The following is a 576716-nucleotide window of genomic DNA, read 5'->3' as shown; positions in this document are numbered from 1 at the left end:
TTTTTTAATGTCTTCTTGGAGAACTGCTTAATGTCATGTGTATTAAGGTGGCCTGAGAAATAGCATAGGGAAACCTTTTTAAAAGGGGTATTAGAAACAAAAGTCTATTTATGAGATATTTTTTTTCCCCACCCAAGGAACCAAGCAAAGAAACCACTCCAGGAGCAGAAAATTCCAGGTCATACACACCTTGTCTTGCTCCTTGCAGAACTACTGTGCTTATATAAGCTTGTGCCCTTCTCTATTACAATGCTGAGTGAGTAGGAGAATGGTTTCTTTGTGTTCAAACTGCCAATGGTCTAGTCTGACATTCTGCAGCTACTAGAAAGGGGGCACTTCCTCCTCTGAATATGAAATAGCTTCTGCGGCTGTGAAGCCTGTTTTCTGCTGGATTCAGTCCTTGGTACTTCCAGAAGCATGCAGATGCATTATGAACATAGCAGGGTGCTGACAAGCCCTCTCTATAGCATGGGATGAGATCACACCTACAGTATTGTGTTCAATTGTAGGCACCTCTTTACCATGAAGAGATAATTTAGAGAACAATAAAATGGATTAAAGGAATGAAGGGACACAGATCTATAGTTTAGCTAATCAATGACTAAGAAGAACAGGATAACTTCCTATACGTGTTCATTGTAGCTAAGACAATCCACGTATTACAGAATAGTCATACCTAGCAAATTCCCTAAAGTAAGTGTTTAAATAAATCAGTGCCTTTAAAGCAAGCAGATGAAACAATCATCCCTATAGAATGAGGGAAAACCCTCCCTTTAATACAAATTAAATTACAGGCCAGCAAGTTTACCTGTGTGGATGGGGGAAGAATGTTGCACCTGGTGAAGGAGTGAGCACTCTGCACTGCCTCTGATAGCTTGGGAGCTCCAGGAAGTGCTTCCCCTGGGCTGACATCTGCACCGTACACTGTGCCTGAGCCCTCTGTGTAAAGCATATGCTTTCAACTGTCTATTTGTCCCACCTACTGACTGTTAAAATACATATTTGTAAAAAAAGTACTGTGGCTCCATGAACCTGACCATTTTACTGAATGGTGGGGGAAACAAGCAACCTTAGCTAGAATCATCCTTCCCTAGGAAGTGGTGCCAGGCTCCTGTAACAATGAATGCTGTCTTCTACACACAAGCACCATTCACTGCTGAGGAATCCTTCCTAATCAAGCATCTACTGCCTTTGGGTAGAAGTTTGCATGCTTTGTTCAGGCAGAATTCCCATTGATTTTAAGAGGAGTATTACCTGAGGAGGTGTGCAGGATCAGGCAAGCAGTAGCAGCAAAGCCCCTGTTCTAGCTCTGTAGTTTGGGGCATCCAGGTGTTTTTGATCAGAGTATTCTAATTATTAATATTATTTGTTAAGTTGTATTGTACCTAGAGGCCCTGATCAGCAATCAGGCACTGTACATACATATATATAATAAATATAGTCCCTGCTCCAAAGAGCTTGTGTTCTAAACATATAATAATGTTGTCTACTTACTATTAAGCTTGCAGTCTGTGCAGTGCTTAGTAGATGTTTATTTAGGCTATTTAATTCCTCCCTAACCAAGTTTAGAAACCATTTGCTTTGTCAATTCTAAAAATAACCAACCCGTTATTTTCAAGGAAACTTGTATGCTGTTCTGTTCCCCCTCATAGTAAATTGCCTTGAGCCATCTCATAGACCTTGAGTACATGGGCTGTGTGTGCACGGGGGAGTTTTCTCTCCCCTCCACCCTGACCAAGGAGCAGCAGCACAGCCTGTCGCTCTACAGTGTGCAAAAGCCTCTACAGTTGCTGTACTTCCAGTCTGTTAAGCGTGGTTTGATAAGTGGAGCTACTTTAGATTGGATCCAGTCACTACCCGTGCCCAGACAGCTCCTGTGCCGAGTTCCCAAGTCCCGTTCTAGATCTGCTGGGCCCAGAGAGTTCTGTGGGTGTGGTAAATGGTGATAGGGTGTATCCATTGAGGAAGAGTAACTAATTGAATGATTGAGGTGTCCCATCAGGAAAGGTTTTCCCTATTAACATAAAACCAACACAGACTTGTTTTCACTGTTAAAATTAAATAATTAATAACTCATATAATCCACTTTCTGGAACATATTCCATTCAAGTAATGAATTACAACACATTAGTGAGGGCTGTAGTGGAAAACTGAATACGTGCTAGGAGGCTGGCTATTTAGGTCTCAATGTTGCAGACAGCAGGCTTAAGCAATGCCAGTAAATTCACAAATCTTTTTTATAGTCAGTAACAGTTAATAACTGATGGGTACAGGCAAGGGGGCCAGAAGTACACAGTCAACCTCATAATCTGTGAATGTTGCAAAAGTATATGAATCTGACACAACCAGCCTGTGTTTGAGGAAAAATGGCTAATGGCTTGTCTTCACAGCAGAGTTAATCTGAGTTAGAATTCATGCATTGCCCCTAACTAGAGTCCTATCCACACACAGAATCTCTTGAGTGGGATGGTGCTTTTAACTCGAGTTAGCCAGCCCGCTAGGGAGTACAGGCTACCCCACAAGTTAGCTCTGCTTGTGAACAGTTAATGCAACCACTTTGTGCAGCTTGAATGTTATTCTGCAGTGTAGCCACTCTCAATGAAGCTAAGCTAATTTGAGAGGAATTAATTACAGTGTAGATAATAATTTGAGTTAACTTGGCAAAAAAAGACACAGTGAATGAATAGTGGAAATTACAGAGAGGCTGTAAGAGATGCCATATTTTGTCCCAGTCTCTTCATTTCATTTGTATTTGAAGATAAAGGTCAGTTCCTCAGCTGTGCAGTGCATCTGAGGGGGACTGGGGTGCGTGTATGTACGTGGGGGGGGGGGAGTGAGTGAATGGGCTGAGGGAAGGAACAGAAACACCTTCCCTTTTCTAGAAACCAAGAAGGTGATGGTGGCAATGAGAAAAGGCTACTTCCTCTTCTGGAAGGGGGAAGAGGGGACAAACAAGGGAGCCCTAATCTTCACCCAGCAGTTGGGAGAGGAGAAAGAAAAACTTTCTCCCTTCCTTCTCAGTAACTGCCTTCCCAGTAATGGTGATGATTGGTCTCAGAAGGGAGAAGAGGGCAGAAAGAGAGTGGAAAGTGAATCCCACTCCTTAGAGCACTTTTGAAGCAGTCTCTTTCCAATTCCCGGTCTCATCAAGCCCCAGCAGCCTGCCCACACAGGTTTTATTAGGTATCAGGGATAATGCTTTCTCCAGCTGTCAAGCTGCCCATTGTTAAAAATCATGTTTCTGCCCTTGTTTTATAATCCCTTTGTTTTACACAAATAGCTCACTAGCAGGAACATTCTCAGGCTTTCAGCTTTGAACAGCTCAAATAGGGTTTCAATGATATTACGACTCACTACCTCTCATTTTTTAAACTGCTGGCATTGCACTATTAAACTTTTCCTTGCAGTCATAGTAAATAGCGACCCTGTTTTTTAAGTTCCTGGATCATGTGAGAGTACAGGCAGACTATTCTGTTATTTCCTTGCTACTCTCACTAGTCATGTTCATGGTGGATTCTGTCATGTTCTGTCTTTCAAACTCAGCATTTTTTTTCTGGCATCTTTCCTGGCTGCTTTGTCAGCTCCTTTCACTGACCCTTTGACTCTGTCTGCTTCCATTGGTACCTTTTCCATTGCAAGGGGAATCTGTTTATCAGCCTCCAAGTTTGAATGGAGTAGCCACTTTTGCAAGTAGCCACAGCAGACAGTTATAGCAGCAGGGCTGGTCAGTGTGACAGAGATTAGGGCTCTATTAGAGGAGTGGGTAGTTGAGGTTTGGTGGCCTGCAATGTGCAGGAGGTCAGACTAGATGACCATGATGGTCCCTTCTGACTTTAAAGTCTATGAAACATTTCACAACTGGTTACTATTCACTCAGTTACTTAATATGAGAAATAACATTAATATAAATAAAAAAAATAATAAAATCTACCTAGAGCTGGTCAGACATGTTCAGATGGAACGCTTTTCTGTCAGAAAGTGCTGATTTGTCAAAGTTGAAATGTTCCAAAGGAAAATGTTGATTTCAACAAAATTCCGACTGGATGTCTTGGGAACTGGAATGAAACACTGCCCGGTTTCCTGCCAACTCAGCCAGCCAACTCATTGACAACTTGCCTCTGGGGGTGCTGGGGAACCTGCTCCTAGGTCATCAGCAGCCCAGTCTCCCAGGGATCCCGACTCCCAAGCTCTCTGCCTGGCAAGATGCTGAGGCTCTGAGCAGCTCAGGGAGCCTTTCAACGTTTCATTTTCATTCTGTTTGGAACTTTTTTTTTTTTAATTTCAGGATTTTCCCATAAAATAGAAATTCTAGTTTCCAGCTAGCTCTACTTCTAACCACTAAAGATAGTGCACGCTCCTAGAAGCTGGTTGTAACGTAAGAGCAGGTTTATTGCATACCAGAAGGCCAGCATTTTCCAACCTGGTTGCCTAAAATTAGGCACCTACACCTGTGTTTAGGCACCTCAATAAAGGATCAGATTTTCAAAGGTGTGGGTGCTCAGCATCTTTGAAAAATCAGGCCATTTTTATTTAAGACCCTAAAGATTTATTTAGGCATTTACTTAAATTGAAAATTTTGGCCAAAATGTATAGCAAAAATATCTGGACTTTTCTTTGACTTGTAATGTCCAAGGAAAAAAATCATTTTTTTATGACTAACACTTGTGTGCTATTAATTCTCTAGCATAGACTCATTCTCTTTCCTCAAATCACAGTATTATAAAATTAGCAGCATCTGCTTATATAATTAACTAGTCATTCATGCTACTCTGGGGGATGAGATTCTGAATAAGTTCAAAATCAGCAAATCAAGATTTCCCTTCTCTACACTGGGTCAGATTTATGACAGAGAAAGATATCATGTTCCTTCTTCTTTCCTGTTCACACTCTGGTTCTCTCTCCTAATATATTTTGAGTTCACTGTGGCTTTGGCAAGCACAGAAACTTTGGCTCAAGTCAACTAGACTTCCACTTACGTTGAGAGGAGAACATAAGATCTAAGTACTGCAATTAATAGATTCATAGAATTTAAGTCAGAAGGGGCCATTTTGTTTAACTAGTCTGACATCTCCTGCGTAACACAGGTTATAGAATTTCACAAAGCGATTCCTGCATCAAACCTGTAACTTCTGGTTGAGCTAGAGCATATCTTTAAGAAAGACAGTCAATCTTAGTTTAAAGACTTCAAGTGACAGAGAACCCATCACACCCTTAGGTAAGTTTTTCCAATAGTTAACTACCCTCACTGTTAAAATTTTGCCTTTTATTTCTAGTCCTGATTTGTGCAGCGATTGGATCTTATTATGCCTTTGTCTGCTGACTTAAAGAGAAATCTTCAGACTGTTCAGAAATCTTCTCCCCATGTAGGTACTTAGGTCAGATTTGTAAAGGCAATTTAGATGAGTAAAGATGCAGATAGCCTCCTAGTAGGATTTTCAAAAGTGTCTAAGTTAGGCACCTAGGCACTTTTGAAAATCTCACTAAACAATACTTTGTATCATTAGGTGCCTAAATACACTTACAAGTCTGGCCCTTCTAGACCATAATCAAGTCATTTAATGGGGTAATGCAGTCCCAATTAACCCAATAGCCTAACTACATAATGGCAATGAGAAGGCATTAAAACTGATGTTTAAACATCCATAGTACTAACAGCCTGACCTGCTGTTTATCTGCAACTGGAAGATTCCAGAGGGATTTACAATACATGTAAATGGAGTAATGGATCATAATTTTGATACCCACCACTGTTTGGAATCCCAATTCTGAGTGAGCTTAAAACAGAAGTTCTGTTACAACAAAAGTTCTGGTAAAAAGTTAAAACAATAAGCCGTTCACATGATGCTTGGGTTTCACAGAAAAGATGTTGTCAAGTTAAACTTGTCCCAAAAATTAGAATCTATTTAAAACCGCAAAATTAGCACAGTAAAATTTAAGACCAATTGAAATGCTTCCATATCTTGTTTTGCTTTTCAAATTCAAATAGAAGCTTAAAAAAATATCAACCATTTCCCCCTGTAGTGTTTGCAACACAAAAATTGGCATAATTTGGTAGCGTAGGAGAAGCAGAAAAGGAAACTGGCTTGTCAGTTTTCCTTGTCCACACTGAGAGAAATGCAAAAAAGCAAAGTGAACAGGTAAATTAGAAGTTTCGCATAATTAGTTTTATAATGCGAAGAGTTATTTGTAACATTTGATCAAGCAACTAGTTTTTCCACTTACATCTTGACATTTGTAACAACACATATATATAAATCTTAATGTATGATATATTTAAGCTATTTAACATTTTATATATAACATATCCCATTAAAAATAGCTTATAGATATCAGCTATAAGCTATATTAAAGGGATACTAATATACGTTACAGATAAAATGTTAGTATCCCTTTAAAAATAGCTTAGCCTTTATAAGGAGAGTGAGGCAGGGTGTTGAGCATTCTAATCTTCACAATTACTTTCAAATACATCACTATTCACCAAAGCATTGTGTGTGCAGTAGAAACCTCCCCTGGCATAAACAATTATGCATAGTTTACACATTCATAGGTCATCACAATATAATTTTACATCACCTTATAATATGTAGCAAAATTTCTCTCTATTTAATATTAATTGTAGTACGTTTGCTCATACTGCATTATCTTGGCATTCATGGAACCGTATTAAGTAACCCTATAGCAATTCTCTTGAATAATGTATAAATTATTAACCTATAAGATGCTACCTATAATTTTATAAATCATCTGAGGCAGCACTTCCACATCATGTGCTCCTGGGGTCTGGCCCAGATATGGTTTTGAGTAAAAAGATGTTACAAGAGACTGAAGATATATACAACTACCGTACCACTACATAGCATGCACCGAGCACAATTCATAAGGCCATTTTTAGCAAGGTTGTACAGTAGGATATGCAAGAGAATTGCCAATGTTTGCCTTATATGGATATATATTATTTACTGAGGATTAGCGCATTATTCAACATTTTCCATAAGCAATTCCTACATTACCAAAAGGCACCCCAATCTCTGTATTTCTTTTACAACAGGGCTGGGTTCCCATGGACTTGTCAGTAAAAGTGCAAAACCATAGCAAGCCAAGTAGGTTTTCAGAGAAATAAACACAATAGTTCTCAACAGGAGTCTTGGATTTAGATGTAACAATTATTCTTACACTTCTCGCTGTACAGCAGTTCCATGACTGCCAAATACACACTAAGTATTTATGCCTTATTTTGGTGTTTAGGCAGTAGAATATCCATGAGTTTAAGGTGCTCACTTGAAAGGAGAGCTTTGTGGTTAAAGCATTGGACATAGACTCAGAAGACCTGAGTTCCAGCTCTACTAATGACTTCCTGTGTGACCTCACTCAAGCTGTAGAAGCACAGAGACTTAACTACTGTTGTAAAGCAGCAGAACTATGCTTGACCATGTTTTTTTGCTATAATCATAGCAAGGATGGTTTAACAGGGACAACTTACCAAGCCGATAACTCATTTTTAAGGGCGGTATGACAGCATGCAGACACAAGCTATATTTGAAAACAGTTTAGAGTCTACTGTGGGCAGAGACTTATTCTAACTGCCAGTACTTGCATCATGTAAAAATATTGTGACTGTCCAGAATGCTAGATGATCCTCCTCTACCTAACATTCTGGACATAGTATCAACAGCCTTGTTTTAGAATTTGAGCTCATTCCAGAACATGGCACAGTATGCTTAACTACTTAAGTCAGTTAACATAGCCACAGATTGAAACTTAAAACTGCAACATATTGTTTCTCACACTGAAAAGTATATTCCCCATTTAAACTCTGCTTCCTTTAAGTATTTTTGTTACATAATGAAAAGACAATTCAGAAAACTGATTACGCAAGACTCAAGTACTAACATTAAACATTAGATATTAGAGGATATTAGGGCTGTCAAGCGATTAAAAAAATTAATCATGATTAATCGCATGATTAATCGCGCTGTTAAACAATAATAGAATATCATTTATTTAAATATTTTGAGTGTTTTCAACATTGTCAAATATATTGATTTCAATTACAACACAGAATACAAAGTGTACAGTGCGGGACAGGGTTGGAGTCGGGGCGGGGCTGGGGGCAGAGGGGCGTCGAGCACCCACCGGCGCCAGAAGTTGGCGCCTATGATCAGCAGCATGGAAGCATGTCCTCTGGAATGGTGGCTGAAGCATGAAGGGGCATACCAATGTTTAGCATATCTGGCACATAAATACCTTACAATACGGGCTACAAAAGTGCCACGCGAATTCCTTTTCTCACTTTCAGGTGAGACTGTTAAATAAGAAGAGGGTAGCATTATCTGCCATAAATGTAAACAAACTTGTTTGTCTTAGGGATTGGCTGAACAAGAAGTAGGACTGAATGGACTTATAGGCTCTAAACGTTTTACATTGTTTTGTTATTGAGTGCAGTTATGTAACCAAAAAAAAAAAAAAATATCTACATTTGTAAGTTGCACTTTCACGATAAAGAGATTGCACTACAGTACTTGTATGAGGTGAATTGAAAAATACTATTTTATCATTTTTACAGTGCAAATATTTGGAATAAAAAATAAATATAAAGTGAGCACTGTACACTTTGTATTCTGTGTTGTAATAGAAATCAATATATTTGAAAATGTAGAAAAACATCCAAAAATATTTAATAAATTTCAATCAGTATTCTATTGTCTAACAGTGCGATTGATCACAATTAATTTTTTTAATCACAATTAATTTTCTTGAGTTAATCGCGTGAGTTAACTGCGATTAATCGACAGCCCTAGAGGATATACATTACTCATATTTTCCAAGAAAGAATCTACCTTAAAAATGGCATAAACTTTAATTTTTTAGAAAAATGTACATAAGACAACACTAGTACAATTTCTTTTAGATAGTCTCCCATTATCTCAACTAGATAGCATTACTGAAAAACAGGTTAAGACTTAACATGAAGTGATCAGTTACAGAAATGTAACTGAAACAGAAATAAGTGTGCCAAATAGTTAAAAACAAAACCAAAACCCACAACAACTTCAAAACACTCTTTGTATGTAGATTAGAAGTAGTATGTACAATGAATCTGTGTAAAAATCAGTAAACACTTTAGTTTTTCCCTTACTCAGTTTATAAAAACATTTGAACTGCCAATTCTAAAAATAATCAACACATTATTGTCAATGGAAACTTGTATACAACAAACCCCACAGGCTTACAGACACATTAACATTTAAGACTTAATTAATCATAGCTTGTATGAATGCCTAGAATACAACCTGATGAAAGGGACCTGAGCGTACAGAGGTTTAAACTTCAAAAAAATGTGTGCTATCTGTAGGGTCAATGAGTCATCTTAAGGATATTCACATACCTCACTGGTTAGGAGAATTTTGATCCTTGCTGGGACGATTGTGATCAATGCCACAGCACCGAAAATGACTAAAGATTATTTGTTTGGGGGTTTTATTTGGAGGGTGAGGAGAGAGAGAGTTGGAAATAAACACATATGGTAACAAGAATTTTTTGGGGACTGCAGTATTTTAAAATAAATATCTACACACTTCAGAGGGTCTGAAAATACTCAGTTAAAGTTCAACCACCAGCCCCCCTTATCCCCTGCTTACTGCTGGGAGAATCCCCGCTAGTTGACACAGAAGAGAAACAAGCACTCGCTGTTGTGCACGTGGATTACAAAGTATGGCCTTTTGTTGTATGATATACCCTGTACACACCATTCCAGCCTATAGCAGGAGGAAATTTCAGGCCCGTTTCAACAAGAGCATGGTACAGGGAGTCTATGGACCATTGCCTTTAGCGAGGACGTCAAAAAAGCTAATCACTGACCTGTAGCATGAATATGGGATCTGACCAATATTGTACAGGTGATCAGGGTATCCCCCAGACAGCTGGGCGGTGGATGAAAGCAGGATCTTGTGCAGATTATATGAACAAGGTGATAAATCCCCAACCCATCAGTAAGAGTGGCATCTGGTCTTTTCTCTACTTACGGGTGGGTTTGGAACATACAAGTCTATATGTAGTGTTTTGTTTAGGATAACAGGAGTATGTAGACCATAACCAGGATGGCAGAGAGTGATCAGGAGAATAGGGCGGAGTTAAAGTTGGTGTTGAAAACGGAGTATTCCCAGCCTCTGATGTAATTGTTTTGGGGGAATTTCCTTAGTATTTTAAAACCAACCAGTTTAAAGTGTTATTTCTATTTCTTTCTGGCATTATTTTTAGAGTAGAGTACAACCTAAGCTACTTGAGACAACTGCCCCAAATGATACAAAATAAAGGCATAGCCCCTGATCTTTTACTAGCGAAACAGTCCTACAGGAAAAAGAGCAACCTGCTTAGTATGCATAAGGAATGGGATGGAGACTAATATGGAAAATAAGCCATTATATAAATCAGTAGTATGCCCTCAGCTAGAAACAGTCACCCATCTCAAAAAGGATGCTGCACAATTGAAGGGGATGAGGGAAAAAGAAGGGCAATGAGATTGATTGGAGATACGGAAAACCTCATCTAAAGATTCGGTGTCTCAGCACATGAACAAAGGACATTTGAACTTGAAAGGTGGCAAATTCAAAACCGATACAAGGAAATGCTTTTACACTCAGCATGTAATTAGACTGTGGAACTCCTTGCCAAATTATATTGTTTAAGTGAAGAATTTAGCAAAATTCAAAGAGGGACTGGCCATGCATATGGGTAATTTTCAGTTAATGCTAAAAAGTTTTGAAGGGATATGAAACCTCATGATTCAGAGTTTAAAGCAATCTAAGTATTAGCTTAGGAGGAGACCTTCATAGGGGCCGATTATTGCTAAGGCTAAGATTTAATCACGGGTATTTTTAGTAAAAGTCATGGACAGGTCACGGGCCTGTGATTTTTTCTTTCTTGTCTGGGGGGGGGGCACACTGCATGGGGGGAAGCCCCTGGCACCAGCTACAGGGGGAGCCCCAGGGGCCCGCTGCCACTCTTGCCGCTCCCAGGGGGAGCCCTGGGGAGCCTGTGGGACCAGCTCCAGTGGGGGGAGCGCCAGGGGGCCCATTGCCAATCCAGCAGCCACTTGGGGGACAGTGCCAGGAGGCCCGCTGCTGTGCTGACCACTGCCTGGGGGGGGGGGGGGGGAAGCAGCTGCTTTGGCTGCCACGGCGGGGGGGGGGGGGAGCGGGCACAGAGCCCGGGGCTAGGCACTACTCCAGCCGCCCTGGGATCACTGCCCACAGCTGCTGAGCTATGGCTACTCCCCCTGCCCCTGGGACTACTGCTCAGGTGGTCCCTGGGGTCAGCTACATCAGCAGCTGCTCAGGCGGTCCCAAGGGCCAGCTGCCAGGTGCTGCCTGCCAGAAGAACAGCTGGTGCAGCTGGATGTGGGGCTATCCAAGTGGCTAGCTGCAGAGCCGTTCGGGCAGCAGCCAGTGGGGCCAGTTGTTTGAGTGGCCCTGGGTTCAGCCACACCAGCTACTGCAGAAGTCACGGAGGTGGCAGGGGGTGACGGAATCCGTCACCTCTGTGACAAACACAGAGCCTTAATTATTGCACATCTGCCTACTGAGGTTTCTTGCATCTTCCTCTGAAGCATCTGGTGCTGAGTCTGGCCATTGTCAGAAACAAGTTACTGAACTAGGCAGGCCGTAGGTGTCATTGAATATGGCAATTCCTATGTTCTTGGGAATTTATGAACTCCACAGGAAGGAGTGTGCACGTCTGCAGCTTCCAGGATCATGGGCTCTCTCTGTGTGAAGGGATAGGGTACATTACCCCATTTTGTATCAAGGTGAGATGGTTCAGTTAATCGTACTTACAATGTTCCTAACAGAATTAGAAAGCAATAAACTCTACAGAAGACATCTTAAATGATTAAAATACTAATTTCCAGAATGGCTTGACCAATTAAGACACAGATTTTTATGGCCAGCAGGAACCACTATGATCATCAAGTCTGACCTGACACAAAGTAATTTCATCCAGTAATTCCTACATCAAACCCTTACTTCTGGTTGAACCACAGCACATCTTTTATAAAAACATCAGTCTTGATTTAAAGACTTAGTGATGGAGAAACCGCCCCATTCTGTGCTAAGATTAAAGAGCTCTATCAAATCTTTTCCCAGGTAGGCAGTTATACAGCATCATGTCACTTAACTTGCTCTTTGATAAGTTAACTAGACAAAGCTTTTAAAGTCTGACTGTAAGGCAGGTTTCCAGGCCTCAAATTGTTTTCATAGCTCTTTTCTGAACTCTTTCCAATTCTCAAACAGATCTTTGAAACGTGGAGACAGTATGTCAGTAGTAGTCTCACCAATTAACTTAGTTTTAATATTACTTTTGCAGTGAGAAGTGACAAGGAAAGCAGGTTGGGGTTTGTTTTGAGGATAGGAATAAATCCTGAATTTCCAATGAAAACTTAGTTATAATCTTATCAAGTCACCACTCTAGTTTAAAAAAAAAAAATCAAGGTTAGTAAAATTGATTTGTGCTTTTATTCTAGATGGGTGTAATTTTCTCTTGTATGTTACCACATTAAAACTTAGCTATTCAAGCTTTAGCAAAACATTACTTATTTACACCCCCTTAATAGGAAGTAAAAAAAAAAACAAAATTCCATGCAGCATAAATCAAGTCACCCAACCACACATTTCTAGCAAGATATTAAGAACTTAGCAAGCTTTTTCTGCTACACAAGCTTTTAAACAGAGGAAAGAAAATATGGCAATAAAAAGGCTTAGTCACTATGCTTAAAATAAAAACAAATTTAAAGATGGATGATTCAGTTTTCAAAAAACCCCAATGGATGCCATCTGCACCTAGGAGCCAGATTGAGTAACATAATGAGACAGTCTGTATCCCTACCTTCACCCTTTCTACAAGACTGGTATTTTTTGAACAAAGTATGCCGTGTGAGGCATAATTTGAACACTCAATTTGCTGAGTATTGTCCTGGTAAAATGTGAGAGACAACATTGTATTTAAAGTTAAGATTCTACTGTATGACATTGCTGCGAGAGGTTCCAAATGTAGAAAACAAGGCACAAACCAGTTCCTCAGACAAAAGGCAAACTGATGCCTTGGCCAGCTGTCAACATAATCAAATGGACTATCACCTCGTTAACAGAGGCGTAGCGAGCGCCCTCCGTACCCTCCGACCGGAGGGGGCCCCGCAAGGAAGGGGGCCCCTAAAAGTGACAAAATAAATACCGCATTCCAGTTTCTGCATTATAAGGGGCCCTGCCCGGACATATGTTCGGAGGGGGCCACGTTCTTTGTTGCTTCAGCCCTGGCTGGGGAGGTCGCGGCACGCAGCAAGAAGCGTCGGATTTCCCCACGGCACTTGCAGCTGGCCATTCACAGCGACTCAGAGCTCAAGAAACTGCTGGGAGGTGTCACCATCTCTCAGGGCGGAGTCCTGCACTTAAATCAGCCTGTGGTTTTACCTTCCAAGAAGAGGAATGGCAGGAGAGCCATCAAGAGAAGGATTGCCCCTGCTCCTGTCCCTGTTAAGTGAGAACAGAGCAAAGGGGAGACTGACACCCCAGATTTGGGAGAAATGACATTAACTTGATTGCAAGGCTCTTTTCAAATGCATCAGTATGGTCTAATAAAAGCAGTTAAAATGCCTGGTCTTCTTTTGTGAATTAATTTCCTCTTTTACTATCCTACAATTTTAAGGGATCATTCAGTTGGTCAGGTAGCTGAATGATAATATGGTATAAAAGCCTAGAAAGATAGAACTCAATCATTTCATTAAGAAATTTACATCAGAAATTGTCTAAATGGTGTCAAGTATCAGAGGGGTAGCCGTGTTAGTCTGGATCTGTAAAAAGCGACAAAGAGTCCTGTGGCACCTTATAGACCAACAGACGTATTGGAGCATAAATGTCTAAATCGTGTAGATTCTGGGAGGTGATTTCTGTGTTTTTTTCAGGCATTTCCCCAATAGACTGAAGATTAGGAACATTTTTCCCATAGTGAAGTTGATGTGTATTGCATGTTTTGTGAAAACAGAAAAAAGAACAAACTCATGACAGAAAAATTTAATCCATTACACATGAAGGATAAAGCCTATGGGCCTGGTTTTTCTTTTTGTTTTGTTTTGTTTTGTTATTTTTTAGTTACCCCATTATAAAACCATTGACTCGTTTAGAGTAATATCAGATTTATACAGTATAAGTGATACTAGAATCAGGCTTTCTGAAATTATTAAATACCTGGAGGGGTTCACATAAACTTTGATCACCTTTTTAAAGGGAAAACATTACCCACTTGCCAGCACACAGGTATATAGGGAGACTTACAAGTAAAAGAGAGCCATCTGCAGATGATTGTCCTGGTTAATGGGAGTCATCAAGATTCCAAACCACCATTAATGGCCCACACTTTGCATAATTACAATAGGCCCTCAGAGTTAGATTTCATATTTCTAGTTTCAGATACATGAGTGGTACATTTATACAAATAGGATGACCACACTCAGTAGATTATAAGCTTTGTAATGATACCTTACAAGAGACCTTTTGCATGAAGCATATTCCAGTTACATTATATTGAACTCATTAGCATATTTTCATAAAATCATATAGAGTGCAACATAACACAATGGATTTGGCCTGATGTGAGGGGTTCTCTCCAGATGCTGTTTTTAAACCGGTCTCAGAAAATAGCTCACGAACAAGAGAAGCGGCTAATCAAACCTGAGAGTGACAAATGGTGAACACTTGGGTTTCTGGAATGGCAAAGAACCCTTACCATGGGCTTGAGTGCCATGAGGGTTCTCTAAGAGACGGGAAGCATCACCAAGTTAAGGGCTCCAGAGAAACTGGCCAATATTTTCAAACTTTAGGATGCCTGAATTTCAGCCCCTAAACCCACTTTTAAGCAACTAACTAAAAGTGACCTGATTTCCATAGGTGCTGAGCACTCAAAACTCCTAGTGAAATCAACAGGAGCTGTGGGTGCTCAGCTCCTCTTCAAATCAGGCCACTTATAAGTTATTTAGGTGCCTAATTTAAGGCATCTAATTTTCAAAATGTAACCAAAGCCTATTTCATGCCGTTACAGGATGAGTTTTGCTAATAGCAGATATCACTGACTACAAATCCAACACAAACGGTGAATCAATGGGAATGATGTCATAAAAGGATGACATATCCCCTCTGGCTTGGGTAACAAATGAAGTAGCTGCCCATTGGTTCTCAGACAACCAATCAGAAAGTATGTTTTCTCTGTCTGCACTGAGGTTATAAAAGGCTGCAGGCTCAGACAGGGTCAGCATACTACTGTGGTGATTTCAAGAGGTGGCTTAGCCAAGCCACACTTTGTCAGGCCAGTCATCATCAGGCCAGACCAGGAAGAAATCAAAGAAGGCAAAATAAGAGAGAGAAAACCAAGTGAACAGAGCCAGGAACAGAAGGAAAGAGAGTCAGGCAAGCCAAGCAAAGAAAGACACAGGCAAGTGGAGCCAAGCAAGGAAACATCCACTGAAGCCAAGCAAGTCAAGAAAAAAGCTAGGCAGGCCAATTCCTGAGTAAAGACTCAGGTAAACCAAGCAGAGAAAACAAAAGAAAGCCAAGAAAGTCAAGCCAAGTGTTGCTGGAACACTAGAAGTCTGCAACATGTCTGAGACTGAGTCTGAGTCTGAGTCTGAGCACTCTGGTGAGACCTCCACCGCAAAAGACCCTAAGGCCAAAATCACCCGTTCTTCCCGGGCTGGGCTGCAGTTCTCTGTCAGTCGCATAGACAGATTGCTCCGCAAAGGACAATTTGCAGACAGTATTGGAGCTGGAGCCCCAGTATATATGGCCGCGGTGCTTCAATAAGTGACTCATGAGATTGTGGATATCGCTGGGGAAGTCGCTGCACGCAGCAAGAAGCGTCGGATTTCCCTATGGCACTTGCAGCTGGCCATTCACAGCGACTCAGAGCTCAAGAAACTGCTGGGAGGTGTCACCATCTCTCAGGGCGGAGTCCTGCACTTAAATCAGCCTGTGGTTTTACCTTCCAAGAAGAGGAATGGCAGGAGAGCCATCAAGAGAAGGATTGCCCCTGCTCCTGTCCCTGTTAAGTGAGAACAGAGCAAAGGGGAGACTGCCACCCCAGATTTGGGAGAAATGACATTAACTTGATTGCAAGGCTCTTTTCAAATGCATCAGTATGGTCTAATAAAAGCAGTTAAAATGCCTGGTCTTCTTTTGTGAATTAATTTCCTCTTTTACTATCCTACAATTTTAAGGGATCATTCAGTTGGTCAGGTAGCTGCATGGATAATATGGTATAAAAGCCTAGAAAGATAGAACTCAATCATTTCATTAAGAAATTTACATCAGAAATTGTCTAAATGGTGTCAAGTATCGGAGGGGTAGCCGTGTTAGTCTGGATCTGTAAAAAGCGACAAAGAGTCCTGTGGCACCTTATAGACCAACAGACGTATTGGAGCATAAATGTCTAAATCGTGTAGATTCTGGGAGGTGATTTCTGTGTTTTTTTCAGGCATTTCCCCAATAGATTGAAGATTAGGAACATTTTTCCCATAGTGAAGTTGATGTGTATTGCATGTTTTGTGAAAACAGAAAAAAGAACAAACTCATGACAGAAAAATTTAATCCATTACACATGAAGGATAAAGCCTATGGGCCTGGTTTTTCTTTTTGTTTTTGTTTTGTTTTGTTTTGTTTTGTTTTGTTATTTTTTAGTTACCCCATTATAAAACCATTGACTCGTTTAGAGTAATATCAGATTTATACAGTATAAGTGATACTAGAATCAGGCTTTCTGAAATTATTAAATACCTGGAGGGGTTCACATAAACTTTGAACACCTTTTTAAAGGGAAAACATTACCCACTTGCCAGCACACAGGTATATAGGGAGACTTACAAGTAAAAGAGAGCCATCTGCAGACGATTGTCCTGGTTAATGGGAGTCATCAAGATTCCAAACCACCATTAATGGCCCACACTTTGCATAATTACAATAGGCCCTCAGAGTTAGATTTCATATTTCTAGTTTCAGATACATGAGTGGTACATTTATACAAATAGGATGACCACACTCAGTAGATTATAAGCTTTGTAATGATACCTTACAAGAGACCTTTTGCATGAAGCATATTCCAGTTACATTATATTGAACTCATTAGCATATTTTCATAAAATCATATAGAGTGCAACATCACACAATGGATTTGGCCTGATGTGAGGGGTTCTCTCCAGATGCTGTTTTTAAACCGGTCTCAGAAAATAGCTCACGAACAAGAGAAGCGGCTAATCAAACCTGAGAGTGACAAATGGTGAACACTTGGGTTTCTGGAATGGCAAAGAACCCTTACTATGGGCTTGGGTGCCATGAGGGTTCTCTAAGAGACGGGAAGCATCACCAAGTTAAGGGCTCCAGAGAAACTGGCCAATATTTTCAAACTTTAGGATGCCTGAATTTCAGCCCCTAAACCCACTTTTAAGCAACTAACTAAAAGTGACCTGATTTCCATAGGTGCTGAGCACTCAAAACTCCTAGTGAAATCAACAGGAGCTGTGGGTGCTCAGCTCCTCTTCAAATCAGGCCACTTATAAGTTATTTAGGTGCCTAATTTAAGGCATCTAATTTTCAAAATGTAACCAAAGCCTATTTCATGCCGTTACAGGATGAGTTTTGCTAATAGCAGATATCACTGACTACAAATCCAACACAAACGGTGAATCAATGGGAATGATGTCATAAAAGGATGACATATCCCCTCTGGCTTGGGTAACAAATGAAGTAGCTGCCCATTGGTTCTCAGACAACCAATCAGAAAGTATGTTTTCTCTGTCTGCACTGAGGTTATAAAAGGCTGCAGGCTCAGACAGGGACAGCATACTACTGTGGTGATTTCAAGAGGTGGGTTAGCCAAGCCACACTTTGTCAGGCCAGTCATAATCAGGACAGACCAGGAAGAAATCAAAGAAGGCAAAATAAGAGAGAGAAAACCAAGTGAACAGAGCCAGGAACAGAAGGAAAGAGAGTCAGGCAAGCCAAGCAAAGAAAGACACAGGCAAGTGGAGCCAAGCAAGGAAACATCCACTGAAGCCAAGCAAGTCAAGAAAAAAGCTAGGCAGGCCAATTCCTGAGTAAAGACTCAGGTAAACCAAGCAGAGAAAACAAAAGAAAGCCAAGAAAGTCAAGCCAAGTGTTGCTGGAACACTAGAAGTCTGCAACATGTCTGAGACTGAGTCTGAGTCTGAGTCTGAGCACTCTGGTGAGACCTCCACCGCAAAAGACCCTAAGGCCAAAATCACCCGTTCTTCCCGGGCTGGGCTGCAGTTCTCTGTCAGTCGCATAGACAGATTGCTCCGCAAAGGACAATTTGCAAACAGTATTGGAGCTGGAGCCCCAGTATATATGGCCGCGGTGCTTCAATAAGTGACTCATGAGATTGTGGATATCGCTGGGGAAGTCGCTGCACGCAGCAAGAAGCGTCGGATTTCCCTATGGCACTTGCAGCTGGCCATTCACAGCGACTCAGAGCTCAAGAAACTGCTGGGAGGTGTCACCATCTCTCAGGGCGGAGTCCTGCACTTAAATCAGCCTGTGGTTTTACCTTCCAAGAAGAGGAATGGCAGGAGAGCCATCAAGAGAAGGATTGCCCCTGCTCCTGTCCCTGTTAAGTGAGAACAGAGCAAAGGGGAGACTGCCACCCCAGATTTGGGAGAAATGACATTAACTTGATTGCAAGGCTCTTTTCAAATGCATCAGTATGGTCTAATAAAAGCAGTTAAAATGCCTGGTCTTCTTTTGTGAATTAATTTCCTCTTTTACTATCCTACAATTTTAAGGGATCATTCAGTTGGTCAGGTAGCTGCATGGATAATATGGTATAAAAGCCTAGAAAGATAGAACTCAATCATTTCATTAAGAAATTTACATCAGAAATTGTCTAAATGGTGTCAAGTATCGGAGGGGTAGCCGTGTTAGTCTGGATCTGTAAAAAGCGACAAAGAGTCCTGTGGCACCTTATAGACCAACAGACGTATTGGAGCATAAATGTCTAAATCGTGTAGATTCTGGGAGGTGATTTCTGTGTTTTTTTCAGGCATTTCCCCAATAGATTGAAGATTAGGAACATTTTTCCCATAGTGAAGTTGATGTGTATTGCATGTTTTGTGAAAACAGAAAAAAGAACAAACTCATGACAGAAAAATTTAATCCATTACACATGAAGGATAAAGCCTATGGGCCTGGTTTTTCTTTTTGTTTTTGTTTTGTTTTGTTTTGTTTTGTTATTTTTTAGTTACCCCATTATAAAACCATTGACTCGTTTAGAGTAATATCAGATTTATACAGTATAAGTGATACTAGAATCAGGCTTTCTGAAATTATTAAATACCTGGAGGGGTTCACATAAACTTTGAACACCTTTTTAAAGGGAAAACATTACCCACTTGCCAGCACACAGGTATATAGGGAGACTTACAAGTAAAAGAGAGCCATCTGCAGACGATTGTCCTGGTTAATGGGAGTCATCAAGATTCCAAACCACCATTAATGGCCCACACTTTGCATAATTACAATAGGCCCTCAGAGTTAGATTTCATATTTCTAGTTTCAGATACATGAGTGGTACATTTATACAAATAGGATGACCACACTCAGTAGATTATAAGCTTTGTAATGATACCTTACAAGAGACCTTTTGCATGAAGCATATTCCAGTTACATTATATTGAACTCATTAGCATATTTTCATAAAATCATATAGAGTGCAACATCACACAATGGATTTGGCCTGATGTGAGGGGTTCTCTCCAGATGCTGTTTTTAAACCGGTCTCAGAAAATAGCTCACGAACAAGAGAAGCGGCTAATCAAACCTGAGAGTGACAAATGGTGAACACTTTTTGGGTTTCTGGAATGGCAAAGAACCCTTACCATGGGCTTGGGTGCCATGAGGGTTCTCTAAGAGACGGGAAGCATCACCAAGTTAAGGGCTCCAGAGAAACTGGCCAATATTTTCAAACTTTAGGATGCCTGAATTTCAGCCCCTGAACCCACTTTTAAGCAACTAACTAAAAGTGACCTGATTTCCATAGGTGCTGAGCACTCAAAACTCCTAGTGAAATCAACAGGAGCTGTGGGTGCTCAGCTCCTCTTCAAATCAGGCCACTTATAAGTTATTTAGGTGCCTAATTTAAGGCATCTAATTTTCAAAATGTAACCAAAGCCTATTTCATGCCGTTACAGGATGAGTTTTGCTAATAGCAGATATCACTGACTACAAATCCAACACAAACGGTGAATCAATGGGAATGATGTCATAAAAGGATGACATATCCCCTCTGGCTTGGGTAACAAATGAAGTAGCTGCCCATTGGTTCTCAGACAACCAATCAGAAAGTATGTTTTCTCTGTCTGCACTGAGGTTATAAAAGGCTGCAGGCTCAGACAGGGACAGCATACTACTGTGGTGATTTCAAGAGGTGGCTTAGCCAAGCCACACTTTGTCAGGCCAGTCATAATCAGGCCAGACCAGGAAGAAATCAAAGAAGGCAAAATAAGAGAGAGAAAACCAAGTGAACAGAGCCAGGAACAGAAGGAAAGAGAGTCAGGCAAGCCAAGCAAAGAAAGACACAGGCAAGTGGAGCCAAGCAAGGAAACATCCACTGAAGCCAAGCAAGTCAAGAAAAAAGCTAGGCAGGCCAATTCCTGAGTAAAGACTCAGGTAAACCAAGCAGAGAAAACAAAAGAAAGCCAAGAAAGTCAAGCCAAGTGTTGCTGGAACACTAGAAGTCTGCAACATGTCTGAGACTGAGTCTGAGTCTGAGTCTGAGCACTCTGGTGAGACCTCCACCGCAAAAGACCCTTAGGCCAAAATCACCCGTTCTTCCCGGGCTGGGCTGCAGTTCTCTGTCAGTCGCATAGACAGATTGCTCCGCAAAGGACAATTTGCAGACAGTATTGGAGCTGGAGCCCCAGTATATATGGCCGCGGTGCTTCAATAAGTGACTCATGAGATTGTGGATATCGCTGGGGAAGTCGCTGCACGCAGCAAGAAGCGTCGGATTTCCCTACGGCACTTGCAGCTGGCCATTCACAGCGACTCAGAGCTCAAGAAACTGCTGGGAGGTGTCACCATCTCTCAGGGCGGAGTCCTGCACTTAAATCAGCCTGTGGTTTTACCTTCCAAGAAGAGGAATGGCAGGAGAGCCATCAAGAGAAGGATTGCCCCTGCTCCTGTCCCTGTTAAGTGAGAACAGAGCAAAGGGGAGACTGCCACCCCAGATTTGGGAGAAATGACATTAACTTGATTGCAAGGCTCTTTTCAAATGCATCAGTATGGTCTAATAAAAGCAGTTAAAATGCCTGATCTTCTTTTGTGAATTAATTTCCTCTTTTACTATCCTACAATTTTAAGGGATCATTCAGTTGGTCAGGTAGCTGCATGGATAATATGGTATAAAAGCCTAGAAAGATAATGAAATGATTGAGTTCTAAGAAATTTACATCAGAAATTGTCTAAATGGTGTCAAGTATCAGAGGGGTAGCCGTGTTAGTCTGGATCTGTAAAAAGCGACAAAGAGTCCTGTGGCACCTTATAGACCAACAGACGTATTGGAGCATAAATGTCTAAATCGTGTAGATTCTGGGAGGTGATTTCTGTGTTTTTTTCAGGCATTTCCCCAATAGATTGAAGATTAGGAACATTTTTCCCATAGTGAAGTTGATGTGTATTGCATGTTTTGTGAAAACAGAAAAAAGAACAAACTCATGACAGAAAAATTTAATCCATTACACATGAAGGATAAAGCCTATGGGCCTGGTTTTTCTTTTTGTTTTGTTCTTTTTGTTTTGTTTTGTTATTTTTTAGTTACCCCATTATAAAACCATTGACTCGTTTAGAGTAATATCAGATTTATACAGTATAAGTGATACTAGAATCAGGCTTTCTGAAATTATTAAATACCTGGAGGGGTTCACATAAACTTTGAACACCTTTTTAAAGGGAAAACATTACCCACTTGCCAGCACACAGGTATATAGGGAGACTTACAAGTAAAAGAGAGCCATCTGCAGACGATTGTCCTGGTTAATGGGAGTCATCAAGATTCCAAACCACCATTAATGGCCCACACTTTGCATAATTACAATAGGCCCTCAGAGTTAGATTTCATATTTCTAGTTTCAGATACATGAGTGGTACATTTATACAAATAGGATGACCACACTCAGTAGATTATAAGCTTTGTAATGATACCTTACAAGAGACCTTTTGCATGAAGCATATTCCAGTTACATTATATTGAACTCATTAGCATATTTTCATAAAATCATATAGAGTGCAACATCACACAATGGATTTGGCCTGATGTGAGGGGTTCTCTCCAGATGCTGTTTTTAAACCGGTCTCAGAAAATAGCTCACGAACAAGAGAAGCGGCTAATCAAACCTGAGAGTGACAAATGGTGAACACTTGGGTTTCTGGAATGGCAAAGAACCCTTACCATGGGCTTGGGTGCCATGAGGGTTCTCTAAGAGACGGGAAGCATCACCAAGTTAAGGGCTCCAGAGAAACTGGCCAATATTTTCAAACTTTAGGATGCCTGAATTTCAGCCCCTGAACCCACTTTTAAGCAACTAACTAAAAGTGACCTGATTTCCATAGGTGCTGAGCACTCAAAACTCCTAGTGAAATCAACAGGAGCTGTGGGTGCTCAGCTCCTCTTCAAATCAGGCCACTTATAAGTTATTTAGGTGCCTAATTTAAGGCATCTAATTTTCAAAATGTAACCAAAGCCTATTTCATGCCGTTACAGGATGAGTTTTGCTAATAGCAGATATCACTGACTACAAATCCAACACAAACGGTGAATCAATGGGAATGATGTCATAAAAGGATGACATATCCCCTCTGGCTTGGGTAACAAATGAAGTAGCTGCCCATTGGTTCTCAGACAACCAATCAGAAAGTATGTTTTCTCTGTCTGCACTGAGGTTATAAAAGGCTGCAGGCTCAGACAGGGTCAGCATACTACTGTGGTGATTTCAAGAGGTGGCTTAGCCAAGCCACACTTTGTCAGGCCAGTCATCATCAGGCCAGACCAGGAAGAAATCAAAGAAGGCAAAATAAGAGAGAGAAAACCAAGTGAACAGAGCCAGGAACAGAAGGAAAGAGAGTCAGGCAAGCCAAGCAAAGAAAGACACAGGCAAGTGGAGCCAAGCAAGGAAACATCCACTGAAGCCAAGCAAGTCAAGAAAAAAGCTAGGCAGGCCAATTCCTGAGTAAAGACTCAGGTAAACCAAGCAGAGAAAACAAAAGAAAGCCAAGAAAGTCAAGCCAAGTGTTGCTGGAACACTAGAAGTCTGCAACATGTCTGAGACTGAGTCTGAGTCTGAGTCTGAGCACTCTGGTGAGACCTCCACCGCAAAAGACCCTAAGGCCAAAATCACCCGTTCTTCCCGGGCTGGGCTGCAGTTCTCTGTCAGTCGCATAGACAGATTGCTCCGCAAAGGACAATTTGCAGACAGTATTGGAGCTGGAGCCCCAGTATATATGGCCGCGGTGCTTCAATAAGTGACTCATGAGATTGTGGATATCGCTGGGGAAGTCGCTGCACGCAGCAAGAAGCGTCGGATTTCCCTATGGCACTTGCAGCTGGCCATTCACAGCGACTCAGAGCTCAAGAAACTGCTGGGAGGTGTCACCATCTCTCAGGGCGGAGTCCTGCACTTAAATCAGCCTGTGGTTTTACCTTCCAAGAAGAGGAATGGCAGGAGAGCCATCAAGAGAAGGATTGCCCCTGCTCCTGTCCCTGTTAAGTGAGAACAGAGCAAAGGGGAGACTGCCACCCCAGATTTGGGAGAAATGACATTAACTTGATTGCAAGGCTCTTTTCAAATGCATCAGTATGGTCTAATAAAAGCAGTTAAAATGCCTGGTCTTCTTTTGTGAATTAATTTCCTCTTTTACTATCCTACAATTTTAAGGGATCATTCAGTTGGTCAGGTAGCTGCATGGATAATATGGTATAAAAGCCTAGAAAGATAGAACTCAATCATTTCATTAAGAAATTTACATCAGAAATTGTCTAAATGGTGTCAAGTATCGGAGGGGTAGCCGTGTTAGTCTGGATCTGTAAAAAGCGACAAAGAGTCCTGTGGCACCTTATAGACCAACAGACGTATTGGAGCATAAATGTCTAAATCGTGTAGATTCTGGGAGGTGATTTCTGTGTTTTTTTCAGGCATTTCCCCAATAGATTGAAGATTAGGAACATTTTTCCCATAGTGAAGTTGATGTGTATTGCATGTTTTGTGAAAACAGAAAAAAGAACAAACTCATGACAGAAAAATTTAATCCATTACACATGAAGGATAAAGCCTATGGGCCTGGTTTTTCTTTTTGTTTTTGTTTTGTTTTGTTTTGTTTTGTTTTGTTATTTTTTAGTTACCCCATTATAAAACCATTGACTCGTTTAGAGTAATATCAGATTTATACAGTATAAGTGATACTAGAATCAGGCTTTCTGAAATTATTAAATACCTGGAGGGGTTCACATAAACTTTGAACACCTTTTTAAAGGGAAAACATTACCCACTTGCCAGCACACAGGTATATAGGGAGACTTACAAGTAAAAGAGAGCCATCTGCAGACGATTGTCCTGGTTAATGGGAGTCATCAAGATTCCAAACCACCATTAATGGCCCACACTTTGCATAATTACAATAGGCCCTCAGAGTTAGATTTCATATTTCTAGTTTCAGATACATGAGTGGTACATTTATACAAATAGGATGACCACACTCAGTAGATTATAAGCTTTGTAATGATACCTTACAAGAGACCTTTTGCATGAAGCATATTCCAGTTACATTATATTGAACTCATTAGCATATTTTCATAAAATCATATAGAGTGCAACATCACACAATGGATTTGGCCTGATGTGAGGGGTTCTCTCCAGATGCTGTTTTTAAACCGGTCTCAGAAAATAGCTCACGAACAAGAGAAGCGGCTAATCAAACCTGAGAGTGACAAATGGTGAACACTTGGGTTTCTGGAATGGCAAAGAACCCTTACTATGGGCTTGGGTGCCATGAGGGTTCTCTAAGAGACGGGAAGCATCACCAAGTTAAGGGCTCCAGAGAAACTGGCCAATATTTTCAAACTTTAGGATGCCTGAATTTCAGCCCCTAAACCCACTTTTAAGCAACTAACTAAAAGTGACCTGATTTCCATAGGTGCTGAGCACTCAAAACTCCTAGTGAAATCAACAGGAGCTGTGGGTGCTCAGCTCCTCTTCAAATCAGGCCACTTATAAGTTATTTAGGTGCCTAATTTAAGGCATCTAATTTTCAAAATGTAACCAAAGCCTATTTCATGCCGTTACAGGATGAGTTTTGCTAATAGCAGATATCACTGACTACAAATCCAACACAAACGGTGAATCAATGGGAATGATGTCATAAAAGGATGACATATCCCCTCTGGCTTGGGTAACAAATGAAGTAGCTGCCCATTGGTTCTCAGACAACCAATCAGAAAGTATGTTTTCTCTGTCTGCACTGAGGTTATAAAAGGCTGCAGGCTCAGACAGGGACAGCATACTACTGTGGTGATTTCAAGAGGTGGGTTAGCCAAGCCACACTTTGTCAGGCCAGTCATAATCAGGACAGACCAGGAAGAAATCAAAGAAGGCAAAATAAGAGAGAGAAAACCAAGTGAACAGAGCCAGGAACAGAAGGAAAGAGAGTCAGGCAAGCCAAGCAAAGAAAGACACAGGCAAGTGGAGCCAAGCAAGGAAACATCCACTGAAGCCAAGCAAGTCAAGAAAAAAGCTAGGCAGGCCAATTCCTGAGTAAAGACTCAGGTAAACCAAGCAGAGAAAACAAAAGAAAGCCAAGAAAGTCAAGCCAAGTGTTGCTGGAACACTAGAAGTCTGCAACATGTCTGAGACTGAGTCTGAGTCTGAGTCTGAGCACTCTGGTGAGACCTCCACCGCAAAAGACCCTAAGGCCAAAATCACCCGTTCTTCCCGGGCTGGGCTGCAGTTCTCTGTCAGTCGCATAGACAGATTGCTCCGCAAAGGACAATTTGCAAACAGTATTGGAGCTGGAGCCCCAGTATATATGGCCGCGGTGCTTCAATAAGTGACTCATGAGATTGTGGATATCGCTGGGGAAGTCGCTGCACGCAGCAAGAAGCGTCGGATTTCCCTATGGCACTTGCAGCTGGCCATTCACAGCGACTCAGAGCTCAAGAAACTGCTGGGAGGTGTCACCATCTCTCAGGGCGGAGTCCTGCACTTAAATCAGCCTGTGGTTTTACCTTCCAAGAAGAGGAATGGCAGGAGAGCCATCAAGAGAAGGATTGCCCCTGCTCCTGTCCCTGTTAAGTGAGAACAGAGCAAAGGGGAGACTGCCACCCCAGATTTGGGAGAAATGACATTAACTTGATTGCAAGGCTCTTTTCAAATGCATCAGTATGGTCTAATAAAAGCAGTTAAAATGCCTGGTCTTCTTTTGTGAATTAATTTCCTCTTTTACTATCCTACAATTTTAAGGGATCATTCAGTTGGTCAGGTAGCTGCATGGATAATATGGTATAAAAGCCTAGAAAGATAGAACTCAATCATTTCATTAAGAAATTTACATCAGAAATTGTCTAAATGGTGTCAAGTATCGGAGGGGTAGCCGTGTTAGTCTGGATCTGTAAAAAGCGACAAAGAGTCCTGTGGCACCTTATAGACCAACAGACGTATTGGAGCATAAATGTCTAAATCGTGTAGATTCTGGGAGGTGATTTCTGTGTTTTTTTCAGGCATTTCCCCAATAGATTGAAGATTAGGAACATTTTTCCCATAGTGAAGTTGATGTGTATTGCATGTTTTGTGAAAACAGAAAAAAGAACAAACTCATGACAGAAAAATTTAATCCATTACACATGAAGGATAAAGCCTATGGGCCTGGTTTTTCTTTTTGTTTTTGTTTTGTTTTGTTTTGTTTTGTTATTTTTTAGTTACCCCATTATAAAACCATTGACTCGTTTAGAGTAATATCAGATTTATACAGTATAAGTGATACTAGAATCAGGCTTTCTGAAATTATTAAATACCTGGAGGGGTTCACATAAACTTTGAACACCTTTTTAAAGGGAAAACATTACCCACTTGCCAGCACACAGGTATATAGGGAGACTTACAAGTAAAAGAGAGCCATCTGCAGACGATTGTCCTGGTTAATGGGAGTCATCAAGATTCCAAACCACCATTAATGGCCCACACTTTGCATAATTACAATAGGCCCTCAGAGTTAGATTTCATATTTCTAGTTTCAGATACATGAGTGGTACATTTATACAAATAGGATGACCACACTCAGTAGATTATAAGCTTTGTAATGATACCTTACAAGAGACCTTTTGCATGAAGCATATTCCAGTTACATTATATTGAACTCATTAGCATATTTTCATAAAATCATATAGAGTGCAACATCACACAATGGATTTGGCCTGATGTGAGGGGTTCTCTCCAGATGCTGTTTTTAAACCGGTCTCAGAAAATAGCTCACGAACAAGAGAAGCGGCTAATCAAACCTGAGAGTGACAAATGGTGAACACTTTTTGGGTTTCTGGAATGGCAAAGAACCCTTACCATGGGCTTGGGTGCCATGAGGGTTCTCTAAGAGACGGGAAGCATCACCAAGTTAAGGGCTCCAGAGAAACTGGCCAATATTTTCAAACTTTAGGATGCCTGAATTTCAGCCCCTGAACCCACTTTTAAGCAACTAACTAAAAGTGACCTGATTTCCATAGGTGCTGAGCACTCAAAACTCCTAGTGAAATCAACAGGAGCTGTGGGTGCTCAGCTCCTCTTCAAATCAGGCCACTTATAAGTTATTTAGGTGCCTAATTTAAGGCATCTAATTTTCAAAATGTAACCAAAGCCTATTTCATGCCGTTACAGGATGAGTTTTGCTAATAGCAGATATCACTGACTACAAATCCAACACAAACGGTGAATCAATGGGAATGATGTCATAAAAGGATGACATATCCCCTCTGGCTTGGGTAACAAATGAAGTAGCTGCCCATTGGTTCTCAGACAACCAATCAGAAAGTATGTTTTCTCTGTCTGCACTGAGGTTATAAAAGGCTGCAGGCTCAGACAGGGACAGCATACTACTGTGGTGATTTCAAGAGGTGGCTTAGCCAAGCCACACTTTGTCAGGCCAGTCATAATCAGGCCAGACCAGGAAGAAATCAAAGAAGGCAAAATAAGAGAGAGAAAACCAAGTGAACAGAGCCAGGAACAGAAGGAAAGAGAGTCAGGCAAGCCAAGCAAAGAAAGACACAGGCAAGTGGAGCCAAGCAAGGAAACATCCACTGAAGCCAAGCAAGTCAAGAAAAAAGCTAGGCAGGCCAATTCCTGAGTAAAGACTCAGGTAAACCAAGCAGAGAAAACAAAAGAAAGCCAAGAAAGTCAAGCCAAGTGTTGCTGGAACACTAGAAGTCTGCAACATGTCTGAGACTGAGTCTGAGTCTGAGTCTGAGCACTCTGGTGAGACCTCCACCGCAAAAGACCCTTAGGCCAAAATCACCCGTTCTTCCCGGGCTGGGCTGCAGTTCTCTGTCAGTCGCATAGACAGATTGCTCCGCAAAGGACAATTTGCAGACAGTATTGGAGCTGGAGCCCCAGTATATATGGCCGCGGTGCTTCAATAAGTGACTCATGAGATTGTGGATATCGCTGGGGAAGTCGCTGCACGCAGCAAGAAGCGTCGGATTTCCCTACGGCACTTGCAGCTGGCCATTCACAGCGACTCAGAGCTCAAGAAACTGCTGGGAGGTGTCACCATCTCTCAGGGCGGAGTCCTGCACTTAAATCAGCCTGTGGTTTTACCTTCCAAGAAGAGGAATGGCAGGAGAGCCATCAAGAGAAGGATTGCCCCTGCTCCTGTCCCTGTTAAGTGAGAACAGAGCAAAGGGGAGACTGCCACCCCAGATTTGGGAGAAATGACATTAACTTGATTGCAAGGCTCTTTTCAAATGCATCAGTATGGTCTAATAAAAGCAGTTAAAATGCCTGATCTTCTTTTGTGAATTAATTTCCTCTTTTACTATCCTACAATTTTAAGGGATCATTCAGTTGGTCAGGTAGCTGCATGGATAATATGGTATAAAAGCCTAGAAAGATAATGAAATGATTGAGTTCTAAGAAATTTACATCAGAAATTGTCTAAATGGTGTCAAGTATCAGAGGGGTAGCCGTGTTAGTCTGGATCTGTAAAAAGCGACAAAGAGTCCTGTGGCACCTTATAGACCAACAGACGTATTGGAGCATAAATGTCTAAATCGTGTAGATTCTGGGAGGTGATTTCTGTGTTTTTTTCAGGCATTTCCCCAATAGATTGAAGATTAGGAACATTTTTCCCATAGTGAAGTTGATGTGTATTGCATGTTTTGTGAAAACAGAAAAAAGAACAAACTCATGACAGAAAAATTTAATCCATTACACATGAAGGATAAAGCCTATGGGCCTGGTTTTTCTTTTTGTTTTGTTCTTTTTGTTTTGTTTTGTTATTTTTTAGTTACCCCATTATAAAACCATTGACTCGTTTAGAGTAATATCAGATTTATACAGTATAAGTGATACTAGAATCAGGCTTTCTGAAATTATTAAATACCTGGAGGGGTTCACATAAACTTTGAACACCTTTTTAAAGGGAAAACATTACCCACTTGCCAGCACACAGGTATATAGGGAGACTTACAAGTAAAAGAGAGCCATCTGCAGACGATTGTCCTGGTTAATGGGAGTCATCAAGATTCCAAACCACCATTAATGGCCCACACTTTGCATAATTACAATAGGCCCTCAGAGTTAGATTTCATATTTCTAGTTTCAGATACATGAGTGGTACATTTATACAAATAGGATGACCACACTCAGTAGATTATAAGCTTTGTAATGATACCTTACAAGAGACCTTTTGCATGAAGCATATTCCAGTTACATTATATTGAACTCATTAGCATATTTTCATAAAATCATATAGAGTGCAACATCACACAATGGATTTGGCCTGATGTGAGGGGTTCTCTCCAGATGCTGTTTTTAAACCGGTCTCAGAAAATAGCTCACGAACAAGAGAAGCGGCTAATCAAACCTGAGAGTGACAAATGGTGAACACTTGGGTTTCTGGAATGGCAAAGAACCCTTACCATGGGCTTGGGTGCCATGAGGGTTCTCTAAGAGACGGGAAGCATCACCAAGTTAAGGGCTCCAGAGAAACTGGCCAATATTTTCAAACTTTAGGATGCCTGAATTTCAGCCCCTGAACCCACTTTTAAGCAACTAACTAAAAGTGACCTGATTTCCATAGGTGCTGAGCACTCAAAACTCCTAGTGAAATCAACAGGAGCTGTGGGTGCTCAGCTCCTCTTCAAATCAGGCCACTTATAAGTTATTTAGGTGCCTAATTTAAGGCATCTAATTTTCAAAATGTAACCAAAGCCTATTTCATGCCGTTACAGGATGAGTTTTGCTAATAGCAGATATCACTGACTACAAATCCAACACAAACGGTGAATCAATGGGAATGATGTCATAAAAGGATGACATATCCCCTCTGGCTTGGGTAACAAATGAAGTAGCTGCCCATTGGTTCTCAGACAACCAATCAGAAAGTATGTTTTCTCTGTCTGCACTGAGGTTATAAAAGGCTGCAGGCTCAGACAGGGTCAGCATACTACTGTGGTGATTTCAAGAGGTGGCTTAGCCAAGCCACACTTTGTCAGGCCAGTCATCATCAGGCCAGACCAGGAAGAAATCAAAGAAGGCAAAATAAGAGAGAGAAAACCAAGTGAACAGAGCCAGGAACAGAAGGAAAGAGAGTCAGGCAAGCCAAGCAAAGAAAGACACAGGCAAGTGGAGCCAAGCAAGGAAACATCCACTGAAGCCAAGCAAGTCAAGAAAAAAGCTAGGCAGGCCAATTCCTGAGTAAAGACTCAGGTAAACCAAGCAGAGAAAACAAAAGAAAGCCAAGAAAGTCAAGCCAAGTGTTGCTGGAACACTAGAAGTCTGCAACATGTCTGAGACTGAGTCTGAGTCTGAGTCTGAGCACTCTGGTGAGACCTCCACCGCAAAAGACCCTAAGGCCAAAATCACCCGTTCTTCCCGGGCTGGGCTGCAGTTCTCTGTCAGTCGCATAGACAGATTGCTCCGCAAAGGACAATTTGCAGACAGTATTGGAGCTGGAGCCCCAGTATATATGGCCGCGGTGCTTCAATAAGTGACTCATGAGATTGTGGATATCGCTGGGGAAGTCGCTGCACGCAGCAAGAAGCGTCGGATTTCCCTATGGCACTTGCAGCTGGCCATTCACAGCGACTCAGAGCTCAAGAAACTGCTGGGAGGTGTCACCATCTCTCAGGGCGGAGTCCTGCACTTAAATCAGCCTGTGGTTTTACCTTCCAAGAAGAGGAATGGCAGGAGAGCCATCAAGAGAAGGATTGCCCCTGCTCCTGTCCCTGTTAAGTGAGAACAGAGCAAAGGGGAGACTGCCACCCCAGATTTGGGAGAAATGACATTAACTTGATTGCAAGGCTCTTTTCAAATGCATCAGTATGGTCTAATAAAAGCAGTTAAAATGCCTGGTCTTCTTTTGTGAATTAATTTCCTCTTTTACTATCCTACAATTTTAAGGGATCATTCAGTTGGTCAGGTAGCTGCATGGATAATATGGTATAAAAGCCTAGAAAGATAGAACTCAATCATTTCATTAAGAAATTTACATCAGAAATTGTCTAAATGGTGTCAAGTATCGGAGGGGTAGCCGTGTTAGTCTGGATCTGTAAAAAGCGACAAAGAGTCCTGTGGCACCTTATAGACCAACAGACGTATTGGAGCATAAATGTCTAAATCGTGTAGATTCTGGGAGGTGATTTCTGTGTTTTTTTCAGGCATTTCCCCAATAGATTGAAGATTAGGAACATTTTTCCCATAGTGAAGTTGATGTGTATTGCATGTTTTGTGAAAACAGAAAAAAGAACAAACTCATGACAGAAAAATTTAATCCATTACACATGAAGGATAAAGCCTATGGGCCTGGTTTTTCTTTTTGTTTTTGTTTTGTTTTGTTTTGTTTTGTTTTGTTATTTTTTAGTTACCCCATTATAAAACCATTGACTCGTTTAGAGTAATATCAGATTTATACAGTATAAGTGATACTAGAATCAGGCTTTCTGAAATTATTAAATACCTGGAGGGGTTCACATAAACTTTGAACACCTTTTTAAAGGGAAAACATTACCCACTTGCCAGCACACAGGTATATAGGGAGACTTACAAGTAAAAGAGAGCCATCTGCAGACGATTGTCCTGGTTAATGGGAGTCATCAAGATTCCAAACCACCATTAATGGCCCACACTTTGCATAATTACAATAGGCCCTCAGAGTTAGATTTCATATTTCTAGTTTCAGATACATGAGTGGTACATTTATACAAATAGGATGACCACACTCAGTAGATTATAAGCTTTGTAATGATACCTTACAAGAGACCTTTTGCATGAAGCATATTCCAGTTACATTATATTGAACTCATTAGCATATTTTCATAAAATCATATAGAGTGCAACATCACACAATGGATTTGGCCTGATGTGAGGGGTTCTCTCCAGATGCTGTTTTTAAACCGGTCTCAGAAAATAGCTCACGAACAAGAGAAGCGGCTAATCAAACCTGAGAGTGACAAATGGTGAACACTTGGGTTTCTGGAATGGCAAAGAACCCTTACTATGGGCTTGGGTGCCATGAGGGTTCTCTAAGAGACGGGAAGCATCACCAAGTTAAGGGCTCCAGAGAAACTGGCCAATATTTTCAAACTTTAGGATGCCTGAATTTCAGCCCCTAAACCCACTTTTAAGCAACTAACTAAAAGTGACCTGATTTCCATAGGTGCTGAGCACTCAAAACTCCTAGTGAAATCAACAGGAGCTGTGGGTGCTCAGCTCCTCTTCAAATCAGGCCACTTATAAGTTATTTAGGTGCCTAATTTAAGGCATCTAATTTTCAAAATGTAACCAAAGCCTATTTCATGCCGTTACAGGATGAGTTTTGCTAATAGCAGATATCACTGACTACAAATCCAACACAAACGGTGAATCAATGGGAATGATGTCATAAAAGGATGACATATCCCCTCTGGCTTGGGTAACAAATGAAGTAGCTGCCCATTGGTTCTCAGACAACCAATCAGAAAGTATGTTTTCTCTGTCTGCACTGAGGTTATAAAAGGCTGCAGGCTCAGACAGGGACAGCATACTACTGTGGTGATTTCAAGAGGTGGCTTAGCCAAGCCACACTTTGTCAGGCCAGTCATAATCAGGACAGACCAGGAAGAAATCAAAGAAGGCAAAATAAGAGAGAGAAAACCAAGTGAACAGAGCCAGGAACAGAAGGAAAGAGAGTCAGGCAAGCCAAGCAAAGAAAGACACAGGCAAGTGGAGCCAAGCAAGGAAACATCCACTGAAGCCAAGCAAGTCAAGAAAAAAGCTAGGCAGGCCAATTCCTGAGTAAAGACTCAGGTAAACCAAGCAGAGAAAACAAAAGAAAGCCAAGAAAGTCAAGCCAAGTGTTGCTGGAACACTAGAAGTCTGCAACATGTCTGAGACTGAGTCTGAGTCTGAGTCTGAGCACTCTGGTGAGACCTCCACCGCAAAAGACCCTAAGGCCAAAATCACCCGTTCTTCCCGGGCTGGGCTGCAGTTCTCTGTCAGTCGCATAGACAGATTGCTCCGCAAAGGACAATTTGCAAACAGTATTGGAGCTGGAGCCCCAGTATATATGGCCGCGGTGCTTCAATAAGTGACTCATGAGATTGTGGATATCGCTGGGGAAGTCGCTGCACGCAGCAAGAAGCGTCGGATTTCCCTATGGCACTTGCAGCTGGCCATTCACAGCGACTCAGAGCTCAAGAAACTGCTGGGAGGTGTCACCATCTCTCAGGGCGGAGTCCTGCACTTAAATCAGCCTGTGGTTTTACCTTCCAAGAAGAGGAATGGCAGGAGAGCCATCAAGAGAAGGATTGCCCCTGCTCCTGTCCCTGTTAAGTGAGAACAGAGCAAAGGGGAGACTGCCACCCCAGATTTGGGAGAAATGACATTAACTTGATTGCAAGGCTCTTTTCAAATGCATCAGTATGGTCTAATAAAAGCAGTTAAAATGCCTGGTCTTCTTTTGTGAATTAATTTCCTCTTTTACTATCCTACAATTTTAAGGGATCATTCAGTTGGTCAGGTAGCTGCATGGATAATATGGTATAAAAGCCTAGAAAGATAGAACTCAATCATTTCATTAAGAAATTTACATCAGAAATTGTCTAAATGGTGTCAAGTATCGGAGGGGTAGCCGTGTTAGTCTGGATCTGTAAAAAGCGACAAAGAGTCCTGTGGCACCTTATAGACCAACAGACGTATTGGAGCATAAATGTCTAAATCGTGTAGATTCTGGGAGGTGATTTCTGTGTTTTTTTCAGGCATTTCCCCAATAGATTGAAGATTAGGAACATTTTTCCCATAGTGAAGTTGATGTGTATTGCATGTTTTGTGAAAACAGAAAAAAGAACAAACTCATGACAGAAAAATTTAATCCATTACACATGAAGGATAAAGCCTATGGGCCTGGTTTTTCTTTTTGTTTTTGTTTTGTTTTGTTTTGTTTTGTTATTTTTTAGTTACCCCATTATAAAACCATTGACTCGTTTAGAGTAATATCAGATTTATACAGTATAAGTGATACTAGAATCAGGCTTTCTGAAATTATTAAATACCTGGAGGGGTTCACATAAACTTTGAACACCTTTTTAAAGGGAAAACATTACCCACTTGCCAGCACACAGGTATATAGGGAGACTTACAAGTAAAAGAGAGCCATCTGCAGACGATTGTCCTGGTTAATGGGAGTCATCAAGATTCCAAACCACCATTAATGGCCCACACTTTGCATAATTACAATAGGCCCTCAGAGTTAGATTTCATATTTCTAGTTTCAGATACATGAGTGGTACATTTATACAAATAGGATGACCACACTCAGTAGATTATAAGCTTTGTAATGATACCTTACAAGAGACCTTTTGCATGAAGCATATTCCAGTTACATTATATTGAACTCATTAGCATATTTTCATAAAATCATATAGAGTGCAACATCACACAATGGATTTGGCCTGATGTGAGGGGTTCTCTCCAGATGCTGTTTTTAAACCGGTCTCAGAAAATAGCTCACGAACAAGAGAAGCGGCTAATCAAACCTGAGAGTGACAAATGGTGAACACTTTTTGGGTTTCTGGAATGGCAAAGAACCCTTACCATGGGCTTGGGTGCCATGAGGGTTCTCTAAGAGACGGGAAGCATCACCAAGTTAAGGGCTCCAGAGAAACTGGCCAATATTTTCAAACTTTAGGATGCCTGAATTTCAGCCCCTGAACCCACTTTTAAGCAACTAACTAAAAGTGACCTGATTTCCATAGGTGCTGAGCACTCAAAACTCCTAGTGAAATCAACAGGAGCTGTGGGTGCTCAGCTCCTCTTCAAATCAGGCCACTTATAAGTTATTTAGGTGCCTAATTTAAGGCATCTAATTTTCAAAATGTAACCAAAGCCTATTTCATGCCGTTACAGGATGAGTTTTGCTAATAGCAGATATCACTGACTACAAATCCAACACAAACGGTGAATCAATGGGAATGATGTCATAAAAGGATGACATATCCCCTCTGGCTTGGGTAACAAATGAAGTAGCTGCCCATTGGTTCTCAGACAACCAATCAGAAAGTATGTTTTCTCTGTCTGCACTGAGGTTATAAAAGGCTGCAGGCTCAGACAGGGACAGCATACTACTGTGGTGATTTCAAGAGGTGGCTTAGCCAAGCCACACTTTGTCAGGCCAGTCATAATCAGGCCAGACCAGGAAGAAATCAAAGAAGGCAAAATAAGAGAGAGAAAACCAAGTGAACAGAGCCAGGAACAGAAGGAAAGAGAGTCAGGCAAGCCAAGCAAAGAAAGACACAGGCAAGTGGAGCCAAGCAAGGAAACATCCACTGAAGCCAAGCAAGTCAAGAAAAAAGCTAGGCAGGCCAATTCCTGAGTAAAGACTCAGGTAAACCAAGCAGAGAAAACAAAAGAAAGCCAAGAAAGTCAAGCCAAGTGTTGCTGGAACACTAGAAGTCTGCAACATGTCTGAGACTGAGTCTGAGTCTGAGTCTGAGCACTCTGGTGAGACCTCCACCGCAAAAGACCCTTAGGCCAAAATCACCCGTTCTTCCCGGGCTGGGCTGCAGTTCTCTGTCAGTCGCATAGACAGATTGCTCCGCAAAGGACAATTTGCAGACAGTATTGGAGCTGGAGCCCCAGTATATATGGCCGCGGTGCTTCAATAAGTGACTCATGAGATTGTGGATATCGCTGGGGAAGTCGCTGCACGCAGCAAGAAGCGTCGGATTTCCCTACGGCACTTGCAGCTGGCCATTCACAGCGACTCAGAGCTCAAGAAACTGCTGGGAGGTGTCACCATCTCTCAGGGCGGAGTCCTGCACTTAAATCAGCCTGTGGTTTTACCTTCCAAGAAGAGGAATGGCAGGAGAGCCATCAAGAGAAGGATTGCCCCTGCTCCTGTCCCTGTTAAGTGAGAACAGAGCAAAGGGGAGACTGCCACCCCAGATTTGGGAGAAATGACATTAACTTGATTGCAAGGCTCTTTTCAAATGCATCAGTATGGTCTAATAAAAGCAGTTAAAATGCCTGATCTTCTTTTGTGAATTAATTTCCTCTTTTACTATCCTACAATTTTAAGGGATCATTCAGTTGGTCAGGTAGCTGCATGGATAATATGGTATAAAAGCCTAGAAAGATAATGAAATGATTGAGTTCTAAGAAATTTACATCAGAAATTGTCTAAATGGTGTCAAGTATCAGAGGGGTAGCCGTGTTAGTCTGGATCTGTAAAAAGCGACAAAGAGTCCTGTGGCACCTTATAGACCAACAGACGTATTGGAGCATAAATGTCTAAATCGTGTAGATTCTGGGAGGTGATTTCTGTGTTTTTTTCAGGCATTTCCCCAATAGATTGAAGATTAGGAACATTTTTCCCATAGTGAAGTTGATGTGTATTGCATGTTTTGTGAAAACAGAAAAAAGAACAAACTCATGACAGAAAAATTTAATCCATTACACATGAAGGATAAAGCCTATGGGCCTGGTTTTTCTTTTTGTTTTGTTCTTTTTGTTTTGTTTTGTTATTTTTTAGTTACCCCATTATAAAACCATTGACTCGTTTAGAGTAATATCAGATTTATACAGTATAAGTGATACTAGAATCAGGCTTTCTGAAATTATTAAATACCTGGAGGGGTTCACATAAACTTTGAACACCTTTTTAAAGGGAAAACATTACCCACTTGCCAGCACACAGGTATATAGGGAGACTTACAAGTAAAAGAGAGCCATCTGCAGACGATTGTCCTGGTTAATGGGAGTCATCAAGATTCCAAACCACCATTAATGGCCCACACTTTGCATAATTACAATAGGCCCTCAGAGTTAGATTTCATATTTCTAGTTTCAGATACATGAGTGGTACATTTATACAAATAGGATGACCACACTCAGTAGATTATAAGCTTTGTAATGATACCTTACAAGAGACCTTTTGCATGAAGCATATTCCAGTTACATTATATTGAACTCATTAGCATATTTTCATAAAATCATATAGAGTGCAACATCACACAATGGATTTGGCCTGATGTGAGGGGTTCTCTCCAGATGCTGTTTTTAAACCGGTCTCAGAAAATAGCTCACGAACAAGAGAAGCGGCTAATCAAACCTGAGAGTGACAAATGGTGAACACTTGGGTTTCTGGAATGGCAAAGAACCCTTACCATGGGCTTGGGTGCCATGAGGGTTCTCTAAGAGACGGGAAGCATCACCAAGTTAAGGGCTCCAGAGAAACTGGCCAATATTTTCAAACTTTAGGATGCCTGAATTTCAGCCCCTGAACCCACTTTTAAGCAACTAACTAAAAGTGACCTGATTTCCATAGGTGCTGAGCACTCAAAACTCCTAGTGAAATCAACAGGAGCTGTGGGTGCTCAGCTCCTCTTCAAATCAGGCCACTTATAAGTTATTTAGGTGCCTAATTTAAGGCATCTAATTTTCAAAATGTAACCAAAGCCTATTTCATGCCGTTACAGGATGAGTTTTGCTAATAGCAGATATCACTGACTACAAATCCAACACAAACGGTGAATCAATGGGAATGATGTCATAAAAGGATGACATATCCCCTCTGGCTTGGGTAACAAATGAAGTAGCTGCCCATTGGTTCTCAGACAACCAATCAGAAAGTATGTTTTCTCTGTCTGCACTGAGGTTATAAAAGGCTGCAGGCTCAGACAGGGTCAGCATACTACTGTGGTGATTTCAAGAGGTGGCTTAGCCAAGCCACACTTTGTCAGGCCAGTCATCATCAGGCCAGACCAGGAAGAAATCAAAGAAGGCAAAATAAGAGAGAGAAAACCAAGTGAACAGAGCCAGGAACAGAAGGAAAGAGAGTCAGGCAAGCCAAGCAAAGAAAGACACAGGCAAGTGGAGCCAAGCAAGGAAACATCCACTGAAGCCAAGCAAGTCAAGAAAAAAGCTAGGCAGGCCAATTCCTGAGTAAAGACTCAGGTAAACCAAGCAGAGAAAACAAAAGAAAGCCAAGAAAGTCAAGCCAAGTGTTGCTGGAACACTAGAAGTCTGCAACATGTCTGAGACTGAGTCTGAGTCTGAGTCTGAGCACTCTGGTGAGACCTCCACCGCAAAAGACCCTAAGGCCAAAATCACCCGTTCTTCCCGGGCTGGGCTGCAGTTCTCTGTCAGTCGCATAGACAGATTGCTCCGCAAAGGACAATTTGCAGACAGTATTGGAGCTGGAGCCCCAGTATAATATGGCCGCGGTGCTTCAATAAGTGACTCATGAGATTGTGGATATCGCTGGGGAAGTCGCTGCACGCAGCAAGAAGCGTCGGATTTCCCTATGGCACTTGCAGCTGGCCATTCACAGCGACTCAGAGCTCAAGAAACTGCTGGGAGGTGTCACCATCTCTCAGGGCGGAGTCCTGCACTTAAATCAGCCTGTGGTTTTACCTTCCAAGAAGAGGAATGGCAGGAGAGCCATCAAGAGAAGGATTGCCCCTGCTCCTGTCCCTGTTAAGTGAGAACAGAGCAAAGGGGAGACTGCCACCCCAGATTTGGGAGAAATGACATTAACTTGATTGCAAGGCTCTTTTCAAATGCATCAGTATGGTCTAATAAAAGCAGTTAAAATGCCTGGTCTTCTTTTGTGAATTAATTTCCTCTTTTACTATCCTACAATTTTAAGGGATCATTCAGTTGGTCAGGTAGCTGCATGGATAATATGGTATAAAAGCCTAGAAAGATAGAACTCAATCATTTCATTAAGAAATTTACATCAGAAATTGTCTAAATGGTGTCAAGTATCGGAGGGGTAGCCGTGTTAGTCTGGATCTGTAAAAAGCGACAAAGAGTCCTGTGGCACCTTATAGACCAACAGACGTATTGGAGCATAAATGTCTAAATCGTGTAGATTCTGGGAGGTGATTTCTGTGTTTTTTTCAGGCATTTCCCCAATAGATTGAAGATTAGGAACATTTTTCCCATAGTGAAGTTGATGTGTATTGCATGTTTTGTGAAAACAGAAAAAAGAACAAACTCATGACAGAAAAATTTAATCCATTACACATGAAGGATAAAGCCTATGGGCCTGGTTTTTCTTTTTGTTTTTGTTTTGTTTTGTTTTGTTTTGTTTTGTTATTTTTTAGTTACCCCATTATAAAACCATTGACTCGTTTAGAGTAATATCAGATTTATACAGTATAAGTGATACTAGAATCAGGCTTTCTGAAATTATTAAATACCTGGAGGGGTTCACATAAACTTTGAACACCTTTTTAAAGGGAAAACATTACCCACTTGCCAGCACACAGGTATATAGGGAGACTTACAAGTAAAAGAGAGCCATCTGCAGACGATTGTCCTGGTTAATGGGAGTCATCAAGATTCCAAACCACCATTAATGGCCCACACTTTGCATAATTACAATAGGCCCTCAGAGTTAGATTTCATATTTCTAGTTTCAGATACATGAGTGGTACATTTATACAAATAGGATGACCACACTCAGTAGATTATAAGCTTTGTAATGATACCTTACAAGAGACCTTTTGCATGAAGCATATTCCAGTTACATTATATTGAACTCATTAGCATATTTTCATAAAATCATATAGAGTGCAACATCACACAATGGATTTGGCCTGATGTGAGGGGTTCTCTCCAGATGCTGTTTTTAAACCGGTCTCAGAAAATAGCTCACGAACAAGAGAAGCGGCTAATCAAACCTGAGAGTGACAAATGGTGAACACTTGGGTTTCTGGAATGGCAAAGAACCCTTACTATGGGCTTGGGTGCCATGAGGGTTCTCTAAGAGACGGGAAGCATCACCAAGTTAAGGGCTCCAGAGAAACTGGCCAATATTTTCAAACTTTAGGATGCCTGAATTTCAGCCCCTAAACCCACTTTTAAGCAACTAACTAAAAGTGACCTGATTTCCATAGGTGCTGAGCACTCAAAACTCCTAGTGAAATCAACAGGAGCTGTGGGTGCTCAGCTCCTCTTCAAATCAGGCCACTTATAAGTTATTTAGGTGCCTAATTTAAGGCATCTAATTTTCAAAATGTAACCAAAGCCTATTTCATGCCGTTACAGGATGAGTTTTGCTAATAGCAGATATCACTGACTACAAATCCAACACAAACGGTGAATCAATGGGAATGATGTCATAAAAGGATGACATATCCCCTCTGGCTTGGGTAACAAATGAAGTAGCTGCCCATTGGTTCTCAGACAACCAATCAGAAAGTATGTTTTCTCTGTCTGCACTGAGGTTATAAAAGGCTGCAGGCTCAGACAGGGACAGCATACTACTGTGGTGATTTCAAGAGGTGGCTTAGCCAAGCCACACTTTGTCAGGCCAGTCATAATCAGGACAGACCAGGAAGAAATCAAAGAAGGCAAAATAAGAGAGAGAAAACCAAGTGAACAGAGCCAGGAACAGAAGGAAAGAGAGTCAGGCAAGCCAAGCAAAGAAAGACACAGGCAAGTGGAGCCAAGCAAGGAAACATCCACTGAAGCCAAGCAAGTCAAGAAAAAAGCTAGGCAGGCCAATTCCTGAGTAAAGACTCAGGTAAACCAAGCAGAGAAAACAAAAGAAAGCCAAGAAAGTCAAGCCAAGTGTTGCTGGAACACTAGAAGTCTGCAACATGTCTGAGACTGAGTCTGAGTCTGAGTCTGAGCACTCTGGTGAGACCTCCACCGCAAAAGACCCTAAGGCCAAAATCACCCGTTCTTCCCGGGCTGGGCTGCAGTTCTCTGTCAGTCGCATAGACAGATTGCTCCGCAAAGGACAATTTGCAAACAGTATTGGAGCTGGAGCCCCAGTATATATGGCCGCGGTGCTTCAATAAGTGACTCATGAGATTGTGGATATCGCTGGGGAAGTCGCTGCACGCAGCAAGAAGCGTCGGATTTCCCTATGGCACTTGCAGCTGGCCATTCACAGCGACTCAGAGCTCAAGAAACTGCTGGGAGGTGTCACCATCTCTCAGGGCGGAGTCCTGCACTTAAATCAGCCTGTGGTTTTACCTTCCAAGAAGAGGAATGGCAGGAGAGCCATCAAGAGAAGGATTGCCCCTGCTCCTGTCCCTGTTAAGTGAGAACAGAGCAAAGGGGAGACTGCCACCCCAGATTTGGGAGAAATGACATTAACTTGATTGCAAGGCTCTTTTCAAATGCATCAGTATGGTCTAATAAAAGCAGTTAAAATGCCTGGTCTTCTTTTGTGAATTAATTTCCTCTTTTACTATCCTACAATTTTAAGGGATCATTCAGTTGGTCAGGTAGCTGCATGGATAATATGGTATAAAAGCCTAGAAAGATAGAACTCAATCATTTCATTAAGAAATTTACATCAGAAATTGTCTAAATGGTGTCAAGTATCGGAGGGGTAGCCGTGTTAGTCTGGATCTGTAAAAAGCGACAAAGAGTCCTGTGGCACCTTATAGACCAACAGACGTATTGGAGCATAAATGTCTAAATCGTGTAGATTCTGGGAGGTGATTTCTGTGTTTTTTTCAGGCATTTCCCCAATAGATTGAAGATTAGGAACATTTTTCCCATAGTGAAGTTGATGTGTATTGCATGTTTTGTGAAAACAGAAAAAAGAACAAACTCATGACAGAAAAATTTAATCCATTACACATGAAGGATAAAGCCTATGGGCCTGGTTTTTCTTTTTGTTTTTGTTTTGTTTTGTTTTGTTTTGTTATTTTTTAGTTACCCCATTATAAAACCATTGACTCGTTTAGAGTAATATCAGATTTATACAGTATAAGTGATACTAGAATCAGGCTTTCTGAAATTATTAAATACCTGGAGGGGTTCACATAAACTTTGAACACCTTTTTAAAGGGAAAACATTACCCACTTGCCAGCACACAGGTATATAGGGAGACTTACAAGTAAAAGAGAGCCATCTGCAGACGATTGTCCTGGTTAATGGGAGTCATCAAGATTCCAAACCACCATTAATGGCCCACACTTTGCATAATTACAATAGGCCCTCAGAGTTAGATTTCATATTTCTAGTTTCAGATACATGAGTGGTACATTTATACAAATAGGATGACCACACTCAGTAGATTATAAGCTTTGTAATGATACCTTACAAGAGACCTTTTGCATGAAGCATATTCCAGTTACATTATATTGAACTCATTAGCATATTTTCATAAAATCATATAGAGTGCAACATCACACAATGGATTTGGCCTGATGTGAGGGGTTCTCTCCAGATGCTGTTTTTAAACCGGTCTCAGAAAATAGCTCACGAACAAGAGAAGCGGCTAATCAAACCTGAGAGTGACAAATGGTGAACACTTTTTGGGTTTCTGGAATGGCAAAGAACCCTTACCATGGGCTTGGGTGCCATGAGGGTTCTCTAAGAGACGGGAAGCATCACCAAGTTAAGGGCTCCAGAGAAACTGGCCAATATTTTCAAACTTTAGGATGCCTGAATTTCAGCCCCTGAACCCACTTTTAAGCAACTAACTAAAAGTGACCTGATTTCCATAGGTGCTGAGCACTCAAAACTCCTAGTGAAATCAACAGGAGCTGTGGGTGCTCAGCTCCTCTTCAAATCAGGCCACTTATAAGTTATTTAGGTGCCTAATTTAAGGCATCTAATTTTCAAAATGTAACCAAAGCCTATTTCATGCCGTTACAGGATGAGTTTTGCTAATAGCAGATATCACTGACTACAAATCCAACACAAACGGTGAATCAATGGGAATGATGTCATAAAAGGATGACATATCCCCTCTGGCTTGGGTAACAAATGAAGTAGCTGCCCATTGGTTCTCAGACAACCAATCAGAAAGTATGTTTTCTCTGTCTGCACTGAGGTTATAAAAGGCTGCAGGCTCAGACAGGGACAGCATACTACTGTGGTGATTTCAAGAGGTGGCTTAGCCAAGCCACACTTTGTCAGGCCAGTCATAATCAGGCCAGACCAGGAAGAAATCAAAGAAGGCAAAATAAGAGAGAGAAAACCAAGTGAACAGAGCCAGGAACAGAAGGAAAGAGAGTCAGGCAAGCCAAGCAAAGAAAGACACAGGCAAGTGGAGCCAAGCAAGGAAACATCCACTGAAGCCAAGCAAGTCAAGAAAAAAGCTAGGCAGGCCAATTCCTGAGTAAAGACTCAGGTAAACCAAGCAGAGAAAACAAAAGAAAGCCAAGAAAGTCAAGCCAAGTGTTGCTGGAACACTAGAAGTCTGCAACATGTCTGAGACTGAGTCTGAGTCTGAGTCTGAGCACTCTGGTGAGACCTCCACCGCAAAAGACCCTTAGGCCAAAATCACCCGTTCTTCCCGGGCTGGGCTGCAGTTCTCTGTCAGTCGCATAGACAGATTGCTCCGCAAAGGACAATTTGCAGACAGTATTGGAGCTGGAGCCCCAGTATATATGGCCGCGGTGCTTCAATAAGTGACTCATGAGATTGTGGATATCGCTGGGGAAGTCGCTGCACGCAGCAAGAAGCGTCGGATTTCCCTACGGCACTTGCAGCTGGCCATTCACAGCGACTCAGAGCTCAAGAAACTGCTGGGAGGTGTCACCATCTCTCAGGGCGGAGTCCTGCACTTAAATCAGCCTGTGGTTTTACCTTCCAAGAAGAGGAATGGCAGGAGAGCCATCAAGAGAAGGATTGCCCCTGCTCCTGTCCCTGTTAAGTGAGAACAGAGCAAAGGGGAGACTGCCACCCCAGATTTGGGAGAAATGACATTAACTTGATTGCAAGGCTCTTTTCAAATGCATCAGTATGGTCTAATAAAAGCAGTTAAAATGCCTGATCTTCTTTTGTGAATTAATTTCCTCTTTTACTATCCTACAATTTTAAGGGATCATTCAGTTGGTCAGGTAGCTGCATGGATAATATGGTATAAAAGCCTAGAAAGATAATGAAATGATTGAGTTCTAAGAAATTTACATCAGAAATTGTCTAAATGGTGTCAAGTATCAGAGGGGTAGCCGTGTTAGTCTGGATCTGTAAAAAGCGACAAAGAGTCCTGTGGCACCTTATAGACCAACAGACGTATTGGAGCATAAATGTCTAAATCGTGTAGATTCTGGGAGGTGATTTCTGTGTTTTTTTCAGGCATTTCCCCAATAGATTGAAGATTAGGAACATTTTTCCCATAGTGAAGTTGATGTGTATTGCATGTTTTGTGAAAACAGAAAAAAGAACAAACTCATGACAGAAAAATTTAATCCATTACACATGAAGGATAAAGCCTATGGGCCTGGTTTTTCTTTTTGTTTTGTTCTTTTTGTTTTGTTTTGTTATTTTTTAGTTACCCCATTATAAAACCATTGACTCGTTTAGAGTAATATCAGATTTATACAGTATAAGTGATACTAGAATCAGGCTTTCTGAAATTATTAAATACCTGGAGGGGTTCACATAAACTTTGAACACCTTTTTAAAGGGAAAACATTACCCACTTGCCAGCACACAGGTATATAGGGAGACTTACAAGTAAAAGAGAGCCATCTGCAGACGATTGTCCTGGTTAATGGGAGTCATCAAGATTCCAAACCACCATTAATGGCCCACACTTTGCATAATTACAATAGGCCCTCAGAGTTAGATTTCATATTTCTAGTTTCAGATACATGAGTGGTACATTTATACAAATAGGATGACCACACTCAGTAGATTATAAGCTTTGTAATGATACCTTACAAGAGACCTTTTGCATGAAGCATATTCCAGTTACATTATATTGAACTCATTAGCATATTTTCATAAAATCATATAGAGTGCAACATCACACAATGGATTTGGCCTGATGTGAGGGGTTCTCTCCAGATGCTGTTTTTAAACCGGTCTCAGAAAATAGCTCACGAACAAGAGAAGCGGCTAATCAAACCTGAGAGTGACAAATGGTGAACACTTGGGTTTCTGGAATGGCAAAGAACCCTTACCATGGGCTTGGGTGCCATGAGGGTTCTCTAAGAGACGGGAAGCATCACCAAGTTAAGGGCTCCAGAGAAACTGGCCAATATTTTCAAACTTTAGGATGCCTGAATTTCAGCCCCTGAACCCACTTTTAAGCAACTAACTAAAAGTGACCTGATTTCCATAGGTGCTGAGCACTCAAAACTCCTAGTGAAATCAACAGGAGCTGTGGGTGCTCAGCTCCTCTTCAAATCAGGCCACTTATAAGTTATTTAGGTGCCTAATTTAAGGCATCTAATTTTCAAAATGTAACCAAAGCCTATTTCATGCCGTTACAGGATGAGTTTTGCTAATAGCAGATATCACTGACTACAAATCCAACACAAACGGTGAATCAATGGGAATGATGTCATAAAAGGATGACATATCCCCTCTGGCTTGGGTAACAAATGAAGTAGCTGCCCATTGGTTCTCAGACAACCAATCAGAAAGTATGTTTTCTCTGTCTGCACTGAGGTTATAAAAGGCTGCAGGCTCAGACAGGGTCAGCATACTACTGTGGTGATTTCAAGAGGTGGCTTAGCCAAGCCACACTTTGTCAGGCCAGTCATCATCAGGCCAGACCAGGAAGAAATCAAAGAAGGCAAAATAAGAGAGAGAAAACCAAGTGAACAGAGCCAGGAACAGAAGGAAAGAGAGTCAGGCAAGCCAAGCAAAGAAAGACACAGGCAAGTGGAGCCAAGCAAGGAAACATCCACTGAAGCCAAGCAAGTCAAGAAAAAAGCTAGGCAGGCCAATTCCTGAGTAAAGACTCAGGTAAACCAAGCAGAGAAAACAAAAGAAAGCCAAGAAAGTCAAGCCAAGTGTTGCTGGAACACTAGAAGTCTGCAACATGTCTGAGTCTGAGTCTGAGTCTGAGCACTCTGGTGAGACCTCCACCGCAAAAGACCCTAAGGCCAAAATCACCCGTTCTTCCCGGGCTGGGCTGCAGTTCTCTGTCAGTCACATAGACAGATTGCTCCGCAAAGGACAATTTGCAGACAGTATTGGAGCTGGAGCCCCAGTATATATGGCCGCGGTGCTTCAATAAGTGACTCATGAGATTGTGGATATCGCTGGGGAAGTCGCTGCACGCAGCAAGAAGCGTCGGATTTCCCTATGGCACTTGCAGCTGGCCATTCACAGCGACTCAGAGCTCAAGAAACTGCTGGGAGGTGTCACCATCTCTCAGGGCGGAGTCCTGCACTTAAATCAGCCTGTGGTTTTACCTTCCAAGAAGAGGAATGGCAGGAGAGCCATCAAGAGAAGGATTGCCCCTGCTCCTGTCCCTGTTAAGTGAGAACAGAGCAAAGGGGAGACTGCCACCCCAGATTTGGGAGAAATGACATTAACTTGATTGCAAGGCTCTTTTCAAATGCATCAGTATGGTCTAATAAAAGCAGTTAAAATGCCTGATCTTCTTTTGTGAATTAATTTCCTCTTTTACTATCCTACAATTTTAAGGGATCATTCAGTTGGTCAGGTAGCTGCATGGATAATATGGTATAAAAGCCTAGAAAGATAGAACTCAATCATTTCATTAAGAAATTTACATCAGAAATTGTCTAAATGGTGTCAAGTATCAGAGGGGTAGCCGTGTTAGTCTGGATCTGTAAAAAGCGACAAAGAGTCCTGTGGCACCTTATAGACCAACAGACGTATTGGAGCATAAATGTCTAAATCGTGTAGATTCTGGGAGGTGATTTCTGTGTTTTTTTCAGGCATTTCCCCAATAGATTGAAGATTAGGAACATTTTTCCCATAGTGAAGTTGATGTGTATTGCATGTTTTGTGAAAACAGAAAAAAGAACAAACTCATGACAGAAAAATTTAATCCATTACACATGAAGGATAAAGCCTATGGGCCTGGTTTTTCTTTTTGTTTTGTTCTTTTTGTTTTGTTTTGTTATTTTTTAGTTACCCCATTATAAAACCATTGACTCGTTTAGAGTAATATCAGATTTATACAGTATAAGTGATACTAGAATCAGGCTTTCTGAAATTATTAAATACCTGGAGGGGTTCACATAAACTTTGAACACCTTTTTAAAGGGAAAACATTACCCACTTGCCAGCACACAGGTATATAGGGAGACTTACAAGTAAAAGAGAGCCATCTGCAGACGATTGTCCTGGTTAATGGGAGTCATCAAGATTCCAAACCACCATTAATGGCCCACACTTTGCATAATTACAATAGGCCCTCAGAGTTAGATTTCATATTTCTAGTTTCAGATACATGAGTGGTACATTTATACAAATAGGATGACCACACTCAGTAGATTATAAGCTTTGTAATGATACCTTACAAGAGACCTTTTGCATGAAGCATATTCCAGTTACATTATATTGAACTCATTAGCATATTTTCATAAAATCATATAGAGTGCAACATCACACAATGGATTTGGCCTGATGTGAGGGGTTCTCTCCAGATGCTGTTTTTAAACCGGTCTCAGAAAATAGCTCACGAACAAGAGAAGCGGCTAATCAAACCTGAGAGTGACAAATGGTGAACACTTGGGTTTCTGGAATGGCAAAGAACCCTTACCATGGGCTTGGGTGCCATGAGGGTTCTCTAAGAGACGGGAAGCATCACCAAGTTAAGGGCTCCAGAGAAACTGGCCAATATTTTCAAACTTTAGGATGCCTGAATTTCAGCCCCTGAACCCACTTTTAAGCAACTAACTAAAAGTGACCTGATTTCCATAGGTGCTGAGCACTCAAAACTCCTAGTGAAATCAACAGGAGCTGTGGGTGCTCAGCTCCTCTTCAAATCAGGCCACTTATAAGTTATTTAGGTGCCTAATTTAAGGCATCTAATTTTCAAAATGTAACCAAAGCCTATTTCATGCCGTTACAGGATGAGTTTTGCTAATAGCAGATATCACTGACTACAAATCCAACACAAACGGTGAATCAATGGGAATGATGTCATAAAAGGATGACATATCCCCTCTGGCTTGGGTAACAAATGAAGTAGCTGCCCATTGGTTCTCAGACAACCAATCAGAAAGTATGTTTTCTCTGTCTGCACTGAGGTTATAAAAGGCTGCAGGCTCAGACAGGGTCAGCATACTACTGTGGTGATTTCAAGAGGTGGCTTAGCCAAGCCACACTTTGTCAGGCCAGTCATCATCAGGCCAGACCAGGAAGAAATCAAAGAAGGCAAAATAAGAGAGAGAAAACCAAGTGAACAGAGCCAGGAACAGAAGGAAAGAGAGTCAGGCAAGCCAAGCAAAGAAAGACACAGGCAAGTGGAGCCAAGCAAGGAAACATCCACTGAAGCCAAGCAAGTCAAGAAAAAAGCTAGGCAGGCCAATTCCTGAGTAAAGACTCAGGTAAACCAAGCAGAGAAAACAAAAGAAAGCCAAGAAAGTCAAGCCAAGTGTTGCTGGAACACTAGAAGTCGCAACCATGTCTGAGACTGAGTCTGAGTCTGAGTCTGAGCACTCTGGTGAGACCTCCACCGCAAAAGACCCTTAGGCCAAAATCACCCGTTCTTCCCGGGCTGGCTGCTAGTTCTCTGTCAGTCGCATAGACAGATTGCTCCGCAAAGGACAATTTGCAGACAGTATTGGAGCTGGAGCCCCCAGTATATATGGCCGCGGTGCTTCAATAAGTGACTCATGAGATTGTGGATATCGCTGGGGAAGTCCGCTGCACGCAGCAAGAAGCGTCGGATTTCCCTACGGCACTTGCAGCTGGCCATTCACAGCGACTCAGAGCTCAAGAAACTGCTGGGAGGTGTCACCATCTCTCAGGGCGGAGTCCCTGCACTAAATCAGCCTGTGGTTTTACCTTCCAAGAAGAGGAATGGCCTGGAGAGCCATCAAGAGAAGGATTGCCCCTGCTCCTGTCCCTGTTAAGTGAGAACAGAGCAAAGGGGAGACTGCCACCCCAGATTTGGGAGAAATGACATTAACTTGATTGCAAGGCTCTTTTCAATGCATCAGTATGGTCTAATAAAAGCAGTTAAAATGCCTGATCTTCTTTTGTGAATTAATTTCCTCTTTTACTATCCTACAATTTTAAGGGATCATTCAGTTGGTCAGGTAGCTGCATGGATAATATGGTATCAAAGCCTAGAAAGATAGAACTCAATCATTTCATTAAGAAATTTACATCAGAAATTGTCTAAATGGTGTCAAGTATCAGAGGGGTAGCCGTGTTAGTCTGGATCTGTAAAAGCGACAAAGAGTCCTGTGGCACCTTATGACCAAACAGACGTATTGGAGCATAAATGTCTAAATCGTGTAGATTCTGGGAGGGTGATTTCTGTGTTTTTTTCAGGCATTTCCCCAATAGATTGAAGATTAGGACATTTTTCCCATAGTGAAGTTGATGTGTATTGCATGTTTTGTGAAAACAGAAAAAAGAACAAACTCATGACAGAAAAATTTAATCCATTACACATTGAAGGATAAAGCCTATGGGCCTGGTTTTTCGTTTTGTTTTGTTTCTTTTTGTTTTGTTTTGTTATTTTTTAGTTACCCCATTATAAAACCATTGACTCGTTTAGAGTAATATCAGATTTATACAGATATAAGTGATACTAGAATCAGGCTTTCTGAAATTATTAAATACCTGGAGGGGTTCACATAAACTTTGAACACCTTTTTAAAGGGAAAACATTACCCACTTGCCAGCACACAGGTATATAGGGAGACTTACAAGTAAATAGAGGAGCCATCTGCAGACGATTGTCCTGGGTAATGGGAGTCATCAAGATTCCAAACCACCATTAATGGCCCCCCCACTTTGCATAATTACAATAGGCCCTCAGAGTTAGATTTCATATTTCTTGTTTCAGATACATGAGTGGTACATTTATACAAATAGGATGACCACACTCAGTAGATTATAAGCTTTGTAATGATACCTTACAAGAGACCTTTTGCATGAAGCATATTCCAGTTACATTATATTGAACTCATTAGCATATTTTCATAAAATCATATAGAGTGCAACATCACACAATGGATTTGGCCTGATGTGAGGGGTTCTCTCCAGATGCTGTTTTTAAACCGGTCTCAGAAAATAGCTCACGAACAAGAGAAGCGGCTAATCAAACCTGAGAGTGACAAATGGTGAACACTTGGGTTTCTGGAATGGCAAAGAACCCTTACCATGGGCTTGGGTGCCATGAGGGTTCTCTAAGAGACGGGAAGCATCACCAAGTTAAGGGCTCCAGAGAAACTGGCCAATATTTTCAAACTTTAGGATGCCTGAATTTCAGCCCCTGAACCCACTTTTAAGCAACTAACTAAAAGTGACCTGATTTCCATAGGTGCTGAGCACTCAAAACTCCTAGTGAAATCAACAGGAGCTTGTGGGTGCTCAGCTCCTCTTCAAATCAGGCCACTTATAAGTTATTTAGGTGTGCCTAATTTAAGGCATCCTAATTTCAAAATGTAACCAAAGCCTATTTCATGCGTTACAGGATGAGTTTTGCTAATAGCAGATATCACTGACTACAAATCCAACACAAACGGTGAATCAATGGGAATGATGTCATAAAAGGATGACATATCCCCTCTGGCTTGGGTAACAAATGAAGTAGCTGCCATTGGTTCTCAGACAACCAATCAGAAAGTATGTTTTCTCTGTCTGCACTGAGGTTATAAAAGGCTGCAGGCTCAGACAGGGTCAGCATACTACTGTGGTGATTTCAAGAGGTGGCTTAGCCAAGCCACACTTTGTCAGGCCAGTCATCATCAGGCCAGACCAGAAGAAATCAAAGAAGGCAAAATAAGAGAGAGAAAACCAAGTGAACAGAGCCAGGAACAGAAGGAAAGAGAGTCAGGCAAGCAAGCAAAGAAAGACACAGGCAAGTGGAGCCAAGCAAGGAAACATCACTGAAGCCAAGCAAGTCAAGAAAAAAGCTAGGCAGGCCAATTCTGAGTAGAAGACTCAGGTAAACCAAGCAGAGAAAACAAAAGAAAGCCAAGAAAGTCAAGCCAAGTGTTGCTGGAACACTAGAAGTCTGCAACATGTCTGAGACTGAGTCTGAGTCTGAGACTGAGTCTGAGCACTCTGGTGAGACCTCCACCGCAAAAGACCCTAAGGCCAAAATCACCCGTTCTTCCCGGGCTGGGCTGCAGTTCTCTGTCAGTCGCATAGACAGATTGCTCCGCAAAGGACAATTTGCAGACAGTATTGGAGCTGGAGCCCCAGTATAGTATGGCCGCAGTGCTTCAATAAGTGACTCATGAGATTGTGGATATCGCTGGGGAAGTCTCTGCACGCAAGCAAGAAGCGTCGGATTTCCCTACGGCACTTGCAGCTGGCCATTCACAGCGACTCAGAGCTCAAGAAACTGCTGGGAGGTGTCACCATCTCTCAGGGCGGAGTCCTGCACTTAAATCAGCCTGTGGTTTTACCTTCCAAGAAGAGGAATGGCAGGAGAGCCATCAAGAGAAGGATTGCCCTGCTCCTGTCCCTGTTAAGTGAGAACAGAGCAAAGGGGAGACTGCCACCCCAGATTTGGGAGAAATGACATTAACTTGATTGCAAGGCTCTTTTCAAATGCATCAGTATGGTCTAATAAAAGCAGTTAAAATGCCTGATCTTCTTTTGTGAATTAATTTCCTCTTTACTATCCTACAATTTTAAGGGATCATTCAGTTGGTCAGGTAGCTGCATGGATAATATGGTATAAAAGCCTAGAAAGATAGAACTCAATCATTTCATTAAGAAATTTACATCAGAAATTGTCTAAATGTGTCAAGTATCAGAGGGGTAGCCGTGTTAGTCTGGATCTGTAAAAAGCGACAAAGAGTCCTGTGGCACTTATAGACCAACAGACGTATTGGAGCATAAATGTCTAAATCGTTGTAGATTCTGGGAGGTGATTTCTGTGTTTTTTTCAGGCATTTCCCCAATAGATTGAAGATTAGGAACATTTTTCCCATAGTGAAGTTGATGTGTATTGCATGTTTTGTGAAAACAGAAAAAAGAACAAACTCATGACAGAAAAATTGAATCCATTACACATGAAGGATAAAGCCTATGGGCCTGGTTTTTCTTTTTGTTTTGTTTTTGTTTTGTTTTGTTATTTTTTTAGTTACCCCATTATAAAACCATTGACTCGTTTAGAGTAATATCAGATTTATACAGTATAAGTGATACTAGAATCAGGCTTTCTGAAATTATTAAATACCTGGAGGGGTTCACATAAACTTTGAACACCTTTTTAAAGGGAAAACATTACCCACTTGCTAGCACACAGGTATATAGGGAGACTTACAAGTAAAAGAGAGCCATCTGCAGACGATTGTCCTGGTTAATGGGAGTCATCAAGATTCCAAACCACCATTAATGGCCCACACTTTGCATAATTACAATAGGCCCTCAGAGTTAGATTTCATATTTCTAGTTTCAGATACATGAGTGGTACATTTATACAAATAGGATGACCACACTCAGTAGATTATAAGCTTTGTAATGATACCTTACAAGAGACCTTTTGCATGAAGCATATTCCAGTTACATTATATTGAACTCATTAGCATATTTTCATAAAATCATATAGAGTGCAACATCACACAATGGATTTGGCCTGATGTGAGGGGTTCTCTCCAGATGCTGTTTTTAAACCGGTCTCAGAAAATAGCTCACGAACAAGAGAAGCGGCTAATCAAACCTGAGAGTGACAAATGGTGAACACTTGGGTTTCTGGAATGGCAAAGAACCCTTACCATGGGCTTGAGTGCCATGAGGGTTCTCTAAGAGACGGGAAGCATCACCAAGTTAAGGGCTCCAGAGAAACTGGCCAATATTTTCAAACTTTAGGATGCCTGAATTTCAGCCCCTAAACCCACTTTTAAGCAACTAACTAAAAGTGACCTGATTTCCATAGGTGCTGAGCACTCAAAACTCCTAGTGAAATCAACAGGAGCTGTGGGTGCTCAGCTCCTCTTCAAATCAGGCCACTTATAAGTTATTTAGGTGCCTAATTTAAGGCATCTAATTTTCAAAATGTAACCAAAGCCTATTTCATGCCGTTACAGGATGAGTTTTGCTAATAGCAGATATCACTGACTACAAATCCAACACAAACGGTGAATCAATGGGAATGATGTCATAAAAGGATGACATATCCCCTCTGGCTTGGGTAACAAATGAAGTAGCTGCCCATTGGTTCTCAGACAACCAATCAGAAAGTATGTTTTCTCTGTCTGCACTGAGGTTATAAAAGGCTGCAGGCTCAGACAGGGTCAGCATACTACTGTGGTGATTTCAAGAGGTGGCATAGCCAAGCCACACTTTGTCAGGCCAGTCATCATCAGGCCAGACCAGGAAGAAATCAAAGAAGGCAAAATAAGAGAGAGAAAACCAAGTGAACAGAGCCAGGAACAGAAGGAAAGAGAGTCAGGCAAGCCAAGCAAAGAAAGACACAGGCAAGTGGAGCCAAGCAAGGAAACATCCACTGAAGCCAAGCAAGTCAAGAAAAAAGCTAGGCAGGCCAATTCCTGAGTAAAGACTCAGGTAAACCAAGCAGAGAAAACAAAAGAAAGCCAAGAAAGTCAAGCCAAGTGTTGCTGGAACACTAGAAGTCTGCAACATGTCTGAGACTGAGTCTGAGTCTGAGCACTCTGGTGAGACCTCCACCACAAAAGACCCTAAGGCCAAAATCACCCGTTCTTCCCGGGCTGGGCTGCAGTTCTCTGTCAGTCGCATAGACAGATTGCTCCGCAAAGGACAATTTGCAGACAGTATTGGAGCTGGAGCCCCAGTATATATGGCCGCGGTGCTTCAATAAGTGACTCATGAGATTGTGGATATCGCTGGGGAAGTCGCTGCACGCAGCAAGAAGCGTCGGATTTCCCTACGGCACTTGCAGCTGGCCATTCACAGCGACTCAGAGCTCAAGAAACTGCTGGGAGGTGTCACCATCTCTCAGGGCGGAGTCCTGCACTTAAATCAGCCTGTGGTTTTACCTTCCAAGAAGAGGAATGGCAGGAGAGCCATCAAGAGAAGGATTGCCCCTGCTCCTGTCCCTGTTAAGTGAGAACAGAGCAAAGGGGAGACTGCCACCCCAGATTTGGGAGAAATGACATTAACTTGATTGCAAGGCTCTTTTCAAATGCATCAGTATGGTCTAATAAAAGCAGTTAAAATGCCTGATCTTCTTTTGTGAATTAATTTCCTCTTTTACTATCCTACAATTTTAAGGGATCATTCAGTTGGTCAGGTAGCTGCATGGATAATATGGTATAAAAGCCTAGAAAGATAATGAAATGATTGAGTTCTAAGAAATTTACATCAGAAATTGTCTAAATGGTGTCAAGTATCAGAGGGGTAGCCGTGTTAGTCTGGATCTGTAAAAAGCGACAAAGAGTCCTGTGGCACCTTATAGACCAACAGACGTATTGGAGCATAAATGTCTAAATCGTGTAGATTCTGGGAGGTGATTTCTGTGTTTTTTTCAGGCATTTCCCCAATAGATTGAAGATTAGGAACATTTTTCCCATAGTGAAGTTGATGTGTATTGCATGTTTTGTGAAAACAGAAAAAAGAACAAACTCATGACAGAAAAATTTAATCCATTACACATGAAGGATAAAGCCTATGGGCCTGGTTTTTCTTTTTGTTTTGTTCTTTTTGTTTTGTTTTGTTATTTTTTAGTTACCCCATTATAAAACCATTGACTCGTTTAGAGTAATATCAGATTTATACAGTATAAGTGATACTAGAATCAGGCTTTCTGAAATTATTAAATACCTGGAGGGGTTCACATAAACTTTGAACACCTTTTTAAAGGGAAAACATTACCCACTTGCCAGCACACAGGTATATAGGGAGACTTACAAGTAAAAGAGAGCCATCTGCAGACGATTGTCCTGGTTAATGGGAGTCATCAAGATTCCAAACCACCATTAATGGCCCACACTTTGCATAATTACAATAGGCCCTCAGAGTTAGATTTCATATTTCTAGTTTCAGATACATGAGTGGTACATTTATACAAATAGGATGACCACACTCAGTAGATTATAAGCTTTGTAATGATACCTTACAAGAGACCTTTTGCATGAAGCATATTCCAGTTACATTATATTGAACTCATTAGCATATTTTCATAAAATCATATAGAGTGCAACATCACACAATGGATTTGGCCTGATGTGAGGGGTTCTCTCCAGATGCTGTTTTTAAACCGGTCTCAGAAAATAGCTCACGAACAAGAGAAGCGGCTAATCAAACCTGAGAGTGACAAATGGTGAACACTTGGGTTTCTGGAATGGCAAAGAACCCTTACCATGGGCTTGGGTGCCATGAGGGTTCTCTAAGAGACGGGAAGCATCACCAAGTTAAGGGCTCCAGAGAAACTGGCCAATATTTTCAAACTTTAGGATGCCTGAATTTCAGCCCCTGAACCCACTTTTAAGCAACTAACTAAAAGTGACCTGATTTCCATAGGTGCTGAGCACTCAAAACTCCTAGTGAAATCAACAGGAGCTGTGGGTGCTCAGCTCCTCTTCAAATCAGGCCACTTATAAGTTATTTAGGTGCCTAATTTAAGGCATCTAATTTTCAAAATGTAACCAAAGCCTATTTCATGCCGTTACAGGATGAGTTTTGCTAATAGCAGATATCACTGACTACAAATCCAACACAAACGGTGAATCAATGGGAATGATGTCATAAAAGGATGACATATCCCCTCTGGCTTGGGTAACAAATGAAGTAGCTGCCCATTGGTTCTCAGACAACCAATCAGAAAGTATGTTTTCTCTGTCTGCACTGAGGTTATAAAAGGCTGCAGGCTCAGACAGGGTCAGCATACTACTGTGGTGATTTCAAGAGGTGGCTTAGCCAAGCCACACTTTGTCAGGCCAGTCATCATCAGGCCAGACCAGGAAGAAATCAAAGAAGGCAAAATAAGAGAGAGAAAACCAAGTGAACAGAGCCAGGAACAGAAGGAAAGAGAGTCAGGCAAGCCAAGCAAAGAAAGACACAGGCAAGTGGAGCCAAGCAAGGAAACATCCACTGAAGCCAAGCAAGTCAAGAAAAAAGCTAGGCAGGCCAATTCCTGAGTAAAGACTCAGGTAAACCAAGCAGAGAAAACAAAAGAAAGCCAAGAAAGTCAAGCCAAGTGTTGCTGGAACACTAGAAGTCTGCAACATGTCTGAGACTGAGTCTGAGTCTGAGACTGAGTCTGAGCACTCTGGTGAGACCTCCACCGCAAAAGACCCTAAGGCCAAAATCACCCGTTCTTCCCGGGCTGGGCTGCAGTTCTCTGTCAGTCGCATAGACAGATTGCTCCGCAAAGGACAATTTGCAGACAGTATTGGAGCTGGAGCCCCAGTATATATGGCCGCAGTGCTTCAATAAGTGACTCATGAGATTGTGGATATCGCTGGGGAAGTCTCTGCACGCAGCAAGAAGCGTCGGATTTCCCTACGGCACTTGCAGCTGGCCATTCACAGCGACTCAGAGCTCAAGAAACTGCTGGGAGGTGTCACCATCTCTCAGGGCGGAGTCCTGCACTTAAATCAGCCTGTGGTTTTACCTTCCAAGAAGAGGAATGGCAGGAGAGCCATCAAGAGAAGGATTGCCCCTGCTCCTGTCCCTGTTAAGTGAGAACAGAGCAAAGGGGAGACTGCCACCCCAGATTTGGGAGAAATGACATTAACTTGATTGCAAGGCTCTTTTCAAATGCATCAGTATGGTCTAATAAAAGCAGTTAAAATGCCTGATCTTCTTTTGTGAATTAATTTCCTCTTTTACTATCCTACAATTTTAAGGGATCATTCAGTTGGTCAGGTAGCTGCATGGATAATATGGTATAAAAGCCTAGAAAGATAGAACTCAATCATTTCATTAAGAAATTTACATCAGAAATTGTCTAAATGGTGTCAAGTATCAGAGGGGTAGCCGTGTTAGTCTGGATCTGTAAAAAGCGACAAAGAGTCCTGTGGCACCTTATAGACCAACAGACGTATTGGAGCATAAATGTCTAAATCGTGTAGATTCTGGGAGGTGATTTCTGTGTTTTTTTCAGGCATTTCCCCAATAGATTGAAGATTAGGAACATTTTTCCCATAGTGAAGTTGATGTGTATTGCATGTTTTGTGAAAACAGAAAAAAGAACAAACTCATGACAGAAAAATTTAATCCATTACACATGAAGGATAAAGCCTATGGGCCTGGTTTTTCTTTTTGTTTTGTTCTTTTTGTTTTGTTTTGTTATTTTTTAGTTACCCCATTATAAAACCATTGACTCGTTTAGAGTAATATCAGATTTATACAGTATAAGTGATACTAGAATCAGGCTTTCTGAAATTATTAAATACCTGGAGGGGTTCACATAAACTTTGAACACCTTTTTAAAGGGAAAACATTACCCACTTGCTAGCACACAGGTATATAGGGAGACTTACAAGTAAAAGAGAGCCATCTGCAGACGATTGTCCTGGTTAATGGGAGTCATCAAGATTCCAAACCACCATTAATGGCCCACACTTTGCATAATTACAATAGGCCCTCAGAGTTAGATTTCATATTTCTAGTTTCAGATACATGAGTGGTACATTTATACAAATAGGATGACCACACTCAGTAGATTATAAGCTTTGTAATGATACCTTACAAGAGACCTTTTGCATGAAGCATATTCCAGTTACATTATATTGAACTCATTAGCATATTTTCATAAAATCATATAGAGTGCAACATCACACAATGGATTTGGCCTGATGTGAGGGGTTCTCTCCAGATGCTGTTTTTAAACCGGTCTCAGAAAATAGCTCACGAACAAGAGAAGCGGCTAATCAAACCTGAGAGTGACAAATGGTGAACACTTGGGTTTCTGGAATGGCAAAGAACCCTTACCATGGGCTTGAGTGCCATGAGGGTTCTCTAAGAGACGGGAAGCATCACCAAGTTAAGGGCTCCAGAGAAACTGGCCAATATTTTCAAACTTTAGGATGCCTGAATTTCAGCCCCTAAACCCACTTTTAAGCAACTAACTAAAAGTGACCTGATTTCCATAGGTGCTGAGCACTCAAAACTCCTAGTGAAATCAACAGGAGCTGTGGGTGCTCAGCTCCTCTTCAAATCAGGCCACTTATAAGTTATTTAGGTGCCTAATTTAAGGCATCTAATTTTCAAAATGTAACCAAAGCCTATTTCATGCCGTTACAGGATGAGTTTTGCTAATAGCAGATATCACTGACTACAAATCCAACACAAACGGTGAATCAATGGGAATGATGTCATAAAAGGATGACATATCCCCTCTGGCTTGGGTAACAAATGAAGTAGCTGCCCATTGGTTCTCAGACAACCAATCAGAAAGTATGTTTTCTCTGTCTGCACTGAGGTTATAAAAGGCTGCAGGCTCAGACAGGGTCAGCATACTACTGTGGTGATTTCAAGAGGTGGCTTAGCCAAGCCACACTTTGTCAGGCCAGTCATCATCAGGCCAGACCAGGAAGAAATCAAAGAAGGCAAAATAAGAGAGAGAAAACCAAGTGAACAGAGCCAGGAACAGAAGGAAAGAGAGTCAGGCAAGCCAAGCAAAGAAAGACACAGGCAAGTGGAGCCAAGCAAGGAAACATCCACTGAAGCCAAGCAAGTCAAGAAAAAAGCTAGGCAGGCCAATTCCTGAGTAAAGACTCAGGTAAACCAAGCAGAGAAAACAAAAGAAAGCCAAGAAAGTCAAGCCAAGTGTTGCTGGAACACTAGAAGTCTGCAACATGTCTGAGACTGAGTCTGAGTCTGAGCACTCTGGTGAGACCTCCACCGCAAAAGACCCTAAGGCCAAAATCACCCGTTCTTCCCGGGCTGGGCTGCAGTTCTCTGTCAGTCGCATAGACAGATTGCTCCACAAAGGACAATTTGCAGACAGTATTGGAGCTGGAGCCCCAGTATATATGGCCGCGGTGCTTCAATAAGTGACTCATGAGATTGTGGATATCGCTGGGGAAGTCGCTGCACGCAGCAAGAAGCGTCGGATTTCCCTACGGCACTTGCAGCTGGCCATTCACAGCGACTCAGAGCTCAAGAAACTGCTGGGAGGTGTCACCATCTCTCAGGGCGGAGTCCTGCACTTAAATCAGCCTGTGGTTTTACCTTCCAAGAAGAGGAATGGCAGGAGAGCCATCAAGAGAAGGATTGCCCCTGCTCCTGTCCCTGTTAAGTGAGAACAGAGCAAAGGGGAGACTGCCACCCCAGATTTGGGAGAAATGACATTAACTTGATTGCAAGGCTCTTTTCAAATGCATCAGTATGGTCTAATAAAAGCAGTTAAAATGCCTGATCTTCTTTTGTGAATTAATTTCCTCTTTTACTATCCTACAATTTTAAGGGATCATTCAGTTGGTCAGGTAGCTGCATGGATAATATGGTATAAAAGCCTAGAAAGATAGAACTCAATCATTTCATTAAGAAATTTACATCAGAAATTGTCTAAATGGTGTCAAGTATCAGAGGGGTAGCCGTGTTAGTCTGGATCTGTAAAAAGCGACAAAGAGTCCTGTGGCACCTTATAGACCAACAGACGTATTGGAGCATAAATGTCTAAATCGTGTAGATTCTGGGAGGTGATTTCTGTGTTTTTTTCAGGCATTTCCCCAATAGATTGAAGATTAGGAACATTTTTCCCATAGTGAAGTTGATGTGTATTGCATGTTTTGTGAAAACAGAAAAAAGAACAAACTCATGACAGAAAAATTTAATCCATTACACATGAAGGATAAAGCCTATGGGCCTGGTTTTTCTTTTTGTTTTGTTCTTTTTGTTTTGTTTTGTTATTTTTTAGTTACCCCATTATAAAACCATTGACTCGTTTAGAGTAATATCAGATTTATACAGTATAAGTGATACTAGAATCAGGCTTTCTGAAATTATTAAATACCTGGAGGGGTTCACATAAACTTTGAACACCTTTTTAAAGGGAAAACATTACCCACTTGCTAGCACACAGGTATATAGGGAGACTTACAAGTAAAAGAGAGCCATCTGCAGACGATTGTCCTGGTTAATGGGAGTCATCAAGATTCCAAACCACCATTAATGGCCCACACTTTGCATAATTACAATAGGCCCTCAGAGTTAGATTTCATATTTCTAGTTTCAGATACATGAGTGGTACATTTATACAAATAGGATGACCACACTCAGTAGATTATAAGCTTTGTAATGATACCTTACAAGAGACCTTTTGCATGAAGCATATTCCAGTTACATTATATTGAACTCATTAGCATATTTTCATAAAATCATATAGAGTGCAACATCACACAATGGATTTGGCCTGATGTGAGGGGTTCTCTCCAGATGCTGTTTTTAAACCGGTCTCAGAAAATAGCTCACGAACAAGAGAAGCGGCTAATCAAACCTGAGAGTGACAAATGGTGAACACTTGGGTTTCTGGAATGGCAAAGAACCCTTACCATGGGCTTGAGTGCCATGAGGGTTCTCTAAGAGACGGGAAGCATCACCAAGTTAAGGGCTCCAGAGAAACTGGCCAATATTTTCAAACTTTAGGATGCCTGAATTTCAGCCCCTAAACCCACTTTTAAGCAACTAACTAAAAGTGACCTGATTTCCATAGGTGCTGAGCACTCAAAACTCCTAGTGAAATCAACAGGAGCTGTGGGTGCTCAGCTCCTCTTCAAATCAGGCCACTTATAAGTTATTTAGGTGCCTAATTTAAGGCATCTAATTTTCAAAATGTAACCAAAGCCTATTTCATGCCGTTACAGGATGAGTTTTGCTAATAGCAGATATCACTGACTACAAATCCAACACAAACGGTGAATCAATGGGAATGATGTCATAAAAGGATGACATATCCCCTCTGGCTTGGGTAACAAATGAAGTAGCTGCCCATTGGTTCTCAGACAACCAATCAGAAAGTATGTTTTCTCTGTCTGCACTGAGGTTATAAAAGGCTGCAGGCTCAGACAGGGTCAGCATACTACTGTGGTGATTTCAAGAGGTGGCTTAGCCAAGCCACACTTTGTCAGGCCAGTCATCATCAGGCCAGACCAGGAAGAAATCAAAGAAGGCAAAATAAGAGAGAGAAAACCAAGTGAACAGAGCCAGGAACAGAAGGAAAGAGAGTCAGGCAAGCCAAGCAAAGAAAGACACAGGCAAGTGGAGCCAAGCAAGGAAACATCCACTGAAGCCAAGCAAGTCAAGAAAAAAGCTAGGCAGGCCAATTCCTGAGTAAAGACTCAGGTAAACCAAGCAGAGAAAACAAAAGAAAGCCAAGAAAGTCAAGCCAAGTGTTGCTGGAACACTAGAAGTCTGCAACATGTCTGAGACTGAGTCTGAGTCTGAGCACTCTGGTGAGACCTCCACCGCAAAAGACCCTAAGGCCAAAATCACCCGTTCTTCCCGGGCTGGGCTGCAGTTCTCTGTCAGTCGCATAGACAGATTGCTCCACAAAGGACAATTTGCAGACAGTATTGGAGCTGGAGCCCCAGTATATATGGCCGCGGTGCTTCAATAAGTGACTCATGAGATTGTGGATATCGCTGGGGAAGTCGCTGCACGCAGCAAGAAGCGTCGGATTTCCCTACGGCACTTGCAGCTGGCCATTCACAGCGACTCAGAGCTCAAGAAACTGCTGGGAGGTGTCACCATCTCTCAGGGCGGAGTCCTGCACTTAAATCAGCCTGTGGTTTTACCTTCCAAGAAGAGGAATGGCAGGAGAGCCATCAAGAGAAGGATTGCCCCTGCTCCTGTCCCTGTTAAGTGAGAACAGAGCAAAGGGGAGACTGCCACCCCAGATTTGGGAGAAATGACATTAACTTGATTGCAAGGCTCTTTTCAAATGCATCAGTATGGTCTAATAAAAGCAGTTAAAATGCCTGATCTTCTTTTGTGAATTAATTTCCTCTTTTACTATCCTACAATTTTAAGGGATCATTCAGTTGGTCAGGTAGCTGCATGGATAATATGGTATAAAAGCCTAGAAAGATAGAACTCAATCATTTCATTAAGAAATTTACATCAGAAATTGTCTAAATGGTGTCAAGTATCAGAGGGGTAGCCGTGTTAGTCTGGATCTGTAAAAAGCGACAAAGAGTCCTGTGGCACCTTATAGACCAACAGACGTATTGGAGCATAAATGTCTAAATCGTGTAGATTCTGGGAGGTGATTTCTGTGTTTTTTTCAGGCATTTCCCCAATAGATTGAAGATTAGGAACATTTTTCCCATAGTGAAGTTGATGTGTATTGCATGTTTTGTGAAAACAGAAAAAAGAACAAACTCATGACAGAAAAATTTAATCCATTACACATGAAGGATAAAGCCTATGGGCCTGGTTTTTCTTTTTGTTTTGTTCTTTTTGTTTTGTTTTGTTATTTTTTAGTTACCCCATTATAAAACCATTGACTCGTTTAGAGTAATATCAGATTTATACAGTATAAGTGATACTAGAATCAGGCTTTCTGAAATTATTAAATACCTGGAGGGGTTCACATAAACTTTGAACACCTTTTTAAAGGGAAAACATTACCCACTTGCCAGCACACAGGTATATAGGGAGACTTACAAGTAAAAGAGAGCCATCTGCAGACGATTGTCCTGGTTAATGGGAGTCATCAAGATTCCAAACCACCATTAATGGCCCACACTTTGCATAATTACAATAGGCCCTCAGAGTTAGATTTCATATTTCTAGTTTCAGATACATGAGTGGTACATTTATACAAATAGGATGACCACACTCAGTAGATTATAAGCTTTGTAATGATACCTTACAAGAGACCTTTTGCATGAAGCATATTCCAGTTACATTATATTGAACTCATTAGCATATTTTCATAAAATCATATAGAGTGCAACATCACACAATGGATTTGGCCTGATGTGAGGGGTTCTCTCCAGATGCTGTTTTAAAACCGGTCTCAGAAAATAGCTCACGAACAAGAGAAGCGGCTAATCAAACCTGAGAGTGACAAATGGTGAACACTTGGGTTTCTGGAATGGCAAAGAACCCTTACCATGGGCTTGGGTGCCATGAGGGTTCTCTAAGAGACGGGAAGCATCACCAAGTTAAGGGCTCCAGAGAAACTGGCCAATATTTTCAAACTTTAGGATGCCTGAATTTCAGCCCCTAAACCCACTTTTAAGCAACTAACTAAAAGTGACCTGATTTCCATAGGTGCTGAGCACTCAAAACTCCTAGTGAAATCAACAGGAGCTGTGGGTGCTCAGCTCCTCTTCAAATCAGGCCACTTATAAGTTATTTAGGTGCCTAATTTAAGGCATCTAATTTTCAAAATGTAACCAAAGCCTATTTCATGCCGTTACAGGATGAGTTTTGCTAATAGCAGATATCACTGACTACAAATCCAACACAAACGGTGAATCAATGGGAATGATGTCATAAAAGGATGACATATCCCCTCTGGCTTGGGTAACAAATGAAGTAGCTGCCCATTGGTTCTCAGACAACCAATCAGAAAGTATGTTTTCTCTGTCTGCACTGAGGTTATAAAAGGCTGCAGGCTCAGACAGGGTCAGCATACTACTGTGGTGATTTCAAGAGGTGGCTTAGCCAAGCCACACTTTGTCAGGCCAGTCATCATCAGGCCAGACCAGGAAGAAATCAAAGAAGGCAAAATAAGAGAGAGAAAACCAAGTGAACAGAGCCAGGAACAGAAGGAAAGAGAGTCAGGCAAGCCAAGCAAAGAAAGACACAGGCAAGTGGAGCCAAGCAAGGAAACATCCACTGAAGCCAAGCAAGTCAAGAAAAAAGCTAGGCAGGCCAATTCCTGAGTAAAGACTCAGGTAAACCAAGCAGAGAAAACAAAAGAAAGCCAAGAAAGTCAAGCCAAGTGTTGCTGGAACACTAGAAGTCTGCAACATGTCTGAGACTGAGTCTGAGTCTGAGTCTGAGCACTCTGGTGAGACCTCCACCGCAAAAGACCCTTAGGCCAAAATCACCCGTTCTTCCCGGGCTGGGCTGCAGTTCTCTGTCAGTCGCATAGACAGATTGCTCCACAAAGGACAATTTGCAGACAGTATTGGAGCTGGAGCCCCAGTATATATGGCCGCGGTGCTTCAATAAGTGACTCATGAGATTGTGGATATCGCTGGGGAAGTCGCTGCACGCAGCAAGAAGCGTCGGATTTCCCTACGGCACTTGCAGCTGGCCATTCACAGCGACTCAGAGCTCAAGAAACTGCTGGGAGGTGTCACCATCTCTCAGGGCGGAGTCCTGCACTTAAATCAGCCTGTGGTTTTACCTTCCAAGAAGAGGAATGGCAGGAGAGCCATCAAGAGAAGGATTGCCCCTGCTCCTGTCCCTGTTAAGTGAGAACAGAGCAAAGGGGAGACTGCCACCCCAGATTTGGGAGAAATGACATTAACTTGATTGCAAGGCTCTTTTCAAATGCATCAGTATGGTCTAATAAAAGCAGTTAAAATGCCTGATCTTCTTTTGTGAATTAATTTCCTCTTTTACTATCCTACAATTTTAAGGGATCATTCAGTTGGTCAGGTAGCTGCATGGATAATATGGTATAAAAGCCTAGAAAGATAATGAAATGATTGAGTTCTAAGAAATTTACATCAGAAATTGTCTAAATGGTGTCAAGTATCAGAGGGGTAGCCGTGTTAGTCTGGATCTGTAAAAAGCGACAAAGAGTCCTGTGGCACCTTATAGACCAACAGACGTATTGGAGCATAAATGTCTAAATCGTGTAGATTCTGGGAGGTGATTTCTGTGTTTTTTTCAGGCATTTCCCCAATAGATTGAAGATTAGGAACATTTTTCCCATAGTGAAGTTGATGTGTATTGCATGTTTTGTGAAAACAGAAAAAAGAACAAACTCATGACAGAAAAATTTAATCCATTACACATGAAGGATAAAGCCTATGGGCCTGGTTTTTCTTTTTGTTTTGTTCTTTTTGTTTTGTTTTGTTATTTTTTAGTTACCCCATTATAAAACCATTGACTCGTTTAGAGTAATATCAGATTTATACAGTATAAGTGATACTAGAATCAGGCTTTCTGAAATTATTAAATACCTGGAGGGGTTCACATAAACTTTGAACACCTTTTTAAAGGGAAAACATTACCCACTTGCTAGCACACAGGTATATAGGGAGACTTACAAGTAAAAGAGAGCCATCTGCAGACGATTGTCCTGGTTAATGGGAGTCATCAAGATTCCAAACCACCATTAATGGCCCACACTTTGCATAATTACAATAGGCCCTCAGAGTTAGATTTCATATTTCTAGTTTCAGATACATGAGTGGTACATTTATACAAATAGGATGACCACACTCAGTAGATTATAAGCTTTGTAATGATACCTTACAAGAGACCTTTTGCATGAAGCATATTCCAGTTACATTATATTGAACTCATTAGCATATTTTCATAAAATCATATAGAGTGCAACATCACACAATGGATTTGGCCTGATGTGAGGGGTTCTCTCCAGATGCTGTTTTTAAACCGGTCTCAGAAAATAGCTCACGAACAAGAGAAGCGGCTAATCAAACCTGAGAGTGACAAATGGTGAACACTTGGGTTTCTGGAATGGCAAAGAACCCTTACCATGGGCTTGAGTGCCATGAGGGTTCTCTAAGAGACGGGAAGCATCACCAAGTTAAGGGCTCCAGAGAAACTGGCCAATATTTTCAAACTTTAGGATGCCTGAATTTCAGCCCCTAAACCCACTTTTAAGCAACTAACTAAAAGTGACCTGATTTCCATAGGTGCTGAGCACTCAAAACTCCTAGTGAAATCAACAGGAGCTGTGGGTGCTCAGCTCCTCTTCAAATCAGGCCACTTATAAGTTATTTAGGTGCCTAATTTAAGGCATCTAATTTTCAAAATGTAACCAAAGCCTATTTCATGCCGTTACAGGATGAGTTTTGCTAATAGCAGATATCACTGACTACAAATCCAACACAAACGGTGAATCAATGGGAATGATGTCATAAAAGGATGACATATCCCCTCTGGCTTGGGTAACAAATGAAGTAGCTGCCCATTGGTTCTCAGACAACCAATCAGAAAGTATGTTTTCTCTGTCTGCACTGAGGTTATAAAAGGCTGCAGGCTCAGACAGGGTCAGCATACTACTGTGGTGATTTCAAGAGGTGGCTTAGCCAAGCCACACTTTGTCAGGCCAGTCATCATCAGGCCAGACCAGGAAGAAATCAAAGAAGGCAAAATAAGAGAGAGAAAACCAAGTGAACAGAGCCAGGAACAGAAGGAAAGAGAGTCAGGCAAGCCAAGCAAAGAAAGACACAGGCAAGTGGAGCCAAGCAAGGAAACATCCACTGAAGCCAAGCAAGTCAAGAAAAAAGCTAGGCAGGCCAATTCCTGAGTAAAGACTCAGGTAAACCAAGCAGAGAAAACAAAAGAAAGCCAAGAAAGTCAAGCCAAGTGTTGCTGGAACACTAGAAGTCTGCAACATGTCTGAGACTGAGTCTGAGTCTGAGTCTGAGCACTCTGGTGAGACCTCCACCGCAAAAGACCCTTAGGCCAAAATCACCCGTTCTTCCCGGGCTGGGCTGCAGTTCTCTGTCAGTCGCATAGACAGATTGCTCCGCAAAGGACAATTTGCAGACAGTATTGGAGCTGGAGCCCCAGTATATATGGCCGCGGTGCTTCAATAAGTGACTCATGAGATTGTGGATATCGCTGGGGAAGTCGCTGCACGCAGCAAGAAGCGTCGGATTTCCCTACGGCACTTGCAGCTGGCCATTCACAGCGACTCAGAGCTCAAGAAACTGCTGGGAGGTGTCACCATCTCTCAGGGCGGAGTCCTGCACTTAAATCAGCCTGTGGTTTTACCTTCCAAGAAGAGGAATGGCAGGAGAGCCATCAAGAGAAGGATTGCCCCTGCTCCTGTCCCTGTTAAGTGAGAACAGAGCAAAGGGGAGACTGCCACCCCAGATTTGGGAGAAATGACATTAACTTGATTGCAAGGCTCTTTTCAAATGCATCAGTATGGTCTAATAAAAGCAGTTAAAATGCCTGATCTTCTTTTGTGAATTAATTTCCTCTTTTACTATCCTACAATTTTAAGGGATCATTCAGTTGGTCAGGTAGCTGCATGGATAATATGGTATAAAAGCCTAGAAAGATAATGAAATGATTGAGTTCTAAGAAATTTACATCAGAAATTGTCTAAATGGTGTCAAGTATCAGAGGGGTAGCCGTGTTAGTCTGGATCTGTAAAAAGCGACAAAGAGTCCTGTGGCACCTTATAGACCAACAGACGTATTGGAGCATAAATGTCTAAATCGTGTAGATTCTGGGAGGTGATTTCTGTGTTTTTTTCAGGCATTTCCCCAATAGATTGAAGATTAGGAACATTTTTCCCATAGTGAAGTTGATGTGTATTGCATGTTTTGTGAAAACAGAAAAAAGAACAAACTCATGACAGAAAAATTTAATCCATTACACATGAAGGATAAAGCCTATGGGCCTGGTTTTTCTTTTTGTTTTGTTTTTGTTTTGTTTTGTTATTTTTTAGTTACCCCATTATAAAACCATTGACTCGTTTAGAGTAATATCAGATTTATACAGTATAAGTGATACTAGAATCAGGCTTTCTGAAATTATTAAATACCTGGAGGGGTTCACATAAACTTTGAACACCTTTTTAAAGGGAAAACATTACCCACTTGCTAGCACACAGGTATATAGGGAGACTTACAAGTAAAAGAGAGCCATCTGCAGACGATTGTCCTGGTTAATGGGAGTCATCAAGATTCCAAACCACCATTAATGGCCCACACTTTGCATAATTACAATAGGCCCTCAGAGTTAGATTTCATATTTCTAGTTTCAGATACATGAGTGGTACATTTATACAAATAGGATGACCACACTCAGTAGATTATAAGCTTTGTAATGATACCTTACAAGAGACCTTTTGCATGAAGCATATTCCAGTTACATTATATTGAACTCATTAGCATATTTTCATAAAATCATATAGAGTGCAACATCACACAATGGATTTGGCCTGATGTGAGGGGTTCTCTCCAGATGCTGTTTTTAAACCGGTCTCAGAAAATAGCTCACGAACAAGAGAAGCGGCTAATCAAACCTGAGAGTGACAAATGGTGAACACTTGGGTTTCTGGAATGGCAAAGAACCCTTACCATGGGCTTGAGTGCCATGAGGGTTCTCTAAGAGACGGGAAGCATCACCAAGTTAAGGGCTCCAGAGAAACTGGCCAATATTTTCAAACTTTAGGATGCCTGAATTTCAGCCCCTAAACCCACTTTTAAGCAACTAACTAAAAGTGACCTGATTTCCATAGGTGCTGAGCACTCAAAACTCCTAGTGAAATCAACAGGAGCTGTGGGTGCTCAGCTCCTCTTCAAATCAGGCCACTTATAAGTTATTTAGGTGCCTAATTTAAGGCATCTAATTTTCAAAATGTAACCAAAGCCTATTTCATGCCGTTACAGGATGAGTTTTGCTAATAGCAGATATCACTGACTACAAATCCAACACAAACGGTGAATCAATGGGAATGATGTCATAAAAGGATGACATATCCCCTCTGGCTTGGGTAACAAATGAAGTAGCTGCCCATTGGTTCTCAGACAACCAATCAGAAAGTATGTTTTCTCTGTCTGCACTGAGGTTATAAAAGGCTGCAGGCTCAGACAGGGTCAGCATACTACTGTGGTGATTTCAAGAGGTGGCTTAGCCAAGCCACACTTTGTCAGGCCAGTCATCATCAGGCCAGACCAGGAAGAAATCAAAGAAGGCAAAATAAGAGAGAGAAAACCAAGTGAACAGAGCCAGGAACAGAAGGAAAGAGAGTCAGGCAAGCCAAGCAAAGAAAGACACAGGCAAGTGGAGCCAAGCAAGGAAACATCCACTGAAGCCAAGCAAGTCAAGAAAAAAGCTAGGCAGGCCAATTCCTGAGTAAAGACTCAGGTAAACCAAGCAGAGAAAACAAAAGAAAGCCAAGAAAGTCAAGCCAAGTGTTGCTGGAACACTAGAAGTCTGCAACATGTCTGAGACTGAGTCTGAGTCTGAGTCTGAGCACTCTGGTGAGACCTCCACCGCAAAAGACCCTTAGGCCAAAATCACCCGTTCTTCCCGGGCTGGGCTGCAGTTCTCTGTCAGTCGCATAGACAGATTGCTCCGCAAAGGACAATTTGCAGACAGTATTGGAGCTGGAGCCCCAGTATATATGGCCGCGGTGCTTCAATAAGTGACTCATGAGATTGTGGATATCGCTGGGGAAGTCGCTGCACGCAGCAAGAAGCGTCGGATTTCCCTACGGCACTTGCAGCTGGCCATTCACAGCGACTCAGAGCTCAAGAAACTGCTGGGAGGTGTCACCATCTCTCAGGGCGGAGTCCTGCACTTAAATCAGCCTGTGGTTTTACCTTCCAAGAAGAGGAATGGCAGGAGAGCCATCAAGAGAAGGATTGCCCCTGCTCCTGTCCCTGTTAAGTGAGAACAGAGCAAAGGGGAGACTGCCACCCCAGATTTGGGAGAAATGACATTAACTTGATTGCAAGGCTCTTTTCAAATGCATCAGTATGGTCTAATAAAAGCAGTTAAAATGCCTGATCTTCTTTTGTGAATTAATTTCCTCTTTTACTATCCTACAATTTTAAGGGATCATTCAGTTGGTCAGGTAGCTGCATGGATAATATGGTATAAAAGCCTAGAAAGATAATGAAATGATTGAGTTCTAAGAAATTTACATCAGAAATTGTCTAAATGGTGTCAAGTATCAGAGGGGTAGCCGTGTTAGTCTGGATCTGTAAAAAGCGACAAAGAGTCCTGTGGCACCTTATAGACCAACAGACGTATTGGAGCATAAATGTCTAAATCGTGTAGATTCTGGGAGGTGATTTCTGTGTTTTTTTCAGGCATTTCCCCAATAGATTGAAGATTAGGAACATTTTTCCCATAGTGAAGTTGATGTGTATTGCATGTTTTGTGAAAACAGAAAAAAGAACAAACTCATGACAGAAAAATTTAATCCATTACACATGAAGGATAAAGCCTATGGGCCTGGTTTTTCTTTTTGTTTTGTTTTTGTTTTGTTTTGTTATTTTTTAGTTACCCCATTATAAAACCATTGACTCGTTTAGAGTAATATCAGATTTATACAGTATAAGTGATACTAGAATCAGGCTTTCTGAAATTATTAAATACCTGGAGGGGTTCACATAAACTTTGAACACCTTTTTAAAGGGAAAACATTACCCACTTGCTAGCACACAGGTATATAGGGAGACTTACAAGTAAAAGAGAGCCATCTGCAGACGATTGTCCTGGTTAATGGGAGTCATCAAGATTCCAAACCACCATTAATGGCCCACACTTTGCATAATTACAATAGGCCCTCAGAGTTAGATTTCATATTTCTAGTTTCAGATACATGAGTGGTACATTTATACAAATAGGATGACCACACTCAGTAGATTATAAGCTTTGTAATGATACCTTACAAGAGACCTTTTGCATGAAGCATATTCCAGTTACATTATATTGAACTCATTAGCATATTTTCATAAAATCATATAGAGTGCAACATCACACAATGGATTTGGCCTGATGTGAGGGGTTCTCTCCAGATGCTGTTTTTAAACCGGTCTCAGAAAATAGCTCACGAACAAGAGAAGCGGCTAATCAAACCTGAGAGTGACAAATGGTGAACACTTGGGTTTCTGGAATGGCAAAGAACCCTTACCATGGGCTTGAGTGCCATGAGGGTTCTCTAAGAGACGGGAAGCATCACCAAGTTAAGGGCTCCAGAGAAACTGGCCAATATTTTCAAACTTTAGGATGCCTGAATTTCAGCCCCTAAACCCACTTTTAAGCAACTAACTAAAAGTGACCTGATTTCCATAGGTGCTGAGCACTCAAAACTCCTAGTGAAATCAACAGGAGCTGTGGGTGCTCAGCTCCTCTTCAAATCAGGCCACTTATAAGTTATTTAGGTGCCTAATTTAAGGCATCTAATTTTCAAAATGTAACCAAAGCCTATTTCATGCCGTTACAGGATGAGTTTTGCTAATAGCAGATATCACTGACTACAAATCCAACACAAACGGTGAATCAATGGGAATGATGTCATAAAAGGATGACATATCCCCTCTGGCTTGGGTAACAAATGAAGTAGCTGCCCATTGGTTCTCAGACAACCAATCAGAAAGTATGTTTTCTCTGTCTGCACTGAGGTTATAAAAGGCTGCAGGCTCAGACAGGGTCAGCATACTACTGTGGTGATTTCAAGAGGTGGCTTAGCCAAGCCACACTTTGTCAGGCCAGTCATCATCAGGCCAGACCAGGAAGAAATCAAAGAAGGCAAAATAAGAGAGAGAAAACCAAGTGAACAGAGCCAGGAACAGAAGGAAAGAGAGTCAGGCAAGCCAAGCAAAGAAAGACACAGGCAAGTGGAGCCAAGCAAGGAAACATCCACTGAAGCCAAGCAAGTCAAGAAAAAAGCTAGGCAGGCCAATTCCTGAGTAAAGACTCAGGTAAACCAAGCAGAGAAAACAAAAGAAAGCCAAGAAAGTCAAGCCAAGTGTTGCTGGAACACTAGAAGTCTGCAACATGTCTGAGACTGAGTCTGAGTCTGAGTCTGAGCACTCTGGTGAGACCTCCACCGCAAAAGACCCTAAGGCCAAAATCACCCGTTCTTCCCGGGCTGGGCTGCAGTTCTCTGTCAGTCGCATAGACAGATTGCTCCGCAAAGGACAATTTGCAGACAGTATTGGAGCTGGAGCCCCAGTATATATGGCCGCGGTGCTTCAATAAGTGACTCATGAGATTGTGGATATCGCTGGGGAAGTCGCTGCACGCAGCAAGAAGCGTCGGATTTCCCTACGGCACTTGCAGCTGGCCATTCACAGCGACTCAGAGCTCAAGAAACTGCTGGGAGGTGTCACCATCTCTCAGGGCGGAGTCCTGCACTTAAATCAGCCTGTGGTTTTACCTTCCAAGAAGAGGAATGGCAGGAGAGCCATCAAGAGAAGGATTGCCCCTGCTCCTGTCCCTGTTAAGTGAGAACAGAGCAAAGGGGAGACTGCCACCCCAGATTTGGGAGAAATGACATTAACTTGATTGCAAGGCTCTTTTCAAATGCATCAGTATGGTCTAATAAAAGCAGTTAAAATGCCTGATCTTCTTTTGTGAATTAATTTCCTCTTTTACTATCCTACAATTTTAAGGGATCATTCAGTTGGTCAGGTAGCTGCATGGATAATATGGTATAAAAGCCTAGAAAGATAGAACTCAATCATTTCATTAAGAAATTTACATCAGAAATTGTCTAAATGGTGTCAAGTATCAGAGGGGTAGCCGTGTTAGTCTGGATCTGTAAAAAGCGACAAAGAGTCCTGTGGCACCTTATAGACCAACAGACGTATTGGAGCATAAATGTCTAAATCGTGTAGATTCTGGGAGGTGATTTCTGTGTTTTTTTCAGGCATTTCCCCAATAGATTGAAGATTAGGAACATTTTTCCCATAGTGAAGTTGATGTGTATTGCATGTTTTGTGAAAACAGAAAAAAGAACAAACTCATGACAGAAAAATTTAATCCATTACACATGAAGGATAAAGCCTATGGGCCTGGTTTTTCTTTTTGTTTTGTTCTTTTTGTTTTGTTTTGTTATTTTTTAGTTACCCCATTATAAAACCATTGACTCGTTTAGAGTAATATCAGATTTATACAGTATAAGTGATACTAGAATCAGGCTTTCTGAAATTATTAAATACCTGGAGGGGTTCACATAAACTTTGAACACCTTTTTAAAGGGAAAACATTACCCACTTGCCAGCACACAGGTATATAGGGAGACTTACAAGTAAAAGAGAGCCATCTGCAGACGATTGTCCTGGTTAATGGGAGTCATCAAGATTCCAAACCACCATTAATGGCCCACACTTTGCATAATTACAATAGGCCCTCAGAGTTAGATTTCATATTTCTAGTTTCAGATACATGAGTGGTACATTTATACAAATAGGATGACCACACTCAGTAGATTATAAGCTTTGTAATGATACCTTACAAGAGACCTTTTGCATGAAGCATATTCCAGTTACATTATATTGAACTCATTAGCATATTTTCATAAAATCATATAGAGTGCAACATCACACAATGGATTTGGCCTGATGTGAGGGGTTCTCTCCAGATGCTGTTTTAAAACCGGTCTCAGAAAATAGCTCACGAACAAGAGAAGCGGCTAATCAAACCTGAGAGTGACAAATGGTGAACACTTGGGTTTCTGGAATGGCAAAGAACCCTTACCATGGGCTTGGGTGCCATGAGGGTTCTCTAAGAGACGGGAAGCATCACCAAGTTAAGGGCTCCAGAGAAACTGGCCAATATTTTCAAACTTTAGGATGCCTGAATTTCAGCCCCTAAACCCACTTTTAAGCAACTAACTAAAAGTGACCTGATTTCCATAGGTGCTGAGCACTCAAAACTCCTAGTGAAATCAACAGGAGCTGTGGGTGCTCAGCTCCTCTTCAAATCAGGCCACTTATAAGTTATTTAGGTGCCTAATTTAAGGCATCTAATTTTCAAAATGTAACCAAAGCCTATTTCATGCCGTTACAGGATGAGTTTTGCTAATAGCAGATATCACTGACTACAAATCCAACACAAACGGTGAATCAATGGGAATGATGTCATAAAAGGATGACATATCCCCTCTGGCTTGGGTAACAAATGAAGTAGCTGCCCATTGGTTCTCAGACAACCAATCAGAAAGTATGTTTTCTCTGTCTGCACTGAGGTTATAAAAGGCTGCAGGCTCAGACAGGGTCAGCATACTACTGTGGTGATTTCAAGAGGTGGCTTAGCCAAGCCACACTTTGTCAGGCCAGTCATCATCAGGCCAGACCAGGAAGAAATCAAAGAAGGCAAAATAAGAGAGAGAAAACCAAGTGAACAGAGCCAGGAACAGAAGGAAAGAGAGTCAGGCAAGCCAAGCAAAGAAAGACACAGGCAAGTGGAGCCAAGCAAGGAAACATCCACTGAAGCCAAGCAAGTCAAGAAAAAAGCTAGGCAGGCCAATTCCTGAGTAAAGACTCAGGTAAACCAAGCAGAGAAAACAAAAGAAAGCCAAGAAAGTCAAGCCAAGTGTTGCTGGAACACTAGAAGTCTGCAACATGTCTGAGACTGAGTCTGAGTCTGAGTCTGAGCACTCTGGTGAGACCTCCACCGCAAAAGACCCTTAGGCCAAAATCACCCGTTCTTCCCGGGCTGGGCTGCAGTTCTCTGTCAGTCGCATAGACAGATTGCTCCGCAAAGGACAATTTGCAGACAGTATTGGAGCTGGAGCCCCAGTATATATGGCCGCGGTGCTTCAATAAGTGACTCATGAGATTGTGGATATCGCTGGGGAAGTCGCTGCACGCAGCAAGAAGCGTCGGATTTCCCTACGGCACTTGCAGCTGGCCATTCACAGCGACTCAGAGCTCAAGAAACTGCTGGGAGGTGTCACCATCTCTCAGGGCGGAGTCCTGCACTTAAATCAGCCTGTGGTTTTACCTTCCAAGAAGAGGAATGGCAGGAGAGCCATCAAGAGAAGGATTGCCCCTGCTCCTGTCCCTGTTAAGTGAGAACAGAGCAAAGGGGAGACTGCCACCCCAGATTTGGGAGAAATGACATTAACTTGATTGCAAGGCTCTTTTCAAATGCATCAGTATGGTCTAATAAAAGCAGTTAAAATGCCTGATCTTCTTTTGTGAATTAATTTCCTCTTTTACTATCCTACAATTTTAAGGGATCATTCAGTTGGTCAGGTAGCTGCATGGATAATATGGTATAAAAGCCTAGAAAGATAGAACTCAATCATTTCATTAAGAAATTTACATCAGAAATTGTCTAAATGGTGTCAAGTATCAGAGGGGTAGCCGTGTTAGTCTGGATCTGTAAAAAGCGACAAAGAGTCCTGTGGCACCTTATAGACCAACAGACGTATTGGAGCATAAATGTCTAAATCGTGTAGATTCTGGGAGGTGATTTCTGTGTTTTTTTCAGGCATTTCCCCAATAGATTGAAGATTAGGAACATTTTTCCCATAGTGAAGTTGATGTGTATTGCATGTTTTGTGAAAACAGAAAAAAGAACAAACTCATGACAGAAAAATTTAATCCATTACACATGAAGGATAAAGCCTATGGGCCTGGTTTTTCTTTTTGTTTTGTTCTTTTTGTTTTGTTTTGTTATTTTTTAGTTACCCCATTATAAAACCATTGACTCGTTTAGAGTAATATCAGATTTATACAGTATAAGTGATACTAGAATCAGGCTTTCTGAAATTATTAAATACCTGGAGGGGTTCACATAAACTTTGAACACCTTTTTAAAGGGAAAACATTACCCACTTGCCAGCACACAGGTATATAGGGAGACTTACAAGTAAAAGAGAGCCATCTGCAGACGATTGTCCTGGTTAATGGGAGTCATCAAGATTCCAAACCACCATTAATGGCCCACACTTTGCATAATTACAATAGGCCCTCAGAGTTAGATTTCATATTTCTAGTTTCAGATACATGAGTGGTACATTTATACAAATAGGATGACCACACTCAGTAGATTATAAGCTTTGTAATGATACCTTACAAGAGACCTTTTGCATGAAGCATATTCCAGTTACATTATATTGAACTCATTAGCATATTTTCATAAAATCATATAGAGTGCAACATCACACAATGGATTTGGCCTGATGTGAGGGGTTCTCTCCAGATGCTGTTTTTAAACCGGTCTCAGAAAATAGCTCACGAACAAGAGAAGCGGCTAATCAAACCTGAGAGTGACAAATGGTGAACACTTGGGTTTCTGGAATGGCAAAGAACCCTTACCATGGGCTTGGGTGCCATGAGGGTTCTCTAAGAGACGGGAAGCATCACCAAGTTAAGGGCTCCAGAGAAACTGGCCAATATTTTCAAACTTTAGGATGCCTGAATTTCAGCCCCTGAACCCACTTTTAAGCAACTAACTAAAAGTGACCTGATTTCCATAGGTGCTGAGCACTCAAAACTCCTAGTGAAATCAACAGGAGCTGTGGGTGCTCAGCTCCTCTTCAAATCAGGCCACTTATAAGTTATTTAGGTGCCTAATTTAAGGCATCTAATTTTCAAAATGTAACCAAAGCCTATTTCATGCCGTTACAGGATGAGTTTTGCTAATAGCAGATATCACTGACTACAAATCCAACACAAACGGTGAATCAATGGGAATGATGTCATAAAAGGATGACATATCCCCTCTGGCTTGGGTAACAAATGAAGTAGCTGCCCATTGGTTCTCAGACAACCAATCAGAAAGTATGTTTTCTCTGTCTGCACTGAGGTTATAAAAGGCTGCAGGCTCAGACAGGGTCAGCATACTACTGTGGTGATTTCAAGAGGTGGCTTAGCCAAGCCACACTTTGTCAGGCCAGTCATCATCAGGCCAGACCAGGAAGAAATCAAAGAAGGCAAAATAAGAGAGAGAAAACCAAGTGAACAGAGCCAGGAACAGAAGGAAAGAGAGTCAGGCAAGCCAAGCAAAGAAAGACACAGGCAAGTGGAGCCAAGCAAGGAAACATCCACTGAAGCCAAGCAAGTCAAGAAAAAAGCTAGGCAGGCCAATTCCTGAGTAAAGACTCAGGTAAACCAAGCAGAGAAAACAAAAGAAAGCCAAGAAAGTCAAGCCAAGTGTTGCTGGAACACTAGAAGTCTGCAACATGTCTGAGACTGAGTCTGAGTCTGAGTCTGAGCACTCTGGTGAGACCTCCACCGCAAAAGACCCTTAGGCCAAAATCACCCGTTCTTCCCGGGCTGGGCTGCAGTTCTCTGTCAGTCGCATAGACAGATTGCTCCGCAAAGGACAATTTGCAGACAGTATTGGAGCTGGAGCCCCAGTATATATGGCCGCGGTGCTTCAATAAGTGACTCATGAGATTGTGGATATCGCTGGGGAAGTCGCTGCACGCAGCAAGAAGCGTCGGATTTCCCTACGGCACTTGCAGCTGGCCATTCACAGCGACTCAGAGCTCAAGAAACTGCTGGGAGGTGTCACCATCTCTCAGGGCGGAGTCCTGCACTTAAATCAGCCTGTGGTTTTACCTTCCAAGAAGAGGAATGGCAGGAGAGCCATCAAGAGAAGGATTGCCCCTGCTCCTGTCCCTGTTAAGTGAGAACAGAGCAAAGGGGAGACTGCCACCCCAGATTTGGGAGAAATGACATTAACTTGATTGCAAGGCTCTTTTCAAATGCATCAGTATGGTCTAATAAAAGCAGTTAAAATGCCTGATCTTCTTTTGTGAATTAATTTCCTCTTTTACTATCCTACAATTTTAAGGGATCATTCAGTTGGTCAGGTAGCTGCATGGATAATATGGTATAAAAGCCTAGAAAGATAGAACTCAATCATTTCATTAAGAAATTTACATCAGAAATTGTCTAAATGGTGTCAAGTATCAGAGGGGTAGCCGTGTTAGTCTGGATCTGTAAAAAGCGACAAAGAGTCCTGTGGCACCTTATAGACCAACAGACGTATTGGAGCATAAATGTCTAAATCGTGTAGATTCTGGGAGGTGATTTCTGTGTTTTTTTCAGGCATTTCCCCAATAGATTGAAGATTAGGAACATTTTTCCCATAGTGAAGTTGATGTGTATTGCATGTTTTGTGAAAACAGAAAAAAGAACAAACTCATGACAGAAAAATTTAATCCATTACACATGAAGGATAAAGCCTATGGGCCTGGTTTTTCTTTTTGTTTTGTTCTTTTTGTTTTGTTTTGTTATTTTTTAGTTACCCCATTATAAAACCATTGACTCGTTTAGAGTAATATCAGATTTATACAGTATAAGTGATACTAGAATCAGGCTTTCTGAAATTATTAAATACCTGGAGGGGTTCACATAAACTTTGAACACCTTTTTAAAGGGAAAACATTACCCACTTGCCAGCACACAGGTATATAGGGAGACTTACAAGTAAAAGAGAGCCATCTGCAGACGATTGTCCTGGTTAATGGGAGTCATCAAGATTCCAAACCACCATTAATGGCCCACACTTTGCATAATTACAATAGGCCCTCAGAGTTAGATTTCATATTTCTAGTTTCAGATACATGAGTGGTACATTTATACAAATAGGATGACCACACTCAGTAGATTATAAGCTTTGTAATGATACCTTACAAGAGACCTTTTGCATGAAGCATATTCCAGTTACATTATATTGAACTCATTAGCATATTTTCATAAAATCATATAGAGTGCAACATCACACAATGGATTTGGCCTGATGTGAGGGGTTCTCTCCAGATGCTGTTTTTAAACCGGTCTCAGAAAATAGCTCACGAACAAGAGAAGCGGCTAATCAAACCTGAGAGTGACAAATGGTGAACACTTGGGTTTCTGGAATGGCAAAGAACCCTTACCATGGGCTTGGGTGCCATGAGGGTTCTCTAAGAGACGGGAAGCATCACCAAGTTAAGGGCTCCAGAGAAACTGGCCAATATTTTCAAACTTTAGGATGCCTGAATTTCAGCCCCTGAACCCACTTTTAAGCAACTAACTAAAAGTGACCTGATTTCCATAGGTGCTGAGCACTCAAAACTCCTAGTGAAATCAACAGGAGCTGTGGGTGCTCAGCTCCTCTTCAAATCAGGCCACTTATAAGTTATTTAGGTGCCTAATTTAAGGCATCTAATTTTCAAAATGTAACCAAAGCCTATTTCATGCCGTTACAGGATGAGTTTTGCTAATAGCAGATATCACTGACTACAAATCCAACACAAACGGTGAATCAATGGGAATGATGTCATAAAAGGATGACATATCCCCTCTGGCTTGGGTAACAAATGAAGTAGCTGCCCATTGGTTCTCAGACAACCAATCAGAAAGTATGTTTTCTCTGTCTGCACTGAGGTTATAAAAGGCTGCAGGCTCAGACAGGGTCAGCATACTACTGTGGTGATTTCAAGAGGTGGCTTAGCCAAGCCACACTTTGTCAGGCCAGTCATCATCAGGCCAGACCAGGAAGAAATCAAAGAAGGCAAAATAAGAGAGAGAAAACCAAGTGAACAGAGCCAGGAACAGAAGGAAAGAGAGTCAGGCAAGCCAAGCAAAGAAAGACACAGGCAAGTGGAGCCAAGCAAGGAAACATCCACTGAAGCCAAGCAAGTCAAGAAAAAAGCTAGGCAGGCCAATTCCTGAGTAAAGACTCAGGTAAACCAAGCAGAGAAAACAAAAGAAAGCCAAGAAAGTCAAGCCAAGTGTTGCTGGAACACTAGAAGTCTGCAACATGTCTGAGACTGAGTCTGAGTCTGAGTCTGAGCACTCTGGTGAGACCTCCACCGCAAAAGACCCTTAGGCCAAAATCACCCGTTCTTCCCGGGCTGGGCTGCAGTTCTCTGTCAGTCGCATAGACAGATTGCTCCGCAAAGGACAATTTGCAGACAGTATTGGAGCTGGAGCCCCAGTATATATGGCCGCGGTGCTTCAATAAGTGACTCATGAGATTGTGGATATCGCTGGGGAAGTCGCTGCACGCAGCAAGAAGCGTCGGATTTCCCTACGGCACTTGCAGCTGGCCATTCACAGCGACTCAGAGCTCAAGAAACTGCTGGGAGGTGTCACCATCTCTCAGGGCGGAGTCCTGCACTTAAATCAGCCTGTGGTTTTACCTTCCAAGAAGAGGAATGGCAGGAGAGCCATCAAGAGAAGGATTGCCCCTGCTCCTGTCCCTGTTAAGTGAGAACAGAGCAAAGGGGAGACTGCCACCCCAGATTTGGGAGAAATGACATTAACTTGATTGCAAGGCTCTTTTCAAATGCATCAGTATGGTCTAATAAAAGCAGTTAAAATGCCTGATCTTCTTTTGTGAATTAATTTCCTCTTTTACTATCCTACAATTTTAAGGGATCATTCAGTTGGTCAGGTAGCTGCATGGATAATATGGTATAAAAGCCTAGAAAGATAATGAAATGATTGAGTTCTAAGAAATTTACATCAGAAATTGTCTAAATGGTGTCAAGTATCAGAGGGGTAGCCGTGTTAGTCTGGATCTGTAAAAAGCGACAAAGAGTCCTGTGGCACCTTATAGACCAACAGACGTATTGGAGCATAAATGTCTAAATCGTGTAGATTCTGGGAGGTGATTTCTGTGTTTTTTTCAGGCATTTCCCCAATAGATTGAAGATTAGGAACATTTTTCCCATAGTGAAGTTGATGTGTATTGCATGTTTTGTGAAAACAGAAAAAAGAACAAACTCATGACAGAAAAATTTAATCCATTACACATGAAGGATAAAGCCTATGGGCCTGGTTTTTCTTTTTGTTTTGTTTTTGTTTTGTTTTGTTATTTTTTAGTTACCCCATTATAAAACCATTGACTCGTTTAGAGTAATATCAGATTTATACAGTATAAGTGATACTAGAATCAGGCTTTCTGAAATTATTAAATACCTGGAGGGGTTCACATAAACTTTGAACACCTTTTTAAAGGGAAAACATTACCCACTTGCTAGCACACAGGTATATAGGGAGACTTACAAGTAAAAGAGAGCCATCTGCAGACGATTGTCCTGGTTAATGGGAGTCATCAAGATTCCAAACCACCATTAATGGCCCACACTTTGCATAATTACAATAGGCCCTCAGAGTTAGATTTCATATTTCTAGTTTCAGATACATGAGTGGTACATTTATACAAATAGGATGACCACACTCAGTAGATTATAAGCTTTGTAATGATACCTTACAAGAGACCTTTTGCATGAAGCATATTCCAGTTACATTATATTGAACTCATTAGCATATTTTCATAAAATCATATAGAGTGCAACATCACACAATGGATTTGGCCTGATGTGAGGGGTTCTCTCCAGATGCTGTTTTTAAACCGGTCTCAGAAAATAGCTCACGAACAAGAGAAGCGGCTAATCAAACCTGAGAGTGACAAATGGTGAACACTTGGGTTTCTGGAATGGCAAAGAACCCTTACCATGGGCTTGAGTGCCATGAGGGTTCTCTAAGAGACGGGAAGCATCACCAAGTTAAGGGCTCCAGAGAAACTGGCCAATATTTTCAAACTTTAGGATGCCTGAATTTCAGCCCCTAAACCCACTTTTAAGCAACTAACTAAAAGTGACCTGATTTCCATAGGTGCTGAGCACTCAAAACTCCTAGTGAAATCAACAGGAGCTGTGGGTGCTCAGCTCCTCTTCAAATCAGGCCACTTATAAGTTATTTAGGTGCCTAATTTAAGGCATCTAATTTTCAAAATGTAACCAAAGCCTATTTCATGCCGTTACAGGATGAGTTTTGCTAATAGCAGATATCACTGACTACAAATCCAACACAAACGGTGAATCAATGGGAATGATGTCATAAAAGGATGACATATCCCCTCTGGCTTGGGTAACAAATGAAGTAGCTGCCCATTGGTTCTCAGACAACCAATCAGAAAGTATGTTTTCTCTGTCTGCACTGAGGTTATAAAAGGCTGCAGGCTCAGACAGGGTCAGCATACTACTGTGGTGATTTCAAGAGGTGGCTTAGCCAAGCCACACTTTGTCAGGCCAGTCATCATCAGGCCAGACCAGGAAGAAATCAAAGAAGGCAAAATAAGAGAGAGAAAACCAAGTGAACAGAGCCAGGAACAGAAGGAAAGAGAGTCAGGCAAGCCAAGCAAAGAAAGACACAGGCAAGTGGAGCCAAGCAAGGAAACATCCACTGAAGCCAAGCAAGTCAAGAAAAAAGCTAGGCAGGCCAATTCCTGAGTAAAGACTCAGGTAAACCAAGCAGAGAAAACAAAAGAAAGCCAAGAAAGTCAAGCCAAGTGTTGCTGGAACACTAGAAGTCTGCAACATGTCTGAGACTGAGTCTGAGTCTGAGTCTGAGCACTCTGGTGAGACCTCCACCGCAAAAGACCCTTAGGCCAAAATCACCCGTTCTTCCCGGGCTGGGCTGCAGTTCTCTGTCAGTCGCATAGACAGATTGCTCCGCAAAGGACAATTTGCAGACAGTATTGGAGCTGGAGCCCCAGTATATATGGCCGCGGTGCTTCAATAAGTGACTCATGAGATTGTGGATATCGCTGGGGAAGTCGCTGCACGCAGCAAGAAGCGTCGGATTTCCCTACGGCACTTGCAGCTGGCCATTCACAGCGACTCAGAGCTCAAGAAACTGCTGGGAGGTGTCACCATCTCTCAGGGCGGAGTCCTGCACTTAAATCAGCCTGTGGTTTTACCTTCCAAGAAGAGGAATGGCAGGAGAGCCATCAAGAGAAGGATTGCCCCTGCTCCTGTCCCTGTTAAGTGAGAACAGAGCAAAGGGGAGACTGCCACCCCAGATTTGGGAGAAATGACATTAACTTGATTGCAAGGCTCTTTTCAAATGCATCAGTATGGTCTAATAAAAGCAGTTAAAATGCCTGATCTTCTTTTGTGAATTAATTTCCTCTTTTACTATCCTACAATTTTAAGGGATCATTCAGTTGGTCAGGTAGCTGCATGGATAATATGGTATAAAAGCCTAGAAAGATAATGAAATGATTGAGTTCTAAGAAATTTACATCAGAAATTGTCTAAATGGTGTCAAGTATCAGAGGGGTAGCCGTGTTAGTCTGGATCTGTAAAAAGCGACAAAGAGTCCTGTGGCACCTTATAGACCAACAGACGTATTGGAGCATAAATGTCTAAATCGTGTAGATTCTGGGAGGTGATTTCTGTGTTTTTTTCAGGCATTTCCCCAATAGATTGAAGATTAGGAACATTTTTCCCATAGTGAAGTTGATGTGTATTGCATGTTTTGTGAAAACAGAAAAAAGAACAAACTCATGACAGAAAAATTTAATCCATTACACATGAAGGATAAAGCCTATGGGCCTGGTTTTTCTTTTTGTTTTGTTTTTGTTTTGTTTTGTTATTTTTTAGTTACCCCATTATAAAACCATTGACTCGTTTAGAGTAATATCAGATTTATACAGTATAAGTGATACTAGAATCAGGCTTTCTGAAATTATTAAATACCTGGAGGGGTTCACATAAACTTTGAACACCTTTTTAAAGGGAAAACATTACCCACTTGCTAGCACACAGGTATATAGGGAGACTTACAAGTAAAAGAGAGCCATCTGCAGACGATTGTCCTGGTTAATGGGAGTCATCAAGATTCCAAACCACCATTAATGGCCCACACTTTGCATAATTACAATAGGCCCTCAGAGTTAGATTTCATATTTCTAGTTTCAGATACATGAGTGGTACATTTATACAAATAGGATGACCACACTCAGTAGATTATAAGCTTTGTAATGATACCTTACAAGAGACCTTTTGCATGAAGCATATTCCAGTTACATTATATTGAACTCATTAGCATATTTTCATAAAATCATATAGAGTGCAACATCACACAATGGATTTGGCCTGATGTGAGGGGTTCTCTCCAGATGCTGTTTTTAAACCGGTCTCAGAAAATAGCTCACGAACAAGAGAAGCGGCTAATCAAACCTGAGAGTGACAAATGGTGAACACTTGGGTTTCTGGAATGGCAAAGAACCCTTACCATGGGCTTGAGTGCCATGAGGGTTCTCTAAGAGACGGGAAGCATCACCAAGTTAAGGGCTCCAGAGAAACTGGCCAATATTTTCAAACTTTAGGATGCCTGAATTTCAGCCCCTAAACCCACTTTTAAGCAACTAACTAAAAGTGACCTGATTTCCATAGGTGCTGAGCACTCAAAACTCCTAGTGAAATCAACAGGAGCTGTGGGTGCTCAGCTCCTCTTCAAATCAGGCCACTTATAAGTTATTTAGGTGCCTAATTTAAGGCATCTAATTTTCAAAATGTAACCAAAGCCTATTTCATGCCGTTACAGGATGAGTTTTGCTAATAGCAGATATCACTGACTACAAATCCAACACAAACGGTGAATCAATGGGAATGATGTCATAAAAGGATGACATATCCCCTCTGGCTTGGGTAACAAATGAAGTAGCTGCCCATTGGTTCTCAGACAACCAATCAGAAAGTATGTTTTCTCTGTCTGCACTGAGGTTATAAAAGGCTGCAGGCTCAGACAGGGTCAGCATACTACTGTGGTGATTTCAAGAGGTGGCTTAGCCAAGCCACACTTTGTCAGGCCAGTCATCATCAGGCCAGACCAGGAAGAAATCAAAGAAGGCAAAATAAGAGAGAGAAAACCAAGTGAACAGAGCCAGGAACAGAAGGAAAGAGAGTCAGGCAAGCCAAGCAAAGAAAGACACAGGCAAGTGGAGCCAAGCAAGGAAACATCCACTGAAGCCAAGCAAGTCAAGAAAAAAGCTAGGCAGGCCAATTCCTGAGTAAAGACTCAGGTAAACCAAGCAGAGAAAACAAAAGAAAGCCAAGAAAGTCAAGCCAAGTGTTGCTGGAACACTAGAAGTCTGCAACATGTCTGAGACTGAGTCTGAGTCTGAGTCTGAGCACTCTGGTGAGACCTCCACCGCAAAAGACCCTAAGGCCAAAATCACCCGTTCTTCCCGGGCTGGGCTGCAGTTCTCTGTCAGTCGCATAGACAGATTGCTCCGCAAAGGACAATTTGCAGACAGTATTGGAGCTGGAGCCCCAGTATATATGGCCGCGGTGCTTCAATAAGTGACTCATGAGATTGTGGATATCGCTGGGGAAGTCGCTGCACGCAGCAAGAAGCGTCGGATTTCCCTACGGCACTTGCAGCTGGCCATTCACAGCGACTCAGAGCTCAAGAAACTGCTGGGAGGTGTCACCATCTCTCAGGGCGGAGTCCTGCACTTAAATCAGCCTGTGGTTTTACCTTCCAAGAAGAGGAATGGCAGGAGAGCCATCAAGAGAAGGATTGCCCCTGCTCCTGTCCCTGTTAAGTGAGAACAGAGCAAAGGGGAGACTGCCACCCCAGATTTGGGAGAAATGACATTAACTTGATTGCAAGGCTCTTTTCAAATGCATCAGTATGGTCTAATAAAAGCAGTTAAAATGCCTGATCTTCTTTTGTGAATTAATTTCCTCTTTTACTATCCTACAATTTTAAGGGATCATTCAGTTGGTCAGGTAGCTGCATGGATAATATGGTATAAAAGCCTAGAAAGATAGAACTCAATCATTTCATTAAGAAATTTACATCAGAAATTGTCTAAATGGTGTCAAGTATCAGAGGGGTAGCCGTGTTAGTCTGGATCTGTAAAAAGCGACAAAGAGTCCTGTGGCACCTTATAGACCAACAGACGTATTGGAGCATAAATGTCTAAATCGTGTAGATTCTGGGAGGTGATTTCTGTGTTTTTTTCAGGCATTTCCCCAATAGATTGAAGATTAGGAACATTTTTCCCATAGTGAAGTTGATGTGTATTGCATGTTTTGTGAAAACAGAAAAAAGAACAAACTCATGACAGAAAAATTTAATCCATTACACATGAAGGATAAAGCCTATGGGCCTGGTTTTTCTTTTTGTTTTGTTCTTTTTGTTTTGTTTTGTTATTTTTTAGTTACCCCATTATAAAACCATTGACTCGTTTAGAGTAATATCAGATTTATACAGTATAAGTGATACTAGAATCAGGCTTTCTGAAATTATTAAATACCTGGAGGGGTTCACATAAACTTTGAACACCTTTTTAAAGGGAAAACATTACCCACTTGCCAGCACACAGGTATATAGGGAGACTTACAAGTAAAAGAGAGCCATCTGCAGACGATTGTCCTGGTTAATGGGAGTCATCAAGATTCCAAACCACCATTAATGGCCCACACTTTGCATAATTACAATAGGCCCTCAGAGTTAGATTTCATATTTCTAGTTTCAGATACATGAGTGGTACATTTATACAAATAGGATGACCACACTCAGTAGATTATAAGCTTTGTAATGATACCTTACAAGAGACCTTTTGCATGAAGCATATTCCAGTTACATTATATTGAACTCATTAGCATATTTTCATAAAATCATATAGAGTGCAACATCACACAATGGATTTGGCCTGATGTGAGGGGTTCTCTCCAGATGCTGTTTTAAAACCGGTCTCAGAAAATAGCTCACGAACAAGAGAAGCGGCTAATCAAACCTGAGAGTGACAAATGGTGAACACTTGGGTTTCTGGAATGGCAAAGAACCCTTACCATGGGCTTGGGTGCCATGAGGGTTCTCTAAGAGACGGGAAGCATCACCAAGTTAAGGGCTCCAGAGAAACTGGCCAATATTTTCAAACTTTAGGATGCCTGAATTTCAGCCCCTAAACCCACTTTTAAGCAACTAACTAAAAGTGACCTGATTTCCATAGGTGCTGAGCACTCAAAACTCCTAGTGAAATCAACAGGAGCTGTGGGTGCTCAGCTCCTCTTCAAATCAGGCCACTTATAAGTTATTTAGGTGCCTAATTTAAGGCATCTAATTTTCAAAATGTAACCAAAGCCTATTTCATGCCGTTACAGGATGAGTTTTGCTAATAGCAGATATCACTGACTACAAATCCAACACAAACGGTGAATCAATGGGAATGATGTCATAAAAGGATGACATATCCCCTCTGGCTTGGGTAACAAATGAAGTAGCTGCCCATTGGTTCTCAGACAACCAATCAGAAAGTATGTTTTCTCTGTCTGCACTGAGGTTATAAAAGGCTGCAGGCTCAGACAGGGTCAGCATACTACTGTGGTGATTTCAAGAGGTGGCTTAGCCAAGCCACACTTTGTCAGGCCAGTCATCATCAGGCCAGACCAGGAAGAAATCAAAGAAGGCAAAATAAGAGAGAGAAAACCAAGTGAACAGAGCCAGGAACAGAAGGAAAGAGAGTCAGGCAAGCCAAGCAAAGAAAGACACAGGCAAGTGGAGCCAAGCAAGGAAACATCCACTGAAGCCAAGCAAGTCAAGAAAAAAGCTAGGCAGGCCAATTCCTGAGTAAAGACTCAGGTAAACCAAGCAGAGAAAACAAAAGAAAGCCAAGAAAGTCAAGCCAAGTGTTGCTGGAACACTAGAAGTCTGCAACATGTCTGAGACTGAGTCTGAGTCTGAGTCTGAGCACTCTGGTGAGACCTCCACCGCAAAAGACCCTTAGGCCAAAATCACCCGTTCTTCCCGGGCTGGGCTGCAGTTCTCTGTCAGTCGCATAGACAGATTGCTCCGCAAAGGACAATTTGCAGACAGTATTGGAGCTGGAGCCCCAGTATATATGGCCGCGGTGCTTCAATAAGTGACTCATGAGATTGTGGATATCGCTGGGGAAGTCGCTGCACGCAGCAAGAAGCGTCGGATTTCCCTACGGCACTTGCAGCTGGCCATTCACAGCGACTCAGAGCTCAAGAAACTGCTGGGAGGTGTCACCATCTCTCAGGGCGGAGTCCTGCACTTAAATCAGCCTGTGGTTTTACCTTCCAAGAAGAGGAATGGCAGGAGAGCCATCAAGAGAAGGATTGCCCCTGCTCCTGTCCCTGTTAAGTGAGAACAGAGCAAAGGGGAGACTGCCACCCCAGATTTGGGAGAAATGACATTAACTTGATTGCAAGGCTCTTTTCAAATGCATCAGTATGGTCTAATAAAAGCAGTTAAAATGCCTGATCTTCTTTTGTGAATTAATTTCCTCTTTTACTATCCTACAATTTTAAGGGATCATTCAGTTGGTCAGGTAGCTGCATGGATAATATGGTATAAAAGCCTAGAAAGATAGAACTCAATCATTTCATTAAGAAATTTACATCAGAAATTGTCTAAATGGTGTCAAGTATCAGAGGGGTAGCCGTGTTAGTCTGGATCTGTAAAAAGCGACAAAGAGTCCTGTGGCACCTTATAGACCAACAGACGTATTGGAGCATAAATGTCTAAATCGTGTAGATTCTGGGAGGTGATTTCTGTGTTTTTTTCAGGCATTTCCCCAATAGATTGAAGATTAGGAACATTTTTCCCATAGTGAAGTTGATGTGTATTGCATGTTTTGTGAAAACAGAAAAAAGAACAAACTCATGACAGAAAAATTTAATCCATTACACATGAAGGATAAAGCCTATGGGCCTGGTTTTTCTTTTTGTTTTGTTCTTTTTGTTTTGTTTTGTTATTTTTTAGTTACCCCATTATAAAACCATTGACTCGTTTAGAGTAATATCAGATTTATACAGTATAAGTGATACTAGAATCAGGCTTTCTGAAATTATTAAATACCTGGAGGGGTTCACATAAACTTTGAACACCTTTTTAAAGGGAAAACATTACCCACTTGCCAGCACACAGGTATATAGGGAGACTTACAAGTAAAAGAGAGCCATCTGCAGACGATTGTCCTGGTTAATGGGAGTCATCAAGATTCCAAACCACCATTAATGGCCCACACTTTGCATAATTACAATAGGCCCTCAGAGTTAGATTTCATATTTCTAGTTTCAGATACATGAGTGGTACATTTATACAAATAGGATGACCACACTCAGTAGATTATAAGCTTTGTAATGATACCTTACAAGAGACCTTTTGCATGAAGCATATTCCAGTTACATTATATTGAACTCATTAGCATATTTTCATAAAATCATATAGAGTGCAACATCACACAATGGATTTGGCCTGATGTGAGGGGTTCTCTCCAGATGCTGTTTTTAAACCGGTCTCAGAAAATAGCTCACGAACAAGAGAAGCGGCTAATCAAACCTGAGAGTGACAAATGGTGAACACTTGGGTTTCTGGAATGGCAAAGAACCCTTACCATGGGCTTGGGTGCCATGAGGGTTCTCTAAGAGACGGGAAGCATCACCAAGTTAAGGGCTCCAGAGAAACTGGCCAATATTTTCAAACTTTAGGATGCCTGAATTTCAGCCCCTGAACCCACTTTTAAGCAACTAACTAAAAGTGACCTGATTTCCATAGGTGCTGAGCACTCAAAACTCCTAGTGAAATCAACAGGAGCTGTGGGTGCTCAGCTCCTCTTCAAATCAGGCCACTTATAAGTTATTTAGGTGCCTAATTTAAGGCATCTAATTTTCAAAATGTAACCAAAGCCTATTTCATGCCGTTACAGGATGAGTTTTGCTAATAGCAGATATCACTGACTACAAATCCAACACAAACGGTGAATCAATGGGAATGATGTCATAAAAGGATGACATATCCCCTCTGGCTTGGGTAACAAATGAAGTAGCTGCCCATTGGTTCTCAGACAACCAATCAGAAAGTATGTTTTCTCTGTCTGCACTGAGGTTATAAAAGGCTGCAGGCTCAGACAGGGTCAGCATACTACTGTGGTGATTTCAAGAGGTGGCTTAGCCAAGCCACACTTTGTCAGGCCAGTCATCATCAGGCCAGACCAGGAAGAAATCAAAGAAGGCAAAATAAGAGAGAGAAAACCAAGTGAACAGAGCCAGGAACAGAAGGAAAGAGAGTCAGGCAAGCCAAGCAAAGAAAGACACAGGCAAGTGGAGCCAAGCAAGGAAACATCCACTGAAGCCAAGCAAGTCAAGAAAAAAGCTAGGCAGGCCAATTCCTGAGTAAAGACTCAGGTAAACCAAGCAGAGAAAACAAAAGAAAGCCAAGAAAGTCAAGCCAAGTGTTGCTGGAACACTAGAAGTCTGCAACATGTCTGAGACTGAGTCTGAGTCTGAGTCTGAGCACTCTGGTGAGACCTCCACCGCAAAAGACCCTTAGGCCAAAATCACCCGTTCTTCCCGGGCTGGGCTGCAGTTCTCTGTCAGTCGCATAGACAGATTGCTCCGCAAAGGACAATTTGCAGACAGTATTGGAGCTGGAGCCCCAGTATATATGGCCGCGGTGCTTCAATAAGTGACTCATGAGATTGTGGATATCGCTGGGGAAGTCGCTGCACGCAGCAAGAAGCGTCGGATTTCCCTACGGCACTTGCAGCTGGCCATTCACAGCGACTCAGAGCTCAAGAAACTGCTGGGAGGTGTCACCATCTCTCAGGGCGGAGTCCTGCACTTAAATCAGCCTGTGGTTTTACCTTCCAAGAAGAGGAATGGCAGGAGAGCCATCAAGAGAAGGATTGCCCCTGCTCCTGTCCCTGTTAAGTGAGAACAGAGCAAAGGGGAGACTGCCACCCCAGATTTGGGAGAAATGACATTAACTTGATTGCAAGGCTCTTTTCAAATGCATCAGTATGGTCTAATAAAAGCAGTTAAAATGCCTGATCTTCTTTTGTGAATTAATTTCCTCTTTTACTATCCTACAATTTTAAGGGATCATTCAGTTGGTCAGGTAGCTGCATGGATAATATGGTATAAAAGCCTAGAAAGATAGAACTCAATCATTTCATTAAGAAATTTACATCAGAAATTGTCTAAATGGTGTCAAGTATCAGAGGGGTAGCCGTGTTAGTCTGGATCTGTAAAAAGCGACAAAGAGTCCTGTGGCACCTTATAGACCAACAGACGTATTGGAGCATAAATGTCTAAATCGTGTAGATTCTGGGAGGTGATTTCTGTGTTTTTTTCAGGCATTTCCCCAATAGATTGAAGATTAGGAACATTTTTCCCATAGTGAAGTTGATGTGTATTGCATGTTTTGTGAAAACAGAAAAAAGAACAAACTCATGACAGAAAAATTTAATCCATTACACATGAAGGATAAAGCCTATGGGCCTGGTTTTTCTTTTTGTTTTGTTCTTTTTGTTTTGTTTTGTTATTTTTTAGTTACCCCATTATAAAACCATTGACTCGTTTAGAGTAATATCAGATTTATACAGTATAAGTGATACTAGAATCAGGCTTTCTGAAATTATTAAATACCTGGAGGGGTTCACATAAACTTTGAACACCTTTTTAAAGGGAAAACATTACCCACTTGCCAGCACACAGGTATATAGGGAGACTTACAAGTAAAAGAGAGCCATCTGCAGACGATTGTCCTGGTTAATGGGAGTCATCAAGATTCCAAACCACCATTAATGGCCCACACTTTGCATAATTACAATAGGCCCTCAGAGTTAGATTTCATATTTCTAGTTTCAGATACATGAGTGGTACATTTATACAAATAGGATGACCACACTCAGTAGATTATAAGCTTTGTAATGATACCTTACAAGAGACCTTTTGCATGAAGCATATTCCAGTTACATTATATTGAACTCATTAGCATATTTTCATAAAATCATATAGAGTGCAACATCACACAATGGATTTGGCCTGATGTGAGGGGTTCTCTCCAGATGCTGTTTTTAAACCGGTCTCAGAAAATAGCTCACGAACAAGAGAAGCGGCTAATCAAACCTGAGAGTGACAAATGGTGAACACTTGGGTTTCTGGAATGGCAAAGAACCCTTACCATGGGCTTGGGTGCCATGAGGGTTCTCTAAGAGACGGGAAGCATCACCAAGTTAAGGGCTCCAGAGAAACTGGCCAATATTTTCAAACTTTAGGATGCCTGAATTTCAGCCCCTGAACCCACTTTTAAGCAACTAACTAAAAGTGACCTGATTTCCATAGGTGCTGAGCACTCAAAACTCCTAGTGAAATCAACAGGAGCTGTGGGTGCTCAGCTCCTCTTCAAATCAGGCCACTTATAAGTTATTTAGGTGCCTAATTTAAGGCATCTAATTTTCAAAATGTAACCAAAGCCTATTTCATGCCGTTACAGGATGAGTTTTGCTAATAGCAGATATCACTGACTACAAATCCAACACAAACGGTGAATCAATGGGAATGATGTCATAAAAGGATGACATATCCCCTCTGGCTTGGGTAACAAATGAAGTAGCTGCCCATTGGTTCTCAGACAACCAATCAGAAAGTATGTTTTCTCTGTCTGCACTGAGGTTATAAAAGGCTGCAGGCTCAGACAGGGTCAGCATACTACTGTGGTGATTTCAAGAGGTGGCTTAGCCAAGCCACACTTTGTCAGGCCAGTCATCATCAGGCCAGACCAGGAAGAAATCAAAGAAGGCAAAATAAGAGAGAGAAAACCAAGTGAACAGAGCCAGGAACAGAAGGAAAGAGAGTCAGGCAAGCCAAGCAAAGAAAGACACAGGCAAGTGGAGCCAAGCAAGGAAACATCCACTGAAGCCAAGCAAGTCAAGAAAAAAGCTAGGCAGGCCAATTCCTGAGTAAAGACTCAGGTAAACCAAGCAGAGAAAACAAAAGAAAGCCAAGAAAGTCAAGCCAAGTGTTGCTGGAACACTAGAAGTCTGCAACATGTCTGAGACTGAGTCTGAGTCTGAGACTGAGTCTGAGCACTCTGGTGAGACCTCCACCGCAAAAGACCCTAAGGCCAAAATCACCCGTTCTTCCCGGGCTGGGCTGCAGTTCTCTGTCAGTCGCATAGACAGATTGCTCCGCAAAGGACAATTTGCAGACAGTATTGGAGCTGGAGCCCCAGTATATATGGCCGCGGTGCTTCAATAAGTGACTCATGAGATTGTGGATATCGCTGGGGAAGTCGCTGCACGCAGCAAGAAGCGTCGGATTTCCCTACGGCACTTGCAGCTGGCCATTCACAGCGACTCAGAGCTCAAGAAACTGCTGGGAGGTGTCACCATCTCTCAGGGCGGAGTCCTGCACTTAAATCAGCCTGTGGTTTTACCTTCCAAGAAGAGGAATGGCAGGAGAGCCATCAAGAGAAGGATTGCCCCTGCTCCTGTCCCTGTTAAGTGAGAACAGAGCAAAGGGGAGACTGCCACCCCAGATTTGGGAGAAATGACATTAACTTGATTGCAAGGCTCTTTTCAAATGCATCAGTATGGTCTAATAAAAGCAGTTAAAATGCCTGATCTTCTTTTGTGAATTAATTTCCTCTTTTACTATCCTACAATTTTAAGGGATCATTCAGTTGGTCAGGTAGCTGCATGGATAATATGGTATAAAAGCCTAGAAAGATAGAACTCAATCATTTCATTAAGAAATTTACATCAGAAATTGTCTAAATGGTGTCAAGTATCAGAGGGGTAGCCGTGTTAGTCTGGATCTGTAAAAAGCGACAAAGAGTCCTGTGGCACCTTATAGACCAACAGACGTATTGGAGCATAAATGTCTAAATCGTGTAGATTCTGGGAGGTGATTTCTGTGTTTTTTTCAGGCATTTCCCCAATAGATTGAAGATTAGGAACATTTTTCCCATAGTGAAGTTGATGTGTATTGCATGTTTTGTGAAAACAGAAAAAAGAACAAACTCATGACAGAAAAATTTAATCCATTACACATGAAGGATAAAGCCTATGGGCCTGGTTTTTCTTTTTGTTTTGTTCTTTTTGTTTTGTTTTGTTATTTTTTAGTTACCCCATTATAAAACCATTGACTCGTTTAGAGTAATATCAGATTTATACAGTATAAGTGATACTAGAATCAGGCTTTCTGAAATTATTAAATACCTGGAGGGGTTCACATAAACTTTGAACACCTTTTTAAAGGGAAAACATTACCCACTTGCCAGCACACAGGTATATAGGGAGACTTACAAGTAAAAGAGAGCCATCTGCAGACGATTGTCCTGGTTAATGGGAGTCATCAAGATTCCAAACCACCATTAATGGCCCACACTTTGCATAATTACAATAGGCCCTCAGAGTTAGATTTCATATTTCTAGTTTCAGATACATGAGTGGTACATTTATACAAATAGGATGACCACACTCAGTAGATTATAAGCTTTGTAATGATACCTTACAAGAGACCTTTTGCATGAAGCATATTCCAGTTACATTATATTGAACTCATTAGCATATTTTCATAAAATCATATAGAGTGCAACATCACACAATGGATTTGGCCTGATGTGAGGGGTTCTCTCCAGATGCTGTTTTTAAACCGGTCTCAGAAAATAGCTCACGAACAAGAGAAGCGGCTAATCAAACCTGAGAGTGACAAATGGTGAACACTTGGGTTTCTGGAATGGCAAAGAACCCTTACCATGGGCTTGAGTGCCATGAGGGTTCTCTAAGAGACGGGAAGCATCACCAAGTTAAGGGCTCCAGAGAAACTGGCCAATATTTTCAAACTTTAGGATGCCTGAATTTCAGCCCCTAAACCCACTTTTAAGCAACTAACTAAAAGTGACCTGATTTCCATAGGTGCTGAGCACTCAAAACTCCTAGTGAAATCAACAGGAGCTGTGGGTGCTCAGCTCCTCTTCAAATCAGGCCACTTATAAGTTATTTAGGTGCCTAATTTAAGGCATCTAATTTTCAAAATGTAACCAAAGCCTATTTCATGCCGTTACAGGATGAGTTTTGCTAATAGCAGATATCACTGACTACAAATCCAACACAAACGGTGAATCAATGGGAATGATGTCATAAAAGGATGACATATCCCCTCTGGCTTGGGTAACAAATGAAGTAGCTGCCCATTGGTTCTCAGACAACCAATCAGAAAGTATGTTTTCTCTGTCTGCACTGAGGTTATAAAAGGCTGCAGGCTCAGACAGGGTCAGCATACTACTGTGGTGATTTCAAGAGGTGGCTTAGCCAAGCCACACTTTGTCAGGCCAGTCATCATCAGGCCAGACCAGGAAGAAATCAAAGAAGGCAAAATAAGAGAGAGAAAACCAAGTGAACAGAGCCAGGAACAGAAGGAAAGAGAGTCAGGCAAGCCAAGCAAAGAAAGACACAGGCAAGTGGAGCCAAGCAAGGAAACATCCACTGAAGCCAAGCAAGTCAAGAAAAAAGCTAGGCAGGCCAATTCCTGAGTAAAGACTCAGGTAAACCAAGCAGAGAAAACAAAAGAAAGCCAAGAAAGTCAAGCCAAGTGTTGCTGGAACACTAGAAGTCTGCAACATGTCTGAGACTGAGTCTGAGTCTGAGTCTGAGCACTCTGGTGAGACCTCCACCGCAAAAGACCCTAAGGCCAAAATCACCCGTTCTTCCCGGGCTGGGCTGCAGTTCTCTGTCAGTCGCATAGACAGATTGCTCCGCAAAGGACAATTTGCAGACAGTATTGGAGCTGGAGCCCCAGTATATATGGCCGCGGTGCTTCAATAAGTGACTCATGAGATTGTGGATATCGCTGGGGAAGTCGCTGCACGCAGCAAGAAGCGTCGGATTTCCCTACGGCACTTGCAGCTGGCCATTCACAGCGACTCAGAGCTCAAGAAACTGCTGGGAGGTGTCACCATCTCTCAGGGCGGAGTCCTGCACTTAAATCAGCCTGTGGTTTTACCTTCCAAGAAGAGGAATGGCAGGAGAGCCATCAAGAGAAGGATTGCCCCTGCTCCTGTCCCTGTTAAGTGAGAACAGAGCAAAGGGGAGACTGCCACCCCAGATTTGGGAGAAATGACATTAACTTGATTGCAAGGCTCTTTTCAAATGCATCAGTATGGTCTAATAAAAGCAGTTAAAATGCCTGATCTTCTTTTGTGAATTAATTTCCTCTTTTACTATCCTACAATTTTAAGGGATCATTCAGTTGGTCAGGTAGCTGCATGGATAATATGGTATAAAAGCCTAGAAAGATAGAACTCAATCATTTCATTAAGAAATTTACATCAGAAATTGTCTAAATGGTGTCAAGTATCAGAGGGGTAGCCGTGTTAGTCTGGATCTGTAAAAAGCGACAAAGAGTCCTGTGGCACCTTATAGACCAACAGACGTATTGGAGCATAAATGTCTAAATCGTGTAGATTCTGGGAGGTGATTTCTGTGTTTTTTTCAGGCATTTCCCCAATAGATTGAAGATTAGGAACATTTTTCCCATAGTGAAGTTGATGTGTATTGCATGTTTTGTGAAAACAGAAAAAAGAACAAACTCATGACAGAAAAATTTAATCCATTACACATGAAGGATAAAGCCTATGGGCCTGGTTTTTCTTTTTGTTTTGTTCTTTTTGTTTTGTTTTGTTATTTTTTAGTTACCCCATTATAAAACCATTGACTCGTTTAGAGTAATATCAGATTTATACAGTATAAGTGATACTAGAATCAGGCTTTCTGAAATTATTAAATACCTGGAGGGGTTCACATAAACTTTGAACACCTTTTTAAAGGGAAAACATTACCCACTTGCCAGCACACAGGTATATAGGGAGACTTACAAGTAAAAGAGAGCCATCTGCAGACGATTGTCCTGGTTAATGGGAGTCATCAAGATTCCAAACCACCATTAATGGCCCACACTTTGCATAATTACAATAGGCCCTCAGAGTTAGATTTCATATTTCTAGTTTCAGATACATGAGTGGTACATTTATACAAATAGGATGACCACACTCAGTAGATTATAAGCTTTGTAATGATACCTTACAAGAGACCTTTTGCATGAAGCATATTCCAGTTACATTATATTGAACTCATTAGCATATTTTCATAAAATCATATAGAGTGCAACATCACACAATGGATTTGGCCTGATGTGAGGGGTTCTCTCCAGATGCTGTTTTTAAACCGGTCTCAGAAAATAGCTCACGAACAAGAGAAGCGGCTAATCAAACCTGAGAGTGACAAATGGTGAACACTTGGGTTTCTGGAATGGCAAAGAACCCTTACCATGGGCTTGGGTGCCATGAGGGTTCTCTAAGAGACGGGAAGCATCACCAAGTTAAGGGCTCCAGAGAAACTGGCCAATATTTTCAAACTTTAGGATGCCTGAATTTCAGCCCCTGAACCCACTTTTAAGCAACTAACTAAAAGTGACCTGATTTCCATAGGTGCTGAGCACTCAAAACTCCTAGTGAAATCAACAGGAGCTGTGGGTGCTCAGCTCCTCTTCAAATCAGGCCACTTATAAGTTATTTAGGTGCCTAATTTAAGGCCTGGTTTTTCTTTTTGTTTTGTTTTGTTATTTTTTAGTTACCCCATTATAAAACCATTGACTCGTTTAGAGTAATATCAGATTTATACAGTATAAGTGACACTAGAATCAGGCTTTCTGAAATTATTAAATACCTGGAGGGGTTCACAAACTTTGATCCCCTTTTTAAAGGGAAAACTAGGGCCGTAGCAACAAAGAACGTGGCCCCCTCCGGACATATGTCCGGGCGGGGCCCCTTACAATACAGAAACTGGAATGCAGTATTTATTTTGCCACTTTTAGGGGCCCCCTTCCTTGCGGGGCCCCCTCCGGTCGGAGGGTACGCGCTACGCCTCTGCTGGTTAAGCAGCCATTCTTTGGCAGGAAAAAGAGTGTGAGCAAGAAATTTACAGCTTGGTCAAGCAACAGCTGGAGGTTCCTATGCAAACAGCCTCTCTCTTGAACCTCAGGTGGAGATGATTGTCAAAGAGGAAAAATATAAGTGAGAACAGAGGACACAAATCATCTCTCTTTCTCTCTGCCCACAACACCTGAAGGACAAGGAGAAACATTGGACTGGAGGAAGCGTCATGGCAGAAAGCATCCAGCCAGTAAGACTGCAAAAGCAAGAGATGTGTTTTGAATTCACTTAGCTTTACTTAGTTAGTTGCATTTTACCTTTTATTTTCTTGTAACCCAGTTCTGACTTATGCCTAATTACTTGTAATCACTTAAAAATCTTTCTGCAGTTAATAAACTTGTTTGATCTAAACCAGTGTTTTGAAACTTCCATTTGGGTTAACAGGGTTTGTGCATATCCTTTTCTATTACAAAAAGGAGACTGAGATTGTATTGTCCAAAAGGAAAGAGCTGGGCAGTACAAGATGAACATTTCTAGGGACAAGTCTGGAACTGGCAATTTGCTGGTGTAATGCTGTACTATAATTCAGGAGTGGCTGGCTAGAGCACTCATAATACAGCTGGGAGTAATTTACATGCTAGAGGCTGTGTGTGAGCAGACCAGGCATGGTTGCTCTCAGTGTAGCAGTGTACAAGGTACCCCAAGTTGGAGAATTAACGGGACACAGCTGTTCAATAGTCTAGATTGTTCCCTGGGGAATGTCACATGGCTTTCTGGTTTGCTAATCATTCTTTACAATCTAAGCCCATGTCTACAGTAGGCATAGATGCACCTAGACTGGAAAATCTGTGCTTTGTACCCAATGAGTAAATGCACCACCTCCCGAATGAAACAAGCTATACCACTAAAAATGGGATCCCCCCCCCCCATACACACAAGCAATAGCCAACGTAATTCAAAACTGTTATTTAGCTACAGAATGCGGCTCCCTGATCCTACTTATAAGCCCCATAACTGCAGGATCATATCTGATGTAGGCTGGTGGAAGGGGGTTACACCAAAGCTGCACCAATCCAATGTTTAGTAAGTCAAGCCCTTTAGGTAACTAGCAAACAGCCATTATGAGTATTTGGTATAGCTCTGCAGCTCCCACAAACTGTATTTACTACTCAGTCAGTTCCTGTTAATCCTAATGTTTGTACATGGAAGCAAAAATTGGGGGGGGGGGGTAATATTTGGTGGGGAGATGGGATGTTGGAGAACAAAAGTCATTTAATGGAAACTAGAAGGCCAGCTTAATAAAAACAACATATTAATTGTTTCAAACAAAATAGAATGAGCTTTTTGATAGAAAAGTTACCTAAGCCAACTTTCTGAAATAACCACTATCCTAGATAAGGAACTAAACTCCAAGGGCACAGCTGTGGTAGAAGCCATCTCAAAACATTCTCCCTCCATTTGGGAGAAGGGAAGAGAAGATCCTATGCATTTCTTTTAAACTTTTTTGGTGCTGAAGATAATGGCAGTGTGTAATAGAAAACCTAGATATGAAGTACAATAGCCACGGTCCTCTAAGAAATCAGTACTGCTTGCAAAAGTCCTCTTGACTGTAAGACTAGCATTTCAGAATTTACTGATTATCTTAGATTTTAACCTAGTGAAGATCCAGTTCTTAATTGTACAAACTATCAATAATTGTATTAATAAAATTGGTATTCAAATGCACCAACTCAGAAGAGATTGTAAAGTCCTAATTTATCTTACTTTTGATTTTAATTAGCTAACACTTCATTATGCAGACCTCAGTTTAGTTGGTATTCAGTAAACTAAAGTTGCCACAGAGCTGTTTTAATCACACTAAATCAGGATTGTTGCTTGACTAAGCGTTCCAAATACTCAAAGAAACATACCAAGAGACTTAATTTTTAAGCTGCAACATACATGGTTTTAATACAACAAAAACATTTAAGTCAGGTGAAAAGTAATAAACTCAACAATCAGCACTAAAACATTTCCATTGGAAATGTGTTAAAAATTCACAAAAGTCTTCATTACCATCTTACTGCAATTTTTTTGTGTGTTTCTAGTCTACACACCACAGGTTTTCTGTAATCATGCAAATGTGAATAAAACTTTAAATGCTTAGGTAAGTGGGAAGTCCATTTACTGAAAAGACTCATATTTCACAGTTTAGCCAGCGTGAGTATGAACAAAAACTGCAGAATTCTTCATGTGATTATACACATTTTAAAAACCATGAACTTTCAGCTGTTCCTCCTTGACGATGCCAACCTGCAAAAGGGAAACACATTTCAGTAAAGCTTCTGTACTGCGGAGTGGCCATAACATTACATCAAGAGAGAAGATCTAGCAGTCATTAGGAGTGACAAGGGACTCCATGTGCATCAACAGGTACAATACAGGATTCATGGCCGTTTTCCAGGTTCCAGAGTCAAATGTTAAGAGAATTATCTTCAGAAGTTTGGCCCAAAGAATTATATGCCTTAAAATTTTTATTTAGGAACCTGGTTACTAGAAACAACGTAGAACATCTCAATCTTTTAGTCTTTTCCACTTATCCTTTCGATCTGAACTGCTTTAAAAAACCCAACTGATAACACGGCTTCAAACAGCAGCTACAGCTGAGTATTCTTATGACAAGACAAAGGATATTAGCTATTTTCCCCCCACCCCACAGCACCTGTTCAGTATCAGTTATATTCGTCAGACATATTTTGGCTTTTACAACAAGAGGCAAAACTCAAAACTTTGTTTCCCCAAAGAATGGGAATTGTTAATTCAATAGAGAGGTGCAAGAACATTTAGAAACATTTTAGACTCGTAGATGTTTATCACCCTGATTATCACAATACAATACTACACAAAATACTACACAATCACAAAAAAAGGTAGAACATCAGAAGCAGGAAGCCTGCTAAGCAACCAGTGGGGCCACTGGACGATCGAGATGCTAAAGGAGCACACAAGGATAAGGCCATTGAAGAGAAACTAAATGGATTCTTTGCATCGGTCTTCACAGCTGAGAATGTGAAGGAGATTCCCAAACCCGAGCCATTCTTTTTAGGTGACAAATCTGAGGAACTGTCCCAGATTGAGGTGTCATTACAGGAGATTTTGGAACACATTGATCAACTAAACAGCAATAAGTCACCAGGACCAGGTGGTATTCACCCAAGAGTTCTGAAGGAACTCAAATGTGAAATTGCAGAAGTACTAACCGTAGTCTGTAACTTATCATTTAAATCAGCTTCTGTACCAAATGACTGGAGGATAGCTAATGTGACGTCAATTTTTTAAAAGGGCTCCAGAGGTGATCCTGGCAATTACAGGCTGGTAAGCCTGACTTCAGTACTGGGCAAGCTGGTTGAAACTATAGTAAACAAAATTGTCAGAGACGCAGATGAATATAATTTGTTGGGGAACAATCAACATGGTTTTTGTAAATGGAAATCATGCCTCACCAACCTACTAGAATTCTTTGAGGGGGTCAACAAGAATGTGGACAAGGAGGATCCAGTGAATACAGTGTACTTAGATTTTCAGAAAGCTATTGACAAGGCCCCCCACCAAAGGCTCTTAAGCAAAGAAAGCTGTCATGAGATAATAGGGAAAGTTCTCTCATAGATCGGTAACTGGTTAAAAGATAGGAAACAAAGGGTAGGAATAAATGGTCAGTTTTCAGAATAGAGAGGTAAATAGTGGTGTCTCCCAAGGGTCTGTACTGGGCCTAGTCCTATTCAAAATATTCATAAATGATCTGGAAAAACAAGTAAACAGCAAGGTGGCAAAACTTGCAGATGATATAAAACTACTCAAGATAGTTAAGTCCCAGGCAGACTGCGAAGAGCTCCAAAAGGATGTCACAAATCTGGGTGAACTGGGCAACAAAATGGCAGATGAAATTCAGTGTTGATAAATGTAAAGTAACGTACACTGGAAAACATAATCCCAACTATACATATAAAATGATGGGATCTAAATTGGCTGCTACCACGCAAGAAAGATCTTGGAGTCATTGTGGATCGTTCTCGGAAAACGTCCACTCTATGTGCCGCAGCAGTCAAAAAAGCGAACGGGATGTTGGGAATCATTAAGAAAGAGATAGATAATAAGACAGAAAATATCATACTGCCTCTCTATAAATCCATGGCATGCCCACATCTTGAATACTGCCTGCAGATGTGGTCGCCCCATCTCAAGAAAGATATATTAGAATTGGAAAAGGTTCAGAAAAGGGAAACAAAAATGATTAGGGGTATAAAACGGCTGCCATATGAGGAGAGATTAACAAGACTGGGACTTTTCAGCTTGTAAAAGAGACGACTATGGGTCTATAAAAATCATGACTGGTGTAGAGAAAGTAAATAAGCAAGTGTTATTTACTCTCTCAACACAAAAACTAGGGGTCACCAAATGAAATTAATAGGCAGCAGATATAAAACAAACAAAAGAAGTATTTTTTTCACACAACGCTCAGTCAGTCTGGCGAACTCTTTGCCAGACTTGGTGAAGGCCAAGTTTATAACGGGTTCAAATAAAGATCTAGATAAATTCATGGAGGACAGGTCCATCAATGGCTATTAGCCAGGATGGGCAGGGATGGTGTCCCTAGCTTCTGTCTGCCAGAAGCTGGGAATGGGCAACAGGGGATGGATCACTTGATTACCTGTTTTGTTCATTCCTTCTGGGGCACCTGGCATTGGCCACTGTCGGAAGACAGGATACTGGGCTAGATGGACCTTTGGTCAGACCCAGTATGGCCGTTCTTATGTACTGCAAGCATCTGGTTTTGTCCTTTCAGGTCAGTGTATTAAGAGCTGTATTAAAGGTTCAAAAACTGGTTAAATGTAAAGAAATAAATTAATATGATACCTTTAACAATTAAGGTCTTTATCAGTTTCAGAGAGAGATCTAAAATACTGCTAGTGGTCTGTCTGTAGTCACTCACCTCTAAGAGGAATTGGCAAATGTTCTTTCTCTGGTCACCTTGAAGCTGGATAACTTCACCGTACTCAGGATGCTCAATCACAGTACCATTACAAGCAAATTTCTAGAAAAACATTCATATTGTAAGACATCTCATGTAAACTGTAATGAAGCTTACTATGCTTTACAGTGTACTTTAACAGAAGCTGCGTAAAATAAATATTGAAGGTTATAAATAAGTTGGTTATCAACAAAAAGACAGAAAGACAAACATGGTTAAAACGACACTATTCTTATTTTTAAAAACAGTATGGAAGCTACTTGGTGACACCAGGACAGCAGCATTAGACACACAAAAAACTGTAAGCTGGCAAGCTGCAGCCCCTCCCGCCCCCAACCAAACAAAACACTTAAAAGCAAAAGATGGAAAGACAAGCACAGTAAGATTTGCCTGTCCAATTTGCCACTTGTTTCCATGTTTCTTAAGAGTTTCACTGGAAACAAGACACTCTCACTGCAAATCAAAACTTGCAGTACCATGAAGTTAAAAGCAACACTCATGTCATTGATTTATATCTGCCAAATCAACAAAAATGGCAGACACTTGTGGAAATTAACTAGATTACTGAGAACAAGTTTTAAGAGACTAACATTTGTAAAAAAATTGTTCATTTCAAGAATACTGTATTGTCCCTTGAACAAAGGTTATTTTATACAGTTTTGACAAACTGTTCCCTTCCGGCTTAGCCAAATGTGAAAATGAAGCAGACATGTAGCCAAAAGTCAAAGTAAAATACTCTGTTTTCACAAATTGGCATTGCGTTCCCATTTCCACATCAAGCTAGCAGCTTTACCTTTTTGAAAGCTTTCACAAGTTTTTTTTTGTCATAATCATCTGCAATTCCCTGAACAGTAGTTAACGTCTTCCTGCCGTTTCGTTGCTGGATCCTTATATGAATGTAATCCTCAGTCCCTGCCGGGAGTAAGTCGTCACCCTTAGTTGCATCAGCAAAGGGGTCTGCAGGGAAAGAGGCAATTTACTACATATGAAGCATTTTTCATGAGAAAATGATAAATCAATACAGCTAGCAGAGAATTTTCCAGTTGTACAGAGGGCCCTTTGGCAGAGTCTTGTTACTCTGATCCTAGGGATAAGAGTAAAGGGGGGGGGGGGGGGGGAGAAACTGTTTTTATCCCAAACAGAACTAACTACATTATAATAGCTCTAGCTAACTCACTGTCATGTTTTCACCAACTCATACATTTGTTTTCTCTTCAAAATCCCCTCAAAGGTTAAATAGATGACATAGCCCAAAACTAGTGTGTGTTTACTTGTTAAACCATAAACACTGAAATCCAAGAACTGTCACATCAAAACTTCATTTCACACAGAGGCCCATCACCTTAAAGGGGGTGTCTCAACTAATATTTCTGCTGAAAAATTTCCCCACCAGTGAGGAGTCCTAGTTCCAGACAGTCACCATGTTAAGCACCATATGTAACGGTGCTAAGAGGTCTTCAAGACATGGTGACAAACATTGGCAGATACCAGGGACTGCACACGCACTGTGCCCTCTACAACTGGTACCTAGTTTCAGGCAAAAAAGCCAATACAATTCAATTTAGCCTTGTCTACATAACAGCTCCCTTCAGACTCCTTCAGTCTTCAACTGCATTGAAGCATGGGGAGAAGAGCCAAGTGTCTTTAGAAGGGGATAAAGAAGAAAAAAAGGGCTTCCTGTTGCCCTTCAACCAGTTTGAGGTATTCCCAACCCCCTAAACAAATGGCATTTAAATACCTTTTCTAACCAATTTAGATTAGACCTGCATGTTTCCCGAACAACAACTCCTTCACCTATTACATAGCATTCTTCAGCTAAAGTAGGTAATGAGCTTTAGGTCAAGATTTTCAGACCTTAGTGATTTGGGTTACCAATCTGAGCCACTTTAACAGCTCCAATGATCAGAAGGTGTATAACTCAGCACTTTTGGAAATTCAGGCCATTTTAAGGTGTCAAATTTAGCATAGAAAATTCGAGGCCCAAAAATGACTAATCACATTTGAAAATCTTCACTTAAGCATCTACCTATGCAACTCCACTACTTCCCAGAAGCAGAAACAAACCTCCAAGAGAAGGAATGCTCAGGCCTAAGAGCACCAGCAAACTAGCTTGGCAGCAGGCAAGGCACAGGCCTGGCCTGCAGAAGCAACTAAAATGGGGAGACTGTGGAAGAGGGGTCCAGTGGCTTGGGACAAAAAGCATCTAGAGGAGCAGGCACAACTCTGGCCTGTCAGGAAGTGGAAGGAAGGAGAAGCAGGTTGGTTCCACTTCCTCCACACCTCTGTTAAAGAATCAAGGGATTCTGGATCATAGATGAATCCCTAGAGTCTGCACCTTATTAAAAGAGTCAGTGGGAGGGGGCATGGGAAGGGTTTAAATTCTGGGGCAAGTTGACCAAATAGGGATTTCAGTCAGTGTGGATATAAAGGAAGACAGGACCAAGAAAGGAAAATCCCTTTCCAAAGGGGATAAGAGGGGCAGGCCAGTTCTTACTCACAAGATGAGACTCCCCAGGTAGGTCAGTCTCTAGGATTTGGGACTCTGCCCCAGGCAGCATGGTACCAGTACCTGGGATGCCTTCCTTAAGGATTAACAGCTCTTGACCATGCAAAAAGGAGGCCCCACAATCCATGCAGGTCAATACCTGAAGTGGGCTCTACGGTAAGGCAGTCACCAGGATTTGGGGGCCAGAGTTTTTCCCCACTGAAGGACAGTGGGTGACAGGGGATGGAGAAGATAATCCCACGGCAGATCAATTGCCAGTGCCTGGGCAGATCCAATCCCAGAGGGTCTATACAGCGGATGGGGGGGGAGGGGAAGAAGAGATGATGAAGTTATCACTTCATGGGGGGGAGGGAGGGGGTTGGCGCTGCACAGCAGCTATGGGGGCAGCCTAGGCACTGCCAGGGAAGCAGAGATCCTAGAGGACGGACTATGGGGGGAGGAATACCCCCAGAGCAGTGCCCCTTACCAAGAGAGACAAGGATCATGGACTGAGTGGGGACGCGCCCCCCACCAGGCGGCTCCCCACTGCAAGGCAAAGCCCAGCCACCCGGGATAGCGGATGGGGAGGGGGAGGAGGTCAGGGGGCCCTTTTCAGAGGATGGGACACCGGCAAGCGATGGGATCGCCCGTACGGGACGCCGGGAGAGCCTGGCAGGGGCGGCGGGGTGTCAGGTAGCTCCGCGCTGGCGAGTAGCCGGGCAGGGGCCTCCCGTGGCGGGGGTCCCGGGGGGCGCTTACCGAAGGATTGGAGGTTCTGGATAGTGGACATGCGATTCAGTGGCGGGGCGCTGAGCAGGGGAGAAGGCCGCGGCTGGGTGCGCCCGGGTCACGTCTCACGGGATCTGCAAGGAGGAGAGAAAAAAACAAACCGCAAGTCCGGAGCGACGGCAGAGAGCCGGGGCGGCGAGCGCGGCGCGGACGCAGAGGCAGCAGCGACTGCTTCTCTCACAAAATGGCCGCCCGCTCTTATGCCCGGCCCTTGCCCCAGCCGCGGACACGTGACCTCCGTCGGCTCGGAGCATCCTGGGGAATGGAGTCCTCCCAAGCCGGCAGCAAGCAGCCGCAGAGCGGTGGGGAACTACAACGCCCAGCATGCACCGCGCCGCCACTGCCAGAGGCCCCGCCTTTTTCTCCCCCCCCACCCCGGTGTCTGTCTCTGCCCAGAGCCCGGCCCCGAAAGGGTCGGCTCGTCAGGGACCCTGCAAACGGGGACGGGAGACAAGGACACCCCCAGGGAGCAGATAGTGCACAGCGTTCGCTGTGTGTGCGTGCGACCCCCTCCCGCCGGGGCATGCCACAGAGAGAGAGAGAGTGTGTGTGTGTGAGTGACACTCCGCATTCCCCCCCCGCACTAGACGGGACGTGACACCCCGTCCTACATACGGCTGTGTCCCTACTCCGCGCACAGCCCCTTCCCTCCCCGGCCCCGGAACGGACCCTGTGCTCTCTAGGTGTGGCAGGACACGGCCCGTAGCCCTCCCCTCCCGGAGAATAGCTACCGCAGAGCGCTCTCCATGCGTTATAGTCACCAAGGAACAGACAGCGGGCAGGAGAATGTGCATATTATACACCTCCCTCTGCCAGGCAGCCAATACTGTGCTATATACTTCCCGTATTATCCTCCCCCCACCACCACCTTGGGGACTAAACATTATGCAATATACCCCCCCTACGTTAAGTATCAGAGGGGTAGCCGTGTTAGTCTGGATCTGTAAAAAGCAACAGAGAGACCTGTGGCACCTTTAAGACTAACAGATGTATTGGAGTATAAGCTTTCGTGGGTGAATGCCCAGTTCTTCGGATGCATGTAATGGAATTTTTTAGAGGCAGGTATAAATATGCTGGCAAGAATCAGTCTGGAGATAATGAGGTTAGTTCAATCAGGGAGGGTGAGGTCCTCTGCTAGCAGTTGAAGTGTGAACACCAAGGGAGGAGAAACTGCTTTGTTTAATCCTGATCTAATGGTGTTAAATTTGCAAATGAACTGAAGCTCAGCAGTTTCTCTTTGGAGTCTGGTCCTGAAGTTTTTTTTGTTGTAAGATGGCTACCTTTACATCTGCTATTGTGTGGCCAGGGAGGTTGAAGTGTTCTCCTACAGGTTTTTGTATATTGCCATTCCTGATATCTGACTTGTGTCCGTACGTTGTTTCCTTCACCACTCCTGGGAGATAGATACTATGCCACATACGCTGCTTCTTCTACACCCTTTGCGGGTCTGGGAATAGGTACTGTGCAGGATACTCTGCATAGTTTACTCCTCCCCCACATCCCATTGGAGAATAAATACTGCAAAATATACACATATACACTCCTAGGAAATATATAGCACAGACTATAGGCTGCTTATTGTACACCTCAAACAAACCGTAATTCTGTGCAACATTACTATATTGGCATGACCACACTTCTACAATTAAGGCTGCATTCCGTTTGTCACTTAAGCAGTCACTGCTTGGTTTTGGGGGGGGAAATCCAGTGTATCTACCCAAATTTAAGATCAGAATCTGTGATTAAACTTTTCAATTTCTGAGGATTTGCAAGCAAATCTGTTATTTATTTTATGAACCAAAGTTAATTAAAAATAGGTCCTTTAGGGAAAAATTCTGAGTGGCTCATCGCTTTTGGACAATACTAGCTAACAAAAGCTTCCTTTGTTATCCTCCAGATTTTCCAAATAGCTAATTTATTGTAAACCAGTGCCCAATGTATATCTGAAGAAGCCAGGTTACAATTAAGCTCAGTGATTAACGATTGTTGTGTTTAATTTTCCCTTTTTCAAAATGATCGCTACTTCCCATACCTTACAATAAGCCTGAAGCCAAACTGCCCTCAGGGAAAATGCGACCCCTCTCCCCTCCTTCCTCCTCTCCCCCCAGTTCTGTAGTACATTGGACCAAAAACTGAGAGGAAATAATCTATGTTGTGAGCCCTGTGTCAGTCAGGATGAGTAGCAGAAGTTGCTAGGGGAGAGGAGCTACAAGCTAAAGCTCTCTTCAGCCTTTGTTGAAGGCTAAGCTCTGTGGTTTTAACAGAGGCTACTCCACTTTTCAGAAGCAATAGCATAGATGGCTTGACAGACTCTTACTCTTTCCATCCCAGGATTGCAGGCACAGTTGTGCTGGAAATAGGGAGATAGAGACAGACCTACCGCTGCCCTCACAATTATCCTCCCCTTACCTCCCTTGTAGTGTGAGCTGACAGAGGACTACCATGTGGACAAAGTTTACAACCTCCATGGGCTTAAGCAGAGAAGTAGAGTGTGAGCTCCTGCCCAGAAGCCCCTCACCTTATGAAGGTCTTCTTACAACATATCCTGATCCACTCTTGGTAACTGGAGGACCAAGAACTCCACAAATTCAACTCACCACTACATCCCCTCCCAACCCTACTGTCTGCCCCATGCTGTGCCTCCGTTAACCCTTCCTGTCCACTCACACCATGGGCAACATTGAGAGAGGGCGTCCCTTCCCCACCACCACCCGTGTTATCTACCCCTTCATATCCTTCTTCGCTTGTAAAAAACAATAAACAAAACCACCCACAACAATTCCATTAGGAAATAGTTCATTTGAAAGGGATTAAGGTAGGTTGTGTGACATCCCCCCAAAGTGCAAGCCACAGAAGGAAGGAAATGCCAAATTATGTGATACCCTTAAATGTACCCTCACGTCCATCGAATAGGTTTACACTGCTAGTCACAGATTCCACAGCCTTCATAAGGAATTTTCTTATGATTCCAACAGATAAAACACACTTCTCAATCCTATTAAATCTCCTTCACAGCCATATAATGCAAAACTAATCCCAACTTCAGCAGCATTAGCAAATATTCAGCATTGACATATGTGTGTGTTAAGTAAGCATGTATTTGTGGGGGAAGCACAAGGTCAGTACAGCCGTTGCGCATTGCCAGAGCACAGTGTGCTCCAACTACAGCCCATTGCACACTCTGGTTGTGGCACTGAGTTGACTATGCCATCTGTACATCATCTCATGAGCTGGGGAATCCCCCATGCCAAGAGAAGCTTAATCTGCTTCAATTTGCGCTTGTCATACCAGGTATGTATGCCATGATGTTCCAAAGAAGTTCAGCAGATAAACTTGTACATATGTTGAAATTGAGGATTAGCAGAGAAGGGGTTAAAATAGCTTTTAAACCTAGGTACCAGCAGGAGATATTTTGATACCACCAGTGACACCTCCTACCTCATTGTTACACACCTACGGTGGGTGTTAATCACAACCACACATTCTATTGTGTTTTACTATTTAAACAACAGATGGTCTATTATGGGCAAATTAATGATATAATTGCATGATTAATGTATAACCTAACAACTACGGTGCAGTAAAAGAACATCATTTCTAATTATCCTGCTCATAACTTCATCCTTTTAAAATATAGTACTTGGAAGATCTGGTTAAACAATTAGTTGGAATGAATAGCAATTAGTAATTCCTGTGCTTGCATTTTACTGCACCTTTGTTAAGCTGTCATGTTTCACATGAATAATAAAACACTATGGCAGGATCAGGAACTATTGTTAAATCTTGGGACTTACTATCATGTATGAAAAATCCTACATACTGTAGCAAGCCCTGAAATTCATCCCTATGCAGAGGACCAGCACAAGCCCCACGCAGAGAGCTGAATTTCACTCCCACCTTCATAAGTACACATTTCTTTATAGAGCAGTGAATAACCCATGCAGATAGGGAAAAATCTTGTATACTTTTTCCCTTCAAGAGAATTACTGTACCCCAAGCTCTTAAAGCAAATATAATTTAAAAACTTTATGATATGAAAGAACCAGTATTCCAGTTAGGAGGAGCTATATCTTTGCCCTAATAATTATGGCTATTGGTATGTTTGCTCAGTGATCTTACTATCACTAGCCTGAACATACAGGTGAGTTGCATCACACGCGCATTTAACTTACGCGAATTCAACTATACGCGCTCAGCAAAAAAAAGAAAAACAACAAGATACCTGTAAACAGTGCGGGCGATTCCACCCATCATTCCACTCAATGAGCGTATGCCCCGGAGAGAGCGTGATATGGGAGACATGAATCTGCTGTTCCCTCAGTCGGTCTCAGTTCCCGCGTGCCTCTCATAGTGTGAGCATCTCACCGTGCTGAGTGTGATTCTAGTGTTTAAAGATATGTATTTTTCATACAACATGGCCCCTAAACGCAAGCCAACTACTTCATCTGGTGCTCAACCGAAGAAACAGCGATCTGTTCCAACACTGGAGGAAAAACTGGCTGTGTTGGACTTATTGAGAGACAGTATGTCTGTCTCCAACGTGGTGCGTACATATGGCCGCAATGAGTCTAGCATCCGTGCCATCAAGATTCGAGAGAGAGAAATTCGTCAAGCCGTGGCATCAAGTGCTCCAATAACTGCTAAGGTGACAAGCCAGGTGCGTAATAAGACTTTAGTGAAGACTGAAAAGGCATTAAACTTATGGCTGGAAGACATGAACCATAAACGTGTGCCTATCGATGGCAACACGTTGCGAGAAAAGGCTCTTAGCCTCTACGCGCTGTTCAAACCTCCTGCCGAAGAGGGACAGCCTTCTGATGAGAAGGAATTCAAAGCCAGCCAAGGTTGGCTTAACAGTTTTAGGAACCGCTTCAACCTCAAAAACGTGCAGACTACTGGTGAAGCTGCATCTGCCAATGAAGAGGCAGCAAAAGCCTACCCCGAACTATTAAAGAAAATCATAGAAGAAAAGGGCTATCTTCCGGAACACGTTTTTAATGCTGGCGAGACTGGGCTCTTCTGGAAAAAAATGCCCAACCTCACTTACATTTCGAAATCAGAAAGACAAGCCCCTGGCTTCAAAGCAACTAAAGACCGTGTGACTGTGTTGTTTTGTGGCAATGCGGCTGGGCATTTAATAAAGCCGAGCTTGCTCTACAGGGCTGCAAATCCCCATGCCCTAAAAGGCAAGAACAAAAATCTCCTGCCTGTGTTCTGGCAATCAAATAAAAAGGCTTGGGTGACGGCAGCATTATTTCTGGATTGGTTCCACAAGTGTTTCATTCCGGAGGTCAAGCGGTACCTCGAAGAGAAAGGACTTGTCTTTAAAGTGTTGCTGATCATAGACAATGCTCCTGGTCACTCTGCAGCACTCCAGTTTGCACATAATGACATTGAAGTTGTCTTTCTCCCCCCCAATACCACCTCCATCCTCCAACGTCTTGACCAAAGCGTGATTCGTTGTTTCAAGGCCACATACAGGAGGCTTATGTTCTCACGGATATGTAGCGCTATGGATGCTGATCCCAATCTTAATGTGATGGAGTGTTGGAAGTCCCTCAACATTGCCGATTGCATCACTTATATTAAACAGGCAATGGATGCAATCAAGCCTGAAACGGTCAATGCATGTTGGTGAAACCTATGGAAAGAATGTGTGAATGATTTTAAGGGTTTCCCGACCATTGACAAAGAAGTGAAATGTATTGTTGAAGTGGCCAGGCAAGTGGGTGTTGATGGCTTCGTCGACATCCTTGAGGAAGAAATTGAAGAATTAATTGAGAGCCATAGAGAAACATTGACTAATGAAGAGTTAGAGGAACTGATAAAATTGTCTAAAGAAGACAAAGATGATGACGACGAACAGGAAGAGCCAGCATGTTGGAATCTTCATAAATTTGCTGAAGTGTTCCAAGCAGTGAAACACTTGAATGATTTAATTTCTGAATACGATCCCTCTATGGAATGAAGCCTCAAAATCACACGTAGTATTACTATTACGGACGATTTGAGACGGTATCAAGAAATGTTTGAGCAGCTCAAGAAACAACAGCGACAGTTGCCGATCACCATGTTTTTCAAGGAAAAACAACCAGCAGCAGATGAGCCTACGCAATCAACTTCTCGAGCTGAACCAGAGCCAACCACTTCGTCTACAACTCGCTCTCCGTCATCCAAGCTCTCCATCACCTCCGTCTCCTGGATCGACATCAAGCCCTGACGACCCCCTGTAATTAAAAATACAGTACTGTAAAATTATATTTTGCATATGTACTCTTTATTATAGACTGTACATTACTGTATACATTATACATATTACTGTACAGGGTTGTATACTGTACACAAAACCATGTATACTGTACTTTATGGGCGATTTAAGGATTTTCAAGGGTAATTTTGACTATACACAATTTTTGCCTTATGCGCTGACTTTAGAACCTAACCTAATGTTTGACTATGACTGGACCCCCCCTCTAACAAAATACTGTGTGGAAGGCTGTCTTGCAAGATTTCCATCCAGGAGTGGAAATGCTGGCAATCTCACAAGAAATCTTGTTCTTGCAAGATATCCAGTTTGATTTTTGCAGAGTTGGGTGTTTTGAACAGTTTAATTAAGCTTCAGCTACCCATTCAAACTTCTGGATTCTTAGGGCTTGTCTACACTACCACGTTTGTGAAAATAAAACACAAAACACACCCCGAGCAACATACATTACACCGACAGGAGCACCAGTGTGGATGGCGTTATGTCAGTCTCGTGGGAGAAGCTCTTCCGCCAACATAGCTACCACCTCTTGTGGAGGTGGTTTTATTATGTCGATGGGAGCTTGGTCTTCTGTTGGCATAGCGTAGCTACGTGAGCAATCTTGCAGCGATGCAGCTGCATTTGTACAGTAACTCCTCACTTAACATTGCAGTTATGTTCCTGAAAAACACGACTTTAAGTGAAACGATGTTAAGCGACTCCAATTTCCCCATAAGAATTAATGTAAATGGGGGGGGGGGGTTAGGTTCCAGGGCAGCTTCCCCTACTCTGCAAGCACCAGGGGCGGGGGGGCTCAATCCTCAGCCCGCCCACTCCACACCTTCCCCCAAGCCCCCACCCTTGACCGCCTCTTCTCCCCCCACACCTCCTCCCCTTTTACTTTGCACGCTGCATCCTGGCTCCTCCCCCCTCCCTCCCCTCCCTTCTAAATGCCACAAGCCAGCTGATTGCCGCATTTGGAAGGTAGGGGAGGCGCACCGAGTCCTCGCTCCTCCCCCCTCCCTCCTGCCCAGGGCAATCAGCTGGCTTGCGGCGTTCGGGAGGCAGGGGAGGGAGGGGGAGCCTGCGCGCCGAGTCCTCGCTCCTCCCCCTCCCTCCAAAACGCTGCAAGCCAGCTGATTGCCATGGTCAGGAGGCGGGGGAGGAGGGGGAAGGCGCTGATCCGCGGGGTCTGCCAGTGGGCGGGAGGTGCTGGGGGGGGGGCGCGTAGGGAGGCTGCCAGCTGTGGAGAAAGCAGGCAGCCAAACAACGTAAGACTGGAGTATTGCACAACTTTAAGTGAGTATGTTCCCTAATTGATCAGCAACGTAGCAACAAAACAACATTAAGAGGGACGACTTTAAGTGAGGAGTTACTGTACAGCTGTGCTGCTGTAAACTTGCTAGTTTAGACATGGTCTTATCCAAACTCTAAACCTTTGGAGTTTCACTCACTGATGCTTACAAAGGTATGTAGGAACATGAAGCCAGAGAGATTACTTTTGGTTTATCCACTAGATGGTGCTTGGCTATCAAAGAAAAAACAAACATTCTTTAGCATGCTTCCTCTGGACATGAATAATGTTCATGAAATAACTGGATGTCCATGTCCAGAAGTAAAACAACAGATAATTATAGTCATATCCACTCACTTAATTTAAAGTTTTCTACATATTCAAATCCTTTTGCGCTACTTCAGTTCAACCAGCCTATTAAGAATAATTTAACAATAAACTATGCCATCGTCTCCATCAGGGCATCAAAGTCCATGACTGGAGCTGGCTCTTACAGCTTAATGAGAAAAGAGCCCATAGGAAGCAAGCAGCTCCAAACCAAGATACATGCATTTGCAATAACTGCCAAAGATCATGCAAATCTCGGATTGGACTAGTCAGTCACATGAGACATTACAGACCATCTACATCATAGGCTGCAATTCCCACCATCTCTGGTAGACGAAAGGATGCCAACAAGAGGCAGAGTGGCCTCCCTCCAAGCTTGAAGGGGAGGGTCTACTACATTCCCCCTGGTGGGTGGTGCCAAGCCAGCCCCGCCCCCACTCCAGAAGCAGAGGGGTGGGGCAGGAGGTATAAGAGGTGGGCCCTTGAGCTCATTGGGAGGGAACCAGTGAAGGAGGTAGAAGTTGCTGGGCTGCTGCAGGACTCCAGCCCTGCTACTGAGCCATGTAGCACCCTGCCCCCAGAGGGGACTGAGTGTGGAGAGGAGCTGCTGGGACTGCCGTTTACCCAGAGGAGACTGAGGACTCACAGATGATGGAGCCCTGACAGTGGACTGCAGTAGGAAGTAGCCCAGGGAAACCAGACATCAGTCTGGTTGTGCTGTCACATCGTGAGTCAGTGTGTTCTGGTAGGATTCCTGCTGACCCATGGTGGGACCACCTGCCACTGTTAGGGCCCTGGGCTGGGACCTGGTGGAGTAGGGTGGGCCTGGATCTCCCTACCCCCTGCTGCCACCCCACCCCTGGGGTGGTGTCCTACTCACCCTAGGCCTGAAGGCCTGTGCCTTGTGTGTTGGCTGTCTGCACTAGCCAGAAGTCTGGTCTAAAAGACTGCTCATTGCTCTGTCCCGCCCTGGGGGTCAGAGCCCCAGACAGTATAAATTACTGTCCGCCCTGCCAGGAGGCTTGGGTTATAGCCTGAGTGGTGCTTGGCCCTGCCCAAGGTGGCCAGAGCCCTACCCTAATAATTAACTATCTGCTGTGGGAAGTAGTGAGGCAGAGTAGCCTCCCTCTGAGCTTGACAGGGAGGGACAACCACAGGCCACTACAATTGCTTTATATCATTGTGTCCAGTATTTTTATATTTGCAATGTAATTGCGTGCTGTATAGGTAAAACAACCGTATGAAACATTGATGTGGGAAGGCTAGAAAAATCATTCTGTTTAGCACACAAGAACTGAATTAAGACACCCCTGGTTTGGTGTTTTCACTTTCAATTTGAGGAGGGTCAGATTCACTTACTGGAAGGTTCTGGCCATTGTCAAAAATGTTGTTGTAAATTAGTTTTGACTTTGAGTGGGCTTTGCTGTAGTATTAGTATTAAAAACTGAACCTCATTTAGGCCCTTCCTGCATCCCCTGGGAATATTCCTCTCTATAACAGACTCCCCAAACCTCTCCATAATCTCTTACTCACTCCAAGGTCCTTCACCTCTCAAGAGACTCCCTAATCCTCTCTTACTCCCACCATCTCCTCCTTCCCATTCCTTCCCCAATGCACTGTTGTTCCCTTCTCGCTCTCTTTGAAGCCAGCCCTCCTGATAATAGTCATTTTCAACTCTCAATCCGTTCCTAATAAAAGTCTTCCTGATCACACCCTGCTCTTGTGAGAATATGTCTCTGGCAAGGATAGCAGGTGGAGGATCTGCGCAGCTCCCACAACTGCCCGGGCTCCCCAACCAGGCTCCACACTGGCCTGGCTGGGGGGTGGGGCCTCGGTGGGGGACAGGAGGGGACGGGGGTGGAGTCTGCCCTGGCAAAAAGTGGATTGGTCAGGCCTGTCCACTTTCAAAAAGTGGGAGGGCCCTGGCCCCCTGGCCCCTCTGGTTCTGGTGCCACTGTGACCAGCCCATTCCCAGATTTTGGGGCTGCTGGCAGGTGTTTTCTTTGTTTTTTGTCTTTTTTTTTTTTTTAATACACTCCTGGTGGTTCATAGTCCCACTCTACTTCAATAGTTTCCCATCTTTGAACATACTGGTTGAACTTTCACATGTGAACATTATTGCAAGACATTCCTTTTCAATCTGGGTGTATCTTTGTTCCACTGGTGATACTAGTGACTTTTGTGTGAAAGCTACCAGCTATCCCTCTTGTAGTAGTGATGTTCCAAACCCCATCTTATTGGAATCACATTGGATGGCCGCCTCTTCATTTGCATCATAGTATTTCAAAATGGGATATTTGGTCACCAGCTTCTTGTTATGTGCAATGGCTGCATCATGGTGAGGTACCCATGTCCATACTACATCTTCATCCAGTAGTTGCCTCGGGGCTTTGCACACATCTGAGAGGCTTGTGTAACTTTTGGGGGATCACCCAGACCATGAAGGGGTTCTCTCACTGCCTGCCTTATAACTCTGCTGCTAGGGCTCTGAGCCATGACACCAGCAGCCTGCCTACAAGCATAAAGGTCTCACCCAGGCTTCTAACAGCCTAGTTACTCCTTGCAGGTGTGACTCCAACAGCCCTTCCAGTCCTGAGTCACCCAAATCCATCCACATCGAGTTCTTAACTACCATACACTCAGACTTTTCCACTCTGGTTTGTCACCTCTGAGGCCTGGAATCAATCCCCAGACTGGTTTGCTTTGGCGCATACACTCCACACCGTTTGCACACCAGAGATGCGGTTGGGATAAAAATAATGTTTTTATTTGATAGAAAAATCAGATTCAAAGATGAAATAGTGAGAGAGCAAGCCTATACAAGTGACAGAAAATAAACAAAGACACAGCCTCAGACTTTACACTTTCTTTTGTATTAGAAAAGAAATTTTTATCTAAGTTACCTATTGCTTTTGAACCATTTCTCAGCATACCTCCTAACTGTAGCAGGGGATCCAGCATTTCACAGATAGCTTCCTAGCCTAGCTGCTGTCCCTCTGAGAGAAGGGGTTTGAAGTGAAATCTATCCAGAAACAAAGGGCTTGTCTACACTACGCAGCTTTTAGTGACAAGGCTGTGTCACAGCATTGTCGCTAAAAGTCAGCGTGTGTAAACGCTCTGTCGGTATTTTGTCGGCACTTATGCCGACAAAATACTTCCACCACCGCGAGCGGCGTTAGCTTTGTCAGCAGGAGCAACAAAACCATATTTACACTGCCACTTGCATCGGCAAAACTTTTGTCTTTCGTAGGGAGGAGGGGCTTTTTAAAGTACCAGTGAAAGACAAAAGTTCTGTCAACAACGACACAGTGTAGACAAGCCCAAAGGTTTTAAGGGATTTTTTCCCCCCTTCAGTCACTATAGATATTCAAAGTGGGGTAAACTCCCTCCTTTTATAGTTTTTCAAGACGGGGGTTTTCTTTTCAGTTGTGTCAATGTTTTCCCATTAATTTTTATGGCCCATTATCTGTCTTTTCCTAGGTTATACAATGCTAGGTACTTGAAGCTAGTTTTGTCTGTTTGGGGAGGCAGACCCTGCCTACCTGACTGTGAGGCAGAGCTGTATGTTGCAGCAGAAATTAGGAGCACAGTTATATACAAATTCATAACTATAGTCTGCACATGTATCTAACAATGACTGTCATGTTCAGAACATTACAAGCTTTCATAAAAGACCTCACTTGACATAATTTATAGCACATTGCATACAACCAGTTGATTGAGCTGTTTATTCTTTGGGGTTCAAACCCCCTGTTCTCTGCTTGGGGTGTCTGGAACCTGCTTGTCACAGCTTTGTAGAAATTTTGTCAGATAATTTACGAATCTACTAGGCCCTAAACTGATTTAATATCTTTAGGTGTGGGCAGCTGCTGTATTGCTTTTACCTTTTCAGGGTCATATTGTAGCGCTTTGGAGGTCAACAAGTGTCTCCATGGATAGTACTGCAGTCAATTACAATTCCAGCTTGCTTTTATTCAATTTCTGATTAGCTTTCTTGGTGGTTTCTAGCAGACGGATAAGGCTGTAGTCGTGATCTGCCACAGCTTCTGCCATGCTGCCTTGACATTCTGATGTATGGACGTGATGCTGATCCCTGCGAGTCCGGTTAGTATGTCGTGTTGGCAGCACTGATATTCTTCTGCTACAGGTTTGATCCCAAACAGCATTCTCAACTATCTGTATTTACCTCCTAGTGCCTGGGCTGTGGTGAGGTAGCTGTTTCACTTTTCCGGTAGCACTTGCCAACACGCATCTTTGGTATCAAGTATTAAAATCATGTAGCACTTCAATTGTAGGAATTTGGTAGTACACTCTTTCGTGCTTTGTTTAAATTGCTTGGGTCTATACAAATGTACAGTTTGTGTGGCTTCTCACAGGCTATAATGCTTCCTATCCAACTTGTGAGGTCTAACTTTAGCAATGATGCTTTCTTTTTCCATTTACTTTATTGCTCTGATTATATCCCCTTTTAATGCAAAGGGTACTCTGTAAGGTAGGTGCTGTACTAGTTAAATTGTTTGTGTTTCTAGGTGTAACATGTCTGGAAGACATCCCAGATCTTAAAAATTCATCTTGGTAATTCGTTAGCAAGGGGGTGCCACAGTGTATATTTTGTTTTGCTTGTGTGCCTATTAGGAGTCATTTGTCCCAGGTTTAGTGTCACTAGACTGAATTGACTAATTTTAGCTAAATGCAAAGGTTCCTGTGTGATCTATACTACCTGAAATTTCAGCCTGTGTACTTTCCCTTGGAATTCTGCATATAACTTGTATTGCTTATAGGTATTATGATTGTGCCACATTTGACCTTGGTTGCAATTTCACTTTCTTCTCTTGCATAGTACTGGCCTTGTCTACACTGGCAAGTTTCTGTGCAGTAAAGCAGCTTTCTGAGTTCTAACTCCCGAGGTGTACACACTGCCAAGCCACGTAGTGCGCAGAAACTGTGTAGTTGCAGCGCTGTAAAAAAACACCCACCCCAACGAGAGGAGTACAGCTTTCTGCACTGGTGATAAAGCACCGTGGTGCCAGTGTAGACACCCTGGTCGATTACAGCACTGTGACTGGCCTCCGGGAGGTGTCCCACAATGCCTGCTCTTGCATCTCTGGTCATCAGTTTGAACTCTACTGCCCTGCCCTCAAGTGACCAACCGTCAGCCCCACCCCGTAAATTCCTTGGGAATTTTGAAAGTCCCCTTCCTGTTTGCTCAGTGATGCGTGCAGTGGTCTCAGCGCATCTTTCCAGGTGGCAATGCCTGCTCCATGCACAGGCGATCCCCCACGTGGAGCAATGCCGAACTGCTGGACCTCATCAGCATTTGGGGAGTGGAGGTTGTCCAGTCCCAGCTGCGCTCCAGCCGTAGGAATTATGATACCTATGCATGGGCGGCAGGTTTGTATAATTTTGGTGGTGCTCAAGTGGATCGGTCCCATCCATAGGATGGACAGGGGCAATTGCCCCAGCCCCCGTGCTTTGGGGGGCCCCCACGCTTTAGGGGGATGCAGGGTCCAGGGTGGCCTGGGGGGGTTAGCGGGGTGCCTGGCGCCGACAGCAGCGAGCAACCCTGCTCTGCCCTGCCTCTTCCCACTCCACCCCCACTCCACCTCTTCCCCAAAGCCCCCGCCCCAAGCAATGCCAGGAGCCAGTGAGGTGGAGCGGAGTGGGCTGGGGCCAGGTCACTTGCTGCTGCCAGCGCCAGGCCCCCCTCTAAGTCCCCAGGCCGCCCTGGATCCCGTGACCCCCTGAAGCACAAGGCAGGGGTAGGCACCACCATGTTGTGCGACGAACACTTGACAAAATGACCGGACTTAGTGACGGACATTGGGGGCAGGGTATTATGTCATTCAATCATTCAACCCATAAAATAGCACACATTTTGCCACATTGGAAAAAAAAAAAAAAAGAAAGACAGTAACTGTCGTGGAAAAATTGACCACACCGTTGATTTTGGGTCAGACACACTGATGCACCTTTATTAGGTTACACAATACAATTATGCATAAAGGGAAGGTCGGCGTATCCCCATGCAAGGGGGTCAGCCGCCTTGCATAAACCACACAGCTTTAAGCTTATAAAGGTAAAAACCGCAACGCGTAATGAAGCATTACAAATTTTATTAGCCTTATTTGGTATATTTATCAGCAAACCAATCAGAGCCCTCCTGGGGCCGCGACTTGGACCCAATTCCATTTAGGGTCTTTCCTGTTATTGCTAGAGGCCCTGGCACGGCCCCCCTCTTGCGGTTTTACTGTACAAGACTCTTTTGCCTTATTAATTTTCCATAGCTAAACTACTGCTATCTTAGGTTAGGTTACCCAACTACCAGTAGGCGTTGGTTCCCCTTTTTCTCCTGTTGGCCTTTTGATTGAGCCATACAGGTTTTGCATTGTGCCACACAAGCTTACAAATCTTGCTTATACCTTTAATATTAAGCAGGCCTGCCATGGCCTACTGTTGCCAGCTTAGCAATAGGAAAAATCCAGAGTAAGGCGTATGGGGGTCCCCAAAATCCTCAACAACTCCCTCCTTTTGATGCTTATTCAACAGCATCAACTTCCTCGATATGAATGTTCATTAAAGCTTGGACCTCAGGTTTCTCTTCCAGGGGCGTTTCATATTCGCCACAGTAGGGTATTTCCAGTGAGTCATATACTGGATCTTCTGGTTCAAACACAGAAGTCCGCAAAGGGGCGAGGGGCAAGGGGTGAGGGCGTGGTGGAAGGAAGGACAATACTGCAGGTCGGGGATGGCAACGTGTGCAGCAACAATAGCATACACAGGTGCCCAACAACAGCCCACCACCGATGAGCCCCCAGAACAGAAACCCATGTATATCACGAGCTAGGGTGTTGGGGTTGGGGTCAGTCCTCTCACCCCCCTCCCTACCCTCTGACCTAATTTTCGAGGAGTGGGTGTTTGTTTGGGTAGAAGGGCGCTTGGTGGTTTCCGCAGGGGTGGTACTCGGCCCTAGTTTTGGTACATTTCTTAAGACTTGGACTATGTCATTTTCCGGGGGATTTCAGCCAAGGCTTAAGGGGGGGCTAGTTTGCAGATAGCTGGAATTTCGAAATAGGTCATAGATTATGCAAAGGAGAAATTGCATGAGTCAGTTTGCATTTAGCTAAAGTTACCTATTGCTTCACACAAGCGGTTATTATATTTTATTAGCCATGAACATATTTTACCAGTACTGCTGGGGGGTCATTCCCTCCTCTGTTGGTACTTTTGCATAGCCTCACAAACTGATTTTTGGTTCAGGCTTTTAGGCCTACCCCATTACCCACGAAAGTCCTCAGTATGGCAGATTTCTAGGGAAGATGTTTCAGGGTCTTCAGGTAGGCATTACTATTCTTATTTAGAATGGAGGTCATTGGGCAATACTTAGCACACAAGTTTATACTAAGGTGGTTAACAGTTGGGTCTGAAAGATTATTAACATCAGTGGAAAAGAACAGGGCCCTGAGGGGTGGTTGTGGCTGAGGCTGGGATATGAGACAAACTTTACATAAGCAGCACAATAAGGCAATTAACAATTTACAATAAGCAGCTAAAATAATACCAAGCAAAATTTTTACAACTATAGAAGTGGAAAGGCTGGGTACAAGCTGAGCCAATTCTTTAGTAAGAGGGATGGCTGGGTTGAGGGACACATAGATTTGGGGCATACCAGGCCAGGTAATAAACGGCTGCCTTGTGCAGTGGTTAAGTTAAGACTGTATGGAATGGGGATTTGGGGCTGAGATGGCAGGGCACACCCATTCTTTTTGCTAAACAATAATTTTCCTTTGGGTCCTTTTTAATTGCTTCTTCTTCCCAACAGGCCATATCCAATACATTGATTATTTTCCCAGGATGCAATTTGCGGAGGCAAAATAGCTGTGGGGGTTCCAAGGGCCATAATGACCACAAGGTTCCGATACCCACCCAGATATGATGAGCAGCGAAATCATAGGGAGTGGTGATGAAATGGCTAGGTTCATGGGGTGGTTTAACTTCCCATACCTGCCGGTGGATAACCCAGTCCCATAGACAATTCGCCCAGGGTTTTGGCACAAGTAAGTGCACTGGAGCCCAGGTGCCATTTACCGGTTCCGAAGCTTGGAAGGTACATACAACAGATGTTTTATTTATTGTCCAAATAGCGGCTACTTTAGTTAGGCCATGCAAAGCTCCTTCCACCAAACCTCTCCTTCCTTGATAAAAACTTTCCCACTGCACAAGCTGGGCCAGTTGAATGGCCGCTCTTTGAAAACAATCAGGGTACTAGGTAGTTATTTGGAAAGCAGAGGGGGAAATGAGAAAGTGGTGGTTCTTATAATAGCATTTAGCACAATTTACCACTGTAAACAACAATTCCATCGGTAGGATGTGCTATACCACTTTCGTTGTTCCGAGGCTTGAATTTTTCCTGAGGCTATGGCCAGACAGATTTGTATGGGAATTGGAGAAGATACAAGGGGGAGTAGCTGGGGAGCGGGGACTACAACAATGGGCAACCATATAGAGCCAGAATACACTGCAATACGACACAGGCCAAACCGAAGGCTACTGATTGGCCAAGATTTAGAAAAACACAAAAACAATACAAAAATTACTTTTTCCCTCCCCACCCCAAGTTCGTTAAGGAGGAGAGGCTGAAAAATATTAAAAGTTTCATCTTTAGGTAGTTTTGGCTAGCTTCCGCAAGCTATTCTTCAAGATTTCGTAGTCTCAGTTCACTTAGCTGTCCGGCAATGAGGCTGCAAGGGAGGGGTTACCAGCACAATCACCTTGCTTGGTTGGAGGCTTTATTATGGCCTCAGGCGGAGAAGTTGTTTTTCTTAGCAAGGTCCGAAGGCTTAATGGATTTGTCAGCGGACAAGAGTTCCTTAGCATGGGGCCAGGGCAGTTCTTTGCTGATGGACCCCTATGCAGACCCAGTCTCTGGTTTCCGTGAGTGGCAGGACTGCTGTATATAAAAAAACCTCACATTTCGTTAGTGCCTGACTATTGTGTAATTTATTAAATGACTGTTTATTTGAGCTAAGCCAGCAGGGCACTGTTGGTAGTTGCATTGGGTGCCCTGGTAAAAATTTTCATGAGGGCTGAATTTGGTCCCTTGATTGGGAGTGGCCTTCAAAGGGTATTTGGCCATATTGGATCTGTGAAGCTGCACACATACTGGATCTGTGAAGCTGCACATAGCTCTTTTATAATTAGTTTAGATATGCCAGATTGTGATACAAAATTCTTAAGCAAAAGCTCCACAACAGCCCCCGCATGACATATTCTACCAATGCAAAACTGTTGTAAAACCTTCATCCAAGATCCTGCATCTGCCCCCCTTCACAAAAAAATACACCACCAAAACTAACACACACTTATAATTATAACTTTTAAACATTTGAACAAATTAATTTAAATATTCAAAACAGATTTAAAATTTTTTTATTTTAAAACAATTTAAACTTTGCAAAGCACTAAATTACTCTAAGGATTAAATGCTAAATACCAAAACTAAACAACACTAGTTTATTTTGTTTGGCAAAAATATTTCCCTTGGTTCCATAACCCCAAAACAACATTAACTTATCTTAAACTTATAAACAATAATTATACACACCAGGAGTGTTTCTTAACAAATTTAACTAACCTTTTCTTATAGTCAAATGATTTTACCTTAATAACCTTCTGCCTGGATTACTTACAGACACTCCCAAAGGAATGGCTGCAAAGAAACCAAGAATTTCCTTTTTAACATTTATTCATAGTTTTACCGCTTATGCCATTTGTGACGGGTTGGATTACAGAAACCCACTTGGGAGCTGCCACCCAATGTACCAAGACTACTTCTGCTCCTGCTTTCCCTGCCAGCTTAGGACTCCAGCACCCTGTCTTGCTGAGCCAGACACTCCAGTTTGTTTTAACACAGACCCCGCTGAATCACTTGTCCCAAAGCTGCAAGTCTACCTGAAAATAGCTTACAATAGTGTGCTTGTCTCTAGCACTCAGATGCCCAAATCCCAATGGGGTCTAAACCCAAATAAATCCGTTTTACCCTGCACAAGCCCATGCAGGGCAAACTCATAAATTGTTTGCCCTCTATAACACTGATAGAGAGATACATTTTATATTTCCAGTTTTAGATACAAGAGTGGTACAAATCAGATGACTATACTTAGTAGATTATAAGCTCTGTAATGATACCTTACAAGAGACCTTTTGCATAAAACATATTCCAGTTACGTTATATTCACTTATTACCATATTTTTTTTTTCTAAAACTATTCCAGTTACATTATATTGATTTATTATGTTTCTATAAAATTATATAGACTTTACATTACACCACTATTTAAGCAATTATTATTATAAAAGAAAGAAAGCAAGAAGCCAACTCTGCAATTACTTAATTTTCACCAGCAACTACAGAGTTAACCCCTCAACCCCCCCTCTCCTGACTTCCTTAAACTGCGGTTGTCTGCCCGCTTGGGCCCAATCCTTTTTTCTTATGGGCACAGGCATTGTTTTACTATCAATTCAGCAGGGAGGGTGGGCTGTTTTTACCAACCCTCCTTGTAGAAGAGGACCAATTATTTAACAAAACAATTATTATTATACTTAAAGAGTGGTTAAACAACACAACAACACTAAAACACTTGCTATTATGCTTGAAGAATAATTAAACAACACTAAAATTTATATTACACAAATTAGAACACTGCAATAAGCTCTGCTCTTTCTTCCGGGGGAGAGCAATCCTTCCCTCTTGCTCCTTTTTAAACCTGGGTGTAGCCTCACCCCTTTCAACATTCACACCACTGGGGAGGATTTATAAGGGAGGTCCTCGCATGCACCCTGTCCGGCAACGAGTTATCAATCCGCCCCTGAGGGGAACGGGGTAGGATGCCCGATTGCCCCAGGTTTTGGCAAACGATTTCCAGGGGCTCCCCTTCACACACAGCAAGGGGAGGGAGCTCACTCCACAGTGATCCAACCCACACGCGAGTTCTTGCTCCAGAGGAAGATAAGATTCGGGGAAGGGTTTTGGTCGTAGGTCAATCACACAAAATTTAGGAAAGCTTCGGTCACCGTACTCTCCTCCCCCAGTAGAGAGCACCGGCCCGTCTTCAAGAGTACGGGATGGGATACTCTACTACCTAGGAGTACTAGGACGGATTCCTTAGGGGCCCCCCCGCTCTCCGAGCAAGGAGGTGGTCGCCGTACACTCCTCCCCCAGCAGGGAGCACCGGCCCGTCTTCAAGAGAACGGGATGGGTTGCACCACTGCCTAGGAGTACTTGGACGGTTTCCCGGGGCCTTCCCGCTCTCCGAGTGAGAAGGGACACAATGGTCACTTAAATGGGTAGAAAAGGGTGGGGACCTACTACTCTATTCACACAAACGGGGGTCTCCGCTACTTCACTTTACGGTCCCTTACCCCGCCCGTAGCAGGTCCCGGAACCACCTTACGACCTACAATCACACCACACCTAATTCGGGATCTTTGCTATAACAGTCCTTTCCAGCCCCCAGCCTATTGCTAGTGGGAGTCCTGTCAATCCCCGGGCCGCAGGTCTCATCAGTTCACACAGCCTATTGCTAGTGTGGTCCACCAGCCTATTGCTAGTGGGAGCTACTTCGGCCCCTTCGGCTGCTCCGGGATTCCCTGTACCTAGCCCTACATGCGCAATGGGGGTCTCCACAGTTAAGGGTCCCTTACCCCACCCACAGTAGGTTCCAGGGTGCCCTGTCCTAGCCCCACCGCTGTCACTCTAGGCGGGGGTCTCCGCTCCTCGGTCCCTTACCCCGCCTGCAGAGGGTTCCAGGGAGTGGCTTTGTCCCCTACTCACTATGGGGTCCACTTTCCCGGGGTGCTCCTGCAGCCGGTCCCTCACCTCCCTCTGAGATAACCACTGCCCAGAGGGATATGGCCACAAAGCTAAGCAAGCAACAATATAGAAAGCTTAAAAAGGCAAAGCATAGGAGTTTGGCATACTTATTGTTCTTATCAAGATTAGAAACCCTTTCAGTTGTTTACCTCTAGTCCTCGGGCCACTTAGTTCTTGAGTCAGTGGTGGTTTCCTTTATATCCCAGAGAGATCACCCAGCCTATTCAGCCTCTGTTCCTGCCTGAATAATCTCCTGTCATCCGAAACTTGTTTTTATTCTGGGCTGGCACTCTAAAAGTGTTTAACTGCCAGACGGATGTCCCAGTAATTTTACCGAGGCTGTTTCAAAGGAACCGTTGGGTCTAAGACCTCGTGTACACACCACAAAACAGACAGTCCCCTACGCCCTTCCCCCTAGCTTATAGCCTAAGAGAGCGCAGCATGGTGCAAGAATTTAAACAGACAAGTTACAGAACAGACACACACAAAACGAACAGGCGTCAGGCAAATGAGTCTTACCCCAAAAGGTTCGGATCACAGCGCGCCCTCACCTGAACCCAGAGCCTATGGGCAGCTCCCCACCGAAGCCCAAATAGAGACAAGGGTCTCTTACCTGGCGCCTGGGATCGGTGTGGAAGCGGTCCACGGTCCTCCGGTCCGGTGGGACCCCACGCAGTCATTTTAGTTCACAGACTCATAGCCTGAGGCCAGTTTATTGACATACAAACCAGTACGCACTGGGGTGTGGTCCGGAGACCAACACACCAGCAACAGCTCACCAGCTTCTTTTATTCCATTAAACCACAAACAGGGTACAAACAATACGTCATGAGTTAAGAAATTGGGGACCAATTATAAACCCTGGGCATTACCGGGCGAATACCCTCCTCCGCCTGTCTGGATAATGGATATTGGCGGATCCTGGGGAGGGGCTTCGCTGGGTTTACACGGATTTTAACCGGTTGGGCAGAACCAATGCGCCCAACCTGGTTGGCATGTTTTGCCCATAACGTGGGTGAGACCTTTGCCAGCAATTCCTGTTGCAACAAGGAAGGGCTGGACTGGGTGTCCCCCATCGGAGCCTGCTCTTCCTGCAGCAGAGCTAAAACTGTATTCTGTGCAGGATCGGGCACCTCCAGAAACACCCCATCTGGGGAGCAAAAATTGTACAATTCAGTTTACACAGCAAATCCTTTCCCATTTTATTGTACCACATAAAATACACATTAAACTGACCCTGGGGCACCGTGTTGGCAAGAAGGGCTCCTCTAAGGTGCACCATCCTGTCAAGATCAAAGCTACCCTCCAGGGGAAACTGCAGCTGCGGATTATCTCTAGTGTACCAGTTCCACTTATCTAAATATTTACACGTCGACGATTCATAATGTACGTACATATAAGCAGCAGGCGTGCCTTTTGGGTGGGACCGGCAGGATTTTTGATCCTTTGGCCCCCATTCTTTCCACAGCTCACTTTTACTTAAGCCAATCACACCAGGACGCTAACTCGGGGGTTACCACAGTTCTACACTAATGGCCCAACTTCAGGCCTGCCCTTGTTTCATGGCAGGAACACAAGGGAGCAGGTTCCCAGGCATTTTTCCTCTGGTGAACCTACAGGAAAGCGGACAAGGGGGGCGGGCTGACTGGACAACCCGTGGTCCCCGTACGTCCCTCTCCAGCCCTGGGCACCAGCCTTCAAGCCAACGGTGCTGCAGTAGCTTTTGAGCCGACGGTACGGTTTCCTGGGGCTTCCCTCCTCTCCGAGGTAGGGAAGGGAGCTTATTGCTCCGGGAGGAACAAAAGGGACCCCGTGGCCTTTTACAAGGCGGTGCTCCAAGAGCGGTCACTGGGCCATGGGGAAGTGGAGGGGTAAGGGTAACGGGATGGGGAACACACAAGCACCCTGACTGGTTAGCCACTTACCAAGGCCTGCCAGTCGGGGAAGCTTTTCAGTCTTTCCTCAAGCGGGTCGTGGAGCTTGCTTTCAGAACACCCCCCCGGTCACGAGCAATTACTTGCTTCGCAGGGGGTCTGGGGCGTCTTTCCACGACCAATACACTCCGGCCGCCTGGCCTTATACACACACACACAGGCCGCTCGGCCTCACACACACAGGCACATTTCCTGGCACAGCCGCCAGGGCGAAACTGCCCCTTGTCCCTCCCAACCTGGTCGGCTCCGGGACCCCGAACGCCCAGCTCTAATAGGCGATCAGGATACTTCGGACCAAAGGAGCGTGGTCCGAGGGGGCGGCCGGCACCTTACCTCTCGGAGACTGAGACCGTAACTCAGCCTCCTGAACCTCTCGGAGGCTGAGACCCTAACTCAGCCTCCTGACATAAACCTCTCGGAGGCTGAGACCCTAACTCAGCCTCCTGACACAAACCTCTCGGAGGCTGAGACCCTAACTCAGCCTCCTGACACAAACCTCTCGGAGGCTGAGACCCTAACTCAGCCTCCTGACCCAAACCCGAATAAAGGCGTCAAGCGTGTCTGACTTTGTCCCAAGGTTGGATCCAGCTTGTGACTTACCCCAGTCAGAGCCTACGGACCAGCTCTCTCCCAGGCCCCTAACAGCAGAGATTTCAAAAGGTCTCTTACCTCTCAGATGGGCCCCGGGGTTGGAAGAGAACTGCCCGCGGTCCTCCGATCCAGGGATGTCATCTGTGGATCCCGGACGAGCCCCCAAATTGTCGTGGAAAAATTGACCACACCGTTGATTTTGGGTCAGACACACTGATGCACCTTTATTAGGTTACACAATACAATTATGCATAAAGGGAAGGTCGGCGTATCCCCATGCAAGGGGGTCAGCCGCCTTGCATAAACCACACAGCTTTAAGCTTATAAAGGTAAAAACCGCAACGCGTAATGAAGCATTACAAATTTTATTAGCCTTATTTGGTATATTTATCAGCAAACCAATCAGAGCCCTCCTGGGGCCGCGACTTGGACCCAATTCCATTTAGGGTCTTTCCTGTTATTGCTAGAGGCCCTGGCACGGCCCCCCTCTTGCGGTTTTACTGTACAAGACTCTTTTGCCTTATTAATTTTCCATAGCTAAACTACTGCTATCTTAGGTTAGGTTACCCAACTACCAGTAGGCGTTGGTTCCCCTTTTTCTCCTGTTGGCCTTTTGATTGAGCCATACAGGTTTTGCATTGTGCCACACAAGCTTACAAATCTTGCTTATACCTTTAATATTAAGCAGGCCTGCCATGGCCTACTGTTGCCAGCTTAGCAATAGGAAAAATCCAGAGTAAGGCGTATGGGGGTCCCCAAAATCCTCAACAGTAACCTAGCTAATAATAATAATAAATTCAACTCATATAATTAATGAAAAATGTGTGTATACTGTATATGAGATTATTACATGAGAAATGAAAATGAGCTTGCTTTGGCATTTTTACAAGGCACCTATATCATTTAAACACATTTGGTACCTTGAGGAATGATAACACTTCTTGCAAATCACATAAATAGGGAACCCGTGGTCCCCTTCTCTCACCCCATTGCAAAGGCACAGGGGTTATTGCTGGCTGCCCTAGGGCTACAGAAAACCCTATGGGCAAAACATATGGAAAAAAGAGGATCAATTTATACAGAGGGCTGAAGGGGACTCCCATATAGCATTAACTAACACTTAATAAATACATCAAAATTAACTACATTACAGAGATAAGAGCCTGTAATGACAGACTTTACTTCATGAGAAGCTCCAGAGAAAGAAGACCCAGAGGGAGTAATGGTAGGGGCAATCTCAGGCCTTGGCTACACTTGCAGATGTACAGTGCTGTGAGTTAAACCTGACTTCGTGCAGCTGAGTAGGGAAAGCGCTGCAGTCTGTCCACACTGACAGCTGCCCAGTGCACTGTCGTGGCCACATTTGCGGCAATTGCAGCGCTATTGGGAGTGGTGCATTATGGGCAGCTATCCCACAGAGCACCTCTTCCCATTCTGGCGCCGTGGGTAGGGTGACCAGATGTCACAGATTAAATATCGGGATGCCGGGGGGGAGGGGGGGGGCGCGGAGGAAAAAAAAAAGCCACGGGGGGGGGGGGGGGGGGGAGCGGAGAAGAAAAAAGCCGGCGGCGGAGGGGGGAAAAAACCAAAAACGGCCGGAGCGCCCCCCCAGCCGAGTCGCGCTCCGGGTCCCTCCTGCAGCTCCCTGCCCAGCCGTTCCCGGGCTCTGTCGCCCCGGCCCCGCAGCAGGGGCTGCTCCGCTCCACCCCGCCAGGGCTGGGACACTCACCCCCGCAGCCCCGCACAGCCTCTCTCCAGCCGTGGGGAGCTCGGGGAGCCGTGCAGGGGGCGAACCAGGCAGCCGGGCCCGGCCCCTCCTGGCAGGAGCGTGTCCGCCTCCGACCCACCGCGCTGCCCCGCGGGCTGCAGGGCTGGAGCAGCCTCTGCGCTGCGCTCCCGACCCCGGGCCCTGAAGGCGGCGGTGAAGCCAAGAGGCTTGCCCTGGTGACCCTAAGTGAGCCTGGCACACTGAAGGGGTCCTCCCAGGCACTGGTCCAGAGCACGAACGTGTGGGTGCGGGAAAGGGCTGCTTCATGGTCCCGGTGAAGCCGGTCTGAGCAGTTTCCCTCCCATTTGCTACCTGACTCCGAGCTCTGCCCCCGGAGCAGGTCCTGGCTGGAGTGGAGAGCACAGGGCTAATCACCATGTTAATGCAGCTCCCTCCTGCAGCATCACTACACCAGGGGAGCGGGTTCCCGGGGCTGCGAGATCCGAGGGCCCTGGGCCGGCAGAGGCACTTTCCTGCCCGGCCCCAGGACTTTTCCAGAGCTCGCTCAATCCCCTGGATGGCAGCAGCAGCCAAACCATCCTGTAACCGCTGCTTGGTCTCTGCTCCTTGTTCCCCCAGCACCAGCCGCTCTCCTCGACTGTGCAGCAGCCTGGGCAGGAGCCCTCTGGCGCGGCGAGGGGCTCAGAGCTGAGCCCCCTCGTTTCCCTCCTGGGGGAGCAGCCCCCTTGCCCGCCCGGTGCCGGAGCTGACTCACCAGCTCCAGGAAGCGCCACCCTCCCTTCCAGGATTGCGCCGCCATGCTGCAAGCCTGGGAGGGGGGAGGAATTCCACGTGGTTGGGGAAGAGGTGGGGCCAGGGCGGGGATTTGGGGAGGGAGCCAATGGGGGAAGGAGGGGGCGGAGCCGGGGTGCGGGGGAGGCGAGAGTCCCTCCAGGACGGCAAAATTGCTTGTTTGTCCAGTGTCCCAACCGCACATCGGTCGGGACGCGGGACAAACAAGCCAATATCGGGACAGTCCCGATAAAATCAGGACGTCTGGTCACCCTAGCCGTGGGTTGTGGGAAGGGGGCATGGGTGCAGAGCATTCTGGGTCCTGTCCCAACGCCCCATGATGCATCGCTTCGCATCCCAGACATCCCTTTGTTTCCGTTCACCTTTGGCGCCATCTTTCAACGGTTTCTGTGCAGCGCGATCTGTCTGTGGGAAATGAAGCCCGAACTGCTGAGGCGTATGCTGACTTATCTCGCCAGCACGTCACGTTTGGCTGTCGAACTATTCCTTAAGATCCAAAGTGACAGTGAGAGTGAGGAGTCCGACGATGCTATCGAGCCGTGTAATGCGTACGACACGAAATTGCTTGTGGCATTCACGGACATGCTCAGCACCGTGGAACGCCGCTTTTGGGCTCGGGAAACAAGCACCGAGTGGTGGGATCACATCGTCATGGAAGTCTGGGATGACGAGCAGTGGCTGCAGAACTTTCGGATGAGAAAAGCCACTTTCATGGGACTGTGTGAGGAGCTCGCCCCCACCCTGCAGCGCAAGGACATGAGATTGAGAGCTGCCCTGCCAGTGGAGAAGCGGGTGGCTATTGCAATCTGGAAGCTGCCAACTCCAGACAGCTACCGGTCAGTCGCAAACCAGTTTGGAGTGGGAAAGTTGACCGTTGGAATCGTGTTGATGCAAGTTTGCAAGGCCATTAATCGCATCCTACTCAGAAGAACCGTGACTCTGGGTAACGTGCAGGAAATAGTGGATGGCTTTGCACAAATGGGGTTCCCTAACTGTGGAGGGGCGATAGATGGGACGCACATTCCTATTCTGGCACCACCCCACCTAGGATCCGAGTACGTTAATCGGAAGGGGTATTTCTCTATGGTTCTCCAGGCGCTTGTGAATCACCGTGGGCGTTTCATTGACATTAACACAGGCTGGCCCGGAAAGGTGTATGATGCACGCATCTTTCGGAACACTTGGCTGTTCAGGAAGATGCAGGCCGGGACTTTTTTCCCAGAGCGGAAGATCACGGTAGGGGAAGTTGAAATGCCCATTGTGATCCTTGGAGATTCCACTTACCCGTTAATGCATTGGCTCATGAAACCCTACACAGGGAGCCTTGACAGCAGCAAGGAACGGTTCAACTACAGGCTGAGCCGGTGTCGAATGACTGTGGAGTGTGCCTTTGGCCGTTTAAAGGCCCGCTGGCGATCTCTGTATGGGAAGCTGGACTTGGCCGAAAACAGCATCCCCGCGGTTATATCCGCGTGCTGTGCCCTCCATAATATTTGTGAAGGGAAGGGTGAAAGCTTCACTCAGGCATGGACCTCCAAGGTTCAACACCTGGAGGCTGAATTTGCAGAGCCAGAGAGCAGGGCTATTACAGGGGCCCAGCGCGGGGCTGCAAGGATTAGGGATGCCTTGAGGGAGCAATTTGAGGCTGAAAACCAGCAGTGATATCTGGTGCCCTGCACGGGAGTGAAGTGCAGTAGTTCCAATCTTTAGGAATCAGTGTCTGCTAAGCAGACAAGCAGACTTGCAGTGCCTGTTTATTTCCTGGGCTAAGGAGTCTTTTACTTTATGCAATAATAAAGAATGTTTTCAAAGCCAAAAAATCCATTTATTGAAAAGAAAATCCATTTATTTATTGAAAAGAAACAAGGGGGTGGAGTGGGGAACGGTACAATCACAGATTCGCGTATGTCCTGTCTGGTGTGCTGTGCAGTGAGTGCTGCACTTCAGGATAGCTATACTGCATGGTGATGGGGGTTGAGTGCAGAGGGTAAGGGTCATGGTTTTCAGGGCTGGGTGGTGAAGATACTGGTGTTGGAGGCAGCGGGTGGCGTGAAGAACACGGAAGTTGGGGAAAGTGGGTTGGAGGTGACAGTGGGGCACAACGGAAAGAGTTTTGGGACAAGGGCTGTGTGGGGGGGTGGCGTTTACTGTACTGCTCCTCTTTCTGCATGGCTACGAGCTCCTGGATAGCGTCTGCTTGGCGCTCCAGGATGCTTATGAGCCGATCCGTGCTTTGCTGCCGGTGCGCTGCGTTTTCCTGGCGGATCCTGCTTTCTCTCTCCCTCCAGTCCTATGCTTTCTCATTCTCTTTAATAGATTGCCGCATCACTTCTTGCAGCATGTCTTCTTTGCTTTTTCGCGGTCTCTTCCTGAGTCTTTGCAGTCTCTGAGCAGGTGATAACAGGGACGGCTGAGGTCTCAAGGTTGATGCAGCTGTATAGGCAAAATGCAACATTTAACAGAGGCAGCATTGTTTATACCAGACAGAGTAATGATTCCCCCCACACTTAAGGAGTAGAAAACACACAGGGTCTACACAATAGCATAATTTTCCCGTCCGAAACAGAGCACACATATCCCACGGGAGCCTCAAAATGGTGAGTAAGGGGACTGATTGTTTCAGGGCTGCACTGTCCTCTGGGTTTCTGTGCCTTGGGGAGAGCCAACAGCTTCAGGGGGCACCTACACTGAACACTGTCCCAACATTTTCCACAGGAGTTCGTCCTGGACGATATCTCGCTGCTGAGGGTGACCTGGAAGGCAAGGGAGGGGCTTCTACTGCAATGCGGCTTCCGCCCTGGCCCATATGCAGCTTGCCTGTGTGCAGCAATGGTCCCCCCGCCCCTCGCGGCACAGTGGCGCGGACACGTTAGCCTGGCTGGGACAAGGACCACGGTGGCTCTCCCAATAAACCTGCGCAAGCGCATTGCACACATTCTGGATGAGACATTCGAGGAGATTACTGAGGCCGATTACTGCGATGTGATAAACCACATCAATGCACTATTCCGCATCTAGGCATGCATGCCTAACCCTCCTCTCCCAAAGAGCCCGCACCGAAAAAATTCCTTCCCGAAAAAAACCCCGCTTATCTGCTCTTCTGTTTGTCCTCCACCAAGAACCGGCTGCTACGATTGGCTACCTACCTCCCGGCTCAAGAAGAGCTCCTGGCTGCATGGCTCCAGGGATTCCGGGGTGTCTCCATCCGGCCCACCACCATCACTCCCGTTTTCCTCCTCCTCCTCCTCTTCCTCCCCCCCCCCCCCACACCAGCTCTGAAGTGTCCATGGTGGTGCTCGGAGTGGAGGTGGGGTTAACCCCAAGTATCGCATCCAGCTCTTTGTAGAATCGGCAGGTCGCGGGGGGAGCACCTGAGCGGCTGTTTGTGTCGCGGGCTTTGCGGTAGGCACTCCGCAGCTCCTTCACTTTAATCCTGCACTGCAGGGCGTCCCGGTCATGGCCCCTTTCCATCATGTCCTTTGATACAATACCTTCGGGAAGGTAATTCCTACGGCTGGAGCGCAGCTGGGACTGTACAGCTTCCTCCTCCCAAACACTGATGAGGTCCAGCAACTCGCCATTGCTCCATGCTGGGGCTCGCTTGGCGGATGGAGGCATGGTCACCTGGAAAGATTCGCTGATAGCACTCCACACCACGCCGGGCTGAGCAAACAGGAAGGGGATTTTTAAAATTCCCGGGGAATGTAAAGGGTGGGTCACATGGTTGGTTACCTGAGGTCAGGGCAGTAGAGTTTGAACTGATGACCAGAGTGGCTAGAACAGGCATTGTGGGATACTGCTGAATATTTCTGGAGGCCATTCACAGTGCATTGGGCGGCCACACTGGCACGGCAGCGCAATACTCGCTATTCCTCTCGGGGACGTGGAGTACATGCAGCGCTGCAACCACGGAGATACAGCGCTGCAAATGCCTTGCCAATGTGGCCGGGGAGTGTTACAGTGCTGGGGGCGGCTTTACAGCGCTGTAACTCGCAAGTGTAGCCAAGGCCTTAGGGAGACCAAAGGGGCTGGTAGAGGGAGCAGACAGAGAACAAGGGTAGAGGCAGAGTCACTGCAGGGTTGACCCAGTCTTCTGCCTCTCCCCTGTGGGTGGAAACACTGATCACTATCACTATAGGACAGGTTTCAGAGTAGCAGCCGTGTTAGTCTGTATCCGCAAAAATAACAGGAGTACTTGTGGCACCTTAGAGACTAACAAATTTATTAGAGCATAAGCTTTCGTGGGCTACAACCCACTTCTTCGGATGCATATACTCCTCAATATATGGTTCACTCTATATGCATCCGAAGAAGTGGGTTGTAGCCCACGAAAGCTTATGCTCTAATAAATTTGTTAGTCTCTAAGGTGCCACAAGTACTCCTGTTATTTTTATCACTATAGGAGGGAACAATAGAATGGAATGCCCAGAAGAATGAATGACTTGAGGACAATTTCCTGAAGGGACCCTTACTACCCTTGCAGAGCTTTTCTGGCTCCAACATTTACATTTCTACACAAGGAGGTTTGGCCCACAGAAATAAAAATCTGCACATCTTCCATGTGTTTTTGGACCAATGGAAAAAAATAGGTACAATTCAAGGGACTTTTAAAATTGCCTATAAAACCGAATTAACAAAATAAATGAGCTTATGAACAACCAGAAAATATACTTCTCAAGTGAAAAAACTACAAATGGACTTCTTTGCAAAGAAATTGTAACTGTTCTTACAGGAAAAGCCACAAACTGTCTGGAAAGGAAGAGTAGATTGAATTACTTGCCTCAGTGAAATAAAATATCCAGAGAATTGCTGTGCCTGTGATCATGGTGACTGGGGCTTGTTCACCTGTGGCTCCCCATCCCCATGCTGTGGAGGCACAGCCAGGCAGGTCTGCATCTGCAAGCAGGCACCCGTGCTGATCAATAGGTTGGGAGCCCCCCGGCCAATGGGCTGGGGGGAGGGGGAAGGCAAAGGGGGAGATTGTAGGGAGCTCTGGAGCAGGGGAGACAGTGGGGGAGGGGAGTTGTCTGGCACAAAGGGGGCTCTCTGGAAAGGGTTGACAGGGCCACAGGAGCCATTGGGGGTCTCTCGGGGGGGCAGAGGGTTGTGTGGGTCTCTGTAGGGCGGGGGGGAGTGATGGACGGAGCCAGCCGCAGCCCAGGTCTGTGCTGCAGGGGGGTGTTGCTATAGCCCTCTCAGGAAGCCCCCTCTGTCCTGTGTATTTTATGCCAGCCCCGGGGTGCCCATCGCTGCTCCTTTCTCCCACCCACAGATCCATCTGTCTGTCCCCACAACACCCCACCCCCCCAGCTATGTCTGCGTGTCTCTGTCTGACAGAGACAGACTCCTGCTGCTCTCTCTCTGCCAGGGGCTGAGAGCAGGGGCCTGTGGCTCCCTCCCCTTCCCTGCTGTGGAGGCGTGGCCAGGCAGCTCTGGCGCCGCCCCCTGCAGCTCCCATTGGCCGGGGTTCCTGCCAATGGGCTGTGAGCTGGGTCAGCGCTGAGGCCTTTCCGCAGCACGCAGCGACTCCGGGGATGGGGGGAGCTGCTTGTGGGGAGGCGGGGGAGCTGCCCCCGAGGTGAGAGCGCCCCACGTTGCCGACCCATGGTGCGGGGATCCCCAAAGCACGGGGCCTGGGGCCCAAACATTGGTGGAGCTGGGCCCACCTTCAGGAATATTGGTAGAGCTTGGGCCATATAACTCGCCGCCTATGTACCTATGGACAGATTTCACGATGCATGACAGAAAGGGGCCATGGCTGGGACACGCTGCAGTGCAGGGTCAAAGTGAAGGAGCTGCGGAATGCCTACCAGAAGGCGCGGGAGGCAAACCGCCTCTCCGGTGCTGCACCCATGAGCTGCCAGGTCTACAAAGAGCTGGACGCGATACTCAGCGGCGACCCCACCTCCACTGCGAAGACCACTGTTGATACTTTGGTGGCTTGCTTGCCAGACAAGAGTGGATTGAGCCAGGAGGAAGAAATGTTGGATGAGGATGTGGAGCGGGAGGGGGAACCAGAGGCAGAGGATGACTCAGAGGGCAGAGATGCATGCAGCCAGGAGCTCTTCTGTACCCCGGAGGAGGCTCGCCAGTCACAGCGGTCAGAGCTTGGCGAAGCGCAAACAGGAGAGGAGTCTTTGATCTGGGGAATTGCTGAAGCAAGATGTTGGGGGCGAGGGGTGCAGAAAGCAGGCTTGTGTCTGAATTATGTGCATACCACCACATGCCTAGTCTGAGCAGCGGAACAGGGTGTTGATTGACTCCCTCACTTCATGGGAATCTGCCTCAGATCTCCAGGAAACTCTCATGGAGATACTGGGCAATCTGCTGGTTTTTTAGCAGAGCTGCTTTGTTTCTTGTCCCATTAAGGGTAACTTTCCTGCACCACTCTGCCATCACTGGGGCGGGGACCATTGCTGCACACATTGCCTCATAAGGGCCAGGGCGGAGCTGCAGTCTTGGAGAAGACCCTCCCTTGATTCCCTGCTCACCCTCAGCAGTGAGATATCTTCCATAATGAACACAGCCTGTGGAAAATGTGGCGACAGGAATAATTAAAAGCCCCCCCCCTACAGTGCTGGCTCTCCCCAAGAGCCACATGCCCAGTATGCAGTAGAGTCCTGGAACACTGATTTCCCCTGAACCCTACTCACCATTTTGGGGGCCTTGTGGCTCATGTGTTCTTGCCTGGAGTCAGCCAGTTAGTGACAAGTATGTGAATAGTGGCTGTGTTTTAAATCACTGAATCAGTGGTCTGTGGGTTGCAAACAATACTGCTTCTGTAAAAGGTTGCATTTTGGCTTCACAGATATGACCTTGGGAGCATAGGCACTGACTCCGTGGGTGCTCCGGGGCTGTAGCACCCACGGAAAAAAATTGGCGGGTGCTCAGCACCCACTGGCAGCTCCCTGTGGCCCTGCCCCCTTGCTCCAGCTCACCTCTGGCTCCTCCATGAGTGCGCTGCCGGGTCCTGATTCTCCCCCCTCCCTCCCAGTGCTTGCGCCGCAAAACAGCTGATTCGCGGGGCGGGGGAGGAGGGGGAACGCGGCGCTCTGGGGGAAGAGGAGGGGCTGGGGTGGGGATTTGGGGGAAGGGATCCAATAGGGGCAGGGAAGGGGTGGAGTTAGGGCGGGGACTTTGGGGATGGAGTTGGAATGGGGGCAGGGCCAGAGGCGGGGATGGGGTGGAGTCAGGGTGGGGCTAAGGGTGGGGGGGGGCACGGGCACCCACTGGTGCCGGAGAAAGTTGGCACCAATGCTTGGGAGCCCAGCCTCCCTCTTTATTGATGGCTGAATGGCTGTGCAGAATTAGAAAGCGGCCACGAAGAACTAAGGAGGTCTTTGTGCATGAGGTCATGATGCATTCCACGGCCGAAAAACAGGAATTGAAGGAGTGGTGGGACAGTGAGAAAAGGGACCAAAAGGAGAACACGGCGCGCCAGAATGAAGCCACAGAGTGGCTCTTAAACATTATGGAGCGCCAAGCGGACACGCTCCAGGCACTAATAGCACTGCAAACTGAGCAGTTCCATGCCCGTCCTCCCCTGCAGCCACCGTCACAAAACTCTTTCCCATGCACCCCCCCCCCAGACACCGCCAACACACTTAACCTCCTGGCTCCAGTCTGTATCTGCGGCATTCCACTCCTCCTCACACCCATTGCCCTCAACACCCGTCCCTCTGCAGTTTAGCCCTGCTGAAGTACAGTACTTGCTGCACTGTACTCCGAAGGAGAAGGTTGGATATGATCCCTGGATATACACAAATCTTTAACTGTCCTGGGACCCCACCTCCTCCTGGGACTCTCCCTTCCCCCAGCCACCATAGTGCTGATGTGGGTTTGTTTGTTTTTTTGGTCTCTCTCCTCCAGTTGTTTTTTAATAAAAGAATTGTGTTGGCTTGAAAGCAATCTTTATTCTATTAATTATAAGCAAACAGAGCCCTGAAAAGCAACAGGCAATTTTCTTAAGCCTTCATACTGCATCGTCTGCACCAATCACCTCCTAGCATTACAAGCACTGCATTCCTAAGCGTAGCAACAAATATTAGTGGCTTTCAGCTTCAAATTGCTGCCTCAAGGCATCCCTGATCCTTATGGCCCCACGCTGCGCCCCTCTAATAGCCCTGGTCTCTGGCTGTTCAAATTCACCCTCCAGGTGCTGAGCCTCAGCAGTCCAGTCAAGCTTTCACCCTTCCCTTCACAAATATTATGGCATGTACAGCACATGGCTATAAGCATAGGAATATTATCATCGGCCAGGTCCAGCCTCCCATATAAGCAGCGCCAGTGGGCCTTTAAAAACGGCCAAAAACTCACTCAACAGTCATTCTGTACTTGCTCAACTGTTGTTGAACTGCTCCTTGCTGCTGTCAAGTTGCCTCGTGTATGGCTTCATAAGCCACGGCATTAAGAGGTAGGCAGGGTCTCCCAGGATCACAATTGGCATTTTGACTTCTCCTACGGTGCTCTTCTGGTCCAGGAAGAAAGTCCCTGCTTGCAGCTTCCTGAACAGGCCAGTGTTCCAAAAGATGTGTGCGTCCTGCACATTTCCGGACCACGGTGATCCACAAGCTTCTGAAGAACCATAGAGGAATACCCCTTCCAATTAATGTACACAGTGGCTAGGCAGTCTGGTGCCAGAAGTGGAATGTGTGTGCCATCTATCACCCCTCTGCAGTTAGGGAAGCCCATTTGTGCAAAGCCATCCACAATGTCAAGCAGGTTGCCCAGAGTCATGGTCTTTCAGAGCAGGATGCGATTAATGGCCCTGCACACTTCCGTCAACATGAGTTCAACAGTCGACTTTCCCACTCCAAACTGGTTACCGACCGATCAGTAGCAGTCTGGAGTAGCCAGCTTCCACAGTGCAATTGCCACATGCTTCTCCAATGGCAGGGAAGCTCTCATTCTCCTGTCCTTGCTCCACAGGGCTGGGGTGAGCTCATCACACAATCCCATGAATGTGGCTTTCCTCATCTAAAAGTTCTGCAGCCACTGCTCATCATCCCAGACATGCATCACGATGTGATCCCACCACTCAGTTCTTGTTTCCCTAGCCAAAAAGCAGCGTTTAACTGTGGTCACCACCTCCATGAATGCCACAAGCAATCTCATGTCATAGCAACAACGTGTGGCAAGATCAATGTCGCACTCCTCTTGCCTTTGTAGTTTAAGGAATAACTCCACTGCCACTCGTGACGACTTAGAGCGAGCAGCATACTGGTCAACAGTTCGGGATCCATTCCTGCAGACCGAAGAGGCAGAGCACGCAGTACACAAACCGTTGGAAGATGTCGCCAAATGTGGGTGGAAGCACAGGGATTGCTGGGATGCGAAGCAATGCATCATGGGGCATTGGGACAGGACCCAGGATGCCCCTCGACCCCCCTCCGCCTTCCCACAACTCTTAGCGGCAGAAGAGGAAGAGATACTCTGTGGGATAGCTGCCCAGAGTGCACCGCTCCGAATACCGCCGCAAGTGCCACAAGTATGAACATGCTATTGTGCAGGCAGCTGACAGTGTGAACTCACAACAGCGGTTTCCCTTCAGCACTCCCTGAGCAGCGCTGTAACTGCCGGCGTTGTAACTCTGCCAGTGTAGACATACCCTAAATCTTTGTAGTCTAGCATATTCACTGATGGCCCCTTGTCTATTTGGCATTCAGGCTCCTGTTTGTGTGCTGCTGCTTTGTTTTTGCCTCTGGTGCGATTATAAACGTTACAAGACACTTATTTTTGCTCTTTTACAGTGTATTAATGTCCTGTCATTTATTAGAGTAAAGTCATCTGTCTTGTGACCTCATTGGAGTTAAGTCATGGCTGCCGTGAGCCCATTTGGTAACAGCAAGGATGACTATTCTTTACAATTTCACTGTTGGGAACATAGAATAAAATCCAGACATGTCACACTCAGATCAGTGTTTAAATGTATTTTCCAGTCATGCTAAAAGTAATGAGATGTTTTAAGAGTCAACATTTTTGTGTTTTTTTGGTCTTGAGTCATGCTACAGTTTCATGTCCTTTACGCTGTTTTATTTATTCAATAAAATAGCCAATCAAAAGTGACTTGTGAAACCTTGTGCCTGGAAAACAGCTATGCAGATATTCCATTATTCCTCTGAGCAAGTGACTTTGCAGAAAACACAATGCTGGATGATCCACAAGCTTTTTCCACACTTTAGCATTATTCCCAGAAGAAATATATTCTGAAAGGGACTCATTTCTTCTAAAAATCATATAAAAATGATGCCTGCATTCTGCAGATAAATAAAAGCCAAATTTCTCCAACCTGGATGCCTAAAGTTAGTCTCCTAGATTCATAACTAGTTATCTAAATAGTAACCTAATATTGTGACACTCTGTACCTCGGGGGAACACCCTACACCCCCATGTTCATCCTTATAAAATGATTGTGTGGTATCCAATGCAAAGTTTGTCATGTTGGGAGTCTTCCGAAGGCTCACGATGCACTGAGCATTGTTGTTATAGTAATGTTGTAGTGATGTTATAGGTTATAATTTTATGTATATAGTTATGAGGCTGAAAATATATCCTCATGTCTTAAAGCAAGCCCAGACAAAGACTCTCCTGAAGCAGAGGGGCAATTCACACCACACCAGAGTGTGGATGGGACAAATCCAGCCCAGCCTCACAAATGTATAAACAAGTGTTTTTAATTTATAAAGGGGGCTGTACTCGGAGGCTTGCTATGTGAAAGGGGTTACCCGTACAATAGTTTGAGAACCACTGATCTACAGCCACCACCACCAAGCGACTGAAGCGCTGATCAAAGGGGCGAGCCTGGCTGAAGAGCAACCAACCAGCTTGTGGTGAGAAGCAGCTAAGTTTGTAAGGGCATTGAAAGTGTTAAGATCAGCTTAGAATGCGTTTTGCTTTTATTTCAAATCTGACTTGTTCTGCTTTGACTTATAATCACTTAAAATCTATCTTTATAGTTAATAAATTTGTTTGTTTATTCTACCTGAAGCAGTGTGTTTGGTTTGATGCATGTCAGAGGCTCTCCTTGGGATAATAAGCCTGGTCGTATCAATTTCCTTGTTAAATTGATGAACTCATAGAAGCTTGCAGCATCCAGCGGGCATAACTGGACACTGCAAGATGGAGGTTCCTAGGGTTGTGTCTGGGACCGGAGATATTGGCTAGTGTCATTCGGTTGCACAATCCAAGGAGCAGCTTACATGCTAGAGGCTGTGCGTGAACAGCCCAGGAGTGGGGGTTCTCACAGCAGAGCAGGGTAAGGCTGGCTCCCAGAGTCAAGGATTGGGTGACCTAGCAGATCACCAGTCCAGATAACACCAGAGGGGAACGTCACAAATATACAAAGGAGCAGAGCACATGCAGCTCCCACTGACTTCAGTGGGATTTGTGGGTGCTCAGCATCTAGCCATTTTTATTTATGCACCTAAAAATGAATCCCAGGTGGAAAACTTTGGACAAAGGCTGTAGGTGTCAAAAATATGCTCCTTTCCTATAGTTCACTTGCACATGTGCCAGTAATCAATCTTCCTGTGGGAAATGCCTGAAGTATCTCTAGGTCTGGTCCCTGAACCTAAGTCGCCCAGAGCCAACTTTCTATATAAGGATATGACACCTATAATGAGGTCAGTGGTTTGACATCAATAGGAGTTTTGCCTGCAATATTTGGCCTCTTGATTGAAACATGGTTAATTAATTTTGACTGTTCCAGAACATTTTTAGTATATCCTTTCACTATCGTATCATGCTTGAAAGCATGAAAATATGTGCACTTTAAACTGTAGCTCTCACATTAATAGGCATCATGTTATGTTGCATTTCACAGAAGTACATTAATTTGGATCACTACTTTACCAACTGGCATAGAAAGAGCATAATAAAATTTTTATTTTGTATGGTAACTTTAATACAACTGGGTCATTCCTTGAGGTACCCAATGTCATTGGTGCTATAGAATCCTAGAAATTTAGGATGGCAGACCCAGGCCCCCTTCACTGAGTTCCATAATATAATTAGATAAAAATAGCAGAGGGAAAAAGAAATGAAGAGGTATAAGCAGGATGGGGACAGGGAGGAATAGATGAAATGGAGAATCAAACAGGCAAAAGGATAAAGGAAGGCTGTTCTAAGAGCTAGGAGAAGTCTCCCACACCAGCAGTGGCCCAATTGAGTAGAGAGAAACAGGAGGTGAGTAGTAAATGAACAGAAGTACAAAGGAGAGTGGCAAGAGAAAAGGTCTCTGAAGCAGAGTGGAGTAAAACCTGTGTTTGGTTTGTCCTCTTTGTTGGTAAAAAACAAGAAGTGGATTCTTAGCATGAACATGCACAATTAGCAAGAGTGAAGAGTAAATACTGGCTCTTGAATACATTGATTTTTTTTTTTTTGGTAGGAAATATTTTCCCCGTAATTTGAGGTTCAAAGTTAGTGCTCTAAAAATAGGTAGTATAGGAGAGCATGTGTATGCATTATTGACTGAGTCATGTTTAGAAAGGGCTGAAGAACTCTGTTGTGGACTTGAAGTGTTTTTAATATTTTGTCAATGTGATCTTAAGCTGAATAAAATCTTAAACTTTAGATGAGGAGTGTGACAAGTTCACCCCAGGGCACCACGTAGAATTGGGGTACTACTGAGGCCCCTGACCCACCAGCCTGGGCTCCCTCTCACACTGTACTTCTGTGACAAGCTGCAAAGCCCCCCAGACTGCACTTTCACCAGCATTCATACAGGGAAGGACAAACCCAGCTGCAGTTACTTGCAGGCTCTCTGACCAGCCCCTGCATAGAAAGACTACAGCCAAAGCAACTCCCAGTTCCCCAGGCACACACCCCTCTGGAGTATAAACCCAAAATTATACCGGCTTGCGCTACACAGGGAACTGTACAGCATAAACTCATAAACTTTGCCCCCTCTCTCAATGTGGAGAGGAATATGCAATTGCCTTTGCCCCTGGAGCTATACTTCCCATACACTTCACTGGTTTAGATAATAAACTTGTTTTTGCTTTAACTACAAAATATAGATTTTAAGTGATAGCCAACAGATCAAAGCACACTACCTAGCAAATAAACACAATCTAAGCTTAATATACTTAATAGATTGGATATGAATTAGCAGATTCTCACCCTAAGAGATGATACAAGCAGGCTGCAGATTCATAAGGGACAAGCTGAACTTGCTGTACAGGTTGGAATCCCCAGGTGTTTCTTTCACAGGCTAGAAATCCCTTGAGCCTTGGTCCAGCACTTTCCCCACTTCAGTCTCTGTTCCTCACGTATTTTCTTGGAGGGGAGTGAAGAACAACAGTTGATATCACGCCCTGCCTTATATAGCTTTTGCATAGGGCAAGAATCATTTGTTCCAAAGCTTGGTTCCCAGACCAGTCTGTGGAAAAATACCGACATCCCAAGATGGAGTCCAGCATCATGTGGCCTGGTCACATGTCCTTGTAGAGTCAAAGCAGCCATTACTTACAGGCTGTCTGGAGTGTTCTCAGGAAGGCTCACAGGTGGGGATAAGCTTCTCCGAAGGCTTATTGTTCTCCCTAATGGCTCATTGCCCTAAATAGGCCCTTCCCAACCAGCTATCTAGACTGAAAGCATCTTGTCTAGTGGGCGTTACCCAGTTATAACTACATTTGAAATACAGATACATAGTCAGTATTTATAACTTCAGATGCAGAAACGATACATGCATACCAATAGGGTAATCACGTTCAGCAAATCATAACTTTTCCAATGACACCTCACGTGACGTATCTTGCATAAAATAATTATTCTATCACCATATCATAATAATATCACTGAAGAATATGGGGTGCAGTGTCACAAAGAGCATTTTTTGTGATCTCTTTAAATATCATAGCACTGGAGAAAGGAGCTGTGATGTTGCACTCCATATGATTTGATGAAAATATGCTAATGAGTGTGAATATAATGTAACTGGAATATGCTTCATGCAAAAGGTCTCTTGTAAGGTATCATTACAAAGCTTATAATCTGAGTGTGGTCATCCAATCTGTATAAATGTATCATTCTTGTATCTGAAACTAGAAATATGAAATCTAACTCTGAGGGCCTATTGTAATTATGCAAAGTGTGGTCCGTTAATGGTAGCTTGGAATCTTGGTGGCTCCCATTAAAGTAAATGGCTCTGTTTACTTGTAAGTCTTCCTGTATACGTGTGTGCTGGCAAGTGGGTAATGAAGTCTTACAGTGACATGCATAGGCGGTGAGTTATATGGGCCCGTGGTACCCGTGCTCCACCAATATTCAGGAATGTGGGCCCAACTCCACCAATGTTTGGGCTTATTTTCAGAGCCCTCCTGTCCATAGGGTGGACTGGGGCAACTGCCCCAGGCCCCATGCTTTGGGGGGGCCCCACGCTTCAGGGTGATGCAGGGTCCAGGGCAGCCTGGGGAATTAGCGGGGAGCCTGGCGCCAGCAGCAGCAAGCGACCTGGCCCCAGCCCACTCCGCTCCTTCCCACCCCTGCTCCACCTCCACCCTGCCCCCATTCCACCCCTTCCCCCAGCCCTGCCCCACCTCTTTCCGGCTTCCGCCCCCTCCCCCGAGAGATGCCGGAAGCCGGTGGAGCAGGGCGGGCTGGAGCCAGGTCGCTCGCTACTGCCAGCGCCAGGCTGCCCTAGACCCTGCGTCCCCAAAGCACAGGGCCCGGGGCAGTTGTCCCGGTCCATTCTATGGACGGGACGGCTCTGCTTGGACCCGTTCTGGGCACCACCAAACCTGCCACCCATGGTGATATGTGATCTGAACTGGAATCCATCTTTAACCTGGTGCTTTTCCATTTAGAAGGAGGGGTGGGAACCCAGAGAGGGACAAAGAATTCCCGCCTTGTGCAAAACCTATATAAGGGGGTGGAACAGAACAAAGGGGGGTGCAGTCATGAGAAATCCCCTAGCCACCACCTGAGCTGGAACAAGGACTGTACCAGGGGAAAGGATTGGGCCCAGACTAGAAAGAGGCTAGTCTGTCAAAGAAGCTTATTGGAACATCTCTGAGGGTGAGATTTGGCTGCATTTAGTTTCCTGCTGCATTAGGCTTACACTTGCGTGTTTTATTTTATTTTGTTTGGTAATTTACTTTGTTCTGTCTGTTATTACTTGGAACCACTTAAATCATACTTTTTGTATTTAATAAAAATAACTTTTTACTTATTAATTAACCCAGAGTATATATTAATACCTGAGGGGGGCAAACAGCTGTGCATATCTCTCTACCAGTGTTATAGAGGGCAAACACTTTATGAGTTTATGAACGGATTTATTTGGGGTTTGGACCCCATTGGGAGCTGGGTAGCTGAGTGCTGGAGACAGGAACACTTCTTAAGCTGTTTTCAGTTAAGCCTGCAACTTACGGGGGACATGGTTCAAACTTGGATCTGTGTTTGCAGCAGGCAAGTGTGTCTGGCTCAAACAAGGCAAGGAAAACAGGCTCAGAGGCAGTCTAGGTAGCACATCAGGTGGCAGTCCCAAAGGGGTTTCTGTGATCCAACCCATCACAGAAGCAACTCTGCTATATGGGAAAAATATTAATTGATTTAACATCTTGATTGAAGTTGGTGAAATGAACTGACACATAGTATTTTCCCTGTGTCAGATTATATCTGGTCTCATGTCACAGCAGGGACCTCTGAGAGTCAAAAGTGCATCTTTTAATATAGGCAGCAAAATGCAACAATACCCCAGCAGCAAAGCAAAAACACTTGTTTTCTTCATATGTATCTGCTATGGAAAACTTCTCTTTAATGTACCATGGCTTTCAGTACTTAGCAAATGTGATGTTTTCCCCCTTATGTTAAAGCATTCCTCCTGGCTAAAAACTAGTTACTATATTCAGTTGTTCTATTTACTCAACTGACCAACTTTGAAGCATTTTTAGAACACAAATAAATCACATATCTCTGGCTCTCTGTGTACATGTTTAGACATATAATTCCACTTTAATAAACGAATAGCAATTACTCCACTCTTCTGCACATATTCACAATAGAACTAAGAATTTCAGGTGTGGGATTAAAATTTCTTCTGGCTGTAAAGCTCACAGCTAGCAAAATGCCAAATTAGACCATCTTTTTAACTGCAAACATTTTTAGCAACAGGCCCTGGGCTTAGTAATGGCCTGCAGACACTTGTATAAAAATTTACCAGTTTCAGCATCACCAGGTGACCACGAATTATCAAGGAAATACCTGCCTGTTCAAACCCTGTTCAGAGAGTTGTATGTAAAACTTCAGTTTTGAAATCAAACACGGGCTTACTTAAATAAATGGAAAGATCCCTAACACCACCCAGACTACTGCCGTGAGGACAATCTAATACCAGTTTAATCAAGAAACACAGTTATAATAGTCTCACTGGAGAAATGATTGATGGAATCAGCTGATCCAGCAACGCATTTAAGCACATGCTTAATTTTTTTTTTAAATAAGTACTTTGCTGCCTAGGGATTGCCTTAACAATTCACTTCAGGATTTTGTTGACTTAAAGCCCAAAAGCGTATGCTTAACTCTAAGGAGTGGGGAGTTGTCAATTTCAGGCATTAAAGTTCAGCAGATGTGTAAGCGCTGCTCCGGGCTCCGCCCTGGGAGGCGACCCGTGTCCCCCAGGCTATTAAAGGTTATTAGCCATGCACAGGTGAGTGAATAGCCACTGATGAAGGGGGGAGATCGGCGCAGCGTGGTGGTTGCTGATCACTGGTAGGAAGTCAGCTGGGCTTATTAACTCTTCCTCTCCCTAATGTGGGTAAGGGGCGCAAACCGCTTCAGAGCAGCGTCCCGCAGAAAGGACAAACAGCAGCACGCAAGAAGGGGGCGGCTCTGCAGCACTGTCCTAGCCCCCTGCCCTGGCAGTTTCCCCACCGCTGTGTGACCCTAGGCATAGGCAAACACTTAGGGCTGGAGGCTGCTCCCCTGCCTCCCCCCAGCAGGGCTCTCCAGCATGGGCAGGTTTTTCCCCACTTGCGAAGTGCTTCTCAGGCACCCACCTTGGGTGGTGGGAGGAGCTCACCTGCTGCTTTAGCCCCTGAGAGCCAGCAGTAGTAGCTCCTAGGGGGGGCTAAGGCTGAGCCCACCACCCCGCCCCAGTAGCCTCCTCCTTAGTCATGGGGCGCCTAGCAGCTGCTCCATCAGCCTGACGAAGCACCCCAGCCGTGCGCTGCATTAACACCGCCCCCAGCTCTGCCCCATTGATCGGTGCCTGGCTAATGGAGCCACACGAACTACTCTCTTGCTCCGGCTGACTTAAATGGTGCCCGGCCACGCGGCTGACGCCCCCTCGGCTCTCCCCTCCCTCTCTCCAGCCCGAGCCCCCAGCTATAAAAGGCCCGGCTGCACCCCAGCTCCGGGACTGGTTTCCCTGTGGAGCAGCAGCTACTTACGGAGCAGTAGTCCCTCGGGGACAGGTGAGTGAAGCAGCTTCAGCCACGGGCTCAGCTCACCCTTGGGTGAGGGACAAAACTGGAGCGCAGCGGCGTGGGGGAGGCAGCTCCGGTTTCAATGGGGATTTGCTGGGCCAGGCGAGCGAGTGCAAAGGCTGGTCAGAAGCAGGTGTCCGAGTGAAGGCAGATCTGGGGCAGAAGTGGGAGGTGTTCCTGGCTCGATCCCCGACTCTGCCAGGGACTCGGGCAAGACCCCAGCTGCCCCCTGCCTCAGTTTCCCCACATGTAAAGTGGGGCTGAGTCCTGCCTTCTGAGGGGGGGGGGGATTGGAGTTTAACGTTTGTAAAACGCTTTAAGGACTTGACCCTGCCCCCGCTGAAATCGGAGGCGAGGAGTGTTGCCATTGACTTCGGTAGCTGCGGCATCGGGCCCTGAGCTCTTCAGATTCACGTTCCTGTAACAGTATGAGACTGTGTAACGTAAACTAACTCCCAGTAACTTCTCCCCATTCAGACGTCAAGATCTACCCTCTGAACGAGGTTTCTAGGCAGTTGCGTGTTGCTGCCAGACTCCGGTGGGGAGCTTGTGCAGGGCACCCACAAGCAGCCGCCGTTCCCTTCCTGGCACTGGCTTTCTCCCCCTTTGGAGAAGGAAGGAAATGTATTAAAGAAACCTCAGCGATCCCCCAGCTCAGTCAGTGTCGGGGTGTAACAGAATCTGAAATATCAGCAGCTGATATTTGATCGTGTGTTTCACTGGAACTATTTCCTCCAGACTCGTTTACTTTTGCTCCAGGAGATTTAGGCATGCCACGGAGCGGAGCAATGGGGTCTGTTCCCGCTGGCCTGCCAACATCAGTAATGAAATACTCAGGGGTGACATGATTTCTCTCCTCAGTAACTAATAATCCTGGCTGGATTTAAAGATGAACAGTTCACTCCGTTTATTTTAGGAGGACGATGAGCTTGGGGCTAAGGCATGGGTGGGACTAGAGAGCTCTGGGTTCATTTTCTTTCTAGTTCTACCACAGACTCACTTGGGCAAGCACTTAGTGCTCGATCCTGCAAGGTGCTAAGCGTGACCTTGTTGAAGGGACGTATTTCCCACTGAACTCGCTGGGAGTTGAGTGTGCTCTGCCCCTTGCAGGATCAAGTCAGTAGTCTTTCTGTGCGTCAGTATCCCCATCTGTAAAATGGGGTTATTCCTTCCCTTCCTCCCGGGGATAAATGAACTAGTATTCTGAGGCGCTGTCACTTGGTTATGGGGGTCATAGAAGTAACTACGGAGAAGTGTGTGGAAGAAATGCACTTTACTAGGATCCTGTCCTGATTAGGATTAGCCAGTCAGGCTGCTTGAATCAAGACACTAATTCTATAGAACTATGCTAAAAAACTTGCATTACGCAGACAAGTATAAATGCCTTTGCTTTTTAAAATATTTTTTCATTTTATAGCAATAATGACCTCAATGCAGGGACTTTGCTGGGAATAAATGACTGCGAGGAGGCTGATAAGGATGTACAAGCCAGACAGTTGTTAGTCCCCAAGAATATTTATTGCTTTAGTAATGTCATGGAATAAGAGAGAGACAGAGACAGTCCTTGTAATGTGACATTTGGGATCCAGATTCTGGTTTCACTACTTCTGGAGTCACTCCACAGATATACCCATGTAAATAAGTGACAGCAGAATTTGCCCCATAAAGTCTAATGCTCAGGAAGAGTTAGGATATTTCTAAACACATTTGCTCTACTAGTTTTAGAGGGATTTGGCTGGATGAGAAGTAAATCTATTATTACAGAGAGAATTATGCAGCTAAAAATTAAAGGTTGTTTAAAATACCCATTAAAACACTCCTTCTCTAAACTGTTATATGCTTGTTTCTCACTCAGTCTTAAATAACCGGCAGTGTAAAAGTAAAACAACTACATTTGGAGGATGAGCCTTTGACTGTACAAATATTTTACTAAACAAAGTGAATAGAAATGCTCAAGTGCTTCAGACAATGAGCATTAGTTTAGTGCACTGCATATTATGCTTTGTACTTTGATAGCACCTTGAATTTGAAAATCTTAGGGCCCAATTGTATACTTATTGGAGTTAATAGAAATACTCTTATGGAGTTTAATGGATGTGGGATCAAGTCCTTGGTGTTAAACTAAACTTTACTACACCCCTATAAAGTAGATAATATCCTTGCTTCACAGACAGGAGAACTGAGGTATGGAAAGATTAGGTCTCAGATCTTCAAAGATATGTAGGCATTTAATTCCCATTGAAATCAATGGGAGTTAGGAACCTAAGTACCTTTTGAGGATCTGGGCCTAAGTGACTTGCCCAAGATCTCAGAATGAGTGAATGTCAGTGCTCGGAACAGAACCCAGAATTTCTTATGGTCTAGATCCTAACTTCTAGACTTCCCCCCCCCCCCCCCCAATTACTGCCCAGTTTTTGACCCTTGATGTCTGTAGAACTCATCCGACAGTCCTCAGGTAAGATTCCCAACAGTGCCCTGGAGAACTAAGGACTGCAGGATCAATCAGTGGAAACTGTTTCATTTAACAAACCACAAGTTGACACCTGGAAAGCTTTATCTTCTAAACAGAAGAATTAGTTGAGAAACCAAATTTTAATTAAAATCTAAAAATGTCCTTTATAAATGCTACAAGTTCAGAAGATAAAAACAGAGTGAAATTTGCACAGCAACATTCAGATACACACGGATGCATGTACTTAGCACTAGAGAGAGATCTAGAATGTATTCTCATCATTTATGGGAACTTAGTCCTATTTAGGGCAGTAAAAATACCCTGATACTTAACATTTAATATTAGCATCTTTGTGCAAAGGAATGATGGAAAACAATAAAATGGGTATTTGTTAAAGTATACTTCATACAGCAAGTGCTTACATACTACAGCACACTGCATCTCTGAAGCTCCTTACAGTCTTTGACTGACTAGTTCTCAACACCTCTGAGGGAGGTAAATGTTACACCCATTGTCCAGGCAAGGAAGCTGCAGGAGACTGAGGCTAGGTCTACGCTACGGGGGTGTGTGTGTCGACCTAAGATCCGCAACTTCAGCTACGTGAATAGCGTAGCTGAAGTTGCGTATTTTAGGTCGACTTACCTGGCTGTGAGGACGGCGGCGAGTCGACCGCTGCCGCGCCGCCGTTGACTCCGCTTCCGCCTCTTGCCGCGGTGGATTTCCAGAGTCGACGGCAGAGCCATCAGGGATCGATTTTATTGCCTCTTCACTAGACGCGATAAGTCGATCCCCAATAGATCGATTGCTACCCACCGATCCGGCGGGTAGTAAAGACGTGCCCTGAGTGAGCTGCCTAAGGTCATATGGCAAATCAGTGGCAGCACTGGGAACATCGTGGTTTCCTGCTACGTGGATTAGACCATGGTATCAATATTTCACTTTATTTTGAGATTTTAAATAGCTGTTACATGAATAGTTGTATAATAAACAGCCCTAGTTATCAACTGTCATATCTATATATCTTTTTTCAAAACTGATGGAATGTTTTTTTTTTTTTTTTAATCGTGTAGTTTATACCATGTTCCCTTCTCTCCTCCCAGTGGCCTTACAGTTGATCCATCATGTGGCATGCAGTGGCGGGGTCTCATCGCTCTCACTGTTCACCTCAGCCCAAGCACTTAAAGCGGATCACGGTCTACATGTTGGTGCTGTTGGTATCACTCAGCTTTACGTCAGGCCAGCGCAGATCGTTTAACCATCAGATAGACAACAGAAGTAAGCACTGACTTTCTGGCTTTTTTCAAATGATAATTTTATTTTGTTCCCATACTGGCCCCTGCCAGCCGGATTCTCCTCTCGCACTGATTTGACACAGTGTAACTCCACTGGCTTCCACCAAGTGACACCAGACTCAAATATGCATGGGTGAAATCAGATTCAGGTTGTGGGTCTCATGGAAAGTCCTGTCAGCTGTGTATATAATGTTAGAAAGATGTAGTGGGGCATTACTACTTAGTGTGAATGGGATGAGGGTCTATTTCAGTGTTTCTCAAACTGGGGTCACCGCTTGTGTAGGGAAAGCCCCTGGCAGGAGGGACCAGTTTGTTTACCTGCCCCGTCCGCAGGTCCGGCCGATTGCGGCTCCCACTGGCCGCGGTTCGCCGCTGCTGGCCGCGGTGCGGGCCGAGGGACTTACTGGCTGCCACCTGCAGCAGCAGACTGTGGCCAGTGGGAGCCGCAATCGGCCGGACCTGCGGACGGGGCAGGTAAACAAACCAGCCCGGCCCGCTAGGGGCTTTCCCTACACAAGTGGCGACCCCAGTTTGAGAAACACTGGTCTTTCCTTACACGCTCTGAGTCAAATAAAACTTCTGTCACAGAATTTTAAAAATGGAATCTAATGCACGGGGGAGAATTTCCCTCCAATATTTAAGTCAGTGTAGTGCTTTGATAAAGGGCATTATCTCTTTCTATACTGGGCCACGTTTAATCAGAGGGGCCATCCTGACAACAAGCAGCTTTGAGACAAATTCCCTCCACGATCATGGGTAGAAGGGAGCAAAAAGTAATGGAAGGGGAATATTGGCTCCTAGGTATGCACCCTTCTTCCCCCTGCCCCTCAGAATCCCCTCAGTGGGTCCTGTGTGACCACAGGACTCTGTGGTTGGGGAGGGGGCTGGCCATAAGTGGGATGAGTGACAGGAATGGGCTCCTGCCACAGCATGTTCTCTACATTTAAAAAAATGACTGGAGATTTTGGGAGCCTCGGTATTTGGGTGCCCACTTGAGACAACATAAAGGGTCTGATGTTCAGAAGGTGGATGCTCAGCAGAGTCTGAAAATCAGGCCCCTTTAAGGTGTCAAGTTGGGCACTCCAAAATTGAGGTCTCTAATCCCATTTACACCACACATCTTTATGAAAAGTACCTTCTATTTATGGAGCAACTTGTGGCCAACATGGAAGGGAATTTTTTGCTCTTCTCTCTTTCTTGTTAAAGAACCAAAATGCTCCAGCCCAGATTCTGCAGCCTTACTTCAGGTCCTGGCGATATCTGTATAAACTAGGAAATGTCTTTGAAATGTATCACTCTGTCTTGACATTTCTATGATATTCCTGGAATATCAGCCCCATCATTCTGGTTCTGGTGGTGTCTTCATCAAAACAGTGATAGATTTCTCTCTCCCCCCCCCCCCCCCCCAAGAATGTTTGCACTAACTAAACTTTGCCACTCTCCTGATACAATTAAAAAGAATTCTGAGCTTGAAAAAAATCCTGTAAATTAAACGAAGCACAAGTGAGCCATGTAAAAATGTGATCTCCATAAAAAGAATTTCATTAGCAAAGGGTGGGTTAGCTCTTTGAAGGCGTTAGCTTTAATTCCCACCCACACTGCAGCTCAGTGTATTTCTGAACCTTATTATGGGAACCAGAATACTCTTCAGCCATGTCTCTTGACAAAGGCTTTTCTAATGCAGCTCCTTCATAAACATCAGTTCTTTTTTTGTACATGCTAAAAACACTGATCTGTGATCAAAAATCAATTAGCTGCAGCTTCAGATATTTATTAGAGCTGGTCAAAAATGGAATTTCAAAACTTGTTTTCATTCTGAACCAGGATAAAAAGTTGAAATCTCAAAATATTTAATGTCCTAAAATGTGACATTGCAACTTGGAAACATCAAAACTGCCTTTGAAATGTTTTGATGTCAAAACTTAGTTTTGTCATGTTGGAACATGTAATGTTTTATATTAAGTTATTTAAGTTGAAACAAAACTAGTCAGAACAAAATGACAGTCAAAACATACTCCATTTTGATTTTGAATAGTTTTGAAATTTTTTCCATCGAAATTGACATGCTCCCACAAAATGTTTTGATTTCAACAAAGCAGCATTTCCTTGAAAAACTTTTCCATCAAAAATGTTTTCAAACCAGCTTTTCACATTTGATTTAGGAGGGCCAATTTTGGAAGCAATTCCATTCATGTGGAAGGTCTTCACTGACAGCTTATCTAGCAGGATTGGTTGAATGCAATCTTCTGTAAATTAGACATTAGCTGGAAAAGACTTGAAAACAAAATGGGTTTTGCTCCAGTGGGGGCGAAGTGAATTTAACACATTATGAGCTGATGCCAAGCGGTATCTTACAATGAGCTAGCAACCTATGACTGAGGGAGGGTGGGGGTGGTTACCTCAATTGAGGGCAAACACTAATATTGCCACCCTTCTTCAAGACTTCTGCTGAAGGAGGGCAGTTTTAAAATTGATCAGGGCTCTAGAAGAGCCCAGGAAGCAGTGACATCTCAGATACACAGGTCAGTGCATCCCCTGGTCTGAGCTAGCTTCCACAACTACAACCTTCCTCCCCAGTGGATTTTCCACCTCCAAGGCAGTGTTGATAAAAGTTGGTGCAGACCTAGGTCTGAGTGCAGGTCAATAGTTTGCTTTATGCATTGTAAGCACTAAATCAAGGCAAAGCTCCCAGGAGGCTTTGCCTGTATTAAAGAGGAGAACAAAATCAGGCTTTAGACTTATTTCAGTAGACATTTAATTGAATAATCTTGTCTTTGTACAGACACATACACCCAAAGAAAGCATTGTCTGACAGGTGGCTACGATTTCCAGAAAAATGTAGTGGCAACTTCTGCTGAAAATTACTTGCCTGCCATTTTGTCATTCGAGAAACCACTGCGGGCCCTTACTGAAGTCAATGGGAGCTTTGACTGAGTAAGAACTGCAGGTTGAGGCCCATAAACATGGAGAAATTTTTTGATCGGAAAGATCTTGGCCATACCTGAAACCTTATCCTACAGCCCCTACAAATGGGGAATTTCCATTAAAAGCAATACACGTTTGATGTTTAGGACTATAGGGGTGCACTGTTAGTTATCCCTGGGTTTTTCTTAGGGTGTATTATCCCTTTGAATATTCTGGCATTGTTCAGTAGATGTTGCTCCCAAGCTGAGTGCTGTTCACTGATCGTGGCTCAGTGTGCACTTCTTTACTGAATGCTTTGATTTCCAGGTCCTGAGATTGATCCGTTTTGGTATGTGGGACGTGGGGTCCGACCTATCGGCCGGTTTGGGAAAAGGCAGCTAAGGAGCAGCCCCAAGAGCCTGAGGCCTGGGATCAGCAGCCTGGAGCTGATTGTGAATGCTTTGCAGGAGCAAGAAGCACTGGATGCAGAAGACAATGGCTGGTGGTGATTTCCTTGTCAACTGCAGTAACTCAACTCCGTTGCTTCTCTCATTTGAATTGAATTCTCTCTCTCTCTCTCTCTCTCCCCCCTCCCCACCTCCTCACATACACATTCAACCTCTGTTTTGGTTCTGCTTTTTGCTTACATGTCCTTTGCCACATCTTTGGTTTATTTCCTGTGTAAACTCCTTTTAAAAGAAGCACTCTCAGGTGGAAAGATCCAAATTGAAAAGTGATGCTGAATGCAAACTACGCTGTTCACACACTTCCTCTCCTGAACAAAGCATCCATCCTCCCTCCTTCCCTCCCCCCGTAAACTAATGCCACTGTGAAGGTAGATCTGTGCAAGAACCAAAAGATTTCCATGCTTGGAATCAACTCTGTATAAAACATGCTCTCCATGCTAGCCTGACAACAAACCTTTGTCATGTTTCAAAGCGACTCGTTAATGCTGGTTAAAAGTAAACAATGGCTGGCTGAACTAAAACACATTCTCAGTAATGTATTTACCAATATTAAATAGATATGAAATGTTAGTGCTTTTTGAGTATTTTCATACCACATTGACATGTGCTTGTGATGCATGTTTAATGGCTTGGATTTATACACTGGACATTCCTGGCTCTTTAAAATGTCTGCTATCTTACTGGGTGTACTCTACAAACAGGTGGGGGTTGTGGGTTTTTTTTTTTTTTTGCTTGCTTATTTGGCAAAAACAAAAAACCCTCCCTTCTGAAGGACAGGGAGTTTAAAAGGCCACAGGCTAGTTAAACTGTCAGGGTAGCTTTGTGCCATCATAGCACATCACCCTCAGCAACACAATGAGGCCAAAGACAGCTGCTGGCTGATGTCCCTCTAGAACAGTAGTTTTTAATCTGTGGTCCACAGACCCTGTAAGGGTTTGCAGACTATGACTAAGATTTCCAAAGGGGTATACACCTCCATCTGAAATCTTTTGGGGTCTGCAAATGGAAAAAGATTTATAGTAGTGGTTTTCAATCTTTTAACTGGGAAAACTAAGTCACTGTTCAAGCATCATACCTAAAAAATTATCCTATTATATTGGATTGCATAAATCCATGATTGCTTGATTGATGTGACCCATCACTATACTGGTTAATTCAATAACTTCTAATTAGCATTGCTCATATAATTATACACATTTAATCTTGATAAGCAACTCTTGCCACCAAAAATACATCAGATAAAATTATAAGCTAAGTTGTAGCTCATGATTTAAAAAAAAAAAAAAGCCATTCACTATTTAGCTAATGGACTAGAATTAAAACTTGGGTCCTGAAGAGTACTTCAGAAGATAATAAACCAAGCTTGTGTGTCTAGTTGTCTTCATGAATCACTGCCAAAGTAGCAGTGGTCAACTTAATCACAGCACATCATTTATCCAACTAACTTAATTCAGAGGCAGAAAAATGGGCTATCTGCCATCAGGAGGTGATTTTATTTTTACAGACTTGATTGTATTTCTCAGTTGTTTGATAAATAGTTTGTGTGAAGGGGCTTGTTTGGAGACTGATTGCTATGCATATCCACTATTTGTTGCTCATATGAGGTGTGACCTGAGTCCCATATTATTATAGTTACCTTTTTAGGAGTGTGTGGATAGCTTATGAGACTACTCCAGTTTTTAAAGCCAATCATTCAGACTTGTTAGACACAGCTATTGCTTGAATAACAATAAAAAGACAATCTACCAGCACCACTAATGAAGCCTCTGTCACACCTATCTTAAAGATAGGCGGCTTTTAAGTAATACGGTGTTTTGTCAGCATTATACCAAAACCCTCTGAATAGCTTAATCAAAAACATAATTACAGTACTACACAATCTTATCAAATCTTGGCCACTGTGGCCTGTTGAAGGAACAGTGTCTCCTCTCAAGGGCCTTTTGCAAGCACTCCAGTTCCTTTAGCCTGCAAGGGTGCGTATCCTTAACGTCACTGAGGTAGGTAGCCTCAATGCAAGAGATAATGGAAATGTTCAGTTCCTAATGCTATTCTAGTTGCCAACTGCCTAACCACCAACCCAAGCTAAGACAGCTGCATCCTGAGTGTGGGCAGGTATGTGAACGGAGCCAGAAATCAGCTGGGATTATCCAGGGTTCTCACTATGGTCATCATCCATTTGGCTGTTAAAATAAACCCACTATCAGCCTTGGTAGCTCCTGTGCCACTACAGAAAGAAAATTCAACAGCTCACATGGACTTTGGCAAACAGTATACCAGAACTAGTCCCAACTTGGCCTGGGACTCCCACACAAGATGAATATACTGGGCCAGATGATCAAGATTGTGCCACTGGTCCAGGCCTGAAGAATTTAGAGTGTCACCAGCTGCTAGCCCTCAGTAAGTCATTCTGGTGGTCAGGGTTGACTGGAACTCAGCACTGCTGCACCCATATCCCCTATTCCAAGGGGCTAGAAGATGTGTACTGTATAACTGCTACTCAGGCTTTAGGCCAGCCAGGGGATTCTGCTTTTGTGAGGAAATCTCCAGCTAGCTGGTTGAGGTAGTTTTTTGTATGCACATATATCTTTTCTGTGAAAGCATTCTGCAGCCATATTCTGACAGTTGATACTCACTTGAAGGAAGGCTTGTTATCCACAGCACTGTGAATATGAGCACCACTGAGGGGGACTACATTTCCATCACATTTTCCAAAGGACCAGGCCAAATGCGAAGTACTCACTGCTTGGCAATGCAGTAATCCACACTAAGAGTAGTGACACTGACTGCCCACAGCACAGAGATGGAAAAGTGCAAGCCATAGCAGTAAAAGCCTCAGACTGCACAATTCCAGCTGGGCTAGGAAAGTGATTCTCCTAATCATGAGGAATACAGAGCCTGGGGTTTAGGACATTTATCACTTGCAAGAAAAAAGCACGGGGCAAGAACGCAGAGCAAAAAGATAAAAGTGAATGTGCTACCTGCAAGGAACCTGCCACATGGCATGAAACTTGCATTGGACACATTAGAACAGGGCAATATAGGAAATGAAGGTGGTGTATGTATTTAGAGAGGCCCAAAGCCTGAGGTTACCCAACCCAGCTCTTAAACCCCCACTGACATCTATGGGAATTTTGCCAGTTGAGGGACAGTATTTAGCACAACATGCATATGGTTTAGAAGGATGTAATACATTTCTTAAAGGGCTCTTTTATTTTTCCTCTAAAATCAATCTGAAGGGAAGAGTACGTCTCTCTATCCCTCCCTGGCTAAATTGGTGCATTTCACACACTGGAATACTGCAGTCCTTTTCTGAGCTGTATAGCTGTGAAAGAACCAAGGGAGAAGTGGTCATTTATGTACAGCAAGTTCCTATACTGCCAGGTCGGAGCACCTACCATCCTACTCAAATATATGGCAGTGCAGTCTGCACCTTTTCTGAGTAAAGTGCACAGAAATCCAAACAACAGGAGATTTATTTTCTTTTTCTTTATGAATCAGGTCCCTGCAAAGGCATTCTTTTTCATAAATTGCTTTTACTCTTATAATTTCTCTTAACAATAATTCCTGGTGAATACGCAGATAACAACAACAAGGCAAGCTTTACTTTCACTCAGACTTAATCAAATAGATCATTATATAGTCTTAATTTTTTTAACCATTAAAATATTTTCATTTATAAAAATTAATCTAAATATAAATATTAACACTAAAGATTGAAATCACTTGATGACAAAATAATTCTTTGTGTGCTATAACATGTTTTTATGATTTTTTTAAAACAGTAAATTAAATCTTTGCACATATTTGGCACAAGTAAATCTGTAAAAATGCAAATACCATGTAGCGGGGTGGGGCAGGGTTTGTTTTGTTTTTTGTTTTGCAATACCTACACAATACACATTTTTATCAAAGAAGACTTAACATTGTAACAACAGTAGTTGCTTTTCATGCCTCTTATGGAAAACATCCTACTCCAAAGTCTGTTTTTTAAATCACACTAACAGAACAAAAGCCATTAATCTATTAAAATTAGTCATTTCTGAATTGATATTACATACACAGTATTAGCTTAGTATTAGACAGATATGTAAACCAACCACTATTAGTGACATTTCATGACACGCATACCTGCATAAACAAAAATCTGGGAATGTATTGTACACACATAAGATAACAGTCTACTGGATGGAGATTGAAAAATGTATTAGGCATCCTACTCTGTTTAATCTCCTTCATTAAATGGTGTGTGTATGTGTGTGTGTATATATACACAAATACACACACACACACACACACACTATTTTTAAACATACTGGACCAAGTTCTGTCCTCATACTTGTGCAAACAAATTGAAGATAACGAGGATTGCAAGAGAATAACACAAGGCATAATTTAGCCCAGAATGACCATCCTGGGCTAGATCTTCAACTGGTGTAAATCACCATAATTCCACTGCTATCAATGGAACTACGGGGATTTCCACCAGTAGGGGATATGGCCCTATACTTCTAATTAGATCCAATTATTTTCAAATAATTGGATGATCCAATTGCACTGGTGAGGAGACTTCAAATTAGGAGGGAAGTTCACACTGGAACCATTTACCTGGCTACTCTGATCAGGTCTGGGTGGGCTTGGACAAAATGGAAGTTGGATCTGAACCGCTCCTTACTTTTAGTCATGCAGAATCCAAGCCTACTGATCAGATCTTGCTAAACTAAAACTATTCCATCTCTTCGACATACAGGCCCGAACTGCCAAAATGGCTACCTACAGTGTATGTCCAATTTTAGTAGTGCTGAGCATCCGCAATTACCGAGGAAGACGATGGGAGCTGCGAATGTTCAGCATTTCTGACAACCAGGCTGCTCTTCTGTAGGTAGCCTAAATGTAGATCAAGGTGCCTAAATTGAGGCAGCCAAATTTGAAAATTTTGGCCATCATTTTTTGAATCAGTCAGAAGCTGTTTAATGTCCCCAACTTTTAAATTACTGCATATTTTAAAATTTATTTCTAAACCTCTGTGGTTAAATAGACTAATCGCTCCTTAGGGTTCTGTACTGCCCATTAAGTAATGACCAGCCCTGGTGGTCATACAGAGAGGTGCTACCCCTGGTGGAGCTTCAGGAGACATTCTGGGATGCAGGGAGAGCATGTCTGCTGCTACACTCCTGTATGGTGTGCGGCTCAGCACCCTCTGTGCACTGATCCTGCTCTGGGGGTCAGCATGGAAGGGGGACGAGCCATGGCCCCATCTCCTCTATGCTTCCTTTAGGTTACAGGGGAGAGCAGTCCCTCAGAGCAAAGGGACTGCAATTCTGAAAGGCCCTTCCACGCATCATGCAAGGGAAGGGAAGTGAGGTGCCCCCTCGTAGCACCTGTACAAGGGACTTTTATAACTAGCCGTTAATGTTTAAAAATATGTTTCAGGAAGCACTTTCTTTGAACAATATCCAACACCCAGCATTGTTTTATTCTAATTTTGTAATCTTAAACATTTGATAAGGATTAATTCAGAGATGCACCTGCTGGGTGTAACAAATATTTAGGACACTGCCTAAAATGGATTATGCTTCTAAGCATAGAGGTGCAGGGTGTTGATTTTGCAATGGTTTTCAGATGCCAAAATAATGACTCAGAATTTATCTTTTTGTAGACATGATACATGTGTGTCCCCCACCACAGTATGCTATGGTGGAATGTGCCAGCCTATCGCAAATGTAAACTGCTCCTTTAGCATCCAAACAGCCCAGGTCTGGAGATAGAATAATAACTCAGCCAAAGTTGCTCTATCAGCATACAGAGGGTCTTTTAGAAAATGATATTGGGACTGATCTACAAACACTGAACTCAGTGTCAAACATGCCAGCAAATATGGATCACAGGTTTGTTTTTTATCTTTCTCTTCACATGAAATATTGACCAACAATTATGGTTAAATTAAGTATACAAAAACATATTGTATTTTAAAGACAATATACTTTAGTACAATCAATGGGGGAAAAAAAGTGCATCTTAAAACATGGAGCCTTGCTTATGAAACTCAGTATCCTTTCTGGAGTCTCATGAGAACTTTAAGGCAGAGTTTCCATTAGCAGACCACAATGCTGGACAGCTTTCTCAGTGAGGTATCCAAACAAAGCCCTATTACTGAGGCATTGTGGGTTCTCGAGGGTCCGTTTTCCATTGGACATATACAATGGCTGTTAAATAAAGGCACTATAGTGTACAGCCTTAGGCAGTGTGTTATTGGCAGTAGTTTTGTAAGTCTAGTACATTACAGCAGATCCTATAGTTGGTTCCTAGAATGGAGAGAAAAGGAAAACATTAGCAAAAGATTTCATAATGACAAAAAATGCTGATAAGGCTTTTTAAATGAAAGGGGACCATCAATGTTTTATTACCAGGTGAAATATACCCCATGCAGTACAAAGACTTGTATACCACTTAAGTCCCCTCCTGATTGTTGAGCTGAGCTGAGCTGCTTCTGTTTGACAGTCCTTAGATTTGAATTCTGTGGGTGAAATCCTGGCCCCACTAAAGGTAAAAGCAAAACTTTCATTGACTTCAGTGGGGCCACGATCTCAATTTGGGTGTCTGGGGCAAGGTGTTTTCAGCTCTTGGACTTGTTCCCCCATTGGCCTGATAGAACATGAGATTATTGATCTTCTGGGTACAGTGAATGGCCCATTTGTTCACACAGGGATGAAATTCACCCCTAAGTACATGGTTTATGCACCACTTAACTCCCACTAAATCCCTATGCTGAGCATTTCCCCGTAAGCAGCTGAGATATGAGGAGAGTGTCTTCTACTGTATTATATTGTGGCATTGTTGCTGTCAGGGTCTGCCCCACAAGTTTGCGCTGTGGAGCGAATGTCTATTAATTCTGCCTATTTTGACAGGATTTTTTTGAAATGGTTTATATTTATAATTCTATAAACACACCCAGAGAACTTGCAGTAGGAGCATGTTTATGCACATCAATGTAGGTACAGACTAGACTAGGGCTTGTCTACACTTACAGGGGGTTCGACACGTGGCGATAGATGCATCGGCGGTCGATTTAGTGGGTCTTCACTAGACCCACTAAATCGACCACTGATCGCTCTCCGGTTGACTCCTGTACTCCACCTGAACGAGAAGTACAAGGGGAGTCGACAGGAGAGCATGAGCAAGTGAGTAAGGGCTAGGGACAATCTAGCCTTAAATGAGTAATCCCTCTCTCCGTATTTCCTGCTCTTAACAGTTTTAACAAGGTCTGTTCTCAGATGTTACCATCAAGTCCTTGGCAGTGCTTTTTCTCTCTTTAGTTCTTTGTGTTAGAGATCCTTGGAGCATAAAGTTTCTGTTAAATGTTCTAACAGTAGTAACTGGAGAAGCATCAATATTTTCACCTGGGAGGGAAAAAATGGGAACATCCTTTACGTGACAACTTGAACCAAGCATCAGACTTGAAAAAGCAAATCTTCTAGCTCTTTAGAGACTTAAATCTAAGTTTTGAGGAAAGTTAGGTTTACTTTAAATGGAAACTGGAAGACTGTGATATTGTAAGAGAGGTTTTTGAAATTATGAGACAGCCTGGTTCACTATCAAGTGACTTCACTTCCATCACTGGAGATACACTGCCACAAGATTAGAGTAAAGCAGTGGTGAATCAGGCCCAGAAGTTGTCTGAGATCGGTATTTTCATACCACTGAAGAGTTAAAACAATTGGAAGGCACACACTGAAAACTTAGGAAACTCGGAGTAAACAGGAAAGCAAAGACAGATCTATCTCATGAAAATGTTCATGTGTGTACACTAAATCACCAGATAATGTCACTAAGCCAAAAGTTATAGATGAATTCAAGAGATACATTTCTTAAGATGATTTTGTGGCATGGCGAAAGCATGACACTGGGATGAAGGTAAATAAAAGACAGGCATGTTAGCTGGGTAGCTTCACCCTGTCCCTAAAACTTCCTACGCCTTCCAGCCTGGATTCAGCAAGGCACTTAAAGATGTGCTTAAATTAAGCTCACATTTAAATGTTTTATTAAATAGTGCTTTACTGGATTCAGGCCTTAATTACGCTTTTCCATGTGTATATAGTAAACTCTAATCAAGTGCATTGACTCTCCAGAAACCAGAAATATTTTTAAGACAAGAAATGGGATCTGTTGTCTATGGTACAGGTGGCTTTCTGACACATGCTCCACTTAATCCCAGAATAATGCTTTGAACTACAATTGTCCATCGTTAACTTGCAGAGCTGGTGCTTGGCATAAGCAGACTATGCAATTGCTTAGGGCCCCGAGCAGCTCAAGGGGGCTCCCCACTCGCTTTTTATTGCATGTTATGTGGGGGGCCCCCAATGGGCTAGCACCATCTCTGCTAACTAGCACGCTGTGATTGCTCTGTCTGCTGATTCTAACCTTCACTCACTCCAAAATACCCTTTTGGGGATCTTTTCAGGTCACACAGTCATCATTTCTTATTTGCCTTAGCCAGTCTTCTGCTCTTGTCCCCATTGACGTATGGCACCAAATTAAATCAAATGAGCAAGTGAAAGCACCTTCCAAAGGGCCAAATCAGTATTTGATTTTATGTACATATAGCTCTGGGGTACTGTTTATTCTCATTGCATTCACTTTGTAATTTAATTCCCCTTTGCTGCCCTCTTTAGGCTGTACACTATAGTTTAACCAGAAAGAGAACATAATAAATAAAATGAGTTGAATGAATTTTTTGGTGCACCTTTTACCGGTGGAGCTGGCAGCTTTCTCCTCTGCTGTCTTGATGTGTCTATTGTTTGCATCTGTGAAAAACACATAGGTTTTACTAAGCTTTAATTCAGAAAGAAGCAGGGTCTTCCCCCATGCAAAACTGCATAATGTTGTGGCACCTGGTTCATTTGCTTTTGATCCCGTTTTCTTGTCAGGTGAACACATGGAGCCACGTTCAAGCCTGCAACACTGAGAGCTGAAATTCTGCTCTCGATATCTGAAATCTTAAAGCAAAACAATAAATTAAAAAGAAACAAAGGGAGGGAGAAGTTTCAAAATTACTGTAAACACCACTAGTTAACGGCAAAAGGAACTCATGCTCACATCCTCAACAATCAGAAATATAAAGAAAGAGACAATTGAATTCTTCTGTAACTCTGAAAGACAATCTAATTGAGACATTGTGGACGGCTGTGTTCTTTAGTCATGAGTGCCAAAGGGAACATTCAGATGATTGCTCATTACATGGAGTAAACGAATGATCTCGTGGCACTGTACTCACATTCTCTATGACTATGGACACTTTCCTACATTTGAAAAATATCCAGTAACAAATGACTCACAGCTGTGTAATTCTAACCTCATTCAAGTTGTGTTTTAAAAAGTTATGCTTAAAGCACTATATTTTATACTGCATTTGCTATTTCACATTGGTTCTTATTTCTTTGAACACAGAACAAAGTGGTTTCTTTGTAACAACACCGAAATCTTCTACCTTAAACGTTCTGTAATTCATACTTCAAATACCTCAGTAAACAGGGCCGGCTCCGGGCACCAGCTTGTCAAGCAGGTGCTTGGGGCGGCCGCTCCGGAGAGGGGCGGCACGTCCAGGTAGTCGGCGGCAATTCGGCAGACGGTCCCTCACTCCGCCTCGGAGCGAAGGACCTCCCGCCGAATTGCCGCCGCGATCGCGGCTTTTTTTTTTTTTTTTTGGCTGCTTGGGGCGGCCAAAACCCTGGAGCCGGCCCTGTCAATAAAGACATGTTATTAAACAAACAAGCAAACAAACAGTAAGTAAATAAGCCTTTGGGAAGAAAGCAGGCTGAAGTGGAGATAGAGGAAACAAATTATGCAAAAGGGACAGAACTGATAGGGAAACGAGAAAACAGCCAGACAGATAACATGTGCAGGGGCACACTGATGACAGATGACAATCTTAGTTGCCAATACTGTGGGAAAGATATCCTCACTAGGATCGATTGCTTTTTAATTGTTTTAAGTACAAACTTATTTTCCTTCGACACCTTGTATGGCTGTCTTTTTTCCTATTTACATGTTACCATAAACTAATGATTCAAGCCAATACAAAGAAAACACCATCCTTGGTTTTAAAGCTACTCAAGTAGTTAGGACAAATCCTGAGGTCTTAGTCCTTACACAAGCAACTGCTGCTGAATGAAGTCAATGTAAGTTTGCCTGTAAAAATTTTTTTAGTAAAGACCTCAGAATGTGCCAGCCAGTATATATTGGCACAGTGAAACAGTTCAGAAGGTTGTTCAGAACAGAGGTGGTAAAATCAGCACACGCAGATTATGTGGCCGCAGTTCTCTCATTCTGGTCTATGAACACCACCCGATTTAGTTTACTGCACAGAGTCCAGCGTCTTTGCTGAATCTGAAGATGTACAGCATGCTGTCAATGGAACTTGGGCATGAATCAGCATCTATTGACGTTAATGGGTGTTTTGCCAACTGACTTCAGTACCAGCAGGATTAGAGCCAACATATCTGGTCCAAAGAAGGGGATTCCTCCTGTATATCTATATGTGATGAAATATGGCCCAAGCAACACACACCCTGCTCAGCTGCTGTTATATGGATACATATTTTTGGATTATTAAAAATGAAGTCCAGCTAATTAATCCATGTGGGTACAGGCAGAATCTGTATAACAGTGATGATAAGCTTGAATAAGTGAAATATTAATATATAAGGGCTAAGCACGACAGTACAATACTGTATTGGCTTTCGAAATAGGAAGGTAGTAAATTTCCTCACCTGAAGCTCTGCATGATGAACCTGTGCTGCTGCTGTTGCTACCTGATCCTCCAGATCAGCTAGTTCCGATTCTGCTGTAACACTGTTGATTTTGCGTGCTGCATCCTCTAATTCCTTCAGCTGACCCTCTAACCCATACACAGTGCCTGCTGTCAGATACACCTAAGGATCCAAATCATGGTACAGAGTAAGTCAGATTTGTTTTTATTCATGGTGTAACTCAAAGAGACCATAGACTATTAGCAACAAAAGATGTAAGCCAGACCCCCAAAATCTCTGCATGCACCACAGTTGTTATGAAATAGATCTGGTTGGAAATTTATTTTCCCCCTATGGAAAATTTCAACTTTTTGGTGACAAAGCAAAAATTGAAAACTTTAGACTGAAAATGAAAATTTTGAATTGGAAATGCCTCCATGGTGCCTCCTGTGAGTTGTATGTTTGGATACCTCATGACCACATTTTTCATTATGTGCAAGGCTATCTAGCCTGCCTACATCTCCAATTATGCAACACAGTTTCCCCATTTGCCAAGCCACCGTGGGGCACCACGGAAGTCCAGGCTGTGGTGGATCATGGGAGATGTAGTCTGGCTGGAGAATCCGGCCCCTAGAGGAGAATGGGGGTAGGAGGCAGCCAAACTACAACTCCCATGAGGCACTACAGTGGTGTTTTGAAATGGAAATATTTTCAGCCAAAAACTGAAAACATTTTAGTTTTCAGGTGTTCAGTTTTTTGACAAAAAGTTGAAATTTTAGCACAAATTGACAATTTAGTAAAAAGTTTTGTTTAAACCCCAATTTTCTGTCAAAAGCAGTTTAGATGGAAAACTTTCAACCAGCCCTACTATGAAATAACATTATCTATATATTTAATTTTAAAATAAAAATGCCTATACACAAAGTCAAGGCAGTCTGACAATTAAAATTCCACATAGGAATAATCACTCAGCAGAATATCAGCACTTAGACCCAGTAAAATAAATTATCTTGATAATTAATCAAAGCAGCAGACTATACACCATCCCACACCATCCAAAACTCATATCTTCATCCCCCTCCACAAGCCTTCACAAATAGATGGGGCTTGCAGTGTGTCTTGAAGGTCAACCAACTAAGCTATTTGGGTATAAAGTGGGAGGGGCAAATTCCATAGTTAAGGGGCCCTCTCAGACAGCATTCTGTTAGCAGCTCCCTCTCTTCTGTAACATGGGGAGTCCCGGATCAAGTGTCCTTTTTGACCGCAGCAGTGGCAAGGGAGAAGGGAAGATTCTCAAGCAGGCCAGTCCCAATTCATGTCAAGCTTTATATCTTAAGTCTAATACCTTGCATTATACCTGGAGACCAAGAGGCAGGCAGTGCAGATCTCGGACAATGGTGTCGTGTTCCCATCGAAACACAACACTTGCTAAGCAGGTTGCCACATTTTGCACTAGCTTCAGTTTCTGAATGAGTCTCAGGGGCACTCCCAAGTACAGTGCATTAGCAGTCTGACCGTGGGGAGATAAAGGCATGGATAATTTGTCCTTAGTTATAAGATGTTTGGGATAAATAAATGTATCACTACAATTCTGTTAGAACTATTTTTTAAAACAATCTCCCCTGCACAGTAATCTCATCTAGGGAGAAACCACTAATAGACAGTTTATTTTCTATTCAGAGCGATTATTCACAATACATAGTGGTCTATTTACTTCCTTTCATCTTACTCAGAGAACAAAGTATGTTGTCTAGCTGTTGGGTTTTCTTGATAGGACACAGGCATCTACCACGTAGTGCTCTGCCTAAGTGTCTGCCAGTCCACGTGACAATATTGCATCTTCTACCCATTCCCTAAATAACCAGCACGCAATCCCAGCAGCACTGTTGCTGAACAGTGGAAGGAAACTAAAGAATGCTGCCAAGTATTTCAGCACCCCCGAATGATCACATTGTTACAAAAACACCACAAGTGGAAAAACACGGTGCAGCTGGCTTCTGGGTCCCACAGCTGAGCACTGCGCACGCAGGGAGAAGAGCCTCCAGCAGAAACGACACTCCCCCTCACAGCAGCATCACTCCCTCACACCCCACACAAGCCTCCCAACCCAGCAGCAACAGTACCAGCCTGTGTTCCAAATCCCACAACCCTTTAATACAGTTGGGGGGGGGGGGAGGATGATACAATTTTGGGTCCCTTTTGTGGGTTATCATGGACCAAAAGCGCTGGAGAACCTCCACATTAGATATTATCATTTCCTAACTATTTGAACTAGATTGTGTTTTCCTTAAATCAAAATCATTTTAACCCCCAAAATAAAAATAAATGGGACATCTTGAATTGGTTGCTATAGAGCAGTGGTTTTCAACCTTTTTTTCATTTGCGGAATCCTAAAACATTTCAAATGGAGGTGCGGACCACTTTGGAAAACTTAGACAGCGGAGGTCCACAGACCACAGGTTGAAAACCATTATTCTATGGTAACAACAACCTTTCATGGCCCCCTTAGACCAGGGGTCCCCAACGCGGTGCTCGCTGGGGGGGTCTAAAGTGTGCCCGCGTACTGGCCAGGGGACGAGCATCCGCCGAAATGCAGCGTCATCCAGATTTTCGGCGGCATTTTGGCGGCAACGCCTCTGGATGCTGCTGCTTGTCGGTGGCATTTCGGCGCCGACGCTTATTGACGTCGCCGCTTGTCGGCGGCATTTCGGCGGATGCTCGTCCGCCGCCACGGTCCTCTGTGGCTCGTCGTCTGGCGCCCGCCAGACGAAAAGGTTGGGGACCACTGCCTTAGACATAGTCTGCAGACCCCCAGGGGTCTGTGGACCACAGGTTGAAAACCACAGTCTTAAGAGTATAAACCTGTATTGTATTTTTTTTACACATATGTGACTATGCTGATAAGCTAATACACTTTGTCTCGTTCTATGTGAATCTGGATAAATCCTTTAATAAGGTGGTTTGCTGCAAAGAAGTGGCCTGCCTTGACATCTTGGTTGAAGCACTTAAGACACAAAAGGATGACTAAAAGATGAAAATTCTGATTTAAACAAGAATTTCCATGCTTTAGTGGGTTTTAAAAAAGTTCTTTCATTTCAAAGCAATTTCTTTGTGGTGCAACATTTCCTGCACAGTAATTTTAGATTAAAAAGAGACTGTATGTCTATATCTATATCTGACTTCTTTTCTGCTAAATACATCCATGCAGCTCACAAGAGGAGAAAGAGGAAAAAGGAAATATTTAATCAGCAAATCCTTCAGAAAGCTGAAGAAAAGATTCACTTAAATGTTTTGGCAAAGTACAATGTACAACTGGTTAAATTTTTCACAAGGAAAAAATGCTTACGGAAAACAGAACTGCTTGGAAAATAGAAAACATTTTTCACAAAGTTTTCCTAACTCCTCCACCCTCAACTTTTGTTGAAATTTAATTTCACTGCAGATTTTCCAGTCAGCTCTAATGGGGAGAGTTTCAACGTCACAGAGAGTAGACAGGCACCCAAACCCCATTCATTTTCAATAGGAGTTGGGCTAACTCCTCCTTGTGCCTTTGAAAATCTCCCACTAAATTATTTATCTATAAATTTAAATGTATGAGCCAAACTCAGCTATAAGTTAGCGTGTGCAGCTCCCACTGAAGCACATGTGAGGTTATTCGCACATATCCGGCAGAAAAGTGTGCTCTTTTTTCTCCCCTTTGACTCATACACATAATTCCCAATAATTGTTAAGGAGAGTTACTCGTGATGGATAAAATCCTGAAGTCTCTTCTTAGGCCCAGATCATGTGCAGAGGGAATCCTGTGTGTGCAGATCTGCCCCCAGCTGCACTTGAGGAGATGGAGCAGCTGACTTGGTGGCACCAGTCCTGGATTTGCAGATGGCTCTTCACAAGTCTGCACATGTATATATGAGGTGTGAAAACCTGGCCCATTGAAGCCAATGGAAGTTTAGACACTGATTTCCATGGGCCAGGATTTTGCGTGGAGAGGGAAAGGATGGGCTGAGGCTCAGAGTGGGGATAATGTGCATCATCCCCCCTTGCAGCCTGCATGGCTTTTGCAGGAAAATGAAATCAGGCTGAGGTTGTATGCCTCTCCTGTGGAGCCACTCTGTGCTGGGGAACCCGTTAGAGGGCAATTCTGGGGAGTGTTGCAAGTGTGGGCAAGCTCTGGCACTGTGACTGGGGTTGTACTGCCACAGCGCAGGAAAGCCACAGCCGATGTGAATGCACAAGGCCATGTGCCCCAATGGATCCCAAAGACCCATGTGGATCGGGGGGACCCTCTTGGAATTTAAGGGTGGAGGTCACTGTTTATTCCTTGGTGGGTGGGTAGGGAGCAAAAGAATGGGGAGGAAATCTTTTAAACTGGCCTCCTCTTCGGGCGCCTCTTGTGACCTGGGACAATCTGGCTTTCAGTTTTCACTCTGTTCTCATTCTCCCAGTCATTAGGGCTCCACACAGGCACAGGGGTCAGCCCACTAGAGCAGTGCTTCTCAAAGCCGGTCCACCGCTTGTTCAAGGAAAGCCCCTAGTGGTCGCAGCCCCCATTGGCCTGGAGCGGCGAACCGCGGCCAGTGGGAGCCACGATCGGCCGAACCTGCGAACGCAGCAGGTAAACAAACCGGCCCGGCCCGGCAGGGGCTTTCCCTGCACAAGCGGCGGCCCGACTTTGAGAAGCACTGCACTAGAGGATCCCAGTGCAGGATTAAGGCTTAAATCATTAAATATTTCAAGTGACTAAAACATCTACATTTCCTGACACTCTAAACTTGCTACTTTATTACACTGATTAATGCACTATAAAATCAATTGGACACTGGCAGGAAACTGATTTAAGGACACGTAGGCATCTCTGTTACACATGCTGTAGTTTAGTTTAATTTTCTGGCACCCTTTCAAATGTGTTCAAACTAAGAAGTATGGTAGGGGGGAAATTCACAAAAAGCACACATGAGGCTCTTTACATGACCGAGGTTCCAGGGTTGGGCTGCACAGGGGGAGCAACTACACAAGGGCCTGGTTCACGCCAACCTCAACACATAGGATGAGGGTATGTCTGCACTGTGGTTGGAAGCAAGCCTCATACTTGCGGTAACACAGCTTGAGCCAGTAGAACTTGAGCTAGTGCACTCATAATAGCAATATGGACCTTCTGGCTCGCACTGGAGCTTGGGCTCTGAAACCTAGGGGGTTGCACAACCTCTGCCTGAGCCGGAATGTCCACACAGCTATTTTGGTGCACTATCGTGGCTCTGCTAACCCAAATCTGTATACCCAGGCTGCGAAGCTCACTCCCAGCTGCAGTGTAGACATATTCATAGATGGCAGCAGTTGCAGCAAGGTGGGGAACCAGTCAGGGGAATGGGTCATGGGATCTGGTGAGCTCAATATCCTTTGCAAGTGATGCTAATGGGCAGCAGCCACTATTTCAGATCATTGGCAAGAATAGCAGTTACGGGGAATGGAGTAAAACACCAGAGCCCTGATGGCCTGGTCCCAGACCAGAAAGTGGGTGGCAGATTTAATTTTTAGTCCAGATTTATTTTTATTATTTGTATTATCAGGGCACCGAGTCCCAACCCTGGATCAGGATCCCATTGTGTTAGGTGCTGTATGAAAATATAGCAAAAAGACAGTGCCTGCCCCAAAGAACTTATACTCCAATGTGGATGAAGTGAATTCACCCACTGCGAGGAGCTTCTTTCTTTATGGGTTTTCAGACAGAGTAAAACAGGTGTCTATTTGCTTTAATTGTTATAATGGGATAGTTGGGATTCCTATTACACTTTAAAAATCACTAAAGAAGAGAAAATACAGTAGTTTAAATATCAGCTAAGACAGACTTAGGAGAAGATCGAGAGGCATGAAAAAACTATTATTCCATTCAGGATACACCAGAACATTTAGTTAATGACGACTTACAAATAGCTAAATTCTTCCTTTGGGTGACGATGGGTAGCACCTGCTCATTCAAAAGGGCAGAGGAATTTGATTCTTCTGAGGAAATGGCTTTTTTGGTATTTTTTAGGACTAATTTATGGTTTTCCAGTTTGCTCTATGTAATGGGGGCAGTACATAGCTGCACCACCCCAAAAGCAGCACCGGAGTGCCACAGCTGTCCATTTCCCCTTACTCCAGGTCCTTCTCAGATCAGACTGGTGTGTTGGGAGTGGAGGTGGAGTCAAGGCTACTCTTACTCCTTGCCTCCCTACATAGGTTCCTGCTTACTCTTTGTACCCTGACTTGATGTCCCAGGCGGTTGTTCGGGGACATAGAGGTATTTTGCTTCCCAGTAAGCCACTCCAAGGTTGTATACGTCAGGCCACCACTTGACTTTAAGGGATTAAGTTTCTTTTTAGAGTAAGATAATTTTACACCGCTATAAAACCCAACAGATGTTCAGTTTGTTCCTATTATTATGAATGTTTCCCAAACTGAATTAAAAAAAAAAAATAAAAAATAGCTGATGATCCTTTCAAAACAAGTTTGTTCTTTTTAAAGCAGAAAATTAATACTAAAACTCAACATGCTATTGCTTAGGTCAAAACATACCACATGCCACTTTTTTTTCCTAAAGAAAACAATTTGCTATATTTGACATTGATATCGTACTCTTACATTTTCTTCCAAGGTGGTGAGCTGCCCATCGAGTCTGATAGGGTCTGTACCTAATGGAAATGCCCCTCTCCCTCTGTCATGAGTATCTGCTGGGAAATCACAGGGACCGGTGGATTCTGCTATCAGTTCCTCTGTGGCATTGATGACTTTTAGGACCTCTGTAGATATGTTGCAGAGAGAGACAGCAGAGTACTTCTGTTTCGTTACAAGAGTAGATAGGGATAAACAACAGCATTTTGTTAGGATGGAGATATAATTATGGCAAGAGTCTCTTATCTGTAGCTTTACTTTAAACATGCCTTCTAAAAGAATACCTAGGTGGTTCATATGAACAAAGAGGTTAACGTTAAGCCATGTACTTTAAATAGTCAAACACACATGCAAAATAACTCTTCCTAGGTTAGGGCTCAAATGACAAGGACCAAACTCTATCCCCAAATGTGAACAACACATATCATTCCCTTTGAAATCAATGGGAGCTGAATGCGCCTATTTGGTGGCAGAATTTATAATCAGATTTTAAAAACTTGCCCCCACACAGGTTAGGTACCTGCAAATAAGTGGAATCATTAATTTATGGGCCCAAAGGAGGATATATAAACATCTATCTTACTGTACCCACAAATGAGGAAGTGCCATCCTCATTTGACTATTAAAATAATAGCTTTCTAGGAGCTGTTCCTCAATTATTTGTCAGCCTCCCAAAAAAGAGGCTAAATTAAGGACACTTTAAAAATCAGCATCAAAATGTTTGTCTGCTTCTTATATTTACTAACTAAATTACTTTAACTAACATGGAAAATTGTGTATCCTCTCCAACCCTGTTCTACTGAGTCCTGTTTGCACATTCAATGGACCTTATTCTGATTAGTCTTACATTGGTTTTAGATCAGTGTAACTTTGACAACAATAAAGTTACACATGATTTACACCAGGATGAGAGGATAATTAGGACTAGTGAGGACAGGACTAAATCTGATATTGTAAATGCATAGGGCTTGATCTAAAGTTCACTGAACTAAATGCAGATACTCCCACTGACTTCACATGGAAGCACATGGGAATACTTCAGTGCAACTACTCACAGGAGTAAGTGTTTGCAGGGTCAGCCCTTAAATGTAATTATTAATTCCCAATCCTGCAAACATTACGCATGTGTGTTATGGGACTCCTCGTGTGTAAATTTACCCACATGCAAAGTGTCTGTAGGATAAGAACTAAGGACAGTTAGATAGTGGAAGTATTTAATCCATTAACTTTACATATATTAATGTGTTTACATGACTGTCATTTATTAAAAATAAGTCACATTAAACTTGCACATTCAATGGGGAACAGCAGAAATAATTTTCTTTTGTTTCCTGCAAACTCTGGTGCATTTATGTTACAGTAACTCTTATGTTATTTCTTTTTTGCTAAATTAGCTGTACTTTTTTTTAAAAAAGCACACTTATCTACATGTCAGATGAGGCCAGTATTGAAAACTTGCTTTTTTTTTCAGACCATGTTTGGATTCATCCCTTGTACACATACATTAGGTCAGCTTTAGTTCTGTTATTCAGTTAAATTACAAGGAAAAATTAGAGGCCTGAGATTAAAGAGAATGAGAACAAAAGCAAAGCCAGTTTGTTAACGGGTCACAGGTCGGCAAGTTGTCAGGGAGGCGAGAGAGAGAGTCATTAACAGGCAGGATAAAGGACACTCTGTACAGAGCAGAAATACTTGAATCACAAAGAGTTACCTGCATCTCTCTTAAGATTCTAGTGGTTTTTCCATTTATTTTTGGAAGTGCCAATTAGGTTAAAATAGATCAATAATACTATAGGAGGGAGGAGGAAATCAATGTTACTTTGCTTTTATTATTTGCCTTCACAAGCATCTTTTCTTGTTCTATCCTATTAATTAAGACAAAAAAGTATTCTGGATAGATGTCTTGAATTTTCTTCAAAGTATACAGCATTGACATATGTTCCAAGGAATTGCAGATCTGAATTCAGTGTTTATTTTTTCATGAAATCTGTAGCACTTACTGCTATTATGGATCATTTATAAAATTCCAGCTCTTTCGAGTTTTTCAGTCTAAGTTGCTGAGAGGATGTCTACATGGGGCGATAGTGACCAGAACAGCTATTCTGCAATAGCTCTTCTGGAATAGCTCCCTGTGTGGCCACTATTATAAGTTACAATACACTATTCACAGGCGCCGACTTTCCAAAGTGCGGGGGGGTGCTCGACCCCCAGCTCTACCCCAGGCCCCGCCACCAACTCCCCGCCCCACCTCTTCCTGCCCAGTTCCGCCCCTCCCCCGAGTGCAGTGTGTCCTCTGCTCCTCCCCCTCCCTCCCTCCCAGCACGCCGCCAAACAGCTGATTGCGGTGGGTGGGAGGTGCGGGGATGAAGGGGGAGGTGCTGATCGGCAGGGCCCGCTGGTGGGCGGGAGGCGATGGGGGGAGTGGGGGAGAGCTGATAAGGGGGCTGCCAGTATGTGCTGAGTGCCCACCATTTTTTCCCCCGTGGGTGCTCCAGCCCCGGAGCACCCATGGAGTCGGCGCCTATGACACTATTACATAATTATAATAAAACCGCCTTTTTCTGATGTAGCTTAATCTGTTTCCAAAGTGTATTAAGCTAAATTGGAAAAAGGCATTCTTATTGTGGAATAAGAGTATCCAAGACAGGCCCTAAGAAATCAAGATTCGAAGCAAAGCACTACTTGTTCAGTACATTACTGACCAAAAAAAAGTTAAAGGAAAGATAATCATTTTAGGATTTTCTACACTTCTGAGGAAAGTTTTTAATGGCAGCTGTAGTACTGCTCCTTTTAAAATCTGCCCCAAAATCAGTATATCCAAAGCAGCAACAAATCCTGGAAACTGGCTTGAAAGTAGTACTGAATGTTTAGGATGTGTGACAGAGTCTGTGAATGTATCTTGAGAATACAGTAGTTGGACAGGAGTAATAGATTCCGTGACTTCCTATTTTTCTCTAGAAGGTCCTGGAGAATCTACTCATGCCGTATAAGAATGCTGCAATGTTTGATTCCAAAGAAATGATTACATGTAAACAAAAAGCTGTTTCCCTTTAAATTAAAATATTTCTGATCATTACATTTGCTAAAAATTTTCAAAAACAATAATTAAATTCAGTCTAAACTTCCTGAAAATGTCCCAGTGAAGGGCATTTACAACTCACCTTTCTCCTGGCTGCATTTTGAAGAAAATTGATGGTAAGGTTTAATAACTGCCAAACAGAGGCATCACAACCAAATTTTAGGGAGTTTAGGATCCCCTGTGAGCTATTAGGCCCATACTGGAAATGCTCCCTGCTCGATCACATTTTTCCTCCATTTTTGGAGCATCTACAGAGCTGGTCAAAATGATTCCAGTTTCAAAATTTCAAATGTCCAAAATCGGGTTTGGGAAGGGGTGGGCAAACACCCAGAAAATTCTTTTGTGAAAATGGGGCATGACTTTTTATTCCTAGTTTTTTGACCTGCTGTTGTGTATGAAAAGGCATTTCTGGGGCTTTCTCCGGGCAGCTGCAGGAGGTGGGCATCAGGAGGTAGCCCAACAACACTTCAATCTCCCTGGTCATTCTATTACAGATTTAAAAGTCACTATCATTGAACAAAAAAACTTCAGAAACAGACTTCAAAGAGAAACAGCAGAACTAAAATTCATTTGCAAATTCAACACCATTAATCTGGTCTTGAATAGGGACTGGGAGTGGCTGGCTCATTACAGAAGCAGCTTTTCCTCTCCTGGAATTGACACCTCCTCATCTATTATTGGGAGTGGACTACATCCACCCTGATTGAATTGGCCCTGTCAACACTGGTTCTCCACTTGCGAAGTAACTCCCTGCTCTCCATGTGTCAGTATATAATGCCTGCATCTGTAACTTTCACTCTATGCATCCGAAGAAGTGAGGTTTTTACTCACGAAAGCTTATGCCCAAATAAATCTGTTAGTCTTTAAGGTGCCACCAGACTCCTTGTTGTTTTTCTAAATCTCATGTTAATGAGGGTCAAGTCACACATGAGTATCCCTCCCCCACCAAAATATTAATAAGGGAAAAGACACCCCTGAGATCCAGAGATAAACAGACAAGGGATTCAGGGTCCCTCACCTCTCTAGAGATCTACCTGCCTGGGATTGCTGATCGTGGATGCTAACAACTCTATCACTCTCTTTAAAACATCTCTGTATGAGAGGGAGTCAAAACAAGAGGGAGCAGGGAGGGCAAAGTCCTATTTTAATTAATGGTGCAGATATCCTATCAATTTTGATGGGACCACATCTACAAGAAAGAAAAAATAATCATAAAATTACAGCTCACACAATGATGCTATTATCAGTGAGGGCCATTTACTGTCCTCAACCAGTAGAAGAAACAGTGATGTCAATGGGAGTTCCATTCATGGGCTGTGTAATGACAATATTATTCTCATGCTAGCAGCACAGTGTATTATGGAAACGTCATTCAAAGTTCCATCGTTAAGGTTGCATTAAAGTTTGCACTTGAAGCAGGGATTCAATCTCTCTCTTTTTTTTTATATATATATATATATATATGAAGAGTACAGAGTATCCTCCTTAAAATTACAGTACTTCCCTTTGGACACAGAACAAATATCCTGATTATTAAGGAAGCTGACAGGAGCAGCAGCTGCTTGGTGAAGGCCTTGATCCTGCAAACATCTGAGCATGTGCTACACTTAAAAACATGTGAGTAGTCCCACTGAAATCAATAGGAGTAGTAATATATGTAAAAGAAAGCACATTCATATGAGTTTTTACAGGACCAAGGCCTGACACTGCTGATCTCATAAAGCCTGATCCAAAGGCCACTGAAGTCAAGGAGTTTCTTTACATTGGCTTCATTGGGTTTGGATCATGCCTTCATAGATTGTAAGCTTTTAGGGGCAGGGACCATATCTTCATATGTGTTTGTAAAGTGCCTAGCAATCTAGACTCAATCCTGATCTGGGGATTTCTAGGCACTAATGTGATAACAGACTATTCACTAACATCATGACAAGAAAGGCTATCGTTTATAACATTACATTTACACATGGCTGAGGATTTTACTAAGGAAGAGAAAGATGTCTGAGCAGTACATGGAATCCTCAAACACTGCATGATCCCTGGACACACTGGGCCAGATCCTCAATGGAGCTACACTGATTTACATCAGCAGAGGATCTGACTGCAATCACCAATGTCTATACTAAGAGTGAATATTTTAGGGGTACCTATGAGATTAGTTTCCTTTGTAAAAAAAAAAAAATATTGAAAAGCTATGGGACACAATAACAATCTCCTAAAATTCATAGACACATATCCAGCCTAGGCATGTTTGTAGGTGGACATTTCAAACTGATAAAATGCTCTCTTGGCGGACATTTGTTATATGCCTCATTCATTGTGCCACTGGAAGAAGGGTCATCATTACCTCCTACAGGTGATTCAAAGACAGCCATCACACCATGATAAAGTCTCTCACATCTGCCTTGTCTCATAGTCAAATAACTAATACGGATGAGCCAGACATGTAGGCAATCTGTATTACAAATCTATAGCGCAGAACAACTAACCACAACCATGATTTGGAAGCACTGGGCCAGATTCTGATCTCAGCTACACTGGTATAAATCTGGAGTAACACCACTGATTTCAACAGAGTTCAATGTAATTACTCTGAAATTTAACATCAGTACTTGAAATCAGAATCTGCTCCATTGAGTTTGAGATAACTTAAGACAATGGGAGCAGGGGGGGAAATTACAGGCCTTGAATATGTTCTTTTGCTGTAATTAATGTCCACATTTACAATACTGCAACTCTTTATTGTGTTTTTAAATTTATACCAAGGGCACTCAGAGCCCTGGATGGATGTTCATTGGTGAGGAGTTTTAAATCTAATGAAATAACACAATATATATAAAGAAAACAATAGAATCAGCATCTAATTCTTAGGCCATTTTTCATCCTTCTTTCAATCTGCAACAACAGACACAGAAAAGGCTCCCTTTATATTATATACAATTTTTCAATAGGGTAGGCAGCTCTTGCTAAGTTTTAATCATTTTTCTTTCTCCTGTACTGTGCTTTGTTTTGTTCTAAAGGTCTGCTCCAGTTAGATGGTGTCTCAATTTATTCACAAAATGTGTGCTATGGGGTGGGAAATTGTCACATAGTAGAGGCAGGAGCTAGGGACATCAGGGAGCACATGCAGCTATAACAGAAATGCTTTATTAGAAATAACCCAGGAGTGACACTGATAAACAACCCTACTTCTGGGTGTAATGTGACTTACGGTATTAACCCTTCATGTACTTTCCAGCAAATTTCAACTCTGAGCTTCAGACGCACCCTTCCTGAACTTTGACCACTTCTAATACATGTTAATATCAAAAAGAAAATGTGGTCTAACTATAATCTTGAACTCAGAGGTGCTGACTTCCCCAGTTCCTGGGGGGTACTCGACCCCTGCTCCGCCCCACTCCACACCTGCCCCCAACCCCCACCCTGCCTCTTTCTGCCCCCGCGCCACCTCTTCCTGGCCCTGCCCCTTCCCCCCCTTCCCACCCTCCCCCCCCCCAGCGCCTCCTGCACGCTGTTGAACAGCTGATCGTGGCGGGCAGGAGGCACTGGGAGGGAGGGGGAAGAGCTGATGGGGGGCTGCCGGTGGATGCTGAGCACCCACTATTTTTTTTCCTGTGTGTGTTGCAGCCCCGGAGCACCCATGGAGTCGGCACCTATGCTTTAACTAGAGGGCAAAGTAGACTACCTGAACCTCTGAGCCTGCTGAGAGGATTATTCTATGCCAAAGTCATTTGACTCTCTAGTAATACTCTGAAATTCTTTCTTCTCTGGCTCTTCATGTTTTCTTTTCCTTGGCTTTAGACTTGGCCTTTTCCTCATTCTTCTCTTTCACTTTCTACTGGTCATTTTAGACTTGGGGCCTTTTTGCTGCTCTTTTTTTAAAACTTGGGATTTGTCCTCTTTCAATCCTTGGGTTTCAGGCTTCTTCTTTTAATTCTTTTTTTCCCCTTCATTTTTGTCTGATTTTGCCTTGCTTTCTCTGTCCTCTAGATTTGTAACGGCTCTTCTCTCATCATCAGGCTCATCACAGAAATCACCAACGGCAGCTCTAAAGCTCTCATTACAACTTTGGTCATTTACCACATGACTCCTGGATCTGTGAAAAGGAAGCTCAATTTTCCTGACCTCAGTAACCGCAGTTTGTGAACTCTTTAGCAAGCCAGATTTTTAAAACCCCAGAAAGGGATGAAAATTATTGCCTGGAGCTTCCAATTTGTGTCTAGCCAATGAGTTACCTCAGCTTTCATCTGCCACAAAGTTCCATGCTTTTCAGGTTTCAGTCTGTTTGGTTAGCGTCAAAGGTCTCAAGTTTATGTGGCGATCTTTTAAATTTGCTGCTGTCTCCTCTACGGAGCTACCATCATAATCATCAGTAAACTGCTCCTCACTAGGCTATGACAGCACAGATGATGGGATATCATGGTCAGTCCTGCCTCAAAAAGACATGGTCTGTCTTGCCTTATCTACAGTGAACAATTCTCCAAATTATATCTTCTCCCCTTTTTCTGTCCCCCTCCCCTCTGCCCAACTGTAGATTGCTTTCCATTTACAAGACAGTTTATGTTGGAAGAGGCTTTCACCTTGCTTTCTTTCCTCTCCCACCCCTAACTAATCAGGACAGTTAGAATGCTATCAAAACATACAATCTTGACCTTTCTTTTTAGAAGTGCTACACTGTGAAATTCTGTAGCACAGCATTGGCTTCCTAGGTGAAAGCTAATAAATAATGGAAACAAACCAGCAGTACCACCACAAATGTATCATTAGGACAAAAAATTAAGACAAAACCAAAACAGTGCCACAATCCGGACAGCTGTGAGCCAGCAAGCATGCAAGTCCTCACTTATGTTCCAGGTGAGGAACATAAGTGTACCAGGACAGCTCTGTATCAGGTTTTCTCGTCCAGAACTTACATACATTCAGAACATCTCCATGCCAGGTTTCCTCCTCCTGGACTTAAGTACATGATGATCGATGGCTCTTAACGTGCTGTGCATTATTTTCACTAATCTTTTTTCCTCGTTTTCCTTATATTTTGACCCAGCTGCTAGTATTTGTTCACTTTGCTACCATACTGTCACTGTCAGAGGTGAGGGCACAATCTTCAGCCTCCAATACAAACATCTCTCCTTCAACCAACATCACCGCTGTGATTTGCGATACAACTGAGGAAATTTCACATCAACATTATGCTCAAGAAAGGGACAAAGAAAGAAAGTTTCCATCACTAATGGCCCTGACAGTATTGATCAGATTCTTCATCACTGTTAGCGCAAACATTACCAGCTTCATTCTCAAGTTGCTTTATCACGCTCTCTGCAGTGTGGCTGTTTGATGAATATCTGTCGTCTTAATTTATGGAGAAGAAAAAGTTTTATTTCATAGGATGTGTAACTCCCTTGGGATTTAGAGAGCATGGCCCCTTTAAAACCTTGTCCTGAGGCAGGGGAAGTGCTGTTTTTGCCAGGGGGAAGGGAGTATGGAGAGGGAGAGTTGACAGGATGTGTGTGTCTGAAGTTCCAGACAAGAGGGCCTACAGGGAGCAGGCCCGCACATAGGGAAGTAGTCAAGAACTAGCCCAAAGCCGGGGAGGGACAGAGCGGCCAACCAGGGATATCCCAGGACAGGAGCCAGGAAAGAGCACTGGGCCAGGGAGGAATCACCAGAGAAGGACAAAGTGGAGCCAGATCCAGTATCACTGCCACCCAGAGCTATATGGGACCGTGAGTATTGAGGCTTGTGACTTTGCTTTGGGAATATGGAGGGAGGTTGTAGCCAGTTGAGTGAAGAGGTTGTCGTTCTGTGTAGGTTTGCAGAGAGCGGCAGAAGAGGGCACCGGAGGGGTTTGTTGGGGAAAGTTTACTGGCGCTGAAGATGACCAGGAGCACCCAAGACTCACTGCCAGACTGGAACTCTGCCCAGGAATCCTGAACTCTGGGTCTAGACGCATTGCTCGGCATCTACCCTTGTATTTTGTGGTACCACCGGTCACGTGGGTCCTCGTGTTGGATGTAACCTTGTTTTATTGCTCCCTCATCTTCTTTCCCTGTTCATATTTCTCTTTCCTATATTCATTGTACTGATCTGACGTGTTTACTCCAGGGGGTTTGGAACAGGTGCTTCTGGGGTAAAAGTGAGTTTCCCTGTTGCACTCATGCATGTGCGTCTCCTTGGCTGGAGATGCCAGCACAGTGCACTCCATCTTGGTCATAAGGACGCTATAGTTACATGGGGTTATAGATTCCAAAGCCAGAAGGGACCAGAGTGATCATCCTAGTTAGACCTTATACATAACACAGGCCACAGAACTTCCTCAAAATAATTCCTAGAGCAGATCTTTTGAAAAACATCCAATCTTGATTTTAAAATTGCCAGTTAATGATAATCCACCACAATGGTTCCAATGGTTAATTACACTTACTGTTACCCTTATTTCCTGTCTGAATTTGTCTACCTTCAAATTCCAGCCACTGGATCGCATTATACTGTTCTCTGATAGACTGAAGAGCCCATTAGCAAATATTTGTTCCCGCATAGATACTTATAAACTCTGATAATCACCCCATAGTCTTCTCTTTGTTAGGTGAAACAGATTGAGCTCCTGGAGTCTATCACTATAAGGCAGGTTTTCTAATCCTTTAATAATTCTTGTGGTTCTTCTCTGAACCCTCTCCAATTTATCAACATCCTTCTTGAATTGTGGGCACCAGAACCGGACACAATATTCCAGCAGTGATCACACTAGTGCCAAATACAGAGATAAAATAACCTCTCTGCTCATACTCAAAATTCCTCTGATTATGCATCCAAAGAACACATTAGCCCTTTTGGCCACGGAGACACACTGACAGCTCACGTTCAGCTGATTATCTACTATGACCCCCAAATCTTTTTCAGAGTCACTGTTTCCCAGGATAGAGTCCCCCATCCTGTAAGTATGGCCTGCATTCTTTGTTCTTAGAGGTATACCTTTACATTTAGCTGTACTAAAACACATTGTTTGCTTGTTCCCAGCTTACCATGCAATCCAGGTTGCTCCTTGTCAGTGACCTGTCCTCCTCATTATTTACCATTCCTGCAATTTTTGTGTCATCTGTAAACTTTATCTGTTATGATTCTATGTTTCTTCCAGATCATTGGAAAAATGTTAAACAGCATAGGGCCAAGAGCCAATTTCTGGAGGCCCCCACTAGAAACACACTTGCTCAATGATGATTCCACGTTTAGCTATCAGTTTACCAGTTTTTAATCCATTTAACAATGTGTCGTGTTAATTTTATATCATTCTAGTTTTTTTAATCAAAATGTTGTGTGGTACCAAGTCGAAGTACATTTAATCAACACTACTGCCTTTATCAACCAAACTTGTAATCTCATCAAAAAAAGATATCAAGTTAGTTTGACAGGATCTATTTTCCATATACCTGAGTCACCTGCTGAGAGCAGTAAGATTCACTCCAGCTTTTACACAAAGATGTGTGGAGCTCCTTCCACAGCCTGACCAGATCCCCAAGAAAGCTCTATCTTCTGCACAGACGAGCTTTGCCTTTGTGGTGGATAGCTCCACTGTGTTTGAGGAACAAGACTGTTCACCATAGTCTTCATCTGGAGCTTCAGGTGATCTTTTAGGTATCCTGGGCCCAGATCATTTTGTGCCATGAAGAGAAACACAGAAATCTTGAATTTGACTGAATATTCTATGGGAAGCCAATGTGGAGTGCAGAGGTGTGACGTGCTCACGGTAGCCTGTGCTGTTAAATGGATGCACTGCCACCCAAATGTGAAAATTCTGGCCTTGTTTTAGCATCAGTAATTTCTTCTCCAAGGAAAGGTGAACACTCATTTAGCAGCAGAAGACAGAATTATCTTTGATAATGTTCTATTCCACTGATATTCTCCAATATACAGTAAAGTTAGAGAAACTTTAGTCTTCCTTTTGAACTGTGCTCATACTTCTCTGTATTAGAATTTATTTTTTTGTAATGAAATTAAATCACTTTCCCAATATAAACACTGAAGCTACTACTAATTAGAACTAACACGTTGTTTCTGGAAATCAACTTGCCACAAAATAAGGAGGAAGGTTATTTTTTCCAAATGAAATATTCTGCCCCAAATTATAAATACAATCTTTTAAAAATCTCATAAAATACAGGGCACACAAGATTCCATAGCTATCTAAAAATGAGCACAAATTTATAAATATTGAATATATGGAATGAAAAGATAAGAAATATCTTCTGTGATTTTTACTAAAGGAAGCCAGAAAAATGGTAGTTCAAATGGATTAACAAAATAAGTGTATAAAACAGGATGAAAAGAAAAGGCTGAGGGGTTCATTTTATTGAATTAAGGATCAAGCTTTCATCCAAACAAATGGGTCTCTGCTTCATGTCTATTTTGTGGAACACAATGAAATTAGTTTGTTTAGCTGTATATTATAAGTTGGTGATTTTAGAACATCAATTTTTATTAAAAGAACAGGAGTACTTGTGGCACCTTAGAGACTAACAAATTTATTTGAGCATAAGCTTTCGTGGGCTACAGCCTACTTCATAGGATACATGTAGTGGAAAATACAGTAGGAAGATATATATATACACAGAGAACATGAAACAATGGGTGTTACTATACACACTATAAGGAGAGTGATCAGTTAAGGTGAGCTTTTATCAGCAGGAGAGAAAAAAAACTGTTTGTAGTGGTAATGAAAATGGCCCATTTCCAGCAATTGAGAAGGAGATATGAGGAACTGTAAGGGGAGGGGGGGAAATAAGCATGGGGAAATAGTTTTACTTTGTGTAATGGCCCATCCACTCCCAGTCTTTGTTCAAGCCTAATTTAATGGTGTCCAATTTGCAAATTAATTCCAATTCAGCAGTCTCTCGTTGGAGTCTGTTTTTGAAGTTTTTTTGTTGTAATATTGCGACCTTTAGGTCTGTAATCGAGTGGCCACTACAAACAGTTTTTTTTCTCTCCTGCTGATAAAAGCTCACCTTAACTGATCACTCTCCTTATAGTGTGTATAGTAACACCCATTGTTTCCTGTTCTCTGTGTATATATACCTTCCTACTGTATTTTCCACTACATGCATCCGATGAAGTAGGCTGTAGCCCACGAAAGCTTATGCTCAAATAAATGTGTTAGTCTCTAAGGCCTGGTCTACACTAACCCCCAAATTCGAACTAAGGTACGCAACTTCAGCTACGTGAATAACGTAGCTGAAGTCGACATACCTTAGTTCGAACTTACCGCGGTTCAGACGCGGTCCACACGCGGCAGGCAGGCTCCCCGTCGACTCCGCGGTACTCCTCTCGCCGAGCTGGAGTACCGCAGTCGACGGCGAGCGCTTCCGGGATCGATTTATCGCGTCCAGACCAGACGCGATAAATCGAACCCAGAACTTCGATTCCCAGCCGCCGAACTAGCGGCTGGGTGTAGACCTGGCCTAAGGTGCCACAAGTACTCCTGTTCTTTTTGCGGATACAGACTAACACGGCTGCTACTCTGCAACTTTTATTAAGTATATCACAAAGACCACACAACACTCTAAAGTTAGTACAATTTTTCTATTTGCCAATCTGGTTCAGATATGCCAAGATTCAACTAGCACTGATCATGAAACAACCCCACATGCTGGAGGGAACAATAAAGGTAAGGCATTAGTAGCAAAAAGTGGGGAAGGTATATTATTAAGCTCCCTACATAGTGTCTTGATTGTAAAAAATTAAGATAGAGAGAGTGAGACCTTTAAGTGTGGTTGTAGTCAGAAACTTCTGTAATTCACCTCATCTAAATCTTCATCTTTTTATTTATTTATTTTTTCTGATTTTTAAAAAAAGATTTTAGTTATGGTAAAAACCACTAATAAACGACTTTATGACAGTAGCAACTTTTTTACTCTACAGTAGAACTTCAGAATTACAAACACCAGAGTTATGAACTGACTGGTCAATCACACACCTCATTTGGGACCAGAAGTATGCAATCTGGCATAAACAACTAAAAAAATAAAGGGAAAGTTTAAAAAAAAGATTTGATAAAGTAAGGAAACTGTTTCTGTACTTGTTTCATTTAAATTAAGATGATTAAAACAGCACTTTTCTTCTGAATAGTAAAGTTTCAAAGCTGTATTAAGTAAATGTTCAGTTGTAAATTTTTGAAGGAACAATAACGTTTTGTTCAGAGTTTCAAACATTTCAGAGTTACGAACAACCTCCATTCCCGATATGTTCGTAACTCTGAGGTTCTACTGTACATATCTGCCCTCTGCTTCTTCTTACTTTACTGATAAAACAAGTTCTTCCTCCTGATACAGCTAAGAAAGAGCAAGATGACTACTCTTCTGTTTCATGGAGCATCAACAAATTGTCTGCTAAGTTCTGATTGCATAATCTTTTCTTTCCTACCAGTGATGAGGCATGAGCCAGACAAACAAGCTTGATTTTTCAGATCTATATTTTTTCAAAGCTGATAGTCAGAAAAATTATCTTGACTTGTAAAGAGAACAAATTTGCTCTGGAAATATGGAAACCCTCAATATCATTTTTAGATCCCTTTTACTGAATAAGAAAACATGGACAAAATAAAGCACTCTCACCTGCTGTAGTACTGAGGACAAAACCTGCAGTTTTAAATGGAGATCAAAAGCCTTTTGTTTTTCCTAGGTAGTTGGTCAGCAATTAAATAGAAAGGCAGAAAAGATATGTTAATTCCTAAACAGGTTAAGACAACTTGCTTGCAGAGAACTATGGAATTAAGGTAAGGGATAAGATGCAAATGAATATAAAATACAATAAACCATTATATTTTACATGTGTAACTAAAATATATGAAATAAAGCACTGTCTATTTCTTTTTATCTGCAAGATTCAGGGTAGCATAGCTCATTAAAGACGGCTATATTGCAAAATGTCTGGATTCTCAGGATACATTTTTGATATGACATAAACCTGAAACATCACTAAAGAAAGTGGCTCCAGACAGATGAGTTCTGTAGTGAAGTTGAGAAACAAGAAACTTGCATTCATAGCTTTTGGACCCACATGACAACTCTCTGAAAACAGATTTCTGTGCTTCTTTTTGCAACAATCAACTATGCAATAAATACTGCGTGTGAGTCCAGGGTCAACAATGTTAATATCTCACTTTCTTATATCATTGTCAAGTTCTATCAGATGCTGATGAAATAAATTCAAGATGCAAAGACTTTTTTTTTTTTTTTTTAGTAAGTCAAAGTCTCCTGGAGTTCTACACTTTTTCTTTTGTTACACGGTACATTTCTTACGTGTAGCCAGTGCTTAATAAAAGGACTTCTAAAGTTCCTTCTGAAGAAGGTGAACCTTTTGTACTGAGAAATCTATAAAGATTCATGTTACTAACGTGCTGTAGGGGATTACTTCGGACTACATTTTCAGAAGTGACCATGGATTTTGGGTATCCAATTTGACATGACTTGGATCCGACTCCAAATGAAGTCAGTGCTCAGCACCTCAACAAAAGGTGTCTCAGTTTGGGCATTCAAAACTGGGGGAACCCAATATCAATATTCGCTTTTGAATTTTTTTTCTTTTAAGTGTTCACCCTGGCATCCTTAGCCAAAATATTTCACCCCACACTGTTGTTCAGTATGGAGTGCGTGAATTGGTTGTCATTCTCCACTCCCAAGATGGCTCCATATCTATGATACTGTGTGCATACAATTTGTGAAGTGCTTTAGGATAAAATAAGATTGTCTTAATTATTAATATAATAATAATAATATGAATCATGATGTACCAAAATCAAGAATTATTCTGTGTGTATCACACACAAGTGTAAAGTATTTAATAAGAAAAACATCTCTCAGGGCTTGTCTACATAGGGACATTTACTGGCATAATTATACCCATATAATTATATTGCTATTGTAATACTGATATAACTCCCCATGCCAATGCTCTTATTCTGGAATATATGCTGGTGAATTTCCCCATGTAGACAAGCCCTCAGTTTTAGGTAGAGCAGCTGTCATTCAGATATTTATAAAGCTCATGGATATCTGCACTTAGCGTGCATTTTTCTATTAATTCTTTTGTTAATGGATTAAGCTAATTTGGAATAAAGTACTCCTTCACTGGAATAAGAGTGTCCACACACAGAGTTAATCAGAAATAGATAATCCACTTTAAATTCACATCCTATCTTATTCCAGGTTAACTTTCATGTGTAGATAAGTCTTGAGTCTTACTGGGTAGGCTAGGTCTACACTACCCGCCTGAATCGGCGGGTAGAAATCGATCTCTTGGGGATCGACTTATCGCGTCTCGTCAGGACGCGACAATCGATCCCCGAATCGACGCGCTTACTCCACCAGCGGAGGTGGGAGTAAGCGCCGTCGACTGGGAGCCGCGGCAGTCGATTTTGCCGCCGTCCTCACAACAGGGTAAGTCGGATCCGATACGTCGAATTCAGCTACGCTATTCGCGTAGCTGAATTTGCGTATCTTAAATCGACCCCCCCCTGTAGTGAGGATGTATCCTTAATGTTTTCTTTAAAAGAGACTGTAGCTACCAGGTTACTCCCGTTCATGAGTATAAAGGCTGTCCTTTGCCATAGCTGGACCCTGGAAACAGGGGCTCCTCTTCAGACAAAGTCCAGACTGGGAATGAGGCCTTAGACTGTAATCCAAACATTGAAGCATAAGTAGGGAAAATTAAACTGGCTGCAAGAGTGAAATTAGTTAGTCTATTTTTATGGCCTAAGCAAAAAGAAATAGAAGAAGTAAACAAAAATAGACAGACAAATACCATAAATTTTTAAAATTCTTTTGGTTTTAATGATATAATGATGACCTGTAAACAGGCCAAGAAAGTTTGTTTTTTATAATATATGACATGCCTTTGTAAAATCTAGCTCTTCTGATTAGTGGGGCAGAGCGCAGAGCAAATCTCAGGGCTAGTGTTGAGGAAATTGTTGTCCAGGGCATATGATAAACTTGGAACATTACTACTCATGAATATACCAAATAAGAGAGCTAAAATACGCATCTTATCACAAATGTTACTCCCAGCATCGTATCATTAAGACTTCCACAAAATGGTTTCAATATTTTGTTTGTTTGTTTGGTATTGAAATATTTTGCTAAGTTTTTAGAGGAAAAGAAGGAAAGAAGTAAGATATAAAGAGTAAATCCAGGTTAATTTCCAGACAATCTAATTAGAAAGAGAAACGTATATTGCATAACGCATAAGTTATTAAAACAGAACTTATGCAATGGGCTCTAAGAATGTCTGTGTATGAGAATAAATCTTCAGGAATACCGCATATATCAAGTAAAATGTTCAAGGCCAACATTTTCAAACTTATGTCCTAAAGTTAGGCTCTAAACCCATATTTAGACATCCAAATGTAAATGACCTGATTTCAGAAGTGCTGAGCACTCACCAAGATCCACTGAAGCCAATACCAACATTTCAGTAGCTTGAAGACTCAGTGTTGCCAGTTCCCACAACTATACTGCCAGTCTCTTGATATAATGTGTTTTTCTTAAAGCATCAGCTCATGAAATCATGGGATTATGCGAGATTCCCAACTTCTGGTTTTTAAAAAAAAGTGTTTACCTCTCATGGTTGCAGAAAAAAGCTTGAAAATATGAACCCAAAAGGCTCAAAAACCAGAAAGCAAATAAACAGAATCCCAACATTTATTATTTTTAATAATACTGTGATCTTAAGCCAATCTCATGATTTTTTGGAGCCTGAATGTTTAGGTTTGGCAATATTGAGGATGTCATTAGCATATACAGCTATCCCCCTCCTGCCTTAGTCTTTCATAAATTAAGTATCTCACATACAGCCCAATTTTCAAGTAAGGATGCTTAAAATAGGGTGCCCAATTCTACATTCAGGAGCTGCAACCAGCCTTCAGTCACCCAATCACCTGCTTTAGACACGTAGAGTAGGCGCCACTTTCAGTACCCGAATATGAAATTGGGCACCCAATTTTGACATCTGGAATCTCAGGTTAAGATTTTCAAAACTGGGTAATGAATTTGGGTGCTCAGCTTCAGACACCTTAAAAAGAGCTTGTTTTTCAGACAGGGCTGAACATTCACCCTCTGAAAATCAGGCCCTTTTAAGGTGTCTCAAGTTGGAACACCTAAAATTTGAGGCACCAAAATTTCTGTTTTTTGTGTTTATTCCCATTGGGGATCTTCATCTACTAAGGTCAGGGCTGGTGCAACCACTTAGGCAAACTAGGCGGCCGCCTAGAGCGCCTAGTGGTTGAGGGCGCCTAAAAGCCCGCTCAGACGAGGAGGTGGAGTGGAGGTGAGCTGGGGCGGGGGGAGGGAGGGGGGCGCGGGGAGGGCCGCCCGCAGTAACAGGGGGGGCGCACAGGGGAACCGCTCCCCGCCCCAGATCACCTCGACTCTGCCTCCTCTGCTGAGCACACAGCCCCCGCTGTAAGTCTCCTCCAATCGGCGCCGCAAGCCTGGGAGGGGAGGAGAATTAGAGCAGCGCCAGCATGCTCAGCAGAGGAGAGCTGGGGCGGGCTCCTCGGGCGGGGTTAGCTGCCGCGGGGGGGGATGGGGTTAGCTTCTATGGGGGGGGATCTCCCCGGGTGGGGTTAGCTGCCGTGGAGGGGGGTGGGGTTAGCTTCCGCAGGGGGGGAGGGGCTCCCCAGGCAGGGTTAGCTACCGTGGAGGGGGGCGGTGTTAGCTTCCGTGGGAGGTGTGTGTGTCCCCGGGCCGGGTTAGCTGCCGTGGAGCGGAGGCTTGCAAGGGGGGGGTAGCTGTTGCGAGGGGGGGGGGCTCCCTGGGTGAGGGGGGCGGTTAGCTGCCGCAGGGGGGGGCTCCTCGGGTGGGAGGGAGCGGGTGGGCGTGGTTAGCTGCCGGGGGGGTGAGGGGGAAAGGTGGAAGTTTCGCCTAGGGCGCGAAACTTCCTTGCACCGGCCCTGACTACGGTATCAGTTATATAATTTATCTATCACATATGCTATATGAATTTAGATTACTTTTCATCTTTGGGTTGCTGAGGCCCTGAATTTGAATCTGATCTTCTCAGTTTCGGTATTTCATTGCAACAAGTAGATAGCCAGTTGAAAGAGAGATTAAACAACATCTATGAAATACTCGCCAAGAATAGGAATGAAGTCAGCTCACATTTTTCTATATAGTGAGGCTTCAGCAAGTTCCGCTATAAATTCCTCTGAGGCCATGACTGTGAATAGTGTTGGAAAGTCTTGACTTCTTTATTACAGACAAACAAACATATACAACAGGCTTGGATGACTAACTCTGGAGGACCTTACTTTCTTTTAAAAACACTTAGCCAGGGATGCTGGACATTCACTTTTTGTACATTTTTAAAGTTTCTTTCTTCCTGATAAGATAATATTACAGAAAAGCATAAAATTCTTTGGAGTTTTTTTAAGCAAAAAACAAACAAACAAACAAAATATATATATATATATATATATATATATATATATATATATATATATATATATATATATATATATATATATATATATAATTTAAAATGCTAAAATAAAAATAATGAATAATCCAGTATCTATTCAGGGTTAAAGTTAGAGGGAAAACCCAGGCATTCCTGTGGCTTTAGAGGTCTATAAACTTATTCATAGAAGAAAAGTACACCCCCAAAACTACAGAGGTAAGGTCTCGATCACAAATAGCAAAGACTAATTTCAAGGTTCTCATTGTCACAAAATTGCTTTTTGCAATGTAACTATGTTAACTACAGCCAATTTTAAAAAAAAGCCTAGACTACAAATCATTAGTTCCCCTTCCTCACTATATGATGCCCACGTTGCTAAAACAACTTCAGTTCCTTCTCAAAAGATCCATAAAGTAAAGGGCTGTGAATCACAGAACACACAGTTCCTAATAAATGAAAGATATAGGTGGAATTGTCACTCGTTTTGAACTGTCAGACCCTGAGCAGGAAGGAGCTGGGTGATTTTCACGGGAAACAGAAGCCTCAGGTGTGGGGCTAACACTGCATCATTTGAGTAGCATTACAAACTTATCCTAGACTATCAGCATTTTTTGTCACTTGACTTTTGCTGTAAGGTACTGTAGCTTAAGTATGTTGCTCACACACTGTAACCCAGGGACCTCTTGATGCCAACTGGCACCAGGCATAAGGAGTACATAGGGGTTTACAGAGATCTCTACGTCAGCTATCCATGCAACAGTTTGCCAAAGAGTGGCATGGAATCTAGTGAGAGCCAGTACCTTACTGATCATCATAATCATTGCAATGGATGGATAGATGGATATTTAAGGAATTAGATATCTATACTGAGAACTATGTCCTTAAAGTTTGTAAGGTAAGACAGGTCACCAGAAGGTAACACCCCAGTTCAGGCTGGTCATTGTGCTTCTCCCTGGCTGGTCATTGTGTAGTCTGTCTCTCCAAATTTAAGTCCATTGCATTACTGAGCCAAAATGAAGAAATTGTGAATTCACATAAGAAAAGATTTGCAGGAATAAACATAAACAGCAGGGCAGGAGTGTCATTTTCCCAGAAAAGACAATGGATTTTTGTGGTATAACTAGATGTACTGAGGTACACTGGGGATCTATCTTTCACTGAGGAGACAAAGATCGGTGGGTAGTAATCGATCTATCGGGGATCGATTTATCGCGTCTCGTCTAGACGCGATAAATCGATCTCCGAATCGACGCCCGTACTCCACCTCAGCAGGAGGAATAAGCGGAGTCGACGGGGAAGCCGCGGCGGTCGACTTGCCGCCATGAGGACGGCCAGGTAAGTCGAACTAAGATACTTCGACTTCAAGTTGCGTACCTTCGATCGATTCCCCCTCCCCCCAGTGTAGACCAGCCCAAACTGTCAGTGCGTTCTGTATTATGAAAGGAGGGTCACAGCCACCCTGGCTGGAAATCGCTGCAAAGAGGTTGGGTGAGCTAAATTTCATTGTACAAGACAGTATCTTATTAAGTAAGTCTAGGCTCTAGAAGACGTTATGATTTTATTTTACATGTAACCATTTGTTTCCAATACTTTGACTTGCTATTTCTACAGCTCAAATCTCTATACTTCTTTAAATAAACTTTTACTTGTTTTCAAGTACATAAGTCCTGTGTGTTAAATGGAACAGTGATCTGAAGGGAAACTGGTAAGATGATGTATACTTCTTCTTTGGGAGCAGCAGATCTGTGACTTCTGTGTCTAGTGGATCAGGAGCTGGTTACTTTAGAGGGATTGTTCAGAGGGCTCAAAGACTGGAGTGTGCCTATCACTAATCTGGAGTAGAGAGAGAGAGAGCAGGGGAGTGTTTTTGTTGCCCGTGGTGTAGAGCTGAAGAATGAAATTGTTTCTTTTGGTTATTACTGTTTTAACATTGTAACTCCTGTTTACTGTTTGCCTTTCAACATTGTAAATTGTTCATTACCCTTGTTTTAATAAGACTCCATATTGTAACTCAAACTCCATTTTGAAATGCTCACTCCATTTTGTAAAACCCTGCTGTAACCTTCATTTTGCAAAACCCTGCTGTAACCTTATTAGTTTAGTTTAGATATGTGAATGAGGTATGCATGAATAATGGAATCAACCTCCAGCCCCAGCCTGTCCTGATAAAGTTAAGTGCAAACACCAATGGCTGAAGATGCAGACAACAGCCCTGAGAAAGTAAGAAGAGTCCACCCTAAAAGAAAAGAACAAAGGTACAATTAAAGCAAGATCAGGTCCGAGGCTGAAAGTCACGTCTGCAATTGATGGGTGATCAATCACTCCGAACCCAGAGACAGCGTGACACAGCAAGACCTATAGACTCTTGATTCAAACTAAAAGCCTATTTAAAAGATGGGTGAGATGGAAGACTTTGGGTAACGTTCTGCTGCCAACACTGAAGGGCATCGGTGCATGCCCGACAGAGACCCAGCTCGTCCTTGTGCCCTGCTTTCCTGGCCAGTTAGCTGCCACGAGCTACGAACCCAAGCTGCGAAATTAAGCCACGGACTCAAGCTACGTTCAGGACTGGTAACTATCCAGCAGCTGCAGAACATCTGGTGCGTGTGTGTGTGTAGGTATTAGCTATTGGTTATAGATCAAATTGTTGTTATAATAAATGTGACATCTTGCCTTGTCCCCTGAAACGATCCTGTGTAGTTTTATCTGCATAACAGTGTCTGGTGGGGTTGGAGAGCTGACCCCCAGCAAGAACCGACAAGGCTTCCTCACACTGAGGGCAAGTGGTAGTGAGGTGCCCCACTAATCCGGGAAGTGTCACTCTCATACAATCATCTTGGTCATCAGCTAAACCACACGCACATTTCATGAGGAGCTCAGGCTACAGGAGCCCAGCGTATACATTTGAAAAGCTGGATTTAATCAATATAGAGGGAAGTACATTAAAAGGTGAAGAGAGCACTGGTGTATTCAGGTGCATGGGTATAATACCACATGAAAAGACATTCAAATAAAGACAGACAAAAAAGCAGGTGGTAAATACCCTTCTAGGTTCTGGATTTCGGCACACTTCATACAAACAATGAATCAAACACATTCTGTCAGGAGAGACTCTGCATTTCAGAATCTGTATAACATTTTGATATATATGGGATCTTATTATCAGATAGAAAACAGAATCAGTAGACATGACAACAGGTCCGAAAAGCATTAAAGAGACACACAAACTACCCAGATAGAGAGGCAATGCATCAGCGTCAATTAAATGATACTGCGTAAAGGAGAGCAGGTAAAGGCTGAAAAGGTTTTCACTGACCACTTAATGAGCAGAGGTGAAAAAATAGATGCCGATATGTGTTTAGGTAAAAACGAAGGGTTAGATCCTCTGCTGGGGTACATCGGTGTAATTGCATTAAAGTCAATGGAACTACACTGATTTACATGAACTGAGAATCGGACCAAACATAAATTAATTGCATTTGGCCTGATCTTGCAGGCTTTCCATAAGCAAAACTCTCATTCATGGAAATGGGAGCTTTGACTGCACAAGGATTGTAGGACTGGGTTTCACTTTTATCAAGTGACTGCGTTTAAACTCTTTGCCGTTCCCAGTGAACATTATATACTCTATCCCTTGTTCCACTATAAACAGGGTAACTTTCCAACCTCCTCTTTAAGGATTCTAGTTTCTAAGCTATTATCCCTCTTCTCCTTTCACTTACCTTCTTCAACTCCTCCTGAATGTTTTTGCCATTTTCTTCTGAGGACAAACTTTCCTTCTGGGTCTCCGATTCTGTTCTAGGCTCTGACTCCTGCTCTTCACCAGAAGAGGTTTCCTTGTCACTCATTTTAGCAGCTAGTTCAAATAACTCGGATTTAAGCTTTTCCTCAACAAGGTCTGTCTTGATTTTATGGTGTTGATCCTCACTGCTTATATCAGCTTCTGATAAATCCTCAGAAACCTACGATGAAAATCAAAATAGCAAAAAATTCAAATAAAGTGCAAAGAAAAGAAAATCAACAGGGTTTCTACAAAGGCTACATTTAAGTTCACAATACATACAAATACACTTTACTCTGCAGGAAATCTAGAAAAATACCACAGTAGGAATCTCTAGGCAGATAGATTTTTACTTCTGTGTAGACTATGCCCAGCATATTTACTTTCAGAAGACAATAATATTTCTCTTTTCTGCTCTTTTCCATATTACATGAAATAAAGCAACAGGTCCATAATAATTAGCTCCCTCTGTGCAAATAATAAAACACTCTCATATTATAGCACTCTTCACCAAAACACTGTACAAAGGAAACCCTACATTATCATCCTCAGAGTCATTTTACAGATGAGGAAACTAAGACAGAGAGGTGAAGTGGCTTGCACAAGGTCACATGTTCAGTGGCTGACTTCAAGTCCTGTCTCCTAGCCAGGTCCTCTGACTCCCAGCCTGGTGTACTACCCATGGGTCTACACTGCTTCTTTAAGAATTACTGGAAACAAGTTCAACCTTTAGATGCACAATGTTTTCTTAGCATTTGATCCTGAAAGGTGCAGAGCACTCATAGTTCCAGTTAGCTACAATGGCAGTCTTGGTGCTTAGCACCTGTTAGGGTAAGGCCTTCAGTCTGGAGACAAAATGGAAAAAGGAGAAATCCCCTTATGTAGTTATAAGTACTTTTGCTAGGATGTCTGCCCCACATTTTACAAAATGGAGACACTTCTGAGCACTGAAAGCTATCATTAAAAAATGGAACTTTTCATCTCTTCCAGTAGGGATGAGAAGAAATATCAGATCACAATTCCCCAGTACTAAGGATCCATCTACACTTCGAGCTGGCGTGTGATTTCCAATGTGAGGAGATATTCTTGTGCTAGCTGTCATCCAGCTAGTGCACTAAAAATAGTGGTGAATGGGCTAGCTGCCCCAAGTATGTACCCGTCCAAAATACTCCAGTTGCTAGCCCCTGTGACGGTGTACCCCATAAGGCTTTATGGGGAGGGGGTGCTTATAAATGTATGTATGACATAACTGGAATATGTTTTGTGCTGCCTGTGCCAGGTAACATATCTCCGTAAAGGTTATGGTCTACTATATCTATTCATCCTATTTGTACATATATATATCATTTTCTACTTGAGGTTAAGAATATGGGCTGTATGCTTGCTTGGTTTCTAAGTAAGCTTTGGGAGGCATATGGTCAGCTTCTTTAGGAAGGAATTCGCCAGGTTAAGTACCTAATCAGGAAACACTTGGGGAACAATGCATCTTGGAATGCTCCAATCCACATAAGAAGTCTTCCTGGAGACATGCAAGATACCATGTGGACCATGGCTTCAGCCTGTAAAGACTGAGTCATGCAGGGACATGTGACTTGTCCAGGTGACTCCAGAACTCCATCTTGGAGCTGGACTTTGCATAGGAGGGAGGAGGGGGGTCTCCTCCCACAAGAGAGAGTCTATTTAAGCCTGGGGGAGACCCCTCCATCTGTTCTTCAGCTGGCTAAAGAAGGAGCCTCTCCACCCCCCCAGGATACTTGAACAGAGGCTACAGGGGTTGTGAGAGATTGCTGGACCCAGGCTAAAGGGAGAGTAGCCTGTAAAAGGGAGCATTCTGAAACTGGTGAGGAACTTATCTGTATTTAGTTTGATTAGGCATAGATTTGCGCATTTTATTTTATTTTGCTTGTGACTTACTTTGTTCTGTCTGTTACTACTTTGAACCACTTAAATCCTACTGTCTGTATTTAATAAAATCACTTTTTATTTAGTAATTTACTCAGAGTATGTATTAATACCTGGGGGAGCAAACAACTGTGCATCTCTCTCTATCAGTGTTATAGAGGGCGAACAATTTATGAGTTTGCCCTGCATAAACTTTATGCAGGGTAAAACGGATTTATCTGGGTTTAGACCCCATTGGGAGTTGGGCATCTGAGTGCTAAAGACAAGCACACTCCTGTGAGCTGGTTTCGGGTAAACTTGCAGCTTTGGGACTAGTGATTCAGACCCTGAGTCTTTGTTAGAGCAGACTGGAGTGTCTGGCTCAGCAAGACAGGGTGCTGGAATCCTGAGCTGGCAGGGAAAACTGAAGCAGGGGTAGTCTTTGCACATTGGGTGGCAGCTCCCAAGGGGGTTTCTGTGATCCAACCCGTCACAGCCCCTCCTATGATTTGTGATGCCATGAGTACGTTCTATTTTTAGCGCACTAGTTCTATCAGAGCTAGCCCAAGTATGTCTTCTTGAGCTGGGAATCACACCCCTCGCTCAAAGTGTAGACGTAGTCTAAGTGTCAGGAATTCTTTGAAAAAGAACACAGTCATGATCTAAATGTCTGGGGAGAGAGGACACAAAGAACGCAGATTCTAATCCACAAACAGCCACTGCACAGCACTTGGCCTAAATAGATGATTGATGGCAACTCTAAGAGAGGAAATAATATAGATTATGACACTAAGAAAAACAAGCTAGGCAATCTTATTTACCTGGTGCTCTCCCACTGACAGGACTGGAGAATGCCAGGGAGATTAACAATCTGGATTCTTCGCTTCCATTCATAAGTAACAGAACAGTAGATTTGTTTTGTGAGGCTAGTTTGTTTGCATTCCCAAATGTAGTATTCCCTGGATGTATCTACCGCTTGGAAATCTAAAAACTATGGTAATTTTGACATTTCCCTCATAACTTGACCAGTTATGCTTTGTCACTCATGATGGAAATCTTACCTTTCTGTGGAGCCCTTTCACAATTTTGTATCTGCCATTATTTGTGAGCACAAATGAGATCATGCAGCTCTCTAACTAATAATGCAAATCAGGTAGCTGGACATTTAAATGTTATAATTTGCACCCACAAATCTGGAGGTTGTTTCTGAAAATTAGGATCAGGGTACCACTGTTGCTGCAAAAATGGCTGCCACAATGGAAGGGGACTCCATCTGGATTTAATGGATTTACTGGATTAATGGATTAATTTTTCCACCAAAGCACCAGTTTTTGCACAGTGAATAGTTTTCTCATCACTTGAGCTTCCAAATTGTTCTGAACAAGATGGGGTTGCACCTGAAGAACAGAGTCTCAAATGGAAATGTTTCCACTCTATTTTTACAATGTTACAATAGAACTTTCAGTATGTTTAAAAGACTGATCTCCTTCCAACCCTTTAATTCAAATGCCTTCTCCTCTCCCTGCTCCGAAGACTTACCCAGCACTTTCTCTAATGGCACCTCTTAGGAAAATGTCAACAGGAATGGTGAAAGATACAGAAATTGTGCAGAAATATTTTGCATGTCTGTCAATAGATTTGCAATGGAAGGCATGGACTCATATTGTCTCGACTATCAGAGTTTGTTGCTGAATCCCTGAATTTGAAGCTCGGAATAGTGACAGATACAATTAATTTGGGGCTAGGCAGTGTGGTGAATCATTGCACTAATATTTCAGATATGCAGATCTGTTTTCAAACACTGGTTAAGAGCTCAAGTGAGACATCGGTGGTCTCCACTTGTCCAATAGAGACTGGACAATTTTGTATTCAAAGCCATCACATGATTCTCCACAATCTAATCAAGAAAGGCCAAGACTGAAATTTCAGAAGGTATTGCCTGTTAGGACTGAGGTACAGTGGCAAAGCAGGTCTGAGGGAAGAATCTTAGACGTAAGACTTAACTTAAGACTGCGAGTCTTTCATTGAGGTCACAGAAGTCACGTATTCTGTGCGTTTCCGGGACCGCCATGACTTCTGCAGCACATGGTGCAGGTGACCCGAGGGCTGCCCGAGCAGCTGGGGTGCCCCCAGAGCCAGCTGCACTGGCTGCTGCTTGGGAGGCCCCAGGCAGCTGGTCCCGGTCGCTGCCCTGGAGTAGTGGCGGGGCCCCGGACTGTCCCCCGCCCCCAAGCAGCAGTGACGGGGGCCTGGGTCACCCCCCCCAACAGCAGCACCCTGGGCCGTCCCCGACCCTGAGCAGCAGCGGCGCTGGGGCTCCAGGCTGCCCTCCCTCGAAGCAGCAGTGCTGGCGCACCGGGGCACCACCCCCCAGCAGCAGTGGTGGTGTGCCGGAGTCTCCCCACCCCCAGTGCAGCAGCATCGTCTGCTGGAGTGCACCCTCCCCAACACCTGCAGCACCCTGGAGCCCCCCAGAGCACCTAAGATTTAGTCAGGGGTATTTATAGGACAAATCATGGACAGGTCACGGGCGTGAATTTTTGTTTATTGGCCGTGACCTGTCCATGACTTTTACTAAAAATATCTGTGACTAAATCGTAGCCTTATTTATACTATCCCGGCACAAGCCAGTGCTATTAAATCCTAATATTCAGGGGCACCAAATTCACAAATTAGTTTAAAGAATCCATATTGAGGTTGACTGGACCAGATGTCCTCTTGATACTGAAAATACTACACCAGCCTTTCAAACCAAGAACTGCAGCACTTAAAACACTTGCTCTCTAAGGACCTGATCCAAAGTCCACTGAAATTAGGGAGAGTCTTTCTAGTGACTCCCATGTGCATTGCATCAGGGCCTAGCAGAGCAATTCAACCAACTAGCCCACAGGGGTATTGTCTTCATTAGGGAGATAAAAGGGTGTGTGTAAGTTGAGCTGTCTAACTTGAGGTTAAAGTCGAGGTAGTTTGTAGTTTTCACACAAGGAAGCAGACAAAGTTAAAGTCTACAGGGAAGCCTAGTCTTTAACTTGACCTGTTACATAGTGTAAAAGCTAAAAACTTGTTTTCACTAGAATTCACCTCCTGTTAGCTGATTTCACTTAAGGACACCTTCCCCTCCCCCCCCCCCCCCAGTGAAGACACAACCTCAGAGGATTGAGTTTGTTGAGCTCATGGACGCAGCTATGCTTGCTGTGTACGGTTGCCAATTTTGGTTGGACATATTCCTGGAGATTTAATCACATCACATAATCTTTAATTAAAGATTCATCCTTCCCCCGCCCAGCCTGCTGCTTTCTTGTGAGTAGCCTGAATATTTATATTTGCGGCAATGCAGGGAGAATTATGTCCAATGTTGTACACTGTGGTCATTGTGTTGTTCGTAGGCTTCTTGGCTGAAACACTGAGCTTTTAACACAGTTACAGTGAAAGTTTTGTGATGACATGATGCACTTTTCTGTATTTTTTTAATCAACTGTATTTTTAGGGCAGGTCACTTTGAGGGCCTTGTCAACCTTAACAACAAACCAACCAAAAATGTACTTTCTTCTCTTGTGTGAAAAGTTTTCTTCAGAGTTATGCAGTGGTAGTTTACAGTTCACATAATCTAGCCTAGTTTTATACCATCTAATGTCCCATCTTTAAAGTCAATGTATAAATTCACACTGGCATGTATCAGCAACAGATATACCTATTTGCAGAGCCAAGTACTAAGGGCCACATTTTGCTTTGTTACACTTGTGTAACTGAGAGTAGGACTTGGCCCACAGCTTCTAAACTATAAATGTTTTAAGAAAATGAAGTGTACCTTTCCCACAAGATATTCTGCAAATAATTGCATGTAAAATCATCATCAAGTCAGTGTAATCAAAACAAAATATGCACAAAAAAGAAAAAAAGTGAACTCAGTAGTGCTAAAACAAAACTAAAAACATTCAAATTAAATCCTTCCAAGACAAACCAATTTCAAATAGCAAAAGTAAACCCACATTATACTGTAACTAATTAAGAAAAATACCACAAAAAATGGGCGTTGCTATAATCAGTAACTGCACTGAAGGTCACATGGAAAATGAGGGGCTACTCTCTAAATGAGGGCAAAGACATTGTATAAAATGTTCACTTTACGGGTTACTTTTCAATGTTTGTTTGCACTTAGAAGTCCCATATTTCCAATAAATGAATCACAAGCGCCATCTAGTGGGGCTTGAAATTCAGAGCACACACTGTATCCCGCCTTCATTTATAGCTTTGTCAAGATAGCATAGAACTATATGACAATATTTTAATTAATGGATAATGCCATTTTATAAGAGCAATAGCTGACTTCATAATGAAATTAGGTCAAATTAATCTAAAGCAATCAAGGTACTGTAGTTTTCATCATACAATGATCCCAATGGAATTAAACACCATTATTATTCCCCTCAAAATATAAAGTGAAGTTAAGGTTGAAGATTCATATAAGTGGTTTGAGTCTATATAATTTTTCAAGGCTATTAGTTAAAAATAGAATTAGAACACAGAGGTAAGGGTTGTACTTCCCAACCAAGACAGCCAAATTATCTTAAGTCTGCTCTGTAGAGATACTAGCCTACCATCAGGGCCGGCTCTAGGTTTTTTGCCGCCTAAGCAAAAAAATTTTTGGCTGCCCCACACCCCTGGGCTCTCCTCCCCCCCCACCACCAGGGCCCTCCCCCACCCCCTGCCGCCCCAGTCCTGGGCTCCCCCCACCAAACGTGACCTCCTCGTTCACCACAGCAATCCCCGTTTACACTTGCAGTCAGGGCCGGTGCAACCTATTAGGCGACCTAGGCGCTTGCCTAGGGCGCAAGGATTTGGGGGGCAGCATTTTCTTTGGCGGCGACCGGATCTTCGGCCGCCCCGGTCGTCGTCGGCATTTAGGCGGAGGGAGCTGGGGCAGGGGGGCACGGGGAGGGCTGCCTGCAGCAAGTAATGGGGGGGAGGGGGGGTGGCACGCAGGGGAACTCCCCGCCCCAGCTCACCTCGGTGCAACTGTATCGGCACTAGTGTTGTGACTAGTGGAGCAGCAGGCCTTCTATCACAGATAAGGGCTAGAGGTGTAACCACTCCAACCAAATAACACCTGCAGAAACAGAACGATTGCTCGGGAGAGTCAGAAGAGCGGAGCCGATTGCTAACCGCCTTATGGAGAGAGAGATGGGGAGAAGAAATGGTTCACTTCCTTGATTCAGTCACACGATCCTGCTACTTTAGAAGATGACCTAACCAGGGAATTTATATGTTAATTTCTCTTAAATACCTGAGACAGGATGCAGGGGAACTACCTGGTCCCTAATAAATAATGGGGTTGAAGCCAGCTCTGCTTGCCCCTTGCCTTACTCAGGTGTAAGAGTGACTACTTGGGAGACTGCCTTTGGGACAATCAGGCCCCATACAGGACTCCAGTCACATGACTGGTGTGATTTCCTGCTTACTTTCTGCTTAGATTACATTATTTTACTTCCTTGTTATAAAAACTGTCCTTTGAGGAAAGACTTTGCTCTCTGCAAATGTGCTAATTATTTCTGAACCCGAGTCATTACATTCTGACAGTTTACAATTTTCTCTCTTTTTGTTATGAATGACAACATCCTTATAAAAGCAGCATGTAGAGAGATACCCACATGCACAATGCCTAAATACAATACAGTGGGAAATTAAAAACAGCCATTACTTGGATTATAATTCAGTAACAGCCCATAGCTTTTACATTCCTGTTCATAGCAATCCACACCAGTGTTCTCCATTAAAAGGATGTTTGCCAGCAGTTATCCCACAATATTATCTGAGATAGCTCACTTGTTTCCCATTCCAAGAAGAGTGAAAAATGTAGCTACCCATATACCACTGTGTGCTAAATGTTGGGAAATTCTAATTTTTTTAATAGCAACCTCTGTATTGTACTGTACTACTAATGCCACTGTATCGCCTGGAACAAAGTGATGAATATACAGGAAAGACCAATAACAGTTTATGCATCACATTGCCTTCTACTCAATTCTGATACATCTGAGGGATAAAAAACATGAGTGTGCTTTCAATCCTGGATATGATCAGTGCATTGCTGTGAGTGAGTAAGTCTGAGCTGATTTTGTAAAGTGCCTTCTAGTACTGTACAGTGTTCACAGATTCTAAGGCCAAAAGGGACCATCGTGATAATGTAGTCTGACTCCTGTATAACACAGGCCGCAGAACTTCCCCAAAATAATTCCTAGAGCAGAGATTTAAAAAAAAATCCAATCTTGATTTAAAAATTGCCAGTGATGGTGAATTCACCAGGACCCCTGGTAAATTGTTCCAATGGTTAATTACCCTCACTGTTAAAAATGTACGCCTTGTTTCCTGTCTAAATTTGTCTATCTTCAAATTCCAGCCTTTGGGTCATATTATACTGTTCTCTGCTAGACTGAAGAGTCCATTAGCAAATATTTGTTCCCCACGTAAATACTTATAGACTGTAATCAAGTCACCCCTTAACCTTCTCTTTGTAGAGCCCTGCATGGATACACAATTTATATCCCCGGTTGCGGATATCCGTGGCTACAGTGTGGATATCCACGGAGCTGCAGGGCAACAACGAGCGAGACCAGCAGGACCATGGCCAGCGACAGGTCCAAGAACCGCAGCAGCGAAAGCAGCAGCATGTCGGGCCGCCGCACACAAGAGCCAGCGCCCAGCCCTGGCAGCTCCTGCAGCCTAGCTGTGCCGCCCCCAGCCCCGCCTACTGGGGCGGACACCAGGCTCACTGGCAGCTGTCCCTAGTCACGCTAGCGTGTGCAAGCAGCTCGCATGCTCCCGGACAGGAGTCGCACACCGCTGCGGCTTAACATGCTGCTTGCAGGACCCCGCTAGAAACACACCCACTCAGTGATGGTTCCCCATTACAATTACATTTTGAGACCTATCAGTTAGCCAGCTTTTAATCTATTTAATGTTTGCCATGTTAACTATATATTGTTTTAATTTTTAATGGAAAAGTTATTGTAGCATTAAGCCAAATGTTTTACAGAAATCTAAGTATATTACATCAACACTATTATCTTTATCAACCAAACTTATAATATCATAAAAAGATACCAAGTTAGTTTGACAGGATAGATTTTCCATAAACTAATGTTGACTGGCATTAATTCTTTATTAATTGAGTCCCGTATCAGCCGCTCCATTATTTTGCCCAGGACTTATATCAGATACACAGTTCTATAATTACCTGGGTTGTCCCATTTACCCTTTTTAAATACTGGCACAACATTAGCTTTCTTCAAGTCTGCTGAAACTTCCCTGATGTTCTAAGACTTATTGAAAATCAACAGTAACTGTCCACTGAGCTCCTCAGCCAGCTCTTTTAAAACTATTGGATGCAAGTTATCCAGACCTACTGATTTAACTACATCTAACTTTAGTAGATACTGTTTAATATCCTCCTGAGATATTAGTGGAATGAAAAGAGTGTTATCATTGTCATATGATGAGACTGCATCATCTGTTTTTCCCCAAATACAGAACAGAAACATTTATTGAACACTTCTGCCTTTTCTGCCTTATCACTGATAATTATACCATTTCCATCTAGTAATGAACCAATACTATTGTCCGGATTCTCTCTGTTCCAATATACTTAAAAAACTCCTTCGTATTGTCCTTATCTCTGCTGGCCATAAATTTCTCCTTGTGTCCCTTTGCTTTTCTTATCAATTTTCTACAATTGCTAGCTTCTTATTTATATTCATCGCTATCAACTTCCCCTTTCTTCCATTTGTTAAATTGTATTTTTTTTTTTATAGCTGCCTTCGCTTCCCCTCTAAGCGAGATCAGTTTTTAAACCAATATGGTGTTCTTCCTCAATTGTGTTTTTTTGGGCATCTAATAAAATGTTCTTAAACAATTACCAATTATAATTCATATTTTTCTGATTAAATTCTTCCTCCAGGCTAATTTGACTCATAACTATTTTCAGCTTTGTGAAATTGGCCCTTTTAAAGCACCAAGCATATATATTGCTAGTTTGGACTTTATTCTGTTTGCATATTATAAATGGATTAAGTCATGATCACTTGTACGTAAACTATTTTTAATTTTTAGTTCTGTGATCAGTTCTTCTTTATCTGTCAAGATGAGGTCCTAATACAGAATTACCCTGTGATGGTTGCAACACTTGAGTCAAGTTGAATCAGGAAGTTGTCATCTATGATATTTTGAAATTCCAAGGATGTTTTAGTACTGGCAGCCTGAGACCTCCAGCATATGTCCCTCAAATTGAAGTCCCCCATGACCACACAAATTTTTTCCCTACAGATTACAGATAGGTACTTAAGGAGCTGGTCATCCTGTTCTCTAGTGTGATTTGGTGGCCTGTAGCACATATATACAAGACCCCATTTTGTGCTTTACTTCTTAGGACATTCAAGATCATCTTCTGAGGGACTCAGAAACAGGTAATGCCATTTTTGACAAAGTGTGCCACTCCCCCCGCCCACTTTTGCTTACTCAATCCTTCCTATATAAGCAAATGTAGTTACCTGATTTGTGCTCAAATTCTTCTTGTGGGTTTTTGTGTGATTTTTTCCTCCACTTAATTCTTCTGAGACAATTTTGCTCTTTCTCCACCTTCTAGACCTCTTTTCTAAATCATAATGGACTTCCTCAGTCTCACTGCTATCTGAATACTCTAAACTGTCAGCCTGTGGATTGAAATTTACATCCAGTTCTCCATGTAAATGTGCTTTTTCCACTCTGGGTTTGTCACTCTGAGTTCTCCTTTGTAGCCAGGGAAGTTTGCTAGATTCTCTAGCCTCCCTTGAGGAATTTACTGAAGATGTTTCTGAATCAGAGTACACCGTCTCTGTATTGGTGTATAGCCCAGATGAAGGTGAGGTCACTGGCTGGTACGGATCACTGCCATAAGCCCATTCAGTATTGTACTGGGAATCGGTATAATAAGAATCCTCGGACAACTGCTTGGGCCTCCGACGCAGCTTGTTCAAGGCCACATTCCAGTCGTAGTCGTCCTCGCTATCCGAGCCCATCTCGTCATAAGCAGACACAACACTAGATTCATTCTCCAAAGCTTTGAATACTTGGCTCTTTGGTTTGGCAAGCATTCTAGGGCGAGGCAACGTAATGCTCTGCAAAGCCACCCAGTTCCCATCAGTGCTTTGTAAAACAGGAGGTGGACCTATGAAATTAAAACAAGAACAAATCCCCTAATTATTACTTTATTATTTCAGTTTGACAGGCTGACTTTTGCACAGTCAAATAAGGATTTTAGCAGCGACTAGCCATTTTGGGTATGTCTACACAGCAAAATTGGAGGGCTAGCTGCACGGGCTAGTGAGCTGAGTACTTACCCAGGGTCCTTGCCAGGCTTGTCTACCCATGCTGCAGCACGCACCATGTTGTCTTTATTGCTATTGCTACCCACACTAACTGGATTCAAGCTAGCTTGAGTAGGCTAGTCTGTGCACAGCTTCTGCTGTGTAGACATACCCTTTATGATGGGACCAGCACAAGATAATGACAGACACCAATGAATATGTGGTACGCTACATAGATTTTATCATACCCTGAATCAGGGATCTTCCCGATTATCCCATTTTAATCAGAAGTCACCACAGAATTCTGTGGGGACATCTTTTTAAAATATATGTGACAATAGGGTCCAAGGTTAGGCTATACAGCCTGTGTTTCAGGCTAACCTAAAATTCAGAAAAGAAAAATATGCAAGAAATACTACCTATCTACTCAAACTGTAAAGCTTACATTGCTTCTAAATATAGACTCCATTGTCAACAGGACATGAAATGTCTTTTAATGGGAAGTTTGAACATCTGATGGGTTTATTATTCATATTTCTCATAATGACTGTAGAACTAAACAGTATTGTGGATTTGCATACTCTTCTTAGCATACTGAATCAAATTATATCTGCCATACAGATTTCTTTCAGAGGCACAATTGACTGTTCAGATTATCCATTAGAAGGCCACAAATACAAGCTACAGGCAGAGCATTACTGTTCTAAAGTTTTAAACCATATTTTTTACATGAACAGTTACATTTAAAATATTGATATTTTTATGTATCTTTATGTATTTTTCTCCCTTCAATTTATGTCTGTAAATATATGGAACTCAAGATCACAAATTTTATTTGGCATTCTTATTTTCCCAACACAGAACATAATTATGGAATAAATATGCCATATAGTAGCCATGCTTTGAGTTTTGGAACAATTTTCCCCTGGAGCATAAACAAAACTACAAACAAAAACAAAATCAAAACAAAAACCCCAGAACACTCCACCAACAAAATGGTAATTAAACTGATAAGATCTGCCAAGCTTCTTATTTTTAATTATTAATTTATTTAAATCTCTTTGGCCTGTTTTCACTCCCAAATTTCATGTTAATTCAAAGAAATTGAGTAAGTGCCCCAGGAAGTAATTCTGATTCTTGCAAACAATTTTTGAAGATCTAAATCTGTTGACAGGCTTGGCTGTTTAGTTTAGACCTGGCTTAATATGAACCAAGAACATTTGCCTTCTTTTATCGTCACAGAAACATTACAAATTTGTTACAAAAGGGGTGACACCTGTTGGTGCAGGGTAAGAAAGTTAACAAAGATCCAATACCATAAAGTTAAATGTGAAACCAGTGCAATCCGTATGGTGTGGAAGAAGTTTGTTTTCCCTCCTCAAATACTGTAGCAAGACAATGCAAGGTCTAGAAGGCCCCAGACTTGTACTACTGTTTGCCCCTGGGGAACACTTACACGTGCAGGTGTAACATCTTGCAGACAGAGTTGCTGGTATGTGGGTTGACGCTAGGGGAACAATCTCCAAATTGCACAGTACAGTTGAGACATTAGGATGTTGGTAAAGTAAAAACTGTCTATGCTGATAACACGTATTGTGTGGTGGCTAAAAAGAACCACTTCTGGTATGGACCAGAGAATGTTATTTTAATTAGCTTCTGTTCTGTTTGCCAACTATATTTCCTGTGGTAATAAATATTTTGTTTGTATTTTGTACCAATTTTTTTATAATGCAATTAAAATAAAAGCAAAATGAAAATAAAAATAGGCTTTAAAGACAAACTAAGCTTACAATGTAAAATCACACCCTAGTGGGCTATACCATAGGAGGTGAGCTTCTACCGCCTGCTTCATACTTTAAGCCTTGCGTTAATAGTAATTCGAATAATTACAACTACTATTGTCTTAAAAGTGTGTTGCTGGGTAATAAACTTAAAAAAAGAAAGAACAGAAAATAAAAACTATAATGCAAATAAAACAAATGCTAATATAAAAAGGAAAAAATAAAAGCAGTGGAATGTAGTCCTGGCTTGACATGAGTGATTGGACACGGGTAAGGCCTCATTTCTTGGGAGACAGGATTGGGAAGGTAAATGGATCAGCAGGCTAGAAACAGAATGACTGTACTACCTAAGATAAGGGGGAACACCAACAAACCATTTACAATGGACAAGATAACAATGGATAAGCCTGGAAAGTAAAATGAGGTAATGAGTAAGTTGTTCAGTGACTGTGTGCTGTACAAGGATTGGTTCCTACAAAGTGACCAAGCCAATCCCATGTGATCCAAAACATGATGCAATGAATACTAAACACAATATATTGTGTTAATGCATATAAAGGAAGAGGTCTGTTGTGTAACTTTGAATGTGTGGTACGTCCTACAGTCTGATCAGCTCAGTACAGCTTTGTTGTCTGCCAAATAAGGGAACCTGAGTGACAAGACTGGTGTTGAACTGAATGTGTCTCGGGGGAACCCCAACATTCAATGCTTAACTAATTAAATTCAAACTAGTTGTGCTTCTGCCCATTGTCCCAAAACACATACAAAGTTCATGGTCATTTGTTTTGAGTAGCTGCCAGGGCCGGCTCTAGGATTTTTGCCGCCCAAAGCAAAAAGAATTTTGGCCGCCCCCCCGTTCTTTAATTACCCCACCCCCGGCCCCGCCTCAACTCCGCCCCTTCCCCAAATCCCCAGCCCTGCCTCCTCCCCCCAGGCTCTCAAGCCTAGGAAGGAGGGAGGGGGGGGAGACTCCGAGTGGCCGCGGCGCGGGCACCGCTTCTCCCCCTCCCTCCCAGGCTCTCAAGTCTGGGAGGGAGGGGGAGCAGTGGCGCGCGAAATGGCTGTTTCGCGCGCCGCGGCTGCTCGGGATCTCCCCCTCCCTCCCAGGTTTGAGAGCCTGGGAGGGAGGGGGAGACTCCGAGTGGCCGTGGCGCGGGCGCCGCTTCTCCCCCTCCCTCCCAGGCTCCCAAGCCTGGGAGGGAGGGGGAGCAGCGGTGCATGAAACGGCCGCTCGGGATCTCCCCCTCCCTCCCAGGTTTGAGAGCCTGGGAGGGAGGGGGAGACTCCGAGTGGCCACGGCGCGGGCGCCGCTTCTCCCCCTCCCTCCCAGGCTCTCAAGACTGGGACGGAGGGGGAGCAGCGGCGCGCGAAACGGCCGCTCGGGATCTCCCCCCCCTCCCAGGTTTGAGAGTCTGGGAGGGAGGGGGAGACCCTGAGCCGCCGCAGCGCCCGAAACAGCTGATTCGCGCACCGCTGCTCCCCCTCCCTCCCAGGCTTGAGAGCCTGGGAGGGAGGGCGAGCAGCGGCGCGCGAATCAGCTGTTTCGCGCGCCATGACAGCAGCAGCGGAGGTGAGCTCGGGCAGCCGGGGCACATTTTCTGGGGCGGCATTCTGGCGCCGGCCATGCCGCCCCTAAAAATGTGCCGCCCCAAGCACCAGCTTGTTTTGCTGGTGCCTAGAGCCGGCCCTGGTAGCTGCTGCCTGTGGCATAGCTGAATTTGTTAAAATGTATTTTAGTTGATTAGAAAAGTGAAGTATGTTAGCTGATTAGCAGGGGGAAGGCAACAACATACAGAGAAGTTACTTACAAAGAGTAACATTGACTTTATCCCTCCAGCTACTGATGTCAAATACTGTTTATTAGAAACCTCTTTGATATAAATTAAAAGGCACTTGCCTGACATAACAAAAGACATGAGGCACAAATTGTGACGTCACTGGTGACTTACATTATGAATTCTTTGTGTAAAAATAAGAATGGCCAGAGAAATGAGCTCAGTGTGGAACCGGTCATCTGTAAATGAAAATTCAGAGCCGGTTTCTGTGCCACCTGGCCCTTGTGCAGGCATTTACAGCTGTACAAAGCAGTTGCAAAGTAGATGTAAACACTACTAATTTAGGGCTAGTCTACACTGGCAATGCTAAAGTGCTGCCGTGGCAGTGCTTTAACATGGCTTGTGTAGTCATGTAAAAAAACCACCTCCACGAGGGGCGTAGCTCCCAGCACTGATGCACTGTTTACACTGGCGCTTTACAGCACTGAAACTTGCTGTGCTCAAACGGGGTGTTTTTTCACACCCCTGAGCGAGAAAGTTGCAGCGCTGTAAATTGCCAGTATAGACAAGCCCTTAGAGTGGTTGAGATTTACACTCACTTTTCACAGGTATAAATAACTAATTGAGGAGCATGGCAGTGGGGATTCAGACCACTGGTGTTTATTACTACTACACTAAGCTACTGGTTGAGATCCTCTTGGATTTTGTGTGTTTTAACAAAAAGCTGCAAACCAGGGCAGGCGGGTTTACTGCACAAATTAATGTGATACCTATTAAATATAAAATAGCCTCTACAGGACACCCATGTTTTATCTCAACTGTGAACTCGGATGACAAACAGGAACTAGTCTGAGCAAGGGACCCTTAGAAAGTAATTGTATCAACTTGTCACTTGCTACACTGGCGCTGTACAGCGCTGCAACTTGCTGCGCTCAGGGGTGTGAAAACGCCCCCCCGAGCACAGCGAGTACAGCGCTGTAAAGCGCGAGTGTAATCAGAGCCTGCAGCGCTGCACGCTAGCTCGCAGCGCTGCAAGCTATTCCCCTCGGAGAGGTGGAATACTTACAGTGCTGCGAGAGAGCTCTCGCAGCGCTGGCGGCGCGACTACACTTGCGCTTCCCAGCGCTGCCGCGGCAGCGCTGGGAAGTCCTGAGTGTAGCCAAGGCCTAAGCTATGGTTAAGTAATTGCTAAATACTAAATGACTGTGTAGTTGACTTCAGTGGGACTTCAGTGGGTGCTTAAATTTAAGCACATGCTTAAATGCTTTGCTGAATCCAGGCCTTGGACAGGAATCCTACCCATAAGAATAACACTTTCTATATGAATGACAAGAGGTTATTTGGAGCAGAAGTTAACCCAGCAATGAATATTTAATTAGCTCGCTGTTTGATATTACTTTATTGTTATTTTATGCACCAAGGGCCAAATTCTGAAGTCCTTTTTCAGGGAAAACTAGTAGTATCATAATTAGTGCCATTGTTTGATTATTGTTGTCATATGAGGCATCACAAAGGTAGTGCAGGCTTTTTCTTTTTCCATTTAGCGCTTGACCCTGCCTCTCATTGAAGTCAATGGGAGTTTTGCCACTGACTTCAATAGGAGCAGGACTGGGTGCGTACTTCAAGTTTAATTTGTTCAACAGGAAAAACAGAAGAAGGTGTCATACTGGTACTATAAATATTTACTTGTTTCATTCAGTCTGTCCACACTTTTCCAGCTAGGTAACGCAGACAGTTTGTGTTCCCTCTGTCTCCTGACTAGGCCTTTCTGCTGCCTCCAAAGAATCTCAGGCATAGATGACGCTAGGTCCAGATCTTTGCTTGGTGTATCTTCACTAGTCAGTGAGAATGCAGACTGAGACCTCTGTTGAAATAAAATTCAAAGAACATTATCTAAAAATAGTAGTAGCCAACTATTGAAGTATTAATTCCAATTAGCAATAAACAGTAACATTCTGCATGTCAAAGAAGTGTAGGGAATGAAATCAGCCTGAGAATGGAATTTTATTTGTTCAAAACAACATTCTTGGGCTTGGATAGCGTGTTTACATGCATTTAAAATGCAATTGCTTCCTGTGAGGAAGGCAGGGAATTGTTTGTATTGCTAGGCACAAGATTAAAAGTAGTTACCCATGGTGAAGCCGTACAAATTTGTCAGTCTAGGAGTGCTGCTTGAAAGCATCAGTCCACTTACATTTTAGCCAGGGACGAGCCCAGAACAGCGATACAGAACATTCTGACGCATTGCTTCCAGTGGCGCCAAATTGAAGAGGTTAAAAAAAAAAAGAAAAGAAAAGAAAATACAACAGAAAAACCAAAATAAACCTGCATCTCAAGCAGCTTTAATTCTTGGATTCTTCTGCCTGCCAGGGAATACACATAAAACAAGAGAAGAACCCAGAGCAGGATCCAGCCAATGGATTCCACAAATTCTTATACTGTTTGCGCTACCCATTTCTAACACAGGGTCTCTTATAGCAGATCATTCAAAGGGAATGTAAGTTATGAGACAAGGTACTACTGAGATGGAACAGTGATTCCATACCTGTGGGGAAAGGGATTTTTTTAGGAACCATATAAGCAGGTCAGTCATTTTAGTTCATGTTTAGTTCACGGCACCAGATAATGGCATTACACAACAGTGGGGGGTAGAGTGAGGGCCCAATGAACCAAATGAGAAAATAAAATGAAATATAAAAGCATATACCACCCTCTTATTTTTTAAACAATCATTTCTTTTGGGGGTTGGTGGGATACCAGCGCACTCTGCTGGAAGTTTTAGAACTTGAGTCCTAATATTAGGTTTGTGGCTCTATATTTAGGCATCTAAATGTTGCCTCATTTTCAGAGATGCTAAGCACCTGCAGCTCCCATGGATTGCACAAGGATTTGTGGGCTCTCGGCACTTCTACAAATCAGGCCAGTTATTTAGATGTAGAAATTTGAATAAAGAAACCTAACTTCAGGCACTTGACTAAGAAAATTTTGTTCATTATCAGTCAATACTGTTTAGCTGCACAATTTTTTTAACAGATAATTTTGCTTCCAATTACAGCATGTTCTTAGACTGCCTGAATGGCATAGACACTGCATTTTCCAATGGCAGTCTACTTTTTCCAGTTCACTCTTAGGGACTAAAATCTCTGTCACTAGAGAGTACAACTAAGGGATTGTCTTTGTAGGCCCTGGTCAAATAAAAGGGTTTGCTTTGAAGTTGTGCAGCATCTTTATGCAGGGGGTGGCGACATTTTTAGGGCTCTGTATTTTTCAACTGGTGTCCAAATACTTGACCAAAGTAATTGACCAAAGTAGTTAATCAGAAAGGGCCAGACCCTCAGCTGCATCAGAGATCTGTTTCGCACGGGCAGGGATGAAAGAGGTGGCAAAGTTTACTTTAAGCTATTTTTGTTTCCTCCCTGCCCCTCACTCCAATTGATCCCTGGGGCAGCATCAGGGCTGGTCTAAGTCCTTTTGGCTTGTAGCAGCCCCTTACGGGCCAATATGCTGACTAGAGATTGCCAAGTGCTGCTTCTCTGGCCACGCCCCCCAAGCGTCCCTATGCCAGCTAGGGAGTCCCCCATGCCAGAGGAATTAATTGTGAATCACTCAGTACTTTTGGCTTAGTTCTATGATTTCATAAGGGAAATAGTAAAAAGGCAATGGATCAAGCAAGAGGGATTAGTGAGGCTTCAGGACTCCGAGGATCTGGGAAAATGCCAGAATATTGTCCTAGATTTGAACCGTCCATAACATTGTAATGGCCTTGTAATATTGTTAACACTGCCAATGCGGAGCGACAAGTTCTAGCACGATACACTGGAGTATTCCGTTTCAGCTCAATGGCACATGTTAATTAATAGAACATTGTATAAAATAATTGTGAGTTGCATTGGATGGTATTTACTTATATAACAAAAATCTTCAACATGTGAAAATAAATGTGTCATTGCACTAAATACCTGTAGAGTACAAGTAAGGTTATCTCATGCTGAATTTTAAAAAAACTGGGCTAAGCTAATTTTTTTTTTTAATTAAACTATTCTGAAGCTGAACCAATGTGTGTGACTTCAGTGAACATTACCTTAAATGGTAATAGTTGTAACTGGAAAAACACATGTACCTATGGCAGTTATTATAACTGAAATAAATTAGAGAAGAAAAACTTTTTTCTGTACTTTTGAGTGTGTTTACTTTGTGCATTTGAAAGCACAGTCAGCAGCACTGTCTCCCCTGAAGTCAGACAGTCATTTACTCCCTGGCTGAAAAGACCTTTATAGACAACAGGGGAACAGGGTATTCTATCAGAAAGAGGAATTATTTCATATTAATCACTTTAACCATTAACAAAAAACAACATTACACCTTTGGATTCCAGTCAATTTCAAAAGACATATCTATCTTTAAGCCATTTTAGACCTTGGAACAGATCTTCACCTGGTTTAAACCATCTGAGGATCTAGCCCCTTGACTTATTTTAAAAGTCCCACTATTAAAACATGGTACCAACAGTTACACTAATTTCTTTTGGTGTAGAGTTTTGCTTTATACTTGGATTTCATCCTACTCTTAAAAATTCCACCAGCTAAAAATAGTATAGTTATTTTAATTTCTCTGCATTCTTGTAGGAAATCAGGAGATATGGGGTCCATGACAAGCTCTGCCACTAACTTGTATGAACTTAGGCAAGTTTTAACCCCCCTTCTCCACCGTCCGCATGAGACAATGCTAAAACCATATTATAATGTTCAGTCACTAGGTGGCGCAGTGTGGCTTATCTGAGCTGGTAACAGCCATACCTGGCAGTGCATTAAAGTATCATATCTTTTCTCCATGATGGAAGCTCTATAGATAGTTCAAATATGGTACACAAGCCTGATCTGCTAGTAGTGCCCCTGCAACCTACCATGTACACAAGGAGTACGACACCCTTTGTGATTCAATTTACTCAACTGTAAAATGGGGACTACCTTACTTCCCGCCCTTAGAATTAATTAGGCTCAGCAACTGTTTGTAACGTGCTTTGAGACCTTTGGATGAAAGGTGCTCTGTATTGTAAATGCCAAGTTGTTTATTTAGTGCTGACAGCAGGATTGGCACCACTCAAGACAGAATAATGATGACAGTCCCTGCTCAGGAGCACTTATCATCAAAAAGGCTTCTAGAAGGCAAAAGACTCTGGGAAATCCAGAAGAGGGGATAATGTATATTCTCTCTAGCTAATACATATTTACAATTGTTATTAAGAATTCACAAGAAGTAGTGAATTTTCAGGTAGTATTTGAATGAGGGTGTGGCATTCTATACCTTGGGGGAGTGCTCTGTAACCCCCATATTCCTCATTTACATATACACCTCTACCCCGATACAACGCTGTCCACGGGAGCCAAAAAATCTTACCGCGTTATAGGTGAAACCGCGTTATATCGAACTTGCTTTGATCCACCGGAGTGCGCAGCCCCCCCCCCCGGAGCGCTGCTTTACCGCGTTATATCCGAATTCATGTTATATCGGGTCGCGTTATATTGGGGTAGAGGTGTAGTTGTGATATTGCATATAAAGCATGCCATGCGAGGTATCATGAGAAAGGTTATGATCTGCTGAAAGCCATTGTTCCATCTAAATAGGTGTATCATTAATGCATATAAAATTATAAGAATTGTGTTGTATGGTTTTCACTAAAATATGCTGTGGGTTTGGGACGTGCCCAGATACTAGCCCTACAGAGACAATGGCAAGGGAAGAGGTAACCAACGCCCAGGTGGGGGCTGAACAGACATCACCAGCCATTGTCCAGCAGAAGAGTTATAATTCAGTGACTCCTTCACAGGAGACACACAGGGGTATTGCTTCACCTCGTGACTCAGCAATGCCCACTAGACATGCCTGGATTTGTGTTCTCCAAGCACCTGGGACTAAGGGTATAAAACAGAACACAGGGGCCCCATGCTTGGCCTTTTCTCTGGCCCCCACCTATGCTGCAAGCAACAAGGACACTCAGAAGACTGCAGACTCTAACAGAGGAGACTGGCTCAGGTTTCAAGGGTGAAACCTGTGTATTATGAACTGCAATATCCAGTGGGGTGAGAAAAACTGCTTAACTGCTTAGAGGTTGCCCAGTCTAATAGGGTTGACAGTTTAGATTGCGTGCTTATATTTTATTTTGGTAACCACTCTGACTTTTGCTTGTCGCTTATAATTAAAATCTATCTTTTGTAGTCAATAAACTTGTTTTACTGTTTATCTTTACCAGTGAGTTTGCCTGAAGTGTTTGGTAAATCTGCTCTGGTTTACGACGACTGGTGTAGATCCACTTTCCAATGATGAAGTGGTGAACCAATTAATAAACTTGCATTGCTCATCTTTAGCAGTGCAAGATGGCATATTCCTGAGGTGCCAGGCTGGGAGCTGGGCGGGGGATTCGGCTGGTGCCTTTCTCTGTGTGATTCATGAGTGGCTCATGCAATCTAGCTGGGTGTGGGGCTCCACATGCAGTTGTGCTGAGTGATAACAGCGTCTGGAGGGGTTTGCTGCTTGTCACTAGCAAAGCATTGTGAGAGACAGCCCAGGCTGGAGAGTTAAGGGGGCACAGCGGTCCCACCATCCTAGGCTGCACCCCAGGGATCCCGTTGTGATGCTACGCCCATATTCTTCATAGAAATATTGTTATGATATGAATATGGCATAACTAAGATGTTTTATGCAAGATGGGTCATGTAAGGTATCATTGGAAAGGTTATGTTTTACTGAATATGATTATCCTCTTTGTATACATGTATCAGTTCTGTATCTGAACTTAGGAATATTGACTATAACAATTACAACATTTAATTTTCACCTGTTCATTTGGAATATGTAGAGTTCAGACCAAGGCATCTCCTTTCAAGGCATCTTGATTCAGATAAATCCAATTGGGAATAAATACAAAACTGCAAGACTGCTCTAAAAAAAATTATTATCCTGTCATTTTTCACTGCCCCTGGATTTTCTTTGGCGCCTGTGATTTTGCCCAAATTACTTGCTCCTGTATTTGCATTTGAGCACAGCAGTGAATTAGTTGGCCAGAAAACCTTAAGGCAACGGCAGTTCTACAAATGTCCAGATGCAGTGCAAAAAATGCTTGAGGGACATCATTGCCTTGAAAAATGGTGGAGCCTATCACAACCCACAATCAGTTACGGGCATGCCCATATTCATGACACAGATAATTAAATCCAGCCCCCTCCCTAAACTCCTCCTCTTCTGCACAGAGGGGGAAATTCACTCCTCGGCAGACACCCAGCACAAGGCCTTCTCACCATCTAAATCCCCCAAATAGGGCTTACATGGACTTCAGTGGTGCATAGGCTTTTTGCTGCCCCTCCTTCACCCACAAAGAGGCAGGCTCCCCCCCAAAATACTCTGCATCCGTCACCGAAAGGAAGGCCCCACACAGCTTACTTTCGGCCCTTTTCCTTATTTTATGGTGTTGCTGCTTCTTACGGCTTCCTTGGGACTTCCCTGGGTAATCCCCAGCTGCCTGTTGCTGCTGCCACTCTAGAGTAGCCCAAGACAGCTGCTCATGAGCAGGAGTGGAAAGGGGACCACAAACCCTGTAGGAGCCTCATTATGAGGCAGCTGCTGTTGGTGTCCCCAACTATAGGGCTACCATACGTCCGGGTTTCCCTGGACATGTCCGGCTTTTCGCTCTTTAAATAGCCGTCCGGGGGGGATTTCTAAAAATCTAAAAATGTCCGGGATTTCCCCCCGTCGGCTATTTATCAACCGAAAAGCAGCTGACAGGGCGGCTGAGCGCCGCTCGCATTGGGGCCTCGGCAGCCAAAGCCCCTTCCCGGCTCCCCCCATCCCCTGCAGCCTTACCACGCCGCCCGGCAGTGCTGGGGGGCGGGGCTGTGCGCCTGTGAGGGAACGCGGTGGCGGGGCTGGCAGCGGCGGCCAGACCCCCTCCCCCGCTTCTCCCCTCCTCCACAGCCTAAGCACGCTGCCCGGCAGCGCTCGGGCGGGGCGCTCCTTGGGGTGCGGAGCCAGACACCTGCTCTAAACCGAGCGGCACGGTAAGGGGGCTGGGGAGTTGGAGAAGGGGGGCAGTCAGGGGACAGGGAGCGGGGGGGGTTGGATGGGTCAGGAGTTTGGGGGGGCTGTCAGGGGGGCAGGGGTGTGGAGAGGGGTTGGGACAGTCAGGGACAGGGAGGGTTAGATGGGTCGGGGGTTCTGGGGGGGCTGTCAGGGGGACAGGAGTGTGGAGAGGGGTTGGGACAGTCAGGGACAGGGAGCAGGGGGGGGTTAGATGGGTCGGGGGTTCTGGGGGTGCTGTCAAGGGGCGGGAAGTGGGAGGGAGTGGCTAGGGGGCAGGGCTACCCCCCAATGGAGTGTCCTCTTTTTGAAAGTTCAGATATGGTAACCCTACCCAACGAGCCCCCATAAAGGGCAAGAGGAAGAAGGCATCCTGGGTGCTGCAGGAGCTCCAGGACACATCAGCCCTGAGGAGGGGGAAGGAGCTCTGGTAGAGTGGTCTGAGGAAGCTGCTTGTGCTGCCTCCAGGAAGAGGAAGCGGCTGCTGCTATGCAACCACAACTGCTGTTCCCCAGGAAACCCCCACCAAGAGCATGATGGAGAAAGGTGCCTCAGCCCAGCCTCGTGTCAGGCCGCTTTCGTCCCTTCTCTGCTCCTTATGTAGGCTCCTTGGGCATCAGTATCTGCCTCAGGTTGCTCTGCCGGAGCTACTCCTTCCCTTCCTCCTTTTGGTGATGCCACGTGATGTCCCAAAGGGCTCAAGGACAGAAGAAAGCCATGCAGAGCTCAGAAGAGAACAAGTCCATCCATCATGACCTAACAGCTTGCTGCCGAACCAGCACTCCACGCTGCTTTATTCGAAGCTCCATTTACTCCTGGATCGGGAGAGGTTTGAATTCAATGGAGCTGACTGCATTCTAAAAAGCCCTTGTGAAGCTATTTCACATTGCTGATGTCAGTTTTAGATTGGGGTTAGAAGCTAGGTAATAAGATTGTGTTTTATTAAGATAACCAGGGGGATAATTGAAATTGGTAACAGTTAAAATCACTGGTGCAAGCACTAGAAACCCAGACAGCTATAGATAAAAAGGAGTCAGCACTCATGTCCAGTGTAGGAAGAAAGGGGAAGAGAAGCTTGTCCTGAGATGAGAAGAAAACAGACTAAATTTGGCCAAGAGATACTTCAGCTAAATGGCTTCTTCAGCATTCAGAACACAGAAGCAGGCATTTAGCTAGAACACGTGTCAACAGGTTCAATTTCTGTAATATGACGTGCATGGATGATTTGGGATCTGCTTTTGGTTCCTCCACAATTAATGGTGAGGGCAACTTGAGTTATGCATTTAGTGGCAAATCAACAGATGCCATTAGTCATAGTAGGACCAAAGTATTATGGGATGGGATTTAAGGAGCTCAGGTAAGGGCTGGCGCCTGGGTGTGCATCTTTATACACAGATGCAGAAAGGTGGTTGGGGCTGAGCCTGACATATCTGCAACTATGTGGATCTACTGGCACTGTGCCCCACCTAAAGGAGATGTAACCCAAGCAGAGGCTACTGAAGCTTTGAATCTGCAGTAGTGGCTATAAAGTGGCTCTACAATCTAGGAATAAGATTCATTCTCCTTAATCCTGCAGCATCCCCTGTGACAAGTATTGTTACTTGAGTTTGGTACATACATTACAGCACTATATTAAAGTGCCCTAAGGAACCTTTAGTGCACACCAGCAGGGTCTACACAGATCAATTAATGAGCAACATGTTAGTGTGCTTTAGAAATCACACCCCAGTAATGCACATTACCCCACCATGCAGACAATCCATAAGTCCCATTTTGAAAGAATGACTTGGACACCTAGGAACTTAGGGCCAAATTTTTAAAGGTATTAGGCACACATGGGAATCAGGTGTATAGGGGCTTTTGAAAATCTCAGTAGCCACCTATCTGTATCTTTAGGCAGCTAAATATCTTTAAAAATCTGTCCTTCGTCCCACTGATTTTCAGTAAGATTTAGGCTCTTATGTCAATTTTTGAAAATGGGACTTACGTGCTTTTAAAAAATTTATTGAGTGTATAATGTTTGATTTTAGTGGCGAAAGACTGTTCCATGTTTGTACAGTAGCTAGTACAATTGTGTCCTGGTCCATGACTAGGACACCAGGATGCTACAGTAATACAAATAAAAATAATAATAAATGTAGGTATTAAAGGCAGAGAGTGTCTGCTTGATCTATAGCAAGATTAGCCATGTACCATAGCAATGGGCTCTTCGCAGTTGGCCAAGCTGAATTGCGGTTGGGGCACCTACCACACCAAGCAACACACAGAAATAAGAATGGCCATACTGGGTCAGACTAAAGGTCCACCTAGCCCAGTATCCGGTCTTCAGACAGTGGCCAATGCCAGGTGCCCCAGAAGGAATGAACAGACATGTTATCATCAAGTGATCCATCCCTTGTCACCCATTCCCAGCTTCTGGCAAACAGGCTAGGGCCACCATCCCTGCCCATCCTGGCTAAAAGCCATTGATGGACATATCATCCGTGAATTTATCTAGTTCTTTTTTGAACCCTGTTATAGTCTTGGCCTTCACAACATCCTCTAGCAAGGAGTTCCACGGGTTGACTGCGTTGTGTGAAAAAATACTTCTTTTTATTTGTTTTAAACCTGCTGCCTATTAATTTCATTTGGTGCCCCCTAGTTCTTGTGTTATGAGAAGGAGTAAATAACACTTCCATATTTACTTTCTCCACACCAGTCATGATTTTATAGACCTCTATCATATTCCCCCTAACCTGTCTCTTTTTCAAGCTGAAAAGTCCCAGTCTTATTAATCTCTACCATGGATTTATATAGAGGCAATATGATATTTTCTGTCTTATTATCTATCCCTTTCTTAATGATTCCCAACATTCTGTTCACTTTTTTGACTGCTGCTGCACATTGAGTGGATGTTTTCAGAGAACTATCCACAGTGACTCCAAGATCTCTTTCCTGAGTGGTAACAGCTAATTTAGACCTCATCATTTTATATGTATAGTTGGGATTATGTTTTCCAATATGCATTACTTTGCATTTATCAACATTGAATTTCATCTGCCATTTTGTTGCTCAGTCACCCAGTTTTGAGAGATCCTTTTGTAGCTCTTCGCAGTCTGCCTGGGACTTAACTACCTTGGTTCATTTTTTTCTCTTTTTTTAGCCAAAAGTTCTGTTTCTCCAAGTGGATCAATAATTATCAGTTTTACAATTTTTATAAAAAACTAACTATAAAGCTTCCTAGCCAAAATGGAGTAAATTTTAAAAAGTACATCAACCTTCATTCACCAGCAATAAATAAATACATCAGCAGGTGGCACTGTAACCAAACATGTCATTCAGTTATGTGAACTGCATATATTTTTTTCTTCTTTGGTTGTTTCAAGGTGCAAATCACTGTAGAATCTTGGTACAATATGTCATAGATTGGAAACTAAGGTTATAGTATTGACAGAAATTTTCAGACACTTTGCTGTGATGAGTCTACTCTCTTCCTGTAAAATCCTATCTAGTGGCATTCTGCTGTAAGAATATTGTTAGAAAAAGAAATACCAGGCACTTACATCCTCACTCCAATTTTCTCTCTTGACATAGTTCCTAATGAATAATTACAGAACTGACCGTATTGGAATGGCACCGCTTTTTCTATAAACAGACTGGTTCATTGGGAGCTTCAACATAAGAAGAAGACAGTGTGGTTCTTAACTGATTGGAGGGACACTGGTAACACTGTCCGCACGCAATGCCTCCTATCACTTAATGAATACCAGTGTACACTTTATAAAGCTCACTGCTATAACACTATTGGAGAGCGAATGTTAGTGAACCCAGGATTATAAATAAACTATATAAAGGACCGTCAGTGTAACATCAATGTTTTAAAATCGCTCTTACAATGTCTGAATGAGGGGTTAATGTTCTATGGGCATATTTTGGAATGTATTTATATGGGATCAACAGGAGTATTTTTATTTACCTGAATATTTTCAGGGGAGATAAATTGATATTTGTATCTTTTGTTCTCTCCTTCCCCCCCTCCACCCCAAAAAAGAAAAGAATGGAAGAATGGGTAGTTCATTCATCATTTGATAACGTCTTTTGTTTCTATCTGGAAGCTAAAATGAGGATTAAAAGAAAATATTCCAAGCACATCTGACTGAATTCTAGGAAGGTGACAGTCACTTTTGTTTTATTTTCTCATCCCTCTCTTATTTCACTGTACTTCAGCATCTAGATACAAGAGATAAAATCCTCATCCTATACAATCCTTTAACTGAGGGATGAGCATCTTGTAATTACCATTTTTTTTTCAAAAGTAAGTAATTTGCTGTTAATTTCATGTTCTGTGCTGGGCTTCAGTGAGGAGGAGGTGCTGCTGCTGACTTTCATAAGGAGGAAACTGACAGGAGCTAACACATTGAAATCCAGGTGATTGGCACCCAGGTAATTGGGAGAATGTCCATGCAACACATTCTGTAGAATACATTTCAATTATTCTAAACAATAGATACCAAATTACGTTTAAAAACCTGTTTATATTTTATCTGTATTTTTATATTTATAGAATACATTTTACATGTATTTCTATAGCATGGTTTATGATCTATAGTAGTTAGAAGATGTGAATCGGTGTTAGCTGGCATATATTTCCTGCTTTGTAATCCTTTCTTTGCTCCATGCTGCTGTCCTGCTCTGTTATGTCTGCTAAATAGGATCCACTTTCTTTGAAATGTTTTAATGCTTTGTATAAAGTTTGGGGCAAATGCTAAGAGGTGCTGAGCATACGGCTTCCGCTGATTTCAACGGGTATTTTGTTTGAATAAGAGCCAAGTAAGGACTGCAGGTTTTTGGCTCCTTCTTTTTCTCAAGCAAATCATTTAAACAGGTAAATAACTCTCAGTATATTATATTCCTCACAGGGAGTCAAACCGAACCCAAACCTGAAAACCAGTTCAGAGAGGGTTTTTGAGTGAACTGGAAACTGAATCCGAACTGAAAACCTCCGAGTTGCAATGAACCTGAACTGGAACCAAACCCAAAAAAACCAAAAATCTGTAACTAGTTCAAAATCACAGGTTCAATAATCCCAGGGGAGGGTCTTTTGGGTTTCCTGAGGAAGGGTCTCTCTCTACTCCACCCCTAGAGAGAGAGAGGAGGGGGAGAGACTAAACTTCCCAAGAAGCCATTTAAGGTGGTGAGGTAGAGAGGGGTTCTGGGATTGGTAGTTATCCTGTCATGCCCACTTGAGGACTGCCCATAGAAGGGAACTATAACTCCCAGAACACCTCCCTTCCCCCACTGAGGGCTTGGTTCCTGCTCTGCAAGTCAATGTAGAAAGGGCATTTTCTGGACTGAAATTTATTTTGTCACTTCAGTGGTCAAAATATGACTGACAGTTCTGGAGGAAATTTTACTAATGCGTACAAATAACTTGTTTTAAAACAATTTTTCTATAAGGAAATATTTATCATTGTATTCTTTTGCTAGAAGTTACAAGCATAACGCAAGCATAAGTGTGTGTGACATTAATCTGCAGGAAATGTACTTGAACTGGTTCAAACAGGTTCAACGTGATTGAAATGGTTATCGAACCATCATTCTAAGTTAGCGTCTGAACCAGAACCGAACCAAAATGTTAAAACATGTTGATGAACCTGAGCCACAAGTGACCTGCAATTTTTAATACAGTAGTTCGATTCCCTGATTTCTCACATAATTAGTTTAACTGGCACATTTCTGTTTCCCCTGGACTGCACCAATAATGTGGATTTTAATGAAATACTCCTCTTTCCTATATTCCTAGCTGTTTTAAATACACTAAATTATGAATGAATTTCTATTTACATTAGCATTATTTTAGCCAAAATATAAAGACCACTTATATACCAGTTACAGCACATTGGGATGCCTGCATTCCGTCAGTACACCAAATGGTTGTTTGCTTTAAGTTGCAGTGACTTATAGTAATGGAATATATTGAAAGGATACAAAATAACCTGTCCCTTGTTCAAAATTCCTGACATCTTAACATTGTCTATTGCGCCAAACAGTGCTAATGACAAACAGATGGAGTCATCCATCTCTTTTTATGGGACACAAGGAATACAACATTCAGTCTTACATCAGCAATTTAACGTTGGCATGGGACTTTGAGGAAATTTGGGAAGAAAGAAGGTATTTTATAGCTAGTGGCACAGCATAGTACTTACAATTAAGCAATTAGAATATATTTCAGAAGAGATGCTTTTAAAAATACATATATATGGAGATCAACACATTTTTCCAAAATCAAAACAGTCAAATATGTCAGACAGTCTGTTTCTATTTACTCTGTTGCCCTTGATTTATAACTTGGGCTGTATTCATACACTATTTATATTAGAACGATAAAATGCTGTCTTAACTAAACTAACAATTATTTAGAAACAAGCAATTTTGGACAATTGGGGAGGTCATGCAGACAGCCCAACGGCATTTTCCAGCAGACACAGATCAGACATGTACAGTGGTTGACATTAAAAGTCAGCATTTCACATCAGTTAGAATACAGTGATATTTAAGACTATAACAATTTCCCTCTATACTTAGATAGGTGATATCTGTAATAAACTGTGTGGGTAAATGTGGATTTTTAATGCCTTCTGCTGTAGCATGCAATCTGTTTAAACAACTGTATGATTAGGTCTATCATCCTGATTAAATTCAATGTGTTACCATCTTACATACAAAAGGAATACACTTTTTGCACCTAAGGTAATTTGCCAGTTTTGCATTACAAAAAAGATAGTTGTCCTATCTCTCTCCCGTACTCTGTGCATCTTTCATTCCCTGTTCACATTCTTGTTCCACTTGATTTAATCTAACCTGCTTTTGCTTGCTTCACCCAGGAATTTGGTTGGTTGTGAAGAAATTCCTAAACAGAAGAAACTCTGCCTACAAAATACTTATTAGGAGATGAGTCTATGTATACCGCTCTGGTCCTGATAATACTCTGTCTGGGATGGCTCTGAAAGAGGCGTGAGCTGAAGAGGCTGAAACTGCTTCTATTAGACTGGTCACAGCCTTTTTAGTTTGTGCATATATAATCTCACTTATCACTGATCAGTGTGAAGCTTTCTCTAGTGAGCATGTGCACCTAAATGTCAATTTCTGTAGAATTTACGCTTTCATTTAAGAACAAAAAATTAAGTTTCTAGTATCTAGTTTCTAGTAAATTAAGATAACCTTCTCAAAGGAGAACTTGTAAACGAATGCAATTCAGTCTTGAGTCTGCAGACAGATGCAGGTCTCCTCTGCTGCTCATATCTTTGCGAAGCACAGCTCTTATTCAGAACCATGTGGCCACTGACCGCTCTCTGCTTGCTCCATGTGAGGCACTTTGCAGCCACAGGTTCCACAAGTATTCACTGGGAACTCAGAGCTCTGTTTTGCTGATTTGAGGGTAGATTAGAGTTTCAATAGAATCCAGATGGACAGGCTTACTTCTGTTCTATTCAAATTCTTATATGGCCTCCATCACGTCTAAATAGCCAATACAAACTGATGGCAGTTAAAGATTTGTAGCTGGTTATTATAAAGGGACCAACTTTAACACGACCAGTTTTATCTGTCCAAATTTCTCCACCAAGTCTAGTACAACCGAAAACAAAGAAGAGTTTCACTGAAGTGAAATTACAAAAATAGGGATATGACCTTGTCTGCTATTTCTGTACTGAATCCCAACGTGTATTGATTGCATGTTGAGTTCTCTAAATGCAAAGGAACAGCAGGATTCAGTTTGCTATTAAAAACTTTTAAAATAATACCTGAAGATTTGAACAGAGCATTCCTTTTGTTCCCGAGGCAAAACTCTCATTGACTCAGTGGCGGATTTACTTTTTTTTCAGCCCCCAACATGGTGTCACAAACAAGCTGTCCAATAGTTGGATATCACGGTGTCTGATATGCTTGTAGAATCATAAGAGGGGTGTGATGGAGGAACAGGGCAGAGGGATACATACATACAGTTTCACAGGGATCCCCTGGGTCAGATATATGCACAATGTGTCACTAAAGGATGGTGTGAGGTCTCTACCAACAGCCAGTAGCCCACTGGTCATCATAATCATTGAGAAATGTCTGTACAGATGATAATTATTATGAAGTTATGTGCACATGCTGAAAATTATGTTAAGGCAGTATCCAGAAGGTGGCATGTCTCAGAAGGTTCCTTTTAGGCAGGGGGTAACAGACATTTATCCTCCCGTCTGGTCATTGTGTGTTCCAGTATATGCCTATTTGCAGCCTGAGCCACATGCTGATAAAGTGTTTGTGAAATCTACAAGGAAGGAGTATACAGGAAATAACCACTTTATGAATAAGGACAATGGATTGTTCTAATATATCTGGAGTGCAAACAGGCACCTGGGACCTTTCACTGAGAAGACAGCTGACAGAGTGACTTGTCTTATGAATGGAGGGTCACTGCCAAACGTGGCTGTAAAAAGGTGGAAAGACTTCAGGTGAGCACTGCTCTGTAAGACAGGTAAGTAGCAAAGTAAGTAAGTCTAGTTCTACAATGCGTGTTATGATTTTTTTCTATAGGCAACCATTTGTTTCCAGTTCATCTACTTGCTATCACTTGTATCTCTATACACTAAATAAACTTTTACTTGTTTTCACTAATGAGATGTCTCACAGACCAGGGTACACCTGGGAAGTGTCACAAGGGAGTCTAAAAAGGGAAATGAATCTCTCAACATAAAACATCCAATCCAAAGAAACTACTGATGCTTATTTTCACCCACTTTCCCTTATTGCTGTAACTGAAATCTTACTATTGTAGCCTGTGTAGATTTTCTTCATTGCCTAGCAGGTGCTAACAATGTTTTGCTGAGAAAATAAGCAAAAGGAGGGGAAAACACTCTGTAATATAACATGGGGCCTACACGGTACTCTGCAGCTGTGTTTAGTTTATTTGTTTAGAGAGCTAGGAAACAAAATACAAATCAACATTTAGACTTGTGTTAACAGCTCACAAAACAAGAAATAACATTTAACAGACTCAAAATACAGCAAACCAAGCTTCAAAAATTCTTTTAGAGAAAAGTATCAGAGGGGTAGCCGTGTTAGTCTGAATCTGTAAAAAGCAACAGAGGGTCCTGTGGCACCTTTAAGACTAACAGAAGTATTGGGAGCATAAGCTTTCGTGGGTAAGAACCTCACTTCTTACCCACGAAAGCTTATGCATCTGAAGAAGTGAGGTTCTTACCCACGAAAGCTTATGCTCCCAATACTTCTGTTAGTCTTAAAGGTGCCACAGGACCCTCTGTTGCTTTTTAGAGAAAAAAGCACCAAGGATCAAATCTTGTTTCCACTGAAGCTAACACAAGTTTGGACTTAATGGTGAACATTAAGAATTTGCGCCCTCCTCCCCCAAAAACCCACATCCCCAATATAGTAGGAGGTCTCCACTGCAAAAAAGAGGCTCAAGGTCTGCAATGAAAAAAATGTAGGCACAAAGTTGTGTCTGTATCTTTTTGCACACCTCAGTGTGTGTAGAGAGAGTCCCGATATTACGGTTTAAATCACCCACCCCTTGTATGGCTGATCCAGAGCACAGTGGAATAACTGGAAAGGATCCTATTGACTTCAGTGGACAAAGTAGTAGTATATACATTGGAAAAGACTAGCTTGAAACTTATTCATTTCTCTCAGTCCAGAGGATACTCTAGAACAGTGGTTCTCAAACTAGGGCCGCCGTTTGTTCAGGGAAAGCCCCTGGCGGGCCAGGCCGGTTTGTTTACCTGCCGCGTCCACAGTTTCAGCTCCCAGTGGCTGCAGTTTGCCGCTCCAGGCCAATGGGGGCTGCGGGAAGTGGCGCGGGCTGAGGAATGTGCTGGCCGCCCTTCCCGCAGCCCCCATTGACCTGGAGCGGCGAACCGTGGCCAGTGGGAGCCGCAATTGGCCGAACCTGCGGACACGGCAGGTAAACAAACCGGCCCGGCCCGCTAGGGGATTTCCCTGAACAAGCGGCGGACCGGCTTTGAGAACCACTGCTCTAGAACACAGTCCCTGTTCGCCCTGTGAAAGAAAAGTAGGGGCAGCCGTGCCAGAGTGGGGATTTTCAAAATGATCCTCAACATTTACCATCCAGGCACATCATCATCTGTTCCCCCACTGTTTGCTGTGATGATTGATGATAATGAAAAAAATTCCCTGGGCTGCATTCTGTGGTCTGCTACAAGTGCCAAGTGGATGAAAACTTAACAAAAATGGCCCAAGAGAACATTCCTCTTGCAGTGAGGAAAGCTTCACTGACATAAAGCTGGCATAGAGCGTGTTGGAAGAGAGCGGTAGTGTGACAGGAATGACCAAGGGCCCTACATCTCACCTGATCATCAGATTGTGGTATGCAAACAACATTTACTCTTTGGATTTAATGCTCATGTTTTGTATATTTGCATTTAACATTCTAGTCAGCATGCCCATCTCTACTATCTCTATTTTCCACTTTCTTGCAGCAGAAAATTTAGATGGTTGAGTTTGGTCACTCACCCATAATGTGTAGGATCCCCTGCGACTGCCCGGAAAAGTCAGCATGCTCTGATCTGAAACAGCAACAGATGCCAGATCGCTGCTTCTGGACTGTGGCCAATTAAAATCAGCCTCCGCCTGCTCAGCTTTACTTTTTTGCTTTCTTATAATCTGTAGGGTTGAAACAGAGAGAGAGAAAAAAAGGTTACTGGAAAGTACTGCCAGAGCCATATGGCTCAAAATGCATTGGCTGTGTCAAGATGAACAGCGTGGAATAGAAAGTTTGAGTTTCCTTTAGCTTCGGCCCCAGCTAATTCAAGTTTGATTTTCACAACCTGCACTTATTTCTTCTTATCTGAAGTCAGAGGGTTTGCAAGTGCACAAGAGAGTTACAATAAAGTCATTATCTAATATCTGTAGGAACACCAGAGCTGAATTAAAACAATATGGAAATCTATAGCCCACCAATGGTACTTAATGTGATCTATATCTGGAAGCCAAGTATACATTTTCTAAGAATAAGAATGCATAAGTAGATGAATATTGGTATGGAATCATAGAATAAAGGATATGGGCTTGATTTCAAAAGTACACCTAACTCCTATTGACTTTTAACGGGAGTTAGGTGCTTAAGCACCATTTCCTTAGATTCATAGATTCTCAGGCTGGAAGGACTACTGTGATCATCTAGTCTGATTTCCTGCATAACACAGTCCATTGAACTTCTCTGAATTTATTCCTGTTTGAACAAGAGCATATGTTTTAGAACAACATCCCATCTTGATATAAAAATTGCCACTGATGAAAAACCACTTCAACCCTTGGTAAATTGTTCCAATGGTTAATTACCTTGACTGTTAAAAATGTACACCTTATTTCCCGGTCTGAATTTGTATAGTTTCAACTTCCAGCAATTGGATTATGTTAAGTCTTTGTCTGCTAGACTGAAGAGCCCATTTTCTAATATTTGTTCCCCATGGAGGTACTTAAAGACTATAATCAAGTCACCCCTTAATCTTCTCTTTGTTAAACGGAACTGGTTGATCTCCTTGAGTCTAAGGGTATGTCTACACTGGCAGAGCTACATCGCTGGCAGCTACATCGCCACTCAAAGAGCGCTGAAGGGAAACTGCTGTTGTGTGTTCACACTGTCAGCTGCCTGCGCAATAGCGTGTTCACACTTGCAGCACTTGTAGCGGTATTTGGAGCAGTGCACTCTGGGCAGCTATCCCACAGAGCATTTCTTCCTCTTCTGCCACTAAGAATTGTGGGAAGGCGGAGGTAGTCGCAGGCATCCTGGGTTCTGTCCCAATGCCCTGTGATGCATTGCTTCGCATCCCAGCAACCCCTGTGCTTCTGTCCACATTCGGCGCCATCTTTCAACGGTTTGTGTACTGCATGCTCTGCCTCTTCGGTCTGCAGGAATGGATCCCGCACTGTTGACCAATATGCTGCTCGCTCTAACACATCACGAGTTACAGTGGAGTTATTCCTTAAACTACAAAGGCAAGAGTTCTACATTGATCTCGCCACATGTAGTAGCTACGACATGAGATTGCTTGTGGCATTCATGGAGGCAGTGACCACAGTGGAGCGCCGCTTTTGGGCTCGGGAAACAAGCACTGAGTGGTGGGATCACATCGTGATGCACGTCTGGGATGAAGAGCAGTGGCTGCAGAACTTTCAGATGAGTAAAACCACATCCATGGAACTGTGTGATGAGCTCACCCCAGCCCTGCGGCGCAAGGACACGAAAATGAGAGCTGCTCTGTTGTTGGAGAAGCACGGGGCAATTGCACTGTGGAAGCTGGCTACTCCAGACAGCTACCGATCAGTTGCTAACCAGTTCGGAGTGGGAAAGTTGACCTTTGGACTCATGTTGACGGAAGTGGGCAGGGCCATTAATCACATCCTGCCCTGAAAGACCGTGACTCTGGGCAACATGTGTGACATTGAGGATGGCTTTGCACAAATGGGCTTCCCTAACTGTGGAGGGGCATAGGTGGCACACACATTCCAATTTTGGCACCAGACCACCCTGCCACCGATACATTAATCGGAAGGCGTATTTCTCTATGGTTCTCCAAGTGCTTGTGGATCACCGTGGGTGTTTCACGGACATTAATGCAGGCTGGTCCGGAAAGGTGCATGACGCATATATCTTTTGGAACACTGCCCTGTTTAGGAAGCTGCAACCAGGGACTTTCTTCCCGGACCAGAAAATCACCGTAGGGGAAGTCAAAATGCCCATTGTAATCCTGGGAGACCCTGCTTACCCCTTAATGCTGTGGCTTATGAAGCCATACACGGGGAACCTTGACAGCAGCAAGGAGTGGTTCAAAAACAGGCTGAACAAGTACAGAATGACTGTTGAGTGTGCTTTTGGCTGTTTAAAGGCCCACTGGCGCTGCCTATATGGGAGGTTGGACCTGGCTGATGACAATATTCCTATGCTTATAGCCGCGTGCTGTACGCTCCATAATATTTGTGAAGGGAAGGGTGAAAGCTTCACTCAGGGCTGGACCACTGAGGCTCAGCGCATGGAGGCTGAATTTGAACAGCCAAAGACTAGGGCTATTAGAGGGGCGCAGCATGGGGCCATAAGGATCAGGGATGCCTTGAGGCAGCAATTTGAAGTTGAAAGCCACTAATATTTGTTGCTATGCTCAGGAGTGCAGTGCTTGTATTGCTGGGAGGTGATTGTGATTGGTGCAGACGATGCATTGTGAAGGTTTAAGAAAATTGCCTGTTGCTTTGCAGAGCTCCGTTTGCTTTCAATTAATGGAATAAAGATTGCTTTCAAACCAAAACAATTCTTTTATTAAAAAACAACAACTGGAGGACAGAGACAAACAAAAGAACACATCAGCACTGTGGGGGAGGGGGAAGGGAGGGTCCCAGACAGAGGTCGAGTTCCGGGATGGTTAAAGATTTGTGTATGTCCAGGTATCATATGCAACCTTGTCCACAGGGCTGCACTGTGACGGGGCAGGAATGGAAAGCAGTGGGTACAGACTGGAGTCAGGAGGTTAAGAGTGTGTTGGCGGTGTCTGGGGGGTACACGGGAAAGAGTTTTGTGACAGCGGCTGCAGGGGAGGGTGGGTGTGGAGCTGCTTGGTTTGCAGTGCTAGTAGCGCCTGGAGCGTGTCCGCTTGGCACTCCATAACATTTAAGAACTGCTCCATGGCTTCGTTCTGGCACACCACTTTCTCCTTTCGGTCCCTCTTCTCGCTGTCCCACTACTCCTTCAATTCTTGTTTCTCGGCCGCAGCGTGCATCATGACATCACACAGAAAATCCTCTTTAGTTCTTCGTGGCCACTTTCTAATTCTGCGCAGCCATTCAGCCGGCGATAACAAAGAGGGAGGCTGGGCTCCCAAGGTCATCTCTGTGAAGCCAAAATGCAACATTTTACAGAAGCAGTATTGTTTGCAACCCACAGACCATTGATTCAGTGATTTAAAACACAGCCGCTATAATCGCTATTCACGTACCTGTCACTAACTGGCTGACCCTAGGCAAGCATACATGAGCCACAAGATCCCCAAAATGGTGAGTAACCGCAGGGGCAGGGGAAATCAGTGTTCTAGGACCGTACTGTACACTGGGCATGTGGCTCTTGGGGAGAGCCAGCACTGTACGGGGGGCCTTATAATCATTACTGTCCCCACATTTTCCACAGGCTGTGTTCATTATGAAAGATATCTTGCTGCTGAGGGTGAGCAGGGAATCGAGGGAGGGTCTTCCCCATACTGCAGCTTCTGCCCTGGCCCTTATGTGGCTCCCCTGTGTGCAGCAATGGTCCCTGCCCCCGTGACGGCAGAGTGGCGCAGGAAAGTTACCCTTAATGGGACAAAGCAGCTCTGCCAAAGAACATGCGGCAGTGGATTGCCCAGTATCTCCATGAGAGTTTCGTGGAGATCTCTGAGGCAGATTCCTGTGAAGTGAGCGAATCAATCAACACCCTGTTCCGCCGCTCAGACTAGGCATGTGGTGGTAAGAGCATCATACAGACACAAGCCTGCTTTCTGCAACCCTCCTGCCCCCAGCAACTTGCTTCAGCAATTCCCAAGATCAAAGCCACTTACCGGGGGCCTCCTCTCCTGTTTGTGCTTTGCCAAGATCTGACAGCTGTGACTGGCTGGCCTTCTCCGGGGTAGAGAAGAGCTCCTGGCTGCATGCATCTCTGACCTCCGAGTCGTCCTCTGCCTCTGGGTCCCCCTCCCACTCCACATCCTCATCCAGGATTTTCTCTTCCTGGCTCAGTCCACTCTCGACTGGCATGCGAGCCACCAAAGCATCCACTCCAGATCTTTGTAGAACTGGCAACTCGTGGGCGCAGCACCGGAGCGGTGGTTTGCCTCCTGTGCCTTGTGGTAGGCGTTCCGCAGCTCCTTCACTTTGACCCTGCACTGCACTGCACCGGTCATGGCCCCTTTCTGTCATGCATCATGAAATCTGTCCATCAGTAACATAATTCCTACGGCTGGAGCGCAGCTGGGACTGGACAGCCTCCTCTCCCCAAATGCTGATGAGGTCCAGCAGCTCGGCATTGCTCCAAGCGGGGGATCACCTGGTGCGTGGAGCAGGCGTGGTCACCTGGAAAGATGCACTGAGACCACTGCATGCGTCATCAAGCAAACAGGAAGGGGACTTTCAAAATTCCCAAGGAATTTAAGAGGTGGGGCTCACGGTTGGTCACCTGAGGGCAGGGCAGTGGAGTTCAAATCACAGCATTGTGGGACACCTCCCGGAGGCCAATGACAGCGCTGTAATCTACCACGGTGTCTACACTGGCACTGCAGCACTGTAGCCCTGGCGCAGAAAGCTGTACGCCTCTTGTTGGGGTTGTTTTTTTATAGCGCTGCAACTGTGCAGTTTCTGCGCACTAAGTGCCTTGGCAGTGTGTACACCTCAGGAGTTACACCACAGAAAGCTGCTTTACTATGCAGAAACTTGCCAGTGTAGACAAGGCCGAACACTATAAGGCACAGTTTCAATTCCTTTAATCATTCTCGTGACACTTCTCTGAACCCTCTCCAACTTTTCAACATATTTCTTGAATTGCAGACACCAGAACTGGACACAGAATTCCAGGAGTGGTCACACCAGTGCCAAATACAGAGAGAAAATAACCTCTCTACTCCTATTTGAGATTCCCCTGTTTATTCATCCAAGGAACGCATTAGCCCTTTTGGGCACAGCGTTGGACTGGGAGTTCATGTTCAGCTGATCATCCATCATGACCCTCAAATCTTTCAGAGTCACTGCTTTTCAGAATACAGTCCCCCATCCTGTAAGTATGGCCTATGTTCTCTGTTCTTAAATGTATCCATTTAGCCATATTAAAACACATATTGTTTGCTTGCATCCAGTTTATCAAGCAATCCAGATTGCTCTGTGTTGGTGACTTTTCCTCTACATTATTTACCACTCCCCCAATTTTTGTGTCATCTGAAAATTTTATCAGTGATGATTCTGTTGGGATATGTTAGGTTTAAGTAAAGACCTGGGAAGCTGCTGGTATGCTGCCATGGCATTAGGGAAGAAAGGCACAGACAGGCAGTATTTCTTTGTTTAATAAATAAGTTGCCATATTTTTCCCTTCCCTGTTGCTTGTTGAGAATTGATAAGCCTTGCAGCTGCATAAGAAATGTAGTTGTCTAAAAAAAGACCCTTTGTGTAAAAGAAGGGTTACCTCCCCCTCCCTTCTTTCCCAGCTACACAAGAGAGCCCTGGGTCATGGCCCCTTCCTCCCTCCCCTGAGAACTGCTGATTAAAGAAATTTGTAGCAACAAATTATTGCAAAGAAATGTATTTTCAAGGTAAAAATGCCTGTATAACATGCGTAATGTTGTGAACAATAGAGGGGGTGGATATACAAATTGTATGGGTGTTTCTATTACTTAATAAGCGTTTTTCGGGTGTTGTACCAGATGTAGGCATTTACATACTAACTTAAATAAAAGGAGTGTGCTGTAACTAATCCAGTGCTTACTCGACAATTGGGTCGAGGGGAACAAGTATCGCAATAAAGGATCCCATCTAGTCAATCAGCCTCTGGGTCAACCTGCTCCTTCTTCTAACAGCTTCTATGTTTTCTTCCAGGTCATTAATACTAATGTCAACTAGTATGGGGCCAAGAACTGCGGGACTCCACTAGAAATACATCTACTTAATGATGATTCCCCGTTTACAATTACATGTTGAGACCTATCAGTTAGCCAGTTTTTAATCCATTTAATAGGTGCCATGTTAATTATATATTGTTCTAGTTCTTTATCAAAATGTTATATGGTACCACGCGAAATGCCTTAAAGAAGCCTAAGTATATTACATCAACCCTATCACCTTTATCAGCCAAACTTGCAATCTTACCAAAAAAAGATTTCAAGTTAGTTTGACAGGTTCTATTTTCTATAAACCCATGTTGATTGGAATTAATTATTTTACCCTCCTTTAATCAAGGCTTGCGTCAGCTGCTCCATTATCTTGTTTGGGGTCGATATGAGGCTAACAGAACTATAATTACTATAGTTGCATTTACTATTTTAAAATATTGGCACAACATTAGCTTTCTTTTAGTCTCCGAGAACTTCCCCAATGTTCCATGAGTTTTGAAAATCAACATTAATACTAAATGATCTATTCGGCCACCTCTTTTAAAACTCTTGGTAAATTGTCCGGAGCTGCTGATTTAAAAATGCTCAGTTTTAGTAGCTGCTGTTTAACATCTTCCCGAGTGGAATGGAATGGAAAGTGTTTCACCATCATCTGATAAGATCACATCATCTGTTCCCCCGCCGCCCCCCCCCCCCAATACAGAACAGAAATATTCACTGAACACCATGGTCTGTTCTGCATTATTATTGACAATTCTATCATTCTGCATTATTATTGACAATTCTACCATTTTCATTTAGTCATGGACCAATACCATAGTTAGGATTCCTTTTGTTCCTAATATACTTTAAAAATCCCTTTGTTTAGGTCCTTAACTCTGCTAGCCACTGATTTTCCCTTCTGTCCTTTTGCGTTCCCTATTAATTGTCTGTAATTGCTAGCTTCTGATTTATATTCATTCCTGTGAACTTCCTCTTTTGTTCATTTGTTACATATATATTTTATAGCTACCTTCACTTCCCCCCTAAGTGTTTGAAAATGTACCTTTGAAAATCTACTTCATCTGCAGACAAAAAAAGATTGAATAGTTTATCTAATCCATCTCCCTGCAAGTGTAGGATTGTTCTCTGTAATACTTGAGCTCGGTGCAATATTTTTGACACAAATTCGCCAAAGAGATTCAGCCAGAAGGGTTTTTTCAGGCTAGATTCAGAAAGGCACTTAGGTGCTATTCGTAAAACAGCAAGAGGAGGCGGACGTGACCTGTTACCCAATAGCCCACTGGTTAGGGCACTCATCTGCAATATGGGAGCCCCCATACAGGCAGATTAGGTATCTGAACCCCAGTCTACCACCTTCCAGGTGAATGCTCTAGCCACAAGGCTATAGAGGAGAACACGCTCCCCTGTCCTCTTCCAATGATGTTTCCAAATTTCCTTTGTTTTAATTTTAAAAAGCAGTTAAAAGTGCCTAAAATCAAAGCAAAATGTTTCATTTGACCCCAAATGAAATTTTTGGTGCTTTGTTTTGCCAAGAAAATTTTTCATTTCAGATCGCTCCAGAACAATTTTTTTCCTCGATTACTCGCACAGCTCTATGTAATATATGTATGCACATTTCCCTGTCTGATTTGTAATGGTCTTTGGGAAATTATTCTATAGTGAAACAGATCTCATTGACAGGCAGCTTTTGACAAACTTGCCAACAGTTCCAATTTGTCTGGGGTGGTCCAGGTTTTTAAAACCTATTCAGGAGAATCAGTCTTCTGACCAATTTCCCAGGAGCTGCTGTAGCAGGAGGCAGGATATTTTCCATTGAGCGGTTCCTCTCCTGGATATTCTTGTCATCCACACATACACATTCAATCCTTTTCTGATATGTATCATCTTGCGTGAGTTAAATCAAACCTTGATAGACTACAGGGCTGTCTTCTAGCCATTTAATATTCCAAAGAATACAATTCACAACAGCAAAGCTGCATCACATACCTTCTGCACTATGGTAGTGGCAAGCTCTTCAATCAGTTCCTCCTTATGTTCCCGTAAATAACAAGCCTCGTTCTGTTTGTCCTGCACAAAGATACAATTTATAAATACTACAGAGTCACATTTGAGTGGTATTTTTACAAGATCAATATAAAAATAAAAATGAGTAACATCCTACTTCGCATTGTATGCAGAAAGAACTGAATGTAAATAACTCTAATTTATTGGAATATCCTGTATTTCTGAAGTGGAACATGCGTGCTATCTTGATAATAACTTTCAGAGAAACAGCACACAATTCTTTTAGCTAATGCAGTCAGCTAATTCATCACTGCATTACATTTTCTTTGATTTTCACTCACCTTTCCACTATTACTTGAATAAAGAAAAAACTGATCTATATAAGCCAGCTGAATGTTATTAAAATTTTTTTACCAGGCTTTCACCATATGTCTCTGCCTTGGAAATGGCTTCTTCTACTGCTTCTTCTGCCACACGTAAGGCCACAGCTAGGGTGTCCATCATACTATGTCCTAGTCAAAAAGCAAACAAAATACCCACATTTATGCTCAGCTGCAAAATTCAGACCAAGATTCTTCAGCTTCAGTAATTCTTAGATCTAGGATTTTGGTATAGTCTACTGCAGAGATGCAGAGCCAGACCTCAATCCCAAGCTGATCAAGATGCACAGGAACATAAGAATGGCCATACTGGGTCAGACCAATGGTCCATCTAGCCCAGAATCCTGTCTTCCGACAGTGGCTGGTGCCAGATGGTTCCGAGGGAATGAACAGAACAGGACAATTATCAAGAGCCATCCCCCGTTGTCCACTCCCAGCTTCTAGCAGTCAGAAGTTCAGGGACACTCAGAGCGTGAAGTTGTATCTTTGACCATGTTGGCTAATGGCCATTAATGGACCTATCCTCCACCAACTTCTTTAATTCTTTTTTGAACCCAGTTGTACTTTTAGCCTTCCCAAATTCCCTGGCAATGAGTTCCAGAGGCTGACTGTATGTTCTGTGAAGAAGTACTTCCTTATGTTTGTTTTAAACCTGCTGCCTATTAATTTCATTGGGTGACCCCTGGTTCTTGTGTTATAAGGAGAGGTAAATAACACTTTCTTATTCACTTTCTCCACACTATACTTGATTTCACAGACCTCTAGCATATCCCTTCTTAGTCTTCTCTTTTCTAAACTGAACAGTCCCAGTCTTTTTAATCTCTCCTCATAGAGAAGCTGTTCCATACCCCTTATTATTTGTGTTGCCTTCCTCTGTACTTTTTCCAATTCTAATATACATTTTTTAGATAAGGTAACCCAAACAGCACGCAGTATTCAAGATGGATTTATATAGTGGCATTATGACATTTTATGTATTATTATCTATTTGTTTCCTAATGGTTCCTAACATTGTTAGCTTTTTTGCGTGCTGTTGCACATTGAATGGATGTTTTCAGAGAGCTATCCACAGTGATTCCAAAATCTCTTTCTTGAGTGGTAAGAGCTAATTTAAACCCCATCATTTTATATGTATAGTTGGTATTATATTTTCCAATGTGCATTACTTTGCATTTATCAACATAGCATTTCATCTGCCATGTTGTTGCCCAGTTTTGTGAGATCACTTCGTAACTCTGCAGTCTGCTTTGGACTTAACTATCTTGAGTAATTTTATGTTGTCTGGAAACTTTGCCAACTCACTGTTTACTCCTTTTTCCAGATTATTTATGAATATGATAACCTGCACTGGTCCTAGTATAGATCTTTGGGGGTCCGGTTATTTACCTCTCTCCACTGTGAAAACTGACCATTTATTCCTACTCTTTGTTTTCTATACTTTAACCAGTTATTGATCCAGGAGAGAACCTTCCCTCTTATCACATGAATGTTCACTTTGCTTAAGAGCCTTTGGTGAGGGACATTGTCAAAAGTGTTCTGAAAGTCCAGGTACGCAATATCAACTAGATCACCCTTATTCACGTGCTTGTTGACCACCTCAAAGAATTCTAACAGATTGGTGGGGCATGATTTCCCTTTACAAAAGGTGTGTTGACTCTATTGTGTTCATCTATGCATCTGATCATTCTGTTCTTTATTATAGTTTCAACCAATTTCCCTGGTACTGAAGTTAGGCTTACCGGACTGTAGGTGCCAGGATCGCCTCTGGAGCCTTTTTTTAACAAAAAATCAGCATTACATTAGATATCCTACAGTTATCTGGTATAGTGGCTGATTTAAGGAATAGGTTAAATACAACAGTCAGTAATTTTGCAATTTCGTATTTGAATTCCTTCAGAACTCTTGAGTGAATACCATCTGGTCCTAGTGACTTCTTAGTATTGAATTTATCAATGTGTTTCAAAACCTCCTCTATTGACACCTCAATCTGGGACAGTTCCTCAGATTTGTCACCTACAAAGAATGGCTCAGGTGTGGCAATCTCCTTCACATCCTCTGCAGTGAAGACCAATGCAAAGAATTCATTTAGCGTCTCTGCAATGGTCTTGCCTTCTCTGAGTGCTCCTTTAGAACCTCAGTCGTCCAATGGCCCCACTGACTGGGAGGCTACCTGCTTCTGACGTACTTTAAAAATTTTTTGCTGTTAGTTTTTCTGTCTTTTGCTAGTTGCTCTTCAAATTCTTTTTTGGCCTGCCTAATTATACATTTACACTTGACTTGCTATAGTATATGTTCTATTCTATTTTCCTCAGTAGGATTTGACTTTCAATTTTTGAATGCTTGCAGGCATTTCACTCGTGACTGTTCCTTTTAATTTCTGTTTAACTAGCTTCCTCATTTTTGTGTAATTCCCGTTTCTGATGTTAAATGCTACTGTGGTGGGTTTCATTGATATTTTTCCTCCAAAAGGATGTTAAATTTAATCACATTATGGTAGCTTTTACCAAACAGTTCAGCTATATTCACCTCTTGGACCAGATCCTGTGCTCCACTTACGCCTAATCAAGAACTGCCTCTCCCCTTGTGGGTTCCAGGACTAGCTGCTCCAAGAAGCAGTCATTAATGGTGTCTAGACATTTTATCTCTGTATCGTATCCTGAGGTGACATGTTCCCAGTCAATATGGGGACAGTTGAAATCCCCCATTATTAATGAGTTTTCTGTTTTTGTAACCTGTCTAATCTCCCTGAGTATTTCACAGTCACCATCACCACCCTGGTCAGGTGGCCAGTAGTACATTCCTACTGCTGTGCTCTCATTTTTCAAGTGTGGAATTTCAATCCATGGAGATTCCATGTTACAGTTTGAGTCATTTAAGACTTTTACTATATTTGACTCTATGCTTTTTTCACATATAGTGCCACCTCCCCTCCCCCAGTCAGTCATTGCTACTGTATATATTTTGTATGTGTCCCATTGCTTTTCATAGTTCCAGCAAGTTTCTGTGATGCCTATTCTATAAATATCCTCATTTAATATCAGGCACTCACGTTCACCCATCTTAGTATTTAGACTTCTTGCATTTGTACACAAGCACTGATAAAATTTTTAAGTATTTAGTTGTCTGACTTCATGTGATGTAATTGAATAGGAATCTTTTTTGTTTGACTGTTTCTCTTCATTTCCTGCCTGTACTTTATCAACTTCTAGTCTCTCCTCTTTACTAGGCTATGGAGTATCCCCAAGGGACGTCTGTCTGAACTGTGTGCTCCTCTGCACCTGTCAACTTTCCCCCCAGCCTTAGTTTAAAAACTCCTTTATAACCTTTTTAATTTTACATGCCAGTAATCTGGTTCCATTTTGGTGTAGCTGGAGCCCATCCTTCCTGTATAGGCTCCTCCTTTCCCAAAAGGTTCCCCAGTTCCTAATAAACCTAAATCCCTCCTCCAAACATCATCCTCTTATCCACGCAAAGATACTCTACAGTTCCGCCTGTCTAACTGGCCCTGCGCGCGGAATTGGAAACATTTCAGAGAAGGCTACCATGGAAGTCCTGGACTTAAATCTCTTACCAAGCAGCCTAAATTTGACCTCCATGACCTCTCTCTCCTACCTTTCCCTATGTCATTGCACATGCACCTTAATTCTCAGAACCATGATGATGAGCATTGGCATAAACATCTCAATAGACAGAAAAAATGTTGGGTGGTCTGTACCCATTTCTATATTCTGCCTCTCTGGCATGTCTATGTGCCCTGCAGTTCAGATTATGGGAGTGTGACAGCAGTGCTCACCAAAGTGCTGCACTGTAAATCCCCCATGTGGACTTTGTAGGCGTGAACTAAAATGTTCCTAGTTTGCAGTAACTTAGTCCTCTTCAAACAGGGCTACATTAATGCAAAGTAGGAACCTTTTGTTTGTGCCTGCAGCATTCACACAGGGGAGTTATAGTGCAGCACTTTGGTGTGCACTGCTATTCACACCCCCGTAATCCGAACTGCCAGATATTTCCCTAAAAATACAGTATTGACAGAGGCCACTAACTTTCTAAACTTAAATAATACGTAACTTACAATTTTAAATAGAAAAACACAATATTTCTACAAAATCCATTTAGGGAGACTAACAATGTGCTTACTTTAGTTGGGTAGTTATGATGAGAGGAATGTTTGTAACAGAATTTAACAAAACTGAGACCTATATGAAAAACAAGTGTGTATGAGCATTAGGGGAAAATCATGTGTGAGAGAGAGAGAACAAACTCTGAACATGATGTGTACAGTATTAAGAAAACCATATTGAAGTGAATGCATAATAGCCATGATGCAAAACAGATAAAGTCTAGCATGTGCCCTGTGAACCACAGAAGCTCTGGTAACTCACTAAAGGTTTTAGCTAAAAGATTAGTGATCCTGTAAACTTTTCATCACCAGGGACCAATGCGACTTGGAGACCCTCCAGCACTGTAGGCTATTTATCAAGTAACTCAGTAACAGCTCAGTTTTAGTGCAAATGAATTTTAAGTAGAGTTACCTTCTGTCTGTCTGTAGAATGTAGAGTCACTGCCACAAATGCTTCCTTCATTTTCTATGCTTCCTTCAAAAAAGCTTCCTTCTGCTCAAAAAGACAACACAACACATATTGTATATGAATATTCAATATATTATTAGATTAAAGTACTCTTTCAAAAAGTAGTGGTGTTTCTAACTACACCACATGTATAGAGGAGTAGTCTGAAAATTCCTGTTTGAATTTCAGCTGTTATACAAAATGTTATTTCTTTTATATGAAAGATTTCTCAGAGAGAGAGCGAGGGGATGAAGTTACTTAAATGCAGAACTTGTAAAATGAAAGCTAGTGCAGTGAACTTGCTTTTAACATGACATTTGGGACTTGAAACTGATCCTGGATTTTAAAGGCCACTACTGTATAAATAAAACAAACCCAGACATTTAAACTTGTATTTATCTTCAAATGAAACAAGAGGGTTATCTTACAGTCATACTGAAAATAGAAAAAGAAAGTTAACAATGACATTTAGACGCTGAGACCTACAGAAAGGTCTCCTATATCCTGCACATCCTTACTTATGTATCCTGCATGTTATTACTCATGGGAGCAGTCTCATTTAAAGGCATAATTCAATGAGACTATTTTTGAGCATAAGGAATGCCTCGATGCGTAAGGTTTTGCAGGATCAGTCTCCTGACTTTTTTAATTTTCTGCATGTATTTAAATTAATTCTTTTGTTCCATTTGCATCACACCCACTAAATGTAGCATGCCCGCCTTTATTTTTTCATTTCCATTTTTGAAGTTTTTTTTAAAAAATTGATAGGAAGAAAAAAGCAACCTATCAAAATGGAATCTTTTAGGATGGCATTCTCCTGTTCTACCTACAGGCTTGCCATGTACTTCTAAGTAGTATTAAAAGAGCCACTTAGAGTTGCCTTCACCCAGGTGCACACAGCCTTGCTATTATTTTTGTTTTCCAAGTGCTTAGCTTATCTTCAAGAAAGAAAGAAAGAAAGACAGACTTTATAGAAAACATAAACCCTGTAGAAAACACAAACTCTGTACAGATTTCAGTCGAATTACACTAGGGATGAATTTGGCCCAGCGGAGGCAAATCATCTCAGAAAGATTAGACTGGTTCTGCTTCTGAATCATTTGCTATTCAATTACAGTAAATGTGCCAGCATGACAGCAAGAAAGCACTGTCCCCAAACTCACTGAATACCTTCAATTACTAGTTTTATAGGGGGGATGCATCATCTCTCCATAGTTAGGAAAGAATTACATCTCATTCTAGAAGGCTGATATTGATATTAAATTGATCACATTTCTTCCCCATTTACTAGAGAAACTTCAAATGTAAGCCGCAGCTGCAATTCACATGGGGCCAAATTCTATGGCAAACAGGCAAAACTCCAGTTGTGGTATGGACTGCAGGATCTGGCCTTAGTCAAATTTTGCATTAAGTGCAATGGAAAACCAACTCCAAAATTCTGTGCTCATTCATTATCTACACAGAACTCTCAGAGCCCTAAGCATGTTCATGGAGAGCAGAAACAGCTGAAATTTGCTTTGTAGATCTGAGAGCAGAATTTTGCCTTATAGATTATCTAAATTTTGATTAGTTAAATAGCTCAAACCTAGCCCAACTCCCTAGATATTTAACTTCTTATATTCCCCCACTGTAATTCTTCTGAAAAATTGTAATTTTCTCCCCTCCCCCCCCCAAAATACTCTCAGAACTCTGATTGGGTCCATCATGTGAGTTAATGTGGATGAGCCTATAAGAAATTAAAACTGTACTGTACCTATTATTTCAGAACAAGCACCACTCTCCAGTCTATGTTTTCTGTATAAATTCTTCAGGACTTTGGCACTACCAAAACGCTTGAAGCGACTTTTCACATTATTGTAATACCATTCCAGGGACTGGGTCCTTAGGAGTCTAAAGAGAATAAATGAGCAACATTTCAGAATGCTTAAAATGAGTCTACATCAAATAAAAACAAAAACTCTCCCTGGTCTTTCCTAAAAATTTTATCTACTGGGCTCTTTTAAATCAAAAGCCTTATAGCATAATATTTTTGAACACTGTTTCTTGGTTTTAGCTTGAACAAGTCTGGTTTTATGGCAAAATAAGTACTGGAAATGTAGCTAAAAGTCATTCTGATTACAGTAGTAAGTTGCTTGGTTACCATATCAAAATAGCAGATTATATATTTTAACAAATGTACTGAATACATTTTGAAAGGCCATCTACAGTATTATAGAATAACATATGAGGCTATGGTTTTAAAAGTGTTTAATATTTACATGGATTTATAAATAACTCACTATGGAAAGAATAGTTAGTTAAGACTTTACAGGGCCTGGAGAGCTCTCTTTTTCTCTTTGATTAAGATTTTTTTAAGATTTATTTTTCATAAACATATACAAACATTTACAGAAAAGAGCTCATTGGACAAGGTCTGAACAAAGAATCTTAACTCATTGCAAGCAAATAAGAATGGGTGGAAAACTTTATTGGGAAACATTCAAATAAATAGTGAAAGTGCCATCATACTGGAATGTGTAAGAGCAAGAACTGTGAGGACAACAAGCCAAAAGACATTGTAAACATCTACATCTTTTCCCCAAAATCAACATGGAACCCGGATGTAGCATCTGTGCTCTGAATGGAAACCCCCCCGCACCTTTGAGTAGATTGTTCCAAAGCCCACTGAATGGAAAGACTCGCAGAGACTTCAGTGGGCTTTGGATCAGGTCCCAAAAGACCAAGATGATGATGCAAGCCATATCAGCCCCTTTTACGATAATAAACCATAAGCAAGGGTGCAGGGCTAGCAGCAGAAAGTCTGCTCAGAGAGTGATTTTGGGTAGCCCACAGCTGACCGGCACAGTCTCAAAAATGGTATCATGTGGAAAGAACTCTACGAATTCCCAGCTGTAACTTAAAGCTGACCTCCACCAGCAGTAGCCCCAGGAAAGAAAAGCAGTGTTTGCACCAGTGGGTCTGAATCAACTCCCATGTGGTTTTTTTTTTCACAAATTGATCTGATTTGTTTGGTTGTGTACTGTCACATTAGTTTATTTTATTTTATGCCACACCTACTTACATCAAGTCAGATCACATGTAGCAAAGTGACTGGTATATTCTGATGTGACAGTATAGCATGGCTACAAATGTGACAGTTCCCCCCCCACCCTTGTAATAATGTTTTTCAGTTACTAAAATGGGAGGGCCAAATCCCATACAAAGTAGGAGACAAGGAGTTTACGTTCTAGAACTTTGTATGTAATTAAGGCAATCTGTTGCTTCCTAAGACCAAGATTTTGAAACTTGGAAGCCAAAAGTTAGCCTTCTAAGACTATCTTAGGTACCTAAATAAGTGGCAGGGCCGGCTCCAGGCACCAGTTTACCAAGCAGGTGCTTGGGGTGGCCACTTCGGAGAGGGGCGGCACGTCCAGTTGTTCGGCGGCAATTCGGCGGACGTCCCTCACTTCTGCTCCGAGCGAAGGACCTCCCGCCGAATTGCCGCCGCAGATCGCGATCGCAGTATTTTTTGTTTGTTTGTTTGTTTTTGTTTGGCTGCTTGGGGCGGCCAAAACCCTGGAGCCGGCCCTGATAAGTGGCCTCATTATCAGAAGTGCTGGGCACCCAGCAACTCCAACTGACTTAAGCCATGATTTTCAAAAATGGAATCAATGGAATAACTGGCTACTTGATTCAGATGGGGTAATTCACTCCTGACACAACTCTAGTTAGCTTGTATAGTATTAATCACTTGGAATTTCTGTGGGATTCCTCTCAGGCACCAAAATAAAAACACACTAAGAGAAAGTGGTGATCTCAAAAGAATGTAATCGTAAGACCGGTTTTCTTCAGCAAGTCTGGGTTTCCTTTGCATATATGAGGCAAACGACAATCGACAATTTTTCTCCAACACACGTCATTTGATAAGAAATTGTGTTTTCCTTTAAGGGTACTAACTGTATGGTTCTGCCAGTTATATCATTTTTGTCAATTATCTCTACAGATTCTATGCTATGACCAAGCCCACCATACAATACATGACCCAGGAGTTTCACTAAATGTTCCCATCGGTCTCAAGTGTTCAGGGAGATGCCTACAATGCTAAATGGAATAGCACCAAACAGGTCCATTTATATTCTAGTCCACTTACATGTCATCACTGAAAAACATCTGGTAGAGTATACCTATAACCTACTAATGCAGAGTGGAAACTAAATAAAAGTGGTAAAGTTTGTTCGCTGAATTCTTGCACACCAAAGCCCAGCTATAGATTAATTATATTAGTTGCAGGGCTGCAAATAACAAGAAAATGCATGTATAGCACACAAGTGTCCTTTTTCTGTGTGTCTCGGCTTCAACTAGATTCAAGGCAGCAGCTTTCTCTTACTGTGTTTGCACAGTGCCTAGCACAATGATGCCCCAAGCTTGACTGGGGTCTCTGAGAGCTAGGGTAATACAGATACTCTGTTAGTATACAAATAATACTAAGACTGATACATATCCTGACAGAGTTGGCCAAAAATCTGTTTTCTATATGACGTCCTCACAGGTCACCTTGGTATGCACATGATCTACAACAGATGAGATATATGGGGCCAATGTCAAAGTGGCGGTCATTGTGCCCAAATCTGTTTGATTGTGAAATAGAGGGCTTTTGATTCCCTACGCTGTGGCTGCCAAAAAGCATTTTGTTCAATTGTAGGATGTCTGTGAAGTCCTGATTAGCAGAACTGTGCTTGGCAGCAGGAAACCTGGTAAATCCATGAATTCAGTCAACTTTTACTCAAAAACAGCTCTCAGCATTTCTTCCCACTATGAGAGTTTCTTCCACTTTATGGATCAATACCATGATTGATAGCACTATTTGCATCCATGGTATTAGAATTGTGTCAGAAAGGGAAAAATGCTACATCTTCTCTTGCTGAGTTTCATTCAGATTTGTCCACTAATGTTCTGGAGTGTTGGAAGGTTTGGCCTTCAACCTCTGACATGAACACATGATCTTCATGATGGGTAAAATCAAGTTCATGTGTATGGGAGAGGAGAGAGGGCAGGATGCCCATTATTAGTTGAAATTGCTCCTAGCCTAGGACAGCGTTCAAATGCTTGCTTCCCTTAAATGAGCAGTTATTAAATTAATACTCAAGAAACCATGCCTTCAAGTTGACAATCTTCCCAACTACCACTCTGTTCCTAAGCTTTGCTTTATGTGGTAGAAAAGCTTGCAACAAAATTACTTTTGTACCGTCTGGCCTGACTTCCTTGACCCTTTTCAATGCACCTTTCAGCTGAAGTATACCATGGAAAATGAATTAGTATCATTAGACAGATGATGATCTAGCTGTGAGCAGAAGTCAGCAATCCATGCTGACTTTTTTTCCTTTTACATCTGTCAGCAGCCATCGATACCACTGACCACAACAACAGCGACTTGCCTGCAGCTATTGACTGGACTGGATGAGACTGTACTTCAGTGGCTCCACTTTTTCCTCTCCAAGGTTGTACCCACACTAGGGAATGTTTATGAAAATTCCTAACACCGTTATCACTAGTGTATCTGCAGCAGTGTTAGCAACATTGGGAGCGCTAGCAGAGATAGCTCCATGGCTCTGGCATACATTTTAGTACCATGCTAAGTAGCTTAGCGTTGTGCACTAGAGGCATGTGCTTGCTAGCCACCATGCCATCAGGTCTCATTACCACTTTTATGAAAGTATCAAGCTCTTGCAAGTTAGCACCATGAATTCTAGTGCTGAGAGTATCAGGGAGCTACCACAATTGCAGCTGCAGGTTTATGGTAAGCATAATGCTTTAAATTTCTGTATAGGAACTCAGAGATTGTGAGAAGGGCAGATGTGATAAAGCTTGGTGGGAAATGGTTTCCCCATCTCATGAACATTTTTGTGTTTTAAAAAAATATCCAATGCTGCATCAGGATGAACTTGAGATCTTTCCAAAAAAATTTTGATGAAAAAATTCAGAGAGTGAGAGAGCGTGCTCCACCTCAGAATAGCCAGTAGACTGGAGGTCAGGTTTCTTGACTAGGATGTGGGAGATTCAGGTTCAAGTTCCTGGTTTGAATCAGGCAGGGGTTCAAATCCCTGATCCGCCTGTTTCAGATCAGGGACTAGATCCAGGTGAGTTCCCTGACCACCAAGCTATTCTGGGATGAAGCTCTCTCCTTCTCCCTCCGACCCCCCCAAAATTCCATGCTGGACCCGAGAAACCTTTTCCAATTACAGTTTAGTTAAAACTGATATGTTCCTGCAAAAACTTTTGGTTTAGATTAATCCAAATTTTCTAATGAAAAACGTTTAGTCAAAAATTTCCTGACCAAGCCAGTGAATGACTAAAAATGAGGCTTGCTTGCCTACGCCACCACATCTGGTTGAGGAGCAAAAATTGGGAATAGTTTTGAAACTTCCTCAGTTCTGGGGGTTGAAAATTTGTAAGAAACCTTATAATCTCCCTTTTGTGATAGTGAGCCACAACAACTCCAAATCTGTGCTTCTATTCTGCATGCATTCTATAACAAATTGCAATGACTCTTCTAAAGCTTTTCAGCCTCTTAACATTCAGATAAGTCACCATGTCCCTGCTGATTTCTACTGTGGAGAAAGGATTTGGAGAAGAGAATAGCCATCCCTATGGATACCAAAATAAAGGTCTTATTCACAAAAGAAATATGGACACTTTCTGCTCATTTCAAAATCCTTTAATGTTGGTCTGTATTTTAAAGCCATGACTCTTCTACATACTGCAAAAACGGCTTTTCTATGTGCCTAGAATTATGAAAAGCTACATCATAGCAACCACCAAATCTTACACTGAAGCACTTTCCCCCTCTTATCTATATTGCAGGGTGTGCAAATTCTTTCCATGAAATAAAAAGTTCATATTTAAAGACTATTAGTCATACACACATAAAAGCAGCAGCACTGGGTGAAGTTATTTATTTGTATTTCTGTGCTACAAAGTCAGCTATGTCTGCATATGTAAACAGCTCTAAAATCCAAGGCCATTATTTATGTTACATAAAATCATTAGGAAGGTGAATCACATTTCAAAGCCTTTTGTTATGGAAACAACATTGTGGGTTTGGAATCAGTATTACTACAGTATGTAAAAATTATTAGTCAACTTCTGTTCAATAAAGAAAAGCTTGACAGAGTATGAGAGATTGATTTTTTTAAGCGAGAGAGAGAATGAGGCACTAATAGAATAACAGACTCAGAGCAATGGATAAATCTGGGCATACTGTGAACAGGTCCTGTGGCTGCTTCCTCACAGCACTGTCAATACTCCCCAACCCTGGCCTGCAATACCCACCTACTCCATTCCAGGCTCTCTCCTGAGAAGGAACAACTGCAAGTTGTGCTGTGTGATTGTGATATGAACAAAAATTCCCTAGGGATGACATCTCCTAACATATTTTTACTTATGATCATAGGGCGAACATTTGAAAGACTTCACTCAAACATTTCTACAAGCAGTCAAAAAATCCATTACACAACACGCAGAAGATAAACAAAGCGATTTATCATTTAACATTCATAGTCTTCTAATAACATGACACAAGTTAGGGGCACTCATTTTGATTAAAGGTCAGTGCAGCAAACCCCTTTCTCTAGAACTCTAAATGTTAACACACTGGAAACGGAAATGATGTTCATGTTTTTAGAGGCTGTTTATAACATAGTTTAAACTGGGAGAAAGCACACAGAAATTGTAGAACACTGAAAATAGTCAGTGACCTCCATAGTGATTAGGAGTAAAATTTCAAACATGCTTAAGTGATTTAGGCACTTAAGTGACTTGTGAGCTCAGGTGCTACTGAAGACTTTAACATACTCACAAGTTGTCTCAGCCACATGTGAAAGTGAGGGAGGAAATATATAGTCGGTCTGAATTTCATCCCTGTTGATGTACGCTGATAGTGAGGGCCTCATTTTCAGCTCAGCCTTAACTGGACCTGTATTTTTGCAGGCGCAAAGGTCATTTAGACATTCAACTCCCTGAATATGCCCCCCCAAAACATCAAAGTGACCTAAACTGCAGGTGCAAAATGGTACAGTAGAACTTCAGAGTTACGAACACCAGAGTTATGAACTGACCAGTCAACCACACACCTCATTTGGAACCGGATGTACACAATCAGGCAGCAGAGAAAAAAACCCACTGTACAGCACAGAACTGTGTTAAACATAAACTACCAAAAAAATAAAGGGAAAGTTTAAAAAAAGATTTGACAAGTAAGGAAACTGTTTCTGTGCTTGTTTAATTTAAGACGATTAAAATCAGCATTTTTCTTCTGCACAGCAAAGTTTCAAAGATGTATTAAGTCAATGTTCAGTTGTAAACTTTTGAAAGAACAACCATTTTGTTCAGAGTTATGAAAAACCTCCATTCCCAAGGTGTTCGTAACTCTGAGGTTCTACTGTACTTGCAAGTATTTGTGCCTGAAAATCCACTTGTCTGTCCTGGCGAATCCCTAAACACTCGAGTTAAATCTTTTTATGTACATTTTATGTCATCCTTTTAGGGCACCTTAAGTGCACTAGCCCTTTGTGTCTGGATGGATCTGCACAGAAGAATGTCTTGGCTTTTTCAGCTTTGCTGATCCTGTTATGGCCCTTTCCTCTCACCTTACAGGGCACCTTCTCAAGTTTTCTGATTCCATGGTGGAAATCACACTGTGCGTTAAATTATGCCCTCAGTTACACCAGTGCAACCCCACTGACTCCTGTGAGGTTTCACAGGTATAAATGGAGTTCAGAAATTTGGCTCTATGAATACTAAGTAACTAACTAGATGGTAATAATTATGTAGTAATATACTTTCAAGTAACATTTGGGAGTTCATATGGCAGAAAATATACATAAAATTTGTTCTCATTAGAGCCCAAATGCTAGATTAAAGAGTTTATTTATATAAAATCACTGTAATCACTGCAGCAGCACCTGCCAATGCCGAGATAATTAGGGGTTTTTGTCAATGTTTCCATTATAAACCCAATTTTGCAGGTGTTTATAACTCAGTTACAATTTTTCTCCTAGCTTCTTAGTTCATAAGACTGGAAACAATAAAGGACATCAGGGCAGACCCATTAGACTCTAATGATTAGAGTAATGTTAGTAATATAAAAGATCTTCATAACATTACCAATAAATACACCTGAAGGGACTTCAGCACTTTAATTAGCCTTGAAAGCAGTCAGATATTGAGCAGCATTCTTCCAAACATTGATGACCAGAAGAGAATGAATTAAGTTCTGAATTCAGTTCAACAGAAACCAAATTAAACTGCTACTGAATACAACTTTTGTGTATTATAAAAAAGGCTTTTGAATTATATATATATATATATATATATATATATATATATATATATATATATATATATATACACACACACATACACATACACTGTGTTTTAAAGTAGTCTGACACTGAATTAAGAAGCTGTGAAAGACCCATATACACACCTTCAGTGGTCACTATTTAAGAAGGCTTCCACCTTTGCCAACAGCTAGTGTATCTGACATATCACAGTTACCACCCAGAGCTAGTATAGGAAATAAAGGGAGCTATGTGGCATCAATTGACAAAGAATGCCTTTATAATGGAAACCACTGCATATGAATGGGAGTGTGATATTTACGCTTCAAACAAAGGGAAATAAAAAGTTCAGATTGAAATAGGAGATGGAGCATTTCACTACTTACTCTAACTAGAACTTTGTTTTCAAAAACCTTGAACAGAAAGAAGAGGGTAGCAAGACAAAATAGAACATTGCGTTCTTCATGTAAGCCAGCCTCGCAGGTGGCCTGCTTGCCTTTGCTGACCACCGAATCTTGTTGATTTAATCATCAGAAAAAATAATATATGAACCAAGAACGTGAATTTGGGATTAAAACACAGGAAGTCAAAATTCTGATCAATAGAAATGGTGACAGATCTCATTCCTAGTTCAAGGCAAATGGTTGGACAGATAATCTTTGAAAGGTTGATGTTGTGGGGCAAGTGCGCTCCGTCCCTTCTTGGGAGGAGGTGGGTGTAATGATGGCCCCATAGCTGAGTCTATACAACCATCCCTTGTCAAGCATAGCTTGTGTGACGGGTTGGATCACAGAAACCCCCTTGGGAGCTGCCACCCGATGTGCAAAGACTACCCCTGCTTCTGTTTTCCCTGCCTGCTCAGGACTCCAGCACCCTGTCTTGCTGAGTTAGACACTCCCGTCTGGCTCCAACAAAGACCCAGGGTCTGAATCACTTGTCCCAAAGCTGCAAGTTTACCTGAAAACAGCTCATAGAAGTGTGCTTGTCTTTAGCACTCAGATGCCCAACTCCCAATGGGGTCTAAACCCAGAGAAATCCGTTTTACCCTGCATAAAGCTTATGCAGGGCAAACTCATAAATTGTTCGCCCTCTATAACACTGATAGAGAGATATGCACAGTTGTTTGCTCCCCCAGGTATTAATACATACTCTGAGTAAATTATTAAATAAAAAGTGATTTTATTAAATACAGACAGTAGGATTTAAGTGGTTCCAAGTAGTAACAGACAGAACAAAGTAAGTCACAAGCAAAATAAAATAAAATGCGCACATCTATGTCTAATCAAACTGAATACAGATAATCTCACCCTCAGAGATGCTTCAGTAAGTTTTTCTCAGACTGGACACCTTCCAGGCCTGGGCACAATTCTTTCCCCTGGTACAGCTCTTGTTGCAGCTCAGGTGATAGCTAGGGGATTCTTCATGATGGCTTCTCCCCTCTCTCTTCTGTTCCACGCCTTTATATATCTTTTGCATAAGGCGGGAACCTTTTGTCCCTCTGGGTTTCCACCCCCCCTCACTGGAAAAGCACCAGGTTAAAGATGGATTCCAGTTCAGGTGACATGATCACATGTCACTGCAAGACTTCATTACTCACTTGCCAGCACACACATATACAGGGAGACTCACAGGTAAACAGCCATCTGCAGACAATGGGAGTCATCAAGATTCCAAACCATCATTAATGGCCCACCACTTTACATAATTACAATAGGCCCTCAGAGTTACATTTTATATTTCTAGTTTTAGATACAAGAGTGGTACATTTATACAAATCAGATGATCATACTCAGTAGATTATAAGCTTTGTAATGATACCTTACAAGAGACCTTTTGCATGAAGCATATCCCAGTTACGTTACATTCACTTATTACCGTATTTTCTCTAAAACTATCCCAGTTACATTATATTGACTTATTATCAAGTTTTTATAAAACCATATAGACTGCACAATGTCACAGCTTGGCCTAAGGGTAAAAGTCAATATGGCTGTCCTCTCTCAGGGCTGTGTGGCCTAGCGGCCAGAGTCAGTCTAATTGCCAGAGTCAGTATAATGGCCCTCTTCAGCAGGGCTGTTTGGCCCGGGGGCCTATCAGGGGAGTGGGCTGCAACCTGGAGGGAAAGAGAGAGGTGTGGCGGCTGGGTAGGGGGACCCGGTCCCCCCTGCTCCACCAAGTCCCAGCTCAGGTCCCTGTCAATGGCAAGCATGCCCACCCCAGGGTCAGCGGGGAATCTGCCTGAAACACGCTGATCCCACGCAGCACAATAACTAGTCCCCCAGAGCTACTTCCTACCCTGTTCCTGATCCAGTGGCCCCGGTGTCTCCGGGGTCTCTGGGCTCCTCAGTCAGTGCAGCTCCCAGAAGCCTGCAGAAGCTCCTCAGTGTCCCTGGCTTCCACTGTCTGGGGGCTTCCGCGGTTTCCAGATTGGAGCTCACAGCATGCATCCTCCCTCCTCAGCAGTCAGCTCTGAAAGAGCCGCACGGTTCCCTTTTATATGTAGTCTCCAGCTGGAGCATGCCTGGTCTCCTTGGCCCACAGAGTAGAGTTAACCCTCACGGTACCAGTGCAGAGCAAGTGCGCCCTGTCACAGTTGACTATAACAAGCAAGCTCATTCTCAGTTTCAAAGAGGTGTTTGGTGTCTGCTATACATTTAACAGGCTGATTCTGAGCTGTAAGAGTGCACTGTCTCAATGGTTTGCATTGATATTATGAAGTAACATGGTTCATTGATGTAATGGCTCTATTGTGATAATAACTAAGTATCATGCAAATAACCTGAAAGCACATGGACTGGTGATACCATGACCAGATATGGTATTTTGCAGTAAATCCAAGGGAGCCTTTACAAAGGTCTTGTGTAACAGGTCTGCCTTCATTCTGATCAGGCTCTTGTATTCTGTGTTTGTGTGTCTACCTAGAGATATGGCAATGCAGTCTCAGCACATTGCAGCACTGTACAAAATAAGGGTAACAAAAGAACAAGCCAAACAGTACAGTGATTAAAACAATTGCCTTTTTTCTACCCTTTAAAGATTACTCCTTTAAATTGATTATGGTACTTACAAATTATTCCATAAACCCACCCAGAGGAAATAATCAAATCACACCAATGCAGTTAATGTTAATGGATTGACTTAAACTTTATATCTATAGCAAAGTAAAGGCTAAGATTTTCCAAGACACAAATAGCAGTTAGGCACCCAACTCCCATTGACTTTCAATTGCACTTTTGAGATTTCCCCCCCTAAGAATCTGCCCTTAAAGGACCTTTCTTTTCCTGTCTGCTGTCTCGCCACTTAGGCTATGGGTATACTCAAGAGTTTACACCACTGTAAGCGCTCTGTTTAGCTGGTCTAAGCCGACAGGAGAGAGCTCTCCCATCGACTTAATTAATCCACACCAACAAGTGGTGGTAGCTACGTTGGGGGACAGCGTGTCTCCGTGCACTGCCTGCGCCTGCAAGCGCCGCCCCCACAGCTCCCATTGGCTGGTTCCCGGCCAATGGGAGCTGCAGGGATGGGGGCAGCGTGTGGAGCTGCCTCCCACCCCTCCCCAGCAGGTGCCGCAGAGATGTGCCAGCAGCCGGCCGCTTCTGGGAGCGACCTGAGGCCACGGCATGAAGGCAGCCTGCCTGAGCCCTGCTGCGCCGGGGCCCCCTTAGCTTGAATACTTTAATTGCTTTATGCTGCGGTTTTAACACTACAGTACTTTCTGTTAGAAGTTTTTTTTATATCCTATATATATATATATATATATATATATATATATATATATATATATATATATATATACACACACATATATATATGTATATATACACACACACACACACACGGGCCAAATTCTTCCTTAGGACGCACTCTAGGGCTGGCTGGAAACTGGAATTCCCATTCTGCATTAAATTCTGAAAATTAAAAAAAACCCCAAAAAATGAAAAATTAAAATTTCCCATGGAACAGCAATTTCAACATTTTGTTTAGAAAATGTCAAAACAACATTTCAGTTCAACCTTTTTGAAACACTTCTGAGGCTCCTGAGCTGCTTGGAGCCCGGGCAGCTTGGGAAGTCTGGGAGCTGGGGCTTTCAGATGGCAGAGGAGTTCAGGCAGCCTCAGACATTTCAAAATGGCAAAAATGAAGTGTTTTGACTTTTTCAAAACAAATGATCGGAATTCCTGGTGACAGGAAATTTCAATTTTTCATTCTGTTTGGAAACAATTTGTTTAAAATTTCAGCCTGGCAGGCTGCTGAGCAGCGAGGGCACCACAGAGTTGTGAACGATTTTCTGATGGAAAAATTTCTTTTCCCATGGAAAATTTCAGTTGTGCAGAAAGTGACTTTTCCTGACCCGGTGCTCTGTGCTGCGCGGTGGCGTGGCTGGCTCCAGCCGGGCGGCACGGCTGCCTGTGCTGGTGCTCTGGGAGGCGCAGCTGTAGCGCTGCCAGCCACCGGTGCTCCAGGCAGCGTGGTAAGGGGGCAGAGGGGATGGATAGAGGGCAAGGGGGTTTGGGGAAATGGTCAGGGGCGGGGGTGTGGATAGGGGTCGGGTGGTCAGAGGGTGGGGAACGGGGGGTTGAATGGGGGCAGGGGTCGGGGGGCAGTTAGGAAGGGGGGGGTTGGATGGGGCGGTGGGGGGCAGTCAGGGGCAGGGGTTCCGGAGGTGGATGGGGTAGGGGTCCCGAGGGGGGGCCATCAGGGAACAGGGGGGATTGTATGGGGCAGGAGTCCTGGGGGGGGCATCAGGGGCGAGAAGCAGGGAGGGGTCAGATAGGGGGCGGGGCCGGGCCATGCCTGGCTGTTTGGGGAGGCACAGACTCCCCTAACTGGCCCTCCACACAATTTCGGAAACCCGATGTGGCCCTCAGGCCAAAAAGTTTGCCCGCCCCTGTTAGTCACTTCTGAACTGGGCTGTGTTTGAAACTTTGACCTATAAATGACAGGTACATATCCCATTGCCCATCCTCCGAGACACTCAGTCAATTTAGTCTTTCTCCAAGAATCAATATTTTCCTTATTGTGTTTAACTGAAATGGTAGAAATTAATGTATTAGCTACCGATTTCAGGTTAAATCAACCATGCTTCAGCTTTAAGAATGCAATTTCCTCTCCCTTTTCTTTTAACATAGAAATTTGAATCAAACACATAATGAATACTCTGCCAGTGCTCATTGCTCTAAATATCTGGTGCTGAATTGAGTTCAGATTCATATTCAGGTTTTCAACATTAATGTGTGTTAGTATCAAGGCTGGACAAATGTAATTAGATTTCGAGGGTTATTCTTTTGCATTTTTTACTTTTTTTTTTGCATAGATTTGCTGCCTGTGAAAGATGCTGTGTTGACGTTTCTAGAGAATTAAGTTCTCTGTCTACTCATAAAATAGGTTAAGCATGGAGAGTGGCTTCCCCACACTGCCCCACTAACAAGCCTCAACCCTGCATCAGAGAGATCACCTATACTAGGGAGAGAATAATTAAATTTAAATATCCATTCAGTCCCCACTCTCCCTACTGATGTTACCAGCAAACTTTTACCAACTACCTCATTGGATTTTGAGCTAGGAAACCGTACTGAGACTCCTAACTCACTTCACGCAGGTCGCCAAGCAGTCATCAGACAGTATCAACTTTTGTCATGATTAGGTTTCATGTTTATGCAGCTACAGTGGGTTAAAAACACTCCCGGTTTATGCTGGTGTAAACCAGGGCACGGGGCCCTCAGTGGTGGAATATATGCCACAGGGCAGATTAAAGCAGCAGACAATGGATGTAATGTCTCCTCCAACAGATGCCTTGCAAATGGCCTTCAAAGCCCAAAAAGCAGGTAGGGCTAGTTGGAGAAGGTACATAGTCTGCTGTCGGAACGCCTATAGAGCCTCCAGTTGTAACTAAAACTGCCAGCCCCAGCAGAGACACCATCCCCAGGGAGCCAATCATCTGAGAATTAGGCTTCACTTGCATAGGGAGGCGAAATTAGCACCTCCCTTCTCCAGCAGGGGTGCATCCGGCCCAGTAATTTTATTGCAGTAGAGAGTGCTCTAATTAGTACAGTGTGTTCAGCCTACAGCTTGCCTTATATAAGGTATATCATCAAAATATGTTTTCTAGCAACCTTACATGTAGCAATAAGAAGTTTTATTTATTAAGTACTGATTTCTGTTTTAAAATTCCACTTCACAGGCAATGATAAGGAGAATAAATTGGATAAGTATAGCACAGGAGAAACAGGAGGCTTTCTTTTTTTAGGAATCAATGTGCCATATGTATGTTTAGTTTGTCTCTTTTTCAGTCAACTCCAGCATTCCCTTTTGAAATGCTGATACGCAGGTTGTACGTATTTGAGGGGAAGGGAGAGAACAGATGGGAGGAGATACACTGAAAATACATGGCTCATTTTCAACCTGGAAATAAGAATCAACATTTTTGGCAGCGAGGGCAATTAACCAAGGGAAGTACTAAATTCTCAGTCACCTGGGAACTTTAAATCAAGACGGAATGTTTTCCTAAAAGGCAGGGTCATCTAATTCAACCACGGGTTGTTAGGTTAGCTACAGGAATTACTGGGTGAGGTTCTATGGCCTGTGTTATGCAGAAGGTCAGAGCAGATGATCATGATGGCCCCTTCTGGCCTTAACATTGATTAAGCTCTCTTTCTTAAGCAGTTTAAAAAAATCACAATCACAAACCATTAACATTTTTAAAGCCTTGTCTTCTAGAATTTCTCTTCAGATTTCCTACTGTTGCTGGTGCAGCTCCACTGTGGGGAGCTCTAGTGGAGATAGGGTGCTGGAGCTCCTTCCCTCATGTCATCTAACCCCTGCTCAGAATGGGGTTACAAGAGATAGTTCTTAATCAGCAGCTGCTCTACACTAGCAGTCACTCCACTAGACGCACCAGTGAGCTGCCCTAGTGTTAGTGTGCAAAAGTGAAGAAAAATGTTCATGTAGATGTAATGCTGGCAAACCAGGTTCCAGCTTATGCCAAGGCTCCCGAGCCTCACCTGAATACTGACAAACACATAGCTGGAATCGGTCGGGTTCATCTGTTTGTTAGTATCAGTAAAATAGGTATTAGAGTTCTAAAAATGTGCCTAGTGTTTAAGCTTCACGGAATGCTCGTAAACTGTGGCATGCATTAATCTCACTTATAACATCTGTATCCCATACTGTAAGGTAATATTTGAGCATTTGCATCGTAAGCCTCTGTAACTGTGTAAAAATCACCAGACAGGAGAGAAGCATTAACTAGTTTGCAATACTGGTCTCCAATAGAATGGATTAGGTCCTGCCTGACAAAGAAGGCCCATCAACCCAGGACAAACTATTGTGGAACATCAGAGGACAAAAGACTTTGTTGATTGCTCTCTACACACACAATGAAGAGGAGATGTGCAAGTGAATTCTTCCCATCAGCTAAGTTTGCAACTTGAAGCAGAAGAGGGGAAGGAATAAAAGGCCCTAACAAGGAGGAACTGTATCTTTATGCTTATTGGATTCGGAGGAGCAAGGATTACTAGGCATAAGCAAAAGATCCCCAGTGCTTAGCCTGGGTTAGCCCTAAAGGACATACAGAACTTGCTTATCAAAGAAGCTTCTATTACTTTTTGAAACTTAAGATTGGAATCTATTTGCGTGTACTGTATATATGTTTATCAGCTTTAACCTTCTAATTAGCTCTCGTTTCCTTTTCCTATATAATGAATCTTTACGTAGTTCATTATAGGACTGGCTACTATAACACTGTACTTGGTGTGAGATCTAAAGTGCAGTTGACCTGGGGTAAGTCACTGGTCCTTGGGACTGGGAGTAACCTCAATATTACTGTGATTCATGGTATAAGTGACCATCTAACACAAAATAAGCTTATCTGGATGGCAAGACAGATTTCGAGTAACGAAGGGGACTGTATGAGATTCCATGTTAAGCCTGTTATAGTGCCCAAGGAGTTTACATTTGATAATTGCATGGTGAAATCTAAGTATTGCACTCTCAACGAATTTGGGGTTTGTGTCCTGTTTCCTAACACACTGCCCTGAGATTGGTACGCATGTTCTTGAGCCACCGCAGGACAGCCTGACAGTAGACACTAGCTAGTGAGCATTTAGTAAAATCAGCCAGAAAATCTGTCAAAATCACATTAAGGTTCAGAGAATCACATTTCAATCTATCGTATGACATTTCAATGCCTAGCAGCAGAAAATAGGTTTCTTAAAATATGCCATCTATAGAGTTCACTATAAATCCCCATCAAAGCTAATAAACACTACCAAGAACTGCAGGTTCGTAAACAAGACTCCCTAAGGTGGTAGCTTGATTATTCAGTTTTCATTAAAAGACTGTGAGATTCCAGTTCTTTGGAACTTTGACTCAATTTTCTGAAAAGAATGTCATCTGACTGTAGAAACCAACAATAAAGTATCTGCCTCTAAAGAGTGTGAACCAGACTTTGAATAAAACAGACCTTCAAAGGCTGATCCCTGGCTTCTGAGAATTACTGACATAATTTAAGTTTTAATTAAAAAAGACATACAATGTATTGTTTGCAGTGTTGTTGCAGTTGTGTTAGTCCCAACATATAAAAAAGACAAGGTGGGTGAGGTAATATCGTTTATTGGACCAACTTCTGTTGGTGAGAAAGATAAGCTTTTGAGCTCCACACCCACTTACCTCACCCACTGTGCCTCGCTCATGCAATACACTGCAATTCATAATTCATGTAACCATAAAAACAACATTTGTGTGTAACTTAGCAAAAAAAGTGCCCTGTCTAGACAACACATCAAGTCTGTTGTGCTGCAAATAAAAAGATTCCACCCCAGGTGTAAATTTTGACCAAATTTTGTTTAGTTTAAAAAACAAAACAAAACATTTTGACAAGGTCAATATGTCTTTTAGAATGGAATGTTTTGATTTTTCATTTTTAAACAACATTTTGTTATTACATTTATTTTATTTTATATTATAAGTGATAATATAAAATGAAGTTAAAATTGGAACAAAACATTTTCATTTTATCAGAACAGAATGTTTCAATTGACTCTCAATGAATTTTTTATTTTTTTTTCAAAAATTTTGTTTTGCAGGAAATTTCAAAATGTTGATTCAATTCAAGACAAAACAAATGTTCAAAATCTCAATTTTTCCTGGGACAGAAATTCTGTTTCCCAGACATATTGGCATTTGTAGATAAATTGCATACATGAAATAATACTGAAACAACACTGTGTGTATTCTACACCCCGCTCCGCCACATTGAGACTGCTCCATGCAAAATGCAACTAAATATGAACCAAAATATATATGTTACAACTAAACTGAATAGTGATAAACCATCTCCTCAAAGAACTTTTTCAGTCTCATTCCTATTAGCTCTTGTTGCTAAGCAAACTGAAATTGATTGTCAATGTCGTACCAACAAGATTTCTGAAATGAAAATATGAATACGCAGAGCTACAAAGATTAAACCTATAAAGCAAAACTCTTGTAGCAACTGTAGCTTTTAAAAAAAGAAACAACTAGAAACTTTGAAAAATCCTCAGCTATACATTCTTATTAATTTTTTTGTCACTTTTATATCTAACATTAAAGATTGCATCCTTTAGAATCTGTCTCATGAAGTGAAACAGATAAATTCAATAGCAATTACAGTCATGCAAACACTTTTGCATTTGAGCCATAGAACACAAATACTTATATCAATAAATTCACATGAAAAAATGGTCAAACAACTTTTGCATTAATGTTATTAAATGAAAACATTTTCTTTCAAAATATAAATCAACATAACTATCTAGGAAGAAATGCACCAGTCTCTGACATGAGAAATGTTTTCCATTCCCATGGCAGATACAAAACAAAGCAGCAGAACAAAGACGAACTTTGATTAGTTATTCAGATTACCTTAGAGAAGGGTTTTCTTTCTGCAAACTTCATTTCTAGACACAGATTCTTGAAAAACAGCTGAACAAAAATGTGCAGCTGATGAAGCAAGAAAATATTCACAAAACAGATACAAAGTCATCTCCCAGGGCAGGGGGGGGGGGGAAAAAGCAGAGGCTAAACCATGCAAATTAAATCTGTAATCCTGATTAGAAAAATACGCCGGGTTTTTAACATAGAGCTCAAGAACACCAAAAGGACAACAACCTGCTTTATGGTCTGTTTCTTCATGAGAATGTTTCTAATAAACACAAATCCCAGCAATGGAGATGAAAAAAGCCATCAGCACATAATATTAAAGAGAAACAGGACCCAATTCAAGCTTTGCTGATATATATATATATATATATATATATATATATATATATATATATATATATATATAAACGTCTTTCTTTTTTTGATTTCTCATTAAATGTGCTCAGATTCAATTCCCCTTTTAAAATAATTAGTACCTCACCCCTGCAACTTTAGCTTTTGCAAAGCACAGATGCACAGTCTACTTATGGAAGGCATAGATATTATATTCCATCACTGCACACTGTGATTATGGACATCTGAAGCTTTACAAATTGTTAGAGGCAGAAAACTGCATAGGAAAAATGTTTCTGATGCTCATCCAACAGAAAGCACTACTCATAGCATACAGCACACATATGATGGACTTAATCCTTAACCCCACTCTACACCCCAGATGATAAAGAGCCAATGTAGCTGACTCCTATCCACCCCTCTGAAGCCCTCAGGATAAGGGGAATTCTAGGGGCATTGCAAGGGGCAGGAGGCATAGACAGAGAGATGCTGCACTCCAGTCATCCCCAAATGGCAGACAATCCCTGTGGGCCATTGCTAAACAGGCATAGTTTAAAGCACCAGGGCTGTACCAAACTACACCAAGTGCCAAATGAGCCCCTAGCCAGCCAAAGGAGTGAAAAGCAGCAAATGATTCTCCCTTTTCAGTTCTGCCCTTTCAGATAAGGTCTGAGGCCAGTGTGGGTAATGCATGTGTTGTAGTGTGACTGTACTACATGTATTTTTGAATACAAATGTGTATCTAAACATGCTGTATGTGCACAGTAAGTCTACCCCTGTTCCTAAGAAACCCAGGTAACACCTTCTGTGTTTTCACAATTTGCAAGCAGAATGTGATTAGGAAGCCTGCAAACCACATGGGACTGTTATTTTTATTTATTTCTTCAAACCACTAATTAGAAAAGTACTATATTTAAATGTACATCTCTCTCTGGACTGGTTTTCTCTGCTGTAGAAGCAAGACATTTTCAGCTGGGATTCTGAAGCTGGAAGCTTTATTTTGTAAGCTGCCTAGCAGCCTGTCAAAAGCTAAATTCCAGTTTACAGCTGAAAACCATGAGGAAATTCCGAAGCCTTTAAAAATTATACAAATGAGATTTTAATCCCAGCCTGCCTCGCCAAAGGGGACTCTAAATCTGGCAAATTTACTTTGCATGTTTGTTTGCAGCTATTTGAATAACTGGAAAACTAGAGAAATAAAGTCTATTTTTGTTGGCATTTGTGATTCACCTCCACACTTCTTATGACCATAATAAACAGCAGAGAGAGCCCTGTAACTACAGATTAGTCAATCTGGCATTAGGGTGCAGTTGCTGCCTCAATTTCTCCTCAAAGACAGTTTTCCCGGGAACTGATAGGGTGAGTTGAGCCTCTGACCAAATCACAAAAATCCCTTTCTGGGGGTAAAGAAGAGTCCAAAACAAAATAAAGTGTCATTCACCTCTCTCCAGGTCAAGTCTTTCCCCTTAGTTGCAGGGGTTAATACCAGTTTTTGCTCCTTCTTAGGCTAAGTCCTTTCCCGTGGTTGCAGGGGAGTGTCCTGAAAGGAGCAGAATTTGGACAGGAATAGGTCATGTCTACTTTTAAAGAGACAGCCCCCCTATGACCAGTCCCAAGTATTTTTCTGTAGGAGCTGCCAGGACAAGTGTTCTAAAGACAAGTGATCAAGAGCAGTCTTTACTTAAGCAAAATGAAAGAGAACACACAAAACAGCATATAAAACGGGAGAATGTGGAGGTGGGTCAGATCTTGTTAGCAGAGCTGGGTTAAAGTTTTCAGCTGAAACTTTTTTTTTTTGGTCATCAAAAATGCAGATTTGGGTTGACGGAAACATTTCACAAATTCGTGTCAATTTCAGCAAACTGTTTCAGTTAAAACAAAAATGGAAAATAATTTGGAGGGTGCTATTCCCAAAAATAAGGAGGAGGAGAAGAGGGCAGATCAGGGCCATAGACTCTGGCCATTAGGCCTCGCTGCCCTGAGGACAAGGGCTCCTCCCTAATCTCATCTGCTAGGCTTGCTACCCCGACTGCGAGGAGCCACATTCACCGAAAGAGGGTATTCTCCCCCCGTGACTGCCTGAAACCCTGCTACAAGTGGCATTTACATCCAAAGAAGAGTAATTTATATAGCACTCCCAAGGTGGTATAATGGACTGTACTAAATCCAAAAGATACACAGTTTAATGATTTATTAATTAAATTGTAATTAACTCATGTAGGGTTACCATTCGTCCGGATTCTGCCGGACATGTCCGGCTTTTGAGAGTTAAAAATAGCGTCCGGGGGGAATTTGTAAATGTCCGGATTTCCCCCCAATGCAGAGAGCGCGTGGCTGACAGGGCAGCCGGCCGGATCGTGCCACTCGCACGGGGCTTTGACAGCCAGAGCCCCTTCTCCACTTCCCCCTCCTCTCCCCTGCAACTTGAGACCACTCCCCTCCTCTCTCTCCCTCCCTCCCCCTCCCTGCATTCGCAGATCGCCGGCCGGCCGTTCGCCTCGGGCCTCCGGCAGTCTGGAGCTCCTCCCCCTGCTCCCCCCTCCCCTGCTGCCCAGCGCGCTGCTCTGCAGCACTCTGTTCTGAGCGGCACGGTAAGGGGGCCAGGGGGTCGGAGAAGGGGCAGGGAGGTTCTGGAGGGGGCAGTCAAGAGACAGGGAGCAGGGTTGGATGGGTCGGGAGTTCGGGGGGGGGCTGTCTGGGGGTTGGGGGTGTAAGGTTTTGGGCAGTCAGGGTACAGGTAGGGTGTAGGGTCCTAGGGGGGCAGTTAGGGTCGGGGGATCTCAGGAGGGGGCAGTTAGGGGACAAGGAACAGGGAGGCTTAGGTAGGGGTTGGGGTTCTGGAGGGCAGTTAGGAGCAGGCGTCCCAGGAGGGGGCAGTCAGGGGACAGAGGGGTTTAGATGGGTCGGGAGTTCTGGGGGGGCTGTCAGGGGGTGGGGAGTGGTTGGATGGGGCGTGGGAGTCCCTGGTGTCTGTCTGGGGTTGGGGGTGTGGATAAGGGTTGGGGCAGTCAGGGGACAGGTAGGGGGTAAGGTCCTAGGGGGCCAGTTAGGATGGGGGGAAGGTCTCAGGAGGGGGCAGTCAGGGGACAAGGAGCAGGGAGGCTTAGGTAGGGGATGGAGTCCTGGGGGGCAGTTAGGGGCAGGGGTCCCAGGAGGGGGCAGTCAGGGGAGAAGGAGTGGGGGGGAGGGTTGGGGGTTCTGAGGAGGGCGGGAAGTGGGAGGGAGTGGAAGGGGTAGGGGCAGGGCTAGGGCAGGATGGGGGCGGGGCTAGGGCGGGGCTCCTCCCGTCCTCTTTTTTGATTGTTGAAATATGGTAACCCTAACTCATGTATTTATTAAAACAAAGAGGTATGGGATACTATTTTTGCAACTATTTTATAAAGAAATTGAACAATTAAAAGAGAAAATATTGAGATATATGATGCTTTAAGTTGAAGGGTCAAGATATCGGTATCTTACCTTAAAAAGATGTCAGCATACACATGTAGCTACTTATACAGATCTAGAAGGCAGGATTGTAGAAATCAACAGACATCTAGAATGCAGATCTATGTTAATCATGACTATGAAATATATGGACCCAACTCATTCTCTCATTAATAGTATTTTTAAAACACTGCAATGTTTAATTGACACAGAAACTATCTTACAAAGTAACTTAGCCATGATCCCAAATCTAATGAAATACAGAACCAGTCATATAAACAAGGCACAGAACAAATTAGTTTCCCATATGGCATACAAAGTTAGATGGATACATTAAATCTGGTAAATGTGTGATGAGAAATGCATCCAAATGAAAAGAGTTTCCTTTTAGTTGTAAAACACACCATATGTACTGACCATTTCCAAATGTCTGTGTTTTCATAGGTATTTTCCTTAGTTGAGCTGCTTGGGAAAAGTCTTTTCTTGCTATGCAAAAAAAAAGTTTAAAATTTTCTTCAAAAGTTTTTGTTTTGTTTTGTTAAAAACTCAGACACCAAAACATATTTGGCTTTAAATATCAGAGGGCTTTTTTTTTAGATTTTCAACCAAAAAAAATAATCAAAAACAGATGTTCCTTTTGGAAATTTCCATTTTGCTGAAACCGTTTAAAAAAAAAAAAAAGTTTCAACCAGCTCTATTTGTTAGCACACCAAGCTCCATAAATAAAGGCCCTTTTTAATGTTAATACAAATAGTAATAAAGTAGTAATACTAATACCTAGGGAGGTGGTGGAATCTCCTTCCTTAGAGATTTTTAAGGTCAGGCTTGACAAAGCCCTGGCTGGGATGCAGGGGTGAAAGTAACTTAAAGGACTTACTGGTACGCTGGAGTCCTGCGCAGGGGGCATGGCCTCAACCGGAAGAGGCATGGCCTCAACTGGAAGAGGCAGGGCCTTTAAATTGCCCGGGCCCTTTAAATCAAGATTTAAAGGCCCCGGGGCTCTGGCTGGGAGCCCCGGGGCCTTTAAATCACCCCCAGAGCTCCCAGCTGCAGAGGCGTCTGGGAGCCCCGGGGCTCCCATCGCTACCACAGCGGAGCTTGGGACCCTTTAAATCACCATGGGAGCCCTGCCGCCACTACCCCAGGGCTCCGGCAGCGGGACTCGGGTGGCGCTTTAAAGGACCCAGGGCTCTGCCGCCGCGGGGACCACCGGGCCCTTTAAAGTGCCGCCCGGGGGCAGCGGTGGCAGGGCTCGGGCGGGGATTTAAAGGGCCCTTTAAATCAGCAGCCGGTCTGGTCCGGCACGCCGTACTGGCTCTTGCCGGTACTGGGCCATACCGGCTTACTTTCACCTCTGCTGGGATGATTTAGCTGGGGATTGGTCCTGCTTTGAGCAGGGGGGTTGGACTAGATGACCTCCCGCTGTCTCTTCCAACCCTGATATTCTATGATTCTATAAACCACATTTTATTTCATATCAAGCTCCATGTCCATGGAAATCTCACTCTCAAAATGAAACTCAGTGTAGGTAATGACAGCTCAGTTTCTACCTTTTAGAGTATCCGGCGTGTGCACACCTAAAAATCCTGCTGCAAGAACTGATGAACTAAGACAATCCAAGCTATTGAGGGCCCTAAAGGCTACAAGCATGGAGTGATTCATAAACTATGCTTAAATTGAATTATAATGAAATATAGGGCACAGGAAAGAGAATCTCTGGACAAGACTCAAATAGAGCTGAAACACAAGTGCTTATTAACAAAGGATACAGAAAACTTTTTCAAACTAGGCCCAAACTTCAACCCCTCATTCATATACAAGTGCTTATGGCCTTATATTATGTTTAATAACTATTAGAGAAAGCAAACACTGCACACATTTTAGTGTATTCATTATAATACAATGAATAATCATACCTTAGTAATCATTATTATAGGTATGACTGGTAGTACCACCAGTTAATTATTATTATTATTAATGGAGTACTATTATTCATTTTATTATAATAAGGAGTACATTAAAAATAGTTCCAACAAAATTCTGCCTGATGCACATGTGCTGCAAGGAAAATTTCAGAGCGAATGATTAAAGCTTGTCAAAGTTGTAAGCAACTTAAAACAGTGTCTTATAACAGAAAGTGTTGGGCAACCTTAATGATTACATATATAGTATATTAAAATAATTATGTAAATTATGACAATAATATTGTACCTCACTTCTACAGCACCTTTCACTCATGGATCTTAAACATTAGTTAAGCCTCAAAAAAATAATAGGCAAGTTAGCTCAATATTATTACCTGCATTTTACAGATGAGAAACTGAAGCACAGAGAAGTGAAGTGACTTGCCCAGTTACACAAAGTGAAAGTGAGAACAGAATTCAGATTTCCTGACTCCAAATCCCAAGCTTTAATCACAAGATGATTCTTCTCCTTATGAAATATAAAAGCACCCTAGAATATCTTCTCGGTATCTTCAGATAAGATATAGTTTACACAGAAAGAAAAAACAAAACATACTGCGGTGTGAGCAACTTCTCTGTACAAATTATGTATCAATGGGTGTGTCTACAGTGGATCTGGAGGCATAATTCCCTGCTCAGGTAGATGCACATGCGCTAGGTATACTCAAGCTAAAATGCTAAAAATAGCAATGTGGCCATGGCAGTGCAGGTGGTGACACAGGGTAGCCACCCGAGTACCTACCTAGGCTACCCTGCCATTTATAATGTGCTAACCCGATCAGAGCTAGCATGTCTACACGAACCCAAGTTGGATATTACAGTGTAGATGTACTCTAAGAATAAAAGAAAGTAGTCCTTGCAAAATCTTTTGTATAAGTATGAATTACAACCTTCTGTGAGATCTAGGGTCAGAGTTAGTTAGCATGATAATGTACACAATTCTCTTCTTAATTCATTAGACATGCACTGTACGAGGGCTTGGAAACAACACATATACCATAGTTTTGCAGACTGTTTTGTTAAGTTATAGGACAAGAACTATAAATGGCTGAATATGTAATGACAGGTGAAAAGCTTGATACAGTAATGATAACCTGCATTGAGCTTATTTAGCACTCTTTCCATTACAACTTTGCTCAAACAGCAATCAGGCAAACAAGGAATTCTCATTTTTAATTGGAAATTCACAATTACACAATATATTCCTCATCCAGCTCTTACCATACAGATCCCTTTGTGTGATGTGTGGTGTCTCTGGCAGTCCAACTATTGGGAACGTTGTGGTTTTAGTGACTAATGCTTTTAGGCCAAAATGAGCTTCCTCACTCAATTGTTAATATTTTCTTATTTGGAAACAGACCACTGCTCAAAAGATTACTGTCTGCCCTTTTATCACCAAAACCACATTTTAAAAAGTACCGATGGCTAACATGATCAAAAAGCCTTCACGTTCACATGGCTATTGAAGAGTCAGCTGTCATTCCAGTCTGATGCTTTCATCATGGTTTACAAACAAGATCACAATATTAACATTCTGGCATTTGCTAGGATTATTGGCAGCTATACACAGTAGGAGACAAAGGGGAGAAATGGAAATACCCGCACTCTCCATCATGCCCAGATGCAATGTCACTCTCCAGATCCATCTGCAGCATGACATTTATGTAAAAGCTCTCCTCTTTATGACAATCTTGCTTTGATGCTGTTACAAAATGATACATCCACAAATTCCAGAATATTCTGAAAGGCCAAATGAATAGCCATACATCTGTTAAACCACTTAAAATCTACACTGAATTAACATTAGGGCTCTGATTTAACAGGCAGAAGTATGGAAAGGAATGTAGCCTCACTCTGAGTAAGTCGCTGGGACTGCAAGAAGGTTAGAAAAATGAGTGATGTTACAGACATTGTGATACTTTGGCATATGGAGTGAGTTATGTACAGAGCGTCAGCCTTAATTCTAAACATTCTTCCTGTTTAATTTAGACTGAATTTTTTAAGCTATTTCATTTCCATATGTTAGGCAGTATAGGGAGGAGTCAGCAGCAACACAGCTTGACAGCAGGACTGCACATGGCACAAAATTACTTTGAGACCATTTGGAGGACATCAGACCTGTGTATGGTGTCTCAGACCTAAAGGAGTCTCATGTTCAAGATGCTTCTGCTGTGTCTGCCAGCACAAAACTACCGTGGGTGCTATCACCAGTACTGTAGCTGGGCTTTGTCCCAATTACCCACCATTCACTGTCTGCTCTGAGTAGGTGTTTAGTACAGAGATACAACTTAATTGACAGATGAACATGCTCCTCCATATAGAGAAGCTCCTGTTTATCATACAAGCACCTGATACTATGGGAGTACTACAGGGGTGAGAATATGGTCTATGGAGACGAAACACTTAGCAAAAAGGTCAGGGAAGACTGAGGAAAATATTGAAAGCCTTCTTCAGCATTAAGTCACCAATCACATGTGCACCAATTTGTACAGTTGCCAGCTACTCCCTTTTGACAGAATACATGATGCCTTTTTGTGTTCTACAGGCATTTAACCTTAATCATCAATTTAGGAGAAGAGGCCAAAGAAAAAGAGTTACTTGACTGCACAGCATCAGTTTACATACCGGGACATAAATTCACTTCTATTTGTTTTTATGTAGCTTGACAACTGCTGTATCCAGCTGCTGCTGGAATATAAATATCATGGGTAGGAATGGCCCCATACTGTAGAATGATAGGGTTAGAAGGGACTGCAAGGGTCATTACATTTGGCTCCCATAAGTTAGTGCTTACACATGCATGCTGATAGCATGCTCAAAGCAAAATGCCAGCTCAGAATATTTCTGAACTTGTTTTGAAACACGGATCAAATCCAACTTCAGGGTGTTTGGATTTGGGCCATTAAAGAGCTATTATTATGCATTATTTTTGAGCTTGGAGCCAAGGTTTTGATTTGCTCTTCCCTAATAAATATGTTTACTTCATTCTCTGAAATATCTGAGACTTCCCATTGTGCAAAAGCCCAGCTCTGCCACTCTTGGTACTACTGAATTATATTTTGGTTTGTTCATCGTCAGCCCATGTCAGATTAAAGGATGCTTTGGCTACACTTTTGTTCAGAGTGGGATCCTGCCTGGATCAGCCTGGGGGTTTCTCTCTACTGCAGCTGCTATCATCCTTTGTGCTACTTGAATATTCTCTCTCATCTAAACTTTCTGCGGTCTTTTAATCCTGCTACTACCTGTGCAACGTTTCTGAGTGATGCTGATCTTGGTGCTCTGCCTGGATGGCCTATCACACTTAAATGCAAACAGGCAGAAATGCTGGCACTCAGTTTTTGCTGCTTTTATTAATAGGGTTCAAATCAGCTATTATCTTTGTGAAATTTTCATATAAAAGGAGGAGAATCTCTGGGAAAGCCTCAATATTATTATATAAGATTCTATGCAATACTTGTAATAGTCTATATCAGGCCTGCGCAACATGTGGCCCGCGTGGGCTCACTGTGCGGCCCGCGGGGGGTGAGTAGGTGGGCTCACTGTGCGGCCCGTGCGGGGTGAGTAGGCAAGCGGCAGGGTGCTGCAAGCCAACGGCTGGCTGGCCGGCGGGTGGCAGGGGTGGTGAAGAGGCCAGTGGCAGGCTGGGGAGTGAGGGTGAGCCAGCGGCAGGGGGCGGGGGCAGCGACCAGCGGCGGGCAGGCAGGTGAGCTGGCAGCGGGGGGAGCAGGCAAGCTGGCGGCGGACAGGCAGGTGAGCTGGCGGCGGCGGGGGGGTGAGGAGGCGAGCCGAGGGGGCAGGGGGCTGAGGAGGCGAGCAGTGGCGGGGGGGCAGGTTAGCCGGCGGTGGGGGGCTGAGGAGGTGAGCGGGCAGTGGCGGGGGGGCAGGTGAGCTGGCGGCAGGGGTGCTGGGGGGGCGGGCAGTGGTGGTGGGGGCGAGGAGGCGAACGGTGAGTTGGTGGCTGACCTGTTCTACTGATCTTGTCTCTCATAAAAATTGGTCCTTTTTGCTGCTTTTCTCTGGGTTGGGGGTTGTCCCAATGCTGCAAAGAGGGTGTTCCCAAATGAAGGTGCTTGCTTCTAACCCCCGAGGCCATCAGTATGTCTGCTCTTCTCTAGTCACCCACTTGACAAGTTTAATTGTCCTTGGTCTGGCTCCCATCCCCGCTCCAAGGGTTGCAGCTGTCTGGAGGTGCTGCCTTCCATGCATTCTTCATTCACACCTCATTCATTCAACAGGGCAATTGATTACAAAGTGGGGGGAAGATCTTATTCTACTTCTAGCAAAAAGACTTTTTTCTTTTACCTTAATTATACTACCTTAGGGGCCCGATATAACATATTACCAAGGTTCAATACCGGCGGGGTGGTGCTGGGTTTCGGCGGGGTGGTGCTGGGGAAGGAGGGTTTGTTTCCACAGGGCCGGGCGGCGCTGGGGGGGGTTGTTTCAGCGGGGCCGGGCAGTGCTGGGGTGTGTGTCTGTGTTTCGGGAGGGGCTGGGCGGCGCTGGGGGGGGGGGGGGGTTCAGAGGGGCCGGTGGGTTTCGGCCCTCAGCTGTTTTCTTTGGAGTAATATGGCCCTCGCTGCTTTACGAGTTGTGCAGGCCTAGTCTATATTATACTATATTTTGTGATTGAGCTTTACATATTTCTTCAGGCTTAGAGCTGAGGAAAGGCCCAGTCTACTCACAGTATCTCAAATGAGGGATGCAGTGCACGCTTCACAGTAAGAGCATTATTCACTTACACAGCCCCCATCTGAAGTGCAACATTGCCTGCTCAGCTATGTAACTTGTTTCAGCAACAGCTTTCCCATCAGTGCCTCCTACTGGAAGTGTCTCTTTTGGATCCACATGGGAAGCAGCCAAGGCCAGCACCCTCATGAAATATCCAAAGCAGGCCCTTCACCTCCCTGTACTAAGTTTTCAGCTTTTGTCTACTCTACTTTAAGGCCTTCTTCAACTCCTCATGTGACTATCGCGCTGCTGACAGTGCTCAGGCAGAACTTTCATTGGGGTAGCAGCTGCTGCCATGCTCCCATAGGACTCCACAGATGCCTGGGCCTCACTTTGGGCACTGAGGCACAGGGTCAGAATGCTCCTTTGTTGATACTCTTCAGATGTGTCCACAGAGCCACGGTACCTACGTGTATCCCAGAAACACAGCTCACCTCTTTTAGACAATGAAAGCATTGTGGATGTGGCCTACTCCATGCCCCATATAAGGTAAGGTGGTGCCAACCTTTGGAGTGCACTCTGCTCCCTTTTCCTCCACCAGCATCAACATCTTCAGCTACTTTCCTAGTCCTTATCTCATTCTTCCTCCTCTCCTGCTCTCCTCCTCTTCCTCTACCTCCCACCAAAATACCAAAAGTATCTAAGGGTATGTCTACACTACGAGAGTAGTTCGATTTTACTTAAATCGAATATGTGGAATCGATATTATAAAGTCGAATGTATGTGTCCACACTAAGGACAGTAATTCGACTTTGTGAGTCCACACTAACGGGGCAAGCGTCGACATTGGAAGCGGTGCACTGTGGGAAGCTATCCCACAGTTCCCGCAGTCCCCGTTGCCCATTGGAATTCTGGGTCGAGCCCACAATGCCTTCTGGGGAAAAAAATGTGTCGAGGGTGGTTTTGGGTAACTGTCGTCATCCAACCGTCACTCCCGCCCTCCCTCCCTGAAAGCGCCGGCGGGAAATCAGTTCGCGCACTTTTCTGGTCAGTGACAGCGCGGACGCCACAGCACTGCGAGCATGGAGCCCGCTGCGACCATCGCTGCAGTTATGGCCGTTATCAACACCTCGCACCTTATCATCCACCTTTCCCAGAGGCAGATGCTGAGAAATCGGGCGAGGAGGCTACGGCAGCGCGGTGAGGACCTGAAGTCTGAGAGTGGCACAGACCTGTCACAAAGCACAGGACCCCGCGCCGAGGACATCATGGTGGCAATGGGTCATGTTGATGTTGTGGAACGGCGATTCTGGGCACGGGAAACAAGCACGGACTGGTGGGACTGCATAGTGCTGCAGGTCTGGGATGAATCACAGTGGCTGCGAAACTTTCGCATGCGGAAGGGGACTTTCCTGGAACTTTGCGAGTTGCTGTCCCCTGCCCTGAAGCGCAAGGACACCCGGATGCGAGCAGCCCTGAGTGTCCAGAAGCGAGTGGCCATAGCCCTCTGGAAGCTTGCAACGCCGGACAGCTACCAGTCAGTCGCGAACCACTTTGGCGTGGGCAAATCTACCGTGGGGGTTGTTGTGATGCAAGTAGCCAACGCAATCGTTGAGCTACTGCTCTCAAAGGTAGTGACCCTGGGAAACGTGGAGGTCATCATAGATGGCTTCGCCGCGATGGGATTCCCAAACTGCAGTGGGGCTATAGATGGAACTCACATCCCTATCCTGGGACCGGACCACCAGGCCAGCCAGTACATTAACTGAAAGGGCTACTTTTCAATGTTGCTGCAAGCACTGGTGGACCATAGGGGACGTTTTACAAACATCAACGTCGGATGGCCGGGCAAGGTTCATGACGCTCATGTTTTCAGGAACTCTGGTCTGTTTAGAGGGCTGCAGGAAGGTATTTACTTCCCGGACCACAAAATAACTCTTGGGGATGTGGAGATGCCTATAGTGATCCTCGGGGACCCAGCCTACCCGCTAATGCCCTGGCTCATGAAGCCCTACACTGGCGCCCTGGACACTGAAAAAGAACTCTTCAACTACCGGCTGAGCAAGTGCAGAATGATGGTGGAGTGTGCTTTTGGCCGTCTCAAGGGGAGATGGAGAAGCTTACTGACTCGCTCTGATCTCAGCGAAACCAATATCCCCATTGTTATTGCAGCTTGCTGTGTGCTCCACAATCTCTGTGAGAGCAAGGGGGAGACCTTTATGGCAGGGTGGGAGGTTAAGGCAAATAGCCTGGCTGCTGATTACGCCCAGCCAGACAGCCGGGCGATTAGAAGAGCCCAGCGGGACGCGCTGTGCATCCGGGAGGCTTTGAAAGCTAGGTTCCTGAGTGAGCAGGGTAACCTGTGACTATTAAGTGTGTTTACAGAGAAGCTGAACCTGCCCCCATTTCTTTACCCAGTAAATGTTCACTATCCTCTCCAGTTACATACCCCGTTCACCCCGTTCCCCCCCCTTCCAACACACGTTTAAAAATAAAATCACTTGAAATTTGTTAATGAACACCGTTTTCTTTATTACTGTTTTCGCGGGAAAGTGCTGAACCTGGGACGCAGACTGTGGTGGGGAGCGGGTGTAGTGTAGTGATGCAAAGGACGCTTCTAAACTCCAGGAATGACAGGCTCCGCACTGGTGGACTAGTTGTTTCAACGGAACCTGCCACCCCTCCTGTTTGGGACTCTGTGTGTGGGGGCTATGTGACTTTGTGGCAGGGGGAGGACGGTTACAGATCCCCTGCTGCGTGGCTCTGTGATCCAGGATAAGGACCGCTGCATAAGATCTCTAACCGCCCTCCCCCGCCACAAAGTCACATAGCCAACCCCACCCCCCCCCACCACAGAACATGAAAACCACCTCCCAGACTGACCAGGGTAACTAGTGAATGCAATGTGTGTGTGCCCTGCTGCTGAACCTGCCCCCGCCTCTGTACCCTGGTAAAGGTGACTGTCCTGTCCAATTACCAACCCCCTTCCCCCCCTTCAAACAGACTCTCCTCTAAAAGAACATGATGGAAACAGTAATTAACAGAAATGTATTTTTTATTAGCAACTACACATGAAACTGGGACGGGGGCTTGGGTGAGGCGGGAAGGAAAGGACTTATCAAATTTTGGGGAATGAGAGCCTTCTGGTACTTGAGCAGTCTGCAGGGGTGGAGTGAGAGTTTTCACGGACTCTGCCGCCCCTCCTTCTTGGGACTTTGGGTGACAGGGGTATGGGATTTTGAGGCGGGGGAGGGCGGTTAGAGATAGACTGCAGCGGGGCTCTGTCCTCCTGCCTCCGGTCCTGCAGAACATCCACAAGGCGCCGGAGCGTGTCCGTTTGCTCCCTCATTAGTCCAAGCAGCGTTTGAGTCGCCTGCTGGTCTTCCTGCCACCACCTCTCCTCCCATTCCATGTGTGATCGGTGGATTTGGGACAAGTTCTCCCTCCACTGGGTCTGCTGGGCTGCCTGGGCTCGGGAGCAGCCCATAAGTTCCGAGAACATGTCCTCCCGTGTCCTCTTCTTCCTACGCCTAATCTGCGCTAGCCTCTGGGAGTGTGATGCCAGGGTAGTTCGGGAGACAGTCGCAGCTGTGGGATGGGAAAAAGGGAGTGAATTCCTCAGAAAGATAAATTTTTGGGTGAACAAAGAACATAGTCTTTCTCTGTGAACAAGACCATGCACAGCACCTATCACATGCGCACTCAGGACAAGGTCGAATTTTCGGCCTTCGCATTCAGTGCCTGGGGTCTTGCAGTGCAGATCAGACAAGCGGGACAGGACAGCGGAATTTGGGTAACAGGCTGACATGGTAAACCATAGACTTGTGGCTGCTTAAAACTTTAATAATAGCACTGGCCTCCTTTCACGTTCAAAGCAATGCCAGTCCCTGCTGCCAGCAATCCGGCAAGCATGAACTCTGCCCCTGTCCCACCCCCTCGCGGCTGTCCCAGGGAAAGATCCCTGTATGCTGCCCCTCTCCCGCCTCCACCGCGTGGCTCTAAACCGCCGGTTACAGTTTTGTAAAGGAACAGGCAAGCAGTCCCAATACTAACATTCCCCTACCTAATTCAAAGCAGGTCACCATGAGCGACGTCACTCTGATGAGGATTTCAGAGACGGAGAAAGAACGGATGCTTCGGGAAAGCCTGCAAAGACCAGGGCCGTATGCCGCCATGCTCTGCAAGGCAATGATACCCGAGTACTTGATTGTCTCCTGGCGCGGAAACGTTTCCTACCACGGAGGACCCAATAAGGCCGCTCTCCCCAGGAACCTGATGCAAAGGCTTTCCAATTACCTCCAGGAGAGCTTCGTGGAGATGTCTCAGGAGGATTTCTGCTCTATCCCCGGACATATAGACCGGATTTTACTGTAGCTGCACTGGCAGGGACTACACAGTAGAGCGCCTAGTGCAAAACAATCATGCTAAACCGGACATTGTTAGATTTTTTTTCAGTAGTTGCACTGCCAAGGACTGAAACGTTAAGCGCCTAGGGCAAAGTAATCATGCAAAACCCATTGTTAATATTGTTAATATTCCTGTTCTGTTAAAAATAAATGTTTACATGTTTAAAACACTTACTGACTGATCCTTCCCCTGATTCTGTGTCCGGGTTAACGCCTGGGGACGGTTGGTAGGGGATCTCTGTAAGGGTGATGAAGAGATCCTGGCTGTCGGGGAAATCAGCGTTGTAAGCGCTGTCGACTGCCTCGTCCTCCTCATCTCCTTCCTCATCTTCCCCGTCCACTAACATGTCCGAGGAACCGTCCGTCGACAATATCCCATCCTCAGAGTCCACGGTCAGTGGTGGGGTAGTGGTGGCGGCCGCACCTAGGATGGAATGCAGTGCCTCGTAGAAACGGGATGTCTGGGGCTGGGATCCGGAGCGTCCGTTTGCCTCTTTGGTCTTCTGGTAGCCTTGTCTCAGCTCCTTGATTTTCACGCGGCACTGCGTTGCATCCCGGCTGTATCCTCTCTCTGCCATGGCTTTAGAGATCTTCTCGTAGATCTTTGCATTCCGTCTTTTCGATCGCAGCTCGGAAAGCACGGACTCATCGCCCCACACAGCGATCAGATCCAAGACTTCCCGATCAGTCCATGCTGGGACCCTCTTTCTATTCTGAGATTGCATGGCCATCTCTGCTGGAGAGCTCTGCATCGTTGCCAGTGCTGCTGAGCTCGCCACGATGTCCAAACAGGAAATGAGATTCAAACTGCCCAGACAGGAAAAGGAATTCAAATTTTACCGGGGCTTTTCCTGTGTGGCTGGTCAGAGCATCCGAGCTCGGACTGCTGTCCAGAGAGTCAACAGAGTGGTGCACTGTGGGATAGCTCCCGGAGCTATTACCGTTGATTTCCATCCACACCTAGCCTAATTCGACATGGCCATGTCGAATTTAGCGCTACTCCCCTCGTTGGGGAGGAGTACAGAAGTCGAATTTAAGAGACCTCTATGTCGAACTGTGGACGGGTGCAGAGTTAATCCGATGTAACGGTGCTAAATTCGACATAAACTCCTAGTGTAGACCAGGCCTAAGTAATGTACTAGTGCACATGTTTGTACAGCAACCCTCTTTCTTTCTCACACACTACCATTCTTTTTTCTTTCCTTACAACTCATTTGAAAGATACATTTTTTGAAAGATGGCTGCTATCCCAACTTTTGTGTCTAGCTGACAGCAGTATGTCACAGTTGCATAGACGCCTGGGCAACACCCAGCCCTCCTTGAGTTAACTTGCATCATTTCTGTTTCAACCAAAGCAAATGTTTCTTCAAAAATTTCCTAAATTAATCAATCAATCAATCAATCAATCAATCAATCAAGGGATCTGAAAACATATGACACAGTTTTGGTGGGAAATTCCACAATAACATTAAGAAAAAATTGGATGTGTTCATAGAGCACTAACGAGCACATTAAAACCCATAAAGAATTCAAAAAGTAATGGGAAGTGTAATTACACTTTCAATAGTAACCTTTCAAGTTCACATTTTGAAAATGTTCTACAAACCTAGAGAGACAAGACGTTTTATTTTAAAGTACTAACATAGGGCAGTAACCTTTGAAAATTTGGATTGTAAAATCATTAGTATCACTTTTAGGAAAAAAGAGTTCCCAAGGACTTGGGCGCATTCAAATGTATGCAATCCCAGCTACATTAGAAACAGAATGCATTAAAAAGATGTTCAATTATTGTTTGCATATTTTTTCTCTCTCTATCTCTCCCCCCCAACCCCCAAATGCCACTCAGTAGCCCTGCTGGGGCAATGCAGTCCTGCACCACCCTTTAAACCTGTCTGTAACTAAATGGCACAGACTAGTCCCAAATCTGGGGGGTTTACCACTTGTCGGTGTCCTTTTAACAGCTCATACTGGTGTGCATTAGAACTATTGGAACACCACCCTGCAAATATCCATAGTCTAAAAGAGAAACGGTGTTGCCAACTCTTATGATTTCATTGAGAGACTTGTGCTGTTTGATGTACTTCTTAGACCCTCAGTTTCTGAAGCCAAGTGCTTATGTGAAAATCTCAGCTTTCATTAAAAATAAGTGTGTAGCGCTGATGGGTTCAAAGAGGTTCAGAGCTGGGGAAAGGTTAAGTGTGCAGGCTGAAAAGAGTGTTCTTGGTGCTATGAGCAAAAGAAGCTATTTCCTGCTATTTGATCCCTTCCGCATTCATATGCACAAGACTTTGGACATTCTTTGTAAATAAACTAAACTGCATCAAAGAAATACCTATCACCAATGTCTACTCCCTACTGTTTACCACACACTGCAGTTTCAATACCTTTTCCAGTATGAAACCCTGTAGTAAAAGAATTTCACAACTAAATTACTGGGATTTTAACATGCTCATTCTTGCTGCTTTATGCTGCTCAGGCAGCGCAAAGCAGCCAGAAAGCTCTCATAAAGGGGTAACTGGGCACACCTGACATGGGGGAACCCCAGATAACATAAAGGTGGTATACCCAGCTCCGTGCCACAATGCAACCATGACCCCAGCTGGCATAGGAGCGTTGGGAGCAGAAGAGGGCTGGAACATGCTGTACTTTGGAGAACTTTACTCGCATAATAGCCCCTAGGTGCAATTACAAACCGTAACAAGTTAGAAGAGCACCACCGCTGGGCCCTAGATAAGGGAGGCAAAAAGATGGCTTAGAGCAGGCCTGCACAACTCATAAAGCGGTGAGGGCCATATTACTCCAAAGAAATCAGCTGAGGGCCGAAACCCCCCAGCCCCGCCGAACGCCCCCTAGCACTGCCCAGCCCCCCCGAAACACAACACCCCCCCCCAGCGCTGCCCGTCCCATGGAACCCCCCCCAGCACCGCCCAGCCCCCCCAAAACAACTCCCCCAACAACCCCTCCCCCCAGTGCCGCTTGCCCCGCAGAAACAAACCCTCCTTCCCCAGCACTGCCCCACCGAAACAGCGGTATTGAACCTTGGTAATATGTTATAGCGGGCCCCTAAGGTAGTGTAATTAAGGTAAAAGAAAAATGTCTTTTTGCTAGAAGTAGAATAAGATCTTCCCACCACTTTGTAATCAATTGCCCTGTTGAATGAATAAGGTGTGAATGAGGAAGGCATGGAAGGCAGGCAACTCCAGACAGCTGCAACCTTTGGAGAGGGGATGGGAGCCAGACCAGATCAGTAGAACAGGTCAGCTACCGATTCGCCGCTTGCCTCCTCAGCCCCCCTCCCTTGCCACCGGCTCACCTGCCCCCCCTGCCGCTGCCCGCCCGCTTGCCTCCTCAGCCCCCCTCCCTCACCCGCCACTTGCCTACTCACCCCCCGCGGGCTGCACAGTGAGCCCACCTACTCACCCCCCGCGGGCCGCACAGTGAGCCCACCTGGGCTACATGTTGTGCAGGCCTGGCTTAGAGCTATATTTGTTCCACCCCGCACACAGCATCACCATTCCAACTGCACTAACCTCTGCTTTGGTGTAAATGAGGGCTTAGTCCAAATCTTTGTTGATGGAAAGTTAATTTGTTTATTCCCCATCTGAAGTCATAAGCCTTTGTTTGTGACATCATAATTAGTTGCTGTGGAGAGGATTATGCTGGCAAAGAAAGGCTTATGGCTGCACGTGAGAAATAAGCAGCCAGGACAAAAACTATTCAGCAACAAGGACCTTATTTTCATGGAACTGCCCCATAATAACTAACAATAATTATAATTTAAAAAAGAAAGCAAAAGGGAAAACAAACACACACACACACACACACACACACAAATAGAACGAGACAAGAAGTTTTCACATTTAAAACACGTTTTATTTAAGGAAATAATGGGTAGATGAACTAATATTGAGCAAAGAAAGTACATCTTCAGAAGTCATTGGCGTTAATTTAAAGCATGGGCAAATACATTAATGGTTGTCTTAGTTTGTTTAATGCAATTTCCATTCTTACTCAGCTAGAAGGTTTGGAATAGTTTCAGAATCAGTAAGCGCAACATTATTTTTCATGATGGTTGATGGGAAGCTGTAGGTAGTGACAATTTGTGAAATTAAGTTACAGTAGGTCAGCTGACTTGGCTTAACAGGCTCCCCTGGGTTTCAATAACTGTTAATAGAAAAATGAAGCAATAGGATTTTCATGCTCTCTGGGCCATAATCTGCATTCAGTGCGCATATGTAACTACTAGAAATGTTAATGAATCACAAGTGTACAGTACACTAAACTGGGAATATGCTCCTCTGTAAGGAAGCCTTTGCACTGGAGACTAAAAGATCTCAACTAATATGTAACAGATAACATCACTGAAGATATGTTTAATACAGACCACAAGCCTGGCTCTGGGGGGAGAGGGTGTGGGTATCTGGGCAAGGGGGGGAGGGGGCGCGTGGCTGGGATCTGGGGATGGGGGAGAAGGGGACAGAGAAACAGGAACTGGGTAGGGCCCTACCAAATTCACGGTCCATTTCACAGTCATAAGATTTTAAAAATAGTAAATTTCATTATTTCAGCTAATTTCATGGTGGTGTAATTCTAGGGGTCCTGAGTTGGGGTGGGTCGCAAGGTTATTGTAAGGGGGGTTGCAGTACTGCCACCCTTACTTCTGCGCTGCGGGTGGGCAGCTGGAGAGAGGCGGCTGCTGGCCGGGAGCCCAGCTCTGAAGGCAAAGCCACTGTCAGCAGCAGCGCAGAAGTAAGGATGGCATGGTATGGTATTGCCACCCTTACTTCTGCACTGCTGTCTGCAGACCTGGGCCATCGGTCAGCAGCTGCCACGCTCCGGCCACCCAGCTCTGAAGGCAGCACAAGAAGTAAGGGTGGCAATACCACGACCCCCCCCTAAAATAACCTTGCAACCCCCTCCCCCCCCCGCAACTCCCTTTTGGGTCAGGATCCCCAATTTGAGAAACGCTGGTCTCCCTTGTAAAATCTATATAGTATAGGGTAAAAGCACACAAGACCAGATTTCACGGGGGAACACCAGATTTCACGGTCTGTGACATGTTTTTCCTGGTTGTGAATTTGGTAGGGCCCTAGTCATAGGGGTTTCTTTAATTCTCTATTCCTGGGGGAATTTTTGTGTGTCTCTCTATTGTTACAGACATACTTGCTGACAGGTATTTTGAAATAAATTACCAAAATAATTGAAACTGGTGTGATTATGTAGTATTATTTTGACAAATAACATTTATAGAATTTTGCAGAATTTTAAAATATTGTGTGCATAATAATTTTTTATTTTTTTGGTGCAGAATGCTCCCAGGAATAATGTAGAGTAAATGTAAAGATTTCCCTCAGATGTAAAATGCTGATAGATAGCACAGACTACTAGTACTACACTGAGGCAGAAAATTCTATAGATCTTTGCACAACTTTCCAAATGAGACCACACATCCTCCAGCCCTGTCTGATGCTTCTCTCCTTAATTCGTGTAAAAGCTTTAAGGTGGTGATTACAGCAGATCTGCCATTTTTGATCTTGGAAAAGAAGTTATTTATATTAACATTCATATTAATCTGAAAGATTTTTATAGTAATTGTGCTTGAAAATAAAGCTCTAGGGGTGGGACTTTTAAAGGAGTTTAAGGGAGGCAGAAGTCCAAAGCCCTTGGGCCCCTAACTCAATAACCCAGCTTATTATCTTGGCCATTTCCTATCTTTGACCAGCGAAACATAAACAAAAGAAGAAGACACTTGGATTGTAAGTCCCTTGGGACAGGGACCATCCTTTTGGTTTGTGTTTGTCTAGCACCAAGCAAAATGGGGATCTGGTCTATGACTGGAACCCCCTATCTGCTATGGTAATACAAATAATAGTAATAAGAAGTTGGTAAAGAGAAGAGTGGGGGAGAGGGGGATGGGTGGATAGAGCCAGGAAAGTGCCTCCTAGCGCTGCAAAGGGGCACAAAATTAAAGAAGCCTATATTGTATGATATATTGGGGGGGGAGTGTTAAATTTCACTCTCAAAGGCACAAAATACTACTGTTTTAAAAGGCAGTTCATTAACATACAGAAATTTAAAAGTAAAAATCTTGTCAAGAAGACATTGTTAAGGCTGACAGGCCCTGAAAATCTGGTCTTTCTTCACTCCTCACCATTTTAAAATGCACCCATGAGAGTGGGGAAAAAATAGCTGTTCTCAACAACAGGCAACAGGGTTAACATGTCTGAGTGTATTCATTCCCAATGATCTTCCCGTCAGCTCTTGTTCCTTCTCAGTTTCAATCCCATGACAGTTCACAATAATGATGCTGGCAGACTACAAAGGATTGCCACAAATGACTACAGTTTGTGAAGGCTTCTCCCTCTCACCTCAATTATTTTCCTAAAATCTTGAGAGGGGGCGGGGGAATGTAATTTTCTGTCTTTTTTTTTTTTAATTCTGTCTCAAGTCCTTTCCCCATCATTCTCATAGATAATAGCTGGCAAGTTTTCCACATTCTAGAAGGCTGACACTGCTTATTCTTTTGAATAAGAGCCACAAACAGCACAACTTTTCTGATCAAAGTACAACATGTTAAAATCCAAGATGCATGAAGTGCTTGACTATGAGTGGACTTAACTCCCCATGAGTTCAATCATGGCATGCCCCAAAATCTACAACATGTTTTCATTGCCATCAGTGTGGTTTCTCGGCTGTTATAAAGAGGCGGGGGATCCATTGTTCTCCATATCCACTGAAGGTAGGACAAGAAGCAATGGGCTTAATCTGCAGCAAAGGAGATTTAAATTAGATATTAGAATTTTTTTTTTTTAACTATAAGGGTAGTTAAGCTCTGGCATAGGGTTCCAAGGGAGGTTGTGGAATCCCCATCACTGGAGATTTTTAACACCAGGTTGGACAAACACCTGACAAGGATGGGTCTAGGTTTACTTGGTCCTGCCTCAGTGCAAGAGGCTGGGCTTCATGACTTCTTGAGGTCACTTCTAGTTCTCTGAATAGGGGATAAGAATTGAGGGAGCCGCACAGTAGCAAGGGTTGCATGACCTCCAAGCCACACCAGAACATGCTGGTAGCAAAGTCCCATGGAGGGATGCCCTGCTGAAGTGCTGCCTGGCTTTTCCCTCTCATCAGCACATCTTCCGGAGGAAACATTGTTGCTGGCAATTATTGTGGTTAATGCAGGAGAGTGCATATGATAGAGATAAGTGCTTTATTATCAATAGCTTAGAAATGAGTTATCCTTGTGGATGTAAACCTAAGGTATTAACTCTTCAAATAGCTTCTAGAACATTGCCCCTCTTTTAGCTTTAGAAATATTAATTTTTTAAGGCCCAATGAGGTAGACTACCTGAACCTTGAAGTCTGCTGAGAGGACAATTCTGCCTCATATTCAACTGGGTCTCTGTTAACGTACTGAGCTTTTCTTTTCTCTGACTTTTAGACATATTCTTTTTCTTCCCTTTCCCTCCTCCTTTTTGACTTACTTTGTTTTTTTCCAGGTTCCCAAATTCTCTAGCTCAGAGTTCCTGAGTGGCTGATTCTCAGTTCACCATTTCTTAACCAAAGTGACCAGACCGACCACTGAGGTATGTGGCCTGGACGTTAAATTCCAACTCTGCAGAATCTAAGCTTCCATTAAAAAAAAAAAAAAATGAATTGGACAGACCAGGGAGCAAACTGGCCCAGAAGTCTGGAAGCCTGGGGCCCCTGACTCTGAGGTAGTTCGAGTTGGACAGACCAGGGAGCAAACTGGCCCAGAAGTCTGGAAGCCCTGGGGCCCCTGACTCTGAGGTAGTCCGCATGGTGGACTGTCCAGAGCCATGGACCGTAGAAATTTGTTCCCTGACTCCAAGGCAGTTCATGTAGTGCCAGCTCTAGGGCCATAGACCCTGGAAGCCTGGGCTCCCCAGCAGCCTCCCCAGGCAGGCTGCGGAGGAGCAGTGCAGGTGAGCTGGCAGGAAACCAGGCAGGTTTCTGATGAATCTGCAAACTCTTACAAAAAATGTTTCACTTGAATTTTTCCAACCAACTCTGTCAGACATCCCCGACCTAAAGTGTGAGAGGAGACACAGCACATGTAACTACATTCTCCTCTGTTCTTGTTCTTCAGGGCATTTGGAGAGGATAAGTTAAATTAGAGCGTGTTATTTCAGGCTTAAAAGCAGGTGTTCAGCTTGCAGGCACTGTAACGTTTAGAAAGCAAACTTTTCACATAATTTTTAAATGCTACTATTATTTGTATAGGACTTTCAGTACACAAACACTTCACAATTATACTGCACAAAAACCAAATCCCTGAACCAGGGTCTGATCCTACAAGGACCCAAGAGCCAAAACTCGCATAAGTCAAGAGAGCTGAGAGCTCTCAGACCCTCAGCACCTCCCAGGATTGGGCCCCTGGTATATATGCTTGACAACCCCATTATTATAATGGACAGTAATGGGCACCAAACTCCATCTAGTTAAGTACACACACATTATCTAATCGCTAGGTAAGCACTCACACTCGAACATTAATTGCATTTGTAAAAGGCTGTCAATAAATCTTTCCCGAGTACACAGTAATAGCTCACTGGAACAAGCATGGGAAGTCCCAAACTATGAAGTTCTACAATAGGCCATAACTCTGTTAAAAAATCTGACCTTAAATCTTTGGGCAGGAATTTTTAAAGTTAAGGTTGACGCTCTGCCATATGTTCACCAATTATTTTGACACGGTGCAGCACATAAGTGCCAAATTCTGTCCTGCCACATCTGCACATCTTGGAGTTGCCCAGGGAGTCAGTGGGGACAGACCTTGCCTCTTGCTATGAATAAGAAGATCAGTCCTTATTTGGAAACCCCTGCAATACTCAATCCTGACAAGTTATGCTAAAGATAAAGCTCATCTTTGAATGTCAATATTTTTGCTTTTGTAGATTTAAATTAGACTTTTGTTCCCACATTGTTTATTTAATAGAACTATTCAAATGACAGATGAGGCATAGAAGGTTATTGTTTATTACCTTTGCACAGGGAAAAGGAATCTAGGTTAAAAAACGCAGCATTTTTTCCCCTGCACTAACTAGTTATTTGGCGCATGCCAAACAGGACACAGAGAGGAGATTGCATCTGTGCATGACCCTCTCCACTACAAACATTACACTGCATCCGTCAGAACTGGACCTGGTCTTTCAACTACTATGGGACCTCTCTGGGTTATATCACTGGCATAATGGAGGAAAAATCGCAAGCTCACTAAAATGAGTCAGACATACACTATCATTGTTAACTGACCCAGAATAACAAGTGAATAATGGGGATTATGAAAGAACAGATAGTGTTTCTTGAGGCTATTTATATGACTTTCATTCCTCAGAGTGACGCAAGAGGCAAGTGAACTGTGTCTGAACCACTGTTGACTATTGGTAATGTATGACTTATATCTCATTGTTTAAAGTGCAATTTAGGCAAGCAAGGTACATTGATGTACACTGAATAGAAGATAAATCACAAGTTCCAGTAACAGAAGACACGAAGGAAAGAAAGAAAAACAAATTGAAGTTTTAGCTTCTAGCTCAGAAGGAACTTTTACCATATAGGTTTACCATAATCATTTGCTCTTATTCATCTAATAGGATCATTCATTGCCCAATATTAATCCACTGAAGAGTGAACACAAGCTCTCCGCACCACTTCAGTGCTGTCAAGTTTCATCAACTTGCCTCCATCTCCTACTTCTCTAAAGAAACTTTATGTCCTGCCCATAGGGTTGCCAACCTTCTGATTGCAGAAAACCAAACACCTTTGCCCCACCCCTGGCCTGCACCTTCCACGAGGCCCTCCTTCTCTAAGGCCGCACCCCCGCTTACTCCATCCCCCCTCCCTCTGTTGCTAGCTTTCGTCCACCCTCGCTCATTGTCACTGGGCTGGGGCAGAGGGTTGGGGTGCAGGGGGTGCGGGCTCTGACTAGGGGTGCAGGCTCTAGGGTGGGGCCGGGGATGAGGGGCTTGGGTGTGAAAGGGGGCTCAGGGCAGGGGGATGAGGGCTCCAGCTGGGAGTACGGGCTCTGGGGTGGGACCGGGGGTGAGGGGTTTGGGTGTGAAAGGGGGCTCAGGGCAGGGGGATGAGGGCTCCATCTGGGGGTGTGGGCTCCAGGGAAGAACCAGAAATGAGGGGTTCAGGGTGTGGGAGGGAGCTCTGGGGTAGGAATTGGGGTGCCAGGGGATGAATGCTCCAGTTGGGAGTGTGGACTCTGGGGTGGGGGCAGGGATTAGGGGTTTGGGGTGTGTGAGGGGGGGTCAGGGCTGGGGCAGGTGGTGAGGGCTCCATCTGGGAGTGCATGCTCTGGGGTGGGGGCTGGGGATGAGGAGTTTGGGGTATGGGAGAGGGTCAGGGCTGGGGCAGGGGTGCAGGAGGAGAGTGAGGGGCGCAGGCTCCAGGTGTCACTTACCTCAGGCAGCTCCCGTATGCAACCAGTATGTCCCTGTGGCCCCTAGGTGCAGGGGTGGCCAGGGGGCTCTGTGTGCTGCCCTCGCCTGCAGGCGCCACGCCCCGCAGCTCCCATTGGCCGCGGTTCCCAGCTAATGGGAGCTGCGGGTGGAGCCTCCTTGGCCGCAGGGAGATGCCACTTCCAGGAGCTGCGTAAAACCAGAGCAGGTAGGGAGCCTGCCTTAGCCCCATTGCGCCACCAACCGGATTTTTAACAGCCCAGTCAGCAGTGCTCACTGGAGCCACCAGGAACCCTTTTCAACCAGGCGTTCTGGTTGAAAACCAGACGCCTGGCAACGCTATCTGCCCATGATTTCAAAATCATCCTGAATCAAGTGGTACATAGATGATATCTAAAAGACACCTAACACATTTTAAACCTGGCAGCTGCGCACTGTCAAAGTCACCTTCTTCTAACACGGTCAGTATTGAGCAGAATATGTCTGCAAAACGGTAGTCTGCTACATCACAAATATATTCAGCATTCCATGACATCCAATTTATCTTTGTCTACACCTAAACCTCTCTGCTTTTATTTTTGCATTTATCTTTGCATCTTCATTCCTCTAACAAAGAGTTTCATGTGTTCACCAAATTTACTTCCAACAATACTTGGAGCTATCTCATCTCATGAGATTTGCAGTGCAAACGCAAACACACAAGAAACAACAGGCAAATTAACTTATCTCAGTGCAGAAAGGCCTCCACAGCCAGACCAATCAGTGTTGTAATCATACCTGCTTGCAGTGGGCTTGTCTTCTCAGCAGTATTAGCTTGAGGAGTGCAGCTTCTAACCCAGCTCCCATCCACACACGTGTCCCTAGCTTGAGTTAAAGTGCTTTAAACTCACACTAGTTGGCCCATCAGCAGGGGCAGCAGGTTTGTATAATTTTTGGTGGTGCTCAGAACAGGTCCAAGTCCAACCCCTCCCCCCTCCACCTGCCTAAGGCTCTGGGAGTGAGTTTGGGTGTGGGAGGGGTGAGGGGTCGGGCTCTGGGAGGGAGTTTGGGTGCGTGGTGCAGGCTCTGGGCTGGGGCAAGGGGTTGAGATACAGGAGAGGGTGAGGCACTTATCTTGGGGGCGGCTCCTGAAAGCGACCCACACGCCCCTCTAGCAGCGGCTCCTAGGTGGGAGGGCCAGGCGCTGCAGAGTCCGCGCTCAGGCAGAGTGCAGAGACACATACACCCCCACCCCAGGACCATAGGGCCGTTCCGGCCACTTCCGGGAGTGGCACGGATTGAGGCCGAGCAGGAAGCCACCTTAGTCCCGCTGCGCTGCCGGTGGTGGCGGCAGCGGCCGGGGGCCCCTGGGCCTTTTAAATCACCTGGGGGCGGCAGGCGAGACCGGGGGAGAGATCCGACCCTGAACATTGGTGAAGCCGGGCCCCTGGGCCCTGAATATTCCTGGAGCACGGGCACCACGGGCCCATATAACTCGCTGCCCCTGCCCATCAGAGGTATGGATTGAAGCTAGAGTGCTATTGATTCTTGAGCTAGTAATGCAGTTGGGACTGCTACACACTACAAATTTGAGTTAGTACAACTCATCAACCGCTAGTCCAATTACTCTGCTAATCCAATCCTCTGTTAGCTTGAGCTTTGTTTCACAGTGTGGCCAATACTAGAGTTAGGCTAATCTGAATGGAGTAATTTGAGATAATTGTGGCAATAAAGACAAGCCTTCACTCTAAGAAGAGCTGCACTTGCCAATACTCGGATGGAAGACTTCCAGTGATCTATGTGGTACAGGTAATGGCATTGGTAAAATGCAAGTAGATTCAGCACTTGCCAGCATTCAAGATATGTGAGCTTCCTTTTGAAACCATACTGAACAAATGCCCCAGTGTTTCTAGGGAGCACAGTGGTATTTGAGGGGCCATCTTTTGGATGAGTCATAAAAGCAAGATCCTGACCACTTGCAGCCATTAAGAATCACATAACACTTTTCATAATAATAAAGATGTTAATTCCATTGTCCAGGCTAAAATTTACTCCAGAACATTCTACCTATCTAAATCCCCCCCGGCAGTTTCAATTGGACATGCTACTCTTCTATATACTACCTAGTTTCTAGATTAAGAAAAAACGGTTACTTACCTTCTGTAACTGTTGTTCTTCGAGATGTGTTGTTCACGTCCATTACACATTAGGTGTGCGCGCGATGCGTGCACGAATGTCGGAAACTTTTCCCCTCAGCGGCTCCCGTCGGGCCTGCAGGGTCCCCCCCCTCCCGCCAGAGCGGCGCCCCGCTCTAGCGTATATATATCCCTGCCGGCCCGACCCTCCCTCGGTTCCTTCTTGCCGGTGACTCCGACAGAGGGGAAGGAGGGTGGGAAGTGTAATGGACGTGAACAACACATCTCGAAGAACAACAGTTACAGAAGGTAAGTAACCGTTTTTTCTTCTTCGAGTGATTGTTCACGTCCATTACACATTAGGTGACTCACAAGCTTACCACTGGAGGAGGGTAGGAGTCAAGGAATAATTGATTGAAGCACAGCCCTGCCAACCACCGCATCCTCTCTGGTCTGATGATGGATAGCGTAGTGGGCTGTGAATGTATGCACCGACGACCAGGTGGCCGCTTTGCAGATTTCCTGGAGTGGAACCTGCGCCAAGAACGCTGCCGAGGACGCTAGGGCCCGAGTTGAGTGAGCCCTGATCTCCGGGGCTGGTACGTTGGCGAGCTCATAGCATGTGCGTATGCAAAGCACAATCCATGCCGACAAACGTTGCGTCGAGATAGGTTGGCCTCTCATTCGCTCCGCAATGGCAACGAACAGTTGAGTCGATTTGCGGAATGGCCTGGTCCGTTCTAGATAAAATGCCAAGGCCCTACGGACATCGAGCGTATGCAGGCTGCGGTGGCTTTGGTCCGAATGGGGCTTAGGAAAGAACACCGGTAAACAAATGTCCTGTCCCATATGAAAATGTGTGACCACCTTTGGAAGGAATTTTGGGTGCGGCCTCAGTTGCACCTTATCCTTATAAAAAACTGTATAGGGAGGTTCCGAAGTGAGGGCTCTCAATTCCGATACCCTCCTAGCCGATGTGATGGCCACGAGAAACGCTACCTTCCATGAGAGGTGCATGAGGGAGCAAGAGGCCAGGGGTTCAAAAGGCGGCCCCATGAGCTTAGTCAGGACCAGGTTGAGATTCCACGCAGGGACCGGCGGGCGCGAGTAGGGAAACACCCTCTCCAGCCCCTTCAGGAATTGGGCTACTGTGGGGTTGGAGAACACCGAAGCCCCCAACTCCCCAGGGTGGAACGCCAATATGGCAGCCAGATGCACCTTAATTGAGGCGGGGGCGAGCCCTTGATGCTTGAGGTGTAGCAAGTAGTCCAGAATCGATGGGACTGAGGCCTGCAGAGGCTGTATGTGCTGAGGCTCACACCAGTGGGAGAACCTTTTCCATTTGGCGAGGTAGGTCGCTCTTGTGGAGGGCTTCCTACTACCAAGGAGAATCTGCTGGACCTGATGGGAGCACCTGTGCTCCGTATCGTTTAGGCAGAGAGAAACCACGCCGTGAGATGTAGCGATGGTAGGTTTGGGTGGAGCAGGCGACCCCGGTCTTGCGTGATGAGGTCGCGATGGAGGGGGAGGGCGACCGGAGTGGTCACGGACAGTTCCAGCAGGGTCGTGAACCAGTGCTGGCGTGGCCACGCCGGGGCGATGAGGATGACTGTCACCTTGTCCCTGCGGGTCTTGAGGAGGACCCTGTGGATGAGCGGGAATGGGGGGAAGGCATACCTCAGGCTCCCGCCCCACGGAATTGCGAAGGCATCTGCCAACGAGCCCGGGCTGAGGTTCTGGAATGAACAAAACTGAGGGCATTGGCTGTTGCTCTTGGTGGCAAAGAGATCCACCTGGGGAAACCCCCACCTTCGGAAGATTAAATGCAGGACGTCCTGTCTCAACGTCCACTCGTGCATGTGGTAGGACCGGCTGAGGCGGTCCGCTAACCCGTTTTGGGCCCCCGGGAGATATCACTGGTCTACAATTTTTGAGAAGTCGTCTGCTTCAGAGATAAAATGTGCTATTTATTATGTATTTTGATGTGCTGAATTCAAATATGACAATTAAAACAACTGATTGGCTACTGTTTCTAAGATATTTAAGTTTTTACATTTTATGTCTATGTATATTGTGTAGATAGTAGAGTTTTAATCATAAATTGTAAACCTAGGTCTTTTCATGTGTTTATGGTTGCTTTACATGATAATATTTCACCTGTCCTGTTTATGTAACACTTTAAAAATCAGCAAAAAACAAAGGCAAAAAACTATTATGTACATAGTTTAGTCCTATTCAGTGTCTACTCGGCGCTTCTTGGCTTGTCTCTTGTATTCATTAAATGGAGCATCTCTTGTCACTGTCCAGCAATAGTCTGCAAGCACTGATGGGCTCCATTTGCCCTGATAGCATTTCTCCATTGTTGCAATGTCCTGGTGAAATCGCTCGCCGTGCTCGTCGCTCACTGCTCCGCAGTTCGGTGGAAAAAAATCTAGATGAGAGTGCAAAAAATGTATCTTTAGTGACATGTTGCAACCAAGGCTTTTGTATGCCTTGAGGAGATTTTCCACCAACAACCTGTAGTTGTCTGCCTTGTTGTTTCCGAGAAAATTTATTGCCACTAACTGGAAGGCTTTCCATGCCGTCTTTTCCTTGCCACGCAGTGCATGGTCAAATGCATCATCTTGAAGAAGTTCACGAATCTGAGGACCAACAAAGACACCTTCCTTTATCTTAGCTTCACTTAACCTTGGAAATTTTCCATGGAGGTACTTGAAAGCTGCTTGTGTTTTGTCAATGGCCTTGACAAAGTTCTTCATCAGACCCAGCTTGATGTGTAAGGGTGGTAACAAAATCTTCCTTGATTCAACAAGTGGTGGATGCTGAACACTTTTCCTCCCAGGCTCCAATGACTGTCGGAGTGGCCAATCTTTCTTGATGTAGTGGGAATCTCTTGCACGACTATCCCATTCGCAGAGAAAACAGCAGTACTTTGTGTATCCAGTCTGGAGACCAACCAAGAGAGCAACAACCTTCAAATCGCCACAAAGCTGCCACTGATGTTGGTCATAGTTTATGCACCTCAAAAGTTGTTTCATGATGTCCTAGGTTTCCTTCATATGGACTGCATGACCAACTGGAATTGATGGCAAAACATTGTCATTATGCAGTAAAACAGCTTTAAGACTCGTCTTCGATGAATCAATGAACAGTCTCCACTCATCTGGATCGTGAACGATGTTGAGGGCTGCCATCACACCATCGATGTTGTTGCAGGCTACAAGATCACCTTCCATGAAGAAGAATGGGACAAGATCCTTTTGACGGTCACGGAAAATGGAAACCCTAACATCGCCTGCCAGGAGATTCCACTGCTGTAGTCTGGAGCCCAACAGCTCTGCCTTACTCTTGGGTAGTTCCAAATCCCTGACAAGGTCATTCAGTTCACCTTGTGTTATGAAGTGTGGTTCAGAGGAGGAGGATGGGAGAAAATGTGGGTCCTGTGACATTGATGGTTCAAATTGCTGGTATGATCTGCTGGCTCTCTCCAAATCATTGGCACTGCAAAAGGCATAGATTTCCTTTTCCTGTTCAACCACTGGCGAAGATTTGTTGCACAAGTGTTGCAGCATATGTGTGGGGCCCACCTCTTGTCCTGATCTCCAATTTTGCAGCCAAAAGAAAGGTGATAGGCTTTCTTAACCATAGTGGTTATACTGCGCTTTTGTGATGCAAAAGTCACTTCACCACAAACATAGCAGAAGTTATCTGCACTGTTCACACAAGTACGAGGCATCTCTGCTCACTTTGGCTAAACAGAAATGTGTCCCTTTGCAAAATCAAACACTGACAAATAAGAGAGCACGACACTGTATGATTTCTAGAGCTGATATAGGGCAATTTGTTCAGCAGAGTGATGTAAGCTTTGTTATGATTGCATCATCCATGACTTCTAGGAATAACATGATGCAATTCATATCATGTATGACGCAATACCAGCTTCAGATTGCATCATTGTTTTGCCTAAAAAGCAAGTACTGTCCAAACCCAGTCATAGATTTATTCATGATCCAGTCAAGGATGTATTTTAGTCATTTCTGGTTTAAATTGAGATCCCTTCCCTTTATAACTCACTTATCCTCCGCCATTCCCAAGTCAAGGGTCGTATATACTGACCCAATAGCATATCTTGAAAACTAGAGCCAATCAACAATTTTAAGCATCATTTTCGTTCTCAGTGACCCAGAATTAGTAAAGTTTGACTACATTTATTTCAGAAGCATTTTGGCTGTAGAGCAGTGTATGTTGCCAATAAGTGGACTGAATGGGCTATGCAGAAGTCCCAGAGGAGGAGCGCCTCGTGACAGAGGGGAGAGGACCGGGACCCGCCCTGCTTGTTTATGTAGAACATGGCGGTAGTGTTGTCCGTCAGAACTGACACGCTGTGGCCTTCTATGGTAGCGTGAAAGGTCTGATAGGCGAGGCGAACCGCCCTTAACTCCTTCAGGTTGATGTGAAGCAACTTCTCTTCTCTGGACCATAAGCCCTGAGTCCGCAGGTCCCCCAGGTGCGCCCCCCAACCCAGGTCCGACGCATCTGTTACTAACGTCAGAGTGGGTTGCGGGGTGGCGAAAGGGACCCCTGCGCAAACCTGCTGCCGATCGAGCCACCAGCGGAGGGAGTTCGACACCCGATCTGGGATCGTCACCACCAGGTCCAAGGGGTCTCTGTTGGGGCGATATGTTTGGGCCAGCCACAACTGTAATGGACTGAGTTTTAGGCGGGAGTGTCTGACTACATGTGTGCAGGCCGCCATGTGTCCCAAGAGTTGCAAGCAACATCTGGCCGTGGTCGTGGGGAATTGCTGGATGGAGCACACGACCTTTTGAATGGCCAAGAACCGCGATACGGGAAGACTTGCCCGTGCCGCCACTGAGTCCAGGACTGCCCCTATAAAGTCCAGTCTCTGCGTGGGGATCAGCGATGACTTGGGCACACTGACCAGTAAGACCGAGCCTGCGGAACACCTGTAGTGCCAACGCCACGTGGGAGCGGACCTCGGCCTCCGACCGGCCCGCAAGGAGCCAGTCGTCCAAGTACGGGTAGACACGCCATCCTTCTTTTTCGAAGAAAAGCCGCCATCACGGACATGCATTTGGTGAACACTCGCGGGGCCGTTGCCAGGCCGAAGGGCAAGACCGTAAATTGAAAATGGAGCTGGTTGATGGTGAAGCGCAGGAACCGCCGGTGGGCCGGGCGGATGGCGATGTGAAAGTACGCATCTTTCATATCGAGGGCAGCGTACCAATCCCCCGGATCCAGGGATGGGATAATAGCGCCAAGGGAGACCATACGGAAACGTGCTTTGACCAAAAATTTGTTTAGTTTGCGTAGGTCCAAAATGGGACGGAGGCCCCCTTTTGCTTTCGGAATGAGGAAGTACCTGGAGTAGAACCCTTTCCCCCTGAGGTCCGGAGGAACCTCTTCCACTGCTCCTACTGTGAGGAGGGTCCGCACCTCCTGCATGAGGAGTTGCTCATGAGAGGGGTCCCTGAAGAGGGACGGGGATGGGGGGTGGGAGGGAGGGGGCGAGGAAAACTGAAGGGTGTAGCCCGCCTCCACCGTGCGCAGGACCCAGCGGTCCGATGTTATATGTGACCAAGCATGGTAAAAATGGGAAAGGCGGTCCCTGAAACACAGAGGGGGATCCGGAATAGAGGTTGGTACGCTGTCCTCGATCGCAGCTTCAAAACCCTTGCTTGTTTCCCGGCTGCGGCTTGCCTTGGCCATGATTCTGGCCCTGGTTAGGCGTGTTGTTGCGTCTACGCCTGTTATCCCTGCCCCTCCTGCGGTACGGTTCCTGTCTAGGACGAGGGTGGTACTGCCTCTGCGGGGGTTGGGGCTAAAAGGGTTTCCTCTGTGTCACTGGGGTATGCATCCCCAACGACTTGAGGGTAGCTCGAGAGACTTTGAGGCTATGCAGTCTGGCGTGTGTCTGGTCCGAGAACAAGCCTGACCCCTCGAACGGAAGGTCTTGGAGGGTGTTTTGCACCTCTGGGGGAAGGCCGTAGCCACGCCGAGCGTCTCATTACCACTCCTGACGCGATTGTCCTAGCCGCCGCGTCCGCGGAGTCAAGGGAGGCCTGTAGAGAGGTTTTGGCTACTGCCTTCCCTTAGTCTACTATAGCCGCAAATTCGGGTTGCGAGCCCTGAGGCAAGGATTCCTTAAACTTGGAGACTGATGCCCAGGAATTGAAGTTGTGTCTGTTCAGAATCGCTTGTTGGTTTGCGATCCTCAACTGTAGGCCCCCGGACGAGTAGACCTTTCTCCCAAACAAGTCCAAGCGTTTTGCCTCCTTGGCCTTGGGGGCCGGGGCTTGTTGGCCATGGTGCTCCCGTTCGTTGACCGCAGAGACGACCAGCGAACAGGGTGTTGGATGAGAGAAGAGGAAATCAAACCCTTTAGATGGGGCGAAGTATTTCCTCTCCACGCCTTTTGCAGTAGGCGCACTGGAGGCCGGTGTTTGCCAGACTGTTTTGTAATTGGACTGGACCGTTTTTATGAGCGGGAGCGCGATCCTGGAGGGGCCCTCCGGGCTTAGAATGTCGACCATGGGGTCCTCCTGCTCAATCGTCTCCTCTGCCTGCAACCCCAAATTGAGGGCTACTCGGCGGAGCAGGTCCTGGTGCGCCCGATGGTCAATCGGGGGAGGACCGGACACGGTTCTGCCCGCCACGGCTTCGTCTGGAGAGGAGGAGGAGGTCAGGGCCTTTTGCGCGTCTTCCTCCTCCTGCAACTCCTCATCGGCTGGGCGCTCCCCTGGAGTGTGTTCCCTGACGTGGGTCTGGGACAGTGCCGGGCTCGGTGCCGAGTCAGCCCTTTCCCTCTCCGGCGGCCTGGAGACCGTGGCCTCTTTGCGAGAGGGTGGGCGCCACTGTGGAGAGCGGGACCGGTGTCCCGAGGGGCCAGATCTCGAGGTCCTGGACGGGGGGCCTTGCTGGTGGTAGGCCCAAGGGGTCCAGAATGGCCATTGTCCTGGCTGGCCCCACTGTGGGTGCCAAGTGGCTTCGTGCTCCCTACTGGCCTGTGCTCTGTGGGCATATCTGGTGGAATGGCTCGAGTCTACATCCGAAACTACAGACGGAGATCTGGAAGGCCACGGCGGTGCCGTGGAACGGTGCCGGTCCGGGGTCGGAGAGTAGTGCTTCCGTGACCGGGACCGGAAGTAGCGTCTTGCTGACCTGGACCTGGATCGGTACCGGTGACCCCGGGACCGGGAACGACTGCGGGAGGTCGGTCTCGGGGATCGCGCAACTGACACGTCCCGGTGCCTACTCGAGCCGGGCTGCTGGGTCGGTGCCGTGAGCTTACTGGGGCCCGACGGTTGTGCGGCTCTCTGCGCGGAGGGAAGCCGGGAGTCCACCGAGGTGGAGCTCGACCGGGACCGGCGCCGTGAACGGTGCCGAGATGGCGACCGTGATGGGCGCACCATTGCCGGCTTGCCTCTGGATGGCAGTCTCGGCGGATTGTCCTTAGCGCGGAGGGTGCCCTCAGCGGACAATTCAATGAGGTCCTTTGCTGCCTCAAATGTGTCCGGGGTGGAGGGCTGCTCCAAAAGCTCCTCCAGCCCTTCCTCCTCACTCGACGCGCCTATCCCGGGGCTCGACGGGCCTTTCGGCGCCAGAGCCACCACCGGGATCTGTGCTGGGGCCGCAACAGCCTTAGGTGCACCTGTGGTCTTCGCGGGCGCTACCCTCTTATGCGGGGAACATCCTCGGGCCTTGGGATGGCCCTTCGATTTAGCCGGCGAAGAAGACCGGTGCCGGAGGTGTTCACGCTGATTCGGTGCCGTGGGCTTAGGCTGCCCCGCCGGCGTCGGATCACAGACGGATCACGCCGTCTCCATGAGCAGCTGCTTAAGGCGAAAGTCTCTCTCCTTTTTAGTCCTGGGCTTAAAAGCCTTACAGATCTTGCAGCGCTCCTTTTGATGTGCTTCCCCCAGGCAACGGAGACACGAGTCGTGTGGATCGCTTAATGGCATAGGCTTGCGGCACGTAGCACAAGCCTTGAAGCCTTGGGCATGCGGCATGTCCCGCCGCCCAGGGCCGGTGCCGGGGTTGGCCAAACACCGGACACAAAGAAGTTTAAGTCTTTCTGAATAGCCAGGGGTTGCAGCTTAACTCTAACCACTAAAGAACTGCTAACTGTAAGATAACACTAAGTACTATGCTAAGGGACACTCTCAGACGAGAGATAGAGTTGTTCCAACGTCGCCACGGACGGTAAGAAGGAACTGAGGGAGGGTCGGGCCGGCAGGGATATATATACGCTAGAGCGGGGCGCCGCTCTGGCGGGAGGGGGGGACCCTGCAGGCCCGACGGGAGCCGCTGAGGGAAAAAGTTTCCGACGTTCGTGCACGCGGCGTGCGCACACCTAATGTGTAATGGACGTGAACAATCACTCGAAGAAGAAATAAGAGTTTATAAAAAAATTGGAATTCTTGGCTAGATATGTTACCAAATAGACTATTCTCTCCATCATACGTCCTACATTTGTACAACAGAAATACGTCTTGTAAAATCCTTTCCATTTAGACTTTCTTTTTCCTAAATTGAACAATTTTTACTTTGTTAATGTACATAACAGACAGTGGAGAATTAAGACAGGGCTTGAATAGGGACTGGGAGTGGCTGGCTCACTACAAAAGCAATTTCCCCTCTCTTGGTATTGACACCTCCTCATCAATTATTGGGAGTGGACAACATCCACCCTAACTGATTTGGCCTTGTCAACACTGGTTCTCCACATGTAAGGTAACTCCCTTCTCTTCATGTGCCAGCATATTTATGCCTGTTTCTGTAATTTTCACTCCATCCATCTGAAGAAGTGTTTTTTTTTACCCACAAAAGCATATGCACAAATAAATCTGTTAGTCTTTAAGGTGCCACCAGACTCCTCGTTGTTTTTGTGGATACAGACTAACATGGCTACCCCTCCAATACGTAGCAAGAATAGTAATTGCTGTAATGAAGAGCTGAAAAACATTCCTCCAATCCCAGCAAAGGACACACCAACATGTGAAGCTACTTTTCCCCAAAAGGGATGCTATTTTTCTTGCACAAATGATCACATTCAAAGGTAGGACAGAAGCAGCACAAATGATCCTGAAAAGAGGCACAGAAAGATGCCAAGCTCATTAGAAGCACTACTGCAGGGGAGTTAAAAATCACTTTATCTTCTTGCCTATTCACAAAATCACATTTTCTTTCAAATTACAAATCTTTGTCTGTGTCAATACTTAATGATACCTTTTTAAAGTATAGCAAGTGAGATGAAGGATGGGCCAGGGTTTAGTAGAGAACTAGCTTGGGACTTGGGAGACTTTGGTTCAATTCCCGATTCTACCACATTTCCAGGGTGAGCTTGATTTCAGGGGAGTTAGGTACCTAAATATATTTGAAGCTCTGGGCCTCAGATCCTCATCTGTAAAATGGGGATAATAGCACTTCTCTACCTCACTGAGTTATTGTGAGGATAAATATATTAAAGACTCTGAGGTGCTCAGATACTATGGCCCATATAAATATCTTACATACAAGCTGTATTCCTACAGTTTACACATGCTATGTAATATCAAACTTTTCACATACTTGTAGTTTAGCTTTATTGGTAACTCAAATAATAGTGCCAGAGCATAATCCTTTTAACCTAAGCTTTCTCACTAAGTCCAGCTGTTCCCAGGATTTCCTACAGAATGTCTAACTTTCCCTCTTTGTTTCCTCTCATCAGAGATTCATTTCAACCTCCCTCTCTTATATTCTGGTGGGGCTAGCAGAATTTGCTCAGTAGTTTTGTGCAGAGCTCTACATTCTGTTAAGCAGGTGGATCAACTGAAAAATCCTACAATCTCTAAGTGGGGTTTTAAGTCCTGTCAACCCTGTTACATGCTTCCATACTGGATTTGTTTTGCAGTTTTAAATGTCTCTCTTAAGCTGTTTAACAGAAAACAAGCACTGCGAACAGCTCCTGAGCACTGTTTGGAATTATCCAATCAGCTCATGAGAGCATGTTATACTACAACAAAAATCAGTCAAGAGAGTGCTTTTAAGTTTATATTAACAAATGGAGTGTTTTTGAAATGGCATTCTTGATACAAAACCTAATACTACAAATCTAGCTTTTCTCTCCCCTCCCCTCCCAATGCTGCTTTCTGCCTCCTTCATTTCTCAGCTGTAATGTATGGTGTCTCATTAGAAATACTAGTTCTGATGAGTACTTTTAGGCTACATTAACCTAAACACTACATTCACCAAAAAATTAATCTGTTGATTCGTTGCTTCACTGGAGCAAAAGTCACTCTTCTCAGCTATGGATTCTTGACTCTGAATTACTGTAGTAGGGTCTGTTGGCCCTTTGCAAGTGTCCAGCAAACTTAGAGGCTGTTGGTCAAGCAAACATTAAAATAGCTTCTTCTAGTAAAGTTTCCTCAGAGTTTAAAAACCAAACTTCTTTCCTTTCCCTGAGCTGTCACTGAATAAAGCACTGAGACTACATCTCTCTGACATAATACCATGTCATCACATTCACAGGAGTAGTGCCAAAACCTCGGACAACACAATGGCCCTTATCATCATTCTGAGACATCAGTTCAGTTCAGACTCAGAGGGGAAAAAAATCTTTATCACAAAAATTACATCCTGGAACCATGCATTCTGATACTCAGATCAAGCCTGCTTATCTTAAGAGATATGATATCATACCATAAGCTGATACGGTTGTACACTATGATGCTGAGAAAAAATATTCAAAAATAGATTAGTACGGTGAAACTTAGAAATAAATACATTCTGCCTTTGTACTAATATATATTTTAAATATCATCCTTCAACAGGCTTCTGCAAACCTTACTAATGGTCATCCTGTATTTTGACTCAAATTGAAAAATCATACAATTTTTTTAATTCATGAAAATTTTTGAAAAGTTTAAAATAATTTTCATTCTGTAGGAATGATTTTCCATGTATACAAAACGTTTCAATTTTTCCCTCTACCTTTTCATCATTCCCTCACTCCCATTTTCCTTTTCCTCTCTCTGCACTACTGTCTGGATTTAAGGGAAGGGCAGATTTAAAAGAAAAAATATCAAGGAACTTTGGACAAGGGCCTGAACCTTTCAGACTCTCTTGGGGTTAAGCTTATTCCTCTGCCCTCTAATTTTTGTTTGGGGTTGTTTGTTTTTGTAAACTCAGTTTAAATATTCACTGAACCAATGCAATAACAATTTCTGCATTATAAAGTTTAAAATATTCTTTTTATTTGTAGATTTTTGAGGGGCAGGTGAGGGAATGGAAGTCACAACATAATTCCCCACAGTCTCTCACTGCTGATAGAAAAGGGAATTCAACCTGTCCTAAACTCCAGATTTTTGTCTCTTCTGCCAGCACAAATAAAACTACTCTCTCTATGGGGACAACTCACAGATCCACCTCTTCATTTCAGCCCTGTCTCCTTCTGTCCAAACTAAAATCTCAACCTGACTCTCTGACATCTCCTCATGGATATCTAGCCGCTAGGTCAATCTAAGCATGGCTAAAACAGAAAGCCTAATCTCCCCCCACCCCTGGCAAAACCCTCCCCCCGTTCTCGATCACTGTGGACAACACCACCATCCTATCACTCCAGTCCGTAACCTGGGCATCATCTCTGACTCAGACCTCTTTCTAGGTCTTCACATCCAGGCTATATCTAAATCTTTTAGAGTCTTTCTGCATAGCATCTCTAAGATACAGCCTTTCCTATCCATTCACACAGCTAAAATGCTCATCCCAGCTCCCATCACCTCACATCTTGATTACAGCCACATCTTTACTGCTCATATAATTCAGAATGCTGCTGTAAAGATAATTTTTGTAGCCTGTCACTCTGACCAGGTCACCCCGCTCTTCGCATCCCCCTCCCCTGGCTCCCCCTTTTCTATTGCATCAAACATAAGTTACTTGTATTCGCTTTCAAGGCCCTCCACAGCCAGTCCCCACCCTTCCTATCATCTCTCATTTGCTATCGAGCTGTTAACGCTCGCCTCCAATCGGCCAATGACACCCACCTCCATTGCCTACTTGTTAAATTTTCAAACAACCACCATCGTGCTTTCTCTCATGCTGCTTGTGATGCCAACAAAACACTTGATAATGGTTAGACTGCTGGTGTGTTGAGACCACTGCCTATCATGCTGACCAATAATATCTCATTGTTTCCTTGTACTCCCCCATCAGTCTGTCTTTCTCTGCTGTCTCTTGTTTTATACTGAGATGGTAAGCCCCTGGGGGCAGGGGCTGTGTTTCTGTTCTGTGTTTTTACAGTGCTTAGCACAACGATGTCCTGGTTTATGACTAGATGTCACATTCTGAGGTGCAATCCAGGCCAGTAAGGGGTCACCGCCTGCACTGTAACCCTGGGTGCCTTAAACGCTCTGCTGCTGTGGCACACTGCCTGGACACCAACAGCCAGCAGCATGCCTACAACACAACAGTCCCACTGGGGTCTCCACCAGGTTGGTGACTTTCTGCAGGATGATTCCAACACACTACCGGTACTGAATTTTCCCAAAACCACCTGCCTGGAAGTGTCCAGCCCTCTCCTGGAACACTCGGAGAATTAGTAAGAGACAAAAGCACAGTTGATTACTTTAACTGGGGTTAACAATCACTTCAATTCAAACACAGCACTAGGTTGGTTTAGATTAAAAGTCAAACAAGTTAATTAGCAAAACGAGAGGGGTTTTAAGTGAGTTCAAGTACAAGGGATAAAGACAAAATGGTTACAAGCAAATGAAAGTAAAATATGCTTTCTATTAGCTAAGACTTAACTCAACAAGCTACAGCCTTGGTTCAAGGTAGATTTCTTACTAATCTTTTTCTTTCCAGCCATGGCTGATTTTCTCTTAGTGAGGACCTTCTGCAGAAGTACCAGGTGCTGGTTTCCCCTTGTTGGCCTAGGTGAAAGATTTTTACCTAAGCAGGTTTCTCACCTATACAGGGCCGGCTCCAGGCACCAGCCGACCAAGCACGTGCTTGGGGGGACACCTTGTAAGGGGTGGCCAATCTTGGGGTGGTGGGGTGGCGCTCTGGGGTTTTTGTTTGTTTGTTTGTTTTGTTTCAGTGGGGTGGCGCTTGGGTGGGTTTTTTTTTTTTTGGCGGGGAGGGGCTCGGCGGGGGTTGTTTTTGTTTCGGCGGGGAGGCGCTCGGGGTTTATTTTTTGTTTCGGCGGGGCGGCGCTGTCACATTATTGACTTGAACTGGGACTGTATAGAACATGGTTGCAACCAAAGTCCTGTAGTGGCACCAAATCTTGTATAAAGGGGGTCAAATGAGGTGTCTAAGACAAGGTTATGGTTTGCTAGTTATGATTATGCTGTCTATATGTGTGTATCAATTTTGTAGTTGAAGTTATGAATATTGGCTCTATACTGTCTGTATTTCAAACTTATGCTATGCTTCTGGGTGACATCCCAGACAAGTTGGTGTTAGTGCTGCCTAGCCTGCTTGATGGCCCATTAAGGACCATCAGCTATACAATTGACCCATTGAGAGGAGGCAGATACGCCTTGTAAGTCAGCAAAGTATGCAGGAACTTGCCCATGTGACTCCAGACTCCATTTTGCTGTAATTTTCCACAGTAAGGACAAAGAGGTGTTCTTACACCTGGAAAAGACTATAAAAGGCTGATGCCTCATCTCCATCTTGTCTTCAATCCTGCTTCTTACCTCTGGAGCGACTTTGCTACAAACTGAAGCTCTGAACAAAGGACTGAGGACCCATCCCAGTTGGGGATGTACTCCAGAGACTTGCAGTGATAAAATAAACTGCAGGTTCAACTCTACAAGCCTGAACCAAGAACTTTGCCATTACTGTATGTAATTGATTCCATTTAACCAATTCTAGCTCTCATCTCTATCTTTTTCCTTTTATGAATAAACCTTTAGATTTTAGATTCTAAAGGATTGGCAACAGCGTGATTTGTGGTTAAGATATGATTTGTATATTGACCTGGGTCTGGGGCTTGGTCCTTCGGGATCGAGAGAACCTCTTTTTTCTTGTACTGGGGTATTGGTTTTCATAACCATTTGTCCCCATAACGAGTGGCACTGGTGGTGATACTGGGAAACTGGAGCGTCTAAGGAAATTGCTTGTGTGACTTGCGGTTAGCCAGTGGGGTGAAACCAAAGTCCTCTTTGTCTGGCTGGTTTGGTTTGCCTTAGAGGTGGAAAAACCCCAGCCTAGGGCTGTAACTGCCCTGTTTTAAGCAATTTGTCCTGAATTGGCACTCTCAGTTGGGTCCCGTGAGAACCAGCATCGTTACAGGCGCTCGGGTTTTTTTTTTTTTTTTGGTTTGGTGGGGCGGCGCGTGGGTTTTTTTGTTTTGTTTTGTTTTGGTGGGGTGGCGCTCGGGGGGGGGTTGTTTTTGTTTCGTCGGGGCGGCTCTTGGGGGGGGGGGGGAGGGTTGTTAAGGGCGCCGCCCCGCCAATTTTTTTTTTTTTGCTTGGGGCAGCAAAAAAGTTAGAGCCGGCCCTGCTCCTATATTCAGTTCCCAGAGACTTCAACCTCCGCCCCCTTGGTTGAAAGACCCATCTTTCTCAGCTTGCCAGAACTCTGGCCCCTTGTGTTTGTCCAATGATGGATGGTTTGTCCAGCCAAGATGGTTTCTTCTCTCTCCTTATATCTTCCCCAAATCACTGGTTTGTCCCCTGATTCAGGATGACCTCGTGCAGTTCTTCCCCTTCTGTGGGCTTCCCATCCCCCTACTGATTCATATGTAAATAAGGCTTCCACTTTCTTGCTTAATTTAATTTGCAACAGGTAGACAGCTGCATTCCCTGCTGTCTGAGAGAAAACCTGTTTCTCTGTTTGGCAACGAACTTTAAAGCCTATTGGTGAATATTCATAATTCCTCATATAGTGCTAATATATACATTTCACAATGATATTCATCACCAGTGTGCCATTAGTTTTCATAAAAGACCTTACTCGATACACTTTTATAATACAGTAATATTGTATACAATCAGTTGATTCAATTACTTATTTGAGGTTCAGACCCCACCTTATAGTTAAGAGACTATCACACTAGGTTGATGGATTTGTTTACCTGTTATGCAAATGTGCCTTTACTGTCTGATGGTCAGATGATTCAGACAATCAAATACACATTCCTTTGTCTAGGGCAGACTGGGCTTATGCAGTGTTTGCCGAACACTTTTAAAGAGCATAATTCTAGCACATAACCATAACTCTTTGTACACACCCATACATACATTGGGTATATACCATGACAACAGTGTGTTAGGTCTGACAAGAGTTGCTGACACACAGTAATGAACTACCTATGGGCTTGTGTGTCACATTAGGGCTCCTAGGTATTATGGCAATACGAAGAATCAATACTACTAATAAAAGAACAAGGGAACAGTCAATGAAATGGAAAAGTAACACATTTAAAACTGATCAAAGGAAATACTTTTTTATGCAACATATAAGCAACATGTGGAACTCCTTGACACAAGACAGAATTAAGACCAAGGATTCAAAAAAGGATTAGACATTTATATTGGTGATGAGAGCACCCACAGTCACAGTAAAAATGTGTGTGGGGGGGTTATATATAGGACTATACACACACGCACTTCATGGCACTCCATTAATTGACAGAAGTTAGGAACAAATTTCTATGGCTCGGTTATTTCAGAATTATCCATTGCAGGGTGTCTTGTCCCCCTCTAAAGTATCTAGTTTTGACCACTGTCAGAGACATAATGTTAGGACTCGATGGACCACCATTCTGATTGGTTAGGCAGTTCCAATGGAGGATTATTTTAACAGCCTTATGATAATGAGTTTCTGCAGTGAGCACTGAGAGTTCTAATAGCGAGCATAATGAAATGAAGTGTGGAAAGCCTGTAGAGGAGGAGTAGGGAGAAGTGATCATTTTCATCCCTAGAATGTCTAAAACCAACCACTTCTTAAAGAAGGGCATACAACCATTTATCCAATTAGCATGGCAAGGGAACTATAAACCTTAGGTTACATGACAAATAAAAATAAGTTGCTCCATTAGAAAGTTCAGTTTGTTCCCAACATTCGTACACTATCTTGGATACATCATGGCACTTCTGAACACAGCAGCAAAGAGGAAGCTGCAGGATTCAGTTTGCTACAATCAATATTTCTCTGCTGCTTTCGGAGCTCTGCACTCAAATCACATTGGCCAGCTTTTGAGAATAGTAATAATTTCAGTTATCCATGTCTCAAGTGTATATTTTTCATTTATGGCTTACTCAATTTCTATTCAATTACAAAAATGAGAAACGTCAAGGTTATTTATTTTCTAGCACAAGAATAACCATTAATCTTTAGAGCATTTACTGTTTCATAGGCTGCAGCAGTATAGGCAGAGGACTTCACAATTGTAATTAGATTCCTGTAACCCACTACATTTAAAAGTATAAATCAAATCATCACTGCCTGCAATAGTTTTTCATCTTTAAAACCTCCCACAAATTTTAAGTCTGAATTTCTTCATTGATAAGCTAAGAGAGAACCAAAGTTTATGTCACATTTAAACCAATTATGCAGGAATCATCAGCCAGAACCTTAGCTGGCTAAGTCAATGCAGCTTCACTGATTTTAATGCAGCTAGGCCAGTTTATATCAGCGGAGGGTCTGGCCCAATGCATGCAGCATAAGAAGCAGGAGATGTGTCATGAAAGCACTACTGTAGCAAGCTAAATTACACACATGCGGCAACAGCCAGAAGAAAAAAGAACTGGAACTCAGCCTTCTGTTCCAAAAACTGGGATGTCAGTAGTTTCAGGGTTTATAGCCTGCTTAGCTCTATACAGCGATTTTCCTCAGTAGATCTCAAGATACATTTACAAAGATAGGTAGGCATTACGACTCCAATTTTACAGCAGGGGAAACAAAGGCACAGAAAGTTCAGGTGATCTGCCCAAAGTTATACGGTGGGACAGTGTCAGAGCCAAAATATAGACTCCAGTTCACCTGACTCACCATCGAACCCCCCCAGCTACTCGATCAGGCTGTTTACCAATCATATCTCCAATATTTTTACTTCAACTGTGATTCTGATCTGACCAATTTTTGTATTTAAAAAACAAATCAAAAACAAGTCTGTACAATTGAGAGCGAGACAGGAAAAGAGAGAGATTTCTTCCTTTGACAGAGCTGCTACTGCTTTGGTTTGACCTTCATTAATTAGAAGGTACCATAAAAGTCTAATGGTTTGACGATAATTGGCATAGCATTTTTTCTTAATCTTTAATGCAGAGCAAAAATACCTAACTGGACAACCAGACATTGCATTTCTGTTGACATGGCTCATTAAAAGCCAAGTTTTCCTAATACTCTGGCATCCAATTATAGGGTACTGGTAGCTCATTCAGAAGCCCTACATGGCAACACTAAGAATTATGGGCTATACTTGCTATTCAGTAACTGATTCTTAAGCAATGTAGTTAACATTTCATTACATAAATGAAGCCAGCCCGCACTGCCCTATTCATAGATTCATAGATTCTAGGACTGGAAGGGACCTCGAGAGGTCATCGAGTCCAGTCCCCTGCCCGCATGGCAGGACCAAATACTGTCTAGACAATCCCTGATAGACATTTATCTAACCTACTCTTAAATATCTCCAGAGATGGAGATTCCACAACCTCCCTAGGCAATCTATTCCAGTGTTTAACCACCCTGACAGTTAGGAACTTTTTCCTAATGTCCAACCTAGACCTCCCTTGCTGCAGCTTAAACCCATTGCTTCTTGTTCTATCCTTAGAGGCTAAGGTGAACAAGTTTTCTCCCTCCTCCTTATGACACCCTTTTAAATACCTAAATGAATACCTTTTAAATATTTATTGCTCACTCCTGAAATCTCCACAAACAAAAATCCTTTTCTCCCTGTTGAAGGATAATTTTCATGGGGGCCAAATGAGTGCCACATAAGTAGTCAGAAACCTAACATCTAATGAGTTAGTCCAAGACACCCAGTTATTCTTCCAGTACGGAAAAATATGGCCAGCAGAAATCCTAGAGATGGTAACAAGGAAAACTTTTCACAAGACTTCCTTTATTGTATTTTATTTTTACATCTATATATTGTATGCATTTGTAATGCGCCCATCGCCAGGGATTTAAAATTTGTTCAAAGACAGAATGAATTTGCTCTCTAAGTATCCTGCACTATTGAGGTTAATGGGAGTTTTGCCACTCACTTCAATTGTGTAGGATCAGGCCATTAGGGAGATTGTCAACAATACTGCTTAATATCTGCCTGTCATCAGCTTTGTCCTCTCAAACTTAAACTGACATAAATTGCTTCTAATAGGCAATTTTTCTTTACTGGGTGGCATGGTCTGCCGATATACATCAAATCAATATCACAATTTGTTTATACCTGGCCAGTGAGGTATACCATACTGAATTTCAGTGTTAAGTGACCTCAATGTTCTATACCATTCATAAATTTATGACATTTATTGGAACAATGCAAAAAAACGAATGTAATTCCTTGTTTAGGGAGCACTCTGGGAGTGTCTATTCTCCACGTCTTCAAATACGTTATCTCAGCTCTTCATAAATGAGATTAATTAACTGGTTGTCCTCTTGTCGTCTACTGGGAAAGAACTATAATGCTTAAAATAAAATGTAATATCTAGCCAGATGGATTGGTTGTTCTCCTGTCCCCACCCCGCCCAGCACTGAAACTTCCACTGCTTGGTAGCTATTCTTTTTAATCGCTGCTCTTTCTATAAGAATGCACAAGTAGGTCTGAATCATATTTTTTTCTGTATGAGGACATGTGAAATGTTTAGTTGAGGTTTAGACCTCTGTTTAGTTGAGGTCCACTGACATGGAAGTACAGTACAACCTCATGAAACAGAGATGAAACATCTGTTACTTTTGTGTGGATACAATGAACAAACTTTAAAAGTTTTGCCTTTTTGACAGATTTTTCCAGTTTGAGAGATATTGGAGAAAACCACTGGAACTGGCCGAAACTGTCAAAATGGATTTTTTTTTAAAGTTTACCCACTATGCAAAGAAATATTTTATCCTTGCATTCAGCTTTCTTGAGAAGCCTCCACAAATTTACAGCAGAATATATTCTGATATGGACCTCTGTGGTTTTGAGGCCCAAGTTCAAAAAGCATTCCTAATTCAAGAAAGCATTTAAGTACATATATACATTTTTTCCTAAAAAGAGATGAATTTCAGTACAAGTTTAAGTGTTGTCCTGAATTAGGGTCTGATTGAGTTAATCCATAATTATGATAATTTCTTTATTGATAACAATAAAATCTGTTCCATTTATTAAAGACTCAGGATCTTGTTCAATAACTTTTCACAAATGTATTTATTTTATACTTTTGAAGTCTCTCCTTATTCAAACTCTTCCTAAATTCACTTACTATTTTAATTGCCTTTTAATATAAATCAAAGAGGGACTGTGAATTTTGAAATTTCGAACACATTTATTTTTTATTTAGAGTCAAATTAATTTCTGATAAATTACTAATGTTTATAATCCAGAGGACCTATGAATAAATGTTTTTTTTTCTTCATAGTTCTTTGATGGTATTATTATTACAAGATATTATTTTTGATGCTAGATTAATTAAAACCATTCCATAGTTCCTGAGATTTACAGCAGAAGGTGAAATTCATTAAGGATATGATCCTACTCCTATCAAACACAATGGCAAAATATCCACTGATTTCTATGGTGCAGAATCGGGGCCCAATGGCCAGATGTGCATCGCTGTGGAAATACCAGTACAGTGTCCTGAAAACACTGCAAAGTTCCCATCTCAAACCTTCCTCTTAATTCTTCTGTTTATGGTTTGGGGTGGGAAAAAACGAGGCATCATGCCCACTACTCCTGCGGGTTCCCCCAAGGCCCATGTGGCTTAGTTACAGGCACAGGGACTTGTGTGCAGAGGTTCAAACACCCTGGCTGATCTCAGCTGGCAGGTTAGAGGGGCATAAAGAGTAGAGTGACCAGATGTCCTGATTTTATAGGGACAATCCTGATTTTTGGGTCTTTTTCTTGTATAGGCTCCTATTACCCTCCACCCCCGTCCCGACTTTTCACATTTGCTGTCTGGTCACCCTAATAACGAGGGAAAGGGACAGAGCCCAAACCATACATTAATATGAATAGATAGGCTGTGTCTACCCAGAGATCAGAGGTGTGACTGCAGCAAGTGTAGCCCCACCTGAGCTACTTAGTCTGAGTAACAATGGTAGTGAAGCCATGGCAGCACGGGCTGTTCAAGCCTCCCTGGCACCCTGATTGTGTACTTGAGAGCTAACCCCTTCTGACACGGCTTCACTTCCACGGTTCCGTAAGCTAGCTAGCTCAAAGCTAGTTTGGGTATGTCTACAGGTGCTGCAGCCACACCTCTGATTGCAGGATCGACATGCCCTTAGGATCACATGCAGAAATAAAACGGGAGCCAGGGCTGTTTATGGAGCATAGCTGCATCATGCTTTATGAAGAACTACTAAGGACCTGGATCCTGAAAAGCACTGAGCATTCCCATGAGCACTGGAAGTAGAGGGCACTCAGCACCTAGCAGGAGTGCTCAGCACATTGCAGGATAAACGGGGGGGAGGAGGGGGGGGGACACATGCATTCCGCGCAACTTGAACTTTCCAAGTAATCTTCAAAGGAAACCTCACATTTAGGGATTATTGCAATAATCCAGTCTGGATGTGGCAAAGGCCTGGCCCAACTGTTTTCAGTGTTGATGCTGCTTCGTCTCTGCCTGGCAGCTTTCTTTTCATGCCACAGGGCCTCTCTTTTTTCTCCATACTACATTTAACACTCAGCTGATAACTTACACTATCAAACCCTCAAGTGTGTGCTATTAAAACATTTCAAACCTCTTCTGGGGGTCAGCCTCACACCCTCGGAGCAGCAGGTGCAAGTGGAACAAAGGACTCGTTTTTAAATGTATATGCTATTATATCCCCATATTTAACTTCGTGTTTGAAAGGGATACCAAGTATTAAACTGCCTAATGTATGAGCCACAAGAGAAATAAATATACTCTCTCTGTGTGTACTAAGAATTATTTTATTAATGACTGTGGTGGGGTCTTGCTCTGGTAGGCTGTTCCAAACTCCCACCCCTTGCCTCAGGATGGAGAACCCTCCTACAGCTTTTGGACAGACAGGAATTCACCCTGACATCACTTCAGTACCTTTACTGATAAACAGTCACCTTTATCATGTCAGCAAACAAGCAGTCCCAGATCCTCTCCAGCATCAGTTCCTCAATCATCAATCAGGGCACCTCCTTCCTTTTGGGCTCTGGCTGATTTTCGCGCACATTGCGGCTACATATAGGCTGCTCCCTGGGCTTGCCCTCCAGCCTTGAGCTCGGATTTCAGCTTGCTGTGTCCAGGCAGCAGCTACAGGTGCCTCCTGTCTAGTAGTCCTTTCTTGAAAGGCATCCCCCTCCTCCAATCGCACAAGCCCTGACAGCATGAAGTAGGAGTGGGATTTCCTGCCAAATCCCTAGCCAATCAGTGCTTTGGGCGCAGAAGGCTGGTCCTTTCACACTTGATATGTAGAGTGTACTCCTGGGGGAATTCTGCACCACTGCGCGTGCACAGAATTCATGCCCCACACAGATTTCTTTGCTTCCCCGCAGAAAAATGACTTTCTGACATGGAAGCAAAGGGAAGGTGCAAGAGCAGTCATGCACCACTCCCTAGATGCGCAGGTACATTGTTTCAGGCACCTGGAGCAGCTGGCGGAGAGGTAAATTACCGCAGGGCTGGGAACACCCCAAGCAGTGGCTCCTACCCTGAGCCAGGATCAGCTGCTAGTCCCGGCTGGGCTGGAGGCAGGAGAGGACGGGACTTCCTCTTCCCCTGCAAGGAGTGGCTGGGGCTGTGTCAGACCCACCCCCAGAAACCTCCCCCAGCTGTAGGAAGCTCAGCATCCTCCCCTGCTCGTCAGCTGCAGGGGGAGGGGTCACTGTACAGAAGCTGCTCCCCTATCCACCCAACTCCCGGGCAACCGGACCTCCCATACCTAGACACCCCCACCAAGCCTCACCCTGTACAGCCAGAACTCCCTTAGCCCCCCCATACCCAAACCCTGCCCCACTGAACCTCAAACGCTGCATCTGGAGCCCCCTGCACCCAGACCTCCCCCCACTGAGCTCCCTGCATTCAAACCTCCACCCTGATGCCCCACCCCCAGCACCACCCTGAGCCCCCACATCCAGATCCCCACACCACTGACCCCCAACTAGCTGCATCCAGCCTCCCACCCCACCAAGCCCCACTCCCCCAGCACCCAGACCCCCCTGCTGAGATCCCCACACCCAGACCCCTCCGCTGAGTCCCAACCACTTTCACCTGGAAGCCCCTGCAGAGTCCAATTGCCCCTGCACCTGGAACCCCCCGCCCCCAACGAGCCTCCGTGCATCCAGATCCCCCCACACCTAGACCCCTCACTGAGCTGCCTGCACCCATGCTGTCCCACACAGAATCATCTCACCCCACACCTGGATCCCTCCACACTTGGATCCTGCCTGGTTGAGCCTGCCTACCCCACACCTGATCCGCCTGGCGCAGCAGGGCAGGGCCTCAGGGTGTTTCTGGGACAGGCGCAGCCCTTGTGCTGTGTCAGGGTTGGGTGCAGCCTCACCACTGAGTTTGTGTTGGGGGGGGGGGGGGCGGGAGGGGAGGAGGAGGCTACAGGGTCATCTCCCACGATCGTGCAGCCAGTGGCCTGTGCTCCCCACTGCCATGCTGCAGAGACTATTTATTTGACAAATAAAACTTGCAGAATTTTGCAGAATTCTAAAATACTGTATACAGAATTTTTATTTTTTTTTGGCTCAGAATATCCTCAGGAGTAAGAGTGGGGATGCCTCATGAGGAATAATAAATCATGCCTGACTCTTAAAGGGACAGCACAATATAAACGGGGAACTCAAAATGTTTTGCTGCCTGGTTTGTTTTTTAATACTTTGAAAATGTTGAACTATTTTCCAGAATAACAACATATACAGTAACAGAGAGCACTGCTGGATCTGCATTGGTTCAAGGAGTCTTATACTCCTAAATCATTTATGTGCTTTTGAAAATCTCACTTTTAGGCACCTAGACATAGATTCAGGAGACTAACTTTAGGCTTCTATTTTTGAAAGTTTCAGCCACAGTCTAGTGATTTAGGAAATTTACATGTCTGTGAGCAGCTCTGGCTCTTTAAAAACACTGTAGTTGTCATTATCATACTGTAAATGTGTAGCACTGCTCTACCTTTCACTTCAAGGAGGAGATTCTAATTTGTTATAGAGCCTTCTGAAGTACACTGATTGCTGGAACTGAAAAATTATTTGTTTAATGTTGTTTGTTCTTCACCGAATATCCAGTTGTTTAGAGAGAGTTCCTTGAGCAAGGCTCATGCCTCTCTTTCTCTCTTTGGAAAGCACCTAGCACATTCTGAGTGCAACTGGAAATAAACAAACAAGACTAACAACAAACAACAACAACAATTAAAACTACAGTTCCATCATCCAAAAAGTTTTTCAGACTAGTGCAAATTGTGAGCAATCACACCTGGAGTTCTGATTCAGCCATCCATCTCTACTGAGGAAAGCACATGCTTAACTTTAGGCACATGTTCAAGTCCCATTGATTTCAATGTCTAACAGTAATCCTGCAACATCCCTGAAGGACTCAAACTGCATTGTCGAAATAGCCAGATTTTCTATAAACTTCTACTGGTACCACATTTCAGGTCAGATGGACACGAGAACCACTGGACCAGCATGTGGAACCCAATACTAGAAAGCAGAGATGGGCCCCGACAGCAGCAGCAAATAACAAGTCTTCAGCAGTCTGCAGTTGTTGTCACCCACCATTTGAGCTACCTCCTCTGACAAGTACTGTAGCAGGGACCACGATGGGTGTGACTGTAGTAGAACATGAACATGAATCATAGGGTACTCTCCACAATGACCCGAGATGTATCCTTGATCCCTGATTAGTCAGGTATCTGTCTTGCCTTTCCATACCATGACAAAATCATAAGAACATAAGAATGGCCCTATTGGGTCAGACCAAAGGTCCATCTAGCCCAGTATCCTATCTTCTGACAGTGGCCAGTGCCAGGTGCCCCAGAGGGAATGAACAGAACAGGTAATCATCAAGTGATGCATCCCCTGTCGCTCACTCCCAGCTTCTGGCAAACAGAGGCTAGGGACACCATTCCTGCCCATCCTGGCTAATAGGCATTGATGGACCTATCCTCCAAGAATTTATCTAGTTCTTTATTGAAGCCTGTTATGGTCTTGGCCTTCACAACATCCTCTGGCAAGGAGTTCCACAGGTTGACTGCGTTGTGTGAAGAAATACTTCCTTTTATTTGTTTAAAACCTGCTGCCTATTAAGTTCATTTGGTGACCCCTAGTTCTTGTGTTATGAGAAGTAGTAAACAACACTTCCTTATCTACTTTCTCTACATAGAATGAGAACCTGCCATAACTGAGAGGGAAGAAGCAGACTAAGAAACAAGACAAGGCCTATCCCAATATGCTGAATATTGTGATAAATGTATGTGATATAACAAAATTTCATCTTTTGGTCCCTTTGGAATTGTGACTTCCTCTTTACTAGTGGTGTATCATATCATCACTACCTCATTCCACAGAGTACAATGTGAACTTATTATGAAATAAAGATGCCCTGGTAATTTTGATAAGATCTCATGTTTACTCTTGAGAAAACTGTATCATTACTCCAAGACAGCACTATTTAATGTTAATGTCGCTCTCTTCTAATACATTTAATAGGAAGTAAAAGAGATCATCTTTAAAAGCATTACAGGAACTCTGTCCAAATACTGTCAAGATAAAAACCACATACAGTATGGAACAAAATTTTCCTTATCTGGATTAGCAGTAACACTGTGGTTTATTAAAACTGATCATTTTAAAATCCAGTTTATTTTCACCACCTATGCAATTTGCTTTCGGCATGTCTCTCAACTTGGACAATAAAACTACTGTAAATTAGTTATTTTTTGCTTTCTGGTTCCCATGTACTAACATAGTGCTGCACTGTTTGGGGCTACACCACTCTATGGAGTGTTTATGTTCTAATTTATTTGCTTACATACAAGTAAATAAAACATGAAAATTTTTTTACTCCCACTGTTTCATAACACTCTTTTCACCTTCACCCCTTCTAAAAATAACTTAGACCCAAAATATAAGTTATTTCAAAATGTCTATTAAAATTATGATGAATGTATGCTGATTTATGATAGCTTTAGTAAAAACAAAGCTGCCCCATATTAATTCCAAATAAATGTTCTTTAAAGAAATATTCTTCCTGAATATGAAGAACTGAAACTTTAAACTCGTCACATTAGCCACATGTTTTCTGCCAAGTTAGCGTCCATTTCACATTAAATACTGAAGGATAATCCTGATACTATGAATAAAATACATGCTAATGATATGAATTGAAAGAATTGCAAGGCAGGATCACAGACAGATGCACAACATGATGAATGAAGTCATCAGTCAAATATCTTTCAAGCCAGGAAATGTTGATAGTTTAAATACAAATAACAAGAAATAATAAAATAAGCAGGTTTACCTGAAGGAGTTTTAGTGTTCTATTCCTGATGTGTCTCATATTCTTTTCAGTTAGCCACCCCTAAAGTACATTTCCTACTTTTGTCCTAATATTTTATTCAGAACACACACATTGTCCATTATTAAACTAAAGATTTATGAAATTTGCAGGTGAAAGAAATCAAGCGGGCAAAAAAAAAAAAATTAAAAAAAAAAATCTCGGCTCCTGAAAGCCCATTAAATAACACAGATGGACAGAACAATTCTGTTGAAGGGAAGGCACAGTGTATACAGTTCCTCTTAAACAATGCTTCTCTTCCCAGTAAATGCAGCTCACTCTCCGTGAAACAGCCTGCAGCAGAATAATAAAAGAATTGCTCAAGTGCTAATCTGAGAAAAGGAGGCGGTGTGAGGGGAAGTAAGGCATACAAACACGCATGAAGCTTCTCTCACTAACAGCTAAGGGTGTTGGATTTCCCTATCTTACAGGGGTGTTCTAGGATAAATTCCTTAAATATTGTGAAGCATTCAGATACTATGATAATGGGAGCCATATACATAATTAAAAGATAGATAGATTGTTAAAATTACCAAGGTCAGGAAATGCAAAAAATAAGATTTCAATAGCAAAACCATATTCTTGTTGCATATCCGGTAATGTGGTGTATATTTTAGTACAAACAGTACTATATTAAAAGAACATTATTTGAAATTTAGTCACTAAAAAAACCCAGTTAAATCGAGTTTCACATCCTACAATTGCCCATTTGTATTTATTTATTTAAATGTTTGCTCTCCTCTGTTGCTGAGTAAAAGACCCACTCAAAAAATGGGAAACTAAGTGGTTCTGTGTGGACAGACTCCTGTACAGAGCCCATGGCAAGACTGACTGAACAGAGAAAACAATGTCAATATTCACAAACTGACCACAAACCCACAAAGTAAACAAACTAAAAGTTTACAGAAAAAACATTATTTTCTCTGTAATCTCTGCCAGATACAGCCATCTTAGGTGTGATTTACTAATAACTATTTTGCAGTCAGAAGCATTTTTTAAAGAGGGACACTGTCAACTATTATACTTCAGTGACTTTTAATAATTTTAACTGTGTAGCCTTAATGTAACACTTACACAGTTTTTGCCCTCTTTTTTAAAGGGATATCAATTTAAAAATCACTGTTTCAAAAGTAATTTTTTCTTTAGTTCTGTTGTTAATAATACATTGGAAACCACACAGTGAAATTTGTTTTCAGTTTAGATATGGTCTTTCTTCAGTTATACAACCTATGTGTGTATGCTAATTCCTATGCAAATTAAGAGTTTACTGGCATGTACAGTTACTTGCAGGCTGCTGTTAATACAAACATGGTGAAATAATCATGCTTACATAATGCTTTGGAAACAGGGATGCCAATTTTGGTTGGACATATTCCTTGAGGTTTCAGCATATGACAGTCTTTAATTTGAAGTTTAATCTTTAATTCCTGGAGACTCCAGGACAAGCCTGGAGGGTTGGCAACGCTATTTGGAAGTAGCATATTCTCCCTCCCATATAATCTTCAAGAACAGAAGGTGTCATTGTTATCTAAAAATTGTGGGGTGTGGCTACATAGACCAAAGCTCACTCTCCATTTTGGAAGGCAGGTTCTGGTCTGGAGGGGATGGAATTAGGGTGACCAGATGTCCTGATTTTATAGGGACAGTCCCGATTTTTGGGTCTTTTTCTTATATAGGCTCCTATTACCCCCTACCCCATCCCGATTTTTCACATTTGCTGTCTGGTCACCCTAGATGGAATGGACTTTGGTTGGCTGCCACTTACAACATGCTGTCATTCCTGTGTTTATATAATCAGTATTGCAAACCCCCAAAATTATGAGATTGATTATTTCTTAAAATGTCATGACTTTTAAGCCAATGTTGGGATCTTTTTGTTTGCCTTCTGGTTTTGTAGCCTTTAAGGTTCATGTTTTCCAGCTTTTCTCAGAAGTATGAGAGCTGGAAACTTTGTGGGTTTTTGTGTAATGACAGCTGAGATTCTTGAGTACTTCCATGACTCCAGAAGCTGGGGCTTTAAACATCACAAGACTCATAGTAAAATCAGGAGAGTTGGCAACACTGCATCATGTTGTTAAATACAAACTCTCCATGCCTTCCCAAGAAGAACAGACAATGTAAATCAGGTTGGGCCTTGGCCACATTGGGAGATGATGGAGCCAAACTGTCCCATTCACAGGCACGTTCCAGGAGGGACTGTACTTCTGGTGGGACACTGTGTTCCCAGGGATGCAGGGGGAATGCACACTATGCCCCCCAGTATAGTGAAATCTATGTTCTGTAGACAACAGATGCAATTGTTGAAAAAAATCACACATGCAACATTACAATTTTTTTCCTTCAAGTCCAAAAGCAGAGGCCTCTAACATGCCAACTAATAGTAGACCACTTATCTTTCTGTGGCCCAGCTGCTAGTGGGCAACATTGCTCATTCATTTTTACACACAAATCCAGGACATTATTTGGCCAGCTCCATGGCCAATGGGGGTGTTGAGAGGAGATCATTCCCTGTCTCCTTCCTACCCCCTTCAGGTCTCGCTCTCCCTCAAGTGCAGGGGCTGTGACTGTGCTTGCCCCTTCGGGGGGGGGGGGGGGGAGAGAGGGGAGAAGAGGAGCAAAGATTATTTACGTCTCCCTGTCTGTGCACCTGCGTGAGGGCCAGTCACAGTGCAGCCCTTTGGAAGACCGTGCTGTTCAACTCTGTGTCAGACGCAGGAATGGTTATTAATTGTTATCGTTTGTATTACAGTATTGCCTAGAAGCAACTGAGATCAGGCCCCATCATGCTGGGACTGTACACACAAACTGCGAGAGACATTCCTTGCCCTGAACAGCTTATCATCTAAATAGATAAGACAGACAAAGGTTTGGAGGGGAAACAGAGGCACAGAAAGGTGAAGTGATTTGCTCAAGGCCACACAGCAGGTCAGTGGCTGAGCCTGGAACAGAACCTAGGGCTTCTGAACCCAGTCCAGTGTTCTATGCACCAGACCACATTGCCTCTCCTGGATGGGAGATTAGATTGCTAGTTCATTTCCACTGCTGATATATTTATTTATATTTTTATTATTATTTACAAAGTGTGTTCCCTATTTGTACTTATCGCTATTTGCATCGCACTGCTCAAATCAAGGTCTCACCAATCACTTTCATTTTAAAATAATACCAGTAGAAATTGCCCATCACTCAATCCTCCCAATCCAGAGCTCTCTCAACCCTAAAAATATGCAACATGTAGACCAGTGGCTCTCAACGTTTTCAGACTACTGTACCCCTTTCAGGAGTCTGATTTGTCCTGTGTACCCCCTTAAAAACTACTTGCTTACAAAATCAGGCATAAAAATACAAGTGTCACAGCCACACTATTACTGAATAATTGCTTACTTTCTCATTTTTACCATATAATTATAAAGTAAATCAATTGGGATATAAATATTGTCCTTACATTTCAGTGTATAGTATATAGAGCAGTACAAACAAGTCATTGTCTGTATGAAATTTTAGTTTGTACTGATTTCATGAGTGCTTTTTATGTAGACTGTTGTAAAACTAGGCAAATACCTAGATGAGTTGATGTGCCCCCTGGAAGACCTCTGCGTACCCCGTGTTGAGAGCCACTGACTTAGACAACACTTAGTCCTTCTGCCACACAGGACTTTCTGAGGGGAAAGTGAGGTCTCCGTGGACACAGGATTTTGGAAGTGGGAGAGGGTAGGGTTACCATATTTCAGCAAGCAAAAAAGAGGACGGGAGGAGCCCCGCCCCAGTCCTGCCCTAGCCCCGCCCCAGTCCTGCCCTAGCCCCGCCCCAGTCCTGCCCTAGCCCCGCCCCTGCCCCTTCCACTCCCTCCCCCCTCAGGACCCCCAGCCCTCCCCCTTCTCCTTGTCCCCTGACTGCCCCCTCCTGGGACCCCTGCCCCTAACTGCCCCCCAGGACTCCACCCCCTATCTAAGCCTCCCTGCTCCTTGTTCCCTGACTGCCCCCCTCCTGAGACCCTCCCCCCATCCTAACTGGCCCCCTAGGACCCTACCCCCTACCTGTCCCCTGACTGCCCCAACCCTTATCCACCCCCCCACCCCCAGACAGACCCCCCGGGACTCCCACGCCCCATCCAACCACTCCCCACGCCCTGACAGCCCCCCCCCAGAACTCCCGACCCATCTAAACCCCTCTGCTCCCTGTCCCCTGACTGCTCCGATCCCTCTCCCCACCCCTGCCCCCTGACAGCCCCCCCGCTCCTTGTCCCCTGACTACCCCTCCTGGGACCCCTGCTCCTAACTGCCCTCCAGAATCCCACCCCCTACCTAAGCCTCCCTGTTCCTTGTCCCCTAACTGCCCCCTCCTGAGACCCCCCCACCCTAACTGCCCCCCCCAGGATCCTACCCCCTACCTGTACCCTGAGTGCCCAAAACCTTATCCACACCCCCACCCCCAGAGAGCCCCCCCCCGAACGCCCGCCCTCCCTCCCTGTCTCTTGACTGCTCCCTCCAGAACCTCCCTGCCCCTTCTCTGACCCCCCTGGCCCCCTTACTCTGCCGCTCAGACCAGCGTGCCGGGGAGGAGGAGCAGGGGGAGGAGCTCCAGACTGCCGGTGCGAACGGCCGGCTGGTGATCTGCGAATGCAGGGAGGGAGGGAGTGCACTCAGCTGCAGGGGAGAGGAGGGGGAAGTGGAGGAGGGGCTCTCTCTGGCTGTCGGAGCCCCATGTAAGTGGCACCATCCGGCCTGCTGCCCTGTCAGCAGCGCGTGCTCTGCGGGGGGGGAGAGTCCGGACATTTACAAATTCCCCCCGGACGCTATTTTTAACTCTAAAAGCCGGACATGTCCGGGTGAATCCGGACGAATGGTAACCCTAGGAGAGGGGACAACTAACCATGCCAGAGAAAGAAAGGGGTTGCTTCAGCCTGTAGGCCTCCCTATCCCCTATGTCTTCCCCAGAACAATTCCTGTGGAATAAGCCCCAAGACAGGACTGCTGCCATGAGCAGAAGTCGTCAGAAACACAGAATGTGGCCCTTAGGCCTGGCATAAAAAATTTAAAAGCACTTTAGGGATATGGGAGCTTATGTCCCATTGACAGTCCATGGGATTTAGGCTTTTACATGCTTACATCACTCCTAAAAATGGGACTTGGGTCGTTTTGAAAATTTTACTCCTTATCTATTGCCTTGGAAGGATTAATTTTTTATCGGTAAATATTGATAAACATCAATTTCACAGTACAAACTGACAAAATATTTCCATCTATAATAATCAAAATTTACAGATAGGCAAAGAAACAAAAATGCTTAAGGACTTATTAATCATTTGATATAAGGCTATTTATTTTGTATATTTTAACATATGATGTTGACAATTTGTGTTTTAATGGTTATAAATCTTAAACTTTTTGAATCTCAGTGTCTACAGTCATTTAAATAATTATTGTCTGACACACACACCCAATTTCCCACAATTGTGAAAATTTAAAATAACAACAAAAAATTCTTTAAAATAAACATCAACATTATCCATCAGAATTGTTAAAAACAAATAAAAATCAAATTCTGCCCTGCCTACGGATCTACATTTTAAAAGTTTGCACCGGTGTAACTACATCAGGCTGCAATGGCACAAAGAGGGTTTACACTGGTGTGAGGCCAAAAGGGGAATTTTTCAGAAAGTCTTGAGCATATCAAAATAGATTACAATGTTCAGCAAGCTTAGCCACACGGGGGTGCTACCAGATGATTGCTATCATGCGGTGTGTTGTTTTATATTCAAATAATCCTCCACTAGTCCTAATAATAATTCATTGCTAGTAACTTAACATATATACAGAGCATCTTATCAGTCAAACCTAAAACAAGCTGCCTCCTCCCACTGTCAGCTCCCACACACTGAAGATACTATTCATTCTCTTAAAGCCACAGTAACACCCCAGCTCTGTTCTTTAAATTTTTTTAGCCCAAATTTATTCGTATATATCAGAATTTCCCTGAAGATTCTTATAGCCACTGTAATATCACGTGTGGTTAAAAGAAGGGTTCCAATGGCACATACTCCAATGTAAAAGCAGAAACTTCATTTTGAACTGTAAAATATTTTATGTTTGGTGGGTTTTTCCTCTAAATGATTTTTCTCCAAATGACTTTTGTTTAGGAACAAAACACAAACTACTATTCAAGCAGTGTTTTTAACACCTAACTTCTTTCTGTTGCATGCACAGCAGGGTCCTGCAAATTCTAGCACTGTTTCCAAAAAGTATCATAATTCATTCGTTCTCTCTGAATGTTAATACAGATTCTGCTGGGTGAATATACACTGTTCTTAGGCTAATCTCATTGCGATTTCAAACTTGAATACGTATGCATTAATTTTATCATACAGTAGAGATGGCTGTATTTTTTCCCCAAAGGAATGTGTCAAACATATCTAGTGCAGATACAGAATTTCAGTGCTAGCCTTCAGACTAAAAAAGGTCTGACAATTATTGAACTCCTTAAAAAGTCGTAGGCAAAATTCAGCATTGACATGTGTTGGCACAAACTGATTACAAATGGATGTAAGTAGATTAGTATTCAGTAGGTACTAAATAAAATTGGATGAAAAACGGGAAAATAAATTGCAAAAATTTTGTCCCTTATTTTCAATTTAAAAAAAGAAAATTTGAAAATTTTTGACCCGGAAAGCAACTAACAGGAGGATTTAATATTGTTATTTTCCCCCATTATTTGTGAAGTGTCATTCCGATGCTATCTAAATACATCTTATCTCCTTCAGTTAGTTGTCTCGCATACATCACTTTCCACCTCCTTGGTGTATAAATTACACTCATTTACTGCAGTCACTGAATGCCAAGTTGTTGATATTAATTCAAATTAAAGGCATGCATCTAAACCAGGGCTTCATTACCAGAAACCGGAGAGTACTATCTTGACAGAAGCAATCACATAAGCATGGAAAATAATAAAATGAGAATGACAAATGATACAACCTTATAAAATTGCTATCTTAATATAATTCCAAAGGCAACCAGTTTTTGATTATGTGGAAGATAGAGGTCCCCCAAAATGAAGAGCTTTAGAAAGTAAACAGTCTGAAAGGTCAGTTTTCTAACTGGTTATCTGTTACAGGGTACAGATTGTTAATGAAATTGATGTTACACCTTTCCAAAATCCTTCACATGCTATCTTTATCAGACTATGTTACTTCATATCATGGACAAAAAACCCATCGAGATTCTTTGTTTATTGTTATGTTACATATGCTGTAATTAAAAACAAAACATTATCCTGATTGATTTCAAGGGAATTATTAAACCAAAGTTCATAGGATTTCTATCTTTCTTTTCCCATGTAACAAGGTATAAGGAAATTATTTTTCCAAAGTACTAAACATTTCTTTATTCCTAGACTGACTCATTATATAACCAAACCTGAGCAATTTTACATATTTGCAAATCTGGATTTCTCAAGTCTGGGACATCCAGATATAATACATATTTGAAAGACGAAGATGGCAGAGTCACTTAAAGTATAATTCCAGTATTAAACAGATGCTGAGTCCCAGACAGAAGACATGGAAAGAAACGTAGAAAGTTCATAGAGCTCTGTCCTGCAAACATTTAAGCCCACGATTGACTGTAGTTATGTGAATAAACTTACTTAAAGATTTGCAGGATTATGTCCTTAGATTGTCCACTCTTTTGGGCAGGACTCTGTTTTCCTGTGTATTTGGACAGTGCCTAGCACACTGGGGGCACTACCAGAAAAAAATCATTAATTCCACAACTACAAACAATACTACTAATAAAAAAATCCCACTACTTTATAATATGGGACTCAACGTCGCAGTTTCATTGGCAACATGATTAAAAAAATTGCTCTACACGGAGTAGAATAATTTCTTTATGCAACTTGCTACTCATTGAATAATTATAACTGAAAAAATGCTCTCAATAAATCATAAATATTTTAAACCTATGTCATTTCTTGAATTTTACAATCTCAAACATTGCTAAATATGTATGAAAATTTTGATATTAATCTCATAAAATAAAACAGCTAGTAATAAAGTACATATAGGAGTCACATATTTTCTTACAAGTAGTAAAGAATAGTTTCAGGAGATAAGGAGTTGGGTGGGTGGCTGGCTGGCTGAAGTAGGTGTTGGAGAATAACAGTCTCTGCTTCCACATAGGGAAACAGGAGTAGTTTCTGTTCTTGTGGGAACACAGAAATTATAAGTTCTTCACTTGTCTAGAATTTTTCAGTCTCATACAGACATATACAATGCATTTAGAAAGATAGATAGACAGACACAGAAATACAAGATTCTCTTTTATGCATCCGAAGAAGTGGGTTGTAGCCCACGAAAGCTTATGCTCTAATAAATTTGTTAGTCTCTAAGGTGCCACAAGTACTCCTGTTCTTTTTGTGGATACAGACTAACACGGCTGCTACTCTGAAACCTGTCTTTTCTTTGACTCGTCTCTTAGCTGCCAAACCTCAGCTAGGTGCTGTTTGACAGCAGCCGAGAAACGAGCCCTCCATCGGATGGAGAACTTCTATTCAAAGGATGAAAAATTAAAGAAAAAAAAAGAATGTTTGGATTTGACACAAGTTCATATACTGGTTTAATTTCTTTTGGAAATGTGAGTGGTGGTGAATGGACAAGTCTGTACTGAAATGCAACAAACAGGTACTAAAAAATTACAGCTATGGCAATATTTGAACTTCCCATTACACTCCTCACATCATGGGTTAGTTTTGGGATGTAAGGCTGATGAGAGGGGGAAAAGCAGGCACAATTATATCAGGGCCCCATGCTCAGGGGGCTCTTCACAAAAATGTAACATCTGTGTAAATAAAGTGAAATAGGAGGGTGTGACCTGCCAGCAAATACAATGTAAATTTCTCTTGATGAGCCTGGATGTAATAGTGTCCAAACTAGCATCAGAAAACATAAGTCCAACATCCTCAGGGGAGAAAAGGTACCATTAACCTAATGTGGTGAAATTACATTTTAGACATGGGGATTTCTGAACTAAATAGCACAGCTCGTAAGAGTGACGTGACTTGCCCAAGGTCACAGAGCAGATCAGAAGTATAGCAGAGAACAGAGTCCAGGTCTCTTAACTCCCTGCTCAAGACCAGTGTTTCTCAACCTTTTTGATACCAGGGACTGGCTTGTTGCCCTCCTAAACTATGTCAGGGAGATCTCAGGGCACGGTGCTGGTTCACGGACCAGTCGTTGAGAAACACTACTCTGGATTACCATTATATATTTTAAGATGTCTATTCTGGCAGGGAATATGGTTCTTATTTCAATATATATTTCAAGTACTGAATATCTGCAGAAACCTCACTGCCTTACATTTTCAGGCTAACAGTGTTGATGCTCATGAAGACAAAGAGCAAAGGAGGTTTCACAGACCAGGATGCTAAGAAAGATATTTTTAAGAGTGGCTTTGTAGAAACCTAGAAAGTACAGTGCAAATATCAGGGAGAGTTGGAGTGGTAGTACCATTTAAAAATACCAGAAAAAGTCACACTCTCCTGAATAGGCCAAAGCCCATATCTGAATCAGTTATTTCCTATACAACTTATATAGCTTCTGGTCATTTCCAAGTATTAAATATGGGTCCTCTCACATATCAATATTACAGGAGGTCTCTCAGGATAGTTCAGACAGGAAAATTTATCCCTGTTTACCTGGAAATGGCAGTGTAAGAGGCAAAACCATAACTGTTCAGTCACTGGCAGAATGGGAGCAACCTAGCCCCAGAAGAGCCTATCCGTTTGAGATGATTTCTACAGCTCGACTGTAGAGATAACGTATGTAACACATTTGACTTCACTACATTTTTAAAAGGTAAGGAATTTAGTCTAATTCCTACACACACACCCCCCACTGGGCATAATTCTCCCATACCTATGTCACCTTTCTGCCAGGTGGCGTCAGCAGCAACAAGGGCTGGGTTCAATGTCTAAGGGTTTCTCTTAACACCACTAAATAGAATCAGCTTGAGCCCCCAGCCAGTAATCTGGGACAACTAAACACAACCTCTAGGCACCTCTCAGAGGCAATACTTCCCCTCTCACAAGCACTGAGTCTGTGTGTAACACAATCACACTTATTCAAAGGAGGGTGGGGTTGAAGGAGGGACCCAACATTAATTTGGGAAACACCCAACCACATTTCAGAAGCACATGACAATAGGCAAACACCTACCCCACGGTGAGTTGGGCGGTGTCCTTTGCCTCAGTTTCTCACCTCGCAATGTGAAAGTCTGACAAACAAATATCCCTTAACACACCACTCCCCTCTCCCTCTGCTGCACCCCACTCACAGTTGGCGGTCCTTGGTCAGCAAGGACCCAGAATTCAGAGGTGTGTTCACAGGGGTTCAGCTCTCACCAGGAATCATCAACCTGAAACAAGGACTCTCAATTGAGTCTAATCAGCTCTGTCTTAAGCTCTGCTGGAGAGGTCAAATGGTGCCTAGGACTCTTAAGGCTGAGTCCCCATGACCAGGAAGAAACACCTGTCCCCACCCCCTCTCATCTTCACTGGGATTTGGCATCCCTATCCCCTGAGTAGCAAGTGAGGTTAAGTTTAGGGTGACCCCCATCAACCAGGCCAGGCTAACCACAGTTCTGCTGCCCTTTACTCATACAATAAGGATAACAACATTTCATTACCCCTGCATTCAAATACTAGGAGTGATTTGCAATCCAAACCAGCCAAAACTGATCATTTTGGCAAAGCATCTCCATTTGCTGCACACCTAGGCAGAGTAGGGTGTCTATGCAAACACGGGTCTGCTCCTGAAGTCTTTTCCCCAGTTCATCACTAGATGTCAGGGGAGAGCTCATTCAGACCCTGCTTATAACTATAAGCCAACAATTTTGTCCTGTATTATAAGTCAACTGTCAACAGAGGGGCAGATCTATGGACCATGTTACTCAAAGGAAAAAATATAGGTGAGCAGGGGGCCAATTTTCATATTCATCTGCACAGGAAGGTCAGTTGAAAAAATATCTATAGTTAAATCTTTAGACTTAACTTGGAGGCTACTTAAACACGCCATAAGAGTCACAGACACTCCTAAAGAAAGGGAGGCAGTAAGAAGGCAAGAAATAAACCAGCGTGGCCAAAAGGCAAGGTTCAAGAGGTTATCTGAGTCAAACAGAAGTTTTAAAAAACAAAACAACTGGTGAATAAAGCCTGAAATGTTACAAGTAAATAAGATTTTTACTATTTTCAATGTTATGTTTTGTGAGTGTAACAGCAACAGTAGGTAAAGAAATTGTTTGCTCTTACAGTTGCAATTTTTAATGTGGCCTCTGAGGCATACAAATACAAACGTATTCCTTTGAACTCTATAAATGTCACTTACATTTTCATATAGGTCCAAAATAATGAATGAACATGCCTGCAAGTTATGGAAATAATAATGTTCAGATATTGGGTCTCAGTTTTCAAAATACTCATGTGCTTTACAGAATCAGTCCATTGGGTCTAGAAATAACATCAATGATGTATTTATGCAGGAACTATTTCAATAACACTGACATGAAGCTTCCATCCCAGTCAATATGAGTCATTAAAGGACATTTGGAGTGTGTATGGAAAGAGATGTTCTTTATAGCGGTTCTAGCAAAATGAAATTTATTTTGAACGTAAAGTCTAATAATACATTTTGTAGTCAAGATCATATCAGTCTTGTACTTTGTTGTAATAAGTAATCCTTTTCTTTAGGAAAGATACAGTTCATACAGTAAGTACTCACAGGGATGTCAGCTATCTTTTTAATTAAAGCTTTTATATTCTCTATTGTTTACAATGTCAATTTCTTAAACTGAAAATGCAATTTCTTTCACTACTGGTTTTCCTTTACTTGGTTAACATTTAATTTACCACCAATAACAGGAAAGTCTTCTCTTTTTTTAAAAATTTACTTCAGCTCAGTCTACAATAGCGCCGGAAGCCATGCTCACTTATCTAATGAGCCCAGTTGAAGGAATCCCAAAGTATAAATACATGTAAGACTATAATTTCCTTTCGAAGGTCTAGAGACATAAATCAATTGGACTTTCAATCTTGTGGTTGATGATTTCAGCATATCAGAGTTCTGTGTGTTGGAATTTAAAAAACTTACTAGCTAATATTGAGGAATACACTATTCCTTATAATGTATAAAACATGAAAAGGTTTCTTGGCTGGAGGATGAACATGAGGTGATGTTGAGTTTCTTAAGGAGAAAGATGAATTTTGAAATGGGAACTTTAAAAAAAACACCTTTTTTTTTTGGAGACAGGAGCAACTTTCTAAACTCCATGCCCAGAGAAAATGAAAAAAAGGGAAACTGACATTATTATTAAACTACCGTTGTGTCATTATTGCTAATTATTCTAGTATTACCATAGTGCCTATCAGCCACAAATAAGATTGGGGGGCCCATGGTGCCAGGCACTGTACAAGAGCAAATAGCAAGAGGCAGCATGTGTCCAGAGAGAGATTGAAGTCCTAATCCATCCTCTCTTTAAATAAATGTGTTTTCCAAACTGAAACAAAATCTTTACTTAACAGTTAAACTACAGTGATCTGATTCTTAACAGACAAGGAGTTCTGACATTATTTTCACAGGAAATGTACCCATTATATATTAATTTTCATCCGTCAATAACTAATAATAATAAAAAACAGTGCACTAATTTTCAATACCAATATTTCAGCTACTGAAATACCAATACCACTTCCTGCAGCACCTAGTGGTTTCTTGGATGCCTTCCCTGCAAATGTGACCAGACATGATTGTATTTATGGAGACTGAAAGCTGACAAAATCACAGCACAAGGTAATACAGCTGCAGGGCAACATAACATCATTATACACCTCCCTCACTGCAACCAGTCATGTAAAAGAAAAACTGAACAAATGCACATAAGAGATAAAAACTCCTTATGCAATTATTTTCCATAGCATAAAAAGGCACTATGATCAGACCAAGGAACAAAACAGATTTATTAGCATCAGCCCTCAATTAAATAGAGGTAATTGAAACTAGAAAAATAACCTATTATAGAAAGCAAGTTCAGAAGAAATCAGTTAATGAATGTGAATGTCACTAGGTATATGTGTTTATAAAGTATCGTATAAAAGCATGGGATATTAAGGTTGCCAGACACTTCTCATTATAAGACCCTGTTTTCAGTTGCGTATAACATTGCCAAACTTTAACCATTTGGGCTGAAACTTTCCAAGCCAGATGTCTGCTATGTCTGAGTGTTATGGGAAAGTTCCAGCCAAAATGGTTCAGCTGTTTCTGAGAAAGATGGTGAAGAAGAATACATTGTTTTTCATATGTTAAAAGGTGTCAAGCATTTTTATTTGAGACTCTCTAGTGCCCTTATGTTTTGGAGTAGGGCCTTGAAATTTGACAGAGGGGTGGTTTTTGTACCCAGGATGTACCTTTTGCTGTCCCTGTGAAAATCTTCCCACATTTAGCCAAGTTATAAGCCGGAAACTGGGACACGGTGGGCAAGAGCACTGCAGACAAGGGGCCGGGAGTTGAGGGGGACTTGGAATAGCTGGGTATGGGGACTGGGACAGGGAGTCCAAAGAGGAGAGACTAGCACTTGCTAGGCAAGGAGACTGGGAATGAGATGAGAAATCTAAGGAGTAGAGACTTAGGCTGGTTAGGTGAGGAGACTGGGATGAAGAGTTAGGGATGCGGAAGAGACAGGGCAGGGAGATGGTCAGATTGGAGGAGACAGGGTGGAAGAGGTGTTCTTCTGCCTGTAGACATGCCCATTATAGCACACTCCCCCTCCAGAGTCTGGAATGGAACCCAAGATCCTTGCGTCTCATCATTTCCCTGCTATCGGCAAATATCAACAAAACAAACGGGTTAAGTGTCCCATCTCCTGCTAGTGCTGGTCCACATAGAGGATGGCAGCTTACTAGTGCTACCAGTTACTCTGTTAGCTCAAGTGACTGATGTCTGTGTGATGGATCTAAAGGTTCTCACTAATGCTGCTCACCCATGTGGGTGTCAATATGACGTCACAACGTGGACTTTCTGAATTTTCAGTTTGTTTATTTTAGGAACATAGGAACTCTGTGGCATAGGCATGGATAGAATCCAGTTATCTGCGGCAATATTCAACTGCCTTAGGCATGAGGCCTTCCTTTTTCTTCCTGCAATCCCTTGAGGCTGAATCAAGGTTACATGGACAACCTTAATCACGGCACTTCCTAATTTTTGAGTGCTTGACTTTTCAACCTTAATGTTGTTTTACATGTTCATTTCTGTGTGATATAATACACAGGGTAGTATCGTAGTCGCCAATGCCAGTCCAGTTTCCTTTAGTCCAATTCCACCCACAATTCTACCACATAGAATGATCTGCTAAGTTCATAAGGGGTGAAATTTCCCACATCATATCACTACTGGGCACAGTTAAAATTGTTTGAGAGTCTTAAATGTGCATTTACAGATGAAAATCTATAGAGACGGTAAAATCAAACAACTAAGGAGAGATTTGTCCACAGTGGGAGACTGCCCAAATTACGAACTTATTACATGACTTTGAAGGACAGATTTGGTTTCCAAGTATTTTTTCCATTCTCCTGATACTAACATTCTGGATGTCTAAATATTCCATTGCAATGTTTTTTGTGTCCTTCCACTAACAATCTGGCCCATGAAAAACAAATTGTAAGTACACAAGGAAAACCATTTAGACACGGTACTCTTAGACACAGCTAATCTCTTGGCATCAAATGAAACATGAAAGCTGGAAGGACTTTCAGTAGGGGCTTTGTCAAAACCAGACAAAAGACCAGAAACATTTTAAAATCAAGTTTATTATATAACCCTACTAGGACAGAAATGTGGGCATACCTCCCAAAATTTATGATGATTAACTATATAAAGCAGAACACTTCATAGCATTTCACCTTTGGAAAAAACTTCTGGTAAGCATGAAGAATTACCTTCTCTTTGTAAAATAGACTAAAAGTTACAGCTATCTTTCATGCAAGAAAGCAAAGTTCACACACATTTTAATGGTGGCTTGAATTAATTTAGTTAGACTCCAAGTAATATCCCATGACACTGCAGGTGTTTAAATTGGTAGTCATAAATGCATCTCTTCCTAATAAATCCTACCACTAGGGATGACAGAGAAATTATTTTACCTTTCACAGACTATTAAAGGCTGAAATGCAGTAGCTGCTAAATTTATTCTGAGGGCAGTGGTCAGATGTGAGAAGATATAGCAGGTATTTGTAGAAAGTTATTCTGTGAGAATTATGAATGGATCAGACTTGTAAGATATACATCAGGTGGTAAACCCTTTCCATTTGAAATTGTACTCAGTGTGTGGACTTCTTTTTTAAAGCTCTAAGGAACCATGTCCCACTGGAAGCAAGTATTTTTAAATTAGGACTGAGAGAAGTGTTTTTGTTTGTTAGTATGGCTTGACTTCATGCATGGCTGCAGCATAGGATCAGATACTTTATGAATGGAGAGAATTACTACTTAAAGCAGAGTTCCCCAAAGTTATGCACTACCTAGGAACAAAGAATGCACACCATACTTCCAGGATGGGGGACACAATCCTGGGAAGCAGTGACTTTGAAAAGGTCTTGTGGCTCATGGTGGATAATCAGCTGACCATGTGGACAAAAGGGTTAATGCAATCCTTGGATATATAAACAGGGGAATATCGAGTACAGCAGGGAGATCATATTACCCTGTATTTGGCACTGATGTGACTGCTATTGGAATACTGTGTCCAGCTCTGGTACCTGTAAGTAAAGAAGGATGTTGAAAAATGGGAGAGGGTTCAGAGAAGAGCCACAAGAATGATTAAAAGATTAGAAAACATGCCTTTCAGTGATAGACTCAAGGAGCTCAGTCTATTTAGTTTAACAAAGAGATGGTTAAGGGATGACTTGATCACCGTCTATAAGTACCTACACCGGGAGCAGAAATTGGATAATGGAGGGATCTTCATTCTAGCAGACAAAGGTATAACAAGATCTAATGCCTGGAAGTTGAAGCTGGACAAGTTTAGGCTAGAATTAAGTCACAATTTTTTAACAGTGAGGGTTCTTAACCATTGGAACAACTTAGCAAAGATTGTGGTGGATTCTCCGTCACAGGAAATGTTATAATCAAGACTGGATGTTTTTCTTACACATATTCCCTAGTTCAAACAGGAATTAATTCAAGGAAGTCCTGTGGCCTGTGTTATTCAGAAGGTCAGACTAGATGATCACAGTGATCCCTTCTGGCCTTATTATTTATGAATTGGCTTGAAGAAAGTAAAAGCTTGCTCATGCGCACCAATGTTTAGTTGTAAAAAATTGCAAGCGGCTCCCCTTCTAAACAATTTGTATGACAGAAGCCTAGGTTCTGTGTTCCTCCATTTCTGCATTGGCACATGAACAGAATGGAGCTTTAATCTTGATGCCTCCCTAATTCTGGGCCTGCCCAGCCCTCCAGTGCATCTTAAAACAGCCCTCCATGGGCTAGTATGCGGACAGAGATTAGCCAGTGTGCAGTGCACAGCAGGGAGCAGTCCAGCATTAAAGGAGAGAAGTGGGTTGGTGATGTGCAGTGTTTCCAAACCACTGGTAGGTCAGATGAGGCTTCAGACCCACTCTGATACAGGGCTCAAGGAAGGGGAAGACTTGTCCAGGGTTCCACAATGAGAGTTAGTGATGAGTTGGGAATGGAACCCAGGCCTTGACTTCCAGCCTCTAAGTTTTAACCAATAGATGCATTGCGTTTGTGTCATCTTCCTATTGCTTACAAGAAGGAGAAAAATCATGGACTGTATGCACTGTAAATTAATTTAATTATCTACAAACCATTTTTATACTTGTTATATAACATATTAAGGAAATTTTCTTCATTTCTTTACAAGAAACATAATTCATTTTCTATCTTTTTCCCCGATTGCGTTTCGACTAAAACGTCTTCTGTTCTTCAAAAATCATCCAGTCTGCACATTTGAAATGTACGGCATCAGCTCAGGCAAACACTCAGTGGAACTGAAACATCTACATCATTTTGGAAACCAGTGTTGATTTCTGTATGATTTAAACGAAGCATGTGCTGGTATCATACAGCCCAAACGATTCATGAGATTCAGCACAATTCAGAAGATAAACCATAGCCTCGCAGTGACAATCTGACTGCATAAATTATATTCTGAAAATAATGCTGTAGAATACAACTTTGAATTTAATCTTAAAACAAATAACACTGGAGTAGCAGCTTTCTCATCTTTGTAATAGAGTATTTACAGAGATTTATGTACCTTTTAAACTATAAAACAGTACATTTGAATAACTTTAAGCATCTAATTTAAACCCAGAAAAGCAAGAACATTTCCTGACAAGTATTCAAAAGGAATCCAAATATGAGACTTCAAAATTGGTGCATGCAAAGACCAAAATTTGCTTGCACAACAGATACTTGGATATAGAGTGTGAATTTTTGCAGCTAATTATTATTTGTATTATAGTAGCACCTTGAGACTGTACCCAAGATTGAGTCATAGTAAGAGACACTCCCTGCCCGAAGATCTTACACTCTAAACAGACACGTCAGAGAAAGGTTTATTGTTATCCACCATATTTTATGGATAAGAAAATGAGGCACAAAGATTAAGTGAATCACCCAAGATCACATAGGAGATCTGTGGTAGAGCTGGGAATTGAGTCCAGATTTTCTGAGTTCCAGGCCAATGCCTTACACACAGTATTATGCTTCCTCATTATCTGATGTGCATGCACAAATGCCAGTTTGTAGGCACAGAGACGAGAGTTTGCATTAACTAATGGATGCACATGAATACTCTGCAAGGGCACTGTTGGAGGCACATTGCAAATTTGGGCCCCAAGCCTGCAAAGACCTACATGTGTTTAATTTAACAGACCATGATGTCCGTGGGACTACTCAGTGTGTATGAAAACCAGCACTTTAATGAGTCTTTGCACGCTTGGGGGCCTGGCACTCATAAAATGTCTATGCTGAAACTCTATCCTTAACTTCAAAATTATGCCTACTTGTGACGTTATCTGATTGAAATATGATCATATAGATCATTGTTGCAACCACTGATATATATTTGCAACAAATCTTGGACAAAGGCTGTCAAGTAAGGTGTCTATGGAAAGATTATGATTTGCTGAATAGGATTATGCTATTTGTATGCAAGTATCATTTTTGTATTTGAAGCTATAAGTATTGGCTCTATACCTGGATTTCAAATGTTTGCTCCTCGGGTAACATCCACAAGGTATTTAGCCTGCACATCTTGAAGGGACTATTCAAATTAAGTGGTTCATCAGGAAACATTTAACTCACAATGGAAAATGCCCATCTACCCTGAATGGACTTTCCTGTGAACGTGCTGTTTGAGGTATAGGTAAAGACTTCTACTGTGACTAAGTGGAATCATGCATGGACATGTGATTCCAAACACCATCTTGTCACCTGTGATTTTTCACTAGCTGTGCTGCGGGCTTTGTTTGAAACAATGGTTTTCCCTCCACATGGCAGAAGCTATAAAAGGCCCTAGAAACATCTCCATTTTGCCTCTATCCTGCTCCAGCTTGTGGACTATGGATTTATACTAATGGGAGCATTCTAACCAAGGGACCGAGGACCTTCCAATGATTTGGAAACAACCAGAGACTTGATTTAAGCCAGCAGTTTATTCCACCACAGCTACAAGCCTGATCCAAGCACTTTGCAATTATTGTATGTATTTGATTCCTTTAACCAATTTTAACTCTCATCTTTCTTTCTTTTTATAAATAAACCTTTAGATTTTAGATAGTAAAGGATTGGCAACAGCATGATTTTTGGGTAAGATCTAAGTTGTATATTGACCTGGGTGTGCGGCTGGTCCTTTGGGATCGGAAGAACCTTTTATTTGATGAAATTGGTTTTAAAGAACCACTCATCTCTAAGTCTAGTGTTTTTGGTGCTGATACAAGGACTGGAATGCCTAAGAAAACTGCTGATCTGACTTCTTGTTAGCCAGTGTGGTGAAACAGAAGTTTACTTTTGTTGCTGGTTTGGTCTATCTCACGGGAGAATAACCCTCAGTTTTGGGGTATATCTGCTCTATTTCTCAGCAGTTTGTCCTGAATTTGGCCAGCCAAGTATGGAAATTCATTCAGTGGTGATCCTCTATCCCACTACCAAGGCACAATGGGACCACTGAAGCATAAAGTTTCAGACTTAACTCTAGATCTTTCTCAGATTCATATCTAACCTGGCATTGAAAGTGAATGCAATGAAGAAGATCTAGATGGTCCAACAGAGAATGGCTTCTTCTAAGTAACACAGTGAGAACTATGACCCTGACACTCTACATACCACACTGGCTCCCTTTTCATTACCAGATAGACCCTGATTAGGATTTTCAAGGCTCTCAATGGGCTTGGCCCCAGCTATCTTGGGGACCATCTATGTGTTCATGACCATGACCTAACAACATCTGCAGTTCTCAGGCACACAGGAGTTAACAATGCCCAGAGTGAGACTTTTAGGAACAAGGACCCAGAATGCCTTGGATGTGGAATGCCCTCCCACTAGATATCAGAATGACCAGGAATTTCACCATGCTTAGAATGAGCTATATAATCCATCTCTTTTCAACAGCTTTCACTCACCTTGGTTTCTTCTCCTGGGAATAGGAAGAGAAGGGAGATTTTTTCCCCCTCCATCACAGTTCAAATGCATATATAGGGAAAGGTGAAGAATGCAATATTTCTGAAGGTTCAGGTAGCACTATAATGGTCACATTACAAAATTATAGCTAGATAGCGAGATACATAGCTAGCTAATGGTATATTTTGGCAATCACTACTCACAATAAATAAGATTATTTCTAACATTTTAGGTGGGGGAAGAGATGGCATACTGTACATGCCTGAGATAGGCAGTTTGCAACTAATATATTGGAACAATTGTTCGAGAACACTTAATCCTTTTGTAAAGATCTTCCTGCAATGTTGTCAAGCACAGTGAGACCTGGAGTTAAGTGCCATGTAAATCCCAGTCAAGAATTGTTATGACAACCCGGTTACCCAACTTTTAAAACTTTAACAAAAAATTTACATTAGAGAATCCTTTTTTCTTCTTCCATTACTCTCCTCCTCCATCCCCCTTTTACTATTCTCTGTTGCCATTTCACTTTTCATGAGTTTCCTATTTCTTTTCCTGTTATGCAAAGAAATAATAATGGTATAGATTTTGGAGAACTTAATTTTCAGTGCCCAGATAGAAGCTACAGAGTATCTTAATAGTAAATGACAGCTGACTCTTGATGCATTGATGTCCTGGTAATTCAAAGGTTTTAGTAACACAGTAAACTAGGAGAGGAAGCAGGAAACAACTCTACCAAAAAGGGTTTGATATAATCCAATAGTCACATACCGAATGAGGAGAAGAGAAGGCATACAGAGCTGACAAATGTAGTCCAAGCAACGTACGTCGCAAAGCAGAGATGGGCGGGTCACGTAGTCCACAGGCAAGACAATAGGTGGACAACCCGCATCAGTGACTGGATCCCCAGTGACCACAAGAAACCGCTGGGCAGACCAAAAACGCGCTGGGCCGATCCCATGACAAAACTCTTTGGCCAGAAATGGGTGTTCGTGGAGGGACGGACAAGGACAAGCCGGACAAAGGTGACAAAGATGAATAGTTAAAGGATAGGACTATCACTGATATCTCAAACTTGTATAGGGCTTTACAGAATTGTTTACCCACAGAATTACTTTTTTTTATTTCTGAAATGCAGCCTTCTCTGGGGTGAGGCCAGTATCTGCGTGGACAACTGATGCACAGGATACAGGTCACAGAACATTTAACCTCAGTGCAAAATAGTCAATGACTATGGTTAAAGGTCTCTATGAAAGACACCTCCTCCTTCCCCACAGTAAACTCCATGGCACTCAAGTTAACCTTCTGCAGGTTGGAAAGATGAAAGGCTGAGTCCATCCTGTCAAGATTCTAACCCAGCAAATCCAGATATATCAGATCTAATTCTTAGCTTGCCAATATAATATCTAGCTTTCTACCCATATTTTGTTTATGCTGTTTCACTTACTGTACTGAATATACACATAGAAACTGACCTGTTGACACAGAGAAAAGAGAAAGAAGAAAACACTACGAACTAGGGAATAATCTTCATCTCCAAGGACATAAATAAGTGGCAAGAAATATATATATATAAAATCCAAATAGTAATTGACATCATAAGGAAAACTACTGCTTGGGAAGCTGGTGGCTCCCAAATGCAATCTGTCCATATTGCTAACTTTTTCATAAAAAATAAATTTTAAATTGATAAATACATGTTCTTCTTATCTCTTCTTCATGAGTGACTATTATGCTACTGGCACTGTGTACTCAGAGCCCCAGTGTCAGACAGCAGAGCTGAAGTATACCCATTCTAAAAATTAATCTCTCCATCTCTAGTGCTAGTGACAGGTTTTTGCTCCCTGAAGCAAAACACAATAAACCAGCCACTAGAAAGCCAGTTTTACATAGGTCACATCACATCCAAAAGCCCACGACTTAATGGTACAGTTCACTGTGCTTGAAAAATGAATTCCACCATACAGACTTTTTTAAACAGGCTTAATGCCTCAGAGATGGCCCAAGGTGTACACCAGACATGAGAAAAAAGCATTCAAAGTATAATTCAGCATAGCAAACATTTCTCTCAAGACTAGATACTAATGGGTTTTTTACAATATTTTTGTATGGAGAAATTTCCACAGGGATACTTTTCTCAGATGTATGAAGTGCAATCAGTTAAAGAGGGCTGAATACCTGAGATGCAGGACGGAGTTTGCAGGCTTTCAATAGTTCTTTGTTGAGTTCTCTGCAGAGCATGAAACAAATTTATTGAATTTGCACAAGTGTACCAGACTTTTCAGCTGACAGCAGCATGCCTGCAAATTTTAGTTTTCAAATCAGAAAGATGTTGCTTATTTATAGTGGGATAAATATGGGCACAACCTTTTCTCACAAGGGCGCAACTCAGAGTAAGGGTGGCATATAGCTAATTCCTTCTTTGCTCCTAGAAATAATAATTCACTGCATAGATCAAAAGCTCTCCTCCCAATCACTGCTACCCAAGTAGGCCGTAGTCATTGGGAATCTAAAAAATTCCCAAGGTCATGAAACTTAGCAACAAATCGAACGAAGTCCCCACAGTTGCAGATGTTGATGTAATTTTCACAGTTCCAGTTATTCTCCAATTATAAAAAAATTAGTTTGTTTGGTCTATGTTGAGTCTCATATATGCACCAATGTCCATTACACACTCCAAGAGTCATTCCATTACATTGGCTAGGCCAGAAGAAATAGGGACATAGAACTGGATTCAATCAGCAAATTAAAGACAACTTGAACTATATTGCCTTACTTGTCCTATTGGTCCCATATACACCTGGAACATGGGGGTGACAGAACAGAACACTGTAGAAAACCACGAGCTAGCTCTCATAATTGGCCTATACTACCCTCTGGGATCTTCAAAAGAAAGAAAAAGAGCCTGTCTACGGCAATCCCATCTGTCTTCTCCTAGGGTCTGCAGACACATCAACAGCTCCTCATGGTCACTGGTACAGAATGGCAGATAGTAGATCTAAACAAATCAGTATGGAACCTAATTTTCCTCCACTACCTATAGGACACCACTGACCAATGCCACTGGGCTGTTTCAGACAATATGAGGCCTAAAATCAAACTGACCAGGATCAGAAACCTGAGGATGAGGCTTGGCAAGCCAGTCAACTGGCCACCTATTATTTGATCACAATAAAATATTGGCAGATATTTCAACAAGAATGCCCTGATATAGGCGGCGGCCTACCTTTTTGATTGCATAATAGTACCATCTGTTAGCAAGCCTACTTATAGGTCTTAATTGCTCACTTTACTATGTGCTAATGTCACCTGTTGAGAAAAACGTGAACTAACTGAAAGCTGAGCATCTTGATTGGCTGGAATATTCTAGAACAAGCATGGTATGTATGTATATATGTACCAGGCCCTCAGTGTACATGGCAGTTTACAAAGCACATTAAACAAGTTAAAAGACACAGCTGTCCTCCCCCAGAGTTTACAATCTAAACTGACTAGACCAGAGCTTAATTTGTAATAAGGGAGGTGCCAGGGCTCAGGCAATTAGGTGTGCGGGCTCAATAAATCAATTTAAATATGAATTTACTTTCATAACTGATGTGACAAGCGCAGAGGTGCCGGGGCTATGAACTGCCAAGCCTATGGGTGTCAGGACGCAGCCTTGGCACAAATTAAGCACTGGACTAGACAAAGATACAGATATTAATTCAGAAGGGAATGGGATAGGAATGAGAGGGTTCACAGTCATTCAACTTCCTCCCCCAACACAAAAGAGGCACAGACATTAAGCCTCTTCCTTAACAAACAAATGTGTCACAGCTATTATCTCCTTCATAACCGCCCCCTCCGCACACACATTTCCCCAGCCAAACCTTACTGATAATATGAAAAGTTCTATGCTCATGAGAGAGTAGGGTTGCCACCCGTCCAAGTTTTACCCAGTCTGGTTTTTGGCTTCTGTGTCCAGGGGTTGCCAAGTGCCAGGTTTTCGACTGGCCAGACACCAAAATCTGGTTACCGCGGGGTGGGGGGAGGCACCATGTCATTAACCCACGCCAGTCCCTGCTCAGCTGGGGCCACCTCCTACCTGCAGGCAAACTCGTCAGGCTGTAGCAGTTCCTGCCCCAGCCCCAGAGCAGAGGGAGCCCAGCTGGGGAGGGAGGAGGAGGAGGAGGAGGGAGGTGGAGACAATCCAGCGAGTGATGGGGGAGGGAAGTGGGGAGCAAGCGAGGCTTTTGGGGGAAGAAGAGGAGAAGGCAGTGGGGCTTTAGTGGAGGGGTTGGGGGGGGGAAGAGGCAGAGCAGGGGACAGGGCCTTGGGGGTCTGGTTACCATCAATTAGAAAGGTGGCAACCTTATGAGAAAGGTGTGACATCACATCTCTGTAGAAGCCTTCCTGCTCTGTTCCTTCTCCTGCTGCTGAGTCCATTCTGTTTGCTGCAGGAAGGAGTGGCTGCCTGCTCCCCTACCCCTTCTTGTGATCTGGGAGTCTGTAAGGGTCTTGGGAGGGAGAGGTCAGTATGCCCAAAAACATTTTGATTGGCTGGAATCTTTTTGAACAACAGCAGTTAGAAACAGAACAGCATTACTGGTTGATTGAAATACAACAGAAACGTCATAATCTAGAGAGTGTGCCGGAAGTAGTGAGATATTAATAACAGTGACATAATAAATTATGTAGAGTCAGGGGAAAGTCATGTGTATGGACATTTTCTAATAGACATGATCATGGAAAAACTGTTAAAGGTAAGTGCAAGTTCTTTTATTCTGAGTATGTGACACATGTAGATAGAATAGAGAAACACTTGTTGAATTCTTGTGATATGTGTCCAGCTACTGTCAAAGATGGATGATTGCAGTCGAACAGCAAGAAATAAAAAATTGGTCTGCATCAAAATTTGTTTTCTTTTGTGCATTCTCCTTCTGCTTTGTCTTTGGAAGCAGCATCACCAAGCCTGGAGTCTTTTGATGAAGATAGTAATAGGAGTGACAATAAAAGTTAAGCTAATTCCATTTCTTCATCTTCTAAAAAGAATTTTGCTACTCCATCTGCTTCAGCATCAAACACTCCTACTTCAGAAAAGACCTCAGATGTTTATCAAATTGGTATTAGGAGGCTTTTGGACAGAATATCTTATGACCAGAAAAAACAAACATGACCGTACATTTGCTTGAGGTCAATTGCCACCAAGACATCATTTCATAAAGTCAAAAATTCTTATATGCTAGAACTTTTTCATAAATTGTGTCCAATTTACAAAGTGACAAGTAGGAAACAGCTTGCAGAAGTCTTCTGAATGCCGAAATGGATGATGTGAAAGAGAGTGAACTCTTATTCTTATTGCATAAGCTCCTCACATGTCTCTAGCATCTGATGGATGGAGCAATATTTGTAATGAGGGTGTCATCAACTTCATGGTAACAATAACCCAAGTGTTTTACTCATTCCAGTGCAAAAAATGAGCACCAGCACACAGCCCAATAATACTGTTGACCAGTTAACCAATGAACTCGGTCCATGGAAGGTTATTTCAGTTCTGACTGACAACGTGGCTAATACAAAAGCTGCCTGGGTTTTGCTAGTAAACAAACGAGTGTCCACACGTTCTGTGTTATGGATGTACTCCCCAAATGATTCAGTTTTTCATTGGTGATGTTGAAGAGCTGCCAACTTTCTCACTATATGTCAAAAGTGAAAAGCATTGTACTAGGTTTTTTTTTTTAAAAACCTGACAAACAGCCATTTTCCTGTGTTATTTTGTACAGCCCTCAATTTAATCCACAGTGAGTAAGCCTTGTCATACATGATGGACATTTACTATTAAATGTCTCAAAGACCTTCAACTTTGAAAGAAGGCTCTTCAATCAACTGCTGTTGAAGAAAGAATGGCTGGGTGTTGCCGCTGAATAATCCATACCGACATGCTTTTTGATTTAGTCTTTTGGATACAAAACTCAAAATTCTTTTCATTGCTTGAACCAGTCCATTCAGAATACAGAAAAATGTAGTTCTACATTGACTGATTCCAAGAACATATTTGCAAGACTACTGAACACAGTCCACTTACAAAAGCTGATGAGAAAAAGATAATAGACAAAATAGTATTGTTAGGGGACAAAGTGGGGAAACAGTCACAAATCCACCCAATTTAGGCGTAATCAAATTTTGCCTTTATTTATACATTTTCAGACAGAATTAATGTCCGTTATAGTATCTGAATGTATATTTATGCCAGACTATAACAGACAAGACACAATTGGTAAGTGGCCCAAGTTACCACATTCTGGGGCACTGGGAAGTTCTGTCTTCCATGATGGTCATCGTCTCCTCTGATCTCTTGATCTGATTCTTCAGTCCTGTCCTTCAGTTTCTGGACTGGTGGTTTTCCCTCCAATCTGGGCCTTGTTCCCATGAATCTTTTAATACATGTACACATTACATATTACTTAACTTTTCTCCAATCAGCTTTTAGCACCTCAAGCCTTTGGGTTTTATGTAACCTGTACATTACACATACACAAGTTTCAGTTTACCCAACTTCAGCATTTTTGCTGTTATGCTGTTTTTATGTCATGCTGTTTTGTGTCACCCTGTTTCTGGGTCTTCCCACTAAAAGGCTTCTTATTTACACAGGTTTGTGTGTTTTTACTTCAAAACTTCCAGCACAACATGTTACTTTTGTTCTGTCACCAATGACACCATTTTAAGCAGATCAGCAATTCTATGGAAAAGAAGAATTGGCAAAACCACACTTACGCCAGCAAGGCCTTGGCCTAAGTGTTACCTCATCTACACTCATTCACTATCAATAATTTTAAGACATTAAACTATAACTAACAAACTTTTTAATCTTACTGTCACGCTGTCCAGAGTGCCACACAGCTGTGAGTGCCAATCTCCGGACAGACTGTCAGAAAACAGAGCAGACACTCCAAACTGGTGGTATATTCTATTACTAGATTTCACCAAACCAGTAACAAGTGTGAATGCCTGGATCACTATATTAGTCTTACTATGGAGCCACAGACAGTCCCTCTTAGGCTCTCCAGCCCCTACTTTACCACACAAACAGGACTTTGTGATGAAAGGTTATTAAAACCAAAAGTCACCACACATTAGGTCACTCCCAACCCCAAAGGGCTAGTCACTTATCCCAGGTCATTAGATGCTCTGGATCTCACGCTAACAGCGATGCTGTAGCTAATTTCTCTTGTAAACGAACTAAGGATTTATTAGCTAAGAAATGAGAGTTATTGAGAAGTTAAAGCAGGTAAAATACATTACAGGTGACTATCACAGCTCTGCTACTTCTCCATAAGTCTCTCAGGGTTATCCAAAATGGCTTTGGGGACCTCTGGCCACTTCCTCAGAATTCCACCTTGTCAGAATTCATCAGTCCAGAGATGCAGAATCACTCCCAGGGTTCCGTCTTACAGTTCAAAACAGTCTGGCAAGTGTTCTCAGCACAGCTTGGGCTCTTGCTTTGTTGTCTAAACACAGACAAAGTTTGTGGATTTTCCATTGTTGAATGCAAAGACCCATGCTTTGAAGTTAATATCCCGTCTCGATGAGCAATTTAGACAATAGAGTGCAGATTAGCAGAAACAGTACCAGTATGCATTTAGTTACAGCCATCCAAACAATCTTTCATTAGTTTCCAGGAAGTTTCATACATGAAGTGAATTCACATCTAAACACCAATACGTCATTTTGATCTAGGGCTAATTAAGAACAAGCATATACATAATGTAATGAGATAGCATTCAATAGGTTACAGATAAGTAATGAAATGATCATGTTATTGTCTTCAGTTTTCATTAATTTAGTGCAAATGTAATTACCGGGGCATATGCCATGTAAATGTAATGTGATAACATCCACCTTTGTTCCATTCTAACAAGTGAATTGGCTTGAACACACTAACATGATCTTTTAGCATTTCACAAAAGTGAATTGTTCTGAGACTCTGACCTGAGCGGACCTGTTAGCATCACACTTACCATTTAGCAATACTTCATTTTTAATTTCAGGACACATATTCTACTACTTCTATTAAATTCAGGACACCTGTTCTACTACTTAATCAATAAAAGGGAGGGGACGAGATCTGGAGTGCATGCTATGATTCTTTAATGTCAACGTTTCTTTATCATCTTTAAATATGACTTTTCTAAAGCTTTTTTCATTCAAAGTCCAGTTTTGTTTGTAAGTCGTTACAAAAAAAAATCATTAGAAATTTTCCTGTGTTGCATTTTGAGGGGTGTCTCAGTTTTGGGGCTGTGATATTAACTGCTTTTAATGGTACCTCAACCGTATCACGGGAAAAAAATCAAGTGAGCACTCCTGCACATAATGCTGCCTACTTTCTCGATCCACACTTTCAGGGCCAAGACATTTCTGATGATAAATTCGATTCAGCTTGTAACCGCATAGTGGCTGTTGCAAATTTTAAAGGATATACAAATGAACAAACAGTTCTGACAGAGGTAGAAAATTATAAAATAAGAAGCAGTCTGTTCAGTCATAAAACAACGTGGAGTGCAATCCCAGCAGCTGAATCAAAACAACTTGCTCCGTCATCATAGTGGAAAGAGTTGTGTCCTCCTTGCACGCTAGCTACAAGGTCAGAAATTCTTTTAACACTTCCATGAACTACTGAACATGCAGAACAAAACTGGTCGATTTGGGGAATCATCCATTCAAAAACCAGAAATAGACGGAAGATCTCCACTGCCAGGAAGCATGCATCACAGTTTAAGGTTAGAGAAGAAAATAGAAGATGAAGAGTTGACTCAATATACATCAGATGAAGAAGAGTAAGAAGATAATACTAATGGATTTGATGATGACAACGACGACGACAACAACAAAGATATAAATGAAGCAGTTGAAGTTGATAAAGGAAAAGCAAGATGCTTCAAGAGTTGGACTGCTGCCTACCTAGCATAAGTGCATTTAAAAATGGATTTTTCTTTTATAGTTGCTATGTTTTATGTGTTTATTTCATTTTTCTTTTGTAGCTCTTCAGTTTTGAACAACATCCACATTTAAATGCTAACCTAACACTGATTAAAAAGTAACAATTATTTTGATTTTTTAGAACTTCATATCATTGTATTTTGCATTTTTCTGAGTGAAAATAACTCTGTTAAGTAATTTGGTTTTTGTGATTAGGCACAAGTATCTATCTAAGGCTAAGCCTATTGAAGGCCATATAGTCTTACTCTTTTTTGTTACTGTTGTCACTATTGTAATAAATTAGTGCTTTAAAATATTTGTCCAATGTTTGATCAGTCAATGGATCAATCCTATTGAGGATTCCAGATATTGCTGGGGCAGTCTTGTCACAATCTTTCCCAAAAGTAGAAAATTCAAAATCAAGGAAGTGAGATTATCTGTGCCAAGAGATGGCTTGTTGAACTCGTGACTAACAAGATTTAAGGGAGCTGCTGACAATCAACTCACTGATCAGCCTAACAACTCCCCATTGTCTTTCACCAACGAGGAGGGACAAGAATGTAACTCAAGTAGTAGCATGTACATTTCCCAGCACCTGAGCAATGTTACTGGCTAAAACACCAACAATGAAAACTGTTTGCAAAATATGAAAATAGGACTGTGGATTGCTGCTCAGGGTAGGTCCAATCCTACCCTGAGAATGTACAAATATGATCCAATACCAACAAAAATGGTAAACTACTTACCAGTCAACACCGTGTATTTTCCTTTTGTTTTATTTTAGGGTAATATTTTCACTGCATGCCAAAGTCACATCAGGAGAGATTTCTGAGATAATGGTGGAATTCTGCCTCTGTAGAGACACATGATTAGGGTTGGCAACCCTCTCGGTTTCGCTGAGAGTCTCCCGGAATCGGGCTCTATCTCCCGGAGGCTACTGAAGCCAATCTGGGAGATTTTAAGCGCTAGAAGTCCGGCAGCACAGTGGGGATAAGGCAGGCTCCCTGCCTGCCCTGGCCCCGCGCTGCTCCCGGAAGTGGCCGGCACGTCCCTGTGGCCCCGGCGAGGGGCAGGGGGTCTCCACGCGCTGCCCCCACCTCCAGCATCAACTCCATAGCTCCCATTGGCTGGGAACTACGGCCAATGGGAGCTGCGGGGGCAGTGCCTGCAGGCAGGGGCAGCGCGCGGAGCCCCCTTAGCCCCCGCAGGAGTCGCAGGGATGTCCCAGCCGTTTCTGAGTGGCATGGGGCCAGGGCAGGCAGGCAGGCAGTCTGCCTTAGCCCTGCTGTGCTGCCACCCGGGAGCCGCCCAAGTTAAGCTCTGCCCAGCCAGAGCCCACACCCCAACCCCCGCCCAAGCCCGGTGAAAGTGAGTGAGGGTGGGGGAAAGCAAGTGACGGAGGGAGGGGGATGGAGTGAATGGGGCAGGGCCTCGGAGAAGGGGCGGGGCAGGGCAAGGGTGTTTGTGTGGGTTTGGCAACTCTACAGATACCACCTGCAGCACTTATGGAGACCCAAATTTAAAACCTGATTTAGGTTGCAAATGAAACAAATTTGGTTGTTTCATCCTAGTCTCCTATTTGTGGACATAACATCATGGCAAATCTCCACTGGCAGTGCTTGAGCTAGTATGAAAAGGATGCGGCAGGTCATGGTTGAAATACAACAGGCAGATACAATATGGGGGGAGGAAACACTGGTATTGTACAATCCAGCATGACTAGTCCTTTACTTTCGCAAACAAATTTACTCACAAATTTTAAAAATGGAGGGCACTGTGAGAATGTTTAAATTCACAAGCAGACATCAGGGCCCACAAATATAGGGCATCTGAAGAACAGCTCCAGAGAATTTAGCCACAGCAAGAAAGGGCTTCAGAGATCACAGGTGTAGTAGAAGACATGTTGTCTTAGTTTTTGCTGCCATAAACAGTGTAAGAAACCTGCATGCATTCATTTCCATAGGATCCAGAGAAAAATGGGCAAAATAAAAATCAGTGTGTCCCCTACTCTCCAGACCATTAAGTATGCAGCTGCCTTTGACAGGTAGACAGGGGACGTACGTTCTACCACCCATCTTTTTCTTAAAAGCAGAGAAGCAGTATGGGTTGTGGTCCATCTCATGAAAAATGTAAACATGTGATCTCATAGCTTCATATTAAAAACACAGAGCAACAAGAGCTTCATTATCTATTTGAGTGAAAGGTGTGTCTGAAGAATAAGAACAGTGGGGGATTTATTTGTGTGGTTAAGCATTTTAAATGACAAATTAAACTCTCACTTTTATTCTTGTGAGAACACAAGAGCCTTTTAAGATGACACTATCCCTAATTGCAAAGCACATTAGCTACAGAAAAGGCATATTTAGTATTGCTGTTCACAGCTAGTGGTTACAAGTCTGAAGTATTTCCAATTCTATCTTCAAGAGAAAGACACCTGTACCAACCACTGCATTTAAGATGCTTTCTAAATCTGTGTGTATATAACTTGACAGCTGTTCACATGTAACAGTGTAAATGGTGTGGAGGAAAACAAAGTCCTCACTCTGAGTTTGAAGCAACAAGCCAGAGGCAGCTTTATTACGAGCAATTGCAATATGCACAGGAGAGTACACAAGGACAGGGATTCCCCCTCCTGAGGCAGGTCTCCGTTAGATAAACAATTAGGGCAAGCTTTTATACCTTTTGTTACATACAGTAATGATCAACAGCTGCATTTTGTTTATAAATATTCCTTCCTGATATCTTACTTTTCTCAGCAATTTTCTGCTACAGTCTGCGTTCCATTCTTATCTAACACAAGGTCAAAATAACCTCTCACAGTTTTTCCCACTCGCCCAGGCCCTGCATTAAAGTCTCGCGTTATTAAATAGAAGAGTTAGCCTGACTCATGCTCTTCCTGGAAGACTAAGATGTCTGCGCTTTTCCCAACTTCCACAATGGTTTTGGAGGAAAAATATCCTAAGGGACCATGAAGGGCTCTGGCCCATGGAAGAGGAGGATAAACTGTCAGGACTCGGCACAATGAATGCAGATTCCCTGTGCAGCACAGAGCTGGACTCTGCACAGAGCTACTCTGCCTAGCACATTGTGGACATGGGTTGGAGGGGCACACAACTGGCAAGTCTGTACAGTATTCCCCACTTAGAGGGAGTATGCAGTAGCTCCCAGGAGTCTCCCTTTGAGCACTCTGCATTCTGGTGGTAGTGAGAGATGACTTCTTTACTGGACCCCACAGAACTCCCCAGGTGCATAGCCCCAGTTACATGAGCTCACAATTTGCACTTTAAAATATGAATCCAGCATTTTCAAGGTCAATTAATTTCTAATTAATGTAACAATCCTGAAACATTTCAACCGGCTCTTCAACTGTACAAGTCCTGTGAGTCACTAAATAAGGGCCTTTAGAGATAATTTTGTTTTAGAACAAAAGATCTCTTTATGGGCATCATCATCTCTGGGAGACTACAGGCATACAGCACACTGTGTACACAATATATCCCCCCTAAGAACTAATCTGGCTGACACTCTGGAAATTGCCTTTGTTGTAAGGGTTAATGATGTCAGGATTCTCTGGAGTGGGTTACTAATTTCTAGGTTTTATCAGGGATTAATGGTTGCACACATAGTGTGAGGAAAACTGAGGGCTCAGCTAGTGTATGCTAATAAAAACTAACATATGTCAAAATCAGTTAACCTTATATCCATCACTTTAAAATGCTTGATTGTACAATTGAATTAAAAAGAATTCCCTGGATAAATGCTCTGGCTAAATGCTGTTTTAAGGGTGCCTCCCACAAAAAAACATATTTAGCTGATTGCTCGGTCTAGTGATTTCCACGCCTTACTAATTTTTAGCTTCCTTTTCTGAAAAGGAGATGTTTACAGGGATCCTCATCATCGCCTCTTCACCACCTTCAAAGGCAAAAGGCCCACGTTGCAGCACCCTTAGCCTTCAGGAAAGATGGCCATATACAGCACCCTCTGCAGACTGTTGACAACACTCCGTGAGTTGGTCAATCAAAGACACTGACTCCTGCCCTCTCTTCTTGCGCCCTTCTCCCCAAGTCTGACAAATGAGCACACTGATTCCATAGTGTTTCCAGATCCTGCCAGCCTGAAAACTGTCAGGTGACCTTGGAACCCAAATTCTTTTTTCCCTACTGTAAAATGTTCCTAGTGGCTGTTGGACTGCTGCTTCTTGATAGCGCCCAGAGGTCCCAATCCGGATGTACAAACAGAGGTAAATAGGGTCCCTGTCCCAATGAGCAATACAATCTAAGAAAATGAGCAGTATACAAATAGTGGGAGAGAGGGGGACAATCATACATACATATTATGTGGTACACACATGTAAGAACTCAGCCAATATGTAAGGGACAGGCTGAAGGGTAGCTGGGCATATATATTTAGTTTGGTAAAACTGACTAGCAGGCCTGTGTGCGTGTGTGTGTATTCCCGGACAAAAAACTACTTTAAGATGGAGTTGAAGTTGAGTGTCTGGATTGGGAATTTAAGGATAAAAAATTATTACAGTGATGTTGTAATTATACCCAAAACAAGCATTGTAAACTCAGAAAATTCAGAGTTAAGATCAAATTTTAATGAAATCCAAACATACTCTGCCATATAGATGCCATGCGATAAGCATACAATTATGAATGCTGTATTTTAGTATTTGTGATAGCAGATTAGATTAAACCAATTTTTTAAAATACTTTCCCCTATGGTGTCACTTTGTTGCAATGTTTTTTAAATCCATTGACTTCAGTGGTACTATGCTGATATATGGCAGCAGAGGATCTGGTCCAAAGTGTCTCTGATGCTCTCATTTCAGGCTCATGTTTTCCTGAGGTGCTATGAAACAACATGTCCAAATTTATCCCAGTTAAAATGAGATTGAAATAAACCATAAATTCCCTTCGTTTTGGTCTCAACAGTTAAACAAGACTTTATCAATATATGTTCAAATAACAAATCCCACAGAGAAAAGTAGTGAAAAATACTTGCTTCTAAGCAGCATTCAATGTAGAACATAAAACCACAAAAACAAAGCAGACTCCACCCCAAAGGTGCTGATGATAGTTCTCAACTAAGGTAGAATTTCTTATACATTTCGTTATGATTACTGATTTAATTTTACAGAGCAAGTTTCATTTTCAATTTACCCAGAGCAGTCAAGCCTTGCGTTTAATTTATATGGTATTTCAGGATTCCTAAACCTCATAACTTTGCTAACAGGAAAAGAATGGTTATTTACCCATAACTGTGGTTCTTCGAGATGTGTTGTCCAGATGGATTCCACTCTTGATGTGCATGTGCCCCATGCACATGAGGTTAGATTCTTTTTGATCATCAGAGTCCATTGGGGCTGTGCAAGGGCCCTAAATATCCTTGTGCCCCCACACATAAAGGGCTCAACAGGCCCAACCATCCCTCTGTCCCTTCACCAAAACAGAATCCAGATGGTATATGTGGCAGGGAAGGCGGGCAGCACAACAGACACTGCAGACCAAAAAGAATCTGATCTTGCATGCATGGAAAAAGAAATGACTTATGAGATGGCTACTTTCTATATTCCAGTTTGTTTAGCCAAGGAAAAAATATTCTTTTATTAGTAATACAAAATATCCAGAAACATGCCATGACGTCACCATTAATTAAATATTGAACATTGAATTTTCAACTCTTTCACAGATCAGCAATAATTAAATAGCAGTAGTTACCTATGAAAATTCAAGCGCTGTGTACATGTTAAAAGAATGCATAACTAACCAGTGCCTTTACACTAAAGACAGACTTTAAATATTGATGGGGAAAGAATAAAGAAAAGTTCATGGTAATTTAATAGCTTTGATAAATATTAAGCCCCACATTTTCCAAAGGTTCTCACCTCCTGCTTTCATCTGAGTGCATGGAGCTTTGTATCAAAGATGCTGATTCTCACCTCTCTGGGTGCCCTCCAAAAGCACTTACACCTGTAATTTTTACAGATCATAATTTGTGCAAATGACAGAATTCACAGATAGAAACCCAAATACACAACTGGTGCATATAAATTCTAGCTTTTACACACACACACACACACACACACACACACAGTTGTGCATGCACACCAAGGAACCCCATTTTGAGAATTTGTTCTAAAAGGGTTAAACACTTGTTGGTTTGGAGAATTTGTGAAGAGAGGAAACCTTTGTGCTATATGTCCCAGATCCAAGTCCAATCACGTCCAGGAGAGTGAAAGTCCTTTATAACTAGTGACCTATGTGAAATGAGTTAGTAGCCTCAGCCCAGTTCCTAGCACATCAGTGTTTATAATAAAGACAGAGTCCCTCACAGTTAGCAGTAATTGTCACTCCATTTAGCAGTTTCAGGCTATGTCTACACTACAGAATTATGTCAATCTAACTTACATCGGCATACAGCCACTGCAGTTATTAAATCACTTATGTGTGTGCATACTTGGCTCTTGTGTTGGTGCTCCATTTCCTTACTAGGAGCACTTGTATTGATTGTATTGTCAGCATGAGGCATTGTGGGATGGCTCCAGAAAGCCACTAACAGTCAACCTAAGCAATACAGTGTCTATGCTGCATTGTGCCAACCTAATTACATCAACCGTGACTCTATGCCTCTTGGGGAAGTGATGTTACTAAATCCGCATAGAAAGGCACTTACATTGGCAGGAGCCAAATTTAAGTGAAGACACTTCCACAGCTAGGTTGACGCAAGACAGCTTACATAGACCTAACCCTGTAGTGTAGACCAGGGCTCAACAGAGGCCAAGGGGACTGAATGAGTATGGTAGCAAACTACCCTCTCATTTCTTGAAAGTGCATGAAAGTTTTGCCTCATTAGCAGGCCATCAGGAGACAAGGATTACTTTATTTTCCAGGGCCATTAACTCAACATCCTTCACAAATTTGGGAATGAGAACTAAGAAGTTGAAAAGTTTGATGAGGCATGGATGTAGAATAAGAATTGTCAGACCATCACTGAATCTAGAACGTCAGAATCAACTCACTTCTAGGTAGGATCCCTTGTACTAATAGGCAAAATATTAACTGAGCCCTTAACATTTCCTTCAACAAGGAGGAACGATACTACTGACTCAGTTCTACCAAGCAGCAGAGAACATAAGGCTTGGACAGAATACTCTGGTGAAATGTCTTTATTGTTTTTACTCCTTGATTTGTAATCCCTTATTACTTTACACTTTTTTCTTTCAGTATTTTAAGTGGATTTTTACATCTTGTATTCTTCCTTGTTCTACATACCCTTGCTTCCCATGACTCCACTTCCACTGATCCAACCGTGGAACTGCCATGCTAGTGGCCCTTCTAGTTGGGTATCCTGTCTCTAAGAGTAACCAGTACCAAATGTTTCAGAAAAAGGTGCAAGAATCCCATAAAGGGCAATTACAGAATAATCTGCCAAAAAGAGAATTTTCCTGCTAACCTGTCAGAAAGTTAATCCCTTATATTTTCTATCCTATCTGTTATAACTGTGGATATTCTCATCCTCCATACAAATGTCTAAGCCTTTGAAGCATACTGATTAAAAATAATATTTCCTATTATCAGTTTTAAACATGTCATCTTTCAGTTTCCTTGAATGTTCCCTTGTTCTTATATTAAGAAATGGGTATATAGGAAGACCCAATCTACCTTTTCTATACTTACTATTTGTTATTTTAAATAACTCTATTATATCCCCTCTTATTCATCTCCTCTCTAAATTAAATAGTTTCAAACTTTTTGCTTTCTATTCATATGGAAGTTTTTCCTTCCCTCCAATCAGAGTTATCACCCTTCTCTGAGCACTCTCTTTTTCTGAGATATTTTCGGGGTGATCAGAACTGGACACAGGTGAAGGAATATCACCGATGTATATAACTGCATTCTAATACTTTCTGTATTCTTTTCAATTCCATTATTTATACATCCTAACACTAGTATTTGCTTTTTTTTGACTGCAGCCGTACATTGAGCAGAGGTCTTCACCAAGCTGATCTACTACAGTGACACTTCTCCTGAGTGTTTATAGTTAATTTAGTAATGCCACCACCTAATTCTCATATAATGCTTTTCATCTATAGAACTCAAAGTACTTTGCAAAAAGAGGACAGTATCTTTCCCCCGATTTTGCACATGGGTAAACAGAGCCACAGAGACTTGTCCAAGGTCACCCAGCTGCTCAGTGGCAGAGCCAGAAATAGAACCACATCTCCTGAATTCAAGACCAGGGCTTTATGCACTAAGCCATGCCGCCTACTCTCTGGAATATTTCAATCTTCTCCAGTCTTGACTATCCTAAACAACTTTATTATTATTAATAATAATAATTATTAATAATAATAATAATAATAATAATAATAAACAAACAACAACACATAATATTTAATCACTGCAGTAATCCCCCCCTTTTTTGCTCTCCTCTCCCTTCTGCTAATTCCATTTTTAGATGCTTTCCCCCAAAACGAATGGCAGCATTGCAGATTGTTGTGTCTTATGCAAGTATACCTTGATTCTGTCTAACAGAATAGAGATTTTCACAGTGCATATATTAGAAATAACTAAAATAGATCAGAATACCAGAGAAACCGCAGAGACCAACGTACCAAAGCAATCAGTGTGAAAATTTCTTTTAAGCCATCAAAACATAATTCAACCAAAGAACAGAATAGACTTCCCTGGTTCTTGTGAGGAGAGCACCTTGCTTCTGTGCTCCCCTTGCATACCCTGAGCAAAGGGAGCGTGGGTCAGAATTGGGGCTATGGCTTTATAAGAGGAAAAGGAGAATGCATTTTGGATGGTTTACATCAGGTTATGAACCTACACATTATACTGGATATACAACTTTATAACTTGGAAACATGGGCTTTCTTGATATTTATTTTGATCAGCAAATCATTAAGGTGTAACATAAATTGTGTCATTTAGTGGATTTAAAAAAACATCACAGTGGAGGCAGTATTTTCTGCCACTAAAACATGACAGGATGAAAATGTTGTGCACCTTTTTCATGTCCTGACATTTCAGATTACCAAAGTCATGGTAGGTATATCTAGTTCAGTTCTAGCTTAGCCCAAAGAAGTGGTAACATTTTCTACGATCATTGCACATGCCATATTTCGGCACTGCATGCTGCCAGTTCCTGTGAGAGTTTTCTCAAAGTGGCAGAGCAAGTACAGTATGCAGCACAGATACCCATATCCACATCTCATACAACTGTAAGAAATCCAGTTTTACACAGAGCTCTAAGCTGTGGCTTAAGCAGACCATCCAAAAATATGTTGGCTCCGTCCTAGCAGATGGCTTCACCTACTTGAATGCAAAACAAGATTATTAACCAGTATGATGCCCTATTTAGCTTTCTGCAGCCAACTCATGAAACCAACTGTTTTGTTACACCTGAATGTATTAGTAAACAAATACTGAGTCCAATTATTAGCTACTACTTATTTCTTAACGTACTGTTGCAGGGCTTTACCAATTCCAACACTTTCTTCAGTCAAATATGATGATTATACCCTTAAGTTGTACAACAGCTGTTGAAGGCGACAATCTAATACCACCTGTGCTTTTAAATATACCTCTGTCATTATTATTTGTATTACAAGAAGGCCTGGAGGCCCCACTGAGATTGGGTCCCATTGCGCTTGGTGCGCTACCTACCCATAGTAACAGACAAAGCCATGCCCCCTAATAGCTTGCAAGCTGAGCAAACAGACAAAAGAGACAAAGGAAGTATCATCATCCCCATTGTACAGATGAAATTGAGGCACAGGAAGATTAAGTGACTATGCACAGTTCTAGGTGGAATGGGTTCAAGATGGAGTTTGCAGAATAGAAGGGAGCCGACTTGAGTAATGCTGAATTCAGTGGGATTATAAGGAAATTACCTGCCAATCTAGCACAAATCAAAGTACATGCCAAAGAGATGAAATAGCCACTACTGTCTCAGTTTGTCCATGTTGTTATTTTTATCTCATATCACAAGGTTTGTATTGTACAAGGTATTTTCTTCCATAAAACTGGACACACTGAAACATACTTCAGAGCTTACTGATTGTACATTGTGCATCAGAACAAACAATAGGACAAATAGTGGAAGCAATCCTGCAATTGATTCTGTGTGGGCAGACTCTCATTGGCTTTAATGGGGCTCTGTGCAAGCAGACTCTTTTCCTCCCACACAGCGCCCCACTGAAGTCCATGCGGTTTCCCCAAGGCAGAGTCAACTGCAGGATTAGGGTTTTATTCACTACTGTTCCTGCAGCCCTTATGCAGGCAAAACTTCCACTGACTCTCTGATGGGAGTTTTGCCTGCATAACGACCACAGATTTGTGTTTTGTGTTGCAAGTTTTAACATTATCAAAAACAATTGCTCTAAATCCAACATTTTTACATCAATGTTAGTAATGGTGCAGGTTCATCAAGGTCAAATATACTGTGTATTGCAGATAAGAGAGACCTTGATAAATTGTCTACCTGTTCCACTGCAGTAAATATTTTAAAAAGAATTCCTGTATTTAAATTCCAATTCTATTAAGACAATACAATTTGCTATATTATGTGAATTGTTATAATTTAACTAGTACCTTATCATCCTTCAATCATACACCACAATAAGTACCAGATTAAATGTTGTAAAGAGCAACCAAAAAACTCCAGATCGAGACTCTGAAGATATACATGACAATATTCTTTACCCCCCCCAAACAGCAATTTAATTACTGATGCAAGTAAGGTCAACACCAGGGAATACTAAAAACAAAGAAATAGTTGTTCTCCTTTAATATTAAACATTCAACTAAATAGTACTACAAGTAGACATTCGAATAAATTAAAATATACCATATATATTTAAACTAAACAACAATAACCTGGAATTTTAACGTAACTTATCTGGAAAGAACACATTTTGTGGAGAAAAGCAATGGAATGTAAATGAAATAGAAATCTCAATACAAACATACAACAAACTTCTAAAGTATGCACTTAATAGAATGTGAGGAAAGGAAAAAAAAGTGTTTTCTTCAATTCTCCTGAGAACCTATACAGACACAGCTATAAACCAATTCCAGAAATATTAAAGTTCTATGATAAGATGGATCCTATACTACATAAAGTAGGGTTGCCAGGCATCCGGTTTTCAACTGGAATGCCTGTTAAAAGTCCGGTCGGCAGTGCAGCAGGGCTAAGGCAAGCTTCCTGCCTGCCGTGGCTCCAGGCGCCGCTTACCTCAGGTGGCTCTCGGAAGCAGCGGCATGTCCTCCCTCTGGCTCCTAGGCAGAGGCGCAACCAGGTGGCTCTGCACACTGCCCCGTCCACAAGCGCCGGACGTGCAGCTCCCATTGGCCAATCATTGAAAAGTTTATGATTCATCGAATATGATTAACCTATTTGTATGCATGTATCATTTTGGTATCTGAAGTTAGGAATATTGTCTATGCATCTATTCCAAATGTGTTTACACCTGGGGAACGCCCACTAGGCAGAATTCATCAAGTGACGGCCTGAGTTTGACACCCAGCTTGCAAACTGAAGTTATACAAAAGAAAGATGCAGCAAATCTAAAAGATAAGATAAGGAGTTTTCATCAATCTTGGCTACATAGTGAATTAGACAGAGCTTTTTTGCTTTTGAGGATTATTGATCCAAGAGTGCTTGGCTGTTTATTAATAGTCTTTTGAATGCAGAAAGTTGATATTCTTAGTTAAATAAATTTTTCTTATGATAGTGATATTGTGCAATATAGGGAAGGGGCGGGCCTTGGACCAGTTCGGAGCACCAAAATCATACAAACCTGCCACCCCTGGTCCCCTCTGGTGGTGGCCAGGCCACATAGAGGCCTGCTGCACCCTCGGGTAGGAGAAGTGAGTCTTTTACCTCAAGCTGTAGAGGCTCATGCATTAAGATCCAGAGATCCCAGGTTCAAGCCCTGCTGCCAACAGCCCAGCCAGGAGTGTGGTGTTACAGTTGGCTTATTTGAATATCTTCCAATTCTTTGCATTGCTCACAGCAGGGAAGTCAAGAACCAAAATGAGACAGGATGGGTGAGGACACCAGTCCGCCAAGAAAATCACCCCCTTCCTGTCATTCAGCCCTTCCCCACAAAAGGGAAGCAGTATGGTGTGTATTTTTAACAGTTTGTAATTCGTGTCAGGCACAAAGTTCACTCCAGCTCTTTTCCAGAACAGGGCTCACAAGTGTGGGTGGGTCAGGGTGGCCATTGCCAGTGCTCTTGTTGTCCTGTGGATCCAGGACTTCATTCTGTAGGGCTGCCAAGCTAACGCTAACCTCATTTGAGAAAGAAACCAAAGAAAAATAATCTCAACCATCAGTCATATCTAAAGTATTTCTCTCACATTTACTCGCATGGAGCTACACGGTGACGTGCCCTTGCGCAGATATGCAGGAGCCAGGCAGAAAACCTCCACTGCTTGTGCTGTCTTGTACAAGGGCACAACAGCAGTCCCCATGAGTAGAGACAGCACCGTTGTTGCTTTTTCTGAGGAGCAAATCACCCAGAAAGGGACAAGCAATGAGGCAGGACAATCGATCTGCCTCTCCTCTTTGCACCAGCTTACAGAGTCGGGGTGGGTCATTTGTGGGAGAGCATGGGAGCATCACCCTACTGAATGATGCACCGCATCTAATGAGCAATCCCAGGAGATATTACGCTTTCTAAGACTCAGGGCTTGGCTACACTTAAAATGCTATAGTGGCACAGCTGTGCCGCTGTAGCACTTCAGTGTAGACACTACCTTTGCCAATGGGAGGGATTCTTCCATGGGTGTGGGTACTCCACCTCCTTGAGAAGCAGTAGCTAGGTCAATGGAAGAATTCTTCTGTCAACCTAGCACTGTCTACATGAGGACTTAGGTTGGCTTAACTACTCTGCTCAAGAGTGTGGATTTTTTTATGCCGACCTAATTTTCTACTGTAGACCAGGCCACAGCCTTTCCCAGTGCAGCTCCACATCACTCCTTAATTACACAACTGAGCCAATAAATTGGGTTACAAAATTATTAACAGCAATGATGTTAGTAATTTATTCACTGAAATATAATGCATGACAGGTTCCAGGTCACTGGCCTACAGCAAATATTTATAACTGAGTTACAAACCAGTGACCCTGGAGAGACTGTGACAAATGTGCTGATTTAACTACAGTGCCAAAAAATAACAATTTTTATAAAGTAGTTATGAATTTTCCTTGTTAAATGAAACTCATCCAAGACTGTTTTCTTGCTGAGCCAATAAATAAATGCTGCAGGTATTACTCAGCGGCATTCTCAACCTTGGCTGCCCATCCCCTGCCTGTAAGGGTGAAGGCAGGGGAAAAGGAGGAAAAAGTGCAATCTGAAATGCTCGCGTGACTAAACTAAGAATTTGCATGAGCTCTCTAGCTCTTTTGTCAAAGAAAATACTATTGTCACTCTTCTGAACTGTCTCTTCCCTAAGATGGGTGAAGAAGGTCTAAGGAAAAAGTGAGAGTGAGCAAACACCGTGGTGAATGCATCCTTTTGTTGACTCAAAGCCTGGTGTGTGGAAATAATGCTGAGACACAGCACTTGCAGGAGGCAGGAGTTCACAACTCCAAGAGGAGGGTCTTTGGCAAAATGCTAGAATTTTTTTTCTTCTTCATTTTTATGGCAAGCAGAAGAGCCAGAGAAAGTTTGTGCGTAAAGGAAAACATGATCTGCCCGTCCTACTTGCGTCTCTGCGCTTTTGTTTTCAGAAGTTTAAACGTACTTAAGTGTTTTCCAGCAGCAGTTTCCCAGCAAACACTTCCCCCAATAAATGGAATGCCAGAACACACCTGGGTCACCCAGCAGCAATGGAAGCGTGTAAGCTTCCAAATGAATTCTTACCACATGCGTTGCCCACCACTGAGGACATTAACAATATTCATTTTGTTCTGTTATTATAGATGGAGCTAGTAGCTGCCAATAGCTAAGATTTCCCAACACTTACCATTTTAAAATCCTGTTCTCAGTTGCTTATTTATTGAAACATTGAAAAACTACCCACTTGCTGGGGTCCAGTGGACAAAAATGGCATGTCATCATAATGCATGCTCACAAGAGGACTGAAATAAGGTTGCACAGAGAAACCTTAATTCTGCCATTTCCTAACGTTTACGTGCTTAACATTTTCAGCCATAGTTCTTGGAGGTAATAACAGAAATGTAGGGCTGGAAGGACCTCAAGAGGTCATCTAGGCCAGCCCCCCCACGCTGAGGCAGGAGTAAGTATACTTTTACTAATGATTTAATTATACAGTGGTCTGGAGTCTTTTATTATTGTTCCATGCATTGGCCAGAGGGAAGGGTTGCGTTTCTAGAGCAATGGAGTACGCTCCTTCCCCTGTACCTTTGGTTTGAAAGTATTTTCTCTTCAGCACTCTCCACACTTGATGGTCAGGGAGCAAGCACATGACCTGACACTTTTCTTTCAATTAGATGACAAAGCCAACCCAACAGTCTCTCAAGGATTTGGTTTAAGACCGCTGTAAATTATATTTTCAAACTGCTTTCCTGAGTGTCTTGTTTTCATGCTTGATGCGGCACGTACTTTTTCCATGCAGGGTTATCAGCTATGATTAGAAAGCTCCAATTGCCAGAATCCCAAGCTGTTTTTGATCAAGCAGCAGTAAGAAGCATCACTGAGTTTAGAATCAAGATTTCAGATTTATTGTATAGTAAATTACATGGTAACTCCGATTAATCTTCAGTCTCACAGTCAAGGGAAAAAAAGGTGGCAGACACAAATTCTATTTTTAAATGAGCCTAGTGTCTTTCTGAAAAGTCCTTCTATAAAAGATGCTCAGATTTTCCTTATGTTCCTCTCCTCTCCAAGCCCCGCTGTACTGACTGAACAGCATCGTACAAAGGATGTGAACTGAGAGAACTCTGTCAAAATGAACCACATATCCTTTGCACCGTACTATGCTTCTGAAACGAAGTATTTAACCAGAGGATCATAGGTATTTGCTAACTCCCCATTCTCCATTGACAGTGAGCAGTTATAAGCAAATACACAGTTTTTAAAAAGGACATATTTAGGCATTCAATGGCCTGTGAGTTTGGTACGTGACGTACATCCTTTTACCTCTAGGTTACCATAAACAGCCCAGTTTAGCAGTCCGAAAATCATTACTATCTTAAGGCAACTCAGTAGCCTATTGGAAACAAGTTTATGGTCCCAGACTAGATCAGGGGTGGGCAAACTACGGCCCATGGACCAGATCCAGCCTGTCAGGGCTTTGGATCCGGCCCGTTGGATTGCCACCCCCATGGCGCCGCGGGATCCCTTCTGCTCCTGGAAGCAGCCGGCACCACGTCCCTGTGGCCCCTCAGGGAGGAGGGGGCAGAGGGCTCCACGCACTGCCCTCGCCTGCAGGCACCGCCTCCCACAGCTCCCATTGGCTGGGAACAGGGAACCACGGCCAAGGGGAGCTTCGGAGGAGGTACCCGCAGGCAAGGGCAGTGTGCAGAGCCCTCTGCCTCCTCCTTCCTCAGGGGCTGCAGGGACGTGGTGCCGGCCGCTTCCGGGAGCGGCGTGGGGCCAGGGCAGGCAGAGAGCCTGCCCTGGCCCCTGTGCGTGCCGCTGCCACCACAGAGCTGCTCCAGTTAAGCAGCGCCGGGCCAGAGCCACACCCTGAGACCCTCCTGCACCCCGCACCACAACCCCCTGCCCTGAGCCCCCTGCCACACTCTGCACACCTCCTGCACCCCAACCACTGCCCTGAGCCCCTTCCTGCATATCGCAGCCATTCCCACACCCCAACCCCCTGCCCCATCCCTACATTCATGGCCCTGAATGCAATTTCCTCACCCAGATGTGGCCCTCGGGCCAAAATGTTTGCCCACCCTGGACTAGATCCTAGCAGAATGGTGTCCACTTCACAAAAACAACTGGCACCAACTGCACCTCCACTGGCAGCCTCAAGAGAGGAGCCAAGGGCTGAATGAGCATGGAAACTTCTCATCTCTAGAGATGTTACAGGGCAGAAGAGAGGTGCAATGGCAGGGCCAGTGGGCATCATTGCCTGTTCTCATGGTAGATTACTTCAATCTCCACTAATGTCAAACTGGCACCTTTCTTGAATAATGAAGTGACCTTCAAAAACTGAAAAAAATGTATTCTTATGATAAAAAAAATCTTAAGGGAAAGTAGCTCATTCTGTTTTCTATGCTCACTGCTTCTGAAAATGTGTCAGTTGATATTTCTACACACCTGGGAAAAAACTCTAAAACGATCCTGTCTAATTTGGAGAAAACAATTGGTTATCCTTAACAGAGCCCCAATAAATCTATTAATTTATATGTCTCAAATATGTTTTCATAACATGTCAACAACAACATTAGAAATAATAATACCCCCCCCCTCAAAAATCCATGATACGTTAAAGGCTTAATTTTAGCAGAGACCAACCCCGCAACCCATATCCACATGAGTAGCCCTGTCAACTTCAGGTGTATTACTCCTGTGATTCAGGGAAGCCGGGCCTCCGTTTTATTCCTGGTACAACAAATAAATGAACCACACAATAAAATAATCAGCAGGTGTGTGTAATGAATCCCTTCAAATTACTGCAGAGCTTCAGAAGAACTAGCAGATATTTCCTTATACAGCTAGGCTGTGACTTGGATTAAAAACACTCACACAGGAATAAGGGGGAGTAAGAACTCCTTTCACATCCCTACGCAACAATGCAGACACATAGAAGCAAGTATGGTTACTTGACTATTTTCTCCCTCCTCAAAACAGATTGGCAAGGTGGGGTGAAAAACAAGCATAGCCTTGACCAAAGTAGTTGAGCCAGTGAGAGCCAGTAATCTATTATTGTAGGCTGGCAGGAAATTACTGTCCCAGGAAGCAAAGAGGGAGTAGAGAAAGAACTGTGGCTCGGAGCTGCGTCTCTGATTCATAGTGCCTCCTGGTTTATTGCCATTTAGGCACCACCCCAACTGAGGGCTATGCCTGAAGTCACAATCCCAGAATTTTGAAGCATCTTGCATCAGCAAGGACTTTCATCCCCATTACCTTTAAAGGTAAAAAGTATAAAAGAGGCTGAAAGTGCAAAAAAGTCTTTTTCAATGATGACTGGATCTGTGCATAAAAGGGGAGGAGTCTACTGGCTATTTTATTGATCTTGCAACACCAGTGCTACCAACCTCAGAGCCAGCATCAGATGATATTGAGATCCATGAGCTGGCTGCTGATGTTGGGGATTTCTGTCCCCTAGATGAAAATATCAATTCTCAGTAAAAAAACAAACATAGAAACAAACAAAAACACTTCACAGAATGCTACTAATAAATGCTGTATTATAGGTATCTGGTCAGCAACATTTAATACATCTGTACTTATGTCTATATAAAACACATCTCTATAGATCTATATTTTTATACATAGAGTTTTTTAAATTTTGCAGGATACTTTGAAATACAGAGCAGTATTTTCGGTGCCTTTTGCATCACTTTGCTGTATGCTTCATGCAATTTATGTCAAAACCTTTCAGTTGATTGCTGTTTGCTATATATGGCTGTCAAGCTGAGTTTCACTTAGATTTTTGTTACACCTTTTTAGCAGTTTCAGTTAATATAATTTTATACCTATTGAGTTTAGAGTTTTCTATTTGTCCGAACCCATCTGGACAGCAGAAATGAGAACTTTGTTCTGGTCTATAATATATTGCCCATCGTTTTGTGAATTTTGGATGTTTCATATTATGTGGAATACAATGCGCCTGATTTGATCTCACTTACCCTACTGCAACCCCACTGAACTCACTGGAATTACTCCTGATCTACACTGTTGTAAATAAGTTCAGAATCAAGAACAATGGGGTTGCTTTGATATAAATGCTGACTTCTCTGTGTGTGGGGGGGGGGAGGGGGGGGGCTGCTGCTTCCTCTTCTCCCTATGCCCCTGCTGCTCCCCTTCTTTGTGCTGTAGGGAGGCAGGGAAAGGTATTTCATGCTGCATCGGGGCACCAGAGCCTAACCTAGCAACCAGGCAAAGGGTGGAGCTGACAGCCGTGGTTCATGGGATGCCATTAATATATAAGTCTTTCAGTGGGCTAAAGGAGAGCTCCTGATAAGAAACAGCAGTACTTCCTCTTAGACAGGAGTGAATTGGAGCCTGGAAAAGGGATCAGGGTGGTCTCCTTTATCCATTTCCCCGCCAGGAGAGAGGAGGACTGAGATTACGTGGCCACCCTGGGCCAAGTTTGTTTTAGTTAAACTACCATAATTGAAACAGAGCCATGCAAGACCAAATGTCTCCCAGGAAGATTGGCCCCGAAGAGCTGTTTTATGTGGGCTGGCTCTTTTTACTGGTTTGGGGTTTTTTTTCACGCTGGCTTAAAAGGGTTGGTTATCTCAGGCCCAAGGGGTGGGGAAGCAATTCTATCCAAGGTTCCATTAGGCAGCATTTTTTGAACTAGTCCCAGTTGTGAAAATTACGGTATTGTTTGGAATGTATTTTTGAAGCATTTAGTGTTCTGTGGAAAGTCTGTCATTTAGAAAAGCATTCCAGACAAATTCACTGCAAGATAATCTACTGTGAGAGACCCTTCTTCACCGTCCCGGCCTTATTTTCAAGTGATTGCTGCAAAATGGCTGGCCACCTTTTAACCATCTGTGCTTACATGTTAGTAACCTAGATATTTAAGATCACACCCCTTATGCAGACTAAATCCAATTAGTACTTGTTGGTTTATCAATCCAGCAAAGCAGATTTAGAATAAAACATTCCTGGCCCAAAGCAATCCTTAACAACAACTTCTAGACACTCTAGAGTATTCTCTGTCTTATGTCTTTCACCTCATCACTGTTAACAGCTGACAAAGAGAGGGAATAGGAGGAAAAGTCAAGTCAAGATTTCAGTCCAGCTGTTCTATACCTGGCAGTGGTACAATAATCACCTACCTAGCTTGCTGGCAGACATTGCAGAGCCATGCCTTGTCCTTCTTCTGATAGGAGCTGCAGTTCTTGCAGATGTTGTATTTGCAGTCTTGGCACTGCCGCTTGCTATTGATGAGAAACGTAAAAGGAGAGCAACAGCGAATGCAACAGTGCTCATTAAACTTCTGCTGCTTAGAAAGGATGCTGCACTTGTTACCCTCTTCATCGAGTTTCTGCTTCATTTCACTGGAACCAAAAAGAAGAAACAAAAAGACAAATCAAAATAATCCTCCATTTGGAGTTCTCTCTGTACGTCATTTAGCCCCCTTCTTACAGCCGCATCAGGCCCCCAAAACAACCTTCTATGGGAAAAATGCATGATAGAAATGCATAGTCTGGCCACAGAACAGGGAATCAGGAGCTTCCGCATTCTAATCATGCCTCTGACTGTGCACTTGGGCAAGTCACCAACTCTCTAGACCATGTTCTGGAGCAAACCATATGACTTCACATATGTGGCCCTCTTCTTCGTTAATAATTAGTAGGGTTTTTTTTTTCTGTTTCATTCATTGCTGTTTTTAGAATGCTTTGAAGATGAAAACCACTGTACAAAAGTGAAAGAGCTGGTTGGACAGTATTTTTAAAAAGTGATCTGATTCATGAGGTTATATTATTCATAAGGGCCACAATTCAGCTTAGATTGCATGCTTAACTTCAATGAGATTTTAAAATGTTGCTGAATAAGGGCAAATATTGGACCAACTGCTGGTTATTAGTTAAAATGTTTCCAAACCCTGAAAGTTCCATAAGCTTTAGCACAAGTGTTTACTCATCCAAAAATTCATACCAGAGGTTTGATATTCATTATTTGCTTTTCTACTATTTAAAATGTATCAGCCATCCAATCAAAGAGTGGAAACAATACCATATGACTTAAGCAACTGACCACAAAATACAAACAACAAAGAGCATATAAAGTGAGCAGCTTGTAAACACTGTATAGGCTGCAAAATAGTCATTGAAATTATTCAGCAAATACTTAAGATCAATGCATACACTAGAAGAAAATCAGGATTCTTTCGTGACCAATTTCCTAAATAAAAATGGCCTACATTTATATAGAATAGTACTATAATGAATAGTTTGGCCACTTCTAATGACTGATCATTATTATTTAGTATGACCAGGATAACATAGGATAATGTCAAAAACTCATATACAGCAGGACATGTTGATTAACATACAGGAAAACAATCATGATTCATTGACTTTAATTTAAATTTACACTTTTTTATTACACCGTTGCTAAAAGAACAGATAAAAATATGTATTTATTAGCACATATGTATTCAGAAATTGGTTTAAGATTCAGTATATAAATCATTGTAAACAAAGCTTGGTATGTTTCTAAAAAGCCCACAGTACTGTGCTATTCATCTTCCTATCTGCCATTTCCACCTCTCAAATTCATAACTCAAAGTGAAAACAGTCCATTTTGTGAAAACCTTACAAACCAATTCTAAAGTTAAAGTCTAAAAGGAATGCAATTACATCAGTGATATAAAGGGTATATTTTCCAAACCTACACAGACCTTGGTATTAAATTGAGTTCTGCATGCATGAGATGTTTTGAATATTTAACACCACGGACCTACTTAGCCACTGGTGGTATTGATCCATCTCGGAGCAGCTGAAAAATACAGTATTGCTTAGTTACGCCAGATAGGCAGATCAAACATAAGAAGGTCTATGCAGTTCCAAAAGAAAGGCTTATTTTATTTAAGAGATTTGTTTTCCAGGAGGAATTATTTATTTCTGTGAATGTCCAGGAGAAATATCACACTTCAAACAGACATGAGACCATCACTTACAGGGACAAGTTAAGGGAATACAGTTTGTTTAGCCTGAATAAATTGGACCAAATTAATTCCTGGGATAACGCCACAAACTCAGTAGTTATGCTAGGGATGAATTTGACTCATTATGTTTAAAGCGTGAGCAGACTGTATTTAAAAAGGGGGAAATATAAAGGGAGGATAACCATTTGTAGTAGTAAAGAGGTAAATTGTGGTTAGTCATTACACTGCCACACAAAGGGAAGGGAGAAAGGAAGCCCCCCACCAAATTGTCTTTTCCAATTTGTGATTCATTTGTAAGAATCTTTAATGTAAAGGAGGCAAAGGTATCCAAAATGTCTACCATCAAATCTAACTCTGCCACAGAAATTTGTTTTAGAAGTGTGTATTTTAGGAAATAGAAATGTATACTTACATTGTCAGACTATAATTAATTCATTCATTCTTCTGATTGAACCAAAAGGCCTTGTTGTGACAGTTTATGTAAAAAAACCTAAGTATTTAACTTCAGTCACTGCTTTGGGTAGTGGATGTTTTCTGGCATGTCACCCTACACAAAAGCCAGTTTAGGAACATTATTTAGCATAATGCTTTTGGTCTAATTCTCTCGATTAAATTTTGATTGACGGTCCCCTTCCTCTTTTCTTTTTTTATACTGTGTAAAAAACATTAATTGTCGCTGCCATGCTTCAATTTGTTTTTAATGTCCTAAAGGAGTTTAGCCAGCTTTATAAAAAAAGAGGTCAGATTTGCAGCTTGACTATTTAATACTAAGATTTATGATCTGTTACAGTAGGTATCTTGGTGCTCTGAAGATATGTACTACAAATCAGATTATACAAATTATAGATACCGGTAATTTGGAAATTGATCAAATACAGTCATAATAACATACTTGTGATGAAAGAGCTAGCGTTAGAGCAGTGGTTCCCAAACTTAAACAACCTGTGAACCCCTTTCACTAAAATGTCAAGTCTCGCAAACCCCCTCCTAAAAATGAATATTTCCAGGGGTTTTCTCCTTTACCAGAGTATAAATTATAAAAGCAGTGATCTTGGAAATATAAAATTTGTTTTTATAACATGCTTATTACACACTATTAATTATTATTTATCATTACGGTATTTTTATTACATTATGAAAACGGCAACACTCTTCCAAGATCTCACTTTTGTAGTTTGTATCACTCTGAATAAGCCTGTTATAAGACAAGGCTCCTATGTTTCATCAAAGAGTATCAGATGTGAAACAGCATGACGGTATTCAAGAAGCCAACTCAAAGAGTTCCTCCTACACAAGCATTCAGGTCTTGAGCAGTCCAGGCAAACAATGCACGTTCCAACAAAGCCTAAACTTGTTCTTCATAATAATTTTAAAAACAATACTAGCTGCCTATTTAATTTTAAAAACAGCAAAAAATATCCACCTCCCTTTCCATTTCTTATAAGGAGTCTTGAAGTTTAAATCTCGTCAGTGTGATAGAAATGCTTGCTTTGATCTGCTTAGCTCTTGGAAGTCCAGGGGCTCTGTGCTCCTGGCCCCGTGCTGCATGGGGTCCCTCGAGACAGCTCTGTCCACCATTAGGGAAATTTTTCCCCAAGAACCCCCTGTAACATTTTGTGAACCTCAGTTTGGGAACCACTGTACTAGAGGTAAGAATGAGACTGGGAGTCAGCACTCCTGGATTTTCTTCCCAATTCTGCCATTTATTTGCTGAGTGACTTTGGACATATCACTAAATTCTCTATGCTTCACTTTACCCATCTGTAAAATAGATACAATAATACAGATCTAAACCCCATAGGTTAGGGGGTATAGGCTAGGAAGACTAATTGTATGCAAAATTGGGATCCTTATATGAAAGATACTAGTTCAAAATTTGTTGCTTCATTTCACCATAAAAGCTATCTAGTTTGCTTTATAGGATCCCCCTCCCATGATGATAGCATCTGAGCAACTGATGCAAATATTAATCTGTTCCATCACCAATACAGTTTGCTGGCAATTAAGTTATCATTACTAAGTAAAATTTTCTGTGTGTGCAGTACTATAATCCTTACTGTTAGGGGTCACCAGCCCGAAAAGGCTGAGAAACACTGCTCTAGCTCAGAGGTTCTCAAGCTATTTACCATTGTGGGCCACACATCTGGGCTGCATCCAATACCAGGGCCGGCTGCAGGCACCAGCCCACTAAGCATCTGCTTGGGGCGGCGCCTGGAGGGGGGCGGCGCGGCGGGTCGCTCCGGCCCGAAAGCAGGGCCGCGACTGGGCTCGCCGCCCTCCCCGCGGCGCTCCGGCCGGTCGGGGAGAGTGGGGCCCCGGCCGGGCTCGCCGCCCTCCCCGCGGCGCTCCGGCCGGTCGGGGAGAGTGGGGCCCCGGCCGGGCTCGCCGCCCTCCCCGCGGCGCTCCGGCCGGTTGGGGAGAGCGGAGAGCCGCGGCGGGCTCGCCGCCCTCCCCCCGGCGCTCCGGCCGGTCGGGGAGAGCGGAGAGCCGCGGCGGGCTCGCCGCCCTCCCCCCGGCGCTCCGGCCGGTCGGGGAGAGCGGAGAGCCCCGGCCGGGCTCTCCGCCCTGCTCCCGGCGCTCTGGCCGGTCGGGGAGAGCGGGGCCCCGGCCGGGCTCGCCGCCCTCCCCGCGGCGCTCCGGCCGGTCGGGGAGAGTGGGGCCCCGGCCGGGCTCGCCGCCCTCCCCGCGGCGCTCCGGCCGGTCGGGGAGAGTGGGGCCCCGGCCGGGCTCGCCGCCCTCCCCGCGGCGCTCCGGCCGGTTGGGGAGAGCGGAGAGCCGCGGCGGGCTCGCCGCCCTCCCCCCGGCGCTCCGGCCGGTCGGGGAGAGCGGAGAGCCGCGGCGGGCTCGCCGCCCTCCCCCCGGCGCTCCGGCCGGTCGGGGAGAGCGGAGAGCCGCGGCGGGCTCGCCGCCCTCCCCCCGGCGCTCCGGCCGGTCGGGGAGAGCGGAGAGCCGCGGCGGGCTCGCCGCCCTCCCCCCGGCGCTCCGGCCGGTCGGGGAGAGCGGAGAGCCGCGGCGGGCTCGCCGCCCTCCCCCCGGCGCTCCGGCCGGTCGGGGACAGCGGAGAGCCGCGGCGGGCTCGCCGCCTTCCCCCCGGCGCTCCGGCCGGTCGGGGAGAGCGGAGAGCCCCGGCCGGGCTCTCCGCCCTGCTCCCGGCGCTCTGGCCGGTCGGGGATTGCGGGCCCGCAGCCGGGCTCGGCGCCCTCCCCTGCTGCAATGGGGGTGGCTGGGGTGGGGGTGGGGGGTGTGTGTGGCCGGTGGCTTTTTTGCCTAGGGCGGCAAAAAAGCCAGAGCTGGCCCTGTCCAATACTACCCTGTATGGGCCTGAGGATGTCACATGGGCCGCAGCTCTGTGCTGATTGGGCCACAGGTTGCTCTAGCTCAATCAGAAGTTCTGAGCTTGATGCAGGAATCACTTGGCCTGGGTTAAACAGATGATCGGACTAGATGATCCCTCCTGACCTTAAAATCTATGAATCGCTGTAAATGTTGAAATCTAGACTGGACAAAGCAATCACGAAGGGAACAATCCTCTAAAGCAATCGTGTAGAGGAATAGACCAAAGTGACCTACTATTTATTTTTCTTCTCTAATCTCTAGAAGCGTGTGATAAGTATGGACTATGCATCAGCCTATATGGCTTCTTCTCTAAACAAATGACTAATAGTGTACACAGCTGAACACATTCACATGTAGTGAAAATAGTGCAAGACACCTGTTACATACTGGGGGCAGCCAGCCCCTACTGCTTGTGTTGCCACGGCTACACTACTTCAGTGCACTAGCTCAATCAGAACTAGCGTGGCTATGTCTCCTCGAGCTTGGAATTACTTCACCAGCTCAAAGAGTAGACACTCCCTAAGTTAAAGGGGAGCAAAGGCTTACAGAAGATGTGTATATGGGGATAGAAAGGAAATGGCGGAGGAGTCAAGAGTCTTTAGAACTTTGTAGAAAACTCTGGGTCTGCCCTATCTTGTTGCTTTGCCTAGACTTTGCTCCCTATGCTGTCCTAGCTAGCCAGACAACAGCTCCTGCTACTGAAAACATGAAGCAAAGGAACCCTACAGGCTCAGAAACCAGAAAGCAAATAAAAAGCGCTCACTATTTATTTATTTATTCAACTTTATGATTTTTCAGGGCTGACTCATGGTGATTGAATGCTTGGGCTTGGCAATACTACTGGTATCTTCCCCTTCATTGTTGAGGTGCTACTCTCACTAAATCACCCTCAAGCTCCAATGCAGCCAAGAGGTTGCATTGTCCAGAATATGGAAACTGTTCAGCTGTTAAAAGTTTACTGAAAATACTTGGGGGGAAAAAGAAGGTGCAGAGGGAAGCAAAGGAGCCTATTAGAGAATGAGGAATCACCAACACCATTTCAGGAATGGAATTACAATGGAGGGCCTGATGACCAGTACTTTGAATTAGCCCATTTCCACTGCTCAGTCATGAAGTAAATAGGACAACAAGGTAGAGAATAAAAGGCAAGCCTGGCACTCTCTCTCACAGCTAACAGGCAAGCTCCAGCAGGGAGAGGCAAACTTGTTCCGAAGATCCAATAACTTTGATGAGTGTTAAAAGGTTTTGAGTCTTATCTAAACCTTACTATACATCACATTATATGCCATAGCCTAGTAATGAGAGTATGTAACCCAGTGTAAATTATTACTGTAGTACAAAACTGGGCAGCAGATCCAAACTTTTTCTAGGTCTTTTATTCCAGTTGTTTTTATTGCTAGAAAAGAACATTGTACAGAAACTTTTTGAAAAGGGAAAAGCCAATATTTTATCTCAGGGGCTTAGATGGCCCCTGTCTTAATTTGGCCCCTGCCTCATGTACGCAGTATTTGAGATGTGGGCGTACCATTGATTTATATAAGGGCAATAATATATTCTCAGTCTTATTCTCTATCCCCTTTTTAATGATTCCTAACATCCTGTTTGCTTTTTTGACTGCCTCTGCACACTGCGTGGACATCTTCAGAGAACTATCCATGATGACTCCAAGATCTTTTTCCTGACTCGTTGTAGCTAAATTACCCCTCCCCCCACATCATATTGTATGTATAGTTGGGGTTATTTTTTCCAATGTGAATTACTTTACATCCTCTAGGAAATCGTCCTGTTCCCTGCGGCTCTTGGTGCAGCTCTGCAAATACCAAAGGATCCTGCATTCTGTGCTTGCAACTCTCATGACAATCATGCAGAGCTGTGCAAGCTCCATGCTTCTGTCAGAGATGGTGGACAGCAACAAATCCTGTGCGGGTTATTGGGATTTTTAAAATAAGCATGAAAAGTATGGGATAGGCATGGCATTATGGGACAGAAAGTTGCATGATGGGAACTTGACCCTGCAGAGCAATCTCCCCTGTGTGGCTCATTTCTGCCCTACTCTGCGTTGCCAAAACTTCCAAAAAGACAATGGCGAGTTACACCCATGGTGCACCTAACTGTGCATTGACACAAGAACTCCTGTTGAGTACGCGCAGCACCGACGCAAGGAGCCAAGTACACACACACACACGCACAAACAATAGACTAACTGCAGTGGCTTTATGCCCAAGTAACTTGTGTCATCAGAAGTTTGTAGTATAGACATGCCCTTAGAAAGGTTTTCCTAATATCTAACCTAAATCTCCCTTGCTGCAAAGCAATGGGCTTAATCTGCAGCAAGACTGAGATTTAAGTTAGAAAGTTTTTCCTAATATCTAACTGTAAGAGTAGTTAAGCTCTGGAATAGGCTTCCAAGGGAGGTTGTGGAATCCCTGACATTGGAGGGTTGTAAGAGCAGGTTGGACAAACTGCTGACAAGGATGGTCTAAGTCAGAGGTTCTCAAACTGTGGTCCACGGACGACCAGCGGTTCGCAAGCTCCATTTAAGTGGTCCGCAGATAGTTCCCTCTAAGGTGCGCATCTGGGCAGCTGCACACGAGAGAATGAAGGGCCACTAATTAGGTGCCTGGACCCTGGAGAAGATGCACATGTAAGGTGATGTGGTGGCCTTGGGGGGAATAAGGGGTAGGTGGGAGGGGGCAGTGGGGTGAGTAGAGGGGGTGGGGAGAATTTGGGACATGCAGGGCTGCGGTGGCCAGAAAAAAAGGTGACTTTCCCCAGCTCCAGGGCTGCAGCTGCCAGGGAGAGATGTCCCTCTTTCCCAGGCTCAGCTCTGTGGCGGGGAAGAGAGGGAGAGACCCCCTTCCTTCCCAGCCCCAGTTTGGGGGCTTCCGTGGCGGGAGAGAGAGGACACATCCATCGCATTAGAAAGGTAAGACTACTGACATTAAAATATGAGTTGTGTGCTTTTATTTGTAGAACAAAAAACATTACTTATTATTACAGTTTTTTTTTTATATAGCACTTTTATCCAAAGCGATTTACAATAGTTAGCTAATGGTACAAACAACATTTGGAAAGATCATTAAGTGTTCTGCCGAGACCCTCAGCAATTTTCAAGTTGTCCGCGGAAAAAAAAGTTTGAGAACCACTGATCTAGGTTTAATTGGTCCTGCCTCAGCACAGCAAGTTGAACTTGATGACTTCTCGAGCACTAATGTACGATTCTAGGAAAATGCAGGAACAAATTCAGCCCTAATGTACTGGAATAAGTGGGGCTGCATGAGGTGCAAATCAGGGCCAAATATGGCTCACAGGGAGCAAGTTACTAATTCCTTGCACGTCATCAGTTCTATTTCCCTATGCAGCTTTCTGAATTAATTGGAAGAGTCCATATGCACTTACCTTCTGTGTACTGAATGATAACAATAGATATGAGCACTACAGTAACTATGCATGCAAACACACACGCAAGCTGGGGGGCACAGAATGTATTCTGAGGAGGCGTGAGAAGACAGAGTGGAGAGTGCTGTCCGCTGGCCACGTGCCCAACTCTGAAGGCAGTGCTGCTGCCAGCAGCAGCGCAAAAGTAAGGGTGGCATAGAATGGTATTGTCACCCTTACTTCTGCACTGCTGCTGGTGGCGATGCTGTCTTCAGAGCTGGCCAGCCGGAGAGCGGGGGATTTTGGAGCCTGTAGATAACAAGTATTTGCCTTTTCTAAGATTAACAGAAGAACAAATATAAATGCCTGGTTCAAGAATATAAAACAAGCATTTACTACGACATTTTGGGGATTGGAAGTACCCTATATGCTACCTCTCCAAAAAGGGCACGTAGAAATCACGCCCAGGGCTGAGTAAATTCATATTATGAGACTGATAAGTACTGTACATTTAACAACAGAAATTATTATGCTAAAACCTTACTGAGATACTGATTTTTTAAAGCATTATCTGCATACAAATGTACCATGGATTCAGGATACAATCTCTCTTTTTTTTTTTAAATCCAACCCAGTGGAAACATTGGATTTTGTTCATTCACACATGCTCCTGATAATGGGAAGTGTAGGTACACCAAAGGCCTTTGTATCTTTTATTAAACATCATAAAATAAATGTAATGAAGGCCAAGTTGTGGAAACTCACTGCTAATCGTTGCTGAACCAATTACACCGCTGATGGGCCCTGTGAATGTTAGCATGCCTAACACGTGCCATCTTCTTAAAAATGCACAACAGGCAATGCAATTGCTAAGGGAGAGAATAGATTCAGCCAGTACCAAGATCAGAAGTGAGCACACATGCCCAACATCAATCCCACGCTAATTGCGCTAGTCTCTAACCTAATCTCATAACAATTTCATGGCCAGGGGAAGCAGTTTCACCAAATGAATGATTCATGCGTTTTCACTTTATAGACACTGTACCAGTTGGGTTGTTTTCCAGCTAGTACAGCCATCAGATTAGTGTTTATAATCAACTGGAAATGAGTGACATGTCAGACTGTAATTAGATGATAATGAATAATATATTGATATTATTTTAAATTCCTTCTTCCTATGTAAACTTGTAAATTGTTAAAGAGACATATTTAGCCCCATTTTTGCTGTCCTGTTGTATTAGAACAGGGGTTCTCAAACTTTGTTGTGTCTGTAGTAGTTTATGCATCCCCTCCTGCCATACAAATACATTTACTGATTAAAAAAATAAAAAATCAACATGCAACTCTCACTAAATATTAAAAACAGTAAAGCATTAATTCAAACAGAGCCATTTAAGTATATAGTACATAGCTCTCCGGCTGGCCAGCTCTTAAGACAGCATCGCCACCAGCAGCAGCGCAGAAGTAAGGGTAACAATACCATACCATGCCACCCTTACTTTTACGCTGCTGCTGGCAGCAGTGCTGCCTTCAGAGTTGGGCACGTGGCCAGCGGCCAGCACTCTCCACTCTGTCTTCTCACACCTCCCCAGAATACATTCTGTGCCCCCCAGTTTGCATGAGCAGCACATTTGACTAATGGGTTTTGAATACGTGTAAGTTGATACACATAGAAGAAACAGGAAGTAAATTATAAAGCTATTCTTTGGGGGTTCTCATGAGATCAGAGCAAAGCTTGAGTAGTTAATGTAATCACTAGGATTTGAAGCAGAAATCATTGCCCTGTCATTCAAATTTTGCCAGATTATTTTGTATATGTAGAACATGTTCTGTGTTTTTCAAGTATATATTTTATGTATCCCCTTCTACTCCCCTCTTGAAAATCCTATCATGTATAAAGTTGTATACAGGCGAGTCTCATCTTATGCTGGGGTTACATTCCGCTGTCAGCACGTAAAGCGAAAATCGCGTATAGTCAAAATTACATTGAGTGTAATGGCAGGCGGAATCGCTCTCACTACAGGTACAATATTTAAATTGTTATTTTTCTCTTTTTTGTTGTTTTTGTTTTGCCGACTGCGCAAAGATGAATTCGCGCATGTTAAATGTGCGTAAAATGAGACTCGCCTGTACTCTAATTTTTGATGAATGACATATTATTTGTTAGCTTCCCTGACTTAAAGCAAAAAGAAAAAAAGGTATAGCGGCTTTATTTTTAATATTATAAAATTACTCTAGTAATCTAGCAATAGATTATTCAGAAAATTATGGAACAACATGTGAAAGTTTAAAGTCTCCAAGCAATGTAGTCTTTTCAGATTTAGAGACTCATGGCAAAAATTTCAAAAAATGGACTGTTTAATTTCCCTTAAGTAAATGAGTTTCTCGTTTTAAAAAACAAAAACATTCCCCAAAAAATTCATCTGTACCACCTTAACAGTAAGACCCCAATTCTACAAAGATTTACACACATGCTTAACTTCACATGCTGAGTAATCCCATTTAAGTCAAAGTCTTTGCATGATTGAGACCCAAGTAATTAAATGTTGTGAACCTAGTTTAAGATGTTCATGTTTATACAACTAGGACACAGCCTTAATATGGAGTCACTATTAGCATCTCCATAATTAAAACACCTTGGGATTGTCTTTTTTTTTTTAAATGTACTAATGTATTTTCATTCAGATGCTATATCATTTAAAATTTTTCCCTTTTTAAAAAGTAGCAATTCCTGACATTAAAATCCCTATAAATTGTAAGTTTTTATTTATAAAATACTTATTTTATCCATATTACATTTCCATCCCATAAAACAGATATATATTGTACAATATACTGTCCCATTAAAAATTCAAAAGACCTAGCAGCATAGCACCATTGCAGTTTTAATACCCTAATTAAATCCCTCTCTAGGACTTGTTTTCCTTTTTACTTTTTATATTACTTGTCTCTATCTCTCTATCTGTAATGTAACCCATCCATTTTTCAACCTGAAATATGTTCTTCACTTTCCACTTTTTTTGCCTTCATAGTATCCTTCTATAACTTGCATGTTATCTTTTCCTTTGCATTATTCTATTACATCCTATTAGCATTCCACTTTTCTTTGACTGACCCTTGGATATCTACCTATTTCCAGCAGATTTGCTTGATTTTCTGCCTCTCTACAACCTAAGCCATAAAGGGTTAAATTCTCTGCTAAGCAAGTACAACTCCAATGAAATCAATTGCAGTTGCGCCTGTTTACACCAGCTGTTTATTTGACCCCAGTTACCAGTCTGTGTAGCTCAGAATCTAAGCATACATTTTCCTGTCCTTATGCTATTATTCTTTATAGCAACATCCAAAGCATAGTTCTAAAGAAGTTGCTCAGAACTATTATTTCTATATAGTCGCTTCTACATATTACTGCTCCTGTGCTCACTAGGTTTTCTCATATTTTTAATACTGGGGGGTGGGAGGGGGAGTGAGGTTTCTATGTTGGGTTCAGCTAGATTTGCAGACTGACAACTGTGTTTTCTCCTTCACAAATTAATTAATTGTGTTTACAATCAGTACCAGAACTTCATTTTAAAAGTCTCTCTCTATATGTTGTCAATGCCCCAGGGCTACCTGTAGCTCTGTTGTCCCCTTTCTGGTCTCTCTGAGTGCACTCTCTCAGGTGTCAAATCTCGTGCCTTTAGCTCTCCTGGATTAGAGTTCGGCAATTCTCCCACTCTTACTACCCTATGTGTCAACTGTGCTTCCCCTGCGGGTCCAACTGGGTTTGGCACCTGCAGTTCTTCAGGAATCTGTGACCACTGGTGAATATGACTCAGCAGCCTCCTTAAAACCACATGATTGTTTATTTTAACAGTGGGAACAAAGCATTTAGTGAAAAGGGATATTAAAACAATAAAAAGCCTATACAGGCTTCCCAACCCTTGCTGATAGCCGAGGCAGGCCTAACTTCCTCAGACACTCCAGTGGATACTTGTCTCTGTTGGAACAGCTCCCCAACAACTGTCCCTTCTCTGGACAGAGTCTTTTTAATTGCTATAATCCTTCTGCTTCCCAGCATTGGCCCAGCATGGCAAAATACGTTTTGTAACTTGGCTGGAGCCAGGAAGTAGAATTGTCACACCTAATAGCTTGGGTACGGTCTCTTGATGCCCCCTTATCTGGAGCCACTGTTTCCCCTTCTGCTTGCTTTCCCAACAGCTCTGTTGATTTAACCCAATATAGTCACACAGTAAACATCCCAAAAACCAGGTCAATATACAGTAGTCATAAATTATTACTGAGCAGCTCCAAATTCACCACATGTGTGTAAAAATGACAAATGTATTGCTGCCAAACAGACTCTTTTCGTTAGGATTTTCTCACACTTTTCAATCTCTTTCATCTTATACTGCGTCAGAACATTGTATCATTTATGTCTCAAAAAACATCTGACCACTACTTTAAATAAAGTATCTGTAATACTGATGTGCGTAAATACCCACAGCCCAGAATAATGTGATGCAACCCACCATAACATAATTACTTTACTGTCTTTCAGAAATAAGAAGACAGATGCTGTTATGCATCAGCAAACCAAGAGCAATGCCAAAAAGTAAGTTAGAAAAAAATTACACAGATCTGCATAATCTAGGTGCTTTATGGCCCTCCTCTCTGCAGGAATTCACGCCAGAACATAGCCTGAGAATCTGCAGAGGGGTCTGTGGTTAAGCCAGAGAAGCTGCACACCTAACAACCACCAGCTCAAAATTTTGAACCAGATTTTGAATATCCCTGCTTGGATGCGGAATTTTGGTTCAGCTGATTAAAATCTGAATACACTAAAATTGTTGGGGTGTTTGGTATTGGTTCAGACCCATCTCTAATGCCTAGATTAATGTTTTTATTTAAATGTGGAATAAAAGTTATACCAGCAGATATGAGAGGCATGGCAGATAAAGATTTTGAGATATATATATATATGAGAGAGAGAGAGAGAGAGAGAGAATGAATGCATGCATGCATGCATGCACACACATAGTTAGGGAAGAAAAAATGTGTTTAGAAACCCTCTGCCAGTGCAGATTTGTGTTATTATCCATTTCATTATCAATAAACAGTTGTTACTTTCCTCATGTTGGCATGTGGAAGTCCAGCATATCCCCCTTGACCCATCACACAGACCGTGCAGTTAGGTAAGTAGTACAGCTTGCTGAGGAAGCAGCTTTTACGGCATCAGAAGCAGGCACCATCAGAGGATTGCACTGAGGCAGGTCAGCACTGCAGTATGCACTGACAAAAGCAGTTTTATTATTGTTTGTGACAAACAAGGAGTAACATTGTCGTACGGCAGCCTCGCCTGGAGCGCCCCCTTTCGACAGGCTGCAGTGCGACAATTGTGCCTACCCTCCATTTCCCTCCTTTTCAGTCCCCACAAATAATCCACAGTATATTACTAAGAATAAATAAATATAGCCCTTGTGGGAAGATACAAATACAGTCTTTCTGTGATCCATTTATTTAAAAAAATCTTGTTCACACAAATCATAACGGAAGTCTTTCTATCATTGTCCAGAATTCCCCCAGCATAGTCCAAACAGTACATGCAACATATAGCCCCGGAGTCCCTCACCATACCCTGGCATCCTTCACCACATCCCGGCTCTCCAGTGTAATCCTCTCCTGTCCTTGTACCAGGAAAACCACACTAGCCATTCCAGCTGGAGTGCAACTCCACTCTTCCCAGCAAAACCCCTCGCAGCTTCTCTCCTGGGAGCCTCCTTGCAAGGGGAGCACCCCTAACTCCCCCGGACCCCCTCAAGGTTCCTCTGGGTCCAGCTCTCTGGCCCTGAAATTGTCAGCGGTTAAGCTCCTCTGCTGCTCCCCTGCCTTCAATCCTTGGCTCCAGCTTAGAACCAGCAGGCAACTCCCTCAGTGGCTGCTTCTCCTGCCTTCAGCCCTCTCCTGCCCTCTGGCACGATGAAGTCAGCCAAAAAAACCCTCTTGCTGCTCTCCTTTCCTTCAGTCTTTCCCCAGGAAACACCTTCTGCTTCCTTCTGGGACCTTCCACAGACTCCTGGTCCCTGCCAGCTCTCACCTGCTCACTGAGGCCTGGTCTACACTAGGCGTTTATGTCGAATTTAGCACCGTTACATCGAATTAACTCTGCACCCGTCCACACCACGAAGCTATTTAGTTCGACATAGAGGTCTCTTAAATTCAACTTCTGTACTCCTCCCCAACGAGGGGAGTAGCGCTAAATTCGACATGGCCATGTCGAATTAGGCTAGGTGTGGATGGAAATCGACGGTAATAGCTCCGGGAGCTATCCCACAGTGCACCACTCTGTTGACGCTCTGGACAGCAGTCCGAGCTCGGATGCTCTGACCAGCCACACAGGAAAAGCCCTGGGAAAATTTGAATTCCTTTTCCTGTCTGGGCAGTTTGAATCTCATTTCCTGTTTGGACATCGTGGCGAGCTCAGCAGCACTGGCAACGATGCAGAGCTCTCCAGCAGAGATGGCCATGCAATCTCAGAATAGAAAGAGGGCCCCAGCATGGACTGATCGGGAAGTCTTGGATCTGATCGCTGTGTGGGGCGATGAGTCCGTGCTTTCCGAGCTGCGATCGAAAAGACGGAATGCAATGATCTACGAGAAGATCTCTAAAGCCATGGCAGAGAGAGGATACAGCCGGGATGCAACGCAGTGCCGCGTGAAAATCAAGGAGCTGAGACAAGGCTACCAGAAGACCAAAGAGGCAAACGGACGCTCCGGATCCCAGCCCCACACATCCCGTTTCTACGAGGCACTGCATTCCATCCTAGGTGCGGCCGCCACCACTACCCTACCACTGACCGTGGACTCTGAGGATGGGATATTGTCGACGGCCGGTTCCTCGGACATGTTAGCGGACGGGGAAGATGAGGAAGGAGATGAGGAGGACGAGGCAGTCGACAGCGCTTACAACGCTGATTTCCCCGACAGCCAGGATCTCTTCATCACCCTTACAGAGATCCCCTACCAACCGTCCCCAGGCGTTAACCCGGACACAGAATCAGGGGAAGGATCAGTCAGTAAGTGTTTTAAACATGTAAACATTTATTTTTAACAGAACAGGAATATTAACAATATTAACAATGGCTTTTTCATGATTACTTTGCCCTAGGCGCTTCACGTTTCAGTCCTTGGCAGTGCAACTACTGAAAAAAAATCTAACAACGTCCGGTTTAGCATGATTGTTTTGCACTAGGCGCTCTACTGTTTAGTCCCTGCCAGTGCAGCTACAGTAAAATCCGGTCTATATATCCAGGGATAGAGCAGAAATCCTCCTGGGACATCTCCACGAAGCTCTCCTGGAGGTAGTTGGAAAGCCTTTGCATCAGGTTCCTGGGGAGAGCGGCCTTATTGGGTCCTCCGTGGTAGGAAACGTTTCCGCGCCAGGAGACAAGCAAGTACTCGGGGATCATAGCCTTGCAGAGCATGGCGGCATACGGCCCTGGTCTTTGCAGGCTTTCCCGAAGCATCCGTTCTTTCTCCGTCTCTGAAATCCTCATCAGAGTGATGTCGCTCATGGTGACCTGCTTTGAATTAGGTAGGGGAATGTTAGTATTGGGACTGCTTGCCTGTTCCTTTACAGAACTGTAACTGGCGGTTTAGAGCCACGCGGTGGAGGCGGGAGAGGAGCAGCATACAGGGATCTTTCCCTGGGACAGCCGCGAGGGGGTGGGACAGGGGCAGAGTTCATGCTTGCCGGATTGCTGGCAGCAGGGACTGGCATTGCTTTGAACGTGAAAGGAGGCCAGTGCTATTATTAAAGTTTTAAGCAGCCACAAGTCTACGGCTTACCATGTCAGCCTGTTACCCAAATTCCGCTGTCCTGTCCCGCTTGTCTGATCTGCACTGCAAGACCCCAGGCACTGAATGTGAAGGCCGAAAATTCGACCTTGTCCTGAGTGCGCATGTGATAGGTGCTGTGCATGGTCTTGTTCACAGAGAAAGACTATGTTCTTTGTTCACCCAAAAATTTATCTTTCTGAGGAATTCACTCCCTTTTTCCCATCCCACAGCTGCGACTGTCTCCCGAAATACCCTGGCATCACAGTCCCAGAGGCTAGCGCAGATTAGGCGTAGGAAGAAGAGGACACGGGAGGACATGTTCTCGGAACTTATGGGCTGCTCCCGAGCCCAGGCAGCCCAGCAGACCCAGTGGAGGGAGAACTTGTCCCAAATGCACCGATCACACATGGAACGGGAGGAGAGGTGGCGGCAGGAAGACCAGCAAGCGACTCAAACGCTGCTTGGACTAATGAGGGAGCAAACGGACACGCTCCGGCGCCTTGTGGATGTTCTGCAGGACCGGAGGCAGGAGGACAGAGCCCCGCTGCAGTCTCTCTCTAACTGCCCTCCCCCGCCACAAAGTCCCATACCCCCCTCACCCAAAGTCCCAAGAAGGAGGGGCGGCAGAGTCCGTGAAAACTCTCACTCCACCCCTGCAGACTGCTCAAGTACCAGAAGGCTCTCATTCCCCAAAATTTGATAAGTCCTTTCCTTCCCGCCTCACCCAAGCCCCCGTCCCAGTTTCATCCCCCAGTTTCATGTGTAGTTGCTAATAAAAAATACGTTTCTGTTAATTACTGTTTCCATCATGTTCTTTTAGAGGAGAGTCTGTTTGAAGGGGGGGAAGGGGGTTGGTAATTGGACAGGACAGTCACCTTTACCAGGGTACAGACGCGGGGGCAGGTTCAGCAGCAGGGCACACACACATTGCATTCACTAGTTACCCTGGTCAGTCTGGGAGGTGGTTTTCATGTTCTGTGGTGGGGGGGGCAGGGGGGGGGGGTTTGGCTATGTGACTTTGTGGCGGGGGAGGGCGGTTAGAGATCTTATGCAGCGGTCCTTATCCTGGATCACAGAGCCACGCAGCAGGGGATCTGTAACCGTCCTCCCCCTGCCACAAAGTCACATAGTCCCCACACACAGAGTTCCGAACAGGAGGGGTGGCAGGCTCCGTTGAAACAACCAGTCCACCAGTGCGGAGCCTGTCATTCCTGGAGTTTAGAAGCGTCCTTTGCATCACTACACTACACCCGCTCCCCACCACAGTCTGCGTCCCAGGTTCAAAACTTTCCCGCGAAAACAGTAATAAAGAAAACTGTGTTCATTAACAAATTTCAAGTGATTTTATTTTTAAACGTGTGTTGGAAGGGGGGGAACGGGGTATGTAACTGGAGAGGATAGTGAACTTTTACTGGGTAAAGAAACAGGGGCAGGTTCAGCTTCTCTGTAAACAAACTTAATAGTCACAAGTTACCCTGCTCACTCAGGAACCTAGCTTTCAAAGCCTCCCGGATGCACAGCGCGTCCCGCTGGGCTCTTCTAATCGCCCGGCTGTCTGGCTGGGCGTAATCAGCAGCCAGGCTATTTGCCTCAACCTCCCACCCCGCCATAAAGGTCTCCCCCTTGCTCTCACAGAGATTGTGGAGCACACAGCAAGCTGCAATAACAATGGGGATATTGGTTTCGCTGAGATCAGAGCGAGTCAGTAAGGTTCTCCATCTCCCCTTGAGACGTCCAAAAGCACACTCCACCATCTGCACTTGCTCAGCCGGTAGTTGAAGAGTTCTTTTTCAGTGTCCAGGGGCGCCTGTATAGGGCTTCATGAGCCAGGGCATTAGCGGGTAGGCTGGGTCCCCGAGGATGACTATAGGCATCTCCACATCCCCAAGAGTTATTTTGTGGTCCGGGAAGTAAATACCTTCCTGCAGCCGTCTAAACAGACCAGAGTTCCTGAAAACACGAGCATCATGAACCTTGCCCGGCCATCCGACGTTGATGTTTGTAAAACGTCCCCTATGGTCCACCAGTGCTTGCAGCACCATTGAAAAGTAGCCCTTTCGGTTAATGTACTGGCTGGCCTGGTGGTCCGGTCCCAGGATAGGGATGTGAGTTCCATCTATAGCCCCACCGCAGTTTGGGAATCCCATCGTGGCGAAGCCATCTATGATGACCTCCACGTTTCCCAGGGTCACTACCTTTGAGAGCAGTAGCTCAACGATTGCGTTGGCTACTTGCATCACAACAACCCCCACGGTAGATTTGCCCACGCCAAAGTGGTTCGCGACTGACCGGTAGCTGTCCGGCGTTGCAAGCTTCCAGAGGGCTATGGCCACTCGCTTCTGGACAGTCAGGGCTGCTCGCATCCGGGTGTCCTTGCGCTTCAGGGCAGGGGACAGCAACTCACAAAGTTCAAGGAAAGTTCCCTTACTCATGTGAAAGTTTCGCAGCCACTGTGATTCATCCCAGACCTGCAGCACTATGCGGTCCCACCAGTCCGTGCTTGTTTCCCGGGCCCAGAATCGCCGTTCCACAACATCAACATGACCCATTGCCACCATGATGTCCTCGGCGCGGGGTCCCGTGCTTTGTGACAGGTCTGTGCCACTCTCAGACTTCAGGTCCTCACCGCGCTGCCGTAGCCTCCTCGCCCGATTTCTCAGCATCTGCCTCTGGGAAAGGTGGATGATAAGCTGCGAGGTGTTGACAACGGCCATAACTGCAGCGATGGTCGCAGCGGGCTCCATGCTCGCAGTGCTGTGGCGTTCGGGCTGTCACTGACCAGAAAAGTGCGCGAACTGATTTCCCGCCGGCGCTTTCAGGGAGGGAGGGCAGTGGTGACGGTTGGATGACGACAGTTACCCAAAACCACCCTCGACACATTTTTTGCCCCAGAAGGCATTGGGGGCTCGACCCAGAATTCCAATGGGAGCGGGGACTGCGGGAACTGTGGGATAGCTGCCCACAGTGCACCGCTTCCAATGTCGACGCTTGCCCCGTTAGTGTGGACTCACAAAGTCGTATTACTGTCCTTAGTGTGGACACACACGTTCGACTTTGTAATATCGATTCCACATATTCGATTTAAGTAAAATCGAACTACTCTCGTAGTGTAGACATACCCTGAGATTCCCCCACTCACTCACTGGGTGTCTCTGCTTTCTAGGACCCAGGGGATAGCCCTCAGGTGATATCCTGACCACTCAACTGGCCAAATGGGAGCACCTGCTCTGGCAAGGGGAGCTGGACCTACTTCATTTACTGGGGCCAGACACCATGTGATAAATATATATAAAGAATGAAGTTTCCTCCAAATCATTTTGTAATTCTGTGCTCAAATGTAGAGCCGGCCACATTCCCTACCAGTGCTAGCACACTCTTGTGCAGCTGAGGAACCTAACGAGCAGAATAGATTCGGAATTTTTCAATGAAAGTTGTTTTTTTTCCCCTCCCCCCGAAAATGATGATTTGTCAAAATTGAAACTTTTCATGAGAATGCATCTGGCTTGACAAAAAACTTTGCTGGGAAAGGTTTCTCAGGTCCAGCATGGAATGGCGGGTCAAAACCAGAGAGAGACCATCAATGTCCTGGTGGGTAGGTCACACTCTTGTGTGGTGGGAGACCTGGGTTCAAGTCCCTGCTCCAAATCAGGCAGTGAGAGAGAATGCTTATGGTCCAGGGGTTACTCGCCTGTGATGTAGCCTAGTCTGGTATAAGCCCCTGCACCAACGAATAGTTAATTACTTATACAAAGTTGAATAGCTCCAACAGGTGAGATTGAGAGAGCCCACCACCGCCCCAGAACAGCTAACATGGTAGTCAAGGCACTCTTCTGGAATGGGGGAGAACTGGCTTCAAATACGTGCTTCAAATCAGGCAGAGCAGAAAACTTGAACCCGTCTCCTATATCCTCGGCGAGTGCATTAACCACCAGGCTGTTGGCTACTCTGGGGTCTCTCTCTCTTTTCTTCAAAAACTTTGAAAGTTCTCGGTTTTATCCTGATGTGGAACAGGAAAAAAAAAATTCGGACATCTCAAAAATATTTGTGGGACATGAACAACATTTTTTGCCCAGCTCTAACAATAAGGTCACTCAATGTCAGGGAATGCAGTGAACTGTATTCCATCCTGCATTCTGAATTTCCATTCTATCAAAGCAATAACTTGGTTTGGCCCTCCAAACTCTCCCATCCTCTTGAGATTACATCCACATCCCTGCAACACATTCCCGGTTCCCTACAAAGTTTCCAACAGCTTAGCGAGTTCCATGCTGCCCAAAATGCTTCTGCAGAATAATAATAATGCCTGTATAATTACAATGGCCAACATTAAAACTTCCACATTTGTCAAGAGATACCACACACTTTCCACAGTCCTTTCATTTAAAAATATAGGGGAAAAGGGTGTCAGCTGCCTTTTTTTAACAGCAACAATTGTACTTGCTTAACTTGCCTTTGAATTTGCTGTAAAACACTATACATATGAAATGCAAACCATTTTATAACAAAACCCAAAGAAAATACATAACGTTACCATACTGTAGAAATCTACTTACGGCTAAGGAAGATTCAATTTCCAGGCTTCTGCATCACTGCACCGACTTTTGTAGCATGTTTACCAGTTATATTAAATATATTTTAGTAGCACTCATAAAAACTCTGGTATTCCAACAATAAATCTGAGTACAGTTCAAAAAAGATTTCTACATGTTTAATGCCACCCCTTACTTTCCCTTGCCACTTGGTTTATTTCACACAGAAAGGATAATTTGTTTCTTATTTTTGAATGTTCAGTTTTGGCTTGTAACATTTATACCTTTTGCTCTGCTGAATGAGCAGCCTAAAATAAGAAAATATGTATATTAAGTGTTCAACCAAATACAGAAGAAGAAGGTTTTAAGTCCTCAATTTAAAGCAAGAGGTTTATTTCCTAGATTCATGTTTTTTTATGGGTAGTAGGTCTTTGAGCATTTGCTAAATGGCTCCCATGGGGCGATCTCCACTGGGGTTGGGAAAAGAAAGAGAAAGAAAAGAAAGGGAAGACCAGAAATGGAGTTGTTTTCTTTCCTAAATTAGATTTCACTACTTTTCAAGGGTTGTGGAAATGTTATGGCTTTGCCTTTACCTTTACAAAATTCCTAAAAATCACTATTACACAACCAGAATTATTGCCAATATGAACATTCTGGTTATTAATTACAAGATTTTCTTTACCTTACATAAAGCTAGAAATAAAAACGAGCCTAAAACCTTACTGTTAAGATTACACATTTCTGGCAGAACTCTAAAAATTGTATTACAAGATAGTCAGCATCAAACACCAAAAAAATCTGCAAATAAAAATAACTATTATCAGATTAGCCTGGGCTTTAACATCACACTGATAAAAACTGACCATATTTGGTGATTTTTCAGACTGTAATTACAGAACTTCTAGTGCCAGGTTCTCTATTCTGTTTACACTGATTTTGCATCAATGTACCTACCATAACTACACTGAACTCTCATTGAAGTTATATCAGTTTGAAATGGTACAGAAAATCAGGTCAGTAGTGTCCAAAGATATCTAATAATAAACTCATGCAAATTAGGATCCATTCATGGCGTTACACCACATTACATTTAACTAAATTCATCCAGAATGTGTTTTCGAATGAGATGGGTGTTCAGTACATTAAACTTCAGATATCGTTAAGAGGCAAATTTTCAAAGCCATGCACATGTTTTATGCATGCACCTCCCAGTGATTTTGAAGGAAGGCTGAAACTCCTAATCTGAATCTACATTTCTGTGTGCCTTAAAAAAAGGAAGTATATGTGTAAGGGGACTGTTGCCCCCTTACTAACATTCAGTGGGGGTGTTTTGATTGGCTTGCTCCCAGTACTAAAAGGGGAAGGGTCGATGGCAAATCAGGAGCCTGAGACTGACAGTCCCCAGGAACAATGGGGAGAGGCCAATGCTCCAGATCAACCTGATTGACAGGGCAGCCAGGCTAATCAGAGGGTCAGGAGGCCAGGGAGGTCCCGTCCTCCGTGTGAGCTGGAATTGCCTGGGTCGGACAGAGCACAGCTAAGGAGAGAGCAGGGGCCTGAGCTAAGTTGCTGGGAGCAGAGCTGCAGCTCCAAAGACAGAGCACAGCTAAGGAGAGAGCAGGGGCCTGAGCTAAGTTGCTGGGAGCAGAGCTGCAGCCCCAAAGCCAGAGCACAGCTAAGGAGAGAGCAGGGGCCTGAGCTAAGTTGCTGGGAGCAGAGCTGCAGCCCCAAAGCCAGAGCACAGCTAAGGAGAGAGCAGGGGCCTGAGCTAAGTTGCTGGGAGCAGAGCTGCAGCCCCAAAGCCAGAGCACAGCCAGGAGAGAGCAGGGGCCTGAGCTAAGTTGCTGGGAGCAGAGCTGCAGCCCCAAAGCCAGAGCACAGCCAGGAGAGAGCAGGGGCCTGAGCTAAGTTGCTGGGAGCAGAGCTGCAGCCCCAAAGCCAGAGCACAGCCAGGAGAGAGCAGGGGCCTGAGCTAAGTTGCTGGGAGCAGAGCTGCAGCCCCAAAGCAGAGTTACAGAAGCAGCCTGCAGAGCAGACCTGCCCTGGGGGCAGAGCTGTAGCAACCAGAGCCAGAGGGGCCAGAGAAGCAGCCCAGGGAGCTGGAGGCAGAGCAGCAGCAGCAGCCGTGCTGAGGCAGAGTGGAGCTGGAGCTGGGGCTGGAGCAGTCCGGAGCTGGGTGCGGTGAGCAGCTGGGGAGAGTGAGGGGGACCCTGGCAGTGGGCCCAGCACAGGGAGATACCTCAGCCAAGAGGCCTTGCAGGCCAGACTTGGAGGGGGATCGTAACCCTGACAGGGCGGGGGCGACGCTGGGAAGAAGGGTCCTGCCACCTAGAGCCTGAGAGCGTGTGGCCACCGCCAGAGCAAGTGTCCAACCCACAGCGTCTCTGCAGCACAGCCAGGGCCTGAGAAGGAGGCCCGGGACCTACAAGGAACAGACTGTGAACTGCCCTGACGTTCCAGAGACACTGCTTGTGATATTCCCTGCCTCAGAGCAGGGTGATGTGTTTTCCTTTAACCTTTTCCATTTTTCCTTATTCTTTTTTAAAAGTAATTGTTAATTAAACAACTTGTATTTGCTTTAAATTGTATAAAATGATCAGTGGGTCAGGGAGGTGCCCAGTGCAAAGAGAGTACCCCGGAGTGGGGACACCCTAGCCCCTGTCCTAGGTGACCACAGCAGGGTTGGGGGTCAAGCCCCCCAGGAATCCTGGGCCCAGCCTTGTCGGGGTTTATGAGGACTCTGCCAGACAGGAGAGTGGAAGGGGAGTCCTCAAGGGCAGGGAGGCCTCTGGGTAAAGGAAGTGGGAGCGAGGACTCGGATCCTTTCGCTAGCCCACTTCACCGGGGTAGTGCAGAAGCCAGGAAAGTTCCCCACAATAGCGGGACCATTCCCCCGCTTACATATGCATCAGGATGGTGCATCTCCATTATTGTTGGCAGGATATATGTAGAAATATACAAGCTTCTGCTTGTAATGAATCCATGGCTGCATATACAGAATAGTTAACCTAGCCACAGATGCTTGGACCTGCTGCTCCAAACACACCTGTCTTCAACCACTTTTGCTAAAGGAGAAATTCCACTAGCAATAGTAACAGGGCTTATCGCCTCTTTGTAGACGAGCCACTATATAGCGAGATTTATCATGAGCACTTAGTTTATATATTATTTGTGCATTTCAGCTGTAGCAGGCACCATAATCTGTACAGAAAGGGAATATACGTAGTATTAGCACTAACTGGGACTGATTGTTCCCTCAGATCCACACAAGAAAGATCCTCTGCATGCATCGTCCCTTCCCTACTGGAGAAGAAAGTCAGGGGGTCTCAACTACCTACATGGGAGTATCCGTCCTCCCCTTGGCATTGTACGGACTCCACAGAGGCTCTTTTGAGTCCAGGAATACACAAATAGGAAGAGGCAAGTGGTAGGTGGCCTGCAGCGAGCATGGCCAGTTGTGCATTATTCTTCTCTGAACCCAGCTGAATTTTCAATAAAAAATTGCTATAGCCCTTTCTGTGATGGAGATCCCTTTTGGGGATAGCCTCTGGTGTAGCCACCAGCAGGGCAGTCTTTGTCAGTGAGACTCTGTTGGAACCATGCTTCCAAGGAGCAAGGAAGGAGCCTCAGTGCACAGAGTTTGTGGTCCAGCTCTGCATCCTCTTCTAAGGAAATGGTGAATTCCCCTCCCCAACACAACATTTGGAGGTAATTCTCCACCAAGGAAAACTTCAGAGATTCCCTATGCCTGTTCCTTTCCCTGCTGTCATTTGCAAGGATTACTAACTAATATGATACGCACACACTTAGGAAAGCTGCATAAAAGTGACAGTACAGTTGAAGCATTCAGACCAAAAATCTTTATTTAACTTGCCAAATTCATAGGTCTTCACATTATCAGCACTTGTCTTGTCAGATCCCCTTACACCTCATTACTATATATTCCTTTCATATAAAATGTTAGTAAGCAATTAAAATAGCAGAAACATTTCTATAATAAAAGGATTTAGATTTAGGTTAATGAAGTTAATGCTAGTGTTGGGGGTTTGAAGCTCTGAAATACTGTATTTAGATGGAATGAGTCTTGGGTCTTCTGCTTAAGTACTTGTGCTACTATAGCAATACAGCAGACACTTTCACCACCTTAAAGAGACTATGCTGAATGAAAATGTAGATATTTTCCTGTTCCTTTGCAGAGTTTTGTCTGGTTTGTAATATATATGACATTACATTGTTATCAGAAAGTGTAACTGTTGTTAGTGTTAATATTGTTAATGTAATGTAAATACAGTGGACAGAGCACTGGATTGGGACTCAGGAGATCTGGGTTCTGTTCCTAGCTTGGCCGATGGCCTGCTGGGTGACCTTGGGAAAGCCACTTCATCTTCCCGTGTCTCAGTCTGTGCATCTGTAAAATGAGGATAAAGATACTAATCTCCTTTATAAAGTGCTTTGAAATCTATGGCTGAAAAGTGCTATGTAAAAGTTAGGTACACCGCTACCTCGATATAACGCCACCCGATATAACACGAATTTGGATATAACACGGTAAAGCAGTGCTCGGGGGGGGGGGGGCTGCGCACTCCGGTGGATCAAAGCAAGTTCAATATAACACAGTAAGATTTTTTGGCTCCCGAGGACAGTGTTATGTCGAGGTAAAGGTGTATTATTACTGATAATATAAATACTCTGGTTTTACTATTTGTGTTAAATATAAAATATATTCTGTGAATTCAGTTTCATGTTACCATCCATCAAAAATGAATTATTTAGAATATCATTGTGATTCAGTTTTGTAAATCTTCTGCTTTTTTAAAAAAAGCAGTATATTCTGCTATGAACTAACTATGGGGTCCTGGACGAAATCAGGGATGATGTCTGGGATGTCAGAAATATTTACTAGACCCAACACAGACAAGTTGCAACATCCAATTTCTCTACTGTGTTTTCAAACAGTCAAGGATTGTTGTTGTTTTTTTGAATGGTGTGGGCAAGTAGTCCTGTGGCTATAAGACACCTAGGTAAATCAATAAGGAAAATAAAGAAAAATTCTTTTTAAATTTTGCCCTGAAGTTGGTTGCAAAATTTCTCTTTAGGGAAAAGTGGTAAATTAAAAGTTCGAGTTGGTCTTCACTCAAGGTTAAGCAGAACAAAGGAGAAACAGTATTCCAAATCCCCTCCTCTTTAGTTGACTCTTTCTTTAGAGTAGAGATAGGGTAAAATCACAAACAAGCTTCAACTAAACTTAGTCTCTTGATTTCATCTTCCTTCAAGGAAAAGACATGGGAAACGCCCAAAAAGGTTTTAAACAATCTCACAAAATTCCATCCATGGGTAGCTGAAGTCCTTCATCATGGCTTCACCTTCCAATGAACTTTTCCCCCTCCCGACCTTGGCATTGAAGTCTCCCATCGCAATCATATATGTGGATTTTTGAGTGAGGGTTTCCTCAAGCTCCTGATAGAATTATTTCACATTATCTCTTCACTTGTGCTTGTGGAAGTGTATATAACCTTGGATAATCATTAGGGTGCTATTCTTGTTCAGTTGGTGGTACAGCACTACGATCGTAAGGACTTGAACTTGCAGAAGATGATTTTTGAAGACCATTCCTTGATGACGATTAAACCAATTCCTCCAACAGTTCTTGTGCCTTCTCCTTTTCCCAACATGATGGTGCTTCTGTCTCTCCACTTTGCTTCCATCTCCTTTCTTCGTCACGTTTCACAGAGACCAAGGACATCGCAGGCTGCCCTTGCCTTCTCCTCCATTAGATGGTTGATTGAGTCATCCCTCATCAGTGTCCTGCAGTTGTAGGTACAGAGAGGGCAGCCCTTGAGATTCTTAGCAGCTTCTCATAGATCGAACTCCACACCACCGCCACATAATGGATCGAGGGACATGCAAGGAACTGGGACCTATTTATTAGTGTTGTTTTAGCCATTTCTTCAGCCATCCACTGGCTATGCTGTCAGTGGCATGTTTACCTACTCAATTTAGCTAGCACCCAACCTCAAGAAGGACAACTGTCTCCTCCCTGGGTTGGCAGTCTGACACCTTAATAGCACGGTAAGACCTACTGAAGAATATACTCTGCTACCATCACTGTCAGACAAGCCAGAGTCACCGCTGCCCCACTTTGAGGCATTGAGGTAGGAATTTGCAAAATGATGGCGACAAACTTGAGTACTCCCTCCTCTGCAAGCTGATAAGAAGACTAAAGGAAGTACCGAAATGAAAGGCTCTTAAAGACGGCTGAAGATCGCAGAAACCTCAAAAAATGCAAACGGGAACTGATGCTGTACAGGTTGACAATAATGGCGCTGAAGAACAAGGACAGAAAAGCAGTAATTGACAGGACAGGGATGGAAGTAGTCTGTAAAGATTTCTACACTGAACTGTTCACATCTCAAATAAATGTCCCATTACCAACACTTCAACACACCAACGAGCACGTACTCCCGGTCCTCGTCAGCGAAGCTCGACATGCAATTTACCAAATGAAGGAAGGAAAGTTCCAAGAAAAAAAGGACTGACAACCGAAATAAGAGCCGGAGACCATGACCTCTGGAAAGCCCTTGCTCAGAGCAGTTTGTATCTAGTTCGATGCCTCTAATAAGGCAAAAACAAGAACAGGTCTCCCTTTAAATTGTCTTAAATATGCTTAACTAAGTAATCAACTGAGATTTTAAGACTTATTGGGGAGGGGGCAAAATCTGGAGGCACAAGCTGCTGAGGATAGATTCTTTGGCTTGTTCCATGTCTGGGGTGATGTTTTCAGCTTAAAGAACGTCTCCATTTGGGTATTTTTATTGCAGAAGAGACCATTCAAAAATATATGAAATTATCCTGTTTACTTCTGGCTCTCCCCATCCCCTCCCCTCAACGAAAGAGACCTCATTTTGAAAGATAACAGATCGTCTTTTCTTCTAATTCTTGGGATAGACAAGGGGAAAAGTCAACTTCTTTTATTTTTAAAAGGGATTATTACTATATATTTTTTCCTGGGAGATAATGGGAACCCTGAAGACAAAATGTTCTTTCTTTGCTTATCTTCCATATTCAGGGGCAAGAGACATGACAAGCATCCTCTCATGTGAGGATGACTGAATACGGCTTTGAACTGGCTACAGTGGGTGTTGTAGAACAGTTCATTCCACTCCCTCCTCTACAGGTTGAACACCTATGCTGTTGTCATGATGCCATTTTGTAAGCACCAAAATTTCATAAATTTATTCCTCTGAACCTGCTACAAATGTAGAAAATGATGATTTTTAAATTATTTTTCTATAATGCCAAGCCTTTGCAGTACTTTCATGTATAATCTGGCTCTAGAACAAGTATCCTGGGAAAATATTAGCTAAAGTAAGCTTAGCAATATATCACATATCAGGATGCCAAAAGTAAACCACAACAACAAAATGTGACCCATGAGCACACTCTCCCCATAAATGCAGGCTAAAGATGTGATTGATCAACTGTAGGCTGCTGGCATATTTGAATCACCAGCAATTTCTGTTGATCAAGGAGGAAGAAAGTACAAGTAAATACTCACATGGTGAGGTGCTATTTTTAGTTGAGATCTACTGATGAAAAATGCTATCTAAGAGCAAGGTATTATTATTATTATTATAGGATATGTTCATTTGTAGGCAAATTAAGTACTGAGGCTTCCTAAAATGTGCCTATGTGGCTCTTGGTTTCAAAGTCAAACATCCCTGAAAAATGTATAAACCATGCACAAGAAGAAAAAAGAAACATTTCAACATTATAAAACACAAAAATACTCTGAAAACCTTGACTGACAGCAGGTTATTTTTTAATCAGGAAAAACAATTCCACACATTCTTGCCTAAAGCAAATAACCAATTATATAGAATATTTTTGAGAGCTATAAAAAACAAACTGATTCTTAGGAACAAGGATTCTTCCTTTGAGCAAGAAAGGAAGAGTTTAAAGAAATTCAATGCACAGATTTATATATGTACAAACCAGAGAAAGACAGGCTGAGAGAATGATACATGTTTAATAATTGAAGAAAAGCTTTGCCTTAGACAAGAAAGGACAAAGAGAGGACCTGAGAGGCGCAGTCGCTTTTAAAAAATCATGGTTTGAAGCCTTCTACCAGCCAACCAAGAAATAGTGTTTTTCTTTTTATTATTACTATTTTAATAATTCATACTAGATGGACTAAGCACACAGGAGCTGCTGATATATAACTGCTGACTACAACTAAGGTATGGTATTTTTTCTGCAAGATTCCTCTCTTCAGGAAACGGTATTCCAAAACACAGCTTCCCTTGATTTCAGTTTACTTTCACTTAGTAAATGTTATCACCACACAGCTATTCTCTGAAGAAAAAAATAACGAAGGGTATGGGATCCCCAATTCATGGTGAGGACCTCAGGACAACAAACTGCAGATCAGTGTAAAGGGCAAGTCAATGCCTTCAAAATGCAGGGGGAGCCAACGACCATGGGAGCAGTGGGAGTGTTTGGTTCCCAGGCCTTAACAAAGCGGATTCCTGGGCCATCCTACCTATCTCTCAGTGTCAGGTCGGTGGACTTAGGAATACGTAGTTGAGCTGCAGGGGTTATGGGATGGGAAGCTGTGGTAGTTCAGTAGCAACAACGTCACTACGATCAGCCAGGGTCTTTCAGGGTTGGCCAAAGAATATGATAGCCAATAGAAAGTGTGGGCGGGGGAGGGGGGAGGAGGAGAGCATGGGGGGGGGGGGGGAGAGAAAGCTGCACTAGGGACTAGAAGAAAAGAACTGGTAGGGACCCAAGACATGGAGAGGAGAGGAGGACTCCAAGGGATGGGGGAGGGAAAAGGAGCTGCCAGATTTACATAAGAGGAAGAGTCAAGATATGAGAGTCAACAGGCAATTGAAAAGAACTGCATGATTTGAGAAGGGCCTGAAACTGGGTTGGGCTTTGGATACACTTAATTAGCTCCATGTAAATAAGGGAAATATACATATTCTGCTACTCCTAGCTGGGCACATAAATCCATGCAACTGGGCTCCTTGATCCATCTGCATACACAAACATGCAGAGAGAGCAATCAACAATCATCAGATTTACCAACTCTAGGTGAGAAGAGTATAGGAATTGCTGACTTTGTTGCTCTTTATAATAGCCACAGATTTTCAAACAACCATTAATTTTATCAGGTAACAATAGCCCCAACAAAACCCAGCAGGAGGCTATTTTAACTAATAAATAGACCAACAGGACGAGGATCCAGATGGGTGTAGCCAGCTAGGAGAAACTCAGTTTACAGATAAGGATACAATTTCCTTCCCTTGATAACTGAAACATCAGTCCAGAGATCTGAGCTCTGATAGCAGGAGGATAATATCTGGGAAGGGACTATAACTATAATCTCTTCATCTAGCACCCAGAAAACACTTTCCCCTCCAAGACCCTGCAGCCAACGACCACCTCTTCAGAAGTTTTCATATCCTGTTTTTTTAGAAAAGAAGAGATTCCCAAACAGGCAGATCAGCGGTGCTGAAAGGAATTCTTGCCCCACTCAGAAAAGATGATTAACTTAGAATCAGACCTGAACTAAAATCCTTGATCCAAATACTTCCCAAACTGTAAGAATGACTCAGAACCTGAACCAGAATCTAAATGTCCTGCCATCTCTATGATGACCTGAACCAAGATCACAGTTTTGAAACACCGCAACATTTTGAGAGAGGTTCAACATTCTAAATCTCTATCCAAATGTTCTGGTTTAGGTCCATTTCTAGCTAAAATTATTGTGGGATGAAAAGAGCTCTTTTCCCTTATCTTTAATGGGCATTTTGCGTGTCAAGCATACATCTCACATTTCTTAGCAGACTGGTTTGAGTTAAGAGAAGATGGTTTCTTATTCAGACTGTAAGCTGTTTGGGAGAGAGAACTTGTTTTCTACATATTTGTTGGCCACCAGGTAGGTTTATTGTGCAATAAATTGTAAATGCTTCTTATAAAAATATGACAAAAACTGGAGTTTCTTACTGATCCCCTGGCCAGTCTGTTCATGCAAGTGGAACAGGGAGCCCACGTGGCTGGACTAATGTCCCAGTAAACAAGAAAATCTTTTGAGGTTCAAAAAGATTTTTTTTTAAATGTGTGTTATCTTCACATCTCTCTTCACATCTTATTTGTAGCCATGAAAGGAAGTGATGAAATAAATAAAAATAAACTTTGAGATATTTATTTTTGTTCAGTCTGAACTCCTGGGTGCTTAACAAAAGTGAACTGAAGTTGAGAACTTATTTGAATTTTGTTCCTCACTACTAGACACCACTGGTATAGTTGAAAGAAAAAAAGAAGTGGGTAAATGAACCCAAACTCCATATTCCCCAAATGAGAATGTGTAAACTCAGTTTTCCCTCGACTACACTACTGGTATACACACTGCCTTCATTTATGCTGGTATCTTCATCTCTGGTACAAGTTCAATAGACTTAGGACAGGTCTACATTGGAAGTGCTCCAGCGTTGCAGGTGTGCCACTGTAGTGCGTCTGGCGAGGATGCTCTATGCCGATGTGTGAGAGCTCACCTGTCGGCATAATAAATCCACCTCTGTGAGAGGTGGTAGCTATGTCGGCGGGAGACACTCTCCCATTGACATAGCACTGTCCACACTGGTGCTTAGGTCGGTGTAACTTACGTCACTCAGGGGGGTGGCTTATTCACTAGGGGGTTCAACTGTGGAAAAGAAGGGGGTGGTACTCTTCCAAACTCTGCCCATGTGAGTCACCAAAATGAGATGCTGCTCACAAAAGATTGTGCAGATGATTAAAATAGGATTGTCCCTGTTGTCTAAGCTTCACGGGGCTCTTTGCGCTTGGCTCACCTCAGTGGAGCTTGAATATGTCCAGGGCTCTGCTAAGCTTCATGGACTGGCTTCTTGATTAAGGAAAAAGTTAGTGGTAGTATCTGCTAAACTCTACCCCTTCACAGCATAAAAATGAGATGGCACAGTGTGGTCTTGCTTTCTTACAAGAGAAGTGAAATAGTCAACATTGTTGACATCTAAATTTTCATCCCTGGGTATTTGAATTAGCACCTCACTAAGAAGAAACATGACAAAAGTATACAAAATATTGAATAGTCTAGAGAATCAGGTTCTTTTAAAATATCTCAGGTTGGGTTCCCAAATTTGAGGGACTTACAATTAGTAGTCACTTTTAAAAAGCTTGGCATAAGTTTCTCAAGCAGGAGCCATGACTTCTCATACTGTATAACTATAAAGTACCAGCCTTGCCATGTGTCCTTAAAAACTGGATATTTACTACATAAAGTAGATATTTTCCATAGCATTTGCAATATTACCATTCTAAATATAGGAAACACTGCAAATACCTAAGTAAAAGTAAATGCTGCACTGCAGTAAACATCCTTTCTTAACTGCATCCACTGTGTGGTGTTGAAGAATAATAATAAAAAGCATAATTCAAAACATGATGAGGTCTTCAAAATTCTAAATGATAAAATATTTACTTACTATCCTGCAGAAGTCCCCAGACTTATTATTTAATCAGAAGAACATAGAGGAGAATTTGTAGAAGATCAAAGAAATACAAATATACTAAGAAAAGCAATAAGTTATGTAAATCAAATAAACATTTTAAAATATGCATTATGTGCCTATACAATTATAACAACCAAAAACCCTCCGAGAGTACCTACAAAAAAAATATGGCTGTATTTTGTCTTGGGAATTATAGTAATATATTTAATGCTGAACAAATCACTCAAATTTTGTTTTGATGGTTTACACTGCTAAAAAATGTAAGAAAAAAGAAAACGCGGTAGCCATCAAATTTAGTATAGTTTATGCTCCACAGAAACTTATTGTGACGCTGATCCTGCAACTCTGAAGTTGATGGGAACTTTGCTACTCACTTTAATGGGAGCGTGCTTGGGCCATTTAACAATTATTTAAAACCACTCAACACTTGGCTCCTAAGGAAGCTGATCTAACAAAAGTGGTGTTACAATGAGATTTATCTCCCCCAATACCTTAACATTACACAATACATTAGGTGCTGCAAGTACAATAGAAACTTGGGATAGGGGCTGACGTACTGTAATACATGATGAAAGAAGATCAGACTTAACGGCACTTTATCTTAATTCACTCTCGTAGGTGTTTCTAAGGGGTCTATCACTATGGTATCTAAACACCAATTAGGCTGGTACATACTATTATATGAAGAATGCATACCACAGAAAAATACAACATATTGAACAGGCCACTTCCACCTTAATTGAATAGGCTCGTTAGCACTGACCCCGCATTTGTTAAGGCAACTCCCACCTTTTCATGTGCTTTAATATATATTCTGCTTACCGTATTTTTCACTCCATGCATCTGATGAAGTGGGTTTTAGCCCATGGAAACTTATGCCCAAATAAATGTGTTAGTCTCTAAGGTGCCACAAGGACTCCTCATTTTTGCTGATACAGACTAACACGGCTACCAGTCAAACATATTTTGGGGTTATTACATTGTAAAAGAGTCAAACACTCAGGGCAAAATCCTGGCCCCAGTGGAGTGAATTGTAAGACTCCCACTGACTTCAACTGGATGCAGATTTCACCTTCTGTGTCTGACTTGGGCATCTGCTCACATTAAAATGCACCATTAAATTATAAGTGTTTTTTCAGTACATTCCTCCTTGGGCTCCAACCTGCCAATATGATTTACAGCTGACCTGCAATTTGTTTTTCTTTCCCTCCTCCACACACTCATGTTTGCATGGCAGTGGCTCATAGTACATGTATGACAAAAAAGGCTAAAACACAATTAAAAGGTGGAACATTTGTCATATACATACAACAGCAGGTGTTCAGATGTAAATCTTGTCAACAGAATGAACTATAAAATTAAACACCATAGTCCATGTTCATATGTGCATTTGGTGCCAGATATTTGACTAAACCAAATCTTATTTCATCAACTCATTAATCTTCCCCACTTCCATAATCTTTCTTCCTGGGTGATGTGGTCAATCACATCAAATGTAAAAAAACCAGAGTTTTAGAAATTAGGATGGATGTTGGAATGTTTCCATTGCTGACAAAAGCAGTGTCATACTACTAGATCTGACATCAGGAAAATCACAAAGTGACATTGATGTTAAAAGTATGTTTTTGAGAGACAGCTCAAGTGGATGCAGTGCCTTCCGAAGTACAGAAACACACAACTTCCTGCTGCCTCTCAAACCCCAGCAATTGACTACAGTGTGTATATGTCAAATAGAGGAAGTGGCCTTGAACGTGAATCCTCTAGCTATTTTTCATTACCCTTTCTTTTCTCTCTCTCTCTCTCTCTCTAGCTTAGCAATCTAACTTGTATTTAGGCTTGGGAGAATTTGATTTTTTTTATAATTTCAATGGATAATATTGGTGTGCATTTTTCAGTATTTTTTTTAGATTTTTATCTATTTTAATCTTCACAGTTGCACAAAAGTATGGATTTTAATCATTTTTCAATTTGTATTGGTTTAAATTTTCACAGTTGTGGGAAATTATGGGAGAGGTGTCAGAATTATTTAATGACAGTAGATGTTGATATTCAAAGTTAAAGCTTTATAACCATCAACACACAAACTGTCAATATCACATTAAAATGTACAAAGTAAATATCCCTAAATCAAATTCCAATTCATTCTCAAGCAGCATTTTTCCTACACTGGTGGTCTGTACATTTCAATTATTATTGATGGAAATATTTTATCGGTTTCTGTGTGTATGACGGAATTGATGTTTACTGACATTTAACTGATAAAAATCTAATCTTTCCACATCTACTTGTACTGGATAAAGGCAATGACTACCAAACTCCTGTTATGTAAACACTGGTGTTAAGACCATAGTAAAGGAAGTCGTTGCAATGGAGATACTTTGATGGACACCACCACTATTTAGGGAGATGTTCTGAGGGGTAACGCTTATATCACATCATATTAAACCAAAGCAAGCAGCCATGGTTCCTATTCTACTCTACATTTGCAGTTGTATCTGTTTAAAAAACAAACAAACTATTGTTTCTCCTTGCAGTCTTACACGCTCAAAATAGGAAACTTCATCTTTAGCAAAAATACTCAACTCGACAGCAGTACAAAACAGACCACATTGCTGCACATCGCACGAGTACCAGTGTTAAACATTTTTAATTAGCACTGATATTTAAGAAGGAATAAAAGTAGTGGTATTTAAAACAAAATTAATTTTGGATACTTACCGGTAACTATGAATTTAATCTTTTCTGTGCTTTCATTTAGCTTTTTCAGTAACACTCAACAATCCTTATTAAAAGATTATCTATCACGCTTAAGAAATCACATTTTGTCAGTCTCCTGAATTTCACTATGTCGCAGTTTCTTGACTGTACTGCACCTGGGATTATTAGTTCTCTCTCAGACCTTGTCTACACTTGAGGCGGCAGGTAGGGTACATGTAGCTACACACTGCAGCGAAAGGCAGGCTGTGTCCAGACATGTAGCTACATGCAGCAGTAAAAGGCTCCAGAATGGGGGAAACAGCAGGGAAAGGCTCTGGCAGCTCACTGTTGCCAGACCTTTTCACTCTGGCAAAATGAAGGCAGTGTGGAAAAGTTCCAGAAGCAGGGAGCTGTCGGAGCCTTCCCCCTCCCCCACAACTCCCCCCCCCCCCCCCGCCCGAACTTCCACACAGCTGAAGCCTTTTGCTGCAGCAGGGAAAAGCTCCAGCAGCAGGGGGGCAGTGGGACACAACACTGCTAAAAACAGCAGTGTAGACATGGGAGACACTGGCTTGGGTAATAGAGAAACATGTAGAGTATATACACCCTAGGGTTCAGGTGTGTAGGGCACTCTACTGTACTCACCTAACCTGTGCCTCACCATGTACACTGCTATTTATACGCCATGCTAGCTGGGTGTGCAATGCCTGTACTCTACACACTAACATAAGTGTAGACGTACTGTACCTTAACTTGCACAAGAATTCTTCACTGTATTGCAAAGGTGTCAGTGTATCTAGTATTGCAATTTATTGTAATAATCTGAATATCACTGATAAACAGTTCCTTTTTCATGCCAACCACAATATTTACCTCTATGGATGATGCCAGGTGGGCCTGTGCCTATAGTACCATGTGTTCCTGCTGCTTGTGCTATTCAAACGTGGTATTTTTTCCATTCTTAGTGGATTCCTCAATAGCTCTCTCACAGCTAGGATTTCCAAGTGCCATCCAGCCTTGGATATTTGCAAGCTTCCTAAAGCTGAATTTCTACAACTGTTGTTTTTTATGCCTTGCAAAGTCAAATGGCAATTGGCAATTTCTCTCAATAGCTGTTCCATTTGGCCTGCACTTAAAACTTAGAATTTCAGAATTACATTAGTAACAAGTGGCACCACCGTCACCATCGGGGTATCAAAGTCTATGACAGGAACTAGCTCCTATAACTTGAAGAGAAAAGAGCCCATAGGAAACAGCAGCTCCAAAACCAAGATACATACATTTGCAATAACTGCCAAAGATCATGCAAATCTCGGACTGGCCTATTCAGTCACGTGAGACATTGCAAACCATCTCCATCTTTGGCTGCAATTCCCTCCGTCTCTCACAGACGAAAGGATGCCAACAATTTGACCCAGCTCTTTTGAAATGCATAACAATCAAAACCTTATATTTCTACTTTATTAATATCACCAGGTTGCATTCTATGCTCCCTGGAATAGACGCTGAAGCTTATGCATATGTTCATTATCTCTCACTTTGATTACTGTAACTCCATTTGCTAATCTTAGTACTGTTCCTTTTTATTTTCATTTATTTTTAGTCAGTTTAATAGCTCTGAAAGAGCTAGATTTGCAGTGCTGGTGAGTGAATGTAAGAACTGCCATATAGGATCAGAGCAGTTATCCATCTAGGGTAGGTGGTTATGAAGCAACCTGCCAACAAGGAAGATTTCCTCCTACTCCTCCACCTCCCAATTAAAAGTCGTCTTATGCTCTTAAGTTTTACATCCCTTTTAAAACTCTTGGGTTTTTTTAATCCTTATTATTGTAACTATGGATGTTCTTGTTATTCAGATAAATGCCCACCCTTTTTTGAATCCTGCTAAGCTCTTGACCTCAAGTGTTTCTTGTGACAATGATTTCCACAGGCTAAAGTATGGGGTTGTTTCTTTTAATCGGTTTTAAACTTTCTGCCTTTCAATTTCATTGAATATCCTTTGGTTCTTGCATTATATAAAAGGGAGACTAAGAGTGCTTGACCTGCCTTTTCAAGGCCATTCAATATTTTATATAATTTTATCATGTTTCCGCTCTAAAGTAAATAGCCTTGGTCTCTTCAATATCTCTTCATATGAAAGCTGTTATGTGTTTCTTGTCACTGATGTCTGAACGCCTATCTTTACTATATCTTTTTTGTGACATGGTAACCAGAAATGAACACAATGTTTTAGGTGAGAAGGTACCTCTGATTTATGTAATGGAACTGTAAGATTTTCAGTATTATTCTCTATCCCCTTCTTGCACATCCTGACATTTGTTTGCTTTTTTGACCACAGCTGCACACTAAACAAGGGTCCTCACTGACCTGTCCAAAGTTCTTTTTCCTGCCCAGACCTTTTTCCTGAGTTGTCACAGCTTGATGGGACCTCTCTGCCCCACACTGGCCATGAGGGGTTAAGGAGACTAAGACTCTCCACTGGCAACAAGAGGTTTAAGGAGACCCTGTGGACCCAGCTCAGCCCACTGCACTACACCTATAGACAATGTCAGGAATGAAAAAGCGAGCTAAGAGAGGGAGACCTAGCACCAGTCCGGGCTGACCAGAAAGGAGAGCAAAGTTCTGCTACTTCCTTGATGAGAGAAGCCTGGTTCCAGCTGAAAGGCTAAAGCAGCTTTGTTGCCTGGGTAAGCCATTTGGTGGATGGGATGAGTAGGCCCAACTAAAACGTACTAGCCACCTGGAGACCAGCCTGGAACAGATTAGTCCAACAAACCCATGGATGACCCTGATTCTGAAGTCTGCTCTTTTCCTCTTTCCCAGAAGGGGTTAGGACTTGACCATGGCACAGCCAGAGGGCTAAGGTGCCACAACTCTTAATCCATAAGGGCCATGTACAGGGACCCACAATGGGGTGAATCTGCCCTAACAGGGTATAAGGGGGCACTGCCCAGATACCCCAGCATCACAGTGAATTTAGAATTCCGTAGGATCTATGAGTGATTCAAATTCCACCCTCCAATCCGCATGTGTGACCCAGGGAGCCCCTAAATGCCAACTGGCAGAGGGCACACCATACCATAACTCACATCAGGCCTGACACACACTACCCCAACTCTCTGGTCTCATAATCCGTATCTAAAAGGTGTCATGAACGGTATCATATGCAAATAGATAACACACTTGTAATGAATATTATTGTATGATGTTTATACAGGTGGTGTATAAAGAATTATAGATGTGTGCTGGAAATATGTTCTTAAAATGTGTTTGTCAAGCAGAGCATAAGCCCAGCCTGTCCTAGGAAAAAGAATGTTGTTTGACCTGCCTGCCTGTGTTTCCAATGTAAATTGAGCATGGCAAGGCAAGAAACAATGGAAGTACATTTACATATAAGGTAAGCAAAGCCATCAATCTAGCAAGTGGGAGAGATGATCATTTAATGATCGTGACAGGGGATGGAACCTTCCTGGCTCTTCAAACAGGGACAATGGACTTTGGGAAATATAAGCAGAAACAGAAAGCCATTTTGGCATCCATCACTTGAAGGACCCATGAAGTCTCTTGAAATCTAAGGAAGGTGGATCCTTCAGCCAAGGAGGTTGACATCTCTGGAAAGTTACTATAGGTGAGACATCTGCTTTAACAAAGATTGCAACTTGCTGAAGTTAAGTTTTAGTCACCAGACAGCAGGTTTTGTTTATAACCTTTCATATCTTTCACTCTTACTTGAAATCACTTAAACCCATGTTCTTTGTTAATAAACTTACGCTTGTTTTATTATAAAACAATTTCTGTGCTGTTATACTGAAGTGAAGTGTGGGTCTTCAGCTAATTTAATAGGCTTATGTGTACTCTCTGTCCCTTTGAAGGCAGTGAACTTAGTAACTTCTGTGAGTATCCAATGAGAGGGACTGGAAACTGCAGAGACACATCTGCTAGGGAACTCGGGAACTGGTGTTCATTGATTGTTACCTGCAAGGCAAGGTTTGGACTGGCTGAGTCCTGAGGAGTTTGCTGGCATGGCAGACAAGCTGGTGTGTCAGGGAGATGAGACACAGCTTAGCAACAGCGAAGTTCACGCTTGCTGAGGCAGAGTGGTAGCACAGTGGCTCAGAGTTCTGGGTGACCTGAGCAAGGCATCACACCATTGCCTTCAATTTGTCCACAATGAATTTCAACTGCCACCATGTTGCTCATTCACCTAGTCTTTGACCTTGACTAATCTAAATAATTGTGTGTCTTCTGCACATTTTGCCCCCTCTTTTCCAGATCATTACTTAGTATATTAAACAACACTGGCCTCCTTTGGAATCTTGGGGCTCCCTGCTACTAACTTTTAGTTATATTGAAAATTCACCGTTTATTATTCCTAATCTTTATTTTCAGTCACTTAACCAGTTTCTTATCCATAACTGCACTTTGCTCTTCATCCCATGATAACGTCTGTTTCCTTAATTGCTTTTAGTGAGGGACTTTGTCAGAGGCTTTTTGAAAGTTCTAATAAATTATTTCAATGGAGTTACAAAGGCAGAAAGCTGGAATAATTAATGGTGAATCAAGCCGTATGTTTTTAATGTGCTTGACATTTTTTTATATATATAACCTTGCCTTGCAAGTTATATATCTTCAAGAACACAGAACACCTCCAAGTCTAAACTATTTCGAAACATTGAATGTTAATTATAATATGCCGTTCTATAGAACTAGCAAAGATTTTGAGTTATGTGTTCCTGAAGATACTTGCAGTAGAAAATTGAACTATGGTTCAAATTAAAGTTTAATATAAGATGCATGTAATCTTTTCTTTTAGATTAACAAAACCTTCTTTTAGAATAGAACATGAAACTTTCACTTTATTTAAATCAGTATGTGAAGAGGGTCTGTGTATTAGAGTTTTTATGGAACTCAGGCATACCTTAAAAGTTTTTTTGTTATTTAAATTTACAAATAATAAATGAATGAGAACCACCTTATCTGAGAGTTTCAAACTTTTGTATGTTTAAGATGTTTTTAAAACATTTATCATTTTCAGTTACAATCTTATTGATTAGTGACTAATAGTAAAATACAAAGTTCAGATATAAATCCTTATGTCACCTTGGATCCTATATCAGTAAAAATGACAGCTTCCAAATATGCTGAAAATTAGTAAGAATATATGAGAGAGGCAGGAGGTTATAAGATGAATGCAATGCAATTTCACAGTATTTTGCAACATTTTACTGAATGTCAGAAAGAATAGACTCTGACACAAGATTGTCCTCTGAACCATGTAGACCCTCATCACTCTGCCTTTCATTCACATTATTTAGACATGACCTAAAAAACTTTAGCTTCATCAAAATCAGACATGACAAACTTCTTCCCCTCTAAGCTTTTAAAGGAGAATCAGATGTTAAAAGCTCAGATTTAAGCTTCAACAACTTTTTTCTGTGCACCTGCATAGCTCTAAACACACACAAAAAAACATTCTGTATGTAAATATATCTTCTTTTTTGTCCATGCTCCAGTAATGACACTTTCTTTCCCAGTTACTGAAGGGAACGGAAATATTGACATTTGACAAAAACAGAAGAAGAATGTTTTAATGATCATCAAAAATGGCTCAAATTATCTTTCCTTTATTGATTTATAACAATTCTGAGATTTTATAACCAAGGTCTGGGCCGTGCAAGGCCCTGAATCTGCAAGCTGATCCATATGAGGAGACCCTTACACTTATGCAAAATCCTACTGACGTCAGTGAGGAGCTCCACAGGGGTGCAGGGGTTCTCTTGTGGGATCAACGTGTAGCAGTGGGGAATAAATGTTCAAAACCCCAGTGTCATAGTATTAAATAATTTCATATTATTTTCATAAACGTATTTTTTTTGAGGAATTGCATGATCCCTATCAAAACACCTTGAAGAGTCTTAGTGCTGTCAAAAACATTCCTTTTCTCTGTCAGTTTGTTTTATTTGATGTGTACAGTGAGGTAAGGCTGCATTAAAACCCAACTCAGCCACCCAACTCCTTCAAAATATAGGAGGAAAGGGGGAAAGTATTCAGCATTCCTTGCCACCGTTACCTTCCATACAACACTGTTAATAACACATTCCAGCAGTCCAAGAGGTATTCATTTCCAGCTCCAGGACATACCAAAAAAACCCACTATATATAACCTCACCCATCCAATTTACTGTAATGAAAAATCCTGATTATGATCTCATATTCTCTTATCAATAGATTAACACATTTGACTATACAAATAATAGGGCTGGTACAAAACTTTCTACTGAAACTTTTTTCAATAAAAAAAATTAGGTTTTTGACAAAACTGAAATTTTCACAGGAAGTATGTGTGTTCCTTGAAAAATTCAAGTTATTTGTCAGAAAACTGAAAACTAGAAAACTGAAAAAAAATCAGTTTTCAGCTGAAAATTATCTGGTTTTAGGAAGTTTGGGGCAGAAAATTTTCAGTTTTTGGTTGCTGATGACTGAAAAAAATTATAGGGCTCCGGCTTAATGACAAAGTTAAACATTTCCACTGAAAATTTCAATAAAATCCTTTTTGTTGGTCTTTGTTAAAATTTTGCATGGGGAAAACCCCATTTTCCAACCAGTTCTACCACACAGTTAATTCATTTGGACAATTATTCTGTTTTAACAGTTTGAGGTCAGTATTGAAGTTTTATGCAGCAGAGCAAGTCTCTCTCTAAATGTTAAATAATAGCAGTGTTACGAAAGGGAGGGAGGTCCTATAAATGACCAATCCACAGGATGCTAGGACTCTAACCATTGCTACATGTAAAATGGATTTGGGAATAGTTGTTTTGGCTTATAGCAGGAGTAGGCAACCTATGGCACGTGTGCCAAAGGTGGCACGTGAGCTGATTTTCAGTGGCACTCACACTGCCTGGGTCCTGGCCACCGGTCTGGGGGTCTCTGCATTTTTATTTAATTTTAAATGAAGCTTCTTAAACATTTTAAAAACCTTATTTACTTTACATACAACAATAGTTTAGTTATATATTATAGACTTAGAGAAAGATACCTAAAAACGTTAAAATGTATTACTGGCACGCGAAACCTTAAATTAGAGTGAATAAATGAAGACTCGGCACAGCACTTCTGAAAGGCTGCCGACCCCTGGCTTACAGTAATAAGAATATCCAAGAGACTGGAGACGGCAAACTCTGAGATTTAGGTCCAGGGCCGTCCGGGGTGGAAGTGACATCACTTCCGGGACCGACTGCGGCAGGGACGGATAGGGGAGGCTGGGGGGGGTGCCTTCCCAAACAGCCAGGTGTGGCCCCGCTCACACTCTGCCCCCCTCCCTCTCCCAGGGCCACGCTTCGGCGGCAGCACTGGGCTCCAGGGGGCTGGGACCAGGCTGCCCACCTTCCCACGCTGGGGAGGCCGCGGCAGCACCACGTGCTCTCCCTCCCGGCGCTCCGGGGCTAGGGCTAGGGAGACTGCAGTGGCGGCACCGCACGTTCTCCCTCCTGGTGCTCCAGGGCATGTGCTCTCCCTCAAGTGGAAGGGGTGGGGTTAGGAGTAGCCTCCCCCAGCCAGTCGTTCACCCGCCGGCCAATCGTGCCCCCCAAAGCGGTCGTCCCCTAGGGATGGCTCTGTTTAGGTCAGATGTAGATTTAGACCAATCTGTAGCGAGAAGACTACTAAGGGTTGTACCAGCCTGAAATATACATTGCTTAAAACATTATTTCTAAATGACTATCTGACTAGATTACAGCTTCAACCTATGCAGAGATAAGGAGAGGTCACTCATCTTGTGCAGCAACTGGAGTTCTTCGAGATGTGTCCCCCTATGGGTGTGCCACTTTAGGTGTACATATGCCCCTACACATTTCATTGGGGCATTTTTGATAGCACGGCCAGTTTGATACCTGCATGCGCCCTACATATCCTCATGCCCTCTACAGAGGATACATAGGGCTGTCCAGGAAAACTGCCCTCAGTTCCTTCTCTATCACAAAGTCCTGCATTAAAAACTCCAAAGTGGAGGAGGAGGGCAGGTAGTGGAGCACTCATAAGGACACACACACCTCAAAGAACTCAAGTTACTGCAAGGGTGAGTAACCCCTCCATCTTTGAGTAGTGTCCCTATGGGTGCTCCACTTCAGGTGACTCCCAAACAGTACCTCCACAGGGAGAAGGAAGCGTCGGATCAGTGTCCAATACTGAAGACAGAACCACAATGCCAACTGCAGCATTGATCTAGAAGCATGAACTAAAGCATGGTGGTTAGAGAAGGTCTGATGTACTGAAGTCCAGGTTACAGCTCTGCAGATGTCAGAGACTGGAACATTCTTGAGTAATGCCATGGAAGTAGACTGCAACCGTGTATAATGAGATAGTACTCTAGAAGGAGGTTGAATAAGAACATTAGATCCTAAGCCCTGGTCTACACTATGAGTTTAGGTCGAATTTAGCAGCGTTAGATTGATTTAACCCTGCACCCGTCCACACGATGAAGCCATTTCTGTCGACTTAAAGGGCTCTTAAAATTGATTTCTGTACTCCTCCCCAACGAGAGGATTAGCACTTAAATCGACATTGCTGGGTCGAATTTGGGGTAGTGTGGACACAATTCGACGGTATTGGCCTCTGGGAGCTATCCCGGAGTGCTCCATTGTGACCACTCTGGACAGAACTCTCAACTCAGATGCACTGGCCTACACAGGAAAAGCCCTGCGAACTTTTGAATTTCATTTCTTGTTTGGCCAGCGTGGCGAGGTCAGAGGTGACCGTGCAGATCTCATCAGCAGAGGTGACCATGGAGTCCCAGAATCGCAAAAGAGCTCCAGCATGGACCGAACGGGAGGTACTGGATCTGATCGCTGTATGGGGAGAGGAATCCGTGCTATCAGAACTCCGTTCCGAAAGACAAAATGCCCAATATTTGAAAAAAAATCTCCAGACCGCCGCTGCAGCCCCTGTGTAACCAACCGCCCTCCTCCCCAAGTTCTATAGCCTCCTCACCCAGATGCCCAAGAACGCGGTGGGGGAGCCTCCGGGCACCCAACCACTCCACCCCAGAGGACTGCCCAAGCAACAGAAAGCTGGCATTCAATAAGTTTTTAAGTGCAGTGTGGCCTTGCCCTTCCCTCCTCCACCACCCCACCCGGTGCTTCCCTCCTCCCCCACCCCTCCCGGGCTACCTTGGCAGTTATCCCCCCATTTGTGTAATGAATTAATAAAGAATGCATGATTTTGAAACAACAATGACTTTATTGCCTCTGCAAGCGGTGTTCAAAGGAGGGAGGGGAGGGCAGTTGGCTTACAGGGAAGTAGAGTGCTTTGCTCCTCAAAGTTCTCTTCTCCCCGCACTGGTTGGTAAGGAAGGAGTGAAGGCCCATGAGAAAGCCTATGTCTATCACTCCAAAAGGGAGGCCCTTAGAAATTATTGACAGTATAGGGCCCATGGATCCCAATAAGGACACTGAGGACAATATAGCATAGGAGGGGAAAGCCACCATTTGTCATCCAGATGGTTAAAGGTGGAGGATGCCTATCCTCCCTTCTTTCTGCATGTAGAGGCAAGTAATGTCTCCTTGAATAGACAGGAGATCCTTGAACAGAGAACTATGAGTCAGAATCTGAGTCCTCCTGCACATATTCTAAAGGAAGTGATCATTGTTCTCCTTGGAAAGTGCAGGTTAGAGAAGTAGAGGATCTCAACAGATATTTAGTGGATGGTGCCAAGATCTCGGTGCCAAGAGGTGCATGGCACCAGTAAGCAGTACAGACTCAGTTCATTAGAGACAAAGGTTTCTTCAGTACCTGAACTTCAGCAGCACTGAAGGAACATTGCAAGTCAGTGTTGGTACTGAGGTAGGTACCTGGCTAGTCAGCATTGAGGAATGCTGGCACAGACTTAGATGTAGACGTCAAGAGTGCCAAAGTAGGTACAGAGGGTACTGAAGAGTCTGACGGTGCTGATCTCCTGCTAGCATGGACATGACAACCGGAAGCAGAAGAGGTCTTTGGTACGGGGGTTCTTTTTAGTAAGGGCATGAATCTTAGAAGCAGCCTTAGACATCTTCATTTGGACTGGAAGCACTTGGAACCTCAATAGCACTCCTCTTGAAGCCTGAGGTCTTTGGTGACCAAGACTTCTTTGAAGGAGACCTAGCACTCCTGCTCCTCTTATCAGTACCCATCGACTTAGAATATGAAGCTCTCGGTACCATGGGCAAGGATACAGGTGCCTTGGCCCTCGAGACTTTCAGTCACCGGGGTAGCCATGATCTTCTCCCTTGCATCTTTCAGTGACTGGGATCCTGAGGTAGATGGGGTACTATGTACAGAGGGGTTCTCAGAAACCTGGTCTGAAACTGGTTTTAAGGTTTGTCCATCATGAGGAGCCTGAAGTTTATCTCCTATTTTTATGAGATCCGCTCTTAAAATAAGTGCAGATATTACACTTTGAGGGAATATGGGTATCTCCCAAACACTTCATACAGTAGGATAGCCTCCTGGTAGGAAAGTTGATGTTTAAAGCCTGGGGATCCTGGCATACCCCAAAAGTAAAGAGTCCAAATGACCCTGCAAATGGGGAAAACTGAGTAACAAGGAACTACTTACACTATAAACTATTTACAACTATACACTATGTATCTATCTAACAACACTAAGGCATTCAGCAGAGGTGGGCATTCTAGAGACTCCGGGTATGTTTACAGTGCAATAAAGGACCTGCGGCATGGCTGCGGCTGGCCCAGTCTCGCAGGACTTGGACTGAGGGGCTAAAACGTGCAGTGTAGACATGTCTCTGGCTGGAGCCTGGCCTTTCAGATCCCACCAGGGTCTCAGAGCACAGGCTGCAGCCCAAGTCTGAACATTTATACTGCAATTTTTAGCCCTTCAGCCCATGCCCCACAAGCCCAAGTCAGCTGACCCAGGGTCTGAGATGCAGTGCCATGGTGTTTTATCTCAGAGTAGATGTGCTCTCTGTCTCAGGCCAAAGGTGGTTCAGAAGTAACTGAAGGCAGTTTGCCCACCAACTCCCACCCCCACCCCCCATATATTTTTGGTACAGGGCACAAGAACTTGTGAGCAGAATGAGCACTGCTAGCAAAAATCACCAAACGCGTGTGCACCCACAGAAGAAGAGAGTCATTTAGGGCCAGATTATTAAAGGCATTCAGGCATCTAAAATGCAAATAGGCATCCTGGTGGATTTTTAAAAGGCACCTAACTTCCCACGGGGAAGGTGCTTTTGAAAATCCCACTAGGCAACTATCTATATCTTTAGGTGCCCAAATACCTCTGAAAATCTAGCCCTTACTGCTTTCCTAAGCAGTGTTTTCTACATGATTTTAAAACATCACAAATAACAATACTGTGTATGTATACAGAACCTGTTACATGAGCTTTGCAAATACTGATTAAGCCACATATTGCTGTGTACATGTTACACTTTTAAACTTTGCTAAAGACAAGAGGATACAGTTCATGTTCAGCCCTCTAAAACCTGTGACTGGACAAGTTGTGTGGACTAAAACTCTAGTCTAAAGTGACAGGTTACATGCATTTAATGTTGTACTGGGGCTAGTTTCTGATGTAATTGCAAAACTACAACAATGTGTTTTCACTGGCTTGACACACAGCCAGTGTTCATCTTGCACATTAACAAAGGTTTATATCTAACTTATGTACTTTCCCCACTGTCCACTCTGAAGTATCATGCTTTGTATAACTATTAGTGTGACTGATTCAGTCACAGAGATCCCCTTGGGACTGTCACCTGATGTGCTGAAATTACCTCTGAGGCCATCTTCCCTGCCCTGTTGAGCTAGCCTGCTGCAACACAGACCCAGGCAACGCCCCCCCCCCCCCCAAGCTGCAGGCTTTAAGTAAAAACAGCTCTGCAGGTTACCTGACTCCAGCACCCAGACACCCAGCTCCCAATGGGATCCAAACCCCAAATAAATCTGTTTTACTCTGTATACAGCTGTATAAAGCTTATACAGGGTAAACTCAAATTGTCCATCCTCTATAACACTGATAGAGAGATATGCACAGCTGTTTGCTCCCCCAGGTATTAATCACTTACTCTGGGTTTACTAATAAACAAAAGTGATTTTATTAAGTATAAAAAGTAGGATTTAAGTGGTTCCAAGTAATCACAGACAGAACAAAGCAAGTCACCAAGCAAAATAAAGCAAAAACATACAATGTAAGCCTAATACATTAAGAAACTGATTACAGGTAATATCTCACCCTCTGAGATGTTCCAATAAACTTCTTTCACAGACTAGACTCCTTCCTAATCTGGGCCCAATCTTTTCCCTTGGTACAGTCCTTGCTAGTTCCAGCAGACATCTTAGGTGGAAAATAGGGGCTCGCTCATGACTGGCTGCCTCCTTTGTTCTGTTCCACCCCCTTTTATAGCTTTGGCACAGGGCAGGAATCTGGTGTCTCTCTGGGTCCCCACCCTTCCTTCTAACTGGAAAAGTACCAGAGTATCAGGTGACATGGTCACATGTCACTGTAAGACCTCGTTCTTCATTGCCCACGAGCTGGCCCACACATGCATAGAAAGGCTTGCAGGTAAATAAACCATCCATAACCAATTGTCCTAGTCAATGGGAGCCATAAAGATTCAAAACCGCCATTAATGGCCCACACTTTGCATAATCACAATAGGACCTCAGAGTTATACTTCATATTTCTAGCTTCAGATACAAGAATGATATATGCATACAAATAGGAGGACCACACTCAGTAGATTATAAGCTTTGTAACGATTCCTTACAGGAGACCTTTTGCATAAAGCATATTTCAGTTACATCATATTCACATTCATAAGCATATTTTCATAAAGCATATAGCGAGCAACATCACAATTAGAATATCAGAAGAGCTACAATATGAACACGACTTCCTAATAAATGTCTAAGAGTATGTGACAGTCATAATTTAGAAATATAAATATCCTAAATCATTAAACAGATCTTCTAATTTATTTTATAAAGGCACTCAAATTATATGCAACAAAGGCCAGGCTAATAGTACTAAAGGTCAGGCTATTCACACACCCTTACTTGAGTCCAGCCCAGATATCCAACTTGAACATCAGGGGAGGTGGATTGGATTGTGGGGTACCTCACTCCTATGTATAAGGGAAAGAGCCTCTTCAATTTGGACAGGTGTACGGGGAGATTTTGGCAAACCAGCAAAGTGCCTGAAACCACTATGGCTTATTGTTAAAAGCAGCCTATTCGGCAGTCTCAGCTTGGAGGGAAGGCAGGAGGGAAGGGGGGTTTGGGGTGCCACAGAAAGGGCAGCTTGACCCCGTGTCCTTCCTGATAAGAATTGTGTTGAAGTTGCTGATACACACATTTTAAAAGAGCAGGATGTGTCCCAGGAATGTATATTGGAGTCTCAAGGCTGCAAACTCTGGAAAAACCCAAACCTGGTTAATCAATAATCAGAAGGAACCTCTTGCTTGACCATTGAAACTGCTTACTTAACAAGTTTTCTTTAAGGGGCATGTCGTTCTATTACTAATGTATAAATGAGGGGGGGAAAGTTTGAGATAGTTGGACTCGTTTGGGACTCATTTGGGACTCTCCCTCTGGATACATCTTGCGGTCCCCACCGGCAGACGGAAGATTTGGCCACTGGAAGCCTGCCGCTGTGTCACTCGAGAGCCACACTCAGCTTTGGTAATTATCAAGGGTTGGGGGTGTTTTACTAATCTGTTGCGGATGTGTGTAAGTGCTTGAGACTAAGTAAAGTTTAGCTTTAAGTGAAAGCACTCTTGTGTTGTCCTGTTTGTGCCAGCGATCTATTGGTCGGACGGCCGTGTCTCCCCTGATTTATTTCCTGACACCACCTCGTACAGAGTAAAAGTTACCAAGAGCTTTGGGTTGAAAGAACCCCGGGTAACAGAGGGAAAGTTGCTTTTGTGAGGTGGGAGGGGGGGAAGAGAGAATAATTCAAAATTAACGGGATGAGAGGTGAAGGTGGCTGGAGATGCGGCTGATGGGGAGAGTAAGGGATTGTTCTCTTCTTCTATGGAAGAAGTCTTTGAGGTAAGAATGAAGAAGAATTGCCTGTTTTGGTAACAGACTTTGCAACCTGCCTTGGAGACCCTAATTTGGGTGCTCATCTTGCCCCCCCCCCCCCCCCCAGGCTTTAGAGCCCAAACTCCAACCTGAGTTGTGACTTCAAAGTGCTGTCTACACAGCTTTTTTTTTTTTTTTTTTTTTTTTTTTTTTTTTAGAACAGAAGCCCAAGCCCCACTAGCCTGGGCTGTGGGCTTACTGCCACGGGGTATGTAGACATATCCCTAATGGCCACTCAAAGGATGGCTAAACACAATTGTGACATATTGAGGATAGAGGTACCTAGAATGGGGTACTGGTTGCAAGGCTTTGAAACCCTTGATCCCTGTGGTCATTGTCAAGGGGAGGCAAGGCAGGAAGAGATTTACTAAGGGCTGGTCTACACTACCACTTAAGTCAATGCAACTTACATCACTTGGGGGTGTGAAAAAGCCACCCCTCTGAGTGACGCAAGTTGCATCAACTTAAAGCAGTATCCACACCACACTATGTCAGCGGGAGACGCTCTCCTGCCGACACAGCTTCCACCTCTCATTGAGGTGGAGTAATTATGCTGGCGGAATAGAGCTCTCCCATCAGCATACAACATCTTCAGCAGACACACGACAGTGACACAGATGCATCGGTGCAGCTGAGCCAATGTAGTGCGGTACCGTAGACTAAACCTGAGAGACATAAAGCAGAACTTGGTCAAAGTAGGACTGAAGGCAGCTTTGGTCAATTAGACATTTTACTCTCCACAACAATTCCAATGCTGGAGATTTTTCAAATGCTATGGAAGAGGAACACTAGACTTGACTCACAGCTGCAACATAGAATTAAAATGTCAGAAACTTTATGAATGGAGAGAATTACTACTTAATGCAGTGTTCCCCAAAGTCATACATCTAGGAACAAAGACAACAGGATGAGAGGACCCTACCTAGCAAAGCAGTGACTTTGAAAACGTCTTGGGGATTATGGTGGATAATTAGCTGACAGTGTGGCCAAAAGGGTTAATGCAATCCGTGGATATATAAAGAGGGGAATATCGAGTATAGCAGGCCAGTTTCATTACCTCTGTATTGGGCACTGGTGTGACTAATATTTGTATACGATGGTGTCCAGTTCTGGTATCCACAATTCAAGAAGAATGTTGAAAAATTGGAAAGGATTCAGAGAAGAGCCACAAGAATGATAAAAAACTGGAAAACATACCTTATAGATTGAGCTCCTTGAGTCTATCACTATTTAAACAAGGAGAAGTTTACAGTATGACTTGATCACTGTCTAAATACCTATATGGGGAGCAGAAATTTGATAATCGAAAGTTCTTCAATCCAGCAGACAAAGATAAAACAAGATCCAATGGTTGGAAGTTACTTGAAGCTATATACATTCAAAATAGAAATAAGGTGAAAACTTTTAACACTGAAGGTAATTAACCATAGGTCCTGCTTACCAAGGGCTGTGGTGGACTCTCCATCACTGGCAATTTTTATATCAAGATTGGATCTTTTTCTACAAGATATGCTCTAGTACAAACAGGAATTAATTCAGGGAAATCTGATGACATATGTTGGTAGTTAAAGCAGATGATCACAATGATCCCTTCTGGCATTACAATCTATGAATCTATGAACTGCTGAGTCCCTCTTCTGGAAAATAACACCTCCTGCAGTCATACACATTTTAAATCTTCCTCTCCTAACAAGCTTGAATTGCTTCATGAGCAATGACATAGTTAACAACATTGACAAAGTATCATTATTAGCATCTGCACTGGCACCCACTGAAATGAATGGGACAGTTTACATCTATTGTGTCAGGCTCTGTGCAATCTCAGGCAGGCATCACTGCACATTCTGGTCACATTCAAGGAGAACAACTGAGACAGTTGTCCATGCCATGCTCCTTTGGCTAGAGCTTCACGACCCACCCCAAGGGGGCGCACACACTACGTTTTGGGAAACACGAGTAAGAAAATCATCTGATTTCTACAATATGTCTAATGTATTTCAGTAACAAGTCTTTTTCTGTAGTCACTGCTGCATTTACAGTATGGCACCATCACCTAAGCATTTATTGTCAGACTTTTTTAAACAACTGCTATAAAATATCACCATTTATTTGCCGAAAAGATACTGAAGTCTTTCAGGACTGCTGATAAGGTGAATGTCATCAATAATAAGCAACACACTGCTATTTTCCCATTACTGGGAAATTCACTTTAGATCTCATTAGGCCACATCAGATAGTTGCAAACTCGCTGCCTAGCATTTTTTTAAGCTTATGTTCATGACCTCATGCTATAGTTACATAATTATGAAAAAAATGAGTTTTTTTGGTTTCCAGGAATGATTCATTTAATGCTTTCAGTGTCGCTTTGGAACAATTAACTAAGCAGGAATGTAGAGGCCCAGTAAATGATGTACTACCATTTTATTCACTATTATTTCACTTAGATAAATTAACTGAAAGAATTATAGGACACTACCAGAATAATAACTGTAAAGTTTAATTCATCAGTGCTCTTCATTGAGGACTGTAATATTCTCTTATATTATAGAATATAAAAAATTAAATTACATTACTATATGTATTTTGCCCTAATTAGGGTAAGATGAAACTTATATTAATAGCGTTCATATGTATATCAAAGGTTATCTTAGGCACTGAGCTTGCCATAAGATATCACAAATACCATTTTATCAGTTTCCCTTAACAAATGAAAATGTCTGATCAATTGGGCGGATTGTTCAGTTTATAATATAGATGGTAACAATTTCTTCCATGACTTGTTTCAGTAATGCATGTCTAATCTGCTGCATGTTCAACTGCACACTGGTTAAAACTGCAGGAACAAATATTATGGGCTTGTCTACACTTGAAATGCTAAAGTGGCACAGCTGCACTGCTGTAGATGCTCTAAGTGTAGACACTCCCTATACCAACAGGAGGGGTTCTCCCATTGGTGTAGGTAATCCACCTCTCCGAGAGGTGGTACCCAAGTCAACAAAAGAATTCTTCCATTGACTTAGTGATGTCTACACTGAGGGTCTGGTCGGCTTAACTACGCTGCTTAAGGGTGTGGATTTTTCACTCCGCTGAGCGACACAACTGGATCAACCTAACTTTTTAGTCTAGGCCAGGCCTGTGTGCCCTAATTAACATTGAAAGACACAAATGGAAATACTTAGTATAAAAGATGAACAAAGGAAAAGATGAGCAGAACATTTTCAGGCTGTTTTAAAGAGACCAAGCCAAAGTGAACTACCAGAAATACGTGAGGAAGATCTACCACCAGAGCTTGATATTGATTTAGGAGATATTAAAATGGAAGTATAAAAAGCCATCTGCAAACTCAAAAAATGGAAAAGCAGTGGAGAGGATAATATTACCTGAGAAATCCTTAAAGCAAGTGACAACAGCGCTCCAGACATTCCTTGTGTTTTGGGGTAGAATAAGGAATGAATTAAAGAACCCAGCCCAGTGGAAGAGAGGCTCTATAATAAAATTGCCAAAAACGGTGGCCTTACCAACTACAGTAATGGAGGGGAATCACATTACTCTCAGTGCCTGGGAAAGTTATGTGCATCATCATCCTGGACACTATCAAGAAACAAATAGATCTTCAGTTTCGGCTATGTCTACACTATGAGGTAGTGGGTGAGATTCCCAGTTTTGTAGACATATTTGTGCTAACTGTCATCGAGCTAGCAAGCTAAAAATAGCAGTGTAGACATAGTAGCATGGGCAATGGTGAGCGGAGGCATGGGCTAGCTGTGCCAAGCACAAACACACCTGAACCCCATGGGTATGTACTCCGCATGGCCATGCAAACACTCACCACAGCCTGTGCTACTGTGGCTATACCACAATTGTTAGAGTGCTAGCTCAATGAGAGCTAACGTGAGCTGGGACGCGTTAGTCTCTAAGGTGCCACAAGTACTCCTGTTCTTTTTGCGGATACAGACTAACACGGCTGCTACTCTAAAATCTTTCCATGTCAAGTGATAATATGGACACCACATGGGAAGAGAGAAAAAGAGTGCAACCTAGAGAAACATAATGCAGACTAAAGAAGCCAAATCCATCAACATCATACTCAGAAGCCTGAAAAGACCAACGCAAGATTGAAACAAATGTCGGAAACTGGTGGATGCCTTATGCAGGCAATGATGTTGCTCAGGTGATCTGGAGGAAATATACACATGCAGGGTCTGATTTTCATAGGCATAGTACATTCAGAACAATCATTGTAATCAAAGGGAGAGTTTGGTTTTCAACACTTGTGAAAAAAGAAGCGGAGGAAGGGAGGCCTGCTTGGCAAGCTGTTAAACTAAACAGGAAACAAGACAACCTGAATACCCTGAAGGCTTAAGATGGGAGTGCTCTTGTCTCCAGTTATCATCCCTCAATTAAAATGAATGTGTTAGAGTCATAACCATGACACTCATTGTTCTTCCTTTTCATTGTGTTTATTTTATTACAGTAGGAATAATCAAATCACAATATTGCTAGAGAAATTACAAGCAGTGGGCGAGGGGAAAAAAAAATCACCCCACAAAATGTTTGAGAAGGAGTGTAAAAAGCACATATTTTTAGGATGATTCAAATTAACTAAACCTGAAAAGGTCAAATTAGTGTTGCATGCTTTTGTAATCCTGACATTGCTTTCACCCAAATATCAACCAGTTTGCTCACTTACCATAATGCATGTCATTAATAAAGGAGAGAGTTCTGTAGCAAATTTCAGAAAGTTCCAGTTAAATGATTTGCTTTCGTTAGTCTCATGTGATTATCACAGTATAGACCATCTACCAAGGGTTAGAAAGGTGTGCAGAAGTAAAATTGACAACTACAGTAGCATAATGCAGTTCTTTCAAATACCTCAACTGCATTCCCAAATCTCTCAAGTTGGATCATTAATATCCAGATTGCTTCACTCCCTTTGTTTCCATATATCTGGGAATGTAACCTACCACATTCTGTGCCATCAGAACAAACAACAGGCTTACAGACTAGAACATAAGTCTACATCAAACACTTAAGATTCCCTGTCCTAAAACCACCTTTCTTTCTTTTTCTTTCTTTCTTTCACACTGACCATCAGACATTGCTACAGTACTTGGCCTCCTATATTCAATAACCATGAGTGCATTAAATGTATGGCCCTAAAAGGCTCTGTTTGAGTAAGAGTTGAGTGTACATTTAAGAGGCAGTAATGCAGAACAAAAGTAGTCCAGAGCACCTGACCACAACTCTTCTTAGGAAAAAGTTAAATACTTTTCTAACTTTTACAAGAAGAGAACACAGTCAGACTGGTTTGTATGATTAATGGCAACTCACTACGGGACTTTCAAAACAAAAACATCAGAATTGTGAATGTCATTAGTCAAACATAGACCTGCCTCTCCCCCTTCCCCCCACCCCCAAAAAGGGAATAACTTCTTTAGCAGAAGCATCTAAGACCTTGATACAATACTACTCCAGGTGCAAGCTCTCTGGCTCTAGAGAGTATGAAATTTGTTGTCCTAACAATCAAGGAGAAGAAATAATGTTTGGGAACATTTCAGCGTCAAATGAGTTGTGACCACCCTTTACAAGGGAAACAAGATTTGCAAAGGAAAGCCTCATCATAGCAATACACAATGGCATATACCCTCCACCCTCACATAGGTTGTATCTAAGGCTACGATTATGTCACGGAGGTAGTGGAAGTCACGGAATCTGTGACTTCCAGAGACCTCCGTGACATTGGGGGCCCCCACAGCTGACCAGCCGCTGCTGGCAGCGGGGCCCCCCTGCAGCTCCTAGCCACCGTGGGCAGCAGCAGAGGAACCCAGCAGCTCCCCATCTACCGCTGCTGGCAGGGGGAAACCCCACAGCACCCAAGCCACCGCCGCTGGCAGGCGGCCATCCTACAGCTCCCCAGCCGCTGCTGCTTGCAGCGGAGGGACCCCGGAGCTGCCCAACCACCGCTGCTGGATGGGGCTCCCCACAGCTTCCCAGCCCACCGCTGCCGGTGAGGGGGCCTCCTGCAGCTCCCAGCCAAGCAGGGTGGCGGAGGATCCTCTGCAGCTCCCAGTCACTGGCCAATGGGGTCCCTGTAGCTCCCAGCCACTGCGGGGGGGAGGGGGGGAGCAGCAAGGTGCTGGACCCTCCTCCCTCCCCATTTTGTCAGGGATGTTTTTAGTAAAAGTCAGGGATGGGTCATGGCTTCTGTGAATTTTTGTTTAATGCCAGTGACCCGTCCCTGACTTTTACTAAAAATAACTGTGACAAAATCGTAGCCTTAGTTATATTGGCCTAGAACTTCCTTGCGCACTTCTGCCTATCACAAACACTCGTCTAGCCTTTGTCAAGGCCATTTAGAGAGGAAAGAGCAGCTTAATGTGTTGATATGCATAGACTATCCAGCTCCCGTCACGCACATTCCTTAATTTTCCTGTTCCATCTCTGTGTCTGGGTCAATAAGACATAAAAGTAAAGACCATGTAGCCACACATTGTGATTAACATTTGTGTCAATAACTGCTGGAAGTTTGGGATAAATATTCAGTAAAGAAATCTCAGAAAAGTGATCAAATCTAAGGAATGCAAGATAAGAAAAGGGTATTTGCCATTTTGATGAAGCTGTTTACATGTACAGAGAGCACTAAATCATTGTGTTTGTGATTTAGTTTGTTTGTACTTATCATGAAACTGTGTACTACAGTCTCTACATAGCAAAGAAACCAAATTGAATGCACTTAAGAACCTGCTAGTCAGTTCAACCTCATTGAACAGCAGGACACCCATAAGCCCACCATTCAAATAGGTAATTACATATGTCACAGAGCCTGACTATTATTGCTCTTGAAACCTTGTGATAAATACATTAGTAGTAGTTTTACCATCATTGCAATAAACTGCCCATTACAATTTAGAATAGTGTTAGTAAACTGGCCCTTGCATTTCTCACAAGTTTATGAGGATAAATTATGTTAATTTCTACTGTATATAATTTCTACACGGTATATAGCCGAATTAGAAGTAAACAATGAGATCCTAAATTATAGACACAAGGTGGGTGGGGTAATATCTTTTATTAGATCAACTTCTGTTGGTGGAAGAGAAGCTTTTGAGCTTACACAGAGCTTCTTCTTACCTCACCCATCTTGTCTCTTGAATATCCCCGAACCAACACTGCTATACCACCACTGCAAATCCTAAATTACGGCAAATGAAGTACAGGCTGACTCATTTCATAGATTTTTTAAGAAGTTAATTATTAAAGTATACATGGCATGTTTTCCTATAATGTCCTCTTACACCCAATAAAATACAGTAAATAATTTACTGTAAGGATGTAGATGATGGAAATATGTGGTTGTCATACCAATAGACATGCAGAATAACATCTATACAAGCTTGCACACTTAGGCCTTGTCTACACTACCGCTTAGCTCAATGTAAGTTACGTTGCTCAAGGGTGTAAAAAAACCACCTCGCTGAGCCACATAGCTTGCATCGACTTAACGCAGTGTCTACTCAGCGCTATGTCAGCGGGAGATGCTCTCCCGTCAACATAGCTTCCGCCTCTCATTGAGCGGCACCAATTTAGCGCCGTAGTGAAGACTAGCCCTCTGTGAAGAATGGACACAGAGGATCCCTCCCTTCTTTCACCAAATGTCGTAAATGTATAAATATGGAGGAAGAAAATACAGCATGGGCTGTCTTATTTCAGCCCCTTGGTAAAACCACACACAGCAGGAGGAATACAATTCCACCCCAGTATACCCTGGGTGTATTCAAACTTAGATAAAACAGCTTGGGACAGATCTTTAAAGGATGTTGCCATGCGAGATTTCCCTACCCAACCTGATGCCCGGTAGCCTCCTTAGCAGACTAAGGACTTTGTCAAACCCAGGTGAATAAGAGGGACATTGCTGTCAAAATTCCTTTAGTAGCTTGTTTGAAGACTAAACGTTTCTTTTTCTCCTGCATTTCCTTCACGAGACAGTTGGAACCGTTTAGCTTCTTTAGGGAAATTCCTGTCACACCCATTCTCTCCTATCAATTCTCAGATTGTCAGCTGGAGTAGAACTTTTTTTCTACTTAAAGGAAAATATGAGAAACTTCTGCAATTTATGTCATATGACGTGTAATGAATTAAGTCTATATAGGGGAGTATATTCTGCTTGCAATTACACTTGCATAAAAATAATCATAATCATGCCTGCAGTCCAGAATCTTTACTGCATGTGATTTTTTCCCTGTAAAAATAAAGTCTTGTAACCCAGAGATAAGAAAGTTTTCAATGGAAAGGAGAAATGTATTTTCTGTCAAGACATTTTATTTAATGTGATTAATACAATTTGGTACCGATTCCATTCCTATACCAATCTAACCCCTCTGACGTCAGTGGAATTACTTTTGATTTACCCAGGTGTAAATAAGATTAGCACCAGGCCCATTGTTTTTAAGACTGACACAAGTGTGACCCTGTCAGACCAGGTGCCAGCTCATGCCACAGCCCCTAAGTATCACTGAACACTGACAAATGCATATCTAGAAACCAGTCTGGCTCACCTGTGTTAGTATTGTTAAAGCAGATGTTAATTTTATAAGACTGTTTACATTGATGAAATGCTTCTAGGATGCTGAATGTATTGATCTCACTTATAACATCTGTACCCCATGGTATTAAGTTATATTGAGTGTTTGCATTGTAAGCCTCTGTAACTGTGTAACTCACCAAACAGGAAAGAAGCATTAATTAATGTAAAGTGCTGGTTTTGCACACAAAGAGGCGCAGTGAACCCAAATGAGCCATTGTGAAACATCAAAGGACTAAGACTTGGTTGACTGCTCACACCCCACATCCATGAAGAGGAGATGGGAGCAAACACTTGTCCTATCCATTTGAACTCTGGGGGAATGGAATAAAAATCCCTGACCAGAAGGAACTGAATCACTATGGTGCTTGGAATTTAGAGAGGGCAAGATTTCTAAGCATAAGAAAGGGATCCCCAAGCTGCTTAGTTAGGATTCACTCTAAAGAACATGGAAAGTTTGCATATAACAGCAATTTCTATTATCTATTGGAATCTAACATTAAGACTGTAACTCATTTGTGCATGTATGTTTATCTGCTTTAACCTTGTAAATAGCTCTCATTTCTTTTTCTTAGTTAATAAATCTTTAGTTTATTATAGGATTGGCTACAAACATTGTTTTTGGTGTGAGGTCTATACTGCAATTCACTTGGGGTAACTAATTGGTCATTTGGGACTGAGAGTAACCTGAATATTGTTCTGTTTTTGTGTGTGTAAGGGACCATCTATCACAAAGTCAAGCTTGCCTAATAAAGGGACTGTCTGTGACTCCATGCTAAGGCTGTTATAGTGCTTGAGGAGTTCACATTTGATACTTGATTGGAGAAATCTAAGTATAGAACACACAGCCAGTTTGGGGTTTGTGCTTTGCTTCTGAACAGTCTGCCCTGAGGCTGGTACCCCCGGTCGTGAGCCACTCCAGACAGCTTGACAGATAGGTTTGCCTCAAGTTCAAATAAAATATTTTCTTAAACAATTCAAAATTACTGAACATTAATGTACAACTATTTGCCACATAAAGACTGTGTAAGAAAGTATTTTACAAACTATTTCACAGCTCAACAAATCTTGCCATAACCAGACTTCATTACCTCAGCTCATCTATTATGCCAACAATGAAATTAGCCTCTGTCCTGTTTTTATGTACTTTAAGGATATCACATGCTCTCTTGAACTATGCATCCCAGTGAGTCACTCATTTGATCAACCTCTGATCACAGGATGAAAGCATATCCTTAGTAGATCACACAAACTCGATTATTCTGAAGCAATTTCATTCAGAGGATTACTCTAAAATGAAGATGTACAAGAGAATACGTGAGAGAACTCTCATTAAAAAAGAGAATGTAAACACGATGGCTTTGAACCAAGCTGAAATCAGTTTATGGCTAATGAGATGGACAAAGCTACCTAGGAAGCACCAAACTCCGCAATAGAAACTGGTGTTCCTTGAAAGAGAAAAGTGTAACAGACTGCCAGGGTAATGTCTGGCAGTATATTAATTGGTTTCTATATGCTATGATGCGAGTCCCTTATAAATACATGTAATAAAATAAATAATCATAAATAACTGACCAACCATATCTTGAAGCCCTTATGCAGTTTTTACACAGTTCTTACTCAAGCAAAATGCTCACCAACTTCATTGCTTCAGGAAGGGCTGCAGTATTTGAGCTACTAAATAAATTATAAAAAAATCTCTTCAGTACTTGATTAGTGTTTCGACTGTAATTTCTTTAGGGGAGGGATCATTTTTTGTGTGTTTGTACAGAGCCCAGAACAATGGGGCCGTGATCAGAGCACCCAAACGTTTCTGCAATACCAGTAAACAACAACAACAATTAACAATACAGTGTGGTTAAGGTGGTTGAAATCAACATCCTGACTGCACATATATTGAAACTGCATGAACTGGCGATATACAGACAGAACATGACAGATGGAGTTAGTGAAGAAAGAACTAGGAATCGGTGTGATAATAGTAAGGCACTTTATAGAACACAAAATAATGGACTATTTGCTATCATTTCTTCTAATTAGATATAAAATATCTCTGCACAATAAATTAGAATACACATAGCTTTTGAACTGCTTCTTTATACCCCACCAATTCCATCTAAAGATGAATGAATGGAGCAAAGTACACAATACAAATCAAAACAGGTGTCTTTTGCACTGAGTAGAGGTAAAATATCTGGTGTAAGCAGTTTTCAATAAAGTGCTTTTCCTGTTACTTTGTGGCATATATATATCCATAATTGCTTATGATTTCTTCATTGAACTGAACTCTGAGAAAGGGTCAAAACAGAAAGGCGTAATTAATTTTACAAATACTCAGTAGGATAAACTAAGATTTCTCTGGGAATTACAGAGCCTGGACGGAATAATTAATAATGAGAACAGTGTAAAACCTACTGTCTTAACTTTCTATGGGTTTTGCAAATACTACTTTGGTTTTGATCCAAGTGGGCTAGCACCACTTCAAATTTTGCATTGATTTCTAGGTTTCAATTAATCCCAAAATCTCAAAGGAAAACTCAATCAAAACTGCTGAATTTCACTTATGTTCACATCTAATCCAGGTTAAACTATGAATACCCTACATGTATGGCACACCTGGCACTTATTCTTGACTTCCAAATCTGCATAAGCATTTCAAACTAGTTTTTACAATGTTGCCAACTCTCTCAATTTTTTGAGAGTTTTGCAATATTCGACACTTTGCTTAAAGCCCCAGCTCCCGGATGCAAGTGATTATAGGAGATGCTCAGATTTCACTAAAAAAAAAAAAAAAAAGTTTGTAGCTCTTATGGCCATGGAGAAAAAAATTGAAAATGGCTCAAAACCATAAGGCAAATAAAATTATTTTTTTGTAATAGCATAATTTGGGCAGGGGAGGGGCACGATCATGATTTTTGAACATTTAGGATTGGTAATACTAAGTGTGCGAATTATGATCTTTACCAGATGGCACATTATTGGTGAACAACCAAGCCCATCAACTGTATCCATACATACTTGCAGCCGTTTCACAGTGAAATTGATTAGGATTACAGTGTCTAGTTAATTTCACTGTGCACTGACTCTATACCCTAAAGCACTTCAACTCAGTGGTATAACATTGATGCTGCAGTTGGTCTGCCAGAATGAGAGTCCAGAAGGAAAGCCAAGTATAATCAATGTATTTGTATCCAACTGCAAGGGTAAGCCATGTAAGAAGTTAATTATCCCATTAATTTTCCATCAGTTACAGAGTAATGGATTTTGCCCATGCAGATATATGGCTCAAAATCAAAATGAAAATTAGTTTTTAAAAGAAAAGCATTTCATTTATTAAAAATGCAAATAAGTACAGGAAAATATTGTTTAAATAGCAGAATTTCTAGACTCAATCAGCCAATATTGTTTTTACATAAAGAAAATGTTTCAGCTCTAGAAGAATGTGCAATATCACTGAAAATATGATCTCTCTACATATTCTAAAAGAGCACAGTATTAGACCAGGACACAACAGAAGTATGACTGCAAAAATAAGCATGCAAGCATCTCTCACTATCTTTAAAAGCCAGTGCCTGATTACTACAGCAACTCTCTCTCTCACATGGAAAGATTTGCATGTATTATGCATAATACCTAGACAAACCAATTTGCACAACAACTTTTGCTAATTTCACTGTTTTAACCTTTACACTGTACTTTTCACATCTGTACTATATGGCCTCACAGTGCTTAAACAGAGAAACGTGGTCACACCATTAACATATGAGCACATAGTTGCATAAAACTGGAACTCATATTTGTGTAGCAATTAGGTAAAACAACAGCTACACATTATACAAAGTACACAAATACAGCTATTGCTTGAGCTATACAAGTAGCTCAAACTAACTGGGGGATTAATTGCACTAAAACCTAAAGCTCTCCATTTATCCAGGTATAATATTTAGAAACTGGGGTATAGTATTCCTGCTTCCCTCAATTCCATTATATAAATAGAACTTGTGAACTTCAAGACTATTTCAGTTGAGATCATTTATAGAAAAAAGTGGAGAGAGCTTGCTTTATTGCTACCACTTGCAGAGCAAAATAATTTCTAGCAATGCATTCTCCCCAACATTTAACAAATAGAAATATGTTATATAGTTTGTATTAGCTACCTTTCTCATACATTTGTATGTTACGTCATGAAATAACTTCACAATGTCATTATCATTTCTCACTGAAAACTTAGTTTTAATAACATACATTGTCTGCCATCTGGCTATTCAGAGCTCCTAAACAGAGAAAGAAGACTTGGAGTTTTAACATTAATCAGTGAAGAACTAATAGGATGTCTACACAATGAAGATAAATTCTGCAGTGAAATAAACCTCTAACATTGAAGGATCATTAAAATTGTAGTAACCTGTATATTTCTATCAGAAGAGCTGCTGAGTTCATAAAGAGAGTTTATTCTTCTGAAGATACAGAAGAGAGGCTGTTTCTATGACCTTGCACAGGAATTCTCTGCTGATCCACCCTAAACTCAAGTGCTAGAATCCTTTCTAAAGATGCAGAACGTTTACTGCTGACTTACAATGGCAGGTAGATCTTTCAGGCCGGATACAGTTGGGGTCACAGAACGCAGCTGGTGGAGAGAGTACTAGCGGCTAAAAAAGAGGCCCTGCAGTCGGAGCATACCCAGTCCAGCATCACGCCCAGCCACTGCCTCTATTTCCCTTCTTCAAAATAACTCACCCCTTCTCATAGTCTAGTTTATTAACGTAACAGTTCAAAACACCACAAATCTTCCACCTAGCCTCCTGCTGTTGCACAATTCTTAGACTTGCCCCAATGAGGCTTTGCACTGTAAAGCCTGCAGGCTTGCTCTCCCCAGACCCTCTACCTGGGAACAAGAGAGAGATTCTCTCTCCATGTGGAAAGCTCACACAGCCCTCCTACTCCTCTGGGCATTTCTCCTGACTGAACTCAGACTGCCCTTATCTTCTGCAGACAGCCTGGGATCTATTCACATACATGCCCCTGTCATGTGACCCATGGACTGAGAGGTAAACTAGTCACAGGGGAGGCAGAACCAGTACTCCCTTAAAGGGCCAGCTCCCACTGTGACAGACCCTTAAAACAGCAGAACCTTATTAAGCTCCAAGACAGTCAAAAGTAACCTGCAAGATACCCAAATACACACACAAATAATGCATATTTAAAATAAAACATTGTAGGCTTTGGATCCTGGGTCTTTGGTGGCTGACTGTGCCTCCATCACATTCTGTTTGCACAGAAATGTTGTTTTTCCCCTTGATCGGTTTGGTATTAGAGCTCCTTTTTGTAATGTCTTTGCAATACTTTATGCTTATGGGCAGCATGTAATGGAGGCAAGGGGAGGGTAAGCCTCCCCAAACCTCACACCGGCAGGGGCATGAGTGGCAGACCCTGAAAAATCTCACCCCGTCACAGCCTGCGGCTGGAGGAACTCTCGCTCCATGCTGTGGCCACGGCAGGGGCACCGAGCTTTTCTGGTCTCGGGGCTGCACCACGCGGGGGGCAAGTGCAGCAAGTGGGGGGGTGGGGCCATGGGAGAAGAGGCTCCAGCCTCGGAGTTCCAGCCAGGGCAGAGAGCTCCACTGCTGTCCCAGTTTAGGCTGGAGCAGTCAGCCCCCCACCCCCACCTTCCATGCCACATCACTTAGCATTGCAGTGTTGTTATTGTTCTGAGTATATTGTGCATGCATATAAATATTAACTAATCCTAAAAACAGCATGTGATGCCTTTCTGTGATACATGCATATCAAACATCTTGAAATTCTCATATAAATCTTCCATCTCCTGCACGGTGAATAGTTTAACTTCACTAGCATTTGTGGTATGACCTAGTTTGGTTGCAGGTTGCCCAGCAGAGAACCTGCATTCTTACTATTAATGCCTATCATGTGCTTCTTAATCCCTATATGCAGTTCATTTTTTGATTCCACAATATACTTGTCCTTGATCTTCCCATAAAAAAATCTTGTAAACACACAAAGTTAATTGAGAATGTTTCTTAAATATGCCTGCATTTATTAGATTTATTTTGTGTTGCTCATCCAATTATTTGAATAAAACTTACTGATACTGGCCAAAAAGGAGATAATTTGCTTGGTTTATTGTTTCATCAGGTTTTTAACATCCAACTTACTATGTATCTCACCAAAACTATTAATTATTTGCCACTCATCTATTCAGTTTGAATTGCTATTGAACGTTTTGCCAGCTTGATTGTTTTCCTTTGTTCTAGAAGAAGCTTTTTAAAAGCAAAATGTCACTGCACCAAAGGCCATAGTACAGTTCTAAATTTGAAATAAGCAATTGTAAATTGCAATGTATTTTGAAAATTTTCCTGCTCTTATTGAAACAATTAAGGAGTTTTTAGGAAACCTGATGATGCAGTCCAATATATTTCAGATTATAATCAAACCCCTACATCTTTTTAGTTTGAACAACATATTCTGCAATCAGAAGATGGCTTTGTCATTGTACTTTACTTTTCTTAATAGTTTTGGAAAGATACATGCAATGAAAGACATAATACTTAAGTGACAATCAACATAAAGCCTAAAGAACATATGTAGTGGTTCATGTTGTAGTAAAAGAAAGAACAAGGGTCAAGATTTCTCTGTATGACTCTGCAAATCAATCATCTAACACGAATTTCAGAAACTAAGGCTTGGCTGGTACAACAAAATTTAGCTGGGATAGCTATGCTGGGTAGGAGTGTGGAGAAAAGTCACAGCCCACTAGCCAGCAAAACCTCCTGTGTAAATGCAACTATACCAACAAAAGAGTGCTTTTGTTAAACCTAGTCTACACTTAAAATCCACACTACTGAGCAACATAGCTATTCCAACCCAACCCCTAGCGTAGATGCAGCAAGGTTAACATAAGAATGCTTCTGTCGACCTGGCTATCACCACTCAGGAAGATGGTGTTCCTACACTGTAGAAAAACTTCTTCCATTAGTGTAGGCTGCATCTACACTACAGGGTTATGCCAGCATAGCTACAGAACCATAGTTATGCCGGTATAGCCCCTGTAGTGTGGACATGGCCTTAGCATACCTAATGTTCTTCTGGGAGGTGGTACAGCAATGTTGGCAGAACTCCTTCTGCCAGCTTACATGCATCTCCACTGGGGGCTCTGTCAACATAGCTATACCAGCCCACACTCTGTAGTGCAGACAAGCCTTAACTTTATCTCATTTCAATTTGAATAATAGAAACAGAATGTTTCCTAGGAATCCTACTCACAGAATTACAGTGATAACGTACAGAAAAAAGATAAGTTGATAAACTTGTCCCAGAAAATGTAAAACCAACTGATCTGAATGAAATATTATGAGTGGAATCTTTAAGGAGAACTGCAACCTTAAGATTTCCCTTTGCCATCATTAATCCATATTGCTTTCTACTACAACAACATGCCCAAAGTACACAGTTATGCCAAATATATTAAATAGCATGCGCTCAAAAGTTATGGAAATGTAATTATGTATATTCTACAGTACTGGCCTATTAGGTACATAATATGCATTTTTAAAAACTGCCTAGCTACTATTACAGTCTCATGGGTAAATCAAAAATGTAAAAAACACAGAGCTGAAATATGCATGTACCTGAGAGAATAGAATTGCTTCTTATAAGTAACACTGCACTTGCTTTACAAAATGGTCAAATCACAATATTGCCTGAAGTGCTATCCAATATAAAAATTATATGTTTAAGTAATATTTGTGATGACTCAGAGAAAGTGAAGATATTTAAAATACAAGCAACACAATCTTTGTTCTCTGTTTTTAATTCACACAATTGCCTCCCTCTTTCCCACTTTCCCCAATTTAAGACAGAACAATTTTCCAGTGGTCCTCTTTATGTATCTGTAAGATTTGGACATACATCTATTATCAGGATGGCCCATTTCCAACAGTTGACCTGATTATCACTACAAACGTTTTTTTTTTCCTCCTGCTGATAATAGCCTACCTTAGTTGTTTACTCTCGTTATAGTTGGTATGGCAACACCCATTTTTTTCATGTTCTCTGTGAATATATATCTTCCTACTGTATTTTCCACTGCATGCATCCGATGAAGTGGATTTCAGCCCACGAAAGCTTATGCTCAAATAAATGTTAGTTTCTAAGGTGCCACAAGTACTCCTTGTTCTTTTTGCTGATACAGACTAACATGGCTACCACTCTGAAAGTTATAAAATGGGTGCTCTAGATAGGCAAATAGTGAGAGGGAAAATAGAGGCACAGAGGTGAAGGGATTTGCCCAGGGTCACATAGCATGTCAACAGCAGAGCCAGGGATGGAATCTAGGTCACTTGAGTCCCAGTCCAATGCCCTAGCTACTGGACCACACTGCCTCTCTATTAAAGTATTTGTTTACATTCCCAAGTACAATAGAGGGGACATAATCAATAAAGTTAATAGTAGTAGAGAAAGCAATCAAAGTGTGTAAGGATTTTAAAGTCTGGGTACATTCTAAAAACATCTTGGATACTGTCACCGATAGTAATTTTTTCCTTAATGAACAACGTTTGTTTTAACTTTTGTCTATGTAGTTGTAGCCATGTCGGTCCCAGGATATTAGAGAGACACGGTGGGTGAGGTAAATCTTTTACTGCTGGTGAGACAGACAAGCTTTCCAGCCACACACAGCTCTTCTTCTGGTCTGGGAAAGATATTCCCAGCATCACATCAAAACGCAAGGTGGAACAAATTGTTTAGAATAAGTACTTAGCACAAATTGAAAGGGACCATTCAAGGCAGAGCGGCCCGTTAACACCTCTGCAGTCATAAGACAAAAAGAGGGGGTGAGCGGGTTACAGATTGTTGTAATAAGCCACAAATCCTGTGTCTCTGTTGAGTCCATGATTTCTAGTGTTTAGCAGAGCGATGAAATTTAAGCTGCCAGGTGGCTTGTCTTTTGAAAGTGTTGTGCACGTTTTCTTTGAGGACAAAGACTTTGCAATTCCTAGTGGGCTGCTGTCCCTAGTTCACAGGAGGGGCTCCACCTTTTATATCAGGTTCTAGACAGCATGTGCTTGATAAATTAGAGGCCTGCTGTCCCCCATTTGTCTGTTGTGAAAGGGGAGTAGGAGGTTTCTTCTTTTCTAATCCTCCCTACTGGTTATTTTGGTCCTCTCCCTTGGATACTTCTGATGCTGGCCGTAGCTTTGCAAGGCAGCAGGAACAACATAAAAATGACAAGATTCTTCTCAGTTTCGCAGCAGCCTACAAGTTCCTAAATTAGAGCGTGAAATTTACCAGCATTTTGAAAACTGAGACATCTCGCGGTCCAATATCCAGGAAAGTACTAAAGGACACATGCTTTACATCAAATTTATCATATATTTAGCTATCGAAAATTAAACATGTGCTTCAGTACTTTCCTCACTAGGGGGACTTCCCTGAGTCAGGGCACTTGCTCCCTCTGCTCCAGTGACCACTCATCTCTTAGGGTATGTCTACACTATGGGATTACTCCGAATTTACAGAATTCGATTTTGGGCAACCGATTGTATAAAGTTGAGTGCATGCGGCCACACTAAGCACATTAATTCGGCGGTGTGCGTCCATGTACCAAGGCTAGCATCGACTTCCAGAGCGTTGCACTGTGGGTAGCTATCCCATAGTTCCTGCAGTCTCCCCTGCCCATTGGAATTCTGGGTTGAGATCCCAATGCCTGATGGGGCAAAAAACATTGTCGCTGGTGGTTCTGGGTAGAGCCTCACCCCTCCCTCCGTGAAAGCAACGGCAGACAACCGTTTCACACCTTTTTTCCTGAGTGAACTGTGCAGACGCCATACCATAGCATGGAGCCCGCTCAGCTCAAGACAGCAGTAATGAACATTGTAAACACCTCACGCATTATCGTGCAGTTTATGCTGAACCAGAACCTGCAAAACCAGGCGAGGAGGAGGCTGCGACTGCAGCGCGGCGACGAGAGTGATGAGGACATGGACATGGACACAGAATTCTCTCAAACCGCGGGCCCCGGCACTTTGGAGATCATGCTGTTAATGGGGCAGGGTTCTAGCCGTGGAACGCCGATTTTGGGCCCGGGAAACAAGCACAGACTGGTGGGACCGCATAGTGTTGCAGGTGTGGGACGATTCCCAGTGGCTGCGAAACTTTTGCATGCGTAAGGGCACTTTCATGGAACTTTGTGACTTGCTTTCCCCTGCCCTGAAGCGCCAGAATACCAAGATGAGAGCAGCCCTCACAGTTGAGAAGCGAGTGGCAATAGCCCTGTGGAAGCTTGCAACGCCAGACAGCTACCGGTCCGTTGGGAATCAATTTGGAGTGGGCAAATCTACTGTGGGGGCTGCTGTGATGCAAGTAGCCAAAACAATCACTGAGCTGCTACTACGAAAGGTAGTGACTCTGGGAAATGTGCAGGTCATAGTGGATGGCTTTGCTGCAATGGGATTCCCTAACTGTGGTGGGGCGATAGATGGAACCCATATCCCTATCTTGGCACCGGAGCACCAGGGCAGCCAATACATAAACTGCAAGGGGTACTTTTCAATGGTGCTGCATGCACTGGTGGATCACAAGGGACGTTTCACCAACATCAACGTGGGCTGACAGGGAAGGGTTCATGATGCTCGCGTCTTCAGGAACACTACTCTGTTTAAACGGCTGCAGCAAGCGATTTACTTCCCAGACCATAAAATAACAGTTGGGGATGTTGGAATGCCTATAGTTATCCTTGGGGACCCAGCCTACCCCTTAATGCCATGGCTCATGAAGCCATACACAGGCAGCCTGGACAGTAGTCAGAAGCTGTTCAACTACAGGCTAAGCAAGTGCAGAATGGTGGTAGAATGTACATTTGGACGTTTAAAGGGTCGCTGGCGCACATTACTGACTCGCTCAGACCTCAGCCAAACCAATATTCCCATTGTTATTGCTGCTTGCTGTGTGCTCCATAATCTCTGTGAGAGTAAGGGGGAGACCTTTATGGCGGGGTGGGAGGCTGAGGCAAATCGCCTGGCCGCTGATTACGTGCAGCCAGACACCAGGGCGATTAGAAGAGCACACCAGGAAGCGCTGCGCATCAGAGAAGCTTTGAAAACCAGTTTCATGACTGGCTAGGCTACGGTGTGAAAGTTCTGTTTGTTTCTCCTTGATGAAAACCCGCCCCTTTGATTTACTCGTTCTCTGTAAGCATCCACCCTCCTCCTTCGATCACAGCTTGCTTTCAAAGGAAATAAAGTCACTATTGTTTAAAAATCATGCATTCTTTATTAATTGATTATAAAAAGAGGGAGAGAACTGACAAGGTAGCCCAGGTGGGGTTTGGGAGGATAGGAGGGAAGGAAAAAGCCACTAAAAAAGTTCAAAATAATGACAGCCTTTTGGTTGGGCTGTCGACTGGGGTGGAGTGGGAGGGTGCACGGAGTCTCCCCCCCCACGTTCTTACACGTCTGGGTGAGGAGGCTATGGAACATGGTGAGCGGGGAGGGTGGTTATACAGGGGCTGCAGTTGCACTCTGTGATCCTGCTGCCATTCCTGAAGCTCCACCAGACCGGAGCATGTCTGTTTGCTCACACAGCAGCCCCAGCATTGCATCTTGCCTCCTCTGATCTTCCTGCCGCCACCTCTCATCTCGAGCGTCTCTCCTCTCCTCACGTTGGTCCCTCATGTCCTCACGTTCACTGGCATTTTTCCTGTACTTTGATACCACGTCCTTCCACTCATTCAGATGAGCTCTTTCATTGCGGGTCGATTCCATGATTTCAGAGAACATTTTGTCTCGCGTCCTTTTTTTCTGCCGCCTTATCTGAGATAGCCTTCGGGACGGAGAAGGGAGGCTTGAAAAATTTGCAGCTGCGGAAGGGAGGGAGGGAAAAAAGGGAGAGAAGTATTTAAAAAGATACATTTTACAGAACAATGCTTATACTCTTTCACGGTGAACAACACTATTCACATTACATAGCACATGTGATTTCAGTACAAGGTCGCATTTTGCATTTTAATATTGAGTGCCTGCGGCTTTGGTGTTAGAGATCACAGATGCAGGTCCAGGCAACGGAATTCGGCTTGCATGCGGCCATGGTAAGCCATTGTCTTTCGGCTTCTGCAGCTTTCCTACAAGCAGCGCCCTCCTTTCCCACATACCAAGCAAAGCCCGTTGAGTGCTGCGGTTTTCCTGTTAACGTGCAGCAGCAGAAACCAAACTAACCCCCTCCCCGCCATCCAATTCTCTGGGATGATCGCTTTACCCCTCCCCCCACTGCGTGGCTGGTATCAGGGAAGATCCCTACTAGCCAAATGCAAAAAGCTCAGCGCCAATGATGTCCCCCATCCGCCCCCCGCTTGGCTAACTGCAGGGAAGGATTTATTTTCAGCCACAGGCAAACAGCCCAGTAGGAACGGCCACCTCTGTCCCCTTAATTAAATTCCCATATTTCAACCAGGTTACCATGAACGAAATCACTCTCCTGAGGATAACACAGCGAGATAAAGAATGGATGTTGCTTGAATGCCAGCAAACACCGGGACCATACGCTGCCAGGCTTTGTCATGCAATGATACCAGATTACTTGCTACTAGCATGGCGTGGTCAAGTGTCCTACCATGGAGGACGGAATAAGGCTGCACTGCCCAGAAACCTTCTGCAAAGGCTTTTGGAGTACCTCCAGGACAGCTTCATGGAGATGTCCCTGGAGGATTTCCGCTCCATCCCCAGACACGTTAACAGACTTTTCCAGTAGCTGTACTGGCCGCGAATGCATCCCAAGTCCTCAGGGCAAATGAATCATTAAAAAACGCTTGCTTTTAAACCATGTTTTATATTTTAAAAGGTAAACTCACCTGAGGTCTCTTCCATGGGGTCATGGTCTTGGGAGGCTTGGGAGGGTACTTCAGTCAGGCTGAGAAAAAGATCCTGGCTGTTGGGGAGAACGGAGTGCTGTGTGCTCTCCGCAAGCTCCTCGTCCTCCTCCTCATCATCATCTTCCCTGTCCACAGAATCCTCAGGCATTGCTGAGATTACCCACTCCTTGGAATCCACGGTCAGGGGTGGGGTAGTGGTGGCGGCCCCCTGTAGAATTGCATGCAGCTCAGCGTAGAAGTGGCATGTCTGCGGCTCTGTCCAGGACCTTCCGTTTGCTTCTTTGGTTTTCTGGTAGGCTTGTCTGAGCTCCTTAACTTTCACGTGGCATTGTAGTGAGTCCCTATTGTGGCCTCTCTCCATCATGCCCTTGGAGATTTTTTTCAAATGTTTTGGCATTTCGTCTTTTGGAACGTAGTTCTGCTAGCACGGAATCCTCTCCCCATATAGCGATCAGATCCAGTACCTCCCGTACGGTCCATGCTGCTCTTTTTCGATTCTCGGACTGCATGGTTATCTGTGTTGATGAGCTCTGCGTGGTCACCTGTGCTCTCCACGCTGGGCAAACAGGAAATGAAATTCAAAAGTTTGCGGGGCTTTTCCTGTCTACCTGGCCAGTGCATCTGAGTTCAGATTGCCAACCAGAGCGGTCACAATGGTGCACTGTGGGATAGCTCCCCGAGGTCAATACCGTCGAATTGCGGCCACACTAACCCTAATTCGAAATGGCAATGTCGATTTCGGCGCTACTCCACTCGTCGGGGAGGAGTACAGAAATCAATTTTAAGAGCCCTTTATGCCGAAGTAAATGGCTTCGTTGTGTGGACAAGTGCAGGGTTAATTCGATTTAAGGCTGGTAAATTCAAACTAAACTCATAGTGTAGACCTGGCCTTATATTCAGTGAAACAGCCTGGCTTACTTAGCATCCAGCAGCAAGAATCTAGTAACTGCCAATGAAATGGGCGTGGCGTGAAGCATCCCGCGTCCCCCTCCCCCTACGGAATAATAATCTAAGCATTTCATAAGTGACTGTGTGGCACTGTTCAGAGGATGCTCTGTGGTGAACAATTATCGGGGCCCTATCCAAAACAGTGTATATTTTAAGGCATGAATGAAGACCAGAACAGAAGGGAACTAACAGCATGAACTATAGTTGTTTAACTGTGCTGTTTCTTTTCTCCTTTCAGTCTGGCATGATCACAAATGCACATGTCTGTGTTGGTGTAGATACCTTACAATTCTTTGCCTAGGACATCAGCAAGCTCATGGACAGAGTATCACACTTACCGCAGTATTTGACAACTGGAAGATATATATACACCCATAAGCAAACAAGTTCAAAGACACTCTGCACCCTGTACACAGAATATTGCAGGGCCAACAGATCTGTACAAAAAAATATCTTGGGCTTTCCAGACTATTCCCAAACTTCATCTTAAATTGCCCATGCATAGCAATCCACTGTGCTCTCCTCTTCCCACCCCCAAGCTGTAGCACAACACTTAATTGTCAAATAATTTTTGCCTACAGTGAACAAAACATGCACAGCTCATTTCTGTTTCTTTCCACATTTCATTCCTCATGATAAGAGCAAAGTGCACTTTTTTGGGCACATTTTGCGTTTTGTTCACTTTCTTTGTAGCTCTCGCACACACCTGCTGTTGGGAGGATAGGGCAATATTTCGCAGACTCTCACATACAGACTTTCACATACAAAGGTGTATACATCAAGCGTCCATTGAAATATGTAAGGTAATAAGATAATAATCACCACCTTTTATAAAACCATTGTACTCAGTATCATCTAAACCCTTATTTTTTTGGCCAAGATTTTGCATCCATTCCTGACTCCCATTTTATTTTGTCTCTCAACCATGTATTCATTCTATCTGCCGCTGATGTGCTTTCAAGCCATCAAGGGGAAAACTGCCGGATAGCAAATATTGGGTTATCAATTCTCTGTCTCTTAGGACTGCTATATCGATCTCAGATTTATGTTAACCTCCTGAAATTACTTAATGTCATAGTAATCTGAGAATTATCTTTTTTTTCCATTAATGATAAGCATAGTTGTGCAAGGCTCAGTGAAATTCCATTAACAACAAAGAACCTGAACCAAATGTAATTACTGAAAATAGTTATTGGAAAAGGTTTATCAAAGCCTATCCCTGATAGCAAGACAACATTAATAATTTAAGAGTCGAAGTTATTTTTAATATACAGACTCAAATTATCTTGGACAAATTAAAATTAAATTTAATTAAAATTAAAATTATCTATTTTTAGACTGCAAAACAAAGACTTAATAATTTTAAAGGATGTAGCTCCAACAAAGCAATTTTACAGAACTTAGTTTGTTCCAAGGTTTTGCAAAACCCAAGATCAACAACAATTTGATTTTCTTCTTTAATTTAAACTGAACAGATTTTTACAAGTAAATATTGCTCTGTATTGTGTATAACCCAGACAGTGCAGAATTGTGCTAGTGCATAAAAACCTGAAAGTGATTACTCTCATCTTGGACAATGACAACAGAAAAATGAAAAAAAGCAAACAAAGTAGTAATTTAGATTTTAGGAATTCTTTCTGTTTTAATAAATTGTATAGCATAGTGTCCCTCTTAAAATCCCACATCTCTCAAACAAATTTAGAACACAGAATGAATTCAAATAGTAAGCTTAATTTATTAAACACTAATGGTTCCTATTATCAGGGGGAACTGCATTAATATATGTTTAATATATATAAACATTACATAAATATAATGTTCTAGTATATTTATTATGAGCCAAGAAACCAAGGGAAAGTTCTCTTCCTCCATTTCTTTATGCATGGGATTTGAGTATGGAACTGGGAATTAGGAACTCCTGAATTCTAAACTTGATTCTCTCACTCCCCTCAGATCTTAGGGCATTCATTATGGTAAAATGTCTAAGGTGGCCTCCAGTTTGGGATGCTTCTATTTTTAGGTGCTTAAATATAGACAAACAGCTAGAAATTTCATACAGAAATTGACTGGCATGTATGGGGATGTGGAATGAGTTTAGGCCAAGTTGGGATTGGACCACAGCTCCCAGACAGGGGACATGTCAGATGTCAAACTGATATTAAATTTGAGTCCCAATTTGGCTTGCAAAGAAGCCAAGTGGCAAGTCTTTCATAGACTTCAATGAGAGTAGGAGTATGCTCTTGAGCTTAGCAAAAGGACCAAGAAGCTGGAAAAGCTGCCGATTATCCTTATTTTATTTGGTGATCAGTGTAAAAATATTAATCATGATGAATCCTTTAGGCATACATGTGGCTGCATAATGTTATTATATAGCGATCCCACTGCATTTTATTAATTCAATCATTACAAAAATTAGAATTGTGCCTACAAGCGAGCTCGTTTCTTCTGATTTCTCATTAACTAAAATATTGTTGGATAAACACTGGGAAAACAAAAAGCATATTCAGTTGCTGCTGCTGCATTTTTCCCCCCTAGTCATATTGATGATCATTTAGAATGACATATTTACTTGAAGTAAACGGATATTAGAAAAATAATCCATTGCCAAATGGCTTTTTTTTCCCTAATAACTTAACCATATATGTTACAAAATATATTCAGCTACATCTTCACCTTAGCCTCTAAGGATAGAACAAGAAGCAATGGGCTTAAACTGCAGCAAGGGAGGTTTAGGTTGGACATTAGGAAAAAGTTCCTTACTGTCAGGGTGGTTAAACACTGGAATAAATTGCCTAGGGAGGTTGTGGAATCTCCATCTCTGGAGATATTTAAGAGTAGGTTAGATAAATGTCTATCAGGGATGGTCTAGACAGTATTTGGTCCTGCCATGAGGGCAGGGGACTGGACTCGATGACCTCTCGAGATCCCTTCCAGTCCTAGAATCTATGAATCTCATACTAGAAATTTGGGTAGAATCATTATACATCCAACTGTATTTTGTAAACCTGACTTTAAGGGACTACAAAAAAATCTGAGCAGGTGCTGTCAACCCTCCTTCACAACAGGATAGAGAAAAACAGTTCTCCAACCCAGGAGGAGACAAAAAGTTGTCTGTAGGACCTCTCAAAAGAGTTGAAAAAGCTCTTACGCTTTATGAAATTCACACATGACGCAAAAAGCCAACCCAAGCACCCTCACAAACGTTAATCCAGCTGATGAAGGTGACTGGTATGTGTGTGTGTGGTGTAGCGGGGTGGGGAGAGGGTAGTTTAACAGGTAAAATAGCTGTGGGGGGGGCGAAGCTCCAACCCAACCTCAAACTGACTGACTTTGTCATAACTATAAAGGGAAGGGTAACAGCTCTCCTGTGTACAGTACTAAAATCCCTCCTGGCCAGAGACTCCAAAATCCTTTTACCTGTAAAGGGTTAAGAAGCTCGGGTAACCTGGCTGACACCTGACCCAAAAGACCAATAAGGGGACAAGATACTTTCAAATCTTGGGGGGGGGGGGAAAGGCTTTTGTGTGTGCTCTTTGTTTTAAGGGGTGGTTCGCTCTTGGGACTGAGAGGGACCAGACATCAATCCAGGTTCTCCCCATCTTTCTAAACAAGTCTCTCTTATTTCAAAATTGTAAGTAAAAGCCAGGCAAGGCGTCTTAGATTTACTTTGTTTTCTCAACTTGTAAATGTACCTTTTACTAGAGTGTTTATCTTTGTTTGCTATACTTTGAACCTAAGACAGAGGGGGGTCCTTTGAGCTCTTTAAGTTTGATTACCCTGTAAAGTTATTTTCCATACTGATTTTACAGAGATGATTTTTACCTTTTTCTTTAATTAAAAGCCTTCTTTTTAAGAACCTGATTGATTTCTCCTTGTCTTAAGATCCAAGGGGGTTTGGATCTGTATTCACCAGGAGTTGGTGAAAGGAAGGAGGGGGGAAGGGTCAATTTCTCCTTGTTTTAAGATCCAAGGGGGTTTGGATCTGTATTCACCAGGAGTTGGTGAAAGGAAGGAGGGGGGAAGGGTCAATTTCTCCTTGTTTAAGATCCAAGGAGTTTGGATCTGTATTCACCAGGAAATTGGTGAAAAGTTTCTAAAAGCTTCCCAGGGTAGGGAATGGTGGCAGCGGACCAGAACTAAGCTGGTAGTTAAGCTTAGAAGTCCTCATGCAGGCCCCTACATTTGTACCCTAAAGTTCAAAGTGGGGATACAGCCTTGACAGACTTGTAAGGAGATGTGGAATGAGTTTAGGCCAGGCTGGGATTGGACCACAGGGCCCTACAAATACATGGAAACCCCATGTAACCCCAGCCCTGCAGCCTGCCCATGGGACTGGGAAAGTGAATTCCTAACACTTCCCTAAAACCCTGAAGAGACAAAGTATAAATAGCACAAATGGCTTTCTGTGAGAAGCATGAATTTCACTCACTGTGAGTAACTAAGGCTAGGGAGATTTTGTAGTCATACTGTATTTCCATCTTGAAAAAGAACTACTATATTGGGGGAGGAGGAAATTAGTTGCATCTAGAATTCCATCATTTTAACTGTCAAAAAACAGACTCCAGAAAAGTCTATGATATTTCAAATCCAACATCTTCTCCAGTCATTGCCATCTTTTGTTTAATTATAATACACACACACTCGGAATTACTATCTCAGTATTTATATTGCACTCATTCCCATAGGACCTGAGAGCCTCACAATCTTCAATATGTTTATCCTCACAACACCCCTGTGAGGTAGGGCAGTGCTGTTATTCCCATTGTACACATGGGGTAAACAGAGGCACAGAGAGGCTAAGTGACTTGCCCAAAATCACACCGGAAGTCTGTGGCAGAGCAGAGACTTTAACCAGGTCTCTGAAATCCCAGACTACTGTCCTAACCACTGAGCCAGCTCTCCCCCCTTACTGATAGTAAGATTAGCATAAAAATAAATTCAGAGAAAACTCTAGGGATTGATGATTTTATTTCAAAATAAACTGAAAAAAAAAAAAGATAACTTTGGGCCAGATTCCTCCCTCCCTTACCCCTGTAAGCAAGGACAGAATATAATCCATTTTACTTAACAAAACTGTGTAACTGTCATTCATTTTATTCAGTACACACTACAGCATCTAGCAAGAGTGCTTCAAAGGGCTACACGAGATTGTCACAACTATCTCACTTTTTAAATCCTACGAAATCAGGAAGATTTAATCTAGTAAAGCATGCTAAGAAAATACAAGGTAATTGTAATTGCCTACAGGAGGGTGAGTTATATATGCTCATATTAAAACCACTGCAGAATATTAGCCTTTTGGTGGGTAAGGGACTTAGCTCACATCTTAATGCAAAATTTTAAAAATTTTGAGGCAGTACCCACAAAGGAGTCCTTTTGAAATGGACTTTCAAAATATTAATTCTCTAAAGTACGTACAGCGTACATTTGGGATGTTTTTAAAACACTAAAAGTGATACTACCATCAGCTTGCGCTCAGAACTCTGAATGTCATCAGTGGGAGCTCTGCCTAGTGACTGAAGGCAGCGTCTGGGTTTAAACTTTATGCTTACTCACAGAAGTATGCTTTACTGTGGAACTTACAAACTTGGCTTGTGTGCATGCAAGTATGGTAACTTGCTGTACTCAGTAGATGAGGACAGGATGTTGGTGTGGATGATGGTCAGGCTTCGGGTGCAGAGTTAAGCTGGGGTTGGAATCAGAGTATTTCCATACTTTGATATTTAGATAGCTTTTTAAACAACAGTGTTCTAATAAGAATATTAAATAGTAATATAAAGATTCACAGAAATGTACAAGAAGATAGAATGAAGTTGCTTCTTCATCTCTGTGGTCAATGAAGCCCCAATCCTGATACGGACCTCTCAGCATTACTGTAAGATAAATGTTAAATTGCACCACAACTTAAACATCAGCTCCTGCCAACAGCCATAATAGCAAAGTAGTAAATAATGTCTTGCCACCCCACAGCCCACCTCTTCCTTAAATGCCTTGGGGAAAATATAGCTCTTGCAAGATCTGAGAGTTAGTAAATTGGACCTACTACGGCAAACCAAAAGCAGCAGCAAATTCTAGATAAAAAGAGTCTTCACAGAGAACACTCTTCTAGCAACACTCTTATTCTGTTCAAAACAAGGAAACTTCAGTTTGAGAACTTTTGTTTATAGAAATTGTGGCAGTATGACATAAGGAGAGAGGAGGTCTATCAAGGAACCATTTAGGGCTTTAAAAGCATAAAATCAATGCAATCCACTTGAAAACTCACTGGTACCAGATCTGCTCACATCAGTGCTAGTTTTGTACAGATGCTCCCCAACTTACGCAAGCGTTCAATTCCGGATCACCTTGCGTAACTCAAATTTTGCGTAAGTCGGAAACGTATCTCCAACCATTACACAAAAAAACAAAAACAAAAACCAACACTCCTATTTCTAGCTTACGGAACTTTTTCCATAAGTGTGGATTTGCATAAGTCAGGTCTTGCGTAACCCGGGGAGCGTCTGTATGTTCTATTTTGCTGCAATCTTTACAAAAAAGGTTAATAGTGACCAGATATTCAACACAATTGATATTAACGACAAGGAGGAATGAATGTAAGCCAAAATAGGAAAGAACAGGTTAAAGAGTATTAAGATAAATTAGATGTATTCAAGTCAGCAGGGCCTTATGAAATTCATCCTAGGATACTTAAGGAACTAGTTGAAGTAATTGCAGAACCATTAGCTATTATCTTTGAGAACTCATGGAGGTCCTAGAGACTGGAGAAAGGTAAACATAGTACCCTTCTTTAAAAAGGGAAACACAGAGGACCCATGGAATTATAGATCAGCAGCCTAACTTGGATACCTGGAAAGATACTGGAACAAATTATTAGTCAATCAATTTGTAAGCACCTGGAAGATAACATGGTTATAAGGAATAGCCAGCATAGATTTGTCAAGAACAAATCAAGACAAACAAACCTAATTTCCTTTTTGACAGGTTTACTGGCCTAGAGAATGGAGGGAAAGCAGTAGACATGATATATCTTGATTTTAATAAGGCTTTAGGCACAGTCCCAAACAACATTCTCATAGGCAAACTAGGGAAATGCGGTTTAGATTAAATTATTATATGCTGCTCAACCAGTTGAAAGACTGTACTCAAAGAATGGTTATCAATGGTTTGCTGTCAAACTGGGGGGATGTATCTAGTTGGGGTCCCACAGGGGTCTGTCCTGGATCTGATACTACTCAACATTTTCATTAATGACTTGCATAATGGAGTGAAAAGTAAGCTTATAAAATGTGCAAATGACACCTGAAAGGGGTTGCAAGCACTTTGGAGGATAGGATTAGAATTCAAAACAACCTAGACAAATTGGATAACTGGTCTGAATTCCACAAGATGATATTCAATAAAGTGCAAAGTACTTCTCTTAGGAAGGGAAACCAAATGCAAAATTACAAACTGGTTAGGTGGTAGTACTGCTGAACAGGCTCTAGGGCAGTGGTTCTCAAACTTTTGTATTGGTGATCCCTTTCACATAGCAAGCCTCTGAATGTGACCCCCCCCCCATATAAATTAAAAATACTTTTGTATATATTTAACATCATTATAAATGCTAGCAGCAAAGTGGGGTTTGGGGTGGAGGCAGACAGCTCGCGACCCCCCATGTAATAACCTCGAGGAATCCCAACCCCCAGTTTGAGAACCCCTGATCTAGGGGTCATAGCGCATCACAAATTGAATATATGAGTCAATATGATGCAGTTACCAAAAAAAAGGCCAATTTTCGGGGGTTTATTAAAAGGAGTGTCCTATGTAAGACACAGGAGATAACTGTTCCACTCTACCTGGCGCTGGTGAGGCCCCATCTGGAGTATTATGTCCCATTCTGGGTACCACACTTTAGGAAATGTGCAACAAATTGAAGAGAGAGAGTCCAGAGGAGAGCAACAAAAATGATAAAAGGTTTAGAAAACCTGACCTATGAGGACCTTGAGAAAAGAATCCTGAGGAGGGGCCTGGTAACAGTCTTCAAATATGTTAAGGACTATTATAAAGAGGACTGTTATCAATTGTTCTCTATGTTCACTGAAAGTAGGACAAGAAGTAATGGGCTTAATGTGAAGTGAGTGAGAATTAGGTTAGATATTAGGTAAAACATTTGAACTTAAGGGTAGTTAAGCTCTGGAATAGGTTTGTAAGGGAAGTTGAGGAATCTTCATCACTGAAGGATTTTAAGAACAGGCTCAACAAATACTTTTCAGGGATGGACTAGGTATACTGCCTCAGCACAGGGGGCTGGATTTGATGTCTTTACGAAGTCCCTTCCACCCCTACAATTCTATGATTCTATGTGCCATGGCTGGAGATCTACTGCTGGCTGGAGATCTACTGCTACTGGAATGGCCCGTGGAGACTGTTGCAGCTGGGTGCAACTTAGGGCAGCCCTCAGGCTACTCTAATGCATGCAGGGGGCCAAACTGGCCTCCAGCTGGGAATGGGGGTACATATAAAGTCACCTTTGTCCCCAGCCACCACCTTCAGGTCCTGCGTTCACAGAATCTTGGCGGCCTCGCTCTATTTCTAAAGTGAGGATTCCAGCCAAAGACTCCAGACAGCAAGCTTCTTTAGTATTATTGAACATTTATATTGTAGAAGTGACTAAAGGCCTCAACCAGGTCGGACCCCATTGTGCCAGGTGCTGTATAAATATACGACATCCCTACCCCGAAGAGCTCACAGTCCAAAAGATAAAACCTAATAGGTAGGCAGGACTAACAAGCAAGGCAAGGTGGGGTGGAGAGATGGGGTAACAAATAAATATAATAGGATGCGTGCAATTCTTAGCCAGTCAAGTAGCAGTGTTCACAACTCTCAACTGGCCTAGCCATTATCAGGTGAGGTGGCAGGCACCAAATTGAGAGAGAAGAAGATTTCTCTAGTCAAGATGCAAGATGACCAGGGCTTGGACTGGAGTTTTGGCAGTGAGCAGAGAGGGAAGGAGAGGAGATGTTATGAAGAAATAAGTGACTAGTGGGTCAAAGGAAAGGGTATAGTCAAAGATGAAGCCAAGACAATGGGGTTAAGCAACAGGGAGGATGGTTGCGCTGCTTCTGTTTTATCAAACATACTATTGCTGGCAATTTTTAAAGTACAAAATGATATAATTGCTACCCAAGTCCTGTACAGACAGGAAAATTTCAATCTCACTTCTCACAACAGAAAATGGACTTACGAAACACAAAGCCTACAATCTGGAACGTGTTCTGTACCACCACAAACATTAAAGCAGCCTTAGTATTCGTGCATGCAGCAAGAGCTGCCACCTCAAGAATTTACTGTGTAAGGGCTAGTCTACACTGGCAACGTTAAAGCACTTTAATGTGGCTTGTGTGGTCACGGCAGAGCGCTAAAAAACCCACCTCCACAAGGGGAGTAGCTACCAGCGCTGGGAGCACGGCTCCTAGCACTGGTGCACTATCGCTTTACAGCGCTGAAACTTGCTGTGCTCAGGGGGATGTTTTTTCACACCCCAGAGTGAGAAAGTTGCAGCGCTGTAAAGTGCCAGTGTAGACAATCCCTAAGAAAGCAAAATGTCAAATCTACATTGAAAAGTTTCAGAGTAGCAGCCGTGTTAGTCTGTATCCGCAAAAAGAACAGGAGTACTTGTGGCACCTTAGAGACTAACAAATTTATTAGAGCATAAGCTTTCGTGGGCTAGCTTTCGTGGGCAAGACAACTCCCACCTGTTCATGCTCTCTGTATGTGTGTGTGTATATATATATATATATATATATATATATATATATATATATATATATATATATATATATATATATATATATATATATATATATATATGTTTCACTCTATATGCATCCGAAGAAGTGGGTTGTAGCCCACGAAAGCTTATGCTCTAATAAATTTGTTAGTCTCTAAGGTGCCACAAGTACTCCTATTGAAAAGTTTGTTTCTTTTCAAATAGTTCACCTTAAAGGAGGAAGCTTTTATTTTCAATAATACTTTACTTCTAAATGCCATGGCAATTATTCACACAAGTTTTTCCTGTGTTTTTATACATTTTTCTTTGTCTAACTTGCCCTGAACAATTTCACTTGTTTTGTTCTCCTGAATCCTAGTTTTAAAGGGTGAGTGGTGAGAGTTGGATAAACAGTTTGGCACACTAAGCTGACAGAACACAGTTTGTTTTCTAATCCCTAAGCAGGCCTTATACAGATGGCAGGGTGAAAGTCTTCTCACATAGCACCAATGTAAACTGGAGTAAGTCAATAGAACAGTTTAGTCCTTAGCATTAAAAAAAAAAAACCAAAAGAAAAAACAGAAACCCACACCACCACTCATCTATAGGATCGTGGTCAGACTGGCTCACTGAAATTTTTTACCTACCTTATAACAGCCATATAGTTTACACAACAGCCAAAAATTTGTTTTTAAAATACCATTCAGAAAGTTCCATATGTGCAACTTTTGGATTGTTTGACATGCTGGTATAATGACTGAATGCCGGGGAGGGGGATTTTTTGTAGAGATGACAAACTCAGAATTTACACCCCACAGATAATTCTGACATTTTCACATTTGTTTTCATTCGGAGTCAAAACAAAAGCGAACATTTTTAAATTTCCAGCAAATGTACTTTAAAAAAATCATTTTGAGTCAGTCAAAATGCTCTGCTTTGATCAAACTGATATGTTATTTTGATTTTAAAAATACTTTATCATACAAAATTTCAAAACAAAATGTTTTTGAAATAAAAAACAATCAAAACATTCTGCTTCAACCTTATCGAAACACGTTTTTCCTTTTTTTAAGTGTTTAGATTTTCATGAAACAGCATTTACCAACACAAGAATTTTAAGCAGTTCTAGTTGTTTCCAGCTAAACTGTAGTAAAGACTAACAACCACATAAATGAGTAGAGTCACCATTAGTAGAAAACAGCAGATTTATGGCAATAGATGTTTTCCAACACAGCCTCAAAACTGAGTGCTGGAACGTTCTCTGCGTAAGCATCTAATTGGAACAAAACTATTTCCCTATTTTGCAGCAATGTGATCCTAAACTCTGCTGCAAGGTCCCTCACTTCTGTGTCATTCCGGTGTGGCAGCCTGGCAATTCTGGGGCAGCTTCATTGCATTTTTTAAAATGAGGCTTATTACACCTCTACCTCGATATAATGCTGTCCTCGGGAGCCAAAAAAAATCTTACCGCGTTATAGGTGAAACCGCGTTATATTGAACTTGCTTTGATCCACCGGAGTGCGCAGCCCCGCCCCCCGGAGCACTGCTTTACCGCGTTATATCCGAATTCATGTTATATTGGGTCGCGTTATATCAGGGTAGAGGTGTATTTGTAGTATTGTAGTGCCAAGGAGCCTCAGCCATAAATCAGGACTCCATGGTGCTATGTTCTGTGCAAACACAGAACGAAAAGACAGTCTCTGCCCCAAAGAACTTATAATCTAAGTCGGGGTGGGCAAACTACAGCCCATGAGCCGGATCTGGCCCGCGAGCCGTTTTAAGCTGGCCCGCGAGCTCCTGCTGGGGAGCAGCCGGGGCTCTGGGTTGGGGGCTGCACCACGCGGCTCAACCCCGCTCCGGTCAGGGCGCTGGGTTGGGTTCCACTTCGGCGCTCCAGCCGGAGCACTGGGTCAGGGGCCACACCGCATGGCGCCGCTCCAGCTCCTACGCGCTCCAATGGCCCCTTCCGGCACTCCAATGGGAGCAGCAGGGGCAATGCCTACGGATGGGGCAGTGTGCAGAGCTGCCTGGAGCCACGTAGGAGCTGGAGAAAGGACATGCCACTGTTTCCGGGAGCCGCTTGAGATAAGCGCCGCTTGGAGCCTGCACTCCTGAGCCTCTCCCCGTGTACCAACCCCCTGCCCCAGCCCTGATCCCCCTCCTGCCTTCAGAACCCCTCAGTCCCAGACCAGAGCATCCTCCTATACCCCAAACTCCTCATCCCCAGCCCCACCCCTGAGCCCAGACCCCCAACCAGAGCCCTCACCCCTCCCACACCCCAACCCCAATTTTGTGAGCATTCATGGCCCGCCATACAATTTCTATTCCCCGATGTGGCCCTCGGGCCAAAAAAAGTTTGCCCACCCCTGGTCTAAGTATAAGACAAGATACAACAGATGGATACAGGCAGGCAGGCAGGCAGGGACGCTTAAGTAAACAATGAGACCATACCGGTCAGCATGATAGGCAGTGATATCAGTGCACCAACCGCCTGATCACTGTTAAGTTTTTTGTAGACATCACAGCAAAGGAGAGTTTTAAGGAGATATTTGAAGAGGATAATGAGGATGTTTGCAGGGAGTGTTTCCCAAGCACAAGAGGTAGCATGGGAGACGGCACAACGATGCTCATTTGAAAATGTAACAAGTGGGTGATGGAGACTGGCATTACTGGCCAATTGGTAAAATATCTTGATAGTGAATAAAAGATGACAGGAGGGTGGGGACTGACTATGAAGGGCCTTGAAAGCAAAGACAAGTAGCTTTGTGCTTGATGCAAGAGAAGGAGGATCCAGTGGAAGGATTCAAACATGGCCAAAGCAACAGGCTAGGAAAATGATCTTTGCAGCAGCGTTTTGAAAGGATATCAGTGAGGCAAGGTTACATTTGTCAAGGCCAGAGAAAAGGATGTTGCAGTAATACAGACTTGAGATAAGGAGAGCCTTGGTGAGAGTTTTAGCTGTGTGACTGGATAGGAAAGGCAGTCTCTTAGAGATGTTATTCAAAAAGAATCTGCAAGGTTTAAATATAGCCTGGAGATGAGGATCTGGAAAGAAGACCAAGTTGAAAAGAATGCCCACATTGTGGACCGGAGTGAGCAGCAGGATGGTGGTGTTGTGCATAGTGACTGAGAAAGGAAGTGTGAGAAAGGGGAACTCTGTTTTAGCTATGTCAAGCTAGAACTGATGGCTAGACCTCTACAAGGAGGTGTCAGAAGAGACAGGCTGAGATTTTAGTTTGGACAGAGGGAGACAGGTAGATCTGTGAGTCATCAGCTTAGAGATCAGTAGCAGAATGTATATCCGTGGATGAGATTACCCAGACATAAGGTGTAGAGAGAGAAGGAGACCAAGGACAGAGCCCAGTGGAACCCCCACAACAGATGGGGGAGGTGAGGAAGATCCTGCAAAGGACACAGTGAAGGGTATTGAACCAGTAAAAGGGAAGCATCATGGAAGCCAAGAAAGGACAAATTTTCAAGAAAAAGAACAGGGTTGACTGTATAGAAAGCAACCAAAGGAGCAGACTTAATTTATTAGTTCTGAAAATAAATAATAAAGGCAATACAGTAGCCCCTATGTAGTTCTGATATTAAATTCAAGCTATTCTAAACTGTTCCCATACTTTCAGTCAGGGCCGGCTCTAACTTTTTTGCCGCCCCAGGCAAAAAAGAAGAGCACTGCCCGCCGTAACACCCCCCCACAGCACCGCGCCGCAGACACGCCCCCCCCCCCAGCACCGCACCCCCCCCCCGAGCGTCGCGCCGGGCCACCAAACCCCGCCCCCAGCGCCACGCCAGGCCGCCCAAACCCCCGCCCCCCCCCCGCACCTCGCCGGGCCGCCCAAACCCCTGCCCCCCCCCAAGCGCCGGGCCGGCCAAACCCCTGCCCCCCCGAGCGTTGCGCCGGGCCGCCCAGACCCCCCGAGCGTCACGCCAGGCCGGCCTACCGCCCCCGAGCGCCGCGCCGGCCAACCCCCCCGCTCCGCCGAGCGCCTCGCCGGGCCGGCCAAACCCCCGTCCCCCCCAGTGCCGCGCCGCCCAAACCCCCGTAGCGCTGCGCCGCCAAATCCCGCCTCCCCCCCCAGCGCCGCGCCGCAAAAACACCCCCCGCGCTGCCCGGCCAAAAAAAAAGAAAAGAAAAAAACCCTCGAGCGCCGCCCCGCCAAACAAAACAAAACAAAACAAAACAAAAAAACCACCGCGAGCGCCCCCCGCCACCCCAACATTGGCCGCCCCTTCTCAGGTGCCGCCCCAAGCATGTGCTTGGTCGGCTGGTGCTTTCAGTGCATTGCAGATTTTTATATTGACCGCACACGGTAGCATTATGGGCATTGTTATGAGGGCTAGGGATGCTGGGGTTCTGACAGCTGGAGAGAAAACATGGACAGTAGAGGCTTTTTGCATAGGGAAGTCTGGGAAGTACAATAATCTGGAATTGTGCAATATGCACATTAGCTGGATTAATCAACAGGGAAACAGTTAAGAATGGTAACATTTCTTTTCTCACCTTTTAGGTTTACGGATAGCTCAGTGGTTTGAGCATTGGCCTGCTAAACCCAGGGTTATGAGTTCAATCCTTGAGGGGGTCATTTAGGGATCTGGGCAGTGATGAGCTGCCAAAATCTTAACAACCGGTTTCCTCCTCCTCACCCTACGAGGGGGTTGTGGTCTGCCCCCCGGGACACCGGCCCCATCCAACCACCCCTTCTCTCTTTCCCCCGACTGCCTCACACCGCGCCATCCAAACCCTGCTCCTTCCTGACTGCCCCCCGGGACCCTTGCCCCCATTCAATCCCCCTGTTCCCCACCCTCTGACCGCCCCAACCCCTATCCACCCCCCACCACCACCCTGAATTCCCCCTCCCTGCTCCCTTACCGCGCTGCCTGGAGGTGGCTGCCGGGGCTGGAGCAGGTCGGCCGGGGCCGGAGCTGCTAGGGCCGGACCCGGGGCCGCTGGGCCGGAGCCCATTGAGATATTTGGGGGCAAGTCACCTCTCGAAGTGATTGTTTTAGGCTTTCTGTATACATAGGAAGAGGGATAGCTCAGTGGTTTGAGCATTGAACTCACAACCCTGGGGTTAGCAGGCCAATCTGTGAGGGGGGCCATTTAGGGATCGGGGCAAAAATCTGTCTGGGGATTGGTCCTGCTTTGAGCAGGGGGTTGGACTAGATGACCTCCTGAGGTCCCTTCCAACCCTGATATTCTATGATTGCTTTATGCATTTTCAATGCTTTATTTGCAACCCAAAGAGCAAACCTTAACATTATGTTTTGTATTTATGGATATAAGTCAGAGGCTAAGCATTACTTTATTAAGTAGAGGAAATATTATAGAAGTCCACGAGAAACTATTGCTGCCACAAAAGAAATAATCACAAAAAAGGATAGGCTGGGTATATTTGTTGCCTGAATAGAACAGAGGTGGTGATTACTTACACACCTAGTGAACATATATCCCATCCTAACAACTGACTTTTAAATTGTGCCCACAAATAATATGGTTCACAGAGGCAAGACAACTTCATGGTCTCCAGTACTGAAGAACTGTATTCAAGAAACCTACATGCAAACTCACTAGTCTTTCCACAAATATGATGTTTAATGCATCTGTTTATGTATCATTCTAAAATATTTTAATTTATTTTAAATGTTATAAGATGTGCAGATAAGAACAGCTTCTAACTGAGACAAATTCAGCCCAACTCAAACTGGGATGGTCACGAAACGTGCTTATGTTGCTCACTTTACTGAGCTGCTGTGCACAGATCTAGAGTCTTGGTTCAAGTCTCAGATGCAGTAAAACTCAGGGCACAAACTCACTGCGGCAGCTCTCCAATAATTGGGTGTGACTGCTGCCTGGCCACAAGCTGCCAAAAGCAAAGATCCCCTTTCAGGGGTCAGAGAATAATTAAGTTTCCAGATGTGCATTCAATCCTTGCTCTTTACATTAAAACTGCCAAGGGTGACCGTGGGTTTTGTTTTGGTTTTTATAATGTTGGCACTTGTTCACAGAGACCTGGACTGAGACCAACAACTCATTTCAAAACAGGGTACTGAGCAACTGTCAGAGCGTAACTACAATCTGTCACTACCAGCTAGGGCTGGATTTGAACCAGTAACCTAGAGTGAAAAGCTATGTAGCCCATTATTAATGCCCTTAACCATTCAGTCTTTAAACTCATGAATGCTAATATAAAGGAAAATATTTGCAGCATTAAAGGCATAAAGTACATCTAAAGGGGGTCTGGTATGTATTGTCAATATAATGGGAACAATTATTCTGTTGATTTCAGACATCTTGCCCATTCAATAGTTCTCTTCTCCTGCCATTACAATCCTTGTGACATCTGTTGTTGTTACCTCAGGGTAATACAGATGATGTGTGCTTCCTGTTTTCTTCAGCTTGAAAGGCTACAGAGCAAATATGCGTTGTATGTTTTACTAATTATCACAAACTGAAACACTGCCCAATTAAAGTGAGATTTTCTGGCTACCATGCAGCTTCATCACTGGTGATTTAGTTCTTTGTTTCTAATTTAATTACAAATAGTGACAAACAAATATTAATTATTCTAAAATTTCATATTTGGTAATTAATTTTAATGAAGACAATGTCACTTAATTATATAATGTTTTATGTAATTCAACTTCCCAAATATGTATGAACATGTGACATTAATAAGTTTAAGCTTCCCTATATGCTACAGTTATTATATTATATGCTATTTATTCACTATGTTATCTTTGGATTCCTTTTTGACAACACTCACCTAGAATATAAAAACAGAGAGAAAACTGAACCTTGCTGCTTTGCTTTTATCCACATCAGTTTCTGAGCACCTCAAAAAGCAGGATTCTTCCAATCTGATTGTAAATTTTTGAGATGAGGACTGTCCCAGTGTGATTTGTACAGCACCTGGTACAATGGGGCCCCAGTCCCAGTTATTGCCGCTGGATGCTACCAGAGAAATAATAATAGAGGACATTTATAACTGCCTGCTCCAAGAACTAGGGTAGAAACTGTGGACCACACTGAGAACACAGTATCCGTGGTTTGTTCTTGTAGAGATACTTAAAACTAAAGGAAAAATCCATTTTCTAAGAATTTTCCAGCCTTAAAAAATACCATTTAAGGGAGTAGAAGAAAGTGAAAATAAACATGCAAGTTTATAGTAGGTCACACTGTAGACGTACCAACTTGACAGCATCCTATTAACTGAACCAGCGCTTGAGAATACCACTATAAAAACAACGATACCACATTTTTCATTTATTTCTCCCTTCACATTAGGATCTCATAGTGCTTTACAAACATGAATACATCCTCCACTGTCCTGTGATGTAGGCCATCATTACACCCCTTTTTCATTTAGGTGAACTGAAATATAAAGAAGTTGTATGACTTGTCTGACACGTCATGTACAAAGAGCACAGAATTTTTGTCCTTGGATCTAACAATGTCTAAAATTTGTACCATAGATTGTGCTTACTCCAAACTGATTTTAGCTGCCCTTTCGATGTGTGAATTATTAAAATGTATTTCTTTGTTCTTAATGGATATAGACCTTAAAGGGCTAGAAAGATTTTATTTCCGTGAGTAAAGTTAAGAACATATCCTTAAAAAGATAATCTTTTCCAATTGATTCAGAGCATGTGAGAGCATACTGTTCACCTCACTTACCTACATTTAATGGCACCACTGTGAAGGGAAAAGACATTTTAAAAGAAAAAAATGTAAAAGAATGCTAAAATAAACCACAACGAGGAGTGTTTGCATAACAGAAATATACTGGTTTAAGAAAACAAATGGATTTCCAGATATTTGTGTTCAATTGAATTTTACAAAAGGGCTTTCTAACATATGTATTGCCATATAGAGAGTAGTTTTAATAATCAGCAGGGATTCTGGATGAGACAGAATTTGCAGCTAAGAAATAGTATTAGAAGTTCCTCAACAGACTGAGGAAGACATTCTTCTCACATAAAGCAGTGTAAATCAGAAGTAACTCTGTTAAAGTCAGTGGAATTACACCAGGGTCAAACACAGGGGAAATCAGGCCAAAAACAGACTATTACAAATTTTGAATGGCAATATTCTCTTTAGCTGAACCTATGTCAATATTTCATATAATTTAAATCCCATTTTACAACAGATTCTATAAAAAAAAAAAAAGATAACGCTTGTATGTTCTTTAAGAGAATCTTTTAATAAAAATAAAGCCTTTGAAAGCCAGGCCACATGGATTAAGGACATGTCCTTAATTCAACAAGGACATGACTAACTTTAAACATTTGAGTAGCCCCACTGACGTCAAAAGAGATTGCTCTAGCATGTGCCTAATTTTAAGCACATGCTTAATTATCTTTCTAAATCAGGGCCTAATGCCCACTGAATGTTTTCTTTAAATTGATTATATCTTCTACCTTTGATATTTGCTCTCTCTCCCCCCCTTAAATCCTAGCTACATGATTATACCCTTGGTTGCTAGAATCTGAAAAGTCTCAGCACTTTTCTGGCCCAGAAAAACATGGTGAAAAAACAATTTTAAGGGGATTATGCCCTCTAGTACTCATGACACATAATGCAACCAATATAAGCATTAATTTCATATATACCAAAATAAACAAAACAATTAGGGTTCCATTGTGCTAGGTACTGTACACACAGTAAATGACAATTGTGGCTCTGAAGATTTTATAATCTAAAAATACCAACGACCAACATTTCTAGTTCAGAGGAACGCGAATATAGTTTGGGAATCATTATTTAAATATACTTTATGGGGGTGGTTGCATCTTTCATCCTTCTCCAGACATGAAAGATTAGGATAGACATCAGATTTACACAAATTCATGGTCTCCACCCTGGATTTTTCTCAGCACAAGAGGAAGGTTTTTGGTATATGTGAAGGGAACACAACTCCAAAATCAGCAAGAAGGAGAACAACAGGGTAACTGGCACAAAGGAGCAAACTACATTCAAACTGTTAATATAGGATATGCAGAGATACTGTTTTATACTCTGGAACCGTGAAGCCAAACTCACTGTGAAGCAAAGTATGCTGACTTCTCTGATGATGCAGACGCCAATGAGACACAAAAATATGGTAATTTTTAATTGCGGTTTAAACCAGAGAAGCGGGAGGTGGGAAAATGTATGAATCTAATGTTTGTAACAGCCTCATAAAAGATTGACAAAATTTCTTCATGGTCGTTTTGTCCATTTACATTTTCTAAATTAGTTTTATATGTGTAAAACACTCATTTGTTCAGTTTTCCTCTCTGCAGGGCACTAATTAGTTTTATATTGTAAAAACCACCTACAAGCTTTTCAAACAGATTATATACTGACCTTGCATTAAAATGATCAGTAACGACACAGTACTTGAAGCTCTGCCATGATAATGCTACAAAAGGAATTACAGTTGCAAAATCATGTAAACAGGAATGCAGCAGCACTAATGGTATTCAGCTAAAGGGCCATATGTTCCACTTCCCATATATAAACCATACAAAAAGATAGCACTGATCCCACCTAGTTGCATACCCCTCCACTGCATCATAGCCTAAACTCAGCAAAGTACTTTATACACATGCTTAAATCCATCCCTATTCAGTAAGCCACTGAAGTGCATGCTTAAGTATTCTGCTGAATCAAGCATGTCCCTGTGAATCAGAGGAAAATAGCAGAGCGCAATAGCCAGGGGACATGACCACCAGTTGGTCACAACCTCCAGCTTCCACGCACAACAGAGATTAGAGGGAACAAGTTGGCCATTTCCCAAGAATCTCAGCCCGTTCACACTCTTTCTGGGCCCTCCAGTATTGCAAGCTATATTGTCATCTCACAACATCTGACGTTCCCATTCTCACCTTTTCCAAAATATGTCAACATTGCAAAGGGGAACTACTACTGTTTAAAACAGCATACAATATGTTTGCATTATAATTATGCTGCCCTGAGTTGCAAATATGCTATGTAGAGCATCTATTCCACAACTCCTTATCTAGGGTTGGAAGGTGTCTGGTTTTCGACAGGAAAGTGCTGTTGAAAAGGGGCCCGGACATTCAAAGTCCAGTTACTGCAGGCGGGGGAGGCACCGGGTCATCACCCACACTAGCCCCTAACTCAGCCAGGGCTGCCTCCTACCTGCATCGGGTGGCTGCAATGCATGGGGGATGGGACCTCAGGGGAAGGGGCAGGGCAGGGCCTTGGGGGGAAAGGAGGAGGCCTCAGGGGGAGCTTCTGGTACTCCTAAACAGTTCAACATCTTTGCCTTCATAAATTATAACTGGGGTGCTGGGGAATAATTTTAAAAAGGATATTTCTTTTCCGCTGATTTCAGAATGCAGCAAGTTCAGAAAGCATAAGCCGTAGTATGCAAACACTTCTCAACAAATGTAATGAAAAACAAATCTCTGCAATCACAAACACAGATTCCATGCTCCAATGAAGAAAATTACATGGCTTTTGGAAAACGAAGTGTTAAATAAACATAACATCAATAGATAGTTTCAGCCTAATTAACTATTTTCACAAATTGTAGCTCTGCAAAATTTTAATTCCTATGCATTTCACATTGTACACCTCTACCCTGATATAACGCGACCCGATGTAACACGAATTCAGATATAACGCAGTAAAGCAGTGCTCCAGGGGGCGGGGCTGTGCGCTCCGGCGGATCAAAACAAGTTCGATATAACGCGGTTTCACCTATAACGCGGTAAGATTTTTTGGCTCCCGAGGACAGCGTTATATCGGGGTAGAGGTGTACATTTTTGTCACCTTTTTTCCTACAGCACGTTGCAAGTCAAGACACATTGATTCAAGCTCCTGGAAAGTGATATAAAATGATGTGGCAGATTTCATTTCAATACAGAACTGGAAGATACCAGGACTTCGCGGAAACAAGATAGTTGCATTCACTAGACATAAGAATATTAATGAATCTGATATTGCTGCGTTGAAAAACAAAAATGCTTCTTCTGAACTTTTTGATGCAATCAAAAGGGAACTTGTGGAGAATTTGGCAAGCAAATTCTAACAACTTGTTCTTCAAAAGCAACACTAATAATTTTCCATATGTACTAAGGAAATATTTATACACTGCATTTTGTATACTGCATTACTAAATATTCTTCACAAGAAAATATTTTAGATATAGTTTTAAATAAGTGTAAGGTACTCTAATACTTTATGTTGATCTCACAGAAAAATGAAAAATGAAAAATATGAATTCTCTTTCTATCCTGTTCTTTCACTTCTTTGCACTTCACTCTAGTCTCCACTGACTTGTCCTTCCCCCGTTAAGCCAAATAAAGAGAAAATATTTCTTTAAGATGTATAGTATTTTCCATGTAATTGACAGTTACTGAATACAAAATACAGTAAACAAAAAAGATCTGCCCTGATAATAGAAAGGACCAGATAGTCTCGGTCTTATTCAAGTTGTCTCCTTGAATACAATGACTCAGATCCTCACCACAGCTCTTGGTGTAGCTCAAATTGGGGAGTAGGGGTGAAAATATGGCTTTTAAGCCACCTTTGAGTTCCCCTGATCCTGGTACTAGACTGGTTAGTCACTTGAATAAGTTAGTTTGCTCTAATTTCCACTAGCTGCCAACAGCCACTCTCCTCCCCTTCCTATGGGGGGGGAGGGGGAGGGAGGGGAATCTTCCAATGGTCTACTAAACTGGCAACCAGAAAAACCTAGCAGGGAGAGTTCTATCAGAACCCTGCTTCAGTTCTGTCAGAACGTCATCGAAATTGAGCCTTCTCTGAGCAACATTTTGATGAAACATCACATTCAGACAAAAAACAGGTCCAGCTCTAACCACCACATTAAGAATTTCACAATCAGTTATAAGGTTGGGGGGGGGGGGGAGGGAAGGATAAAGTACGGGATTACCGACTTTGAAAATATCAGAAAGATAGTCAGAAAGACAGTTGTTCTATTATTTAAATTATTTTATCCAGTCATAAATTATTTAAACATTCCTGTAGTAGCTATTTAGAATACCATGTTTAAAGCTAAATATAGTATGTTGATTGTTCAGCACTATTCTGAAGTATTCTATGATCACAACTGAGAGCTTATTTTTTGACAATCAATATGATCTGCAAACTCAGTATCAGTATGCCTGTTAGTTAAACATGGTGCGGCTGATTGGCAGTTTACTAGACTTCATGTCTCTCATTTCATTTTGAGCTGTTTCATGCTCTCCAAAATTCTCTGCAGTATCAGCATGGTAGAGTTTGGGATAAAGAGAGGAAAACCCCAAGTCAGGGTGTTTCAATTTGGAGTTCTGTGTTTGTAATCATTCCAACCAATGGCAGGAGCTTCTTTCTATCTTTCCCATCTCTTCTTTTCAGTATTTTATTCACTCTTTTCCTAAAATAATTCTCCCTCCCAGTGTTCCCCTGGGGAGTCCTTTCTCCAAACTGTACCATCAGTGGGTCAAAAGCAGTGGGTCCAGCCCCCAAATTCCATGGATCTTAGGGTGGGGAGCCTCTGGAAGCAAGAGACCAATGATGGTCCCCTCAGCCAACAGCTACATCTGAGATTTCCCTTAAACAGGAAACCACAGCCCTGAGGCGGCTCTTATTAAAAAAAAGAAAGGAAGTCAATAATCTCCTGTTGTATAAACCTTTTAGCAGTTTTATCACTGGGTACCAAAAGAAAATGACATTACTCTGCTTGGCCTACCCTGATCCTCCTCTTTCCCATGTTGTCCCCAGACTGGGAGCCCTCCGCTGGCCCAGGGACAGCACTGTGCAGGCAATCTACATCCACTTCCACTTGAAAAGGGCAAGTGCCATAAACAGAGTGGGCCCTCCTTACACAACTCTGGGAAAAGCTTAGGCCTTTCTATAAACCCAAGGTCATCTACCTCAACCATGCCATTTCTACCAGTCAAGTGTAACTGATACTTCTATTGTATCCTCTTCCACTGATGTGATTGACTTCCTTTCATTTATAAGCCATAGGACCAGATTCTTATTCCACTATGTCAAATATAATAGTTTAAATGCAGAATCAATTAGTTGATTTACATGGAGTTACTCCAGTATACAGGAGAGCTGAATCTGATCCATACTGAGTGATGCGTAGTGTAGATGAAAATGAGTCCTTGTCCCACCCATTGTTGCTGACATTTTGAATACATTAAAAGAAATAAGCATATCGAGTTTTGGGGGAGGGATCCAAATTGATATTATCCTCACAAGCATAGCACAAATCAAATCCTCATAGCAGAGAGCAGACAAGTATTCAAAGCCAAGATGCTCATTAAGAACTCTTATGCTGTCTCATTTATCACCTAGTCTGCCTCTCAAATTAATCAAGAAAAGAAAAGAAAACAAATACATAGAAACAGCAACATAACAGAGCTCTACAGCTCACCTGCAAATATCAGCTGGTATACGAGTAGGTTTTCAATCCGATCATTGCTCACTTACTCTAGCAGCAGCATTATTGCTACAGACCTTTTTGGTCTTGGCAAAAGTATCTCCATATTCACAGAATCTGAAAAGCCTAGTACATTAATACCCACAGGAATGCTCATAAACTGTCCACATCCTGAGATCATAAAATGGGAGCCCATCTGAATACTACTGTTAAAGGATAATTGGTCTCACATCAACTTAATAGCATATAAACATTCCTAGCTGTATTTGCTTTCCATGGATTAAACAGGTTTGTAGCTAAATACAGGTATAAAATTGTACGGGGTGCATTGGGAATTAGGAATAGTAGACACATTGCTTTTAGCAGCATTGTAACACACCCAGTGGAATAATTTTTTCTACAAAAAGGAAAGGGAACAATCACTCTTCCCTGTGGAAGAACCTCCAGGAAGACGCCTTTGCAAGGAGGAAAATTTTGTGAGATTCCCTTTATGGAGTTATCCTCATATCATTCAACTGAGGAGTAAGGTGACCCCACAGATCAACCAACTGTTTGGCATCTGAATATTGCAAATCCATCAGAGACACAGGCCCAGTGCCTCAGCAGCCCTCTTCTTCTGACCCTCCCTCAGGCTCTCTAAGAAGCAGGAGTCCATTGGAACAGTACTGCCTGGGCCTTCCCCACTTCCAGGTGAGCCCGGTACCCACACTGAAGGGGAATCCCCAGAACAAACTCCAACCAAAATTGCAGCTCAGGCTGCATTAAATTTCAGGCAAATTTTCTGCTGGTGGCCGGCCAGAATGGGGAGGGTGACCTGGACCTCCCTGCATGTGGATTCTCTCCTAGGTTGGGATGAAGTGACACCACACAGGTAGACAACCCCCACCCTCCTCCAGACACAAAGGGTGAGATCTACCTACAAGACAACTTCTCCATTCATGTGAGAATGCTTCCCCCATACCACCCTTCTCTCCCCCAACGTCAGTATCTCTGGTTAATATTCAAGAGTATATTTCCAAAGCAATGCTGTTGCATGAGAACCCTAACTCCCATTCCAAACTGGATGGCCAAATCCTTATCAGATAGATTGAAAACCAACAGTGGTTTTGTCTTTTTTTTTTTTAAAGCAGATTTTTTAAAAATATTTTAATAACTGATCATATGTGATTGATTTGAGGGATAAAATTTTTCAAAGAAGCCTGCATTTTGGCTTTACTTATAAAGCCAAACACAGTTACAATTGGAGGAAGGAAACACTTATGCTGAACATTTCCACAGTCAGATGTAGTTCTCAGAAGCGAGAAAACCAGTATATTCCAAAGCAAGGAAAACAAAGCATAAATGAGGTTTAAAAAGTGGATAAAGCCTCAAAATGGCAGAAATAGTCAAGACAGAAGCTGAAGATATTTACCAGTAGAAAGCTAAATTAATCAAAATAACCCGAGCTTCAAAACTCAGGCCAAAAGGTGATTGGAAAGGGAAATAGTCTTATTTTATTTCAATGGGTAAGAAATATTTTTGGTTCTAAATTGGAATAGAAATAAAATCTAAGGAAACTGGGATTTTTATTACAAACTAATATTCACTAAACATGAATACAACAAAGCTAACTGGCTCTGTTCAGATCAGGTGATCATTACAAAAAGATTATTTTAGCTGTAATTGTAACATTCATTTATGAGATACAATGTAATAAACTTCAGCAGTGGAGAGCTTTATATTTACCAGACTAAATGCATGTTCATTTGAAGGACGTAAATGCTTAAACTGAACATTAAAAATGGAGTAATTTAAAGATTATTATCAAGAAAAATATTTTAATTGTGCGATGCTGACCTACCCCAAGGAGACTTCAGACCCCCCTAAGATGCTTGGTGTAGCAGCAATTTTATGGCTCATGTAAGGTTGAAAGTTTTTCCCCCTCTTTTTTTCTGGATTTCCCTTAATCCTTAAATCCTCCACCAATATTGTCTTCTGACATTCTGAACCAAGCATGTCAAATGGATTTTCATCTAGTTTTCCTTTTCTTGCATAACTCTTTGTTAACCGAGTCAATTAATCTAATAGCTGAATATTGAACAAGCTGCACCACAGTGCTTGAGACATTTAGACTGACCAAGGCACTAGGAAATATATTACAGAGAACAATGCTACACTGGAGGACATAATATAACAACAAGATAGGCCTTTTCCATTTCTAATTCTATGCCAATACGATTTTTGTGGATCTATGCATTCGATAAGGATGACTGAGTTTCCACCAGACTATGGGTTTTTATAGGTGTGGACCTTGGCTTTGTAGACCCAGATGTCAAAAAACTGTAAAAGGGTTTTGCAATTACACAAATTAGGAATATCCAGACAGTTTTTTCCAATAACTGGACCTACATCTGGGATTATATTTAAAGGGATACTCAAATTTAAATATCTCCATATTTCAAAGGTTGTAAAAAAACGTTTATATTAAATATAAAACCAGAGGTGTTTCCACAAAACTTAAAATAAATCAAATGAAATAACAGTTGGCTTTGAAACAAATATTCATCTACAATGTCTGAAACCCAAACTTAATAGTATTGGGAACTAATAAAATTGATTATAAACAAAAATGAAAATTACTTTATTGATTTTCTGTGGTGACGCAAAGAATTCAGAAAGTAAATAAAGAGCAGATATGGTAATAATGTAAACTGGATTTTTAAAAATCATTTCAATTTTAATAATGTATAGTGTTAAGTAATATAGGTAAAGAAATGCCTTTTTTTTTTTTTTTTTTTTTTTTTTTTTTACACAACTCATGATTTTAAAATTGACCATGTCACTTTAATAATTTTTCTTCATTCACAGTGACTTGTTCTGGTTTTAAAACCATGCCTGTTTAATTAAAGTTCCTTAAACTGAAAGTACATTGATCACTTCCCTAAAAGGCACTAGAGTTACACCATGTGCAATTATGTTTGTGTTGAAAATCCAACAGATAATCCAAAAATTTAGTCCATAATAGATTTTGAATGTGCAGAGAATATCTATCAAAATTATGTCATCTCACAAATATGGGACAAAGTATGTTATACTCAGGGTTGAACATAATATAAAGGAGTGGCACATTAAATACCTATGGTAGTAAGAGGCTTCACAGACTGAGAAAACAACAAGCTAGTGATTCTTCAGTGTTTTCAGTATCAGATAATTAAGGAACATCTAAATACAAGGGTCAGATTCTGCTATCCTTTTTCACAGAGTAGAACCTTCTCCTTTGCAAATAGACCCAAACACTCCTCATTGTGAACATGGGTTTCAGAAACTTGTACAGAGTTAAATAGCTCACTAGTATGACCAATATACCTACTACATTTCAGGTGTGGAGGAATTATGCCTTAGTGATCACAATATTTTGTGGCATGTACATCCGTTAAGTTAAAGGAACTTTGCACACCTGTTTTGTTTTTGGTTTTTTGCTTTTGTAATTAACTCAGGATGTCATGGCACTGTTTGCTCGAACAATGTCACATCTTTGTTGACATGCTACATAAAGTAAGCAGCCATTCAACATGCCCCTCACTTCAGGGAGGAGCATGACATACTACAAAATGGTGCAAACCAACTTCATACTTTAGACAACCACTTTTCAGACCTTTGTGATGGATCACACATAGTGTGTATAACATAGTTCAAAGGAAAATGTATCCTTTTTGCTGGGCTCAGAGGTACGATCTTTTAAATAATAATGCAAGAACCTATTTATATACAAGCAGTTTGTAAAAAATGTTGGAATTATATTCCAAAGGAAATGAGTAGTAAATGAGTAAGGTAGAAACAACATTATATATATCAAACATATTCAAGTTTCAGTAAAATATTTATTTTGTTTTATGGATGCAGAGTCCTCCAGGGAGTGTCCCCAGTCAATAAGATATCTGCAAGTGTGATTTTACACGTGAATCTCTAGCCTAGTTAAATGTTTTAATACATAGCGACTATTTATTGGGGAGGGACAGTAATATGTAGAAGTTGTTCAGATAAGATGTGGATCATCTTATGTTCTCAAAAATTTCTCTCAGGTCTAACTAATTCACAACATAGTATGGTCGGGTGTTATGAATAAGGAGAGAGAATCTTGTGTTTAAGGCATGAGTCTGGGGTTCAATTCTCAGCCCATCCAGAGACGTCCTGTGTTACCCTGAGCAAGTCATTTAATCTCTCTGAGCCGCAGTTCTCCATCTGTAATGTAGAGATAATAATAAATACTTTCCTTTCTCCCACCTTTTGTCGTATCTCCTTAGATTGTAAACTCTTTGGGGCATGGACAGTCTGTTATACATTTGTGTCTTACTAGCACCTAGTACATCAGGGCCTTGATCTCGGTCGGAGCCTCTTGGCACGGCTATATTACAAATAATAAATTAAGAAATGGATGAGCAGTCCTACTGCTACAATGCCAAGAAGACGGCTCTCTGCTGGGAACCAGAGTAACAGTGGCATAGCCCCTCTGGCTTGATGGCACTGATGTTCTGCAGATCCTGGGGGAAATCTGCCAGGTTTGTGGGAAGACCCTACAGCCTTTTATATTGGAAGAAAATCCTGCACCTTCTCCCTCCCAACAGGACGATCTGAGAAGATCCTCATGAAGATTTCCTCCTTCAGACACCCTTACCCAGGAGATTCAGCACTGGAGGGGACAATCTGGGCAAGTCTAGGAGCTAGGGACACCTGAATTTTAATCCCAGCTCCACCACATATTTGATATGTGTTCTGAGCATGTAAATTAATTTTTGTGTCTCAGTTTCCCCATCAATCAAATGCAGATTGTACTCTTTACCTACCTACCTCCAAGGAGTATTGGTGAAGCTTAAATTCATTAATGTTTGTACAGTACTTTGAAAAAATGAAGAGCTATAAAGGTAATAAATACTGTGATCACCAGAACCACCACCAGACTGGATACAAAGGATAGCTTTAACCCCTACTAAACTGCCTCATTCAACCATCACATCCTTAGTCTATCAAGGGCTGATCAGTGGAAAGGCTTTCATTAAAATGGGCTTTGGACAAGGCCCGGATTTACCATACCAAAAATCAAACCAGAGTTCACAGTACAACGTGGTACTGCAAACAAATAACCTGCTTGCTTCTGCCGCTCATTCTCCGCATAATACCATAATCCTCTGTTTATGACAACATAAATCCTTTTCACAGTAACAAACTGAGATTGCACATGGACTTCATTTATTAATGCAAAGTGGTTTTAGGTCTATTTAGTGGAGTTGAGTGTCAAATAAAGGTAATAAATACTGTGATCACCAGAAACACCACCTGTTTGCAATTTTGTTCCCAATTTTTTGACCAACTCTACTAGTCAGTTTGATAGGCCAGTCCCGCAACAGCAGAACTGAAAAAATGCAATATTTGGAATTATTTTTCAAAACGGATTAAAAAGTGCTAGAAGCATTCACTATATGCAGTGTTACTTCTTATTGCCTTTATTAGGATTTGAACTCTTGCATATCCTACCACTCTTACAGGTTTTTCACACAGCCCATTTTCAAAAGTTCCAGCTCTACATCTGCTTCCAACTGCTATTTCATCAATGAGCCTCTAGAAGTCTCAGCAGATCTATCCACAATTCTCTGTCCCAATGCTCATTTTATATTTGGTACCAATAGTTCTGTGCCTAATAGTTTATAAACGACTCTGGAGCCTGAAGGAATCGGTCCTACACATTATCATTGGGAACACTGCTTGTCTGCGGGTGGAAGATAAATACTGCAGGTCTAAAAAGCAAACTAAAATAAATATACAAATACAGGTGGTTGAGAAAAAAAACAGGAGTATATGTTTTGTTATTCTACAGCTGAAAGAGATTTTGGTGGAACTTCAAGAGACACATTAAACATCACTATTTCAGGATAAACTACTGAAAGTCAGCCTCCTATAAACTGTAACAATTTATCTTAAGAGATAACGCATGAGAAAAAAAAAAAGCTGCTTTGAACTGATGACCCATGGGTTAATAATGAAAGGAAGCTGGTATTTACTGATTTGTCAGTATTGTTTAAGGAAATCATGAAATGTTTTTACAATACGCTAGGTTTCTCTTTACATTCTATTTCATATAAAGAGAAATCAAAAGTTTACTATCAAACTAATCAGGCCAAAAAACTACTTACATAAATTCCTGAAATCCACGTGAAATCTATCACAATTGGTTATTGTGGAAAGGCTTATGGTGAGGATTATGATGCCACACTGACGGTAAACAGACAGATTTGTAAGAAACAAAGATCCTGTTTTCATGCAAAGTATCTATAAACACATTTCCCCCATGTTTTCCAGAAGGTGATGGCGACAGCAGCACCGCTTTTATAATAAATATTTTATTGAATTTGTAATAAAAAATAAATTGTGCAGAACAAAATTTAAAAGATAAAGGTCAGCATTCATATATCACCACTAAAAGATTTTAGCAGCTAAATTAGACCATCTGCTATCTAGTATAATCTCAAACCCAAAGAGCTCTTTGTACCCACATGGAACACACCTGACTTCAGTGGTCCTGGTTTCAGTTCATGTGCTGCTGCAACGTACCAGGGACATCACTGGTAAATAATGGAATGCTCTGAGATTTTTGTAATGTATATCTTCAGGTATACAACTCCAAAGGAACAAGTTAATCAAATAGAACTGGATTCACAGTAGACTCGCACGATCCACAATACAATTGGTCTCAAGGAAGTCAAAGCAATTTCTCATTAGTTCCTAACATTAGACTGGTATTTTCATGTTCTGAAGACAGCTAGCAAGAGTTATTACTGTACAGCTGTTTGGGCCAGGGATTATCTTCATTTTTTTTTCATCTGTATGATGCTAGTGCACTTTAATAATGCCTCATGAGACTGTCAACAAGAAATTCTGAAATATTTAAAATTGTCATTTATTCCTATATGGAGTACATTTTCCTTGAAAGTGAAGTTCTCCAAAACATGACTGTATAAATGGAGCTACGCATCCGTATTTATTTTCTCACAATGATTTCCAGATGAAATGTGTTCAGTTAACAAGTAAATATATGGTTGTTGAGCTTCCTAACTGCCATCTCTGAAAACTCAACCCAGGGATTCAATAACAAAGGGTTTAAAAGCCAAATTATGCTCACCTGGCATGATTTTCAGAGGTGCACAGCACCTGTAGCTCCCATTGAACTTAAAGGGACCTGGGGGTGCTCCACATCTCTGAAAATCAAGACATTAGTGCATTGCTTTAGATAGGGCTGCACAAGTGTAACTGGTTGAAACTTACCGACCAGTATTTGGATGAGCCACAAGAAGGAACATAATCAGTTTACCCTTGCTTAGTCATTGTCTCAGCAAGACTAACAAGAGTTAAAAAAAAATAAAAGTGAAAGCATACTTTAGTCCAGGGGTCGGCAACCTTTCAGAAGTGGTGTGCCGAGTCTTCATTTATTCACTTTAATTTAAGGTTTTGCGTGCCGGTAATACATTTTAACGTTTTTTAGAAGGTCTCTCTCTATAAGTCTATATATAATATAACTAAACTACTGTTGTATGTAAAGTAAACAAGGTTTTCAAAATGTTTAAGAAGCTTCATTTAAAATTAAATTAAAATGCTGATCTTAAGCCGCCAGCCTGCTCAGCCCGCTGCCAGCCTGGGGTTCCGTTCACCTAGGCCGGCAACGGGCTGAGCGGGGCCGGTGGCTGGGACCCCAGCTGGCAAGGGGCCGGCAGCCAGAACCCCGGGCCAGCAGCCAGAACCCCAGACCGGCAGCGGGCTGAGCGGGGCTGGGGGGGCCAGGACCCCAGACCAGTGGCGGGCTGAGCGGGGCCGGCACCCCAGACCAGCAGCGGGCCGAGCAGCTCAGCCCGCTGACGGATGGTCTGGGGTTACGTCCGCTGACTCCTGCCAGCCAGGGTCCCGGCTGCTGGCCCCGCTTAGCCCGCTGCCGGTCTGGGGTTCTGGCTGCCGGCCCCTTGCCAGCTGGGGTCCCAGCCACCGGCCCCTTGCCAGCTGGGGTCCCAGCCACCGGCCCCTTGCCAGCTGGGGTCCCAGCCACCGGCCCCGCTCAGCCCGCTGCCAACCTGGTGCTCAGGATGGGGGGTGGGGATGTGGGGGGTGCAAGAGTCAGGGCAGGGGGTGTGGGGGGGCTGGGTATGTGTGAGGAGTGCAGGAGTCAGGGATGGGGTCGTGGGGGGATGCAGGGAGCTGGGGTGCAAGGGGGGTGCAGGGGTCAGGGCAGAAGGCTGGGGGTGTGTGAGGGGGTGCAGGAGTCAGGGCATGGGGTGTGAGGGGGCTGGGTATGTGTGGAGGGTGCAGGAATCAGGGCTGGGATGCAACGGGGGTGCAGGGGTCAGGGCAGAGGGCTGGGGGGGTGGGCTGGGATCAGGGGGGTGCTCCCAGCCCCCTTAGCAACTCATGGCAGGGGGCTGGAGGGATATGCCCCACTCCTACCCCGCTTCCCCCTGACTCTTCTCCGCCTCCTTCCTGGTCTGAGCAGCGAGGGTACTGGGGCTGCTCTTCTCCCCTCCCTCGCAAGGGCCATCGGCGGCAGGGAGGGAGAGGAGGCGGGGCTCGACGCAGCACGCTGAGGGAAGAGGCGGGGGAGGGGGAAGCTTGGCTGCCGGTGGAGCCTGCCCTACAGCAGCAGCCGGCAGGACCAAGCTTGCTTCTGCCCCCTGCCCCTGCCAGAGAGAGCGGTAGGCGGGGGTGGAGAAGAGCAGGCTGGGTCGGGCAGGATTTTTAATGGCACGCTGTTGCCTGCCGGGGTCCAGCTCAGCCCGCTGCCGGGGTTCGGCAGCGGGCTGAGTGGGACCCCGGCAGGCAGCAGCGTGCCATTAAAAATCGGCTCGCGTGCCGTCTTTGGCACACCTGCCATAGGTTGCCGACCCCTGCTGTAGAGTAAGAAAATGTCATTTTAACATTTTTCAGAATAAAACTGCACATTAAACCACAGAGCGATCATACCTTAAAAGTCTTATTAAATGTTGAACTGTTGCCCACATCAAATGCAAAACTCTTTAGAACACAGTTCAATGTCATCTAAAGCTTGAAGCTCATAAAGAATTCTAACTAATTAATATTTTAATTAAAATTGATTGAATTAGGTTGCAAGAGACTCATCAATGGTAAAAGAAACACATCTTGCAATATTTTCTTCCACAACTTCTTGATATTAAATAAGGCTCACATTAATAAGGCTGATTAATAAGCTCTAGCAAGATTAATTAAGTGATAATGTCAGTGGACTATGAAGTTGTCACAGGATACAGGTCAGCCAGTGCTAAGTAAAGGAAAAGAAAACAAAGCTCTCCATCAAAAATTAAAGGGGATGTAAAGGCCATAGGTTTCTTTCAAAGCAAGAGATCCTGATCCTGGAACAAAGTACTGGACAAAAACTTGATTTTCTAGTATACCAATCTCTGGCAAGTGGGACATTCTGTTATTTTTACATTTGTTTTTGTCCTGAATTGGGAAGAAGAGCCAAAATATTTAATATTTTTCATAACAGAAAGTTCTGAAAAACTTTGATTTGAAAATGTCTAAACAGAGTACATTTCCCATGATACACTATAGACATGATATTCCCATGATGCATTGCAGCCGTTCAGCCAGAGGGGAGACCATGGTGCATCATGCAAGAAGTAATCCAGCCAGCAGCCTAGCCCATAGAGGGCATATGGGGGCATGAGGCACTCAAACTACAACTCCCATGGAGGTACTGTGGCAACTCAGGTGGACACCCATTACTGTCGCTCTCACCTGAAACTAAACATTTTGATTCAGTTTGACAAACTAAAATTATTCACTTTAGGTCACCCCAACCAGCTCTATTAGTAATGTAAATTTGTGCATGAGACTTTCTTTCTGACTGGTTGCAGTACTCAAGTTTTAGCTAAGCAAATCAGAACAAAAAATAAACCATTTTGAAATCACAGACTGTGTGAGGCTAACTTAGGTGTGTAATTAAAGCACGTGTCTCCTGAACAAGGCAGTGTCCGCAGCATCCATTGCCTCACTGAATAAGGTCCGTCCTGCATGGGGCTGAGCATTTTTAACTCCCAGCGTTAAGGACACTCAGTACCTCTCAGAATCAAGCCCTTCATGAGGCACGGCCAGGTAGGTTCCCTTGCTTCATTTATCCCACCTTATATGGGAGAAGGCAATCCAGTACTATACAGTCAAATGGTGCCAGATTATGGAATTTCTTTTTAGTTTAAATTAAAAACATATGAAATTCCATTAAAAAGATAGGACAAGAGACTGTTGTGCTTTCATAGTTAAGCAAGCAAGCATCAGGAAATACAAGAGTTCAAGCAGCATGTGCACCACTAACTCTGCATTAGGATTCAGTCTTTAGCTACATAATCACATCCTATTTCTCCAAGACACACTGGATTCCTCTCCCACTGAAGTACAAAATGTTATCTTTCAGGACACTGAGGATTTTTGAGGCGGATACTTCAAAATGAACATTTCCTTATCCTCCATGGCTTTCCCAGGAGCTACTCCTATTGGCCTTCTGATGCAGCCATGCAGCCACCCAGGTGGCAGTGACGCCAGCCTGGTACAGTAGCTCCTGATCAACATGCAAGCTCCCAGGCTGGTGTTTACAAGGGCCTCCAGAAGACCAGCTTCAGTTGGGTTCCTGCCTCTCTCTCCCCCCAAAATAAAGCCATTTTGAAGAAAAATATCAAAGGACTGCTCACAGGACAAGCATTCATGATTTAAAAATAATACATGCGAGCTGAGAATGTCCCTTTAATTCAAGTTGGGCTGGATATGGGCAGTTTCACATGGACTGCAAACTATCTGATGGACTGCACAATAAAGAGTAATGATGTAATATGGAAGCTATGTATGTGAAGGCTAGTGGGTTGCTACCAGTGTTGGGTCTATTCATACTTAACAGAAATACCATAATTAATTATCTGAATATTGGGAGTTGCTTCCAGAATTGTTAAAACAGCTTCTAAACTAGAAAATTCAGTAAACGTCTTGTATGTGAACTAAAAGAAAATACAAAGCGTCATACAAATTGCATTTTAAAATCACCACAATTCCAATACTCCGTAACACATTCTGTCAAGAAAGAAATCTACCGACCACATGTGCAAGCTCTAGAGACAGTCCATATTCTTCTCAGACAACATTCCAGTTAGCACAGCTTCAGATTGAAGAATCTTCTCCTTTTCTCTCTATATTTTCTGCCTCCAAATTTCTGTCCCTGCTATATTCCAAAATCAGACAACAAACCACTTGCAAATATGCGAAGGAAAAACACCCAGCCCTCTCTGATGTCTGCGAAAGACTTCAAACTGCCTGTTCCAATTTAACTCCTTTGAGTCTGAAAATTCTCCATAATGCAAATGATATATTCCATTTGAAAGAACAGACACAAAGACCTGTTATAAAAGGGCTATATCCATTAAAAAAAATCCACAACCCATTTCACATAACACCAAGGGACAACCCACAGTATTAAAGTTATTGTTCATGTCCAGAGCTCATGTGTTCTGGCTTCGTAAGGAAACTGCAGCTGATGAATTAAGAAATTTTATTATATTGTCCAAAGACAATTCTCTTTTAGTAAAACCAATCTGACTCATATGAATAATATATGCCAGGATGTCAGACAGCCTTTACAGTACAGTTCTTCACTGAAAATGACTTTTGTAAAAATGACAAGCTTTCGAGCTTACAAAGCTTTCTTCTTTGGGTCGGGAAAAGGTACTCAGAGTGTCATACCTAAATACAAGGTGGAAAAGTGGAATAGATTGTTTAGCATAGGTAGTTAACACATTTCCAAGGACCACTCAAGGTGAAGTGACCCGTTAAAACTTCACCAGTCACAGGGAGAGAGAGAGAAAAAAAGCTGAGGCGTGAGTGTTCAGTGGCACTGAATACATCTCCCAGACCTGAAAAAGAGCTCCATGTAAGCTCAAAAGCTTGTCTTTCTTGCCAATGGAAGTTGGTCCAATAAAAGATATTACCTCACCCACCTTGTCTCTCTAATATCCTGGGACCAACATGGCTACAACAACACTGAATACAACAATGGAAGATATTGAATTTTGCAGTCTGAAATGAAAAACGCCAGAACATGAAGAAAAAGGAAGCAAAACTTAACAGTGACATCTACTTCCTGAACAAATGCAAGAAACAAAATATCTCCCCCAGAGGTCTCACTATCTATAACACTCTGACCATTACACACAATTCCAAATGTGTAAACAGCTCTTCAGAAGGACATCAGAAAAACTAAGGAACCACTTACTGGACCTAACATACTCCAGAAAGGTTGCCCTCAAACAAAAAGACAAAAAAAAAAAAATCTGGACAATTACCTGGAAATCATGCAAGAAACCCAGAACTACTATCAAAAACCTGATGACACAAAGCCATCCAACACAAAAACAAAAAGAGGAACCAACTACAACAACTCCACAACTACAAACCATCACCTCTTGAAGAAACAATGGCACCAGGACCCACCACAGAGACACTACAGGACATCCTAACACATCATGACTACCCTTAACTACTGGAGCTGAATTAGCTGTACTTTCCAAGGGGCTGAACTTCTGCCCACTCCACAGAACTGATACCACATTAATATATGGAGCACTAGAAGGATTCTGCCACTGACTCCGCCCCAAAGAATTATTTCACGGCATTGACAACATCACCCACAATTAACACATCCCCACCAACAGTCATAAGAAGAAAAAAAAAAGACACCCCACAGCAGACAAAACCATACTCTGGAGCAATACATAATTTTTTCCCCCTGAAGCAATCAGGCTATGAAATCTTTAACAAACATCACGTTCACCACAATCTCTACACTGTGGAGAGGACAGCGATACACAACCCCTGGAACCCAGCCATCAGATAGTGATCAAACCAGCAGACAAAGGGGGCACCATTGCAGTCCTCTACCATGAGGACTACGTTAACGAGGCCAATTGACAACTCTCTGACACCACCTACTATAAAGAATTCAGAGAAGATCCCACCCCACAATTTACCCAAGAATTTAAGGTATCATCAAATCCTTCCCCACCCAACTCCAAGAGAAACTCTACAACCCAATGAACTCACCCCAGGGACCATCTACATGCTTCCCAAGATACACGAACCAGGTAGACCCATCATATCTGGCTATTGCACTTTTACTGAAGGAATATCAGGACTCATAGAAACTGTCCTCAAAGCATTCATCACACAAAGGGCTAGCTTCTTCCAAGACACAACCAACTTCCTCCAGAAACTCTGCTACATTAACAATCTCCCTCAGAACACTATCTTTGCCACCATTGCTGTCACTTCCCTATACACCAACATCCCTCACAATGACAGCATCACTGCCTGCCTCAGTAGTTACAAGATAAAGGACATCCTTTAGTTATCCACCCCAAACACATCGCCCATGGGTTCATCCTCACTCATAACAATTTTACATTCAACAACAAATGCTTTGACCAAACCATGGGAACAGCCATGGGTACTAGAATGGCTCTCCAATATGCCAACATGTTCATGGGCCACATGAAGAATTTCTGCACAAATGCACCATGAAACCTGAGATACATTGTTGATATTTTCATCCTGTGGACAGACGACCTAAACTCCCCCACAGATTTCCACCACAACTTCAACAACCACCGCCCATCCTTTAAATTCTCTCTAGAACACTCCTAACACTACCATCAACTTCCTGGACACCTCGGTCAGCTTCAACAATGGAACCCTACAGACAACTATATAAAAGAAATCCACAGATCACCACATCTACCTTCACAGATCCAATAACCATCCCAAGCACACCAATGAATCCGTTATCTACAGCCAGGCATTCCGATACCTCTCAGAGCATATTCTGGGGTAAGTCTGGGATATACTACTTAACATGCTTTAAAATGCCTTCATCAAACAAGGACAATCCACCAGAGAAGTAGATTGCATCATGGAAGGGGCCACCCTCATACCCCAAAAGAACTTGCTTCAATACAGAAATAACTGCACATCCCTAGTTGTCACCTAGCATCCCACACTGGAACCCATATGGGGTATCAAACAATTACAACCCATACTCGATGGGGACTGCATCTTAAAAGATATCTTTCCCGAACCCCTCTTTGGGCCCTCAAACAGCTGCCAGCTTCACGAAGCTCATAATCAGAAGCAAGCTCCCCAAAGACCTGGACACCAACTCAAAAAAGCAGCAGACCCTGCCAGAACAGATGCAAAACCCGCAAACATATTTCTGTTGCCACGACGATAAACAGCTCTCCCCCCCCCCCAAAACACACCTTTCAAGATCCATGGGTACTCCACATGCCTATCTCAACATGTACCTCTGGTCTGGTATACCAGTCACTACAATCTCAAATGAACTCACACAGAAAAATGACAAAAATCGTATCACCTGTGATGAACACTTTTTGCAAAGCAATAACTCAACATCTGACCTCTCACCCTCAAAGAAAACCTGCACACCACCTTCAAAAGACAAGGCTGGGAGCTTAAATTCATAACTTTGCTAGATACTAAAAATCATTGAGTCAATAGAGACACTGGATTTATGGTTTATTACAACAATTTATAACCCTCTAACCCCCCTAGCCCCTAATAGCTTCCCTCCCATCCCCCCATGACAGGTGAACAGGCCACTTCATCTTGAATAGCCCCTTGAAATGTGTGTTTACTTATGCTAAACAATCTGTTCTACCTTGTATTTAGCTGGGTCACTCGGGGTACTTTTCCCAGACCTGAACAAGAGTTCTGCGTAAGCTTTGAAAACTTGTCTCTCTCTCACCAACAAAAGTTGGTCCAATAAAAGATATTGGCTTGGTCTATGCTAACAAGTTATGCTGGTATAACTACATCATTCAGGGGTGTAGAAAATCCACACCTCTAACCAATGCAGTTTTACCGACCTAACTCCCAGTGTAGACAGCACTATGCTACTAGAGAACTTCTCCCATCGACATAGCTATCGCCTCTCGGGGAGGTGGATTACCTACACTGATAGCAGAAGCCCTGAGCCCTCCCATCAGCGTAGGTAGCATCTTCACTGAATGCTGCTGCATTTTAAGTGTGGATAAGCCCATCACCTAACTCACCTCGTCTCATTCAAATTACTGTGCCTCACCACCTCTGCCTCACCCATTCATTACCTGCTGTGAGTTACTGTACAGCTAACTTCTATTAGATCGATTACCAAATTACTCTGACATGTCTTTTCTACTATTTTAAATAATTTCATCAACACTGTAATAAACTGAGAGTGTGTCAAGATTTACTAGATGAACCATCACTAGATGAGCCATGAAAGTTCATGATTTGCATCCGTCTACAAGGCCAAATTTAACACTCTGTACTATTTTTAACATGGGGACCAATGCCAAAGCCAAGCCAAGCAGAGACACTGTCCCAAGGAGATTTTCAAGGAAGAACATATATGCTTATGGACAGCTTGTCACTTGTCATAGATCTATTTTAAAAGCAGGATATGGATGCTGCAGTTTTATAGGCATCAGTTAAGCCCTGGAGAACACTGCATATTAAAGCTAGTATCTGAGGGTGGAGGCTGTCAAACTTACATGAAGATAATACGGCCCTGAACCTTGGGAGTTTTATCAACAATTTGGAATGAATAATTCTATGCACCAGTTGGGAGAGCTCCTGATAGATATGTGCCAGAAAGTGTAACTTCAACCCTTAGTAACAAAGTGAAACATGGGGAAGTGTAAAAATCTAAAAGATCTAGCACTGTTACATAATTTGCAAACTGGGTGATGAGCCACGCAGAAAGGGTAATGACAAAGTACTGAGTTTCGAAGAGGTGTCTAGCGGTGTGCCACAAGGGTCTGTTCTAGGTCCTCTCCTATTTAACATCTTAATCATCTGGAAGAGGAACTAAAGCAGCCTATTAATGAAGCATAGCAGTTACAGGTGGAAAAAGATTTATTAGGTCATCTAGTGCATGAACTTTGTAGATGATACTAAACTGGGAGGTAATGTGAACACCAGCCATCACAGAGACATAAAATACAGAGACCTAGAAAGGTCAGCAACATGGGCAAAAAATAAAATGAGACTCACGTTGGAAAAGTGCAGACTAATTGATGTACAGGGGGGAAAAAAACTTGCAACAGATATTCAATGTAAGGGAAAACTTTTGAAAGCAGTAATGCCAAAAAGAGAGAGAAGGCGATTGTGGACAGCAAATGGGCTGCCATGTTTTATGACAGCAAAATGCAACCAGTTCAATTATGGGCTCCATGCACAGGAGCATTATGTCAGAGAACTAGGGAGCAACAGGCCCTCCTGGCATGACTATGGTTAGACTGCAGCTGGGAATAGGGCATTCAGCCTTAGGTACTTTGATACCAGAAAGATATTGGCAAACTGGAAGCAGTTCAGAGAATTGGACCAAAAATGATAGACAGGTTAGAGGGACTGACTAGTAAACAAAAATTATTATAAGGGCTAAAGATGTTATACAGAAACTTGGCTAAGATGTGGGTGAGGTAGGATACGATAACTGCATATATGCGGGTGTGTAAAAACGTAAAGGGTATTACTTAGGATGACACAAACAGTTTATAACTAGGAGCAATGGGATGAAAGTAAGAAAAGGAAAATTTATCAGGAAAAACTTCCTTGCAGGGACATCTGTTAGCCTCTGGAATAGTCACCCAAGTAATGGAAGCCTGTTTAAAAGAAGGCTAAACAAAGAACTAGAAAATATTTTGTGAGGAACAATCTTGCAGTGGCAGGATCATGGACTAGATGGCTTTATTGGTCTTTTCCATGTACAATTTCAGTGATTCTACTACATGAGTGACTTGGCTGCTATAATACTGAAAACAGAACTCTGGAATCCTGTGCAAATAGTCTCTGGCTAGGTCTACACTTGGAGCTGGGTAGGATTCCCAGCTTCCATAGACATACACTAGCTCTCATCAACCTAGCATGCTAAAAACAGTAGTGTAGCCGGAGTAGCAGGGGGAGCAATGGGCTAAGCTGCCTTGAATACAAACCCACCTGGACTCAGTGGATGTGTATTCGGAAGGGCTAGTCCACGCTGCTGCTGCCCTTCGTGCTACTGTGGCGACACTACTATTTTCAGCGTGCTAGTCAAGAAAAGCTAGCACAAAGTATATCTACGTGAGCTGGAAATCACACCCCTAGGTCCACATGTAGGCATAGCCTAAAAAGGGACAGTATATAGAAATTTAAAAAATATTTTTAATGAAGCATAGAAAGAGTGGTATATCATGCAGTTCTCAGCGTCTAGTGCTTCAGTAGGCTAGAATGTTATGAGGCAATGAAAGAGAGCCAGAACTCCCTGCTCCAACTTCTCTAGAGCATGTCTTTCCTGCAGAGCTAGCTCAGGGTTAACACACAGGTTAGCCTAGCTGGGTGGAATGTCCCCATTATTAAGTCCTACCCGTGCCAGAGCCCTGTGACTGCACCCACGCTGGTGCTGCACTAACATGCGTGAGGTGCTAGAACTTCTGGGGGGGGGGTATCTGTGGCTCTTTGCCCTATACTAAGCTACGCCACTCTACTAATTCGGTGGCAGTGTACTGTGGGAGAACTTATCTGTCATGGGCCTTTATACAGAAGTGCTCTTAGCTCACAGTCCCATTAAGTGACCACTTCTGATTTGGCACACTCTAGATTTCTGTCTGCAGCCTCCATTGCAACTGGTGGCAAAACATGGATCCAACTCAGAACGATTTCCTACTGTTGGCATTGAGGGCAGAAATGAACTCAGTTAAATTGCCACCTTTCCTACTATCAGAATTTTTATACAATAGCGATGCCATGTTCAGTGGAAACTCCTGTCAAGTAAATTTAAAAAGTTATAAATGAAGCTTTGTGTGTCACCAGGCTTTTGGTGGTAAAATAGCTCCTACCACGCCATCTACCGGATCAGACCCCTCAGGTAAAGCAGCTTGTCATGTCATGACCACCACACTGGAACAGAAACTTTACGCTAGTGACCTCACAACCAAATTGCTTCCCCGAGGTATAGAGATCTTGAGGTCTTGCAACCTATGGTGCAGGAGTGGCCTGTCAAGATTCAAAACTCACTCTGCACAAAGCCAAGAAATGTAGTGAGGGAGGAACTTGGTGTCTTCTACTTCCCCTTCAGAGAATGGTAAAGGAGGAGAGGAATAGAGACACTGATGAAATAAAAATCCAGTGGAGTGCAGAATGAGTGGTCTCTGGAAATCTACCAATTGCCTTCTGTCACTCTCGGATGAGGTCTAATCAACTTCTTCTGCTAGAGCAGAGAGCTATAGAAGAAGGCCTGTTCCTCCTTGATTCCCTTGTAAGGGCTCTCCCATGCTTTGCTTCCACTTCACCAACATATACCCCAGAAATGCGGGGTAATGCAAAGAAATGCAGGCTTGCTAGAACTACCATTAAGTGGATACATGATTGGTTAAACAACTGCAAACCAAGAGTAACTATTAATAGAATGATGTCAGATTAGAAGGTCTCAGGTTGGGTTCCACAGGATCTGTTCCAGGTCTGGTGTTATTTAACATCTTTATTAATGACTTGGATGTAGGAATAGAGAGCATACTGATCAAATTTGCAGATGACACAAAGCTAGGCAGGACTGCAAACACTATAGAGGACAGAACTAAAATTTAAGTGGATCTTAACAAATTGGAGAACCGGGCTATAGACAACAAAATGAAATTCAACAAAGACAAACAAAGTGCTACACTTAGGGAAGAAAAACCAAATGCACAAATACAGAATGGGGGATAACTGGCTTGGCAGCAGCACTGCTGAGAAGAATCTAGGAATTGTGGTGGATCACAATCTCAACATGAGTCAACAATGCGATGCTGTTGCAAAAAAAATAAAACGCAATTTTGGGTTGTATTAACAAAGGCATAGCATGAACATCATGGGTGGTGATAGTATCGCTCTACTTGGCACTGGTTAGGCCTCAGCTGGAGTAGTGTGTCCATTTTTGGTCACCGCTATATAAAAAGAAATTGGAAAGGATCCAGAGGCAAGTGACATAGATGATCAAAGAGATGGAATGTCAGCCACGTGAGCAAAGGCTGAAGGAATCTAGTTTGGAAAAGAATAGATTAAGGAGGGGACAAGATAGCAATATTCAAATACTTGAAAGGCTGCCAAATGAAAGATGGAGAAGAATTGTTCTCTCTCGCCACAAACAGCAGGACAGGAGGTAATGGATTCAAACCACAGCATAGCAGATTTAGATTAAATCTCAAGAAAAATTTCCTAACTGTAACAACAGTAGGACACTGGAACAAGCCACCTAGGAAAGTTGTGGAATCACCACTGGAGGTCTTCAAAAAGAGGCTGGAGAGACATCTGGCTTGGATGGTTTTTAGACCCAAACAAATCCTGCATCTTGGCAGGGGGTTAAGACTAGATGACCCTTGTGGTCCCTTTTAACCCAATGGTTCTATGTTCTACCCTATGCCTTCCGTTGTCAGCCTTGATCACCAGCACCCATTTTTACTCTTTCCTGCTGCAAGGCAGAACTTTAATAAAAACAACAACAAAAAGTCAGACCTCCTTTTGGATTGACATTATGGAAATATATATAAAATATGTTATTTTATTTGAATAATGTTTCCAAAATTTAGGACATGAATAAAATAAAATAAAAATACCAGGGCTGTTAGATCTATTTTATGATTGACAGATATTTTTAATGAGGTAGAAAAGGGTATCTGGGCTCAACACAAGGGCAACTGGGTGAAAATTAATTGCCTGTGATACACAGGAGGTCAAACTAGATGATCTAATGATCCCTTCTGGCCTTAAACTCTATCAAACACCAAGCTATAAAGCATGGTGCCTAGTGTTGCAATGAACAAACAGCCTTACTTCTCTTTGCATCCTTCATTATTATTTGCTGAAATCCCCTATCTGTTTCAGTTAGATACAGTATTCTTTTTTAACTTCCTTTCTTGAACTGTCGTATAATGTTGCTGTTACAACTAAATACTGGCTGCATTTCATCCCAGAGGTGGCTGCATTTCAGTGGTGAATGAAGCAATCTGTATATATGCAGTACTTTGTACATCAAAGGAGCCCTCTGAGATCCTTTTGTAGGAAATTGTCAGATATTTAATATTATTATTAAAGAATTAAAGATTTGGCCTAAAAGACTAAGCCTAACATATCTTTTTGTACAATAACGTGTTTATGAAAAACTCTTTATGGAAATGGAAATGACTAAACTGACATACAGTGCTATCACTTTAAAGGTGTCATGAACCAGTAATTCCTATGGGAATCTGTACTATAAGAGCTATGAAATCTTTGCACATCACTGTCTACAAGAAGTGCTGCTGCCAGCAATTTTGACTTAAGTTACTTTAAAAGAATATTTTATGTGGAGAAAAAAAACCCACCTTGAACACATGATATACTAAGGCGTTTTTCCTCCCCGAACCAAATTATTTTTTAAACAACACTGGTCAATGAGCCTAGGGTTGCCACGTGTCTGGTTTTTGACTGGACAGTCTGGTTGAAAAGGGAACCTGACAGTGTCCAGTCACTGCTACTGACCAGACAACCAAAGTCCACTTACTGCGGGGGGAGAGGGGGGAAAGGGGAGGGAGATGTCAGGTCATCATCTGTACCAGCCCCTACTCAGCTGGGGCCACCTCCTACCTGCTTTGGGCAGCTGCAGCTCCCAACCCTGACTCTGCAGGAGAGTCCCTCCTGACCCGGGGTGGGGGGTAGGGAGGGAAAAACAGCAAGCGATGGAGTGGTGAAGAAAAGCGGAGCGAACAGGGGTGGGGTCTTGGGGGGAAAAGGTGAGGCCGCAGGGGCGGAGCCTCATGGGGAAAGAGCAGGGCAGGGAAGATTCCAGAACTCCTGCTGGAGTGTCCAGTTTTTAAATATTACAAAGTTGGCAACCCTAATCAGCCATCATCTTGCCAATTCTATTAAGCCAGTTACATGGAATTTTACCAGTCTTTCATAACCCTCAAAAGTCCTGCACTCAGCCCCGCGAATCTACATGCGACTCATATTTTAAATGGTGACATTGTCAATACATATTTGGCAACTAAATATACTGGACCTGATTCATCACTGCATTACTTTAATTTTACGGCAGTGTAAGCCCATTGCAACCACTGGGGAATCAAGTTAATTATTTTTTTGATATGCTGTAAAGGTCTGTCCTTTCATATCATTCAGAAGTTTATAGCTGTCGCAATGCTAATATTTTTAAACTGATCAAACCAAAATTATTTCAGTAAGTCTGCATACATTGTATGCAATAATGAATATTTTAAACATGAACAGTAAAAAAAAAGACTAAGTCAGAAGATCTAGTCCCCTTTACTAATTAAGAATCAAAAGGTTATTTAAAACAATAAAAAATGAGTTCTACAAGTACAAGAGCGGATATGAACCAAGACAGTTACATTATCTTAAATTATCCTCATTTAAGTGCTCATGAAAAGTGATAGACTCCCGGGAAAGTGAAGACCTTTTGATCTACAGACCAGGTTCAATAAAATACACCATAGCACACTCCTAAATCATATGGGCCTAAATTCAAACCTTCAGTCACATTACAAATTTCAAAAAATGAAAAATGATATATTTGAGGGGTTTCATCTCAGCTTCCAGATGGGGATCTTGCAAACTCTCGTGACTATATCATGAGTTTTGCAATACTGGGTATTTTAGTAAAAAGCCCTAACTCCTGGAGACAAGTGATTAGGTGAGAATCTCAGCTTGCACATTTAAAAAAAAAAAAAAATTAGTTACTATCCCTTTTTTTGAGAAACGCATGAAAATGGGATCCCCAATGTATCTTGAAGGCTCAAAAGCCAGAAGGCAAATAAAAAGAACCTCAAATTTATCTTGTTGAAATCATTATTTTTGGGGAGTGACCCATGATTTTTGAACATTTGGGGTTAGCAATACTGAATTGTTTAATTTATTAAATATCATTTGGTCAAGAGTAAGCAGGTAGATCCCGATCCCGCAGATCCTATTCACCACAATTGACTTCAGTGGAACTATTCATATTAGTAAGGGATTCAGGATCAGGACCCCAAATGATGAATTTTTGCAGATTTTTACATGCACATGAAAAAAAAATGAATCCTGAGCTTGTTTCCTGAATCTATCATATCTGGAATTACTTATACATGAGGCTGTTCAGAGAACTACATAGCTAAATTAGCATTCATACACATTTCCACTAAGAGATACACATGTAAAGTTTTTGGGCCCCTGGATTCTTCCTTATATACAAATATTTATACATGTAGAGAACCTCAGATGAAAGATACTACACCTCTACCCCGATATAACGCTGTCCTCGGGAGCCAAAAAAATCTTACTGCATTAGAGGTGAAACCGCGTTATATCCAACTTGCTTTGATCCGCCGGAGCGTGCAGCCCCGCCCCCCCGGAGCGCTGCTTTACCATGTTATATCCAAATTCGTGTTATATCGGGTCGCATTATATCGGGGTAGAGGTGTATATTCTCCATCTCTATACAAAGAAGTAATTAAGCTTCATAATATTACCTGTTAAGTAGGTGAATATCATTACATCTATTTTACAGATGAGGAAACAGATACAGAGAAGTTAATTGGCTTGGCCCAAGCCATGTGCCAGTCAGAGTTGCTACACTAGACTGATATGTTTGGTAAAGAAATAACCAGCAAATCTGTTCTCAGTTAGACAACAAGAGGCCTATAGTCCTGTAGATACAAACATTTGTCCAAAGCATAGATGTGGAAAATCCATTTGTAACTGCAAACACAAAGCAGAACATGGCAGATATTTCGCAATCCACACAGCAAAGAATTCTCTCCTGTTACTTTAAAAAAAACCTCCCTCCCCCAAAATAATTCATAAAACAAATATGTAATTATAACTAGTTCACTCTGGGGATAGAACTTTATAGTCCAAATTTCATCCCCTAGCCCATTTTTTATGTTCAGACTATAAAACACTGAAAATAGGGAGTTTGTAATAGAAATCCTGAGATGCTCAACCATAATGGTGCTTGAGGGCTCCTCTATAACAGTTTATTACATAGTATATTTATCTTCTTCTGGATTGTTTTGAAGGAACACAGTAAACAGTTTCCCCATCAATAACAACACATAAAAACAGTGATGAGAAAATCATCCCATTAAAATCAAAGAGCCAAAGCAAAGTTTACACACCACTATTTATCTAGTTTCTGATGCTGACTTCAGAAATAAAATACATTCAAAATACTCACAATGCAAACTGAGATACAAGCAGATTCCAGACGCCATTAATTACTAAATATTCTACTTAAGAGAAGAATTCATAGGTTAAATCTCTCCAATATCTACTGCACCATTAGCATTTCAACTAGGGTGACCAGATAGAAAATGTGAAAAATTGGGACGGGAGGGGGGGGAGGGGAAGGGGTAATAGGCACCTATATAAGAAAAAGGCCCGAATATCAGGACTGTCCCTATAAAATCGGGACATCTGGTCACCCTAATTTCAACTACAGTTTCCATTAGGGGCCTGATCCTGCTACAATTGAAGTCAGTGCCAGAATGTACATTGACGCCAATGGAAGCAAGATAAGGCAGCAGGAGTTCTGCATGTTGGCCTAGTACATGTATTTGTAATCAATTGAAATCCAATTTTCAAATTGCTAGTTAAGTCTTAGTGCTTAATATTCAGCTGGTGACAGTAAAAGGATAAAAACAAGCAGCTGAAACAATAGCAATTTTCTCTAATTATGAAAAAGATTTAGATCCCTAATTATGTACGGTGAGTGTCTAACACTGATGGTTTATTTCAGCTAAGCAGATACAGAAAATCAAACACTCCAGCAGAGAAATAGATCATGGAATGAACCACCCAACCCTGGGAGAACCTGCTTCAGTGGGGAGAGGGAGGGGGGCAGACCTCCAACCGCACACCCCTAGTTGTCACCTACCACCACACACTGGAACCCATATGAAGTATCATTAAACCCCGTACTCAAGGGGGGGCGGGGACATCCTGAAAGAAATCTTTCCTGATCCGGCACTTCTGGCCTTCAAACCCCTCACCTTCACCAAGTTCATTATCAGAAGCAAGCTCCTAACAGACCAGGACACATGGACTCAAAGAAACACCAGATACTGCCAGAACACCACATATCTCCACTGGTCAATGATCAAATACACCCACAACACACCTTTTAAGATCCACAGGTCCTCCACATGTCTATGTGGTGTGCCTCATCTAGTACCCTAAATCACCCAACAACTACTAAATGGGTGAAACAAGACAATCACTATGCTCTCAAATAAAAATGATTAAAAAAAAATATCACCTGTGGGCGAACACTTTTCACAAACAATCATTCCCTATCTGACCTCGCAAAGGAAACCTGCACGACACTTTCAAAGGATGAGCCTGAGGGGAGCTTAAATTCACAACTTAGTTAGACACTGAAAATTACGGACTTAAAGACACTGGATTTATGGCTCATTATAACAATTTATAACCCACCAACCCTCCTTTGTCCTATTATCGCAGAGGTATTAACTGCCCACTTCACTTTGAATGGTCTCTTACAACATTAACTCCTTATGCTAAACAATCTGTTCCACCTTGTGTTTAGCTGTGACACTGAGTGCCTTTCTCACTCCTGAAGAACAGCTGTGTATGGTCAAAAGCTTGTCTCTTTCCCCAACAGAAGTTGGTCCAACAAAAGATATTACCTCACCTACCTTGTCTGTCTCTCTAATATCCTGGGACCAACATGGCTACAACAGTGCAAACAGAAAATAAAATTTGATTTGTTTCTCACCCAAGGACTATGAGAAAGTCAGCACTGTCTTAGGCCTGGTCTACACTACGAGTTTAGGTCGACTTTAGCCGCGTTAAATCGAATTAAACCTGGACACGTTCACACGACGAAGCCCTTTCTTTCGACTTAAAGGGCCCTTTAAACCGGTTTCTTTACTCCACCTCCGACGAGGGGATTAGCGATAAAATCGGCCTTAGGGGGTCGGAATTGGGTTAGTGTGGACGGAATTCGACGTTATTGGCCTCCGGGAGCTATCCCACAGTGCTTCATTGTGACCGCTCTGGACAGCACTCTCAACTCAGATGCACTGGCCAGGTAGACAGGAAAAGCCCCGCGAATGTTTGAATTTCATTTCCTGTTTGCTGAGCGTGGAGAGCACAGGTGACCACTCAGAGCTCATCAGCACAGGTAACCGTGATGGAGTCCCAGGATCACAAAAGAGCTCCAGCATGGACAGAACGGGAGGTACGGGATCTGCTCGCCATATGGGGAGATGAATCAGTGCTGGCCGAACTCCGAAGCAGTAAACGAAATGGCAAAATATTAGAAAAGGTCTCCAAGGCCATGAAGGACAGAGGCCATAACAGGGACGCACAGCAGTGCCGCTTGAAAATTAAGGAGCTAAGGCAAGCCTACCACAAAGCCAGAGAAGCAAACGGAAGGTCCGGGGCTGAGCCGCAAACATGCCGCTTCTACGCGGAGCTGCATGCCATTCTAGGGGGTGCAGCCACCACTACCCCAACCGTGTGCTATGAGTCCCTCACTGGAGAAACACACAGGGAAGCGGGTTCGGGGTACGAGGAAGATGAGGATGAAGATAATGTAAATAGCTCACAGCAGCAAGGAAGCGGAGAAACCGGTTTCCCCAACAGCCAGGATATGTTTATCACCCTGGACCTGGAACCAGTAACCCCCGAACTCACCCAAGACCCTGTGGGCACACAGGGGACCTCTGGTGAGTGTACCTTTGTAAATATTACACATGGTTTAAAAGCAAGCGTGTTTAATGATTAATGATTAATTTGCCCTGGCAATCGCGGCCAGTACAGCTACTGGAAAAGTCTGTTAACGTGTATGGGGATGGAGCGGAAATCCTCCAGGGACATCTCCAGAAAGCTCTCCTTCATGTACTCCCAAAGCCTTTGCAAAAGGTTTCTGGGGAGGGCTGCCTTATCCCGTCCGCCATGGTAGGACACTTTACCACGCCAGGCCAGTAGCACGTAGTCTGGAATCATTGCATAACAAAGCATGGCAGCGTATGGTCCCGGTGTTTGCTGGCATGCAGACAACATCCATTCCTTATCGCTCTTTGTTATCCTCAGGAGAGTGATATCATTCACGGTCACCTGGTTGAAATGGGGCAATTTTATTAAGGGGACATTCAGAGGTGCCCCTTCCTGCTCTGCTGAACAGAAATATTCCCCGCTGTTAGACACGCGGTGGGGGGGAGGGGTGAAGTGATCATCCCAGAGAATTGGGTGTGTGGGGGAGGGGAATTAGTTGGGTTTGTGCTGCACGTTAACCCTGAAACCACAGCCCCTCCTTTTACATTGCAAACCCATTTTAAATGGCCAACCCAACGGGTGCTTGGTATGGTTAATGAGAGCAGTACTGTTTGAAACCATCCCCACATGTTAAGAAGGTTAAAAAAGCCAAAAGACTGTGTCTTACCATGGCTGCCTGCAAGCTGAAATCTCTGGCCTGGCACTGCGTGAGTGATCTCTCACACCAAACCGGCAGGCCCTCAATATAAGAGGAAAAATGCGACCTTGTAACGAAAGCACATGTGCTGTGTGATGTGATGCGGTTTATGTACTCGGTGGCTTGGTGCTCTGGTGACAAGATAGGGATATGGGTTCCGTCTATCGCCCCACCACAGTTTGGGAATCCCATTGCAGCAAAGCCATCCACTATGGCCTGCACGTTTCCCAGAGTCACTACCCTTGATATCACCAGGTCTCTCATTGCCCTGGCAACTTGGATCACAGCAGCCCCCACAGTAGATTTGCCCACTCCAAATTGATTCCCAACTGACCGGTAGCTGTCTGGCGTTGCAAGCTTCCACAGGGCTATCGCCACTCGCTTCTCAACTGTGAGGGCTGCTCTCATCCTGGTATTCTGGCAAGTCACAAAGCAAGTCACAAAGTTCCATGAAAGTGCCCTTACGCATGCGAAAGTTTCGCAGCCACTGGGAATCGTCCCACACCTGCAGCACGATGCGGTCCCACCAGTCTGTGCTTGTTTCCCAGGCCCAGAATCAGCGTTCCACGGCATCAACCTGCCCCAGGAACACCATGATTTCCACATTGCTGGGGCCTGTGCCTTGTGAGAGGTCTAGGTCCATGTCCATTTCCTCATCACTCTCGTCGCCGCGCTGCAATCGCCTCCTCCTCGCCTGGTCCTGGTTTTGCTTTGGCATGTCCTGGCTCTGCATATACTCCAGGACAATGCGCGTGGTGTTCATAGTGCTCATAATTGCCGCGGTGATCTGAGCGGGCTCCATGATCCCAGTGCTAGCTATGGCGTCTGGTCTGAAAAAAGGTGCAAAACTAGTATCTGACGGACCAGGGGAAGGAGGGAGGGAGGGGCGAGTGACGACATGGCGTACAGGTACAGGGAATTAAAATCAAGAAAGGTGGCTTTGCATCAGGGAGAAACACAAACAACTGTCACACAGAATGCCCCCCCCCCAGAGATTTAACTCAAAAGCCTGGGTTTAGCAGGCCGTTGATTTGACGGAGGGAGGGGGGAAGGAAATGAATACAGAACAAATCTATTTTTTACATCTTAAGACGACGGTGCAGCATGACTGATAGCCCTCGGCATTTTCTGGGTGCTTGGCAGCAAATACTGGGCGCTTGGCAGTTAGCCTTCAGGCCTATTGCACGATCTGCTGCTCAGGGAAGACTCAGCTAACGTGCGATGAGCCAACGGGGCGCGTGGCAGAAAATGGCATACTACGACTGATAACCATCATCATCAAGACAGTTCCATAGGACTGAGCATGTCTGCCCAGGTGCCCATGATTGACAGCCACTGCTGTACGACGAGGACGGTTACCAGTCGTAATAAACCATCTACTGCCAAAAGGCAAAAGGCAAGGGGGCTGGTGCAATGCAGCCCCACGGCTGCCAGCCCCACGGCTGCCGGCACCCAGGTCGCCAATGAAGGCTACCAGTCATGCTGCACCATCTACCGCCAAAAGGCAGTTAGCTGCTGCTGCTGTGTAGCAATGCAGTCCCACGTCTGCCGGCACCCAGATGACATATGGTGATGGTGAGCTGAGCTGAGCGGGCTCCATGCTTGCCGTGGTATGTTGTCTGCACAGGTAACCCAGGTAAAAAGGCGCGAATCTATTGTCTGCCGTTGTTCTGACGGAGGGGGAGGGGCCTGACGACATGTACCCAGAACCCCCCGCGACACTGTTTTGCATCATTTGGGCATTGGAATCTCAATCCAGAATTCCAATGGGCGGCGGAGACTGTGGGAACTGTGGGATAGCTACCCATAGTGCAATGCTCCGGAAGTCGATGCTAGCCTCGGTACTGTGGACGCAGTCCGCCGACTAGAGCACTTAGAGCATTTTATGTGGGGACACACACAATCGGCTGTATACAACCGATTTCTATAAAACCGGCTTCTATTAATTCGATCTAATTTCGTAGTGTAGACATACCCTTAGAGGGCTAAAAGATCAGTCTTAAAATCTGAGCAGTCAAGGACTGGATGCTGAGACAAAGGTTCCACAAATGTTAATGTGAAGTAAAGTGTGATTGTGCTCGGTAAAGAGACTACAGAAGTGGTACCTTTTTACCCTGCAAATCCACCCCCACTGCGTATTCACAGTTATATTTTCTTAATTGACTGACAAAAATGAACATACTGCTTCTTATTCCCAATAGCTCTGCAGAATCGACAATACTAGGAGAGAGCGAGCGTGCAGGATTCTATTTTCTCTTGCACAACTTCAACAAAATCATTTATTAAGTTCTAAATCAGCTACACTTGTGCAAATCCTCTGCTGATCACAAGGTTGAACAGTTACCACTGAGGATCCAATGGACACCTATAGAACTTTTATAATGGTGATAATGTGTGGAAAGGGAAAAACCCAGCTGAACAATCGGGTTATGTCTACACAGCATTTTGGAGTGAGCCTCCCAGCTTAGGTTGACAGACTCGGGCTTGCAGGGCTCACACCAATTTCTAAAAACAGCTGTATAGACAGCGCTTTGAAGTTGTGGCTCAGGCTGGAGCTCGGGTAGGCTTCTGAGACCGAGCCACAACAACTTTAAAAGTAGCTGTATAGACAGCACTTTGGAGTGCTAGCACTAGCCCCGCTAGCCCAAGTCTTTCGACCCAGGCTGCCATTTCAAAATGCTATGTAGACATATCCTTGTAGCCCAGGTTGAGTTTGCAGGCCCGGCAGTTGGAAACTAGTAAACTGAGCACATTTGATATGAAGTCACTGAGAAACAACAAATATGGAGCCTCTTAATGGCATTTGTACAGAGTCATGTTTAACTGCACATTAAGCACCCAACTAGATGCTGAGCATCATGAGCTCTCATAGAAAGCAATGCGAGTTGACAGTGCTCGGCACATTGTAGAACTGGACTCTGTGATTCAAATTAAACCTCATTTTAGTTATTTCCTATGTCGTTCCCCTCCCTCTCTCTCCCCCCCCGCCCCCTGCCATATTTCACCACACAAAAGGGATCTCTAGTTTGGGAGGAGGGGACAAAAAAAACCTGTGCCCTTCAGCAGCATCTCTGAAAAAAAAATTAATCCCTTACTATCCTATCTGATGTTGTCCCACTGTTTTTACTATACCCCAAATCCAGCATTTTCTAGATGATGGGCCCTTATTCATTACTGCCCTCTGGAAGGGCAAAACGACCACCATTCTCTGTATGCTCTTTAACAATATTCCACAGCTGAAACCAGCAATGAGTGCTATCTGAGCAGTGATTTGGAGACTAAGAGAGGATATTTACACAGCGGCCCAGACCTTGCAGCAGCTGAGCCACGCTAGTCTCAAGTCTTTGGTCAGACAATGTGGAGGGTGGGGGGGGGCCCAAGGTTGCTTTTCGCTACCTTTACAGCTCCCCAATCCTGAGGTGGGTGCACACCTTTGCCAGTCTCTAGGACAAGATAGCACAGACTCAGGGCTCCACTCCACCCTCTTATGCCATCTGGTTAGATCCAGCTGAGTAGCCAGAGACCAACTGAGTGCAGCAGCTCCTTGACCACCCCTCTTTCTCTCCACCATGTCCCCTACACCAGGGATCAGGAGGAGGATGGCAGAAGAACCATAATGTGAGCCTACATCACCAGAGAATTTCCTGATTGCCAATGGAGTCTTCATGCAACTGGAACTGCTTTATACCAGTGGACTGGCACACCGCAATGCCAATTAAGACCAAAATCAGGTCCCCACTTCTAAGGAACAACAACTTCCACTAAAAACATATGTCCTTTCTTTGCCAGAAAAGCAGTCAGCCTTGTACCATCTACCATCAGCATAAATGTGAATTTTGTTGACAAGAGAATTTTTCATTGCCTTTAGGGAGATCAATTACAAAAAAAATGACACTACTTATCAAACCCAAATGTTTTCTAGATTGTTGTTTATTATGGCAATAGAATCAGCATATTTACTCCCCATACTTCAGACTGAGACAATAGGGTCTTTAAAACATTTTCCTATCTATTGCATTAAAACAATCCTTGAATATTTTCCCACAAAAAGTATGATTTTTAAAAAAATAATACACAGTTCACAACCCAGCTAATGCCCTTAAGGTGACTGAAAGCATTGCCTAGGCAGCAAAATACTTAGAACTGAAAAACTGGAAGGGGTTGGAGGGAAAGAAAATACGGTTTTAAATGTTAGTCAACACTTGATATAAGCAGTTTTTTCAAAAAAACGTACTGTAGAAAAATGAAGTCAGCTAATCTAAATCTACTAAAACATTTATGAAATGAACTATAATTATCTTGTTTTCAGAACAATCTGCATGAATCTAAAGGGTGACATGGAACATGATAGGTAAATCACAGCAGTTTGATCATCTGTTTCAAGCTTATTTGTTTTTATCTAAATAGCAATTTTAACTCTACTACAAGTAAATATTTTAAATAAAATAAGATGAGTGGGGGAAAACAACAGTTCTTTGTGTGCTGTAACAGAAATTCATGATAAAATAGCTCTAGCCCACTGCCATCTGACATTATCTTGGCTATCCAGTAATATTGATGAAATGAACAACAGATAATGGGCATCCTTTTACACATCTATGATGTTCTTAATCATTACAGGCTCCCATCCCTTGACTGGCTGACCAGTTCTGCTGGACAATGAATTGTGGGGTGGGGGGGATTGGGAGGACAACAGAGACACCATTTCCTCAGCCTCTTTTGGGATGCCAGGTGTCCCTAGGGGAGCAGTGTGTGATGTCCCAGGTCTTAAACTCAGGCCTGTGAATTTCCAGACAGCTACCACATCCTGGCCTCCACCCAATGTCTACTGAATCTGGGGGGCCGAGAAGCTAAATAAGACTACAGTCTCAGCCATGGCACCACCCCTGGGACCCCAGAATGGAAAATATCCGGGCTCCACTGATTAGTCCAACCATGTTATTTAAGCAATCAGGGAGTTCTCTAAAAGCAACTAAGCGATTTCCTGTTGCTGCTGCTTTGGACACCGCTCGTGCCTGCATCCTGCGCCCAGCCCTGTTCCTGATTCCTGATCAGCTCCTGGTCCTGGTCCTTGCCTCTCCTCCAGTTCCTGCCTTCCCTCATGCCTCGCTTCCAACCATCAGTTACCAGTCCTGGCTCTGACCCAGGCCTCTGACTCTGACTCTAACTCAACCCCAGACTCTGATAATTGGCAGTTGCCTCTGGTACTGACCCTTAGCTTCGTTCCCCAACCTGGATGCCTGCTCAGCCCACTACACCCGACTCCTGCTCTGACCATTAGCCCAGACTGCCTACATCCCAGTCCATAACAGGGACAGAGCAGATCCTGTGCCCCCATGAGTGACCAGAATTCTGACTGGCTTTTATGTGGGCCACTTAAAGTGGTTGTGGGGGAGAAAGTCCCCCCACACACACTCTATATCTCCATAAACACTAGGCAGAACATTATGAGGCCCCATATTTGTTGTTTCTCAGTGACTTCATATCAAACGTGCTCAGTTTACTAGTTTCCAACTGCCCGGCCTGCAGTTATGTATTTGAGTAGTATGTCTTCAAAGTAAGGTGATCTGATCAGGTTTGACTCCAAAAATGGCAGTATTCAAATACAACTAGCTCAGGAGGCAGATTCCATTTAATTTCAGGACAACAAAATAAAGCCTTTTAAAAGAGCATTTGGAGCCAAGGTATTTATTGAAGCCAAGAAAAAACAACAACAGTATTTCAATCACTGAGTCCTGAGCCAAGTGTTACTACATTGTTCTTACATAAACTAATCCACCGTTTTACTTCCTGTTGTTTGATTTTAAGACAAAAGAATGGAAACTGCATTCCTGTGCAGAAACACATTTTATATTTGAGAAACTGACTTGTCTTTCATTTTGATTTTATATTCAAAATGTTACAAAACTTGAAAGCTGCTATTAACAATATTACAGGGAAACAGTAAACCAGGAAATTTTACTGAAAAAACAAAGCCCCCCAAAACTTAAATAAATGTCATCAGTTTCTAATGTACCAAACTGTATTCACCTGGGAACACGTCCTTGTGCCTACAAGGAAAACTTGGTTATATTTTAGATATCTATAGTCTCAGTTTTAAACACGGCGGTAGATAAAATGATTGCATATGCCGGTCTAGGGAAAAATCAAAATGACTCCAAAGGTTTTAAGTGGCTTTTGTAATTAAAAAAAAAAATAAAAAAAAAATTAACAAGTACATAGTCCTTTTTAAAAGAATTCAAAACAAACCAAACTATGAAAGAGACATGTATGAGGAACTGTATGACTATATTCTTGCATAACCCTCTCTGATGTATCTTATAATAAATTATGCTAATCTGGTGATGCATTTTCTACAATTTGGGGATTTAACAGGTTTACAGTATGTAGGGAGATAGTGATACTTAGATCCTTGGATGAAAAATATTGTATAAATGCTAAGTGCTATACACAGGTTGATACACATTATTAATCTCTGTTATACAGATATGGAAATTGAGACAAAGTTTTGTGACTTGCTCCAGTTATTCAGAGAGTCATTCAATGGAAAAGTGAGGAGCAGAACCCAGGTCTTGACTTCCAATTTCCTATTCTAACCAGGGCTTTGGCACGGAGCCCGGAGCTGGAACGCGGAGCAGCTCCAGAGCAGTGGAGCTGCAGGTTTTTGCCTGGAGCTGGAGCACAGCTCCAAAGCCCTGATTCTAACACTACATTACTACTATAATCTACAATGAAAGTGGCACATCACGTATCTTCAAAAGAACAATACTATTCAGTCATTCTCTAGCTTTATGCCGTTCTCCCGCGTGTTCACATTTGTGGTTACCAACTCCAAGTAGATCTTGCTGGGCCATTCTGTGCTTATCATTGTTGAAGACAGGCTTGTGAAAAAGGCATTTTGTAGTAAAGTTTGTAGTAGGGAGTTCCACAGCCAAGGGCCTTCCACCAAGAATGCCCAGCCTCTGAACCCCAAGACTTTTGTCCTGCATCCTTATTAGAAACTAGTCGAAATAAAAGACGGCTCTCTCTCTCTTTGGTCTCCATTCCAAGATACTTACGGGGGAAGAGGGGAGAGTGGAATTTTCAAAAGGCACAGCCCTGACTTCACAAAGCTTCAATGCCATTGGCATCAAAAGTCATCAGTGCCACAGACTTTGAAGGGAGCAGTCAGGACGCACTGAGTACCATTGAAAATCCTGCGCAGTATGTGAAAATGGATTTCTGTTTGTAATAATTAGGAGACTCTTGCCCATTCCCTTATGGCAGCAATTCTCAGACTGGGGTCCTGGAAACTGCACAGGGGGTCCTCAAAATGTCAACCATCACACCAAGGATAGATAGACTCTGCAGTAAGAAGCAGGCACATCCCTCTCACTGATAGCTGTAAATACTCTTGTACTCTTTTTCTTAAAGCATTAACAGTAGTTCAGGTTTATATGAAGTACACATATACCCCTGTCAATCAGTTTTTCGGTTGGGGGGTCTGTGCTTAACACTGCATTTGAAAAGGGGTCCATAAACAAAAACAAGTTTGAGAAACTCTGCTTTATGAAGCTGGTGAGAGGCCTGAATTGAGTGAATGCTCTGCTGGATCTCTCTTATAATGTCTGATGACAGGAAGATTTTGCTCTGGGCTGTCTGGAACTGCTTCCCCAATTAAAACTAAAGACCAATTACGTTTCAGGGAACTCTTGGCTTTGTCATCCAGAAGGTCTAGCCAGCAAAACACTTTCAGGGCTTCCTGGATAGTGCTGCAGGCTGCTGTAGTGTTTAACAAAAACGAAACAGACAGAGATGATCACTAGATCAAACTAGAACCTACCTCTACTAGGTCTTCACTTCTCAATGCTACTGGCTCTACTGCCATCAATTCTATCAAAACCAACAGAACAACTCACAACAACCATGAAAGAAGTAGTTCATTGGGGAGGGGTAAATGTACAGAATAGACGGGTCTTCCCTTCCTAGCCAAACCACAGGGACAGTGAGGGATACAAAAGCCTTTTACCAGATGCAGGTACACATCTTGCACATTTAGCCAGCACTGACTGCCAGAATCTCCAACTGACTGACTCAATCTTGAATCCTATTCCTCACAAAACTATTTTAACCGTATTAAATCTAAATATCATTTCTCTAAAATTAGATAATTTTTGGACTATGAACTAGCGCCGCAGATTGTGAAGCTGGTGTTCCTGGAAGGCTCAAGTCAACCCCACTTTAAAGGGAGAATAACCAGAGGGCAACATGTTTGTTACCAGATTTCCTGTGATTATCTTATTCCTGAGGCCATCATCCCACGGATTCCTCGCCCGCATAGGCACACTGAGTCTGGTTGTGCTGATTAGAGGAAGTTATTTATACCACTATCAACAAGAGAGTCTGGGAAAAGGGAATGAAGGTCCAGATGGTGACAAAAAAATTCAGGGTGTCTACTGCTGCTGTGTATCCAGACTCAAAATGCAATCCACCAGGCCTGGACTGATGGATATAAAGGTACAGAAGGTGTGTATGGTGGGGGGGAGGGGGGAAGGTTCACGTGCCCACAGACAGTGGTCTCACTCTATGCACTTAATAAAGGAATGTTGTCAAGAACTGGAATGAGTAGAATAGGAAAGGGGGAAATGTGATAAATCCACTGTTGCTGAAACAGATTTTTTAAAAATAAAATATATTTGAACAATGACCTATTCTGAAACATGGATGTTACTTTCTGCCCTTCTGAATGAATGCAATAAATAATGACCATCAAAATACATAAACAATAGACAATGTATAAGATGCATCTAGATTTTTAAGTGACTTTCCACAAAAGTGAACAAGAACTAGTGCTTTCTCACCCTGTGGGAATACACTGAGAAAGACTCTAATCTCCTAACTGCAGTGAAGTTACACACATGTTTAACAGAAGAATTTGTCCCATTTTCTGTAAGGAGTCCAGGAACTTAAAAATCAAATAACTTCTCTTAATGTACCATGCAATTCCTGCTGCCAATCAAATTATATTGATTCAAGACTGTTCTCTTTAGCTTAAAAAAAAAAAAAGAATATGCTATAGGTGGCTATAGGATTACATCTACTTGAGTGACAGGATGGATGCAATCAGCAGCAAGAAAACTTTTAATCAACTGATTAAATTTCACCATATTTCTAGAATGCCTGTTAAAATCATACATAACTATTTTATTTTGTACACAGGACACTGAGTTTGGTTTCTTAAACTCATAATCTGCTGTAGTTTTAGGAACACATTAAGTAGGTGCTAGGACTAAAAAGATATAAAGTGACTAACCAATGAATAGTTTTCTATCTAGATGCTCCCCCACAATCAAATGGTTTCCTCATTTAGAGCAGCCCACTCAAAATGAAGTGCTCAGGTGCCAATGCGCAGCAGGACAGAAGGAGACGGATGTCAATGTTAAGGGCAACTGCACCTGTATTTGCTCTCCTTGGTCCAGCATGGGAACCTACTCTCAGGCTCCCAAGCCATCACTCCCTCAGGTAGAGAGCCACATCTCTCTCCCTCCTGACCAGGCTGCACAGTTCCCGGCCTACACTGAGTTTCCCCAGTAACTCAGACTGACTCAGCAGCTTGCATTGATTTCTCCTTTAAGGCTATAAACAGCATAATTGCCCACAGTTATAAGTTACCACCCAGCTCTTTCTAAGCAAGTACATTTATTCTTAAGGTAAAAGCATTACAGGGAAAAAAACATTAAAACAATCAAAGAAACTACGTGCATGCTAATAACTTTACCAGAGATTACCCCACCCCATCGCAACAAGGGCTCTGGTTGAGGTCAGTCCTTCCAATCCTTCCCTAAGGACTGGGGCTCTCCTCTTGGACAAAAGGTCCTGTCCATTTGCTGGATCAGAACAAAGGCCCCAAGTCAGTTTAAACTCAGCTACTTATGCAAAAGTCCTTTCTTTGTCCGCCGGTCTCTAGTGAATCCAAGCTGAACCAGTATATGTGAGCTTCTCCAGGTGGTGATGCTTCTCGGGAGATGCTATAACCTGAATGAATCTGACTAATCACTTCTCATTGTTCTTGGTTCCTGAAGGGCTGTGGTCCCTCTACCCCCATGGAATGATGTACAATTCCCCAGCGCACGGTGATACATAAACTAGTAAGATCTCCCAAAGATATCACAGGAAATTGCCATATCTATCACATGGCATCATATTAAGCTTTTCCTATTCTTATGCAATGGCTCAGAGCGATTACGAGGTCTCTCTTTTCCTCTGTAATGCCATCTATAAAGTCCCAAACAGCAGAACTTGTCTGGGTTGTTTCTCTGGAATAATACAGGCTACCTCCGTGAAGGCTTCAATATCTAAATGGTTCCTGATTCAAGGAGTCTTTAATCATCTTCTCAGATACCATTATGGGGATTTGTGATAATCTCTCTGGTTCCAGGGACACAATGTAAAGGTAGAAGGTAGCAAATGCTAACTTTTCCTGATTTTCATCCAGTTTCATCATCAGAGGGCTTGAATGCACAGAGAGGTCCTATGAAATGGACCCCTTGCCCTTAATGTATGATGAAAGCCAAATAAGAACGTCTCATATTTATTCGGATTCGTATAAGCCTCTAGTAGGGAATACATGTAGCTGGCAATCCTTAAGTATGCTCTGGTCTCCCAGTTGCTTTCTTTTTAAAAAAGGATGAACAATCTTCCAGTCTTCCCTGTCTAGGAGAACATATTGACAGAGCCAACTCCCTTAGCAATTGCTATTCTCCAACGTTTATCACAGACTTCTGACTGAACTAACCCAAAAAACACTGAGCCTGATTATCCAGAGGTTTACAACAATTCTATACTAGTGTAACTCCAGTGAATCACACCAGCATAAACCCAGTGGACCTCCATGAAGGACCAGCCCCACTGTATTTGAGATCTTCACTAATATACAGCTCCACCCAGAGATTAATTGTTCATTATCAAGGAGAGATGGAGAGAATTTTCCATATTTTTTATCATGGAGCCTGAACACTGGTCAATGGATCAGATTAAAATATTTTCTGCATTCTAATTTTTAATTAGTATCACAGCAAAAATACGTTTGAGTCATGCTGCTTCTACATGTTGTAACAACCATAAGAGTCTAGGGATTAAAGTAATAAAAAGAGACACATTTGAATATCCTATTGATTTAGTGTAATTCATTTCAACCATGAAAGGGCAGGCTGCTACGTGATTTATTAAAGTCATTTTATCACATAACAACCCAGTCTATTGTTCAGTTCAGAGAAACATTTAGGGACCTATTCTAATCTCAGATGCAGAGACAAGTGTACAGTAACTGCACGTAGGACATAGACTAACTTGTTTTACAAGATATGTGAAGAGCTCGTCCCACAGGTTTCTTTAAATCAAAGCAAACCTTGGACCCAATTCAGGAAAGGATCCCTGATCAGTCTCCGGGTCTTAAATGCATGCTTAAAGTTTTGCTTCATTGGTATCCTGACTATGGACTAATTTAAGCATGCACTTAAGTCCCTGTATCAAGACATTTGTGAGCACATATTAAGCCAAAGTTTCTCAAGTGGCAATGTAGTGGCAATCATAAAAGGGAAATTAGTGTTTGCAGTTACCTGTTATATGCACGCAATAGGTACACAGGCAAATTTTGCGGGCACAATTTAGGGAGTCGGTTGGCAAATCCTCTAACTTTATCCTAGATCCACTTCATTCTGGCTTCTACCCTCTCCAATCTATTGAAAGTGCTCTTGCCAGATTCTCTTCCTTGCCATATCCCATCACCCATATCCCATCCTCCTCAACCTTTCTGCAGCTACCCTTACCTAATCTCCTAGAACTGGAAGGGACCTTGAAAGGTCATTGAGTCCAGTCCCCTGCCTTCACTAGCAGGACCAAGTACTGATTTTTGCCCCAGATCCCTAAGCGGCCCCCTCAAGGATTGAACTCACAACCCTGGATTTAGCAGGCCAATGCTCAAACCACTGAGCTATCCCTCCCCCTCTCCTTCATCTTGTCTTTTTGTGGCTTTCATAATACTGTCCTCTCATGGTTTTCCTACTACCTGACTACTCTTTCAGCAGGTCTTTGGACAGTTCCTCCACCTCCACTCACCAGTATCAGTTAGCTACATTTCTACCTCAAAATAATGCAAGTTATTTATCGAATAATAGGAAAGATACTTTTGGGATAGTTCACTCTCAATGAGGGAACTAAATTATTGCTGAAGGAGTGGGGCAGGCAACTTATTATGCTGAAAGTTAAGCAATAATCTATAAAAATGGATTGGATGAAAGCTGTAATTTAATTGGCTGCTTACTCTTTCAGCTCAGGTAATCATCATAGTGGGGCTAGGCAGCCCCCTTACCAATCAAGAGTTTATTCTGATCTTAGCTACACAGACAAATGCACAGTAACTGCAAATTGTATACTATAATACTAGACCAGTTCATTTCAAAAACATTACTCATTCTGGTTTCCTGCATCTGAAACTGCTCCTAAGAAGCAGAAAGTCTTAAAATTAACCTGTGAAGTTGTACATGTATGGGTGTTCTCAGCCTAGCCTTTCCCCATCTAGAGACTTGTACTCTCCCGAGTAATTTAGGGGCTGCTAAAGACCAGTCCTTTGCAAGCTATGTAAATGCTCTATTGCTTTACCTAGGAGAAGGAGGAGTTTCCACAGTTAAGAAATGTCTACCCCTTGGATACCTTAGGCTGCTCTCAGCCTGTACCTCCCCCATTAAGAAGTCCTCTTTTACTCCCTATGACTTTCTCTGCTGCCAGCACAGCACTTCATATTTTACCCTTCCTAATTTAAACACTAAAGACGTGACTCTCCTCTGCCTTGCACTTTGTGGAATCACTTTCTTCTGTGCAAAGCAAGTCGCAGTCGGATTTGGTGATGACTGTGCAAAAATTAACTATTTGTTAATGATAAAACATTATTTCCTTCCACTATTTATTACTCTAGTTCCTGGTTTCAGAGGGGATTTAGGAATACGTTTTAAACAAAATATAAACAGACAGCAGTGGTGAGCTCAGCACTGGGCTCAACAGAACAAGCCAGCTGATCACTCCTGCAGCCCTCCTCCACTTCCCCATCTTCCGGTGCTGCATCTTAGTGCTGCTGTTGGCCCTGCCCCTGCTGATGATTTGAAACCAACCTCACCAAGGTCTGAGGGTCCCCAAAGTTGCTAAAATTAGATATAATTTTAAAAAATACAAAGCCTAGACACTTACTCACCCTGATTTACTCTCTTAATTAAAACAATTGACATCAGTGAGTTCTGCTTCACATCAATATCACTTTAATGTAATTTTTTATTTATTTCCCTTGGAATATTTCTGGGGGATGTTGTTTTGTTTAATGTCTTCTATATAAGGAAGGCAACAGCTAAACATAATGGCTCCCTTTTTTGACACATTATCATCTATTATACAAATACATCATTATAAACGTTGCCTGTAGAAAAAGCCTCCTTTAATTGCCAAGGTAGCTTTGAAACCAACAAACTTCAAAAGGCTGAATAGTAACCCTAATTTTCCAAGAGAGAGTCAAAAATGAGCACATTTAGGATATGGTGTCATATCACTCCAGGCAAACCCACCAATGGATCAAGACAACCAAGCAGAGTTCTAAACCAACATTTAGGATGTTGCTATAGAAACTGAGAAAGTATGATAATTCCCTTCTAGCGCCAAAAACAAATTTTAAAATACAACACTGTGCTACCAACACTGAGAGCCTTGACACGTATCATTTACAATTTAGTATTTCCTTACAGCAATAGCATATCTTATTGCACTTTGTTAGCACTCTACTACATTTGACTATTATTCTCATGTGGCATTTGTTTGCATGCTTTATTTAAATTTGTGGAAGTAATACAAACAGTAATAAACAAAAAATATGAACAGAGATAACATTACTTACAAGTTAGATTTTGACCCTGCCTACATGGCAACTGTAAGTCAGAGGATCTAGACATGATGGTCCACTAAACTAGTTACAAGCATGTCCCTCCAACCAAGCCAAAGCCTTCGCCAGCCTGGGGGTGAAATCTTGCTATAGAAACAGTTAGGTTTAGTCTATAATAAAATTTTTAATGGCATTGTAACTCAGTAGCACCCCCGATTCTGCTTCAAATATTATAGAGATAAAGCCTCAGCTGATGTAAATTGTAAGTATAATCGTAAGGTTTGTAAAAAGATAGCACCTCACTGACCTTGTCTCTCTGAAGGTTTGTAAACTTTTTAATGACTAAAAATAAAAGGCTTTTCTTACTTGTACTAGATAGGTTTCTAGTAAAGAGGTTTGGATAAATTAATATTGAATAAGGTTTTTTGCCAGAATGTTTATGGCTGGCACCCTTGATTATTTATTGTTTTTGATAAGGTAAAATATTTTCTTACTGAAGGGCACTCTATATTCAAAATATCTGCAATAACTCCTGTCACCATGCCCAAATTTTGCAGACTTGTATGCTACAAAGCCTTACTCAAAGGAGTATTCCTTACTCATATGAGTAGTCCCATTTGGAGAACTATACATGTAAATGAGGATTAGTCCTATGAATCAAGTTAGCAAGATCAGGCCCTCCATACAGAAGATATCGAAGACTAAATATACCTCTACCTTGATATAACGCTGTCCTCGGGAGCCAAAAAATCTTACCACATTATAGGTGAAACCGCGTTATATCGAACTTGCTTTGATCCACCTGAGTGCGCAGTCCCCCTCCCCCACCCCAAGCACTGCTTTACCACATTATATCCGAATTCGTGTTATATCGGGCCGCGTTATATCGGGGTAAAGGTGTATTGATTTTACATTACATCTGTTCATTATCTCTACATATGCTCACACCTCTAAGCTAAACAATTATTGTTAATTTACATAACAGACAGCAGTGAGCAATATTAAATGTATAAAAATCTTAAGTACATATATGACTCCCATTACTAGAAAGCAAGGGCCTGTTTTTCAATGACAGTTAGGCACCTAAAGATGCAGACAAGCACCTAGTGAGATTTTGAAATGTATCTAAACTGTAGGGGTAGCAATTGTGATTGGACATATTCCTGGACATTTCATTACATGACAATCTTTAATTAAAGATTAATCTTTAATTCCTGAAGACTCCAGTACAACCCTGGAGGACTGGCAAACCAGTTAAACACTTAACTCTAATTAATTAACCTGCTTTGCAGTTTTTGAAAATCCTTCTAGACACACATCTGACTCTATAAGTACCTAAATACCTTTGGAAATCTTACCCTAAGTGCCACATATATTTATCCTCATGATACCCCATTACAGATGGCAACACCCCATTACTCCTTTAGCCTGCAGCCCAAGCCCAAATGCCTACACCACAATTAAACAGCCCTTTAGTCCATGCCCTGCAGTCCTGAGCCTGCTGGCATGGACCAGCCCCAGGTTTTCAGTTGCAGTGTAGACATACCCTCAGAGAGACAAGGTGGATGAGGGAATAGATTTTATTGAACCAACTTCTGTTGGTGAAAGATACGTTTTTCAAGCTGGGAACCGCAGCCAATGGGAGCTGTGGGGGCGGCGCTTGTGAGCAGAGGCAGCGCGCAGAGCCGCCTGCCGCACCTCTGCCTAGGAGTAGCCGGAGCCCGGGACAGGTCACCACTGGCGGGGAGCCACCTGAGGTGAGTGGCCCCCGGATCCGCCACCCGTACACCTCCTCCCATGCCCCAACCCACTGCCCCGAGCCCCCTCCCGCACCCACACTCCCTCCCAGAACCCATGCCCCAGCCCTGCAGCCCTGCCCACGCCAAAACCCCCTCCCTCTTAGTTAACCAGCATTTTTCACTTACCGGCACCCCTCCACCCCCCAACATGCTGGATAAAACAACTTTTACTGTATTTTTCTTTTTGTAGTTATCTTTAATAATATAAAGCTCTTCTACAGTTCTAATTTAGAAAGCATATTTACATTGGAAAGCAAAAGGAATGTCCTGAAATAATATTATTGAGGTTGGGGTTACCATATTTCAACAATCAGAAAAGAGGACACGAGGTGCCGCCCTAGCCCCGCCCACTTCCCGCCCCCCTCAGAATCCCCCTACCCGTCCCCTGACTGCCCTCTCCTGAGACCCCCCCCCACCCTAACTGCCCCCAGGACCCCACCCCCTATCTAAGTCTCCCTGCTCCCTGTCCCCTGACTGCCCCAACCACTCTCTACACCCCCTTCTCCCGACAGCCCCCCCAGAACCCCCGACCAATCTAACCCCGCCGTTCCCTGTCCCTTGCCTGCCCCAACCGCTCTCTACACCCCCTTCTCCTGACAGTCCCCCCCCCCCCGAACCTCCGACCAATCTAACCCCCCCGGTTCCCTGTCCCTTGCCTGCCCCCCCCCAGGCTGAGGGAGAGCTGCGAGCTCCTCGTGCAGCCATTTACTGTGGCGCTGCTCTGCGGGGGAGGAGGGAGCGGGGAAGGGGGAGGGACTCTGGCTGCTCGAGGCCCCAGTGGCGGCGAGCGGCTTTCAATCAGGCCCAGCCGTCCAATCAGCCACGCCGCACTCTGCATGAGGGGAAGGGGGAAATCCCGGACATTTCTACTTTATTAGAAATCCCTCCTGGATGGCCATTTAAAGCTGAAAAAGCTGGACATGTCCGGGGAAACCTGGACGGATGGTAACCCTAATTGAGGTGCTTAGCCCAATATTCAGGACTGACGGCTCTGCGAATTAAAGTCCTCTATTTATAACCGGAATTTGCTACAGAAACACGGCAGTGTAGTCTTCTCCATATAAATGATAGGTTATCAAATCTGTAACTCAGAAACAGTTAAAATCCTTCCTCTCATATACTCTTGAGAAGCCGTTTTAACACTTTTATTCCCCCCATCCCTTCCCACTCCTCTAGTGAACACCATAAAAACACAAAAGAGATCATTGGGGTTTAAATAGAGAAATGTGGCAGCTTATACTTTTTTTTTTTTTTTTAATTTGGACCGTGAGATATAATTTGGACTACTGAGCTCTCTCTAAGCCCTGGTCTAAACTACGGGGTTAGGTCAGTTTTATAATGAATGCATCTACACAACCAAACCAGTTCCATCGACCTAAAGGGCTCTTAAAATCGACTTTTGTACTCCTCTCCGGTGAGGGGAGTAGTGCTAAAATCGACCTTGCTGGGTCGAATCTGGGGTAGTGCAGACGCAAGTCGAAGTTATTGGCCTCCAGGAGCTATCCCAGAGTGCTCCAATGTGACCGCTCTGGATAGCATTTTCAACTCCGATGCACTAGCCAGGTACACAGGAAAAGCCCCAGGAAATTTTGAATTTCACTTCCTGTTTGGTCAGCATGGCAAGCTCAGCAGCACAGGTGACCATGCAGTCCCCCCAGAATCGCAAATGAGCTCCAGCATAGACCGAACGGGAGACACTGGACCTGATTGCTGTATGGGGAGAAGAATCTGTGCAGGCCAGAACTCTGATAAAAAAGAAGAAATGCTAATATATATGCCAAAATCGCACAGGGCATGAGGGACAGAGGCTACAACAGGGACATACAGTTGTGCTGCGTGAAAGTTAAGGAGCTCAGGCAAGCCTACCAAAAGACAAAGGAGACAAGCGGTCGCTCCAGGTCAGAGCCCCATACATGCCACTTCTATGATCAACTGCATGGCATTCTAGGTGGGGACCCTACCACTACCCCACCTCTGTCCGTGGACACCCGCAAGGGGGGAGGATTTTGTGGATGAGGAAGAGGGGGAGGAGAATGCGCAGCAGGCAAGCAGTGAATCCGTTCTCCCTGGCAGCCAGCCTTTTCATCACGCTGGAGCCAATACCCTCCCAAGGCAGGATCCCAGACACTGAAGGAGGAGAAGGCACCTCTGGTGAGTGCACATTTAATGTTTGATTTGCCCTGAAGACTTGGGATGCATTCGCAGCCAGTACAGCTACCGGAAAAGTCTGTTAACGTGTCTGGGGATGGAGGGACATCTCCATGAAGCTCTCCTGGAGGTACTTTGAAAGCCTTTGCAGAAGGTTTCTGGGGAGGGCTGCCTTATTTCATTCTCCACAGTAGGACACTTTACCACGCCAAGCCAGTAGCAAGTAGTCTGGAATCATTGCAGCACAAAGCATGGCAGCGAATGGTCCTGGGTTTTGGTCGCATTCAAACAACATTTGGTCTATATCTTTCTGTTAGCCTCAGGAGAGTGATATCATTCATGGTCACCTGGTTGAAATAGAGGAATTTTTGTAAGGGAACAGTAAAAGGACGCCGGTCATGCTGGGCTGTTTGCGCTTGGCTAAAAGGGATTATCCCTGAGAATAGGCATGCGGCGGGGTAGGGGGAGGTGTGCGCTGCACATACACCCAAAAACCGCAGCCCCTCCTTTTAAATGGCAAACCTAACTGGCATTGTTTGCTATAGGAAAGGAGGACGCTGCAGTTTGAAACCATTCCCACATGTTATGAAGGCATTAGAAGCCAACCCCGCGTACCTTTGGGCTTACCATGGTTGCCTGGAAACCGAATTCTGTTGCCCAGTCGTGTGTGATGTGTGACCAATATAAAGGCAAAATGCAACCTTGTACTTAAAGCACATGTGCTGTCTGCTGTGAATTGCTTGATTCACTGTGAAAGAGTCTCCCCCTTTTGTTCTCAGAAATGTATCTTCTTAAATTTTACTCCCCCTTTTTATCCCCCCCACAGGTGCAAATGTTTCTATGCTCCCCCATCATCTCCATCCCTGAGGTTATCGCAGATTAGAAGGTGAAAAAAAAAACGCACTCGCAATGACATGTTTTCCGAGCTCATGCAGTCCTCCCGCACTGACAGGGCACAGCTGAATGCATGAAGGCCTTCAGTGACATAGTCCAGGGAAGCATTAAGTGAACACGATGAGAAGAGGCAGGATGCGATGCGGAGGCTAATGGGGGAGCAAATGGACAAGCTCAGGTGGAGCTGCAGGAAAGCCAACAAGAGCACAGACCGCCGCTGCATCCACTGTATAACCGCCTGCCCTCCTCCCCAAGTTCCATAGCCTCCTCACCCAGACGCCCAAGAATGTGGGCGGGGGGGGGAGGGGGGAGGATCCGGGCACCCAGCCGCTCCACTCCAGAGGATGACCCAAGCAACAGAAGGCTGTCATTCAAACAGTTTTGATTTTGTAGTGTGGCTACAATAAGCAGTGGCCTTGTCCTTTCCTCCTCCCCACCCTACCTGGGCTACTTTTTTTTTTTTTTTAATTAATAAAGAAGGAATGCATGGTTTCAAAACAATAGTGACTTTATTTCCTTTGCCAGCTGTGATCAAAGGGGGGGAGGGTGGCTGGCTTTCAGAGAATTAAAAATCAACAAAGGGGGTGGGTTTGCATCAAGGAGAAACATACACAACTCTCACAAGGTAGCCTGGCCAGTCATGAAGCTGGTTTTCAAAGCCTAGCTGCGCTCTTCTAATTGCCCTGGTGTCTGGCTGCTCAAAATCGGCCGCCAGGCAATTTGCCTCAGCCTCCCACCCGGCCACAAACGTCTCCCCCTTACTCTCACAGATATTATGGAGCACACAGCAAGCAGCAATAATGGGAATATTGACTGCACTAGTCAGCAAACAGCACCAGCAAGCTTTTAAACGTTCAAAGGCACATTCTACCACTATTCTGCACTTGCTCAGCCTATAGTTGAACTGCTCCTTACTACTGTCCAGGCTGCCTGTATATGGCTTCATAAGCCATGGGAGCAAAGGGTAGGCTGGGTTTCCAAGGATAACTATTGGCATTTCAACATCCCCAACAGTAATTTTCTGGTCTGGGAAGTAAGTCCCTTCTTGCAGCTGTTCAAACAGCCCGGAGTTCATAAAGATGCAAGCATCATGCACCTTTCCCGGCCATCCCACACTGATGTCGGTGAAACGTCCCTTGTGATCCACCAGTGCTTGCAGCACCATTGATAAGTACCTCTTGCGGTTTACGTACTGGTTGGCAAGGCGGTCCAGTGCCAAGATTGGGATATGCGTGCCATCTATCACCCCACCACAGTTAGGGAACCCCATTGCAGCAAAGCCATCCACTATGCCCTGCACATTTCCCAGAGTCACTACCCTTGCTAGCAGAAGGTTAGTGATTGCCTTGGCTACTTGGATCACAGCAGCCCCCACAGTAGATTTGCCCACTCCAAATTGATTCCCAACTGACCCGTAGCAGTCAGGCATTGCAAGCTTCCACAGGGCTATCGCCACTCACTTCTCAACTGACAGGGCAGCTCTCATCTTGGTATTCCTGCACTTCAAGGCGGGGGAAAGCAACTCACAGAATTCCAGGAAAGTGGCCTTACACATGCAAAAGTTTCGCAGCAACTAGGAATCATCCCATACCTGCAACACTATGCAGTCCCACCAGTCTGTGCTTGTTTGTCGGGCCCAGAATCAGCGTTCCACTGTATCAACCTGCCCCACTGCCGCCACGATGTCCCAATTGCCACATCCCGTGCTTTCAGGAACGTCTGTATCCATGTCCTCCTCACAATCACCCTCATGCTGCTATCTCTTAGCCAGGTTGTGCACATACTGCAGTATAATGCGCAAGGTGTTTACAATGCTCACAACAGCAGAGGTGAGCTGAGTGGGCTCCAGGCTTGCCGTGCTATGGAGTCTGCACAGATAACCCAGGAAAAAAGGCATGAAATGATTGTCTGCCGTTGCTTTCATGCAGGGAAGGAGGGGAGACTGACTACATGTACCCAAAAATCCCCGCGACAATGTTTTTGCCCCATCAGGCATTGGGAGCTTAACCCAGAATTCCAATGGGCAGCGGAGACCGCGGGAACTGTGGGATAGCTGCCCACAGTGCACCGCTCCGTGAGTCGATGCTAGCCATGGTAGTGAGGACGCACTCTGCCGACTTAATGGGCTTAGTGGGAACATACACAATCGACTTCTATAAAATCGACCTAATTTCGTAGTGTAGACATATTCAGACGAATAACTTGCTCTTATTCGAAAGGTAAGTATTTGTTTTTAGTAGATACAGTAAAATATTTTATATTTTAGACCCCAATCTCAGCAACTTTGTAAACATTAGTGCAAAATAAATTAAACAAATCAGGAAGCCACTTTTAAAATTATTTCAAAACATACTCTAGTTTTTGCTCATATGATCTGTAGGAAACAGAACATTACAAAGAAAGGTCCTGCTCCAGCACCATTAAAATGAATGGCAAACCTCTCACTGGCTTCAATGGGTGCAGAATTTGGCTCAAACTACTTTTAAATATAATTATCATGGTGACTTACATATGCAAATACCATACATCAATTAAGTACAGACAGACCATTAGGCATTTAATTATGCTGAAAATTACTGCTGCACTCAAGACACAATCACCAGTCCACATTACCCACCCAAAGACATCCAACAGAAGATCCTTGAGGAGCGAATAGTTCATTTGCTCTTGTCCCAACCTCTTGAGAAAGGCAAAGTGATCATATATGCCACTTAGACATACAATTGCCAGTTTTACTCTTCCAATGCATCTTTTGAAACATTTACCTCTAAAGGTGTCCAATTTCATTTTATTTGCAGTGTAATGGACATCAATCACCACCACCACAGAGGGCTAGACTGAGCCTTTAAGCAACCCTGTCTAAGGGATGGCTTACAGCTGTGCTTCTCCAGGAGAGCCCTGGGAAGAATCATCATCATCAGAGAGTCACAGTTCCAGCCCTGTTCCCCCTTGTTCAGGGTAAGGGAGGGGTCCATCTGGGATGGGGACTAATTTACTACATTCCTTTACCAGGTGTAACCTACTTCCCCTTAGCTCTGCTGGCTACAAAACTGGAGGAGTGCAGCCAAGTCTCCACTCCCTCCCAGACCCTCTCCACTTTCTCTTCACCATCTGCTTGAAGTGGGGGTGGGAGGTAGTAGTTCCATGCACATGCTCCCTCCTATGCCTGGAGCTGTATTGAGAGGAATATTTACAGAGCCATGCAGAGTGTAACAGTATCTTACTCCCCTGCATAGTTGTGTGCAGCTAGCCTAGGTACCAGTCCAGTCCATAGAATTAAAGTGTACATTCAAAGAAAGGTGATATTATTTCATTCCCAATGAAAAAAAGTTAGTGCTATTTTACTATTTACTAATTCACTTCTCCATTTAGCATCAGCATTTAGACTAAAAGGCAGAATAATAAAATGATACCACTGTGCATGTTCCATCCTAAAATCTCCCAAGTGTTTGAAAAAGGTGGGAACTATTACTGTTTGTTAGGCTTCACTGCAACTTTATGCATAAGGACTATTCAGGTGGACTATGGGTTTGCAAGATCCAACCCTGTGAGAAGATGCCTTTCCCAAACGTTTTTTTTTTCCTTTTTCTTTTTTTAAAAAGTCCACACACTATGTTGAGTCAAAACTCTACCCTCTTCCTTATATAACCCCCCTTTCCTCCTTGGGTTACTCGGGAGCAGGCAACACTCACCTGTGTGCCTGGACGCCTGATGATGTTGACATTAAAGGAGATCCTGAGTATCCCAGTGGTGATGTTGGATAGGTGGGTATCCTCTATCCACCCCTCTGCTGCAGTCCCTTTACTCCTAAAGTAAGTTAAAATTGGCGGTGCCTCCACCTGGCTGGCCCCTGTACACACTCAGTGGCGTGCCTTGGGAACCTCCAGGAATAAACCTATTCTAATAATAAATAAATAAATAAATAAATAAATAAATAAAATAATAATGTGTGGCATGGGTCTAACTCAAACATACCAATTATAAATAATATACATCCAAGATACTTAAATTCGAGTTTTCACACCTTTACTTAACAACTTAAAGAAACAGGATATAACAGACTAAAATTAAATGTCACTACTAATTTAAATCCACGGGGGGCAGTTAAATAAAATCAAATAACAAATATAGGATACAGTGATAAATGAAACTTATGTAACTGGTATTTACACTGCCACCAGTTACCCCACCCCAGAGTGTACACTCCTCTGGATTTCAGAGTCCTAGACACTTGCTGCGTGGGCGCACTTCAAGATCTTCAGCTGGAGACAGCACTCTGTTGGTTCTGTGTATCAGTCCAGCCAAGGCAACAAGCTGCACAACCCCTCTGACGACTGGAGTTGGCACCACCAAATGTCAGCAGCTCGGGGGCCTGGTTCAATGGGAAGATCACTCTGCCTCTCCTCAGACTCAGTCTCTCTGCTGTGCCCCTTCCCTTGCAAGTATTTTCCCAAACAAGAGTGGGGTTACTCACAGTTCCTTCACGGCAGGCCCACCTCCGTCACCTCTAGGCACAGCAAAAGTCTCTGCCCTGGCTCCAGTGAAGCCACCAATAGCTTAGGAGACTCCCTGCTCGATCAAAGCCCCTGCAAGCTCTCAGCAGCAGCTTCTGGTTTCCTAGCAGCAGCTCCTAGTATGGGCAGAGCTCAACAGCAGCAATCTCACTCCTCTTCCCAAAACAGAGTCCACTGCCTGCTCTCCCTGTGCTGTCTGGAAGAGCAAGTCTCTTACTCTTTCCCCAAGGCATCATGGGAGTTGTAGTCTCCAAGGCTAGATTGCAGCACACAGTATCTTCCCAACTGGAACACTCCCAATACAGTTCAGAGGCCCCTCTTGTAAAAGGTGCCTACACTTAGGTTCGGCTTTATTGCCAAAGTTAACAAAAAAAGAAAAAAAAATTTCCCCAGCTATAGCTGTTACCAGGATTCCTCCCTCAGAACTGATCAGCCCGCACCCTAGTCCTCGCTCTCCATCTCTTTAGAATGTCACCACCACCTCTCTGATGCCTAGGTGAGATAATGCGCCCACTGCAATAATGAGTCATCTGAATCCACCTACTCCTTCCCCAGTAGGATCAAACCTACTAACAGGTTAAGGGTGTATTGTAGAAGGCTGGAAATAAATTGAATACGAAATAGTGTATAGATGTATTGCTGGTGCGTGGATATGCTAATGTCATCAGTGAAATATCTACAACCTTGTCTGATCCCAAACACAGTATTAGTTGTAAGCAGCACACTTTTAGATCAGCATATCCTGCAATCAATGACAAATAACAGTTCCTAAGAGCACTTTAAAGTCTGACCTTACTGACTCTGCAGCCAAAACAGCCATTAACTCTCCAGCTCTTGGGCAGAATTTATCCAGATCACTAACTACTTTTTGACAAGCAACTTTGACCTGAGAAAACCCTAAGGGGATTTCAGTTAAAATATTAAGCCTTACTCTTTGGACAACAATGGCATAAAGTAGTACGTTTAGTATGCAAATGAAACGAGACAACTGTTAATCTTACTACTCCGATACACATACAGCTTGTTTTCTTGCATATTTGAAACCTATGTAACAGGAGCTGTGGTACTTATCCTGTAGGTGAAAGGTTCTGATTTTACTCCTGTTGACTCTCTTGTGAATGGACTATAGTTCCAGGAAAAGGGGACTACAGTTTATATAGTTTTGTCATATCGTCATTTCACCTCTTTGCCATAGGCATAGTTTGACTTCTACATTGGGGGTGGGGGGGACGCAGCATGCAGAGAGCGCCCATCTGATACTACCCTCTGTTCTTCTTAGCACTGTTCCTGCTTTGAGGGCCAGTGCCTGGGGTGGGGGGTAAAGCCATATTTCAGTCTCCCCTTCCTTCTCTGCATCCCCAGAGGAGTTATCAAGGGAGCAATCCCTGCGCACTTTTGACCACGGGGACTGGAATCATACCTGGTGCTTGTAAAATCTGTGTAAAGGGTCCTCCTTGTGCCCTCCCCATCTATTTGGTAAGGGCCAAATAGATGTTGGTTCTATTAAACTACTTAGGCAACAAAGTTCAGTGTTCAGAAATCAAAGCCATCTTCTGGAATTCTACTGCCCAGGGACACAGCAAGGCTGAAAACCGGAAACCGCCTTTAAAACCTATATTGTTAAAAGCTACTTGAAGCAAAGCTGTTCTAGGAATGAGGAATATGAATAGATACGCCTCTACTGATTCAACAGCCAGTTAGTTACCAGTGTGTTTGACTTGGCATTTTGCCAATATAGGAAACGAATTACACAGAAGACGCTTTGTAAACATAGGTTAACAGAACTTTAATTTTATCTGCAAGACCTATGACACATACAGTCCATATACTAAATCCTCTTGTAATAGGAGACAGGAGAATGAGTTTAAAAAAAAAAAACACTTGCTTTTTATGGAAGCACAAATAGGGTGGGACGACACTGGTAAAAATGCCTGTGCCCCATCTACATTAGCATTTCCACCAGACCTAGGCCAATTTTCTGAAAATCACTAGCACAGACAAGGCCTTTCACTAACCATACATCTGACTAATTCTCAAGTGGAGTAAGCAGAGTAATCAGAAATCTCTTCAGAGCACTAGCCCTTCCTACACTGAGGCTAGGTCTACACTGGGGGGTGGGGTCGACCTAAGATATGCAACTTCAGCTACACGAATAGCGTAGCTGAAGTCGGCGTATCTTAGGTCGATTTACCTGGCCGTGAGGATGGCGGCGAGTCGACCGCTGCCGCTCCCCCGTCGACTTCGCTTCTGCCTCTCGCCGCGGTGGAGTTCCGGAGTCAACGGCAGAGCGATCAGGGATCGATTTTATCGCGTCTACACTAGATGCGATAAATCGATCCCTGATAGATCGATCACTACCGTAGACGTACCCTGAGACTAATAATTCCTGTTTAGAAATGCAAAAGTAAAAATGGCAGAATAGGGAAAACTGGCTTCAGCACTTCTAGTGACAGTTGAAAAACTGTGACGAATACTTAGAACTGGAGGATAAATTTTATTTCATAACTTCTTCATACTGACAAATTCCATTTAGCTGGAATACCCACCCAGTTAGTACACAGCATAGCATCTTGAAAGCATATAGGATCTGAGTTTCATGTACACTCTGGCAATGTAAATAGCCTAATGTACATAATAATCAGGCCCTTGTAAGCTCCTCTGTCTGGGTTGTGTCCCCTTTCCTCCCCCCTTCCCCCCCCCCCCCATCATGGACACTAATGGGGAAATGATTTAAATAATACTGGTACCCAGTTTCTACAAGGACTTTTCCCATTGTTAGCACTGCTGCAGCTGCACTAATTCCAAACCACGGTGGGGAAAGTGCCAAAAATTCCCACTGGAAACACACCAGTTAGTATATCTGCCTAAGTTATTTAGAACAGTGGTTCTCACATATGCCAGTGGTCTGAAGAGGTTCTAGCATAAATGTGAAGCCTATACATTTGAAAGACAAGGTGGTCCCACCATGTCTTTCAAATGTCAATTTTGAAAGAAATCACTTCAAGTTGAGTGCCTTTATATTCCTCCCTGAGTTCCCCTGTACACCTATGCCTGTTTGCATTGTTTCACAGAAAATAAAGCCACTCTACTAACAACTCTCTCTGTTGGGAATCTCTTTGATGTAATTTCAGCCATGATGACACTAAAATAGAGGAGTAGCCAAATAAAACAAAAAATATTCCACCAACACAAACTGAGCTGGAGAGATTCAAGCTGTAAGAATAGCAGGCCTGATAGGATATATGGTATGAATAATTACGGAGTTTTATAACATATATGAGAAAATAAACTGCACAAATACAGATACAAAATGGGTGGAAGTAACCAACAATACACTCCACACGGAGTGAGGTTATTTTCATCTGGTCACCTTAAACATTGTTCAGTTATTACATTTTCATTTAATCACTCTCTAGAAGGTGTGGGAACAGAATTGGGAGCTTCTGAGAGAAGATGACACGAAAGTGTTTGAGAACTACTGATTAGGAGCCTGCTACAAGAACTTACAAAAGAGCATTACAGCAGAGAATGCAAAAGATATTTAAGAAGCTTCAGTGAAACTAGACCTTTCCAGCCAGCCAAGGCTTACACAGTTCCTATATAAAGGATGATGAATTAATATTGGAAAAAGAAAAAATCTGTATGCAAATCATTTTAATAAATAACTAAGGGAGGGGGAGAAATCAAAGCAGACCCTTGATTATTTTTATTTTGTGTATGCACGAGTTTTACATGGGTTACAATAGTGCTACGTCTGTCTTTAAACAACACATGAACCTAAAAAAAAACACAACAACAACGAGGAGTCTGGTGGCCCCTTAAAGACTAACAGATTTATTTGGGCATAAGCTTCCCCACGAAACCTTATGCCCAAATAAATCTGTTAGTCTGTATCCACAAAAACAATGAAGAGTCTGGTGGCACCTTAAAGACAAACATGGCTACCCCTCTGATACATGAGCCTAAGCTTCCCAAGTAGCTATGGTATGCATCAGAAGGGAAAGACAACATGAAACTCATTTGCCCTTCTGAGGCAATGGCACTTTCACTAGCTTCAATAAATCTAACCATCCAGCCAAAAATTTTAAGTCTGACTTTGTCATAAATTTCTTACATCTCATCATTTAAGCTGCATAGAAGTGTAAATAGACAAAACTACGTGAAAGAATTAATGGAAGATATTGGTATAATGAGACTGAAAACTATGCTGTATGTTGCGTCTTTCCTAACTTTAGCCACACTTCCAATAAATACATTAGTTTAAACTGTCATTCTGGTTGTGTATTAGTAAGCTTTTTATATTCTGCTGGCAAAGTGGATTTGGAGCCAACGAGCCATCAACCTATTTCAGTTTTTTTAGCTTGCATTCTTGTTAGACGATTTCCGCTATATCAGCGTCTACTCTCCTATATTATCTTAAACAGTTTTTGTTCTTTGTTGTCATGCAGAGCAAAACAACATTATTTTCAATGCCAAAGTCAGATCTGAAAGGTAGCTACTAAAATTTCAATGGTGAAATATAAAGCTCTGTATAGTAGAAGCAGGTATACGGAAACCCCTTTTTATATAGATATATAAAAATACATTTCATGTGAAAGCTTTAATAAGTTCCCTTTCAATAAACAAACTTACTATGTAAAAATTATTGATCTCTTGATTTTCACAACTGACATTCAATTTTAGCTAATTTGCCAATCTACAAAAGTTTATAAAGGTTTTTATCGATTTCCTATATAAAACTGTATTGTACATGTAACAAAGGGAAATATATTACTATTACATCAAGATAAAAAAACAACATCCTCAAACATATCTTTAACCATTTTTGTAACAAAATTCTATACAATGTTAATATGTAAACAGTGATTTTTGTCTTCTACAGAAATTCTAGTGTGTTATATCTGACATTTTAAAATCATCATCATCATGCTGGCAGATCTTGCCAATTATAACTTTTTCAAAAATTAAAACTACATAGAAACAGCCTCAAGAATTGATCTGACTTATAAGTTGCAAAATAAGTTGTATTTAAACAAGGCAAAAGCTCCTTATATGGTGACATTTGGGGATACTCTCTTGTGTAAATATTATCCCTTTGATCGTACTAAGTTCCTTCTCCCAACACTACTCCACCAAACAAACAAAATATTTACAGTATTGTAACGTATGTGACAGAATATAACCCATGTACACACCCTACACAGTATTGTAACAATCTTTGTAAAAGTATACCTTGTAAGGTATCATGTGAAAACTCAATTTGCTGGTCAGTACTGTCCTAGTGTAAAGTACGTACAGCAACATTGTATGTGAAGTTATAAGATTCCCTGCATGATGTTATTAACACGTTTCAAACCCCACAGTCCTGCCTAGGCAGAAGTCAGGTCTGTTCTAAACAAAGGAGGGAATGTGTGCTTGCCTTAATTTGCATTTAAGCAGTATACAGGGTAATCAAACAGGGAAGGAAAACAAAGGAAGTTCAAAACACGTGGAAAAAGCCAGCAGAGAACATCCTTCCACATAGACTCTTTGTCTCTTAGGTCTCAGATGGAAATGTTTTTCAAGAGGGAGTCAAAACATAAAAAGGAGGGATAAACACCCCAAAGCACCCTCTCTCTGCCCCTGCCCATTGCATTCACTGCACCTGAAGAGACAAAGAAAGCAGCCTTTGGACTCCAGGGAAGGGGTCCTGACCTAAAGAGTTTGGTCAGTGAGACTGCTGAAAGCATGTGGTGAGAAATCTTTGCTTTGAATCTAACGTAGCTTGTTAAGTTAGGCATCAGTAAGCATTTTATCTTTATTTTTCTTGTAACCATGTCTGACTTCTATGCCTCATTACTTGCACTCACTTAAAATCTCTCTTTAATCTCTCTCTAGTTAATAAACTTGTTTATTGTTTTATCTAATCCAGTGAGTTCAAGCTGAAGTGTCTGGATAACTCCATTTGGGGTAACAAGTTGTGTGCATAATTAGTCCCTTAAAGGAATAAAGGACTCAATAGATTTGTACCGTCTCGGAGAGGGCATAGCAGTAAAGGACATACATTTCTGGGGGGAAATCTGGGATTGGGAGGGTGTTAGGGTCACCCTGCAGAATAACCAAGACTGGTAAGAACCAAGGTGTGCCTCGCTGGCTGTGTGCTGGGAGTGACTTACATGCTGGAGGCTGTTAGTGAGCAGTCCAGACTCAAGACTACAGCAGCAAAGCAGTGTAAAGGGCACCCCAGGTTAGAGGGCAGGAGTGACACAGCTACTCATTAGTATGGATTGTACTCTGGTATGTCACACTGCAAAAACTAGCCACAACAATTTAAACCACAAACCAACCAGTAACTTTGTTAAGTGATCCATTAGTTAACAGAAGATCCAAATGTAATGTCTGGTCACTGAACATTTGTTACAATCAATCTGTGGTAGAGAAATGTGGCTTCATCAGTAGTGCACATAATGAACAGATCCCCGCTCAGGAAACTAGTTGCTCAGGAATTCTTTGTGAAAGCATGCAAACAGAATTGCACCCCCTCCCTCCAAAAAATGGAACGTTCCTAAGCCAACTACATGGTCAGTTGTGTACTGTGGGAACCCATTTTGCCTTTAGTTTGTGATATTTCTTACCTTCCCATGCCCCGTTTTCACAAATAAATGACTATTAACCAACAACTTTTATAAACAACCCCAGAAACAAATCCTCGACCACCGCACAACCCCTGAATAAATAGGCTTTGCACAGGGATTCTCCCTGGGGACGAAGGGTCATGGAACCATCTCTTCAGGCTTGGGGGGGAACTGGAATCACAGCATGGCCACTGCTGCAGCATCTTTCCCAGCTTTTGTACTCTCGCTTCATTAGGATGCAACTGGCCATGCTCAAGTAACCACTGGCTACTTCATCATTCCTCTTCTAGCCTACCCCGCACTATCCCCAGCTCTCCCCCCGCCTTCATTCTGCAGTGGAGTAACCACTAAAATCCTTGCATGTAAAGGGTACAGCAGAGTCTCCGTGTGTGCGCCCTCCTCATCCTGCCCTTCCTCCACACAGCAGAACCACACCACCACTGTTTGGAAAAGCTGGGCAGCATCTTGTTTATTGATCAGGACACGCAGATGAACAAGGACAAACATGGGGATGGATTTTAAGCGGCAGGCCACTTTATTAAAACTTCACATCGAAGAGGGGCACTATCTATCCATCTCCCCATGCTAGGCATTAGGTGCGTTCAGTGTAGGGTTCACAGGGCATTTATCATATAGCCCATACTAAGGGTAGCCTCCCTAGTGCCTATGCAAATGTTTCGTCTTCCTCTGCTGAATCCTCTCCTTTTCCTCCTCCAAAGGGGACTGAAGGTACCAAAGAGGGTCCCTACTCTCCAGAACTCCACTTTTCCATAGACCTAGGGTCCACCAGAGAAATCACATGTCTCTTATTTTCTGGTTGCTGGCTCTTTGGCCTATTATCTGCACTGGACACCTGCCTCAAGTGGCTAAAAATGGTAAAAGAGGTCTGAGAAACCCCAGGCTGGGTTTAATTAAGAGACTATAGAAAGCAAGAGACAAGCAACTTACATCTGTCTGGCCAATGAACAAAGGGGTTCTCAGTGGGAGGAGGGGTCTATTCCTATATACATTCCCCTTTATCCTAAGCTAATCAGCACCTTGCGGTTCCAATCAAGTTTCTCTTCCATTAGATCAGTGGGTGTCAGTGCACTCAAAACGGCATCTGAAGAAGTGAGGTTTTTACCCACGAAAGCTTATGCCCAAATAAATCTGTTAGTCTTTAAGATGCCACCAGACTCCTTGTTGTTTTTGAAGGATAGTGTCATGATGTATTTTCCCTTCTTCTGACTGTTCCAAAGTAGTAATTACTTCAGAGAACAGCAACAGGAAATAAAACCACAACAATAAAGAGAGGGATTTCTTTTTCAATTTATATAACATACAGGCTGGGTTTCATATCTTTCTTAAGCAACTTCCTGCTCTTGTGATTCCAGTGAGATGCTGGGAGATAAACAATGGTATCCATTTGTCATGCTAGCATTAGGGCAAGAGAAATTGCATGCAACAAGTAGAGATAGGTACTTCAGTCTCTCCTCAAGAATAAGCAAGTCATGTTTTCTAGAGAAGCTAAAAGGAAACATGGATCATACAAAAGGAAACGTAGTTGGAAACTATGGGAAAGCTATTACATCTACCAACTCACATTCCTGCTAGTCCATGAGGGAAATTGTCTTTCATACTTAGTTTGCTTTGTAATGGGCTCTTTTTGTTTTTTAATGATTTTATGTGACTGAAAGCAGAAGTTGAATATTTGGTCAGACAAAAGTTTTCAGCACAAGATACTGTATATTACATTGTGTGAGTGTGAGAGAGAGAGAGAGAGAGAGAGAGAGAGAGAGAGAGAGAGAGGGAGAGAGAGAGAAGAGCTTACTTCACCTATTCACTTCTATGAAAAATGTATTCAAACACTTTTTAAAAAGAAATCAATTATGGTATTTAACCAAATAACTGAATCTGACTACAATTACAAACCAAAATAAATATTCTGTGCTCAATACATCCAGCTTCATAATGTGAAAAATATTTATTATGGATGCTGAAAGGCCAAGTTTCTCCAGTTTGTTCAGTATATATCTTGTTCGTTACCCAGACAGGACAATCAAAATGAAAATATATATTAATAAAATCTCTTACCTCAGCCTCTCTTCTTCTTTCTTGCGAAGGCTGAAATCTCGTTGGACCACCTGAAGAACATGCTCTGCTTCATCATCTGTCAAACCAGATAGATCCAGTTTCCTCCCCATTATTTGCTCTATCCTGGATATAAACAATAAAAAAGTACCTGAAATCACAAAAAGCAACAAAAGTACCAAGTGAGCAACTTGAAAGCATTGTATGGACTTCAATGAATTCATAAAATAAAGGACTATTTCGAATAGACCCTCAAAAGTTATTTTCAAAAATGGGCAAATATTTCTATCACTTGGTAAGGGACAACATTGCTACTCTACCTACAAGTAATATGTTACAGTGACCAAAAAGAAATTTAGAAATTCCAAGAGTTCAAAATCAAATCAACTACATGTAGACTTTGGAAACCAATAAAATACAATTTTATTTCCAAGAAAAGCATAGGATTTTTTTTAAATTCCCATTGCGATCCCGATGGAGGAGTGAGATTCATGCTTCTGGAATGTCTTGCCCTATTGGACTAAATACCTCAAGTTACCTGTTTGGTCTTAATCCATCTAGAAATGTTTTTTCAGAAAACTGCCATTCAATAATATTCCTAACAGAAATTTGACGTACCCTGAACAATTCTGCCTCAAAACTATGTGTGGGGGGGGGGGAACTCAGAGTGGAAGATTCACCACAAACCAATGCACTAAATAATTACTAATTTCATTTTAGCCTTGAAGATTGGAAAACAAAGTTGAAGTGTTGAACATGTAAATCATCAGTATATCTACAGAAACAGAGGAACTGAAACAAAGAGTATCTGATTTACAGGATAATGCCAGATAAGGCATCCAGCAGGAGCTAAAACTACAGTGTAAAGCCCAACAAAATAATTGGAAGACTTAGAAAAGCATAGGAGCTGAGAAAACATCCAAATAATGGAACCGAGAGAACATAAAACAGGAAAATTCAATAAAATATTTGGGGCCTGGATATGAGAATTTTTGCAAATGGATAGCAACAAAAAATGATATTTGAAACAGAAGTACAAAACAGATTCAATTATAAACCCGGAAGTGTAAACAACAGATTTGCTGGCAAACAAAGAGCAGCAAGGCTGTAAGACTACAACTTCTAGGATCATCAACACAAAATTTTGGACATGTCTCACTCCAAAACAAAAATGCAAAGAAGGAAAGAACAGGATCTCATTCATCTAGGATTATGCCATCAATATACCGAACAGGAGAGGAGAATTAAAAAAAAATAATGCATAAACAGCTCCACAATATACAGATATAATTTGCTCTGCAGTCTGCTATCCCAAAAATCACCTATGAAAAGAACAAACTCCTCCTCATCACCAACAGATGTTCAGAGTTTTCTACAAGGAATCAAAAACGATCTCAAAACCTGATGAAATATTTTTACAGCTAAAGAAAATATATTGAAATGTATTTACCTAAGGGACTAAACTAGTTTAGAGCTCATTATCTAAACACTTTGATTACCCCTACCATGATAGTATCAGTATCCCCCAAGTAGTTACGGAATTTTTTTTCTTTCTGTGAGTGGTTGATGGGACAAAAAGGAAATGTTCAAGCATTCTAAAAGCTCTAAATGTGAAACAGAGAAGCGGCTGTGAAAAAGGCAATTCCTAGAACCTACGCCTACCTGTCTGGGAAATGATGGTCCAACACTTCGTTTTTTTTCATTTTCGTTTGTTTTGTTTTATTAAACTAGTAAATTCAACTATCAATACTGGCTCCTGTGAAAATTTTACCAGTAAGGGAACCCAAAAACCATGCATGCTATTCATAGTTTTATATGGAAGCCACAGTATCCAATCATTGCAGATCCATTTTGCACTCTTAATAATTTCATATAAAAACTTACAAAGAACTCTTTGGAATTCTTATGTGTAAAATTTTCAGCAGCTTTGTATCTATTACAAGTTTAAAATCTCTTCTAAGAATGTGTATAGCCCAAAGATATATCTAAGCAATACTCTAAACAAATAAAATTATGGCGTGGAATTAAGTGATCTTTGTGTTAGAGCAAGCGGTGAAAATGTGAAACATGCTACATTTCATCCTGAAATAATTTTCCAAAATAAGATGGCCCATTTGTTGCCAACACTTCAATTGAAAATGCATTTGTGTTGTTTTTACTGTATTTTATCTGCTCCAATTCTTTAGTTCTTTGAAAGGGAACTGCATATTCCTGGAAAGAGAATGTCATTTATCTTTTTCTACTTGTTTGGCTATTGTTGAACTTTAAAATTCACTAACTAAAATCTCTTATTTTGACACTCAAAATATAAATAGATGTAATTAATGGTATGCTAGATGAAATCAAAGACATTGTTAATAAATGTCTGAAATTAGATTACAAATTCTTTGGGTGAGGAACTATTTCTTAATGTGTATCTGTACATTACTAGGCACAATGAGGCTGTGATCCTGATTTGGTCCTTTGTGTGTTACCATGAAGCAAAACCCAAACATTTATAAGTTTCAACAAATGACAGGAAAACTTTTGATGAATGCTTTCAAATCTCAATTCTAAAGCAATAACTGAAATCTATAGTTTTTCCTTGTTGTTCAATGACACAAGGTCTTTTAGGATTTCCCTGATAGAGCAATTGCTAGAAGAAATATGTTAGTAAAGCTGTGCTTGAGGCGGCATTGCTTGGTGGTAGGGAATCAGTCCCCAGGGTAGACTGTCAGGATCTAAAAAAGGCTGTTTCATCTGTCTTGCATTTATTTTTTTGAATTACATCAATTTTAGAAAGAATATTACAACAGTAAAAAGTTCTCAGCAAAAAGTATTACATGCTTTTTTCCTCCAAATTCTATAAGCAGCAGCTTATTTATCTCAGGGTATGTCTACACTACGGGATTAATCCAAATTTATATAATTCGAATTTGGGAAACAAATTGTATAAATTCGATTGTATGCGGCCACACTAAGCACATTAATTCGGCGGTGTGCGTCCATATACCGGGGCTACAACCCAGGTCGATTTCTGGAGCGTTGCACTGTGGGTAGCTATCCCATAGCTATCCCATAGTTCCCTCAGTCTCCTCTGCCCATTGGAATTCTGGGTGGAGATCCCAATGCATGATGGGGCCAAAAACATTGTTGCGGGTGGTTCTGGGTATATCCTCCCCCCTCTCCAGGAAGCAACGGCAGACAACCGTTCCGCACCTTTTTCCTGGGTGAACAGTGCAGACGCCATACCACGGCAAGCATGGAGCCCGCTCAGCTCAAGACAGCAGTCATGAACATTGTAAATACCTCGCGCCTTATCGTGCAGTTTATGCTGAACAAGAACCTGGAAAACCAAGCAGCGAGGAGCAGGCTACAGCAGCGCGGCGACGAGAGTGATGAGGATATAGACATGGAATTCTATCGAACCGCGGGACCCGGTGCTTTGGAGATCATGCTGTTAATGGGGCAGGTTATAGGCATGGAACGCCGATTCTGGGCCCGGGAAACAAGCACAGACTGGTGGGACCGCATAGTGTTGCAGGTGTGGGACGATTCCCAGTGTCTGCGGAACTTTCGCATGCGTAAGGGCACTTTCATGGAACTTTGTGACTTGCTTTCCCCTGCCCTGAAGCACCAGAATACCAGGATGAGAGCAGCCCTCACAGTTGAGAAGCGAGTGGCAATAGCCCTGTGGAAGCTTGCAACGCCAGACAGCTACCGGTCAGTCGGGAATCAATTTGGAGTGGGCAAATCTACTGTGGGGGCTGCTGTGATGCAAGTAGCCAAAGCAAGCACTGAGGTGCTGCTACACAAGCTAGTGACTCTGGGAGATGTGCAGGTCATAGTGGATGGCTTTGCTGCAATGGGATTCCCTAACTGTGGTGGGGCGATAGATGGAACCCACATCCCTATCTTGGCACCGGAGCACCAGGGTACCCAGTACATAAACCACAAGGGGTACTTTTCAATGGTGCTGCAAGCACTTGTGGATCACAAGGGACGTTTCACCAACATCAACGCGGGCTGGCCGGGAAGGGTTCATGATGCTCGCGTCTTCAGGAACACTACTCTGTTTAAAGGGCTGCAGCAAGGGACTTACTTCCTGGACCAGAAAATGACCGTTGGGGATGTTGAAATGCCAATAGTTATTCTTGGAGACCCAGCCTACCCCTTAATGCCATGGCTCATGAAGCCATACACAGGCAGCCTCGACAGGAGTCAGGAGCTGTTCAACTACAGGCTGAGCAAGTGCAGAATGGTGGTAGAATGTGCATTTGGCCGTTTAAAAGGTCGCTGGCGATCGCTACTAACTCGCTCTGACCTCAGCCAAAGAAATCTCCCCATTGTTATTTCTGCTTGCTGTGTGCTCCACAATCTCTGTGAAAGTAAGGGGGAGACCTTTATGGCAGGGTGGGAGGCTGAGGCAAATCGCCTGGCTGCTGATTACGCGCAGCCAGACACCAGGGCGATTAGAAGAACACACCAGGAAGCGCTGTGCATCAGAGAAGCTTTGAAAACCAGTTTCATGACTGGCCAGGCTACAGTGTGAAATTTCTGTTTGTTTCTCCCTTCATGAGAAAACCAGCCCCCTTTATTGACTCATTCATTCTCTGTAAGCAACCCACCCTCCCCCTTCCCCCAGCTTTCTTTCAAAGGAAATAAAGTCACTATCGTTTAAAAATCATGTATTCTTTATTAAGTGATTATAAACATAGGGAGAGAACAAAGAAGGTAATCTGGGTGAGGTTTGGGAGGAGGATAGGAGGGAAGTAAAAGGCCACTGAATAAATTCAATATAATGACAGCCTTTTGGTTGGGCTGTCCACTGGGGTGGAGTGGGAGGGTGCACGGAGCCTCCCCCCCGCGTTCTTACACGTCTGGGTGAGGGGGATATGGAACATGGTGAGGGGGGAGGGAGGTTATACAGCGGCTGCAGCGGCACTCTGTCATCCTGCTGCCGCTCCTGAAGCTCCACCAGACGCCGGAGCATGTCCGTTTGCTCACGCAGCAGCCCCAGCGTTGCAGCCTGCCACCTCTCATCTCGAGCGTCCCTCAAGACCTCACGTTCACTGGCATCTTTCCTAAATTTAGATACAGTGTCCTTCCACTCATTCAAATGAGCTCTTTCATTGCGGGTGGATTCCATTATTTCTGTGAACATGTCGTCTCGCGTCCTCTTTCTACGCCGCCTTATCTGAGATAGGCTTCGGGACGGAGGAGGGAGGCTTGAAAAATTTGCAGCTGCTGGAGGGAGGGTTGAAAGAAAGGAGAGAAGTTTTTAAACTGATACATTTTACAGAACAATGCTTATACTCTTTCATGGTGAAAAACACTATTCACATTACATAGCACATGTGATTTCAGTACAAGGTCGCATTTTCCATCTTAATATTGAGTGCCTGTGGCTTTGGTGTTAGAGATCACAGACGCAGGTCCGGGCAACAGAATTCAGCTTGCAGGCAGCCATGGTAAGCCATTGTCTTTCGGCTTCTGCACCCCCCTTTCCCACATACCAAGCAAAGCCTGTTGACTGCTGCGGTTTTCCTGTTAACCTTCAGCAGCAGAAAACAACCCCCCCCCCACCATCCAATTCTCTGGGATGATCGCTTTATCCCTCCCCCCACCGCGTGGCAGGTATCAGGGAAGATCCCTGCAGAAACCAAACTAACCCCCCCCGCCCCCTCTCCCGCCATGAATTCCCTGGGATGATCAATGTACCCCTCCCCCGACCGCGTGGCTGGTAACAGGGAAGATCCCTGCTAGCCAAACGCGAAAAGCTCAGGGCCAATTCCCCCCCCCCCCCTGTGCTTGGCTAACTGCAGGGAGGGATTTCTTTTCAGCCACAGGCAAACAGCCCAGTAGGAACGGCCACCTCTGTCCCCTTAATTAAGTTCCCGTATTTCAACCAGGTTACCATGAGCGATATCACTCTCCTGAGGATTACACAGCAAGATAAAGAACGGATGTTGCTTGAATGCCAGCAAACACCGGGACCATACGCTGCCAGGCTTTGTCAGGCAATGATACCAGATTACTTGCTGCAAGCATGGCGTGGTCAAGTGTCCTACCATGGAGGACGGAATAAGGCTGCACTGCCCAGAAACCTTGTGGCAAGGCTTTTGGAGTACCTCCAGGAGAGCTTCATGGAGATGTCCCTGGAGGATTTCCGCTCCATCCCCAGACACGTTAACAGACTTTTCCAGTAGCTGTACTGGCCGCGAATGCATCCCAAGTCCTCAGGGCAAATGAATCATTAAAAAACGCTTGCTTTTAAACCATGTTTTATATTTTTAAAGGTAAACTCACCTGAGGTCCCTTCCATGGGGTCATGGTCTTGGCTACTGGCTTGGGAGGGTACTTCAGTCAGGCTGAGAAAAAGATCCTGGCTGTTGGGGAGAACGGAGTGCTGGGTGCTCTCTGCAAGCTCGTCCTCCTCCTCCTCCTCCTCTTCCCCATCCGCAGAATCCTCAGGTGTAGCTGATGAGACTATCCCCGACCCGGAATCCACGGTCACAGGTGGGGTAGTGGTGGCGGCCCCCCCTAGAATTGCATGCAGCTCGGCGTAGAAGCGGCATGTCCGCGGCTCTGACCCGGAGCGACCGTTTGCCTCCTTTGTTTTTTGATAGGCTTGTCTGAGCTCCTTGACTTTCACGCGGCACTGATCTGAGTCCCTATTGTGGCCTCTCTCCATCATGCCCTTGGAGATTTTTTCAAAAGTTTTGGCATTTCGTCTTTTCGAACGAAGTTCTGCTAGCACTGAATCCTCTCCCCATATAGCGATCAGATCCAGTACCTCCCGTGCGGTCCATGCTGGTGCTCTTTTTCGATTATCAGCCTGCATGGTTACCTGTGCTGATGAGCTGAGGTATCTGTGGTATCTGTGGTCACCTGTGCTCTCCACGCTGGGCAAACAGGAAATGAAATTCAAATTCTCCTGGGGCTTTTCCTGTCTACCTGGCCAGTGCATGCGAGTTCAGATTGCTGTCCAGAGCGGTCACAATGGTGCACTCTGGGATAGCTCCCGGAGGCCAATACCATCGAATTGTGGCCACACTAACCCTAATTCAAATTGACAAAATCGATTTTGGCGCTACTCCGCTCGTCGGGGTGGAGTACAGAAATCGATTTTAAGAGCCCTTTATTTCAAAATAAATGGCTCCGCTGTGTGGACGGGTACAGGGTTAATTCGATTTAATGCTGCTAAATCCGAATTAAAGTCATAGTGTAGACCAGGCCTAAGATAGATTGACTACCTTGTTTGCAGACAAGCTCTCTTCCCCACATCTTGTGTGTGTTTGTCTCCACACATTTATTAATTAAAAACTAATCATACTACCAATACAGTCTTTAAACAAGATTATTTTAGTGGGATTTTGTTTTGTTTTTTGGTGACGAGGAGGAGAAAGAATAAAAATAAGTTATAATTGCAAAGAAGAGGACTTTTGAATTCGGGATTACTGCAGCATACTGAGCATAAATTTGAACTAAAAAGATATTGAATGAACATTACTCTGCAGCCATTCCATATTTGGCTAGGATCCCATCAAATATCATAATCATAACCTAAGCACCCTCAGGATTGGTCAGCAATTATTTGGAAGGGAAACCTCCAAGGAACGTCTAGATGCCACAGGGAACAGTGTCTTAGGCATTCTTCCCTTGTGAATCAGCAGTGAACCAATGTCCCAGGATATTGATGGGACAATATGCTGCAGAAAATATTGAGCCAGATCTTCAGGTGTTGTAAATCAGTCTAGCTCCATTGACTTTAATTGAGCTTTGTCATTTACACTAGCTGAGGATTTGGAATACCATCTTTTGAATGAGATAAACAAAGATCCTACTCCTTTGTGATCTCATATCACTTTTAGCAAGAATAAAATTGTTATATGTAGTCTTGACTAAATCCTATTACACATACTCCATGCTTAAAAATCTCTGTAGTACGAACTGGAAAGATTTTTTTTCACTTCTTGCCCAAAATTCTTGTATAAGCTTGTTTTGTGATATTCAATAGATGCTGAGTTCCACAGCACAGTTAACTTCATTCCACTGGCAGGTGAAATGATGATATATTCAGTAAAATACATTGGTTATCCTTTTAGAGCAAGTTATTATTATTACTATGTTATCTTACTCTACATTAATCTACAAGTCTGCCACTGTATATAGTAACGGCAGGCATTCAAAACACCAAAAGACAAAAGGTTAGTATTGTATATTTTGAAGTGTTTGGATAACCTCTTTAAGAAACCAATGAGAGCTCCTGATACATCTTTCTTCCACATCCTTCACTAATTTCCTTACTGAATATGAGAGATCAAAAGCATAAAAGAGCAATTAAATCATTTAACCTTTTCTCTAGATGAGAGACTAAAACAAAACATTTTATGTCAGTTGATGGTAAATATACATGAAAAAGAGCAAGGAGTATTTCACCTAAATATGCCACTCCTCTGCAGACATGAAAAATAACATGCAACTCTGAGAGTCATTTCAAAAGGTTGTAGTTTTTTCCCCTTAAATAATTTATAAGATGAATTGAAACACTGCACTGGACAAACCAAAGCACCCTTTATCAGGATTGAAGGATTTTATTTTCATCATCTAACCCTAATTTTATATGAAAAAATTAATACCATATAAAAGAGCCTTCCTAGTAAATCATACTAACACAAAATCCTTCAGGCCAAATTCTGCCAACTGGTATGCAAGTACAACTCCCAGTGAAGTCTGTGGAATTATAAATGTAATCTCAGTGTAAAACTTGACTTTATTGATCAAGTTGTTGGATTCAGTGTGAGGGTGCTGTTGGTGGCCTGTGATATACAGGAGGTCAGACTAAATCAGGGGTTCTCAAACTGGGGGTCGGGACCCTTCAGGGGGTCGTGAGGTTATTACATGGGGGGTGGCGAGCTGTCAGCCTCCACCCCAAACCCCGCTTTGCATCTAGCATTTATAATGGTGTTAAATATATAAAAAAGTTTTTTTAATTCATAAGGAGGGGGGGTCGCACTCAGAGGCTTGCTATTTGAAAGGTACAAAAGTTTGAGAACCACTGGACTAAATGATATGGTTGTGTCTTCTGCCCTTAAACTTCATGAGACTAATTTGTCCTCCACAACTATGCTGCTGACATTTCACTGAAGTCAATGGAGTTGCAGTACTGTAACTGCAATGAGAATTAGATCCATAAATTCAGAACAACAAGGGAACATTTTTATATTTACCTCTCCACTACTAACTTTCTAGGCCCTACATAATCTCACCTCATCTCTCCTGTTTTCATCTTGTATATTTTTATAACGCTGAACTAAGCAAACTGTGTTCAGCTATCACTTAATTGTCTGTACTGTACTTCTCTAGCCTCTGCTACTTAGCAACAAGAGTCATAAGAAAGGTTGACCTACTATGTATTCTATCAGACTTAATCTTCTGATCATATAGGAATGATTGATGTGTTTCCAGTCATGAGCAAGAGAATGGAGAGAGACAAAACAGTAATGGCCATGTATGGATAGACAAATATTTCTTGGACAACAGGCACAGAGAAAAGATGCCACTGATTGATAGTGTGCAACTCACATATTATAACCTGACCAATAATGGACAGCCAACAGTCATTATGTAAATTGTTCCAGGTCAGGGTACAAATGGCAGCGTAGCCTAATGGTTCGAGCATGCAAATGAGCACTAATTTTTTTAATTATATGACTTACTGTGTGACTATCATCAGCTTATTGGCAAATTTACATTATACAGTTAAATAACTGTTCTAATCCCACTCTGTCCTAACACGTTCTCAGGTCTCTCTGCTTCATACTAAGTCTATAAAGAGCACCTTACTAAAAGAAAAACAATCCACAAATCATCACAAACACTTCAGCATGTTCACGATGCCCAAGCATCAGTACAGCTGTGAAGCTGCGGTAAGTCTTCCTTTTTTATCATCTATACTTTTAACAATCTGGGAATAAAAAGGATTTTGAAAGAAAGTGACTTTCTGGAAAACGTATGCAGTGTAGTTGTAGCTGTGTCAGTCCCAGGATATTAGAGAAACAAGGTGGGTGAGGTAATATCTTGTATTGGACCAACTTCTGTCCAAGCTTTTGAGTCACACAGAGTTCTTCTTCTGAGCTGGTCTCTCACCAACAGAGGTTGGTCCAATACAAGATATTACCTTACCTTGTATTAAGTTACATAATTTATATTGACGTAATTTTGTGCAATTGAACACAGTAGGTGAAAATCTTTATAACAGTATGCTGCTCCTCTGAATTATTTAATTCAAAAGCCACTTCATGATCAATGCATGCAAATATATGTTCAACGTAATATAGTCAAGTGTATAATTTAGCTTCATTTTCCAAACGTTTTAATAGTGGTCAACATAATATGCAAATACACTACTTCGCAGTGCAAATACTCTACTTCACAGACCATAGCTTACTAAAACTTTTTCAATGCAATACATTTTGAATTCACTAGTATGTTATGTCTTATTTCCTAAAAACAGTTTGTCAAACAATGTAAAATTTGGTCCAAAAGTTGACCTCCAGCCACAGACCACTTATGAAGCTGGAAAGACTTTTCCGAAGGACTTTTAGAGGGGAGCCAAAAATTTGGTTTTAATGGAAAGTAAGTCGTTACTACAACAGATATTGCCTTGCCATAATGATATAGTATACTCTATTAGTAACCAGATATAAACAGCAAATTTACTATATTAAATCTGCTAATTCATACTTTTAATAGGAAAACTTGTTAATTTGTAAAATTCAGTAATTTGCAACATGTAAATAATCAAAAACACAAACAAACAGCAAAGATAATATCACAAAACTGCGCTTTCTTCATTTACTACAACACCTATTGAATGATTCTAATCTTGCTTACACCAGTATAAATCACAAGTTAGTGGGTTTATGCCAATGCAAAACTAGTGTAGGTATGGTCAAAATCAAGCCCTTGTACCTGAGTTGTTGCAATATTCCCCACCCTTGAAGGGGGAGGCAGATTTCCCCCCTCCCCCTTTTCTAGAAAACACCCTAAAATGGCTTTATTAAATGAAGCACAAAATTAATGCTATGTTGTTCATCTAGTAATAATTTCATTCTTCAAACATAAAAAGCACACAAATTATTCAAAATTAAAAGCTTGCAATTCAGTACAAAAAATACAAGAACATCAGAGGCCAGCTCTTACTCCTGCTATGGCCAGAGAGATGCTGTGCTCTGGTAATCCCTCACTTTGGGTCCATTGGCAGATGGAGACAAATTAGGGCATTCCTAAAGCAATTCTAATTTGCACTCAGGAGTTGAAGTCCTCATCCAGCTCCAGGTAAGTATGAAGATAAAAGAGCAAGTCTGGCTTTACACGATGTATATTCAGGTCCTGCACTAAATATAACTGGTCTGGATCCAAGAATGAGGCCCAGAAATAGTCACCAGTCTATTAACTGGTTATGCCTCTTTTGTACCTGCAATTAGATACTGATAAATGTTAAACCTAGGTGTGACTAAAGGGAAATAAGCTGGTTATCACAAATTTTGACCAAAACTATCTGTACATGCTAAAAGTATGCACAAAATTATACGGAGCTGGCTGGACAGGAGCACAGGTCTTTTAAAAATGGATAAAATTCTGAATTCAAGTTTTCTATAACAATCCTAGCCACTGTTTTCCACCATTCTGATGCAATCTCCTTCTCAAAGACTGATTAGGAGTAGAAATCTGCATCTTCAACATTAAATGCTAGAAGGAAGTAGCTCAGGATTATGTTTCAGGTTCTTCTTGCTATCCCGGACTCAACCTATGGACTTCTGTATTTGGGATCTGCCATATTAGCTCAGGTAATGAAAGATTCCAGTTTTTCTGAATCACTGTTTGGATTTGCACTTGTGTGTTCCAGTTCCTCTTTCTTATTTAGATAAAGCCAGATTTCCATTGAGCCATTGACAAAAAACAGCAGTGTCACCAGTCTATAATCTATTAAATCCTTTCAAAACCTATTTTGATTACTTTTTAGTTTAGTGCCTCTATGGAAACCCTTGTTCTGCAAGACATGAGCTATGATTTGATCAGAGTCCACTCCATGATGAGTTATGCAAATTTCAACATACTTATGATAGAGGGATACAAATGTAGAGACAAAAATTTCCAGGAGTTTCACCAAGTACCACTGGAATCTGGAGCACCATTTCTCCTTTTTTAGAGTCAACCACACATGAGGCTGATGTTGACTGCAGGAAAATGACTGGACTTCCACAATGTGCTTAAGAATATATTAGTTGTTACTTCTTTATAAGCAATGTTTAGTAATATGTTGAACATCCATATGTCAGAAGTTCAGGATGACTGCACCAAATAAGTTTGCTCTTTTTCATTTTATTTTCTGAGATTTAAATGGTCAAAGACCACTTTTCTCTGCATTTTTGGATGTCATTGTGACAGGTTATACAGTGCATCCTCAGGAGCACAGATGATGGCCAGGTCAGAAAGTACTGGTGCTGCACACCAGGAAGACTATGGTTAATAAGCAGAGACAAGAAGCAGCTGGACTCAGTTAGCCTCATAAGAGAAGGGAAAACAGCTGCCAGAGTATGACAACAGAAAGGCTATTGCACAGAGTTATTTTGGGTTTTTTTTTTTAAATATGGAGGTGTTTGTTTGTTGTTATGTGTTTGGTTCAAGGTGGGGTTTTGGGCTCTTTTGTTTTATAAATAAAGTTTTTATGTTTCTTGGAGGAAAATGGGCTGCAAATGCTGCCGATGTCATTCTAGAAAAAAGAGGAGTGAAAAACTGTTTGGTATCTTCTCTGGAGCAAAGAGGACTTTTTTTCTTTTGGCCCTGAAAAGGCTTCTAGAGAATGAAGGTAAAAGACTGCAGCCCTGATCAAAAGCCCATTGAAGTCAATGGGAAAACTCCTATTTGAATGAAGGTCTGAGTTTGGGATTTCTCCTTGCACAAGAAGGGACTGGGACTTATCTTCTATTATGAAGGCTCTAGACCTCCCTTAAATGGGAACAGATTCAGCAACTGGGACTGTGCCAAACTGTGGAACTCTGTTTTACTCTGGCATCTTCCATAAGGAACATGGTGGTTGTGGGGCAGAAATAATAGTCTCGGGAGGGCAAGAAGTTTGGGAAGACAATCCAGTCTACTGCTACATTGCAGGGTTTGAATTTGGAACTCCAATAAGCACAGTGGGCTATAATTCCCCTTCTTGCTGGTACTAAGGAACCATACAGGAAGACTACTTGGATGACCATTGTGGGCACACTTTCAATGATGACTGAACACAACAGTAAAAGAGAGTGCCATTTGCAAGATCAAACTGCTCGGTGTTCTGGCTCTCCCATTTCAATAGACAAAGTTTCATTGAATGTCACATTTCATTTTGAAGAACCCCAAATTAATTTTACATGGTAATGCTTTATATTGAAGCCTGCCAGGAGACAGTAATGGCTGCAACTAGGGTGACCTGATGTCCCGATTTTATAGGGACAGTCCCAATTTTTGGGTCTTTTTCTTATATAGACTCCTATTACCTCCCACCCCATCCCGATTTTTCACACTTGCTGTCTGATCACCCTAGCTACAACAATAAGAACACCAAACACCAATAATAGCATAATTTAAATGAGTAGCAATAGGTAAAGTTTATGAATAAACAGAAGGTAAAGAGATGTCTCATTTCTTTTAACCAAATTGCAGTCTACTCCTGTGAGTAAAGATTTGCAAGACCAAGCCCTTTGTTAGCATGATATTCTCACAAACATGCGCGCACACATCTTTGCTACAGAAATGATACTGGCCCAGAAATCTAATGTATTCCCTTTTCCGGTATAATCTCTGTGAAATCTAAAAACCTATCATTGAAATATTGCTGATATTGGCTTGACCTGTCAAACGCTAATGTGGTCTTCTCAAAAAGAATGTATTCATCTCTGCTACAGCTTTTAGGTAGGATATTAAGCCAGCTTACACAACACATTTTCAGAGTATCAAGTATTTAAGATGCTGCTCATTGATTTGAACTTGGGATAAGAATTGCATCAAAGTATTGTAACAAACTTCTTCAAAGAATACAATCCTTATTCACCTGAAAGTGAAATTGACTCAATAAACATGAGATCACAATCACTGATCTTTATCATATCTCTGCCACATATAATGGACCACATTAAGCCACCTGTTATATCTGTATAATCCCTCTGAGAAAATTTGGGTGTGTGCATGTGTGTCCCTCCCCACAGAGGGATATGTGAAGTTAAAGTACACCGCAAATCCGGCTGCATTTGTCTTTTCTACACTGCTCACATTCTATTTTGCTCTTCTGGATCTCAATTTCTCAAATGGTTTGAACAAAGTGGTAGTACACTTCTCCCTCATTCAAATTGCCCAATCTGTCTTCCTCTTCCTAGTATTCAATGAACTCCTTTTGAAACCAAATTCGTGAGTATAAGAAACTTTGATGAATTAGTATGCAGCCTGAACATAATCACCTTCAGGTTGCTAGCAGTGCAAACGTAAGCCAGCAGCCTTTACTTGTGCTTGAGCTACGCTTATCAAAAATCTACAGAAATATACCAGGTAAACAAGGGTAGGTTCTATGGGTTCAAATGGAAGGTGGAAAAAGTATCTTAAGGGAGGGTTGGGGGACTTATTTAGACTATTCAAGCAAATTAAATCTACACTTTCTCCTTTTCAAGGAAGAAATTCTGCCCCCTGGTTTCAATGGGAGTGTGTGCATTTGTCCAAGGTATGAATTTGACCCTTCACATTTCTGAAACAGCAAAGGAATTGGGTGTGCTCGTTAAAGCAGCTTTAATTGTGCAGCCAGCATTTATTCATCAGATCACAATAGACCTTGCAGATCTTGGCAGCAATACACGAGTCATATTTTCACATGGATTAATTGCTTATGAACAATTATGTATTAGGCACACACAGCTTTTCTTCAACATCAGCCACGCACTTTAAAAAAAAAAAAAAAAAACCCTCTTTCAAACATCCTATTTCTTGTACCCATTGTTCCACTTACAAGATCTCAGGGTGATGACAATGGAGCCCTGTACAGTAGGCACTCAGCTCCCCCACCCCACCCCCAAAAAGTCACAGAGTTTAATGCCAGAAACGATCACTAGATCATGTAGTCTGACCTCCTGTATATCACAGGCCACCCACTTCACCCAACACCCATATACCAAATCCAACAACCAAAATTAGACCAGAGTATTACAGGCCACAGAAGACTAGACTATTATGTGCCCCAGGCAGAGAATAGGCGGGACTAAGGTACATCAGTGCCAGAGGCCCCCAAATGTTTGAGAGAGATATACCCTGATAATCCTGGCAAGTGACCTGCTCCCACCCACTACAAATGATGAAAAAACCCTAAGGTCACTGTCAGTCTGAGCTGTGGGAAAATTCCTTCCCAACCCCACATATGGGTGATGAGTTAGACCCTGAGCACAAGAGGAAGAACCAGTCATCCAAGCACCTGAGAGAGAGAATGCTCAATGCCACCTCAGCGCCCTGGCTCTCCCTGACCGACGTCCAACCTCCAGCTGTGGCTGTCCCTGATGCTTCAGTGGAAGGAGATAAAAACCAAAAACAACAACAAAAAACAGAAAACTTCCAGAATACTCTGGGGGTGGGAGAATCCCTTCCAGACCCCTGCAGGTGGCCAGCTGAAATCCTGAAGCATGAACTTTTAGGGACATGAGGCACAAACCAGAAATAAGCTTCAGAACTGTTAAGCCCTGTCCCCCACCGTCAAAAGCAACCCCGTACAATCCCACTCAAATTTATCCTGCTTTCCCTTAACACTAAGCAAATTGTTTGTCCTCACAACTCCTATTGGGAAGCTATTCCAGAACCTCACCCCTTTGATAGTTAAAAACTTTCTTCTAATTTCCAGCCTGAATTTGTTCATGACTAGTTTATATCCATTTGTTCTTTTGTCAACACTGTCCTTTACCTTAAATAGCTCTTGGCTCTCCCTAGTATTTACCCCCCAATGTATTTATAGAGCAATCAGTCTTCTTTTTGCGAGACTAAACAAGCTAGTTTTCTCATAAGACAGGCCCTCCATTCCCCTGAGCATCCTAACAGCTCTTGTCTGCACCTGTTCCAATCTAAATTCCTCTTTCTTGAACATGGGTGACCAGAATTGTCCACAGTCTTAGCAGTCCCTTATACAATGTCATTAATACTTCTCTATCTACTGGAAATGCCTCACCTGACACATTCTAAGATTGCATTTGTCTTTTTCACAGGTGCATCACATTGGTGGTTGATAGTCACCCTGTGATCGACTCACACCCCCAGGTCTCTCGTCTGTCGCTTCCAACTGATAAGCCCCCGCCTGCAGAAGAAATTCTTATTATTATACCCTATGTGTATGCCTTGCACTTTATACTATTGCATTTCATCCCATTTCTGTCACTCCAGTCTTCGAGGTCATCCAGATGTTCCTGTCTAATACTTCAATCTTCCTCTGTATTCAAGATGACTCTCAACTTTGTATCATCAGAAAATTTCATTAGCACACTCCTGCTTTTTGTGCCAGGGTAATTAATACAAATATTGACTAAGATTGATCTCAGAACCAATCCTTGAGGAACTCACCTAGTAACCTCCCTCCAATGTGATAATTCACCTTTCAGCAGAACTTGTTGCTTTTTCCCTTTTAGCCAATTCCTTATCCTGCTTACAGTGATCCTCATCTTTCCTAGTTTAACTAATAATTTCCCTTGTGGTACCATGTCAAATGCTTTACTGAAGTTCAAATATATTAGATCTACGGCACTTCCCTTACATTAAAAAAATCAGTTGTTTTCTCAAAGAAATAAATCAGATTAGTCTGGCATGATCTACCTTTGGTAAGCCCATGTTGTGTTACTTCCCCTTTACCGCTATGAATTTAATTATTTTTTTTTTCACAATTTGTTCTAAAGCCTTGCATACTACTGAAGTCAAAATAACAGGGGAAAAAGTGATCCAGGCAATTACAGACCTTTCTTAAATACAGGTACATTAGCTATTTTCCAGTCCTAAGTACTACCCCTAAATAGACAAAATGTATTTTAAATCCTTACAACCTGATGTGACGGGTTACTTACCCACCCCTCCCCCCTATTCCGGGGTGCCACCTGATGTACTGGGGTACCACTGAACCCGCCTGTTCCACCAGTCTGGGCTCTCTTACACTGCCCTGCTAAGCCAAATGAGATCAGTTCTGCATGGGAATTGCCCAGTACTCAAGTGCATACTTCCTCTGGCATGTAAACCCAAAATGATATTGTCTTGCGCTGCACAGGGAACTGTACAGCATAAGCTAATTGAAATTCACCTCCTCCCTCAAAGTGGACGAAAATATGCACAGCTTTTTGTCCCCCAGTTAGGAATTCCACAAACTGGTTTTAGAGAAAACAAAACACATTTATTAACTACACAAGATTTTAAGTGATTATAAGTGATAGCAAACAGATCAAAGCAGATTACTGAGCAAATAAAACAAACATGCAAACTAAGCTTAATATACTAAAGAAACTAGTTACAAGTGGTAATTTCTCACCCTAAATGTTGCTTTAGGCAGATTGCAGAGGTTCTTGAAGACAAGCTGCTCTTGCTTGCAACTTAAAACTCTAGGTATTGCTTTCACAGGCCAGACGCCTTTTCCAGACTGGGCTTAGTCCTTCTCCCCCCACCTCCCTTTTATCTTTGTTTCTTAGATGTTTCCAGCAGTCATCCTGGGCAGGGATTCAGTGAAAAATGAACCCTGATTAACTCACTTCCCTGCCTTAAATCGAATTACATATGGCAGGAATCCTTTGTTTCCCAGTTTGATCCCCACCCTCTATTGATGGAAAAATACTAGTAGTCCAAGATGGAGTCCAGTACCAGGTAACATGATCACATGACCCTGCAGTGTCAAAGCAGCCATGAGTCAACGGCCCTATGAAGCATCCCAGGAAGGTGGGTGGGTGGGTGTTCCCCAGATGCAAATACTTTTGTAATTGATACATAGTCACATTCTTAAATTTAGATACAAAAATGATACATGCATACAAATAGGATAATCACATTCAACAAATCATAACCAGGGCCGGCTTTAGGCCGATTCACCCGATTCCGCTGAATCGGGCCCCGCGCCTAAGAGGGCCCCGCAGCTGTCCACCCCGCCCCCAGCTCACTTCCCCCTCCTCCCCTGCCCTGAACGCTCCGCCCCCTGCTCCTCCCCCTCCCCTGCTTCCCGCAAATATCTGATTTGCGGGAAGTCTAAAAACAAGCAGGGGCAGGCGGCAGCAGGTGAACTGGGGCGGGGGGGCGCGAGGAGGGATCCGGGGAGGCGCAGCCCAGTCCGGCTCCGGCCGAGCACCCCCGGCGGCTCTGGCTCTGCTTGAGCCCTGGGGTGCCGGCCCTGGTTCCGGCCGAGCGCGCCGGCCCGGCGGCCCCGGCCCGCCCCCGGCGCCAGCCGAGCACCCCCTGCCCGCCTCCGGCGCCGGCCGAGCGGCTCCGGCCCCGACTGAGTGTGCCAGCTGGGCCCCGGCCGAGCACCCCCGGCCCCGGTCGGCTCGGGCCACGGGGCACCGGCACCAGTTCTGGCCCAGTGCGCCGGCCCGGCCCCGCGGCCCCGGCCCGAGCACCCCCGGCCCAGCTCAGCTCGGGCCCTGGGGTGCCGGCCACGGCCAAGTGCACCGGCCGAGCACCCCTGGACCCGGCCCCAGCGGCTCCAGCCAGGACCCAAGGCCCTCGACCCCGGCTGGAGCGGGGCCCGATTCCTGGGGGTGGGGCTTGCCGCAAGCCCCGCCCCCAGGAATCGGGCCCCGCTCTTGCTAAAGCCGGCCCTGATCATAACCTTTCCAATGATATCTCACATGCCTTATCTTGCACAAAACACATCTTAGTTATGCCATATTCATATCATAACAATATCTCTATAAAGAATATGGGGCGTAATGTCACACTGGACTCCCAATTTCAGGTGCCAGCTCTTTCAGTATTCTGGGATGGAAATTATCTGGACTCCCTGATTTGAGCACATTAAACTCTAAGTTTTCCTTCTACTTCAGGTGTGGTAAAGTCTTCTCTAAGACTTAACTATTATTCACTTCCTGGGACTTGGCTATTATTTCTAACAGTAGTTTCATTTGTTTGATAGAGTAGGGCGTGGGAAGCCTGGGCAGCAAGGAAACTGAAACCATTATTAGTTATCCTCATTTTGGCATGTTCTAGACTGTAGTCCTGTTCTACCTCCATGGAGTGCAAGTTATGATGGGAATATCTCATCAGGAACATTAGCTGGTATAAAAAGACAGTTCTAAAAAACGACTTCCTAGGAATGCTAAGCAGGTCTTGTGCACCTGTCCCAGGAAACAGCTATTTTTTTCAAGCATACCTTATAATGTACATATTGCACATTAATGCTCTCAGGGCCTAGTTCTGTGCGCCTTTTAAAAAAAGTTTACATGTGCATACTTGAAGTCTGCATTCGAATTAGCCATCAGATTCCACAAGAAGATTGGCAAATGGCTGCATATTTTGGATGGTGTAAGGGCATGAGACATCAATACACATTCCCGGATACAATTATGTACAATAAAAAAAATCCATAAACATGGTATTGGTACCTTCAAGGGATTGGTAATGGGGGACACAATCTTTCACTTACAGGTTATGTGTCATTACTACGTGATGGGTGACTGTTCAGTGTGCTATAGGAAATGAGTGGGTTGTCTCTTCGGTCCACTAGGAACTGGACTGATATCTACATCACCAAAAAGAAAAAAACAACAACTGTCATTAATTGGCAAGCCTGCTGACAGTCTCAACAGAACCACAAAGATTTGTGTGAATATGGAAACTGAACTATCCTATCACTTGTAGGCAATTCTTCCAGAATAGGGTTGAGACATATTGTCAGGAAAGTAAAGGAGACCTTTATTACCAGTCCCCATATTACAGATGTTCTAGTAGTAAAAGATTCTAGCCTCCAGAACTGTCAAGATGACACCTATCCACACTTTCAAAAAAAGGAGGAGGTGATTAAAAGAAAAACAAACCCACATATCTGTCCATGTACGTCTCTAAGCACTGTTTACATCCATGAGAATATTTTTAGTGAGGCACCCACACTAAAATATTTTGCTTCATATTATGTTCTAACTTGGTTACATTAATCTAAAATAAAAACACAAAACAACTCAATACTACTTAATTAGATTCTCCAAGACAAGTTAACCTAAGCCATATGGTATTTTCCCCAGTAGTCACAATATACTGACCTTGATACTAGGAAAATGTGTGCTCTTCGGCTTTAAAAAAAAAATGGTGCTATGTGCTGTACTGGCAAAAAGGACGCAATGAGAGAGTGCTACACATCTTACAGTACAATCCTGAATGGCCTCAGAGAAGTTAGTCAAAAGTAAAATATTCTATTTATTGTTAATAACTGCAATGACAGTGTTTGAACAATGATCTCACTAAAAAGGCTGCCACGCTAGTCGGACATCTGGCCTGTAATCAAACTAAATAAATCTTAACATTTTAATGTAAATAAATTAAATCACCTCTTTTCAGTGATCTGTTCAACCAGATAATGTTGTTTTTATAAGGTGGGAAAGACAGCAGGATCTAACTGCTTTGCTGTTGTAAATTTCATTTGGGAAATATGTTCCTCCCTTCACACAATGTCTTGGGGAGTATTTCCTCTCTATTTCTATATCATAGGTCATTATAATACACATATAAACATCATGTAGTTCATATAAAGAAGAAAGACCCAAGAACCAGAGAAAAATAATAGCTACAAATAATGCATAGCTGTGTAAATGAATGAGGATGGCTTGAGTCTGGTTTTGACCTTTAGGATAAGTGCAAAATAAGTTCAGATCCTTAGAAGAATCCCAGCCTCCCTCCCCTTCTTATGCTTTGCCATCATCCCTTCTTTCTCAGTTTCTCCTTCTCTGTCCTAGGCGGTGACATCTCAGCCTACATCCTCCTCTGTCGTCAACCGAATTCGGTGTCATTAATTATAGGACTCACTTGCAATGGCTATTTTAAAAGGAAAGTTAAAAAGAGCAAATTCCACACTGAACAGGATTGCGACAGGCAAAGTAAGCGGAAGAGCCAGATGCAATTGGGAGAATATAGGCAGAGGATTATGTCACACATATCCTCCCCCTCCCCCAAATCATCCCAACCCTTCTCCTCGGTCGGGTGTCACATTAGTTAGTGAAACTACTGTACATCAATCCAGCCCCAAATTCGGAACAGGAGGAGCTGCTCCCATGCAAGCCACATTCAGCAGTTTCCAACTGAGAAATTGCATTCAAATACCAATCCCGACACAAGACACATCTCCTCTCCCCCTGCATTACGTACACAGGCAAGCAGGAGGGCTTGCAGGGAGAGAGATGGACAATTGTCAGTACTCACACTCAGAATAACGCAAGATGGAAGCAGGGCAGTAACTTCGCTGATCAATTCTCACAGGCGCCAGCAAAAATACACCGACTCCCGCTGCAGCTGATCCTGCTGGGTCAACAAGTCCTTCAGTGCCTTCCCCTTCTGGATGCACTGTAGAGCAGTGAGGGGTGAAGGCGGCTGTTCCGCTGTTTTTGGTTTAAGAAGCAATCAGACCCAGAACTGTCATGCAATAAAACCCTCCCTTCGCTATTGCTGCTGGGCTTCTCTCCAACGCTGCCCCGGCTACTCCCGTCCCCCGCACGCCGCAGGGAACTCCTGGCTGAGGCCGGTCGGCGTGCCCTCAGCTCCAGCCAGCATCCCAGAAGGGAAGAGCACAGGGCAGCAGGGCGCTGCTTGCTCCCGCCTGGGGAGCGGCCGGGGAAAGGGGCAGCGCTGGGCTCCCCCCTGGCTCCAGCCCCGCGTCCCTCGGGAAGCGCTTACAGGCTGCGATTGCAGTGCAAGGCGCTGCGGCTGCAGCCGGCTCCTGCCATCCCCCTCCGCGCGCCTTGCCCTACCCGGCCTCTCATCGCCGCCGAGCCCGACACCTGGCCGAGCCCAGCCAGCCAATCAGTGCAGAGCGCAGGCCCCTGCTCGGGAAGGGAGGGGGGAAGCAAATGAGGAACTAAGCCAGGGCGCGCGCGCGCGCGGACCTGGCCGCCTCTCCCAAGGCAGGGGGGAGATGAGTACAGCGCGCGCTTGAACCACGCGAGCCTGGGACTGGCGCGCGCGTGATCTAAGCCGTGGCACATGCACTGCAGCGCGCAAGGGGGGCGGGGGTGAGGATGCAATTGCAGTCATCACACGGAAGGAGGTGCGTGCGTGGTGCACAGGGCGCCCCAGGGGACGGGGCTCACACGTGCTGTCATTTCACACAGCCTTGCCCGCACACACGCACACGCCAGGGGGAGGGGGAACTCGAGTTGCCACACTATTGTAAAGTTGCAGTCAAGCTTGTGAACGTCGCTCTCCCGCTGCCACCTCCCCATCTCACCCCACTTCTGCAGAACATAATAGAGGGGGTGGGATGTCAACATTAGAATGCATAGAGGGAGCAAAGGAAGGTGATAGATTAGATCAAAACTAAGTTTATGAATTCTAGTCAGGTGGCAGTCCAACCTGATCAGAAGGGGAGAGCTGGGAGAGGTGAAAATTGTCATGTGTTAGAGACCAAACCCAGGAAACACAAGCACCAGGAAAAGGATAAGACCACCAAATCTACCACGGTACTTAGGCAGGTAAATTCCAGTTTTAAGTAACAGAGCTCCTGCTCAACTACCGCCTAACCATGGAGGCAACTACATTTACTCAGCACCTAAGTTTCTGCAGTAAATGTTCCCTAAGCATGTACATTTCTGCCTCTAAGCATGCATACCGCTGCCTCCCTCTAGGTACCTGGACACTTGCCTCATAGTTAAGCAAACTGAGGGAAGACAGGCCCAGTAGTGCTGGAACAATTTGTACAGTGAGGATACTGAGAACCCTGTATATGATGGAAACCACTTCAAGCCAGGGGTGCGGCAGCATCCCCAACACTAGCATCTATGTTCAGGCCCGTTGGGTCTGATCAAGTAGGTGTATTCAGAGGCTTCCTATTGGATAGGGTCCCATTCAAAACCAGCCAAAGGAGAAGGTAGTGCTGCTGCTGCCGCCCACCTAATAACTTCGGCCCAGTGATTACAGCACTTACCTGGGTTTTGGGACCTTCACCTTGAATTCCCCCATCAGAAAGAAAAAGGATTTGAACAGGGGGGTCACCCATCTTTCAGTCAAGTGCTCTAACCACTGGACTATGTAATATTCTGATGTGGGATTTCTCTCTCTCTCTCTATGTTGAAGCAGTTCCACTGTGGATAAACACTTAAATGGTCATTGAGTCAGAAAGAGCAAGAGAGAATAAGATTGTAGCCTGGTGGTTAGGGTACCCACATGGGAGGTGGGAGACCCAGTCCCCCTTTCTCCAATCACTCTCACTATTTTTCCAGAGTACAACAGCTTCAACTGCAGACACTGAGGGAGCCCTACAGCAGAATTCAGAGTAGCAGCCGTGCTAGTCTGTATCCGCAAAAGTAACAGGAGTACTTGTGGCACCTTAGAGACTAACACATTTCTTTGAGCATAAGCTTTCGTGGGCTACAGCCCACTGCGCTCAGTGATTAGTACATGCTCCTGAGGAATGTGGGAGACCCCTGTTCAAATCCCTTCTACCCATCAAAGAGAGGATACTTCAGTCCTAGTATGCCACACCCCAGCGAAGTGCTCTACTCCCTGGGCTAAAAGTTATAAAGGAGGCAGTGGGGTCTGTGTGGAGTGAGGCAGGCACCTAACCCATTCTCACAAAAAACAACTTAGGCTTCTAAGCTGTTTGACTCCAGGAGAAGGTTCCTTTTTGTGGATCACAAGCAGACACAGATGCCTCTTTCAGGCACACCCCCCTCTCCTCAGCATTTCCCATTGGCTAGATTAGGCAGCTCACTGAATAGCATGTTGGCTTGTGTGGCTCCCATTCTTAGCCACTTATCCCTTTCCATTCATTGTATAGGGAGCCTATCATGTTTTGTGGATTGTAGTGTTGTTTCTGTGATTTCCTAGATGCCTAAGAGTTAGGTGTTGCAACATTCCGCATCACAAAGCTTAAGTCCCTTTGTGGATTCAGGACAGAGCCTCTGGGTGCCTCTACAATAGAAAAAAAAATAGTGCCTGTGTTACAGCAATGGCCAGAAACAGTGCAGCACAGGTGTTTACCACCATCATCTCATGAAAACCTGCACAGAGCAGATTTTCATTACATGATGGTAAAACCCCTTATATCCTTGCTTCTACCGATGCAGCTACACCATTGGTGACATTTACTGCAACCCAGTTAGTAAGTTTTCTAGTATGGACAAGGCTTAGGTGGAAAAAAGGAACAATTTATGCATTTTTTAAAGCGGGATGAGAATGCAATGTGGAAATCTCAAGTAAAATTGTTTGTCACCACATATCTTGAAAACGATCAAGTGAAAACTCAACAGTACATAGCAGAAGAGACAATATGTTCCCAGGCTTGGGAATTATTGTTTACATCCCAGGAACAGAGAGTTTAAAGAGAAGTATTTCACTAATTACCCTGGGTTTTAGTTCAAAAAATAAATCCTGCAAGAATGTAAATCAAACTGTCTCTTTTGTTGGTCCTATTATGCCTTTCAAGAGTGACATGGAAATGGGGGCGGGGAGGGGAGAGAAAGCAGAAAGTATCTGCTCTCTCTGCCCTGTTGTTAGGCTTTTCCTTTTCTGGTCAGAGCAACTATACATTTTACATGTTTTCCTTCAAAGTCTCACTTTTCAATATTTCCTATGGCATTTTGACTGGTCAGATAACACCATGTTCCCATTCTTTGCAGTAGAGTGTCTTACAATAGATCCTGCCTTCAGGATGACATGATCAGACAAAAGTATGCTCTCTGGAGCTGTAGCATTAATATATATTTAGCTTAACAAGATCTGAATTATGAGAAATGAAATTTTCATTTTCTCTCCAGGTAATTGCCTCTGTATCAAGATCAGATCTTGTATTTGTTATAATGGTGCCTCTTTTCTTTCTGGTCTAATGATCTACAAATTCAGCTTGAATATGTCTGTTACCACCATTAGTTACATAAATAGTACTGAAGAATTCTTTGGAAGTATGTGAGAGGTAGGAGAGAGAAGTTTTCAAAGTGTTCCTGGCCTGTTTGAGTGTATTTTTGTTATTTACCTTGACAATGTAGGTTATGGAGTTATGTGCTGTTTATAAAATGGATATGTAATAAATCATACTATCTAATAGGCTACTATGGCAGTAATTACAAGTGTCAAAATTAATTTGGACAGCTGTTGATACTACTATGCCTATAAATATTTAAAGGTTTTAAGATATGTAACACACCTCCCTAAAAATGCAAACAATCTTCATATATGGCATGGCACTGATCTTTTGGTCTTTGTCTTCAATGGGAAAAATTTCCACTAACTTCAATTGGTGCAGAATAAGTCCCCCTAAATAGACATTGCTGATGGCTATACGGTGTGGTAGCACAACCCCATAACTGGTAGGTGAGGTACATGATACCGCCACAAATTATGCATTAAAAACCACCACGTGGGACAGATGAGGGGTGATGACCCATCTCTCCAAAGAAGATTAGGTGCCACTACCCAATACCTGTATTCAAGGCCTTAGTGTAGATACAGTCTGCAGACTATGTGCCGAGAAAAGGTGGATAGATGTACATGTTCAAAAAAAAGGTGGGGGTGAGGAACCAGATGGTACAGACTACCAAGACTTCCTGCCATTTGGGATGAATGTACTGTTTTATCATAATCAAGTTGTGGCCCGGTCAGTCATTTCCAACAATCAGTGAGTCATTGCTGTAATCGGACCATGCTCTTTATACCTCCTGTGTCATTGCAGATTGTACTGTATTGGGCTAATTAGTTTTTCAGTAAAGTTATTTTCATACCTGTTTTTCATGCTTGTTTAACTTTACTTTAAAGTAGCTGCAGCTGTTCACTGCAAGGTACATTGGTTTGATTTCAGTTAAAATATTTTGTATTCAATAAATCTTGGCAGATTATCTAGAATAATATTTCATTTGCATTCATATTATATCACAAATGAAATAAAATACTACATCAAATATTTATGAATGTGTGACAGAGTGCAGGGTGCAAATAGCTGAGTCTGCACTCTGATCACTCTAAATTAGTTCCCCAGTAGGCAGCTGATGGGGGTAATTACTCAATCAGGCTGCCTGGCTAAGCCAATTATCCCATCAGCCCTTGGCTGATAAGAGGCAGCACAGGAAGGAAGTGCAAGGGGAAAGGAAGGAGAGAAGGAGAAACAGGGCTAGCTGAATCTAGCTAGACAGAAGCTGTCAGGGTTCCCTTCCCACTCTGAACTCTAGGGTACAGACACGGGGACCCGCATGAAAGACCCCCTAAGCTTATTTCTATCAGCTTAGGTTAAAAACTCCAAGGCACAAATTCTCCCTTGTACCTTGGATTAGGTAACGCTGCCACCACCAAGTGATTAGACAAAACTCAGGGAAAGGACCACTTGGAGTTCCTACTTTCCCCTAATATTCCCCCAAGCCCTACACCCAGGGTCGACTCCAGGCACCAACGTGGCAGTCAGGCTGCCTTCGGCAGCATGCCTGTGGGAGGTCCGCCGGTTCCACGGCTTCGGCGGCGGGTACGCCGAAGGCGCGAGACCGGCGGACCTCCCGCAGGCATGCCACCAAATCCGCGTTACCAGCGGACCTCCTGCAGCCATGCCGCCAAAGGCTGCCTGACTGCCGTGCTTGGGGTGGCAAAATACTTAGAGCCGCCCCTGCCTACATCCCCTTTCCTGGGGAGGCTTGAGAAAAAACAAGATGAGCACAAACCAACCTTGGGTTTTTTTAGACCAATCAGATTAAACAAAAACAAAAGAACTTTATTAGAAAGAAAAAAGTTAAAAGAAGCACCTCTGTAAAATTAGAATGGAAGATAATCTCACAGGCAGACAGATTCAAAACACAGAGGATTTCCCTCTGGGCAAAACTTTAAAGTTACAAAAAGAAAACCAGTAATACACCTCCCTCTCAGCACAGAGAAAATCACAAGCCAAAATAAAAGTAAGCTAACGCATTCCCTCATTAGTACTTACAAATCCTAATGGAGTTGGATTGCTTGCTTTCTTGAACTGTCTCCAACAAGCACGCAGAACAGACAGACAAAACAAAGCCTTTTCCCCCGACCCCAGATTTGAAAGTATCTTGTCCCCTTATTGGTCCTTTTGGTCAGGTGCCAGCTAGGTTACCTGAGCTTCTTAACCCTTTACAGGTAAAAGGATTTTGTGCCTCTGGCCAGAAGGGATTTTATAGTACTGTATACAGGAAGGTTGTTACCCTTCCCTTTATATTTATGACAGAGGCTCAGAACCAGGAGTCTTCTGTTACCCCCAGGGCCTGGTAAGAAGGCCAAAAGCTAGCTGAATATTGTAAATAGGCTGTTGCACAAGGACTGTTGTGTAATTGGTGGAGGGTACACAAAATAAAAGCACACGGTGGAGGCACAGCCACAGGAGTCTGTGCAAGAGGACCCATGCCCAATGACGGAGTATTAATATATTCACTTGTATGAGTTAATAAAATAGCTGCCACTCTATGACACATACACCATTTCAAAAGTGCAGTTCTTCTGCAAACATCATCTCACAAACAAAAAGAAGTCACTTCTTCAGATAAAAGTTACAAAAAATAATCTTCCACAGCAGAATTTTTCACAGTAACAAATTAGTTTGAAGAAAATAATTCTCAGCACTGGATAAAAATTAAGGTCACTCATTGCTTATATTAGTACAGTAATCAATAACATCTACCGAGCATTTTAATGTGATTGAAAAAATACCTGACTGGAGATCAATCTTGAAACTCACACCTCAAGCTAGCAGTCACTGGAAGAGCAATATGTTTTTAAAAAAGATTAGACATTCATATGAATTACAAACAACACTTGCAATTATACTAGTGAGGGCAAAAATTGTAAATCCTCATGGTTCAGCACATATGCTAATAGTTAGCTGGATTCAGGAATAAGGGTATGTCTACACTACGGGATTAATCCGAATTTACAGAATTCGATTTTTGGCAACTGATTGTATAAAGTCGAGTGTATGCGGCCACACTAAGCACATTAATTCGGCGGTGTGCGTCCATGTACCGAGGCTAGCGTCGACTTCCGGAGCATTGCACTGTGGGTAGCTATCCCATAGTTCCCGCAGTCTCCTCCGCCCATTGGAATTCTGGGTTGAGATCCCAATGCCTGATGGGGCAAAAAACATTGTCACGGGTGGTTCTGGATACATCCTCCCCCTCCCTCCAGGAAAGCAACGGCAGACAACCTTTTTGCGCCTTTTTCCTGGGTGAACAGTGCAGATGCCATACTGCGGCAAGCATGGAGCCCGCTCAGCTCAAGACAGAAGTCATGAACATTGTAAACACCTCGCGCGTTATTGTGCAGTTTATGCTGAACCAGAACCTGCAAAACCAGGTGACGAGGAGTAGGCTATGGCAGCGTGGCGACAAGAACATGGACATGGAATTCTATCAAATCGTGGGCCCCGGCACTTTGGAGATCATGCTGTTAATGGGGCAGGTTATAGCCATGGAACGCCGATTCTGGGCCCGGGAAACAAGCACAGAGTGGTGGGACCACATAGTGTTGCAGGTGTGGGACAATTCCCAGTGGCTGCGAAACTTTCGCATGCTTAAGGGCACTTTCATGGACCTTTGTGACTTGCTTTCCCCTGCCCTGAAGCGCCAGAATACCAAGATGAGAGCAGCCCTCACAGCTGAGAAGCGAGTGGCAATAGCCCTGTGAAAGCTTGCAATGCCAGACAGCTACCGGTCAGTCGGGAATCAATTTGGAGTGGGCAAATCTATTGTGGGGGCTGCTGTCATGCAAGTAGCCAAAGCAATCACTGAGCTGCTGCTACGAAAGGTAGTGACTCTGGGAAATGTGCAGGTCATAGCGGATGGCTTTGCTGCAATGGGATTCCCTAACTGTGGTGGGGCGATAGATGGAACCCATATCCCTATCTTGGCACCGGAGCACCAGGGCAGCCAGTACATAAACCGCAAGGGATACTTTTCAATGGTGCTGCAAGCATTGGTGGATCACAACGGACGTTTCACCAACATCAACGTTGGATGGCCGGGAAGGGTTCATGACGCTCGCGTCTTCAGGAACACTACTCTGTTTAAACGACTGCAGCAAGGGATTTACTTCCCAGACCAGAAAATAACCTTTGGGGATGCTGAAATGCCTATAGTTATCCTTGGGGACCCAGCCTACCCCTTAATGCCATGGCTCATGAAGCCATACACAGGCAGCCTGGACAGTAGTCAGGAGCTGTTCAACTACAGGCTGAGCAAGTGCAGAATGGTGGTAGAATGTGCATTTGGACGTTTAAAAGGTCGCTGGCGATCGTTACGGACTCGCTCAGACCTCAGTCAAACCAATATCCCCATTGTTATTGCTGCTTACTGTGTGCTCCACAATCTCTGAGACAGTACGGGGGAGACGTTTATGGCGGGGTGGGAGGCTGAGGCAAATCGTCTGGCCGCTGATTACATGCCCCCAGACACCAGGGCAATTAGAAGAGCACACCAGAAAGCGCTGCGCATCAGAGAAGCTTTGAAAACCAGTTTCATGACTGGCCAGGCTACGGTGTGAAAGTTCGGTTTGTTGAAAACCCGCCCCCTTGATTGACTCATTCCCTGTAAGCAAACCACCCTCCCCCCCTTCGATCACAGCTTGCTTTCAAAGGAAATAAAGTCACTATCATTTAAAAATCATGTATTCTTTATTAATTGATTATAAACATAGGGAGAGAACTGACAAGGTAGCCCGGGTGGGGTTTGGGAGGAGGATAGGAGGGAAGGAAAAGGCCACTAAAAAAGTTCAAAGTAATGACAGCCCAAGTAAAAGAGCTCATTTTAAAAAAAATGAGCTCTTTCATTGCGGGTGGATTCCATGATTTCAGAGAACATTTCATCTCGCATCCTTTTTTTTCGCCGCCTTATCTGAGATAGCCTTCGGGACGGAGGAGGGAGGCTTGAAAAATTTGCAGCTGCAGGAGGGAGGGAGGGAAAAAAGGGAGAGAAGTATTTAAAAAGATACATTTTACAGAACAATGCTTATACTCTTTCACGGTGAACAACACTATTCACATTACATAGCACATGTAATTTCGGTACAAGGTCACATTTTGCATCTTAATATTGAGTGCCTGCGGCTTTGGTGTTAGAGATCACAGACGCAGGTCCGGGCAACGGAATTCAGCTTGCATGCTGCCATGGTAAGCCATTGGCTTTCGGCTTCTGCAGCTTTCCTACAAGCAGCACCCTCCTTTCCCACATACCAAGCAAAGCCCGTTGAGTGCTGTGGTTTTCCTGTTAATGTGCAGCAGCAGAAACCAAACTAACCCCCCCCCCATCCAATTTTCTGGGATGATCGCTTTATCCCTCCCCGCCACCGCGTGGCTGGTATCAGGGAAGATCCCTGCTAGCCAAATGCGAAAAGCTCAGCGCCAATGATGTCCCCCATCCGCCCCCCGCTTGGCTAACTGCAGGGAAGGATTTCTTTTCAGCCACAGACAAACAGCCCAGTAGGAATGGCCACCTCTGTCCCCTTAATTAAATTCCCATATTTCACCCAGGTTACCATGAACGATATCACTCTCCTGAGGATTACACAGCGAGATAAAGAACGGATGTTGCTTGAATGCTAGCAAACACAGGGACCATACACTGCCAGGCTTTGTCATGCAATGATACCAGATTACTTGCTACTAGCATGGCGTGGTCAAGTGTCCTACCATGGAGGACGGAATAAGGCTGCACTGCCCAGAAACCTTCTGCAAAGGCTTTTGGAGTACCTCCAGGAGAGCTTCATGGAGATGTCCCTGGAGGATTTCTGCTCCATCCCCAGACACATTAACAGACTTTTCCAGTAGCTGTACTGGCTGCGAATGCATCCCAAGTCCTCAGGGCAACTTAATCATTAAAAAACGCTTGCTTTTAAACCATGTTTTATATTTACAAAGGTACACTCACCGGAGGTCCCTTCCATGGCCTCATTGTCTGGGGGTTGGGAGGTTACTTGAGTCAGGCTGAGAAAAAGATCCTGGCTGTTGAGGAGGAGTAGGATGATGATGAGCTTGCAGAGAGCACACAGCACTCCGTTCTCCCCATCTTCCCCGTCCTCAGAATCCTCAGGCATGGCTGAGATTACCCCCTGCTTGGAATCCACGGTCAGAGGTGGGGTAGTGGTGGTGGCCCCCCCTAGAATTGCATGCAGCTCAGCGTAGAAGCGGCATGTCTGCGGCTCTGACCCGGAGCGACCGTTTGCCTCCTTTGTTTTTTGATAGGCTTGTCTGAGCTCCTTAACTTTCACGCGGCACTGTAGTGAGTCCCTGTTGTGGCCTCTCTCCATCATACCCTTGGAGATGTTTTCATAAGTTTTGGCATTTCGTCTTTTGGAACGTAGTTCTGCTAGCACGGAATCCTCTCCCCATATAGCGATCAGATCCAGTACCTCCCGTACAGTCCATGCTGGTGCCCTTTTTGTATTCTCGGACTGCATGGTTACTTGTGCTGATGAGCTCTGCATGGTCACCTGTGCTCTCCACGCTGGGCAAACAGGAAATGAAATTCAAAAGTTCACGGGGCTTTTCCTGTCTATCGGGCCGGTGCATCAGAGTTCAGATTGCTGTCCAGAGCGGTCACAATGGTGCACTGTGGGATAGCTCCCGGAGGTCAATACCGTCGAATTGCGGCCACACTAACCCTAATTCGAAATGGCAATACCGATTTCAGCGCTACTCCCCTCGTCGGGGAGGAGTACAGATATTGATATTAAGAGCCCTTTATAGCAAAGTAAAGGGCTTCATTGTGTGGACGGGTGCAGCGTTAATTCGGTTTAACGCTGCTAAATTCGAGATAAACTCGTAGTGTAGACCAGGCTTAAGTTTTCTCCCATGTTACAGTGTTGTACCATTTGATGCATTATGGAGGTTTTATGCCTTCCTCTGTAACACCTTGTGTTGGCCACTGCTGGAGATGGAATGCTGGACTAGAAGCTCTTTTGTTCCATTCCATATAGCAATTTGTGTGTGTTTTACTATGAAAGATTACTCAGTGCAAAGGGGTATTAACTCAGACCACACTTGAAGCAGTCCTTTGCAGCTGATGGTGTGTAACTAAGAGAAGGGCTGGAGAAAAAGAGCACACGTGAGAACAATAGGAGCAGACGCGATAAAATCCTGGGAGTTTATATGCATTGGTCCACCCCACCTGTCTCCATTGACTGCCAATTCCTGATTCTTCAGAGACGTGTTTCCACTTTTATATTAAACTAATATACTGTATATATACACACACACACACACACATAATATTGAATTATTTTAATATAAAACTCAATGAAATTAATTTACGTGATAATGTTGAAACAATGTTTGAGAAACTAAATGAGAAAGTCAAAAAGTGTTCCAGTGAAATGTTTTAGTTTCAATGAAACTATTTTTTTTAATGGATATCTGTACTGGTTCAAATTGTTCAGTCATCTCTAGTCATGACAAAGGTAGGTTAAAGAAAAAACCAAAAGCCACCTGTAGTCTCCAACATTTTAGAGAGACTATGACAGATTAGTATAAAGGAGCAGGGCCGGCGCTTCCATTTAGGCGACCTAGGTGGTCGCCTAGGGCACCAGGATTTGGGGGGGCGGCATTTTGCCGCCCTCGGCGGCAATTTGGTGGTGGGGGATCCTTCTGCGCTCCGGGTCTTTGGCGGCAATTCTGCAATGGGTCCTTCACTCGCTCCGGGACCCATCGCCGAAGTGCCCCGAATACCGGGAGTGCGGAAGGACACCCCCCCCCCCGCCGCAGAATTGACGACGACGACCGGGAGCGCGGAAGGACCCCCGCCTAGGGCGCCAAAAACCCTGGCGCCGCTCCTGTAAAGGAGAAACCCTAGTACGTATGTTGCATGGCACAAATTTATTATAGCAGGGTGCATGATAAAAGTATTGTAAAAGTTATATGATGTGTAACAATAACTGGGTGAAGCAGCAAAGTGTCATATTTATGATGGCATTTTTTGTCATAATGTGACCTTCTTTCAGAGAAAAGGGGAAAAAAATCAGCCAAATATAAACGGAAATAAGTAGATACATCTCCCTTGGAAATCCTAGGGCCAAATTCAGTAGTGACAAAAAAAGTTGATATAAGTTACATGTGGGTAAACTGTAAAGTTGATCATAAAATAAGTGTAAGTGAACTTAAGTGGGAAAGTAATTTGCACCAAACTGCCGTTCATCATTGGATATACAAAATGAGTGCAACTTACACATTGGGAAATAGGGAGAAGCTAACAAGAAAAGTATCTATCAGGAAGGTACACCACCTCCAGTGCTTCTGTAAAATTCAGCTATTGTTGTAACCTACTGAGTTGCATTGACTTATAGTAGGGGCTGAAATGAACACCACAGGATACTAAATCAGTGTTAGTAACCCTTCCTTTACAAATTAACTAAATGCAATAGGTCTGATTTTCCCTTCACTAAAGGCTTAAATTCTCATCAAGTATTTCCTGGACCCTCCCACATGTTTCCTCCCCCTTCCCCCCATTTGTGGGGCAGGGCTTCCGCCTTGTGGGAGGCACCAGGCTTCTACTCCACAGTATGAAAATATTTACCGAAGCTCTTCTCTGGGCAGCGCTGGCTGAATATAAGCCCTGCTTTCACTTATACTGGTGTGAAGCCAGTGACACTCAGCTGACTACAATGGAGCTGCTCCAGATTTACATACATGTAAGTGAGATGAAAACCAGGCTCCAAAACCTTCAGCCTCAGGCCTCAAATAACTCTAGAAAACAACAAGTAGTAAACTTCTAGCAGGTAATAACTAACTTCCCAGAACTCAGTTTCCAGATGCCCCAATCTTCTGTGGAAGGCATATTGCCTCATCCAATCAGAATAATGGAACTTAGATATTTAGGTTTGCATAGTCCCTGTTAAAGAAGGACTCACGCAAAGCTCCTTGTTTCTGCCACATAGACCCCTTATGAATACACACCTCTTCAGAGTATTGCTAGCTGTGAGCAGAAAATAAAGACAAGGCATAAATAAGTCAATCTTTGTTGCTTGCAATAGAAATGGATCAATTAATAAGTAATCTATAATTGTGTATTTAAAAATATTTCCTATAGTGACATTTACATGAAAATGAAGTGAATAATTAAATAGTATTTTTCAATTCATAGCAACCTTTCCCCCTAGTTTCTCAAAGGACTTAATTAAATTAAGCTTCAAAATACCCATGTGATGTAGGGTGTTGTGATAATTAAAGTGAAACAGTTAAGTAACTCAAGGCTCAAGGGCAAATGATAAATGAGTGCCAGAGCTGGGAATAATTATACAATTATTAGTAATAAGAATTTAAACACTACCATAATTTGGTATGGCACTTTACAGAGATTTCAGAAGACTTGGTCCCTGCCCCAAAGAGCTTACCATATAAGTTAGACAAATATTGAACATGAAAAGAGATAAAGGCAAAGGTTAGGGAAAGGAGGGATTAGGGTTAAATAAAAAAAGGAATATGTTTTTATATAGCAGACAAATCATACACATTCTTATTTTGAAGTAGAGACAGAAAGAGTTTACATTTTAAAAAGACACAGACGGAGGTCTAACATACAAACAAATGAATATGTCTAGCTCACAAGCTTCTCTCTCTCTCTCTCTCTCTCTGCAGAAGCTGGTCTAATAAAAGATGTTATCTCGCAACTCATCTTGTCTCTCTTAATATCCTGGGACTGACAGCTACAGTAACACCACACACTAAATTACTCAAAAAAGTTAAGACCAAAACTGACTGTGAAGAGTTACAAAGGGATCTCTCAAAACTGGGTGACAAAATGGCAGATGTAACGCACATTGGAAAACGTAATCCCAACTATATACCACACAAGATGATGGGGTCTTAATTAGCTGTTACAACTCAAGATAGATCTTCAAGTCATTGTGGATGGTTCTCTGAAAATATCTGTTCAATGTGCAGCAGCAGTTAAAAAAGCTAACAATGTTAGTAACCTTTAGGAAAAGGATAGATAAAAAGACAGAAAATATCATGATGCCACTGTATAAATCCATGGTACGCTCACACCTTGAATACTGCATGCAGTTCTGGTCACTCCATCTCAAAAAAGATACATTAGAATTGGAAAACATACAGAGAAGGACAACAAAAATGATCAAGAATTGGAAAACATACAGAGAAGGACAACAAAAATGATCAAGTGGAACAACTTTCTTATGAGGAGGGATTAAAAAGAGACTGTTCAGTTTGGAACAGAGATGACTAAAGGGGGATATGATAGAGGTCTATAAAATCATGAATGGTGTCGAGAAAGTGTTACCCCTTCACATAACACAAGAACCAGTGTTCAAGTAAAAAGAACATTTTAAAAGATGGATGCTTGGCTAAACTTGTCCTGGAAAGTGTGTGTTTGTTTATTTATTTTTTAAATAACCATTGCTCATGTGACAATGGCTGAGACAAGAAAAATGCTGCATCTTTGGTTTCTTTTCATATCAATAAATTTCCTCAAAATGTTGACATGCATTGTAAAAATGGAATTAGCTATACCTCTTTATACAGTAGCTTTCCTCTCAATCACTCTTGCAGACAACAGTGTCAAGAAAGGTCTGTGAGGTCCACTAAAATTTTCCTTTATAACCATCTCTCTGGAGTTACCATGTACAGATAAGGAGTGTCAAACACTTCTTTTCTTTACAAATACAAAACCAAATAATCCTTACAAACAGCTGCATTGTAGCAGGGAAGGAAAGAACATGTAATTCTCCAACCAGTCATGAAAATGTTTCAGCCAAATCAACCCGGACTTTAGAAAATAAAGTGAATTCACAGGCAATTTAGCACTGTATTCTCTTGTTTTGCAGTGGTATCTTCTTTCTGCTTTCTCCTCTGTGGTTCTGCATCAGAATTGATCCGTGCATATAACATGTTGGTGCAAAACACAAAGGAATCTAAACAAGAAGGCTCTAAAATATGTTCTGCCAACAGTTGTTTCTGGAGCAATGGTGTAGTTAATTGGTCACTCAGCTATATCTTGACTTAACTGGCTTGGGTTCTGTAGAAGAATTGAGTTATAGCTGCTTTTGAACATCATTTTTTCTTAATACTTTTGACCCCCAACCTTTCCCCAAAGAGGACATTCTTATGTCTAAAAAAGGTCTTTACTCACTATTTTAGAGAAAACCCCATGACATTTAGCTGGTGGGCCTGTTTTTTATTTGAAATTATGTAAAATCCTAAAATTCAAGATTTCTCATGCATTTTTAATCTCTTGCATGCCTCTATGTGAGAAGTTACATCACATCATCATCCTATAATGATTCTGTCCTCCTACATCCTCACATCATCATCCAACAGAGTCTCTCCATCAGGACAAATTACAAAAAAAACCTGTAGCTAACCTTAAGCCCAACATAGATCCTGCTGAAGTCAATGGAAACGTATCTACTGACTTCAATGAAGGTCAGATTAGGCTCCTAGAGACTGATACAGCTTCCAGTAAATTAATAGCAAACTCTCAGGTACTTGAAATGGGAGCAGGATTATGCTCCATTTTCTGAGCTAGTCCAGGCAGAAAACTGCCAATCATGTCATAATACATTGTGCTTACAATAATAATACCACCTTATATTTATGTCACTTCAGCAAGGTCACACTACTGAGTACAAGACATGGCAGAATTGGACCTGTATGTATATACACATGGTAGACGTACATAGTAGCTATTCAGGTTCTCTATGCTACATATAGATGAAAAAACCTACAGCATCTTTTAAATTGCTTTGGAAGTTTACAAATAAAAGATGTTAAGAGACAGCAGTTTTAAACCAGGTAATAGTTGACTGGCAACAAGAATAAAAATTGTTCTAATCCCATAATTCAGGGATGCAAAACAAATGCCATGGTCAAGAAAAGTTAGTGAATATCCATAGTAGCTTAAGATAGCTAAAGAAAACAGTCACGAAGAAAGCTCAGTAATTTTCATATGGAACCAATGAAGATTAATTGTAATTGCTACAGAATGACATTCTGGCAATTTGTAATTAACCAGACATCCACATAATCATATAGATAATCTCAAATTACAAAGTTTAACTATTTACAATTTTTTTTTGTATTTTCTGTCACCACAAAAAACAACCACCACCCAGTTTGAGAATATGAAAGTTCTCCCATGCCAACTAGCCCCTGTAATAACAACAGGATTTCATGGGTCCAGCCTTGCTCTCATTGAAGTACATTTCAAAACTCTTATTTAAATGGGAGCAGCAGGCTCAAGACCTGCATGTCTACTTCCACCATAGAATCATAGAACCACAGGGTAAAAAGGGACCACAAGGGTCATCTAGTCTAACCCCCTGCCAAGATGCAGGCGTTGTTGTGTCTAAACCATCCAAGACAGACTGCTATCCAGCCTCCTTTTGAAAACCTCCAGTAAAGGAGCTTCCACAATCTCCCTAATCAGTCTGTCCCATTGTCCTACTGTTCTTGCAGTTAGGAAGTTTTTCCTGAGATTTCATCTAAATCTGCTATGCTGTAGTTTCAAGTATCAGAGGGGTAGCCGTATTAGTCTGTATCCACAAAAACGAGCAGTCCGGTGACACCTTAAAGACTAACAGATTTATTTGGGCATAAGCTTTCACGAGTAAAAAAAACCTCACTTCTTCAGATGCATGAAGTCAAAATTACAGATGCAGGCATAAATACACCTCTACCTCGATATAACGCTGTCCTCGGGTGCCAAAAAAGTCTTACCGCGTTATAAGTGAAAGCGCGTTATATTGAACTTGCTTTGATCCACCGGAGTGCGCAGCCCCGCCCCCCTGGAGCACTGCTTTACTGCGTTATATCCAAATTCGTGTTATATCGGGTCACGTTATATCGAGGTAGCGGTGTATACTCATAAGAGAAGGCACTCCCTGTAGTTTGAACCCACTGCTTCTTCTCCTGCCTTCTGTGGTAAGAGAGAACAACTTTTCTCCATCTTTTTTAAGGCAGTCTTTCAAGTATTTGAAGACTGCTATCTCCAGTGTTTTCTAGATTCTGACTTTTTATACTTTGGTGCAACACACATTTAGTTTTACCAATAAACCAAGCTGCACACAATGATCTTTTATTTCCATTTCATTTTAAATAACCTTTACAATGTTATTTTGTATTCCTTATATCTTAATATCTTTTTGTAAGACTCAAAAGGATGCAACTCATTTTGTTAGTTGTTTCCCTGTATCACTCCTGATGGCCTCAGAACACCCCTCTGAGCAGGGCTGGTGCAACCCATTAGGCGACCTAGGCAGCCGCCTAGGGCGCTACAATTTGGGGGCGGTGACTGTGGCGGTATTTCGGCGGTGGGACCTTCCGCTGCCTCTGTGGGGGGCGGCATTTCGGGGCGGGACCTTCCTCCGCCTAGGGCGACAGAAAAGCTGGTGGTGCTCCTGCCTGTGAGGTAGGGAAGTGCTATTATCCCCATTTTACAGATTAGGAACTTGAGGAGCATAGAGGCTAAGTGTCACACAGGAAGTCTGTGGCAAAACAGGGACTCAAACCCAGATGACCCAAGTCCTAGGCTAGTGCCCTAACTCATTCTATTAGCCTTCCTTCCATCACACTTAGGCCTGCTCTACACTACAGAGTTAGGTCGACGTAAGGCAGCTTAGTCAACCTATTTAGGTCAGTGTCTACACTACAGCCTTGTCCCGCTGATGTAAGTGTCCCATTACACCAACATACCACCACCTTCACAAGAGGCGTAGGGCTTATTTCAGTGTAGCTAGAGCGATGCAATGTCTGTGTAGACACCATTACTTACATTGGCTGTTTGCTCTCTTGTCAATTTCACAGCTCAAGGGAAGCCGTGAAATAGACAAGAAAGCTAGGCAGTAGAGCCCAGCTTCCCCTGGCTCCTCTGCAGAGCTGGGCAACTCTCCCCGCTGCTCCCAGCAGGGCGAGAAGCCCTGCATGGCTTCCTCCCCACTCTTGGCCACGAACAGGGAGCAGAGGTGGGGCAGCCCACCAGGAGACCTGGAGCCTGTGGGGCAGGGAGCTGCCAGTGGAGCGGAGAGACTAGGCTCTCAGCTCCATACACTGCCCTTCTTAGGTCGGTGGAAGCACTTCTGTTGAGGACGTGCACCGCTGACAGAAGGAGGGTAGTGTGGACATCCACCACTGCAGTAACTACTGCAGTGGCTGTAAGTCGACCTAATAGAAGTCGTCTTATGTTTTAGTGTAGACACCCTATGTAACAGTCTAATAGGACAGGAAAAGAAAAATAATTTATCCAATTGAGGAAAGGAGCACTGTTGATCCATGAGACAAACAGGACACAAAGCATTGTGGCCAACTATCACTCTGAATTTTTTGGGGGGGGGGGGGGTAGGGAGGGGAGGAGGAGGAGGAGGAATCACATCAGAAAGGTGAAAGTTTGGGAATTCCAAATGTCCAAAATAATCCTGGCTTAATTAAATATGGGCAGCATGAGCCAACATTTCTCATTTTTACTGCTTCTTTATTATGTACTAAAAGTGGTTTCCATTTTTTTAAAAAGGCTGATCATCTGCCTGATTTTTACATTTGAGATATCAGAGCTTCAACTTCTCTTTTTGCTGGAGGACCTTGGTAAAACCTTTGATGAAGCTGAACAGTGATCACGTAAGGTTACACAACCCCAACTGCAGTTATCTTCCTAATTAGAGATTCTATGGAAACCACATGCACAAAGAACAGAGTTTGGACCCTAGCATGTGGAGTAAACAGGGAAGAGCAGTTTCTTCAAATCACCCATGGTGAAGAAGGAGGCTGCAAGGAGACCGTTGTGACTCCTTGATCATAGAGATGTAGGGTTGGAAGGGACCTCAAGAGTTCATCTAATCCACCCCCCATGCTGATGCAGGATTAAATATACCTAGACCATCTTCAACCACTTAGCTGTAGCGTAAATTAGAGCTGCACAGGAATAGCTCTAATTTTTCGCCACTGACATAAGGTCCTTTCAGCAGTGAGGCAGCATGTCAAACTATGTTTGACATGCTGCCTCCCCTCCCTGTCCTACCCATATCCTGCTTCCCCCATAGAACCCCATCCCCCCTTCTGAGCATTTAACCATCAGCCTCTAACAAACCTCAGTTAATCATGTGCAAATGGTAATTTTCAGAGGTTTAATAACTTGGCCAAATGGGTGGATTATCACAGGGACAACCAAGGGCACCTCTCTGAGCCCAGAGCGATCCATTGCCAAATTTCAAGAACTTGCTCCAAAGCATGGAGGCACTAGAGCTTCGCAATGAAATGGTTGAGAGAACTCAACATGGGAAACACAACATACATTTCCTAACCCTCCTTCTTGAAAATGGCTGGACTGTTTTTACTGCAACTTAAAAAAATAAATAATGTAGCCTGAGACAGATTCTGAGCATGTTACATTTCAGCATAAACAGTTATAGTTTGGCAAAATAATAAGCAACTGATAACAGGGTCTTATAATGGAAAGTGTTAGGCAACCTTAACTGTAAGTGCCACTGCCAACTCAGTCTAAAATCTGATTAAAGAGAACTGAGCCAAACCTTCATTCAAAAGTTAAATCTAACCTCAATTTTCTTGAGGTTCAAAATCAGCAAAACTTACTTACATATCTGTCGGTGTGTCACTTTTCACAGCCTCTTGTGCCTGTGCAATGGAAGTTAACATACTGAGTTGCAATGAGAAGTGGCTATTCTCAGTATTTCCCATCTAGCTAAAAGTAGGAAGTCATGGCCTGAAAAAAAAAAAAAAAAATCTCATGAAAATGCACTTTTGATATTTTCATGATAATTCAGAGAAGCTTCAAATCAGCAACTGAATTTTTATTGTGTAATGTAAGGCACTGTCACGTCACAGATGCCAGAGCGGGAAGGGAAAGGGCTACAGCCTCCCACTTTTTGAACAGGAGAATAAAACCACTCCAGAGCTGGGTGATATAACAGCAGAGCCCATTCTCTGCTAGCATGATGGAGGGCGGCCAAACCAAATTTGAGTGACATTGCAACCCCATGCGTGAAGTTGCCACCCTACTGAAATTTAGCCCAGCCACCCCTCAGTCAGGGTTGCAATACCACTCAAATTTTACCCAGCTGCCCCTGGTGGAGGGGCAGCGAGGCCAAATCTGAGTGAGTGGAATTGCAACCTGGTGCAAGGAGTTGCAATACTACTCACATTTGGCCCGTTTGGGTTTCCTGGCCCCCATTTTTGAAGTTCTTGCAGCACCCTTGTTACATGTCTCTTACCTGAAATGAACAAAGCTTTCAAATTTCACCAAGCATCAGCCTGTCTACACTAGCCAATTTAGGGCTAAATTCTATTGTCAGGAAGATCTGCACATGGATCTCCCAATGGTATGATATCTGTGTGCGAGCCAAGCTGTGGAACTCAAACAAAACGTTTTAGTTGCACCTTTTGTTGCCTTTCAAAACAAACACTGAACAACATTCTGTTTGCATGAATGCTCCTGGAAAGGATGCATGTGCTAAATACACCTACAAATACATACTTGCATGGGAATATTCATGTAAATATGTATTCACTGAAGCATTTATGCAGCCATCTTAAAGCTCCTCATTGGTTTGGAAATTATCCAGTAAGAAGCAGAATCAGTACACTGTGGCTTAGGATATAAACCACAGTGTGAGAAGAGTATTATGAATAGCGAAAACTCAAAACCATATTAAATACTAGCATTTTACAAGTAGGTTGTAATCAGAAATATGTTCACATGAACCATTCATCAAATAATGTAAAACAGCAATGAAATTTATAAAACAGTGGTTCTCAAACTTTTGTACTGGTGACCCCTTTCAAATAGCAAGCCTCTGAGTGCAACCCCCTTAGAAATTAAAAACACTTTAAAATATATTTAACACCATTATAAATGCTGGATGCAAAGTGTGGAGGTGGAGGCTGACAGCTCCTCCCCACCCCCCACCCCCCGTAATAACCTCAGAACCCCCTGAGGGGTCCCGACCCCCCAGTTTGAGAACTTCTGTAATAAAAACTAAAGGTCTGTTCATGTACATTTCAGAAACAGAAAACGGCTAAAATTAGTTGACTAAATTGATCACTGAAAATAGTTCGCCCAGCTCTAGTCACAACAGATAATTTCAAAGAGGGTTTCCAAATGGAATCTACCAGGCAATTTTTAAAAGATCTCAAATAGCCAGTATGCTGGTGACTCTTCCATCGAGTCAGTTTTACTGTCACCAAAAAGAAAGGTTCCAAAAGGAAGCAGTGGCAGTTGTGGCAATTAGTAGAATGTGGAGATGCCTTTAGCTTTGCTCACATTATTATTGTTTAATATTTATATTACAACAACTCCCAAACACCCCAATTAGGATCAGTGCCCCATTGTGCTGAGGTCTGTACAAACACACACTAGTGACATTGTACCTGTCCCAAAGTGCTTATGCCACAAACTGCCATAATTCCCCTCTCACATTTTGTATAATCAGTTCATTCCACTGTTTTCTCACACATGAAAGAAAAATTCTACCATTTAACTTATCCCAGAAATCTGAAATAGCATGAAATATATTGGAGCAGGATTATAACTGTCACAAGCTGCCAAAATGATTTTGTGGCTTTATGGAATTCAAATCCTCCACGGATTTTCACAGTTCCACATAATGTTCTTGTGTGCTAATATTTGCATTGGGATCTTTTACATTCACAGATAGATGGATATGTTTATTTTCTCTCACATTTATGTGTCTTAGTGATTCTATATCTAGGGAGATTACAACACACCAGTTATTCCACCTCAATTTTACTTCATTTAATCCCACATCAGGACTGTAGAATAAGATTTATTGTTGTGCAAGTCTAACCACTCTTCAGGACCTAACCATGTCCCATTTTAGCCCCAATCTAGAAAAGGAGCAAATGCAGCATAGAAGTTTTTTGGGTAAGAAAGAATTCAGCAAATTTGTAATTTCTAATTTCTACCCCAGTTTTATTATTTACATGAGATTTGCCCAATCAATCTAAGGCTGGATATCAGTACTTTTGCACATTTAGAAAAAACAATGCTTCTTCCTCCCCTCCCCCCCCCCCCACACACCCCATGAATAGCTCTTTAACCAACAGGGTGTGTCATCCCAGTTATAAAAGAAAATGTTGAATTTTACTTCCCCATATCAGTTCCAGATGAACATGTAAAAACTATAATTGGGAGATTTAAAAAAAAAATCTAACACTCAATTTATTGATAAACTAAAAACTCAAAGATACACTTTTTATATATATTGAAGTGTTTTATTATTCTATGTGCAATCAATTATATTACCCACTTCTGATGCATCTCTGTTATAGTTCTCAGTCATGACTAAAGCTGGGCAAATATTGTAAAAAAGTATTTGTGAATATCAGGTTGGATAATTTTTTTTAAATTAGTATTTGTATTATAGTAGCATCTAACTATTCCAACCGAAAACAGGGCTCCATTGTTCATACACATAGTAGCCCCTGCCTCAAAGTCCAGAGTCTAAATGGGTAAGGCACACAAAGGATGGAAATAAAGAAGTTTAATTATCCTTATTGTATAGATCTGTGGCACAGGAAAGTTAAGATAATTTCCCAGGTCACACAAAGTCTGTGGCAGAGCCAGGAACTGAACACAGATCTCCAGAGTCCCAGTCCAGTGCTTCAACCATAAAAACATTCTTCTCATGTTATCCTGTTCACAGCCCCTTTATAAACATTCATATGAGTGAATTTTTGTTCAGAAGAATAGAAAGAGGAGAAATTTTGCACCAATCAATATCCTCCTCCATCCCCCTGCAGCAGAACACTGCTGGTTGTGCTGTTTCAGTGCCATCTGCAGCTGCCAATGATGGGGAAAGCATTTGACACTGAGGGTACATCTCTACAACAATTAAACATTGTGGCTGGCTTGGGTCAGCTAACTTGGGTTTAATGGGCCTCAGGCTGCAGGGCTGTAAAATTGCTGTTGAGATGTTCCAGCTCAGCCTCGAACCCAGGCTTTGGGACCCCGTGAAGGGGGGAGGTCTCAGACCCTGAACGTCTACACAGCAATTTTTAGTCCCACAGCCCATGCCCTGCGAGCCTGGATCAGCTGACCTGCACCAGCCACAGCTGTGCCACAGGTCTTTTATTCCAGAGCAGACATATCTTGAGTGTACAATGAGATTAAATGTCTCAAAAAGAAGATCTGTCAGTTAAAATGCACTCCAGCATCAGAATTAGCATAAACTGAAGCATTTCTATCTTAGACCATATGACCCTGTATTAACTATCTATATTGTGTTTTGCCCATCAATGTTACAATACATTTTATTGTAGCTTTTTCTGGCTATTAAATCTTTGGGCAGAAACTTTCCATTCCTAATCAAATAAAAGTGGCTTGGTTTCCAAAGGGATGAAGCATCCACAACTCACAGTGCAAGTCACTTTTCTTTAGGTGCCAAAGTATGGACCCTTAATTTGTGTAACTTTAGGCACGTGCCTCTGAAAATTTGGCTGATGTTATTTACCAGAGGCAAAGAGCCAACAGCAGAACCAGGAAGAGGCCCAGTTCTCTGAACCCCAAGCCCGGTGCCCACGGGCAGCAGCAAAAGTAAGGTGTCACCCATTCTTTATTTAAACTTTATGAAGTGCAGGCAATGTGTTTGTCTTTCTTTAAGAATTAAAAGGAATTTAACAGTTAAAAAAATCTGATCACGTACTAATAAGGTTGCAAAGTTAAAAGAAGAGAGGCAGGAAATGCAAATGATAAGGTTCCTATGGCATCAAAATACACATCCTGCATATTGCTATGTGACCTTGGTACTTTTAAAATATTTTATGTTCTATATTCAACAATATTAATAGAAGTAGTTTCAACTACATATTTTAGGCCAAATCCTGTTTGTTGTATTCATACAAACAGTTGTATTGCAAGAGAAACCTCTTGTGAAGATAAACAAGAGAAAAATCAAACTTCAGACCAAACTAACATTTCTGTAGAAACCTTAGCGTTTGCAGTTCCAGTGACTTATTTTCATTTTTCCTTGCTGCCTTCACATTGCATTAGTATAGTTTCTTGTAATAGTTTAATGTAATTATCACCTACACAGACAAAAAATATCCATAAAAAATGCCAACAAAGCTAGTCTGTGAGCACTAAGCAGAAGTTCCTTGTACATTAAGAATACAGACACTTAGGGTCTGTCTACACTACAAAATTAGGTCAATTTTATAGAAGTCAATTTTTAGAAATCAATTTTATACAGTCAATTGTGTATGTCCCCACTAAGCCCATTAAGTCAGTGGAGTGTGTCCTCACTACCATGGCTAGCATCGACTCACAGAGCGGTGCACTGTGGGAAGCTATCCCACAGTTCCCTCAGTCTCCGCTGCCCATTGGAATTCTGGATTAAGCTCCCAATGCCAGATGGGGCAAAAACATTGTCGCAGGTGGTTTTGGGTACAGTCTTCAGTCTCCCCTCCCTCCCTCCCTCCGTGAAAGCAACTGCAGACAATCATTTTGCACCTTTTTCCTGGGTTACCCATGCAGATGCCATAGCATGGCAAGCATGGAGCCCCTGTTGTGAGCATTGTAAACACCTCACCCATTGTACTGCCGTATGTGCAGAACCTGGCTAAGAGACGGCAGCAAAAGGACGATTGTGAGGAGAACATGGAGGACACTGTAGTTACAAATGTGCACTCACCAGAGGTGCCTTCTCCTCCTTCAGGGTCGGGGATCTCGCCTTGGGAGGGTATTGGCTCCAGGGGGATGAAAAGGTCCTGGCCGCCGGGGAGAATGGATTCACCGCTTGCCTGCTGCGTATTCTCGTCCTCCTCCTCTTCATCCACAAAATCCTCCTCCCTGTTGCGTGAGACTCCCCCCTTGCAGGTGTCCATGGACAGTGGTGGGGTAGTGGTAGGGTCCCCCACTAGAATGCCATGCAGCCGATCATAGAAGCGGCATGTATGGGGCTCTGACCCAGAGCAACCGTTTGCCTTCTTTGTCTTTTGATAGGCTTGCCTGAGCTCCTTGACTTTCGTGCAGCACTGCTGTGTGTCCCTGTTGTAGCCTCTGTCCATCATGCCCTGTGTGATTTTGGCATATATATTAGCATTTCTTCTTTTTGATTGGAGTTCTGCCTGCACAGATTCTTCTCCCCATACAGCAATCAGATCTAGTGTCTCCCATTCACTCCATGCTGGAGCTCGTTTGCGATTCTGGGGGGACTGCATGGTCACCTGTGCTGCTGAGCTCGCCACGCTGACGAAACAGGAAGTGAAATTTAGAAGTTCCCGGGGCTTTTCCTGTGTACCTGGCTAGTGCATCGGAGTTGAAAGTGCTGTCCAGAGTGATCACATTGGAGCACTCTGGGATAGCTCCCGGAGGCCAATAACATTGATTTGTGTCCGCACTAACCCAGATTCAACCCAGCAAGGTCGATTTTAGCGCTACTCCCCTCGCCGGGGAGGAGTACAGAAGCTGATTTTAAGAGCCCTTTAGGTCAACGGAACGGGGTTGCTTGTGTAGACATATTCATTATAAAATCGACCTAATGCAGCTAAATTCGACCTAACCCTGTAGTGTAGACCAGGGCTTAGATAATCTAGCAGAATTAGAAACACAAAAGGGCATATACTTTACTATGCCTAGACATGTAATTTATGAGAGAATACAGAGTGGCCCTTTCAGTCATCTTTAGTAAGAGCTTCACAGGAAGAGACTGGCAATGAGCACAGACCTGTCATATGCCCGGTAAGATCCCTGGACAGCAGGCAGCCAATGGAAAAAAACATGGGCAGGCCTCGTCTCTACCTTATTATAAGGAGGGTTCCCAAGGAGTGACAAATGAAGATAAGCCCAAAGAGATGGTGGAATCCTGAACCATTGGGACTCCCTTAACTGGGTACAGATTAATTAGTATTAGGGTGCAGCATCCCCACAATGCTGAGAGTGGAACCCACATCTGGGAGCCAGAGGCTAAGCCAGTATGTCTCCAAAGCCCCAGGAGTCCCTCTATCATCAGGAGGCACTTTTCCGATTTTCACATCACTTGATGGAATGGGGCCTTCCCAAAGGGATGTGCAGGGAAGACGGAATGGGAAAACTATAGATAAGGAGTAGGATAAAAATAGCTTGGATTGTAGCTAGGGGTGTGAAGAAATAAAGTAGAGAAAAACTATTCCAACCTATGTACCCAACTATTCTAGTCAAATACCACCCAGTATCAAACCTTCCATTCCTGAGCAAGCTCACAGACAACCTAGACAGAGACCTACTAACAAGTTTCTCTCTCCAAAGTGGATATCCTAGACACAGCACAATCTGGATTCAGGTCAGGACATGGGACAAAGCACATGTAGTGGTTTTGATGGATGATGATCTCCTGATGTCAATTGTTGAATCCATTCTCATCTCCTGGACCTCTCTTCAGCATTCAGCGCTGTTGACTCTACATGCTGTCCCACCTGAGAGAGGCAGCCAGGGTCCAGAGGCATGTGCTAAAATTGTTTAAATCCTTTCCTGGAAGGAAAGACTGAAAAGATAGTGGTGGAAAACTGTACCTCCTCCATTAGATCCCCCACTTGTCAAGGTTCAGTTCTCTCTAAACCTTTTCAACATCTGCATGCAGCCATTAAGGGACTTGGTAAGATGACACGAACTGAAGTGCCAGCAATATGCAGACGACACACAGTTCTACTTAACCTTCTCTGTATACAACTGTGCTACTACCTCCAAGATGGCCCAGTGCTTGGATGAGATCAGTTCACAGATGAAGAACAGCTGGCTGACACTGAACCTGAGAAAGACAGAGGTGATGCTGGTGGGCAGAGGGAAGCACTTTGCAGCTACGGTGCAGTCTCCTTTGGTTGAAGATACACTCTCACTTGTGAAAAGAAAGAGGAGTACTTGTGGTACCTTAGAGACTAACAAATTTATTTGGGCATAAACTTTCGTGGGCTAAAACCCACTTCATCAGATGCATGGAGTGGAAAATACAGTAGGAAGAGTGTGTGTGTGTGTGTGTGTGTGTGTGTGAGATTATATATATATATATATATATATATATATATATATATATATATATATATATATATACACACACATATACACACACACACACACACATACATATATATATATACATACACACACCCACACCCTGAGAACATGAAAAGATGGGGGTTGCCATACCAACTCTAATGAGACAAATCAATTAAGGTGGGCTATTATCAGCAGGAGAAAAAAAAACTTTAGTGATAATCAGGATGGCCCATTTCAAACAGTTGACAAGAAGGTGTGAGTAACAGTAGGGGGGAAAATTAGCATGGGGAAATAGTTTTTAGTTTGTGTAATGACCCATCCACTCCCAGTCTTTATTCAAGCCTAATTTAATGGTGTCCAGTTTGCAAATTAATTCCAGTTCTGCAGTTTCTCGGAGTCTGTTTTTGAAGTTTTTTTTGTTGAAGAATTGCGACTCTTAGGTCTGTAATTGAGTGTCCAGGGAGATTGAAGTGTTCTCCGACTGGTTTTTGAATGTTATAATTCTTGACGTCTGATTTGTGTCCATTTATTCTTTTGCGTGGAGACTGTCCTCTTTGGCCAATGTACATGGCAGAGGGGCATTGCTGGCATGTTTGAAATGGGCCATCCTGATTATCAGTACAAAATTTTTTTTCCCCTCCTGCTGATAATAGGCCACCTTAATTGATTTGTCTCATTAGAGTTGGTATGGCAACCCCCATCTTTTCATGTTCTCAGGGTGTGGGTGTGTATATATATATATATATATATATATACACACACACACACACACAATCTTCCTACTGTATTTTCCACTCCATGCATCTGATGAAGTGGGTTTTAGCCCACGAAAGCTTACGCTCAAATAAATTGGTTATACTCTAAGGTACCACAAGTACTCCTTGGTCTTTTTGCTGATACAGACTAACACAGCTACCACTCTGAAACCTCTCACGTGAATGCTTCTAGATTCCTCACTGACATTAAGCTCTTACCCAGCAGCATCCACAAGTAACATCTGTGGTTGCCTAGGAGATTGCAACCCATCTTGGTGTAAAATGATCTGGCCTAGATTATACATGCCTTTGTCACCTCCTCTCTAAAAGATAGCAGTGCAGTATATCTGGGAACGAAGCTTTCAGTCCTTAGGAAATTCCATCTAGTACAGAATGCTGCAGTGAATCTCCTCAACAACATAGCCTATTGAGAGCACATGAAAACGTCTACTATAATGATAAAGCTTTTTTATACAGGAGAGAGATTCTAGGGTCTGGGCTGAGAGCATGGGAGTAACTCCCAGAGGAGTTAAGGACCATCACAAACCTCACTCCCTTCTGCTCCAAAAACAAGGTGCACTTCTTTGACCTTGCCTTCTCTAATATGCACATAAAAAGTAATAATAAACCCTTACCAAATCAAAACAGTACACTGCATGCACAATTGTCCCCCTGGGGGAAGAGGAGACAATGAACCACACATGGCAGATGTTAGTCACATTGCTTAATACACTACTGGAAAGTGCTCAGATACTATGATGAAAATGGTATAAGCTCCTATTTAGAACAGAATATATATTTTTAAAAACAATGGAACTAGCAAGTTGTGTCCCAAGCACTCTGACCACTCTGCTTGTATGACATATCTCGTTTCCCCCCCACACACACACCTGGCATCCATTTTTTCGTCTCATTAGACTGTAAACTCTTCAGGGAAGGGACTGTGTCTTCCCGTGTGTTTATCCTGTGTCTAGTACATTTTTAAGACTGTTATTGAGTGTCCAGGGATATTGAAGTGCTCCCCTACTGGTTTTCCTGGACACTCAATAATAGACTTAAAAGTGGCCATTCTTCAACAAAAAAACTTCAAAAACAGACTTCAATGAGAAACTGCAGAACTGGAATTAATTTGCAAACTTGACACCATCAAATTAGGCCTGAATAAAGACTGGGAGTGGATGAGTCACTACAAAAAGTAGTTTTCCCTCTGTTGATACTCACACCTTCTTGTCAACTGTTGGGAATGGGCCACATCCACCCAAATTGAATTGGCCTCGTTAGCACTGACCCCCCACATGAAAAGATGGGAGTTGCCTTACCATGTGCTGTATATTTATACCTGCTTACTGTATTTTTCACTCCATGCATCTGGTGAAGTGGGTTATAGCCTACGAAAGCTTATGACCAAATACATTTGTTAGTCTTTAAGGTGCCACAAGGACTCCTCATTGTTTTTTTCTTTAATACAAGTATCAAAAACAATAATTCCCTTAGGAAGAAAAGCAACCCTTTTCTTGTCCCAAATTTCTCCTTCCACAAATTTGTTTATTATTATATTTTGCGATCTGTACTGGCCAAATAAGTCATTCACTATTTAGATTTATTATTCACACAGACAAAATGTTAATAGCAGTGAAGATAATTTTTGAGCTAAGTGTTTTATTTAAAACAAACTGCTCTCATCTTAACAGCTATGTTTCTGCTCATTTCCTCCCACTTCCGTCCATCTTCTCTCAAGACAATAATTTATTGATATAGGCATTCTGGCATCAGAGTGGTTTGTTTGGTATAAGAACCTAATTAGAATGGAATATTTGCTTAAAACTGAATAGTACCTGTAACAGGGTCCACTTACCACTAGAGCGCCTCCTCCTCTTGGCTGCACAGGTCTGATGCCCCTTTCTATCACTTGTTCATGCGCCCTGCTGCCTCTCTCTCTCTGCAACTCAGGGTGGTCTCCCTACATGGCTTAACTAGATCACTGTGTATTTTCCCCTTCGGAGCAGGGCCGGCTCCAGGCACCAGCTTACCAAGCAGGTGCTTGGGGCGGCCACTTCGGAGAGGGGCGGCACGTCCAGCTGTTCGGCGGCAATTCAGTGGACGGTCCCTCACTCCTGCTCGGAGCGAAGGACCTCCCGCTGAATTGCCGCCGCAGATCGCGATCGCGGCTTTTTGTTTTTGTTTGTTTGTTTGGCTGCTTGGGGCGGCCAAAACCCTGGAGCCGGCCCTGCTTCTGAGGATTATTAAAATGTCTCAGCAAGGAATACAGTGATGGATTTAACAAACTTTCTTCTAGTCTGATATTTGGAATGTATTTTTTCAATTAAGTGGATCTCACACACCCTATCTTACACCTACTTTCTCCCTCTACTGGTCTGATACAGAATGATAAATCACTTTCCACACAGGAGATTTCAAGGCTTTTCTTATTAAAAATTTGAACTTTGTATTTGTAACACAAAAAGGATAACATGATCCCCACGAGTACATTCTTAGCATGTGATGCATAAATACTGCAATCATAATTCATGAACAAATGCCAAAGACAAGTTCACATCTTTGTTGCTGTGACCATGTTCGCATTATTCCTCCTCAATATACTTCCATTGTACAAGGATTTTAGCTTGATTAGTCACATTATGGCTAGAGACTTAATCATAAATCCATGCTTAATTGTTTGTGGTCACAGAGTGGTGAATGCAATTATTGTTTGAACTGTTTCTATGCAAAGTGGAGAACACAGCATATAAAGAACAAATCCTGGGTCATCTACCTTTTCAGAAAATGTAAAAAACCATAGAAGAAGTTTTCCTGTTTTCCAAAGCACACCTTACATTTAATTTAGAATATCTCCCTTAATTGCCTATAGCTCAATCTTTAAAATGCTGAGCGCTCTGTCCCCAGTCCAGAAAAGTACTTAAGCAGAAGCTTAACCTTAAGCACACGAGTAATCATATTGTAGTCAATGTCAATACACACACATTTAAGTGCTATGTTGGATCAAGGACATTACTTTCAGCACCTTGCAGGGCTAAGTGCATACACAACGTTTCATGTAAAATATAATCCAGAGATTCTTCCACTTGCTGGCCATCATCTCCAACACATATATATATATATAGTCTCCATGGGTGATGTTAAAAATGAATATTTTTAAGTTTGTACTTCAATATTTGCACCCGGTAAAGCTCACATTGTGAACCTTATCTGACAACAGAACTATAATGAGATGATTTCTTTCAACATTAAACTCTTCAGAGTCCTTGGCGGTCTGTTGCTACTCTACAACAGTGGAGTACGATGGTTACAGTGGTGATATGCAATTGCATTGTGCAATCCTGCTGAGCTCCTTTGCCCCTCTTTGAGCACGAATCGGCTAGGTCTAAGCACAAATTTGCATAAGCAGCAGAGCCATGGAATTGTGAGAACCGCAGCAACAGTGGAGAGAGTTCATAAGGCTCAGGCACTTTGAAGATGTACTTTTATTTAGAACTTGAATTCATTTTCATATTGAAGACTAGATTTACTTTGCTTTTATCAGTACAAACTTGGTACATTATACAAGAGCCCAATCATTCAGAGCCATTAAAATTAATGGCACCCTTTCACTATAGCCAAGGAATCTGCAGCTTTGACGTGAAGTAGAAAAAGATGACCAGAAAAAGTTCTTAAAGAATGTAATGACGCATAACTGTCCTGAAAGACAAAATATTCCAGAACTAGAGAAAGTCTAAGGCCTGGTCTACACTAACCCCCAAATTCGAACTAAGGTACGCAACTTCAGCTATGTGAATAACGTAGCTGAAGTCGACATACCTTAGTTCGAACTTACCGCGGTTCAGACGCGGTCCACACGCGGCAGGCAGGCTCCCCGTCGACTCCGCGGTACTCCTCTCGCCGAGCTGGAGTACCGCAGTCGACGGCGAGCGCTTCCGGGATCGATTTATCGCGTCCAGACCAGACGCGATAAATCGAACCCGGAACTTCGATTGCCAGCCGTCGAACTACCGCGGTAGTGTAGACCTGGCCTAAATGAATGCAAACTCAAGGGGAACAAATGAATGCCACTGCTAGGCTTGATGGCAAGTTGAAATGTTTAGTGAAGATCTGTGTGTTAGAGGGAAGGAGAAAGGAGAAACAACTACTTGATAGTATATGAAAGAATATAACCTTACTGTCAAAGAGGAAAAGACTGAAGACAGAAAGAGAAATAAGCCATGCTAGGCTTCAAGGGTGGCTAAGCAAATGCTTAAAGCTAATCTCAGTTTGGACAGGTATCGGGGGAGGGGGGGAGGAAATCAAAGAACACTGACATTTTTTAACTAATAAAAAGAAAGAAGTACTTTGGAGCAACCCCATAGGCAGCAAAATAAAGAATGTAAAAAGAAAGCAGAGCTTATTAACCCGCGTTCATGCTTTTTTATTCTGAGGCCTTCTGGCTTTTAAAAAGAAATAAACACGTATAGGTTCAAGAGGTTTCTAGTCTTCAGGTCAGATTCTAATCTTAGTTACATCAGCATAAATCTTGAGTAAATCCATGGAGTTTAAGGGATTTATGCCAGTAGTACTGAGATCAGAATCTAGCCCTTCATTTTTGGGGTTCATACCAGCTATCATATATTCTATATACAGTATATTTGTTTTGGAGCAGGTGGTTTGAAGAGATGTGCTTTTCCTGAAGTGGACCAGGTCTGAACAGTATCTTAAGTAAGAAAGAAATAGTGGACAGAGTGCATATTTTTATCATTCTGGTCAAACGATGGGTGAATACAGAGTCTGGAATTACATATATAGTAGGCACTAATTACATAGTGCCTTTTCAATGCTCTTTGGATTCATATTTTCAACTTCACTGTAAAAAGGGCACACCAGACCTCTCTGAACAATTTTAAAATCTAAAAGCCTAATCAAAAAAAACCCCCACCAATTGTTATGGCATTAATCAAAAGACACTGAACAGCCTGGGTGAAATCCACAAAATCAATGGGAGTCTTGTGATTGATGAATGGCAAAACCTCCATCAATTTCTATGGGGCCAGTATTTCACCCTTTATCTACACACAGAGAGATACACTTAGCTATGTCAAAAATAAATATATAAATACAACTGAAAGCATTTAAAAAATCTAAATTTATTTTTCACTATTTATTATAAGCGATATTATCAATCGCCCGGATAGGTTGCTCAGGATACAAGAGGAGCTTTTAGACTTCTGCTTTCCTCCGCCATGTGTGGTCTCCCCACATCACCAGTCTCTGCAGGTTGGGATGGGGTGGGCGAAGAGAAGCAGTCTGTGCAGAGACATTATGACAGACAATCAGAAAGGGAAGTAATCTGCTATGAGGCATGCACCAGTAACAGATTACTTTACCATGAAGCAAGGGAGGAAGCCATGTGTTATGCTGGAAGGTGTTAATGGTGGTAATCAAGTGGGTCTTTGATCTATAGATGATCACAGACCTCATTAAAGCTGATGGATGTGCTAGAGAATCCTTCCATAGGGGCTTAATTATTTAGCCCCTTTTACATAATGATAGCTGGAAATAGAAGCCACTGCAGAAGGCACTGACTGGGTTGCATGGCAAGGACTAAACAAGAACTCCATGAAAATATCAGTCGCAGGGAAACTTCTCTTGTTCTCCCTGCCTCTCAGGAAATCACCTGCTATTGTTTGTTTCTACTGTGTTTAGGGAAACAGCACTTTATTGCTTCTTTACAAAGAATGTATAAAGAAATATCTCCTGAGCCCCAGTCCTGTGCACTATCCACTAAGCCAAACTGTCTCCCAAGGGCTTATGAAGCAACAATCTTTTCTCTCTTCTGAACTTCCTGGCTACATTTGTCCTGCATTTGCATTAGAGCTGGTTGGGAAGTTTTTGGCAGAATGTTCATCTGTCAGAAAATGCCTACTCATTACAAGTAAAACATTTTATAGAAGTGTGTCAATTTTGACAAATTTTCATTTTGGGAGGGAAAATCCAACATGAAGCCTTTTAGTTCCTTTGAAATGTTCCAGATTGACATTTTTGGAATGGAACATTTCAGTTTCTCATTGTGAAATGCCTTTTATTCAATATTATGCAAAATTAAAACATGGTAGCATATCAAAATTGGAATGAACGATTGTTAGGCTCCTTCTGAGAGCTGTTCACTTTTATGTTGCCGCAGGCTGACCCATTCTGAGATGTTGTTTCAATAAAAGATGGGCCACTCTGGCCATCGAGAAGCTTATGAACCTGAAACATGATAAAAATACACAATTTGACTGCCACTAATTCATTTCTCTTAATCCAAAAATAGGATTTTAAGTGCCAGTTTACATCATATTTGCCATTCTAACTGTCAAAATAACCCCTAACCTTATGCCAATTCTAGTTTTGATTCTTGTTTTTCAACTAACACTGGTTAAATGCTCGTTTATTGCTGTATAAATATCAATTCTGAATCACCACTGTTACCTAAATTTTATGATGGTGGAATTTTATGTAGATTTCAATGAACTTGCACTGGTGTAAAACTGGAGTGACAAAGTGGTGAACCAAGCACATTGTGCATCTCTGCGTATTAATGTGAAATGGTTCTGTGTTTAGATAAGGCACCGACAAGGCCAGATCCTCAGCAATTGTATATCACTGATTTACAGGAGGTAAGAACATAAGAACGGCCATACTGGGTCAGACCAAAGGTCCATCTAGCCCGGTATCCTGTCTTCTGACAGAGGTCAATGCCAGGTGCCCCAGAGGGAATGAACAGAACAGGTAATCATCAAGTGATCCATCCCGTCACACATTCCAAACAGAGGCTAGGGACACTATCCCTGCCCATCCTGGCTAATAGCCATTGATAGACCTATCCTCCATGAATTTATCTAGTTCTTTTTTGAACCCTGTTATAGTCTTGGCCTTCACAACATCCTCTGGCAATGAGTTCCACAGGTTGCCTGTGCATTGTGTGAAAAAAATACTTCCTTTTGTTTGTTTTAAACCTGCTGCCTATTAATTTCATTTGGTGACCCCTAGTTCTTGTGTTATGAGAAGGAGTAAATAACACTTCCTTATTTACTTTCTCCACATCAGTAATGATTTTATAGACCTCTATCATATCCCCCCTTAGTCATCTCTTTTCCAAGCTGCAAAGTCCCAGTCTTATTATTCTCTCCTCATACGGCAGCCGTTCCATACCCCTAATCATTTTTGTTGCCCTTTTCTGAACCTTTTCCAATTTCAATACATCTTTTTTGAGATATGGCAACCACATCTGCACACACTATTCAAGATGAAGATTTGGCCCAGAGTATTAAATCCTTATACTCTTTTCTCATAAGACAATCCTTCCAGCCTCCTCTTCATTTTTTGTTGCTCTTCTCTGAATTTCCTCCAATCTGTATTGTGTTAGTCAGATTTCAGAAAGCAATGCCATCCATAGTTGAACAGTTAAATAAAAACATCCAATTTTACAACATGGCTTAAACTGCTTCCTATTTAAAAAAATAAAATAAAAGACAGTGAATCTATCATCTCCGCTGTCTGCTTACTTCTTGAATTCCCTCTAAAAATTATTCTAGTAAGAAGAAAAATGTACAAGTTCTAAAGACAGCAAGGGCAAAGTCCTCTGTGAGGATTTAAAAATAGGTATGCTATAAAGGGTATAGGTAGGTACACAGATTTTTTTTTTTTTTAAACCTCCCCAGCACTGCATGCAACCCTTATAAATATTCTGGTAGCATCACAGTAAAATTTACTGCATGTGTTTAAATAGGCTGGCTAAACATAATGCTACATGCTTGTCAAAATGCAAGGATTTCATGTTTTTGGATCGTTATCCAATCCATTTTTCCAGTGTTTCTTTTTAACCATGTAACTTTTGCCTTAATTGTTTACACTGTTTTTTGACATATTTGCATAGGAATGATTAACATACCATCAGTTATACTACACATCAATTTGACATATGACAGATTAAGTTCTGCTACTACTGTAGGGCGGTGTGAGTGAGCATTCAGCACTCTTTAAATGCATTGATTTTTTTCCCCCCTGGATCATTCTTCTAACCCTCTTGGGGACTATTATAATATCCAGAGCTCTGATATTTTTATTGTCTCATTCCTAAAAATAACAGAAACCGTGCACAGCAACATAAGCCCATTCCAACAAAGCCCAGCCATGCAATTAACAAAGAATTTATGCATTATGTGTTGTTTTCTAAAAGCAGTTTTGCTCAGCAGCAATTTTAATGCATAATTTTTCCACTGGCTTATATTGGGTAGCATGATCAGTGTCAAAGACATTTGCTTTTAAGTGCAAGTTTGTTCCTATTCTCTCTAGAGGTGGCTGAAAAGAAATTATATATACACTCATCTCTGTTTACATAGAAAAGGGCACACACAATTATATGGAGATGATACCTGTTTAATTAAGTTTTTATCAAGGGTAAGTAGAAGGCTGTACAAGCAAATTAAATGTATTGGGTTTAAGAGAAGGAAGAATGTGGTGACAGAAATTTAATAAAAACGTTTAAAAAAAAAAACCAAACCCGCATCAGCATTTTACCTTGACATTTGGTTTGCAATTAAAGAACACAAATGGAAAATTCAGCAATAAATTTAAAACCATGAAAACAGAATAGACAGCCACCAGCTAGGCAGCGTTTGAACAGTTCTCAACTGATGTGCACTGAACATTAGAAATAGGCTTAAGAAAATAAGGTTAAAATCTTAAATAAAACAAGCCCCCCCACCTCCAAAAAAAAACCAACAACAACAACAAAAAAACACCACCACACCTGCAAACCACTGAATTCTGTAAATATTAGTGCTTATTGCTGATTTGCACTTTAAAATATATTTGGAATTCAGCAGAGTGGCATTAAGTAGTATATATTAAGGACTTAAAAATATAAGAGCTAGAATAATTAAAAACTCCATCCAGCACATGCACTGTGGAGACCCCAGATACATTTTCCAAGGTTTAAATGCTTTGCAATGACTTTCGGAGTACAGAAATTGGCCTGACTGGATACTACATTCCAAAGTGGTAGTGATTTATTTGTTGGTTTTGTTTTAACGGTTTCAGGTTTGTGCGTATAAAGTTACATTTTTTTTATTTTAAGCCTGGGACATATTGTTTAGTAAGGTCAGATAATCATTCACATTAGACTGCAGATAAATGAGGAGGACTGAGTGTCTGAAGTCAAAGTAATCAATGTAACCCTTCTGCCAGGTATTGTCAGCAGCAAAAAGGGCCAGGTTCAATTATCTTGAGGTTCATTCTGAAAGCTTAACAAAAAACACCAGCTCGAGCCCCCACCCAGAAAGCTGGGAGAACTACACACTTCCCTGGGAGCCCTTCACTAGGGGGATCAGATGTCCTGATTTTATCAGGACTATTCCAATATTAGGGGCTTTGTCTTCTCTAGAACCCTATTATCCCCCACCCCCCGTCACGATTTTTCACCCTTGCTATCTAGTATTCCTACCCTTCACAGGCAATACTTCCCCTATGCAAGCACCAAGTCCATTGTACAAACAAACAAAATTGTATTGGGGAGTGAGGGGAAAGCCAGTAATAATTAATCTGTATATATCTATTAAGTAAAACTCCCACGTCATAGAGTATCTCAGCAACAGTCTTAAACTCAGACATTCACTCAGTTATTAGCACCAAACAAGGCAACGCATTCCCGCAATAGCCACTTCCGTCCTCCACTGCACCCCCACTCAGAGTTTGTAGTGCAGGGTTTCTGGAGTCCAGAGTTCAGGCAAGTCCATCCTTACCCACCTAAGAGAAGTGCTCCCTGGTCTGGTCCCAGGGCTCTACCATGTAACCCAGCTGTAGTGATTACAGCTTTTACTGATTGCTTGGGGGGCGGGGAGGGGGCGCTCATTGGAATTCTTCAGTTATGCTGCTGCAGCTTTGGCAAAAACCAACACCATCACCCACCTTGAAACCACCTCCCATTCACAAAAGTTTCCTCATACAGAACTCAGAGCAGAGGCTTTGCAGGGATTCACCCACTCCAAAAGCTAGAGTCCCCCTCCATATTGCTATAGCTTGTGCCCAGGCTCAGCTAACCAACTGTGCCAGCCTACAGTTTGGTTAAGTTGACCCCTCACCCCAGCGACATGTTTTGCAGTTCACTTGTCATTTCAGTATACAACGGAGGTAATAACCCCCCCAGACTTAAACCCCCCCCAATTGTCTCAACAGAAATGCAAATGAGGCTTGGCCTATACAATCGTTTCTCTTGCTCACCAATAGATGCTGGCAGAGAGCTCACTTCCTTATTAAATTTATGTCCATCTTGAGTTCTCAAGCAGGCTGCTTTTCTCCCTGTTCATCAACAGGTCTGACTAGCAAGCCCCCTACGCTCTACGGCTTCAAACCACAGAGCTTACACATCAATACAATTTCTGTGTTCAAATATTGTGTGAATTTTATATTACTTTAAGAGGTTAGTGTAACTGAATTCTGGCTAGAACCTCTCTGGGTTGCATTTTGATCCCAACTCTTCAACAACATCTTGTAAAAGAAGTTACAGCCTCTAAGAGTGCAATATAAGGGCCTGATTCCGATCTCATACTGGTACAGTCAGGTGTTACTCCATGGAAGCCAATGGAATTACACAGTGAGATGAGAATCGGTCCCTTTATAAGCAAAACAATCCCAGAAGAAGAAAAAAAAGAAGAAAAAAAAAAACCACATGAAAGCTACTCACTGGCCTCATGACAGCATGAATTTTATACAGAGGTGCTGGGGAGTGACAGTTATAGCAGATGAGAGAAAGAATGATTCATAGTATTGATTTGTTTTTGTTATTAGCCCTCAGACAGATGATATTACTGTGCAGATCTGTGGTATAGGTTTACTAGAAATGGGTCCAAACCTAAACCTCAGAGCTGAAATCTGGAGTGAAGATAAGGGATAAAATCCTGTTCTCATTGAAGTCAATGGCAATGGTGAAATGGGTTAGTTTACCTCTAGAGACTTCAGTTTGAATATTGCCCTAGAACACAAGTGAGACTAAGAATTAGCTTGGTAGCCTCATTCCAGTCTTTTTTTGTTTACAAAATAAAATATTGGACATCATTCTTTGCTCAAGAGTAGCCAAGACTGACAAAGTTGTGTACAAAAATCTTGCCCAGGGTCTGGCTCAAGCCAGCACTATTTGTATGTTTTACATAAGCATTATAAAGAAAACCTTTTCCCATCAACACTTCCTAGACAATGTGCTTTAAGCAGCACATTTTACCTAGATACATTTGTCTCCTGCGCTGCTATTTGCTATGATTAATTTCTTGCAGTTGCACAATGGCATTTTAATAATCAAAGGTTATTGAACATACTTTTCTTGAAATGTGTGCCCATAAATCTCAAATTTAATCTGTTTTGTAGTTCATTTGTGCTGCAAGAGCATACTTCCCTTTTATCTTTCTTTGCAATCACACCTTTATAAATCTTCCTTTGCCCTCTTCATTCCATCTGAGAAGCTTAGCCTCCCCCCGTTTATTTTTTCTGCAGGAGCACTAGTCTGCTGCTGGTGGTCCATTTATGACTGATGCTTTCTAGGTAGGGACTCTCTCACAATGAGATTTACAGTACCTCACAGAAGTAACAAACAGTTCATAGGAATATTCTTCATCTTTCTCCTTTTCACAGTCCTCAAAATTCTCCCAACCTTCTCCAAAACAGAGAATCTTGTTTGAGCAGGTGGCATTGTGTGGTGTGGCATTCCTCTGTCCCACTGACCTTTTCTACTACACTTGCTATAGTGTGTAGTCTATAGTCATTGAACTCTCTCCCAATAGAGGCTAGATGCCTCTATCCTAGAAAAGGGGATATCCCTCTGTCTCGTTGTCAGTTATTTGCAGTTCCTTAATACATAGAGCAGCCAGTTAATGGTCAACATCTAGAATTCTCGACTCAGACACTCCAAGGGTGCAAGCGTCATATCTGTGTAGGCAGGCACATGTTTATCATAGCATATCATTTTTAAATTTCCTGGAGCAACATTTCTAATGGCATATTGGCAAGGTTCCCAGTATGAGACTTGAGCATATTATTACCTGGCTACAAGGTTACACAGAAGTATTATATGATCAATGTGTGTCAAACCAGCTGTCAGTCTTAAATTACCGAGCCTAAACTGACAAAGGAGACACAAGGTGGGGGAGGTAATATCTTTTATTGGACCAACTTCTGTTGGTGAGAGAGACAAGCTTTCAAGCTTACCTAAAAAGGAGCTCGGTGTAGCTCGAAAGCTTCTCTCTTTCACAAACAGAAGCTGGTCCAATAAAAGATATTACCTCCCCCACCTTGTCTCCCTAACATCCTGGGACCGACATGGCTACAACTACACTGCATACAACAAAGGATCATATAATCCCACATACACATTGTGTAGCAAAGAATTAGAAACCTTCCTCCAATGGCCTGAAACCAGGCACAATGGGGAGAAGACCCAAAGTTTCATCCTCTTCCCTCGTTCTTTGTGAAACATGGAAGCTACTTTGCAAAAGGACCATGAAATAGGGCCTCTGGGATGAGTGGGACCTGGCCAGAGTGGGCATGGCTAGGGAAAGATGCTCTATATGCAATCCACAGGCAATTTTATCTGGGCATAAATGCTGAACCCCCTGTCAGTACACACATCTGCAGAGTTCCACTTGGCCCTCTCTTTGCTGCTCAGGTGGGAGCTAGATGGAAGAGACAAAGGGGGAGATGTGCTGCCAGGAGGAGGGAGCGGCTGGTGAATAGCACTCTCCATAGGATAGCCTGAGATCAATGGACTTATCTTGCTGATTTGGGGCCATCTGTGCATCTGAGAGGATACTTCATGAACTCCCAGTGTATATGCACAGAGTTTTTCCACTTAATTTTGCTTCTCCCAAGGTTTCTCTCTCTCTTTTTTTAATTTTTTTAAATGGGAGAAAATGATATAGCCCAAGATATTTAATTTTTTTAAATAAGTCAGTCAATGTCAGGGTCATGAAAGATGCTGTATCATCATCAACCTTGGTAGTCCTTTGCTGTGGAACAAATATACAGCACCGGCAGCTGCAGTGAAAGCTTCCTCATGCTGCATCAACACTATCCCTCAGATTTGACCTGGAGGGGAGAGCTCGTGTGTTGATGGGATAGTTCAGCTTCAGTGTCCATTCAGCTTTGATTTCTCTAAACACTAAATTTAAAGGTAAGGCGGATAGTTTATTCTTCACTTATACCAGTGAACCTTAACCAGGGCCATAGCAACAAAGAACGTGGCCCCCTCCGAACATATGTCCGGGCGTAGCCCCTTACAATGCAGAAACTGGAATGCGGTATTTATTTTGCCACT

General features: G+C 43.0%; 2 protein-coding genes across 5 annotated transcripts; both read right to left on the bottom strand.

Annotated features, from left to right (window-relative positions):
* Positions 1-99576: 99576 nt before the first annotated feature.
* EIF1B (eukaryotic translation initiation factor 1B) lies at positions 99577-106126 on the bottom strand. 3 transcript variants are annotated; one of them, XR_010561123.1, is made up of 5 exons: positions 105907-106126; positions 103456-103619; positions 102624-102725; positions 102342-102512; positions 99577-99946 (listed from the first exon to the last, which is right to left on the bottom strand). XR_010561123.1 is itself a non-coding variant. In XM_065397900.1 (4 exons), the coding sequence occupies exons 1-4, from the start codon at positions 105935-105937 to the stop codon at positions 99902-99904; spliced, it is 342 nt and encodes a 113-aa protein (XP_065253972.1). In that variant the 5' UTR covers positions 105938-106126; the 3' UTR covers positions 99577-99901. The 3 variants fall into 3 exon arrangements, 1 of the variants encoding a protein (XP_065253972.1); XR_010561122.1 differs by having other exon boundaries at positions 102342-102492; XM_065397900.1 differs by lacking the exon at positions 102342-102512.
* A 55400-nt stretch (positions 106127-161526) lies between these two features.
* Positions 161527-514586, bottom strand: MYRIP (myosin VIIA and Rab interacting protein). Of its 2 annotated transcripts, XM_065399403.1 has the most exons (17): positions 514477-514586; positions 361208-361429; positions 243121-243257; positions 241332-241412; positions 236834-236931; positions 236402-236482; positions 228312-228461; positions 211413-211590; positions 205376-206031; positions 194893-195132; positions 186331-186393; positions 172624-172818; positions 166024-166185; positions 164146-164250; positions 163998-164058; positions 162536-162654; positions 161527-161559 (listed from the first exon to the last, which is right to left on the bottom strand). In XM_065399403.1, the coding sequence occupies exons 1-17, from the start codon at positions 514584-514586 to the stop codon at positions 161527-161529; spliced, it is 2691 nt and encodes an 896-aa protein (XP_065255475.1). The 2 variants fall into 2 exon arrangements, with proteins under 2 accessions (XP_065255475.1, XP_065255476.1); XM_065399404.1 differs by lacking the exon at positions 186331-186393.
* Positions 514587-576716: the final 62130 nt, after the last annotated feature.

The sequence above is a fragment of the Emys orbicularis genome, chromosome 2 (genome assembly GCF_028017835.1).
Source record: "Emys orbicularis isolate rEmyOrb1 chromosome 2, rEmyOrb1.hap1, whole genome shotgun sequence".
In the NCBI taxonomy this organism is placed as follows: Eukaryota; Metazoa; Chordata; order Testudines; family Emydidae; genus Emys; species Emys orbicularis.
The sequence above is the reverse complement of the archived record's forward strand: the minus strand, read 5'-3'. Positions and strand labels throughout refer to the sequence as shown.

Coding starts and splice junctions, on each gene's coding strand:
- EIF1B (XM_065397900.1), bottom strand. CDS start 105,937: ATGTCCACTATCCAGAACCTCCAATCCTTCG. Junction 102,726..103,455: donor TTGTGAAAGCTTTCAAAAAG/GTAAAGCTGCTA, acceptor ATGTTTTTCTAG/AAATTTGCTTGTAATGGTAC. Junction 99,947..102,623: donor TTTGCCAATTCCTCTTAGAG/GTGAGTGACTAC, acceptor TCCCTTTTGCAG/GTTGGCATCGTCAAGGAGGA.
- MYRIP (XM_065399403.1), bottom strand. CDS start 514,586: ATGGGGAGGAAACTGGATCTATCTGGTTTGACAGATGATGAAGCAGAG. Junction 228,462..236,401: donor CCACTACCATAGTGCAGAAG/GTATGTGATGCA, acceptor TCAACCCTACAG/ATTATAAGAAAGCAAAAAAG. Junction 166,186..172,623: donor TCACCACCTTGGAAGAAAAT/GTAAGAGTACGA, acceptor TTGGATCCTTAG/GTGTATCTGACAGCAGGCAC.